We start from the raw sequence: 576,716 nt of genomic DNA on the forward strand, positions 1-576,716 counted from the left end.
AACATCAGCCGTTACGCAAAATTATATTTGTTTGCTCATGTAGAAAATACAGTAAAATTATTATATGATGATTCTTGGTCTTATGCTCAAAGTTCAAGGGGAAAAAAATCAGACTCATTCCATTACTCATGGAACTGTTATAGTTTCCGGCTGAGCTATCTGGGTTGTGATCATATGGCAGAATTCTCTTTCACGAATGTGCACGCTCGATAGGTAGATGTTACCTCCATGGTTTATACCCCATGGATGCGATGTCTGGCGAGATCTAGATTTGGGAAGACAAATAATAACGCTGACCTGACCAAAACTCATGAAGTGAAAGACGTAATTTTGTTATTGTTTAATGTTTATGTAATATGTAGTTCTTGGAAAATAACGTATGGGAATGTTTTGTATCTACTGCCATAACATACGTACAATCATATGTTAGTGTGATTCAGTGAACCATAATGGAATCCTTCTGCCATAAAGGTACTTTTCACCTTCCGAACTTTTGTAAAATTAAGAAGTTTCAGAACCTGATCACCGGTTCTTTTGAACGGCACCTTTTTCTATTTGAAGATGTTATAGTGTACATCTGATGTTATTGTTATATTGCGAAGAGTAGTTCGTGGTTGATTGAATCTGAACATGATAGGTTAAACGTGAAAAACCGCGATGTCTGTAACCCATAATTTTCTAACATTAATAAAGTGACTAATAACAGAAATTTGTGTATTTCGATTGCTGTTAGATTTTTTTATGTGCACGAATTTCAGTATCAGCTGACAGCATTTGCCACCAGACGAGTAAAGAAGTAATTTCATAAGTACTTTTTCATAATGTTTTTCGAATATGTCGTTAACCGATTGTAAACGTGAATCAATGGATTTCTAGCCACCTTTCAAAAAATTTTGTGATGCTCACATTCCATCAATATTTATGTGAAGTATGTGAGAATTCCAGCAGGCAGACTCTTTTGCTAAAGTTTACAGATGGATAAAACCAATAAATTATCATTTCATTCTTAAGTGTCAGGTAGCTTAATCTTTAAAATCAGAATGACATTGTATTACGCATTTAAGTGATGAAGTTGACTATTTTTTTGCAATAATATCCATCAGTTTGTTGTGATCTGGAGTCTGAAGTAGATCTGCATTTTAGGCTATTGTGTGCTAGCTTCCTCACAACTACTTGAGTATTGGAACTTGATTATTGTAGTCAAGCCTTGGTGTACCTCAACACTTTTGTGTTCTTCTGTAACACCACATTTCATAAGGTACTATTCCCTCTTTGTCTGTACTGTTTGCCATTAATATTCACTGCTGTACAAGGCAACACTCAAGACAATTACCTGCAGCAAAGCCTTCCTAACATATAAATTTAAATTAGATGTTAAAATATCTCTTTTTCATAAAAGCTTTTCATGTTATTGTCAGTCTACATGTTTATATGCTCATAACTTAGACTTTTTCCATCGATTCCCCCTAATAGGAAAACTCGTGTACTACTTTCTGTGTGCCATTTCATACTGAAATTCCATCAGCATAAGCCAATTAAACTTCACTACATACCATCACTAATGTTATACATGTGTCATTCATCATCTCATAATCTACTTTAAAAACGCTATGCATTATGTTCATCAAAGCCATTTACATAGACCTACTTTAATATTTTTATTTATTCTACCTTGTAGGTATATGCATAACAATTATCAAACACGTGACACAATCACAGTGGCAAAAACAGTTTTGCCACCTTCCATTGCTCTTAGACTTTCAAGTCCAATATGTAACAGGGAATATGTAACATCTGCAAGAGAATAAAACTTAATAAAAACCCACTGCTAGACATTAAATTAAATAATAAATACTGTTTAGTCATCTGTAAACAGTATGTAATGACCAAGAGTAGAATGGATGTCAATGTTATTGTGGTTATAGTGGGTGAATAAGTTGTGTTGGATAAATGAAGAAGTGCTCGACTTAATGCATTATATACTTGCTCACCAGTAAAACTTTTTGTGTCTGATCTGCCATACTAACTATGCCAGAAGATAGTTTAGTAAACTTGGAAGAGGAGTTACATAAGAAAAAATGGGCTGTAATATCGATTGATTGATCGATTTCTTTATTAATCCATGGTACAATTTACATTGTGTCGATTTCGTCAGCAAAATCATATACAATACAGTATACCTACAATTTATACTAATAAAATTAATATTTACACACATTTTTAAAGCATCTTACATTAGCTTTATATCCTTATGTAATTTTCTTATAGTACTGTACAATTCTGGATTTCATATTATAATTATTTCCTCATGTATTACAATGCACGCTACTTTAATTACGCTACATGTTTTAATTCAGATAGTCCATTACTGTATAATAACTTTGAATTAATAAAAAAAAAAATAGTTTTGTTTTGAACTGTCCAGTTGTATCAATATCTTTTATATTTTGGGGTAATTTACTATATAATTTAACGGCATTGTACAACAAGCCCTGCTGAGTTTTATTTTTATTTTTCCTCTCTAGATGCAGATTGTATTGGTTTCTATTTTCATAGCTGTGTACTAAAGAATTTTTAACATGGCAGTCAATTTTTACATACATACACAATACTTTGAAAAATGTTTTCACAGGGGACAGTTAGGATTTCCAGCTTTTGGAAATGTTCAAGGCAGTGAGCCCTATTGCCACTCCTAGTTATTATATGAATTGTTCTTGTCTGTAATTTAAAACTATTTGAATATTTTTACCATTGATTCCCCAAAATATTATTCCATAGTTAATAACAGAGTGGATATAAGAAAAATATACAGATCTGACACATGTAGTATCACACACTGCAGTCAGAATTCTAAGAGCATAGCATGCTGTAGCGATTCTGTTAGTAAGTATTTTAATATGTTCTTCCCACTTTACCTGACTGTCAACATGCATACCAAGAAATTTTATGTAGTCTACACATTCTATAGTTTTATTGTTTATCTTAAAGTTGGTATAGTGTGGTTTTTTGCAGACATAGAAGTTAACAGCATTTTTTTTTTATGCCCACTCACGTACACTGTTTAGTGTTGGTTCGGCTTCTTTCAGTGCATCTGGTGATTTGTCACTGATTAGAACATTTGAGTCATCTGCAAGCAATATTGTTTGTCCATGCTTGATGCTCTGTGGGAAGTCATTTGTGTAAATGAGGAATAGTATTGGGCCAAGGACACTACCCTGTGGGACACCTATATTTACATAATTTGGGTCTTAAGTATGCTTTACAATATAGTTTGAGCAACTTGAAATATGTGAGATTTCAGTTATCTGTCTTCTATTTTTTAGATATGATTGGAACCACTTTTTCACAAGTCCATTAATTCCCAGTTCATCTAATTTATTTAACAGAAGTGTGACATTGGAAAACATTTTTCAGTATCGTACATGCGTAAACATTAGGCTTCGCTGAATTTTAAAATTTTCCCGGCGAATTGACTGTTCAAACAAATTTCGGGCTTGCAGCCGGTCGTCGTTCAATACTTCGCACGATATTTCAACTGGGCACCTGCCAGTCATCTTCAGGCGAGCCGTCGCAGACTGGTGATAACGTCCTCCGCTCCGCAATATATAGCGTACTGTAACTATTCTGCGTTACTATTCGTGTTACTATGAAAGGCCGGAATTTACAAGATACCGTGCCAATGTGGTATGGCTTACATAGGTCAAACCACACGCACCGTGAAAGAACGCTGCACTGAACATCAACGTTACACCTGCCTTTTGCAGCCAAGCAAGTCCGCTATTGCTGAACATTGTATTTCTACTGGACATTCAATGGAGTATGAGAAAACAATGATTTTGTCCACAGCAACGTCTTTCTGGGTCTCCATTATTAAAGAATCCGTAGAAATACAACTGGCGGAAAATCTGTTAAACCGTGACAGCAGCTACCAGCTGGACAGTGCATGGAATACCATCATCTCCACGATTTGCTCAAATCGAAGACGACAGAGTGCGTCGACGGCCGTGGCAAACAGCAACGCAGAAGGCGACTGAGTTCCGCTATTCCACCAGCGAGGGCGCTGCTGGCAGGCAGTGTTAGTTCAACTATCAAGTTTTCGACGCATGCGCAGAATAGTTACAGTACGCTATATATTGCGGAGCGGAGGACGTTATCGCCAGTCTGCGACGGCTCACCTGAAGATGACTGGCAGGTGCCCAGTTGAAATATCGTGCGAAGTATTGAACGACGACCGGCTGCAAGCCCGAAATTTGTTTGAACAATTAGGCTTCGCTATTGGTCATTTCTTTACCACAACCTTTATTTGGCTTCACATTATTTTTTTGGCTTCACCAACTCTCAGCAAGATTGTCATCTGTCAATCTAATTTATACCTCAAGCTGTGCTACAGATCAGTCTGTCACCAAACCAAGAATTCCGGGGGGAGAGGGGGCAGCTTCAGTACCACACTTTAACTGTATTTAGGCATACAGGTTATTCTAAATAAGAAAATTAAATATAATCATCATATTCATCATACTTCTCCCATTCTAATTAGGAGGCCAAAATCTCTGTGGATGGTTAAATATGTGTTTGTGTTGTTGTTGTCTTCAGTCCAGAGACTGGTTTGATGCTGCTCTTAATGCTACTCTATCCTTTGCGAGCTTCTTCATCTCCAAGTAACTGCTACAACATACATCCTTCTGAATCTGCTTAGTGTATTCATCTCTTGGTCTCCCTCTACGATTTTTACCCTCCATGCTGCCCTCCAATACTAAATTGGTGATCCCTTGATGCCTCACAACATGCCCTATGAACCAATCCGTTCTTCTAGTCAGTTTGGGCCACAAATTCCACTTATCCCCAATTCTGTTGAGTGCCTCCTCATTAGTTACGTGATCTACCCATCTAATATTCAGCATTCTTCTGTAGCACCACATTTCAAAACCTTCTACTCTCTTGTCTAAACTATTTATTGTCCATTTTTCACTTCCATACATGGCTAAACTCCATATAGATATTTTCAGAAAAGACTTCCCGACACTTAAATCTATACTTGATGTCAACAAATTTCTCTTCTTCAGAAACGCTTTCTTTCCCATTGCCAGTCTACATTTTATATCCTCTCTACTTCGGCCATCATCGCCAATTTTGCTCCCCAAATAACAGAACTCATCTCCTACTTTATGTGTCTCATATTGTAATCTAATTCCCCAGCATCACCTGATTTAACTCGACTGCATTGCATTATCCTCAGTTTGGTTTTGTTGATGTTCATCTTACATCCTCCTTTCAAGACACTGTCCATTCCTTTCAACTGCTCTTCCAGGTACTTTGCTGCCTCTGACAGAATTACAATGTCATCGGCAAACCTCAAAGATTTTATTTCTACTCTGTGGATTTTATATCCTACTCCAATTTTTTTTTCTTTCTTTCTTTTTTTTTTTTTTTTTTTTTTTTCACTGCTTGCTCAGTATACAGATTGAATAACATCGGGGATAGCCTACTACCCTGTCTCTCTCCCTTCCCAACCACTGCGTCCCTTTCATGCCCCTCGATTCTTATAACTGCCATCTGGTTACTGTACAAACTGTAAATAGCCTGTCACTGCCTGTATTTGACCCCTGCCACCTTCAGAATTTGAAATCGAGTATTCCAATCAACATTGTCAGAAGCTTTCTCTAAGTCTACAAATGCTAGAAATGTAAGATTGCCTTTCCTTAATCTATTTTCTAAGATAAGTTGTACGGTCAGTTTTGCTTCACATGTTCCAACATTTCTACAGAATCCAAACTGATCTTCCCCGAGGTCGGCTTCTACCAGTTTTTGCATTTGTCTGTAAAGAATACATATTAGTATTTTGCAGCCATGACTTATGAAACTGATAGTTTGGTAATTTTCACACCTGTCAACACCTGCTTTCTTTGGGATTGGTATTATTATATTCTTCTTGAAGTCTGAGGGTATTTCGCCTATGTCATCCATATTGCTCCTCAGATGATAGAGTTTTGTCAGGGCTGGCTCTCCCAAGGCTGTCAGTAGTTCTAATGGAATGTTGTGTACTCCCGGTGTCTTGTTTCGACTTAGGTCTTTCAGTGCCCTGCCAAATTCTTCACGCAGTATCATATCTCCCATTGCGTTTTCATCTACGTCCTCTTCCATCTCCACAATATTGCCTCAAGTACATCACCCTTATACTGGGCTATTACAAATGATTGAAGAAATTTCATAAATTCACTGTAGCTCCATTCATTGACATATGGTCACGACACACTACAGATACATAGAAAAACTCATAAAGTTTTGTTCGCCTGAAGCTGCACTTCAGGTTTCTGCCGCCAGAGCGCTTGAGAGCGCTTTGAGACAAAGTGGCGACAGGAGCCGAGAAAGCGTATGTCGTGCTTGAAATGCACTCACATCAGTCAGTCATAACAGTGCAATGACACTTCAGGACGAAGTTCAACAAAGATCCACCAACTGCTAACTCCATTCGGCGATGGTATGCACAGTTTAAAGCTTCTGGATGCCTCTGTAAGGGGAAATCAACGGGTCGGCCTGCAGTGAGCGAAGAAATGGTTGAACGCGTGCGGGCAAGTTTCACGCGTAGCCCGCGGAAGTCGACGAATAAGGCAAGCAGGGAGCTAAACGTACCACAGCCGACTGTTTGGAAAATCTTACGGAAAAGGCTAAAGCAGAAGCCTTACCGCTTACAATTGCTACAAGCCCTGACTCCCGATGACAAAGTCAAACGCTTTGAATTTTCGGCGCGGTTGCAACAGCTCATGGAAGAGGATGCTTTCAGTGCGAAACTTGTTTTCAGTGATGAAGCAACATTTTTTCTTAATGGTGAAGTGAACAGACACAATGTGCGAATCTGGGCGGTAGAGAATCCTCACGCATTCGTGCAGCAAATTCGCAATTCACCAAAAGTTAACGTGTTTTGTGCAATCTCACGGTTTAAAGTTTACGGCCCCTTTTTCTTCTGCAAAAAAAAACGTTACAGGACACGTGTATCTGGACATGCTGGAAAATTGGCTCATGCCACAACTGGAGACCGACAGCGCCGACTTCATCTTTCAACAGGATGGTGCTCCACCGCACTTCCATCATGATGTTTGGCATTTCTTAAACAGGAGATTGGAAAACCGATGGATCCGTCGTGGTGGAGATCATGATCAGCAATTCATGTCATGGTCTCCACGCTCTCCCGACTTAACCCCATGTGATTTCTTTCTGTGGGGTTATGTGAAAGATTCAGTGTTTAAACCTCCTCTACCAAGAAACGTGCCAGAACTGCGAGCGCGCATCAACGATGCTTTCAAACTCATTGATGGGGACATGCTGCGCTGTGTGTGGGAGGAACTTGATTATCGGCTTGATGTCTGCCGAATCACTAAAGGGGCACATATCGAACATTTGTGAATGCCTAAAAAAACTTTTTTAGTTTTTGTATGTGTGTGCAAAGCATTGTGAAAATATCTCAAATAATAAAGTTATTGTAGAGCTGTGAAATCGCTTCAATCATTTGTAATAACCCTGTATAGACCCTCAGTATTCTCCTTCCATCTTCCTGCTTTCCCATCTTTGCATAGAACTGGTTTTCCATCTGAGCTCTTGATATTCATGCAAGTGGTTCTCTTCTCCAAAGGTCTCTTTAATTTTCCTGTAGAAATATCTATCGTACCTCTAGTGACATGTGCTTCTAAATTTTTACATTTGTCCTCTAGCCATCCCTGCTTAGCCATGTTACACTTCCTGTCAATCTCACTTTTGAGACGTTTGTATTTCTTTTTGCCTGCTTCATTTGCTGCATTTTTCTATTTTCTCCTTTCATCAATTAAATTCAATATCTCTTCTGTTACCCAAGGATTTCTACTAGCCCTTGTCTTTTTACCTACTTGATCCTCTGCTGCCTTCACTATTTCATCTCTCAACGGTACCCATTCTCTTCTGCCATATTTCTTTCCCTTATTCTTGTTGATCGTTCCATAATGCTCTCTCTGAAATTCACTACAACATCTGGTTCTTTCAGTTTATCCAGGTCCCGTCTCCTTATATTCCCACCTTTTTGCAGTTTCTTCAGTTTTAATGTACAGTTCATAACCAACAGATTGTGTTCAGAGTCCACATCTGCCCCTGGAAATGTCTTACAGTTTAAAACCTGGTTCCTCTGTCTTACCATTACATACTCTATCTGAAACCTTTCAGTATCTCGAGGCTTCTTCCACGTATACAACCTTCTTTTATGGCTCTTGAACCAAGTGTTAGCTATGATTAAGTTATACTCTGTGCAAAATTCTACCAGGTGGGTTTCTCTTTCATTCCTTACCCCCATTCCATATTCACCTACTACTTTTCCTTCTCTTCCTTTTCCTAATATCGAATTCTAGTCCCCCATGACTATTAAATTTTTGTCTCCCTTCACTATCTGAATAATTTCTTTTATCTCATCATACATTTCTTCAATCTCTTCATCATCTGCGGAGCTAGTTGGCATATAAGCTTGTACTGCTGTCGTAGGTGTGGCCTTTGTGTCTATCTTAGCCACAATAATTTCTTCACTATGCTGTTCACAGTAGCTTACCCGCACTCCTATTTTTTATATTCATTATTAAACCTACTCCTACATTACCTCCATTTGATATTCTATTTATAACCCTGTATTCACCTGACCAGAAGTCTTGTTCCTCCTGCCACCAAACTTCAGTAATTCCCACTAAATCTAACTTTAAGATGTTGTTAAACCCCAATATTCTTTCTTTGTGCCATCCTTCAATATATAGACATTATGTAATTGTTTTGAAAGATTCGTCACAGTACATTTACCTGATGTCATGTTGACCAGTGGTTTTTAAGCTGATGTGTAATTTTCATTTGTGTTTCGAAGCTGCAAAGCAGTATCAGTGATGCAGTACAAAACATTGCTGATATGTTTCCAGGCTTACTGTACATCAAGAATATCCCTCACTTAGAACTCGTAAGGTATCGTAGAGTAAATGTCCAGAGGCCTGCAAAGCCACACTATGAGAAAGCAAAGGTTTTAGCAGTGTGTGAACCACGATACCCAAAATTTAATTATGGACTCAGCCCTGAAGTAACTTGCAGAAAACAGACCGAACTGAAATCAAAGAAAATCAAAGAGGTGAGTGAGTATAACGTATTTTAGATCTGTTTATAAATTTCAGAATGAATCTTCCAATATTATACTGACGGACCAGTCATTGATGCCTGAAAAAAATTTATTTGCAATGATGATGATGTAACTACAAATTATACCAAAAATAAATATATACCCATAGCTTATGAGTGTCTATTTCATAATGTATATGCTTTCATTGAACATACATTCGATTTGCTAGATGAAATAAACTTACTGTTCAGGTACTGAATGAATAATAATTACTGTAACCCTACACCCTTCCCTCCCTATCCATTTCCTCAAGTAGAATCCCTTTGGATTTTAATGCTCTATGTTCCTTAGTTATTTTGTGTTATTGTGACAACTGTCTCCATGCTGACCTCCCCCTGTCTTTGAAATACCTTTGTCAGTGAGAGATTTTAGCAGTGCTGTTGAGAGAAGCTGTGAGAAAACTCTTGTGCAAGAATACTAGCTTATTTATTTATGAGCAAACCTTTATTTGTAATTATTGTGAATGGTCCGAGTGTGAGCAAATATTTATAACATATCTTTATGTAAATATTGTTGTAATATATTAGTAGTGTAGTGCGGGAAGTGGTCAAGTTGAGTCAAATCATGTGTATGGAATGTAAGAACGATGTATTTTTGGTGGGGATGGCCTTCAGCCTGTGGAGAAGCAGACAATGGCAGAACACCACTGGAGTCAAGTGGGGAGAGACTCTTTTGGGTGGTGCACCGAAGGAAGCAATTCTAGACACTTTTCTGTTGGTTCTTGAAGAAGGCAGACTGGCCTGCTATATAGTGCATTTTTCGGTTGTCTGGGTGATAGATTGTGGGCAGTGAACAGTTTTGGAAGCATTTTATGTTTGTTCTTCCAGAACAATATAAGAAGGCAGACCTGCCTGAGGTGACGCGAGTTATTGAGTCCTGTAGGTGTTTTCTGGGTGGTGAACGGCTGCTACAATACTCTTTTTAACTTTTTCTGATTGCATTATGCAATTTGGAATAGACACAGTATGAGTTTTTACTTGTTATCTCACATGTGTTTATTTGTAAATCATTCTGTTGAACTGTGAGATGTTTTGAGCTGGCGAATATTTGGTATATTGTGATCACAAAATGGACTTAGTTTTCATGCATCTTGGAAGACTAGCTTGGAGATTCTGTTACCATTCTCGTAACACTCTCAGTGCATCTTTACTGCATTTGATAAGGTTATTTTCTGTCTGTAGTTTAATTGGATATCATAGGACCACTTTCTGTTTATTTGAGATATACTTTCTTGAATAAACATTATTCAGCGTAATTCTCTGTTGCCTTCTTCAGTTACAGAAGTTAGAGTAGTGCCAATTTTATTAAATTATTCATTTATCTTTTATTTAATATGTCTTTATTTCATTCATTCACAATTCCAATCAGTGCATAGACCATTTGACTGCAGAATCACAGCTGCAGGTTATTATTTGCAGCGAGTTAGTTGCTGGGCATGAAAGCAGACGTGTGTGGTTCAACCCCATGATATTATTAAGCTATTCTTTTTAACCAGAAGCATGCATAGCTCAACTACCTAAGATGCAAGCAACATTAAGTAAAATCTGCAATTGGTTTACTTATATAGATTGCTGGTTAGAGCAGCTAATCACCAGAAAACAATCCGGTAACATAGCACTGGCTTGATAGCGATTCGAGTCTCTCCTTCAGAAATATGAACACTTATGTGAAACCAACCCATTCCCTGAAGGAACAATACAAACATGCAAGGACGTATTGCATACTTTATCAGCAACCAGAAGACAGAAATTGAGTGGTACAGAGTCACAATTAGGCATGGAACAAAACAACCGTAAGGCATGAAAGTTGCTGAATAAACTTTACAGTGATCCGCCAAGCATGTTTAATGTAATTCCTGATCGGATTACACATCAACTACTACTGAATGCTAAAACTAAAAGAACTGTGAACGGGAAGCTTCAATGAAATACCAATGAGGAAGACTGCCTTGGTACTCCATTCGCCATGGAAAAACTGGAAGTAACTTCTCAGTGTATGAAGAATAATAAAGCTGTAGGCTTGGATAATCTAAGACTAGAACAAATTAAAATGTTTGAGCCAGTAACAAAGCAATGAATCTGAAACTCAATGAAAACATGCATTTCAGAATTATAGATTCCTAAGATCTGGCGCAAAGCCAAAGGTGTAGTGTTTCTGAAGCCTGGAAAAGAGCCGATGGTGTTCTAAACACTTTCGAGTAGTCTTTCTCCTTTGCCAACTGTATAAAGTCTTGGAAAGGTTGCTCTATAATAAAATCTCATAAAATACAATATTGTATAATGCAATGTTCCTTCAGACGCATAGGCGCGCGGGGTAGCTGAACGGTCTGAGGCGCCTTGCCCGGGTTTGTGTGAACTTCGAGCAGCAGCAGCATTAACACCTTCCCACTACGCGTGAACATCCAACGCTGGAATTCAGGTTGATTTACTCCAGTTTGGCTAGAATATGAAAGGCAGTGATGGATTTTTAATTTACACTTAAGTGACTCATTAGCATTAAATTAGATGAAATGCCGCAATCCAGTCAGAGCAACGGTGTCGATCTACAAACTCTTATTAATCAACTGCAAGAAGAGATTCAGCAGTTAAAAGCAGAAAAAAGCGAGCGTAACATTCCAAAAGACTTGTCAAATGAAAGTTCACACAGTACCAGTGTTTAGCGGGAAACCCGAAGATGATGTGAAAGTGTTTTTTCGTAAACTTGAAGGTGCCGCCCTATTAGGATCACGGACAGATTCTGATAAGCTAGTGGTTGCCAAATTAAGAATTCAGGGAGCAGCACAAGATTTCATAGTGCGGAGCCTACTTGCGTGGAAACAGAAGATTACAATGAGTTTAGAATGGTTGTTGTTCAGAGATTTAAACGTAAAAACGCAATCAGATTTTACAGAGAGCAGCCTTACAGTTTTCAAATGCAATGAGACGAATCTATCAAGCAGTTTGCCGACAGAATTCAAAACATCAATGCTCAAACATACTAGTTAGTAGAAGATGAAAATGAAAATCGCATTCAGTTGTTCGAAGCCAACCAGAGAGCCTTGGGTTGTATGGAGAGGAAGTAAGCAAAGCTGTTAGATTGGCATGATGTAAAACTTTTCAGGAAGCAGTAGAATCAGCCATTGGTTTCATTGAAGCACTAAAACGACCGAATGAGATGCAGAAACAAGAATGCAGAGTTTTCAACGCAACAGTACAATGCTACAGATGCAATAAGCTGGGTCACACGTGCAAGGATTGTAAAGAGAATCAAATCCGCTATAATTGCGGGATACAGGGTCATGTTTCGAGAGATTGTTGCAACAAGAAGAAAGGTAATGCAGACAACAAACAATCTGCCAGATCTTTAAATGAGTATGGTGACATACGGGCCACCACTCCATCCACCCCCCTGGTAGAGACAGTGATTCATGTTAGTTCTAGCAAAAATCAGACTGAAAATGACTTCTTGATAGGTGCTTTATATTGTGGGAGAAACATCAAACTACTTATTGACACAGGAGCACAGACCTCATTAATGTGGTGTTGAATAGATAAAAGGAATAAATTGAAACCACCGCTATTAAAAGTGCGAGGGTTAAATGGAGGAGTATGACGTAACTATGGAGAAGTTGACTTAGAATTAATTCTTGGCCAAGGCCAAGATGAAGGTGAAAATAAAGATAAATACACAGCAAGGGTGCAAGTAGTTTCAAATAACGAAACGCGTTACGATGGTGTACTTGGATTTGATTTCTCGTCCGCTAACGAGGTAAGGATATTTGTTGCAGAAAGAAAGATCAGATGAGGTTGTAGCAACTACAACCTAGGAAATCATTCTTCAGATTGTACTCAAAGGAACAGCAATACTGATGTCGCGGGAATGGACCGCCCCAACAATGCATCAGTTCAAACTGTCCAAGTCAATGTTCAGGTTGATCAGCCACAGCAAATTCCCAAGAGAGCAGGAAAGACAATCTACGTTGAAGTTAAGTCAACCCGATGCAAGGAAGGAACTTTGTTATTAATTGAACGATCTGAGGAAAGTGAGTTACTGGATACAATGCATTGTTATGTTGCTAGAAGTGTAGGTGTTGCTACAATGGTGAGACAGAATTTTGCAAAAGTCCCGGTTACAGTAACGAATATGAGCAATGAGGACGTTGTTTTGCCACGAGGAATGAAAGTTGATGAAGTGTCGAGCATAAGTAAAAGTGATGTAATACAGATTCCAGATGAGGTAACAAATGCTGCAGTTATAAACACAGATTTTTGTAACAGTACTGCAAAATTGCAACAAGGAGACGAAGTTAATAATGAACTGAAGCGCAAGATTTGGAAGAAGATAGAACATTTGACAGCAGATGAACAGAAGATTTTAGTGCCTGTTTTGTTGGAGTGTGCAGATTTATTCTGAGAACGTGAAAATTCACCTGTCAGTCATTTAGATCGTCATCGTATTCATACAGGGAATGCAGCCCCAATCACACAGAAACCTTACCGAATGCCATTCAGTCAAAGAGAGTTGGTAGAAGACATGGTTAAAAAAAAATTAGAAGCGGGAATTATAAAACCAAGAGATCCTTCAGACCCTCCGTGGTGTTCGCCTGTTGTAATTGTAAAGAAGAAATCAATTTCTGGAGAACCACAGTTCCGTTTTTGCGTTGATTACTGATCTTTGAATGCTGTGACCATACCCGACATTTACCCATTACCAAATTTATTGGAAACCTTGGATTACTTGGGCAGATGTCGAATTTTTTCAGTATGTGATTTAACAAGTGGTTATCACCAGTTACGGTAACTGTGCATCTAGATGATCAAGCAAAAACTTCATTTGTAACTGCAACAGGAGTATACAAGTATCTTCATATGCCATTTGGACTTTGTAATGCTCCATCTACATTTCAGCGCCTGATGGATTCAGTTTTGCGAGGGCGCACCCTAACACAAACATGAAGCAGCATACTGAGAGACTACTAGCTGTTTTTGAATATGTAAGAAGTGAAAACCTGTCTTTGTCAATAGATAAATGTCATTTTGCACAAAGTAAAGTTAACTATCTTGGTAATGTTATAACCAGTGAAGGTGTTTGACCTGATCCAAAATTAATTGAATATGTAACGAATTTTCCTGAACCACTGAATTTGAAAGAACTACAATCATTGTTGGGATTGTCAAATTTCTACAGACTATTTATAGTTTGTTATGCGAATATAACCAGTCCAATGACACAGCTACTATTTAATTGGTCAACAGAATGCAAAAGGCAATGGAAGAACTTAAAACTGCTCTAACCACAGCCCCAGTGTTATCCTATCCGGATTTCAGTAAACCTTTTATTCTTCCATCCAGATGCATCCAGTTTTGCCATAGGTGCAATCTTGTCTCAAGAAGTTGATGGTCATGAACATCCAATCTCATTTGCTTCCAGACAATTAAACAAAGCAGAATGTAATTATACTACTACTGAGAAAGAGCTTTGTGCTTTGGTTTTTGGTGTAACGCGTAACAGATTTTTCTTAACAGGAAGAGAATTTACAGTTATTACAGATCATGCAACACTTAAATGGTTATTGAGCTTAAAGGATCCAAGTTCCAGGTTAACAAGATGGGCATTAAGACTGAGTGAATACCAATTTGAGGTTATTCACCAACCTGATAAACAACGTGAACGCTGATGCAATGAGTCGAAAAGTCAATGTTTGTGTTACAATAAGTCGAGAAGAAGAGTTAAAGGCAGCTCAAGAAGAAGATCCACAATGCAAATTATGAAAAAATGATCAATGTTTTGTGGAAATAGATGGATTATTGTACAAAATCACTAGTAAAGGAAACCGCCTAGTTATTCCAGAAAGCACAAAAGAGCAAATCATGAGAGAACAACTCGATTCTTTATTATCAGGACATTGCGGTAAAAAAGCATCAAACTTTAAAATAACTCAAATGTTTTGGTGGCTGAGCCGCAAAGCTGACGTTTTCGAGTTTGTTTCACATGTGATTCCTGTAACAGATGGAATAACGTAGGAATAAGTAGAGCACCATTGCAAGAACTGCCAGAGACAAGTGAACCATTTGACAGAGTAGAACTAGATGTTGTAGGACCGTTGCATAAGACTAAAGATGGAAACAAATACATATTGACAATGTTTGATCATTTCTCTAGATACCTTCTCATGATGCCAATACTTGACCAGAGTCCTGAGACTATAGCTCAAGTTTTTATAAAAGAATGAATTCTTAAGTTTGGATCACCATTAAGTATAATTAGTGATCAAGGAACAAATTTTATGAGTGAATTACTTAAACAGACTTGTAAGCTCATGCAAATAACTCAGTTAAGGAATACACCAGCACACCTTGAAGGAAATGGAAGAGTCGAGCGAGTCCACAGAAAAATTATTAAAATGGTTAGCCATTATGTGGATGGCAAACACAACAATTGGTAGGTCTGTTTACCCTACTTGGTAAGTTGTTACAATGTCAAAATGCACAGCTCAACTGGCCTAAGTCCATATGAGGTCGTCTACAGAAGAAGAATGCATTCACCCTTGGACTTTGCACGATCGACTGTCGGAATCAGCAATGAACACATAAGGGATCTAGCACACAAACTAAAGGAAGCATGGAGAGGAGTGAAACAACGAAATCATCAATCCTTTCTTCAGCAAGCAAGACACCATGACCACCAAGCAGCGGTGCCACAGTATCGAGTTGGATGTCTTGTGTATCTGAGCAATGTGGTGTTAAAGAAGAATCAAGTCAAAAAGTTTAAGAAGTTTTGGAAACGACCATATCCAATCTTGGAGGTGGTGTCGCCAGTCACTCTTAAGCTCCAACAGCCCTTTCATTCGATTGTCGTTCATGTCAATCACGTAAAGCCATTTCTGGGTAGATTTCCTGTAGCATCGCAAGACAAGCAGGACTGACCGAGAGGCAGACGTGCTGTTTTCAAACCCAGGAAGCGAGAATTGCGAGGTCTCAGTCCAGACTTCGAGGCCGAGGCATTGCTACGTTCCAAGCGGTCCTGTTCCAGGCACCCCTACAATCTGCGTAAATGTGTGTAGTGTGTGAGAGTGCAATGCGTGTGTTTATTTCAGCCATGTGCTTATGTGAATGCATTGTGAAAATTTAGTATTGAAGCTGTTATACGAGTGCACAAGTGAAACCGAACCTTTTATTCCACAGGTTACCACAAGCAACTCATTTATTTTATGTTCATTGTTAACTGTAGTATTTAGAACTGATTAACTATGTTAATTATTAATCTAATGTTTGCTATGATAGCATAGTCTAGCAATTCTGTAGTAATAGTACCACAGAGTACAGGTGTTTCGTTTGAACCACAATCAGACATGGTAGTTTCAACAAGTAATGCAAAACTTGTACTCAAGTACAATCTGAGTTCTTTAAAGAAGCAGATTGACCTAATTCGTTCTGTTAAGGATAATGACACAATTTTGGAAATAGGTACATCGTGGTATAACAACTGGATCACAGCCAAAATGCAGGTAGAGTCTACATTTGCTAATTATGAACAAGAGATTTACAGTTTTTTAATGCTTTTGCCACACAAATCTTTAATTAGGCATAAACATGCCTGATTTGATTTTGGAGGGAGTATCCTTCGTACTGTATTTGGTACTTTAACTAGTCGAGATCTACTGGAAGTTAAAGGCAAAATATTAGCTCTTGAACAACAGTCCAGTACAAATTCAACTGACCTCTCTAGTGAAATTATCGTATTAAAGAATATGCAAAGAACCATTACTAACCATACTGTTTTCATTGAACAGATTGTTAAGCAGTTTATCTCACATTTCCATGTAATTCGCAATGAAACGAATGCAAGTATCCAAGACTATTCCAAGGATTAAATGCTGTGAGTGCACACTTAGATTTAAACACTCTTTTGTTAAGGATTACTGATAGTTTATCAAATGCTAGAATTGATGCCCTTAACTTAAGAACAGCCATAGAAAGTAGTTCAAATGATTGTTTGAGCAGTGTACTACTACATCCAGAACAACGTTTATAGATCCTACTGGCAATTGGATGAAAGCTGGATGCAACATATACTATGATTTACCCTGTTAACTCTTACAATTTATATGCTTACTACAAGTTAACCACCACCCACTCGTTAATGATTCAAGATCAATTAACTATTATTATTTCTATATCATTGCTAGATCAAAGCATAATTTTGAAATGTATAAGATTTATACTTACCCTGTGAAATGGAGACAGGCAGGTATTTATGTAAAGTACGTACTAAATGATTATCTACTGATCAGCAAGGATCGGAGGTATTTTGTGTCCCAAAATAAAAATGATTTGAATATGTGCAAACGTAGTAATAAGTTAATTTGCCCTGAATCATCAGTATTCTTAGATAGTAGAGTGTACAGCTGAGAGAAAGAATTGTTTATGAATCATCCCCCAAGAGATGAGTGCCCTAGAATTTTAATGCATCTTTATCATCCATTTCTTAAACGATGTTCTGAAGGTGTAATTTTCTCATTTAACTACACCCTTGATGTCACATTTACATGTAAAAATTATGATACACCTGAGCTACCCTTTACACTCAAATTGAATAATAGTGGTTTAATCTTAAATGCCACACATTTTGATTTATCACTTGAACTATTTGATATGCCTAGTGTATTGCCAACTACATTTCATGCAACTGGACATTTGCCATTAACGAGAATGTTATCTGTTTATTACAATGATTCATACATATTAGCATATGGAAAGCATTCCTTATCAAGTTTTTCTGAAGACAATGATTTAATTAAGGATATCCATGAAAATATAATTTCTTCCAATAATGAGTTAAACTTCATTGAAGCAGCGAATAGAATTAAGTCCTTTAATTCATCCAGTAATGTTAATGCATATTTGATTGTCAGTATTGTGTTTTCATTGCTTTTATTAATTTGTCTTTTGTCAACAGCATTTGTCATGTATGAAACCGCCATCCAGAAGGCTCGCTTCTCTGTACCGAACATTACTGTGTCTGCAAATGAAATACGTGTTGCAATGACTTCTGATGCCACAAATGGCGAAATAGATTCATAACACCCAGGAGGTTGTTTTGAGCCACCTATGCTTGCTCTTTTTCTCTGGGGAGAGTGATGTAAGGGTCTACGGGTTTGCACGTTACGTAACACGTGCTAGCCAGCTGACCTATCTTGGAATGCAGGCAATTTGCTTGGTCAGTAGATGTGCGTCCGGCCGTAGTGTGCCACAGGGGAGTAAGCGACTGGCCGCTGTCCACAGCGCACCATATAACTAGTGCAGCCTCGGGCACGAATATGTATCTTTTCTTAGCTCACCATGGAGCCTTTTGATACAACTGTAATTAGCCGGTGTTAGGATGTCAGACACAGTGATGATGGGTGCATGTAGTGTGCGTGTTTTATAATCAGTCTTTTGTTAATAAACTATTTAAACTTACATCTCAGTGTTCGCATATTCCTGTACCTCAAGGACCCATTGCTTACAAATCCTGACAAATATTTCACGTAATTATCATCCAGGGGTAACAACACAAACAACCTCCTTATAGTAAGTTAGTTTAAGTTAGATTAAGTAGTGTGTAGGTCTAGGGACAGATGACCTCTGCAGTTTGGCCCCATTGGAACTTACCACTACCACCACTACATATGCATGCCCGAAAAACAAGCACTGCGTCAACTACAGCTATTATGAAATGTATTTGCAGTTGCTAATATGGACAATCATCATCTGTATAATGGAATGACGACAATGAAATTTGTGCCAGGCCAGGACTCGAACCCGGATTCCCCACTTATTACACTTGGCAAGCAACTTTTGATTAAAATGTCTCTTCTGAATGGGAATATACATAATGGATGTACAAGTGCAGGTTGTAGAAACGTGGTTGATATATGAAAGTTTGGGTCTGGCTGTGAGACGTGCTTGAATAGCCCAATGGTAAGGTGACTGCTCATGGTAGTGGGAAATCCAGGTTTGAGACCTGATCAGGCACAAATTTTCATTTTTGTTGTTTCATTATACAACTGATGGTTGTCCACTTTGACAATTGTGAGTATGTTTGATGTATCTCACAAAATATTGATAAAACCTCATAAATAGTCAATCAGGTTTCTGCCCAGGAAAGTCATGCTGTGGTAGAAACCTTAATCTGACACAGTACATAGAAGATGGACATGAAAGAACACAGGCTACAGGAGTGGCTTTCATAGACCTGTCAGCAGTGTATGACAACATCAACCACAAGAAATTGATAAAAAGGTATATTCAGTCACCGAAAACTACAGTTTATCCAATGTTTGCTGCAAAACAGGGGGTTTTATTGTCACTCTGCAGAATACAAAGAACTGATGGAGGACCATGAAGAGTGGTGTCCCTCAGGATAGAGTAATGGAACCCCTGCTGAACAGCATATACACAAATGACCAACCAATCAACTCTGGAGCAAGAACATTTATTTACGCAGATGAAACAGCAACAGCAGCTCAAGGCAAACCCTTTGGGGAAGAGAAGATGAAGCTGATAGTAGCCCTTGAAGGCAGGTCTGTGCCTCTCATCTGAGAAAGCAGAAAGCAAGGAGGAAATTAAATATTAGCTGAGGAGGGTAGCAACTATGCCATTATGATGCTGGAAAATACCTGGGAGTAAAGTTGGATTTTAGTCTCAAATTCCAAAATCACTGCCAAGAAACATAGCTAAAATTATCTGCCCAGAACATCATCATCCATCATAAACTTACTGGCCCCACCTGGGGCCCACAGCCAAACATGCTCTGTATATCTTCCTTGGCACAATGCTTGTCTGAAGCAGAATTCATAGGACCAGTTTGGCAAAATTCCACACATGCCAAACAGGTGGATATAGCGTTGAATGAGACTGACCACTTACAACCAACTCCTGTCACCAAAATTTATCAAATTAAGAGTATAGCACCACCTGACACCCGCAGAAGAACAGTCGTGGAAGTGGAGAAAAAGAATCAGGAAGTCAATACCAAACAGCCCCTGTTTGGATATGAACCCCAAAAACCTAGGTTTAGGATAAGGAAGAGCTTCATACACCAAATATTAGCAATTCCATCGCCATCTGGAACTCGCCACGCAGAGCTGTGGCGAAATTCATTAACCGAAAGGACATCAAAGAGGAACTTGCTGCAGGCTTTCATCTGCCATATGTGACATGGAAGTTACTCAACCGATTGAGGACAGGTGAACCTTAGGAAGTGGGACTTCTTGACTGGACATGACTCACATGAGTATGGTGACCTGCTGAACCCACAACATCATCTAGTTTGCAGAAACCTGTCCAATCCTCGCACCACGGAAGATCTATATGCAGCAAGTTATAAGGTCATTGAGAAGTGGAATTCTGGAGCTTACCATCCACATAACAGAAGTGAGCAGTGTCTGGCAGAATTTTGTTATTATTTTCATTATTTTGTATTATCTAAGTCCTGGACATGCAAAATAAATAAATATAGATAATCTGTTATTGAACTCGGAAATATACAAATAAGACATTGTTTACAAATATTTACTGTTGACCATTCACAAGGCCTTTTTAAATACATAGTAACTAAAATTTGAGAGCAGCTGTTATTTGTTTTTCTCAAGGAATGTATTTTTCATACAGTGTTGTTAGCACTATCTTTTATTTCTCTTTGAGCTGAAAGCATGCTGTTGGTTTTGTATTATGCACAAATTACTACATAGTAAATACAGGAAACACAAATAGGAAAACGATGGCTGTCAATTGGTTCCTGCAGCCTGCAGATCTTTATGGTACGTGCACCTCCTCCATTGGTGACAGTAGTCTTTCAGGTTAATTTCTCAGGAGATAATCTGATCATATGATTTCGAAATGAAAAGAAATGTTACAATATGAATTATAGGAAAGGAAAGAATAAGTATAGATAGGTCAAGGTAGATAAATAAAAAACGGACAATATACTATTAGCCAAGCTGGGTAGGTTTGTGAATTACCTACAAAATAGGCAATTCAGTGAGCTTGTGGCACTCGAGAAAGATCTGCAATTGGCTGGTGATTATCTCCTACTGCTCAACTCACCGAAGCATCAATCACAAAGTTATTTTCATTGCATTGCAATATCTCATGAGCAGTTGAATTAGACCTTAGACATATGTAGTAGCATGTAGCACTTCCTTTTATGCTACAAGTGTAGGTGAAGCATTGTGGTATACAATACATCAGGTGATGGGGTGCTATTCTCATCCATGAGTATTTATCTGCCATGCTGCACAGTGGCCGAGATACTCAACAGGGTTTATGTAAGCTGACCTCATGCAAGTGGAGTGTTCCTCTTACCATTCGGCATCAGCTTAGTAGCAGTGGTGTGGTATCTTGGTCTACTGAAGGTAAATTCGCCTGCGAGTGCTGCAGTGGGACAAGCAAATGCACATAATCGAACAGTAGATTCCAATATTTTTCACTCGAAGAGTGAAAGATGTGTCAAGAGCCCCATTTCATTCTGGGAAAACATTCCATAGAAGCAAGTACCTTCACTAACTGCCTGAAGAACGGCATGTTATCATTCAGGACGCATTGCTTCATGTAGTTTTCAACTTCCTCGTATCCTGCCCTTAGCACGCACCAATATGTACCATGACTCAACAGTCCAGGTAACAGTTTTCTTGTTTTAAACAACCATTGGTAGCATTTCTGCACTATTGGTAATCTGTACTCTGTGACATGTGGTGAGGTGAGGTTCATATCTGTGGCAGCGGCTTTTGTAATCCTTACCAAGGAATTGGTTCTGGATATGCGTAATGGCTGTAGTTGTTAAACACTGATTTGGCAAGTGATTTGTTTCTCTGTTGTCCATGCTACAATCCATGATGGTTGAAGGCAGTATCTCTCTCTCTCTCTCTCTCTCTCTCTCTCTCTCTCTCTCTCTCTTTTTCTCTCTCTCTCCTGACACATTGTTGTCCACAGCCTTTGACTGGTGACATCTGTTTTTAAGTTGAGGTACAAAGGTGCTCATAAAACTCTAGTTACATTTGCATGATAAATGTTCTGCTTCATGGAGATATTTACTGTTACAATTCTGAGAGCACACATTTCATCAAGAGCTGAGCAACATACAAGTTCCCCTTACATGTATCTCAGTTAATGACAATTTTTGTATCTGACAGTGATTCTGATTCCCCGGCTAGCCTGGACACAGATGTGTCAGAGGTGCAAAGGCTGCAAGAGGTGGCTGTGGGCCACCATTATAAGGCAGCTATCACTGAGATATGCGCATCACGTGGCATAACCCGGTGGCAACTGTTTGCAGCTGAGCCTGTGACCCAGGCTTGCAGCACACCTAACTCCTTGCAGTATTTTCTAGCTGTTTGTATTGTGCCCCTGCATAGCCAAGATTACTTAGTTTGTTTCTTATCTTGAGTGGATACTGATTTGGAACTCTTGTATTGCTACACTGACTTTGCTATGTCCCAAACTTGTTAGTGCTTCGTTCACTTTATGAACTTAGTCTGTTGGAAACTCATAGAAACGTGTGCTTGTTTCCCTGTGTTTCAGTGTACCCACCGGAGCAAATGACAGTAAACGGTTTCCATCCGTGCCACACAGAATAGAAAAACGATCATGAGAGAAATCAAAGAAATTAGAACTCATCTGGAGGTGTACTGACAGATGCTTGTACCTCCAATAATTTGTGAATGGAATAGGAAAAGGAAAAATGATATTATTATCCACAGTACTCTCAGCTTCACACACCATAAAGGGGATTTTGGAGTAGAGATGTAGATGTAAACCAAGAATTGTGCAGATGGAGAACCCAGTGCCTGCACCACATTGAAGGTGTAATGTCCTACATGTTGATTACCCTCTCTCTGGCTTGATCAAATGTGTCGGTATGATTTGAGCTGCCTGTCTTTTGTTAGATTGTTATGGCTTGGACCAGTTCAAGCTCTGACATCTCAGCCACATGTTAAGCCAAGCTGTTCAGTTTTATGTTGTGACAGAGTGACACAGCAACACAATTGCTCATTAGTCTGTAATTTTTATATGCTTGGCATTACATTTCCATGAAAATCCTGTAAGCTGTCAGACTCAAGTTACTTGTTTACTATGAGGAATATTCAAAAGAAAAGGTATGAAACAACACTGTGGGTATAATTGCAGTCTTTACTCAGATGTAATCACCAGGGGTCTGACAACAACTATCCCACTGTTTCATAAACTGAAGGATTCCCGATTCCAAGTATTTCTGTAGCTGCGACAGGAGCAAGTTCTGTACTGAGTCATTCAGTTCATCGTCCGAGTTGAAGCGCTTTCCTTTGAAATGTTTTTTTAGCTGACCAAATGCATGGAAGTCTCAGGGTGACATGTTCAGTCTGTAAGGCATATGCTCAAGCTGTACTCACTTGAACTTGGCCATTATACTTTGTGTGGCCTTAGAAAAATGTGGGCATGCATTCTTGTGGAGCAGAATCACGCCTTCCATGAGCAACCCAGCCCATTTGCTCTTGATAGACTTGTGTAGATTACGGATTGTCTCACAGTATACGTCACTGTTAATGGTTTTCCATGCTCGAGGAGTTCAATGAGAAGAGTCCACACAGAATATTGTGGCCAGTAGATATACAGACACGGGGCATGTATGGGGAAAGCAGTAGTGTTGGGGGCTGTGGGCAGGTGATGTAGGGGAAATGCCGAGTGCTGAACGAGAAATGCCATTCTAAACTCAAACCTACACCCAGATTTTTTGTACATATTAAGCAGGACCCCTCCAAGCCCACACTTGCATGCATGGAGACCATTCAAAAAGATCTGTCACATCTGAGTTTCTTAATATCTAAAAAAAAATTCTGCCAAAAATGCAGTGATTTATTTTTGTCTGGCTTGTTAACCATTTGTAACTTCCAGAGATGTGTCAAGAGTGGCGAATTTGGAGTAAAACTTGCACATTTCTCGTGTTGCCATGTTAAAATTTGCTTCTTTTGCCAAAACACAGTGGAACGTGCACAGTCTCATCTCACAAACATGTTGTGCAGATGCAATTGCAAAAGAATTCCGAAACAGTGGTTTATTAAGTGAGGAACTGAGGAAAGGTAAGATCAGTATCTTGTACAGAAGTGCGTTCTTGTTACAAAATAAACGTATATGTCTTTACTTAAATTGTTCCAAAACCAATAGTATTTCTCGTTTCACCAACTATCGTTGGCCCTTAAAAATTACATTGTTTCATGGAAAAAGTCTGTAGATACTGGAATAAAATGGTTGATAATGACATTTTGCATAATAACTGTAGCATAATACTCTTCTATTTGTGTGCTATCACTTGCCAAAATCTCATTTCAATATCTGGAACCGTTTATCGAATATGAGGAATGTTGTGGATATTTTACTCTGACTTTATCGCTAGCACGGCACGATTGTAAATGAGTGAGCTAAATTTCATATGCAGCAACATATGTAATATCGACCAGAAGCAAAAATCATAGTGTCCCCTATTTTTCATTACAATTTTTTTTTTTTAATTTCATGCAGTCTCTTACTTCACACAATACTATGACCATTAATGAAATGATGGGCACATCATAATGAACCTGTCATATAAAGCTACAAGTAAATTGAAAATGATTTTTTTTTCTTTTTAGTAAGTAGTTTCTGTAAAATTGTTTGAGAAAGACTGCAGGGTGCGCCTTGTTTCTGTCATTGCTGACCCACCGAAAGGTGGCAGATGGTGTTGGCCTCCCCTTCCTAAAAAATAAATGAACTCACCCAGTGCTTTGGACGAAAATTGGTCACTGCACATCGGCCACCATACCTTGCACGGACTCTATCAGACCTCGTACATTGAAAAAGATGGTATCACCTTGTCTGCTGAGGGTACAGCTTTGAATTTTTTTAGGGAGGAGGTGATGACGCATGCTTCCATTACCTAGATGTCTCAGTTCTTTATCCCAAAGTGGCATATTCCAATTTCAGTCAGTTTGGTTGTTTGATGTTTCATACCTTTTCATTTGAATACTCGTTATATATCTGTCAAGGGAGCTTTTATGAGCTTTAATTTCTGTACTGTCTTTTTTTTTCATTTTCTGTGACTGTATAGCAACAGCATTGCAGTTGCTGCATGATTTTTAACAACTGTTAGAACTTGTTTTCAAATCTTTTGTTATAATTTAATGGCAATGTGGTTCAAGTTGTTCATTACAGTGTTTAAAAACCCCTGTAAATATGTGGATGAATTTGGTGTTATGGTTTTTCTTGATTTTTCAAAAATCCCATTAACTTTCCTTTAATTTGAGTGTGCCTATCTCTGTTGCATTTAGATTTTATGAGCACGAAATAGTGGAGTCTGCAACTAAATACTGTAATTTTCTGTACGACTCTTCAAATTATGTTTGGATAATGTAGCGAAATTATGAATGTTGCATTCACATTTTATGCGCATGAATTTTTTTAGCTCCTTAAATTTCACTGGGCTTTACACTTACTATTGTCTTGTGCCTGCAGTGATGTGTTATACCATTAGATTATATACAGGAATGACACAACCATTTCTATCTGTTGTTGATAACTACCGAATATCATTAATGTGAATGTCTTTCAGTGTTTTCTTGTGCCATGGCATATGACATCATGCTGCAGCTGTGTAGGATGTTTAGTTTTTGTTTCTATCCTTGCAGAATAATGTTACTCTTTAGATTTGAGGCTTTGTCTAGAAGAAGTGAAATTAGGAAAAGTGTACCACGCTACTGATAGGTGACTGAAATAAATTTAAAGTCTCTAAGGAATTGTGCCCTGTTAGTTCAGTAGCTAATATTTAAAGCTATTCTTTTTGCTATTTTATATAACAACATTTGCCACTTTTGGCAGTAAGTGTGTGCTCTTTCACTTCAGGAAGGATCTACATGAATAATTTTCTGTTTCACTACATAGCATTCCATAATACATGCTGCTGTTCAGTTGAAGGATTGTTAAGTCTGTGTCAGTTTATTCTTGACTTATTTTTCTGTATTCAGTTAATAAGCCATTATATGTGTATCTCTTTGCATTATTCCAACTCAGAGTAGAACTTTATCAATTGTTGGAAGCCCTGCTTATGCAGTGATAACTACTCACTTTCATTTGTGTATATACTTTGTTGAAACTGTATTTTCCTATTCCACAGTATTTATATTGCATCATTGTTAAGTATATTATGCTGCAGTACACTCACAAATGTTACACAAATTACTTACTTTTTTGTCTTGTTAATTTCTTGCCCTTAAAAGTATTTTTTTAATTACAATAAAATCTCAGTAATTTGATCCCTGGCAATCTGAGCATCCGTTTAATCTGAGGTAGATGATAGATCAATACTGTGTTAAAAAAGAAGAAGAAGAAGAAGAAGAAAAATCAAAAGAATATCACGAATAAAACTGATAATAAGCAGGGAGTGGGTGTGCTTCGTGGCCGAGATGAGCATGCATACATTGTTTACGATCGTGTCTGCTTTAGCCACTATTATTGTTTTAACCTGTTGCCAGTCAGCCAGTGTCTGCTGATGCTCAGTACAGTGTGTATTATTATCAGGTCATGTTACATATTTATTATTGTTCTTGCCATTTTTCACCAATATCGCTGCAGGCTCAATAAAATAAAAGAGAAAATTTGTTTTGTTGGAGATGACAGTTTTATCATTGAAAAGTTTCAACAGTGGGTTGACTTTAAAAAAGATGGTGGCATATTGGGTGCATGTGAAGTAACAGTAGGTGACTGGAGACGAAATGGAGCCAAACTAGACCAGTGGAATTCTACCAAAGTATCTTGTTCTTCTACTTAAAAAAAGTGTCAAAATTTGCTGAACATAAAACTATGAAATCATGAAATTATGAAAAAGCTAGTGAAGTCCTTAATTTGTGGTTTACTCAACAGTGAGCTAAATGAAGTCCAATAAGTGGCCTGATGATTCAGGAAAAGTAAAAGGTCTCTGAATTTGTGACGATTTGTGTCATTCAGTTTTTCCCAAATTCCTTGAATTAAAGAGGATTTACAATACTTCATTGAGAAAAATGGTGCAGACTTAGCGAGATTCCACTCACATTCAGAAAGAGTGGAATGCAAATACCAGTCCAGCCATTCTGATTTCGGTTCAATGCACTCACCTTGACTTTTTTGAGGTGCATTACTGCTTATTCTCTGTTTGTAATGACCTTGTTGCTAGTGGAATATTAAACACTCATTCTCCTTCCTTAATATTTGAACTTCTGAAGGTTCAAGAGCTGCACTTCTCTAGAGGTTAGGTAACTAAGACAAACCATCCAAAATGTGTCCAGAATGAGTAAGTAGACTAAAGTACAATTTTTTCCAAGCTTTAGCAAACAATGTGGCAAACTTTGATACACCCGAGTAATTTTTAGCTGCCTATTTATGATTCAGACTTATTTTTAATGTTCCTGTGTCACTGGAAAAAGCCTTCAATGAGGATTTTAAAGACACAATGTGCAGAAATTAGTAATTGTTCATAAGTGTTTATTATTACATGTGTCAAAAAACTTAGCGCAAGTAGTGATACATTGTGCAAAATTATTCTGGACAGACAACGCTGCGTATTGAATTTCGTCTGGTCTTAACACAGCACAGGCCTGTGTTATATGGCATTAAATGTCTTTGGGAGTTGGTAGTGTTCATTTGTAGACCTCTTATTTTAATTTTCCCCACAGACAAAAAAAAAGTACAGGGTTGCTACATCAGGTGAGTGTGCAGGACACTGATTTTTTTTTAAGCAATCGATCCGATGATCCCCAAAGGTTCCATTAAAAAGGTCTGTAGTTACCTGGGACACCTGTCATGTTGATCCCACATGGTTTGCCTTATATCAAGTTGGTTGTCTTTCAATAACTATGGCAGCATATGTGTCAGAAACTGTAGGTACTTGTGATTGTTTAGAATCCCGTCAATAAAACAGGGACTAATGATGTGATTCTTCAGAAGGCCACACCACATGTTTATGGACTAAGGTCATTGTTTATCAGCCGATATGTATTTGTAACTGACCAGTGGGAAAGCTATACTGTGCTTCTGTTAAAAGATATTCCTCAGACAAGTGGTACAGTATCATATTCTAAGCTACTTTCTCCTCAAAAATTTGGGACCAAGGAAGGAGGGAGAGGGGTCTATAATTAGAGGTTATTATTCCCAATTTCATAAATAGGTGTTTCCACTGTATTCTTGAATAATTCATGAAATACACCTTCACTTATTGCAAAAGTATGTCAAGGGGAAGTGCCTCTAAGTCAGCACAAGAGTTTAGTATTTTGGTGGAAATACCATGAAATACCATAATAACTGGCAGAGTTACTGCGTTTTAGTGATCAGATGATTTTTATGGGCTCTTTAGCACATGATTTGGCAAAACTTTTGTCTGGTGCTGGAGAAAGCAATACCTGTCTATTTAGTTTAACGGATCCACTTTCAATGGTTCATGTTTTGCCCTTATCATCATTTCCACCACCTACAGTTTGCAGCCCCTGACTGGGTCTGTTTGTGTAACAAATCTCTCCATCTTTTGCTGTCCTCCCACCATGTTTTTCTCTTCACTGTGTCCCGGTCTCCTCCTCTCTTTGGCACACATTCCTTCATTCCAATGCTCTCTCTTCTCCTTGGTCTGCTTCTTGGTCTCTTGTCTCCTGTTGTCATTTCATAGGCTGGCCTCTCGCTGTCTCATCTATTTCCCTATCCATTCTGGTAAGTTCTAGTGTATTTCTTTGAAATTTCATATCACAGGCCTGTATCGTGTCCACCTGCCTTTTCGTCAGTGCAGGAGTACTGTAGCATAATATCCTCGGTACAACATTTGCTTACTTTTTGACAGTATATCCTTGTTTCAGACCAGGCTTCTTAACACTCTGCAGCAAACAATGAGCTCACCTTCCACCTTTCATTTATTTCCTTATCATTCCTCCTCCTGTCTTCTATTATGCTCCCCAGGTACTTGAAACTTCACACTTTCATTGGTACTTGTCATCTAATTCTTATTTTTGTTCCACTCTCCTTTTGTTCCTAATTGTCACCATCTCTTCACACTTCTTTGCATTAAATTTTGATCCATACTATGACACCACTTTCTCCCATATATTTAATCTTTCTTGTACCTCTCTTTCTCCACACCATTAAATTATCTACAAACAGTAACACTTCAATATTTTCATCTCCTGTTTGCGCTGTCGTTCCTATCATTATCTCATCTGTAAAGCCATTAAAATTAGAGGAGATAATGCACTGCCTTACTTCAGTCCATTATTTTTGTTCAAACCAATCTATCTTCTTTCCTCGTACATTTCCTTTATCCTTTTCATATTAAGCTCTCAAATTCCACTTTTGTGAAGAGTTTCCAAGATCTTGCTCCTTTTCACACTTTTGTATCTACATCTGCATCCATACTCCACAAGCCACCTGACGGTATGTGGCGGAGGGTACCTTGAGTACCTCTATCGGTTCTCCCTTCTATTCCAGTCTCGTATTGTTCGTGGAAAGAAAGATTGTCGGTATGCCTCTGCGTGGGCTCTAATCTCTCTGATAAAGGGTCTTTCTTTCTATGTATTTGCAGCACATTACACTTGTCTACATTGAGATTCAATTGCCATTCTCTGCACCATGCGTTAATTCGTTGCAGATCCTCCTGCATTTCAGTACAATTTTCCATTGTTACAACCTCTCGATATACTACAGCATCGTTCGTAAAGAGCCTCAGTGAACTTCCGATGTTATCCACAAGGTCATTTATATATATTGTGAATAGCAACGGTTTTACGACACTCCCCTGCGGCACACCTGAAATCACTGTTACTTCGGAAGACTTCTCTCCATTGAGAATGACATGCTGCGCTCTTTTATCTAGGAACTCTTCAATCCAATCTCACAATTGGTCTGATAGTCCATATGCTGTTAATTTGTTCATAAAACGACTGTGGGGAACTGTATCAAATGCCTTACGGACCTGGGAACCCGTGTCTATGGCCCTCTGAGTCTCATGGACGAATAGCGGGAGCTGGGTTTCACACGATTGTCTCTTTCGAAACCCATGCTGATTTGTACAGAGTAGATTTCTAGTCTCCAGAAAAGTCATTATACTCGAACATAATACGTGTTCCAAAATTCTACAACTGATCAACGTTAGAGATATAAATCTATAGTTCTGCACATCTGTTCGTCGTTTCTTCTTGAAAATGTGGATGAGCTGTGCCCTTTTCCAATCTTTTGGAACGCTATGCTCTTCTAGAGACCTACAGTACACGCGTACTCTTTGTAAAATTGAACTGGTATCCCATCAGGTCCAGTGGCCTTTCCTCTTTTGAGCTATTTTAATTGTTTTTCTATCCCTCTGTCATCTATTTCGATATATACCATTTTGTCATCTGTGCGACAGTCTTCCTCTATGAAACAGCTTTGGAAAAAGACATTTAGTATTTCGGCCTTTAGTCTGTCATCCTCTGTTTCAGTACCATTTTGATCACAGTGTGTCTGGACATTTTGTTTTGATCCACCTACTGCTTTGACATAAGACCAAAATTTCTTAGGATTTTCTGCCAAGTCAGTACATATAACTTTACTTCTCAGTGTTTAAGAACACCATTACTAAATCATTACCATATTCATACTGACACTCTTGGAGATGCCTTACATTTCAAATTAGATCCTCTATAGACTTTCCTGATTTAAACCCATATTGTTCCTCCCTGTCCGACTACCTTGTGTATGCTCTTTTCCAGAATCTTCTCAAATACCTCAGCAGTATGGCAAACCAAAGTTACTCCGTTAGAATTTTGACACAGTGCCCTGCAACCCTTCTTAAAAATTAGCACTAGGATTCCCTTTTTCCACTCAGCAGGTGTCCTCTTCCATACTGTTCTCATGACCCGATAGAGCCACTGCTTTCCAACAATGCCAGCTTCTTTCACTAGCGCCATACTTACTTCATCCAGCCCAGGTGATTTACCTCTTTTTATAGTCTTTATCACCTCTTCCACTTTAGTAGGCAGTTATTTGAATTTAATATCTCCTATCTCACAGCTACAGTTACTAGGGAGTTGAATTTCATTTGCCTTACTGAGTTTATTTGTTTTATACCACTGTGGTCTCTCATGGCTAAGGCTATACCCTATCCCTGGTCTTGTGGGAACTTGTAGTACTAGCTATGGAATTATTGGTGGGAACTCAAATAGTAATGAAAAAACAGCAGACACTCAAAGCTACATATTTCAGATGTACAATAAATTATTCTTTTGTTTCAGGAAAACCCATATGAGCTGATAATTGCAAAAGAATGCTTGCATTGGTTTAACCAGTCAAAAATGGTTGCATTTTTTCATGCCAACCCAATAAAAGGTGAAGACCAGTTCAAAGTAAGTAATTGCCTCTTCGTGTAGCTAAAATTTTCTGCACAACATAACTGGAAAGATTTGGAATAAGGAAATGACTAGCATCACTATTGCTGCCATGGCCTTTAGTTTGAAGACAGGTTTGTTACAGCTCACCATGCTACTCTATCCTGTGCAAGTCTGTTCATTACTGGATAACTACTGTAACCTATGTCCTTTTGAATTTGCTTAACTAATTAGTTACTGAGTGCAAGAGCAGAAATGTTACTTCACATTTTCTGAGTCGGCTGGTACTATTTTGCATACAGTCTTAAAGAGGAACCTTAAATGAAGCTCTGATTCTCCATTTTCTCTGATAAAAGGCCATTTAGGACTGCTCTGTTACTCAAACATTTTCAAAATCTTTCTCAACCTAAAAAACCTTTTCTTTTGGATGTAATAAACATAGAAATATCTGACACCTAATTATGCTTGTAAAGGTTTTCATGTTCAGTTTACTCATGAATGATAAAAATTTCACCCACCTTTATGTTTGTATTGAGACACATTCTTGTTGTCTGTAACTATAAGTTTGTAGGTAGAAGTGGTATTCCTTCAGTGCCAACCTAAAATAATCATCTTGTAGGCAGAGCATTCAGTCCATGTGGCTGAAATGTATGGCATGGTATGGCATACAAATATTTTTTCCTAGATGTGATAAGACTCTTTTTGTTTTGTATTGTAGCTGTTAGTTTTAGATTGAAATTCAGTTCATTGTAAAGCCCTAAATGACCTCTGCCACTTTCTGGTATAGAATTTAATTTTCATTTGATTCACTAAAGAATTTTTTTTCTCAGGCAAGAGTTATGTTCCATAAACACAACATGGCCATAAAGCAGTATGGGCCAAATATAATCAAGTATGCTTTGGAAAATACAAAATATAGTGCAGTGTTGCCCCTATTTCAGTCAAGAACAGCAGTAGTATTCAGTCCAGAACTGCAACTGGCACAGCTTTTGAAAATTTCAAAGCGTATTCCTCAGCTGATCCTTATGAGTAAGTATTACATCTTTGAGACTTATAACCCTCAAAATCATTTCCAAGAACTGTGGTCCTTTGTATGAAGCTGAATATGAAAATATTACATAAACAAACCCCATTTTGGTAATATGAAACAAGTATGCATATATAATATAAATCTTATACTCAGGTTCCACATAGCCAAGTAGGTATCTTAATTAGTGTACCATTCTTTATAACTTTTTAGAATATTATTGGCATTAAATGGAAAAACTGTGAAACTTTAGAAAATAAGAAATAAAGAATGGCATAAAGTGTGTAAAATGAGTGCAAGTCCATTATGAGCTCCACAATTTTTGAAAATCCACTGAAGCTCTTCCCACTGGAATTCTTGCTCCTACCAAAAGAAAAACACAAATGTGGAAGGGTACAAACATGAAGTATTAATTTTTTTATTTGCTAACTCTTTTTACATGACATTGATATAGCTGTTAAAGAAACAAAAATTATCAATAGCTTAACTACATTCTCAAGAATCCATCAAAGTATCTGAGTGTTCAGCACAAATGCTTTTTGTAATAACCAATAGAGAGGATGATTCAAAATCATCTTAGGTCCTGTAGGCTCCTCACAATTAGCTTTGTGATAACGCCAGTGTGTGATATTAGTATTGAGATGATGTATGCAGACTTTAGTATCCATATGGCTTTCGCATGATGTGCCAGATTTGGCCATCTTTTTGTTGCAGGCAGCTTGCAAATTGTGGGTGTGGGCACAGCAGAGTCAGTTATAAAGGTGTTGTTAGTATTTTAGTGTCCAACTTATTAATTTTGGCACAGGCACAACCAATCTAATGCATAACTGTGCTTGAGGAATGACCATTTTTGTAACTTCGTATATTTTTTTCCTGAGACGATTGGAGTGTATGTTGTTAATCCACATCTATTTCTACATCCAAGCTCCATTCTGCTCGCATATGGAGCGAGGGAAAAAACTATGGTTACATGCTTCCACATGAGCCCTAACTTATCTTGCCTCCGAGGTCCTTATGTGTCAGTGGCCGTAGTATTGTTCTGCAGTTTGTCACAAATACTGCTTCTTTAAAGTTTCTTCATGAAAAGAATGTTTTCTTTCCTATAGGGATTCCCATTTGAGTTCATAGAGCAGCTATGTAGTATGGTTAATTGAACCTACTGGAAAATACAGCAACATGCTTCTGAATTGCTTCAATTTCTTCCTTAATCTGACCTGGTGAAGATCCCAAACACTCAAGCAGTACTCAATATCAAATATGAATAAATAAAATAATTTACCATAAAATGGAAGACAGCTGTGAAGCCACAAGTAAACACAATTCAGTTGTTAGTGATCTTTGTCAGATATGAGTAGAGATGTGGCAACTAGTAAGATAACCATGCACCAAGTACTCTATAAACAGGAAAGGTGAATTGTCACAGTTAGAATTGGAGAAAGTTTGATCATTCTTCCTATGCAGTAGCCAACGGCACTTAAATTATGAATTAAAGACAGCTGTGGTGTATGTAAAAGATCACTCCTGACATCACAGCAAATGGAATACTTCAACGAGTTACGTGTCTTGGGTGTCTTTGTAAGTTTTGAACTGTATGTGTGACAGTCAAAACCAAGATGGGCAAGATTTACAGTATCAGCATATACAATTAATGGCCAGATTGTGGATGTATGGGACATTCTATATCAGTGGGCATTTCATGATCATTATGTCAGGGGTGCACAGTGAGTACAAAAAATTTAGGGATATTGCCACATACAGAGTTGAATATTGTGGGAGATAATGTGTTGATAATAGGGATTGTCCTTGACTAGTGCTGACTGTAAAGTGGATAAACACAGGCTACAGTGCAGCTATTAACTAACCATTTCAATGCTTTGTAACAATTAGTGTACAACCATACCATCTGGAATCGTTGAACAACCAGTGTACAGCTATACCCCGAACCACTGCCTTGCAGTGGGGCACAGAATCTAGCATTGGTAGAACAACAATGCAAATGGACGGTGTAAACATGAAAGGGCTAATGGCTCACTGAAGTTGTTGGTACGAGTCAATTACAGGTACAAGCATGTTGCACAATACACCTTGCTTCCCAATAGGGCATCATTAAGGCAGGTGGTGGAAAGGTTCGTGGGAAGGGGATGATCACTTGTGATGAAATGGTCATCTGATATGTCTGTTCTGGGAAACAAAACACTAGTCCTCAGAATGAATTTTCACTATGCAGTGAAGTATGCACTGATTTGAAACTTCCTGGCAGATACAAGTCCCCATCTGCCCATGAAGTTTCAGTACAGGAACCTGTTGTCCAGTCATCTGCATCAGTTTGTTTGGTTGTAAGATTCTGCAGGGAACTCATACCTTCAGCAAGGCAATGCATCTACTTATCACATCCAAACTGACTCAGGAGAGGTTTGATGATACTCATTCAACATTGGCGTGTCTCTCCAGCCCAGCAGGTCATCTGACCTCTCTCATTTTCAGCATAACAGGGCACCATCCACAGTGATGTGAGCACTTCTGACCCAACTCTGACCATCCTCAATCCAAAAGGGTCCTCAATCGAAAAGTAGTAAAAATGTGTGGTACCACATTTAAAAATACACGGACTCACATAAAAAATGTTTCAAGAATTTTTTTTATTAATTGCAGCTGGAGAATTAAATGAGACAGTAGTAAAAATGTGTGGTACCACATTTAAAAATACACGGAGACTCACATAAAAAATGTTTCAAGAATTTTTTTTTTAAGTAATTGCAGCTCCAGATTCAAAAAATTAACTTTGACACTTCATTAACAATAGGAATTGCATGTGTGATGTACATCTGCATCAGTACTCTGCAAACCACTATGAAGAGCATGGCAGATGGAACTTCCAGTGTACCAGTTATTAGGTCTTCTTCCTGTGCATTCACTTATGGAGCATGGGAAGAGTGACTATTTAAATACCTCTGTGCATTCCCAGGTTTATCATTTAAAGCTAGCTCATGAAATGCTGTAAGTAGGTTTTCTTGGGCTAGCTTTTGTCCGTATACAAATGTTTGCCATTTCAGTTGCTTCAGCCGCTCTGGGACACTTTCCCATGGTTCAGACAAACCTGCAACCGTCTGTGCTGCCCTTCTCTGTTTACATTTAATGTCCCCTGTTAGTTCTATTTGGTTCAGTTCCCACACACTTGGTCAATATTCTAGGATGAGTCGCACAAGTGATATGTAAGCAGTCTTCTGTGTAGAGTGATTATATTTGCATAGTATCCTACGCATGAACCAATGAATAAGAAACAGAATCACATCAAAGGAGATGATTCATACGACGATGTATAACAAATGACATCACATCATTGTTACTGGTCTTACTTGTATATGCCTTGTGTCTGACACAATTGCGTTCATACTTGCTGTTCACATATTAATGATTAGTAGTTGGAAGCTATCAGGGCACTGTCTTTCTACTGTTGGACACGAAGACAAAATGGCATTTATCAAGCGATGGCTTATTTGTGACAATGCAGCAATGCTCTTTTTTTCCAATTTATTAAATGCTTATTCATCTCTGCTCCTTCAGTTATTTTACTGGGGAACATGGGTCATGGATTTTAAAGTCTCTGCCTTCTGTTTGTTCCACAATCTGTTCTGGTGGTCATCTAGTACCATTTGACATTGTTCAGAAATGATATTGATTGTTAGTTGGATTTTGAAACCAGCAGTCATTTCAGTAGTAGCTTTGGATCAATAGAATGTAGAAAACATCCTCCTCATATTATTACTGCATTAGACAAATGATTTTTATCAGGAAACTAACATGAATTACCAGATGACAAATCAGTCGTAGCTGCTGCCCATGCTAAGACAAATTGTGTATCTTACACAGTACAGCCAGAGTGCAGAGTGGTTTTCCAGAAGTTAATCACAGTCACAGAGTTGTAAATTCCTTACCAGTATTGTTGGCATACACACTGTTCACTGCCAGTAAACTCTGCTGTAGAATTTTGAGGATAAGTTACACAAATGGCTGTGTATTGTCAGTCCACTGGAAAAAACAATTTCACTGTTTCATAATGGGAACAAATATTCTTGATTAGCTCTGAGACTGCAAAGGATGAACTTCACACTAAATGATGTGGTGCACTGGTCAGTTTTTGAGCAGAGCTTCTGACAGTCTTCAATTATGTAATAGTAATTCTGCTGCAGGTTGAGAGACTACAATAGCATACAGTTGCTTTTCTAACGGTGCAGTGGTAATGATATATTACTTTCAATAGAATCATTACCACTAGGAAATATATATGATTTTCTCATTTGATCTAAGGAAATCATGAGTTTTAAGTGGTGATGGACCCATTATTCACATGAAAATAGGTGAGACTTTACTCGAGTTAGTGAGAATTTGTTTTTGTGAAGTGTGTTGTAGATAAGATATAGGCTGTGTCAGGTTTTACACATTTCATTGCCTTATATGTGTTAAATTAATGAGTATAGATGTCTTGGAAGAAGTGACAGACAGAAAGGTAACATAGACAGTTATAAATTATGTGAAACATTACCCACTTTGCTTAATCTTGTTTTGGCTTTAAAGCCTGTTTATTTACATTAATTATATGATTATTTTACAGCTTGCATTGCCGAAGATCGCCTTCTGAGTAGAAATGAAATTGTTATGTACAGTAATTTGCCAGATTTGACAACGGCTCAAGCTGGCCTTGTTGCGACACTAAATTCTGCTGTAAGCCAAGTCTTGAGTAACATCACACACCACCAAAGAACACTCGTCAGCCACTTGCAGAAACATGCAGAACTGCTCCAGAAACCAGAGGAAACCTGAGAAAGTGATGTAGATTATTTGGACTGAAACTGCAGCTCATTCATTAAGCTGGCCTTTGTATGGCTGATCCATGTCAGTGAAGTATTGTTGAGTTGTGAAAGAAGAGAAATTTTGTTAAACACAGTTGTAAGATGTAGTGTATATATGATCTATCAAAACAATGACACTGTGTATTACACCTTTAAACTCTGTTGTGTAACTGTGTTATTTTCTGTTTTAATAGTTTGCTACAGCAAATTTCTTTTGGTGCAGCATCAGTTTTAATCTGTCAGGAAGTTTCATATCAGTGCACAGAGTGCTGCAGAGTGAAAATTTTATTCTGGAAAGATCTTAAAAGCTTGGAAAATAATCTCCTAGACTATTTTTTTATTTCTTTTGAAAGGTTGACTTCATTACTCTCTTAAAATCACATTAAACAGGTAGTCCATATATTATAAGTTGATGTTGCAAAATGTACACTATGATTAGACTGCAAGGCCAATCGGATGTACATTTTCATATCTATGCATTTAAATTTTGTAGCCAACCTTTGTCATTCCTAGTAGTCATCAAAATACACATTACCTGTTTTCAAAGTAGTACAGAGGCAGACACTAGTTCACGAAATACATTATTTTATTGGTACCAAACCAGATTGACAACTCATTTCATCTGCTTAATATTTTCATTATCATTTAGTCATCTGAATCAGATGTCAGTCTGGTTGGAGTCAAAAGAGCACACACAAGTAGGACTATCAGTTCCACTCCATGATGCATCTTCTTGTCACAGAGCCAGCAACCAGCAGTATGCTTGAAATAGCTATGTAACTTCCTATACACCATTACAAGTTGAGCCTGAAAAGGTTCGAAAACCGGTTCGTGGAATGAATAACTATTTCAAAAAAGTGACTTATTGCAATTTTATGTATTTACATAAAACTAGCAATCTACAGGTTGGAGCATTGAATGTTAAATCCCGTAACTCCTTCGCCAGGTTAGAGAATTTTAAAAAAATGGAAAAATTGATAGGTTGAAGCTAACTTGTTGACTTCTGTGTGGCCACCATTGGCTGTTACAAAAATAAGTATTGTGTAAGCGACGGGTTCAATTAGTTAATGCTAAATCTAACAAGTCCAAATATAAAAGTATAAAATGTTTATAGCCATGTATAGCAGCCATACATACGAATAAAATATTCGCATGTAAATCATCGTCAAGTTAAACAGGTGATTACATGGTACGTGCTGGTAACACTCAGGTTGCGTCTGGTATTTATACAAGAAACTAATGCCACCAGAGGCACTTTAGCTAGAGCGCATACTAAACCAGTGTCGCCAATGTGATGATTAAATTGTGGTTTGCACAGCCTTTAGTTAATTTTTTTTTAATTGCTTACCATGACAAAACGAGCATCTGACAATAAAACGTATACTGATGTTAGATTAGATTCATACTTAAAATACCATAAAAAGTACAAATACTAATATAATAAAGCCACTAGCATGACTAGGTAAACAATACAACTTATATAAAAGCTAGTATAAAAAGCGTAACAACAAAATAAAATATCTAAAAAATCTTCCAGCCTGACAGATCAGTTATCATAAACTTAATTGTAGTACAGTAGTTGATATTATATACAGTGTGTGGTCTCAGTGGCGACATGTTGTGATATCCTTGTTTTCCTGTGGTGAAGCTTACGGAAGAAGGCCCAGTCTCCTCGTCGGCAGCGGCCAGCGCACGCCAATCCACTGGGGTGCTCTATGCTACTCAAACTAGTAGGTCTCTGAATGTATCAAAATTTAGATTGAACTCATTCTGTTCATTCAGCAGTAATTCCGGTTGTTGTTTCCTGTGCACATAAATCTCCATTTCAAGTAAGTCCAGTAACTGTCCCTTTGGTGCTGTATGCAACACTTTAATATTATTGTCTATGCTTCGTACTGAATGTCTTTCTCTGTCTAAATGTGTACCAAAAGCGCTCTTGTTCTTATTACATGTATGTTCTCTAAAACGAGTGTGGAAATTCCTTCTTGTGCGATCAATATAAAAACTGATACAATCTTGGCAGCTGATCTTATAAACACCAGACCCCATATATTTATCGCCGTCATTGTCAACTTTATGCCATAGCTTATAACCAATTGTACCTTTCACTTGAAACCCAATTTTTATTTTTGTTTTTCTGAAGGTCAGCACAATTCTGTCAGAAAACGCACCATTGTATGTCATAGCAACAAACTTCTTGCTCTCTGGTTCTATTGACCGCTTCCTGTCACATATTTTTGATTTTAGTTTGTAATAAAGTTTTATTACATCACACTCTTTATATCCATTTGTCTTAACTACTTGTCTAATCACGCTTAATTCTTCCACCTCGTCATTAGGAGTAAGTGGCAGCTTTAGCATCCTTTTGATCATAGCCCTGAAGTATGCTCATTTATGCTTCCTGGGGTGACAGGATTTCGCATTTATAATAGTGTCAGTGATTGTTGCCTTTCTAAATATGCTAATCTTATGTCTTCCATCTCTTTTAGTTAACCAAAGATCCAAAAAACGTATACTTCCTTATTCAAATTCCATTGTGTATTTAATTTTTTCATGCATCCCACCTATTCTTTCCACTAGCTCGCGTATATCACTTTCGTCACCTTTGTACAGTAGTACGACATCGTCTACATATCGTCTGTAATAGACAATTTTTTCGCAGATGTCAGGATTTATTTCAAAAACTTATTTTCTAGCTCATTTACAAATATCTCAGATAAAGACCAGACACACTGTTGCCCATTGTGAGTCCGTTCTTCTGATAAAATATCTTGTTGTTAAATTTAAAATTATTTAGTGACAACACAAGTTCTAAAACTTCCAAAAGTTCTACTATTTCTCCTTGACTAATCTTCTTATATGCTAGCAAGTTCTTCCTTATAAATTCCAATGTATCATTTATTGGGATGTTGGTATATAAGTTAACAGTGTCAAAAGAAGCCCATGTAGCTCCAGCTGGAATTGGTACATCATTAATCTCATTCGCAAATTCATAACTATTCCTGACATTAAATGATTTTCTGTAAGTATATGCTACTGGTAGTTTCTTGTTGCACTCCCGGTTCAATTTGTAATTAGGACATATATTATTAACAATCAGCTGAATCAGTTCCCCTTTCTTGTATACTTTAATTTGTGAACGAAGCACAGGAATGGACAGATTCATCACTTTTAATCTGCGTTTCTCTTTTGCATCTGGGAACATAAATATACTTTTCTCAATTTCTTTCCTTATATCTGACTGAAATTTGTTCACAGGATTTCTCTTGACCTCAACTATGTTACTATCTGCAAGAAACTTCTTGGTTTTATGAATGTAATTGCAATCATAAATGTGTTGTTAAATATATTGAGAAATAGTGAAGTGTTGTGACAGGAAGAACACGACTTCTGGCAGGTGACTATAGTATTAATAACACAAAATCAGGCAGGGGTAATGATGGAGTATGCCTAATGATGTACAAGAAAATATGAACGTCAGTAAGCTAGTGAACACATTATTGTAGCAAAGCCATTTAAATAAACCCAACACCCCAAAGAAGTAAAAGTTTATATGCCCACTACCTCCACTGACGATGAAGAAATAGAATAATTTCTTTTATCTTGTCACACCCTTTTTTTTCACATACTTTACGAGACAGAAATTTATTTGTGGCAGAAGAGTATGAAAAGAACGAGAAAGAAAAATGTTAGGTGAATATGGACTGGGGGAAATGAATAAAAGGAAGGCAGCATGCCAAAATTTCCCACAGAGCATAATTTAATTGTGTATAATACATGGCTTATGAGAAAGATGGTTGTATTCATGGGAGAGACTTGCAGACACCAGAAGGTTTCAGATAGATGATGTAACGGTAATACAGAGATTTGCAAACCAAGTTTTAAACTGCAAAACATTTCCAGCTGCAGGTATGGGTTCTGACCGTAATGTATTGGTTGTGAACTGAAGAAATTGTAGGAAGTTAGGAAATTAAGAAGCTGAGACCTGCATAAATTGAAAGAACCATAGGTTGTTGAGACTTTTGAAGGGAGTATTAAGCAACAATTGACAAATGTGGAAAAGGGATATAATAGAAGATGAGTGGATAGCTTTGAGATTGAAATAGTGAAGGAATTAGGGAATTAAATAGCCAAAAGAATTGATAAAAGGACAAAGATACAAAAACGGAGCCAGAAAAGAAGAATATAGACCTTTAAAAATGAGACTGATAAAAGTGCAAATATGCAAAGCAGGAATAGCTACAGGAGAAATGCCAGGGAATAGAATCATGCATGAGTATGGGAGACATCAATGTTGCATATAGAGAAATTAAATAGTGCTTTGGATAAGAAAGGTAGCAGTATGAACATTAGCTCTGATTGCAAACTAGAATGACACAATGAAGAGAAAGCTGAAAGTTGGTCGGAATTGAGATCCTTGAGAGAGCCATCTACAATAACAATTATTCTTCTAGGCATGTGAGATCTATCAGGCAGACAGAATAACCCCAAACTTCAAGAAGAATACAGTAATTCTTTTTCCAATGAAGGTAGATACTGATAGGTGAAAATATTACTGAAACATCAGCCTAATGACTCACAGTTGCAAGCTACTGACAAATAACTGGAAAAATTAATAAAAAAAACTTCAGGGAAGACCACTTTGCTTTCTGGATATACATGGTAATACGCACATTTCAACTAAACTTTTTATTATTTACACTCGAACACACTCTTTAAAATTCTGAAGGTAACAGGAATAAAATACATGCAGAGAAAGGTTACATACAACTTGTACAGAAACTAGACTGTAATTTTAAGAGTCAAAGGGAAACAGTAGTTATTCAATCTTTATACTGAGAGAACGAAAAAAGGAAAAATTTGGGAAGGGAACTGAAAATCAGGGAGAAGATATAACACTTTTGAGGTTTGTCAGTAACATTGCAATTGTGTGAAAGACAGCAAAGGACTTCAAAGAACAGTTGATTGGAATGTATGGTGTCCTGCAAAAAGTTATAAGGTGAACAGCAACAAGATTTGAAACAGAGGATGACATGCGTAAAGCTGAAATACTAAACACCTTTTTCCAAAGCTGTTTCACAGAGGAAGACCGCACTGCAGTTCCTTCTCTAAATCTTCGCGTGAACGAAAAAATGGCTGACATCGAAATAAGTGTCCAAGGAATAGAAAAGCAACTGAAATCACTCAACAGAGGAAAGTCCACTGGACCTGACGGGATACCAATTCGATTCTACACAGACTACGCAAAAGAACTTGCTCCCTTCTAACAGCCGTGTACCGAAAGTCTCTAGAGGAACGGAAGGTTCCAAATGATTGGAAAAGAGTACAGGTAGTTCCAGCTTTCAAGAAAGGTTGTCGAGCAGATGCGCAAAACTGTAGGCCTATATCTCTGACATCGATCTGTTGTAGAATTTTAGAACATGTTTTTTGCTTGTGTATCATGTCATTTCTGGAAACCCAGAATCTACTCTGTAGGAATCAACATGGATTCCGGAAACAGCAATCGTGTGAGACCCAACTCACTTTATTTGTTCATGAGACCCTGAAAATATTAGATACAGGTTCCTAGGTAGATGCCATTTTCCTTGACTTCCGGAACGCGTTTGACCGAGCGAGGTGGCGCAGTGGTAAGACACTGGACTCGCATTCGGAAGGACGACGGTTCAATCCCGCGTCCGGCCATCCTGATTTAGGTTTTCCGTGATTTCCCTAAATCACTCCAGGCAAATGCCGGGATGGTTCCTATGAAAGGGCACGGCCGACTTCCTTCCCCATACTTCCCTAATCCGATGAGACCGATGACCACGCTGTCTGGTCTCCTTCCCCAAACCAACAACAACGGAATGTGTTTGATACAGTTCCGCACTGTCGCCTGATAGTCAAAGTGAGAGCCTACGGAATACCAGACCAGCCGTGTGGCTGGATTGAAGAGTTTTTAGCAAACAGAACACAGCATGTTGTTCTCAATGGAGAGACGTCTACAGACGTTAGAGTAACCTCTGGCGTGCCACAGGGGAGTGTCATGGGACCATTGCTTTTCACAGTATATATAAATAACCTAGTAGATGGTGTCGGAAGTTCCATGCAGCTTTTCACGGATGATGCTGTAGTATACAGAGAAGTTGCAGCATTAGAAAATTGCAGCGAAATGCAGGAAGATCTGCAGCGGATAGGCACTTGGTGCAGGGAGTGGCAACTGACCCTTAACATAGACAAATGTAATGTATTGCAAATACATAGAAAGAAGGATCCTTTATTGTATGATTATATGATAGCGGAACAAACACTGGTAACAGTTACTTCTGTAAAATATCTGGGAGTATGCGTACGGAACGATTTGAAGTGGAATGATAATATAAAATTAATTGTTGGTAAGGCGGGTGCCAGGTTGAGATTCATTGGGAGAGTCCTTAGAAAATGTAGTCCATCAACAAAGGAGGTGGCTTACAAAACACTCATTCGACCTATACTTGAGTATTGCTCATCAGTGTGGGATCCATACCAGGTCGGGTTGGCAGAGGAGATAGAGAAGATCCAAAGAAGAGCGGCGCGTTTTGTCACAGGGTTATTTGGTAAGCGTGATAGTGTTACGGAGATGTTTAGCAAACTCAAGTGGCATACTCTGCAAGAGAGGTGCTCTGCATCGCGGTGTAGCTTGCTGTCCAGGTTTCGAGAGGGTGCGTTTCTGGATGAGGTATCGAATATATTGCTTCCCCCTACTTATACCTCCCGAGAAGATCACGAATGTAAAATTAGAGAGATTCGAGCATGCCCAGAAGCTTTCTGGCAGTTGTTCTTCCCATGAACCGTACGCGACTGGAACAGGGAAGGGAGGTAATGACAGTGGCACGTAAAGTGCCCTCCGCCACACACCATTGGGTGGCTTGCGGAGTATAAATGTAGATGTAGAGTAATGGAATGCAAGCAAATCATGTGATGCTAAGGCCATCAAATTACAGAATAAGAGACTGAAAGTAGACTACTTTTGCTATTTGGGCAGAAAAATAAATGATGGTTGCAGAAGTAGGTATGGTGTAAAATGCATAGTGGTAATAGGGAGATAGACATGTCTTGAAAACAGAAATCTGTTACCATCAATTACAAATGTAAATGTTAGAAAGTCTTTTCTGTAGAAGATATCTGTCTTGACTGTGTCAATCACGTCACAGTTCAAAATCTGGGAGGTGGGGGGAGGGGGTCAGAAGCTTCTGGAATGCTGGTACTACAGGAGAATCTGAAGATTACATGGGTAAAATAAGAAATTAATGAAGTAATATCTGCTCAAATTGGGGAGAAAGTAAATTTATGGCATAATCAAAAGAAGTGACTGTTCGATAGAACACTTCAGTGGGGCATCACGGACGTACAAGTAAGTAGTAAAGGGAAACATGAGAGGGAAAGGGAGAGGGTTTGACTAAAGTTACAACAATCTAGGAAAAGACAGATTGCTACTTACTGTTAAGAAGACACAGCCAGTTGCAGACAGGCACAATTAAGACACACCTATATACAGGGTGTTTGGGGAGGAAAGATCAATATTTTAAACAGTGATAGTATAAGTAATTCTGAACAAAAAATGTTATATGAACATAGGTCCGCAAATGCTTCGTTAAGGAGGTATGGGTATTGAAAGGAGCTTTAACTCTGCAAAACTGATGTGCACAAAATGAATGTATATGCAATACAACTGGACCATAACATGATTTTCTTGCAAACAATGCATGGATGCATGCCTTTACGCTATGCAACCTACGACGTATTATGGTCATGTGACATACATAGTATAATCACCTGTTGTTTGTGCAGTTGTGCCGTGTAAGCTGCATTGTGTAGTGTACTGGCAACGGATCGGTCAGCTGTGTAGTGTATGGTGTTAACTGTGTTTGTACAAGCCCTGCTAACAATGCCACACATCTACAGTAATGAGGAATACACAGATACGGTGTATGTTTAAGGCTTCTGCGAAGATAGCGCTACCACTGCAAGAGAAGAATACCATAGGCACTTTCCAACTCGACAATTACCTGATCGCATGGTGTTTACCAAAGTGTTTATCACTTTGCGTGCAACAGGCTCTCTCTCTTCCAAGTAGACATTTATTGACCGAGCGTGCATGTCGACAAACTTTGCATGAACAGGAAGCAATTATCACAAGTGTTGAGCGAAGTGCCAGTACAATCATACGGAGAATGTCCCTGCATATGGATGTCCTACAAACACGTGTATGGGAAACATTATATGCGGAAAACCGATATCCATTTCACATACGTCGTGTCCAAAATCTCCACGTTGGTGACAATGCCCAATAACTTTATTTCTGTCACTGGGTAATTGAGAATAGTCATTTGCTTCCATACATACTATTCACTGACGATGTCGTTTTCACGACATGGAATAAACAACACACCCAATAAACATCAATGGTCACAGGGAAATACACAAGCTTCAATATATAGCAATTTCCAAGTTCGTTTTGCCATAAATGTTTGGTGCGGCATGATCGGTAACCTTTTCATAGGTCCATTTATTATCAATTTTAAGGGGGAGAGGTACCTGCATTTTTTTGGAAAATTCATTTCTGGAACTGTTGGAAGACGTTCCTTTAGCCAAGCGAACTAAAATGTACCTTCAACATGATGGTGCCACTCCACATGTACCTTACGTGTCAGGGACCATCTCAACCGCACCTACCCTAATCGCTGGATTGGCCATTGCGGTGCTATTAACCGGCATCCTAGATCACCTGACCTTACACCTTTAGATTTCTGCTTATGAGGTTGGATGAAATCAGAGGTGCACAAAGTGAATGTAAATACCTGAGATGAACTGCTTTGTCGCATCATGGATGCTGTTGAATTGATTAAGAACCAACAACAGGCAATTGACCAATTTCATTATAATTTCAAACAACACATCATCTTATCGTTAGAGCGCAAAAGTGCATTGACGTTCATAGTGGGATGTTTGAAACTGCTCTGTAAACTATACAACAAGTGTTGGCTGTAGCCTTCATCAGTAAAAAAAACACACACACACACACAAACACAATTGACCACCAACTGCAGCATCTTGAGCCGGAATGCCTTCCTAGCTGGAGTTTCCATCGTTGTTAAGACTAGAGTAAGTAGGTCAAGTGGATGTAGGTTGTGGTCATTACATATTTTATATCAGTCAACATATTTTGTGTAATGCTTGGTTTAATTTTGTTTTCAATGAAATGGCATGCTATTCAGTAGTGCACTTCTAACATGTTTTGAAAGGTACTTTAAGAAAAGGGTTCATACCGGGGTTGGAAAAAAATATGGAAACACTGAGAAATTCATGCCTGTACATAAATGCAGATGCTAGCCAAGCCTGCAGGTTGCTTTTTTGTATGAGAGTGTGCTAAAAAGTAATCTCTCAGATTTTTTTGTGAAAATGCTTTAAAGTTTTTTGAAGAAAAGTAATTTTATCAACATTCAACATCTTTTTCTTGATGTCTTCAGATTTGCAGCCGCTAGATGACCCCAAATTGTAGCACGTGTGGCAGAGTGTAACATAACATGTCAGTGCTTGAGAAACAGTGTGCTGTAAACAAGTTTTGAATCTCCAAGAGATCTCACACAAGGAACAACCTCACATTCAACTTGACAATGCCAGACCACACACGAGCACTGCGACATCTGCAACAACCCGATACCTTGCGTTCACACTCATTGATCATCCTCCATACCTGATTTGCACATGTTTCAAAAATTAAAGAGCAGCTTTAAAGCAATTCACTTTGATGGTGATGAAGTGGAGATCTGGTTGTGGCTTCGTCAACACAGAGAAACACTACAGTGACAGCATCAACAAACTGGTCTCTCATTGGGAGAAATGTGTTCACTGGAAGGGTAATTATGTTGAGGAATAAATATGTAGACATGAAAAATAAAGATTTAGAATGTTACTAACACTTTAATGAGCTCTTAAGAGTTTTCATATAAAAAATTTTGAGATAACTTTTCAGCATGCCCTCATATTTTTCTATGAATGGCACCTGTGCAATATACTCAGCATGTGGCAAGTGTCAGTCGTGATCAGAACAGTGGTCTCGGTAGTTGTGGATGTGTTGTCAGGACTAAGTGAATTCAAACAAGGGAAAACTGTTGTTCATATGGTGAGTGCTTCCATAAGCAAAGTAGCCATAGTGTTTCACATTTAAAGATCTGCCATACCAAAGTTTTATACTGCATACAAGGTAAACTGAAAAGTATCATCTAAGTCACAATAGACAAAAGTTTGTGTTGAGTGATCAGGACAGTCAGTTATTGACAGGATTTTAATGATAAGACGGCAGCTTCAAAAGTCACCGCGGAACAGAATCTCGCAGTTGTAAACCCTGTCGCACCAAAACAACACGAAGGGAGCTCTTTAAGCTAGAAATTGCAGGGTAGCTGGTATTCCAAACCCACACATCAGTGATGCATATGCCCATAACAGGAAAATGTGGTGCCAAAGCCCTAAAAGCCTGATCTGCAGAGCGGTGGAAGAAAGTCATTTGGTCAGGTGGTTCTCGTTTCATACAGTTTCAACTTTTAGCCGAGTTTACATTCCAAGACAAACTGGCAGGGTTTGGTTATTTGGTCAGCTGTATCATGGTATTCCATTGGCCCCATGGTTTCTCTGAAATGTCGCATTACTGCCAAGGATTATATGACCATTTTGGATGATCATGTCCATCCCATGGTACAATGTTTGTTCCCCAGTGGTGATGCTGTGTTCCGAGATGAGAGGGCCCCTGTTCACACAGCTTGTCATCCAGGACTGGCTCTGTGAGCATAAGGATGAACCGTTGCATATTCCCTGGCCATAAGACTCACCAGATCTCAGTATTATTGAGCCTCTGTGGTCTATGTAATCACTATCCACCATCATTACCTAACATGCCACTAATTTGCAGACAGAATAGTATAAAATTCGCATGAAAAACATACAGTACAAGAATGTATTAATTCTGAGATGACTGGGATCTGTTTTAAATGCTAAAAGTTTTTGTGCATCATATTAGGTGTGGTAAAATGTGTTGTTTTTGGGGTGTCCATATTTTTGTCCGCTCCTGTATATAAACTATGCAGATACAGTGGAAGAAGTATTTAGTGGATGTAAGAAGGGAGTTGAAGCAGCAGGTAACTGTCCTGGAAGATTATGAGTGGATGGAAGGATTGCAGATTGTGAGTGAAAGAAGATTGGAAATGGATGAAACAAAGTTTGCGGTATAGTTTTGGCTGGCTAAGGTCTTTCCAGTGGGAGGTGTACAAATATTTGTGCACGATTTGCTCTGGAAGATAGCTTGCATTAAATTGTTACAGAGTAGTAAGGGGGCAGATATGACAGTATGGTAAGTTCTTCGCTTGGATGACGTGGTTATGTACGAACAAGGTGGTGAGGGTTAGGTAGTAGAAGGAATTGGGAATTGTGGTCTTTTTGAAAGAATGCTTGGCAACACGAGATAATTTTTATGGTAAGGCTATTGGAAGGGAATCCAAGGGCCACACAAGATTTGAAGAAAAAAAAAATAGTTTTTCTGAACAAACTGAAGTGGTAGGATGGCATGGTCAGAGACAAATTCATTGGAGAAAAAACAATAACTGAAATCTGTTACTTGAACAATAACAGTCCCCTTAAAAATGAGAGATCAGTTCAAGAAGATGCTAAATTTGAAGTCACTGTATTTTAACAATATAATGTACAGGATAGTTGCTTCTCACCATAGATTGGAGATGCGGAGTTGCAAAAAGGCACAGCAAAAAGACCAGCATGGTCTACACACACACACACACACACACACACACACACACACACACACGACCAAAGTCTCTGGCAGCCAGAGCCAGACTGTGAGCAGTAGCACATTATGCAAGAGGCAATGTTAGGGGTAAGGAGGGGCTGGGGTGGGGAGGAGGATGGATAGCAGGGTAGGTAGGGGTGGAGCATGATAAAAGTGCAGCTGGGAGCCTGCAGGGACAGGGGGGGGGGGGGGAGAGAGAGTAGGGCAGCTAGGAGGTTAAGACAGCAGGGATAGCGGAAAAGGAGAGAATTAAAAAGGCATGATGCACTGGAGGAATGAGGGCTGTGTAGTGCTGGAATGGGAACAGGGAAGGGGCTAGCTGGACAAGAGCAATGACTATTGAAGGTTGAGGCCAGGAGGGTTACAGGAATGTAGGATATATGCAGGGAGTTCCCACCTGTACAATTCAGAGAAAGCTGTTGATTGTGGGAAGGATCCAAATGGCATAGGCTGTGAAGTAGCCATTGAAATAAAGGACACTGGGCAGCATGCTCAGCAACATGAGCTCCAGTTGTTTCTTGGCCACAGTTTGTCAGTGGCCATTCATACGGACAGGCACTTGTTGGTTGTCTTGCCCACGTAGAATGCAGCACAGTGGTGGTTGCAGCTTTGCTTGTAGATCACATGACTGGTTTCACAGGTAGCCCTGCTTTGATGGGATAGGTAATGTTTGTGGCAGGACTGGAGTAGGCGGTGGTGGGAGGATGTATGGGACAGGTCTTGTATCTAGTTCTGTTACAGGGACATGAGCCATGTGGCAAGGTATTGGGAGCAGGGGTTGTCTAGGGATGGACGAGGATACTGAGTAAGTGCAATAGGCATGGAATACCATTGTGGGAAGGATAGTGGGTAGGACATTCATTTCAGGACACGCCGAGAGGTAGTCAGAACCCAGACAGATAATGTAATTCAGTTACTCCAGTAGTCGGTTGGTTGGTTTGTGGGATTCAAGGGGCCAGACTGCTACGGTCATCGGTCCCTTTTTCCAAGTACTAAAAACACCCACAGAGAATAAAAACGATTAACAGTCGTGAGTGGTACTGAGTCATGAGGGAAATGCTCCTCTGTGGCTGCAATGGTGAGGCTTTGAGAGGTGTTGGGTGACTGGAAATACAAGGCAAGATTGGAAAGGTAATTACAATCTGTAAAGGCTTCAGTGAGACCTTTGGTATATTTCGAGGGGGACTGCTCGTCACTACAGATTCCAATGGCCATAGGTGGCTAGGGCTGTATGGAAGGGTCTTCTTGGTATGAATGGATGGCAGCTTTCAAAGTGGAGGTATTGCTGGTGATTGGGAAGTTTGATATAAACAGAGAGAATGATGTAGCCATCTTTGTGGTGGAAGTCACTTTCAAGGAAAGTGGCTTGATGGGTTGAGGAGGACCAGGTGAAGCAAATGGGGGAGGTTGTGGTGAGGTTCTGAAGGAATTTGGGTAGGGTGTCCTCACCCTAGATCCAGATCACAAAGATGTCGTCAGTGAATCTGAACCAGATGGGGTTTGGGATTCTTGGCGTTTAAGAATTCCTCTAGATGACCTATGAATAGGTTGGCATTGGATAGTGTCCTTGGCTGTATCCCGGATTTGTTTGTAGGTGATGCCGTCAAAGGAGAATAATTGTGGGTGAAAGTCATGGCAACTAGGAAGGAGGTGATTGGTTTAGAGTTTGTCAGGTGTTGGGAAAGGTAGCGTTCAATAGCGGTAAGGCCATGGGCATTAAGGACATTAGTAAAGGTCAAAATAGTGACAAGCAGGACACTGTGTCATATAGGAAAAGGAACTGTAGAGTGTCACTAGAGAAAACAGTCGGTATCTTTTATATATAGAAGAGGGGTTGTGGGTAATAGGCTCAAGATGTTCATCTACTAGATTCACTGTATTTTGAAGATGCACAATTGGTTACTTTTGTAATTGATCATAACAAAATGCATGATCAACAGAATGTGTTTTATAATTGTCAAATGTACAAATCTTAAGTTAAAGGTACCAATGTGATATTGACTGTGTCCGGACAATGCATGTTCTTTGTTGTTCACGAAAGTGTGCTTTGTTATGTGTCCCATAAAACATTAGTACTTAACTTTGAGTAGTAAGTAAGTAAGTAAAGTATTGCTTGCGTCAGTTGGCAATGCCGAATCAAAATACCAACAACTATTGTTACAGAAATATGTTTCATTTTTAAATGGTTTAATTTTAAACAATGAAAACTCCTGGTTGGAATATCAACAATGTTAGGAAAAGGCTAGATTGCTACTCATCACAAAGTTGACACATTGAGTTGCCGATAAGCACAACTAACAGACTGTTACACATTTAGCTTTCAACCAAAGCCTTCTTCAAAAAAGAACACACATTCACACAAGCAACCACACCTCAGGCACATGACCGCCGTCTGGCAGCTTGGCCCGGAATGCAACTGTCACGTTGAATGAAAGCAATCTGGAGAGGGGCAGGGAAGTAGATTTTTTTTTTTTGGGGGGGGGGGGGGGGGGGCAGTCTGGCAGGGCATCCAAGGACTGGAGCCATGACAAGATTGCCGGGTGCAGTGTTGGGAGGCTGTGTGTGTGTGTGTGTGTCAATCATCACAATTTGCATGCACATTTAAGTGTGTGTAAAAAAAAATAATTTAAGAAAATGTGGTCTCATGGGCTGTGAAAATTTCTAAAACTAATTGCTTTCAAATTAATGTTATTTGAAACTAGTTACAGCCATTTTAAGGAAGGACAAAATTACTTCCTGGATGCATCACTTAGTTAAAAAAAAATTGATGTGCTTCACTGCCTAGCACTAGCCACTTTAGCACCTCGCTTATCAGTTTCTAGGTTTTCGTGTGGCCTCATTGTAGACCCAACTAATGCACAAAATTCCATTATGTCACCACCAATCAAAGCTAACAATGCAGTGTTTAGTGACCAACAACACTGACCAGTGAGCTGGTCAATAAAATGTTTGTTGTTTGAACTACCTTCTTATTCTAGGCAAGAAATTAAGGAGTGTGTATTCACTTTTATCACCTCATAACTGACAATGATATTCAAATACCTTTTCTTAATCCAGTTAACAATTTGGTTTACCTACCTTTCTTCTTTTCACTCTGTCCCAAGTACATTTAAGATCGGTGTTTTAATTAAATAAACTTATTTTGCTGCTATATATAAATTACTTACCTGCTCCAAAGATTGGTAAAATGCCAATTCCAGAACAAAGCACAATAGGGCAAATGCAGAAAAAAATGTCAATTTAAATAAATGTGTGTGAAGGGTTGTAATTGGGTTGCATTACAGTTCGAAATCATTTTCAACTGGAATGTGTACATTTTTATTAAATTTACACCTAATACAAGGTTGGTAATTGGTAAATAATCTTAATAAAAGTCAACACCAGCACATATATTTAACCAGCAGTTAATATTTCTAACCAAGAGCTGGCTTACCAATAAAGAATATATATATTTATTTATTTAGAAATGATACGGAAACTGCATAAATCCTTTAACTATGACAACACTGCTTTAAAATAAAAGCTCTTCAATTTAACTCTTGTAAAAATATTTCCTTAATAATAGATTTGTTTTACACTATGTTTAGGAAAATAAGAGGTATGTCTCTACACAAGATCAGGAAGAAACAATACTTTAGATACAAACATCTGCCAGTAAAAAATTTTATAACTGTTTATTCATGTTCCAAAAAATATCAGAAATGATAGTCAGAAAAAGGTTTTTATTTCTGTTTGGACAGTATTTGCAAGGCACACATAATTATTCTAGTCTAGACTTGGAGAAATAACTGCCACCTGTTACTTTTAAGTATTATTTGTGCCTAAAACACGTAGAAGCCATAATAAGTTTAAGAGAGTAATTCTCAGAAAACTGCAACTGAAAATGAGTTTACTCGCTCTCTTCTGCATTTTTAACTGTTTTGATAAGCAGCTAGAAGGGAGTACGATTTCGGTGATGTTCCAAGGATCAAATGCACTACAAAAAAATTGAAGTGTGGACGTTACATCTCGCATATTATTATAGCTTCTTTCTGTTTTGCAATAGAAGTAAATCAGTACACACAGACACACTTAAAAGAAACTGATGGAAGCTTTTCCTCTCCAGTCCAATAATATACAGACGTGGAGTTCCACATAATGAAAAATTCTAGACTAGTTTGGGTTTATAAAAAAATAGCAAATTTCTACAGAAATATACTAATCAAAGGGATAAACTGCCCTTTAATAAGTTCAAGAACTCGAATTTCAGATTATTCTTTGGAAGAAATTTCTTAATGATAAAATAAAGTTTAAGGAGAATCAGTGATACTCCATTACAACAGTGATTATGTCAGCACTGTGCACATAGACAGGATAGTTCAACCAAGCTATGTGTAGACTTATTATCACCACATGTTGCAACACCATCTTGAGACACACACAAACATGTTAGATATTTAGAACCATTTGGCAATAAACTTTGATAATTTCATAAGACAGCTATGAAATGCCGATACAAACGCAAAGCTGATGTGATGAGAGAGAAAAATCAGCTGCAGTCTAAAATAAAAGCCATTTTTCTCCTTCAAACCATAAATTCAGTCCTTGTCCAACTTAAAACATTAAAAAAGCTATTCACATACATAATATAGCCAATGGACAAACCTCAGAGCGAACAGCCAGAGAAGTGAAACTGAAGTTTAATCATTCAGGTAATGGCAGTGAGAATGTACTCCAAATGGGCAAAAATTACTGACTGAATCTTCATCACATCCTGTCTGAAATATGTTATGTATGTTTTTATCTTAAATATTCCACTATGTATGTAAGTCAAAGTCACTCTTATTATTTTATTGAAATATATTTGTTTTCTTAATTGCAAACATTTACCACTGCAGAATAATTGGCACAGTTACTAAAGTGTATCAGTAGCTTCTTACAATGAAAAGGAAGTTATTTCCTTTATCCAAAACACACACAATACAAATTCCATTACATGGAGTACACTCTTGAGTTTTGTTTGAAATAAAAGTGCAACTATCATAGTTATCTTATTTAATGATAATACTTTTGGTTGTGCAATAGTTTTTGCCGAACATTTACTCGTGGTCACACTATATTAAGACTGAAAATACAATTTCTCAAAAATATACATTTGTTGGAAAACTGAGCTGCAAAAACACTAAAAAAAAAAAAAAAATTATATATAAAGTTCCACGACATTAAAGGTCACAAAATATCGCAGTGCAGGAAGTGTACTAGATGTAATAAATTAAAACTGATTTGTACACTGTTGTATTCCCCCTCTTGATGCTCATAAGTTTGTGTGCTGCTCTCAGTATTGGTGTACATAAAATTTACAAAAGATGAAACTGATTATTAAGGCAATATGTATAATAAACTGAACAAATACAGACAGTATCCCTTCCATCTCCCTGGTAGAGCATAAAATAAATATCTGCTATCACAACAACAAAGTAGCACAACTCTTTTTGCGCCACAGACACGAACACTACAGTTCCCCTGACACACACACACACACACACACACACACACACACACACTATTTTTGTAGTAGCAGTTTACCCCCCTCCAAGTTTCGATGTAACAAACATGAACACAGACTCTCTTTACCCCCTCATGTATCTGCATTTAACAGTTTTTTTTTTCTTTTTTTATTTCAATAAATTATTACAAAATAGGAACACGGCGGCACACGCAAAATATACAGGAACAGTACACAAGAGCCAGTTACTGCCGAATAATACTAATGTTCCTAGAATCCTTGTCGCTCATGTTTATATATTTCCCTTTGCGTTTTCAGTCTTTCACTTAAAAAGTCACTCTCTCACATATAAAATGTTTTTAAAGTATTCCAGCCGTTGAGTTGAAATAAATATTTCACCAAATTTACACTGTTCCCTGAATTGTGCATGATGAAACAATGCAAGCACACTGGTATACAAAACAGTTTTGTAGTAATCACTAACTGTTCCTGTTGGGATGCTTGCCATGGCACCATCTCGGCCAAGGCAGGGGCCACTCATATTGCCGCGGAACTGGTCCTCCGACATTCTTTTCGAAATACCGGAACACTGGGAACCACCACAACCTTGCAAGGAAATTGTTTGGTCCATTTTGCTGAAACATTACATATATTGTATGTACTTTTACAGTATGTATTAAACACATACAATAATTATTTACAAGGAATGAAAAGATAACCCCCTCACTCAATAAACATGCATAAAGAGCTCTGCAAATTGCACAAGCTCTGCCCTACAGGGAGTGATTATCTTATTTCATTGTTGACACAAAAAATAACTACAATATGCAGTTGAGTGAAAACTAACAGAACATTTGTGCATCATCTAGTGTGGTTAATTTCATTATTTGCTCCCTATCACAGTAAGTCAAGAAAAGTTTTTAAATCAAAATGTAACACAGCTTGATACTTATTTTAGGCATCAATCACTCTAGCTTTAGATTACACTCACCTTCAAATTAGCATTGTTTGCCAAAGTGTGATACATCCAGAACAAAGTTGTAGTAACATAGTACGCTATAATAACGTCAACAGCATAATGCCCATGAGCAACAAGCACCATAATAACCCCAACGACAGAAACAATCCACGAAATCCAATGAACGGGGAAGCAGCGCTTTGGTGAATCTGAAAAATGACAACTTCATATAGTACACGAATTTTCCTTACTGAGCAACATAGTAATGAAGATCTATGTGCCACTATCTGTGTTATTTTAATCATCATATATTACACTGAAAGTCTGCAGGTGCAGGAAAATTGGTTGAAAATTACTGGATCAGACAAGTTTCCTGTGCAAAGTACAGCACATTTCCACAAGTTTATTCCCAGTTCTGGATTCTATAGCTCTCACATCAACATTTTTTGCAGAAAAGATGCTGATTAAGGTGTAAGAAGATTCCACTGCACAGTAAACTGGAAATAAACTTCTGAGACAAGCCTTTTCACATTTAGCTATAATCAACATAAGAAAGTTTTTACTTACATTCTGCAATAATGAGGTAACTCATGGTAAGAATGACAGTGTGCCCACTGTAAATGTAGTCACCACAATAGGTGTGCTTTCCATTAATGGAAAGCCCAAAACCAGATATCAACTGCCACACCCTCTGAGCCACTATGTACCCATTTGTAGCATTGGCTTTAGGTGAACAGTAATATGTTGTGCTGGCTACAGGAAGGACTGTCACAAACATCGTGATGGAACGCAGCAGGTACAACAAGGAAAGGATCATGAAGACACGCCGCATCACGATATACCTATAACGAACAACAGAACAACAAAGACCTCACCATTAGCTGCATTATCACATATTCATACAATATTTACTATGTTGTACATTGAGAAAAAGCCAGCAGAGTAACATGCTCTTACAAACACATTTGCTCTTCATTCATTAACTTTCACAAGAAACCTAAATAATTATTCCAAACTTTTCCGTGATTATTTTATTTTATCTCATATTTATATACATTGATTCCCAGGAATTTTCTAGGCACAAACTAGTTAAAATTACATTTTGGCAGCATCTCTCTCATCTTTGAAGTCTGAGGTGACAAAGTGCAGGTAACTTACATGAGCAAAGAATACCCGCAAGATGGCAGTGTAAGTGGTTGGCGTGTGGGAAGCTTAGTCATTATATCCTTGGTGTAGCCATGAAGCTCCGTCATGAAAGTTTTACATTGATCAGCGAGAACAATATTGCTATCTCTGCATAGGTATGTGTTATAATGCATTTTTGTTACTTATTATAGATCATATGATATGGGTTGCAGATATCTGAATCGTATAAGTATTGATTTTCGTAATAATCTCTTGTGTTCTCATATGAGGACTTTCCATTAGTGGCTTCAGTTCATACAGAATTTTGATTTTCTTCCCCTTTATACTTTTATAATACTGTATTTTATCATATGTAGTACTGTGTCTAGTAGTGATTTCTGATATACACTAAATGCAGTTAGTGGTTTTCGCCAAACCTCAGACAATTAATTTCAAATACGCACACATAACGAATAATATATTTGTAAAGAAAGATGATGAGACTTACCAAACAAAAGCGCTGGCAGGTCGATAGACACACAAACAAACACAAACATACACACAAAATTGTAGCTTTCGCAACCAACGGTTGCCTCGTCAGGAAAGAGGGAAGGAGAAGGAAAGACAAAAGGATATGGGTTTTAAGGGAGAGGGAAAGGAGTCATTACAATCCCGGGAGCGGAAAGACTTACCTTAGGGGGAAAAAAGGACAGGTATACACTTGCACACACACACATATCCATCCACACATACACAGACACAAGCAGACATTTGTAAAGGCAAAGAGTTTGGGCGGAGATGTCAGTCGGGACGGAAGTACAGAGGCAAAGATGATGTTGAAAGACAGGTGAGGTATGAGCGGCGGCAGATTGAAATTAGAAATTAGCGGAGATTGAGGCCTGGCGGATAGCGAGAAGAGAGGATATGCTGAAGGGCAAGTTCCCATCTCCAGAGTTCTGACAGGTTGGTGTTAGTGGGAAGTATCCAGATAACCCGGACGGTGTAACACTGTGCCAAGATGTGCTGGTCGTGCACCAAGGCATGTTTAGCCACAGGGTGATCCTCATTACCAACAAACACTGTCTGCCTGTGTCCATTCATGCGAATGGACAGTTTGTTGCTGGTCATTCCCACATAGAACGCTTCACAGTGTAGGCAGGTCAGTTGGTAAATCACGTGGGTGCTTTCACACGTGGCTCTGCCTTTGATCGTGTACACCATCCGGGTTACAGGACTGGAATAGGTGGTGGTGGGAGGGTGCATGGGACAGGTTTTACACCGGGGGCGGTTACAGGGGTAGGAGCCAGAGGGTAGGGAAGGTGGTTTGGGGATTTCATAGGGATGAACTAAGAGGTTACGAAGGTTAGGTGGACGGCGGAAAGTCACTCTTGGTGGAGTGGGGAGGATTTCATGAAGGATGGATCTCATTTCAGGGCAGGATTTGAGGAAGTCGTATCCCTGCTGGAGAGCCACATTCAGAATCTGATCCAGTCCCGGAAAGTATCCTGTCACAAGTGGGGCACTTTTGGGGTTCTTCTGTGGAAGGTTCCGGGTTTGAGGAGATGAGGAAGTGGCTCTGGTTATTTGCTTCTGTACCAGGTCGGGAGGGTAGTTACGGGATGCAAAAGCTGTTTTCAGGTTGTTGGTGTAATGGTTCAAGGATTCCGGACTGGAGCAGATTCGTTTGCCACGAAGACCTAGGCTGTAGGGAAGGGACCGTTTGATGTGGAATGGGTGGCAGCTGTCATAGTGGAGGTACTGTTGCTTGTTGGTGGGTTTGATGTGGACGGACGTGTGAAGCTGGCCATTGGACAGGTGGAGGTCAACGTCAAGGAAAGTGGCATGGGATTTAGAGTAGGACCAGGTGAATCTGATGGAACCAAAGGAGTTGAGGTTGGAGAGGAAATTCTCGAGTTCTTCTTCACTGTGAGTCCAGATCATGAAAATGTCATCAATAAATCTGTACCAAACTTTGGGTTGGCAGGCCTGGGTAACCAAGAAGGCTTCCTCTAAGCGACCCATGAATAGGTTGGCGTACGAGGGGGCCATCCTGGCACCCATGGCTGTTCCCTTTAATTGTTGGTATGTCTGGTATTCAAAAGTGAAGAAGTTGTGGGTCAGGATGAAGCTGGCTAAGGTAATGAGGAAAGAGGTTTTAGGTAGGGCGGCAGGTGATCAGCGTGAAAGGAAGTGCTCCATCGCAGCGAGGCCCTGGACATGCGGAATATTTGTGTATAAGGAAGTGGCATCAATGGTTACAAGGATGGTTTCCGGGGGTAACAGACTGGGTAGGGATTCCAGGCGTTCGAGAAAGTGGTTGGTGTCTTTGATGAAGGATGGGAGACTGCATGTAATGGGTTGAAGGTGTTGATCTACGTAGGCAGAGATGCGTTCTGTGGGGGCTTGGTAACCAGCTACAATGGGGCGGCCGGGATGATTGGGTTTGTGAATTTTAGGAAGAAGGTAGAAGGTAGGGGTGCGGGGTATCGGTGGGGTCAGGAGGTTGATGGAGTCAGGTGAAAGGTTTTGTAGGGGGCCTAAGGTTCTGAGGATTCCAACCTGTCAGAACTCCGGAGATGGGAACTTGCCCTTCAGCATATCCTCTCTTCTTGCTATCCGCCAGGCCTCAATCTCCGCTAATTTCTAATTTCAATCTGCCGCCACTCATACCTCACCTGTCTTTCAACGTCATCTTTGCCTCTGTACTTCCGTCCCGACTGACATCTCCGCCCAAACTCCGGAGATGGGAACTTGCTCTTCAATATATCCTCTCTTCCCGTTATCCACCAGGCCTCAATCTCCGCTAATTTCAAGTTGCCGCCACTCATACCTCACCTGTCATTCAACAACATCTTTGACTCTGCACTTCTGCCTCGACTGACATCTCTGCCCAAACTCTTTGTCTTTAAATATGTCTGCTTGTGTCTGTATATGTGTGGATGGATATGTGTGTGTGTGCGAGTGTATACCCGTCCTTTTTTCCCCCTAAGGTAAGTCTTTCCGCTCCCGGGACTGGAATGACTCCTTACCCTCTCCCTTAAAACCCACATCCTTTCGTCTTTCCCTCTCCTTCCCTCTTTCCTGATGAGGCAACAGTTTGTTGCGAAAGCTTGAATTTTGTGTGTATGTTTGTGTTCGTTTGTGTGTCTGTCGACCTGCCAGCACTTTCATTTGGTAAGTCACATCATCTTTGTTTTTAAGTATATTTTTCCTTCGTGGAATGTTTCCTTCTATTATAACCATTTCCTTATACTTATGTAGACTGTTAATGACAAACAGCAGATTTGAAACCCTAGGTTGAAAGCTTCTCTCTAGACAATCTGCTTTTATTCCTTCCCAGAATACTGTATGCCCACTTAACGTGTTATAGGAATTTAATTCACCAAGTCAAATGGAACAGCAAACAATACTGTTAATTTGATGTTGGTGATAGAATTGTGTGTGTGTTTAAAATATGTTGGGAAGTTCAAAAACTATGCAAGGCTTGTTTACCCATTCCAGCCAACGAGATTTCTTTATCTACAAGGGATAATAATAGTTACCACCTCAGAAAAAAGGTCTCAATATTTTTTTTTCCTTTTTTTTGTTGGCAGGTACATGTCTATAGTACTGGTATACAATGAAATCTCCACACAAAAGAATACACTGCCAGAGCAGACTGAAGAAATTTAAAACAAGAAATTTTTTCCACTTTCTCCCATCCCCAACACCCATGTGTTAAAAGTTTCCCAGTTTAGGGATCAAAACAATCCTGAGCTAATCACCCCCAAAACACATGCATGGAAAGGAGACAATGGTGGTTGAAGGGGAAGACAGCAGACTGTAAGTGAAAAGAACGGAACAATGGCAATGGAAGAAAGAAAAGAATGAGACAAAGACAACGGCAGTGGGGCAGAGAGTGTTTAAGCAGCACTGGTAAGGAAGAATGAGAGAAAAGGATGAAGACAGTGACAGTAGGGAAGACACTGACCAGGAAAGACAGATAGGAGGCAGTGCACTTGGCAGAAAAAGGAGACAGTGGGGGAGGGACATAGAGACAGTGGGAGTGAGAAGGAGATGCCGAGTATGGAGGTTTCACTACGAGATACTGGTGAAGGATTATTGGGTAAAGGATATAGAATGTTCCATGTTAAAAGAGTATGACTATGTTTACTACGAGATACTGGTGAAGGATTATTGGGTAAAGGATATAGAATGTTCCATGTTAAAAGAGTATGACTATGTTTTGTATGACAAAATAGTTGGTGAGGAAAGCAGAATGAGGCAGCTGATTCCCCACTTTTCTATCAGAGTCTTTCCCACTTACCAGTCAATCTTTTAAAGAGGAGCATATTTGCCTTTTTTGTGCTCTGACAGGGGCATTTTTCAGCTGGTTAATTACATGACAATTTTTCAAGCAGATCATTAAAACTTTATGACTTCCCCTCACATGATTTCCCCAAATCATTCTGGTGAACAGGCAGTAATTGCCAGTTGTGGTAGCGCAAACCATTCTGCACAGAGGACGACACACGTACTTCGCAGCATAGACTGTGTGCGCTCTCTGTCCTGAGCTGCACTCTCCAGCCATTGCCCAACCTGCTAACTGTCAATGCTGTGGTTAGCTCCACATTGGGCCACTGTTCCTGCTTCTGACTCTGCATAGATTAATTTCAATGCTCAGAAAACTACTGCTGTCAATTTTTGATGTTATAATTGGGTGTACACTTTATGTCAGCCAACACGAACACTACAGCTAAGTACTTTCACTGTACCTAAACTGATATGAAAATCAACATTAAATTTTCTATAAGCATGCTACACACAGACTCAGCAGAATTGCGCTACTGGCTGGGCCATCACATGGTACACTGCTCTTTGTCATTGTTCATCAACTCATCACCCAACTTCTTATGAGCGCACTGCCCTTGTTAACTGAAATTAATTAAACATTTTATTATTTTGCACATTGCTATTTACATTCTTCCATCTGATTTCCTTCCATAAAGGAAATTTTATGTTATAACATGTTTTCGGACATTACATCACTCTCACAGGTGTTGAACTAAAGAAAAAATTAAATAAATAAATGTCAGTTGCAGTTACTTGTATTTTGTGTGATACATGAAATTCAGTGTCAATTAGGGTCCAGGCTTAAAACCTGACAACTTAAAATTGTAGAGTCAAGTCAGAAGAAAATGATATTAACTCTTTTAAAAGTAACTTTCAACATCAAAAATCTTTTTTGAAATTTCTGCAGAATATATTGGCAACTGAATGCAATATATTATCAGCGCACTCAAATTACCACATCTAAGCTTCATGTCATGGAGTAGGCTTACACAGCCTCTTCCGTCTTCACTGAAGCCATCTGTTTCTTGATTGTCATACATCTCCCTTTCATATTGGTTTATAATTCACCATAACATTAATCAGTCATTCTTTGTTAATGTCAACACCCGTCAGAATACACGTACCCTTCACATTGTAAAATGAATTCAGTTTGAGTCCCAGGTTGTATTATTGTCATTTTCAGTTAACTATTGTGCAACAGAAACAGTCACTATAACATGATCACTTTCTAAACATATTTTGTTTCATCGGGAGGGTGTCAGCCATCCTTTTCATTCTACTGTTAATAATTCTTGCATAGAGTTTATAAGAAACGTTTTGAATGCTTATTCCTCTATAGTTCTGACAGACACAGGTTCCTCCTCTTCTGTAGAATAGTATCACCTCCGCTGTCGTCGACGAGTCAGGTACCATATCTAATCTTCCAGCATTCATTTATGAGGCATAAGCCTCAGCTGTAATAATCCTCAATATTTAAAGAATTCTACATTGATTCCATCAGGCCCTTAGCTTTCCTGTTTTTCATGTTCCAGGTCGTCCTGTATCTCATATAGCGTAATGCTGTCTCCCTGATACACAAATGCCCTTCATCTTCTGAAATAATTATTTCTTCTGTTAGTCGTATTCAGTTCACAGTTCTTGGCAGTGCTTTATTAAGTTCTCTTTGTCTGTGATATTTATTCCTGCAGCAACTCCTCTTTGCTTGTAAACCATTCTGTAACCTCTTGACTTCCATTCACATCATTTCTATAACTGAAAACAAATCTGTCCAACAATAAGTCTTCTTTCTTCCTTCCCTCTACAGCTTCCATTGCTGCTCTGTCAAAACATGACTTGAAATTTTCCCATTTTATGTTTGTCCATTCCTCTGGATGATTTCATTCTGTAGATATTGTGTATGTATTCATTGGTATAGAGGACCAATGTCTTCTCGTGAAAGATATACTTTAAATACTACTTCTTTGGTGTTGTGTAATATATTTGTTTTACCGTCTAGCCAACAGGTTTTCTATTTACTATTAAATAATCAACAAGAGACTGGTGGCCTCTTGCACTCCATGTATATTTACAAATTTCCCCCCCCAAAGAATATGATTATAATTTTCATACTATTAAATGTTGCAAAATCCTAATTCTTGGCTAGTATTTTATTGTCTGTGTGCTCTCCATATGTTCCTACAACTTCGGGTATTGGTATGTTCCCAACACATGCATTCAGAGCTCCATTTATTAACAAGTAGTCATATTTATTTTTGTCTACCGTTTCAAATCTTCATAAAGAAACTCAGTTTCTTCCTTTTCCCCTTCTTCAGGAGCATATACAACTCTCATTGTCAAGCATTATCTGTTTTCTTTCATACTGTAAGTATTCTTTCAGTCACATAATTATAACTCCAAATTTTATTTTTCATTTATTGCTAATAAATTTAGTGACTCTAGATCAGGCATTCCCAAACTCTCTCTCTGGTGGAACACTTTGAGAATGCTGGTAAATTAATGGTAAATCTTGTTTATGTTGACAGTTAAAAATTTTTTTTAAAAAATTCAGAAAAAAAATTGTTTTGTTCCACGATTACATCGATTTTAAATCATAGCTAATAACATGAAAATCATAATAAAGTTTTAAAAACAAATTAGTATCGTCAAAATGCCGAAACAGAAATGCCACGTTATTAATAGTTTTTCGCAGAACACTCATTTGGTTCCCATGGCACACAGTTTGGGAAACCCTGCTCTAGATCACAGATCATGCTCTCGTTGTTTGATTTACACTGCTGCAGATTTTACAATCATTTGATCATTTTACACAATTTATTTTTCTTTTTGTTTCGATTACGACAGCTATATCTACATTTTCTTGTTTGTAATTCTCTGTTCACTCTGTCCTAATTCCTTTATATTCCATGGTGCTAATACCACAATTTCTGAAATTTCAAATCTCTTCCGTCTTTGACATGCCTGGATTGTGTACTCTTGAGATACCTTGAGATACAAACAGTTTCTTTCTGCAAAAATATTGAGTTGATTTTTTTTTCCTCTACAAAAGGTTACACACATCTTCATAAGAAATTACTGTGGTAGGCTACACCTCTAGGCCACCTGACCTGCTTGGTTTCCTGTAAGTTTTACGTTACATTAAAAGCACATATCACTTCATCTTATTACAGATATACCTTCAAAACAAGTGCTACAGTTTCAGTGGCAAGAAAAACAGATGTACTTCTTCTATCAAGGAATGTTTTATTTCCAAAAACTGGACCAGCACATGGCACTACACAATGTGCCCCCATAGTGTACAACACCACCAACTTACTTTCCACTGTTATAAATACTATTTCGTTTTATACACAAAGTATCAGTTAACAACAAATGATGTAACTAAGACTGGGAACACAATGCTGCCTCTTCAAAATGGTAGTACAAAACCAATGTGACATGAGCTGTATAACTATTTACTGACTAGTGAAACTGGAACAAATGGAGGGCTTACATGAACACAAATTTAAAAATATATTTGAATCTTTGTTTTCAAATTACTTTAAAATTCTTTCAACAGGATGAAAACAGGTGAAAGGAAACATCATCATCATCATCATCATCATCATCATCATCATCATTATTATTATTTAAGGAAAAGGTATAGGAAACAAATTTAAGTAATAATTTGCTAAATGTCCTCATTCAGTTACAGATTACACATACAGAGTAATAAGTGGAGTTAAAATCCAAAAGACTGAACAGGAAAGAAGTTAGTTAAACAAGGGGCTTCACTCAAAGAGAATGAATAGGATAGAAGCTTTCTTGTTACTGTTTGTGTGATGACAATGTATATCTTGACATTGTTCAAAGTCAACCATTTAAATTCACATTACATAAAATTGTGCAACATACTACTGCTGCCTTTAACTTACTGAAAAGCAATTTTCTAATATATTTGAAAAGTAACTTTATCAAATACCTGTGTTTGTGGAAGATAAGAACTATGAAAGCAGTGTTTGTAGAGATCATAATAAGGATTTCGGACACATCTAAGGCCCAATCTGCAGCCTTGACGTTATCCAGGAATATATCTGGTAGTGGTCCATATTTATCTCTATCAGGTACACGTTCATGCACCAATGCCAGAGTTGCAGTGGTGATTATGAAATTCACCACTAACATTAGAAATGCTGAAACAAACCCAGTCATTAAGTACAATTCAACAATGGAAAATCCCAGATGGGATGTAACATTATTACGAAAAGGATAGTTGTTACTCACCACACAGTGGAGATGCTGAGTCGCAGATAGGCATAACAAAAACTGTCAGAAAATGAACTTTCCGCCTCAACAGCGAGAGACTGCTAGTGTGTGTGTGTGTGTGTGTGTGTGTGTGTGTGTGTGTGAGCGAGCAAGTGCATTTTCTACCTTCAACGAAGGCCTTGCTGGCCAAAAGCTCAAATTCTGACAGTCTTTTTGTTGTGCCTATCTGCGACTCAGATCTCCGATATATAGTGAGTAGCAACTACCCTTTCCATAGTATTGTAACAGTCATCAACAAGTATTTTGGTATCTTACTTAGTTCAGTTTTCTCTATAAATAAGGTATTAAAAATTTGTTGAAATGTATGTATTGTCCAGTTAGTCATAGAAAAGTTATTTTAATAATATTTAAAAGAAAGGTACTGCTACAATGTGCTTGTCAACATCATTACTACTTATCTCGATGGAAGGGGGTATGCTATCACTTCCACTACACTCTACTTAACAAACAGACTCTTATACACCAAATTACAATTACTTCAACTTATAGTCTATGAAGTTCCTTCTACAAGACACACAACATATTCTGCACAGATTTGTAAAATATCTATTTGTGGTGTGCCTCAGTCAAACACAAGGGCACATTATCAGCTATTTTCCTCATACCAAGTGGCAACACTTGGATATATTCTGGGAGGGTGTTGTTTCTGCTTCCTCCTCATCCTGAGAAATGTGTATTCTGGAAACTAGTGCTACCAGTTTTTGACATAATATACTTTAATTATCTTTGAAATAATTATATGAGATGAGAACATAATCAACACGAAAGAGTTTATATTGTACTTAATTCAGTTATAATTGTTATTGGAAAAATATCCTGTAAATGTTACAATTTACTTGTATCATGGACATGTAACAGGTATTCAACTGTAATTATGTACAAATTTTAGTGTAGTTATAAGTAATGACTTGCCCTATATCTAATGTACAATGCTTTATTGTACTGTACACCTGAGATTTACTGAAATGAACAAAATACAACACAAAATAAATGTCAAATGCACTTTGCGCAAGATAATGCACCTTCTTTCTACAATAAATTACTTGTATCCACATGAAAATTCTTCTTTGCATCTAAGATATCCAGATAACATAAAATAATTTTCAGCATACTCCAACAGCATGGTTTATACAATCCTAAGTATGAAAATGGAAACACACTGGCACAAATGATTGGCTTCACAAGCTTTAAGGGGAAATTCTGAGAATTTTACCCCAAAAAAAGATTATTATGGTAGTGAAGAGTTATTTTGCAGACTTTAGTAAAGTGAAACTTCAGTTAGCTTTCTGATGAGAAATCATGAAATAAAATCCTACTACTCTGGTACTTCTAAGCTTCATAAAGCAGCAAGCCTGAAACCCTTTACTTCAGAATCACTACACGCTCTCCTACTATCTGACAATGACCTGTCTGTGCAACAAACACCAATGAGCATCACTCATTCATTCCCACTCCTCATTCTTTCCAAATCACCTAGATACCATCAACTTAAAATGAAATTGCTACTGGGGGCAACTCAGAGCAAGACATTAACGCACTAAAAATACAATTGAAGAGGTTGGCAGCAGAAAGTGGTTAAATCATAAGTGCCAAGTTGTCAATAGGCACATACAAAAGCAAGAAAACTTACTAGCTTTTGGAGTTATACTACTGCTTTTTGGTGAGTGGTCTCCTTTAATTCTAAAGTATTCACCTTAGTAAGGATTTGGTTATTGGGTAATATGTAATGTTTTTATATGTACCACAAGCTGGTAACAGGTAATTTCACACGTACTGCTCCAACATAAATTGTTTTGATTTACTGTATTTATGTTCTATATTTCCTATGTATTGGAAGGTTTACTTACACTTATGATAGTTGATAATCAAATCAATGAAGATAGTCCATTCTGTAGGCTGATGTTCAACTGTAAATTTTATCTTCTTGTGAATTTTGTTCAAATTTTCTCAGTCCCACACACGTGTGCCATTAAATGGTATTACCAACATGTACATATCTTCCATATGATGTTGTCTGTGTAATTAAAATTATAATGTAACAATACGTAACACCTTTCAACAACTTACTAGATGTCAAAGAACCTGATGAAGAAACCTGTCATCTCCCCATCCTCGGAACAGGTGGGCTTCTCTCATCCAGGAGTCTCAATGATTTGCCTTTTCTTTTTGATCTTTTCCCCAACCTACCCCTCTTTCCTCCATGAGCAAGGAGCTAAAACTTCCTAAAGATGCACGGGAATGTGAAATTCCGAAGTAACCTAACTTGCATGAATGGGGAAAAACATGTTTTTACTGATGAATGCTATTTATGCTTTCTCTACAAAAATCACAAACTGTGCTGGGAAGATGTGCTCCCCTTGGCATTCACATTCTAGTAACCTGTAATGGAAACTCCATGCTTGGTACAGCATGTTATACAGAATGGCAGGCATGTCTCTGGGAATGGCAGTGATTTCGTCCACAATCTTCTGTTTCAGTTCATGGATAGTTGCAAGATGTGTGATGTACATATTGCTTTTAGTATTTCCCCACACGAAGAAATCACACGCTCTAAGATAAGCCTTCCAAACAATTTGTTAACAGTTTTCACTGATTGTTGAGCAGTATTCGACATGGCTCCATCCTGCTAAATTGGCAGTTTTGACGTTAAGAACATAGATTTTCATATTACTCACTCACCAAGTGCAAACTTAGGCCTACAGAAAAAATGAACATTCAAGTTATTCTCAAGAAAAGTGTACAAAAGTGACCATCAAATGCATCTCCACCTCAACATTCATTCCTCACTGGTTAGGCTTTATAGTACGTCATTCGTGGCACTCCCTCTTACTACTGTACAGGTATACACGTGCGCGCCCGCGCGCACACGTGTGTGTGTGTGGGCTCGCGCGCGCGCGCTAGTGTATACCTGTCCTTTTTTCCCTCTAAGGTAAGTCTTTCCAGACCCGGGATTGGAATGGCTCCTTACCCTCTCCCTTAAAACCAACATCCTTTCGTCTTTCCCTCTCCTTCCCTCTTTCCTGCTGAAGCAACCTTAGGTTGCGAAAGCTTGAAATTTGTGTGTGTGTGTGTGTGTGTGTGTGTGTGTGTGTGTGTGTGTTTTATTGTGTCTATCTACCAGCGCTTTCTCATTGGGTAAGTCACAGCATCTTTGTTATTTATTTTTTTAGTACTCTAAAGTGACTAGTTCCATTATCAATCAAATGCACCAACTATTTTAACCCCAGTCACAGCTTCAACTTTCATAGTGGATAACATAAAAGAAAAGTCTTGTATCAATAGACTTTCACACCACTGCAGAGAGATGTTAGTAACCCAATTCAACAGCAGTGGTTGTGTCAGACATAAATTATTGCCATCATAGACAGCTCAGGTGTACAAAGTTTCTTGTTTATGTCATTACAATGACCAAAAGCATAATGTTTGAGATATTAAAACAGCAAACATTATAATAGACAAAACTAAGATGCTGTTCTACTAACACACACAGTCACTTCTTTTCTGTATACTAGCAGTACAGTACGTATTATAAAATTTAGTATATGAATAGAAGGGCTTTATAAACATACCAACAAATGTTTTCCATTTCTCCTTTGGGAACCTAGGTTCTTCACGGAGAGGTGGTGGTACGTCGATCTTAACGATGCCATTTGAAAGGCTACCATTTCTGTGAATGGACAGACCCTCAGTCTTATCTTCCACATCGTAGTATTCACTGGATGGTGAATGGAGTACACTGCCTTTCCCACTCCCAGACCACGAATCATTTTTTGCTGATGGTGGGAGTAGGGGCTGTAACAAAAAATAAAATTGAGCATGTTATCGAGAAAATGTACAAGAAATTAAAGATGTTCTAACATTCGTTAACTACATATTTTGTCCACTGTGGGTATACAGCGTAATATTTTATAGATTTCAATCTCGGTAAAAAATGGTATTGGGTCATTCCACCTCGAGTGATCATGGGCCTCCCATTTTCCTGACATTTGCTGTAGACGGAAACCTATCCTAGAAATGAACCTGTACAAATTTTTAAATCATAAACTTAAATATATGAGAAGCAGTGACCCATTTGGATAGCTTTCCAACAAATGTGCCTGAAAACGAACAGAATTCAATGAAGTAAACTCTTTTATTACAAGACAAAAGCAAGTAGGAAATTCTTACTGTCGGGTCTTGGGTAACTTTTGGCTGTGAATCAGAAAAATATGGTGTGATAGAATGTGAACCATGCATTAAAGTGATTCAAAAAACCTGCAGAGAAAAGTACACAGTTTTCTTGTACCCTCTTTGGGATCAGATATCTCAGGAAGAAAAAATGCAAAGGAACAACAACTTGGCACATTTGTTGACAGTGCCTGTGACACGACTTTATTAGCGTATTTTCCTGTATAGCCAATTATTTTGACTTATACTTGATCACAAACATGGTGTCAAATTCAAAATTACAATAAATGAGCCAAGTTCTGATGTAAATATTGCTCTAAGGACATTTAAGAAATTCTCCTTTCTGGCTCCACTTAAAGGAGCACAATTTTCTGCAGTAGAAACATCCTGTTTGATCTTACAGTCACATCAGCAAAGGGACCAATTATGAGGTTGAACTTCAACACAAGTACGTGCAATATGTTACAATCACAACACGGTATAGGTTGTTGAACTTATTGCTTCAAGACAAGCAAGAATGACAACTTATAGATTTATGCTTCTGTTCTAACTAGTTATGAAAGCCACGAAAATTCCATGACTCAACCAGTTCAAAACCATTAGTTGCCTCGGTTTCTGCATGTGTCCTGACTTGCAAGGTGGGTATGATGTTATAAAACATTGCTTATTCTGTTACATATAGATGGTTGTGTTTGCTGGTTCTTCATCGAGGTTCCAAAGCCTCGACTGGATTTCTTGCCTTAGTTTCCAACTCGCGTTTTTTGGTTTCTACATCGAAGTTCCAAAGACTCAATTGGGTTTCTTGGCATGGTTCCGAAGCCAATATGTGGATCTCTTCTTGTTGGTTCCCAAGCTGGGCTATTTAAAATTACTGCTTCATGTAGTTACATTTTCCTTAAATACTGTTCAATATTGCTTCTGGAAAATTCTGCTGACATTCTGTTCTAGTTGCTGAAGGTGCTAAAAAACTCATGCCGATATGCTGTTGAGGAATCTAACATTTATCTTCTCTTTCACGCTAACAGAATGGGCAAGCTGGACCACAAGGGTGTCAAATTTGATGAGGGCATTGTGTTCTTCAGTATCAACTTCAAACGTTACCAATCCACCAGCAAGTGTCATAGATGCAGGTGATGTATTGGCCATGAATAAGGCTTAAAACTGACATGAATGCCACAGTGGTGGCAACTGACTGATATACTGAGGCCACAAAAGAAGTTGCATTACTTGAAATGCAGCTAACTTGGATGTAGTCATTTGCAAATCGTTCTTCTTGTAGCTTTTTTCATTTCCTACTTCTTGGCTTTAAACAAAGATGAACTTCATTCCTTGTACCCACTGGTCACAAAATTTGAATAAATCTTTTGGGGTTAAAATTTGATTGCCTGTAGTTTGTTGTAGGATTGCTCCTGCTGCTAAGTATTTAGCCATTCCAACAATTCCATAGCACAGAAATTTACGATAGCTTGTGCCAAACAAATTTCATTCAGCAGTTATACCAAAGTCCTCTTCATCGTAGCACAGGTTGATATTTTTTTTTAAATTCTTGTATTGAGCAGTGGAACCACCACTGAAATAGTGAATGCGTATTACTACTTCCATCATACAGTTGATCTGTTTGGCCAGAAATGTATGGATGACAATAGTGTCATGTTTGAGACAATCGCTGATAATGCTTAAGTTAATAAATTGTACTACTTCAGCTTTACAGTCTACAACAGACAACACAATGGTGCTTCACTGTTGTCCCAGTGATATCCTTGAACAGTATCCTGGATAATGAAAGAATAATTCTCTGCAAAATTTATTAGAATAACTAGTTCATCAGACCTCAAATTTTCTTTGTTTTTATTCAAGCCTGCTGTTTCATGCTGAACCACATCATACATGAATTTCGCAATATCAGATTAAACTACTTTCCAGTGGCTTCATAAAGGGCTATTTTTAGATGAAAATTATATAGATCTTCATAGTCAATTGAAAGTGAGCATCAATTTGCCAATCACCCCTGTTGCTTGAACTGGCACTGTGCATTAAGCAAGCTGTACCAGCTTCCAATGGTAGAATATTGCGCACAATTCTCTTACTTTTCATCCCTTTGCTTAATTGATCTAAGATAAAACAAGATGTTTCTAGGGGAGCAAAGTGTGCTCTTTCCAATGGTGCTGGAAAGAACTACTTCTGAACTGACCCTTTTGCAATATTTTCACCTGAACTTGGCTCACTTGCTGCAGTTTTATATTTGGCATCATGTTTCTGATTGAGTCTGATTCACAATAAGTGGTTAGGTAGGGTCCTGCCCAAAGTACTGTTAATATAAGTGCCAAGTTGTAGTTCTTATGCATTTTTCTTTCGAAGATATTTGACTCCAAAGAAGGCCAAAAACTTTGAATGTTTTTCTCTGCAGGTTTTTTGGGGTACTTTCATGGTTTATAGTGTTTTACGCATTGCCACACTATATTTTTCTAATTCGGGGCAAAAGTTACACAGGATCTGAAAACATGAGGTGCCTAGTTGCTGTATCCTTGTATTAAGAAAGATTCCAAAACTTAGGTTTGTTCGCTTTCACTGCACCCGTCTCAAAGAGCTTCTAAATACAGAGCCACAGTTTCCACCCTGTAAGGTATTATGAGTTTTTGCACAAGTTCTCTTCTATGTTATCGTCTAAATGTCAGCACATAATCATTGAGTGTATCACACAGAATACTTCATGAATAAACCGAAGTTTGTTGTGCCACCCATCTGCTTGGAGATGTGACCTTATCCTATTGGGAGAGGGTGAGCTGGAGCAGCCGATGGCACTCTCTAGTGAGGATACTTATGTTACTAAATTGTTTGTGATTTATTGGGCTCTGTGAATGCTGTTTGTGAGAACAATATTTGATGAGTTTGTGGCAATTCGTTAGAAAGTTATTTTGATGTTGGCAGTTACAGGCAGTTTTAGGGTTTGGAATTATTATTGTGATGTTACTGGGACCATAAATGTGGCAATATCAACAGTACAACACATTCTACCTGAACAGGTTCCTGCTGGAAGTCTACGCTGGCCATTCGAGAGATTGTGTTAACTACTTTTTTTGCATCGATAGATTAATGGATTTGTGTCAGCTTTTTTTTATTTTATTTTATTTTTTTTTTTTTACTGTAGTATGCATGGTATGTGTGTTGTTATGCGCACAATTGTGTTTCCTGTATAACAAAATTGGAGTTAAGTATTTGTTGTATGAAGTTCTAGGTTGTGTTGCTAGTGGTTAGTAATCATGTTGGACTGTGATTGGTAGGTACCGTGGTGTTTGTTTTACCTACAGTGATGATGCTAGAGTTGTCAGTAACCATGTTGGTCTCCAATTGGTAGGTACAATGGAGTTTATTTTACCCACAATGGTGGGGTTAGGTTCTCGGTATTAGCTACATGAGGTGAGTTTTGGTCTTGTGGTACCCTGGACTTCATTTTAGCTATATAGGTCAAGTGAAATTTCCTGCTTTGGAGCTATGTGTGGCTTTGTAGCCTCATGGACTTTCTTTGAGCTACGTAAGTCGAGGAAAATTTCTGAAAATTTCTTTTCTTCAGTTTTTGTTGACTTCTAAGAATACTGTTGGCTTGATTGTTGTGTTAATATTTGTTTTGGCATGTCTTCATTATTAGGAGTGTCCTGTATTTAGTTTGTCCCCACCCAAAACCCCCAATTCCCAAAGTTTTTGCATTAGTTTCATTGTAATTCTTAAATTAAAAATTCCCTGTATTATTTTTGTCTGTCTGCGTGTGTAAAGGTTGGTTGGTTGGTTTGGGGAAGGAGACCAGACAGCGAGGTCATCGGTCTCATCGGATGAGGGAAGGACGGGGAAGGAAGTCGGCCGTGCCCTTTTGAAAGGAACCATCCCGGCATTTGCCTGGAGTGATTTAGGGAAATCACGGAAAACCTAAATCAGGATGGCCGAACGCGGGATTGAACCGTCGTCCTCCTGAATGCGAGTCCAGTGTCTAACCACTGTGCCACCTCGCTCGGTGCGTGTGTAAAGATTGACATCATGGCCACCATACTGTATACTACTGAAACAGGGGTGTCCATCATCCTGACACTGTCACTGGGTCAAAGCTGACAGGTTGTACAAAAACCTTCATTTCTGGCCCCTTCATTATCTTTCAAACACTTATTGTGTAAATAAGTCACAAAATCACTTATTTAAATTCTCCTGGTCTCCAAAATCATCTGTGCACCACCCAGCAATATGCCAAGTGCTTCCATTAAATATGCTTCTGAGTGGCCTTGTCATTTGTAAACCCCTGAGAGTGGCATTTGAAGTTGATTGGACACACATTAACAGCACTCCACATAGCTTGGTCAGTATAAGACCTTACAAAATAATATTATCACCTTAATAGGAATCCATACAGTTTCAATCAGATCAGAGCGAAAAACAGTCTGAATAAGATGTATGGTGAAAGTAATCCCTCTGGCCACCAGAAAAAATCCTGGGTGGAATAGTGAATAAATACATGAAAGGTGTACCAGTAACGAAATTTCAGTCCTGTTCATACAACTGTCTACTTCTCAAAATGGCTCTATACATGATGAACTCCCTTCACTACTCTAAGATTTTACTTTGTTTATGCACATAAAAATTCCTGCAGATTATCTATTTAAACTGGCTTTGGGCATGCCCACTCCTGACCTCACTCTATACATCCATTTCATCCAGTTTTTGTTGGAGCTAGGCAATGTTTCTTAACTGTCACCTGCCCTGGGATCTTGGTGACCTTTCCCTTTCACAAATCTCTCAACAATTTCTGGAGATGCATTTAGTTTCTGCAGTGTTCATACGAAGCTTTCTCAATACTTCAGTGCAACTGGAATAGTGCATGATTTTAGCCTATCACCACAGTGCATCCTCAACAAGCAAGTTCAAGAATAACATCTCACTACTTCCGAGATAAAGAGTAATCAGGAAGTGCAGTTTCGCTTCTTTTGTCGTAATTCGGCCAGATTTTGTCCCCAATCAGGAACCCCTGGTTTGAAACAACACTTAATGAAAGTAATCCACGCCAGCGTCGACAGGACTGTTGTCCAAAGTAGCCAGTTCGAACTTCGACGGTGATAAATTTCTACGGCCAGTATTTGGCGAGCTAAGGTTACAATAGTGCTGGCCTTAAGCTTCCGTAGTGAACCACGGAGTGATGACATTATGCCACCTTCTGCCTACGGATACATTATGCTCAGCGTCCCCATAAGTGCAATTTAAAGATGCAGGCTCGGTTTAAACCTCTCCCCTCCTCTTAACAAAATACATAAGAATTACAAAACAAAAACAATTTGCAATTACCTGTCGCTGATAAAGATCAGACTGTGTCATATCAGGAGCTAGGCGGGAACTCTCACTCTCGCTGTGAAGGACTGTAGTATCATCATTCACTTGATGAGAAGAACTTTCTACGTCTATAGCGTGATGTGGGCTTCCTTGAACACCAGGACTATGGAAACTGCCATAATCGTTGTGGCTGTTCTTAGGGTCCAAAACCATCCTGTAATATAAAGAATACGGAATATTACACTCTCAAAAGCCGTTATTGCAGGTGCTGAAAATAAAAAAATTAACTATAAATAGAAACTGCACATGGCTGAAGACAGATTGGTTCATTGAAATTAAAGTCTAAAAAATTCATCTGCTTAAAGAAAAATTGCCTATTTACCGATATAGGCCTACCTCTTCACATACCGCTGTCACTGAAAACAGTTTCGACCACTCATATGAATAACCCTATGACAATTGCGCATTTGTCTTATTACCACACATACATGCATCCAGTGTGGAAGACTCTTTGTGCAGTCAAACCAGTAGGTCAACAAACTGCCTGATAATGTTATGACTACGTTCTAATACAAGAGTTTATACCCAAAACATAGAAAACAAAACATGCTTGCAGAAGAATATGCTTTGGTCAATCAATCAAAATTAATTTTTCCGCGTTAGTAATTCCAGAGTATAACTAGTAACCGACTACTGCCCTCACTCGCACATCTACTGTGACCTGAGGCGCTGCGTATTCCTAGAGCTACAATGGTGAATTGCTGCCGTCTGTTCCGAATAACAATGATGGCGTTTTGATAGATGATATCCAAATAGCGGTTGTATCTGCTGCTTCCGAACTCCAACAAGATTCGGAAAGAGGAAATCAATTTCCACAATCAACCGGCAGAAATAACCAGCATATGATAGGCACCATTACAAAAATCTTAAAGCGAAATGGAATTGAAATTTTAAATTCCGTTAGTGGTCGTTTATTCTGCACTGTAAAATAAGCTAATATTGCCCCGAGAGTTTTAGAAATGTAACGACAATAAACCAGTTGACAACAAATTTATCACTTACATAGGACATTGTCAAAAAGCATACATCTAATCCAAAAATCTTAGCTTTCTAAGCTACGGTGCTACATGCAGACGGCCAACCCCTTCAGCTGTTTAAGTTTGTTGCACCTTTTGAGCCAACTAAGATGTGGAATTAGTCTGTTCTTCTCCAACCTTTTAACAACCTCAATGGTAGTCAACTGAAAACAGGAATCCATATTTTATATATATGTACCATTCTGATAGCGAATCACTTTCCACAAAATTGTTTGATTTCCTTTTTCTTGTCATTTTATTTCAACTTCAAATTACGCCATTTTATTAATTTCTATTTACTTTCTGGATGTTCACGTCACTTAATATACACAACTATTCGTGCTTTTCGTAAATATTTGTGTCTCAAACTATGCGCTTTTCTTGATCTTCCGTTGTCAATTTTCTCTCTCCCCAACCCCCTTTTCCGTGTTTACCAACATTGCTGCACTCATGCACTAAAGAAAAAAAAACGTTTGATCATCAGGATATTACGTCAGGAACAACTTGCTCCGCAAATGCTACTATCAACGATTCCATTTTCTTTCTTCGCGACTTAACTGAATAAGTAATTGAGATGGTATAGATCGTTCACATTTGTCACCTCTTAACTTTGAAATATCAATAACCCTGAACAAGTGATGAGAAACGTCAACGTATGTTTATTAGCTTGACAGAGTGTTTACTGCAGTCTCTGTTATGCTTTCCGGGGGTTGTGATTTCATTAAAAAACAAAAAAAGTACACTATATGGTTGGAATTATAAGAAACACCCCCCCCACACACACACACACACAAACACACACACACACGTCCAACGCGAATCCCTGTAAGTGCATAATCCCGCCAAGAACGCTTCCTCCGATTACGCCTTGCAAATTCATACAACATTCTTCTGCAAAATGTATAACGGTCATTTTACACTACAGAAAGTTTACGATGAAGAAAAACCTGTACCTAACTAGAAAGTGTTACTATCACAGGTGAAGGGGGGAAAATAAATTCCATTTGAAGGATGCAATGCATGGTACTTCAAAAATAGATCAGGTGCGTTGAACTGTCATATGTATCGCTGCACATAACAACGTACACGGATGTACCGTTTGACAAGCTTTAGCGGTCTCGACATTACGAGCATCCACTGCAAGAGTATGGGCTTACCTGGCCACTGCTTCCACAGGAACATCACAGATTCCACGTACGTTACAGTCTTCTTGCACACATAAACACTGCGTTAGAGGATGTTCTATGGAGACACGACACTCCATGAAAAATACACGCACTCACACATTCCGATCACTGTAGTAACACACTTGAAAATGGCTTCCTACCCTTCGCAACGGCCCGAAGCAGACTGTTTGTTGTAGTCCTCACCGCGTTCCTTATCCCCACCAAGACTAGCCGTGGAGGGGACGGTGGCCTTGGAGGTGGTAAAACTACGTGACGTCACGAAACGGGTCGCCGTTCCGAGTGCTCGCGTACCTCAGTAATTGGCCGGACTGCGGCAAACAATGAAGCCATAGCGAGCTTTGCAAATATAAACTAAGAAGATATCAGAATCTGGGACAAGTGATGGCGCCGAAAACCAGATGACACTCTTACTGCCGCCAAGGCTTAAAATCAACACGAACTCAACTCTACGGCACACTGAACATTAAGAATGAAATTTTCGCAGGGGTTAAGCCACTCAAGCGTTATTGATTTTACTCCTGGGTGAAAACTCTCAAACTATCATAGCCACTGGACCTGTTAAAAGCTATTGCTTATCATCAACACAATCCTTTTTAAACATATACGAAAGAGTTTACTTTAGACTTGGGCTTGCAGAACATTTTTATCTTAAGATACAACTCCAGATTGCTGCTAACAGCCAGCCCGAGTGGCCGAACAGTTCTAGGCGCTTCAGTCTGGAACAGCGCGACCGCAACGGTCGCAGGTTCGAATCGTGCCTCGGGCAGGGATGTGTGTGATGTCCTTAGGTTAGTTAGGTTTAAGTTGTTCCTAGGGGACTGATGACCTCAGAAGTTAAGTCCCATAGTGCTCAGAGCCATTTGATTTTTTGTTGCTAACACTTTACTTTCTGCTTATGTCTAGATCAGGACAGCAAGTGACGCGAAAGATATAGAATACACATTGTGGCAGAGACCAGCTTCGCAAAACCTAAATGCCTTGCTAAATAAGTATTCCGTCGCTTTGTGATACGTCACTGTCATGTACGTGGGCAAAAAGAAAGGTTGCGTTTTGCAATACACGAATTTATATTTTTATTGTTTACGTTACAGTTTTACGGTTTATCGACCTATTGTGAGTAATTATACAAAAAACTGTATCTACATCATTTCCTGCAAACTTCTGTGTGAAGTGCCTGGCAGAGGGTACGTCCCACTGTACCAGTTATTATGGCTTTCTGCCGTTCCATTCGCATATGTAGCGCGCTTCTGAGTAGATTTTCACAGGATAGTTTACACATGTCTTCAAGCGTCTTTTCTCTCAGTATGTTAGAGTCGCTCTGACATGGGTCGAACATACCTGTGACCATTCATGCTACCCTTCCTCTGTGTATGTTCAATATCCTGTGATAGTCTTATTTGATACGCCGGCCGGAGTGGCCGAACGGTTCTAGGCGCTACAGTCTGGAACCGCGCGACCGCTACGGTCGCAGGTTCGAATCCTGCCTCGGGCATGGATGTGTGTGATGTCGTTAGGTTAGTTAGGTTTAAGTAGTTCTAAGTTCTAGGGGACTGATGACCTCAGCAGTTAAGTCCCATAGTGCTCAGAGCCATTTTTAGTCTTATTTGGTACGGGTTCCACACACAAACCGAAGTCTGCTATCTGCTTTACCCACTACAGAGCCTATAACATCGTTCCACTTCATGTCCCTGCTAAGTATTACACACAAGTACTTGTACGAGTTTACAGAGTCCACGTGTGACTCACTAATATTATATTCGAAGGATATCAAGATTTTTTTGTTTTGCGAAGAGCACAATTTTACATTTTTGAACTTTTAAAGCAGGCTGCCAATCATTGCACCACTTCCAAATCTTGTCAAGGCCTCACAATATTAGTACATCTTCGTACAGACTATACTTCGTTGGCAAAAAGTCTGAGGTTACTTTTAATACTGTCCGTAAAATCATTAATGTAGAACATGAACAACAAGGGATTCAACACACGTTCCTGGGGTACACCCGAAGTTACTTCTACTTGTCGATGACTGTCCATCCAAAAGATAACATGTTGCGTCCCTGCTGCCAAAGATATTCTGAATCCAATCACATATTTGTCTGATACCCAATACGTCTGTACTTTTGATAATTAGCGTTGGTATGGTACTGAGTAAAACGCTTTCCGAAAAATTGAGAATTACTGCCCCTACCAGACTGCCTTGATCCATGATTTTCAGGATGTCATGTGAGAAAAATGCAAGTTGGGTCTTACAAGATATACGTTTTCGAAATCAATGCTGGTTGACACGTAGAAGGTTATCCTGTTCGAGATACCTCCTTAAGTTTGAGTTTAGAATATGTTCTAAGATTTTCAACAAATGGATGTCAATCTTCAAATATTGGACGGTACTTCCGTTGATCACTTCTACTACCCTTCTCGTTGACAGGTGTTAGGTTAGGCTACCTGTGCTTTTTTTCCCGCTCCTGGGTACAGTTTTTTGTTCGAGGGATCTACAATGGATTATAGTTCACAGAGGGGCTAACTCAGCCGCGAATTGGGTTAAAATCCCGCGAGCTGGAGAGACATGGCAGTATCGCTCACGCCACGCCCACGGGAACGGTGAGAAAGCATGCGCGCCCGGGGGCGTCGTCTTGTGGCCCACTTGCCCCCTATTAAAGACCGCCTCGCAAAGAATGTGTCGCCGCCAGTTCCAGCAGAGAAATAGCCAAAAGACCACGCAGCCGCCCTCATTCGCCTCTTATGCTCTACAATAGCGCAGCGTAGCCACGCTTTCGAAATAGTTCGAGAACGAAAGGCATGTCTTGGGAAAGCAAACGTAAAAAGATAGTAATCTTTGGTTACACGATTACAACAGGAAAGATATGCCAGTCACGTTGTATAAATATCCTTAAGTTCCCGTGCCTCGGTTTTTTTCCCCCCCAACAGGCTCACTTAAAAATGGCTACAAGAACACAGGACAGAAAATATGAATATTTCGTTACGTTGCATCTTCGATTACTGCGAGAAAAACAAGATCGTCTGTCCATCTCTATAAATATGTCGCCCAAAATAATCACTGTGACGACTGTGGAAAAGCAAATCTTTATCCATGTATTCTATTGATCAAAAAAATTATTTCTTCAGCCTTCTCGACCGTATTCAGATGTAATTCCCTCAAGTGTGATACATTATTCTTTACAAAAAAATTTGCTTGTCAGGAACGTCCATCTCAGTTCTAATCCTAGGATGCCCATGCTTGTATAGAGGCCTACAAATTCACGGATACTCTCAAAATACAGGCTGTTTCAAAAAGGACTTCACAACTTTGAAAATTCACATAAATTAACTCATGGTACCTACAGAGGTGATTATAGTGTCAATTTGTAGGAAAATACATCAAGTTTTGCCTTGCGTAGTTCGCTAGTGCCGAATCGCACCGTTAGAGGCGCTATAACCCATTCATCATAAGAATAAAACAGATGTAAACAAACGCAAACCCGACGATTGGTCAGAAGCCGTAGCAAACGTACACTGGTCTATGTGATTGCCGTAAGCTTATTGACAACAGTGCATCCTAATTTAAGTTATACAATATAGCACTGAAGATGGTCACTCAGTGACAGAAAATCGATTTTGCGATAGTAAAAAATATACGACCAATGCTGTCTCTTTTTTCAAGTATACCTGTTATCTGGTCGTAGTGCACAGGACAACATGGAGTCGCCAATCAGTTCACTGGTGTAGTTACGCTCTTGGAAGTAGGTCCTACTTATGTATGAGATATCTTATTACTAAGTAACGTTAAATGAAACTTTGAGATATTCAAATGTATTAACAGCCAACAACGTGTTTCTTAATCACGCTTTAGCTACGTAGTTTTCATTACAAAAATCTTGTACAGTCACAGCCTCTACAGCGTTGTGCTCTGATGGTCGCGCTGTTAATGGGCAGTATAAAAATGGCCGAGGCTGCTGTGTGTTCCGTAGTGAAACACGGTTAAAAAGTGCCGAGAAATAGGCTGTTCTTAATGTTTTTCATAAATTTACGGAGATAATCGGTTTTGAAGATTACCAGCGTTGTATATAATGCAGCTGATATGCAAACACGTATAGAGCGTGTAGCACAGTCGGTGGCGTAATTGAATGTAAACCAAATAGTATTATTCGTGCGTTGGTTCCAATTTCCCCAGTATCATTTTTTTTTTTTTGTCTTTCAGTTTGAAATACCTACATCTCGTAACTGTAAAACTCGTCATCATCTTTTTATGAATAATGCATGTCTTTCTGTTTCTAATTACATATTGGACGCGAAATTCCTGCCGCCATTTCAGATACAAATTCTTAATTATCGGTGTTTTATGAAATGGTGGGATACAGAACGGCTCATCTTAAAAGAAGAAGAGAAAATGGTGCGCCCGGTTGGCTTCGTGGATTCTGTTGTTGATAGGTTCGTTATCAACGTAGGAGGTGACACTTCCAGAATTGAAATGTATTTCTCGGATTCGGATATGGAATGAGCTAAGAGATTAACAGACGAGTGACAGTAATTAATACCTTCAGTGGCTTCAATATTTAACTATATGGTGAATTCCTTCAACGCTCTCTCACGTTACACACATCTTTATGCAGAAAAATTACCCTTTGGTTAAGTCAGGAATTTTCATCATTCTTGTTCTTAATTTGCATTATTACGTTAGCTAAAAACGATAACGTGTTGCGGTGTTTTCGTCTAGCCATCTAAGGAGCGTATTGTGGGAGATTTGCAGTGTATTATTTCATTCTGCTTAAAAATTAAATGACATTCGAAACTGTATTGCTCCTCTGCCCATCCCTTTTTACGTGTGAACTGCAGCAGCTAGCCGCGTCACTGCTGTACCGGCTGAAAGGCCAGTGCTGTCCAAGTTAAATGCGCCGGTAAAGGCGTTGTCCGCAAAGTCGATATGCTCAAACGCCCAGCACAAAACGTACCCTTGTTATCGTACTGGAGAGTCAGCTTGGCTGCAGTCCCACGTGAAACGGAAATCCAGTGAGGTTCCAACAAACGCGGAAGTATACATAGCCAATGTTTGCATCAGGTTTATTCTTATGATGAACGGATTATAGTGGCAGTAGCGTTTAACATGGTTGCCTTCACTGGACCCGAGCGTGCTAGCTGTTTGTTTTGGTTTGAAGAATCGAAGTCAGTGACAACAGTTCAGCGTAATTTCCATACATTGCAACATGTTTGTGATAGCCTTAATCTGAACTTTTCTTGCGCCTTGAGCAAGAACAGAGTGTACGGCCCCTTATTTGCGTGAGAGCACCATCAGTGGATATGTTACAACAATTTTTGATACCACAGATCGACGAGGATGACCAAGAACGAAGTGTTTACTTCACGCAAGATGGCGCACCACCCCACTACATGGCTGACGTCCGTGATTTTCTCAGTGACCGCTTTCCAGGTCAATGGATTGTCCGTGATGCGCCAATTGCATGGTCCCCACGATCGGCAGACCTGACACCACTCGATTTTTTTTTTTATGGGGATTCATCAAGGATATCGTGTTCGTACCTCCTGGGCCGGCTTCTCTGCTTAGAGCAAGAATCTAGCCGTCACTGAGCAAGTTACACCTGCAATGCTACAGCGAGTTTGGGAAGAAATTGACTTCCGATATGATGTGTGCAGGATAACCAACGTAAGCCACATACAACATCTTTATTTTAACGTAAAAAAATAACACTAAATCCAGCTCTCTATCTTATTTCAATAAATTTATGTATTTATGTGAATTTTTCAAGTTGTAAAGTCCTTTTTGAAGCACCCTCTATTTCCAGTAGCTACTATAGCACTAAACTGATAGCTCCAACACTGATCTAAAATACAGCAAACTAAAATTATTGACATTTTTTTTATTTTTATTTACTACAGTTGCACATATTGGTCCATCCTAATCACCTAAGAAGAAGAAGAAGAAGAAGAAGGAAGATTAGGCTTTAACGCCCCGCCGGCGTCAAAAGCCGTTAGAAATGGCGCGCGCTCGGATTAAGGAAGAATTGCGAATTGTCTAGTAGAGTGCAAACTTACACTTTCACCAGGAATTTCACCTGGGCGGTTTATTTGAGTTTTTCCGTTCTGGAGACACAGACCAGTGTTTACATCTATAGTGTACGGTGAACAGTAACAATGTCTTATGCAATATTAGCAATGTATTCTTCCTGTTCTTGTTCTTAAGTGTCCTGTATATTCTGCTACATATATATATTGAAATTTACGTATTTTTTGTGTTGTCGTTTTGGTAACAGCTTATATTTAGGCGTCTTCTGGTGCCTAAATCAATTAAGTCAAAATTTTGTTGTTAAAAACAAGAATAAAATTAATTTGCAAATGAAGAGCTATAGTTATTCTTCTCAACAAGATAAAACAGCTTTGTTCAAAATGCATGGACGACTTTAAATATTACTATTATCGTCTTTTGTTCTCATGCGCTAGGTACAACTGATGCAGCTTCCTTTGACAGTCCTTTCCGTTGTCATTACGACTAATTTTACGATCAGTAAGTAGCAGACTGGTGATATAACTGCCGAGATTTAATGTAACGCCTTGTCTCACCCCAGAAATCCTTTCGTCAATAAAGCTGGAGAGTGGCTAAGCCTTGATTAAATGGTTCAAAAGGCTCTGAGCACTGTGGGACTTAACATCTGAGGTCATCCGTCCACTAGAACTTAGAACTACTTAAACCTAACTAACCTAAGGACATCACACACATCCATGCCCGAGGCAGGATTCGAACCTGCGACCGTAGCGGTCGCGCGGTTCCAGATTGAAGCGCCTAGAACCGCTCGGCCACTACGGCGCAAGCCTTGATTAGTTTTCAGTGCCTGCATTTAGTGTGTATTTTAATGTTAATATACTTATGATGATTTGTGACAGGGCCTACCATGTACTTTGGAAAAACACTTATTAAATAAAGTAGGAGGCTTTCCAAAGAATTTGATAGGTTTGTCAGAAGTCTTTAATTGTTGCGATGTTAAAATACATACTATTTGTTTTTCACCATGTAAAGTTTAGCAGGTGATGTCCGCATTTCTTCCTTCACTATGGAAGCTGTATCATTCCAATAATTAAGTGAAGCTGTCGTTGGTTTGAACGTAGCAGTGTTTTACTCAGCACGGTCCTTTTGGAAGTAGTATCCCTTGCCACAGACTTCCTAGCCAGTAACATGGCATTTCTCACGTAATAAAGTCACTGCTTAGGGCGACAGAGTGAAAGAAGCGACGAATAAAAGAAAAATCCAGAGAACTGTAACCCAGACTGACACCTATCCATTGAGCGTCATCAAAACACGCACAATTCAGGTGCAGGCAACTAACAATTCAGGTGCAGGCAACTAAAGTCCACCGCTGTACGGAGAAACGCCGCAACCTTGCAAAACTCATGACCCGCAATGTCTGGTGATTCAAGACGTTCAACATGCGGACAGCAAACTGTTCCGAGAAAGCCAGCGCAGCTGGTTCCGTCACAAGCTGACGTCACTCTTGCCAGCGAGTGACGTATCGGGCATGGTCAGCTGCCCATGCACGCGGCGCGTATTTTCGCCTGTTACCTCACGCTCCGCCTACTGACTGGGAAGCGTCCTCGAAATCACACACTGGGCTACTTGATAAACTTTCTAATTGACTGGTCACCGGAAAGAGCTATTATCGTGCTGACAATATAGCTATATACTGCTGTCGTGTTTCGCGCCAGGAAGTGAATAGTGCTGAAAACAGACGTGATTTTGGGCCAAAAACATTAGTGTCAAATGTAGGAATACTTGAAAATTGTGCGAGCAGACGGCTTTTCTGAATGTACACGGAAATCAAGACAGAAAATGCCATCACTGATGACATGTTTAAATCAATAAACTGAAACGCGTATGGTAATAAAAATCCAGTTTTTTTAAGTAATTGCACAAACAGATTTTAGATCCTCCAATATTCAGCATACTATCTTTATCAGTAAAATCTGGTAGGAATTTTACTTTAAACGTTGTTAATAAACTATACTAGTTCCGCATTGATGTTACTGCAGTACATTCCTATTTACCGTATTACGACACACGGTTCCTCACAGCCTCACTTGAATCGATCAGGGCTGAGTGAGCATAACATCTACTGTCAGCATACGCGTGATTTTGACGCCGACTTACGAGCTCAAACGGCCACTCCTGACAAGCGCGTCTCGGTATCAGATTCATACCCGGGACGCTGAACAAATCACTTGCCACGAGTAGTTGACTGGTGCATTAAAGGCGTTCGTGTAAATGGAGTTTATTACGAAAAATTAAATACTGCCTATAACCCCTTAATGGCGAGCGTCGCGAAACTGTACAATAACAAAGGGTTACTAATAAACGAAGATCTGCTGCTTTCAGCGCCAGTGATAGTAGGTATAGATTCCACACGAATGTACCAACGCCTCTGACATGCTGTCACGTGCGGCCTGTTTCGGCTAGTTCTAGAGCGACTTGCTATTCCCACCTTTATTCACGGTGCACGTCATTGTTTGGAGAATTACAGCTAGGTAAAGAGTTCAGTTCCAAAAATTATTTGTTTTTTCTACACTGAAACGCCAAATAAACTGGTATACATCTACATGGATACTCTGCAAATCATATTTAAGTGCCTGGCAGAGGGTTCATCGAACCACCTTCACAATTCTCTATTATTCCACCTCTTATAGCGCGCGGAAAGAACGAGCTCTGATTTCCCTTATTTTATCGTGGTAATCGTTTCTCCCTATGTAGGTCGGTGTTAACAAAATATTTTCGCATTCGGAGGAGAAAGTTGGTGATAGGAATTTCGTGAGAAGATTCCGTCGCAACGAAAAACGCCTTTCTTTTAATGACGTCCAGCCCAAATCCTGTATCATTTCAGTGATACTCTCTCCCATATTTCGCGATAATACAAAACGTGCTGCCCTTCTTTGAACTTTTTCGATGTACTCCGTCTGTCATATCTGGTAAGGATCCCACACCGCGCAGCAGTATTCTGAAAAAGGACGGACAAGCGTAGTGTAGGCAGTATCCTTAGCAGATCTGTTACATGCTCTAAACGCAGTCTTTGGTTACCCTTCCCCACAACATTTTATGTGTGTTCCTTCCAATTTAAGTTGTTCGTAATTGTAATTCCTAGGTATTTAGTTGAATTTACAGCCTTTAGATTTAACTGATTTATCGTGTAATCGAAGGTTAACGGATTCCTTTTAGCACTCACGTGGATGACTTCACACTTTGCGTTATTTAGGGTCAACTGACAACTATCACACCATTCAGATATCTTTTCTAAATCGTTTTGCAGTTTGTTTTGATCTTGTGATGTCTTTATAAGTCGATAAACGACAGCGTCATCTGCAAACAACCTAAAACGGCTGCTCATATTGTCTCCCAAATCGTTTATATACACTCCTGGAAATTGAAATAAGAACACCGTGAATTCATTGTCCCAGGAAGGGGAAACTTTATTGACACATTCCTGGGGTCAGATACATCACATGATCACACTGACAGAACCACAGGCACATAGACACAGGCAACAGAGCATGCACAATGTCGGTACTAGTACAGTGTATATCCACCTTTCGCAGCAATGCAGGCTGCTATTCTCCCATGGAGACGATCGTAGAGATGCTGGATGTAGTCCTGTGGAACGGCTTGCCATGCCATTTCCACCTGGCGCCTCAGTTGGACCAGCGTTCGTGCTGGACGTGCAGACCGCGTGAGACGACGCTTCATCCAGTCCCAAACATGCTCAATGGGGGACAGATCCGGAGATCTTGCTTGCCAGGGTAGTTGACTTACACCTTCTAGAGCACGTTGGGTGGCACGGGATACATGCGGACGTGCATTGTCCTGTTGGAACAGCAAGTTCCCTTGCCGGTCTAGGAATGGTAGAACGATGGGTTCGATGACGGTTTGGATGTACCGTGCACTATTCAGTGTCCCCTCGACGATCACCAGTGGTGTACGGCCAGTGTAGGAGATCGCTTCCCACACCATGATGCCGGGTGTTGGCCCTGTGTGCCTCGGTCGTATGCAGTCCTGATTGTGGCGCTCACCTGCACGGCGCCAAACACGCATACGACCATCATTGGCACCAAGGCAGAAGCGACTCTCATCGCTGAAGACGACACGTCTCCATTCGTCCCTCCATTCACGCCTGTCGCGACACCACTGGAGGCGGGCTGCACGAAGTTGGGGCGTGAGCGGAAGACGGCCTAACGGTGTGCGGGACCGTAGCCCAGCTTCATGGAGACGGTTGCGAATGGTCCTCGCCGATACCCCAGGAGCAACAGTGTCCCTAATTTGCTGGGAAGTGGCGGTGCGGTCCCCTACGGCACTGCGTAGGATCCTACGGTCTTGGCGTGCATCCGTGCGTCGCTGCGGTCCGGTCCCAGGTCGACGGGCACGTGCACCTTCCGCCGACCACTGGCGACAACATCGATGTACTGTGGAGACCTCACGCCCCACGTGTTGAGCAATTCGGCGGTACGTCCACCCGGCCTCCCGCATGCCCACTATACGCCCTCGCTCAAAGTCCGTCAACTGCACATACGGTTCACGTCCACGCTGTCGCGGCATGCTACCAGTGTTAAAGACTGCGATGGAGCTCCGTATGCCACGGCAAACTGGCTGACACTGACGGCGGCGGTGCACAAATGCTGCGCAGCTAGCGCCATTCGACGGCCAACACCGCGGTTCCTGGTGTGTCCGCTGTGCAGTGCGTGTGATCATTGCTTGTACAGCCCTCTCGCAGTGTCCGGAGCAAGTATGGTGGGTCTGACACACCGGTGTCAATGTGTTCTTTTTTCCATTTCCAGGAGTGTAGATACGGAACAGCAAAGGGCCTATAACACTACCTTGGAGAACGCCAGGAATCACTTCTGTTTTACTCGATGACTTTCCGTCAATCAATACGAACTGTGACCTCTATGACAGGAATTCACAAATCCACTCACATAACTGACACGATATTCCATAAGCACGCAATTTCACTATAAGCCGCTTGTGTGGTACAATGTAAAAAGCCTTCTGGAAATCCAGAAATAAGGAATCGATCTGAAATCCCTTGCATCCCTTGCATTCAACACTTCATGCAAATAAAGAGCTAGTTGTGTTTCACAAGAACGATGTTTTCTAAACCCAGGATGACTGTGTGTCAATAGACCGTTTTGTTCGAGATAATTCATAACGTTCGAACACAATATATGTTCCAGTATAGACATGCGTATTGAAATACGGAGATATGTAAACAGGCAGAATATGGCGCTGCGGTCGGCTACACCTATGTAAAACGAAAGTGTCTGGCGCAGTTGTCAGATCGGTTACTGCTGCTACAACGGTAGGCCATAGAGATTTAAGTCAGTCTGAACATTGTGTTATAGTCGGCGCACGGGCGATGGGACACAACATCTCCGAGGTAGCGATGAAGGGACGATTTTCCCGTACGACCATTTCACGAGTGTACTGTGAATGTCAGGAATCCGGTAAAACATCAAATCTCCGACATTGCTGCGGCCGGAAAAAGATCCCGCAAGAACGGGACCAACGACAACTGAAGAGAATCGTTCAACGTGTCAGAAGTGCAATCCTTCCGCAAACTGCTGCAGATTTCAATGTTGGGCCATCAACAAGTGTCAGCGTGCGAACCATTCGACGAAACATCATCGATATGGGCTTTCGGAGCCGAAGGCCCACTCGTGTACCCTTGATGACTCCACGACACAAAGCTTTCCGCCTCGCCTAGAGCCCGTCAACACCGACATTGGACTGTTGACGAGTGGAAACATGTTGCCTGGTCGGATGAGTCTCGTATCAAATTGTATCGAGCGGATGGACGTGTACGGGTATGGAGACAACCTCATGAATCTTTGGACCCTGTATGTCAGAAGGAGACTGTTCAAGCTGATGGAGGCTCTGTAATGGTTTGGGGCGTGTGTAGCTGGAGTGACAAGGGGCCCCTGATACGTCTAGATACGACTCTCACGGTTGACACGTACATACCTGCATCCATTCATGTCTATTGTGCATTCCGACGGACTTGGTCAATCCGTGATATCCCACACGTCCAATATTGCTACAGAGTGGCTCCAGGAACACTTCCGCTGGCCACCAAATTCCCCAGAACATTACTGAGCATATCTGGGATGCCTTGCAATGTGCTGTTCAGAAGAGATCTCCACCCTCTTGTACTCCTTCAGACATTAGCCGAGTCCATGCCACGTCGTGTTACGACACTTCTGCGTGCTCGCAGGAACTCTACACTATATTAGGCACGTGTACCAGTTTCTTTGGCTCTTCAGGTATGACATATGTGACGTGACGCAAAACTCATTTTAATGCAATAATCTAATTGCAAGGCCGGCCGAAGTGGCCGTGCGGTTAAAGGCGCTGCAGTCTGGAACCGCGAGACCGCTACGGTCGCAGGTTCGAATCCTGCATCGGGCATGGATGTACTTAGGTTAGTTAGGTTTAACTAGTTCTAAGTTCTAGGGGACTAATGACCTCAGAAGTTGAGTCCCATAGTGCTCAGAACCATTTGAACCATTTTTTTTCTAATTGCAAGTACAAGTGAATTCGGAAATTCTGTTTGTGTAAAACACGCATCATTAAGTGTTTGTGTACCTTTGTGGGCGCATGCAAGAGGTGAAATCAAGTGTGTCCGTTGATTTGTGACCACTTGCATTCATTATTTACGTGCTGCATATACAGCAGATGCTTCGAGTTATAACATTCGACTTAAACAGTGTTTTGATTGACTACATTTCACTTTTATTGTGATCTGGAAATTCTAATGTACTTATAATATTATGAAACTTTTATTTTGTTACTGACAGATCGCCGAGGTTTTATGCCTCACGAAATGCAAATGGATATTTCTAAGCTCGTGCACCACCTGCGGAAAGGGACTGCGACAGTTCCAGAATTCCCCGTAGTAAACAAAAGGATCTACTACTATTCAGATCTGAAATAGTAGAGGCACTCTGCAAGTAGGGGAAATACATCATAAAAGATGAGAGTTAAGGGCTGCACAGAGGCAGCAGTATTAGTAAAGAAGTATCAGGACCAAACAAAATCGGTCGCGACTCTACCTGAAGTGATGCAGTAGTACATGGGGCCCAGATTACAGGCACAAACATAGGTGTAAGATAGCAAATTGTAGAGGACGTGCAGTATTCATGTGTCGTCATCTGTGTCCAAACAGAAAAATAAATAATTTCGGAGAATTTCGCAAATAAAGCTATTTTGTATCATATATAATTATTTAAAACGCATTACATCATGTATTTTTCATTTTTAACCATAAATACCATCAATGTGTCGTCAAAATGTTAAATGAAAGTCTTTCACTAAATAAAGTGTTGTAAGTGAAAAATTTCTCAAATGTGTTGTCGCAAACATGCGATATACCCAATTAATCTTGACAGGTATAACGTAGCTTAGCTTTGACCTTGTGTACTTTGTAACAATTTATTAAAGGTTACGAAATTTGATTTTTACTTTCAAGTTGAAATTTATTCACATATTAGGGGGCTAAGGAGATATGATTGGTATGGCAAGTCGTCTTACAAGGAAAGTTTTGGACAACGTGTTGATATCTTTCTTGAGTCTATTTTAAATGACATCAATTCGAGCCCCCACTAATAACATACCAAATACACAAATCCCTGTTTGATGGCGAGCGCTGCAAGTCCACGGTCTAATATGTTGATTGCTATTCTTATTCGAGTGGATAGTGACATATCCGTGGCGTCGGACAACCCCTACGCCAGAATTACGACGTGTCTTACTCGTCAAATTACGATTCATGTTAATTTAACTTACGCCGATAGCTAATTATACAGATAATTCAGTGTATTCAAATGATATTGTCAGTCCATGACAAACTGCATGTTCTGTTGGCATGCAAATAGTGTTTATAACGCACTGATGGAGCTTGAGAGCGTGCGGAAAGGGGTAGAAAATATATAAAATAAAAATTACTGGAAAAATGATAAAACAAAAATCAAAGAAAATGATATCGCGATGGACGAGTACATCAAACGGTTCTGTTTGATCAGAGGATTACAAAACTGAAGTCAGATTTTGTCTAGGCAAAGTACACGAAAACTACTGATGAATCTTCACAAACATTTTAATTATTAGTAATTAAAACATGGCCTCTAAAGTAATCTATGGCAATCGAGATATTCTGACATCATTATTCGACTAAAGACCATCAACTGTTTCAAGAGGTCTGTCTAAATAAATATCAGGGCGAGCAGTGTTCTCATCTCATAATCAGCTCTGCTGGATTAGCTGATGGAAACCATCACCCACAAAACCTATTATGTCACAGCAGCGAATAACAGATGGTTCTGACTTCCAACACTTTAGTAGTGCTGAGAAAACTTCTAAAACAGAAACGAAATATGGAAACTTACATCACAAGAAGAAAGCTGCTGAACTAAATAGAAGTAAAAATATCTATACGGACAGGGTCTGTTTTGCTACATCAGAACGTACTTTTTATTACGTAGGGCGTAGGCTGTAACGAACAAAGCAATGTCCATCTAAAGGAATCGATATGCAACAGATAGTTCGCAATCGATATCGGATTTGTGGCCGGCCGGAGTGACCGTGCGGTTCTAGGCGCTACAGTCTGGAACCGCGAGACCGCTACGGTCGCAGGTTGGAATCCTGCCTCGGGCATGGATGTGTGTGATGTCCTTAGGTTAGTTAGGTTTAAGTAGTTCTAAGTTCTAGGGGACTGATGACCTCAGAAGTAGAGTCCCATAGTGCTCAGAGCCATTTGAACCATTTTTTTTCGGATTTATGAAAAGAGCGGCGAGTACAATAAGATTACGTCGCAGAGTCATTTCAGGAAGCTTCTGCTGTTATCCTGAAAAGCTTCAGAACTCGGGCACCTGATGGTAGCTGTAACAGTACTGACAAGGGAACCTCCCCATCGCACCCCCCTCAGATTTAGTTATAAGTTGGGACAGTGGATAGGCCTTGAAAAACTGAACACAGATCAATGGAGAAAACAGGAAGAAGTTGTGTGGAACTATGAAAAAATAAGCAAACTATACAAACTGAGTAGTCCATGCGCAGGATAGGGAACATCACGGATATTGTGAGCTGAGGAGCGCCGTGGTCCCGTGGTTAGCGTGAGCACCTCCGGAACGAGAGGTCCTTGGTTCAAGTCTACCCTCGAGTTAAAAGTTTAATTTTTTGTTTTCAGACAGTTATCAAGGCACCCACACATAATCAACTTCGCTCTCCAATATTCCAGGACATGTTCAGATTTGCTTGGACATATGCAGGATTTGACGGTCTACACACGGAAAAATTTGAAAACGTTAAAAACATATGTTTCGACGTAGCACAGGGAAAACTGTGGACTGTGAAACTGTTGCATTCATTTGTTGCAGTTTATGTGACAAACTCTTATGTTTTCGTCACTTTTTTGCGAGTGATTATCACATCCACAAGAAAATCTAAATCGGGCAAGGTAGAAGAATCTTTTTACCCATTCGCCAAGTGTACAAGTTAGGTGGGTCGACAACATATTCCTGTCATGTGAAGCACATGCCGTCACCAGTGTCGTATAGAATATATCAGACGTGTTTTCCTGGATCAAATGTTTTCGGTTCCCATTGGAGAGGCACGTCCTTTCGTCTACTAATCGCACGGTTTTGCGGTGCGGTCGCAAAACACAGACACTAAACTTATTACAGTGAACAGAGACGTCAATGAACGAACGGACAGACCATAACTTTGCGAAAATAAAGAAATTAAAATTTTCACTCGAGAGATGACTTGAACCAAGGACCTCTCGATCCGCAGCTGCTCACGCTAACCACGGGACCACAGCGCTCGTGAGCACATATTACCCTTGATGTTGCCTGTCTTGCTCATGGACTACTCAGTTTGTATATTTTGCTTATTTTTTTCATAGTTCCACATAACTTCTTCCTGTTTTCTCGATTGATCTGTGTTCAGTTTTTCAAGGCCTATCCACTGTGCAGACTTATAACTAAATCTGAGGGGGGTGCGATGGGGAGGTTCCCTTGTGAGTAGAAGCGTGGAAGTGGCCGTTGGCCTGTATTCCTCACAGGTAAAGGGCAAGCTGCGGCCGGCGAGTTTACAACGGCTGCCCTGGAAACGTGGCAACCCCGCGTTTCCTGTCCGCCCTGCTAGGAGCACCTTGGCGCCCCTTCCTGTGGTGTGACCACCCACGTCGGTACACCACTTCCTGATCGCCGCGAAAGACGGACAGACGTCCCCAGCAACGCGCCTTGTGAGAAACCAAAAACTTGACGCCCGCCGACGGCACGCGGCTCTGTCCATGCCTGGCCCTCGTTCACTCCAAGTACTACGCAAAAATTCTGCATACGTTGCTTCGCTCAACACATTACAGATAACTGCTTAGCGCCGTCAAAAGAAAACGTCCGCCTTACAAAAAGTCGGAATACGATATCAGCATAAAGCAACTGGCAACATTGGTAGACTTTACTGCTACCGTAAACTTCGAGCAAACCTTTCTATTTAACGCCACTTCCGCAAATTGCGTATCTTTGTATGTTCAATATTCTGTGTTAGTCTTATTTGGTACGCCGGCCGGAGTGGCCGAGCGGTTCTAGGCGCTACAGTCTGGAACCGCGCGACCGCTACGGTCGCAGGTTCGAATCCTGCCTCGGGCATGGATGTGTGTGATGTCGTTAGGTTAGTTAGGTTTAAGTAGTTCTAAGTTCTAGGGGACTGATGACCTCAGATGTTAAGTCCCATAGTGCTCAGAGCCATTTGAACCATTTGTGTCGTTCCTTCTCTTTGTGAAGTATTAGCTTTTCCGTGAAAAACGTGGAGGAGACATATATGCACTTTACATTTGGTGCAAACTATTTTCGTAGTGGACTTGATGCACACTTTACATCGACCTTTCTTCTTCACCATAGCTGCAAAGTGTTCAAAACCATCAAAATGCACATCCCCTATTGGAGCAGCACAAACAGTCCTTTTTTGCTGAATTGTTTTTCAGGATTTGGTCTTCCTCTCTTTCTTTCGGAAGCTGATTTCACCACAAGAGGTAGACCTGTAACAATACTAGCTAAAAACTGCAAGAGTGACATCTTTGTTAATTTTCCCACGTTGGACCTAACGACGTCGGCAAACCACTTCCGTGATCTGGAGTGATATGGTAGAGTTCTGTCAACATGTCTGCAAGACCCACAGCTCCCATATGTTTGTTGTACCTTTCCACAATATAAGGTTTTAGTACATCAATGAATTCCTTTTCAGATGCTGCCCTGGGATCAACACGTGCATCTGCTGACACGAAATTCATACATTTCCTGTCAAACCAGTGTCCCAAAGCTACATAATTTGTTGTCTCCACTCACGAGTCCAGTTTGCTCGAGCTCCACTTCATCCTTCAAAGGACATTTTACTTTCCTGTCTGTCCTGATTGTGCCATAGAATTCAGTGCCCAATTCTTCTACGGCAATTGCTAATGGTATGGATGAAAACCAACTGTCTGCGAGCACTTTGAAATGCTCTTTCTCTGTCAGTGTTTCCGTCAATGCCAAAACAACATCCCCAGACAAACCTAACCCTCTATGGCTGCAGGTGTTTTTGCCAACATAAATTTCAATATCGTATATCATACCTGAAGCACCAGCCCTCGTAAGAGATTTGTAACCGCATTTGTGAAGCTTATTACTTACATATTCTTTCAAACAGCTTCTACCCGTGAATGGCATTATCTATTTATGAACAACTTAGTACTGTCCTAACTGTCCGAAATGATGACAGGAATGCAGACAAAAGCAGACGGATCTTGAGGAATTTGTCTGTATTACTATTAGTTTCAGGAAATTCTTAATTACGTACCACATTAAAATTTTGCAGTGGCTGGAAGAACCGATTTCTCCTCATGACATCAGCAATTGGTGGATATCTATACTCATTTGGCCAGTATAAATGAACAGAAGGCATTTTCATTATTATCATGTGTAGTAAAATATCAACGAAGTGTTCCGATTCATTTTTGCTTATGTGCACAGAAATTGAATCTTTCTGTATAGGATAGATGTTGGAATGTTCGGCAGTGAGTTCAAATCCATCATCATTCAGAAACACTTCACAATACTCCAAAGGTGGTGTGGAAGTGACCCTTTCCATTCTGTTTCTTGGACCACATCAGTTTTTCTAAAATTATAGTCAGCAAATTTACATTTACGTTTCTCTTGCCGTTGTTCATGTATACACGGTTTCCCCGCATTTGTATAATGGTTGCTTACATCTAATTCTGGCTGAGAGTATATATCTTTATCACTTCTGAATAAATCATCCAGAATTTTAAAGATATCGACGTCTATATTATGTAATTACATTTATACCTACGTACGCAGCGCAGCGACTTTATTTTGACTTGTAAATAATAGATATCAGCTGTCAGTCGTCCTTTGGAATTTTTATTGGCAGATCTAGATTTCAGCTGGAAACTAGCCATTCTCAATGCTAAGAATACAACAGGTACATAGTTAGATGATGTCATAAAAAGTTGCAATTAATGGCTTAACTCATATGGTTTATATACTACATACCGCTATCATTTTTGGTCAATGCATGTAATGGCTGTAGGTCGTGCTTTGTCCACAATTCATTGAACACTAATGTTTGCGGAAGGCGGGCTGCGTGGAGAACACATCGGTTGGTTACATGGCGTCATCTATGTGAACTACCTATAAACCTCAATGGAAGTAAACCACTTCAAATTTAATTACATAAAATGGAACATAAGTAAAATTCTTACATTGTCGTCCGACTTATTTCATATTTGTCGTCAAGTAATAACATTTCCGTGTTCACTCCTTGTGAGTCCGTTATGTCCAGGCATACACGTAGTTTCTCACTGTAATACTTCTTGTGTTAAACCTATAACATAAAATTATATCTCTTTATTACTAGATTATGACTGGGTTTCAATTTTTTTAATTCGGTCACCAAGTATATGAATACTGAAAACTGAATTGTTGTTACCCGTTGCAGCCATTAGATTGGCAAACTGCACCAGAGACCGTGGTTCTGATTAAGCCGCGTAGTAACAAAGATGTCTGTTACGTTAAGTCTAAAATTGGTATGTTCACTTCTACATGACCGGCCTTCATTACTTTCGAACCAGTACCGGTGAAAAATTAGCAGTTTTATTCTTTTCATTTTTAGTGTCTAAGATTGCGGCGCTGCGTCTATAGTTACATCAGATACTGAAATATTCAGTCTCTCGGCGTTGTGCGTGCAGACGTTTTCACGTCAGAAGTATGTTGCATCTTTATTATCATCCCTCTGAAAATATGAAAAAAATGTTAACAATTGCCGGTCGGAGTGGCCGATGCAAATGCCAACAGCTGTAGTGACCGTGATTGTAGGCTATTACATCTGTGAGAGCCGGCCGGAGTGGCCGTGCGGTTCTAGGCGCTACAGTCTGGAGCCGAGCGACCGCTACGGTCGCAGGTTCGAATCCTGCCTCGGGCATGGATGTGTGTGATGTCCTTAGGTTAGTTAGGTTTAATTAGTTCTAAGTTCTAGGCGACTGATGACCTCAGAAGTTAAGTCGCATAGTGCTCAGAGCCATTTGAACCTCTTTTTTTTTTTGTTAACAGTTATAACTCTGGATTACTAATGATGTTACCTTAGTTGCATCTGACATTTGTGTCGAATCCGACTATTTCATAAGTATCAGACGTTACGCATGGAACTTGTTGCTGCGAAGCAAATGCAGCCGAATAGGGACGGGTACGAATCTGTACCAGAAGCAGAGGAGCCAGATGTTACCCAGTTTGCGACGAATTCAGGTGTCAACTCGAGACTGAGGGAGGACCGTGCTGGGTCTCTTTACGTAACGGCCAAGGCCGGCCCTGCCGAAGTGGAGGTCGGACGCTCTCTTGCCCAGCTGAGCTGTCAGCCTCCAGTCGTGAAATCGATAGCAACAGCCGACGCGCTCCGCTCAGTGAGTCAGAGGCACTGGCCCGCAGCCAGACCTGTCTCAGGTACAGACGGATACACGCGCGTGTTGTGCCTTGACCGGGATCGCCGCGTATAGTCGCATTCCTTTATGCGGGAGGCTATTAACAGTCCGCAGCACACGCACACAAGCCTGCGCCACTGTTTACTCCCGCGGCCGCAATATGGCGCAACAGGCGCTGCAACTGCGCCTCTAAGCCACTAATGACGGCAGCTTTCACTGGCACATTAAGGCCGGTATTACACTATCAAATTTCTTTGTTAAAGATTTGATCAAAGATGTGATCAAATATCCCGTCAAATATATTTGACAAAGATCTTTGATGTAGTGCTAGAAGGGGCATTACACTGTCATCAAATTTTTCGTCAAAGTTCAAGATGGCTGACAACAACAACTTGTCATTAACCGCAGCAGTTGCACGTACCACAATTGCATTGTGTGCACATGCGGGAGAGAAGTGGGGGAAAAAAAGGAACCATACATACGAGGTTGATAGTCTTAAATTCCTGGGATTACAACTTAATAATAAATTCAGTTGTGAGAAGCACACCACAGAACTGCGGAAACGCCTTAACAAATCTGCATTTGCAATTCGAGTGTTAGCAGACATAGATGACATAAAAATGAAAAAGCTTGCATACTTTGCCTACTTTCATTCCATAATATCATATGGTATAATATTTTGGGGTAAATCTTCAAGTCAAACATAAGTTTTCAGAGCCCAATAGCGTGTAATACGTATTATTTGTGGAGTAAATTCACGGACGTCCCGCAGAAACCTCTTCAAAGAACTGGGTATACTAACTACTGCCTCTCAGTATATTGACTCCTTAATTAAATTTGTCCTAAATAATATATCTCTTTTTCCAACAAACAACTCAGTTCATACATACAATTCCAGGAACAAAAATGATCTGCACAACGACTTAAAAGCACTTACTTTAGTTCAAAAAAGGGGTCCACTACTCAGGAACACTCATCTTCAATAATTTGCCAGCAAACATAAAAAAATTTAGTTACAAATAAAGATCAGTTTAAAAGGAGCCTGAAAGACTTACTAGTGGCCAACTCCTTCTACTCCATTGACGAAATTTTTAATAGAAACAAATGGTGTATTGTATATATTCGTACTATTAGTATTGTTACTAATGTTCCACATCCACGAGGATCTCCTCAGCACGGATCTATGGAACGAAAAACTAATCTAATCTGAGTGAAGCCGTGGGTTTTACGACGACATGATAAAAGCATTCAACAAAACTTGTTACGTGAGCTTATAGTGGAAGACGTCAAGTCGTGCATCAATTACTTAAGAATGAATGAGCATACATTTCTGTGTGTGCTCAGTGAAGTGTTTCCTCATATCACAAAGCACAATGTTCACTTAAGAACTGCTACATCTGCAGATGACAGGCTCACTGTAACACTCCGATTCCTTGCTACAGGAGGGGGTTATGTTAGGTTAGGTTAGGTCAGGTCAGGTCAGGTCAGGTCAGGTCAGGTCTCCAATCTTCTTAATCTATTTTTGTATTCAGGGTGCCTCACGTTGTAAAGCGCCGCATCAGCTTCATACATCTCTATTAACTTTGTAGTTGTCGGCACACACCAATTATATTTACCGGCAATGTTTATAAAAAACACTACAGACGACAGAACGCTACAGCGATGCTAGCGCTCCATGTGGTAACATGTCACATTGCAGTGAACAGAAGACAAGCGACATCTTTGATCAAATCTACAGCGAGGCCCTAGATTTGATCAAATATTGGACGACATTTGACAAAGTTCCCTTTTACACCATCAAATATCTTTGACAAAGATTTTTGGCAAAGAAATTTGATAGTGTAATATCGGCCTAAGCAATGTGGGAGGACGGTTCCGTGCAACCGACTGTTAACCCTTACCTTCCTAGGTCTCTTCTTTGTCACACTCACTCCCAAGAGAGGTCTGACAGACCGCTAAATTTATGGAATAAATGTGCCGAGTAGCGGCAAAGGGCAAACTTATATGCATGCGACATGAGTAAGAGATAATATGTCAGATAATTTTTATTTCTAAAACAAGACACAAACAACTTTCAATCATTATTCTTCCGTCTGTTAAGAGTTTTAAGAAGAACGTCTTAGTGTAATCTACCAGACGCTACATAGTTATTTACTTGGTAAAATAAATCATCAAAAGTATTGGTGTTTTATTTGAAATGACAGCACACCGAACCTAATTGCTTAGCTATTGAGCAGTTTCATTGATACAGTTTTTTGTGTGAAAGGTTACATTAATACCACACAAAAAAAAATCCAAATAAATTTTGAAGTTTATTTTTACGAAAAACAAGCATTTAAACAGAAAACTGCACAAAATGAACATAATATTACAAGATATAAATGCTATGAAAACACGAATATCCCGCACTCTAAATTATATTGTTCTATACTTATATTGTTTATTATACACCTGGCAATAAAAAATAGAAAACCTCCTATAAAATACTCAAAAAATGAAAATTACGCTACTAGTTTTCAGGTTTTTAATTCCATTTTCAGAGGTTTTCTTTGCACTAGCTGGAAATTTTTGTAGGGAAATCAAGTTAGACTGGCTTCTTGCAACAATGGCAAATACATGGCGTCTTTCTTTTCTATTTTGGGTCACACATAGACCATATTTTGCGTTTTTACGATCTTCCTACAACGCCTTCTACTCTTAGTTCTGCTACACCCAAAACACGGTGAATGGTTGCACGAAGTTCACAGGGAATGTGAGAGTTGTTAACTCGTTTTTTTATCTGTGGTGTCGCCAATGTGTTTGCAAGCTTCTTCAAAAAGTTAAAGCGGCTCACCTGAGTGACGTCTTTGTAGGAATTGTCAAGGACAAACGCATTCACCCCACGTATGTCCAACACGCAGAAAACATAATGCCATTGGTCATCGTTGGAAGATGCTTGGACGACCAGAGGTATTTATTTTAGCTAAATATATTTGTAGCAGAACGTTAGATAAACATTCAGTCTCTACATTTCTATCTTCAACACTCTGATCACCTGTTTCTTTCAAGAGCTTCACAGGTGGCAAAACAAATTCGTCTTCACTTTCGCACTCTTCTGAATTACGTTCACTTTCAGTTTCGTTGTCACCAGCTAATCCAACATCATTTCCTAAACGGTTCTCAAACCATTTTAAAATAGTATCCTCAAAGTCGGCAGACAAAGACCTGGCTATTGAATCCGTTCCAGGTGCGGGCTCTGAGACCGCTAGCACGAAAAGGGCAGTAATAGAATAGGTCCACGTCACATTCAAGTGGCTACTGACAAAGGAAATTCAGTAGCTTCGGGAAAGAACAATCTCCTACCCCACCCTTACGCATTAGCAACGGGATTAACAATAAACGCTAACGGACTAAGAGACCGCACGTGGGTCGTGAAGAGTTAACGCTGGAAATGTTTTAAAGTAGGTGGACAGTGTCACTCTAATACGACTTCTGTCCATCCCCCCCCCCCCCCCAAAATAAATAACAATCTACATAAATGTCAATAGCCAATTCTACTGACCTCCAGAATGCACAATGCAGCCTTTCGTCAGCTGGTTCGAATCTCAGAATTTGGTCGCGAAGGGCAGCAGATACGATGGTACACATATAGTTGCAACAGTTCGAGTTAGATAGGATGGCGATCGAGTTTAGGGCTCGTTCTGAGCACCTGTTGTTGTTGTTGTTGTTGTTGTTGTTGTTGTGGTCTTCAGTCCAGAGAATGGTTAGATGCAGCTCTCCATTCTACTCTATCATCCCCAAGTCTCATCATCTCCGAATGACTACTGCAGCCTACATCCTTCTGAATCTGCTTAGTGAATTCATCTCTTGGTCTTCCTCTACTATTTTTACCCTCCACTCTTCTCTCCAATACTAAATTGGTGATCCCTTGATGCCTCAGAACATGTTCTACCAACCGATCCCTTCTTCTAGTCAAACTGTGCCACAAATTCCTCTTCTCTGCAATTCTTTTCAGTACCCCCTCATTGGTTATGTGATCTACCCATCTAATCTTCTGCAATCTTCTGTAGCACCTTATTTCGAAAGCTTCTTTTCTCTCTTGTCTAAACTATCTATCGTCCATGTTTCACTTCATACATGGCTACACTCCATACAAATACTTCCAGAAACGACTTCCCGACACTTGAAATATACTCAATGTTAACAAATTTCTCTTCTTCAGAAACGCATTCCTTGCCATCGCCAATCGACATTTTATATCCTCTCTACTTCGACCATCATCGGTTTTTTGCTCCCCAAATAGCAAAGCTCATCTACTACTTTACTGTCTCATTTCCTAATCTAATTCCCTCAGCATCACCTGATTTAATTCGACTACATTGCAATATCCTCGTTTTGCTTTTGTTGGTGTTCATCTTATTTCCTCTTTCCAAGGCAGCCTCCATTCCGTTCAGCTGCTGTTCCAGGTCCTTTACTGTCTCTGACAGAATTACAATGTCATCGGCAAACCTAAAAGTTTTAATTTCTTCTCCATGGATTTTAATTCTCACTCCGAATTTTTATTTTGTTTCCTTTGCTGCTTGCTCAATATACAGATTGAATAACATCGGGGATAGGCTACAACCCTGTCTCACCCCCTTCTCAACCACTGCTTCCCTTTCATGCCCCTCGACTTTTATAACTGCCATCTGGTTACTGTACAAATTGTAAACAGGCTTTCGCTCCCTATATTTTATCCCTGCCACCTTCCGAATTTGAAAGAGAGTATTCCAGTCAACACTGTCGAAAGCTGTCTCTAAGTATAGAAATGCTAGAAACGTAGGTTTGACTTTCCTTAACATATCTTCTAAGGTAAGTCGTAGGATCAGTATTGCCTCACGTGTTCCAACATTTCTTCTGAATCCCATCTGATCTTCCCCGAGTTCGGCTTCTACCAGTTTTTCCATTCGTCTGCAGAGAATTCGGCGCACCTACGTCAAGCATTCTGCGAGAGATAGCGAGCGTTCAGTACTGTTCTGGGCGCTCTGCAGCGAATGTCGTGGCAAGTGCGAGCAATAAACGTGATCGTAGCGAGTTATTTAGAAAATTTTTATTTAATTTGTTGTGGGGTTATCACTAATGGCAGTGGTACGCGCCTTATTCTACATAAGCAAGCGAGGGACGTAATCTGCACGGGATACGCTTTCTTAACTCTTAACGTCCCAAGTGCGGCCTCACAGGCTGCCGGCGTTTATTGTTACTCTGTTGGTAACGCATTGTGGTGGGAAAGATTACAGCCTTGTCTAGTTGCTCTTTCCCGAAACTGCCGGACTATCATTTTATACTGTTTAAAAACGGCTTGGGACAAATTACCAGAGATGATGTATTGCACTGATTTAACAGCAAAGATGAATGTCGGCAAACAAAGAAATGCAGGACAGAGAAAGCAGATGGCAGACACATATCACGTACATCCATATTTCGAACATAGTGTTAAGTATATCACTTCTTGGAGCCCTCGTATCCTGAAATACAAATTTTACAAGTGTTGCTTTTTTCGCCTTCCCTACTACTACAAATAGCAAAAAATGGTTCAAATGGCTCTAAGCACTATGGGACTTAACATCTGAGGTCATCAGTCCCCTAGACTTAGAACTACGTAAACCTAACTAACCTAAGGACATCACACACACCCATGCCCGAGGTAGGATTCGAACCTGCGACCGTGGCAGGAACGTGGTTCCGGACTGAAGGGCCTAGAACCTACATAGGTCAACTGAAGAATAGGATACGAGGGCTCAAAGAAGCTATATACGTAATACTACGTTCGAAATATGGATGTGCGTGATATACCTCTGCAATCGTCTTTGCTGTTAAATCTGTGGAATATATAATTTCTGCTAATTTCTGACGTCATTGGTCAAAGCCGACGGGTTGTATCCCATTCTTCAGTAATCCAGAAAAGTACTAGCCAGCCACGATATTACTGTACTTTACGTCCGTGGTCATTATCGGAAACGCGCGGCGACGTTACACTAAAAGAAAACCATACCCATTTTTTCGACGGTCGTACATACTGCGGCAGTCCGAGGAATTTTTCTAGTCGTTAGAACAGCAGAGCACCGTTTATTTCAAGGTTGTCGGGTGTTAAGCTTGTAATGCCGACGGAAGCATATATTTGCCTTAGTATTTTTCTTGTTCATGGCGACGGCAATTTATTAGTGCAGATATTTTACTATCGACACCCATAACTTCCTTATCAACATCTATCGGTAAGTCCAATTTTTAATTTTCCCAATTTCGTCCAGTACCAAGGCAGCTTTAAGCCTTTCTAATTCAATTTTATTACAATGTAGGCCAATTTGAAGATGCACTTCGATACATCTGAATAAATCGGCAGTTATTAATTTATTTGCTTTCACTCTTAAATCGGATAGCAATGCGTCCGAGTCTACTGTTTGTCTCATCCCTGCAGAGCGCCACTGCAAACCGTTGGACAAAGAACAGCTACTCTGTCACTACAGCGTCGGCTCGCGTTGTGACGTCATCCAGCGTTGTGACGTCATCCAGCGTTGTGCCCGCTCTCCGCCAAGCACTGTGCTCAGGCCGTAGCCTAAACAGTATTCCCACGCGCGTTACCTCCATTGCTTGTTGAGTAATTACTTTCGTAATTATGAATCCATGTCTCACTATCATGTTTCAAAACTGGTACAAGACACGAACTACAAACTTCTCACACAGGTCGAAAATCGACCAGAAAGAGTGCACGACCACACCTAAACTGACAGTTCTCGATACCCAGGCGGCCTGAGTGAAAAGATCTTGCTCCAGGTAGTGGGAGAGATAAATAATGATCGGGATCGCATGTTATCATTCTACCCCGTATCAGACCGTGGGAAGGCGGCATGGATTACGATCCTACTTGCAGGCGACCACTATTTGAATGAATGTTGTGGGAAGGTGTTAGAAAACCAAACACAAATAAAATACTTGGAAATTAGCACAAATAGGTACATTCTGAAATCAGCACAGAAAACGTACTCTTAACAGACGGTAGCCTCCACTGATATATAGTGTTGTGTACATAGTTCCGCGTAGTCAGCGCGTACACAACTTTCCCACTAGAGCGCGCCCCGCTAAGCACAACAGCGCAGGCGCAGCGCTCGTCCGTCTCCGCACTACGAGATGGCGCTGTCTTAGAGACGGACCAAATTCTGCTTCCGCCGATCCGCGTATTAATATGCAACGCAGCCAATGAGATTGCTGCTAACGTAGAACCTTTTCTCCTCGCGGATCACACTCGCGCAGTGATACCTGAACGCGAGAGGTATTATAACGAGTGTACAGACCTCCGATTAGTCAGTCTGCATTGATCTACACCAGTCTGTACCAGTCTATAGTTAAGTTTCAGTCTGCGCCTAATAAGATTACCATATTCCTGTACATAGCCATGAATAGAAATGTATAGACACTTTGTCAAGTATCAGAGATATGTGAGAATAAGATTAACGTACCAAGACCAAAGGAACTTCAGATTGTCAATCGTAAACAGCATCCAGAATCAAGTTACGTAATATCTAAGTTTTTTATTATTTTAATAAATGTGTGTGAAAATTAATCAAGTTCTGTTTAAAGTTGGTCACCGTCAATCTGCTACTCTAAGAGTGCAAGTGGCATTTCTATCGTCTGACCTAACGGCAGAAGATAAACACGCCACGATAAGACCACAAGACATATTGCTGACACTCGCCTACTTCGTTAGAGCGACAAGTCAAATAATCTGATGGTGTGTGTACCGAAGGTCTTACAGTACGCACACCACATATAGACACATTCACAGAATGACAACAGAGATAGCATTCGCCCTATTGCTACATAAGTTGAACACAGAACACTTCGGAGTGAGAATCCTGAACCATTTGAAGTAGGTTTCGGCAACAGAAGCGGGAGGGGAGCGGTGGCAGACTTTAAGTGAACCGCATGGCTGCCGCTGCTGCTTTCCCGTAGTATCGCGAATAGAGATGGGCAAACTGAAACACTTAACTGTTTCGAAACAAATGAAACAGTACAATGTAATGTTTCGATACGCTGTTTCGAAACAGTGAAACAGTTTGTGTTTTGTAATCTAATAAACCTACACATTTTATCATCTTGAATGTCTACTGTATAAGTATGTCCATATAAACACAAATGAGGTGCGAGAGCGCAAATCATTTCGCAGAAAGTATGAAACTATCACTTGGGCGTCTTGGCAGTTTCGTATTTCCTGCAGCAAATGCGCTGCTTTCGTGTTGTGTGACTTACATACTTTTCAATTGGCTGAGGACAGCCATAGCTGAAGACAGAAGAACCACCACGAACGGAACTGGAGGTAGGAGCAAACTGCAGAAACAACGGATATGCTACTGGGATTCCCACATTCCGTTAGTATGGGTAATATACAAATCCTGCTAATTCCCATGCACACAAAGGGAATCATTGTGGATAATAGGCACAGTGAAGCTTCATTCTATTGCTTGTCAAAAATATTTCGCCACTCTTGAAAGTGTTTCATTAAGTGTTACGTTGTGTTTCAGTATTTGTGCCGAGCCCGAATCTCGTACGACACAGAGCGGAATGAAACATAACTGTTTGGATACAATTAGTCCGTTCCAAGCGCAGGTGGACTGAAACAGCCTTATTTTGAAACAACGATACAGTTTCTGTGTCTGGATCGAGATCGAATCTGGTGCGGTTATCCGAGACAGGGGCGGAATGATACACCCCTGTTTCGAAACTGAACCACAGCCGTTCCGAAACACTGAAACAGTTCCACGTATCGATACACTGTATCGAAACATAGAAACAGTGGCCAAGTCTAATCGCGAAATACTCGCGGTCGTCCGAAACAGCGATCGGATAAGAGCATCATTATTAGACTGTGCTCGAAATAACGAACAGTTAAGCGTTACCGCCGCATGGCAGAGCAGCGTACGCCCGCGGACAATAGGCGGTCGCGGGCGAAATGGCAGCTAGAGGGCCTTCCATGCAGACGTTTCAGGATCGGCCTGGGCGGCGATGCTCAGAGGTTTTGTCAGCTGGCCGGCACCTGGCACTAGTGTGTCTGCAGCTGAGAAAAGTAGTTCCGGTGCCAACTTGCTGGGTGGTCAAGCGGCTAGCTGTCGCCTGCTCGGCCATATTCCAGGCAGCTTCAATTTTGCCCCCTGAAGCTTCCTAACCTGAGCAGCCACGACCGTTGGGATGCGGGATGTTCTTTGTTTGTGTACGTCTCAAAACGAAAAGGCTGCTCCCTTTAAACTTGAATGTTTCTAAGAGCCACCACCATTTTGAACAATTCATTAATTCCTCTCGAAATGACGGCAGCCGATATCTGTTTACGTAGGGAATTATTATTTCAAAATCATTTAGATGCTTTAATTCGCGGTTTGGTCTTTAGATACTTCAAAATAAAATTGATATGCCAATTATAGATAGAGCAGCGGTTTGTTCCTCGTCAAAAGATCCCGAATCTGTCACCTGATCTGATATTCATTAATTATTTATCGACTCGTCTTTTGTTTCTAGCCTTTGCTCGGCCGCTCACGCGCTAGTCATTGGATGTGCCGTTCTTGGTAGGGTTCGTAACACGATGCGTTACAAGAACAACGCTAATTTTCACTTTTTTTCTGTCCATCCAGTCTTTGTCTTTAGCTACCGTTAATATAGAAACTCATCCAATGGTTCTACAGCGTCATTAATGATTTGCACTATTTTCTGCACATGTTGTTCGCAAATGATTTTATTCGTATCGAGGTCGTGCGGTAGCGTTCTCGCTTCCCGCGCCCGGGTTCGATTCCCGGCGGGGTCAGGGATTTTCTCTGCCTCGTGATGACTGGGTGTTGTGTGATGTCCTTAGGTTAGTTAGGTTTAAGTAGTTCTAAGTTCTAGGGGACTGATGACCATAGATGTTAAGTCCCATAGTGCTCAGAGCCATTTGAATTTTATTCGTATCGAAACTGATTTTCAGACTTACTGACTTACTTGGTCTATTCAGTTCTTTCAGTCATTGCTGAAGTTTTATCTTCACTAGAAGCACACATTGCAATGCCACCTGATAGTTCTGATGCGTTCCAAGTACTTGCAACATGCTACCAGTAACAGATTAAAAGAAAACCTCTCCAACTGGACTTACGAAGGGCCACTGAGAAGCGAAATGACTACAAATGAATGTGAATTCTATCTTGGTTTTGAAAGACAGCACTATAATTGGAAAACAAGGAGGAGCAGAAATGTGTAGTCGCGTATCAGCGTTCTAAGCTCTCGAATTCGTTCAAAAACGGACTCTTGTAGGCGCACACGGGTCCGTGAAGTCCTCGCACACGCTGAAATTCCCAGGCAGACTGCAGACGAAGCTCATACACTATGAACGAACAGCGAAACGAGTAGCAAGTTGCGTTACCTGTACGATTCCGCCCGCTCGGACTCTGCCGCCGGAATACCGTCACGCTAGCGAAGTAGTGGCGGCACGCAGAAGCGCTACGACTGGCGAAGGGCCCTTCCGGACCACACACTGCCCGGTCGCCGCTCGCCTGCCCGGAAATTCCCGACGGCAGCGGTCCAGCGCTCCCGCGAAATGCGAGCGCGTCCCGCCGGCGGGAAAGTCTGTTTAAAAATAGCGAACGCTCAGCTGGCGGTGACAGCAGAGACCGTTACAGACGCGGGAGGTCTTACTGCCAGCAGGACTCTCGATATCTGTGGACTCCGGCGGCGACCGACATCGGCAGAGCTTTTCAAATCAGTACGCACGATGTGCGCGGTCACAATGTTGCCTATCTCGTCGCACAAACGTACAGATTTCGGAAGACAATCAGTGAAATTCAAATCCTTTTGTCTTCTTCGCTCATAAAGGCCGACGCGGGACTGTGAGAAACAGAGAAGTTTAGTCAAAGAAGGAGTTTCTGGCATTCCGAGGACCAAAAATATCATAATCGGACTATAGTTCGGAATCTATGGACTGAAGTTGCAGGTTTATTAAAAAGATCTTTATCGGAAATTCTAGGTGTAAATTATAACCTCAAATAATTTTTTTTTTTAAGTGCACAACTTCACATAATTTCAGCACAACAGGATGCTTGTAATTTTGCTGTTCAAAGTCGCGCGGGATTAGCCGAGCTGTTTAACGCGCTGCAGTCATAGACTGAGAGGCTGGTCCCGGCGGAGGTTCGAGTCCTCCCTCGGGCATGGGTGTGTGTGTTTGCCCTTAGGATAATTTAGGTAAAGTAGTGTGTAAGCTTAGGGACTGATGACCTTAGCAGTAAAGTCCCATAAGATTTCACACACATGTGATTTTTTTGCTGTTCAAAGTCGCCACGAATCATCTCGAGTATGTAAAACCGAAGACCCATACGTGGAACACGATCAGATAACGAAATCTAATTTCGAGTACTTATTGAGGTGTGATTCGAGATCTATTAAAAATTCCGATGTTCACTTTAAAGATGCAGTTCTGTCTCGCGTAAAACTGGAAGTGACACTTCGATATTTGACATCTGGCGATTACATTTCTCCACTGTTTAGAACTGTACCACTTTCTGCAAACTACAACTTCAAAGTTTTGGTGTGTGATGTTGGACGCTATTTACAACGCCCCAAAGATTAATATTTTCACTCTTGCACCCAATATACCACGAAATATTAAATTTACTCCGCATCTAATTTTGAGGCTATGGTTGGTGTAAGTGCACTAAAGCACACTGTAATATAGTTCACTTCCTTTAGTAAAAGCTGCATTCACTATAAAATAATACTGCTACGACGAACTTTGTTACTTCCTTTCTCAAATCCACTGCACAGGTGTTTTAAAGAGCATTGAAGTTTCTAGTATTACAATGCGATTGTCTGAATACACTGCAAGTATTGCCTTAATTTTCACCATTTTTAGAATAAAGTAAAACCACAAATCGACCGTTCATTAATTACATAATAATCATTATGTGGTCGAAGCTGTTTTCTTGACCGGTTTGTTTCCTAATACGTAATACGGAAATGATGTTTTGCCTTGAGCAAACATAATTTTTCTTGTTTCACTACTCATATATGTTTCGGAGAAGTTTATTAATGTAAATACTATAATCTCAAAAAGTGATGTCATAATGCATAAATTCTTTGCATTGTTCGACAGATAATAAAACCCATTGAAGATGGAGGAACTTCTGCGAAACATGTACGTGTAACAAAACAACAAAAACAGAGTTTGCTCAAGGCAGAATAACATTTCCTTATCATATAATTAAATCATATTTCGCTTCCTTAGACATAAATTTTATCCTCGCATTATATAAGGAAAGCATCATATACTTTCACCACGTAAATTAACCATTAGTACTCCTAACCTCGCAGTGGTTAGACACTGGACTCGCATTCGGAAGGACGACGGTTCAATCCCGCGTCCGGCCATCCTGATTTAGGTTTTCCGTGATTTCCCTAAATCACTCCAGGCAAATGCCGGGATGGTTCCTCTGAAAGGGCACGGCAGACTTCCTTCCCAATCCTTCCCTAATCCGATGAGACCGATGACCACGATGTCTGGTCTCCTTCCCCAAACCAACCAACCAACCAACTCCTAACCTCATTGGCAAAATCTTTACATACCGAAGTCGCACTTCCTACCACTGTAGGGTAACAAACCATGCTCGGAACAACGTGTTTCTAAGATATCCTTAACGCGGTGTATCACTGAAGCTTCTTTTTTTTTACATATTTTCGTAATATACACGTACAAATATGTTAGCATGTCAGCTTCAGAAGTGGCGGCCCCTTCTGACCCTAATCGGTGGTGGAAGAAGGAAAGTGGAATCACAAAACTTTTTTAACTTTTGTGGCATTGCGTTTTACCCTTTATCTCATATATTCGTAACACTTGTGTGGAACTTGCCATGTTATTTCTGGGACGGATATATCTCATTTACATGCATTCGGCGTCTTTTTAATGGCAAACGCAGAGGCGTCGTGGTATCCATCAAAACCTCGGAGGTTAAAATTTAACCTACTTCATACATAGAATAGATTCTGACCTAACCCAACCCAATTCCCTTAATGCTGCTAAAAACTGACGAAGGAGATGGGACACACCAGGACCGAGCTGTTGGCCGATGTTAATCGGGCGACCTCTGGCGACCGTTGCCGGTGCCACTGTGATCTCCTGTCTCAGACGTGTAAGGACGTTGTCAGAAAAGGTCGTTGGTGAATAGCCGACTCTGCAAGAAATATCCGCAAGTTCTTGTACAGGTGACGCAACTCGCGTCGTCTGCGTCCATGATTTTGTTGTTCATGCATAGTGTCCGAGCTTCGCCTGCAGTCTGCCTGTGGATTTCGACGTGCTCGAGGATTTCACGGACTCTCGCATGTCTGTGAGACTTCTCTTCCCTTTTTCCATCACAAATATTATACTTCTTAGTGACCATATGCATTTTTTTGACATGAGATGAGTAACTTGAATCCACAAACCGAACTATATTGAAATTCGAGAGGTTGGAAAAAAAATCAAACAACCACTTGCAAATAAAGGTTTATTGGAACCCTCGAAATAGATTTCGACACTTTTAAAGCAGTCTTCTTCAGAATGTTTAATTGACCTTGTTGAATCACATGCTGATTAAGTACAATGAATGAAGCCAAACGGCTCTTGTCATATGAGGCATCCATCTGAAGAACACAAATAATCACAAGCCATGACTTGCAAGGGAACCTACCCATCGCAACCCCCTCAGATTTAGTTATAATCTGTCACAGTGGATAGGCCTTGAAAAACTGAACACAGATCAATCGAGAAAACAGGAAGAAGTTGTGTGGAACTATGAAAAAATAAGCAAAATATACAAACTGAGTAGTTCATGGGCAACATAGGCAACATCAGGGAGAATATGAGCGCAGGAGCGTCGTGGTTCCGTGGTTAGCGTGAGGAGCTGCGGACCGAGAGGACCTTGGTTCAAGTCCTCCCTCGAGCGAAAAGTTTACTTACTTTATTTTTGCAAAGTTGTGATCTGTCCGTTCGTTCATTGACGTCTCTGTTCACTGTAATAAGTTTAGTGTCTGTGGTTTGCGACCGCACCGCAAAACCGTGCGATTAGTAGACGAAAGGACGTGCCTCTCCAATGGGAATCGAAAACATTTGATCCAGGAAAACACGTCTGATATATTCTATACGATGAAAACATAAGTGTGTGTCATATAAACTGCAACAAATGAATGCAACAGTTTCACAGTCGCACAGCTTTCTCTGTGCTCTGTCAAAACATATGTTTTTAACGTTTTCAAATTTTTCCGTGTGCAGACCGTCAAATCCTGCATATGTCCAATCAAATCTTAATATGTCCTGGAATTTTGGAGAGCGAAGTTGATTATGTGTGAGTGCCTGAACTCTGATAATAGTCTAAAAATAAAAATTTAAACTTTGCACTCGAGGAAAGAATTGAACCAAGGACCTCTCGTTACGCAGCTCCTCACGCTAACCACTGGACCACGGCGCACCTGTGCTAATAACATCATCCTTGATGTAGCCTATGTTGCCCATGGACTACTCAGTTTGTATATTTAGCTTATTTTTTTCATAGTTCCACACAACTTCTTCCTGTTTTCTCGATTGATCTGTATTCAGTTTTTCAAGGTCTATCCACTGTGCCAACTTATTACTAAATCTGAGGGAGGTGCTATGGGGAGGTTCCCTTGTTAGAATTGCAGCACTGTAGTATCACAGGTGTGCAGGTCAAATGCCAAGCGTAGTGGATGGGCATTGTAGCAATCAAATTTATTCGGTTTCCACTACTCTGCATTTAGAGCGTCGCGTACTTAACAATACTTCTACTGCAGCGGCTGACTGCTCAGAAATTGAGCATCAGGTTCTCTTGATATAGGTCTGCGTCATGCTGACGCAATAACGGTGCGCGGCTGGTGTTTGCAGTGTAACGGTGGAAGCAGAGAGAAAGCGCCTTATGAGACACATTACGAACCCACGGAGGGTTGCGTGGAACGCAAGTGGTATTCAGTGATGAATAAGCAAGACAGGAATATGAAGAGAGACGAACAGAAAGGGTGGAAGACAGTTTTAAGACCAATACAAGACCAGTCAACACGGAGCTCCGTTTTATATGAAAAGCAATGCCGAATTTTGTGACAGTAAAACCACTGGCTTGTGGGCGTAAGAAAGCGAGTACCTAATTCGAATCGTAAGGAAATCTGTAACTTTAAATCAATTGTGTATGACCACCACACCTGATTTCTCACTCTCTGTCATTATAACTACCACTTCTGTTTCTTCACTACTATTCATTATAAAGTGAAAAGCAAAGCGTACTGTATCTACCAAATATGTGTGTGTGTTTTTTTTCTTTCCATTGACGTTTAGCTTATAATCCTATGTTCGATCTTCAAGATCTCTACAGAAGAAATACGTCACCTGCAGCGGAATATTCACATATTACGACCAGGATGCCGAACGTTTAGTAGCTTGCAAGCTATTATACGTCTCTCTCTTGGAGAAAGTATCTTGCAGTTGACATTCTTCTGTATCCTGGGGAACAACAAGCCGACCTTTTTCTTTACGTCGCTCATGACGCATTCACAAACGTGAGCAGTATACGGTATGGACCTTGCAGTGAACGATCTCTTTCACAGCGGTATCTCAGAAGACGCGAAAAAAAAAAAAAAAAAAAAAAAAAAAACCGAAGGCAGCCACTTTTTTTATCTTTAAGTGAGCATACGTGGTCGTTGAACTCATTTCCGCACACACCACCAGATGGTACATAAACAAATCGACCACTCATAACTTAAATATGAAGCTCTCCGCAGCCATAAACCAGTTAAAGACAGAGGTTGGACAGAAATATCGAAACATTTGCAGAAATGCATGCTTGAACATTAATGCAGACGCTAGTCAAGCCTGCGCTGTTGTATTTGACCACGAACGTCAACGGTGTTGTTGTTGTCGGGTCTTCAATCCAGAGACTGGTTTGATACAGCTCTCCGTGCTCCTCTATCCTGTGCAAGCTTCTTCAGCTCCGATTAACTACTGCAACCTACATCCTTCTGAATCTGTTTAGTGAAATCATCTCTTCGTCTCCCACTACGATTTTTACCCTCCACGCTTCCCTCCAATACTAAATTGGTAACCCCTTGAAGCCTAAAAACGTGTCCTACCAATCGACCCTTCTTTTAGTCAAGTTGTACCACAAATTCCTCTTCTCCCCAGTTCTATTCAGTACCTCCTCATTAGTTATGTGATCTACCCATCTAATCCTCAACATTCTTCTGTACCACAACATTTCGAAAGCTTCTATTCTCTTCTTCTTCAAACTATTTATCGTCCATGTTCCACTGCATACATGCCTACACTCCATACAAATACTTTCAGAAACGACTTCCTGACACTTAAATCTGTACTCGATGTTGACAAATTTCTCTTCTTCAGAAACGCTTTCCTTTCCATAGCCGGTCTAAATTTATATCCTCTCTGCTTCGACCATCATCAGTTTTTTTTTCCTCCCTAAATAGCAAAACTCATCTCCTACTTTAAGTGTCTCATTTCCTAATATGATTCCCTCAGCATCACCTGATTTAATTCGACTAAATTCCATTATCCTCGTTTTGCTTTGGTTGATATTCATTTTATATCATCCTTTCAAGACACTGTCCATTCCTTTCAACTGCTGTTCCAGGTCCTTTGCTGTCTCTGACAGAATTACAATGTCATCGGCAAACTTCTAGGTTTTTATTTCTTCTCCATGGATTTTAATTCCTACTTCAAATTTTTCTTTTGTTTCCTTTACTGCTTGCTCAATATACAGATTGAATAACATCGGGAATAGGCTGCAACCCTGTCTCACTCCCTTTTCAATCACTTCTTCCCTTTCGTGCCCCTCGACTGTTATAACTGCCATCTGGTTTCTGTACAAACTGTAAATAGCCTTTCGCTCCCTATATTTTACACCTGCCAACTTCAGAATTTTAAAGAGAATGTTCCAGTCAACAATGTCAAAAGGTTTCTCTAAATCTACAAATGCTAGAAACATAGGTTTGCTTTTCCTTAATCTTTCTTCTAAGATAAGTCGTGGGGTCAGTATTGCCTCACGTGTTCCAACAGTCCTACGGAACCCAAACTGATCCTCCCCGAGGCCGGCGCATACCAGTTTTTCCATTCGTCGGTAAAGAATTCGTGTTACTATTTTGCAACTATGACTTATTAAACTGAAAAAAAAATGGTTCAAATGGCTCTGAGCACTATGGGACTTAACTTCCGAGGTCATCAGTACCCTAGAACTTAGAACTACTTAAACCTAACTAACCTAAGGACATCACACACATCCATGCCCGAGGCAGGATTCGAACCTGCGACCGTAGCGGTCACGCGGTTCCAGATTGAAGCGCCTAGAACCGCACGGCCACACTGGCCGGTTATTAAACTGACAGTTCGGTGATTTTCACAATTGTCAACACCTGCGTCCTTTGCGACTGGGGCAACGGTGTAATATTCTCAAATACGCTGCAGGTGTCAGTCGTGGTCAGAACACTGTTCTGTGTAGTTGCGAGTGCGTCATGTCGGGGCTAAGTGAATTCCAACGTTGGCAAATTGTTGGTGCTCGCTTCCATAATCAAGGTACCCTAAGTGTTTGGTGCTTGAAGAAGCACCGTATCGGCGATTTATACCGCATACAGCGAAAATGGAAAAACAATCATCCGCTAAGTCATAACGCGTGTTAAGTGGTCGTGACAGACCGTCGCACAAGAGGGCACTGACGAAAAATAAAGACGACGACAGCTGCAAAAGTCGCTGCAGAATTGAATGTCGCGCTTGCGAACCCTGTAAGCGCCAAAACCACACAAAGCAGGGAATTGGTGGACGAGCTGAAATTCCAAAGCGACACATCAGTGATGCAAATCCCTGTAACAGGAAAACGTGGTGCCACAGCCATAAAACCTGGACTATGGAGCGATGGAAGAAAGTCATGTGGTCTGAGTCTTGTTTCACATTTTTTCCATTTTCTGGGCGAGTTTACGTCTGTCGCACGCTGTCCCAAGCCTACGATGCTGACTGCTTGCTGCCAAGAGTGCAACATGGCGGGGTTCCGTGGCGATTTGGACAGCCAAATCTCGGTATTCGATGGGTTCCACGGTTACCATGCAAGGTCGCATTATAGCTAAGGCTTGTATGACCATTTTGGCCATTCAGGCTCATCTCATACTATAAAAATTGTTCCCCAACGGTGACGCTGTGCTGTGTTCTAAGATGACAAGGCCCCTATCCACGCACCTCGTATCGTCCTTGTCTGTTTTGTGAGCACGACGATGAACTCTCTCGTCTCCCCTAGATCTCGGTATTACTGAGGCTTTGATGGTTACTTTGGAAAAAAAGGATGCGTGATCGCTATCTATCTCCATCATCGTTACCTGAACCTGCGACTACTTCGCAGGAAGAGTGGTACAAGATTCCATCGGAAACCACACAGCACCTGTATTTATCCATTCCGAGACGACTGTAAGGTATTCTGAATGCCAACTGTTTTCCTACAAAGTATTAGGCAGGGTAATGTGTAGTGTTTTTGATGTTTCCATATTTCTGTCCACCGCTGGCTGTCGTACTCGCTGCCGAGTTGACAATCTATGAGAGGATGAATCTGATTAAAACATTTTGGTGGCAATGTTCCTCAGAGGGTGCACTCCGTTCTCGCCTTTTCTATCACTTACGGCAGGTCTGTTCAGCTACAGCTTGTTTAATATAGCACTTCAGCCTGCATGATGCACTAAGTGGTGGTGGTGGTGGTTAGTGTTTAACGTCCCGTCGACAACGAGGTCATTAGAGACGGAGCGCAAGCTCGGGTTAGGGAAGGATTGGGAAGGAAATCGGCCGTGCCCTTTCAAAGGAACCATCCCGGCATTTGCCTGAAGCGATTTAGGGAAATCACGGAAAACCTAAATCAGGATGGCTGGAGACGGGATTGAACCGTCGTCCTCCCGAATGCGAGTCCAGTGTGCTAACCACTGCGGATGCACTAAGTCTAGCCTACTCACCAGAAGGATCAGCGATCTGACATCCGAGCAGCTCTTTGCGCTTAAGCGTATGAACAACCCATAAATCAAGCGGTTTCGTCGTTGAATTAAAAAAGAAACGGCGTGGAAGGGCAGTGTGAGCTTAGTTCTTGCATTTTCTCGAATAGTACCAAGCTGCCGCCCCCCCCCCCCCCTCGGGATTAATGACTCCATTAGACGATATTAACAGGTTTGTGTTTAATCCAGTATTTTGGCGCAAGGTCTGCCTATGAGGACAGCATTTTTCCTTTATGGTCATTACATTTGCTTTGTTTTCTATCTTATCGTTTTACCTTACTTGTTCATTTTATTTTATTATCTCTTTCGAAGGTTAGCTATTTGTCATTCTTAGTATTTCAGTCAAACATTACCTTCCGTTTTGTATTCGTCTCTTGGTACTGCATCCATATCTAAATAGATTTTACAGGGGTTTTCTTGCGTCTGGAGCACTCAGAGCTATGTCATTTGCAAACTTAAGCATCCGTGTTCTTCTTGCACTTACCTTGGCAGACTGGTTACCAGTTTGATGACATTCTTTAGTTAACGCTAATCTCTGAAAAATTTGTTATCTCAAGTGTATTAAACCACAATATTATATTACATTAACACTAAAGAAATTGGAAATGAAGGGAGGGGAAAACTTGTGAAAATAATACAGTGTCCAATTATATTAACGCGACCACCTGCCAAAGGCCGGAATAACCACCTTCTGCAGCGCGGACCGTTGCGAGACATGCAGGAAGACAGTCAGTGAGGTTCTGGAAGGAATCGATGGGATGTGGAGCCTTGCCGACTCAAGTGCCGTGGACAGCTGCGCTTGGTTTTTCGGGTGAGGGAGGATCCATGGCGCGATCAACCCGATCGACGTGGTCCCACAGATTGTCGATTGAGGCTAAAACTGGAGGGTTTGGCTCCATGGGTGTACGATAAATTCATGCTGGTGCTCTTCCAACGAGGCGTGTACAATGCGGACTGTGTGACACATTGCATTGTCCAGCTGGCATACGTCACCGTGCCGAGGAAAAACAAACTGCACGCAGGGGTGGACATGGTTCTCAAGGATAGTTTCGTGCTTGGGATGATGCACTGTACCTTCCAGAAAGACGATATGACCCAGGGAATACCAAGAAAACATTAACCAGTTCATAATGCTTCCTCCTGCGGCCTGGACCCTTCTAAAGATTGTCGCAGGCTGTATGCTTTCGCCATTTCATGGCGCACACGTCAACGCCCGTATGTCCGATAGAGCATAAACACGTGACCCAACTGAAAAGCCCCCGTGTCGCCACTCAATGGCCGATCGGTTGCGGCATTGGCGTGCACATTCCAGCCTTCGTCGTCGATGAACAGCAGTCAACACGGGTGCATGAAACAAGCGCCTGTTGCGGAGGCCCACACGCGGCAACGTTCACTGGACGGTCGTTGATAAGACACTGTTGGTAGCCCCTTGGTTCATCTGCGTGGTTAGTTGCTCAACAGCTGCTCGTCTGTTCGCCCGTGCACATCTCCGCAGCGTCGTTCACCCCTGTCATCTATGGCCCATGGGGTCATAGAGATAGTGGTTTCAACCTTGATAAACTATGGAATCCGGCACTTGGTGTAATAAACTCAAAAACACGTCGTCAGAGTGCAGCTCACAATGAGATATCGACCTGCCAACACAGACCGACTGCGGAGTCATAGATGTATTGTATTTGTATTGTATTGTATGTCAACCGGGGACCTAGAAACGACGGAGAGGCTCCGTCCCCGCCGCAGCCGCAGTGGTCCACAGCCCCAGGACGACTACCGCAGTCCACTTCACCCCTCCGCCGCCCCACACCGAACCCAAGGTTATTGTGCGGTTCGGCCTCCGGTGGACCCCCCAGGGAACGTCTCACACCAGACGAGTGTAACCCCTATGTTTGCGTGGTAGAGTAGTGGTGGTGTACGCGTACGTGGAGAACTTGTTTGCGCAGCGATCGCCGACATAGTGTAGCTGAGGCGGAAAAAGGGGAACCAGCCCGCGTTCGCCGAGGCAGATGGAAAACCGCCTAAAAACCATCCACAGGCTGGCCGGTTCACCGGACCTCGACACAAATCCGCTGGGCGGATTCGTGCCGGGGACCGGGCGCTCCTTCCCGCCCGGAGTCATAGATGTAACTCGCGCATTGTGCACGTCTCTGCCGCCGACCAACGTCTCTGGCGCATTTGCATCTGTGGCCGCCAATTGCGCGGTACACGAGTATAAACTATAAAGGGACGAGGCGAGCACTGGAGCGTCAGTCTTGCGGCTCACACTGAAGATGGGTGCACGTTATACAGCCGAACCACTAGAAGAAGAAGAAGAAGAAGAAGAAGAATTCTTGCGGCTGCACCCGAAACTTAATGGAACAGTTTACAAACTTAGCCCCTGGCCAGAAAACGAATGATCGTGACCTTTTGGACGCCAGATAAATCGCCCCCCCCCCCCCCAAAAAAAATTCCCAACACGCTTTACATACTCTCCGCTGCTAGTGCTGCCACCTGCTGTTTGTGAGTGGTTATTGCAAGTCGGCGTCGAACACAGGCAGTGGTCGGATTACTGTGACTGGACCGTGTATGTCCTGTTCCCAACAGATTATTATTTGATTATACCGTACGCTCTAAAAAAATGGAGCTATGTTTCTTTCAAAGTGTTTATAGAAACATAAGGGAACTTGGTCTTGATATAAGAGTCGAGTTAGAACGTTTTGTTGTGTGATGAAAGTGAAACACGTTTCATAATATTTCTGAGAAATTAGATACCCGCCAGCATGGCGTGAAGGTTAGTTAAAAGGGAATATATAATTCCATGTCGATAAATAAAAGAAATAATTACTGGGACATTCTCAGCAAACCTCAACCTGAGTTATGCTCGCGTTTCCAATAGATCTTTGTAACGAACTGGTCTTTAGTTTCCTTCCCTTGCAATAAAATATTCATCATCCTTTGATTTATCATTCCTAAGGCGTGGCATGTCGAACTGCGAGTGGCAACAGTTCTAATCAGGGGCAACTGGACTCTTCCAGATTGCGTAATGTTTCGTGCAACGCGTTTTTGTCGATCCATTTTTACGACCTCCTACGCCAATACGTAGAAGCCACATCAGAATTTGCGCCTAATGATTGACGACAGCCTTTCTGGAGCTGATTGTTACATCTAAGGAACCAAGCTCAGGTAGGTACCCGCCGCATTAAGGCTTTCACAGTTCGCGGAAGGGCTAAACAGGAAATACAATTTCATTGTCTGGTCACCACTGCCTCCACAGATGGAGGTGGCGAGAATGGATCTGATCTCCAAGCACAACGGCCGTCGTCCGTCCCTCAGAACACCTCAGAATACTGTATACCCAGAAGCAGTGGCCGTGCGGGAGCTCTCCAGGGCAAGTTGTTTACAACATCTGACGTTACGTGTGCTGCAAGCTTTCACTCCCCCAACAATAAGAGGGGCAACAACAGTCACCTTATAAACAAAACGCAGAAGGTGACTTAGTCAGCGAGGTATGAAATAGTTCAAATGGCTCTGAGCACTATGGGACTTAACATCGGAGGTCATCAGTCCCCTAGAACTTAGAACTACTTAAGTGGTTATAATGCTAAAGTTTGTGAGGTCTTGACATTGGCTGAGAAACTGTTAAAACTGAGCCTCTTCATTTATGTTGTGCATCAAACATGTTTTTAAATTGTTAATTACTTTTATGCAGTGGACAATACCGAACACTATATAGTTAAAGTACGCAACATTACAGTCTTACGATTTATATTGTTGACGTGTGTGGGGAAGGCAAGTTAAGGAATAGGAAATTCTATTGCGTTTCCATTTTGTGTGACCGCTGGAGATTACATAAGTCAGACTCCAACTTTGTCGAACATGTGCTGAAGGAATAACACAGATACTAAGTCCACACAGAAGTGCGACATACAGCCAACAAAGGAAGAGAACTACGCTTGTTAGAAGCACTTGAGGTAAACAAATATTTAGCCCCAAACCCCCAGCTGGTTCTAAATGATCAATTACAGCTGAGCACATCGCCACTTTTAAGCTTTACTTGATGCAGTCAACAAACCACTTCCCACAAACCGCCACACTGACACATACTGCTACACAAAAGTAAAACACAATAGAATTTCCTATTCCTAAATTGCCTCTCCCACAAACTTCAATAACATAAATTGCAATACTGTAAGACTGTGTACTTTAAAAATGTACTTTGTTTAATATTGCCCGCTGCATAAAAGTAATTTACAATCTAAAACATGTTCGTTGCACAACAGAGATGAAGAGCGCTCAGTTTAACAGTTTCTCAGACAATGCCAAGACCTCACAATTTAAACTGTAATATGATGTAGTTTAATTATTTATTGTGCTTAATGCTGACTACTGAGTAAAGTGTAATTTCAACGTTAAGAAACACGTTTGATGCACAACACTATGCAAGTGCCTTCTATCTTTGCTTATAACTTTTGGTCCCTTCCAGACGCTAGTCAGTTGTTTCCTGAAGTTGGCCCAATAAGCCGAAAACAACACTCAGCAGAACAAAAACAGTGTACTTGTTACTCAATCTTAAATGACATACATTACTTACAGAGTATATTTCCAAAATTAGAAGTTGGTGCGTTCTACAGTTTAAGGTGGAAGCCGTTGACCGGTGGACCCTCACATCGTTGAGAGTCGAAGGGTCCTTTACAGGCAAACTGAAAAATGCTATTTTGTCGAAAACTGACATTCTGAACCCGTGGCTATGTACGAAATACAGGTTGACTCTTACGTACAAGATAACAGCACCCGGCCACTTTTTACAATGCTATTATTTATTTAAATAGCGCCGTTACCGGTTTCGAACCGACAGGTTCATATTCAGGCGGCTAGTTCACGTTAAGATACATTCCACATTAGCATCACAAGAAGGAAATTTCATCAGTTGGGAAAAGAAATAGCGAAAGCTAATGTAATATGTATCTTAACGCGAAGTAGCCGTTTGATGATGCACCTGTCGGTTCGAAACCGGTAACGGCGCTATTTCAATAAATAAATGTAAAAATTGAAACATTCCGTTTCCCGACAGGGATTCGATGCCGCGACCTTCTGATTTTTCCAGGTGCGCGCTTTACTAATAGAGCACTAAGGCCGAAGATAATGTAAGAATGAAGAGGTTCTCGGCAGAAGCGACAAGGAGAGGGACGTGTGGAAGTCATTGCGAGGGTCATTCTAAAAGAAATGCACACTATTTTTTTTAAATCCATCTCTTATGTTACATGTTTGGAAGTTTTACAGTGTGTAGATACATCCTTTAGGAAAAATATTTTCATTTCTCCACATAATTTCCATCCCTCTCAACTGCCTTACGCCATCTTGGAACCAGCGCCTGTATACCCGCACGGTAAAATTCTGGACTAACCTGTTGGAGCCACTGTTTGGCAGCGTGCACAAGGGAGTCATCATCTTCAAACCTTGTTCCACGAAGAGAGTCTTTCAATTTCCCAACGAGATGATAGTCAGATGGAGCCAGGTCAGGACTGTAAGGCGGGTGTTTCAGTGCTGTCCATCCGAGTTCCATGATCGCTTTCATGGTTTTTTGACTGACATGTGGCCGTGCACTGTCGTTCAACAGCAAAACATCCTGCTTTTGCCGATGTGGTCGAACACGACTCAATCGAGCTTCAAGTTTCTTCAGTGTTGACATACATGCATCAGAATTTATGGTGGTTCCTCTTGGCATGATGTCCACAAGGAGTCCTTCGAAATCGAAAAACACCGTAGCCATAACTTTTCCACCAGAAGGTGTAGTTTTGAATTTTTTTTTTTTCTTGGGTGAATTTGCATCATGCCACTGCATTGATTGCCTCTTCGTCTCTGGTGAAAAATGATGGAGCCATGCTTCATCACCTGTCACAATTTTTCCAAGAAATTGATCTCCACCATTCTCGTGCTGTTCCAAAAGTTCGCTATATACTGTTTTTCTTGTTTCTTTGTGAGCCACTGTCAACATCCTAGGAACCCACCTGGCACAAACCTTTTTTAACGCAAACACTTTCAGTATTCTGCAAACACTTCCTTCCCTTATCCCAACGTAGCGTGACAATTCGTTCACTGTGACGCGTCTGTCAGCAGTCACCAATTCGTCAACTCCCTGCACATTGTCTGGAGTGTGTGCAGTACGAGGCCTGCCGCTGCGAGGACAATCCTCAATATTGCCGTGCCCGCTTTCATCGCGTAACCTGCTTGCCCACCGACTAACTGCACTGCGACCGACAGCAGCATCTCCATACACCTTTTTCAACCTCTTGTGGATGTTTCCCACTGTCTCGTTTTCACAGCACAGGAATTCTATGACAGCACGTTGCTTCTGACGAACGTCAAGTGTAGCAGCCATCTTGAAGACATGCTGTGACGGCGCCACTCACGGGAACAGTTTGAACTAAGTTCGAAAACAAGCGGGAAGGATATATCTTCACACTGTGAAACTTTGACACATGCAGAATGAAAACTGTATTTTTACAAAAAATTACTTTTGGAGTGACCCTCGTAGAAGGAGGGAGAGGACGGTAGGACGCGTGTTAAGGAGTAGCATGTTTTTAATTTAAGGGAGATGTAGAGGATAAAAACGGCAGGGGAAGATAGAGATTAAAATGTAACCAACAAACAATAGTGGATGTTGGTTGCAAATGCTACTAAGATGAGAAGGTAGGCACAGGAGTGGAATTCATGGCGGGCCGCGTAGAACTTCTCATAAGTCTGTGAAGACATGAAAAGGATGAAGTTGCCTCAGCTGTTTGGCGCGTGTCGTGCATCAAAATCTGTGCGTCCAATGCTCCCGATATACCCGACATGTGCACCGGAGGCCACTGCAGTCGCAATTCAGTCGCGTAACAAGTCCCGTGTGACGGTTTCTGAGCACTCGTGTACCACGCTGCCACGCTGGGAACTGGACCCACGCGCCACGGTAGCTTTCTCGTTCCGTGTGGAGAGACAGCTTTATGTTCCGCTGTGGGCTCCTCCAGCTCGGGAGAGGAACCGCCTACATCGATCACGGGTCAAGAGCGGTGGGCCGAGGAGATGTGCTCAGTACATCGACCGCCGCGGCCGTGCCCAGCTTACGTAACCGCCCAACACCGGCGCCTGAATTATTCACCACAGGCCACTTGAGCCCTCCAGCGACGCCTTCATCTCTCGTGACCCCGGAAGCCCCGTCACTACGGCCCCACGTAAACACCGAACAGCCGCCACCCGCCGAGAGGCCGGCAGTCCGTCACTGCATGCCAGCAATCAGCCGTGACCGGGCACACTGTTTGCTCGGTTTTGCCGATACCCTACTCCAAGTTAACTGTCCCGGCTTATCATCCTATTTGGCCCATATCTTTCACTCTGTGAAAACGTACAGGGTGTTTCAAAAATGACCGGCATATTTGAAACGGTAATAAAAACTAAACGAGCAGCGATAGAAATACACCGTTTGTTGCAATATGCTTGGGACAACAGTACATTTTCAGGCGGACAAACTTTCGAAATTACAGTAGTTACAATTGTCAACAACAGATGGCGCTGCGGTCTGGGAAACTCTATAGTACGATATTTTCCACATATCCACCATGCGTAGCAACAATATGGCGTAGTCTCTGAATGAAATTACCCGAAACCTTTGACAACGTGTCTGGCGGAATGGCTTCACATGCAGATGAGATGTACTGCTTCAGCTGTTCAATTGTTTCTGGATTCTGGCGGTACACCTGGTCTTTCAAGTGTCCCCACAGAAAGAAGTCACAGGGGTTCATGTCTGGCGAATAGGGAGGCCAATCCACGCCGCCTCCTGTATGTTTCGGATAGCCCAAAGCAATCACACGATCATCGAAATATTCATTCAGGAAATTAAAGACGTCGGCCGTGCGATGTGGCCGGGCACCATCTTGCATAAACCACGAGGTGTTCGCAGTGTCGTCTGAGGCAGTTTGTACCGCCACAAATTCACGAAGAATGTCCAGATAGCGTGATGCAGTAATCGTTTCGGATCTGAAAAATGGGCCAATGATTCCTTTGGAAGAAATGGCGGCCCAGACCAGTACTTTTTGAGGATGCAGGGACGATGGGACTGCAACATGGGGCTTTTCGGTTCCCCATATGCGCCAGTTCAGTTTATTGACGAAGCCGTCCAGGTAAAAATAAGCTTCGTCAGTAAACCAAATGCTGCCCACATGCATATCGCCGTCATCAATCCTGTGCATTATATCGTTAGCGAATGTCTCTCGTGCAGCAATGGTAGCGGCGCTGAGGGGTTGCCGCGTTTGAATTTTGTATGGATAGAGGTGTAAACTCTGGCGCATGAGACGATACGTGGACGTTGGCGTCATTTGGACCGCAGCTGCAACACGGCGAACGGAGACCCGAGGCCGCTGTTGGATCACCTGCTGCACTAGCTGCGCGTTGCCCTCTGTGGTTGCCGTACGCGGTCGCCCTAACTTTCCAGCACGTTCATTCGTCACGTTCCCAGTCCGTTGAAATTTTTCAAACAGATCCTTTATTGTATCGCTTTTCGGTCCTTTGGTTACATTAAACCTCCGTTGAAAACTTCGTCTTGTTGCAACAACACTGTGTTCTAGGCGGTGGAATTCCAACACCAGAAAAATCCTCTGTTCTAAGGAATAAACCATGTTGTCCACAGCACACTTGCACGTTGTGAACAGCACATGCTTACAGCAGAAAGACGACGTACAGAATGGCGCACCCACAGACTGCGTTGTCTTCTATATCTTTCACATCACTTGCAGCGCCACTGTTGTTGAAAATTGTAACTACTGTAATTTCGAAAGTTTGTCCGCCTGAAAATGTACTGTTGTCCCAAGCATATTGCAACAAACGGTGTATCTCTATCGCTGCTCGTTTAGTTTTGATTGCCGTTTCAAATATACCGGTCATTTTTGAAACACCCTGTATATCTGACATATCACACTCCTGCTAGAAGAAAATAATCACAACTTCGAAGTACACCAACTACCGGCATAAAAAACGGCGAATTTAGACTAAATTCCGAAAACCTGAGGTGGTATCGAAATGTCAAATACATCTACTAGATCTTAAAATTCTGTACGTGGTTGGAGGAGCAACCGTAGAATGAAATCTTTTTAAAGATCTCTACTAGGTTTTTAACGATCAGTCGACGACGAGATCATTAGAGATTAGAGACACAGCACACTCTCGAATTGGGGAACATACGAGCACTATTCGGAAAGTAAGGTCCGATCGGACGCGAAATGGAAATCACTGTGAAAATCAAAAATGTTTTATTTGCGACAGTTAGCTACAGCCTCCGTCTACTTCTCTACATACTCGACGCTACTACTTACACATTTGTCATAGTGTTGTACTAACTTTCCAATACCCTCGACATAGAAGGCGCCAACCTGTGCTTTTCGCCAATTCTCTAGAGTGGTCTGCAGCTCGTTGTCTGTGCCAAAATGCTGTCTTCATAGCCAATGGTTCATGCGAGCAGAGGTGAAATGCGGAAAGAGTCAGTTCTACATCTACATCTACATTTATACTCCGCAAGCCACCCAATGGGGTCTGGCGGAGGGCACTTTACGTCCAACTGTCATTACCTCCCATTCCTGTTCCAGTCGCGTATGGTTCGCGGGAAGAACGACTGCCGGAAAGCCTCCGTGCGCGCTCGAATCTCTCTAATTTTACATTCGTGATCTCCTCGGGAGGTACAAGTAGGGGGAAGCAATATATTCGATACCTCATCCAGAAACGCACCCTCTCGAAACCTGGCGAGCAAGCTACACCGCGATGCAGAGCGCCTCTCTTGCAGTCTGCCACTTGAGTTTGCTAAACATCTCCGTAACGCTATCACGGTTACCAAATATCCCTGTGACGAAACGCGCCCCTCTTCTTCGGATCTTCTCTATATCCTCCGTCAACCCGACCTGGTACGGATCTCACACTGATGAGCAATACTCAATTATAGGTCGAACGAGTGTTTTGTAAGCCACCTCCTTTGTTGATGGACTACATTTTCTAAGGACTCTCCCAATGAATCTCAACCTGGCACCCGCCTTACCAACAATTAATTTTATATTATCATTCCTCTTCAAATCGGTCCGCACGCATACTCCCAGATATTTTACAGAAGTAACTGCTACCGGTGTTTTTTCCGCTATCATATAATCATACAATAAAGGATCCTTCTTTCTATGTAATCGCAATACATTACATTTGTCTATGTTAAGGGTCATTTGCCACTCCCTGTAGCAAGTGCCTATCCGCTGCAGATCTTCCTGCATTCCGCTGCAATTTTTTAATGCTGCAACTTCTCTGTATACTACAACATCATCCGCGAAAAGCCGCATGAAACTTCCGACACTATCTACTAGGTCATCTTTATACATTGTGAAAAGCAATGGTCCCATAACACTTCCCTGTGGCACGCCAGAGGTTACTTTAACGTAACTCCTGAATCCTGCACATACAGGGTGGGCGACAAATCTCTGTACCCCCTAGTGTCAAATGTTAACTGCTTTGATTAGTTTTAGCACAAGTAAATTCTGACGTATTAAGTAGCCAATATATCGGTATGTTGCCCATCATGCTGGAAGCACATTTCCATACGCCTCGATGTACATCTTGACATATTTTTGAGTACGTCCTCCGTTATAGTGCGATATGCATCCTCAACAGCACTGCGCAGTTCTTAGTCCGTAGCATGCACAAGCGCCTTTATGACTTCCCATAATGAGATGCCACTTTTGGTGACGTCAGGACTTCCCGATGGCCATCTCGCGGGAACTGGCGTTCCTGATGAACCACGCTCCGCCTTTCTACAACAATATGCGTTCCGTAAGGTCCATTTCCTCGATCCGTGGTATTAACTACATCTACATACATACTCCGCAATCCACCATACGGTGCGTGGCGGAGGGTACCTCGTACCACAACTAGCATCTTCTCTCCCTGATCCAAACAGAACGAGGGAAAAATGACTGCCTATATATGCCTCTGTACGAGCCATAATCTCTCTTATCTTATCTTTGTGGTCTTTCCGCGAAATATAAGTTGGCGGCAGTAAAATTGTACTGCAGTCAGCCTCAAATGCTGGTTCTCTAAATTTCCTCAGTAGCGATTCACGAAAAGAACGCCTCCTTTCCTCTAGAGACTCCCACCCGAGTTCCTGAAGCATTTCCGTAACACTCGCGTGATGATCAGACCTACCAGTAACAAATCTAGCAGCCCGCCTCTGAATTGCTTCTATGTCCTCCCTCAATCATACCTGATAGGGATCCCAAACGCTCGAGCAGTTTGTAAAATATGTTTTTAACATATGTAAATGACTTGTGCCATTCACAGTTCCTTTAAAAAAGTACGGCCCAAACAGATGTTTCGATTTAATCGCTGCCCATATCACTAAGTGAGGCAGATTCCTTTCGAACTCGTCTGTGTAACCATGATTCTCTTTGGCCCAGACGATGATTTTTCTAGCACGTGAGCTGCGATAAATGGTACATTCATCTGAAAACATAATCTTGACACGATTCACTACATTTGGATATTGAGTTAACAAAACACGGCATGCTAAAACGCGCTCATTCCGTTCTGTATCCGTTAACTCATTTACGAACGTGGGTCGAAAAGGTCTGACCTTAAGGTCGTTTTCCACTTGATCTCGCACTGTTGTCCTCGGTATACCGAGTTCAGAAGCACGTTTAAGTGTCGACTTCACAGGAGATTGTTCAGTCGAAGCAGATACTCCGGCACGAATTTCTTCCCGTGTCTTCTTCCTTCGACTTCGCATGCTGTCTTTAATACTGCCAAAAGCAAAAGCACGTCTTTCCCGGTCCAGAAGTGTTGCTTTTCGAGGAGGACACTTATTAGATCTTTCCTGGAATGCTTCCATAAACTGTCTCATTGTCTGCCCTGTGTGTTGTCGTTCGTGCACCCACACACTTGTCACTAACCGTTCCTCAAGTGTGTAACATGACTAGTGACATCTGCCACGGCTACAAACCAAAACTCATGAATTACAACAACTACCAGCATGCATGATAACATCTGGTACTAAACGTAGGTTACGGGGGTACGAGGACCTCTCGCCTACCTAGCACAAGGGACTCAAGATGATCGTCACACACGTTCCTTTAAGTATACACATGTACAAACGACAGAGAATTATACACGACTACGCTAGTAATACAGTCATATTCTTTTAACATCTGTAGACAGCCAAACTGCCTAGTGGAGCCACCTTCAAATCCGGTAATACCTACAGGTGATACCAAAGAATATCCTAAGCAAGGCCATTCCACGTCGAAGCAGAGTTACGTCGCTATCTACAGGTATAACACAGCCACAGTCTTCTCTCTAAACCGCTACGAAATGCATGTTACGTGGTGTTTGTACCAATTATGTGGACTTCTTCCCATTCTATTGAAACACAAAGGGTGGGAAGAATTTTGTTTAAACGCCTCCGTGCGCGCTAGAGTTAGTATCATCTCCGCGATACCTACGGAAGCGTAATGTAGGGCTTTGCAGTATTAGTCCAGACTTATCACTTTGGTTCGCGAAACTTTCTATATAGACTTTCTGTTTACACCTGTGTTCACGCATCTGCCAAATCTTTCATTTCAGCATCCCCATAATGCTCTCCCATTACTCAAACATACCTGTGACCATTTGTGGTGCCGTTCTGTGCAAACAGTCAAAAGTCTCTGTTATTCCTATTTGGAACGGGTCCCACACGCTTGAGCAATACTCTAGGATGGGTTGCATGGGTGTTTTGTGAACAGTCTCCTTTGTAGACGTCCTGCATTTCGCTAGTATTCTACCAAAGAAATGAAATCTGTCAACGGCTTTACCTACGACTGAGCCTGTATGATCGTTCCACTTCAGACCCCTACAAACTGTTACACCCAGGTATTTGTATGAGTTGGCCGATTACAGTTGTGACTCACTGATATTATAATCACATGATACTACGATATTTTCTCTTTGTGAAGTGTACACGTCTTTTTACATTTCTGAACATTTAAGTTAAATTGTGAATGTTTGCGTTACTTTCAAATCTTACGAAGATTCAACTGATTATTTGTGCAGCACTTGAAAGTAGATAACTGCATCATCTGCAAAAATCTGAAGTTAGTATTGGTGCATAAGATAGTAGAGTTTTTATTTTGAATATTGGTATTCCGGTTGCTATGGGTTTATTTATCGATCGTTATTTTTTATTTGTAGTTCACTGTTGCTATTTGGGTTTACATATTGTCATTTTGTCATTTGAAGATACAGAGAGGAGCTGTGGACGCTAGAAAATGGAGTGCCAAGTGGAGACATCGTAACATTTCCGAGATACTCTTCCGTTTGAGTTCAGTAGAAAGGTGACAGCCAGAAACATTCGAGCCGTGTATGGGGATAATGCCACTAGGCAGAGCACGGCAAGAAAATGGTTTTTTGTTTTAAGGAGGTTCGTTTTAACATTAGTGACTCTCCACGTTCAGGAAGGCCTTCGCGGTTTGGTGAAGTTCGTTTGAACGTATCAATACACAATGATCCACGTCGGTGTACTCGAGAAGTGGCAAATGCAATGAACTGTGATTTTCCACCATCGTGTGACATTTGCATGGAGCGGGGAAAGGATCAAGAATCGGGTGCATGGATATCGCATGCTGTACGCCAAAATCACAAAAATCAGCGACTGGCCATATGTGCGTCTCTACTTCCTCGTCATCAATTGGTTCGTGAACAACACCGACCATTCCTATCCTGTATCGTTACTGGGGCCGAAAAGTTGTGTCTTTATTGTAACGTAAGGAAAAGAAAGAAAGAAATGGCAACTAGCCGTACAAAGACCTGCGCTTACTCACAAAAGATAATGTTATACATCTGGTGGAACAGTGACGCTGTAGTGTGCCACGAATTGCCTCCCCGAGGCCTAATCATCACTGACATCTATTGCCAACAACTGAGACGCAATCCAAGAACGACGACCTGGAAGACTGCGAGAAGTGATGCTACTCCACGATAACGCCTACCCGCATTCTGCTAGGCTAACGAAAAACACTATACATGATTTGGGTTGGGAAGTCATTCCGCACACACCTTATTCACCCGAGAGTTTCACCTTTTTTTTCTCTCTATCAAAAAACCTTCAAGAAACTTCCTTTCCGTGTAAAAACGAGCCGGCGAAAGTGGCTCGACGAGTTCTTCGCCTCAAAACTACATGATTTATGTAAAAGTTACCCCAGCGTTGGCAGACTGTTATAGGTAGTGAAGGAGAATATATTATTGACGGCTGAATTCTCTGTTGCGTGTATCTGTTGTGTTTATTAAACTTATGGAAAGACGCTACGAACTCATGCACCAGCCCACTATTACTATTGACTCGCAGGTGATTAATACACAGCATGAACAGCAATGGTCAAAACACACTTCTCTGGGGCACTCCTGAAGGTACTTTACATCTGTCGATCACTGACCGTCCTAGGTAACACTACCTACCACGAAATATCCGGTCTAGTCACAAATTTCGCTTGGTATCATGCGTATTTCAATTACAAGCGTCGACGTGATGCTGAGTCAAATGCTATCCAAAAATACAGGATTTTTCAAAACCGACTTTATAACTTTAAAAATTCATATCAATTTATTGAAAGAAGATGTAGAGCTGCGTTTAGTTTTATTTTATAGGGAAACACATCAAGTCTTTTTACCTTAGACTAAAGATGTTATATGTGGCTTTCGTTGGTTATCTTGCACACATCCCATCGGAAGTCAATTTCTTCCCAAACTCGCTGTAGCATGGCATGTGTAACTTGCTCAGTGGCGGCGTAAATTCTTACTCTAACTTCAGGTAGAGATGCCGACACAGGAGGTACAAACACGATATCCTTGATGAACTCCCATTAAAAAAAAATCGAATGCTGTCAGGTCTGTAAAACTTGGGGACCTTGCAATTGGCGCATCACGGCTAATCCATTGACCTGGAAAGGGGTCACTTAGAAAATCCTGGACGTCAGCAAGGTAGTGGGGTGGTGCACCATCTTGCATAAAGTAAACATTTCGTTCTTGGTCATCCTCATCGATCGGTGATATCAAAAATTGTTGTAACATATCCATGTACACTATCCCGTTGATTGTTCTCTCACGGAAAAAAAGGGGCCGTACACTTTGTTCTCGCTCAATGCAAGAAAAACTTTCAGTTTAGGGCTATCACGAACATGTTGCAACGTTTGATGTGTCTTTTCGCCGCCCCAAATCCTACTATTGTCTGTGTTCACCTTGCCACTTAAGTGAAAAGTCGACAAGTCAAAAAAGATGATTTTGTCCCAGAAATGTTCATCCTCATGTGATCGATTTAACATAACCGCACAGAAGTTCCTGCAAGCAGTTTTATCAGTATCTTTATTGCTTGTACGATCGTCAATCCGTATGGTTCCAGATGCAAATAGTTTCTCAACACACGCCGGACAGTTGTATGTGGGATTTGCAGTTAACGAGATGCACGCCGGGTCGATTTCATTGGGTTGTTGACAAAAGGTTGTCTCACTCCTTCAACGACGTCGTCAGATGTGCTTGGACGATCTGATGATATCCCATGTCCTACCGAGCACCCAGTTTCTACAAAACATTTATGACACTCATAAACTGTAGGTCTACTAGGAGGATCTTTAGCATACTTGGTACGGAAATTACGCATCGTCGTTCAAAAGAATCGTAAGAACGATTGCGTGTTTCCGAGTCGTGATGATTCCAAGTTCCAACGATTCGTCGATTCTTAGTACGCTATGCTTCCATTTTGCTAATTCTGTTAGTTCCACGAGTGTTGCCACTAAATGGCTGTCGCACTAGACCATTATTACAGAGCCTATATAGAGAGAATATAGGCTCTCTAACCAATACCTTTGTTGGCGGATCAACGTGTAATACAGTCTTTAAACAAAAGGTTTTAATTAATAATTTCAAGTTCGAGTTTTCGAATGCTATCGTGTTCAGATTCATATTAAATTTTAGTGAAGTAATGTCGCTGTATACGATTGAATCCTACTGTTTAGAAGTATGTCGTCTTCTCACGTAAATAGTAGTGACAGCGGCAAGTTCTCAGACAAATTAAAAGCAAAATACCTATGCTTTGTATTTAGAAGAAATGAAAGTTAAGCTAAATTTGCTGTGTGGGAGGGCTGTAAGCTGCGTTATGAATTACAAGGATGATGTTGACTTGGAAAGACATCTTAGCACAGAAAAACATAGGATGATATCAGCCAAACCACGTCTGCCTCACTGCTAGATTTTGTTACTATAAAACAGGCGTCTGTAGTTAGATACGTTCAAGCCACACAACCGAACTGGCATACCACGTAATTTTGCACCACCTTTCGCATAAATCGGCTCGTCTTTCCTGGCATACTGAAATAAAACAATAGATGCAATCAAATCAAACGTGGCCTTTCATCAATTAAGGCATTAAACGTATAAATCGAGAATCACACTTGTAACGTCATATGCATGTTTACTCATAAATAAACTATTTCTGACATATCTTATCATGACACAGTTCGATTCTAACCCCATTAACAATTTCAGACATGTCCTGCCATCTGTGAGTACGATATAGAACTTTTTGCATTCCGTAAGAATCATGCCACCGCAGACTAGAATGAATCGTGAAAGAATCGTAGGAATCGAATCGGGAAAAAGAATCGTGTTGTCCAAGTTACCCAACTCTAATAGCAAGCTCGGGTCCAATGAAGGTAGCCATCTTTAACGTAACTGCCGCCGGCCGCGGTGGTCTAGTGGTTCTAGGCGCGCAGTCCGGAACCGCGGGACTGCTACGGTCGCAGGTTCGAATCCTGCCTCGGGCATGGATGTGTGTGATGTCCTTAGGTTAGTTAGGTTTAAGCAGTTCTAAGTTCTAGGGGACTGATGACCACGGAAGTTAAGTCCCATACTGCTCAGAGCCATTTGAACCATTCGTAACTGCCGCTAGCGTTCTTTACGGTGCGATTCGGCACTAGCGAACTACGCGATACAGAACTTGATGATTTGCCTACAAATTGACACAACGATCACCTCTGTAGGTACTATGAATAAATTTATACGAATTTGCAAAGTTGTAAAGTCCTTTTTGAAACGCTCTTTATTGCATCCACCTGACTACCTTAATCCACCGCTTTCACGATATCATATGAGAAATGCGTGACTTGAGTTTAACACGATCGATATTTCCGGCTTCATTGCTGGTTGACATGGGGGAGGTCATTCCATTCGAGATAACTTCAAAATGGTTCAAATGGCTCTGAGCACAATGGGACTTAACATCTGAGGTCATGAGTCCCCTAGAACTTAGAACTAATTAAACGTAACTAACCTAAAGACATCACACAACCATGCCCGAGGCAGGATTCGAACCTGCGACCGTAGCGGTCGCGCGGCTCCAGACTGAAGCGCCTAGAAACGCTGGGTCACATCGGCCGGCTTCGAGATAGCTCATTACGTTTGAGTTCAGAATAGATTTTAGAACAAATTGATATCGAGGATATTGGACGGGCCGGCCAGAGTGGCCGAGCGGTTCCTGGCGCTACAGTCCGGAACCGCGCGACTGCTACGGTCGCAGGTTCGAATCCTGCATGGATGTGTGTGATGTCCTTAGCTTAGTTAGGTTTAAGTAGTTCTAAGTTCTAGGGGACTGATGACCTCAGAAGTTAAGTCCCATAGTGCTCAGAGCCATTTGAACCATATTGGACGGCGGTTCTGTGATCCGCATCTGCTGCCCTTTTTGCCAACGGATGCGACCTGAGCCTTCTTCCAGTCGAATGGCACGGTCGCCACAGCAAAATAAGGGGAAGTTGGGTAAAAGCGGCGGCCGTGTGACGAAGCTGCTCAGGTGTTGAGGCGGCGCTTACGTAACGAGGTCACACGGCGCGCACAAATCCACGGTAAGCTGCTGTTTCCTTGCATAAGCGGGCGTGCCGTGAAATGCGCCGGTCGTGGCGTGGCCGCCGCGGCCGCGGAACCTTCTGGAAGGAAACCGCCTGAGCAACCGGTTTCTTCCGAGATCCCAGGCAACGCGCCTCGCCACCGCGCTGGGTGCGCCGGGAAAACAAAGGAATCACTACCCACCGCCAAGTACTGTGCTTTGTTCATCATAAGAATCAGCCAGATGTAAACAAACTCAAACACGATTATTGGTCAGCAGCCGTAGCACACGGATCCAGGTGTTGTTGCGCTCTAGGAAGTAGGTCCTCTTTAGGTATTAGATAACATGTTACTAAGTTACGGTCAATGAAACTTTAAGATATTCTAATGCACTGACAGTCATCAACGTTTTCTTAATCATACTTTAGCTACATAGTTTTTATTTGAAAATTCGTGTCCAGTCGCAGTCTCTGTGGTGTTGTGCTCCGATTGTCGATCTGTTTTCTACTCCGCAATGAAACACGCACGTGCAACACCGTTAAAAAGTGTCGAGAAACAGATTGTTCTCGAAGCTTTTCACAAGTTTATAGCAAAAAGCATCGGCTTTGAAATTTTCGGAGGATTATATTTAATAAATTTAAGGCTTTTTCGTAAACGGGATGTATGGCTGGATCGGTACAGATGTGGAATCGAAAGCTGGAATAGTCTATAGAAGGCTGGTTCAAATTTCGCTTTGGTCTTTCTTTTTCGTTCATTTAGGAATATCAGTACCTTTGATATTCATCAAATATATGCTACTTAACACTAATCAAGATTTCTTATGAAAAATTCACTTATTCTTGTTTCTAATTACACTACTGGCCATTAAAATTGCTACACCAAGAAGAAATGCAGATGATAAAACGGGAATTCATTGGACAAATATATTATAGTAGACCTGACATGTGATTACATTTTCATGCAATTTGGGTGTATAGATACTGAGAAATCAGTACCCAGAACAACCACGTCTGGCCGTAATAACGGCCTTGATACGCCTGGGCATTGAGTCAAACAAAGCTTGGATGGCGTGTACAGGTACAGCTGCCCATGCAGCTTCAACACGATACCACAGTTCATCAAGAGAAGTGACTGGCGTATTGTGACGAGCCAGTTGCTCGGTCACCATTGACCAGACGTTTTCAGTTGGTGAGAGATCTGGAGAATATGCTGGACAGGGCAGCAGTCGAACATTTTCTGCATCCAGAAAGGCCCGTACAGGACCTGCAACATGCGGTCATACATTATCCTGAAGAAATGTAGGGTTTCGCAGGGATCGAATGAAGGGTAGAGCCACGGGTCGTAACACATCTGAAATGTAACGTCCACTGTTCAAAGTGCCGTCAATGCGAACAAGAGGTGACCGAGACGTGTAACTAATGGCACCCCATACCATCACGCCAGGTGATACGCCAGTATGGCGATGGCGAATACACGCTTCCAATTTGCGTTCATCGCGATGTCGCCAAACACGGAAGCGACCATCAAGATGCTGTAAACAGAACCTGGTTTCATCCGAAAAAATGACGTTTTGCCATTCGTGCACCCAGGTTCGTCGTTGAGTACACCATCGCAGGCGTTCATGTCTGTGATGCAGCGTCAAGGGTAACCGCAGCCGTGGTATCCGAGCTGATAGTCCATGCTGCTGCAAACGTCGTCGAACTGTTCGTGCAGATGGTTGTTGTCTTGCAAACGTCCCCGTCTGTTGACTCAGGGATCGAGACGTGGCTGCACGATCCGTTACAGCCATGCGGATAAGACGCCTGTCATCTCGACTGCAAGTGATACGAGGCCGTCGGGATCCAGCACGGCGTTCCGTATTACTCTCCTGAACACACCGATTCCATCTTCTGCTAACAGTCATTGGGTGTCGACCAAAGGGAGCAGCAATGTCGCGATACGATAAACCGCAATCGCTATAGGCTACAATCCGACCTTTATCAAAGTCGGAAACGTGATGGTACGCATTTCTCCTCCTTACACGAAGCATCACAACAACATTTCACCAGGCAACGCCGGTCAACTGCTGTTTGTGTATGAGAAATTGGTTGGAAACTTTCCTCATGTCAGCACGTTGTAGGTCTCGAAACCGGCGCCAAACTTGTGTGAATGCTCTGAAAAGCTAATCAATTGCATATCACAGTATCTTCTTCCTGTCGGTTAAATTTCGCGTCTGTAGCACGTCATCTTCGTGGTGTAGCAATTTTAGTGGCCAGTAGTGTGCATAATGTACGCAGAATTCCGGTTTTGTTTGCAAATATATATTGAATGATATGAATAATTATTTTATTCATTTGTTTTATTTATTTTACTCTTTCTCCTCACTTAATAATTTTTAATGTTTTTCTGCAAATATTCGTTGTTGGTCCTGACGTGCTCACAGCGTGTTCTTAAAAACGGACCTATCTTCACTCATTTACATGAGAACAGAGTCCGTTGCCAATGTGTAAGAGTCACTGCATAGTTAATTGTGACGTACAAAACATCTTTCCACGGTTACGCATCATCGTGTTAAAGATAGGCCAACGACACATGCTTCGCCGATTTTTGTCGTTCATCATACTCGACCTTTCTCTCCTCCGACTTTTCTTGTACTTCAAACAATAATAATACGATATCTGCTCAAAAAATTCTGGGACTTTGTCCACAAATTTTTTGTACGCTTACCTTTTACTTATTGACCATGGCCTCCTTCGAAATACTCTCCTCCACAATTGATATACCGTGGTCCCAACGCCGTTTCCAGGAAGCACTCTTTGTACGCCTCTTGCAGGACCGCGGGAAGAGCCGTCTGCCAATTTTCTTTTATCTCGTCTATCCTCGTTTTTAACTTTGGGAGTAAAAAAAGTTCGCAAAGGTCACGTCTGGATAGTACGGAGGATGAAGCTGCACAGTGATTTCGTTTCTTGTGCAATAGCCTCGCACCAACGCCGATGAATGTGCGGGTGCGTTATCGTGTTGCAAGAGCCATGAATAGTCCGCCACACTTCAGGCTGTTTCCTTCTCACATTTTCTCGCAGTTTGCATCACTTCCCGATAGTACGATCGACTAACAATTTGTCGCCGGCCCGGGTGTCCGAACGGTTCTAGGCGCTACAGTCTGGAACCGCGCGACCGCTACTGTCGCAGGTTCGAATCCTGCCTCGGGCATGGATGTGTGTGATGTCCTTAGGTTAGTTAGGTTTAAGTAGTTCCTAAGTTCTAGGGGACTAATGACCTCAGAAGTTAAGTCGCACAGTGCTCAGAGCCATTTGAACAATTTGTCCCTGTGCATGAAGTCACGGTGAACTACTTCTTCAAAGTCAAAGAAAACCATCAGCATGGCTTTGAGATTTGTCCTGCCCTGACGAGCTACTTTTGGTCTTGGAGAATCTTACCCGATCCACTGTGAACATTGAACCTTGGTCTCAACATCATAACCCTTGGTCTCAACATCATAACCGTAGACCAAAGTCTCAACACTAGTTTGATTCTCTTAAGGAAAATCTTGTTGTCATTTGCCCGATCAAAAAGCTCTTCACAGACTGCGAGCAGGTCTTCCTTGCCTTGACTCATAAGCCGTGGGACGAACTTGGCGGCAACGCGGTGCATTCCAAACCGCTGTGTCAGGATTTCATGACGTGATCCGAAGAAATGTTACATTCTTCTGCAATGTCTCGCTCACTCAGTCTTGACTGTCACGCACAATTTCGTTTACGTTCCTAACATGATTATCGTAGGTATGCATCGAATGGCGTCCTTTACAAGGATCATCTGTAACTTCCCGTCCGGTCATTTTTAAGCCGTGTGAACCATTCATAACTCCGAGGAAGGCTTAAGCGCTCATCACCGTTGCTTCCTGCATCATTTCATGCCTCTGTACAACTTTTCTTGAGTTTCACGCGAAATTTAATGCAGAAGCGTTGCTCCTCTAACTCTGCCCTCTCGAAATTGGTGAGCTGTGCGGCACAACGTTTCACTCAATACAGCACTGGACAAAAACTAACACACACACAACAATGAAACACACAGGCGCGCTCAGGAATGCCAACCACATTTCGCTCCAACACACCATTGCCGCGTAACTGCGAGTGTTACGGAATTTTTCGAACAGACCTCTTAGCTTACTAAACGGAAAGAGCGAGTATACACTCCTGGAAATGGAAAAAAGAAGACATTGACACCGGTGTGTCAGACCCACCATACTTGCTCCGGACACTGCGAGAGGGCTGTACAAGCAATGATCACACGCACGGCACAGCGGACACACCAGGAACCGCGGTGTTGGCCGTCGAATGGCGCTAGCTGCGCAGCATTTGTGCACCGCCGCCGTCAGTGTCAGCCAGTTTGCCGTGGCATACGGAGCTCCATCGCAGTCTTTAACACTGGTAGCATGCCGCGACAGCGTGGACGTGAACCGTATGTGCAGTTGACGGACTTTGAGCGAGGGCGTATAGTGGGCATGCGGGAGGCCGGGTGGACGTACCGCCGAATTGCTCAACACGTGGGGCGTGAGGTCTCCACAGTACATCGATGTTGTCGCCAGTGGTCGGCGGAAGGTGCACGTGCCCGTCGACCTGGGACCGGACCGCAGCGACGCACGGATGCACGCCAAGACCGTAGGATCCTACGCAGTGCCGTAGGGGACCGCACCGCCACTTCCCAGCAAATTAGGGACACTGTTGCTCCTGGGGTATCGGCGAGGACCATTCGCAACCGTCTCCATGAAGCTGGGCTACGGTCCCGCACACCGTTAGGCCGTCTTCCGCTCACGCCCCAACATCGTGCAGCCCGCCTCCAGTGGTGTCGCGACAGGCGTGAATGGAGGGACGAATGGAGACGTGTCGTCTTCAGCGATGAGAGTCGCTTCTGCCTTGGTGCCAATGATGGTCGTATGCGTGTTTGGCGCCGTGCAGGTGAGCGCCACAATCAGGACTGCATACGACCGAGGCACACAGGGCCAACACCCGGCATCATGGCGTGGGGAGCGATCTCCTACACTGGCCGTACACCACTGGTGATCGTCGAGGGGACACTGAATAGTGCACGGTACATCCAAACCGTCATCGAACCCATCGTTCTACCATTCCTAGACCGGCAAGGGAACTTGCTGTTCCAACAGGACAATGCACGTCCGCATGTATCCCGTGCCACCCAACGTGCTCTAGAAGGTGTAAGTCAACTACCCTGGCCAGCAAGATCTCCGGATCTGTCCCCCATTGAGCATGTTTGGGACTGGATGAAGCGTCGTCTCACGCGGTCTGCACGTCCAGCACGAACGCTGGTCCAACTGAGGCGCCAGGTGGAAATGGCATGGCAAGCCGTTCCACAGGACTACATCCAGCATCTCTACGATCGTCTCCATGGGAGAATAGCAGCCTGCATTGCTGCGAAAGGTGGATATACACTGTACTAGTGCCGACATTGTGCATGCTCTGTTGCCTGTGTCTATGTGCCTGTGGTTCTGTCAGTGTGATCATGTGATGTATCTGACCCCAGGAATGTGTCAATAAAGTTTCCCCTTCCTGGGACAATGAATTCACGGTGTTCTTATTTCAATTTCCAGGAGTGTATTAAGGATATACGCCTGCTAGAGTAATTAAGTTCAGTCGCAAAAAACTTTATTAAATATCGCAATGAGCTATAGTGTAAAACCGCTGACCGTTCGACTCTTTTTTTTTTTTTTTTTAAAGTGTCTGCTGTGTGGTTGCCAAAATTTCGCGAGGAAAGGTTACTGCTGGATAATCCCTCGCGCTGCGGACGACGCCAACGATCCGTGAAGTTGCCCGGTGCACGTTCTGCCAGTTAGTTAGCTGAGAACGGTTCGTGGGCGGCCACTTTCTTTAGCGCGCCGAAATCTCTGCATAGCGCTCCGCACTACTTTCACACCAGTGGTGCTCCCTCTCCAGAGCATTGGGCGAACTACGATGAGCTACGCGGCGCGGAGGCTGCAAGCGCTGGCCTATCTGCAGGGGTGCGCTTCGAAGCTCCGCCCGGCAGTCCGGGTTTAGCTCTCGTGTAGTTTTCCAAATTGCAGCGAATAAGCTAGGTGGAACTCCTCACCAACCTGGGACGGCCTTTATGTTCTATTTCCATTTGTCTATTCATATACACAAACTCCTTCGGATGTGGAGTTTGTCGCCACCTGGTAAGTCATTCAGAATCAACCATTTTGGGTGCAGGGCGTCAATATCAACGGTAAATCGCAGTATTCTCTCCAATTAAAGAGTGTTTCTAGAAAGTTATCACTATACCAAAACCCATATTTGTACAAGTGTTTTTATTTCTGTTTTAGAAACTTATTGTCAAGGACAAATATGTATCACTTATTACACCAAAGTGTGAATCAACAGTTTTTGATGATGTTGCTGAGCAACAGTCATACAATAATTTTTAAATGAACACCCCACCATTTGACGGTATTGTAGTGTATTTAATTATGACCCAGGTTTCGACCTTTTATGTACGCCATTTTCAAGTGACTGAGTTTATGTCATTAACATACATTACAGCACATCAAGCTCAAAATTGGCTATAAATGAAGAAAAATACTGCCTTTTTCCTTAATTTATGGCCAATTCTGAGCTTAATGCCTGCAATATATGTTAATGAAATACACTCAATCACTTGAAAATGGCGTAAAAGTCCGAAACCTGGACCCTAATTAAATAAACAATACAGTCAACCGGCGGTATGTTCATTTAAGAAAAAAGAGTGAATTGAAGTTTTGGACAGCCTGTTTGTAGGAGTACGGACATTATTTTCCTAATTTATACAAACTTTCGTTGTCCAAGTTCTGACCACTGTTACTTGTTATACCTTTTACCATAGAAAAATAGTATATTATCTGTACATTTTTGGACGCCCTGTATGTTCCGAATATTACGTGTTTAACTAAAACGGGGCTGAGCACTTTTAAACTGATGTCGCATGGGAAACACGATCACTTAAAATAAATACATATTAGAAGATTTAGAGCATATAGCAATTTTTACCTTTGGTTATGCTCCCTGTAGCCGAAAATAACTTGGCGCTCTTCGGGTTAACGTATCAAAACAATGATTCACGTACTCGAACATCTTTAACAGTTTTCATTCTTAAAACTTGGCAAAACGTCATAGCTTTAACTTCCTTATTAAATAAGGTAATAGTGACACTAATAGTGGAAGGTAATAGTGACACGGACTAATAAAGTCCATATGTTATTCATATTTCATTGTAACGTTTTGTTCTCTATGGCGGAACTAGTTTTATTCGTAATAAGTTTTGAGTAATGTAAGAGATTTCTGTTTCTCTCGACCGAGCGGGTACGCAGTGCTTTCCAGAAATTGCTACAGGGTTTCACGCTGTTTCAAACTAGACATTGTCGAGCGCCTCTACAATGCTGAGACACGGGTTGCCATTTCAGGCACACTTTGCAAACACTCCTGGCAAAGTGAAAATTGCTTCGGAGGCTGCCACTACCTGGTCTTCATCAGTCTCGGCGAATGTTTCACAGACAACAGACTTCAGGTGAACCCAGAAGAAAAAAAATCAATGGGCGTCAAGTCGGTGGAACGTGTGGGCCATGCCACCGGCCCAAGTTGTCACCAAAGGTTTCGTCCAAATGCATTCGCACTACACGTGCGATGTGCGCAGGTGCACCATGGTACCACATTCGCTGTCGCGCACATTGAATGGGACATGTTCCAGCCACCCTGGCAGAGTTTCTCGTAAGAAGAGTAATTATCTGTTTGCCTTCAGTTACTGAGGGAAACATGTGTGGACCGACCGGATTATCGTCTACCAAGCCGGCCCAAATATTGACAGCGAAGTGATCTTGGTGCAGATTTTCCCGTGCCCACACGTCTTGATTTTGGCTGTTGAACATACCTTCACGTGTAAAGGATACCTCATCCGTAAAAAGTACACGTTTCGGAAAGTCCGCTTGAATGGCACACCTCTGCAAAAACCACGGGCATAATTCAGTTCGTCTGGGTTAAGAGCATGAACCACCTGAAGGCGGTAGGGGTGCAAATAATCTTGATGCCACACACGCCACATTGTGGCATGGTTTATACCAATTTCCCAAACAACACGCCGCAAGCTTGTTGAGGGTGTGTTTTCCAGCAGTCCTAATGCCTCCCCTTCGAGCATTGTGCGCTGACGACGGCGTCCATCAGATGTTCACACTTGTAACACAAAATGAACACCGAGTTTCGAAGTAGTCCTTAAATGTACACTCTTTGACATAAAACTTGACCGGCGGCCAGCCGCTTCAGAGGCTAAGTCCGCGCCGATCGCGACATGGGACAAAGAAACTGGCCAACTCGCTAATTCTCTAAGTCCGGTTATCTGCACAATCTGGCAACACTGTAGACTGCGGCACTTCCTGGAGGAAAACTTGTCCCAAGATAGAGAAACTCTAGGCTGATTACGCCTGTGGTCTAGCGGTAGCGTGCGTTGTTTCTGTTCATAATGTCAGTGGATCGAGAGCAGCTGGCATAAAATATTTTTATAGCCTCTTCTGTCTGAATGCTGAAGACGTGAATGTAATGGTAGCGCAGATTCAATCTATTTCGCTTTGTGACACACCGATATCAAAATTTTATCTAGTAACGATTTTGCGGCAGATTTCCTGCAGACTGTCCTCCTCTGGACGCCGTATGCGGCAAAGCTCCGGGATCCATTTGCTGGCTACTGGCAGCGGCCGTGGCGACAGCAGCGGCGCTGCACTCCCCCGTTCTTTATCGAAAGCGCCTGCTACCGCTCATCGCTTTTGATGATTTGAAACGCTTTATTATTAAATGTTGCTCCACAGAAAATTTCTACAATTTCCATTCACGCTCAAAAGCAACGGAGACAGACGCCCTGATTAGTAGGCGGGTAATCGGCAAGAGCTGAGTATGGCCCGAAATTAATTTTATAGACTGGGACGAAATTAAACCACCTCACTACATTCGATGAATTTATAAATGCTTCATACCTCGTTTCTTCTCCTTTCAAACTTAATTATTTGTGCAACTTTTGGTCAATGATTGGATGTTTTCGTCAAGCCAGAGTGAGCGTCTGTGGTGTAAAATGTATTACAGTTCTTGTTTCATTCCTTATGGTAAGTCTATGCGATAAACTGTGTGAATACCTTGCAATGCATGCTCTGTAGCAGTGCAGGCACACTGCACATTTGGAGTTCCATGTATGGGTTCATGAAGTATTTATTGTTGATCGGAAGTGATAGTTAAGGTCATCAGATTTAATCCAGATAAATTTGTCGTTTTGAAGGTTTCAGAGAACGGAAAGGAATTGCTAACGCCGGTGTTAGAAAACGTCTACAGTTAAACGCTATTGCAAAAATTTAGAAGATGTGAACTATATTAATGAACATGTGCACTTCATAAACAACCTTCTGACATGTTAGACCTATATGACGAACAAAGCTCAAATTTATATCGTTGACAGTCGGTTTGAGTCTTTTCAGGACCTATTTTACAGTGAAGCACCTTGGAATTTGCAAAGCAGAAATCCATGATATTAACTTAATTTACTAAGTCGAAATCGGACGAAGATTGATGTTTAAAGGCATTCTTCAGATTTCGCATAAGAAATGTTTACTAGCAGTTTGCAACTCCATTAATTAAAATGGAAAATAAAATGTTTTAGTCAGCGGCTTCTACCGTGATTCGAACTTATAGTACAAGCACTGCAACGCACAAGGGAACCTCTGAGCTAACGACACACTGGCGGCCAGAGGCGGACTATAGTCACTGCGATGTTGCCTGAGCCTCAAAACGCAACCTTAAACACAGAAACAGAGAAGGTGGAGATTACTGTTTTAACGTCCCGTCGACAACGATGTCATTAGAGACGGATCACAAGCTCGGATTAGGGAAGGATGGGGAAGGAAATCGGCCGTGCCCTTCCTAAGGAACCATCCCGGCATTTGCCTGAAGCGATTTAGGGAAATCATTGAAAACCTATATCAGGATGGCCGGGCGCGGGATTGCACCATCGTCCTCCCGAATGCACACACAAACAGGTGTTACTTATGTGAAGAACGCCGTTCTTGGAGTCCAGAAATTAAATATACTTTCTAATTGTGTCATCTTGCAGCGGATTATATCGTACGAGCCTTCGATGTGGAAAACGAATGTTAAGTGAATTTAGCGAGGTAACGCCGACCTACACCCGGAAGTAAATGCACTATCAGAGTGTTGACAAATACTTGCTACGACGCTGCCATTTCTCGGCTCTCTGACGAGGCAGCTCTTCAGCGAAATGCTTGCCGTGATTCTCCGATACGGTTCTTCAGAGTGGAGACGCGCGCGCACGTTTGGTTTTTATGCGGCGTTCTCCCCTGGTGGTTTCTGACGTCGCCTTGTGGGCTATGTATACATATGAGACATTCAATTATCATTAATCCAGAATGATACAAGTTTCAGCTTCCGGCGTGGAAGAAGGCTGTTGACGCCGACATTATATCATTTCAACGTAGGGAAAGCAAAACGGATCATTCAATGTTTCTCATTCAACATAAAGCATGTGAGATAAATTTCCGTAACGTTCATAATCATCTAAAAATACAAACGAAGTAAAAATACACCGGAATCTTATTCGAATTGAATATAATGTAAGATACCAAACGCTTTGCACCTCGATGTCGAATTTGTCCACTTGCAATCGTTTGCAGCATGCACATAGATTGTCATGATTACCACGAGAATGAAGAAATATGTTGGTAAGGATGGAAGCAAGAAGAGACGCAGTCAACAAATATTCTATTCCTCATGGCATTCATTTCATTTGACACGTAAGAAGAGGTAAAGCGGGAATTTACTTTCGTTAACACGAAAGATATGCCGCACATATTGATAACGAGGAAGTCTGCGTCTTCATACGTTTCCTCCTTGAAATCTGTATGCTCTATTATATACTAAGTAGCCCGATCATTGTTTCAGTAATGTTACCCTCTTGTTTGACCCCGTAACGATGAACAGATTCCAAATGCATGTCTCTGCGTGAAAGTAGCTGTTCGAACCCTTCCTGGGTTGTTTTTTGTGTTTTATTGCTTGGAATTCCTGAAGCAGACCACTGTGCCTTCCCCCCTCGTGGGTTAGGTCTCAAAACTAAACCGCTTTGTGTCCAATGGCATAATTTATTCATACAGCATCAGCATAAGACTCTTGCGAGTGAGAGAATGACAATAACAATCGTAACAAGAACAAGCAAATAATGAATGATGTTTATTCCAACGCAGAAAGAGAATTGCTTGAAATATAAAAATCTATATCTATATCCATATCTATTGATCTTTGAGTTGGCACAATGAAAATATATTCTTAGCATTTAGTTACTGAATTTAGTTCTGGATGTTTGCAGAGAAAAGGAAAAGTCGGTACTTCTCGCTAGTGTAATATAATGTGAACCAGCAACTACCCTTTCCTTAGAACACGACTCAAGCAGGTCCTCAAGTAGGCACTGCTGCACTCTGTTCCCTGACATTGCTCTGATGACGGTTAATGCAGATAGTTCCGATTATGAAATACAAACCGTATTGCAGGTTAGTTCCTAGGATAGTAACATTAAATTTGCGTTGTAGACGGCACATGAACGTGACGACTATCCATATTACTCATCAATATAAAAAGACAGTATTTTGGGAATTTAGCAGGATTACTCAAAATGAATTCTGAAATTGGGTGACTGACCGCACAGGTGCTAAACGTCGTCAAGAGTATACGATGTCCTAATCGCATTAGGAATATGAAGATCGTCTTCGACAGCTCGCAACTTTCACATAGCTAACCCCACCCTACTCCAGACAGCTCTCGGTGGAGTTGCACTACGTTGCCGATGTTATGGAAGGCCTTCAAACCGACAACAGACCACATATTGAAAAATACAAGCGAATTCTCTTGCAGCGTAAGCTTATTGTAACTAATCTAAAAATTATTGGAGAGGAACATTGTCCTATTCAAAAAAGTAAAATGTTACACACTGTTGACGTCAAACGGACATTATCTATGTCCTGTCTTGTGTCCTACTCATCTATAATATCAAGTGTACTATGAAAATGATTATATATAATGGATTATAAGGTAATGCATTGATACCAGATGGTGGGGGCCGGTCGATGTGGCCGTGCGGTTCTAGGCGCTTCAGTCTGGAACCACGTGACCGCTACGGTCGCAGGTTCGAATCCTGCCTCGGGCATGGATGTGTGTGATGTCCTTAGGTTAGTTAGGTTTAAGTAGTTCTAAGTTCTAGGGGACTGATGACCTTAGAAGTTAAGTCCCATGGTGCTCAGAGCCATTTGATCTATTTAGCACAAAATGACATTAAAAATTTAAGTTATTCACGAGCAGCTAGTTGAGAATATGTATGAACATTAAATGACACGACGAACCGTCATGTTCTGCATATGGATTCAAACCCAGCTCATGCAGACTAAGCAAAGATTTCGTGACTGACGGAAACTAACAGTCATTCCTGATTAGGCATACAGAGAGTGATATACCTCGATTTTAGACAGTATCAGTTAGCAAATATCAACTTTAAATTGCATAACGCAAACATTTTTAACAGACGCGAATTCCTACCCAGCATCTATTGTCCCTGTTAACGAACTACGAGAGATGTTAAATATTGCTTCTTCACAAGTAACTTACTTGAAATGCCGTGAGGTAAAGCTGTGTGTTGGACACGGATTCGAACCCGGAACCTAATCGGATTGCTATCGAAGCACAGTCAAATGTGACATATCGGAATTTCGCGGCAGTAACTAGATGTTATAACTGAAATGACGAGACGAAAAATTAATTTTTTCCTTCCCAGGACTCCAACCCGGCACCTATCGCTGTTATATTCTAGAGAAAACTAACGTTAAATATGGGTTTGTTGCACCAGCAGTGACATGTGAGCATGTTTGAACTGAAATAATATGACGAAGAGTTCAGCGCTCACTGGGAATAGAGCCCCACACATATCGTTGTTGACTACACACAAAGAGACGTCAGCTACCGAATTTTTCTCCACCAGCTGCTCAGAATAGCATCTTGAACTTACAGTCATCTCGCAAATAGTTCTGTGTCTCACTGGGAGTTAAAAACGTCAGATATCGTTAGTGTGACAGCGAATGAAAATACATTAAAAATCAAAATTATTATCCACCAGCAGACAGGTGTTCTCATGCTAGAGCTTGATAATACATAATTAAATCTTTAGTGCCGGGCCAGGATTCGATCCCATTCACGCATAATATGTGAAGGTGTTGAGGAATCTGCAGTTTTGAACAAACAACAAATTGTAGCCGAGCTGTATTGCCACGAAGGGATCAAATTCCGCGTTAAGGGCGGTCTGAGTTGCATTCCCAGTTCAGAACCAATTTTATCGACATACAGAAGCTCAAATAAAAGATGGAATAAGTGTCCTGTGACCATACATAGCGTTTGTGTCGTCACTTGAAATAAATAACTAGTATAAGAAAGGTTACTGGTGGTAGAGTTTCTACATGTCGCCACTCCAGACTTTATTGTGGTTCAACCTACCGTCTACTTGGTAAAGAAGGAATATCATCTTTAATGTGAATTTTCTGACCACGCAGCCATTATATCTCCTTCACTTGGTGTAGCCAGGAGAGAATGGAATCTGTCTCTCCCTATCTAAAATCATTGACAGAAGTGGGAATCGAACCCAGACCATAGGTATAACAACCTACCATCCGTCCAACAGACCACGAAATCCTCTTCTCTGCGAGTCATTTTTCTATCGTAACGCAGTTGCGCCACACTGGATGAGAATTCTGACACACAGGCTCCCTGTAGTAATTTGCAGCATGTTCAGTAAATTCATTTACTTGGTTGACCGAATCACCATGAACTAGCTGCCTCGGCTACCCAGTGCATACATTCGACTATTTTGTAATCACAGAAATAAAATCACGTTACTGCCACCTACACACAACTGCCAACATTGTAGGAAGCAGAAGTTTAAATAAGAAGTGTTCCTTTTCACTTGAGCTATCTATTGCGCTATCTGTTACTAGAAAACGTCGTTCAGTCCAAAAGAAAAGCTGTAACTGTTTGTCTCTCAGAAATCAAGGCATGGCCATATGCATAATCTCACAGTGCTGTGGAATCCAAAAGTTCTGGAGGAATAGTTGCCGAGCTCTGGAGCTGTTGTAGTTCCGTGTCAGCTTGTAGCATAGATAAGATGTCGCGAGTTCGAATACATTCAGTGCTACATTTTTTAAAACGCAATTCTGCTCTCTGCTGAAGTTATCAATCTAATGGAACTTTGAACAAATTCCCTTCACTTCTCAACCCAAAGTAGTCGCATGTGGAAAAAGGACTAACTACTGTGACTTTTGTCCTATTCAGGTTTAATAGACAGCAGGCAGCAGATGCATCTCGAAGATGTGCAGGGAGAGCGCATCGTGCCATAATATGTCAGAAAAGTATTTTCTACATTAGCCGTCGTGTGGTAGTGATATTTTATTCTTCTTCAAACTTTGATTGACAGCTTTAACTCAGAACAAATTTTCTACATGCATGTAATCAATAAACTGCATGTGCATTGTCAGACTGTCATAGGTAACATCAGAGAATTAGTCCGCCGCTCGTGGTCTCGCGGTAGCGTTCTCGCTTCCCGAGCACGAGGTCCCGGGTTCGATTCCCGGCGGGGTCAGGGATTTTCACCTGCCTCGAGATGACTGGGTGTTTGTGTTGTCCTCATCATTTCATCATCATCCAGGAAAGTGGCGAAATTGGACTGAGCAACGATTGGGTAATTGTACGGGCGCTGATAACCACGCAGTTGAGCGCCCCACAAACCAAACATCATCATCATCATCATCAGAGAATTCGCATATATCGTTGATGATTAATTTCTCTCTCATGTTTACTATTGTTTTAACAACACTAAAGGAAACCTTACGAAAATTGTGCACTGTATTATAAGAAATGAAATAAAACTAACGATGATAACCTTACGACGAAAGTATCTGTACACAAGCATGCCTCTATCGACACGAATTAGTAAAATACTACTCACTTAGATTTAGATAGGGTCTGTGTTTAATTGGTATGCTGTGTCATACTCAAGAGGTATGCAAATGTGGCATTTCATAAATATAGTTACGTATTCCTAGAAACCCAAAATTCGCTTGTCAGCAGCGGAAAGAGGCGTTACCTGTTGTGCAGCATTGTAAGTTTTTCAACATTGCACTATGAGCTGAAAGCATTTTCTTGCGATTTCCGTATTGATGTTTGATCTGACTGCTTGTAGCTCTTTCACAGAAGGGATAAAAACGTTTCAGTCAGTGAGACTGGAACTGCGAACCGTAACAGACGCTGTTTCACAGGTCAGCACGTTACCACAGAGCTGGCGAGGGGGTATGGGTCTCAGCTTCCTATTACGACGGCAATAGTAACTAGAACTCGTAAACCGCTATTTAAAGGTCGAGATTAGTTGCGATTTCCACCTGCAACGACTTTCTTGGGCTGAAAACCGTAAATTTTCAATCTTTTGTTACCCTTCAAGCTATAATAACTCAGATTATTCAATGGAAATGACAGGTAAAATCAAGTGAACTTTGAGGCTTAATTCCGTGCACACCAGGAAGTAACTCGTCGATCACAGAGTTGCCAAACATACGTTGCCTTGTTGCCAAATCTCAGTTACAGTACCAGCAGGAAGAAGACGAACCGATGTGATCCTACAGCGGTCTGGGAAGTGACCATAGCTGGTGTCTCCAAGTCGCGGCTGCTACGGCCTGGAATACGTAATGCGTCTGATTCGCTTTCTGTAACTAGGTTTAGGGACTGGAGCGTAGTTACTAATAATACTCAGAACTGACTGCAAACTGAGCATCATAAATCAGTAACTCTCATTGTTGTTTTTATATTTCTTTCGTAAGTGCACTCAAAACTAAGAAAGTCATTCACAGGCGTTTTCCTGCCTCGCCGATAGTCGAGCAGAACATACAAATAAAAATAAAAAAGAATGTGTGTGTGTTGTGTGTGTGTGTGTGTGTGTGTGTGTGTGTGAGAGAGAGAGAGAGAGAGAGAGAGAGAGAGAGAGAGAAATAAAAAGCAATGAGAGAGTGTGTAAAAAATTGTTGTAAAGAAATTGAATCATGGTATTTAAAGAAATCTTTCATTAAAATGACACGTTCCACATCATTACGAAATGTCGTATTCATGATCTATGGAACAAGAGTTAATCTAATGTAATGTAATCTAATCTAATCACATCATATTGATTATTAGCCATGAAGAGTCATGAACTACCGAAAGTTTTGCCAATACCAGTAACCAAATCTAAACTTGAAAATAAAAGACGACAATTTTTGTAATAAACCGTGACTCCTATCAAGACCCTTTCATCCCTATTATCTAACCACGAAAGATGTCTGATATACCTCCATTCTGAAGTAACAAAGTGTGCATGCATTTAAAGATGAAGTGCATGATGTGAAGTTCTGTGACGGAGATACGAACCCAACACGTAATCCGATTGTTAACTAAGAAAAATCAAATGTTACGTATCGGTTTTTCTTACGAGCCGCTAGGTGTCTGAATCTAAAATAAGGATACAAACTTTTGTGCCTAAGCGACAATCGAACTGCACACCTACCGCGCATCCACGAATATAGCTTAAGTATCAGTTGCTTACTCATGAACAGTAAGATGTGTGCGTGTTTGACCAGAAATAACGACACCTGTTGCGATTGTTGGCAACACATGAACAGACATTGAAATTGCGCGTTAATTTTCACTAGCAGGTGGGTGTGCACTTGATAAAGCTAGAAATGAAATTATGAATATTTTTGTACTGGATCAGGTTTCAGACCCACATACTTACCTTTGGAAGAGAGCTAGAGAAGATTGCAGTCTTGGGAACAGGAACGAAATGACTGAACTATACTGTTCCGAGAGATTCAGATCCTCGAAAGAGGAGATACGAATTCGAATCACAGTCCAGCACCAAATTTTTAAACGTCTCTAGTTCAATCAAGTACAAGTAAAATAAGAGCCCTGTCCCTTTAAATGGCTATCGGTTCATCAAATAAAATAAAATTTTCTAATGTAAGTAAGTTTACTGGCGACTGTATTTCTGTTTACCATGACTTCCGCTTTGTCATTTCCCAACGAAAACTGGCTCTGCTCAGTTGGTTATGAAGGAACGTGATGTTTAATGCGGATTCTGGATTATAACGTCTTTCTCTTGAGGTTACCAGAGGTAAAATAAATCTGTTTGTGCCTCTTAAAAGTAAATGTCTGAACCCACGCATTGCACCTGTGATAGCTCGTTCCACCAGACCATTGTGGCCACATTACCCAGCCCCAGGAGTGTGCTGTAACGGATGATGTGCTTAGCTTACAAAATTAGTCACGGTGGAAAAAATGCGAGTCTATTAAATGGTCAAGTAGAAGCAAGCTTCTGACGCAGAGATTATGCTATTCTCATGTCAGCAGGATGTAAAGACTCTTCTAGGCATCATAGGCTGGATGTGAAGCCATTTTGATTTTTCACAAATCCAGAAAATTTCTTAGTTCGAGAAAATCCACTGTGAAGTGTGAAGTTGCCGGATAATTCGATTATTACTGTTATTATTAATATCATTTTATTCGTACCGCTGATGGAACACGACCGTAGTCTTGAGGTAAAACGCGAGACCAGCTAACATGACGTCTGGCGACCGAAAGCACATATCGACAGAATTTTTATCGCCCCTTTCCTCTCGGTGCTGAAGCTATGAGTGTAATTCAAGCGAATCTACAATATCATATTAGCTGGTCTCGCGTTTAACCTCAAGACTACGGTCGTAGTCTAGAGTAATGTACTAAGACTGGTGTCAAGACTTTCTCTGGGAAGTGCCGCAGTCTACATGTTGCTAGATCGAGCATATTGCCAGACATAGAATTCTGAGAGGAGCATGACTGTATTGTCCACCTTACGTGAACGACTCGGCGGTCAATTTTTTGGTCTGAGACTGTATCTACAACACATATTGCTCGCTTAAGACCCAGAAGAATTTAAAAAAAAAAGTAGTTTATGAGAGCAACGTTAACCATAGCGTTCGAAGTATTCATAGTATTGTATACGTGTGTGTAAACGCCTTCCAGTGACCACTCAAGAAAGACAAGGATACACAGTCTAGCTTCAATATTATAAATACGCCTCAGTTTGTGGATGAACTCAGACTTAAGTTGATAATAATTTTGAAAATATAGCAGCACTGTACCCATTGGTGTTAAACTCGTTTTCAACCAATGATTCCCACAGCTACAGGGATACTACTTGTGATACCTCTTAGACAAAATACTTAAGCAGTGTTATCAGACGAAAAGATCAACCTGACACAAACTGTGGGAAGTTTGTTTTACAACCTTCGTACCTGGATATTCAGCTTTTTCCTATTTGAGATATCTGTGAACGTTGCTGCTTAAGACGATTTAAGCAGAAAATAAATTCCCTCAGCTTCGACAATGTTTAAAGAAATCGTCTTATCGGCAGTAAATCGTGATTTGTGATTTGTTTACCGGCTGTACTCTTCCGTATTTTGCCGGTTGGAAGGCGAAAGCTTATTGACAAATTTCACACAGAAATTACTGTTACAGTGTACTTATGGAGCCAAATGAGTCAATTGCGTATTTTCCGGTGAGAAAGAGCACTGGCAAACAGTCTTCGCTACATTAGGTTATTTAAACTGGTGTCACTCTGAGCTAGAATTTATGGTCAGCGACTAAGTGTAAGGTCAACGTTTCGGATGCGAGTTTTGCGACTGTGAAATACTTTTATACATTATAGAAGCGAATATTAAATGTGCACTAATATTGCGAAAATTTTGTACTTGGACAGCTTAGAATGAAAATACTTCTGTTTATTGCAAAGGGAAACAATAGATTTTCTAAAACACTGTCTGTCATACACTACTTGAAACAGGTCATGTCGACCAAATCATGTGGAAGAACTAACAGCAACGTATATCGGAAGGCAGTAAGATCTCTTGCCTTTTGGTTTGTCAGTACTCGATAGCCACTTCTAGGCGAAAGTAAATGAAGAAAGGCAGTGCGTTTTTGTTACCAAGTAACGTCTTCGTCAATTACTTTAGTTTTAATGTAATCTACGAGTAATTGCTGGTGTTTGATATTAACATGAAAAGGATTCCGTAGACAGGGAAAGAACCTGTTCTTGGGAAACTACTTCTATAGTGACCAAAAGATACTAAATGATGTTCAAGCACTTGTGTTACAGCAGCAGTATGAATAAAATGATATTAATAATAACAGTAATAATCGAATTATCCGGCAACTTCACACTTCACAGTGGATTTTCTCGAACTAAGAAATTTGCTGAATTTGTGAAAAATCAAAATGGCTTCACATCCAGCCTATGATGCCTAGAAGAGTCTTTACATCCTGCTGACATGAGAATAGCATAATCTCTGCGTCAGAAGCTTGCTTCTACTTGACCATTTAATAGACTCGCATTTTTTCCACCGTGACTAATTTTGTAAGCTAAGCACATCATCCGTTACAGCACACTCCTGGGGCTGGGTAATGTGGCCACAATGGTCTGGTGGAACGAGCTATCACAGATGCAATGCGTGGGTTCAGGCATTTACTTTTAAGAGGCACAAACAGATTTATTTTACCTCTGGTAACCTCAAGAGAAAGACGTTATAATCCAGAATCCGCATTAAACATCACGTTCCTTCATAACCAACTGAGCAGAGCCAGTTTTCGTTGGGAAATGACAAAGCGGAAGTCATGGTAAACAGAAATAAAGTCGCCAGTAAACTTACTTACATTAGAAAATTTTATTTTATTTGATGAACCGATAGCCATTTAAAGGGACAGGGCTCTTATTTTACTTGTACTTGATTGAACTAGAGACGTTTAAAAATTTGGTGCTGGACTGTGATTCGAATTCGTATCTCCTCTTTCGAGGATCTGAATCTCTCGGAACAGTATAGTTCAGTCATTTCGTTCCTGTTCCCAAGACTGCAATCTTCTCTAGCTCTCTTCCAAAGGTAAGTATGTGGGTCTGAAACCTGATCCAGTACAAAAATATTCATAATTTCATTTCTAGCTTTATCAAGTGCACACCCACCTGCTAGTGAAAATTAACGCGCAATTTCAATGTCTGTTCATGTGTTGCCAACAATCGCAACAGGTGTCGTTATTTCTGGTCAAACACGCACACATCTTACTGTTCATGAGTAAGCAACTGATACTTAAGCTATATTCGTGGATGCGCGGTAGGTGTGCAGTTCGATTGTCGCTTAGGCACAAAAGTTTGTATCCTTATTTTAGATTCAGACACCTAGCGGCTCGTAAGAAAAACCGATACTTAACATTTGATTTTTCTTAGTTAACAATCGGATTACGTGTTGGGTTCGTATCTCCGTCACAGAACTTCACATCATGCACTTCATCTTTAAATGCATGCACACTTTGTTACTTCAGAATGGAGGTATATCAGACATCTTTCGTGGTTAGATAATAGGGATGAAAGGGTCTTGATAGGAGTCACGGTTTATTACAAAAATTGTCGTCTTTTATTTTCAAGTTTAGATTTGGTTACTGGTATTGGCAAAACTTTCGGTAGTTCATGACTCTTCATGGCTAATAATCAATATGATGTGATTAGATTAGATTACATTACATTAGATTAACTCTTGTTCCATAGATCATGAATACGACATTTCGTAATGATGTGGAACGTGTCATTTTAATGAAAGATTTCTTTAAATACCATGATTCAATTTCTTTACAACAATTTTTTACACACTCTCTCATTGCTTTTTATTTCTCTCTCTCTCTCTCTCTCTCTCTCTCTCTCTCTCTCTCTCACACACACACACACACACACACAACACACACACATTCTTTTTTATTTTTATTTGTATGTTCTGCTCGACTATCGGCGAGGCAGGAAAACGCCTGTGAATGACTTTCTTAGTTTTGAGTGCACTTACGAAAGAAATATAAAAACAACAATGAGAGTTACTGATTTATGATGCTCAGTTTGCAGTCAGTTCTGAGTATTATTAGTAACTACGCTCCAGTCCCTAAACCTAGTTACAGAAAGCGAATCAGACGCATTACGTATTCCAGGCCGTAGCAGCCGCGACTTGGAGACACCAGCTATGGTCACTTCCCAGACCGCTGTAGGATCACATCGGTTCGTCTTCTTCCTGCTGGTACTGTAACTGAGATTTGGCAACAAGGCAACGTATGTTTGGCAACTCTGTGATCGACGAGTTACTTCCTGGTGTGCACGGAATTAAGCCTCAAAGTTCACTTGATTTTACCTGTCATTTCCATTGAATAATCTGAGTTATTATAGCTTGAAGGGTAACAAAAGATTGAAAATTTACGGTTTTCAGCCCAAGAAAGTCGTTGCAGGTGGAAATCGCAACTAATCTCGACCTTTAAATAGCGGTTTACGAGTTCTAGTTACTATTGCCGTCGTAATAGGAAGCTGAGACCCATACCCCCTCGCCAGCTCTGTGGTAACGTGCTGACCTGTGAAACAGCGTCTGTTACGGTTCGCAGTTCCAGTCTCACTGACTGAAACGTTTTTATCCCTTCTGTGAAAGAGCTACAAGCAGTCAGATCAAACATCAATACGGAAATCGCAAGAAAATGCTTTCAGCTCATAGTGCAATGTTGAAAAACTTACAATGCTGCACAACAGGTAACGCCTCTTTCCGCTGCTGACAAGCGAATTTTGGGTTTCTAGGAATACGTAACTATATTTATGAAATGCCACATTTGCATACCTCTTGAGTATGACACAGCATACCAATTAAACACAGACCCTATCTAAATCTAAGTGAGTAGTATTTTACTAATTCGTGTCGATAGAGGCATGCTTGTGTACAGATACTTTCGTCGTAAGGTTATCATCGTTAGTTTTATTTCATTTCTTATAATACAGTGCACAATTTTCGTAAGGTTTCCTTTAGTGTTGTTAAAACAATAGTAAACATGAGAGAGAAATTAATCATCAACGATATATGCGAATTCTCTGATGTTACCTATGACAGTCTGACAATGCACATGCAGTTTATTGATTACATGCATGTAGAAAATTTGTTCTGAGTTAAAGCTGTCAATCAAAGTTTGAAGAAGAATAAAATATCACTACCACACGACGGCTAATGTAGAAAATACTTTTCTGACATATTATGGCACGATGCGCTCTCCCTGCACATCTTCGAGATGCATCTGCTGCCTGCTGTCTATTAAACCTGAATAGGACAAAATGTCACAGTAGTTAGTCCTTTTTCCACATGCGACTACTTTGGGTTGAGAAGTGAAGGGAATTTGTTCAAAGTTCCATTAGATTGATAACTTCAGCAGAGAGCAGAATTGCGTTTTAAAAAATGTAGCACTGAATGTATTCGAACTCGCGACATCTTATCTATGCTACAAGCTGACACGGAACTACAACAGCTCCAGAGCTCGGCAACTATTCCTTCAGAACTTTTGGATTCCACAGCACTGTGAGATTATGCATATGGCCATGTCTTGACTTCTGAGAGTTAAACAGTTACAGCTTTTCTTTTGGACTGAACGACGTTTTCTAGTAACAGATAGCGCAATAGAATAGCTCAAGTGAAAAGGAACACTTCTTATTTAAACTTCTGCATCCTACAATGTTGGCAGTTGTGTGTAGGTGGCAGTAACGTGATTTTATTTCTGTGATTACAAAATAGTCGAATGTATGCACTGGGTAGCCGAGGCAGCTAGTTCATGGTGATTCGGTCAACCAAGTAAATGAATTTACTGAACATGCTGCAAATTACTACAGGGAGCCTGTGTGTCAGAATTCTCATCCAGTGTGGCGCAACTGCGTTACGATAGAAAAATGACTCGCAGAGAAGAGGATTTCGTGGTCTGTTGGACGGATGGTAGGTTGTTATACCTATGGTCTGGGTTCGATTCCCACTTCTGTCAATGATTTTAGATAGGGAGAGACAGATTCCATTCTCTCCTGGCTACACCAAGTGAAGGAGATATAATGGCTGCGTGGTCAGAAAATTCACATTAAAGATGATATTCCTTCTTTACCAAGTAGACGGTAGGTTGAACCACAATAAAGTCTGGAGTGGCGACATGTAGAAACTCTACCACCAGTAACCTTTCTTATACTAGTTATTTATTTCAAGTGACGACACAAACGCTATGTATGGTCACAGGACACTTATTCCATCTTTTATTTGAGCTTCTGTATGTCGATAAAATTGGTTCTGAACTGGGAATGCAACTCAGACCGCCCTTAACGCGGAATTTGATCCCTTCGTGGCAATACAGCTCGGCTACAATTTGTTGTTTGTTCAAAACTGCAGATTCCTCAACACCTTCACATATTATGCGTGAATGGGATCGAATCCTGGCCCGGCACTAAAGATTTAATTATGTATTATCAAGCTCTAGCATGAGAACACCTGTCTGCTGGTGGATAATAATTTTGATTTTTAATGTATTTTCATTCGCTGTCACACTAACGATATCTGACGTTTTTAACTTCCAGTGAGACACAGAACTATTTGCGAGATGACTGTAAGTTCAAGATGCTATTCTGAGCAGCTGATGGAGAAAAATTCGGTAGCTGACGTCTCTTTGTGTGTAGTCAACAACGATATGTGTGGGGCTCTATTCCCAGTGAGCGCTGAACTCTTCGTCATATTATTTCAGTTCAAACATGCTCACATGTCACTGCTGGTGCAACAAACCCATATTTAACGTTAGTTTTCTCTAGAATATAACAGCGATAGGTGCCGGGTTGGAGTCCTGGGAAGGAAAAAATTAATTTTTCGTCTCGTCATTTCAGTTATAACATCTAGTTACTGCCGCGAAATTCCGATATGTCACATTTGACTGTGCTTCGATAGCAATCCGATTAGGTTCCGGGTTCGAATCCGTGTCCAACACACAGCTTTACCTCACGGCATTTCAAGTAAGTTACTTGTGAAGAAGCAATATTTAACATCTCTCGTAGTTCGTTAACAGGGACAATAGATGCTGGGTAGGAATTCGCGTCTGTTAAAAATGTTTGCGTTATGCAATTTAAAGTTGATATTTGCTAACTGATACTGTCTAAAATCGAGGTATATCACTCTCTGTATGCCTAATCAGGAATGACTGTTAGTTTCCGTCAGTCACGAAATCTTTGCTTAGTCTGCATGAGCTGGGTTTGAATCCATATGCAGAACATGACGGTTCGTCGTGTCATTTAATGTTCATACATATTCTCAACTAGCTGCTCGTGAATAACTTAAATTTTTAATGTCATTTTGTGTTAAATAGTTCAAATGGCTCTGAGCACCATGGGACTTAACTTCTAAGGTCATCAGTCCCCTAGAACTTAGAACTACTTAAACCTAACTAACCTAAGGACATCACACACATCCATGCCCGAGACAGGATTCGAACCTGCGACCGTAGCGGTCACGCGGTTCCAGACTGAAGCGCCTAGAACCGCACGGCCACATCGGCCGGCCCCCACCATCTGGTATCAATGCATTACCTTATAATCCATTATATATAATCATTTTCATAGTACACTTGATATTATAGATGAGTAGGACACAAGACAGGACATAGATAATGTCCGTTTGACGTCAACAGTGTGTAACATTTTACTTTTTTGAATAGGACAATGTTCCTCTCCAATAATTTTTAGATTAGTTACAATGAGCTTACGCTGCAAGAGAATTCGCTTGTATTTTTCAATATGTGGTCTGTTGTCGGTTTGAAGGCCTTCCATAACATCGGCAACGTAGTGCAACTCCACCGAGAGCTGTCTGGAGTAGGGTGGGGATAGCAATGTGAAAGTTGCGAGCTGTCGAAGACGATCTTCATATTCCTAATGCGACTAGGACATCGTATACTCTTGACGACGTTTAGCACCTGTGCGGTCAGTCACCCAATTTCAGAATTCATTTTGAGTAATCCTGTTAAATTCCCAAAATATTGTCTTTTTATATTGATGAGTAATATGGATAGTCGTCACGTTCATGTGCCGTCTACAACGCAAATTTAATGTTACTATCCTAGGAACTAACCTGCAATACGTTTTGTATTTCATAATCGGAACTATCTGCATTAACCGTCATCAGAGCAATGTCAGGGAACAGAGTGCAGCAGTGCCTACTTGAGGACCTGCTTGAGTCGTGTTCTAAGGAAAGGGTAGTTGCTGGTTCACATTATATTACACTAGCGAGAAGTACCGACTTTTCCTTTTCTCTGCAAACATCCAGAACTAAATTCAGTAACTAAATGCTAAGAATATATTTTCATTGTGCCAACTCAAAGATCAATAGATATGGATATAGATATAGATTTTTATATTTAAAGCCATTCTCGTTCTGCGTTGGAATAAACATCATTCATTATTTGCTTGTTCTTGTTACGATTGTTATTGTCATTCTCTCACTCGCAAGAGTCTTATGCTGATGCTGTATGAATAAATTATGCCATTGGACACAAAGCGGTTTAGTTTTGAGACCTAACCCACGAGGGGGGAAGGCACAGTGGTCTGCTTCAGGAATTCCAAGCAATAAAACACAAAAAACAACCCAGGAAGGGTTCGAACAGCTACTTTCACGCAGAGACATGCATTTGGAATCTGTTCATCGTTACGGGGTCAAACAAGAGGGTAACATTACTGAAACAATGATCGGGCTACTTAGTATATAATAGAGCATACAGATTTCAAGGAGGAAACGTATGAAGACGCAGACTTCCTCGTTATCAATATGTGCGGCATATCTTTCGTGTTAACGAAAGTAAATTCCCGCTTTACCTCTTCTTACGTGTCAAATGAAATGAATGCCATGAGGAATAGAATATTTGTTGACTGCGTCTCTTCTTGCTTCCATCCTTACCAACATATTTCTTCATTCTCGTGGTAATCATGACAATCTATGTGCATGCTGCAAACGATTGCAAGTGGACAAATTCGACATCGAGGTGCAAAGCGTTTGGTATCTTACATTATATTCAATTCGAATAAGATTCCGGTGTATTTTTACTTCGTTTGTATTTTTAGATGATTATGAACGTTACGGAAATTTATCTCACATGCTTTATGTTGAATGAGAAACATTGAATGATCCGTTTTGCTTTCCCTACGTTGAAATGATATAATGTCGGCGTCAACAGCCTTCTTCCACGCCGGAAGCTGAAACTTGTATCATTCTGGATTAATGATAATTGAATGTCTCATATGTATACATAGCCCACAAGGCGACGTCAGAAACCACCAGGGGAGAACGCCGCATAAAAACCAAACGTGCGCGCGCGTCTCCACTCTGAAGAACCGTATCGGAGAATCACGGCAAGCATTTCGCTGAAGAGCTGCCTCGTCAGAGAGCCGAGATATGGCAGCGTCGTAGCAAGTATTTGTCAACACTCTGATAGTGCATTTACTTCCGGGTGTAGGTCGGCGTTACCTCGCTAAATTCACTTAACATTCGTTTTCCACATCGAAGGCTCGTACGATATAATCCGCTGCAAGATGACACAATTAGAAAGTATATTTAATTTCTGGACTCCAAGAACGGCGTTCTTCACATAAGTAACACCTGTTTGTGTGTGCATTCGGGAGGACGATGGTGCAATCCCGCGCCCGGCCATCCTGATTTAGGTTTTCAATGATTTCCCTAAATCGCTTCAGGCAAATGCCGGGATGGTTCCTTAGGAAGGGCACGGCCGATTTCCTTCCCCATCCTTCCCTAATCCGAGCTTGTGATCCGTCTCTAATGACATCGTTGTCGACGGGACGTTAAAACAGTAATCTCCACCTCCTCTGTTTCTGTGTTTAAGGTTGCGTTTTGAGGCTCAGGCAACATCGCAGTGACTATAGTCCGCCTCTGGCCGCCAGTGTGTCGTTAGCTCAGAGGTTCCCTTGTGCGTTGCAGTGCTTGTACTATAAGTTCGAATCACGGTAGAAGCCGCTGACTAAAACATTTTATTTTCCATTTTAATTAATGGAGTTGCAAACTGCTAGTAAACATTTCTTATGCGAAATCTGAAGAATGCCTTTAAACATCAATCTTCGTCCGATTTCGACTTAGTAAATTAAGTTAATATCATGGATTTCTGCTTTGCAAATTCCAAGGTGCTTCACTGTAAAATTGGTCCTGAAAAGATTCAAACCGACTGTCAACCATATAAATTTGAGCTTTGTTCGTCATATAGGTCTAACATGTCAGAAGGTTGTTTATGAAGTGCACATGTTCATTAATATAGTTCACATCTTCTAAATTTTTGCAATAGCATTTAACTGTAGACGTTTTCTAACACCGGCGTTAGCAATTCCTTTCCGTTCTCTGAAACCTTCAAAACGACAAATTTATCTGGATTAAATCTGATGACCTTAACTATCACTTCCGATCAACAATAAATACTTCATGAACCCATACATGGAACTCCAAATGTGCAGTGTGCCTGCACTGCTACAGAGCATGCATTGCAAGGTATTCACACAGTTTATCGCATAGACTTACCATAAGGAATGAAACAAGAACTGTAATACATTTTACACCACAGACGCTCACTCTGGCTTGACGAAAACATCCAATCATTGACCAAAAGTTGCACAAATAATTAAGTTTGAAAGGAGAAGAAACGAGGTATGAAGCATTTATAAATTCATCGAATGTAGTGAGGTGGTTTAATTTCGTCCCAGTCTATAAAATTAATTTCGGGCCATACTCAGCTCTTGCCGATTACCCGCCTACTAATCAGGGCGTCTGTCTCCGTTGCTTTTGAGCGTGAATGGAAATTGTAGAAATTTTCTGTGGAGCAACATTTAATAATAAAGCGTTTCAAATCATCAAAAGCGATGAGCGGTAGCAGGCGCTTTCGATAAAGAACGGGGGAGTGCAGCGCCGCTGCTGTCGCCACGGCCGCTGCCAGTAGCCAGCAAATGGATCCCGGAGCTTTGCCGCATACGGCGTCCAGAGGAGGACAGTCTGCAGGAAATCTGCCGCAAAATCGTTACTAGATAAAATTTTGATATCGGTGTGTCACAAAGCGAAATAGATTGAATCTGCGCTACCATTACATTCACGTCTTCAGCATTCAGACAGAAGAGGCTATAAAAATATTTTATGCCAGCTGCTCTCGATCCACTGACATTATGAACAGAAACAACGCACGCTACCGCTAGACCACAGGCGTAATCAGCCTAGAGTCTCTCTATCTTGGGACAAGTTTTCCTCCAGGAAGTGCCGCAGTCTACAGTGTTGCCAGATTGTGCAGATAACCGGACTTAGAGAATTAGCGAGTTGGCCAGTTTCTTTGTCCCATGTCGCGATCGGCGCGGACTTAGCCTCTGAAGCGGCCGGCCGCCGGTCAAGTTTTATGTCAAAGAGTGTACGTGTGCCATTACGAGAACGTGCCAAAGAAAAACGTACCTCAAGTGAAACTCTCCCTCGTAGGGAGCTGTGGTTGACAGTAAATCACTACGTTTACGGGCGACACAACCTCCGAAAGGCAAAAACCAAATTTCGAAAATAATGTTTCGCTTTCGTGTTTACATGTTAAGGTCTGCAGCGGTTTTGCTAGCGGTTTTGCTCTTTGTGAGCAGAAGAAGGAACTGTCGCATCCCCCCTGGCTATCACAGTCAGCAGATATCAATACCACTGTGTCTTCGCGGTCTACTTTGGAGAAAAGGGTTCGTGGTGACTGTCCACCTCCACCATCGTTACTTAAACTTGCGCTTATTTTGCAGGAACTATGGTATAAGATTCCCTTGAAAACCATACAAGACCGGTATTTTTCCATTCCGAAACCATTGGAAGATGTTAATTATGCCGGCGGTTTTCTAACGCCGGATCAGGCGTGATAACGTGTTGTGTTTTGGATATATCTACACTCTTGTCCAACCCCTGTACGTAAATAAGTCACAAAATTCGGGTCAAAGAAACTCGTAATGAAAAGAATTATAAACGTCATGCAATTTTCCATTGTGACGAAATATCATTTGTTAAAGCATACACCCTGAGATTCACGACACGCATTCGATAAATTCACATTGCATACAATAATTTCCTCCAGCGTGAAGTAAGTCACCCATACCTCAAACTTTTTTTTTTCTTTACGGGCAACTTTTTGTTTTACTTTCTTTCCTCGTTTTTATTAAAACATGAGTTAGCCTTTCTTAGACACCCTGTATTTTTGATTTTGACGAATCCTATAAAATGTGAAAATATGGGACACAATCTCTTTTCTATTAATTCCCTGTGTGTGTGTGTGTGTGTGTGTGTGTGTGTGTGTGTCTGTTTGTGTGTGTCCTGCAAAATTTTTCTCGCCGACTATTTTAATGTTGAAGCAGGCTTTCACGAAGAAATATGTGTGTCTGTGATCCACCAGCGCATGTATAATTTTTAAATGCACACACGGTACCCAGAAACAGTCTGAAAAGCTTGTATGGGTGTTATAAGGTAGACTGTTCTGAGAAATAAAATCCGATACGTTGGGCTGTTTCCGAATTAGCACGGAAGTCAGCCAAACAGGCCGTTGCATGCACAAATCCAAGAGACCCGCCAGAGACGGTGCCGCCAGACGTAGTCTTCGTTTGGATTCCTAAAATCGCACAAGAGAGCGGCACAAAAACTGGACACAGAACAGTGGTAAGGAACGAACCAGAGCCAAAGGCTGACAAGTCTCGTGCGTGATCATCTACGCAATGAGAACAAGTGACACTAATTGTATCTGGCGGGCCGCTTGAATTTGCGCGTGCCGCGACCTGATTTGATAACTTCAATGATAATTAATTCGGAAACTGCGCAACGTATCGAATTTTTTTCTTGACAGTTATTTCTCAGCAACACCTGCCCTGCAACACCCTTACAAACTTTTCAGACTGTTTCAGACCATACTGCATATTTCAAAAAAACATTTTCTGTCTCTTTCCATATGGTTTATATTTTTTACTTTTATAAATCTGCATATTTACCGGTTCGCAACTACGACTGAGGTAATTAAGATGTCTCACCCCCTAGCATTTTTGAGAATCATTTGGGATTTCTACCATTCTTGCAATAGCGTCGTACTTTTCCAAGTCCAACAGAAAGGCGGAAGCATTTTTCTCACGTGTGGTCAGTCAGAGAATGCGATCAGAATTGCTCAGTTTAATCCAGATATTTCAAAACCTGTAACCAATGAACTTGAATTTTCTTCTGGTTTGCTTTTTCGTAACAGATTTAGACCCAAAGTGGGTTTTGTTCAGAGAGGATTTCTCCCTCAACACAAAACATGGTATCCTTTACACATATCTTCCTCTTCTCGACTCTGAGTTTCACAGCACGAAAATCCGAAAAAAAGGTGCATGCATACTCACTACCGCGCATCTTCCATAGCAGGTTATCATCTACTGTTTGCAGATTGCGGTCTTCGACCTCGTAGCGTAATTACACAGCGCTAGGTGCCACGTCAGCCCTGTCAACTTACCTGAAACAACAGAAAAGAAGACATGATAAGAGGATTGTCACTTGCGGTACAGTTGAGCTATTAAACATAACGAAAAGGGAATCTGTTGGCGAGCCACGTTTTTTTTTCTTTTCGTTTACTATTCCTTTTACACTACTACCCATTAAAATTGCTACACCACGAAGATGACGTGCTACAGACGCGAAATTTAACCGACAGGAAGAAGATGCTGTGATATGCAAATGATTAGCTTTTCAAAGCATTCAACGCGGTTGGCGCCGGTGGCGACACCTACAACGTGCTGACATGAGGAAAGTTTCCAACCGATTTCTCATACACAAACAGCAGCTGACAGGCGTTGCCTGCTGAAACGTTGTTGTGATGCCTCGTGTAAGGAGGAGAAATGCGTACCATCACGTTTCCGACTTTGATAAAGGTCGGATTGTAGCCTGTCGCGATTGCGGTTTATCGTATCGCGACATTGCTGCTCGCGTTGGTCGAGATCCAGTGACTGTTAGCAGAATATGGTATCGGTGGGTTCAGAAGAGTAATACAGAACGCGGTGCTGGATCCCAACGGCCTCGTATCACTAGCAGTCGAGATGACAGGCATCTTATCCGCATGGCTGTAACGGATTGTGCAGCCATGTCTCGATCCCTGAGCCAATAGATGGGGACGTTTGCAAGACAACAACCATCTGCACGAACAGTTCGACGACGTTTGCTGCAGCATGGACTATCAGCTCGGAGACCATGGCTACGGTTACCCTTGACGTTGCATCACAAACAGGAGCGCCTGCGATGGTGTACTCAACGACGAACCTCGGTGCACGTATGGCAAAACGTCATTTTTTCGGATGAATCCAGGTTCTGTTTAAAGCATCATGATGGTCATATCCGTGTTTGGCGACATCGCGGTGAACGCACATTGGAAGCGTGTAATCGCCATCGCCATACTGGCGTATCACCCGGCGTGATGGTATGGGGTGCCATCGGTTACACGTCTCGGTCACCTCTTTTTTGCATTGACGGCACTTTGAACAGTGGACGTTACATTTCAGATGTGTTACGACTTGTGGCTCTACCCTTCATTCGATGCCTGCGAAAGCCTACATTTCAGCACGATAATGCACGACCGCATGTTGCAGGTCCTGTACGGGCCTTTCTGGATACAGAAAATGTTCGACTGCTGCCCTGGCCAGCACATTCTCCAGATCTCTCACCAACTGAAAACGTCTGGTCAATGGTGGCCGAGCAACTGGCTCGTGACAATACGCCAGTCACTACTCTTGATGAACTGTGGTATCGTGTTGAAGCTGCATGGGCAGCTGTACCTGTACACGCCATCCGAGCTCTGTTTGATTCAATGCCCAGGCGTATCAAGGCCGTTATTACGGCCAGAGGTGGTTGTTCTGGGTACTGATTTCTCAGGATCTATGCGCCCAAATTGCGTGAAAATGTAATCACATGTCAGTTCTAGTATAATCTATTTGTCCAATGAATTCCCGTTATATCATCAGCATTTCTTCTTGGTGTAGCAATTTTAATGGCCAGTAGTGTAGATTACATCTATTGTTCAGGTAATTACAAGAAGTCATATCCACAGATTCTTGCAACGTTATTTATGTTTAACACATGTTTACATAATTATAACAGAGTTTCATTGTGAATAAGCAACACGAGGGAGAATAATATAACATTACCTACATGTAGGAACAAACAAAAGGACGAAATCATTGCGACTAAAGCGCCCACACGAACCCACTGAGGCAGGGCATAGAGTTACGTCACACATACAGCGAACTAACTGGAAGCTCTGCCGGTCACCTGACGCGTACCCTGGTTACGCAAGGTCGCGGCGCATGAAAGGAATTAAAATACCGCCACAGACGTCATCGCCAGATGCCTCTGTGCGGTCACTCGCAAAACATCCGCGCATCGCCGCTCAGTAGGCAAAACAAGGTTTGTAGGCGCAGTCGCTCTTGACTTTGAAGGCTTCTTTCTATTAGACGTGACGAGCAGCTGAAAGAGCATTCGGCCTCACGAAGTGTACAACCATCGGAAAGGGGCACTTTTCAGGGGCTTTCCTATACTGTCCAACAATAGTTGGCGTATCTGCACAGACGCGATCAGGTTGCCGTTCTAGGTTCCATCACAGGAGAAAAATAGGCGGCACAAATGAAAAACTGAGTAGCAGAGGACGCAATTCAGACTAATGGACAGTTCCTTGCATTGCGCTACAGTTCTCATGAATGCAACGCTTCCTTAATCGGTAGCGATCACAGAGTCGATAACTTCTCTCGGTTTTGTAACCTGACTTTACACACAGAAAATGTCAGTTGTAATGTAGCGTAAGCCGGCCGAAGTAGCCGCGCGGTTCTAGGCGCTACAGTTTGGAACCGAGCGACCGCTACGGCCGCAGGTTCGAATCCTGCATCGGGCATGGATGTGTGTGATGTCCTTAGGTTAGTTAGGTTTAATTAGTTCTAAGTTCTAGGCGACTGATGACGTCAGAAGTTAAGTCGCATAGTGCTCAGAGCCATTTGAACCATAATGTAGCGTAACGTACACTTCCGTTTGCTTGTACAAGGTTTGAACAAACGAAACGAAGAGAACAGTTATATCGAAATTCTAATGACCGAGCGAGGTGGCGCAGTGGTTAGCACACTGGTCTCCCATTCGCGAGGGCGACGGGTCAAATCCTCGTCCGGCCATTCCTCATTTAGGTTCAAAAATGGCTCTGAGCACTATGGGACCTAACTTCTGAGGTCATCAGACTCCTAGAACTTACAACTACTTAAACCTAACTAACCTGACATCACACACATCGATTGCCGAGGCAGGATTCGAACCTGCGACCGTAGCGGCGGCGCGGTTCCAGACTGTAGCGCCTAGAACCGCTCGGTCACTCCAGCCGGCCCTCATTTAGGTTTTCCTTGATTTCCCTAAACCACTTCAGGCAAATGCTGGGATGGTTCCTTTGAAAGGGCACGACCAGTTCCTTTCCAAACTTTCCCTAATCTGAGCTTGTGCTCCGACTCTAATGGCATCGTTGTCTACGGACGTGAAACACTAATCTCCTCCTCTTCCGAAATTTTAATAAAAATATTATAATTACAGTTCATGTGGAACAGTGCAACTATACATAACTGCCATTGACGTTGATACACCGTCGCAGCGCGTAAGAAGGGAGTGGATGACGTCAGTGCAAAAACTTCGGGGTTGCTGACGGATCCTGTTTTCCACGGTGTCTTGAACTCCATTGTCACTCGTGAACCTCAGACCTTTCTGACCTGGAGAAGCTCTAGCCCATTCGATAGCTTCCGCCAGGACTTGCTGTTGATGGCCCGTTTGAGCCTCAGCAACGCGTTGCAATACTGGTCAACGTTAACTGTTGCACCCCGTGGTAGCCAGTCGATTAGTACAGGTTCTTCTTCTGCGAAAAAGAAACCGAGCATTACTTTTCTGGCCTTCGGGGCACAGTGGGCTTTTTTGGACTAGGGGAGCCAAGACGCCGCCACTCCATGTTAATTCGTTTGGAGGCAGCGTCGATGCCGTGACGCCGCGTTTTATCACGTCCCACAATCTGAGCAATGAAAGCCGTCGCTTGCTCCGCGTATATCAAGGGATGGGCCAGGCAAACGCCCGTTCACGCCGGCTTCTGATTTTCTGAAAGATGCTTGCGCAGCCACTGTGCACAAACTTTGTCATAACGATGCTTCTAGTGGATTATGTGATACACAGTTCCTCAGCTGATGGACAGTTCGACAGCGATGTCATGTGTTGCGGTCCGACGATTCGTTCGTATGAGCTCCTGCACAGCCCAAATCGTGGCAATGGCGGCAACAGCGTTTGCCTGCCCAGGGCGTGGCACGTCGACGTTTACAGGTCCCGCCTCGTAGCGCTGACACCACCAGAGTGTTGTGCATCGTGCGACACTTTGCTCTCCGTGCACCTCTTTCATCCTGTGATAAATCTGTGAAGCGAAGAAATTGGATAACTGCTCTTTATGCTGATTGGGAGGAATCCAGCATGCAACGAACCGCGGAAACAACTCTCCACAAATGGGGAAACTGCTGCGAAGCCGTTAACTCCGCTTGTGCAACTGGGAATACCACTCTCGGCAGACACATTCTCCCACTGTGGTTACATATAACAACGCTAAGTCAAAGGTCTCCTTTTCAACTGGTCTTACCTTATAACTTACGTTTTTTTTTTTAGCTCCACACAATTAGCACACATTTTACGACACGTCCAAAGAATCAGCACTGTTTTAGAAAGCATCACTCGGGTGAAACTCAGCTTAGCTATTTCTCACATTGGAAACCGCGAACCATGCATGAACGGCAACAGGCAGATTCCATATTTCTAGATTTCCGAAAAGCACTTAACACGGCGCCCCACTGCAGACTGTTGACGAAGGTACGAGTATATGGAGTAGGTTCACAGATGTACGAGTGGCTCGACGACTTCTTACGTAATGTATCCCAGCCAGTTGTCCTCGACAGCGACTGTTGATTCGAGACAAGCGTACCGTCAGGAGTGCCCCAGGGAAGTGTGATAGGACCGCTGTTGTTTTGTATATATATAAACAATCTGGCGGAGAGGCTGGGCAGCAATCTCCGATTGTCTGCTGATGACGCTGTGGCGTACGAGAAGTTGTGTGACAGCAGGAGGATGCAAGATGACTTAGACAAAATTTCTAGTTGGTGTGATGAATGGCATCTTGCTCTAAATGCAGAAAAATATAAGTTGATGCAGATGAGTAGGAAAAACAAACTCGTAATGTTCTGATATAGCATTCATTAGTGGTGTTCTGCTTGACACAGTCATGACGTTTGAAAATCTGGGAATAACGCTGCAAAGCGATATGAAATGGGACGAGCATGTGAGGACTGTGGTACGAAAGGCAAATGGTCGACTTCGGCTTACCGGGAGAATTTCATGTAAGTGTGGTTCATCTGTAAAGGAGACCACCTGTAGGACGCTGGTGCGACCTATTTTTTTGAGTGCTGCTCAACTCTCTTCTTGTCCAAACTAGTTATCGTCCATGTTTCACTTCCATACAAGGCTACACTCCATACAAATACTTTCAGAAACGACTTCCTGACACTTAAATCTATACTCGATGTTAACAAATTCCTCTTCTTGAGAAACGCTTTCCTTGCCATTGCCAGTCTACATTTTATATCCTCTCTACTTCGACCATCATCGGTTATTGTACTCCTTAAATAGCAAAACTCCTTTACTACTTTAAGTGTCTCATTTCCTAATCTAATTCCCTCAGCATCAGTAGGAACACTACTCAGATAATTTAGAGCGCCAGAACGTGAAGCTGACTGCAGAACCGGTCTACTGCCGCCAACATACATTTAGCGTTAGGAAAATGGCTCTGAGCACTATGGGACTTAACTGCTGTGGTCATCAGTCCCCTAGAACTTAGAACTACTTAAACCTAACTAACCTAAGGACATCACACACATCCATGCCCGAGGCAGGATTCGAACCAGCGACCGTAGCGGTCGCGCAGTTCCAGACTGACGCGCCTAGAACCGCTCGGCCACTCCGGCCGGCTTTAGCGTTAGGACTACGAAGATACAAGAAATTAGGGCATGTAGATAGTCGCTTTTCCCTAGCTTTATTTGCGAATGGAGCAGGAAAGTATATGATTGGTAATGGTACAAGGTACCCTCCGCCACGCACCGTACAGTGGTTTGCGGAGTACGTATGTAGATGTACATGTAGTCAAAAATGTTCAGCACGCAAATCCAGGTTTCTTTTTTTCCTTTTTTGAGATCATTCGAAGAGTTGCTATCATTTATCGACAACCAGAACCACCTTCCACCAGCAGTGAGGTAACAGGTTTCTTGGAAGAAGAACGCCCTCAGTTAACTGTATCATACCCGTAACTGGAATGCAATTAACTGGTCAAACTACCTCAGATGCCTAGTTTATCTCAAAACCCGATAGATGAATTAAATGATTCAACTAAACATTAACGTGAAAACAACTAATACTCTTCGTACACGTGTAAGTAACCTGTTTATGTTTTCCCTATGTAAGTAGGCTGTTTATGTTTTCTTATTGGCAACGTTACGTAGCCCTCTGTGTGAAAATCACTGGCAGTGCTGTGTGCAGTCTGTGGCTAGTTTACATTGTTGTCTGCCATTGTAGTGTTGGGCAGCGGCAGCTGGATGTGAACAGCGCGTAGCGTTGCGCAGTTGGAGGTGAGCCGCCAGCAGTGGTGGATGTGGGGAGAGAAATGGCGGAGTTTTGATATTTGTAAGAATGGATGTTATGAACTGATATATATATATATTATGACTATTAAAGTAAATACAATGTTTGTTCTCTATTAAAATCTTTCATTTGCTAACTATGCCTACCAGTAGTTAGTGCCTTCAGTAGTTTAAATCTTTTATTTAGCTGGCAGTAGTGGCGCTCGCTGTATTGCAGTAGTTCGAGTAACGGAGACTTTTGGTGAGGTAACTGATTTGTAAAAGGTGCAGGTTAATGTTAGTCAGGGCCTTTCTTTTGTAGGTATTTTTGAAAGTCAGATTGCGTTGCGCTAAAAATATTGTGTCAGTTTAAGCACAGTCTCGTATACAACTCTTCTAAGGGGACGTTACACACGCTGTTCAGACGACTCAGATTCATATTCCTCATATCAAATGCTGTCACTTCATTTCATGACGAAGACGCCACGTTTAAGTTTTATTTTGCTAATATCCTCGTATTTTTACTAATGTTAGTAGTGGTACCACCATCCTCTCAACATGGTTCTGTCCACACGAAGTCTGATTTGAACGCTGTAGTGATTGGTAAGATACACATGGTGTGCTGTGGAACAATCGCTGTGGTTGATGATGAACACACTTCGTACGCCGCGATCGCACTTTTATTGTTCCAAGATGACAGGTTTCCTGCCCACATATGATGTTATGGAACTTGCTATAAAATTGCCATGTCACACTACATAAAGTCAAAGGATAAAAGGCACATCCCACGTATACATATCTTGATAAAAATCCAGTTGATAAAATTCAGACAGTTGGCAAAATGCACACAAATGATAAAATGCACAGTTAGAATCCTCGTATTTCATCAACAGGGTTTTTATCAAAAAATGTATAAGTGGGGAGTGCCTTTAACATGAGAATTTCATACCAACTACCGCAAGATCAGGCGATGGCAGCGTAAGACTGCTGAAATCGTGGTGTAAGAACTGCAGTGATTAACTAGCATGGTTCTATTATAGGAGCTGTGCCCTTGCCTTCGACTTCTGAGCTGACGTACCCAGCCAGGGGCATCCGCGGTTTCACGTCGACTGCGGACCACCAAGCAACTTGGTATTTTTCGCATTAATAAATGTTTCCCAGAGGTGACAGAAAAAATCCTGTTATGAACAGGATTTGTATGGTTAAGGAAACACTCTGTTGACAGTCGGTTCTTTTTCTTTCGCTGCTCGAGCTTGTGCCTAGTTTCTAATGACCTCGGCGTCGACAAGACGTTAACCCTAATCCTCCTCCGCTTTTTCCTATTACATAGTAAATTATACAGAAAATTAGACTTCGCCCTAAACAATTAATTAGTACTATCTGATCAAGGAAGCATGTCGACATTACGTCTACAGCGTGCAGATCCTCCCATACACGTATTAACAAGCCGAACTTGAAAGAGATCTGATAAGGACCTGTCTTATACAGAATTCATTACAATTAACAAGAAAAAGCTTCGGTAGACCGATAAGGGGGGGGGGGGGGTGTCCTCATATGAGAACAGTGAAAACGTAAATGACTACATCTTACGTAGAACCTTTATTAACAACATCAAAGATTACATCAAATAGGTGTACACACTGTCTTTAATTTTATTTTGTGAAATGAAATTGTTTCGTTCACTCGCGGCACACACAAACATCACACTTCTCACAGATGTTCAAATGGTTCAAATGGCTCTGAGCACTATGCGACTTAACTTCCGAGGTCATCAGTCGCCTAGAACTTAGAACTACTTAAACCTAACTAACGTAAGGACATCACACACATCCATGCCCGAGGCAGGATTTGAACCTGAGACCGTAGCGGTCGCTCGGCTCCAGACTGTAGCGCCTAGAACCGCACGGCCACTCCGACCGGCTCTCACAGATGTAATAGCCTACAATCACGATCACTACAGCTGATGGCATTTGCATCGCTTGACTTGGCGGGCCATTGCGATCCACCATCCAATCGTAATTCATTGAATATGGAACAAGAACCCCTCTTTTTTTATGTTTGTACGATAATTTGTTTCAACTGAAGATCGACTTCTATGCTTTTCTGTATTAGCCTAGTGGCCGCTCTAGTTTTGAATGATAATAAATTCACATATTCTTGTCCATTCACCTTCGAGAGTATCCAGACATTCACTACAGTTACATTTAGCACGTGATAGAAAGTAACCATGTACCACTTAAGATTTCCAGTGTCTTTTTCGTAGAAGACAACTAGGGAATGCATTAGGTCAAGTCATTCCAAATACTTATAAATTCATGTTTAGCAGGGATCTTCTGACCTCTTCAAACTCCTTTTCCTTTCGACTGAACTGGTTAGCAATAGCTTCCGGTTATAGTCCAGCAAATGATGATACAATAGTTACAAGTGAATCATCACTCCATCTTCTGACAGTAATGTCTTGCGTTAGGGTTTTACTGTAGAACTGGTGTTTCCCTACTTCTGTAACATACCGTATGTTTAGCTTTTCAGTTTTCATCTACATCTACACGATTACTCAGCAATTCACAATTAAGTGCCGGGCAGAGGGTTCACTGAACGTTTTAGTACCAAGAGGACGCTACTGAAGAGATTATCAACGTAAAGTTTGTGGTTCTTCCCATGAATGTCCGCAAATAAAATTGATTTTGCTACACCCCAGAAACGCAATAAAATACCATATTATAAAAGCATAGAGAGAGAAAAAAAACCCGAATGAACTGAAGACAGTAACGCAAAGTTATCTTGACGGATAATGCCTTCATATGAAAACAGGAGTGATTATTACGAGAATCAATATTCACACGATTCAGACATCCGCAAGCGCCATTAAATAACCCGTAATAACTATCAACGAACGAATTACAACACATACGTATGCGAAGACTGCAGCACCTTTTCCACAAATCTGTGTAAAGCTTTCTCAACAAAGCTACAGCGACAAAACGAAGCTTCCCACGCGCTAACATCTGACACTGCCGTATTGCAGACTAGAGTGCTGCAACGCTCCATGTTTGACGGGTCACGGCTCGCCTGTTGACGGGGGGACCGAGCCGCTCGTGTCCGGCCCCACACGACTCGGCTCGGTCACGTACTCGCGCCATGTCTGTTGTCCGGATTCCGGACACCCGGATAACCGAGCATGACCGGTCACCGCTGACGTCTCACCTCACCTCACCTCGCCCCGGCTCGCTGCGCTGTACTTTACTGTACAAATACAACGCCTCTCTCTCTCTCTCTCTCTCTCTCTCACACACACACACACACACACACACACACACAATGTATTTGTCTCTCTCTCTCTTTTAATACAAAAGTAACGTTTCCAAGACCGCGTACCTGACACAGCTAAATTCATAAAGCACTTGGAAAGTAAAATGATATTTCAATACAACTGCGGATACAAGACGAGTCTCATTTCCAAACAGAAGATATATTTTTCCTTTCATTAATGGAAACATTAAATAAGTGCTGTTCCCGTAATCTAGAAGACAACCATCATCATAAAGAAAGCATACAAAGAACATTAAACATTTACAGACGTAACTTGTCATACTTTTCATTTGTTTGTAACAGAAACAAAATTATAGTTATTGTTGATCACCAGTAAATCACTAACACGTTCCGGATTTAATTGGCGTGGCCATATTTTAGTAACATGCAGGCTTTACTAAAGCACCTTTCACTAGGTGCGCTTGTTGCTAGGATACATAAAATACGTCTTGCAACTGCAGTCAGGCCTGGCAGATCTGTTTCATGTCTGCTCCACCACTTTAAGATGTAATCATCATCATCATCTCCGGGGTGCATTAAAACGCAGAGATCTACTTCATCTGCTGCGGATGATCTGTTGTTCCTCCATTCCTTGAAACGATATCTCTTTCTGGCTCGTGATGACAAAGTACTTGAAGGATCTATGATAATAAACAAAAGAAACAAGTAATACAAAACTGATGTGGAAATCATCGAAACGTTCCCGTAAAAACGAGGTGTTTTACGTACATTGGCACCCTGGTCGGAGACAAAAACAAAACTGTGCGACATGTAAGGCGAAATGTCCCAATCAGCCATCCTATCTTCAATTTCTTTCATAATATTTACTCCCGTCCTCTTAACGTCCGGGAATTTTGTTGTAAATGAAACATTGTTCACAAGACACCAGTCGGTGTTAACGTAATCTGTTGTAAGCGTCAAATAGTGCACCTGATTACGCGAATCAGTCTACATATGAAGTGTCGCAGCACATGTTTTATTAATAACTTCCGCAATAACAGAAGGGATTATGCTGTTTCTTATTGCATCAGCTTGTTCTTTGACATGTCTGCTTATAGTAGAGGGATGTGGCATGACATCTGCCACGTTAACTTTTCCATAATGCGCACCTAGATGTATTAATTCTTGGCCTAGTTCTCTGAAACCTTCACCGGAAACAGCATTAAAAGGACTGATATCTTCAGCACATATTGCGAGACACTTTGCTGTAGTACTATTTTTTATTATTGCCGGTATCCCTCAAGGAGCTGTATCTTTGTGAGGTTTCTTGCAACTATGTTTCTTTAGATGAGGGGTTCCCGACTCGAAACACAATAATGTTGAGCAGTTTATGCTTGATACGTACCCAGTAGATGCACTATTTTCGTCTACAACCAACAGAAATGTACTCCATACTTGACTTTTTAGACCTTCCCGTTTCTTCAATGTGTAAGCATTGGTTTCAATCTTACGTCTTAAGTGCACTGGCTTCCTCGCGCAGCATGATTACAGAGAGAGACACACCACAAATGAGAAGCTTGTACTGGCTGCAGTCTCACACGGATAATGACACTATAATGTGTTCGCAGTTGCGTGCTACGTATCCGGTCACGGCTTCTATGCTCGGTCACTAGAACTAGTGCGGGCAGCCTATCCAGTTAGGGTGTTCTCGCCCCATCTCTTATTTTGTGCTCGCCTACTCGGTCATGCAGGACTCTATTGCAGACTTCATTGAAACTTTTATTTGACCTCATTTACGGAATATGCGCTTTTACGGTCACGTCAGGTTTAAAGGATCAGAGAAACGAGCCAAAAATTACACGTCCTCGTTTGAGGACACGATATACTAGAGGGCTAGATGCACGAACACTGATGCCACACGCCACGGCTGAAAAGAATGCGTGCCGACTATGAAACTCGTGTAGCTGTCCGACCGACACAATCATCATCTCACGTGGCACTTTCGTACCGTACGCCGCACAGGGATGTCGGATGATCGGTCATTCAATTCATGTATGTATTGCAACTGATTCATGAACGTTTTGTTCGAAACCGATAATGGCAATTAGCAAGAAAATGATTTCAGGACTCAACTACTTTAGTGGTACGGGGAGCTGTTACATAGCTTATCTTGCTACAAATTGTTGGTACACTCTATGTGCCACTTACTGGCAAAACAAGGTTTCTTTTACTTTCTTCTGGTAGGACACGCTTCTGTACGTCTCTCTGGCCATTTGTACGTGCTTACTGTCTTTCTTTTTTCTGTCTACGTATTTGTATCTGAACGTAACGATTGCAAGAAGTAGTATGTCGAGAACAACTACAGGAACTCGGTGTAAGAAAAAGAGAGCCAGAGGAGGTAGGGGGGGGGGGGGAGGGGTGCGCACTGGAGACAGAGTTTTGAGCCCGTGCCAGGAAGTGAGTCAGCTTCATTGTCAGCAGTAGAGGTGGACAGTCACACAGTCGCAGAGGAATTCCCAGGAGCTTGCTAATACAGTCGTCCGGTCGACATTGCTACAGTTTCCTTAGCGCGGGAACAGCAGATAGAATGGAAGTTATTCTTTAGTTGTATTACAGTTTTAGTATTGATAACCCCGACACGCAGCGTTATGTTTAAATGCCACATGCATCTTTATGAAACTGTGTTTTCCACCAGCACAAAGAGGCTCAGAAAGAGGACACGTCAACGTCTATACGTACAGTGTGTGTGTATACTTTGCAGACCACCTTACGGTGTGTGCGGAGCGTACTTACGGTACCAGTATCATTTTTATCCTTCCCCGTCGAATGAGCGAATACTGCGTGGGGGGAACGACTGCTAGGCATCTCCGTACGATCTCCCAATTCCCAGATATTGTCGCTGTCGTCATTTCGGGAGATGTAAAGGGGGTGGGAAAAAAATGGAAACACCGCGAGAAATACACGAAGGCGGTAGCCAAGCCTACAGGTTGCACTGTTGGATTTGACCACGAACCACATCTGTGCAATGTGCTCCGCGTTATATCGGAGTTAGGTGAATTCTAGCGTGGGCGAACTGTTGGTTCTCGTATGCTGAGTGCTTCCGTAACCAAGAAAGTCCAGTTTTGTATTTCCAGAGTCACCGTATCTAAGATTTATACCGCACATAGGGAAAGCGGAAAAACATCCGCGGTGTCACAACGCGCACGAAAGTGTGTTGAGCGATCGAGACAGACGCTCATCGAAGAGGAATGAGATGAAAAATAAGAGGACGACAGATACAAAAGTCATTGCAGGTCTGAATGACGCACACGCGAACCCTGTCAGCACCAAATAAATAGGAAGGGAGCTCCACAATCTGGGAACTGCAGGGCTAGCTGGTATTCCAAAACCACTCATCTGTGGTGCAAATGTCCGTAACAGGACAACGTGGTGCCGTAGCCATAAAACCTGGGCTATGGAGCAATAGAGGAATGTCATTAGGTCGGATGAGTCTTCTTTTATATTGTTTTCATCTTCTGGCCGAGTTCACGTCCCAAGAGTAAAAAACCCGCGATAATTTGGGCAGCCATATCGTGGTATTCCATGGACGGCACGGTTTGTGACCATTTTGGGTAAACACGTCCATCCCCTGGTACAGTGCTCGTTCCCCGATGGTGATGCGGAGTTGCAAAACGACAGAACCGCTGTTCACACAGCTCGCATCGTCCAGCTGTGGTTTTTTTTGTGGTAAGCTTTGAGTATAATAAAATGTGTTGTAGCGATGGGCTTTTGATGAAATGCAATTTGAAAGAAATGTGTCACACCCACCTCGACCAAGCCCTTCCACTCATTTAACCCGTGTCAGTTTCTTTCGTCTATTCCAGGGGCGTTGTTTTGGCTTAAGCCGTCGGCACACGGACCGTGCATCCGAACGTTGAGCGTGCCGAGTTTCTGACGTCATAGCGTGGAATAGCACGTTCGGGAGTCTTTCCGAACGTGTAGAGCAATATCTGGCATGTCAGATATTCTGAGCGTGCGTCTGAGCGTTGACCAATGAGATGGCACAACGCCACCTACGTCACACGCACGCCGTCTCCCTTCAGTACAGAGTTGTGAGGCGCCATATTGGCATTCATTTCAAGCCTATATGTATATATGCCGTTTCTGAGCAACAGCAAATTGAGAATCACTAAAAAAAACCGTTGTTAACTGTGTGATTCGTTCCAATAAAATAATGAGAAACATCATATTCGTGGCAAAAGAATGATTGTAACTTGCGTATAATGAGAGTAGGCTATTTGAAGCAAGCGACACACTGAAGATCTACCCAAAAGGCATTGGTCTTGGTACAATTTGTTATAATTAAACTTCAATTACTAACATATCTACGATTGAGGTTTCCTGCAACGAACTAAGATACTATGATCAGACACGTACAGTTAGATGTTGCTGTAGCGTAGTGTCTAGCGTCGTTGCCACAGAGATCATTTTGATGGGGCGGTGGTTCGTGCCTTGGCACTTCCAAATTTTTTTCCTATCATTCGCGTTTTTATTGTGTTCTGATACTTTATTATTAGTTTAATATAAGTATATATTATAATATTTGATGTTATGTAAATATAAGTTCACCTTTTTTTGAGGGCTGACTTTGTTCGATTGGTTTAATCTACAGGACAGCTTGCGCTACTTGTATAAAGATATTTTGCTCCTTTTTCATTTTCGCTTCGTAATTCACGTGTTGCAAAGATTCTGCTACTGGTTAGGAACACAGATCAAGTAAGACTGCCCTTGGGGTTTTACTAAAACGTGGGAATGATGAAATAATGTTTATGTTATACGCAGAAGTATTCCAAATTTGTACCGCACTGTTTGTAATGGAAATTTTATAAACCTGTGTCCTTATTGATTGGACTTAGTACTTTCCTTTTCGTGGACGATGGAGGAAATATGCGTTTTAACAGCGCTAATGTGGGAATTTTACGCGCGCCCGTTGAGTAAACAGTGTGATTTACGAACTAGAAACATCCCTCATCTGCCGCTGGAGTGCGTTGCGATCGCGTATACCACGTTGGGGCCCACGTACCGTATGCACGAGTCGCATCGTTTCTGAGCGTTCTGCAGCACGTTGAACTTGGCACGCTCAACGTTAACGTTCGACGGCACGGTCCGTGTGCCGACGGCTTTAGGTCTTTCAACGCTCTCTCAAATTGTTATCGCAGTAGTGGTCTATCATATCTCCCATCTTATTCATTTACTTTCTCTTCCCTGACAACAGGCGACTGTAGTATTCACAGAACGAGGTCTCGCCCGCGCGGGAAACGTGAGCCGCCGCCGCCCCCCTCCGCGCCAGCAGGCAGACTTAACGTCTGCCGGCTTTGTGGGACAGCGGAGCACACAGCGGCCATCACGCTCCACCTGGCCGTCGCCGTGTGACATTCCCGCGGAAAGGCCGCCCCACTTGCACTCGGGTCGCGCTGTCCCGTGACGTCACATGCCTCTGACAGCGGGCGGGCGCGCGGTCGATACCCCGCGACGTCACACGCCGGTGACGTCATTACCTACTGACACTTGGCGCCTGGGCTGGGCGCATGTGGTATGGAGCGGGGAGGGGGGGGGGGGACGGCGGGCATCACGCCACCTGAGAGGGCGGGTAAAAAAAAAAAAAAGAAAAAAGGAACTGCGCAAGCGCCAGCCGGGCCCGGGGAAGTGGGGTAACTCAGTGCTCATGTTGCTGGCGCTGTCTTGCTGCAAATGGGAGTGTCACTTGGGCAACCGCTCATTAGCTTTTTCCTCCTGGTTCACAATCCTAAAGGTGGCGTGTTCATACGACAGATTAGAAAAGCTCCCCTGCAGTAACAGTCTCCTAAAGTGCATGTCATTTATGACGGCGGCCGAGTTTAGGTTCGTTCTGCGCATCTGACGTCACAAATCACAGTCAGCCAATGAACAGAGAACGACGTTGCCAGAGCTAGATTGCAGTGCAGAGCACGGACGAGTGTCTTCAGTTTTAGAAACGTTCAGTCATAAATAAAGTAACTGAACGAAAACAATGTCTTGACAGCAGAATTTCTTTTATAGAAAGTTTGGAAAATGCATTCTTTACACCAATTGCTTCATATTCTATTAATTAATTAAACCAAACAAGCAATAATTCTCCTAATTCATGCGATAGCAAGGAAAGGTGTTTGTATCATTCTCATTAACCGGTTTTTCGCAATGAAGAACAACGGTAATTGTTAATTTCCTATTGTACTTCGACGAAACGTGAGTAATTCATAATCATACCAACAGTGTTTGGCGGTATTTCGCGTCCTCGTTTTAAGTCCTCCAGGATATATATTTAATGGCCTGCTGCGTTAGCGTAATGGTTAAAATGTTTGGCAACTAATCGAAAAGTTCTAGCCTTGTTCAGTGCTTAAAATTTTCTTTATTTAAAAATAATATCGAAGTGTCTTACTTCATGAATTTTATTCGTTTGAATATAATTTTTTGAAATTTCTAGTGGCAACTGAAATCAACCATACGGAAAGTATACGCAATGGACTTTTACCTCTGCAAACTCTTCAAAATTTCGTGCAGTGGTTTACCACATTTAATGCTGCACAATAAATGCGTTGAACATCGAAACAAAATTAAGTCATTTATGGGAGGGGGGGAGGTATCAGTCAAGAAGATGTGTAAAAATCAAATTTTTGGCCCAAATAGTTTTTGTAAAATCGAATGATAAGTGTGTCAAAGCAGTCGGAACACCATGTGTCTGCACAGGCGAACAGTGCAGTGATAAAATCGCGCACAGCGCGGAATGCGGGGAGCACGTCTCTGTAGCAGCGAAAAGGTAAATGGCTTTATGGTTCAGTCAAATGGTGGTGGCTTTACTTAATTAACTGCGCCGGCGCGTGCAACTGGCAACGCAGTAACCTCCCGCGTTTGGGCAGGCATTCGCGAACCGCCAAGATAAAAGAATTGAACTAATAACCTTTCGGTTCCATAAATTCATGTCCTCTCTCCGATGTCCTAAACAGTCAATTGTTTCGCAACAATGTGCTCCTTGGGAGGACTGCGAGTTGTTAATAACGGCCAAATAACAACGAAGTTCCGCGCCAATCATGTACGCTGAAGCGACAAAGGTCATGGGATACCTCCTAATATCATGTCACCTCGTTTTGCCCGGCGTAGTAAGACATGGCCTGGACTCAGTAAGTCGTTGGAAGTCCCCTGCAGAAATATTGACCCCAGAAATACAGCCGTCCATAATCGCGAAAGTGTTGCCGGTGTAGAATTTTGTGCACTAACTGACCTTTCGATTATGTCCCATACATGTTCGATATATGTAGGGTCAAACCATTCGCTCGAATTGTCCAGAATGTTCTTCAAACCAATAGCGAACAGCTGTGGCCCAGTGACAAGGCAATTTGCTGTCCATAAAAATTCTATTGTCGTCTGGGAACATTTAGTCCATGAGTGGCTGCAAATGGTCACCAAGTAGCGAAACGTAACCATTTCCAGTCAATGATCCGTTCAGTTGGAAAATGGTTCAAATGGCTTTAAGCACAATGGGACGTAACATCTTAGGTCATCAGTCCCCTGGACTTAGAACTACTTAAACCTAACTAACCTAAGGACATCACACAGGCCAGCCGGAGTGGCCGTGCGATTCTGGGCGCTACAGTCTGGAACCGCGAGACCGCTACGGTCGCAGGTTCAAATCCTGCCTCGGGCATGGATGTGTGTGATGTCCTTAGGTTAGTTAGGTTTAAGTAGTTCTAAGTTCTAGGGGACTTATGACCACAGCAGTTGAGTCCCATAGTGCTCAGAGCCATTTGAACCATTTTTTTGCGCACTGTTCATATTCTACCCTCTACGCTCACAGCGATTTACAAGTTCCAATTCAATTTGCAACATCTAATCATAAACAATGCTGTATTTCGAATCATACTGTAGAACTGGCAAACTGATATTTACATAACAACTGAAGGCTTTTTATCCTTAAACGTTGTTGGTTCCTATTGTCCTGTCCGCAGCTCGTGGTCGTGCGGTAGCGTTCTCGCTTCCCACGCCCGGGTTCCCGGGTTCGATTCCCGGCGGGGTCAGGGATTTTCTCTGCCTCGTGATGACTGGGTGTTGTGTGCTGTCCTTAGGTTAGTTAGGTTTAAGTAGTTCTAAGTTCTAGGGGACTGATGACCATAGATGTAGTGCTCAGAGCCATTTGAACCTGTTGTCCTCACAATCTTTTTTAATTGACATTAGTATGTCGACATAAATTACCGACGTCGCTTCTTCCTCGAACCGGTTTCTCATTTGAATTCACCCCATTCCAAACAACCGTTTCACGTAATAAATAAATAGGCTAAAATGTTCCGTATCAGATATTGCTCATAGCTTGTATTTTCTTGCGTTTTTTCATAACACGCGACACGAAATATGTTCTCTTTTCTTTCAGTGCATACACTGGCAGATACATTTATTTTTTTTAAGTTCCCATGGTACAAAGATAATAATTACAAATTCGCTGGGAAATGTAATACTGCGATGAAGTTTCTAGTGAAAAGAAAGTGGTACAGCGAATTGAGGAGAAGCAGTTACCGTTTTCCGGGCAGTATGTACTGCTGATCATACCGAAAACGCGTTAACTACAAGACACTGTCAAAACCTGAGCTGCAAAGTATTTCTTATGCAACTATACATGATATATTAAAAATGTTGGTGAACTTTAAACTCAACTGTAGATTTGTATATAAACATCTTTTTAGCACTGAGAAGGGGCCGTTCTGGCTTGCAAAATCGGCATAAACGTTAAGCTACAAAATAAACAGTAACAAAAATATTGGTGTGTATTAAGTTTGTCAAAATAGAAACAGAAGGTTTATTAACATTGATTTTTTTCAACCACAGAGAACAATTTCTGTAGTTTTATCAGTGGATGGAATAATAGTGTTACAAACCTATTTGCCTGTCGTTTCTGCTAAGTAAGAAATAAACATTTGTAATTTTTCAGGTATTTTTTTAACGAGAGGAAATAGTTCTGACATTTCGAATTTATCAAACAATTTCGTAAAAATATTGGAAAAGAGCGTCGCCATAGGTCCACTGTGAAAGACGCACATCGAAGTACCAAAGATAGATTACATCGCATCATCGGACTGCAGTTTAGGTACTGTTAAAATCTTTGCTGCAGTACACTATTAATGACTGTAAGATTCGTAGGTATGAACTGTAAGACGAAGATTACCGCGATCGCTTAGGAAAGCATAACGACATTGTACCTACCGTACTGAAATATTCAATTGCGAATTCAACAGTAGTTAATAACATTTATGTACAAGCACACTCAGCTATTTGACTTTATACAGAAGAAAATGGATATCAGAGAGAGCGCTATCTCGCTGCTGTTTCGTGTCATATTTTAGTTTGCGATGCTCTCACAGTACACGTGTCGCTTAAGGCCAGACTGCATGAATTAAAGTATTCAACAATATGTGCTTATGTGCTGAACCATATTACTGTAGGCGAACGTGACACGTGGAACTCCAACATAGAACCGTTTCGTTCTTTTATCACATTTAATAACCGTTAGAGCAAGCTGAACAAGCAAGAGTGCTAAGCGTTAAGGAGCCTCAGCTGCTATTTGTAATAACGGGATCAAATGAGGGCTGAATTTAGTACCGTGATGATACAGACGTCGCTGGACAGTTGTCCGACAATGCGAGGTGAAGGTTATTATTTGTCGCGGGTTAATTGCTACACTCATTCCAGCATTCGCTTTAAATAAGACCACAGACGGGAATTTGAACAATGATCGCCTCGAATATGAATACGCTGCTAAGACTCAAGGACGCGGGAGGAACTCACCGTGTTGTAAACATGATAACGCTTGTTGCATTGCACGAATCGTTAAGAATTTTTGGACTTTTACAATCTTGGTGCAGCTGACGAGCAGCATTGAGGTAACGCTCACACCATTTGCTGCTAGTTGCTGACGTCGGAACCACGTGATCGGAACTTAACAATGAGCTTTGTGATTGGCTATTGGGGCTAGGTAGCTTCTAGCCCATAAAATGAGTACGACAGAATACCAAAGTGTGCGGACAAGAACTTCTTACGAACTCATCAGTTATCTCGCCTCTTAAATCCAGTAATTCTACACACCGTGTGAGAAAATGAAAACGAATGTCGCGTATCCAAGATGTTTCACGGAAGATGCAGATTATGTTTGCAGGATTACTAACAATTAAAACCTTTGAAATGTTTTAAAAGAACATGGAAATCATTTGTCACTTTTAACTTACACATATTACCGAAAAATGAAATACCGACATCTGTAGGTACAGAATTCCAGTTCTCACAGATCAGCTTCCGTTACTCAACCATCATCATACTAACATGATATCCACGGTCAGACTTAACCGTGCTTCTGAAGATGGTTGTATAACCGAAACCGGTTACCGAATAAAATAAATCCCGATTTACACCGTTTTGAGATCAGTAGCTATGTACCTTGGACACTATCTCCATATTTCTCATCGATAAAGATGAATCGGGTAAGAGGACAACATTACGTTGCTACCACGCACTAAACTTGGCTTACAAAGAAATTTTAACGGATTTAATATTGGCTCAATTGGTGGGTATTTCCTTGAAATTTTTCGGAGACATCTCTCATTAATTCTTGGAAGAGTTCCCGCATTAAGCTTATTTATGGAACCACACGTTGTGTCACTGTTAGATTACAGTTGCTGTATCTAACTGGGATCCCGTCGAAGCACTCTAGAGACGGGGGTGCTGAAATGAAGTAAAAAATTTATTTAATATAATTACTTTTTATTTAGAACACAATTACAAGGAACTTGTTGCAGCAAGAGTCTGTGGTACACCATATTTTTTGGAAGATTTCATCTTTTCCAGCACGTCTTTTTTCCCTTTTACGTATTTACAAAACTGATGCCTCACATCTCCCTTACCTCCGTAGAGTTACTGAGGTGAAACAGCTACGAATTTCACGGAACGCTTCATGATCCGTGCGTCCTTTCTTGACAAAAGACCACGCTTTTGTGTAATCATGCGAAAGTGAGATACTTTCTTTCCACCCTTTGGCATTTTCGTAAGCTATGATACGATAAGTTTATTAGATGGTGAACAGTCGACAATAATACCTTTCTAATCGAAGCACACGGAACCATACACTTCATGCCCTATATATCCGCAATAAACACTCCATACATTACTAAATTGCACTCGTTGTTCATATTACGTTTAGAAAGAATCATCTTATCAGACCTTTATTCAAATGGGAACTGCACGATTCTTCCGCGTGGCGCTAGTTCCAGCCTCGTACTACTGGAGAAGTCTAGCATTTTCTCAAATGATGGCGCTAGATATATAGAATTTGCTTGCGCCATCGATACAGGATACGCAACAAGCAACGCGACCTTGTCAACGTGAACTTGTTGACATAAATAAAACTGAGACCGAATTTACATTTTGCAGTAACAGATGGCGTTCCTGCGGTACTTGAGCCAAGCTCGTAACAGTATTTTGCAAAAATCTGGACAAAATTGTGTCTTGTCGCGATGTCGAAACAAGAAGGCCCATAACGGTGACGGTCCCCATACATCGGGACGCACCGCAACCCTATGTTATTCCGCACAGCTGACATGTTCTCAAGAAATACTGAGCGCACCAAGCAAGAACAGATTTTGTCTCTAGTCGCAAGATTAGAGGAAACATTTATTTACAAAGCAATGCGCTGTTCAATCGAACCTGAGCTCACCCTGTAGCAGCGCCGAAACGGGGGACTGCATCCACCACAATTACTTACGGACTGCGCGTCGGTTCGCTCGCTCGGCCTCATTCCCACATACTAATGCAGACTCGTGATCGCGGCATTGTGTGCGAAGTAGCGGGCAGATAACGCGAGACAGAGAGGATGGAATGTTTGTCATGTGACACGAAGTGGTTTTGTTTTTCCTCGGCTGCCACAAAGCCATCTGCAACACCTTACTCATGCTGCCTTAGCATCCACACAATATCGTTAGCAGCCGCATTAACCTGGCGTCGTCACAGTACACAAAAAGAGCTTCAGGTACAGCTTCAGCGATTTATTTTAACCACCACTACCGACGTACATAGGCTAAGATACTCAATTTCTAATTGCATGTCAGGCAAGTTACTAAAGTTTTACAAACGGCAATTCTGAATGTATCAGAATGTACATATTTAAAACTTATCTTAAAATAACCCAATTCGCGATTAATTTTATTTGGAAACCAGTTTCGATTAAATAACCATTTTCAAACCAGTTTAATATTAACAGTAAGACTGTAGTGTCGCACATATGTCGTCTATGTAGCGGGGATGGGGCAAGAATGTTGATTATCATGCACGTCTGTTACAAACCCCTCCTATGCAACTACGGCGCGGAGGAGGACGCTAACCACATCTACAGCTGTCCCCTACGATTACAAGAAACATCGTCTACTGCAGCGTCTAATGAAGTGTGGCGAGACTTCCTTATTAACTAGAGTTGTAAAACTAGCGTAGGCTACGGTAGTTGTAGTTTTCCTAGTAGCGTTGGTCAGGCAAGGTCGTAACCGCATTACCTATACGCTGGGCGTGTTGCATACCTATCTGCGTTACTTCATAACAATTGCTTTTTTTTACGTATGCGACCAGTGCCTTAATAGACCCGGAAGTGGTGAACCATCTACAAACCGAGGGAGGATATGTAAGGGGACAGGTAACCCATGGAACATTTTTGTTCTAGATAGTTAACTTCCTGTCTGTAATTTAAGAAATAATAGTATTTATAGCAAAACTTAAATTATAGCTGTTTAGTTCAGGTTTCATTCGAAAATTGTTGATTCGTAATGTGAAACAGATGAATGTAGTACTAAAAAATAAAGAAAACGATACAAATTGCTTGGTTGTATAAAAGCGCAGAAGTTATGCAGTCAACTAGTTTTCATTACTTATAAAATGAAAATTACATTCTGTAAGGATACGAGAGACACAACGGACTAAGAGTGAATGGTGTGCTGTTCTAATTATGAACAAATAAGAGTAGTCATCAGCTCCCACTTTCCTTCTTCCACATTCATTTATGTTCTTTTCCCTACCGGTTCTACCAATGCTACCGCAATCCTACCACTTACTACGTCATTTGTATAGTGTACCAAAACTACCGAACCGTAGTTTTGCTAGAGCGCACCTTTACTAGTGACTGACGTGGCAATATACGATCACTTTTTAGCCATTCGTCAAATAATGATACAATTTCTGTTTTTTTTTTCCTCTGGGTTTTAAAAATTCTAATTACTCATCTTCAAGCAGAAGTGTAGACTCTAATCTCCCTCACTGTCAGAATAGCATTGACCGCCTGATGCTGCTCGCTGTCTGACGCCAAATCAGACTGGATCAGTCGTTGAAATATTTTATAGAAACCTCAAACACACTATCAATCTGGACCGGGCGTCCAGATGCCACAAACATTAAACTACAGCGTTTTCGAGGAATAGAATAGTTGAATTATGTGGTGTCACCTTAAGAATGTCTCGTCACTGCAGAGGTAAATTCGAAACTACACTGAAGAGCCAAAGAAATTGGTACACCTGCCTAATATCGAGAAGGGCCTCCGTGAATCCGTGTAAGTGCCACGACACGACGTGGCATGGACTCGACTAATGTCTGAAGTAGTGCTGGACTGGCACCATGAATCCTGCATGGCTGTCCATAAGAGTACGAGGGGGTGGAGATCTCTTCTGAACAGCACGTTGCAAGGCACCGCAGGTATGCTCAATAATGTTCATGTCAGGGGAGTTTGGTGGCCAGTGGAAGTGTTTAAGCTCAGAAGAGTGTTCTTGGAGCCACTCCGTAGCAATTCTGAGCGTGTGGGGTGCCGCATTGTCCTGCTGGAATTGTCAAAGTCCGTCGGAAAGCACAATGGACATGAATGGATGCAGGTGACCAGACAGGATGCTTACGTACCTATCATCTGTCAGAGTTGTAACTAGACGTATGAGAGGTTCCATATCACTCCGACTGCACACGCCCCACACCGCTACAGAGCCTCCACCAGCTTGAACAGTTCCCAGCTGACTTGCAGGGTCCATGGTTTCGTGAGGCTGTCTCCATACCCGTGCACGTCCATCCGTTCGATACAATTTGAAACGAGAGTCGTCCGACCAGGCAACATGTTCCCTGTCATCAACAGTCCAATGTCGGTGTTGACAATCCCAGGCGGGGCGTAAAGCTTTGCGTCGTGGAGTGATCAAGGGTACACGAGTGGGCCTTCGGCTCCGAAAGCCCATATCGATGATGTTTCGTTGAATGGGTCGCACGCTGACACTTGTTGATGACCCAGCATTGAAATCTGCACCAATTTGCGGAAGGGTTGCATTTCCGTCACGTTGAACGATTCTCTTCATTCGTCGTGATCCCGTTCTTGCATGGTCTTTTTCCAGCCGCATCGATGTCGGAGATTTGATGTTTTACCGGATTCCTGATATTCATAGTATACCCGTGAAAAGGTCGTAAGGGAAAATCCTCACTTCATCCTACCTCGGAGATGCTGTGTCCGAACGCTCGTGCAACGACTGTAACGCGACGTTCAAACTCACTTAAATCTCGATAACATGCCATTGTAGCAGCAGTAACCGACGTAACAACTGCGCCAGACTTGTCTTATATAGGCTGTGCCGGCAGCAGCGCCGTATTCTGCCTGTTTACATATCTCTGCATTTGAATACGCATGCCTATACCTGTTTCTTTGGCGCTTCAGTGCATTTAGCTACCGTTGTGTTCAGTACGGATGACACAGAGCTAACATAAGTATTGCGTTAAAAAACCATAGTATTTTCTGAATAGGGAAACACTATTGCCATGTGTGGAACATATATCGGCGTTGCCAGTTACCGTGGGAATGAATACCTGGTGCGTGTGACCTGAGGCAGACAGCTATTACACTGGAGACACCGCAAACACAAACTCTCTCTCTCTCTCTCTCTCCCCCTCCCGCGCACAACATATAACTCACCCATCTTCTCATTGGTACAGCACCCTACGTCCCTGTACAGTCTAATTAAAATTACTTGTTAGCTGACGTCTCTCAAGTGGTACTGCACCACTGCCCCAACAATGTCAGCGTTCCTTAGGTGCTACCAGCCCGGAAAAGATGAACTCACTTTTGGCCGCTGGATCACGCGACAGTTACAACGGACCGAGGGCTGGATCCTGCGGTCTAGTTAAGTGCGCTTTATCCGTGTACGTCAGCCACCGCGAAGTACTCTATAGTTATGACTCCGCAAGTGAACTGAAGTGAAGCTTTGTCGTGGCACAATGGCAACGGTGTACAGTTTGCCTTGGTATTGGGCTTTGACTGGAAGAAAAAGTATCAAGGCTTATGTTTCAGCTAAAAACAATTTTTTGTTCTAACATTAATTTACGTGAAAGTCGTAAAGATTCTCCATCTCTCCCTCAAAAACACGTCGCACAACACCAGGGCAGTACACGCGAGACATATTACTTGTTGTTGTTGTTGTGGTTTTAAGTCCGAGAACTGGTTTGATGCAGCTACTCTCTCCTGTGCAAACCTCTTCATCTCCGAATAACTACTGCAACCTACATCCTTCGGAACTGCTTATTGTATTCATCTCTTGATCTTCCTCTACGATTCCCCCCCCCCACCCCCCCCACCCCCCCTGTTTCCCACCAATACTAAATGGGTGACCTCTTAATGTCTCAGACTGTGTGCTACCAACCAATCCCTTTTTCTAGTCAGGTTGTGTCACAAATTTGCTTTCTCCCCAATTCTATACCGTATCTCCTCATTAGATAAGTGGTCTACCCGTCTATTCTTCAGCATTCTCTTCTTGTCTAAACTATTTATCGTCCATGTTTCACTTGCATACATGGCTACACTCCATACAACAATTTTCAGAAAAGACTTCCTGGCACTTAAATCTAAAGTCGATGTTAACAAATTTCTCTTCTTCAGAAACGCTTTCCTTGCCATAGCCGGTCTACAGTTTATACCCTCTCTACTACGGCCGTCATCAGCTATTTTGCTCCCCAAATAGCAAAACTCATCTACTACTTCCAGAATCTCATTTCCTAATCTAATTCCCTCAGCATCACCTCATTTAATCCGTGTACAATCCATTATATTTGTTTTGCTTTTGTTGATGTTCATCTTATATCCTCCTTTCAAGGCACTGTCCGTGCCGTTCAACTGCTCTTCCAAGTTCTCTCCACGATACACACGCATCGCGGACCTTCACCGGGAATACCGACTTGAGACTCTCACGGAGGTAATCCACAAACTCACCACAAGACTATACAGAAACTCCAGACATTCGCAGAACCCGTTTATTCTGAATCTGGGGAACTACGACCACAACCATAGATGGAAACATAAAAGACCAAAAGACATACTTGCAAGGACATAACATCTATGGCCAAGCATACGCAAACATAACGGCACAGGCGAGCCCCTGTTAATCAGACGCATTTACTGGATATCCAGCTGAAATACACTGCCGAATAACTGGCACCATACAGGGAAGTCGTACCGTACACTGCATGCAAACAAGCTCCACACATCCCCCACACAGTGAGATGATCTATGGCCGATCTCCCACTACTGTATAACGATATTGATTGTTCCAGGAAAGTAGCAGCCGCAGCAACTGGGACACATCGCCATCGCCTGTCACGGTAATGATGCATGATACCTATACTAACAAATCCAACCTTGCATGAACTATCGCAGCTAGTAAGCCACTACTGCTCTTACTACCCATCCCACTGTCGCAGAGGTTTTTTTCCCACGGCACGAGCCATGGCACTTTTTTCCCTCTGCTCTTCAAATCGCTACCCTCACTCGCGTTTCGCCCACTATCTATCACCTGATGGACCGTGTTAATGCGTAGCCTTACCCAGACGCACGGACAACATCACAGTCCAGCATCCTGTGATCCACCCACTAGATAACTAACATGTTTACGGAGGTGACAGTAGAACTTTTGGTTTGGTCACCACGTTGGTGCGGGCGTGGAGGGGCCCCATCTCTCGTCCAAGTTCTCTACTGTCTCTGACTGAATTACTGTGTCATCGGCAGACCTCAAAGTTTTTATTTCTTCTTCCTGGACCTCAATTCCTACCCCAAATTTTTCTTTTGTTTCCTTTACTGCTTGCTGAATGGAAAGATTGAATTACATCGTGGATAGGCTGCAACCCTGTCTCACTCCCTTCTCAACCACTGCTTCCCTTTCATGCCCCTAGACTGTGTAACTGCCATCTGGTTCCTGTACATTTTGTAAATAGCCTTTCGCTCCCTGTATTTTACCCCTGCCCCCCTCAGATTTTCAAAGAGATTATTCCAGACATATTACTATCATCAAATTAAAATGACGTTGTATGGAGAAATCAGTCCACCCGACGAAACAAGTTTGAGAAGTTCGATGAAATCACTGGCAGTGAACAACACCCCACTGACCACTGAAATCCTTATCAGAAACCACGCAGACGTTCGACCAACATGTAACGCAGGTTCCTATTACTGTGGTCAGTAGTTGAAAGAAAGCATGGGCTCCATCCGCTCACAAGAGAAGTAAAGGACGAGATCTACAAACTATCGTCCAACATCTTTGGCATCTATCTGTTGCAGAATCTTGCAACATATTTTGAGCACAAACGTAATGAGGTGTCTCGGATTGAACTACCTGTTCCACGCCATCCAGGATGCATCCGCTACACATGGGTCATGCATTATCAAAAAAATGGTTCAAATGGCTCTGAGCACTATGGGACTTAACTTCTGAGGTCATCAGTCCCCTAGAACTTAGAATTACTTAAACCTAACTCACCTAAGGACTTCACACACACCCATGCCCGAGGCAGGATTCGAACCTGCGACCGTAGCGGTAGCGCGTTTCCAGACTGTAGTGCCTAGAACCGCTAAGGCCACACCGGCCGGCCATGCATTATCAATTTAAGTGTTTCTTACATGACATTACGAAAGCCATAGACAGTAGCAATAACAGCAGCAGCAGCAGCAGCAGCAGCAGCAGTAGTAGTAATAGTAGTAGTAGTAGTAGAAGAAGAAGAAGAAGAAGAAGAGCAGTAATTGTTGATGCTGCTGCTGTTGTTATATTCAGCCAGAGATGACGTTGATGAGGATGCCGAACAATATAAACTTAAGAAATAGTCTGTGCAGACATCTCAGATTGTTTGCAAATGTAATGTAATTTACCGTCTACCAAAGTCATCAGAAGATCAAAAACAACTGCAACAGGATTTAGACAAAATATTTGCATGATGCGAAAAGTGGCAACTGTTCATAAATAATGCAAAGTGTAAGATCTACATGAGTACTAAAAAGAATCCGTTGAATTTCGGTTAAACGATATATAGTACGAATCTTAAGGCTGTCAATTCAACTAAATACCTGGGGATAACAATTGCGAATAACTTTAATTGGAACGATCACATAGATAATGTTGTGGGGGGGAAAGCAAACCAAAGACCGTATTTTATGCAACAAATCTATTAAGGAGACTGCCTGCATTACACTTGTCCGTCCTCTGCTAGAGCACTACTGTGCTATAGAGGACCCTTACCAGACTGGATTGACAGACGAGATAGAAAAAGTTCAAAGAAGTGCAGATCGCTTTATATCATCGCTACGTAGACGAGAGAGTGTCACAAGTATGATATGTGGATTGGGGTGGTTATCATTAAAACAAAGGCGTTCTTAGTTGTGGCGAGATGTTTTGATGAAATTCTCTCTAACCTTCTCCCCCGCATTTTGTTGACGTCCACATATATAGAGAGGTATGACCATCGCAATACAAGAAGAGAAATCAGAGCTTTCACGGAAAGTTTTAGGGGTTCTTTTCTCCCTCGCACTGTTCCATGGTGAAACGGTTGACAAATAAGAGTGAAAGTAGTTGAATGAACCCTCTGGCGGGCGCTTAAGTGTGAATCGCAGGATAGTCATGTAAATGTAGATGCCTTGGTAATACAATTTAAGAAAAACAAAAACAACGAAACTCATTTATACAGGTCTAGTCTGACAAGAATGGGACGGCTAGTTGCCCGTGGCCTTATAGTAGGAACCATTTATCTTAATCAGATCAAGGCAATCACGTAGCTGCAATAATTCTTCAATGCCAGAAATTATTTGACGTAGTAGCACACCAGTACTTCATTGCTAGGACATTGAGAAAACGCGAACAATCTATAAAGGAGACTGTCTACAGAACACTCGTGTGACCGATCCTAGAATATTTCTGAAGTTTAAGAGACCCATGTCAAATACGACTGACGCGAGATTTATACGAAGAAGGACATCACGAATTGTTATAGGTTTGGTTGATTCACAGGAGGACGTTACACAGATGCTGGAAAAACCAGAGCTGGCAGATCCTTTACGGTAGACGCTAAGTATAGGAAGCCTGCTTAGAAAGTTTCAAAGAACCAATTGTACGAGGTGCATTCAAGTTCTAAGGCCTCCGATTTTTTTGAAAGAGATAGAAACATGCGCATTGTTTTAAAATGAGACCACGTTCATTGTCAATACGTCCCAGAGATGGCAGCACCGTACGGCAGATGGAATTTTACCGCCAGCGGCGAGAATGAGAACTGTTTTAAATATGGCGACGTTTTCCTTACTTGAACAGCGTGCAATCATTCGTTTTCTGATTTGCGTGGTGTGAAACCAATTGAAATTCATCGACAGTTGAAGGAGACATGTGGTGATGGAGTTATGGATGTGTCGAAAGTGCGTTCGTGGGTGCGACAGTTTAATGAAGGTAGAACATCGTGTGAACAAACCGAAACAACCTCGGGCTCGCACAAGCCGGTCTGACGACATGATCGAGAAAGTGGAGAGAATTGTTTTGGGGGATCGCCGAATGACTGTTGAACAGATCGCCTCCAGAGTTGGCATTTCTGTGGGTTCTGTGCACACAATCCTGCATGACGATCTGAAAATGCGAAAAGTGTCATCGAGGTGGGTGCCACGAATGCTGACGGACGACCACACGGCTGTCCATGTGGCATGTTGCCGAGCAATGTTGACGCGCAACGACAGCATGAATGGGACTTTCTTTTCGTCGGTTGTGACAATGGATGAGACGTGGATGCCATTTTTCAATCCAGAAACAAAGCGCCAGTCAGCTCAATGGAAGCACACAGATTCATCGCCACCAAAAAAATTTCGGGTAACCGGCAGTGCTGAGAAAATGATGGTGTCCATGTTCTGGGACAGCGAGGGCGTAATTCTTACCCATTGCGTTCCAAAGGGCACTACGGTAACAGGTGCATCCTACGAAAATGTTTTGAAGAACAAATTCCTTCCTGCACTGCAACAAAAACGTCCGGGAAGGGCTGCGCGTGTGCTGTTTCACCAAGACAACGCACCCGCACATCGAGCTAACGTTACGCAACAGGTTCTTCGTGATAACAACTTTGAAGTGATTCCTCATGCTCCCTACTCACCTGAACTGACTCCTAGTGACTTTTGGCTTTTTCCAACAATGAAAGACACTCTCCGTGGCCGCACATTCACCAGCCGTGCTGCTATTGCCTCAGCGATTTTCCAGTGGTCAAATCAGACTCCTAAAGAAGCCTTCGCCGCTGCCATGGAATCATGGCGTCAGCGTTGTGAAAAATGTGTACGTCTGCAGGGCGATTACGTCGCGAAGTAACGCCAGTTTCATCGATTTCGGGTGAGTAGTTAATTAGAAAAAAAATCGGAGGCCTTAGAACTTGAATGCACCTCGTACATGAGGAATACAAGAGCTTTTTACGTATCGCTCTCGCTGGAACCCCCAGAACACGATTAAATTAATCGCTTTTTAAGTAGTCGTTCTTTCCGCACTCCTCACGCCAGTCGGTAGGAATCTCTACTATGTCATTCAACGGGAACCACCGATTGTAATAGTGCGTAGCTGCACATCAAAGGCTCTTGAGGCGTGCCCCTGCAATAGTTGATTAACGCCGAGATGAGAAAAATATTACTCGCCGAGTATAATTTGCCCCTTGACCTTGGAACCGACGCCATGGCGTCGAATGCGAACCTGTTGCTACTAGACGCTGTTTGTCGAACGTCGCGCTTTCCACACCTGGAATAGCCTACCGTCGCTGGATGGGACGGCTAATTAACTGTGCGCCGAGTTTTCGCCGCAGAAATTCTGCAGTGTCTGCGGTGAAAGCGAGTTTCTCCAGAGATTTGTCTCTGGCATTGCAGGTGCAGCTGAGAACCGTAACGGCTCGGTAGGCGGATGAGTTGAATGCCAGTCCAATAACGAAGGCCTTCCAAGTCACCATAGCTATCAGTAGACTTTTTGCTGGCTACTGATATCACTTCGACTAGTGGCAGCATTGGAAAGTGCGCAGTCGCACCACGGCTGTGGTTTTAGTTTGAATAGTAGACGTTGGCAGAACAGTCAGAACCTGCTGTGGACGGCAGGGCGCAGCGAGGTGATTCGGGAGCACTGACGTATGACGTCATCGTCGCGCGACTGTTCCGCGCTTGGTTGTTTCGGGCAAATTAGCTTTTATCACTCAACTGAGCTCACTGCGAACTAGGAACTTCACAAGTTTTAGAGCATTTTCAGTTTATTCAAAGGTTTTTCCGCTTAACAGCGCTCCGCCTTTCCCATTTTATGAAGAATAAATACAAGTGCTATGGCATCAGTTACATCTAGTAATTCTAATCGCATTAGCTATGCATTTACTACAATCTCGTGAAGTTGGTTATATTGCATGCAGGATAGAGATGTTGGTTGTTGCATTATTTCCAGTTTAAAAATCAGTACTTGCAAATTCGCAGTAGTCATCATCTGTCATTCAAGGTTGCATACTGTGTTCAGACAATTCGACAATCACAACACCTACATCTACATGTCTACTCTGCAATTTACAATGAAGTGCCTGGCAGAGGGTCCATCGAACCATCTTCATACTGTTCCTCTAAATTCACGTATCATAAACGTGGGACTCTCTGCTATTTTGCGATATCACGAAAGGAGCTCCCCTTCATTGAACTTTTTCGATGTCCTCCGTCAATCCTATCTCATGCGGATCCCAAACCGCATAGCAATACTCCAGAAGAGGACTGACAAGCGTAGTGTAGGCAATCTCTTTAGTAGATCGGTTGCATTTTCGAATAGTTGAAAATGGTTCAAATGGCTCTGAGCACTATGGGAGTTAACATCTTAGGTCATCAGTCCCCTAGAACTTAGAACTACTTAAACCTAACTAACCTAAGGACATCACACACATCCATGCCCGAGGCAGGATTCGAACCTGCGACCGTAGCACTCCCGCGGTTCCGGACTGCAGCGCCTAGAACCGCACGGCCACCACGGCCGGCTTTTCGAATAGTTCTGCCAATAAAATCGTAGTGTTTGGTTTGCTTTCCCCACACCATTATCTGTGTGATCGTTGGATTTTAAGTTATTTGTAATTCTAATCGTTAAGTATTTAGTTGAACTGACAGCCGTCAGAATAATGCGACTTATAGTGCAAGCTACATTTAGCTGATTCCTTTCAGTACACATGTGGATAACTTCACACTTGTCATTATTTAGAGTCAATTGCCACTTTTCGCACCGCACAGATATCTTGTCTAAATCATTTTACAATTGGTTTTGATCATCCAATGGCTTCACTAGACTGCAAATGGCAGCATCATCTGCAAACAATCTAAGAGACCTGTTCAGATACTCCCTAAATCGTTTATGTGGATTACGAAGAGCAAAGAGTCTATAAAACTTGGTTGGGGACGCTAAACATCACTTCTGTTTTACTCGATGGTTTTCCATCGATTACGTACCTGACAGGAAATCACGAACCCAGTCGCAAAGCTGAGACAGTACTTCGTAGGCACACAATTTGATTAGAGAAGGAACAACTGAGAAGTCATCTTGAGATGCAACTCTGGCAAACTACCATGGTAAATATTTTTAGGAGAAGGCGTATTGTTCGAGGCAAATTTTGATGTAAATTTTATGTCTCCTTTCACAGAAGGCAGCAACTCGTAGCACGAAGTGGAAGCACAGCTGTCGCACTCAACAGTGGACTCGCATAAATACAGGTCCTTCTAAAATTCACACGCTGCACTTGCATATAAATAGTACAAGTGTAAGCACTATAAAGTCGACTTGAACTGTTTATTGAGTTACGCAGATGCTTTTCAGAAGCCACAGATAGATTCTGCATTTAAAGCAAACCTTCTAAAAAAACAGCATTTCGCCTCACTGTGGTATTCCTGATGGTACGGTCATATGAATTTACAGGCGTCTTATCGAGAAATTTTGAGTAAGAACAAATTGCATAACTAGTTAAGGACGGAAGCAAGGACTAGGGTAAGCTCTTTTTATGGAAATAAGCGACTTTTTGTAGTATATCATAAATTGAAACAGCTTCCACCTTCATTCTCAGACGAATGCAGTGGTTAACATGTGCAATTTCGTTTCTGTTAGCTAGTCGTCTGCTTTGCATTTAATTCTGAATTTGTTGTAGTGAGACCCACAGTGCACGGTGCTATCATATAAACACGTTATGTCACTGAGGAAAGATATACGGAAAAGGGTAGAGAAAGAGAAATCTTCGCTGTTTTTATAAATTTAGAAAAGGCTTTTGACAGAGTTCAGTGGAACAAGCTGATGGATAATTTGAAGAGGAAAGGAGTAGATTGGAAAGAGAAACGACTTATATACAATCTATATTTACACCAGAAAGTAAGGATTAGGATTGGAAATGAAATGTCAGAAGGAAGCAGCATTGCACGAGGTGTTAGACGAGGTTGTTGCCTTTCCCCACTGTTGATTGACGTATATATTGAAGAGATTATTGCGAAAAGTTTAGATGGGAAAAGTGGAATATGTATTGGTGGAAAGAGAATAGAATGTATAAGATTTGCTGATGACATGGTATTAGTAGCAGAAAGTGAGCAGACAGTGAATAACATGCTCAAAGATCTGAATGAAGCTTGTGTGGAATATGGGATGCAAATAAACACAGCAAAAACAAAGAGTATGGTCGTCAGTACAAGACGCAGACTGTCCAATATTAAAATAGGCCAATCTACCATTAGCCAAGTAAGTGAATTTAAATATCTCGGAAGCACAATAACTGAAGACTTGAGATGTCACCGGGAGGTGAAAACTCGAATTGCCATAGCAAAGGAGGCATTCAACAGAAAGAGGTGACTCTTATCTGGCAAATTTGATAAAGGACTAAGGAAAAGGCTTGGCACATGTTTTGTCTGGAGTGTGGCACTATATGGGCCACAAACATGGACGCTGGGATGAGCCAGAAACATGGACGCTGAGACGAGAGGATGAAAAAACGTTAGAAGCATTTCAGATGTGGATGTGGAGGAGAATGGAGAGAATAAGCTGGATGGAAAGAGTGAGTAATGAAAGAGTATTGGAAAGGGTTGGTGAGAGAAGATGTCTGCTGAAGGTTGTAACAGAAAGGAAAAAGAACTGGTTGGGACATTCATTGAGAAGGGAGTGCTTGCTAGTAGATTCTTTGGAAGGATTGGTTTGTGGGAGAAAACTGAGAGGAAGAAGGAGATACAGGGTGACAGACGACATAAAGGGAAGAGGAAATTATGTGGTCCTGAAGAGGATGGCAGAAGACCGGACAGCCTAGAGAAATACCATGTGAAAACCTGCCTTTTGGCAGAACACTGATGATGATGATGATGATGATGATGTCACTGGCTGCATTACAAAGAATAGAGTTATGAAGGGTGTTCGGAAATTCCCGTTACAAACTTTTAGGACTTGTAGAGGAGAGCGAGTAAAAAATATTTTGAATAGGAATCCATGTCCGGAAAGGTAGCGTTTCCGTGCTACAGCCGTTTGGAAACGTTTTTCTAGGCGGGTTTGCAACAGGGTAGTCATGGTGGGGAAGGGGAGGGGGGGTGGTTACGTCGGATCGCCTGACATCTTTGGCCTGGTTCGAGCCTCGTTCACTTGTCTGTGAGTGTTACAGGAATACGTTTTGAGTGCACGTCTACAGAATACACCGAGACGATCCTTCTGAACGGCGAACCTCACGGTAACGGAAGAGCTGCTCGAAGCCTTTATCAATATCGTTCTCCACAAAGGCCGACATTACCATGAGAGGGAATCTCCAAAATTTAATATGTTTTGTGCAGTTTCACGGGTAAAGGGATATTGTCCATTTTTTTTTTTTTTTTGCCGAGAACACTGTTGCAGGAAGTACGTACCTCGATATGCTTGAGACCGACTCCATTTACCAACAGAATGGGGCACCGCCAAACTGGCATCTCGAAGTGCGGGAATTTTTAAATCAAACGATTACTGAGCGATGGATCGGTCGCACTGGACCAAATGATTCAGCCTTACCTTACTGGCCTCCAACGTCAGCCGACGTGACTCTATGTGAGTATTTCTTGTGGGGGGTTAATAAGACTCTGTTTACGAGCACCGTAACCCACAACAACGAATGGACTGAGACATCGCACAGCAGTAGCTGTGGACGCTGTAACTCAAAACACGCTCTGTGCATTGTGGGAAAAATTTGAATACCGCAGCCGGCCGGTGTGGCCGTGCGGCTCTAGGCGCTTCAGTCTGGAACCGCGTGACCGCTACGGTCGCAGGTTCGAATCCTGCCTGGGGCATGGATGTGTGTGATGTTCTTAGGTTAGTTAGGTTTAAGTAGTTCTAAGTTCTAGGGGTCTGATGACCTCGGATGTTAAGTCCCATTGTGCTCAGAGCCATTTGAACCCTTTTTTTTTTTTTAATACCGCATCGACATATGCCGTGCATCTCAAGGGTGGCATACTGTACACCTATGAAAAGGTATGGAAAAAAACTTTTTCAGTTTCCCGTTCATCGAAAAACAAAACTTATTAATTCCAGAAATACAGACGTGCGAAATCGGATGATTGTTTTTTATACACCCTGTGTTATCTACTCCACAAGTGCAAGAAATTTGTAACGAGAACTTACGAATCCCCTGTAAACACACATGGTATATCGCAAACGAGTAAAGAACCCGTCCAGATTGAGTACATATACGGCGTTTGGTCGGTTTCTTCAGTCGTTTGACGAACTAACATGCAGAGGTTAGTGGATTAACATTTTCCTTCCTTCTGCGTTAATATTAGAACGTTGTACTTTAAACTCTTCAACTGTTCTAGGCACAACACAGAGACTAAGATGTATCAGAATCACTGGAATCGTGTCACAGCTGTTCCAACTACTGTATTTAATCGCGCGGAGCAGCATATTTGTCACCACGAAGCTGAGTGGATCCCTTTCCAGACATCGCTCACAACAGATCCAGGAATTCCGCATTAATAATCAGCAACGCTAACGACTATATCACGCAAGCGGCCAGGAGAAAGCGGTACAGCAGCGCTAATGCGACGATAACGGCAATGAGGCGCGCAACGGTGTTACAGCGGTCTGCGTTCGCACTTCCATAGCGACGTAGCTTAGCCGGGTGTGCTCACTAAGCGACTAGCGGCCGTCACGAAAGTGGCGAAACAGGTTTCCCGGAGACGGAGATTTCTCCCCATTCTGATCTGGAGTCCCCTTCCGAGCTCCGTCCGTTGAACAGCTAGAGAGAGAATTTCGAACAGCCAGCTTACGTTGTACCATATACAGAGCGAGGAATGTCTCCAACTTGAGATAATTTTCCAAGCATTAACGATATTAATATTTAGACTCGACAAAAAGTCACAATCGGTCCTTGTAACAATAAACAGCGTGTTTCTGTAAACTTGTTAACCAACTTGATGGCGGTATTGAATTCTTTTTTTTTTTTCCAAACGAATATACGCTAGGTTTTGATTCGAGGACAGTAGTTCCCAATGAGTTCTGTTCCTTTTCTTTTGCTAAATTGAGTCAGAGTGTAGCGAAATTTATTACTTCTGACAAACTTTCAGTTTTCACACTACACGTGTCAACCTTCAGTTGCCACGCTTCTAGTGCTAATTATGTGTGTAATAACCTTTCTTTTTCAGTTACTATAGTAATTGTCCTTAGGACTGGCGACCGTAATTTCCCCCAAATCTCAAATTACCGCTACTTAATTGTTAACATAACGGCCGCACATTTACTTTCTTTATTAACTTTACCCCTTTTCAAAATTAATTTCCACCAGTTTCATTAGCATTTTTCGTTTCATTTAAATCTAACCCTTTCCTCCCTCTTTACCGACAAATTAACTTCGGTGACGATTGCTTTTCCCAAATTTCCATTAGGTACACGCGGTTTAATTTTTCACTGTCATTAAGGTCGATAAGTGAGGGGGAGGTTACACGTGGCTTCAGATATTCTTTATAAGTTAGTATCTTGGCAGTAATTCTTCATTAGAGTGACGTATCGATTCCGGCACCAGCGGCCGCCACTTTGAATTCCCGCCGAGTGGCGTCACCGGCGGCGGCAATGACTGAGGGCGCTCCGGGATCGGCCGCGCCGGTGCTGCGGGCACAATCCTCCAGAGGGAGACGACGGAAACCTCTCGCTGCGACAATGGCGGCTGATGAAGAGTGGCTGCAGTCTTCGCCTCGGTGATACGTTGGACAGGTCGGGGCACGTGGTCGGTCATCCGGTGGTTCCGAGCCGCTTTTATGGATCGAGGGGGCGTGAAGAGTTTTAAGCCGTCGGCACACGGACCGTGCTGTCGAACGTTAACGTTGAGCGTGCCAAGTTCAATGTGCTGCTGAACGCTCAGGAACGATGCGACTTGCGCATACGGTACGTGGGACCCAACGTGGTATACGCGATCGCAACGCACTCCTGCCGCAGTTGAGGGATGTTTCTAGTTCGCAAATCACACTGTTTACTCAACGGGCGCGCGTAAAATTCCCACGTTGCCTCTATTAAAACACACATTTCCTCCATCGTCCACGAAAAGGAAACTACCACGTCCCATCAATAAGGACACAGACTCATAAAAGTTCTATTACAAATAGTGCGGTACAAATTTGGAATACTTCTCCACATAAGATAAACATTATTTCATCATTCCCACATTTTTGTAGAACCCCAACATCAGTCTTACTTTTTCACTGTTCCTACCCAGTAGCAGAATCTTTGCAACGTGTGAATTACCAAGCGTACAAGAAAAAGGATCAAAATATCTTTATACAAGTAGCGCAAGCTGTACTGTAGACTAAGCCAATCGAACAGCGTTACCCCTCAAAAAATGGTGAACTTATATTTACATAACATCAACTATTGTAGTATATACAGGGCTATTACAAATGATTGAAGTGATTTCATAAATTCACTGTAGCTCCATTCATTGACATATGGTCACGACACACTACAGATACGTAGAAAAACTCAAAGTTTTGTTCGGCTGAAGCCGCACTTCAGGTTTCTGCCGTCAGAGCGCTCGAGAGCGCAGTGAGACAAAATGGCGACAGGAGTCAAGAAAGCGTATGTCGTGCTTGAAATGCACTCACATCAGTCAGTCATAACAGTGCAACGACACTTCAGGGCGAAGTTCAACAAACATCCACCAACTGCTAACTCCATTCGGCGATGGTATGCGCAGTTTGAAGCTTCTGGATGCCTCTGTAAGGGGAAATCAACGGGTCGGCCTGCAGTGAGCGAAGAAACGGTTGAACGCATGCGGGCAAGATTCACGCGTAACCCGCGGAAAATTGGCTCATGCCACAACTGGAGACCGACAGTGCCGACTTCATCTTTCAACAGGATGGTGCTCCACCGCACTTCCATCATGATGTTCGGCATTTCTTAAACAGGAGATTGGAAAACCGATGGATCGGTCGCGGTGGAGATCACGATCAGCAATTCATGTCATGGCCTCCACGCTCTCCCGACTTAACGCCATGCGATTTCTTTCTGTGGGGTTATGTGAAAGATTCAGTGTTTAAACCTCCTCTACCAAGAAGCGTGCCAGAACTGCGAGCTCACATCAACGATGCTTTCGAACTCATTGATTGGGACATGCTGCGCCGAGTGTGGGGGAACTTGATTATCGGCTTCATGTCTGCCGAATCACTAAAGGGGCACATATCGAACATTTGTGAATGCCTAAAAAAAATCTTTTTGAGTTTTTGTATGTGTGTGCAAAGCATTTTGAAAATATCTCAAATAATAAAGTTATTGTAGAGCTGTGAAATCGCTTCAATCATTTGTAATAACCTGTACTTATATTAAACTAATAATAAAGTATCAGAACCTAATAAAAACTCCAATGTTAGGAAAAGAAAATTGGAAAATGTCAAGACGCGAACCACCGCCCCATCAAACAACTCATTCCAGGACAGTGACGCCACTCATGACGCTGTACGAACACCACACCCTTTCTATCTTATCATAGTATCTTACGCCTTGCTGAAAACCTTAATCGTAGATATGTTACTAATTGAAATTTAATTATAACAAATTGTACTAAGAACAATGCGTTTTGGATGGATCTTCAGTGTGTCGCTGCCTTCAAACAGCCTACTCTCATAAAACGTAAGTTACAATAATTCTTGTGTCACGAATATGATGTTTCTCATTATTTCATTGGAACGCATCACACAATCAACAACGGGTTTTCCAGTGCTTCTCAATTTGCTGTTGCTCAGAAACGGCATCTATACATATAGGCTTGGAATGAATGCCAATATGGCGCCTCACAACTCTGTACTGAAGGGAGACGGCGTGCGTGTGACGTAGGTGGCGTTGTGCCACCTCATTGGTCAACGCTCAGACGCACGCTCAGAATATCTGACATGCCAGATACTGCTCTGCACGTTCGGAAAGACTCCCGAACGTGCTGTTCCACGCTATGACGTCAGAAACTCGGCACGCTCAACGTTCGGATGCACGGTGCGTGTGCCGACTTTACGAAGGGGCGCGCTGGAACTGCTGCATACGGCCATTCGCCGAATTGTGGATTCTGAGCGAGATTGTGGATTCTGGACGAGATGGCCGTTTGCAACTGTTTAGCCTGTGTGGATTCGAGTGGCCGTGACAACATGTAAAGGCGTATTCACTGGAGAGGCGCTTGAATAACTAGGTTGTAGTGAGGTACGTTAATGGTGCGCATCGTGGTTATTGTACTGAGTCCACGTGGTGTTGGATGGGCGTGCATACCTTGACAAGAATCGTATTTGCTACATTATGTGTTATACATCTGTGCTCTGTGTATCTGTTATTCATTTGATTATTGTTGAAAAAGGTATCGTTCAGATTTTGGGAGGAGCGCTATATATGGGTATACTGTGTGAGCTATCAGTTCAGTGTAGTAACGGACTTGCCTATTGTATAACGATTACCTGTGGTCACTTTAATATTATTTATTCTGAAATACAGGTCGGCGAACTTGGTGCGTAAATTTAAATCTTTTCTTGTTAATTGCCAGTGAGACCTGTCCAATTTCTGCCTGCCATGTTAACTGATGGGATTTGTCTTTTTTATGTGAAGATCATCTGTGGGCGATTTCAAATTGTTTGAAAAGAACGTGAACCCAGTACATAATTTGAAAGTTGTTTTGGTTGATTCCCAAGTACGCGTACGTCATGCTGGTTCATTAGCTGCTGTCTTAATATTAGTTTCTTAAAGATAAACGGGGGAATGGAAGTTTAAAGCGAAATTTTTCCTGCTCATTGATCTCAAAAGTTTTATAAAAAAAAGGGTTATTTGTTCAGCGTTCAGAACATTGTGTTATAGAAATTAGTTTCATCGATTCTCTTGTAAGGCGAACTGCGGGTTCGCCACTTGCAGGACATTTGTGTGTAAATATTTGCGTGTAATAAAAGGATGGAAATTTGTTCATTGGAATGTTATTACATACGCCTGTGAACCCCAGCCCCACCACTACATTGCTACGTTACATTTAGTACAAATGATTAAAGACTTGCTGTTTGGAGACCAGTTTTACAGTAGTCCCCGTGCAACTGACTGGTCGGTCAGTGCAACACGTCAACACTCGAAACTTCATTTACTCACGCCAGTTAACCGCATCTATTGACCTGCAATGTTCTCCGATGACGTGACTCCGGTTAGACTGTCTCCTACGGCAGTGCCGTAGATACCAGATAGATAGCGCACTAGTCGAAAACTGCGACGGCTTTTAAGTCGACTCACACCGGACGTCACGAAAAAACATTTGACAAGGTATTTTAAATGGCGCTATTCATATAGGTCGTTAACGGATCAGGACCGAAAGGCAGGACAGCAAAGGACAGGATAGGAAAGGACAGGACAGGATAGGACAGGAAATGAAAGCCAGTGGCAAGAGCTCTCGGGAAGAAAGTTGACACTGGCGGCGGGAAGTAGGCATCGCCTGAAAACATCTGACGCTGTAACCTGCTGAGGCCGTCACTCACTCAAGCTGCAGCAGTGGATCTGGTGTCGTATTTATCTACATCGTTCGCTTTATTTTCGTGAGGACCTGGACATTTTTCCTACGGGAGGTTTTACAAAAAAGAGGCTATGTATACTGACTAGCCTAAAGCCGACGGCACACGGACCGTGCATCCGAACGTTGAGCGTGCTGAGTTTCTGACGTCATAGCGTGGAATAGCACGTTCGGGAGTCTTTCCGAACGTGCAGAGCAATATCTGGCTTGTCAGATATTCTGAGCGTGCGTCTGAGCGTTGACCAATGAGATGGCACATCGCCACCTACGTCACACGCACGCCGTCTCCCTTCAGTACAGAGTTGTGAGGAGCCATATTGGCATTCATTCCAAGCCTACATGTATATATGCCGTTTCTGAGCACCAGCAAATTGAGAATCACTGGAAAACCGTTGTTAACTGTGCGATCCGTTCCAATAAAATAATGATAAACATCATATTTGTGGCCAAAGAATTATTGTAACTTCCGTATTATGAGAGTAGGCTACTTGAGGGCAGCGACACGCTGAAAATCCACCCAAAACGCATTGTTCTTGGTACAATTTGTTAAAATTAAATTTCTATTACTAATTACCTACGATTAAGGTTTCAGCATGCAATAAGATACTACCAGTAGAACAAGAGATATGTCGTTCGTTTAGCGTAATGAGTAGAATCACCGACTAATAGTGAGTTAACAGTCGGGGCGTTAGTTCGCGTCTAGACACTTCCAGATTTTTTTTCCCAACATTGGCGTTTTTATTAGGTTCTGATACTTTATTATTAGCTTAATATAAGTATAGACTATAATATTTGATGTTATGTAAATATAAGTTCACCTTTTTTTTTTTAGGGGTGACTGTTCGATTGACTTAATCTACTAGACAGCTTGCGCTACTTGTATAAAGATATTTTGCTCCTTTTTCTTTTACTCTTCGTAATTCACATGTTGCAAAGATTCTGCAAGTGAGTAGGAACAGTGATCAAGTAAGACTGACCTTGGGGTTATACTAAAATGTGAGTATGATGAAATAATAAACATTATTTATTATTCTGATGCGGAGAAGTATTCCAAATTTGTACCGCACTGTTTGTAATGGAAGTTTTATAAGCCTGTGTCCTTACTGATTGGACATAGTACCTTCCTTTTCGTGGACGATGGAGGAAATGTGCGTTTTAATAGAGCTAACGCGGGAATTGAGTAAACAGTGTGATTTACGAGCTAGAAACATCCCTCAACTGCCGCTGGAGTGCGTTGCGATCGCGTATACCACGTTGGGGCCCACGTACCGTATGCGCAAGTCGCATCGTTCCTGAGCGTTCAGCAGCACGTTGAACTTGGCACGCTCAACGTTAACGTTCAACAGCACGGTCCGTGTGCCGACGGCTTAAGGATGGTGACCGCTACGTCACCGCGACACTGAATGCCGTCTACTGACGCTCCGGACACGTGACTCGGCGAGGGAAGTATACAAGCATAGCAGAGACGAATACGGAATCATTGTAGCGACGATACGGGCTGCAAGTGGGAAAATCCACAGGCGTAAGCCACTTTGACAAAGGGCACATTGTTGCGGCTCGACGCCTGGGAAAGTGTCGGGAACGACGAAACTGGTCGGCTGTTGCGTGCTCCTGTTGTGACCGTCTGTGGAAAGTGTTTGAAGGACGGCGAAAACACGACTAGGCGATAAGGTGTGGACGTTCACGCCTCATCAGAGAACGTGGAGGTCGAACGCTTGTCCGCTCTTTTAAACGGGTTAGCCGGCGATCCGTGACAGATCTGAAGACAGTGCCGACACCAGTGTTTCAGACACACCGGTCAGCGCACATCGTTGAACATGAAGCGAGCTACACATTAAACGCCGGCCGGGGTGGCCGAGCGGTTCTAGGCGCTACAGTCTGGAACCGCGCGACCGCTACGGTCGCAGTTCCGAATCCTGCCTCGGGCATGGGTGTGTGTGATGTCCTTAGGCCATCGGCACACGGACCGTGCATCCGAACGTTGAGCGTGCCGTGTTTCTGACTTCATAGCGTGGAATAGCACGTTCGGGAGTTTTAATACTTCCAACTTTTTTTTCCTAAAATTCGCGTTTTTATTAGGTCCTGATACTTTATTATTAGTTTAATATAAGTATACGCTATAATATTGGATGTTATGTAAATTTAAGTTCACCTTTTTTTGAGGGGTGACTATGTTGGATTGGCTTAATCTACAGGACAGCTTGCGCTACTTGTATAAAGATATTTCGCTCCTTTTTCTTTTACGCTTCGTAATTCACATGTTGCAAAGATTCTGCTACTGGGTAGGAACAGTGATCAAGTAAGACTGACCTTGGGGTTTTACTACAATGTGGGAATGATGAAACAATATTTATCTTATGCGGAGAAGTATTCCAAATTTGTACCGCGCTGTTTGTAATGTAACTTTTATAAGCCTGTGTCCTTATTGACCAGACATGGTACTTTCCTTTACGTGGACGATGGAGGAAATGTGCGTTTCAATAGAGCTAACGTGGGAATTTTACGCGCGCCCGTTGAGTAAACAGTGTGATTTACGAACTAGAAACATCCCTCAAATGCCGCTGGAGTGCGTTGCGATCGCGTATACCACGCTGGGGCCCACGTACCGTATGCACAAGTCGCATCGTTCCTGAGCGTTGAGCAGCACGTTGAACTTGGCACGCTCAACGTTAACGTCCGAGAGCACGGTCCGTGTGCCGACGGCTTTAGGTTAGTTAGGTTTAAGTAGTTCTAAGTTCTAGGGGACTGGTGACCTCAGAAGTTAAGTCCCATAGTGCTCAAAGCCATTTGAACACATTAAACGACCCTTAGGTGTTCCCATGTTGACCCAGTGATTGAAGTGGGCACAGGTTCACCGAGATCGGGCCGTGGAACAATGGAAACATGCCGCCTGTATCACAGTTCTCGTTGCACCAGGTCGAGCGCCGTATCCGCATACGCTGCCATCTAGGCGAACGCTGGAAGCAAGCACCGCGCCATGGACGCAGGCCCATGGGAGCAGTATTACGCTATGCAGTACGTTCGCCTGGGCTTCCGTAGGACCTGTGACAGTAATCGAGGGCAACATGACAGTTGTAAACTAAGCGAACATTATTGCGGACCACCTGCATTCCTTCTGGTTTGACGACTTCCCAGACGCAGATGGCATCTTCCAGATGAGTAACTGTTCTTGTCACAAGGCTAGAGTCGTGGTACAGTGGTTTGAGGAGCTTGATGATGAACTCACGCTGATGTCTTGGTCACGAAATACACCAGACCTGACGCCGACAAAACACATCTGGGAGTAGTCGGGGCCGGTCGTGGTGGCCAAGCGGTTAAAGGCGCTACAGTCTGGAACCGCGCGGCCGCTACGGTCGTAGGTTCGAATCCTGCCTCGGGCATGGATGTGTGTGATGTCCTTAGGTTAGTTAGGTTTAAGTAGTTCTAAGTTCTAGGGCACTGATGACCTTAGAAGTTAAGTCCCATAGTGCTCAGAGCCATTTTTTTTTTTTTTTGAAGTAGTCGGGTTGACAGCTCTGAGCCCAGAAACCACCGTCCCGTATGTTGTAATTGCGTGACCTGTGAGGCAGACCACAGCACGTACCTCCAGAAACCTACCAAGAAGTTGTCGAATCGATGCTGCGTTGCGAAGGTGGACCGACTTGCCATTAAACAGGTCGTGGCAGTGTTTCGGCACATCACTGCAAACGTAAGCGTACAGCGTGCTTAAGTAAGCACATTAACAGATTAAAAAATTTTCATTAGAAATCTGCTTTTTTTAGTAGCGTACAAGTCAGCTGTGTTGAAGGAAGGAATACTACTTTTTTACGCCATTAGGCTGAAAGAAAATGAGACACAGAATATAAAGTAACAATGCGCGAAATATCGGCTTTTGTTTTAGCCGTTAATAAAGTTTATGTCGTTGTTAGTTGCTTAATGCAGATAACATAATGCGACTACTTTGCAACGCGGATGGTACGTCATAAACTCACTTTTATCGTCCAGTAGCTATATTGCGGTAAGCGACGTGACGGAAGGGTGCCCGACACGATAGTTTGTAGAGGGTGGTGGAGGGGTGGGGGGGGGGGGGGTTGGCAGGTGTCGGCAGCAAGACCTGGGGGTATGGAGTATTTTAAATATTTTGGAAGACAAATGGGACTTTTATGTAGCCATAAAAAAGTTCCAGTTCCGACCGTGTTAAAAACCTGCGTAATACGGATGAAATCATTTACTTGAAAGAAAGCACCGGACTGTACTACATTTTTCCATTCCCTCAGAGCTAGGGCAGGGGCACCCGCCTCCCTTCCCCCTCCCCCGCGGCCCCAGGTATGGGCACTCTTGGCGTGACGTGTTGACATGCAACGTAGTATGAACACGTCTGCACTTCAGATCCGTTGATGTCCAGTATGTGCAGAACTTTGATCGCCAGTTTATCGTATCTGTTGGAAGGATCCCAGAAACCTAGACTCGCCATAGGCTAAAACACCCAACGTTCTGAACGGACAGAAATCTTTAGATGTGGAAGTAACTTCAGGCGTGCTCCAGGGCAGTGCTCCAGGACCATTATTTTTCATAGTATACAACGGACAGTAAAATGAAGCGAGACAGATGGAAAAAAACTAAGTAAACTATTATTTCAAAAGCAATCGCCGAGACTGTTAACACTTATACCCTACTGTGAGACAAGACGGTCAATGCCTTCGTGGGAAAAATGTCTACGACTGCCTACGGGACCAAGACTGTACCCAGGGGCGCACATCTTCGGTCCGAAGCAAAGCGACGGTCACGAATGTTCTTATTCACGGTTCCAAAAATTTGGAAATGGCATGCGAGACATAGGGACCTTATGAAGGATGTGTAAGGACTTCCCAGCGAAACGTCTTAGCGTAGTCGAAACAATCCTGGCAACAATGTGGACGGGCCTCAGCCTTCAACAGCATGATACCGTCCATCAACATTCCTGGGCTTGCGCATTTCATGGCATGATTCAATTTTTGCAACGTGTACACGTACTTCTGTGCCTTAACTGTAACTTCAGTCGCTCTGACACGATAGCGTCAGCGGTACCGTGACTGGTGTCCAACATGTGGCAAATGCCTTCCATCGATCGCCGTTGGTCATTTCCGACGGCAGTATTCGCTGCAGGAACGACAAGAGGGATAACGACGTGATGAGCCTGTCCTTGCCGACTGCTGTCTTTCAATGACACCCGCCCTTCTCGAAATCGTTTATTCCACACAAACACTGGGGCATGTGACATACTATGTTCGTTGTACACAGCAGATACTCGGGCACGAACAGCTTTACCTGACACTCCTTCTGTAGTCAAAAAGCGCACTACACCTCGCTGTTCCTCTTTCCCAGCCCTCATAGTGGGGGTCAGACGGACACAGGACTCGCCGACCTCACGTTAAGCACGTCTAATAGACAAATGGCACAGCGGTGAATGTTCGCGCTATCCCTTCCAGAATCCCAATAGCGGGCACTTCTACACAAACACCTACCCGCGTTACTACGTCCGCGTCATTCTCGTTATGTAATCATTCTCATTTTCATGTGACATAGAGGGTGATTCAGTTGCCCCTACAGATAGGTTTTATGCAACCCGCAATGCCTCAAAAACCACGCGCAATATTTTGATATTCTCTCGCTCAGTATGCGCAAACTATTATTCTTAAAGAAATTTAATGTACTTAAATTTTGTACTATGGTACGTTTTTTCTAGGGGCCATAGTTTTCGAATTATTCAAGAAAAACCCGTTTCTCAGTAACCTTTGTGAAATTTCTTTTGTATAATTCGAAAACTATGACCTCTAGCAAACACGTATCTCTGTACAGAATTGATCTACGTTAAGTTCCCTACAAAAAGGTCCTGTTTATTGTTCACGCATAGCGACCTAGAGTATATGAAAATCTTGTGTGTGGTATTCGAAGGTGTTGCAGGTTGCATAAAACCGATGGGTAGGGGCAGCTGATTGACCCTGTACGTAACTGACCTAGCGGACAACGTCGAAAGGACTATCAGGGTTTTCGCGAATGATGCTGTTGTATGCAGAGAAGTGGCAATACTGCAAAACTGTGGCGAAATGCAGGAAAACCTACAGAAGACCGACGTGTGGTGCAGGAATTGGCAAATGACCTTAATATAAGCAAATGGAAACATATCCATTAAGTATCTAGGAGCAGGCATATATACGGATTTAAGTGAACCGACAACATGAAACTAAGTACGGCAGATGCCAGACTGACATTAATTGGAAGAAACGAGGAACGGTAGGCTACCAGCAATGGAGGCTGCTTACAAAATCCTCGTGCGACCAATACTTGAACACTGCTCGTCAGTGTCGGACCCGTGCCAGATAGGACTGTTAGAGGAAAAAAAGAAGATCCAAAGACGAGCAGCACATTTCGTTGCAGGTTCGCTTAGTAAATGGCTAAGCGTCACGGAGGTTCTTGGCCAACAGACGGTGCAAGAGAGACGTTCTGGACCACGGTGTAGTTTACTGTAACATTCCAAGAGCGTACGTTCCTAGGAGGGTTAACCGATATATTGATTCCTCCTACATACACTCCTGGAAATTGAAATTCATTGTCCCAGGAAGGGGAAACTTTATTGACACATTCCTGGGGTCAGATACATCACATGATCACACTGACAGAACCACAGGCACATAGACACAGGCAACAGAGCATGCACAATGTCGGCACTAGTACAGTGTATATCCACCTTTCGCAGCAATGCAGGCTGCTATTCTCCCATGGAGACGATCGTAGAGATGCTGGATGTAGTCCTGTGGAACGGCTTGCCATGCCATTTCCACCTGGCGCCTCAGTTGGACCAGCGTTCGTGCTGGACGTGCAGACCGCGTGAGACGACGCTTCATCCAGTCCCAAACATGCTCAATGGGGGACAGATCCGGAGATCTTGCTGGCCAGGGTAGCTGACTTACACCTTCTAGAGCACGTTGGGTGGCACGGGATACATGCGGACGTGCATTGCCCTGTTGGAACAGCAAGTTCCCTTGCCGGTCTAGGAATGGTAGAACGATGGGTTCGATGACGGTTTGGATGTACCGTGCACTATTCAGTGTCCCCTCGACGATCACCAGTGGTGTACGGCCAGTGTAGGAGATCGCTCCTCACACCATGATGCCGGTTGTTGGCCCTGTGTGCCTCGGTCGTATGCAGTCCTGATTGTGGCGCTCACCTGCACGGCGCCAAACACGCATACGACCATCATTGGCACCAAGGCAGAAGCGACTCTCATCGCTGAAGACGACACGTCTCCATTCGTCCCTCCATTCACGCCTGTCGCGACACCACTGGAGGCGGGCTGCACGATGTTGGGGCGTGAGCGGAAGACGGCCTAACGGTGTGCGGGACCGTAGCCCAGCTTCATGGAGACGGTTGCGAATGGTCCTCGCCGATACCCCAGGAGCAACAGTGTCCCTAATTTGCTGGGAAGTGGCGGTGCGGTCCCCTACGGCACTGCGTAGGATCCTACGGTCTTGTCGTGCATCCGTGCGTCGCTGCGGTCCGGTCCCAGGTCGACGGGCACGTGCACCTTCCGCCGACCACTGGCGACAACAGCGATGTACTGTGGAGACCTCACGCCCCACGTGTTGAGCAATTCGGCGGTACGTCCACCCGGCCTCCCGCATGCCCACTATACGCCCTCGCTCAAAGTCCGTCAACTGCACATACGGTTCACGTCCACGCTGTCGCGGCATGCTACCAGTGTTAAATACTGCGATGGAGCTACGTATGCCACGGCAAACTGGCTGACACTGACGGCAGCGGTGCACAAATGCTGCGCAGCTAGCGCCATTCGACGGCCAACACCGCGGTTCCTGGTGTGTCCGCTGTGCCGTGCGTGTGATCATTGCTTGTACAGCCCTCTCGCAGTGTCCGGAGCAAGTATGGTGGGTCTGACACACCGGTGTCAATGTGTTCTTTTTTCCATTTCCAGGAGTGTATATGCCTCGAAGAGACCACGGAGGTGGAATTAGACTTTCGAGCCCACGCTGAAGCTTACGAGCAAACATTCTTCCCGCGCACTATTGACGATAGAATCACGGAAAGAGGGGGAAGTGATTTGTGGCATGTAAACCACCCTCCGTCAGTCACCATAAGGTGGGTTGTGGAGTGTCGGTGTAGCACACTATCGAGACCTCGAATGAGGTCCAGACAGCTGCTGGCCCCGTGAACAGCTGCTGGCGAAACTTGGGGAGCTGCGGCGCAATGACCCCGTGCGCTGTGAGCTGTGAGCCAGTACTGTACTGTAGGACGGGGGGCGGCCGTCTGGCGGTATCGATCTCGCGGGCGGCAGGCGCGACCATTACTCGGGCAGACAGACAGTGGGGGCGGACAGCAACAGGACCGACACGCCACGGCCAGAGCCACTGGAGGCGTGACGGCTGCGGCGTCGACACTTGGCAGCTGGAGCGTGTCCACCGAGTGTGGCTGCCGGTACTTTAAGCGCCTGCTTAAAACCGATACCTACGTTTCACTTCTGAATAACCGATACTTGAGATCAGTGGTAACAGCTTTTTTCACTTTAAACTAATAACCGGGTAAAAAACCGACATATAAATCTGCCGTAGCAGCAGTGCTAAAATTTTGGTTTATTTAATAAAACTTTTTAAAAAACGAATAATGTTTATTCGTAAAATACCCATTACTGTGAACTATTGAATTATTATATGAATTGCGAAAAGCGATCAGTACTAATTCAATAACGACGCCGACAGTTAGAAACTAGCTTGCATTTATCGCGAACCTTTTGCCCAACGTAAAGGCCCGAGCGACTGGAAAAAAGCGCAGGTGACGCCTGTATATAAGAAGGGTAGAAGGACGGATCATCAAAATTACAGACCAATATCCTTAACATCGGTTTGTTGCAGGATTCTCGAACATGTTCTTAGTTCGAATATAACGAATTACCCTGAGACAGAGAAGTTGCTGTCCATGCATCAGCACGGCTTTAGAAATCATCGTTCCTGCGAAACGCAAGTCGCCCTTTTTTCACATGATATCTTGCGAACCATGGATGAAGGGTATCAGACGGAAAGCGTTTGACTCGGTGCCCCACTGCAGACTCCTAACTAAGGTACGAGCATATGGGATTGGTTCCCAAGTATGTGAGTGGCTCGAAGACTTCTTAAGTAATAGAACCCAGTACGTTGTCCTCGATGGTGAGTGTTCACCGGAGGTGAGGGTATCATCTGGACTGCCCCAAGGAAGTGTGGTAGGTCCGCTGTTGTTTTCTATCTACATAAATGATCTTTTGGATAGGGTGGATAGCAATGTGCGGCTGTTTGCTGATGATGCTATGGTGTACGGGAGGGTGTCGTCGTTGAGGGACTGTAGGAGGATACAAGATGACTTGGACAGGATTTGTGATTGGTGTAAAGAATGGCAGCTAACTCTAAATATAGATAAATGTAAATTAATGCAGATGAATAGGAAAAAGAATCCCGTAATGTTTGAATACTCCATTAGTAGTGTAGCGCTTGACATAGTCACGTCGATTAAATATTTGGGCGTAACATTGCAGAGCGATATGAAGTGGGACAAGCATGTAATGGCAGTTGTGGGGAAGGCGGATGGTTGTCTTCGGTTCATTGGTAGAATTTTGGGAAGATGCGGTTCATCGGTAAAGGAGACCGCTAATAGAACGATGGTGCGACCTATTCTTGAGTACTGCTCGAGGGTTTGGGATCCCTGTCAGGTCGGATTGAGGGAGGACATAGAAGCAATTCAGAGGCGGGCTGCTACATTTGTTACTGGTAGGTTTGATCATCACGTGAGTGTTACGGAAATGCTTCAGGAACTCGGGTGGGAGTCTCTAGAGGAAAGGAGGCGTTCTTTTCGTGAATCGCTACTGAGGAAATTTAGGGAACCAGCATTTGAGGCTGGCTGCAGTACAATTTTACTGCCACCAACTTACATTTCGCGGAAAGACCACAAAGATAACATAAGAGAGATTACGGCTCGTACAGAGGCATATAGGCAGTCATTTTTCCCTCGTTCTGTTTGGAACAGGGAGAGAAGTTGCTAGTTGTGGTACGAGGTACCCTCCGCCACGCACCGTATGGTGGACTGCGGAGTATGTATGTAGATGTAGATGAAGTAACAGATGATTTAAGCGTCGGTACAGTATTGCAGAGACATTTATTTACTTGTTGCCGTGTGGCATGGCCTCTTGGATGTTACCCGTGCACAAGCGGCGTGTACGACTGGTCTACACGGTGGTTTCTCGTTCTTGTCCTCGGACATAAGTTGTCTTGCAGAACTGCTACCATCGCTAGTCTAGGAGTATTTTACAAAGTTCGGTAGCAATTGGGGGGGGGGGGCTGTTCAATTCCCAGTCAATGCGAATTTTTAAACACAGGGAAATGTTGTACGAGCATTTCCGTGAAGCGTAAAATTCATAACGAAGAAAAAAATCGATAGCGCTGGAGACTGGTAATTGCTGGATAGCTGGTTCGAGTCTCGTTTCCGTCATTATTTTCAGCCGGCCGCGGTGGTCTAGCGGTTCTGGCGCTGCAGTCCGGAACCGCGGGACTGCTACGGTCGCAGGTTCGAATCCTGCCTCGGGCATGGGTGTGTGTGATGTCCTTAGGTTAGTTAGGTTTAAGCAGTTCTAACTTCTAGGGGCTTATGACCTAAGATGTTGAGTCCCATAGTTCTCAGAGCCATTTGAACCGTCATTATTTTCTTCCTTTTTTCCGTTCAGTTCGCATATCTTCGTCATTTAATATATAAATTTCATTAAATATATGCTACTTAATAATATACAATTGTCATTTTTTATGAAAAATGCAAGTATTGTTATTTGTAAATACACATTGCACACAAACATTCAGTTTTCATTGCAAATATAAAGTCTTAATTACCAGTCTTTTACAAAATCTTAGCAAAGATTTTACAGATTAAAAAAGCATTACAGTTCAAACTTTTTTCAGGTTTATGTACTTTAGGCATCATGATAATGCTAATAGAACATACACCTTTGTTAAAAATTCGCTACTGCTAGGAATCGAACGCAGGCCACCGATAAACTCGGAAGGTATGGCGACAAACTAGGTACAAATACAATGTCTGACGATATTAATTGTATTTTGTGCATAAGTAACGTAGAAACACCAGACAAGAAATCTGTCACCCTGGAGACATCACGGTAACACATCGATGAAGGTCTTAATTCGGATGCGAGATAAAGCCACAAGACGATGTCTGTTGATACGGAACAGTTAGTGGCTACAGAAACTGAGTGGTATACTCGTATTTTGCTCAGAGTGGTTATGTATTCTCTGTACATGGTGTTTGCAAGCGTTTCCATAGACTCGTGCTCTTCGCACGGCTGATATATTGCGCAAGAAGCCGTGCGAAAGCCGGCTGAAATATTCCACGAGGCTTGTGTGGTTTCTCTACCTGTTGCTTTGACACATTGCCAGTCAGATAAAGGCAGAAGGAACAAACCCAGAACTGATCCTCATTCGCAATTTATAGGTCAAGTGATTCAGGCAAATATCTCTGCTTACGTTTAAGATCACGACAGTTTTTCTCTTCAAGCCTTTCTGCCATTCTCCAGCGAAATTTATCTTCTTCTACCACCCCACCCTTCCCATCGTAAACTGAAATATTACCCTGTCACAGATGCTTTATCAATACTTTTTATTTGGGCTGTTTTGATGTGTTTTATCCTCACGGTTCTAAACGACTAATTTTTTTTTTTTTTTTTGCACCACCTGGATACTTGCCAAAGCGGTTGTCTTAGATTCGTAGTGGGCAGGGAATGAAAGTATAAGCCTTCTGAATCTAAAATACTGGCTGTAAGATATTTCTACTGGTGACTGAGGACAGTGTACTGAACGACACTGCGCCGGTTTATACACTCCTGGAAATTGAAATAAGAACACCGTGAATTCATTGTCCCAGGAAAGGGAAATTTTATTGACACATTCCTGGGGTCAGATACATCACATGATCACACTGACAGAACCACAGGCACATAGACACAGGCAACAGAGCATGCACAATGTCGGCACTAGTACAGTGTATATCCACCTTTCGCAGCAATGCAGGCTGCTATTCTCCCATGGAGACGATCGTAGAGATGCTGGATGTAGTCCTGTGGAACGGCTTGCCATGCCATTTCCACCTGGCACCTCAGTTGGACCAGCGTTCGTGCTGGACGTGGAGACCGCGTGAGACGACGCTTCATCCAGTCCCAAACATGCTCAATGGGGGACAGATCCGGAGATCTTGCTGGCCAGGGTAGTTGACTTACACCTTCTAGAGCACGTTGGGTGGCACGGGATACATGCGGACGTGCATTGTCCTGTTGGAACAGCAAGTTCCCTTGCCGGTCTAGGAATGGTAGAACGATGGGTTCGATGACGGTTTGGATGTACCGTGCACTATTCAGTGCTCCCCACACCATGATGCCGGGTGTTGGCCCTGTGTGCCTCGGTCGTATGCAGTCCTGATTGTGGCGCTCACCAAACACGCATACGACCATCATTGGCACCAAGGGAGAAGCGACTCTCCATTCCTCCCTCCATTCACGCCTGTCGCGACGCCACTGGAGGCGGGCTGCACGATGTTGGGGCGTGAGCGGAAGACGGCCTAACGGTGTGCGGGACCGTAGCCCAGCTTCATGGAGACGGTTGCGAATGGTCCTCGCCGATACCCCAGGAGCAACAGTGTCCCTAATTTGCTGGGAAGTGGCGGTGCGGTCCCCTACGGCACTGCGTAGGATCCTACGGTCTTGTCGTGCATCCGTGCGTCGCTGCGGTCCGGTCCCAGGTCGACGGGCACGTGCACCTTCCGCCGACCACTGGCGACAACATCGATGTACTGTGGAGACCTCACGGCCCACGTGTTGAGCAATTCGGCGGTACGTCCACCCGGCCTCCCGCATGCCCACTATACGCCTTCGCTCAAAGTCGGTCAACTGCACATACGGTTCACGTCCACGCTGTCGCGGCATGCTACCAGTGTTAAAGACTGCGATGGAGCTCCGAATGCCACGGCAAACTGGCTGACACTGACGGCGGCGGTGCACAAATGCTGCGCAGCTAGCGCCATTCGAGGCCAACAGCGCGGTTCCTGGTGTGTCCGCTGTGCCGTGCGTGTGATCATTGCTTGTACAGCCCTCTCGCAGTGTCCGGAGCAAGTATGGTGGGTCTGACACACCGGTGTCAATGTGTTCTTTTTTCCATTTCCAGGAGTGTAATTATAGCTATTAGGAGTAGTATGTTTTTAGGTTGTTTTGTACCTCCAACTGCAAGTGGCAAGGGCAAGCGAAAAATGCTTATCTTCCCCTGGGCTGCACATCAGGTGCTGAAATGTGATTCAAGACGATTAGTCTATACTGACAGGCGTAGCTCGCTTAGTGGCACAATTATGGGCATGCAGAAAGCACCAGACAGTAAAGTTCGTGACGTGTTTGTTGGAAGACTGTTCCACATGTACATATTATAGAACCAAAATTATTATCTGCACTTACACCCATTAGACTCTGTATAATAACTACACTGTGGAAAATATCACCAAAATTAAGCCTGTTGGAAAGTGGACATCTGTGAATTCAAAATCTGCTGCTAGGTAACATTCATTGTAGTGTTCCTCCACCTAGTCTTATATCCTTCTGGGCACACTGTCCATCAGAAGGTGGTGGAGAAGTCGCTGCTCAAGCCTGCCCCGTGACAGTTGCCCTCCTGAAGTCATCCAGTTTATGAGGAGGCTCCTTGCAACGATGGCCTGAGGCTTCAACTGGTTCAAACCGTGCTCAGTCGATTTAATGCCAGTAGATACCGCAGGCCATTCCGTTCGGTTGATTCCCATCTTATGGAGGAAGGTGTTCATGAGTTGGCCCCTTATGCTCGTCTTAAAAGACGAACTCATCGCCGAAACGTTGTCTGTATGGCTGCAAAATGGTTCAAATGGCTCTGAGCATTATGGGACTCAACTTCTGAGGTCATTAGTCCCCTAGAACTTAGAACTAGTTAAACCTAACTAACCTAAGGACATCACACACATCCATGCCCGAGCCAGGATTCGAACCTGCGACCGTAGCGGTCTCGCGGTTCCAGACTGCAGCGCCTAGAACCGCACGGCCACTTCGGCCGGATGTATGGCTGCACAATAGGTCTGAGAATCCTGCCTGAACAGGAAAAAGCCCTCAGATTATCCTCGACAACAATGAGAGGCAACCTGCATTCGGACAGGGTACCGCCCTGAAACATGGCTGACGCAGGTTCCTGCTGGACCAAGGAGATTGCATGGCCTGATATGTGCATTCGTCCCTCACCGCCTCCGCACACTATTTCGGCGATCATCAGGTGTCCAACTAATCTTGTGGTTATTAGTGAAGACTAGACGCCACTGATCAAAATCTGCCCACATCCTATGAGCAGCACGGTGACGGAGGGTTTACGCTGTTGTTCGTAATGGACTACTTCTGGGCTGACACAGCCCTCCCAGACAGTGGTCATCGGCCAATTCTGATGACTGTAGACGCACATTACTAGCCAAATTCCAATATTTCTCGCTTCACGATCGCAGGATGAATGTTAGAATAATGTCGATGTGATGCAGGGCAATACCAGCCACACACTGTTCACTTATGATTTCAGGAGCCTGTTACCATAGTGTAAGACACACTTATTACCCCTGTAATTCGAGGTGGAAAGTGGTAAAATATAAGCATAACTCAGCTAAACTGGGTCTATATTTCACTTAGTATCTAGAGAAATATATATTAGGGTAAGTTCCCCCTAGCACCCTTGGTGGTAGACCGGGGTGCGTAACTGTAATCGAAAAGTAACTACGACGGCTGTTTAATAAAGAACGATCATAACTTTTTTTGACCACATACCTCTACTCATCCTCATAATTTTGATGGTATTTCTCAAAGTAGTCTCCCATGAAAGAGATGTACTTGTCCCAGCGTTTCTGCCAGTCTTCAAATACATGCTGGAAATCATTTTTTGAGAGGTCCTTCAAAATCGCCTCCGCAGCCTTCACCACTGCTTCTGATGATTGATAGTGCCTCACGTGAAGGTGTTTCTGCATGTTAGGGAATAGAAAAGAGTCATTTGGGGCTAAATCCGGACTATAAAGGGAGGGGGTGGGGTGAGGGATGCACTTCACGTTCATTTTTGCAACATATTCAGCAACAACACTGCCAATATGCGGCCGCGCATTATCGTGGAGAAGAATCCAGACTGCTCCACGGAAATGTGGTCTTTTGCGCTTGATATGGACTTGAATGTTTTCAGAACATCCCTGTAGTATTGTCCAGTTACTGACGCGTGTGCAGGTACAATATTTGGTTTTGCTTTTTTGGGGGTTGGTGAAGTTTTGCTGTTTGTTCTCAGGATCAAAATGATGTAGCCAAGTTTCATCAGCAGTGATTACACTGGAAAGAAACTCCGGATCTTCCTCTAACATCAACTTTAACTGCATGCAGACCTGCACAGTCTTGGAACCCATTGCGCACAAACACGTGTCATGTGTGAAAGCAGACTTTCAAAGCCGCATATTGTTCCTGGTGTGTTACCTCCACTGCAGCGTTAGGCGATGCTAACGAGTCCGACCTTGCCTGCGTCTCACAGGCAGGAACCAGGAGTCCCAGCAATGAAACTACTACGGCGTGTTTCTTGCACATTAAGGCTAGGCGCGCACAGGCGACTTTTCAGTCGGCGCGACTTAACAATCGCTGTCGCGGAAGTACATTGTGGTGCGTACACAGCGGCAGGAAAATCGCAACTACTCTCAGTACCAGCATGGATTTCATCGAAACAGCTTGTTTGGTGGCGCTTTTACTGTGAAGAAGAGCGAGAAAACAGCGCAAATGTCGTTAATGGGTGCATCCGATTGTTAGTCAAACACTAGTGAGCCTGTAGGAATAAGAGCTGATGCGTGTGGTATGCAGATAATGGATTATTTTGCAAACTACTTTGTGACTCCACAAGGATCAGTATCTTGGAAATATGAAAAAATGTAAATTGTTGTAACTGTGATATCTACATGAATGAATAAAATAAGTGAACCATGAAATACCTCTGTTAGTATTTTCTGGTCCAGGCAGTTCTGTCCAGTTCCGAATTAGGCTGCAGCATACTTCTCCCCACAGTTTCTCTTTCGAAGTGCGATCACTGTATTCTTTTAATTTCCTGTTGTAGAGAGCTGGTCGCTTTTCTACTTCTGCAATTAGTCTTTCTGAATCGACATCACAACTTACAATGTCATCCGTAGTGCAAATCCCGTTATCAGACATGCTGCTGGCGCACTGAACTTGAGTGTATGCAACACAGAGCGACAGCGACTGGCACAAATCGCGTCGCTAGTGCGCGCAGGCCCATGCCAGTGCCTGAGAATCATTCCACACCTGCGACAATCGCGTCGCGTATGAAATAGGGCCGGTTGCGTCTTTTAAATCGCCGCTACTTTTTTGTCGCATGTGCGCGCGCTCCTATTCAAGCCACTGTGTTTCATTCTTGCGACAAATAAATCGCGCGACGGAAAATCACCAGTGCGCGCCTAGCCTAAGCAAACAGAATATCATAACATTAAATTTTAGCGCGAGAAATTATGAGCATAAAAGAATTATGATCACTCATTATTGAACAGCCCTCGTGCATTATAATAGAACCAACAATTTATTGGGTCACTGGTTCAAATGGCTCAAATGGCTCTGAGCACTATGGGACTTAACTGCTGAGGTCATTAGTCCCCGAGAACTTAGAACTACTTAAAGCTAAATAACCTAAGGACAACACACACATCCACGCCCGAGGCAGGATTCGAACCTGCGACCGTAGAGGTCGCGCGGCTCCAGACTGTAGCGCCTAGAACCGCTCGGCCACTCTGGCCGGCTGGGGTCACTGGGCTGTGATTGATGACAGTCCCGAAGGCGTTTCACGTCTAGAGGTGGAGATGGTACAGGGGGGAGGCGGGGGGAGGGGGAGGACTTAAAACGCATACCTGAGGAATGCTTGTTGCAATTTCGGGCGATACTGGTAGACAGCCTTCCGGACGGGACTTGTGTTCGATCCCCGAACTATTGCCACTTGCAGACTGAATGTCCTGGTTCATCACAATGTGTCATGGTCAGCAAGTTTTACAACAGCGTACACCCAACCACAGACTGTTAGAATTATTCACAACGTGGAAGACTTCGGTAAGAAGTACAGATTAGGAACGCACTATTCAGAAAGATCCTACATGCACTTGATGGAGGGGTTACATATTCCTCGACGATATCGTCAAAAGGTGCAATTTATGGAACTAAACCGGTCAGATAATGCCTCTGTGGATACCTAGGTTTCACCAGGGTTTTGCGTTGTCTTATCTAGCCTTTGTAAGTAACGTCCTTCGCAGCCGACGTTAAACTGCCGGTTTCCCTGTAACTGGGTCAGTTAGTTCAAGCGTCGCAGGAAAGCAGCGGCATAGCACGTCCGACGGGACCAAAGCACTGCGGTGTTCAAATCATCCTTCGCGTTCACGACAGCTTTACCTTTTCTTCTGTAACACTCTTTTTTAGTCCTAGTTGTCTAAAGTCAACCACTGATACAGCAGAATACTGTTAATCAGCCCAATGCTTGTTTTGCTGCACATTTTGTTGACCACCCACATTTTCAGAACATTATTGAATGCGGAGTGAGTGTTTAAATACATACTAGAAGCACACCGCCACACGAAACCTCCGTATGAACGTGTAAATGAAGTCTGGTTGGTTGTCTGACGATGAGGCGATTCTTGAAATGGTCAGCGAGGTATTAGTATAATAATAACAGAGATTCAGTTGCTTAAAGTTGTGCATGGTTCATGACTGGTACAAACTTAACAGACCAATTGCACTTGGTATTTAAGTATTAGCAGAATTAGCATGGTAGCCGATGGACTCCAAGTTGAAAGAATACCTTGCCTGACAGAGGCTCTTTCGAGGAACAGAATCATTCTCCAAATTTGTCGTTGGGGAAAGACGAAACGGCTCGAGTCGGGACATGCTAATGTAGGGGCGCCATTGTTAAGTGCGGAATGTTCTTGTAAAGGAAGCGGGGGGAAATAAACCATGAACAACGCGCTCTGAACTCAGAGAACAACCTACACAGTAGCACGTGAAGTAGCCAGTAGTGAAAATTACATATTTTCTGTAAAATTCTGTTAGCAACCGGAGCAAGATGTTTATTACTCAACGTTAACACCCAAATTACAGCTAAGAACATATGAACATACGGTGTAATTCTTACAAAAAGGTAAAAAACTCCAACCAGCCTCGCTCAATAACGCCATGTATTAAGAACGTATAGCGCCAGAGGCTCCGGGAGTTATGTTGACATGTCACCGTTTTCTGTCGCTACTCTCACCCCCTTGAACGTTAAATGTCATCGGAGTGTCATACTTAAGAAATAGCGTTATTAATAGTGGCTGGTTCCTGCTTTGACTTTTTTGTAAGAATTACTCTGTATTGTTACACAGCCATATCAGTTTTCGACAAAATACCGTGAATACACATATCTCTACAGCCATACCGTGACAATCGCTCTGAAGTCTGGGGCGGAGGGTACTTATCCCTACACCACGTATTATTGGCTATCATCGCGTTGTGCTTGCGTATGGAGGGTGGTAAATTTGAATGCTTGAACACCTGGTGGTTACCATAAAACTGAGGTGCTGCAGTGCGGGCTGTATACATCGCAGGACGCTGAAAAATCGTAGGTGCGGTCATCAACCGATGCGCTCGCGAAGTATGCTGAAAAAATAATAGTTCCACACTCTGCCATCAGGTGAAAAATGTGCTGTAAGCAGTCAGATTGTGGTGTGAGTGCAGGAAAAGGGGAGGAACGATCAAACACATGATAACAGCGGTTCTGGCATGTTTATTAGGATATGGTCACAAGTTACAACGTGTGTTCAATATGGTCGCCCGACTCAGCAATATACTGCATCCGTGACACGGCATGATCGACAGTTGCTTGCAGCATATCCGGTGTAATAAGGGTGATATGTTGCCCTGTGCTATCCTTCAGATCAGGAAGAGTTTGGATACATCCCTGATGGACACGATCTTCCAGATATCCCTACAACGAGGAGTCATATGGATTTTGGTCGGGTTTGTGGAAGGCCACACATCTTGTAATTGCCTAGAGATGATGCCGGTTCTCGAGTTAAATCTTCCACGTGTTAAGCAACACGCGTTGTTCCATGTTGCATGAATCACGTGTTGCACAAAGAGTTCCTTATAACGGCAATCGTGATTCTGGTTCATGCTGCATGCACCGCCACATTCTTGTGTAGAACGCACGTGGATTATTCTAAGAAGAGTCATTTTGAGAATTCTGGGGCAATGGAAACAGATAAAGAAAGAGTCGCCTGAAGCAAATCAACTGGAAGTCAGTACCGAAAAGAAATATTGTCTGGTCCCTTCTGCACCTCATGGATCACTTTTACTGTCACCTATAATTCACAGATGCGTCACAGCTTGCACAAACTGGCACAGTGACTGAAAGCGCATGGCAGTTTTAGGTATAGCGTGCTTCAGTCAGGGAATAGGCCACAGTTTGCAGCACAGACACGAGTAATTACAATTTTTCACACTGCACTTGTTTGTTGGGTGTATTAACAATAACGTAAATAATAGGAGGGCTCATCGTTCTTGAAATGAAGAGTTCAAATGGCTCTGAGCACTATGGGACTTAACATCTGATGTCTTCAGTCCCCTAGAACTTAGAACTACTAAAACCTAACTAACCTAAGGACATCACACACATCCATGCCCGAGGCAGGATTCGAACCTGCGACCATAACGGTCGCGCGGTTCCGGACTGAAGCGCCTAGAACCGCTCGGCCACACCGGTCGACATGAAGAGCTCACTTGTTGGTACAACAATGAAGCTACATATCTCTAGTGTCTATGCATATCCTGGTACCGCAATATTGTTAACAATGGAAACGATTTGTTACAGATGTCGCGTTTGTGTGAAGCATACAAGTATATCTGTGGCGTGCAAATGAGGACAGGACCACTTTTAAAAGTTAGTAAAAATGCTAATACAATTTTCATAAAGCATCCTAAACCATATACGCAGAAAATGTAAATGCCCATTTCTCAATGAGCATTAGCTTGACACCATCTGTGTAGTCTGGCTAATCAGTGATGGCTGTGTTAATTATTTCAACAAATCATACAAACAAGATTGCCTGTTAGTACAGCGAAAAGGCAGCAGTCGGAACTGATTTAAAAAAAAAAAAAAAAAGTGATAGCTGTTTCGTTTAGATAGCAAAGCCAACAGTTTGTAGTAATCATCTGTTCTCTTGACACTAGGTCTCGCAATGCTATTACGAGGACACCAATAATTAAGAGATGAAATATTTTCACATGTGTCCACGAGCTTGGGGGGCGAATACCAGGGCAGTCTATCGAATGCTGCCATCCCACTCGTTCTGTTCTCGGTCCTCCCTCACGTGCTCTCGGGGAGAGAGAGAGAGAGAGAGAGAGAGAGAGAGAGAGAGAGAGACGAGAATAGTAGAGAGGGGAGGATCGAGGGTGAAATGGAAAAAGAGGAGCGGCGATGGAGGGCGGCCGACCTTATCGATCACGGTGGGTGGGAGTGAACTCTGACGTAGCCGTGACGTCACCGCCATCTCGGCCAGCCTCGGCGGTCCACGGCGGTTCGCCGACGGGCCGCGCCCCTTGTCCCTCCCTGCCACCTCCCGCCTCCCCCTCTTCTCCATCCCCCCTTCCTTCCTCGTCTCTGCCTTTGAATCCGCCGCCGACGCCCACGTCAGCAGGCGGCCTATTAACAGGGGCACTGGACCAACTGGTTATGCGCGGAATTCACCGGTAAATGCTGGAAGTATTTAGAGTTTGCAGATATACCCCACTCTAAGATAAAAACAAAACATGTTTTTATCAGTGCAGGAACCATGAAGAATAACTGCCACCGGCTTTCGCTGTTAAGCATCTCTGACCTCTTCACTACTGCTCCATATGTGTAGTCCTAGTTTCCCGGCCACGTTCGTAGTCGCAATTAAAATAACATACTAAGCGGGTGGATATATACGTTCGAGATATGCGAAGCACGCATACTGCCTTCCAAGTAAACATAGTTAAAATTCTGAAACAGGTACGTGCTTTGCATTCTGTTGAACATTTCCGGTAGAGGCTATTATGATCAAAGAAAGTACAGCTTGAACAATGACGAATCAACATTGAACATTTATTTTCTATGCAAGCATGTGATGCAAAAGTGTGGCGTACAGCAATATTCAAAATTGCGAAATGAAACAACTGTCGTATTCACTTTCAAAAATCACGACAGCAAAGACGTGTCTCAATAATACTGAAAGTATCAATAACATTGATATTAACAATGTCAATATACTCATAATATCAGCCATGTAATGATCTATAAGGGGGAGAGGGAGAGAAGAAAAAAAGAAGACATTTCAGAATTATTGAGACGAGAAGAGAAGCCTATTTCACACTTACGGAAACAAGTGAGTTAGTTACCTTAAAAAGCATAGCGACGCGCAGGATGTTGACTCGTAAACTGATCTAAGAAACAAGATATTTAACCCTTAAATAACGAGTAAAATCGTGGCACCACTGGCGCTGACGGAAGACACGGTGGGGTTGTTAATAAGCAAACTTTTACAAATAATACCTGAAAGGGCACTGAAAAATAACATTCAAGCATCCGCCAGTTTAAAGTAAAATGTACGAAAACCGAACTTGTGCACAACATTTTAAGACAAAGTTCGTATAATGATGTACAACGTTTTTACGAGATTTTTTTGCCATCTTATTCTGCAAAAAACCCCAAAATATTTCAAAAACTCCAAGAGAAACGTTAGCTCCTAAGTGACTCCACAGATCTTTTATTTCCACACGAAGTATTCTTCTGTTCTCGACAACGGGCCTCTTTTTCCGCTGTTTTTTGGCCCCTGGCGTCAGACGCGACCCAGAGCAAGGACAACCGAGAAAGTATACGGACAGCAGAGAAACCTCCCCTTTGTCGGGTCTGGGAGTGAAAGCTGCGAGGACAATGAACCGACCGCGCTGGGCTACTGCTCGTCAGGAGACCTGCGTTGCCCAACGTGAACCCCTGAGCCACTAGAATCTGCCGCGGAAACATTCCGGATAGATCAGAGTGGTCGTGAAGAACTGATACTTTTTAAGAAAACACTAAACCTGCTGCTAGAACGTTAACGGCCGATCGAAAGAGCTGAAAAAAGCATTTTTGCTAGCAGATTGCAGTCTGGGAAGAACCACGCGAGAAGCAAGATTGAAGCGTTTACTATTCCTAGCATTGCGTTTGCACGTCCGCCCCAGTAGCTGAGTGGTCAGCGTGACGGATTGCCGTCCTCCGGGCCCGGGTTCGATTCCCGACTGGGTCGGAGATTTTCTCCGCTCAGGGACTGGGTGTTGTGTTGTGTTCATCATCATTTCATCCCCATCCGGCGTGCAGGTCGCCCAATGTGGCGCCGAATGTAATAAGACCTGCGCCAAGGCGGCCGGACCTGCCCCGCGAGGGGCCTCCCGGCCAATGACGCCAAACGCTCATTTCCATTTCCATTGCGTTTGCACGCACAGTGCGACATTTTGCTGTCCAAGAACTTTGGCTTCGCAGGAGGCGCGAGTATTTCCTAAGCAACCCTACCACAGTGAAAGTAGAAGCCACTACAGTATGTGCCGGACTTTGTATGGGGGGGAGGGGGGGGGGGGCGTGTACCATATGCTGTATTCAATACTCGCACCAATAATGGAAGCCGTACTTCCATATAGCTTAAGCATGCAGTTACAAACCTCCGGATTCTTTGCCATATGTCAGCATATAATCTACGCTAAAGGTAAGCTGCGCATGATGCAGTTGCGCTATACAAATAACACAACGATCCGAATGCTTGAATGGTACCGAGAGCTGTTCCGATTCATCCACAGAATGAAGACCACCATATTGGGCACAACAAAATTCACGCGTTAAAATTCTGTTTTGTCACTATCTTCGCACTCGTATTTCGATCCGTGATCCCCTGAATATTGTTGCGCTTTTTAGTTTTAGTGCCCTTTGGAGAAGAGAGAGTATAGAAATTCAGCGTTATGATTCACCTATTTATTTACTTGCCTTAGCCACACACAATTTGCATTATCTCCAGTAGATGACTATTAGCTTATATACAACGTTGAAAACCGCAACGAGCCCTAAAATTACGGCCGAAAGTGAAAAAAAAAAATTAAGTTAATATACCTTCCTGGGATACGTCGTAACGCGACAATGATACATAGGGCCACCCCGAAGATGCATTTACAGTGCGAAAGTACACAGTGTACGAACACTTTATTATTACGTGTCATCTGATGATAGAAGTAATTCCTGTTTTCAGATAATAAGTGCAATACACGAAAATGAAATTTCTGTCACTCACACTTGAAATCAAGTCACATACTGACACGGGAGAGGGATGGAAATGATAAATTACCTACGAAATATTCCAAAAGCACTGTTTTTCCTGTGTTTCACCAGTTAGTTCCGTATCTTTACTCTGCTAATTAATATAACTCGCGTAAACAATGTGGGTAGCGTTCTATAACACAAGGCTAATTGTGTTCCATTTCCGGATTGAGTGAAGGTAGTAATAACGACGAGGTAACAGTTACTGCGAAGTGCTATTAAATTTATTTTGTCTCCACACTTTCTACAGGAGTGACATAACACAGGGGTTAATTCGCATATTTGGACGGGAAACCTATTCTCGGAAATAACTACGATGGTTTCCGAAAGATCTAAGGGACATTTCTGTCAACTGAGGATTTTCGTCATTCCTTTCGCGCACCGTATCCGAATGACGCCATTCGGCAGAGGATGACACAGCGATCAGACAGAATCGCGTGGTCCTCTCGCCGTGGTAGCGCTGTCATACTCCTTCATTTTAACCTGTTACACACTTCCGTATTATTAAGTTGAGATGCTTTTTTTCTTTTGCTTTCGCCGAGTGCCCGCTGCTAGTTTAAACTTGGGTGATATCGCAGTCTGTGTTGTACGGACAGAAATACGCTGAGACACTGGCTGTGGCACCGTCCCGGCGCCGGCGCCGCGACCCCGGGGCGTGTTCGGCGCGGTCGATAAGCGCGTGCCGGTCGGCCCGCACGCCACGCCACTGCCGGCCGAGGCGGTCACGCACTCGCCCTCGCCCAGCCCGGACGACCCTGCTGAGCGGCGACAATCAGTAGTTACCTGAGGAGCGCGCGCCGCCACCGCTCGCCCGTCTCGACGACGATCAGCTGCAGTTTCATGGCGCCCGCGCCGCCCGGCGGCTGCTGTGCCGCCGCCAGCTCTGACGCTGCCTGCTGCTACGCCTCGGCCACCGCGTCTCCGGCACTAGCCGTCCGCGACCCGCACCGCATCACAGCGCCCACACCACTGGCTGGGCAGGCCGCGGACGCGACCGCGCCTGCTCGCGGCCTGGGGGGCAGGGGGTGGGGGTGCCCCCACCACCGACTCCGCTGCCGTGCCTGCGCATGCGCGGGGCGCGGACGTACCTGTTGCTCGTGCACCTGCCGCGCTTCCCCCAGGCGCGTTACCTCAATGAAAGCTCTCGGGCTCCCTTTTTAGAAACCGCCAGGCGGCCAGCCCTTACCCCTTTGTCATCCTCCCTCGCTCACTCTGTCATCGAGGACGCAATTAGGAACTGCGCTCACAGTCTGTCCACGCAAAGGGCAACTTCAGCCCCTACGCAGGCTACTCGTCGAAAACACACCGTTTACATTAAATGGACCGGAGGTAAACAGCGTCCGTTAGATAACGAGTATGAGGTTTGTAAATGAGCAAACTAAAATGGGATTGGCTTCCGTTTATTTTGTAAACTCTAAAATCTTCTTATGTTACATTTTCGGCGAAGAAACCTTCACATGTCTTCTTTTTTTGGAGGGGGGGGGGCAAGAAAAGTGACATGAAAAGATTTCCGCAGTCCACACGTAATTCTTTACAAAAGATCGGAAAAACTGGTAGAAGCCGACTTCGGTGAAGATCAGTTTGGATTCTGGAGTGATGTAGGAAGATGTGAGGCAACAATGACTCTACGACTTCTCATAGAAAACAGGTTAAGGAAAGGCATATCTACGTTTACAGCATTTGTAGATCTAGGAGAAAGATTTTGACAATGTTCACTCGAATACTCTCTCTGAAATGGTAAGGGCATAGGGATAAAATATAGGGAGCGACAAGCTATTTACAACTTGTACAGAAACCAGATGGCAGTTACAAGAATCTAGGGGTATGAAAGGGAAGCAGAGGTTGAGAAGGGAGTGAGACAGGGTTGCAGCCTATCCCCGATGTTATTCAATCTGTATATTGAGCAAGCAGTGAAGGAAACAAAAGAAAAATTCGGAGTAGGAATTAAAATCCATGGAGAAGAAATAAAAACTTTGAGGTTCGCCGATGACGTTATATTCTATCAGAGACAGCAAAGGATTTGGAAGAGCAATTGAACGGAATGGACAGTGCTTTGAAAGGAGCGTATAAGATGAACGTCAACAAAAGCAAAACGAACATAATGGAATGTAGTCGAATTAAGTCAGGTTATGCTGAGGGAATTAGATTGGGAAATGAGGCATTTAAAGTAGTAGATGAGATTTGCTACTTGCGCAGAAAAATAACTAATGATGGTAGAAGTAGAGCGGATATAAAATTTAGATTGGCAATGACAAGAAAAGCGTTTCTGGAGAAGAGAAAATTTGTTAACATCAAGTATAGATTTAAGTGTCTGGAAGTCTATTTTGAAGTATTTGTATGGAGTGTAGCCATGTATGGAAGTGAAACACTGACGATAAACAGTATAGGCAAAAAGGGAACAGAAGCTTTTGAAATGTGGTGCTACAGAAGAATGCTGAAGATCAGATGGGTCGATCACGCAAGTATTTGGGAAGTTCTGAATAGAACTGGAGATAAAATAAATTTGTGGTACAACATGGCCAGAAGAAGGGATCGGTTGGTAGGGCACATTCTGAGGCATCAAGGGATTACCAATTTAGCCGCGCGGGATTAGCCGAGCGGTCTGATGGCGCTGCAGTCATGGACTGTGCGGCTGGTCCATGCGGAGGTTCGAGTCCTCCTTCGGGCATGGGTGTGTGTGTGTTTGTCCTTAGGATAATTTACGTTAAGTAGTGTGTAAGCTTAGGGACTGATGGCGTTAGCAGTTAAGTCCCATAAGATTTCACACCCATTTGAACATTTTTTCACCAATTTAGTACTGGAGGGAAGCATGGGGGTAAAACCGTAGAGGGAGACCAAGAGATGAATACACGAAGCAGATTCAGGAGGATGTAGGTTGCAGTAGGTACTCGGAGGCTCGCACAGGATACAGCAGCATGGAGAGATGCATTAAAACCAGTTTTCGGACTGAAGGCCACAACAGCAACAACACATATTGGCGCAACCCAAGTGCACAATTTCTTTTAGAAACACGTCTGCTGTTAGCACATCGCAAAAGCAAACATTGATAAAGACCCACTTAAGAGCGCGTTTATTTAAAAATAACTATATTTTCTTGAAGCTGATACCGAACCGTCACAGTTGCCGTAACAGATTTCTCTGTTTACGCGGTTTCATTAATACTACGTTATCACTAGACACGACTGGTTTTCAACATCTCAACGTCTGTCTATCGTATAACCTTCACGCCAAAATATACCTTATGTAATGAATGAGGTATTTCCCTACATCAAGCCGGTCGAAGTGGCCGTGCGGTTCTAGGCGCTGCAGTCTGGAACCGCGAGACCACTACGGTCGCAGGTTCGAATCTTGCCTCGGGCATGGATGTGTGTGATGTCCTTAGGTTAGTTAGGTTTAACTAGTTCTAAGTTCTAGGGGACTAATGACCTCAGAAGTTGAGTCCCATAGTGCTGAGAGCCATTTGAACCATTTTGAACCCTACATCAAGGCAGTAACCTCAACAAATACTGAGATGATGTACTACTACTTACAACACCGCAAGGGTTATTCATATGTAAATAATTTTCACTCATTGATTCCTAGAACAGAACTGGAAGAAAAGTCTCATTCTTATAAACTAACTCGTTAGATTTCGAATTCTAAGTAGATGAATCGTTCGATACCACTTTACGTCGAATTCTCGCCATCTTCAATTTTTGCTGACATTCATTTTTCCATTACTTTTGTCCTGCTTTGCTATTTCAGTGCACTTTTTTATAAATCATGATAATATTTGAGTACGACTGATTTCAGAAATGTAATCACCCTTTGAGATTAAATAAAAATAAACAATAGTGCATAAACTAAAAATATGTTTTAATGTAATATACTATTACATGAAATCAGTTTTTCATCCATGATATAAAAAAAAAAAAAACATTTTACTGAAAATACTTCGATATATGAGGACTTGCTGAAAAGTAATACCTCCGAATTTTTTGTTTGAAAACCCGTGAACGTTTATAAATAAAGCATTCGCTATTCAAGTGAAGTCCTCGAGGTTTTGAAAACAGATGAAAATCAGATGGGGCCAAGTCTGAACTGTGTGGAGGACGATCGGTGACAGTGAATCCAAGGCGTCGGTTCGTTGCACATGTCAGGGCGCGGGTGTGCGGTCGGGCATTCCCATGCTGAAGGTGTGGTGTCACCGCCAGACACCACACTTGCTAGGTGGTAGCTTCAAATCGGCCGCGGTCCATTAGTACATGTCGTACCCGCGTGTCGCCACTGTCAGTAATTGTAGACCGAGCGCCACCACACGGCAGGTCTAGAGAGACTTACTAGCACTCGCCCCAGTTGTACGACGACTTTGCTAGCGACTACACTGACGAAGCCTTTCTCTTATTTGCCGAGAGATAGTTAGAATAGCCTTCAGCTAAGTCCATGGCTACGACCTAGCAAGGCGCCATTAACCATTTCTATAGAGAGTCTCACTTGTATCATCAAGAATGCTGTATACAAATGATGGATTAAAGTTAAGTATTCCAGCATCTACTTACTTTTCTTTATAGCATTCATTACGTATCCTGTTTCAGACTTAAGCAAGCCTGTGTGAATTAAACGCGTGTCTTTCGGTTACCCGTCACTGTGGACTGGCTGTCTTGTCAGTCCACTACAGAAGGAGAGGGTGCCCCATCTGTGGACGAACTCCTCGAATTCGTGCTTTCATTTTTCTAAGGGAGTACAGCATGCTGTTTCTGAGGCACCGACACAGTTACGTTACACACTGCCAGATTACACGCTACAATTCGGAGCCCTCTAGCGGCAGAGGGCTGCACCTTCCGTCAGCGAAGCGGAAAGGTCAATTGACTAACATGGCGTGACATTTAATGCCTCAACGATATATAAAACAGAATAAAAAAAATCGGAGGCATTATTTTTCAGCACGACTTCGTATATATCTGACTTTTAGACTGTTTGGAGTTGTTATTCGCGCAATCACTGTAATAAATTAGAAGTGCCGGCCGTTGTGACCGAGCGGTTCTAGGCGCTACAGTCTGGAACCGCTCGACCGCTACGGTCGCAGGTTCGACTCCTGCCTCGGGCATGGATGTGTGTGATGTCCTTAGGTTAGTTCGATTTAAGTAGTTTTAAGTTCTAGGGTTCAAAATGGCTCTGAGCACTATGGGACTTAACATCGGAGGTCATCAGTCCCCTTGAACTTAGAACTACTTAAACCTAACTAACCTAAGGACATCACACACATCCATGCCCGAGGCAGGATTCGAACCTGCGACTGTAGCAGTCGCGCGGTTCCGGACTGAAGCGCCTAGAACCGCTCGGCCACCGCGGCCGGCTAAGTTCTAGGGGACTGATGACCTCAGATAGTAAGTCCCATAGTCCTCAGAGCCATTTGAACCATAAATTAGAAGTTGGTTCTGAAAGCAAAAGGAAACTGCTAATTAATTATTCTAATAAGGCACTGAAATTAAGAGCCAGTTCATGTAGAATTATGTTTGAACTTGACGTCAAATGTTACTGGTGTTCAAACAAGGAGTTAGTAATAAATAGACGATGTCAAAATGGCATTAGTGTTTTCAAACATTTCGAGAGGAAGACCCGGATGAGCTAATTTCAGATCCTGAAGAAATTGAGCCTACCCCTGGATGATTGCAGCCGTTCCAAAGGACAAGTGTTGACAAATATACAACCACACAACTTATTAACATTCACGTTGCAAAACAACCGTGATTATGTACACTTATTGGTTGGACATCAATTGTGTGTGGATTTTATACACAAACTGGTTCAATTGCCTCGTGACTGCAGCTGTACATGGTCCAGTACCATAAACTGTTACAATTCTGCATATCGCCTCTTGTGAAGACTGCTCAGTTTGTCCACAGCGCAAAGATTGGAAAATATATGTTCGCCCAGCTCTGTTGTAGTAATCAATGAGCGAAAATTACATAGACAGGAAAGATTTATATCCACATCAATTCTCCACAAGACGCCCTACATCGTGTCGGCACCAGTACAGTATCCAATGTCTTCTGGAAGTCAAGGAGTCCGGCATCAACCTGTGCGCGTCATCTACTGCCTTTTGGATCTCCAGTTCTCCACACATTTACACTCGCAAGCCACCTTACGGTGCATAACGGAGGGTACTTCGTGTATCTCTCTCACCAGCGCCCCCTCTCCTACCTCGTTCCAGTCGCGAATGTTGCGCACTTAGAGCTCGAATCTCTGCCTGGCGTTTTCGCGAGAGATGTGAATGAGAAAGCAGTATATTGGTTGACTACTCTAGGATCGTACGCTCTCAAGCTTGCTAAACGAACAAGTGACGAATCGCACTTGCTTCCTTTGGATGTCTTCTATTTGCTGTACAGTGCTATCTGGTAAGGGTCTCAGACTAAGGAGCAATACTGAAAAATGACAGATTTCTAAGTTATTTCTTTCGTCGGTAGGTTACACCTCTTAACGACACTTCCAGTGAATCAGTCTGCAGTCTGCTTTTCCTATGTGTTGTCCACAACAGCATTCTCGGATGCTCAAAATGTTTTCACGAATACTGTAGTTTTGCGCCCTTGTATTGCGCTGTATCATCTTCTCTGCTCTCATACATGCTGTTACCAGTCGGAGGATAGTAGGTCCCTATCCAAGGCTGACACTAAAAATTCGTCCAAATTCAACCATGGCAGCTTCCAGAAGCCAAACCGCCTGCGCCAATGACCAGTAGACTGCCTGCTAGGAGGAAATTCTGAGCGAGTTGCGGCAAACACGGAAACTGTCGCAGCGCAGAAGAGCGATCGAGAGCCCAAGTCTGCAAGCGAAGCATAATAACATGAAAGCCGTGAGATACAATCGTACTCTGGTGACAAACCAGTCGTAAGGAGGCCTAGGTGCAACGCGACATTAAGTATTCATGTGCCGAACCAGCAGAAAAGATCCCGTGGAAGGTGAAGTCGCGATAGTCTAAAGCCAGTAGGAAAACTGACAGCGAGGAAAAACCAGGACACATGATGTCATAGCCATCCCCACCACAGAGCGTATGATAAGTGCCAACGTAAATACCCCACCATTCTTAACAAATACACTCCTGGAAATGGAAAAAAGAACACATTGACACCGGTGTGTCAGACCCACCATACTTGCTCCGGACACTGCGAGAGGGCTGTACAAGCAATGATCACACGCACGGCACAGCGGACACACCAGGAACCGCGGTGTTGGCCGTCCAATGGCGCTAGCTGCGCAGCATTTGTGCACCGCCGCCGTCAGTGTCAGCCAGTTTGCCGTGGCATACGTAGCTCCATCGCAGTCTTTAACACTGGTAGCATGCCGCGACAGCGTGGACGTGAACCGTATGTGCAGTTGACGGACTTTGAGCGAGGGCGTATAGTGGGCATGCGGGAGGCCGGGTGGATGTACCGCCGAATTGCTCAACACGTGGGGCGTGAGGTCTCCACAGTACATCGATGTTGTCGCCAGTGGTCGGCGGAAGGTGCACGTGCCCGTCGACCTGGGACCGGACCGCAGCGACGCACGGATGCACGCCAAGACCGTAGGATCCTACGCAGTGCCGTAGGGGACCGCACCGCCACTTCCCAGCAAATTAGGGACACTGTTGCTCCTGGGGTATCGGCGAGGACCATTCGCAACCGTCTCCATGAAGCTGGGCTACGGTCCCGCACACCGTTAGGCCGTCTTCCGCTCACGCCCCAACATCGTGCAGCCCGCCTCCAGTGGTGTCGCGACAGGCGTGAATGGAGGGACGAATGGAGACGTGTCGTCTTCAGCGATGAGAGTCGCTTCTGCCTTGGTGCCAATGATGGTCGTATGCGTGTTTGGCGCCGTGCAGGTGAGCGCCACAATCAGGACTGCATACGACCGAGGCACACAGGGCCAACACCCGGCATCATGGTGTAGGGAGCGATCTCCTACACTGGCCGTACACCACTGGTGATCGTCGAGGGGACACTGAATAGTGCACGGTACATCCAAACCGTCATCGAACCCATCGTTCTACCATTCCTAGACCCGCAAGGGAACATGCTGTTCCAACAGGACAATGTACGTCCGCATGTATCCCGTGCCACCCAACGTGCTCTAGAAGGTGTAAGTCAACTACCCTGGCCAGCAAGATCTCCGGATCTGTCCCCCATTGAGCATGTTTGGGACTGGATGAAGCGTCGTCTCACGCGGTCTGCACGTCCAGCACGAACGCTGGTCCAACTGAGGCGCCAGGTGGAAATGGCATGGCAAGCCGTTCCACAGGACTACATCCAGCATCTCTACGATCGTCTCCATGGGAGAATAGCAGCCTGCATTGCTGCGAAAGGTGGATATACACTGTACTAGTGCCGACATTGTGCATGCTCTGTTGCCTTTGTCTATGTGCCTGTGGTTCTGTCAGTGTGATCATGTGATGTATCTGACCCCAGGAATGTGTCAATAAAGTTTCCCCTTCCTGGGACAATGAATTCACGGTGTTCTTATTTCAATTTCCAGGAGTGTATGAGCCGTGCTGCGGCTCGCGTTGGTGCTGTTAGTAGGTTTCCGCCCTCTTTTGCAGGCGAGAGGGTATCGTTTACTTGGCATGGTTGAGGTTCTTTGTCTTCTTGTCGTGTTGACTGGCGCCACTCTGTTTCGCAAGCGTTGCCTGTCCGCTAGTGGCAGCAGCGGCAGTTATCGATATGTGGTAACTGTTGCCCATCTTTGGGGCGACGTCGTTGTTTTTCTGGGTCGTGTGATTGGGCCAGTTCGATTTGGGACTCAGCAGGAGCCAGGTTCGAGCAGAGCCAGAACACGTCGGGACCGCTGGCGGCGCGCATGGACTGCCGGATGGAAGGGCTGTGGTCACGAGAGTGCACGATGTCGTCGTAAAACGGATCCAGCAAGTTTTAAGATGAGTGCTTTTCAGTTCAAGTAGAGAAACCTCCGCCACTGTGATATCTCGCGATTCTACACTGCTTGGGTTCGAGTTGCTGCTCGTAGTGTCGTTGAGGTGAAGAGTAGCGGGTGGAGTGCTTGGGGAAGGCGGCTCTGATTAGCTTTCCTCGACTTCTAATTACTATTTCCTACGTTCAACTTGTAACAATTTGTTAAGTTCAGCCAGCGGTAATTTTTCTTGGCTGGTGGCCGCTAACGCCCCGTTACCTGCCCTGGGGGTTAGTGTGTGTAACGGCAGTGTACGTTTCCTCGCCTTACCGCTGCTGCCCGGTAAGGCGTGTAGTTTTGACAGCTTTCTTGATTTTAGGCCGGTTGGTGATGATGATGATGTTTGGTTTGTGGGGCACTCAACTGCGTGGTTATCAGCGCCCGTACAATTTCCCAACCTTTGCTCAGTCCAATTTCGCCACTTTCCTGGATGATGATGAAATGATGAGGACAACACAAACACCCAGTCACCTCGAGGCAGGTGAAAATCCCTGACCCCGCCGGGAATCGAACCCGGGACCCCGTGCTCGGGAAGCGAGAACGCTACCGCGAGACCACGAGCGGCGGACATGGCCGGTTGGTGATTCTTCTGCTCTGGTGGTAGTGATTCCTTTCTCGTGCTGGGCCCTCTAAACACAGTATTCTGGGGAGGTAGTGCAGACCGCCGATTCCGGCTTTGGCCTATTGTTCCATCGTTGCATTTGGTTTATCAGACGTCATGTAGCTTGAGCAAGATTATCATTAGTCGTTCGTTAGACCACCACTAGGCTGAGTTACCATCTTGTGAAGAGAATGCAACTCTTGGCTGCTCGCGAAAGTTTTGGTTCCCGGACGTTCTCAGAGGTCGATTCCTTGAGCACCGTCTGGATCAGTTGCTTGTTTTTCTAATTAACTTTTGCTTTTGTATTTGCTGTTTCGCAGCAGGTTTCAAATTTTTTTTATATTATTGCCGTTCCTGGCGTGTAAGGCCTTGAGTCGTGATTGTGGTTATTTGCCTTAAAATTCTAATTTGGTTCAAATGGCTCTGAGCACTATGGGACTTAACTTCTGAGGTCATCAGTCCCCTAAAACTTGGAACTACTTAAACCTAACTAACCTAAGGACATCACACACATCCATGCCCGAGGCAGGATTTGAACCTGCGACCGTAGCGGTCGCGCGGTTCCAAACTGTAGCGCCTAGAACCGCTCGGCCACTCCGGCCGGCTCTAATTTGCTATTTGTATTTTAGCAGTAAACCTTCAAACCTTATTTACTGGCATTCCTGGCATCTGCTACCTTGTGCTATGTTTGTGGCGACTTACCTTAGTATTTCAATACCTGTAACTTGTAAATTGCAGCGAGTTTCAAACAATTCTTAATTTATTGCCATTCCTGGCGTGTAAGGCCTTCTGCCCAGCTCACATTGGCTTGCTTTTAAAACATTATCTGTTGTATTTATTGGCGACTCCATGCGTGTTGTGTGCACCACGACCAAAAAGTGGATAGAATTTGAAGGAAATCAGCATTGGCCGTATTTTGCTGTTTTATTGTCAGCGAAATCGATTTTCGGTCACTTAGTGACCATCCTCAGTACTGTAATATACAATTAAAATTGGTAGGCACTTGTATCAAGCTATAACCACAAGCTTAGAGCGATCACTCAGTTTATGTGCTGAGTTTCCTTCCAGTTATCTGTTGTATTTGTATTTAATGGTGATTTGCTAAATTGTAACTCACTGAAAACACTATTATTTACACAGTTTTTTATTCCTTCATTAATAACGTGTGGTATTTTTTTATTTATTGCTGAGTCTGGAATCACTGGTTTAAAATAAATTGTGTGTAACTGTAAAAGGCAACCAATAGTAACTGATTTCGGCCCCGTCCACAATCTTAAACGAATCCTGTCTTCCCTTGACTACCAGGTCACAATCGGATTTCTGAACGCTGATTACCGACAGAGCGGAGTCTCAGCCCTTGTGTCAGCTGCAGGTGCCCAGTGAGAGGGGAGGTTATGGAGGTCGACCCTGTGTAAGCCTAGCTGTCTTAAATCGTCTGTGGTGCCACGAGTCTGACTGGAAGGACGATGCTGTCAACTTTCGAAGCAACGTTGATTGGGTGTGGAGGCGACCGTCACCCTGCTTGAGGCTCGACCCGCATGACAAGGACACCGCCCACCATCCACCTTCGAGAGGGACGGCTCCTGCTGCTGCTCATCGCATTCCTGAGGCTGACGCCAATGCTGCCAGCTCCTATCTCCTACACGGGGCTGAGAGGTGGCTCTTGTGAGTCAAAGAGTACTTCAGGTGGACCTAGGAATGTGGCTCGTGAGTACAAATCTTCGACGTCAGCGAGAGCACCTTTGGACATCGATACGTAGAGCTGGATGCGGTAGGCCGTAGGCGTCCACGGGTCGACGGCCGCCCCATGACATTGTATTGTATGTTAACTGGGGGCATAGAAACGACGGAGAGACTCCGTCTCTGCCGCAGCCGCAGTGGTCCACAACCCTACGACAACTACCGCAGTCCACTTCACCCCTCAGCCGCCCCACACCGACCCACTCTTTCAGGGTTATTGTGCGGTTAGACCCCCGATGGACCCCCCCCCCCCCCCCCCCCCCCGCCCACCAAGGAACGTCTCACACCAGACGAGTGCAACCCCTCTGTTTGCGTGGTAGAGTAATGGTGGTGTACGCGTACGTGGAGAACTTGTTTGCGCAGCAATCGCCGACAATCGTGTAGCTGAGGCGGAATAAGAGGAACCAGCCTGCATTCGCCGAGGCAGATGGAAAACCGCCTAAAAACCATCCACAGACTGGCCGGCTCACCGGACTTCGACACAAGTCCGCCGGGCGGATTCGTGCCACGGACCAGGCGCTCCTCCGCGCTCGGAAAGCTGTGCGTTAGACCGAACGGCTAACTGGGCGGGTTCAAAATGGTTCAAATGGCTCTGAGCACTATGGGACTTAACATCTATGGTCATCAGTCCCCTAGAACTCAGAACTACTTAAACCTAACTAACCTAAGGACATCACACAACACCCAGTCATCACGAGGCAGAGAAACTCCCTGACCCCGCCGGTAATCGACCCCGGGAACCCGGGCGCGGGAATAACCGGGCGGGCCCCCATGACATAACCTCCACCACGCGACGCTTCACTGTGTCGGTGGAGCTGCCAAGTCGAGCGCATAGCGGCCCCTCTTATGGCTATGAGCGGTGCTTTGGAAGACAATCCTGTATGACTGCTTAATAAATGTATTATTGTGAATGGTGTTTTCTTGGCATTCTCTATGCTTATCTCTGCATCCCGCTCTCTGCTGATGAGTGTAGGAGTCTGGGACTGGTCGCCTATAATACATATGAACCCAGGTTTTTCAGCCCATTGTAGAGCATCGAGCGAAAGTGGTCCCAGACGGTGAAAATTTGCCGCAGAATTGTCACCTACCGAAAGTCTCTTCCTGGAATTTCCACAGTCACCGTCATATTTTGTAAGGCATTTCAGATGTACACAAGCAGGATACCGTGGAGGAACTGAACCAGGTGATGTGCAGGATGGGGATTCAAAACTTCTGGGTTTCGTGATTTAGGTTTTCCATGATTTCCATAAATCGCTTAAGAAGCGTGTTGAGAGTTTTGTTTTGTTATGGTTTTAGGGCGCAAAACTGCTACGGCCATTAGCGACCGTTCTGTGGCTTAGGGAAGGAAAAAAAAATTGGAAATCAGCAGCAATGGGAGCGAACCTCAAAAAGTGGGGAAACTAAAACACAGAAGGAAGTCATTTGCTAAAAGGGAAGATAGATAAGGTGACAGCTGTAAACGGGCGCGTAGCGGATTAAAATAGGGGCACAGAAGTGAAAGGTGTCTCACCGTCCGTGGTTGAGAGCAGTGGGCACAAAGCGGGGGAAGATCGCCACTTAAAAGATGTCTATGGCTAAAATGACTGCCCTATCCGGAGTCTAGTTAAAATTACCTCCTCCCGACGACGAGTTCGGGAGGAAGAGGTCCAAGCACGGGGAAGAGCTTTCACGTCCCGCAATTTGTTATTGGGAAGTGTAGACCAATGTGCGAGTAATACACATGTTGGGGATGCTTCTTCATAAACGATGCGGTCTACTTCCTTCCCCTGTGCTAACCTTTACACTGTGTCTAAGAATTTGTCGTATACTGGACTTAAACCCTAATCTTCCTTTCATTACAGAATAGAGGATGAAGTTGTGTTGTTAGCCACTTTTTGGCTTAGTCACGTGGAAAGATTAGGCCACTCATGATGAAACTCAACACCAAATTACTCTTCACGACGCCGGAAAAACTACAATCGACGAGTTCAGTAAAAAATTGAGAAGGGTCAGAGTGTATATGATAGTCTCTTAGTGTGTTTACTTTTATTTTGGGCGGATAGTATGCACGACACAGCATTGATTGAAAGAGCAATGAGAGGAGTGTTACCACTTCACTAATTACGAGCTGACTACAGTCTATACGACCATTGGTTTTGTCTCTCATATTGTGACTGTAAATCACAGCGAAACAAACTAATTTTTAGTGTCAGCAACTAAACCCACTAAAGAGTAAATATTCTGGGAAAGTGAGTGTAAGATCTCCAATATCCAGCAAGGGACCTCTCAAAGACGTGCAGTTATGTACCTTACATAACATTCTTACGGGGTAACTTCTGAAAGAATACTTTATTGTACATGTTTTGTTCCAGAAAATAAACTCGTAAGACAACAGAGACTGAAAATATGGCGGATACACATAATGGGAGTGACTTCTAAGAGCAAAACATGCTGGACTGACGTTCCTGATTAATTTAGCTATGAGCTGACTCCATTTTACGTAACTCGTTATCCAGTGGGGCACAAGGAATTTTAGACGCATTATTTCATTCAGTGTCTGACCATTAATGTCTACTCCAGGTGCTAGCAGGTCATTATCGCTCGACTGAAATCGCGTAATATCAGTATTTGTGAGAGTAAGACTTAAAATGATAGGTGCGAACAAGCTGCATGCCTGTTCATCTATCATCTGGGCTGTGTATGGAAAGGTTGAGTTTGAATCATTATGTTGTCGACAGTTTTCAGAAAAAAATGTTCAGATGTATGTGAAATCTTTTGGGACTTAACTGCTAAGGTCATCAGTCCGTAAGCTTACACACTACTTAACCTAAATTATCCTAAGGACAAACACACACACCCATGCCCGAGGGAGGACTCGAACCTCCGCCGGGACCAGCCGACAGTTTTCAGACTGTCCTTTAAAGTAATTGGGAGATCAATTATGCATGTTAAACACATCAGCGGGGCGAACTCGGGTGATTGCAGTATTTTCTCCCATTACAGGTTTAGTTTAACGTATGTCTTATATAACTGTAAGCAGCCGACACGGGTACAGCTACTACTGTACAGCCGCGCTGTCCACGTCAGAGGCGCGTGGGGTACGGTGGGGTCACCCCACCCAGCGAGGGACAAAATGGAGAAAACAGACACTGCTGGACGCTGCACTGCGGTCTCTGGGGGTAGCGGGACCTGGCGATTGGGGCGGCTTGCCTTAGTGGCCCCTGACGGGCGAGCCGCTGGCACGCTCCTCAACGCTCCAGGAAGAGACGCCTCCATTCCCGTCTGCCAGAGGCGCCACTTGTGGTTACGACAAAAACCTCCAGAGTTGCTGCACTTCTGCGTGCCTGCCAAGGTACCATCTCGTCACGACGATTACCCAACGCAGCGCGGAAGACTCGTTTAACGGTATTAGGTTCGTTGGTTTGGGGGAGGAGACCAGACAGCGAGGTCATCGGTCTCATCGGATTAGGAAAGGACGGGGAAGGAAGTCGGCCGTGCCCTTTGAAAGGAACCATCCCGACATTTGCCTGGAGCGATTTAGGGAAATCACGGAAAACCTAAATCAGGATGGCCGGACGCGGGATTGAACCGTCGTCCTCCAGAATGCGAGTCCAGTGTCTAACCACTGCGCCACCTCGCTCGGTCCAACGGTATTGGTTACAACTGATGTTCCATAGGGTTTGATATCAGGTCTACTTCTGTTCCACTCCTATGTAAATCACCTTTCATCTGCATAATGCAGAGATTGCTCTCTCTTTCTGATGATGCAAGCGTCACAATCTTTTCCAGTAGAGATTGTGAGGTAACGGGCGAGTTGTGGCGCCCTGGAAATATTATATGTTCGGAATTGGGGCGGCCACACAGGACGCCCGTCAAAGCCGCGACCCGGCAGCAACCACGTGGTGTCGGACGCTGGCCGAAGCAAGAGGGGTCCAGCCCGACCGCGTGGCTGGGAATTCCATGGTGACGCTGTGTCTATGAAGGAGACACGCCGGGAGTGCCAAAGAGGGCGGACTTTGTGAAACCTTAATGGCAGACATTTCACAGTTCGTATAGAAATTAATAGTAGCCAGTTCAATGAACTGTGGATGAAGCCCAACCAACATGCATTACATCCATTGAGCGAAAATAATAGTGCATTGAGAATGACTAGCTTCTACCCGAAATCTAGATCTGCACAATAAAATTTAAAAAGGACGACTGATTGCTGCAATCTATAATTTACAAGTTCATTTTTTGTTTTCGCTGCTAATAGACAATTGACAATATAAGTATTTGGGCAATGCCAAGTTTGTCAGCTAGTTAATACACAAATTAAACGACGGTTACCTATTTTTTATCACTCACTAGATCCAACTGGAATGTCTCGAATTTCTTATATCATTGTCGGTTTTCCTCAGGACTCTGCCCTATCACCTCCATCATTCGTCCTCTACATGAAGACAGCAACAGTTGACTTACAGGCACCACACCCCTGGACACTTGATTACGGAGATGATGTGACAACGCCTCGAACTCCGGCATCGGGTACAAAATTGAGGAGACAGAGTGGCCGAATATTTGCTGCGTATCAGTACCAACAAATGTGGAATTTGGCTCACGAAGCAACGGCAGAATCAGAACTGATGACCTGCTGAAGATCTGGGACACATGGTTACCTCAAACAATGACGTCACTTCTGTACACGGACGAAGATAGACGATAAGAAGGTGCCCAGACATGGAAAGGCAAAATTATTTGCAAGACACATACTGATATGCCTAACAACCATTTAAGCTGCTGAATGCCGTCCAGTGACGGAAGAGCACGAACAGATCTTCATACAACGGAGATGATGTTTGATGGACCCTCGGATTGACTCGATAAGATCACGCAATAATTGAGGATGGCCAACAAAGATTTGGCGTCGCTCCAGTTGTGGATGAAATGGGAAAAATTCGTCTCCGCTGGTACGGTCACGCTGAAACGATCCTTTCGCCCGTGTCTCGGACCTTCGTGGTCGCAGCCAGAATCCAAAGACACATCCCTGGTGCAGTGAGACACGCTAGACAAATTAAGCGACGTACTGCTTCGCGGATTTGCAGCCCCACATCAAAAATGCCCTGCTGCACCTTTAAACCACTCTAAAGAAGGATTGCCATCTTCGCTTTGATCCATTAGACGATGCTAAACTTGTCACTTCTCCAGTGTCAATAATCAAACCCATGAAGCAACCCAACCACTTCCAGAAAGATCCGAGTGCTGGACTGGAGCATGTGCACCGCCTCCAACTCGCTTCTAACAACAAAACAAGAACACAGAGGCGTAACTAGAGAGCGGGCTAGCGAAGAGGGTTGACGATAACATCCAGATAGGCAGGCGGTTGTTGAATCCTATCGTGGCCGGCCGAAGTGGCCGAGCGGTTCTAGGCGCTACAGCCTGGAACTGCGCGACTGCTACGGTCGCAGGTTCGAATCCTGCCTCGGGCATGGATGTGTGTGATGTCCTTAGGTTAGTTAGGTTTAAGTAGTTCTAAGTTCTAGGGGACTGATTACCTCAGAAGTTAAGTCCCATAGTGCTCAGAGCCATTTGAACCATTTTGAATCCTATCGTGTGCTTGAAACCAACTTACGCTCATTGGGATCTGTATTTAACGATACTCTTGAAAAGATAAAATTTCATCTATGGAAACACGGTGTATTGATGCTTGAGACAAGTAAACGGTCCCTAATACGTCTCGTATGCAGATTGGCTTCACTCACCCCGTCTAGCCGAAATGTAAAATTTAACTTTAAAATCACGTTCTGAAGTTTTGAACTGACTCGCTAGCACACAATACAACTTTTTCCAATAACAGATAATATCAACGGTCAGCTTATTAATGATAAAACACCCAGGTAGCATTAATGGTGGCAACACATGTACACTACTGGCCATTAAAATTGCTACACAAACAAGAAATGCAGATGATAAACGGGTATTAATTGGACAAATATATTATACTAGAACTGACATGTGATTACATTTTCACGCAATTTGGGTGCATAGATCCTGAGAAATCAGTACCCAGAACACCCAACTCTGGCCGTAATAACGGCCTTGATACGCCTGGGCATTGAGTCAAACAGAGCTTGCATGGCGTGTACAGGTACAGCTGCCCACGCAGCTTCAAGACGATACCACAGTTCATCAAGAGTAGAGACTGGCGCATTGTGACGAGCCGGTTGCTCGGCCACCATTGACCAGACGTTTTCAGTTGGTGAGAGATCTGGAGAATATGCTGGCTAGGGCAGCAGTCGACCATTTTCTGTATCCAGAAAGGCCCATACAGGACCTGCAACATGCGGTCGTGCACTATCCTGCTGAAATGTAGGGTTTCGAAGGGATCGAATGAAGGGTAGAGCCACGGGTCGTAACACATCTGAAATGTAACGTCCACTGTTCAAAGTGCCGTCAATGCGAACAAGAGGTGATGGAGACGTGTAATCAATGGCACCCCATACCGTCACGCCGGGTGATACGCCAGTATGGCGATGACGAATACACGCTTCCAATGTGCGTTCACCGCGATGTCGCCAAACACGGATGCGCCATCATGATGCTGTAAACAGAACCTGGATTCATCCGAAAACATGACGTTTTGCCATTCGTGCACCCAGGTTCGTCCTTGAGTACACCATCGCAGGCGCTCCTGTCTGTGATGCAGTGTCAAGGGTAACCGCAGCCATGGTCTCCGAGCTGATAGTCCATGCTGCTGGTAACGTCGTCGAACTGTTCGTGCAGATGGTTGTTGTCTTGCAAACGTACCCATCTGTTGACTCAGGGATCGAGACGTGTCTGCGCGTGGTAGCCGAGCGGGTAAAGGCGCTTCAGTCCGGAACCGCGCGGCTGCTACGGCCGCAGGTTCGAATCCTGTCTCGGGCATGGATGTGTGTGATGTCCTTAGGTTAGCTAGGTTTAAGTAGTTTCTAAGTCTAGGGGATTGATGACCTTAGATGTTAAGTCCCATAGTGCTTAGAGCCATTTGAACCATCTGAACGTGGCTGCGCGACCCGTTACAGCCATGTGGATAAGATGCCTGTCATCTCGACTGCTAGTGATACGAGGCCGTTGGGATCCAGCACGGCGTTCTGTATTACCCTCCTGAACCCACCGATGCCATGTTCTGCTAACAATCATATTATCTCGACCAACGCGAGCAGCATTGTCGCGATACGATAAATCGCAATCGCGATAGGCTACAATCCGACCTTTATCAAAGTCGGAAACGTGATGGTACGCATTTCTCCTCCTTACACGAGGCATCACAACAACGTTTCACCAGGCAACGCCGGTCAACTGCTGTTTGTGTATGAGAAATCAGTTGGAAACTTCCCTCATGTCAGCACGTTGTAGGTGTCGCCTCCGGCGCCATCCTTGTGTGAATGCTCTGAAAAGCTAATCATTTGCATATCACAGCATCTCCTTCCTGTCGGTTAAATTTCCCGTCTGTAGCACGTCATCTTCGTGGTGTAGCAATTTTAATGGCCAGTAGTGTAATATTCGGCGATCTCACTTACACATGTAACTTTCGATTCTTTGCGAATATATTACCAAAACTTCTTCCACGACTATAGATTTACTTCCTCCATTCACTGGATCTCCTCAAAATGTTAACCATGAGAATATTTCTTCAGTTGGCGTAAACCGTTCCGAAACTGGGGCCACAATCCGACCGTCACCCCAGGGCGCCTGCCCGAGTGTGCGCCATCTAAAGGGGGGGATTCTCCGTCTGTGGGCGCCAGCTGCTCCTTCCTGGCACCTCCCTGAAGTCCAGCGGCATGGTATCGATAACGGTACGTTACAACCGGATACAATTTCGGTGGGGATGACAAAAGTAACTACGTTCGGTGGCAGGAGCTGCAATAAATAAATATATAAATAAATAAATTAAAAAATGGTTTTTCGTCGTTTAATTCCTGGCACTTATAAAAGCGGGCTAACAGGTATAGAGCTTATGGACTGGACCAAATCCTTTTGAATGCATGCGCACATTTTACGTCTGAAATAGCGTGTAAACAAAAATTATTCTCAAACACTGGTTGGGACAGTGATTTCAATGATGTTAGGGACGTTGACAATGCACCAGGAACCCGACAAGATCAATGTTAAGAAGACATCGACAGGTTTCTACAAGAAATCCGTACATGTTGCAAAACCACGGAACATTATCAGGTCGTTCTGCTATTTTAGCGCCCAGCGATTTGTTGAAAATTTTAGAAACGGAACTTACCACGATTCTAACAAGTTTAGATGACAACTGTGATGACATTTCTGAAGATGATTTCCTTGTAGAAATTCCACGGCTAAGAAGATTGTGCAAGATGCCAAATTTTTAAAAGAAGAGTGTTTTGGCTGGACATGCTTAAGATTTTTACAGTTTTTGGTTGAATATGAAGTTTCTGAATCTGTTCGCAACCTCCTTTTGGCGTCAAGTTTTTTCTTAACTGTGTGTTTCGGTCGCGTCTCATGAGATGAACTGCTCAAAATTAAAACCAACTGAGAATTATGTCCACATTGAGTCAAGCACCACTCTCTAGTTTAGCAGTTTTGTTAATCGAAAATAGTGTAGCTGAAGTTATCAATTTTGATCACGCAATTTCCAAGTTTGCAGCACAGAAAGAAGGAAGAGATTCGAAGCTACCATTTTACAGTCACCTACCACTACAATATCTTCAGTTATTCATACTGATTCATTAATATTTAATTAATGCATGTTATTTATAAAAATTCGTTTTACTCATTTGTTTCCAATCATACAAAAACTGTGTATAAACTAGTTAACATTATAATTTGCTTACGTAAATACTTGTGTCAAAACATTGTTTCCCCCTCAAAAATTTATTTTTGTTGGGTTTGTAGGAGTGCGGTTGGAGAATCGGCCAGACAAAACTCAGCTCCGGGTACCGCACTGTCTACCTACAGAGTGGCAGGAATACACTTCCCAGTCAATATGGAAACAGTCACACAAAAACTTCACTCCCAAATTTTCACGCAAAAAGATCAATTTATTGGCTTCTATTGAACCTCGCCAATTCCGCTATTTTACCAAAACCAATTTTGAGGTCTGTGCCTATTGAGTGTGCGCACACGCGCTAAAGCTAACACTCGACTAGAATGGCGGAATGATTTGAGCCGAAATTCACGCACACCTACGGTAATGCATTTTCGGATTCTCACAAATTTCCGTACAGCAAGAAATGACTCAGTTGACCACGAAGGATCACCTTCTCCCGACTTCTGAAATTTACAACTATAAAGACCGTGTCCTACGTAAGAGCCGAAGCGACCAACAGCGCGCTACAGTTTCAGACGACAAAACACAACCGCAGGGATACTTACGGAAGTGTCCTAGGCCAGCGGCGTCCGTGGCGCTGCCTGTCCTCTGCTATTAGCATGGCGACGTTTGAATCCAAACGTGTTTGAATGTGGTCGCTGCAGCCATGGCTGCGACTCTGTGAATCTTCTCAGCAAAGCACTCGGCTGGTACAAAATACTTATAATCTGGTTTAACAAAAACTATTCAGTGAAAAAATTTGATTCTTCCCAACCTTAAAGCTTGATATGTTCGCTCAATGAAGGACAGGATTTATTTTCGTTATTCGTCATAGTTGCTGTGGTGCACGAAACTAAGTAAATAGCTGCACGAAATTTTTAATAATTTGCTGAACTAAAACTGCATTTCGCAAACTTTGCATATGAAATATAGCCAACATATGTAAATTATATTTAAAATTGAGAGCGGGTTGAGATCTCTCTTCGTTCTCGAGATATTGGTTGTTATATCTCCGGACGGATGGCGGCGCACCCCAATAGTTTCGCACGCATCGGGAATCAAGTGATCGTAAAAATCGTGTATTTCGTAGACGGTTCTAGACATCGAAATGAGATTTCTTGGAAATGACAGCACGCAAAAAGGACGTATTATGTTGTATGATTAACACTCGAAACGTTTCGGTTAAACGTTTCAGCAGAGCGAAAACAAGGCTCCCTATAAATTACATAATGAGTTTTGTCCGAATTTTCATAGGCAAAGAAAGAGCGAGAAATGGGCAAATCGGGTATCAATACGATCACAGCGTGCTGGTCTCGTATTGCAAGAAAATATTTAATTGCTTGAAAGTAGTCAGGGTAATTAATGAACTATTTCGTCTGTTGAATAGAACCTTGCCGCAAATCTAGAGAAATATAAGCTAGTGCACATGAGAACGAAAAACAGTCTTGACTCGTTCTGTTTCGAAAAAACAATCGTTCAAATGATCTTTGGGTCCGCCGCTCGTTGTCTCGCGGTAGCGTTCTCGCTTCCCGAGCACGGGGTCCCGGGTTCAATTCCCGGCGGGGTCAGGGATTTTCACCTGCCTCGAGATGACTGGGTGTTTGTGTTGTCCTCATCATTTCATCATCATCCAGGAACGTGGCGAAACTGGACTGAGCAACGGTTGGGAAATTGTACGGGCGCTGATAACCACGCAGTTGAGCGCCCCACAAACCAAACATCATCGTCATCAAATGATCTTTGGAACATGTTAACTAATTAACTAACTGTGATGTTGGAATACAGTTTTAGTGGTCTGCTGCTTGAGACAGTCGCGTCCATTAAATATCTAGGCGTAATGTCGCAAAGCGATATGACACGGAACAAGCGCATAAGGTCGGTTGTAGGGAAGACGAATGGGCGACTTCGGTTATTGGGAGGAGTCTAAAAAAGCATAATTCACCAGTAAAGGTGACGGTGTATAGATCACGGGTAAGACCCGTTCTCGAGGTTTTGGATCCCCAACAGGTCGGATTGAAGAGAGAGATCAAAGCAATTCAGTGGCGGGCTGCTAGATTTCTTACCGATAGGGGATCAGCACGTGAGTATTACGAAGGTGCTTCGTGAACTCAAATGGTAATCCCTGGAGGGAAGAAGACGTTCTTTTCGCAAAACACTACTGACAAAATTTAGAGAAGTGGCATTTGCAACTGACTGCAGAACGATTCTCCTGTGACTGACGTACATTTCGCGTAAGGACCATGAAGACAAGAGACACCGGGGCTCGTACGCAGGCATATAGACAGTCGTTTTTCTCTCGCTGCACTGGGCAACAGAGAACCAGATCACCAGCAGTGGTACAAAGCACCCTCCGTCATCCACCGTACGGTGACTTGCGGAGTGTACATACACTGAGGTGGTAGGTTGCAGTAGTTATTCGGAGATGAAGAGGCATGCACAGGATAGAGTAGCATAGAAAGCTCTATCAAACCGGTCTTCGAACTGAAGACCACAACAACAACACCGAGGTGACAAGTTAGGGGACAGCAATATGCACATACACAAATGACGGAACTATCGCGTACACAATAGAGATGGGCAAAACTGTTCTTTTCAGAGATCGGATCAGAACTGTTCACTCCCTGAAATGAATTAGCTCTTTTTCATGACTCACCACTCATTTACAATAGAAAATAAATGGAAGGCACATTGCCCTTTAAACTTGGTTTATTCCAGAACTATACCTGTATTTTGATCTTATTTGATCCTATTTTGAAGTAACACAGATAATGAGTAAGAATTTTGTATTGTTTATTGAAATTTCCACGATATGACAAAGTTTTTGATTATTGATTTATTTTGCACTATCGTGGTTTTTTGGGTGATCGGAAAATGTTGTAACTTGAGATTTACATTAACAATATATTTGGCTATAATGTATTAAAATTTCATTAACCTCATACAAATACATCGCAAGCCATATATTTTTAAAGTGAATGTTTCCTTCCGAAGACGCCTAAAATCGCAAAATCCGTACCACAATAAGAAAAAAAAATATAAATTTGACTGTAAAACGAAAGTGCTGCATATAGCCTTACGCAGAATAAAACAAGGAAAATATTGGTGTATCACATTTTGCGATACGTTTATCAGTTCGCTCGTAATTAGAGCGTAAATTCGAGTGTCCATAATAAAAATCCTATAGTAAGAGGAGTCATCAGGAACCTAATCTAATCAGTTTAAAGAAATAAAAATAAAATAAAAACAATTGATGTATACATAATATAATAATGTAATATACATAGCGGTATTACTACGAAGAACAATATCCAGTAGGGACGAACTCCGATGCAGAGGCGCTGAGTCGAGCAGGTCGAGCCGCGAGCTGTATTACTGCGTGAGCTGAGACCGCAGAGACCAGAGTGACACCTGAGTTGCTTTGCTCATCACTCTGGCTAGAGTCGAGACGGTGGGATGAGCGTTGAGCGGGCGAGTTCCAAGGGTGGGGGGAGCGGTGAACTCACCCGCTCCGAGACAAATCGTCCGTTCCCTTGCGAGCAGGTTGTTGCAAGTAGTTCCTATGTTATCCGCTAGGTGGCTCTCTGTCCTGTTGCTCGCATCAACTGCCCAGAGGGCAGGACGTGTGACTGAAACGATCGCCGACAGAGTGCAATGCGAAGTTAAGCTGCGCCAGACACTGCGCGCCGCAGACGACGCACAGAGACGGCACGGCATATGTGAAACACAAAATCCAATGGGGCACTGCAGAATGCAGGCAGCCAAGGTAGAAGCAGGGCAGAGGCCGGCGCTGGCTGTGTTGTGTGGCGTGCACTGTGCTGTGACCAGCAGAGGCGCTGCTGATATGCTCCGTCTCTCTCTCTCTCTCTCTCTCTCTCTCTCTCTCTGCCGTGGGAAACGTTTGGAGCTACCGTTCTTTTTTTCTGAATCACTGATTGTTCACTCCTTTGAAAGATTCAACTCTATGAATCAGTTCAAGAGCGGATCCCCCATCTCTAGTACACAACGTATAAAAGTGGAGTGCGTTGACAGAGCTCTCATTTGAACTCGGGTGAATCATGTGAAAAAGTTTCCGACGTGATTGTGGTCGCACGACGGGATTAATACACTTTGGTGGCGGAATGATAGTTGGAGCTAGATGCATGGAACACTGCATTTCGGAAATCGTTAGGGAATTCTATATTCCGTTATTCATAGTGTCACGAGTGTGCCGAAAACACCAGACTTCAGGCATTACCTCTCACCACCTACAACGCAGTGGCTGACGGTCTTCACTTAACGACCGAGAGCAGTGGCGTTGTCAGTCCTCAAGGGAAGCAGCACTACGTGAAATAACTGCAGAAATCAATGTGGAACGTGCGACGAACGAGTGTGGAACGTACGACCAACGTATCCGTTTGGACAGTGCGGAGAAATTTTGCGTTAGCGGGCTATGGCAGCAGACGACCGACGCGAGTGCCTTTGCTAACGGCACGACATTCGCTTCAGCGTCTCACCTGGGCTCATGACGATGTCGGTTTGCCCCCAGACGACAGAAAAACCGTGGCATGATCAGATGGGTCCAGATTTCAGTTGGTAAGAGCTGATGGTAGGGTTCGAAGGTAGCGCAGACTCTACGAAGCTATGGATCCAAGCTGTCAACGAGGCTCTGCGCAAGCTGGTGGTAGTTCCATAATGGGGTGGGCTGTGTTTGCATGGAAAGGAGTGGCTCCTCTGGTCAAACTGAACCTATTTGCAGACCATTTGCAGCCATTCAACGGTACAATACGACAATGATCCATGTCATAATTTATAGTTTGCGATTGTTTTGAAGAACATTCTGGAGAATTCGAGCCAATGATAATGACCACGTAGGTAGTCCGGAATGAATGCCGTGAAACATTTATGGGACATAATCGAGAGGTCAGTTTCTGCGCAAAATCATACACTGGCAACACTTTCGCAATTATGGATGGCTGTAGGGGCAGCGTGGCTCAGTATTTTTGCAGGGGGACTTCCAGCGACCTATCAGGGGACTTCCAACGACCTGTTGAGTCCATGCCAAATCGAGTTGCTGAAGTACGAGGTCTGTTCAAAAGATTGCATGGGGGCTTAATTAAAAAAAATATGAATGCAATGCAAATACTTTTTAATTTTCTGTCGCTCTATGTCTGATTACGCAAGTCTCGTAAACGGCTGGCCCTGACTAGTATTTGTTACGCTATCTGACTGCATGGAATAACAACAAGGAACGAAAGACAACTTCCGTTAACACAATTAATTAATTAAGTCCCCAGCAACTATAAAACCAACGCCACAACAAGCACAAGAGTAACTGTTCTGTGTGTGGAAGTGTGACTCAACGTACACATCTGGCACGGTTCTTCTCCAATAAGACAAGAAATTTCAAGTACCATTTATTGAAGTAATTAAAAAAATTAGAAATGCTATAATTGCGCAAGAAAATCATAATTACACTCTAATACAAGAACACAAGCCAGATGCTTTGTTGACTGAACCTGTAATGATGCATTATTTGAGAAACACAAATAATAAAAAGAAAAAAAACAGGGAATTTGTTACCTTCATATATATTGACGAAAAGCACTCTGATCATTACAATCTCTCCATTAGAACAAAATTTGCTCTCTCTCCCATCAAACAGCTGCATGAAACATGGAACAAACACGCACTACTACCACATCTCAACAACTCTCCACTACACGACAAGCAGTCTCCACTACATCTGAACATGAACCGCCTACCATCGCTTCTCGACAAGAACTGCCTGCTGCTACTTCTCAATAATCACTGCTAGTGGAGGCAGCGGAACAAAACTCTCTGGCGCGATCTCTGGCGCTGTGGCTCAGTGTAGCCACCTTTCAAGATTCTGGAACCTTGTCCACAAATTTTTTCTACGCTTACCTTTTTCTTATTGTGCGTGGTCTCCTTCGAAATTTCTCCTCCGCAACTGATACACCGCTCCAAACGCCGTTTCCTACGGAAGATGAGGGAGCACAGTGATTTTTTTTTTTTTTTTTTTGTGCAATAGTCACGCACCAACAGGAATGAATGTGCGAGTGCGTTACCGGGGTGCAAGAGGCGTGAATTGTCTCGCCACATTTTAGGCCGTTTCATTATGGAGCCACTACCAGCTTGCGCAGAGCTTCGTTGACAACTTGGGTCCATGGCTTCGTAGAGTCTGCGCTACTTTCGAACCCTACCATCAGCTCTTACCAACTTTCCTTCTCACGTTTTCCCGCAGGCTTTGCAACAAGTAGCGATAGTACGATTGATTAACAGATTGTCCCTGTTGCACGAATTCGTGACGAACTAATTCTTCGAAGTCAGAGAAAACTATCAGCATGGCTTTGACATTTGGCCTGACCTGACGAGCTTTTTTTTTTTTTTGTCTTGGAGAACTTTTCCCGACGCACTGTGAAGATTGACGCTTGGTCTCAACATCACAAACGTAGACCCACGTCTCATCACCAGTTATGACTCTCTTCCGGAACATCACGCGAATTCTCACTTGCGCGATCGAAAAGCTCTTCACAGAATGCGAGGCGAAGGTCTTTCTGGTCTTGACGCGTCAGCCGTGGGACGAAGCTGACGGCAACACGTTGCATTCCAAGATGCTGTGTCAGGATTTGGTGACACGATGCAACTGAAATATTACCTCGTTCTGCAATCTGTCGACAGTGAGTCTTCGACTGGCACGCACAGTTTCGTTGACGTTCCTGACATGAGGTTCGTCCGTAGATGTCGAAGTGCGTCCTGAACGACGATCACCTTTAATTTCCGTCCGGCCATTTTTACCCGTTCGCAACACCGAATACTCCTTAAGCACTCATCACCGTAGGGTTCCTGCATCATTTGGTGTGTCTCTGTAAAGGTTTTCTTTACTTTCAGGCAAAATTTAATGCAGACGCGTTGCTCGTCTAACTCTGCACGTCGAAATTCGCCAACTGTCCGACACAACGTTCCACCCAAAAATGTACTGAACAATGACTGACAGACATACAACGATACAACTCCCTGCACTTGCACATCAAACAAAGGAATGTGCACGGATGCCAACCGCATTTCGCTCCAACACACCGTTGGGGTGAAATCACTTATTTTTTGGAATTTATTGAACAGACCTCGGTAGGCCTGAAAAAAGGCGGTCCGACACGATGTTAGGAGGTGTCCCTTGACTTTTGTCGCCTCTGTGTATGTAGACAGCTGGGGATGTCAACAGCAGAGCGAAATATAGCAGCACGGCCCAGCGGACATTGTCCAGAGCGACGCCGCAGCCGCCGCCGCCGCCGCCTCCACCTGGCTCCTGACGTCACACGCGGCCCGGCGCCGACCCGGCGCTGTGACCCCGCGCGTCCCAGTTGCGGCATAATTGAGCATGGGGCGGGGGGGGAGGGGGGGGGGTTGGACGGCGGCCGGAGGGCTCCATTCAGGGCTGGGAGAGGGCGCCAGGGCCGATCAATAAGACGGGCGCCCGCCACGCCACGCACCTGGCCACGCAGCCACTCACGCACTCACGCACAGAGCCGCTCAGCCGCGACAGCGCTTTGCCGGCGCCTCACATGCACGCACGCACGCGCGCTGCCGTTGACCTCATTCACCGCGAGCGCCTACATATTTAAACACTGGAGGCAGAAGCCGCGGTCTAGGGTGAGACTCTAGGCTGGCATCGTTATGCCTAAACTGAACCAGCTCTCAATCTTGCATCGGTCATAAGAATAATTTCACACCACGCCGGGATATAGATTTACGAGCAGTTTAATTAGAGATAGCTTCTACGTTTGACAGTACTCCCGGCACCACGGCTAACGACAGGGACATCATACTTCACGCGGAACAATGGCTCTTCCCGGGCATCATTCGAAGTCCGAAGCACGAAGAACAACGGGGGAGGGGGGAGAGGGGGTGGGGAGGAGGAGGAGGAGGAGGAGGAGGAGACAGGGAAACCGCCGGACACACCGTTAAGGTCGCTTGCGGAGTACAGGTAAATATACGTTCCCTGACAAAGTAGTGACGAACTCGGAAGGAGAGAGGGGAAATAAAATGAAATTTGGCGTCTTGACAGTGTGTGTGATCTTATTTCACTGATTACAGTACTGAGTTAAATTTACGAAGAACTTGGCATTATGGCCGGCCGGGGTGGCCGAGCGGTTCTAGGCGCTACAGTCTGGAACCGGGCGATCACTACGGTCGCAGGTTCGAATCATGCCTCGGGCATGGATGTGTGTGATGTCCTTAGGTTGGTTAGGTTTAAGTAGTTCCAAGTTCTAGGGGACTGATGACCTCAGAAGTTAAGTTCCATAGTGCTCAGAACAATTTGAACCTTTTTTTTTTGCGTTATGATCCAGTAATCAGTATGACGTGGCATCCTCTCTCGCGTGGATACATCCACCGATTCGACTGGGAAGGGCGTCATAAAACCGTTTTATCTCTTCCAGATGCAAGCTGGTCCACAACTGTTGTAACTGGTCCTTGATATCTTGGATACTTGACACTGGAACAGAGTTGACTTCTGACCTGCTCCATATATATTTTATCGGGGACGGAACTGCGTATCTTGATGGGCACGGCTCTACCTCAACATCACGCGGACAGGCAGCTCATATAGACACATGTCATTCGTGGACGGCCACTAAACTGCTGAAAAACAGCAGCACGATACTGACGCACGAGTGGCAACACTTAAGGACGCAGGATGTCTGTGACGTGGCTGTTGTACCGTCGGCGTCATACCAGCCGTGAACTGAAGTCTAATCCAATGACTCCCCATACCGCGACGCCAGAAGTAACACAGCTATGACCCTCCAAAATACTGGAGGAATGGGTCCTTTGGAAGGAGTACAGTGTCCAATAACGATGACCACTGAGTGTAGCGAGCGAGGTGGCGGAGTTCAAATGGTTCAAATGGCTCTGAGCACTATGGGACTTAACATCTGTGGTCATCAGTCCCCTAGAACTTAGAACTACTTAAACCTAACTAACCTAAGGACATCACACACATCCATGCCCGAGGCAGGATTTGAACCTGCGACCGGAGCGGTCTCGCGGTTCCAGACTGAAGCGCCTAGACCGCACGGCCACACCGGCCGGCGAGGTGGCGGAGTGGTTAGTTCACTAGACTCGCATTCGGGAGGACGATCGGGAGGACGACGGTTCAATCCCGCGTCTCGCCATCCTGATTTAGGCTTTCCGTGATTTCCCTAAATCGGTTCAGGCAAATGCCGACTTCCTTCCCCATCCTTCCCTCATCCGATGAGACCGCTGACCTCGCCGTTTGGTCTCTTCCACCAAATCAGCCACGCAACCACCCAACTATTGAGTGTACAGTGTTCTGAGCGTACCGTGTTCAAAGATTTGGAGGTCAGCACGCCCGTGCAACATTATACCCTCCCCCCACATTATAACACATGGAGCACCAAAACGATGGTGTTGGACCTTGCTGCACGTTCCCTCACATGGCGAGTGGTGGAAACAAAAAACGCACGCACGAAATGTTATGATGCGAATGGGCAACTGTTATGTTCGGAGCAGCTAAACGTTATGTCGCCGTCGCTAATAATAAATGGGTGGAAGTTGGTCAAAGGGGTCTGTCGCCATAGCGATCTTAACGGGCAAGCAAAAGATTAATTCACACAAGTGCACTTTTAATAAATATATTTTACTCAACTTGTCGCTGAAGACGCTGTGACCGAGCGGTTCTAGGCGCTTCAGTCCGGAACCACGTGGCTGCTACGATCGCAGGTTCGAATCCTACCTCGGGCATGGATGTGTGTGATGTCCTTAGGTTAGTTAGGTTTAAGTAGTTCTACGTCTAGGGAGCTTTCGAAATGTGGTGCTACAGAAGAATGCTGAAGATTAGATGGGTAGATCACATAACTAATGAGGAAGTATTGAATAGGATGGGGGAGAAGAGAAGTTTGTGGCACAACTTGACAAGAAGAAGGGACCGGTTGCTAGGACATGTTCTGAGGCATCAAGGGATCACAGATTTAGCATTGGAGGGCAGCGTGGAGGGTAAAAATCGTAGAGGGACACCAAGAGATGAATACACTGAGCAGATTCAGAAGGATGTAGGTTGCAGTAGGTACTGGGAGATGAAGAAGTTTGCACAGGATAGAGTAGCATGGACAGCTGTATCATACCAGTCTCAGGACTGAAGACCAAAACAACAACAACGTCCAGGGGACTGATGACTTCACATGTTAAGTATCATAGTGCTCAGAGCCATCTGAACCATTTTTTTGTCGCTGAAGAACTTCTACGCTGTTGACAATTCGTGGCAGCCGTCGCTAGCTATAAACCATACGCCAGACACGGTAGAGCATGTATGTACACCGAACGTTCGCCGGTAGAGCTCGCTATCAACAGCTCGGTGTAACGTTCGGCACCAGCTAGCGACACGGAACTGATCTCGAACAAGCAGACTGCAGCTGCGGCCTGCGCAGACCAACACCGGCAGCCCTCGGCAGCGGCCACGTCTGTTCACGCCCCCCAGCCTAACACCAGTTCCGCTATCAGGAACATTCCACGCCACGCCACGCCACGTTGTCCCACAGAGCCGTGCTGCCAAAATTAACCGCCGCGACACTCACACTCACTAGAGACGCCTCCCTCGCGAGCCGCCGCCAACAAACCGCAGCGGTTGCCAGCAAGCTTCTACACTCTCGCACATAAACCAGCGCGAACCACGGATATCGCCGGGGGTTACGGCTCAGAAACGTCGAAGAAAGACACATTTTATTTTGGAGCAGTGTGACCGTACGGGTTGTATGTGAATGCGCATGTGGTGCGGATGACGAAATGAAATACGATCTCTCTCATCCTCTCGCAGAAAATCAAAGTTCTAAACCGTTCACAAGCTCTGTATCAGCTCGGAGCCCATGCGTACTGCTGCACGAAAAGACTTACCTACGCTTTAAACAGCACAAACACTTCAATGGGCCTCCGTAAATGGGGCGCCAACTCACATCCGTCGCAATGTACCCAATGTTCCACGAAAGTATTTAATATAAATGCAGCCAGGATTTGCTACGCAAAAGTCACGTACGCACTTATGTATATTTTAAAGTTTCAGAAATTCGAGTTTATTTCCAATAAGAATATATAAAAATCGAGACGCACAGTTCACAATAAATTAATTTCAGAGCCTACCGAGTTTCCTAAGATCCTGGAGGCGGTTGAATAAACCACAATAAATTGCGGGAGCTGTCTTTAGAAAACCGTTAAAAGTCCACAGTACATCAAACTATAAATTCGACAATGGCTACACACTGAAACCTTATAAATGCGTCTTCTATCACACGCTGCCGAAACAGTAACAAGTTCATCAGATGCTGAAAAATATCAATGTCCGAAAGTAGGAACTCTGAATAATTCACACAAGCGAACTAGCGGCTATTTCACCGCTCGTCAGATAAAGCTTTCTCCTAACACAGACTAACACAGCCTGATCGCCTCCAATGGCGTCCGAATCGAGACTCCCCTCCGGATTGGCACTGTTCATCCAGCACCACTGAAGTCAGATAAACTACTGAACGCGAAAATTGCTGAAATTCTTAATTTTAACCTTTTACACACATATGCTACATCAAATCACACAAATTTTCCGAGAACTATTGTGCTGTTTCCAGAATGAGATTTTCACTCTGCAGCGGAGTGTGCGCTGATATGAAACTTCCTGGCACATAAAAACTGTGTGCCCGACCGAGACTCGAACTCGGGACCGTGGCCTTTCGCGGGCAAGTGCTGTACCATCTGAGCTACCGAAGCACGACTCACGCCCGGTACTCACAGCTTTACTTCTGCCAGTATCACGTCTCCTACCTTCCAAACTTTACAGAAGCCCTCCTGTGCTGTTATCAGTTTTCTTTTATCTGCCATAATTTATTTATAAGCAATCATTTCTATGGTTTTCATCTGTTTTCGGATATACAAGTGTAAATATTAACAAACAATTTAAATTATATATATATATATATATATATATATATATATCAGGTTTACAGTATTGTCGCTACTTTTAATGTTTCTGTATTTATTTAGTATGAAAAGCTGTTTTTAATAGTGCGAAATCCACTTTTCGGCCTGTTATTTAAACATGTGAACAACTTCAGTAAATGTACTATCACAGTCCGATACAGGTCTAGGAGATGTATCCGTAGACACCTCACTTGTTGCAGTCGCATAATGCTTTGCCGAGATATTCACTTTTACAGTTCAGGTATTATTTATAACATTTAACTTACAATAACTGATAAACTAACGCGGATATCGAAGACGCGACTTCACACTCGTAAGCATCCATCTTTTCCGCTTCAAATGAGCCCACTGTCTCTTCAGTGACACATATGGTTCAATACGTATTAATTTTGGAGTAAGCTTTAATATTACACCGGACACGAAAAGCGGCCATGAGAAACGAGCAGCCGTTGTGCTGTCCAGCGGAAGGGTTTTCCCAGTGATGCGGTCACCTTAGCGGCCGTTGGAAGTCCAGAGACAATTCTGTCTGTGGAGCATAGTGTGGAACTGGCCCTCCACGTGCTCCTGTCACGCTGATTTCAGCTGTCAACACGAGTATCACCCGGTCTTAGCCGCTGCCAGTGCGCCCGCGGTCGTGTGTTTGTGACCGAAAAAAGTCTCTCTTCCCTTTACAATAGGCTGTCGTGTTACTTAACAAATTAAAAACAGCTTCCGCAGAGGAATCCAGAAGCATTCTGCAACCACCTGCATATTGCTGTCGCAGAGATAAATACAGGGCTATTACAAATGATTGAAGTGATTTCATAAATTCACTGTAGCTCCATTCATTGACATATGGTCACGATACACTATAGATACGTAGAAAACTCATAAAGTTTTGTTCGGCTGAAGGCGCACTTCAGGTTTCTGCCGTCAGAGCGCTCGAGAGCGCAGTGAGACAAAATGGCGACAGGAGCCGAGAAAGCGTATGTCGTACTTGAAATGCACTCACATCAGTCAGTCATAACAGTGCAACGACACTTCAGGACGAAGTTCAACAAAGATCCACCAACTGCTAACTCCATTTGGCGATGGTATGCGCAGTTTAAAGCTTCTGGATGCCTCTGTAAGGGGAAATCAACGGGTCGGTCTGCAGTGAGCGAAGAAACGGTTGAACGTGTGCGGGCAAGTTACACGCGTAGCCCGCGGAAAATTGGCTCATGCCAGAACTGGAGACCGACAGCGCCGACTTCATCTTTCAACAGGATGGTGCTCCACCGCACTTCCATCATGATGTTAGCGCATTTCTTAAACAGGAGATTGGAAAACCAATGGATCGGTCGTGGTGGAGATCATAATCAGCAATTCATGTCATGGCCTCCACGCTCTCCCGACTTAACCCCATGCGATTTCTTTCTGTGGGGTTATGTGAAAGATTCAGTGTTTAAACCTCCTCTACCAAGAAACGTGCCAGAACTGCGAGCTCGCATCAACGATGCTTTCGAACTCATTGATGGGGACATGCTGCGCCGAGTGTGGGAGGAACTTGATTATCGGCTTGATGTCTGCCGAATCACTAAAGGGGCACATATCGAACATTTGTGAACGCCTAAAAAAACTTTTTGAGTTTTTGTATGTGTGTGCAAAGCATTGTGAAAACTCTCAAATAATAAAGTTATTGCAGAGCTGTGAAATCGCTTCAATCATTTGTAATAACCCTGTATGTGGTGAATAGCTGATAGCAGAGAGACCGACTTGTCTGTTTTTTATTTTTTTTCTCACGCTTTATTGAAGAATAATTAATATACTTCTGCTGTGTCTTTGATGTCGATCAACGATACAGTCTACACTGTGGTGATAATAGGATGGTCACTTCCCGTTAGTTGGTGCCGCGCGGTCTTGGGCGCCTTGCCACGGTTCGCGCGGTTCCCCCGTCGGAGGTTCGAGCCTTCCGTCGGGCATGGCTGCGTGTGTTGTCCTTAGCGTGAGTGAGTTTAAGTTAGATTAATTAGTGTGTAAGCCTAGGGACCGATGACCTCAGCAGTTTGGTCCCATAGGTTCCTACCACAAATTTTCAATTTTTCCCGTTAGCTGGCCTTGGCACTCGGGCTGGGACACGTCGATATTGTCTTTCACTATTTTGTTTTCCATAGAAGGTAGGGAGATTTCGCCTTATCCTGAGGTGTTCTGTCCTTACCTTGAAGCAGTGGTGTAACTCTGATCCGTGTGCAAAACAAATCACCTGTTGTGAGAGCCACTGTGTTGGTCTAGTGCATACGACTGCACAGATGTGTTTGTCTGGCACATGTGGTGGGCAACGCCACAGACTATATCTGCTGCTGCAGCTGTGCATGTGGAAACAGGTGGTAACTGACTGACGTCTCTGCCACACATTCGCATCAACGAAATTCCTTTACAAACTACAGTACCAAATACGAACTTACGTCAATGTAAAGGAAAGACTTGTACCTAAAGCTATCCAGTGAGGATCGCGTCAAAAAGTTCGTGAAACATAATCTGTGTTTTCCTGCCGTATGAACTATGTAAATATTCTCCATTTTCTAGCCATTTCATGTTTTTAGATGCGTACCATACATCTGTTTATAAATACGCAGGTGGTCATTCAATGAGAAACACTAGGAAGGGTGGCAAATGAAGAAATTTTACAAAGTATGCGTTTATAGTACAGGAGGCAGAACACATATTAAAGTTGTTGGTGATTTGGAAGTACACAAGATGCGAGATTTAGTAGAGACAGCTGACACCTGTGGCAGCAACAGAGGCTGTACTATGATTCGTCATCTAGACGAAAAGAGTTTAGATAGCAGATACGAGAGCATCATTCCATGGTCCGTCACATTTATGCTGCAGTTCACCAATAGGAATAGCTGGTGAGTGGTGGTGTGCTAGTTTCACGGAAACCCGTGACCAGATGAGAGAGGTACCTGCAGAAAATGATGCCCAGCGCAAAGGCCGAACAACCTCTCTGTCGAGGTGGATCTAGACACCGAGGACAACACGCGGTCTTGCGTTATCTTGTTGCAAGGCAACGTCACGGAGAACTTGAAGACAGGACACAGCCACTGGCCACAACACGTCAGAAATGTAACAAAAAAAATGGCTCTGAGCACTATGGGACTTAACAGCTATGGTCATCAGTCCCCTAGAACTTAGAACTACTTAAACCTAACTAACCTAAGGACAGCACACAACACCCAGCCATCACGAGGCAGAGAAAATCCCTAACCCCGCCGGGAATCGAACCCGGGAACCCGGACGTGGGAAGCGAGAACGATACCGCACGACCACGAGATGCGGGCCAGAAATGTAACGCCTGCTGTTCAAATTGCCGGCTACGCGAACAAGACGTGATCGTGTTGTGTACGAACTGGCACCCCATTCTATGCCGCCAAGTGCTGAACCGGTATGGTAATGACGAATGCAATTTTCACACCATTCCTTCTCCTCGCAGCCTTCTCAGAAGAGTACACCATCGCGATGCTGTACGCAGAAGCGGGACTGGGTTGAAAAGAGGGGCAACATGTGCCGCTTCTGTGTCCAAGGCTGTCGCAGCACGCCATTCTTGTGAACACCGTTCACCTCTCGACAACCGTGTATCGGCGCCGTTTACACGGCAGCTCTAAGAGCGTGAAAGGACTACAGGAGAAGCTATGACAGTGGTCACTGTGCTGACAGTCCGTAATGCTACAAACGTGGTCGCCCTGTCTGTGTGGATGGTCTTCTTGCTGCAACCAAATCCGTTACCTGACGTGGGCGCCTTGAAAAGGTCTGTACGAGTCTGAACAGCTGAGCGAAAAATATATCTGTTCTCTCGGGCGCTAGTCGCGCGGGGTCATTGAGATCCTGTATGGCGTTATGGACCTCCTGAACGAATCGATTCCGCATTCGCACGATAGTTGCGGGATCCCGACCAGCAGTATCGCGGAACGGTAACCAGGCGTGTGGATAGGCGAAGACGTTACCACTGTCGAAATCCGACTCTTGCCTGCAGACGTTTCCCCTTCGTACACTAGGCATAAAACTCTCTCTCCTAACAAACAAATAACATTCAAACGCGCTTTCTGAAAGAGAAACCCACTTTGCAATTAGGTCGCCGTCTCTGTCTTGCCTCATCTCTTGTAAGCCAGCAGATAACATCCCTGATCCATGTACTGTTCTCTTTCTAGGATCCACGTCCTGCCCACGAGGATTTCATTTTCATTGCAATCAGGATTATGTCTTCTTCTCCAGTCTGTTTCTTCTCCTAGCTCTACTAGCAATTTCCAACAGACATGTCTCAATTACTTGTATCACACGCCTCAGTTTTGAATGGTTTTCCCAATAAAAGTCCACGTGTCAGCGCCACAAGTAAACTATGGTAATACGCACTGATAATATGCTCCTCAATACAAACTGATAACAAAAACTCGACTTTATATGAATTTCACATTTAAATGTGAATATTTTAGGTTAGGACTGAGTGTGACTCTCGTCAATACATTTGAAACGAGCAACATATGTGATGCCTATCGCCCCCTCCCCTCCATCCCCCCCTCTCTCTCTCGCGCTCTCTGAACACACTCCCCTTCCACCCCTCTCACTTGTGATCAGTCCCCCCCTCTGAGATACGAACCACAGGAAAGGCATCAAGACAGAAAAATAATGTAATCAATAAAAAATTTAAATGATTTTTGAAAAGTTTTGTATGAAATTCGTCAATGATTGCGGAATCATTACATGTAGTTAGCAGTCGTTAGTTCCAGCATCTTTGGTTGTTTCAGTCTATAGAGGGTAACTGTAACGTAAATACGACTCGAAAAGTAGCCTGTTGACATTGAAAGGTATAAATGTTTTTAAAACTGCTAACTTACACAATTAGAGAATGCACGTAACGGTGAGCCACATCCCATATTAGTTCTTTCTCTTTTTCTGGCAGACAATGCTAGAGGTTGCTCAGAAAATCGTACTTTCAAATCGTTTATGCACAGTTAACTTTGAGTATATCCACCTGATGACGGAGATATTTGAAACCGGTAATGGAAACTTCAATAACAATGAGTGGTTATAGTTACTTACGTATTTCAGTTGATAGTCATATTTCATTAATCAATGCCCTGTGCTGGTTTTCGTCATGAAGTGTGATACACTGCTATAGGTTGTGGTTTGAAGAGAGGTGAGGGAGGAGACTGGCATTGCGAAACACATCCCTTGTGCTGAGAACCCAGGCTGCCTAGTGTGGGTAACTGGCTGACTGTGAGACTAGGGCATGTCTGTGTGGTGAAATAGAAAGATACAAAATAGACGTTGGTGATGCCACGGCAGAGGATTACTGCCTGTAAATTTTGCGGCTCGTGTGCGCTATAAACTCAGGAGTTGGTATTCTTCGCCAAGATTGCGCGTTTTCCGTTGCAAGGATGCCTCGTGTTCCTATTTTCATCGGCCCTTCGCGCATGGATAAAACAAGTCTGCCAAAGAAGAGGTACTGATCGTTTAGAGGAAGATAGTTCTAGCCAATCTGACTCGACTTGGTAGCACGTCCAAAATTGTGCAAATGAAAACAATTAGGTGGGCTATAAAACCGAGGTATTAAATAACCTCACAGCAAGAGCTCTGCCTCATTCCGAACTGAATTGTTCTGCACTCTAACAGTTCTTTTGTAGCTAATACCGTCAGTCTAAGCCACATGCTCCTTCCGTTTAGGTCGCAAGTGCAGATAGTTAACTGAGTGCTACAGACACAAGGAGGTTGATGTAATACTATCGGTTAGATTGAATAATCTCACTTTGAGAGTATTGACGGCGCGATCTGTTTTGCTTGCTAAAAAAACATTCAACAGCCTAGATCGCATAAAATATTTCTCTGTTTAAGACAACCGGTTTCTTCAGACTTTGCTGTCATCTTCAGGTCTGTAACATTAAGCATATACATGTGTCTCATAACACGAGTTAAGACGTAATATTTGAGATAATAATTACAGTTTGGTTTTATAAAACCCACAGTTCCATTTCCTGTTTTTATAATGCCAGACTAAAACTATTATCTCAAATACAGGGTGTATCAAAAAGAATCATCCCATTTTAAAAATCATAATATTATGTTAATTGAGGTATGTGCGTGAACAGCATAATGTCGGAAAGAGCGAACTCTCGTTTTACACAGTACCGCCACACTGGCATTTCGAAGTGCGGAAATTTTTAAATCAAAGGACTGCTGAACGATGGATCGGTCGCACTGTACCAAATGATTCTACCTTACATTACTGGCCTCCAAAGTCACCAGACCTTACTGTATGCATGTGATCATTTCTTGCGGGGGTTTATAAAGGACTCTGTTTATGCCCCTCCGTTACCAACAACAATGAATGAACTGAGAAACTCCGTCCACAGGCTCTGGCGGACCCAGTGGGACCGACCGGCCGCCGTGTCGTCCTCAACCACAGGCGTCCCTGGATGCGGATATGGAGGGGAATGTGGTCAGCACACCGCTTTCCCGTCTGTATGTCAGTTTCCGAGACCGGAGCCGCTACTTCTCTATCAAGTAGATCCTCAACTGGCCTCGGCTGAGTGCACCCCTCTTGCCAACAGCGCTCGGCAGACCGGATGGTCACCCATCCAAGTGCTAGCCCAGCCCGACAGCTCTTAACTTCGGTGATTTGAGGGGAACCGCTGTTACCAATGCGGCAAGGCTGTTGGCTAGTTTCAGAAATATAGACGTGCCAAATCGGATGATTCTCTTTGATACACCCCGCATTACGTCTTACATTACATTACGAGACATAGTTCAAGTACTACACACGCAAACAAAGTTGACACTCGGCGCGGTCGCTTATGGGAGTGACCATAAAGGCATTTCCCATTTACAGTCGCCCCATCAGCCACCGCACCGAGTGTCAACTTTGTTTGCGCGAACAATATATCCACTTTGTTACTGACCTGAAGTCTGTCGAAACCGGTTGTTTTAAATAAAGAAATATTTTATGCGATCTAGGCTGTCGAATGATTTTTTTGTACTATAGGTTGGTTGGGAAATCCATAGCCGCTACGGCAGACTACCTCGTTCTACTGACGCGTGACATCATTAGACCGTATCTCCCTCGCTCACCCTCAACTGAGTGTTCCATTTCTCCCTTTTTGTTAAGTGTCCTGTAATAATTTATTCGTACAGTTTTCCTCGGCTGACCGAGCATTGACCTTTTTTTGTTGTACGAACTCCGTTATTGATGTAGTTGCCGTACTTCCTTCTTCATTTTAATTACTTCTTTTTAAAACAGTCTGTAGTTCGACTATTACTTCAGTAGAGTTGTGATCATGCAGACGACGTCGAGTTGCCGCCTGTACTAAAAAAGATTTCGATGCCTTAGGCTGCGGTCACAGTGGCACCGATATAGGTGGATTCCGCCGAAAAACGACATCAGCCGAAAAGGGCCGACGTTCTCAGATCAGTAAGCTACAACGTGCGAGTCACACCGTAGCCGTTCAGACTTCGGACGACAATCGGTGGAATTCAAATCAGTTTGTTTTCTTCGGTGAAACTGACAGACGTTCTCACACGCGGAATATGGACTGTGAGAAGCTGATAAGTTTAATCCAAGAGTGAGTTTGTGGCATATTGAATACGAAAAATATAATCGGGATATTGTCGGGAATCTATGGACTGAAATCGCAGGTTTATGGGAAATTTTAGGCGTAAATTATAACCTAAAATATAATTTATTCAAGTGAGAAGGGTGGCGTACATAGCCTGTAGTGGATCTTTTTTGGGGTGAGGTAGTTGAATATGAGCTAACTACAAATTATTATTAGTGCTTATAGGTATTTCTATGGCAGTAGAGTGGTGGTTCTGCTATATGAAGTGATTTGGAAATGTGGTGTGTATGTTTCCACTTTTGACTCCTTTAGGTGCTCAGAAAATTTTATTCCAAACTTTATGCTTGTCTTTCACACGAATACTAAATGACAGTCGCTGAAGGGTAACTGTGTGTTTGCACAACTTCAAATAAATACAGCAAAACAGAATGTTTGTAAGCTTGCTTTTCAAGATCACTACAAATCGTCTGGAGTATGTGACAGAAAGTTTCTCCTATCATCTGTTATATCCGTAAAACTTGTCTGGTTATTCGTATAACTGAGGACACAGTCTACAGTACCCACCATGTTATTTTCGAAACAGGTACAGATCACTCGCGTGTAGTCGGCGTCTGTTTAACAGCAAAGACCGCACTGCAGCTCTCGTCTCCACGGACAGACACGTCGTGGTAGCCATGCCACCTTCGGTTAGAATAGATGCTTACCGCCAAAAACTGACGAAGGGGATCGGGCGTATTTAGCAAATTTTTGTATGTCTATCCTTCCGACTGAAGGTTTGAGGGACTTCGGCCGTTCACTTACGTAGCAAAATGGAACACCTACAGTCGTCGTTTCGATATTATTTATTATATGGCTACAAGTTTCGGTGCTTCAGTACACCATCTTCACACCTCAACTGACGCTGAGGGGGTTAACTGCAGTCGTATAGACGATTCCTTCAGTGGCCAATATGTATGAACTGGTTTCCGTAGACTGTAACAACGAGTTGGTAGTTGATGGTAAGAGAAACAACATCGTTGTTACAGTCTACGGAAACCACTTCATAAATGTTGGCCACTGAAGGACTCGTCCATACGATTGGAGTTAACCCCCTAAGCGTCAATTAAGATCTGAAGACTGTGTACTAATGCACTGAAACTGGAAGCCATATGATAAACAACATCCAAAGGGCGGCTGTACGTGTTCCATTTTATCACCTACTTAGCAAGCTGTCGGTGGATGTTATCCGACAAGCTCTGGCGGCGTGACGTGGCTATTTTTGTCGGAGCCACTGTGAAGTCAGCCTTAACCCAGGTTACAACAGATAGAAGGGTAGTGGTGTTTTGTTTCTGAGCCATGCAGCTGGAAAAGTGGTTCCACATTTTCACATGACGCAAGTATGCTGACGTACAATGTGGAGGGAAGTGACAGAAGTGATCAGCGAGGCCATCAATGGCCGGTGAGAGTGAGAGCCGATCCCATGAGCCGAAGCCGTGACACGCTTCAGCGAGGACAATACTGCTCTGGGTGTAAACTGTCCAGTCACTGTGCGAAGGACGTCTGGAGACGCGTTCCAACGGGCGGTTTGCAAAGCAAAGGAGCTATCAGTAACCGCAGAACACTTTCTCATTCCTGAAAATGATACTTTCAAATATAACCTTATATTCAGTACTTTTGTTATCGTTTTTGTGCTACTTCAGTTTCTACCTGTAGAGAAACACCGTTTTCTACACATGCCACTTTGAGACCCAAGCGACAAAGTCAGAGGCGCCAGCGTGGAAAGTCTGGATGCGGGGTGGATCGTAATTAGCAGCGAGGACTTGGCACGGGCGGAAACTATACAACAGAAGCAAAAACGGCGCAGTAAACATGGGCCAGCGAACGAGCCGTTTTCGAATAACTGAGAAAGTGTTGGAGGAAAGTTTTGTTTGCTGTACAGCGGTCTGTATTAACCTATCTTTAGGTTCGAATAGATCTGCAAAGCTCTCAAAGGAATTGATGCAAACCTAAAGAATGCTGCAGATCTAGTTGAATAGTTTTTTTTTTGGTAAGAAAATCAGATCATAAAACGGTTTAAACGATGTAATGACGGATACAGAAGTGCTTACTGACAAACTTGGATCTCATTCAGACTTCAAAAATGCGAAAATTCGTTCCAGGGAAGTGAACAAGCAGTTTACCTATGAGTGTAACGATGATTCTATTGATGAAGGTAAACCAGAACGCTCTTTAAGATGATTTTTTCCCACATTATTGTCGGCACACGTCACTGCTCACCAAAAGATAGATCCGAGCTTATAGACAGTAACAGTATGAGCTTCGGGCGTTTCTGATCTGCAGACGTGGGATGATGGAAAACCAAAAGCCGCACGCATAGCTCTTGAGAGTCAATTAACTGGTGATACTGAATGTGACATAAATGGAAAGCCGGAAGTTTTTACCTTCGCGTCCATTTTTCCTGCAGGAATTTCTCGACAAAGCGTATTATCTAGTATTACAAAAAGACATTTAATTGTAAGTGTTGCCACTTCTTTTGTAAGCTTACGAATCATCCTAATTTTAACTATATCTGTAACTAGCGATAAAAGGTGATTTTCAGAACTCAAATTAATCAAGACATATCTTACATCAACACTTCCTCAAGAACGATGTCAGCTTTGGCCATTGAAAGCGATACCTTGAAGTCAATAGATTGAAATACTATTAATAAAGACCATTATGTTTTTATCCAAGAGAAGTACTGTCAGTGCCTATATGGAACAAGTGGAGGAATTATGCAAGACTTTATTAACATAATATTTCTCTTTTGTATCACACAAAATTTGTGCTTTCCTTTTCACATGTATACGCTTAATTTTTGAACTAAGAATCAGTGCCCGAAGGGGCCATGAAGACCCAACGGTACCGGCGGTTCGCCGTGTCATCATTAGCCCACAGGCGTCATTGGATGCGGAAACGGAGGGATACGAGGTCATCACATCGCTCTCCCTGCCGTCGTCACTTTTCGTGACCAGGGCTGCTACTTTTCTATCAAGTAGCTCCTCAGTTTGCCTCACAAGGGCTGAGCGCACCCCGCTGGCCAACAGCGCTCGGCAAACCGGACGGTCACCCACCCAAGTGCTAGCCCAGCCCGACAGCGCTTACCTTCGGTGATCTGACGGGAACCGGTGTCACCACTGCGGCAAGGCCGTTTGCTAACTTTTGACCATTTTTCAATTATGAAACACTTTCGTGACAAATTTTATAAAGTTGCTGTTCCTGTCGAGCGGCGAGCGCCTGCGGCAGCTGACGCAGCCTACTGGCCCGTTGGACAGTATTACTGCAAACCAAGTTTGCTCCGATTGTGTGCAAAGTATTTTAAGTATCACAATAACTATGACCAATATCGAAATGTGGCCTATGCATCAGAAGCTGTCACGTGGGACCATAAGATACGAAATGAAATCAACTTTGTATGTATATAGGTGTGTGTGAATTCCTAAGGGACCAAACTGCTGAGGTCATCGGTCCCTAGACTTTAGAACTTAAACTAACTTATGCTAAGAACAACACACACACCCATGCCCGCGGGAGGAGTCGAACCTCTGGCGGGAGGGGCCGCGCAGTCCATGACACGGCCACTCCGCACGGCGAAATCAACTTTGTGTGTCAATGTGTCTGCCGTGATCGTCGCAGCAGCCAGGCGCGTCGCAGGAATCGGCGGCTGCGCTAACTCCACTGCCTCCTTGTCTGGTATCCACAGCCTCATCCAACTTTGAGCACAGAATCCTCGAAAATGCATGAGAAATGCATCGTACTAGAGAACATCCGTTACTTCTACATCTACATCTACATCCATACTCCGCAAGCCACCTGACGGTGTGTGGCGGAGGGTACCTTGCGTACCTCTATCGGTTCTCCCTTCTATTCCAGTCTCGTATTGTTCGTGGAAAGAAGGATTGTCGGTATGCCTCTGTGTGGGCTCTAATCTCTCTGATTTTATCCTCATGGTCTCTTCGGGAGATATACGTAGGAGGGAGCAATATACTGCTTGACTCTTCGGTGAAGGTATGTTCTCGAAACTTTGACAAAAGCCCGTACTGAGCTACTGAGCGTCTCTCCTGCAGAGTCTTCCACTGGAGTTTATCTATCATCTCCGTAACGCTTTCGCGATTACTAAATGATCCTGTAACGAAGCGCGCTGCTCTCTGTTGGATCTTCTCTATATCTTCTATCAACCCTATCTGGTACGGATCCCACACTGCTGAGCAGTATTCAAGCAGTGGGAGAACAAGCGTACTGTAACCTACTTCCTTTGTTTTCGGATTGCATTTCATTAGGATTCTTCCAATGAATCTCAGTCTGCCATCTGCTTTACCGACGATCAATATTATATGATCATTCCATTTTAAATCACTCCTAATGCGTACTCCCAGATAATTTATGGTATTAACTGCTTCCAGTTGCTGACCTGCTATATTGTAGCTAAATGATAAAGGATCTATCTTTCTGTGTATTCGCAGCACATTACACTTGTCTACATTGAGATTCAATTGCCATTCCCTGCACCATGCGTCAATTCGCTGCAGATCCTCCTGCATTTCAGTACAATTTTCCATTGTTACAACCTCTCGATACACCACAGCATCATCTGCAAAAAGCCTCAGTGAACTTCCGATGTCATCCACCAGGTCATTTATGTATATTGTGAATAGCAACGGTCCTATGACACTCCCCTGAGGCACACCTGAAATCACTCTTACTTCGGAAGACTTCTCTCCCTTGAGAATAACATGCTGCGTCCTGTTATCTAGGAACTCCTCAATCCAATCACACAATTGGTCTGATAGTCCATATGCTCTTACTTTGTTCATTAAACGACTGTGGGGAACTGTATCGAACGCCTTGCGGAAGTCAAGAAACACGGCATCTACCTGTGAACCCGTGTCTATGGCCCTCTGAGTCTCGTGGACGAATAACGCGAGCTGGGTTTCACATGACCGTCTTTTTCGAAACCCATGCTGATTCCTACAGAGTAGATTTCTAGTCTCCAGAAAAGTCATTATACTCGAACACAATACGTGTTCCAAAATTCTACAACTGATCGACGTTAGAGATATAGGTCTATAGTTCTACACATCTGTTCGACGTCCCTTCTTGAAAACGGGGATGACCTGTGCCCTTTTCCAATCCTTTGGAACGCTACGCTCTTCTAGAGACCTACGGTACACCGCTGCAAGAAGCGGGGCAAGTTCCTTCGCGTACTCTGTGTAAAATTGAACTGGTATCAGAACCGTGCGAAAGATGAGCAAAATAATCACTGACCCCTTATGTGTAGGTTTCCCTTGTAAGTCACGTGTACGAACTTTGGTTCAAAATTCAGTATATTTTCCTGACATCGTGCCAGAAGGGTGGGGGAGGGGGCTATTTGCTGTATAATGAACTCAGAAGAAAAACTTGAAAACGCCAGGATAGCTAGTAACGCATTTATTTCGATAACCGGTGCCGGTAACACCACATTACCATCTTCGGATATTACGCTCTACACAATACATAGCACATACGGGGAAGATTACGTGGATTTCCAGAACGTAAGATCCGGAGATGGGAACGTAATCTCACTGAAACCGGTTTTCGAAATAAATGCTTTATTGGCAGCAGTTTCAAAACAGAGATCCATATACCTGGTAGACTCTTATTGACGAATTACTTTTATCGTAAAATTCTTTTCATACCGAAACTTTGAGATACTAATACTCCCATAAATCCACTTCACAAGCAAAAAACAAAAAAAATCTTTTTGACTTCCGCTCTGTCGGTAAGTTCTGCGTTTACAAATTTCTCCTGGAGGAACCGGTATTTTGTGTTCACAAGTTCCCACCTACAGATCTATTTTCTTTCAAGCGTCGAGAGTCATCAGTCTTCTGACTGGTTTGATGCGACGCACCACGAATTCCTCTCCTGTGCCAACATCTTCGTCTCAGAGTAGCACTTGCAACCTACGTCCTCAATTATTTGCTGTATGTATTCCTATCTGTGTCTTCCTCTACAGTTTTTGCCCCCTACAGCTCCCTCTGGTACCATGGAAGTTATACCCTGATGTCTTAACAGATGTCCTACCACCTTGTCCCTTCTTCTTATCAGTGTTTTCCATGTATTCTTTTCCTCGCCGATTCTCCGGAGAACCTCCTCATTCTTCACCTTATGACTCCACCTAAGCATCACATCTCAAATGCTTCGCGCCTCTCCTTTCCCCGTTTAACCATGTCCATGTTTCTTTAACATAGAATGCTGTGCTCCAAACGTACATACTCAGAAATTTCTTCCTCAAATTAAGATTTACGTTTGATACCAGTACATTTCTCATGGTCGGGAATGCCCTTTTTGCCAGTGCTAGTCTGTTTTTTATGTCCTCCTTGTTCAGACCGTGACGGGTTATTTTCCCACCTAGGTAGCAGAACTACACTCCTGGAAACTGAAATAAGAACACCGTGAATTCATTGTCCCAGGGAGGGGCAACTTTATTGACACATTCCTGGGGTCAGATACATCACATGATCACACTGACAGAACCACAGGCACATAGACACAGGCAACAGAGCATGCACAATGTCGGCACTAGTACAGTGTATATCCACCTTTCGCAGCAATGCAGGCTGCTATTCTCCCATGGAGGCGATCGTAGAGATGCTGGATGTAGTCCTGTGGAACGGCTTGCCATGCCATTTCCACCTGGCGCCTCAGTTGGACCAGCGTTCGTGCTGGACGTGCAGACCGCGTGAGACGACGCTTCATCCAGTCCCAAACATGCTCAATGGGGGACAGATCCGGAGATCTTGCTGGCCAGGGTAGTTGACTTACACCTTCTAGAGCACGTTGGGTGGCACGGGATACATGCGGACGTGCATTGTCCTGTTGGAACAGCAAGTTCCCTTGCCGGTCTAGGAATGGTAGAACGATGGGTTCGATGACGGTTTGGATGTACCGTGCACTATTCAGTGTCCCCTCGACGATCACCAGTGGTGTACGGCCAGTGTAGGAGATCGCTCCCCACACCATGATGCCGGGTGTTGGCCCTGTGTGCCTCGGTCGTATGCAGTCCTGATTGTGGCGCTCACCTGCACGGCGCCAAACACGCATACGACCATCATTGGCACCAAGGCAGAAGCGACTCTCATCGCTGAAGACGACACGTCTCCATTCGTCCCTCCATTCACGCCTGTCGCGACACCACTGGAGGCGGGCTGCACGATGTTGGGGCGTGAGCGGAAGACGGCCTAACGGTGAGCGGGACCGTAGCCCAGCTTCATGGAGACGGTTGCGAATGGTCCTCGCCGATACCCCAGGAGCAACAGTGTCCCTAATTTGCTGGGAAGTGGCGGTGCGGTCCCCTACGGCACTGCGTAGGATCCTACGGTCTTGGCGTGCATCCGTGCGTCGCTGCGGTCCGGTCCCAGGTCGACGGGCACGTGCACCTTCCGCCGACCACTGGCGACAACATCGATGTACTGTGGAGACCTCACGCCCCACGTGTTGAGCAATTCGGCGGTACGTCCACCCGGCCTCCCGCATGCCCACTATACGCCCTCGCTCAAAGTCCGTCAACTGCACATACGGTTCACGTCCACGCTGTCGCGGCATGCTACCAGTGTTAAAGACTGCGATGGAGCTCCGTATGCCACGGCAAACTGGCTGACACTGACGGCGGCGGTGCACAAATGCTGCGCAGCTAGCGCCATTCGACGGCCAACACCGCGGTTCCTGGTGTGTCCGCTGTGCCGTGCGTGTGATCATTGCTTGTACAGCCCTCTCGCAGTGTCCGGAGCAAGTATGGTGGGTCTGACACACCGGTGTCAATGTGTTCTTTTTTCCATTTCCAGGAGTGTACTTAATTTCATCTACTTCGTGATCACCAATCTTGACGTTAAGTTTCTCGCTGTTCTCATTACTGGTACCTCTCATTACTTTCGTATTTCTTCGATTTACTCTCAATCCATATCCTGTACTCACTAGACTGTTCATTCAGTTCAGCAGATCCTGTATTTCTCCTTCGCTTTCCGCAGGCTACGCTCCCCTTTTACCTGCTCTGATACGTGGACAAGAACAAGCATGTGGCCGCTGTATTTACGTACTGCAGAAAACCCGCCCGCGACCGGTGCCGCGGCAACGGGCACCCACAGACAAAGAGCAGCGCCTGGCCGCCTCACTTCTTGCGGCTGTAGCGCTCTCCAGGAAGCGTGGCCACAGCGACGGACGGGTCACTGACCTCGTTCCAACGCAGGCCGCTGACCCCGCAGCCGCAGAAGCCGGCTGTTCGTCCCACGTAACGAAGCTCTCCGTTAAGGCCGTCCTCACGTGGGACGCGCAGCGGGACGAGTTCTGTGACGCCACATTCACGAGCATTCGTCAGAGTAGAAGAACACAGCAAGTCCCTCCTGATTTCCTCAACGGAGTACGAAACGTGAACCAGTAGGAACGAGTGTCGCTTTTTACGTCAAATTTGCAAACATCCATCTTTTGAAAGGGTATTGGAACAACAGCTGTGATGTTTATGTGGAATAATGACGCTGCGCGAATTACGTTTATTCAGCATCACTCTCGCAGACACCAATGGTTATAGATTTTGTAAGTAGGCTGTTTATGTTTTCTTATTGGCAACATTACGTAGCGCTCTGTATGAAAATCACTGGCTGTGCTGTGTGCAGTCTGTGGCTAGTTTGCATTGTTGTCTGCCATTGTAGTGTTGGGCAGCGGCAGCTGGATGTGAACAGCGCGTAGCGTTGCGCAGTTGGAGGTGAGCCGCCAGCAGTGGTGGATGTGGGGAGAGAGATGGCGGAGTTTTGATAATTTGTAATACTGGATATTATGAACTACTATATATATTATGACCATTAAGGTAAATACAGTGTTTGTTCTCTATTAAAATCTTTCTTTTGCTAACTATCCCTATCAGTAGTTAGTGACTTCCGTAGTTTGAATCTTTTATTTAGCTGGCAGTAGTGGCGCTCGCTGTATTGCAGTAGTTCGAGTAATGAAGATTTTGGTGAGGTAAGTGATTTGTGAAAGGTACAGGTTAATGTTAGTTAGGGCCATTCCTTTGTAGTGATTTCTGAAAGTCAGATTGCGTTGCGCTAAAAAATATTGTGTGTCAGTTTAAGCACAGTCATGAATAATTGTCGAAAGGGGAAGTTTCAATTTTTACTAGAAAGAAGTATAATGGGAGTACGTTTCTGGATTAACCTTTACCAGATTACATTTTGTTACATAGATGAAATACGATCTCACTGATACAATGTACCACAGTTATAGAAATTACACTGTATACCGTGACGTCCGTTGTGTTGTTGTATTGTAAGGCGCCACGTATACCGTTTGTATATGTATACGTGTATGTCGTCGTTGTCGTCTCTTCTCTCCCTCGTCGATATCGGAGCATGAGAAATGTTTATGTTAGTTCAAATGGCTCAGAGCACTATGGGAAAACTTCTGAGGTCATCAGTCCCCTAGAACCTAGAACTACCTAACTAACCCAAGGACATCACACACATCCATGCCCGAAGCAGGATTCGAACCTGCGACCGTAGCGGTCACGCGGTTCCAGACTGTAGTGCCTATAACAGCTCGGCCACACCGGCCGGCTGTTTATGATAGTGTTTGCCAATTTGTTGTCGACAACACACAACTACACGGCCACGGTATCACCTGATTCCGGAATAGCTAGCTTAATGTGGTATAAAGATAGCGGGTTTCGATGCTGCGTTATTTAAGTGTAATATTATTCTTCACTTAACCTTTGAGACTTTAAGATCCAGCTACTCTTAATCAGGCCGAAAACTCGACTTGTAACGAGAGCACTTGCGATCAGTCTGTCACAATATTAATAATATGTAAGGCTCTACACCGCTATAAGAAAATATCACTGTTTATGAAATAACAAAATATACGAATAAAGTTCTTTATATTTTTCCTTTTTATTTATTCAGATGCTTTCGAATGTTTATTTCACGTCCAAAAATCATCCACACCTCGATGTAGAGTGTAAACGTGTGCATGAAAAATAGTACACTTATTCTGCCGATAACCACGTATGAGCTTTGTGTTGCTAGGCTACTTCGATCAACAGGATTTATATTGGTTTTCAAAATGATCTTTCTATCCTAACTTACATCCTCCGCAATGGCTCATCAAATATTCTACCCTTTCGCGATAATTAAGAATTCGCGTAAATTGTATTTTCGGGAGTTTGAAGCAAACCATCGGCGGCGCGAAAGCAGTCTTCATTGGTTCTGGAATCGTAATCAGTGATCTGACACTGACCGTCCATAAACGCCAATTAACACTCTTTTTATTATTTCTAACAGTAAAGAATAACGTCACGTCATCTAGACAGTTATTAAAATATTATTCCAAATGATCACATACATTTATCGGCATTATATTTTAACGGTAATAAGAAAAAAATATGATTTATTATCGGAAAGTAACACATAACAGATCGCAAATCGCACGTAACTAAATGACAGCATTGCATAGCGTCGGGACTTAATCACGCAAAACTATGTAAAAAAATCCCCCAAATCTCAATTTCTCCATACCAATTGACAGATATTCAAGACCTCATAGATCAATCCCGACCTGTAATGTTATACGGCCCTGTAATGTTATAACTCCCAATTTTTTTTCAAGATCTCTTTTCAACGTTTTTAGCTCCTTTGAATCCACTGACATCGCCACAATATTCTTCGGAATTTTCAGCGCGCTTCTTTACGAAGCGCTGATGTAGTAATCGCAGCTATTGCACGCGGGTCCGTTTCCGGGGTAAAATATATGTCTTTTGGGCTCCAGATGTATGCCTGAGAGGTTTGCGGTCGCAAGTCACGTTGGTAAGCACGTCCCTTATGATGGTTTCTGAGCTGTCACCAAACACTCTGGAAACCGAGTGGTCTTCCACCTCCGCGTCAGCCCCCGCCCCGTATTACGACGGATAAATCCACTGTCGCCAAACCAAATCAAGTACCATTATTCGCACTCTACGCTTTCCTTCGGCCTGGTATCTCACTGACTGGAGTAGAATTGTCTTCAGTGACGAGTCTCGCGTTGAACTGAGTCCCGGTTACCAGCGAAGCCGGCCGCCGTGGCCGAGCGGTTCTAGGCGCTTCAGTCTGGAACCGCGCAGGTTCGAATCCTGCCTCGGGCATGGCTGTGTGCGATATCCTTAGGTTTAAGTAGTTCTAAGTTCTAGGGGACTGATGACCTCAGATGTTAAGTCCCATGGTGCTCAGAGCCATTTCAACCATTTGACCAGCGAAGACATGTCTGGAGACGCCACGGACAGCGGTGGGATACTGTCGCCCGCCATATACGGCCCGACAGCCAGGACTGATGGTCTGGGGTGCCATTTCTTTTCATATCAGGACCCCTTTGGTTGCCATTCGTGGCACCACTACGTCGACATACTACGCCACGTTTTATTGCCATTCGTGGCACAACCCATCCTGGGCTTATATTTCAGCAAGATAATGCCCGCCCGCACACGAATGTGCGCACTATCCTGGCGCACTCAGCAGTGAAAGGGTTACCAACGGTGAGTGGTAGGCTTGGATTTGTTGGAAGGGTTCCGCGAAAATCGAGGACATACAAGACGATGGTGCGATCAGTTCCGGAGTATTTTGCAGCGTTTAGAGTCCTCTTTACGCACGCATGATAATCGACGGAACGAATACAGAGGCGCATTGCTAGGACCCTAACACGTCCGTGCAGCCCATATGAAAGTGCAACAGGAATGCTCTGGGGAGTTAAACGGGATCTTTGGAACAAGTGTGACGTTGTTGTAGCAAAAGCCTGTTGTGTAAATTTAGTGAAATTGTATTCGGCGTTGCAACAACATAAATTGCGTATGACAGAATACGGTAAGAGCGATTTTTCCTCTCTCAGCAGGCGAATGAAGGAGGGCAAAAATTCACGAATACTGGTACTAAATGCTCTCCACCGCGCACTGTATTGTGGCTTACGGAATATATGATGATTTGTTTAGATGTAGATATATGTAGATATAGGTCAAGCACACAAATCTACAGCATCAGTCAATTCTCTTTTTTGTGTACTCAGTTTTCTACTGCTTGGCAGCTCTCGAAGAAGGCAGTCTCCCAACTAAAATTACACCCTCCTCTCGAGGCGATATACAACCCACCCCGTTAAAATGTGTCGTACTGAAATGCGTGCGCCACTGGTTAACTCCTCATTAATAAACTTTGGTATAATTTACGACTGCGGTTGGTACCAATTCGCGGTTCCCGCCAATCTGCTATTGACATTATGTAATGTAAAACGGGACATTTTTAACTTATTTTGGATGTGGCACACCACTGAAGACGTTATAATTGTAATTAACTAGTGCATAAACTATAAATTGTAACTTCCTTTGAATAAAATATCGAATAGTAAATTTTACGATTGGCTATTGTAATATTTTGCCTCCTTTGGTGTTCTAGGGTTTAACAAGTAGATGGGTCCTCTTTCTGGAATGCTTGCCCATGACTGAGGGGACACTGAACTTTAAAGCGGTGGTCGGTGCCAAACTGTACTGTCTCTATCTCTGCGACCGGTAGCGGGGAAGACTCTGAGCCGCATAGTTTTATTTTACACACCGCAGCGTCATTTCCAAGGCACGCGACCTCCTGGCTTCACGGAAAAACAACGTCTCGCAGGGCAAAATCTTCATGTTGTGTTCCCGACAAGCTTGCTTGGCCGCTATGCCTAATTCTCCATTTGTCTGGCAGGCACTTCGGAAGAAATGGGCACGGGAAACGGCTTCAGCAGCCCAGAGTGTGCTCTTACTTCCATGAATCTGTGTGCGCAGTAATAAGTTACTGTCTGAAATACTGTAAAAGGCAAGTGTAACAATGCGCGTTTTTCCTACTGCCTAATCATTCCGTGCAAATGACGTTTTCATGTCTATGGCACACACAAAGTGATTCCGTGATCATGTTACAAACTTTCAGAAATGATGGAGAAGGGTAAATGTAGCAATTTGAGGTGAGGGGCCTGGTCCGGGAACGACCGAGTCGGAAGTTTATAACCCACAGTGGACCTCTTCTACTAAAAGCTCTTTGTTTTCCACAGTTTTGGAGGAGATAGAATGGACAAAAACAAGAAAAAAATTGCCTAGTAAACATGGGCTCTAAAATGCTTAGCTTAAGACGTATGATGATTTGTTCAGCAGAGGAAATGTGTGTCACAGTAGCAAAGATGAACAAGTGCTCATACATTTTAAGGTATGCACTTTAGAGCCCATATTTACCGGATTTTTCCCCCTTGCTGTGGTCCATACTACGTCCTCCCCACAGTAATTGCAGTAGAGGCCCATTGTCAGACGCATTATAACTATTTTCGCCTACAACTTCCGACTAGATCGTTTCCGAGCCAGGATTCCTTACCTTAATTGATACATTTACCCTTCTCCATCACCCCTGAAAGTTTGTAACGTCACCACTGAATGATCTTGTATGTTTGTTTTAATGACTGCATTCCCTGTTGTTTACTTTAGTGGCACGTCCCAATGAAACTTGTCTGTCTTCACCAGCGCAATACATTACTTTCTCTGCATATCGTTTGTACAGGACACCGCCTGACGATCAGTTTCCCGTGGCGTCGAAGCTGGCGACTGAGCAAATAAGCACTGTAAGGAGAAATGTCGTGACAGATAAAACTGTTCGAATTATGTTAATTGGTGTTTCTGATTGCAGAAATTTTTCAGCTTCACAAATTTTTAAAATGTCCCATATTTTCGAACGACTGGACGTTCCGAGTACACGTGTCTACGAGTCCAAACGCAACAACAATGAATTCGCTCTCCCTGAGTCCACGTTGTCGGTCAGACCGCCGACACAGGAAACTGCGAATGTTGTTATGAAGATCAAGGAGCTGTTGTTTAGCTGTGGCTGTGTCTACCAGCAGCATCACCTGTTGTTTACGACGCCGGCCGGCCTCGATGTTGGCAGCGAAAGCTGGCCGAGTTTAGAGTGCGACGGGCCAGCCCACATACACTCCGTTGGTTAGCTAGCAGCACTGCTAGCGCGGTAAAGTATTAAAGTATTCGCTGCGCGCATGGGCAATATCGTTACCGCTGGCGCACTCCACTGTTTATCATAAGAATAAACCTGATGTAAACATTACACCACGTATTCTTCCGCATTTGCTTGAATCTCAGTGGATTTCGTTTCACCTGGAGAGGAAGCCAAGCTGTGTCCAGTACAGTCAAGTACGATCATAAGGATACGTTTTATGCTGTGTTATACGCACATAGACTGAGCGATAATGCGAGACTACAGCTTTATCGGCGCATTTGACTTGAGCAGCACTGGCCAGCCAGCTGGTTCTACGAACCTGGAATGGTTCAAAATGGTTCAAATAGCTCTGAGCACTAACATCTGAGGTCACTAGTCCCCTAGAACGTAGAACCACTTAAACCCAACAAACCTAAGGACATCAAACACATCCATGCCCGAGGCAGGATTCGAACTTGCGACCGTAGCGGTCACGCGGTTCCAGACTGAAGCGCCTACAACAGCTCGGCCACAGCGGCCGGCCGAACCTGGAATGACTCGAGCTGTTACAGTTCAGACGTAGAAAGCGACGAGCAGAGGAACAATATAGCTTCGTACTTCATTTGATTTTTAAAGAGAATGAAATAATATTCGACAAAATTCCAGCACTACCGCACGCTTGTTAGGTGACCAGACGAAAAGCATTTCATCGTATTGTTGAATACCGAAGCCACTGAAGGTATTAATTACAGTCAGTCGTCTGGTAATCACTTAGCTCCTTCCTTATCAGAATTCGAGAAATACGTTTCAGCTCTGGAAGTGTCACCTGCTACGTCGATAGCGAGTCGATCACCAACAGAATCCACGAAGCCATCCAGGTGCCGGATTTTCTCCTCTTCTTTTATGACGTGCCGTTCTCTATCCCGCCAGCCTTTGGCAGTGACACGTGAAGAACTTGCGTGCTTTAGTTTCCAGTACGTTTGCCAGCTTAGTAGTCTCGTTATTTCTCGCGACAAATTCCTTAACTTGGCCCCAGATCAGTTCTGTTGGATTTATATTGTAATGGTACAGCGGCAAACGTAAATATGCAGCAACTGTATGGTGTGCGCGATGCTTTGAAAATGATTGTTTTTCATGTTTCTGTGACACTCATCGCTCTGGTTCGTCGGAGACTACATCTGTGGTATAAAACAAGGGATATAATCCAAACAAAGAGTATTTGTTTTTTCATTTTTGTCCTAAAAAAGTTAAACTTTAATTTAAGCAATCTTTATTAACAATCTTTCATAAAATATCGATAATTAAGAATTTATATTTGAAATGATAACAGGAATTTCGCTTGCTGTATGTAATTAGAAACAAGAAGGTGTACATCATTCATAAAAAATGATGATGAATTTTACTATTACGAGATGTAGGTATTTCAAATTGAAGGAAAGAAATGGATGGCCAAGGCAAGTCTTGGATCAGCGAACCGTGAACTGTACCAGATTGTCATTTTACTACGCTACCGATTCCGCTATACACCCAGCGTATATCCGTCTCTCCACTGTATCAAATATAGTACCTCGGAAAACTTCAAAGCCTATTTTTTCACTACGGAGCAGAAGCAGCCTCCGCAGTTTTCATTCTGCGTATTAACAGCGCGACAATCAGAGCGCAACAGTTCACAGACTGTGAGTTTGCTCGATTTTTTAAATAAAAACTACATAGCTAAAGCGTGATCAAGGAAAAAGGTTGATGGTTGTTAATACATTAGAATAACTTAAAGTTTCATTTAACGTAACTTAGTAATAGCATATCTAATACGTAAGTAGGACCTACTTCCAGGAGTGTACCAACACCAGTGTACGTATGCTACGGCTCCTGGCCAATCGTCGCGTTCGTTTTTTCTGCATCAGGTTCATTCTTATGTAGACACGAGATCTCGCAGTTTATGTGTAGTTCGTGTTGCTGTCATGATAACAGCCGATGAAAGCCGTTAGTTCCGTATCGCCCACTGATAACTGCCGGAAAAGTTCGTTATTTTCAAAAAAAATGGTTCAAATGGCTCTGAGCACTATGGGACTCAACTGCTGAGGTCATTAGTCCCCTAGAACTTAGAACTAGTTAAACCTAACTAACCTAAGGACATCACAAACATCCATGCCCGAGGCAGGATTCGAACCTGCGACCGTAGCGGTCTTGCGGTTCCAGACTGCAGCGCCTATAACCGCACGGCCACTTCGGCCGGCCGTTATTTTCATTGCCCAAGTTTTTTTGCATGTGTACGGTACCAATAAGGCACTGATAAGGTCCAAAATATAGAACGTTCAGGCGATAAAAATAACGATCTAATCGCAAATATTAGTCTCGCTTGGGTGGTCCACTTTTCAAAACTTGAACAGTAGTAGTCCTTGTGGTTTTTGTCGTCTTGATGCAGCTCTCCCAAGCTACTCTGTCCCGTGCAGTTCCCTTCGCCTCGGAATAACTATTGCGACTCACACCCATTTCAACATTCTTACCGCATCCAAGCCTTGATCTCCCTCTATATTTTTTATGCACCGTACTTCCTCCCATTAACAAACTGACAACTGCTTCATGCCTCAGTGCGTGTTCTATCAACCTCAAACTTTTTTTTAATAAGACTGTGCGACAAATTTCTTTATTGTTGGGTTGGATTCAGTACCTCCTTATTACGTATTTCATCTATCCACCTAATCATCGCGATTCTTCTGTAGTACCCCATTTAATAAGCTTCTGTTTTCTTCTTGTCTGAACTGCGTATCGTCCACGTTTCCCTTTCTTACACAAAACTACAATCAGACAAATCCCTGCATGACAGACCTCGTAATACTTAAATTTATACTAGATGTTAACAAATTTCTTCTCTTCAGAAACGCTCCTCTTGTTACTTCCAGTCTGCATTTTACATACTTTTTACTTCAGTCGTTTGCTGCCGAGTGCAACAATACTCGTCCACTGCTTTTAGCGTCTCATTTCCTAATTCCGTCAGCATCGACTGCATTCCGTTACCCTTGTTTTACTTCAGCTTATTCTCATATTATAACCTCTTTTACACACTTCCCACTTCGTTCAACTACTATTCCAAGTCATTTGCTGTCTCTGGCAGAATTACAATGAAAACCTGAAGGTTTTTATTTCTTCTACCTCGACTTTAATTAAGTTTCCAAATTTTTGCTTGGTTTTCTTCACGCTTGCTCAATGTGCAGACTGAATAACATCGGGGACAGGCTACAGCAGCTGTCTTATACCCTTTTCAACTGCTGCTTCCCTATAATACCCTTCGAGTTTTATCAGTCCACTCTGTTTCTGTACAAGTTGTAAACAGCCTTTCGGTGTCTATAATTCGCCCCCGATAACTTTAGAATTCAAGAATGTTGTTCAATTCTTCGGAGACGAAGGAATTATCTGCAGGTATCAAGAATGCATCTTTACGGTAACCGTATTCCTTCTTTAACGGCTAATGTCTAGTATTTCCCATGTTTCTTTGCGTCTCGGAAACAATGCGAGTAGTTTTACATCCCCAGTGATTTCTGTTTTGTGGGCGGTCTGAGGCATGTTTGTTTTAGGCCGGGACCTAGTGCTCACAAAATAAATGATTAGTTAAATAAAAAAGAATTTTTAGCACAATACGTTTTTTAAATTGGACTACGAACGTACGAAACAATTTCTACTCGGCCCGTAAAGATTCCTAACCCCATACAGATAGTCGTGAAAAATGTGTGACTGTTATTTTTTAATAACTATCACAGTACTTTTAAGATTTGAAACGAAAATCTTGGACCACATGCCACAACAGATAATAGTAAGCAAGTAACTACTCACGTATCAATTATGTATTGCAGCGTTCCATATTTTTCGTTTTAAATCTTAAATAATTTTCATAACGATTAAAAATTCACTGCCACAAATTTTCAGGATTATTTGCATAGGTTTATGAATCTACATGGGGCTAGGAAAACTAATTTCATACTTTTTAGTCCGATGTAAAAACTTCGTAAATTACAAATTTAGTTTTATTTGAATAATCATTTTCTGCTTTTTGGTCTTGTGAGTGTGAAATTATTCGATGATGATGGTTGGTTTGCAGTGCTTTCAACTGCGCAGCTATCAGCGCCGGTACAAAGTGCCAATCTTTACACAGTCCAATCTCGCCACTTTCACGAATGATGATGAAATGATGAGGACAACACAAACACCCAGTCTCCGGGCGGAGGAAATCCCCAATCCGGCCGGGAATCGAACCCAGGACTGCGTGATCCACAGGCAGCAACACTAGCCTAGATCACGAGCTGAGGACAATTTTTCGATGGATTTCAAATTTTTTGATGAGTTTACGACAGAGACACATGGTAAATTTCAGGTTTATTTCAGTTTCTCTTCACCTGACTCAGTCAGTATATCTCGTGAAAAGAGCGTGGAGGTAAAAATTAAAGAGATCTGAGCTCACACAGAGGTTTAGCAGCTATCGTTCTTACAGCAAAACAACACGAAAAATGGGAAATGGCAGTGGTGCACAAGGTACCCTCCGCCACACAGCAGACAAGAAAGTGAGTTAATATTGCATCGTCATCCAGTTATGAAGTATGTTTGTAATTTCAAGTCTAGTTTTTTGGAAAGCTAGTTTAAAATCAACTGCAAAAGTTGTATCAGACAGACACACAAAAAAGAGATATCCAACCTCTCTTTCGCCCCTGTCCTGTAATCTCTGCACAGACGTGCCCGTCCACTTGCATACCACCTGGCATGCATTCCAATACTGCCTGCACAACGTGCTGATCCTGCAGGGCAGCAGAGATGTCGGGTGTTACCAACCTTTTTCACACACGCCCCCACTCTTACAGACCAGACTCACAAGAAAGTGAGTTAATATTGGATTAGCATCCAGTTCTGAGCTACGTTTAAAATTTGTGCTGAACAGACAGAGACAAAAACGCGACCTAGTAAAAACGCGGTAAAATCATCAAGGATGGAAATACCATCTGTGAAAGCCACATTTTTTATATATATATATATATACACACACACACACACCAAAAAAGGTTTGCATCGCCCCGGTTCCCAGCACTCCTGAAGACAGAAGTTGACTGTGGATATTGTATCACAGACACGGTCCTTTTGACAGTTCAGAGAAGTCACTAAACCCGCCCGAAGAGCCGGCCGCGGTGGTCTAGCGGTTCTAGGCGCTCAGTCCGGAGCGGCACGACTGCTACGGTCGCAGGTTCGAATCCTGCCTCGGGCATGGATGTGTGTGATGTCCTTAGGTTAGTTAGGTTTAAGTAGTTCTAAGTTCTAGGGGACTGATGACCATAGATGTTAAGTCCCATAGTGCTCAGAGCCATTTGAAGCCCGCCCGAAGATGTAAACAACCATGCATGAGCAGCGCATATTACACGAAGGGGGTCCGACAGCCGATCAGTTCCAGTCATTCCACCAGGAAGGAGGTACACGGCTCGTGTTGTCTGTAGTTCAACCATGCCTAGACGATCAATACCGCGGTTCGATCGCGTCCGCATTGTTACTTTGTGCCAGGAAGGGCCCTCAACAAGGAAAGCGTCCAGGCGTCTCGGAGTGAACCAAAGCGATGTTGTTCGGACATGGAGGAGATGCAGAGGGACATGAACTGTCGATGACATGACTCGCTCAGGTCGCCAAAGAGCTACTACTGCAGTGGATGGCCGCTACCTGCGGATTATGGTTCGGAGGAACCCTGACAGCAACACCACCATGTTGAATAATGCTTTTCGTGCAGCCACAGGACGTCGTGTTACGACTCAAACTGTGCGCAATAGGCTGCATGATGCGCAACTTCACCCCCATGGCGAGGTCCATCTTTGCAACCACGACACCATGCAGTGCGGTACAGATGAGCCCAACAACAAGCGGAATGGACCGCTCAGGACTGGCATCATGTTCTCTTCACCGATGAGTGTCGCATATGCCTTCAAACAAACAATCGTCGAAGACGTGTCTGGAGGCAACCCGGTCAGGATAAACGCCTTAGACACACTGTCCAGCGCGTGCAGCAAGGTGGAAGTTTTCCCTGCTGTTTTGGGGTGGCATCATGTGGGGCCGACGTTCGCCACTGTTGGTCATGGAAGGTGCCGTACGATACGTGAATGTCATCCTCAGACTGATAGTGCAACCATATCGGCAGCATGTGACCGAGGCATTCGCCTTCATGGACGACAATTCGCGCCCCCACCGTGCACATCTTATGAATGACTTCCTTCAGGATAACAACATCAAATCAAATGGCTCTGAGCACTGTGGGACTTAACATCTGAGGTCATCAGTCCACTAGAACTTAGAACTACTTGAACCTAACTAACCTAAGGACATCACAGACATCCATGCCCGAGGCCGGATTCGAACCTGCGACCGTAGCGGGTGCGCAGTTGCAGACTGAAGCGCCTAGAACCGCTCGGTCACACCGGCCGGCGATAACGGCATCGCTCGACTAGAATGGCCAGCGTGTTCTCCAGACATGAAGCCTTTCGAACATGTCGGAGATAGATTGAAAAGGGCTGTTTACGGACGACGTCACCCACCAATCACTCAGAGATCTACGCCGAATCGCCATTGAGGAGTGGGACAATCTGGACCAAAAGTGCCTTGATGAACTTGTGGATGGTATGCCACGACGAATACAGGCATGCATCAATGCAAGAGGACGTGTTACTGGGTATTAGAGGTATCGTTGTGTACAGCAATTTGGACCACCACTTCTGAAGGTCTCGCTGTATGGTGGTACAACATGCAATGTATGGTTTTCATGAGCAATAAAAAGGGCGGCAATGATGTTGATGTTGATCTCTATTCCAGTTTTCTGTACAGGTTCCGGAACTCTCGTAACCGAGGTGATGTAAAACTTTTTTTGCTGTGTGCATTTTCCGAACGATCGATTCCCCCCGGTGTAGTTAGCCGTGCAGTCGCAAAAGTATTCGGCAACGCAGTGTTGTGTTGGCAGTGACCGCGACATGGTACGGCAGACTTTGCGGGCACCGCTCGCGTGTGTTTTGTGGCCGCCCGGAGTCGCTCGCTGACCCAGCACATCAAGCGATGTTTACTCCATCGCCACTTTTGTTTCCGCGCAGGGTGGAGTGGAATGGAGCGTAGCCGCTAGTTGACAACTTAACGGCACAGCCCCGCTTCTTCTTGTTGTTGTTCGTTTTGCTCGCTGGAGCGGCTCCAGGCAGTGACGGGTTGCGAGCGCGCGGCTGCGCGTGGCCGCCGCGGTGTGGTCGTGACGCCATGTGGGCCAAGGCCGCAGACCGGCCGACGCCTGGCGTCGTCACGCCGTGACCTGGGTCGGGCGGCGCCGTTTAATCAGCGTCGCATCCATTCCACTCAGCCCTCCGCCCTCGCACCTGCTACGTGGGCGCTAAGTCTTGCTGAGCTGCCTGGAAGAAACTGATTACATCGCTCAGGGGTCTCCCACACTATTTCTCTCCTACCCAGGAGAGAGGGGCGAAAAGATCGCGTTACAGCATTTTTCGTAAGCAGCTCGCAAGTTTGTGGACACTAATGTACGGTAACTCCAAGGGACTTTAAGAGTGAAACAGACACATAGAGTAACGGCAGGAATGAAGGGTGTTCCGGAAGGAATGGTCAGAGTTCAGGGATATGAGAAGGAGGAGGAGGAGGAGGAGGAAATTAGTGTCTAACATCCTGTCGACAGCCGGCCGGAGTGGCCGTGCGGTTCTAGGCGCTACAGTCTGGAGCCAAGCGACCGCTACGGTCGCAGGTTCGAATCCTGCCTCGGGCATGGATGTGTGTGATGTCCTTAGGTTAGTTAGGTTTGATTAGTTCTAAGTTCTAGGTGACTGATGACCTCAGAAGTTAATTCGCATAGTGCTCAGAGTCCATCCTGTCGACAACGACTTTTATTAGAGACGGAACACAGGCTGAGATTAGGGAAGGATGGTGAAGGAAAAAGCGGCTCTGCCCTTTCGAAAATATCAACCCGGCATTTGCCTTAAGCCACACTACTGCCCATTAAAATTGCTACACCACGAAGATGACGTGCTACAGACGCGAAATTTAACCGACAGGAAGAAGATGCTGTGATATGCAACTGATTAGCTTTTTCAGAGCATTCACACAAGGTTGGCGCCGGTGGCGACACCTACAACGTGCTGACATGAGGAAACTTTCCAACTGATTTCTCGTACACAAACAGCAGTTGCCTGGCGTTGCCTGGTGAAACGTTCTCGTGATGCCTCGTGTAAGGAAAAGAAATGCTTACCATCACGTTTCTGACATTGATAAAGGTCGGATTGTAGCCTATCGCGATTGCGGTTTATCGTATCGCGACATTGCTGCTCACGTTGGTCGAGATCCAATGACTGTTAGCAGAGTATGGAATCGGTGGGCTCAGGAGGGTAATACGGAACGCCGTGCTGGATCCCAACGGCCTCGTATCACTAGCAGTCGAGATGACAGGCGTCTTATCCGCATGGCTGTAACGGATCGTGCAGCCACGTCTCGATCTCTGAGTCAACAGATGGGGACGTTTGCAAGACAACAACCATCTGCACGAACAGTTCGATGACGTTTGCAGCAGCATGGACTATCAGCTCGGAGACCATGGCTAAGGTTACCCTTGACGCTGCATCACAGACAGGAGCGCCTGCGATGGTGTACTCAACGACGAACCTGGGTGCACGAATGGCAAAACGTCATTTTTTCGGATGAAACCAGGTTCTGTTTACAGATTCATGATGGTCGCATCCGTGTTTGGCGACATCGTGGTGAACGCATATTGAAAGCGTGTGTTCGTCATCGTCATACTGGCGTATCACTCGGCGTGATGGTATGGGGTGCCATTAGTTACACGTCTCGGTCACCTCTTGTTCGCATTGACGCAATTGGAACAGTGGACGTTACATTTCAGACGTGTTACGACCCGTGGCTCTACCCTTCATTCGATCCATGCGAAACCCTACATTTCAGCAGGATTATGCACGACTTCATGTTGTAGGTCCTGTACGGGCCTTTCTGGATACAGAAAATGTTCGACTGCTGCCCTGGCCAGAACATTCTCCAGATCTCTCGCCAATTGAAAACGTCTGGTCAATGGTGGCCGAGCAACTGGCTCGTCACAATACGCCAGTGACTACTCTTGATGAACTGTGGTATCGTGTTGAAGCTGCATGGGCAGCTGTACCTGTACACGCCATCCAAGCTCTGTTTGACTCAATGCCCAGGCGTATCAAGGCCGTTATTACGGCCAGACGTGGTTGTTCTGGGTACTGATTTCTCAGGATCGATCCACCTAAACTGCGTGAAAATGTAAGCACATTTTAGTTCTAGTATAATATATTTGTCCAATGAATACCCGTTTATAATCTGCATTTCTTCTTGGTGTAGCAATTTTAATGGCCAGTAGTGTATTAGGCATGCTAAGGTTCGTTTTTTGGTGTTTCCATATTTTCATCCACTCCTGTACGTCCTTGTGTAAGCACCCTCAGACGCATGCTGCCATTATCTAGCAAGTACAAGTTATGACTATTAAGTGGTCTTTGTGGGTAGCAAAGCACAGAAAAATAGCCGTTAATCTGTCCCTGGGAATAGGGACCTGCTGTGATCGCGGCAGACCGCTGAACGTTCCGTTGGCAATCTTCCGGCGCAGTTGCGACGTCTTGCAAAGACTTCAGCAATTCATCGGTGGACAGGAACACGCAACCGCCATACTACACAACCACAGCTTTTCTCTGCGGAACGGTGAACTCGTTTACATCCCCCGCCACGAAATCGTGCCACGGGGCAGCTCGCGAGAAGAAAAGGAGAGGAGAAAAATGTCGCCTGAAGTTATGCTCTGGCGCTCAACCACCACCTTCTTCGTCTTACTGACGATATCCTTGACGTAGCGTGGTCGCCGTCCGTCAGAGTTGCGCGTTCGCTCGAACGCACGTCTTCCCGTATGCGGCGTTCGTTACGTCGCTTTATTACCGGCTTTCTCGTCCTAGCTCCGGACTCTTAAAACGCCTGCGCTTCTGCACGCCTGGACGCTACGGCTGCAGACTTTTATTTTGCCGCCCCAGTTCTTCGGGACGCGGCAAGAAGCGAGAAATAGCACCTGCCGTCTGGACTCCCTCAGCTTTCGCATACAGGTCAGCCGGAGGTGCGGAGCGGCTCTAGGCCACGCCAGAATAGCTCCGTAACATCACACCAGCGTACTAATGTGAGAAGCATCGGATGCAGTTGGACGACACAGGGCGTCAGCATCTAACAAAAGAAAAGTACCGGTCTACTATAAAAGATTAACGCGTTTTCAAAGTTCTATATTTTCGAAAGTATTACGTGTACAAATATGATGGATGCATGAATATAACTGTAAACGCATCAAATTCACATTTTGCACCCTATAAATATTCTATGCGTGCCTTTACGATCAAACGACATTTGTAAAAGCGGCAGTCAAGGTCGTTCCATACCCTATGTAACAATATTACGTAAACACGGTTCTTAGGGCCCGTCCACACGCAACGATCTATCTGCGCAAATGTGTGCGCACATCACACCTGCGCAGACAGATCGTTGCATGTGGACAGAAGATTTGCACCAACCTGAGGTGTGTGCAAACCTGGAAGTTGGAGTTGGAGGCTTGAGCGAAACCTCTCAAATCTGTGGGTTCAAACCACATATGCGGAGACAAGTTGAAGCGTGTGGACAGGAGAACGCCGCAAATCTGGCGCGAAACAGCTGTTTGCTCAGTCTAGTGTTTGTATTTTGCGCACAGGCATTAAAATGGCTGGCACTCGTCAGTGTTCTCGAGAGTTTGTAAGTGAATTCATTGAAATATACAGAAACCAGCCATGTTTGTGGAAGATTAAAAGTAAAGAATATAGTGACCGAGACAAAAAGACAGCAGCATACAATGCTCTAATTGAAAAATTGTGGGCAGTTGACGCCTCGGCAAGCAGAGAAACAGTAATAAAAAAATAAATTCGTTGCGAACTTTGCGGATGGATGTCGAAACTTATAATTATCTCTTAAAGCTTGTAACCCCTCATATTATGAGAAAAAATACTTGTATGAGAAGGACAATTTCTCCTCATGAACGGCTGGCGGTAACATTAAGATTCCTAGCAACACGAAGGAGCTACAAGGATTTGGAATTTTCAACTGCAATATCGAAACAAGTGTTGAGTGAAATAATACCCAACACATGTGAAGCTATTTATGCTGTCCTGAAGGATGAGTTCATGAAGGCAATTCAAGTAAATTAAGTCTGTCAGCGAACTGTTTACCGAAAAGAGTTATCCAAAGTTCAGAAATCTAGAAGATCTGGTGTAGGTGTAGATCAAGTATACCAGCCAACGTTATGGTATTTTGATCTGCTTGGCTTTCTTAGTGATCAAGAAACGCCAAGACCAAGCAGGAGTACAATTGAAGATGAAATTGGAGTGTCAATGTGCGAGGAAATGGAACACGAGGTAATGTAAAACAAAACAGGATCGCCCTGCAACTCTCGCAGTAAATTTACGTGAGAAAACTGCTTTCGCTTTAGCAGCCACTGTCTACACCATTTTGACCACTTTCTCTGTTTCCTGCGCTTGGTCTGAAAGTTTTTTGCAACACAAGTTGCGAACACAGACCACAACAGAACTCCCTCCATTTCTATATTTCAGAATAACTTAATTAAATTTTTGAACTTTATGGGGAGCTTAGTCGCTTACCACTGATATTTCTTTTCTACACCGACAGATGGCGGGCGAGTAGTAGATTGCGGTTTGTGTCGTGTGAACACACCACATTTGCAGCGATCTTTTGCATGTAGACATCTGCGCCGATTTCTGCACAGACAGATCGTTGCGTGTGGACCGGGCTTTAATCTACACCCCCCCCCCCCCCCCTCAATGGAAAAAGCCACAAGGGGCCAGCGAAACAGACACACATCATAACCGCTACAGCCAATCCAGTGATGCGGAATTTCGTCGTTTAGGTAGCGATGAACATCGATGCTCCAATGAGGGGTGCCCCGTATGGTTGGAAGATGAAATTTTCTGGATCAGCCGTTACCTCTGGAAAAAAGCAAGATAACAACGTATCAGGGTAAGAGATACCCGCCGCAGTCTTCTCACAGAAGGCAAGCGACCGATACAGCTTCGTCTGGGATACTGCACAGAAAACATTAACCTTCGGCGAATCTCGCTCGTGCCCACAGTTTCATGAGGATGTTCAATGCCCCACACTGTCAAAAGTGGCGATTAACGTTTCCACATAACTGGAACCTTTCTGTAAGTCCATCTTTATAGAAAATGGTTGCAGGGCCTCGGCTGTTCAGTATAAAATGCCAAATCAAAACACTGTCAGGTGTCTAAATTTCCATTTTTATTCTATCTGTGCAAAGACTTTCAGCGTTACATTACATCGTTTTCAGATCCCATGACGGACGGGAAGGAAGAATCTCACCTCTTATACAGTCGAAATAAGGACCAGCATTCAGTTACTCGTATCCGCAGATTTCCTCTTAACACAGCGATCCCTTCGATCGTATGTTGCCGACGTCATCGGCCCGTACTTCGACTCTGTAGAAGGTGGGATTCTTCCTACAGGTCGATCAGGGGGCCTGAAGATACCGTAATGTTGTAACACTGAAACCGGTTGCTCAAATAAAATAAACCGGATATTTAGACGGCTGAAGGTGTTTTGATTTAACATTTGAATGAAAGGTTGCTTAGTTGCTGAACATCCGCTTCGAGGCAAAATGAGTTCATCCTCAGGTGCTTCCTGCATTGTGACGCAAAACTGGAGGCGCCGGCCGTAAACTTCTGGTTTTAATTGTTGAACTAGCTGCGGACGGCGATTTCAAATGTAGCCGCCGTCTCAAAGTCTTCCACGCAGTTTGCTGCTACATTCCAAGTTCGTGGCTTGCTAGGACTGTTGAATTTTTTTTTGGACTGCGTACGAAATTTTGCCTCGCCCGCTTTACGGTTGTGTCTGGCACACTAGGTTGGTCGAACAGCAGTTTTGTGTTTACAAAGACGAGCCTGTACCTAAACTGTCGATACCAATTTACATGGCAGTCCTTTCCGTGGTACCTCTGAATGAACGCCGCACTGCTGTAACAGATAAACATCTCGCACATTGCAAGACACAAAAGCTCTTTTCTTGTGTTGTTGCCATTTTGTCAAGACACTGCAATCGTACCGCCGACTGGGGGAGAGGGGATAACGCAAAGACTGTGAGCGTTTAGTTCACGGCTTTATTCATGAATCAGTCAAATTTCTACACGTAATACTTGGAAAAAAAACACAGAATTCTGAAAACGAATTAACCACTGAAACTTCCTGGCAGATTAAAACTGTGTGCCGGACCGAGACTCGAACTCAGAACCTTTGCCTTTCGCGGGCAAGTGCTCTGTCATCTGAGCTACCCAAGCACGTCTCAAGCCCCGTCCTCACAACTTTACTTCCGCAAGTACCTCGTCTCCTACTTTCCAAACTTCACAGAAGCTCTCCTGCGAACCTTACAGAACTAGCACTCCTGGAAGAAAGGATATAGCGGAGACATGGCTTAGCCACAGCCTGGAGGATGTTTCCAGAATGTGATTTTCACTCTGCAGCGGAGTGTGCGCTGATGTGAAACTTCCTGGCAGATTAAAACTGTGTGCCGGACCGAGACTCGAACTCGAGACCTTTGCCTTTCGCTGGCGGAAGTAAAGCTGTGAGGACGGGGCGTGAGTCGTGCTTGGGTAGCTCAGATGGTAGAGCACTTGCCCGCAAAAGGCAAAGGTCCTGAGTTCCAGTCTCGGTCCGGCACACAGTTTTTATCTGCCAGGAAGTTTCACATCAGCGCACACTCCGCTGCAGAGTGAAAATCACTTTCTGAATTAACCACTTACAGTTTCCACGCATTAAGAAAAACGAATAACAACTACTAAGAGCACACGAGAGTCCTTTCACACCCAAAAAGCACGAAGGAGGAGGTAGTAGTAGCGCACAGTCCAATGTTACTACAAGTGGAATACTATCACACTAGCTGAGCGCCACTGAATTAAATGCCCATTTGGAACAAGAACAGAAACAGGACGTACAACATACTGTATTTACCTTCCTTAACTGCACCCAATGCTTTGTTGGCAGTATCCTGCATATCTTCCAACTAAGTCCTCCCATTCACGCACCTTTTAAAACTAAATCCTATAAGGAAAACAATTTTTCTCTGGGTGTTCTTGTCGGGTTTGAGGTCCAATGCGACGAAAGCTGTGAAGTTTACGCAAACTTCATATTACAGTCGCTAATAACATATTTATCCACATCATCATTAGAATGCCGACTCTTCCTCTTTGGGGCTGGTTCGAGTACCTGAACTCCACTCCGCTCCGCATATTGTCCATCCTGCCGGAATTTTCAGGCAGTTGATTTACTGAAGTATCTTTCCTGCACGTCCCGCCGCCTTCTCCGTCAGCACGATCACGTTTTTTTTTCCTTCTCATCGTCGTTACTGATAAAACCGAAGCGGCTATCTGTGGTGGGGAAGGGAAGGAGGGTTGGATGGAGCCATTTTTCGCCTTTACTTTCCAAGCAGGTAAACAACACTGGGAAGTGGAGCGTGGCTGGATCTATAGTCGAGAGACCAAGTTGGCTCCTGCTACGACGGAAGTCCACAATTCGCTTTGTTGAATATTAACTTTATAGTGGCGAGAAGGCAATCCAGACGCTTTACTTCAGCCCTCTGCAGGCCGCGCTAGCCGTGCGCCAGTGCCCTTTCACCTTCCCCGTGTGCGGGAACAACGGTTTTCGGTTCGCCTCCTTACAAACACGCATTTGCTTGCCCCTGCCGCCGTGACCACCGCGTGATATTACGGTCGGCTGGCTGGTTCTGAAAACGTACACTCTCTGAATGTTAACTGCTGACCTTTACGCAATGCACGAAGTGTTTGCGTAGCGTCTCCAACTGGAGACTGATTAGTACTTCCCGAACGCCCTCTCTGAGCACACTCGCGAGAGATGAATCGCGCATATCATCTGTGAAACTTCTCCACCTCTCTCTCTCTCTTATGTCAAAGCCGTAGGTGGATCAAAACAAAATGTCCAGACACTCTGTGACCAAAATGGTACTGAAACAGAGGATGACAGACTAAAGCCCGAAATACTAAATGTCTTTTTCCAAAGCTGTTTCACAGAGGAAGACTGCACTGTAGTTCCTTCTCTAGATTGTCGCACAGATGACAAAATGGTAGATATCGAAATAGACGACAGAGGGATAGAGAAACAATTAAAATCGTTCAAAAGAGGAAAGGCCGCTGGACCTGATGGGATACCAGTTCGATTTTACGCAGAGTACGCGAAGGAACTTGCCCCCCTTCTTGCAGCGGTGTACCGTAGGTCTCTAGAAGAGCGTAGCGTTCCAAAGGATTGGAAAAGGGCACAGGTCATCCCCGTTTTCAAGAAGGGACGTCGAACAGATGTGCAGAACTATAGACCTATATCTCTAACGTCGATCAGTTGTAGAATTTTGGAACACGTATTGTGTTCGAGTATAATGACTTTTCTGGAGACTAGAAACCTACTCTGTAGGAATCAGCATGGATTTCAAAAAAGACGACCGTGTGAAACCCAGCTCGTGCTATTCGTCCACGAGACTCAGAGGGCCATAGACACGGGTTCCCAGGTAGATGCCGTGTTTCTTGACTTCCGCAAAGCGTTCGATACAGTTCTCCACAGCCGTTTAATGGACAAAGTAAGAGCATATGGACTATCAGACCAATTGTGTGATTTGATTGAAGAGTTCCTAGATAGCAGAACGCAGCATGTCATTCTCAATGGAGTGAAGTTCGAAATGGTTCAAATGGCTCTCAGCACTATGGGACTTAACAGCTGAGGTCATCAATCCTCTAGAACTTAGAACTACTTAAACCTAACTAACCTAAGGACATCACACACATCCATGCCCGAGGCAGGATTCGAACCTGCGACCGTAGCGGTCGTGCGGTTCCAGACTGTAGCGCCTAGAACTGCTCGCCCACATCGGCCAGCTGGCCAGCTAGAGAGAAGTCTTCCGAAGTAAGAGTGATTTCAAGTGTGCCGCAGGGGAGTGTCGTAGGACCGTTCCTATTCACAATATACATAAATGACCTTGTGGATAACATCGGAAGTTCACTGAGCCTTTTTGCGGATGATGCTGTAGTATATCGAGAGGTTGTAACAATGGAAAATTATACTGAAATGCATGGGGAGCTGCAACAAATTGACGCATGGTGCAGGGAATGGCAATTGAATCTCAATGTAGACAAGTGTAATGTGCTGCGAATACATAGAAAGAGAGATCCTTTATCATTTAGCTACAATATAGCAGGTTAGCAACTGGAAGCAGTTAATTCCATAAATTATCTGGGAGTAGGCATTATGAGTGATTTAAAATGGAATGACCATATAAAATTAATCGTCGGTAAAGCAGATGCCAGACTGAGATTCATTGGAAGAATCCTAAGGAAATGCAGTCCGAAAACAAAGGAAGTAGGTTACAGTACACTTGTTCGCCCACTGCTTGAGTACTGGCTCACCAGTGTGGGCTCCGTACCAGACAGGGTTGATAGAAGATATAGAGAAGATCCAACGGAGAGTAGCGCGCTTCGTTACAGGATCATTTAGTAATCGCGAAAGCGTTACGGAGATGACAGATAAATTCCAGTGGAAGACTCTGCAAGAGAGACGCTCAGTAGCACGGTACGGGCTTTTGTTGAAGTTTCGAGAACATACCTTCACCGAGGAGTCAAGCAGTATATTGCTCCCTCCTATGCATATCTCGCGAAGAGACCATGAGGATAAAATCAGAGAGATTAGAGCCCATACAGAAGCATACCGACAATCCTTCTTTCCACGAACAATACGAGACTGGAATAGAAGGGAGAACCGATAGAGGTACTCAAGGTACCCTCCGCCCCACACCGTCAGGTGGCTTCCGGAGTATGGACGTAGATGTAGACGTAGATATTTACTCAAGTTAATAAGGAGTACTATACGGGCGAAAAATAATCATAAAGTGGCCGGACGACGGTTTAGAAAGCTACGTCTATCGTGGATGACTGACATGTTCTCACCAGGCTTGCAGTAAATCTAATTGTGCCTAGCGCCATTCCGTGGCCAGGTTTATGTCGGTGTTAAATCGTTCCGGACACACACTCTTAGGTAGCTGACGTTCCTAACCGATTCCAGCGACTGGTCTACGTCTACATTTCTACCGCCTGAGCCACCTTACAGCGTATGGCGGAGGATACTTCTGGTACCACAATCTGTTCCATTTGCTAGTGGTGCTAGGGAAGAACAGTCGTTGGCAAAACTTCGCATTAGCTCCGATTTCTCAGATTTCTTGTTGTGGTCATTTCGTGAGAGATGTGGATGGAAGTAATGTGTTTCCCGACTCTTCCCAGATCGTACCCTCTCGCGGAATTTCAGCAGTAAACTTCTCCGAGATGGACAGTGCCTCTCTTGTAACGTCTGCCAATGGAGTTCATTGAGCGTCTGCGTAACGCTCCCGCCGAGTAAACGATTCCATCACGAAACGAGCCGCTCTTCGTTCGATATCGTCCATCTCTTCTATTAACAGAACCTGGTAACGGTCCCAAACTGCAGAGCAGTACTGAAGAATCTTTGAAACAAGTGTTCCATAAGTCACTAGCGATGATGTGGAGCACAAACAGATACAATTCAAAATGACTGCTCAATATGCCTTAGAGAAGTAGGTGCCGATCAAGGGATGCGAAAGACTCATCGTGGCTTAATAGCTGTGTCAGTAATTTGCTACGAAAACAAAGAAAGCTTCGACATATATTCAAGTGAATCAAAGCCTAGCTGAAAAACAAAAGCTGAATGAAGCGATGTAAGGAGAAAAATGAGGGAAGCGTTCAATAACTATGGAAGTATAATTTTCGCAACTGATCTGACGAAAGACGCTAAGAAGTTTTTAATTTTACGTAAAATCAGTAAGCCGTTCAAAATCATGTATTCAGTCGCTCAGTGACCATACCAACACCGAGATGGACGATGAATCGAGAAGGCCGAAATACCGAATTCGGCCTTCCGCAATATTTTCACGGCGGATGCTCCTAATACAGTTCCTCCTTTTATTCACAAAAAAATTAAACACTCATTTTCGACCATCAGCTGCTTATCTCAAACCATTTTGTTCAAGATTCTACATCTACATGGTTACTCTGCGATTCACACTTAAGTGCCTGGCAGAGGGTTCATCGAACCATTTTCATACTGCTTCTCTACCATTCCACTCTCGAATGGCGCGTGGGAAAAAGGAACACCTAAATCTTTCCGTTCGAGCTCTGATTTCTCTTATTTTATTATGATCATTTCTCCCTACGTAGGTGGGTGTCAATAAAATATTTTCGCATTCGGAAGAGAAAGTTGGTGATTCAAATTTCGTAAATAGATGTCGCCGCAAAGAAAACCGCCTTTGTTTTAGTGACTGCCACCCCAACTAGCGTATCATATCAGTGACACTCTCACCCCTATCGCGCGATAATACGAAACGAGCTGCCCTTCTTTGCGCTTTTTCGACGTCCTCCGTCAATCCTACCTGAGAAGGATCCCACACCACGCAGCAATATCCCAGCAGAGGACGGACAAGTGTAATGCAGGCTCTCTCTTTAGTGGGTTTATCGCATCTTCTAAGTGTTCTACCAACAAAAAGCAGTCTTTGTTTCGCCTTCCCCACAATATTATCTACGTGGTCTTTCCAATTTAAGTTGCTCGTAATTTTAATTCCTAGGTATTTAGTCGAATTGACAGCCCTTAGATTTGTGCGATTTATCGTACACCCAAAATTTATCGGATTTCTTTCAGTAGCCATGTGGATGACCTCGCACTTTTCTTTGTTTAGTGCCAATTGCCACTTTTCGCACGGTACAGAAATTCTCACTAGATCATTTTGTAATTGGAGTTGATCGTCCGATGATTTTAGTAGACGGTAAATTACAGCTTCATCTGCAAACAATCTAAGGGGGCTGCGCAGATGATCACCTAGATCATTTATGTAAATCAGGAACAGCAGATGGCCTATGACACTACCTTGCGGAACGCCAGATATCACTTCTGTTCTACTCGATGATATACCGTCTATCACTACGAACTGTGACCTCTCTGAGAGGAAATCACGAATCCAGTCACACAACTGAGACGATACTCCAATGTACGAAATCTACGTAAACCTGACCATAAAGTACAAAACTGCTGAGGCTTTCATGGCCGCTTGATGACGTACTGTCTGTCTGTCTCCCTGAAACTTTGGCCGGCGTTTACGGTTTTTTTTTTTTTTTTTTTTTTTTGTGTGTTGTGTGTGTGTGTGTGTGTGTGTGTGTGTGTGTGTGTGTTGGCACCGTCAAGGCAACGATTCACGGACCCCCCTTTCGCTCCGTTTCGACCGTTGCAGATAACAAGGGGACAACCATAGCGTTAGAACCTAGACTCCAAACTGCGACCAATAATGGAGAGCGAGTCGTTGACAGTACCATCTACTCGCGCTGGCGAGACGTCAGAAAAACCAATAACCAAACGTCCCACCATAAAATAACACAGGCAGTTGACCTTAAAAGTTTGGTACGCCTCATAGAACGTATCAGGTACACAGGTGCATTGGCCTTCCGCCTGTAGAGCGTCTTCGATTGCTTATTGATTCCGCATTCACTTATCTGCGTACTTTTGCAGCACCAAGAGGAACGAAAAGCTGAAGTGTAGTCCACAGTTCGAAAGTCAGAATTTAGTTATTTAGCTCTTACATCCAGAATCTTTCGTTTTAGTTGCAAGCGACACACGATGCAGCCTTTGACACCGACGCGCATCGGGTTCCAACAGAAGAAGCTTTTAAGTGCGGGAGCGCGTGAGCACAGCCAGTAAATCTTAATTAGGAATCCAAGTGCGACGCGTGCGGAAGAATGGTCCAATCAAGCGGCAAAGTAGGTCCTCTGTCCACTCCGTTGTTCTAGCGAGGTGCAGCCCTGAAATTAATTGGAAGGTAGAAAGTAGCCCGAGCTGTCCAAAAATAAACAGCATGTGTTACGTAGGTAGCAGAAGTTTTCTGGGAAACATGACATGGCCTATTTTAGGCAAACATTTAAATAATATTTTATGTAAGTACTACACGTTGCATCCTGTAGGATGACCATATCTAATATAATTTACTAGCGCATTATAATATTAACTTGTTGCAGGTTCTGACGAAGACGTTATTACTAACGTTGAAACCTAGGTAAACGATAAAGTTAACCTGCAACTGTAGGCTGTATATTCTTATATAGAAACACAGTCAGTTCTACGTGTTCCTCAAGGGTGTGTGTTGACACCGTTGCTGTTCATAAGAGATGCAGAATTGTGGTTTTAGAATGTATTGTGTGCTATTACAGGATAAGTGGCGAATTTATGAAGCTCGACATGTCGGTAAACACCTACGGCAGCAGTAGCGAAGCCTATCGGAAGATTAAGTTCTTGTGGAAGGACTTTGTGTACAGTGAATCTGTTAACGGAACTGCATAGAAGACGCTAAATCTACAGTGCTGTTCCAACCTTTGACGGGCAGTAACGAAGGTAGTCACAGACAACCCGTTGTAACGGCCATAACAAATCGGTACAGCCGGTACGAAAGTGTAACAGTGGTATCTTTACAGAGTTTATGACGCACCACCTATCCAAAGATGTGACTTATTAAAATTTAAAACTAGAACATGTTTTAGGAAGACACGATTCTATTACTAGGTTCTGTAAAGAAATAAAACACTAATCTATATTCTGCTTTATTTCAAATACTAATAAACATGTAAAAGATATAGCCCTATGTTGTTCATGTACGATGGGCGTTTAATAAGTAATGCAACACAATTCCTATGAAAGCAGGTTGGTTTTATTCAGGATTGCAATACACCATATTATTCCCCACTCTTTTGGCTACAAACCTCTATTTTTCAACATAATCGCCATTCAATGCGATAGCCTTACACTATCTTACTGGGAGGCCCTGTATCCCCGCATGGCAGGCCTATCACTCTAGTCATCGACGTCAGAGCCAATGTCTTACTGCACTAGTAACACCCCCATCATCCAACTACTGCTTCCCGCGGAGTGCCTCCTTTATTGGGCCAAACAGATGGCCTTCTGTTAGGCGCAGAGGAACCCAGCGAGCAGCCTTCAAAGAAGGGCAGCACTTTTTGTACTATCGCGAAATATGGGAGAGTGTGTCACAGAAATGATACAGGATTTGGGCTGGACATCATTAAAGGAAAGGCGTTTTTCGTTGCGAAGGAATCTTCTCACAAAATTCCAATCACCAACTTTCTCCTCCGAATGCGAAAATATTTTTTTGACGCCGACTTACATGGGGAGAAACGATCACCAAGATAAAATAAGGGAAATCAGAGCTCGTACGGAAAGATATAGTTGTTCGTTCTTTCCGCGCGCTATACGAGATTGGAATAATAGAGAATTGTGAAGATGGTTCGATGAACCCTCTGCCAGGCACTTGAATGTGATTTGCAGAGTATCCATGTAGATGTAGAGTACCCCGACTGGTGGACAAGTGTGTCAAGCACTACCGACAGAGATGTCCAGTCGTGCAGCGAGGTGACTGTGATCCGTCGGTTCATCTAGAATGAGAGTGTCCGCACATTCCAACTCTGCAAGAGTCACAGCTTTGTGCGGTAGGCCGGCACGCGGGAGACTGGACGACAGGGTTGCACGCACTTGTTGCGATGATGACAGACGCCCCGCTCTACGACTCACTGTACTTTTGTTCGCTGCCAGGTCCCCGTATATATCCTGCAAGCGCCTACGAATACCTGCGATCCTCTGGCTTTTCGCCAAAAGAAACTCAATGACAGCTCTCTGCTTGGAACGCACCTCCGTTACAGACGACATTTTGAATGGAGAGAAGTCTTCCGAAGTAATAGTGATTTCAGGTGTGCCGCAGGGGAGTGTCGTAGGACCTTTCCTATTCACAATATACATAAATGACCTTGTGAATGGCATCGGAAGTTCACTGAGGCTTTTTGCGGATGATGCTCTAGTATATCGGGAGGTTGTAACATTGGAAAATTGTACTGAAATGCACGAGGATCTGCAGCGAATTGATGCATGGTGCAGGAAATGGCAAATGAATCTCAATGTAGACAAGTGTAATGTGCTGCGAATACATAGAAATATAGCAGGTCAGCAACTGGAAGCAGTTAATTCTATAAATTATCTGGTAGTAGGCATTAGGAATGATTTAAAATGAAATGACCATATAAAATTAATCGTTGGTAAAGCAGATGCCAGACTGAGATTCGTTGGAAGAATCCTAAGGAAATGCAATCCGAAAACAAAGGAAGTAGGTTACAGTACACTTGTTCGCCCACTGCTGGAATACTGATCACCGGTGTGGGATCCGTACCAGATAGCGTTGATAGAAGATATAGAGAAGATCCAACGGAGAGCAGCGCGCTTTGTTACAGAATCATTTAGTAATCCCGAAAGCGCTACGGAGATGATAGATAAACTCCAGTGGAAGACTTTGCAGGAGAGACGCTCAGTAGCTCGGTACGGGCTTTTGTCAAAGTTTCGAGAACATACCTTCACCGAAGAGTCAAGCAGTATATTGCTCCCTCCTACGTATATCTCGCGAAGAGACCGTGAGGATAAAGTCAGAGAGATTAGAGCCAACATAGAGGCATACCGACAATCTTTCTTTCCACGAACAATACGAGACTGGAATAGAGGGGAGAACCGATAGAAGTACTCAAAGTACCCTCCGCTACACACCGTCAGGTGGCTTGCGGAGTATGAATGTAGATGGAGATGTAGATGTAGCAGGCTACGTATAGAGCCGTCAACTAGCGGAACTTCATGAAACTACAGGGGCTGAAGCCGGAATATTCTACGACGTTCGACAACAAATTCCGCATTTTTTCAACCGAAATTGATTTAGAAAAAAATATGTTGATTTACTTATCGACCGCCTCTCGTAGTATTACGTACCTTAAAAGCATTATGCCATTATGAACAGTAGAAACGTTCAAGCAGCGAAAACGCACTGTCAGACCCATAAGACTCTCCATTCCACATGTCAAGGTACACCGATCGCCACTATTGGTGGACTCTCACAGAACTGTGTCCACTCACTAACAAAAGTCAAGTGCGACTTACCCACCAAAGATCGTAATAACTTGTTCCGTATACATCAGTGCGAACCAGTTGAAAGACCTTTGTGTACCTTAATGTCAATGTCACAGAAATACCTGAGAAGATTGTAACACCTATGTTAGAATGATTGAATTTACCACAATTTGACAGAATATCAAGATACACCCCGGTATACCAAACCACATACGTGAACCTTGGCAACCAATCGAATCCTCATAACTAACGCTTGACCCACGTTTCAAATTGGACTCACTACATACATTATACGAGGGTCATTCAGTAATTAGAGAGACAAATTGTTCTGGGGGAAAAACTGTTAGTAGGGCAAGTTTGGTACTTTATTGATTTTAAGGTGGCATCGCTGGGATGAGCAATGATCAGTTGATATACGAGGGGCGATTGAAAAGTCCGTGCAGAAATAAAAACTACTTACGTGTTTGGGGTAAACCTTTTTTATTTTTCGACATAGTCTCCTTCTAGACTTCTACACTTCGTCCAACGCTGTTCTAAGCTGTTGATCCCTTCCGAATAATAGGAATTGTCCAAGTCTGCAAAATAGCTATTAGTTGCTGCAATCACCTCCTCGTTTGAATAAAATCTTTGTCCTGTCAGCCATTTCTTCAAATTGGGGAACAAATAGTAGTCCGAGGGAGCCAAGTCTGGAGAATAGGGGGGATGTGAAACGAGTTGGAATCTTATTTCCATTAATTTTGCGACCACAACTGCTGAGGTGTGTGCTGGTGAATTGTCGTGATGGAAAGGACCTTTTTGCGGTCCAATCGCCGGCGTTTTTCTTGCAGCTCGGTTTTCAACCGGTCCAATAACGATGAATAATATGCACCTGTAATATTTTTGCCCTTTTCCATATAGTCGATGAGGATTATCCCTTCCCAATCCCAAAAGACAGTCGCCATAATGTTTCCGGCCGAAGGAATGGTCTTTGGCTTTTTTGGTACAGATTCTCCTTGGTAACCCATTGTTCAGATTATTGTTTGGTCTCAGGAGTATAGTAATGAATCCATGTTTCATCCACAGTGACGAAACGACGGTTAAAGTCCCGCGGACTCTTCCTGAACAGCTGCAAACCATCCTTGCAACACTCCACACGATTCCGTTTTTGGTCAAGAGTGAGCAATCGCGGAACCCATCTTGTGGATAGCTTTCTCATGTCCAAATGTTTATGCAAAATATTATGTACCCGTTCATTCGAGATGCCCACAGCACTAGCAATCTCACGCACCTAAACTCTTCTGTCAGCCATCACCGTATCATAGATTTTATCAATTTCTGGAGTCGTAACCTCCACAGGGCGTCCAGAACGGTCAGCATCACTTGTGTCCATATTGCCTCTCTGAAAATTTTGAAACCACTTACAAACTGTTCTAATCGAAGGTGCAGAGTCACCGTAATGTTTATCAAGCTTCTCTTTAGTCAATGATTCAAATGGCTCTGAGCACTATGGGACTCAACTGCTGTGGTCATAAGTCCCCTAGAACTTAGAACTACTTAAACCTAACTAACCTAAGGACATCACACACATCCATGCCCGAGGCAGGATTCGAACCTGCGACCGTAGCGGTCGTGCGGTTCCAGACTGTAGCGCCTGTAACCGCGTGGCCACTCCGGCCGGCCTCTCTTTAGTCTCCTGAGGCGTTTTGCCTTTCATAAAGTAATGTTTAATCAACATACGAAACTCTTTTTCTTCCATTTTCTGACAATCACTCGACTTCCTTGATTCACACGAATGATAAACACAAAGAAATAGACCAATATGGCTGAAACTTGGTGTGCGTTCTTTCCAAAGAAGCTAGTAACTAAACATGACCTCGATAAGCGCCGGTGGTGCCATCTCTCGGACTTTGCACGGACTTTTCAAACACCCCTCGTATCAACATTGTTTTGTTTATAATCTCAAAAACACATTTCAAGATGGCGAGTCCTCCTGAAACGTCCACATTAGTTGAACAACGTTCTGTTATTTTTTTTTTACTTGCTGAAGGCGAGAAGCCAGTGAAGCCAAGAATGCCTAAAGTTTATGGTGAAGGTTGTATGGATTATGCAAATTTTTACAAGTGGGTAGAGCAGTTCAAAACAGTGACTGACGAACACCGTTCTGACCGACCAGTTGCAGTTTCAACTCCCTCACTTGAAAGTCGAATTGATGACGTTATTCGTGCCGACCGTCGTGTGACTGTGGAAATGGTAGTTGATAAGGTTGAAGTTAGTACCGGTACACTTCATAACATTATCTGTAATAACAAGCTGAAGTACCGCAAAACATAACCAAGGTGGCTCTTAAAGGAGTTGGTGCAGCTACACAAGGAAATAAGACTGAGAGTGTGCACTGAGCTAAAGGAACGTTATGAAAGAGAAGGCGAGCACTTCCTCAACAAAATTTTAACTTGCGACGAAACTTGGGTTCACTATTATGAGCCAGAATAAAAAATACAAAGCATGGAGTGTAAGCACACCAATCCATCCGTGAAGAAAAAGTGCAAAATCCAAGCATCAGCAGGAAAAGTCATGTTGACGGTATTTTGGGATGCTGAAGGTCCAGATTCTTGTGATTACCTCGAAGAGCAGCGTACAATGAACAGCCAATACCACTCGGATTTGCTTTTAAACAAGGTGAAGCCAGCCATGAGAGAGAGAAACGTCGTGGATCTCAAAGAAGAGGTGTGATTCTCCAGCAAGATTAGATAAAATTATATTTACTTTCATTCCAATTGATACGTAATGATGTCCTCCAGGATGTAGAACATGTCAGAAAAACAATAATACATGACAAATATTTACAACTAAAACAAATAAGCTAATGTACCTTCCACGCACGTCCTCAAATTGCTCAACTAATCCATGAAACCATTGACAAAATGGGCGGGAAGTACTGCCTCATCCCCCTTACAGTCCTGATTTAGCACCTAGTGATTTCCATCTGTTTGGTGCACTGAAGGGGGCATTACGTGGGAAGAGGTTCCAGGACAATGAGGACGTGAAAAAGTTTGTGGGAAATTGGTTCAAACATCAAGATACAGAGTTCTTTGCAGCCGGAATAAAAAAGCTTGTAGTCCGTTGGAACAAGTGCATTAAGTGGATTACTCGTATGTTGAAAAGCAGAAAAAGTAATGTTTTTTTGAAAATAAACTCTTTTTTCTCCAGACCAACTTGTTTCTCTAATTACTGAATGACCCTCGTAAATTACAAACTAGAAAAAGGACCAAATGATTTCTGTTTCTAGCTTGTATTAGCACAATACCTTTAAGGTAGGTAATACTAAAAGGACAATATCGACCCTTTACATGTAAGTTAGTATGCGAAATCATGATTAGCGGTGTCGTTGTTTGCAGATGTTGATACTGGGATCGCGTCTTTTTCGTTATAATCTCAGTCCTGCTATACAGTTGCTCCACGGCTTTACAACAGAGAAATTTAGCGGGTATAGTTGGTCGGATAATAAATAATTTCGTGTGGCCCAGTGACCTGGTGCAAGTCTTTTAATTGGACACCAGTGATGTGTGTGTTTGACTAACCCACCCTAGTTATCCAACCGGGGAAAGCGGACCTACAGTTTAATGTGGAAACCGAATCTCTTGTAGTTTTTGGCGACAGAAGTGAAGGCTGCGCTAAATCGCTGACTGTAAATTCCAGCCGGCCGGTGTGGCCGTGCGGTTCTAGGCGCTACAGTCTGGAACCGCGTGACCGCTACGGTCGCAGGTTCGAATCCTGCCTCGGGCATGGATGTGTGTGATTTCCTTAGGTTAGTTAGGTTTAAGTAGTTCTAAGTTCTAGGAGACTGATGACCACCCGTAGTGCTCAGAGCCATTTGAACCATATTTTTGTAAATTCCACGGTACAACTGGGATTCGATTCCTCGACGTCTCGATTTCCAGACAAGCGCTTTACCGCTGGTCGTTCGACAACATTTCTGATGAAAGACGGCATCGTCGTCGGGAAACTGTGTTCGAGGGAGACGGTAGGACAATTCTACAGCCTTCATCGCATATCCTGCTAAGAGATGGTGAGAATGAGAAAAGAGAGAACATGACGTGCAGACTGAGGCATTTAGCCTTAAGTGAGTGGAGTAAGGAAAGGAAGCGGTTATTCAGGTCGCTGGGAATCTTTAAGGGCCACCAGTTCTGACAAAATTATCCCAAAGGCAAAGTGTCTGGGCAAAATAATGTTTATTAGGTAATTTCATCGCCGCAAGCATAACCGCTCGCAACGAATTGCCTATAAGTGAAGTAAAAAAAGAAGTGTATTATAAGTACAGCCAGCCCGCATATTCCAACATGCGTGTGGACAACACTTTCGATCTTTTCAAGCCGCTATGTGTCTACTTTTGAGCATGGACAAACATTTTTGAGCGACAGCAACTTTTGACGAAGTAATATCGGAAGCAATTCTGCGAGCACTATGAGAGCGCAAAGAACACACTGTCTCCACTCCTACTGAACGACAGACATAGTTCCTCACCGATCGTCAGCAAAGTAAGGATCTGTATAACTCACACAGTGACACAGGCGTTAAAATTAGATTAATGTAGTTGCAAATTCGTGGGTGCACGGAGAATCATAAACGAATGTAATGGAAGAAGCAAACAGTAAACTTTTCGGGTAGCCACTGCATACTGCAGTACGAAGTGCATTCAAGTTCTAAGGCCTCCGATTTTTTTTCTCCGGACTGGAAAGAGATAGAAACATGTACATTGTTTTAAAATGAGGCCGCGTTCATTGTCAATACGACCCAGAGATGGCAGCACCGTACGGCTTATGGAATTTTACCGCCAGTGACGAGAATGAGAACTGTTTTAAATACTTAAAATGGCGACGTTTTCCTTACTTGAACACCGTGCAATCATTCGTTTTCTGAATTTGCGTGGTGTGAAACCAATTGAAATTCATCGACAGTTGAAGGAGACATGTGGTGATGGAGTTATGGATGTGTCGAAAGTGCGTTCGTGGGTGCGACAGTTTAATGAAGGCAGAACATCGTGTGACAACAAACCGAAACGACCTCGGGCTCGCACAAGCCGGTCTGACGACATGATCGAGAAAGTGGAGAGAATTGTTTTGGGGGATCGCCGAACGACTGTTGAACAGATCGCCTACAGAGTTGGCATTTCTGTGGGTTCTGTGCACACAATCCTGCATGACGACCTGAAAATACGAAAAGTGTCATCCAGGTGGGTGCTACGAATGCTGACGGACGACCACACGGCTGCCCGTGTGGCATGTTGCCAAGCAATGTTGATGCGCAACGACAGCATGAATGGGACTTTCTTTTCATCGGTTGTTACAATGGATGAGGCGTGGATGCCATTTTTCAATCCAAAAACAAAGCGCCAGTCAGCTCAATGGAAGCACACAGATTCACTGCCACCAAAAAATTTCGGGTAACCGCCAGTGCTGAAAAAATGATGGTGTCTATGTTCTGGGACAGCGAGGGCGTAATCGTTACCCATTGCGTTCCCAAGGGCACTACGGTAACAGGTGCATCCTACGAAAATGTTTTGAAGAACAAATTCCTTCCTGCACTGCAACAAAAACGTCCGGGAAGGGCTGCGCGTGTGCTGTTTCACCAAGACAACGCACCCGCACATCGAGCTAACGTTACGCAACAGTTTCTTCGTGGTAACGACTTAGAAGTGATTCCTCATGCTCTCTACTCACCTGACTTGGCTCCTAGTGACTTTTGGCTTTTTCCAACAATGAAAGACACTCTCCGTGGCCGCACATTCACCAGCCGTGCTGCTATTGCCTCAGCGATTTTCCAGTGGTCAAAACAGACTCCTAAAGAAGCCTTCGCCGCTGCCATGGAATCATGGCGTCAGCGTTGTGAAAAATGTGTACGTCTGCAGGGCGATTACGTCGAGAAGTAACGCCAGATTCATCGATTTCGGGTGAGTAGTTAATTAGAAAAAAAATCGGAGGCCTTAGAACTTGAATGCACCTCGTAATGTGTTTCCGTCACACAAATGATGTCGCATAAACCTAGACAGTGGCAGCGCGAATAAAGGATACGGTTTCGAGTTTTGCGACCGTTGTCACGTACAGGGCCGCGTTCCTCGACATTTCCACGAGAACGCCAGAGAGCAGCAAAATATATCTGCGGCGGCTCTCTGCAGTAATGCGCGTACTAAACGTCACAGCACTCCGGCCACCGCGCGGCGCGAGAGAAATGCGTAATTCGTGTTGAGATGCGGCGGTGCTACGAATTCAGTCGCGTCCGCCGTTGCCTATTACACAGCAGAGAGAGACAGAAAGAGAGAAAGAAAAGAGACAGAGAGGAGAGAGAGAGAGAGAGAGAGAGAAAGAGAGAGAGAACGCGCCACGAAAAGCCGTTGCGGATGGGTCAGGGTGTTTCAAAAATAATGTACGTATTTCGAACGCGTGTATTTATTCAACTGTAAGATATGAAACTTGAGACACATACGAGGTGCGGCCAGAAAAAAAACCGGACTGATGCTGGAAAAAACATTTATTTACAATTTCATGTTATCTCCTTCAATGTACTCTCCTCCTCGGTCTCTACACCGCTCCATACGAATTTTCCAGTGTTCATAGCAATGCTGCAGATCATTTTCGGTAAGTCCATACATTACTTCCGTCGCTTTTTCTTTTACTGCTTCAACAGTCTCAAATCTAGTTCCTTTCAAAGCTGACTTGACTTTAGGGAAAAGAAAAAAGTCACAGGGGGCCAAATCAGGTGAGTAGGGTGGATGATCTAAGATGGGAATGTTGTGTTTTGCCAAAAACGTCTTCACTGACAACGCACTGTGAGCTGGGGCACTGTCTTGGTGAAGGATCCATGACTTTTTTCTCCACAAATCGTTCCGTTTCTCTGTTGAACAGATCGCCTACAGAGTTGGCATTTCTGTGGGTTCTGTGCACACAATCCTGCATGACGACCTGAAAATACGAAAAGTGTCATCCAGGTGGGTGCTACGAATGCTGACGGACGACCACACGGCTGCCCGTGTGGCATGTTGCCAAGCAATGTTGATGCGCAACGACAGCATGAATGGGACTTTCTTTTCATCGGTTGTTACAATGGATGAGGCGTGGATGCCATTTTTCAATCCAGAAACAAAGCGCAAACTCGCTCACGTAGGGTAGCCAGGACGCTAATGTAGTAATGCTGATTCACTGTTTGTCCCTCTGGTACCTAATCAATGTGCACAATCCCTTTGATGTCAAAAAAAAAATCATCATTGCCTTGAATTTCGATTTTGACATTCGTGCTTTTTTTTGGCGTGGAGAACCAGGAGTTTTCCAATGCATCGATTGGCGTTTAGTTTCGGGATCGTAAGTAAAAAACCACGATTCATCGCAAGTAATAACATTTTGTAAGAAGGTGGGATCACTTTCAATGTTTTCCAGGATGTCAGAACAAATCATTCTTCGGCGTTCCTTCTGTTCAATTGTGAGACACTTTGGAACCATTTTTGAACACACTTTGTTCATGTTGAAACTTTCATGAAGAATCTGCCTAACACTTTCCTTGTCAACTCCTGTTAACTCAGACACTGCTCTGATTGTTAAACGGCGATCTTGTCGAACAAGTTTACCGATTTTTTCAATGCTTGCATCAGTTTTTGCTGACAGTGGTCTGCCAGTGCGAGTGTCATCACTGGTGTCTTCGCGGCCATCTTTAAATCGTTTAAACCACTCAAACACTTGTGTTCGCGATAAACAATCATCGCCGTACACTTGTTGTAACATTACAAACGTTTCACTTGCAGATTTTCGTAGTTTGAAACAAAATTTGATGTTAACACGCTGTTCTTTCTGTACACTCAACATTTTCCGACGCACAGACAAAACGTCAACTACTTAAAACAGACGCCACGGCAGACTGAGTGCAGGAGGCAGATGAAACTCGAGCAGTAGGCGGAGCGAGAGTAACGTGACAGGCCACGCGACTTTCAGCCTTATTGCATTCTTTTTATTGTTTCACCAGTACTAGTCCGGTTTTTTTCTAGCCACACCTCGTATTGACGAATCTCTCAAGTTCAGATGGGGACCAAAGAGCGAGGTCGTTGGTCCCATCGGGTTAGGGAAGGAAGTCAGCCGTGCCCTTTCAAAGGAACCATCCCGGCATTTGCCTGGGGCGATTTAGGGAAATCATGGAACCTAATCAGGATGACCGGACGCGAGTTTGTACCGTTAGCCTCCGGTATGCGAGTTCAGCGCCACCTCGCTCAACTCTAGGGTCTAGGTTCTGCGGTGGCAATGTTGGTGCATAAACGTTGTCCTCAATGGAACCAAGGAGACAGAAGTCACAGGGCGTCAAATCCGGTGAATGTGGAGGACAACTGAGAAGTGGTAAGCCGCCGGCTGTTTGACGACCAATACGACGGCTTGATAGAGTTTCATTCAGACATTCACGTTTCATAATCAATGGACATCACAACACTCGCCAAATTGTTGTATGCAGTTTCAACCTCCGACTGGACGACGAATTTATTTTGTAGGACTACGTTGGCAAGCGGTTTGAATTCGTACGACATCTTCGTCGGAAACACGAGGGCGCCCACGACTCTTCCCTTTACGTAACACATCCTGTGACTACAAACTATCGATACCATCTGCGAATGTTCCGTCCATTCCAAGGATCAGTTAAGTCTCGTAACCTGAAATGTCTTTGCACTGTAATCAAGGACTCCAATTTCGAAAATCCAAGAACACAACGTGATTTCTGCTGCGGAGTAGCCATTTTGCAACATGTCACGCTAACCAAGCAAACAGAAGACAAGCAACGTGTGTAGCGCAGCGATCGATAGTTTTTGACGCACAATTCTTTGTAATACATAATTTTTTTTTTTTTAGAAATGCCTTTTGTGGTGTCACCGCCAGACACCACACTTGCTAGGTGGTAGCGTTTAAATCGGCCGCGGTCCGTTAGTATACGTCGGACCCGCGTGTCGCCACTGTCAGTGATTGCAGACCGAGCGCCGCCACACGGCAGGTTTAGAGACAGATCCTAGCACTCGCCCCAGTTGTACAGCCGATTTTGCTAGCGAAGCTACACTGACAAATACGCTCTCATTTGCCGAGACAATAATTAGCAGAGCCTTCAGCTACGTCATTTGCTACGACCTAGCAAGGCGCCATTACCAGTGTATATTGAGATTGCACTTATGTATCATCAAGAGCGATGTACACCAATTATGGATTAAAGTTAAGTATTCCAGCAACTACGTTCTTTTCTTACTAGACTCAACTACTTTAACTGTTCCAGGCCTCACGCCAGTCTGCGTGAGCTAAAAGCGTGCATTTCGGCCTCCTCTAGCTATACGGTGTTGGCTCTTCTGCCAACACATCACCTTTTATACACAGTTGTTACTCACAAAAGCTGGCCACACGACAACAAGTTTAATGTTAAAGGATAGATTCTCTAACTAGAAATCGTACTATCAAACTAGGAGCAAACTCCGTTTGCTCACAACAGTAGAAGTCGCTGCATCGACATGGTTGCAAAATCATGCAGAAGCCGATTAGAGTTGGAACTGTGGCTTGTAGATCAGTGTTGTCAGCATGATATGCAGATGTCGGCTTTCGACAGATATTTTAAGTCCTGTTTACTGGGCAGCCCATAAACAACATTGCTAACCGTGAGCCGCGCACGGATTGCCAAGACGATTAAGGTGACGACTCGCGTAAGGCGGGAAGTCGGGGTTCGAGTCCCCGTCCGGCACAAATTTTCACTGTCGTCACTCACTCATACAGCTGATGGTCGTTCGTATTAGCAACTGCGATTACATTTTATGTAACACAGTCATTGACGGTTAACTGACTTATGTCTGTTTTGCTGGAGTTATTTGAAGTTGGACGGTGTGTTTGTAACCTCTCCTTTCAATGACACCATCAGTGTACATCCACATCTACATGGATACTCTGCAAATCACATTTAAGTGCCTGGCAGAGGGTTCATCGAACCACCTTCGCTATTCTCTGTTATTCCCATCTCGTATAGCGCGCGGAAAGAGGGAACACCTATATCTTTCCGTGCGAGCTCCTCTTATTTTATCGTGGTGATCGTTCCTCCCTATGTAAGTCGGTGTCAACAAAATATTTTCACATTCCGAGGAGAAAGTTGGTGACTGGAATTTCGTGAGAAGATTTCATCGCAAGCCTTTCTTTTAATGATGTCCAGCCCAAATCTTGTATCATTTCTGTAACACTCTCTCCCATATTTCACGATAATACAAACCGTGCTGTCCTTCTTTGAACTTTTTCGATGTACTCCGTCAGTCCTATCTGGTAAGGATCCCCACACCGCGCAGCAGTATTCTAAAAGAGGACGGAATGCGTAGTGTAGGCAGTCCCCTTAGTAGATCAGTTACATTTTCTAAGTGTCCTGCCAATAAAACGCACTCTTTGGTTAGCCTTCCCCCACAACATTTTCTGCGTGTTCCTTCCAATTTAAGTTGTTCATAATTGTAATTCCTAGGTATTTAGCTGAATTTACGGGCTTTATATTTGACTGACTGATCGTGTAACCGAAGTTTAACGCGGTCCTTTTAGAACTCATGTGGATGACCTCACACTTTTTGTTATTTAGGGTCAACTGTCAATTTTCGCACCATTCAGGTATCGTTTCTAAATCGTTTTGCAGTTTGTTTTGATCTTCTGATGACTTTATTAATCAATAAACCACAGCGTCATCTGCCAACAACCTAAGACGGCTGCTCAGATTGTCTCCCAAATCGTTTATATGGATAAGGAACAACATAGGCCGGCCTATAACGCTACCTTGGGGAACGCCAGAAATCACTTCTGTTTTACTCGATGACTTTCCGTCAATTACTACGAAGTGTGACCTCTCTGACAGGAAGTCACAAATCCAGTCACATAACTGAGACGATATTGCATAAGCACGCAATTTCGCTATAAGCCGCTTGTGTGGTACAGTGTCAAAACCGTTCTGGAAATCCAGAAATACGGAATCGATCTGAAATCCCTTGTCAATAGAACTCAACACTTCATTCGAATCTCGAGTTATGCAATAGAACGTTTCTCTCTTCATCGCATACATTTATAAAACTTGCCATGTTATTCCAGTAGCTGCAGAAAAAGTGTACAGTACTCGCCACATTCTTTTCGAGACAAGTACAGTTCATTCTCACACATTCGGCATACCTTTAATAGCAAAAACCGCAATGCAGCACTCTTCTCCAAGCACAGGGGCATTGTGGCATCCATCTCGCCCGTGGATATTAACATAGAATCTAACCTCCTGACAGAATACATTCTAACCTAACCTCCTCGATTCCGCCAAAAACAGACGAATGAGATCTGAACGTACTGTGATGAATCTGCCGTCCGATGTTATGGGGCGGCCTCTGGTGACCGCGTCTTCCGGCTGTCGTCGGTGCCGCTCTTAACCCAGCCTAGCTGATCGCCACATTTCGTCGGCCTTTCCACGTACGGTGTGCGAGCAGCACACCAGCGGATAATTTGTACTTACAGTAAGAGGAGGCAGGAGAGCAGATGCGCTTACCTGGAAGAAAAAAGGAAACACCGTTAGACTTCGAAAAGCAAAAAATACAATTTGATTACGGTAGTGGTCGTGCTACCACTGGTGATCATCATCATCATCATCATCATCATCATCATCATCATTTAAGACTGATTATGCCTTTCAGCGTTCAGTCTGGAGCATACCCCCCCTTATACAGTTCCTCCATGATCCCCTATTCAGTGCTAACTTTGGTGCCTCTTCTGATGTTAAACCTATTACTTCAAAATCATTCTTAACCGAATCCAGGTACCTTCTCCTCGGTCTGCCCCGACTCCTCCTACCCTCTACTGCTGAATCCATGAGTCTCTTGGGTAACCTTGCTTCTCCCATGCGTGTAACATGACCCCACCATCTAAGCCTGTTCGCCCTGACTGCTACATCTATAGAGTTCATTCCCAGTTTTTCTTTGATTTCTTCATTGTGGACACCCTCCTGCCATTGTTCCCATCTACTAGTACCTGCAATCATCCTAGCTACTTTCATATCCGTAACCTCAACCTTGTTGATAAGACAGCCTGAATCCACCCAGCTTTCGCTCCCATACAACAAAGTTGGTCGATAGATTGAACGGTGCACAGATAACTTAGTCTTGGTACTGACTTCCTTCTTGCAGAAGAGAGTAGATCGTAGCTGAGCGCTCACTGCATTAGCTTTGCTACACCTCGCTTCCAGTTCTTTCACTATGTTGCCATCCTGTGAGAATATGCATCCTAAGTACTTGAAACCGTCCACCTGTTCTAACTTTGTTCCTCCTATTTGGCACTCAATCCGTTTATATTTCTTTCCCACTGACATTACTTTCGTTTTGGAGATGCTAATCTTCATACCATAGTCCTTACATTACTGATCTAGCTCTGAAATATTACTTTGCAAACTTTCAATCGAATCTGCCATCACAACTAAGTCATCCGCATATGCCAGACTGCTTATTTTGTGTTCACAAATCTTAATCTCACCCAGCCAGTCTATTGTTTTCAACATATGATCCATAAATAATATGAACAACAGTGGAGACAGGTTGCAGCCTTGTCTTACCCCTGAAACTACTCTGAACCATGAACTCAATTTACCGTCAACTCTAACTGCTGCCTGACTACCACTGGTGAACAACACAATAATAGCATCGCTGTAGTTTCTCTCTGTAGCGATAACGCATCTTTCTGGATTTTTTAGAGAACGCTAATCTGCCCGTACAGCTTTGATGCGTAGTCTTGCGAGACAGCGATGTGGAACGAACTATGATCGAATACTCGCGTACTGGGTTACCTAACGGCCCGGTGGGCGGGGGGGGGGGGGGGGGGGGGGGGGGGGTGTCTGGCGCACCAGCCAACTTAATAAGAGCGTTTACATGCGGTTGCTCACGCTCGTTTAAGCTGCTCTAGTTCCACGCCAGTCTCGCGCTTCAAAAAAGACGAAACACGGACGGCTAAGGCCGCACCTCAAGAATTTGGAGTTCGCCTGTTACGGTGCCCATCTCTCCCTCGGCTATCGCACACTGTTCCGCGTTACGAGATTATAATTTCTGACTTGACAGGGTAGTCTGCCAGTGTTCATTCGGTCGAAATATTCTCCCTATTTCCTTCTCTTGTCTTCAGTTTTGTTTCTTACGTTAAATATTTTTAATTCCTTCGTAACGTCGCTTTTGCTTAAAATGGCTACTCTGGTACAGCCTTTCGCAGTTCTAAGAAATTTCATTTTACCTGTCTGCCTCTTACTTTCTTGTCGCTTGTAAATGACCCACAACTGACTTCCGTGGGGCGCAGGGTAATGTGACTACTACCGTTATTTTATAAAAGTTTATTCGTGGTTATTTTCGTTGCCGTCTTTATAAATCACCAGTTTATTGTTCCACAGATGTTTCCAAATTTTGCTCTTTCTTGCTGTGTGTTTCCCATACTCTTGCGTGATATCACACCAGAGATAATTAAAATGTTCCGCCGGCCGGTGTGGCCGAGCGGTTCTAGGCGCCTCAGTCTGGAACCGCGAGACCGCTACGATCGCAAGTTCGAATCCTGCCTCGGGCATGGATGTGTGTGATGTCCTTAGGTTAGTTAGGTTGAAGTAGTTCTAAGTTCTAGGGGAATGATGACCTCAGATGTTAAGTCCCATAGTGCTCAGAACCATTTGAACCATTTTTTCATGTTCCGGGAACTTAATTCTGGTGATAATCAAACATTATTTTCAATTTAGAAGAACGGTTTTTGTCTCTGATATCTGCAATGATATAGGTTCAGCATAATTAAACAACTGCACAATTTTTAAAATATTAAAATGAATTTTTATAAAAATTTAATAAATTTCTTGACCAACACGGACAGGCCTCTGTCTCTTACAGAAAATTTAAGAAATAATAATTTCGTGTTTCAAAAGTAAAGTGACAATCACTCACGTTCGTATACATAGAAAATCTGATACAACGCAAATGTGAACATTATACATCCGATATATTCTCAGCATTGATGCAGCTAAGACGATTTGCTGTAAAGTAGATAGAACGATGTTTTTGAAAATTATAATTGACATCTTCTTGGAGATGTAGTGGGTTTATATAACTAAATAAAACTCTGTTTTGTTGGTGAAAATCCCGCCGGAGGTTCGAGTCCTCCCTCGGGCACGTGTGTGTGTGTGTGTAAACACTGTTTTGTTGGTGAAAATCCCTCTTGAGGTTCGAGTCCTCCCTCGGGCATGTGTGTGTGTGTGTGTGTGTGTGTGTGTGTGTGTGTGTGTGTGTGTGTGTGTAAGTCTAGGGACCGATGACCTCAGCAGTTTGGTCCCTTAGGAATTCACACACATGCGAACATTTGTTGGTGAAAAACGTAACGAGCCACGAATACTTAAAAAAAAAAAGATTTATTTCGTACTTGTGGCTGGTTGCGTTCTTCAACATTAGTCCTTAACGGCCGCGGCTTTCCCGAGACCCAGCATGCCTATGAAAAACGCTAACAGACTCTGTTTTTAAGTCACATGCTTTTCGCTTCTTTTCGTTTTCGAAGTATCCTGAGTGGCATGTAATACATATTTGTTGTATGCTTTTCATAAACGTGTTTCCAGATAATTTACTACATTACAGACTAAGTTTCAGATTTTCTGGAAACACGTTTATTATATGTATATAACAAACACAAATTACATGCTACTGATGATACTTCGCAAATAAAAGGAAGCGTATCGCACATGGCATAAAAACAAACAGACTTTCTCTATGATAATGACAGAAGCTGAAGAAATGAATCAAAATTTGTGCCACAAGCGGGACTTTAACCCGGGTCTCCTGCTTGCTAGGCACATGTACCAGCCTTTACACCACCGTACAGTACAGGTGACACAGGTGCACGGACACTACGTTACCTATACTGCTGTGGCGGTGTAATGGCTGGCACATTTGGCTAATAAGCAGGAGATCCGTGTTCAATTCCCGGCTGTAGCACAAGCTTTAATTCACTTCTTCAGCTTCTGTCATTATCGTAGATAAAGTTGAGACTCATATACCTCAAGGAAAACTAAAGTCCATCAGATCTGTAGATCACCTGCGCCTGACATACACGCAGGATTTCCCCATTACGTACAAAGTAGGGGTGCTACTCCAATACCGGAGAGCCTCGGTAATATTGACGGTTTAAGAAGGCTAAAATAGGTTGAGGGTGTGAACTGAATTTGTGTTATGGAGGCACTAGACTAGGGGAGTCTGTGCAGCTGTGTTAACTGCACTGCTACGGTGGTGTAATGGCTGACACATCTGCCTAGTAAGCAGGAGCGTTGGGTTTAAGTCCTGGCAGTGGCACAAATTTTGATTCGTTTCTTCAGCTTCTATCACTATCGTAGGTAAAGTTGAGATTCATATAGCTCAAGGAAAATTTAACTCCATCAAACAGACTTTTATTTACTTGGATAGATGGACTGCATTTCCAAGACGATATCAACAACGACAACAATCGTGATATTAATAATAAAACAGAAGTAACTAAAGAACAGCAGGAAACATAAAAACGACGTTATTTTTGCCAATCTTGGATGCAGAATATGGAAAAACTGGGTTCGCAACACGTAACCTACACGAAACAATTAAAGATCGGGATGTCAACAAACCTTGTTTATTGATTTGCGAAGAAAACAAAATCCTGGACATATGTGGTCTTTAGAAAAGTTACTGTTAAACTGTAACATCGTCGTTCTCTATCATGCCGACTCGAAACGCGCCAGACGACTTGACACTTTAGGGCATTGAAAAGTGTAATGCCACTTACTCGGACGAGAAATAAAAATCAAAAATTCGCTCCCAATACCCCAAAGATTTCCCCCCAAGTCCCAAATTCCCAGAAAAGTAAATAAGCGGACGAAGTTCCATTTCTCACTATTATTAGGACAATAACAAGTAATTAAATCAGGAATCTAAGACTAGTCAATTCAGCAATCTACGAAAGAAAGATTAAATTTCAGTAAAATTAAAATCAAAATCATAATAAATCGCAAAATTAGCATAAATTAACATTCGCAAAGTAGAACCAACGATCCCAAAGAATACTCCGTGTGAGTACTCTTTTGGAATCGTGAGTAATGACTAAGTATAATTCAATGCATTGTCACTACGTTACGAGAGTTAGCCGAAGCAGGTCATATATTTGAATGCTCGTAGATGTAGGCGCGCTTAGATTGTTTTTGAAATTGAATAATTGCGATCTATTATGACGCAGTAATACGATCTTCTGACTTCAAATATCACAGCATTAGAATTCGAACGGAGAACTATTACCTACTAGAATAAAGTGAACTTTAAACTAGATAATTGAACTAAACATTACTTAGACAGTGATTTAGGCAACGAACACCTATAGACAATTTTCATTCATAACAGCCAGTGGTTTATGGAACTTCAGTGATAGGTCCGAAGCATATAATTTAAATCCCCCCAACACCTGGGAAAGTTTACTTCTCCAGGCTCGGTTAGGAAGTGATTGATATTGTGCAATAAAACACCCTCTCTTGCCAAGTCGTGCATTTGTGATTTAAAATTCTATCAAATTATTGACACGAAACTCACGAGTAATAATTACGCGCAGCGATAATATTTGACTGTAGCGCTCGGCGCTTGTGTAGAATCTTTGACTCAAATAACAAGCCCACTGTTACGATTTCTTAGATACCTGAAATTACAACCAGCTTGTAGGGAATTTGTTGTGGATGTGACTGAATTGGTTTTATCATTAAAATTTCATCATTAATCAGTTAAACATCAATTACGAACGATTAATTACGATTCTTGGTGAAGTAAATATCTCACGCACGTCGACATTTCGGTTTAGCACTGTTATTTTGTGTAACGTCGTCTTCGTAACTTGATAACGATCTCAACACTCTACCGACTGTCGCCGAGTTTTAGCCGAGGCCAAGTACAAATCAAACCAAATCATCAAGAAGAAGAGGCGTTATAAAAGCAAGCTGGCTACTACTGCCTATCTTTCACATTCACTTGGCTACGTTCGGTCGACGACAGCGGAGCCCTTTCTTATATAAATTAACAATGTGCTCACTATTTTAAAAGTAGCAGAACAACTGTCGTTTACACACAGGTTATCCCTCGGACCATCACATCGACAGTTTCTGTTTTGTACATGAACAGCAAACTACAGTGTCATTCGCGCCTAAATTACTGGTCTCCCCCCGCTATCACGTCCTGCTTCATGTATGCTCCTCACGCTAGCCGTATCACCCACCCCGTGTCGTTACGAAACACGCCAGACGTCACACACACGCCACCTGAAAGCCGCCCAGTGTAACAACGCTCGTCAGTGCTTTTCTACAGCGGTCTGACCGTGGCCATCTACAGCGATCAAATATTAGGCTGCAAAATTAATTTGGAAGAAAAGATACTCCGATTTAATAAGAGACACATTGTGGCGAGGATAGATTACGGGCAGAGTAAAAACTCATATTTAGCACGTCCCCTGGGTATTCCTGCGAGGAAAAATCAAGCGGCCCTGAATACTTTTTTTTTTCTTTCGTTCCCTGCTAGTGAGAGCACGGTTGACTGTTGTACGACTTCGTCTTTGTCAGCCAAATGTCCCAACAGACCGGATGGAATCCCAATCGGAACTCTTTGGGAGGCGATTTTTAGTTCCAGCATTAGCCTAGTGACCAAGGGAAATCTCCAAAAAACCTTGGGCGGACTACGAGATTGGAACAATTTTAATTTTTTTCTGGGACAATGTTACCACTGTATTCATTTTGTGCATGAAAGTGTGTAAACAGTTCAAAAATTCAATGCTGAAAATGACAAATATGACGATAGAGATAACAACAAATCTGAAACTTTATGGCAGATAAAAATTATGTGCCGGACCGAGATTCAAAGTCGTGACCTATACCTTTCGCGGGCAAGTGCTCTACTGAGTCAGTTAACCGAGCACGACTCAAGACCCGTACTGGTGGAAGTGAACTCGTGACTATCCTCTCACTTGTGCGACTGGATTCGCGATTTCCTTTCAGAAAGGTCACAGTTCGTAGTAATCAACGGAAAGTCATCGGGTAAAACAGAAGTTATAGTAGTATCTGGCGTTCTCCAAAGAAGCGTTATAGACCCTCTTCTGTTCCTGATCTACATAAACGACTTAGGAGACCATCATAGTGGCACTCTCCGATTGTTTGCTGATGATCGGTCATTTACCGTCTTTTAAAGTAATCAGATGATCAGAACCAACTGCCAACTGATTTACACAAGCTATGTATCTGTATGTTGCGAACAGTGGCAACCGCTCTAAATAATGAAAAGTGTGAAGCCATCACATGAGTACCTAAAGGAATCCATTAAATTTCGGTTACAAGAAAAATCACAGAATTCTAAAGGCTGTATTGTCAACTAAATACATAGGGATTACATTTACGAATAACTTAAACAGGAACGATCACATATATAATGTTGTGAGTAAAGCAAACCAAAGACCACGACTTACTGACAGAAGACTTACAAAATGCAACCGGCCTATTACAGAGACTGCCAATACTACGCTTGTCCGTCCTCTTCTGGAGTACTTCCGTGCAGTGTGGGATTCGCATGCGATAGGATTGACGTAAGGCATCGAAAAAGTTCAAAGAAGAGCAGCTCATTGTGTACAATCCCGAAATAGGTGAGAGATGCTACGGAAATGATACACGAATTGGGGTAGCAATGATTAAAACAAAGGCATTTTTCGTTGCGGCAATATCTTCTCATGAAATTTCAATCACCAATCCTCAGAGTGTGAAAATATTTTATTGGCGCCCACCTACAAAGGGAGGAATGTTCATCGTAATAAAATAAGAGAAATCAGAGCTCGCACGGAAAGATTTAAGTGTTTGTTTTTCTCACGCGCAGTTCGAGAGTGGAACGGTAGAGAACTTGAAAGTGGTTCGATGAACCCTCCACCAGGCTTTTAAGTGTGAATTGCAAAGTAATCATGTAGATGTAGATGGGTTGTGAGTCATGCTTGAGTGGCTTAGATGGCAGACCATATGCCCGCGAAAGGAAAAGTCCGGGTCCGTCGCACGGTTTTAATCTGACAGAATGTTTCATATCAGCACACATTCCGCTTCAGAGTGAAAATCTCATTCTGGAAACAACATATCCGTTTCGCTAAGCAACCAGATGTCGGAAATCCATACTGAATAAGCACGTAGCATCCGGCACGTCATGGTGTGTTACTGGGAATGTAAAAGTGCACAATTTGTTTCACTCCTTTATTGTTCTGAGCAATATGTAGTACAATAAATGTTGTACCTTGGAGCAGTTTTCAGACTTTCGCCTGTAATCGAAGTTAAATTATTTTCATATTCCATTTTTAAATGAGAGCTTTGACTGTCTGTGTACCGCAGTCTCTTCCTGAAATTACAAAGATTACTCAGAAAAATTCAGGTTTTTTTACACATGTCACAAAAATGTTCGAAGTTAGAACAAGGCCATGTACCTAGGAATAATACGCTATTGAAATTTAAAACTGTTGCAGTGTTGTAAATCTTGTCAAATCTTTATTCAGTATTCTATCTGTTACAATATTACTCTGATACCCACCAGTAAAATCACATTATTCAAAACCAGTTACAAGTTAAATGCATTTTGTAATAGCAGTTATTAGAAAGTAACACAAGTTTGTATTTTCAAGAGAGGTGAAATTATTACGACATTAAAGAAACTTAGCTGATTTGCAAATACTCACATGTTACAGACTTACTTCCGCTTCAAGGTACAATGTGGTGCAAAATCAACGGAGTATGGCTTAACTGTTAAAAAGTTATGTATTGTATTGTATGGTAACCGTGGGCCTAGAAACGACGGAGAGACTCCGTCGCCGCCGCAGCCGCAGTGGTCCACAAACCCCACGAGGACTACCGCAGTCCACTTCACCTCTCCGTCGCCCAACACCGAACCCAGGGTTAAAAGTTGTGTAACTAGTCTTAATAATATACAGAATTTTACTCGCGATAAAATTCTGTGTATGAACAATTAACAATATCTTCCAGATAGCTTTCATGCATTATACACCACTTAAATGTGCAGAACTCAGAATATTTACAAACATTGCAAGAAAAAAACCAGCCACACGTCTCACAACAACAAAAATAGTAGGAAAGGCTGGAAACAACTTGTGGCGGTCTAGAGCGTGCATTCTTTCACGTGATTCAAAAATAGGTCACTACAGGATGTTCCGAAACTATTCGCTCAAATTAATACAGGAGATAGACAACATCAAAACAAATATATTTGGTTATGGTACATATAGGCCCCGAGGGAAATTTATGACACTGGGGTCGCTTTACAAGGAAGGTAGTTTAGCATGCTAATTATAGGAGGAACTGCTCGAATGGGTGACCATTTTCCTGTATGTATGCAGTACATCAGACTATTCGTTGTCGTGTCCATGCGAAAATTCCTGGCAGTTATAACGACGAGGTGGTGTTCACTTTCCACGCAGGTTTCATACACCAGCTGCTTCCTATGTCCCAGAGGAGGAAATCCAGACACGTGTGGTAAGGTGAGTTGGGTGGCCAAGCCGCAGTGCCAACTCAACCGATCCGTCGATTCCCGAAGGTGGCTCTGAGATGATTCCCCACAGCAATGCTGAAATGGGCTGGCGCCCCATCGCGCTGGAAGTACACTATGTGATCAAAAGTACCCAGCCAACCCCAAAAACATACGTGTTTCATATTAGGTGCATTGTGCTGCCACTACTGCCAGTTACTCCATATCAGCGACCACAGTAGTCATTAGACATCGTGAGAGAGCAGAATGGGGCGCTCCGCGGATTTCACGGACTTCGAACATGGTCAGGTGATTGGGTGTCACTTGTATCATACGTCTGTACGCGAGATTTCCACACTCCGACACATCCCTAGGTCGACTGTTTCCATTGTGATTGTGAATTTAAAACTTGTAGGGACACGTAAAGCAAAAAAGCGTACAGGCCGACCTCGTGATGATGATGATGATGTTTGGTTTGTGGGGCGCTCAACTGCGTGGTTATCAGCGCCCGTACAATTTCCCAACCTTTGCTCAGTCCAATTTCGCCACTTTCCTGGATGATGATGAAATGATGAGGACAGCACAAACACCCAGTCATCTCGAGGCAGGTGAAAATCCCTGACCCCGCCGGGAATCGAACCCGGGACCCCGTGCTCGGGAAGCGAGAACGCTACCGCGAGACCACGAGCGGCGGACACCCGCCGACCTCGTCTGTTGACTGACAGAGACCGCCGACAGTTGAACAGGGTCGTAATGTATAATAGGCAGACATCTATCCAGACCAACACACAGGAGTTCCAAACTGCATCAGGATCCACTGCAAGTACTATGACAGTTAGGAGGGAGGTGAGAAAACTTGGATTTCAATGTCGAGCGGCTGCTCATAAGCCACAAATCACGCCGGTAAATGCCAAACGATGCCCCGCTTGGTGTAAGGAGCGCAAACATTGGACAACAGAACAGTGGAAAAACGTAGTGCGAAGTGACGAATCACGATACACAATGTGGCGATCCGATGGCAGGGTGTGGGTATGGCGAATGCCCGGTGAACCTCATCTGCCAGCGTGTGTAGTGCCAACAGTGAAATTCGGAGGCGGTGGTGTTCTGGTGTGGTAGTGTTTTCCATGCAAGAGGCTTGCACCCCTTATTGTTTTGCGTTGCACTATCACAGCACAATCCTACATCGATGTTTTAAGCATCTTCTTGCTTCCCACTGTTGAAAAGCAATTCGGGGATGGCGTTGGCGTCTTTCAACACGATCGAGCACCTGTTCATAATGCACGGCCTGTGGCGGAGCGGTTACACGACAGTTCCCCAAGAAACCTTCCAGCACCTGATTGAACGTATGCCAGAGGGAGTGGAAGCTGTCATCAAGGCTAAGGGTGAGCCAACACCATACTGAATTCCAGAATTACCGATGGAGGGCGCCACTAACTTGGAAGTCATTTTCAGCCAGGTTTTCGGATACTTTTGATCCACTGGCTATTCTGGCAATACATGTTCCATGATTATGCAATATCTACTTCGGTTGAGGGGGAGTGGTAGAGTGTACGGTTCAATCAACCTATCACCGAAAATTCCGGCCTACGCATTAAATCCTAATCACTGTTGATGAGCATGAGGTCGACTACCTCCTGGATTCACATGTGCCCAAACATACGAACTATGGATACTGAAGCAGCCTCGTCGGTGTACCGGACCTCGGCAGGAAATAAGGGGCGCAGGGCAGTCCGTTGTAAAAACCACTGTGCCAACTGCAGGCGCTAGTACTGCCACGCGCAACAGATGGAAGGGACGAAGCTGTTGGTCATGTAACACACTCCACACGAGGCTATGTCTGCCATCAAGAATTGTGTACTTGTGTACTCTTAGATGGAGCGTCTTCAACACGTCGCAGAATCTCGTCTTCCAATTCGGCAGTTCACACAGTTCCATTACGATTACGATCTATATCATCCACTTTCCCGGTCAGCAACCCCGTCACAAAAGCTTGCGTCAACACCACTAACAAAATGTTCCCTAACATTACAAGCTGACTTCACAGACTCAATGTTCCTTATCGAAATTTTTGTTTTTGTTTTCTCTACCTCCTGTATTAATTGGAACCAATACTTTCGGAGCACACTGTAGATTGAAACACCGACCGGGAAACATCGTGTCTATCTAGGTATATTACCTTCAAGGTAAAACACACTCCCCTACAGGGCGTCCAGGGCTCGATGGAAAATGTGTGACGTATTGTATACGTGCGTGGCCGCTGCAAGAATTCTTGAAACAAATTTCTCAACTAAGTCAACAGGGGTACAATACACTTCGGCTTTCGCGTAGCCCCACAGAATGGAGTCTGATGTGGTGAGATTCGGGGATTTTGCAGGCCAATGTACAGGTCCTTCCTGGCCGTTCCACCGATTGCCGAAAGTGCAATGCTTCACGCACTGCTTCTGCAAACCGCACCGAGAGTCATCACGCTGGAATAACACTACGCACATCAAATCAATTTTGGCGTAACGAGGATTGAAGAAGATACTTTTTGTTCACCTCTTTCGCCACGGGAGTACTTACGAATGTTTAGTAGTCATTCAATATGCATTTCCGACACCGTGGCTGCTCCACGAAACATATTTGTTGCTGGCAACCTTGCAGTCTTAAACACACACACACACACGTCTGCAGGGCGCAGTATACTACGGGAACACGGCACCGAGCTAATTTTCTGCCTTGTACCTAAGATAAGCGGCATGCTACGTTCTGTGGAGGACGCCGTTGACCTTGCAATCCCTGAGACTGTACAGGGTGTTTCAAGGCCTCACCAGCAAGCTTTAAGCGACTTTAGGCCACGTAAGGACGATAATGTTTCATAGAAAGAAACCATACGCTTTTCGACCCAAACATTTGTGGTAAACATTTATTAACGTTAAAAACACCGTGCTGTAACGTGGTTGGCCTTGTAATTGCGAGGGTAATAAGTCAGCTCAAAGCTTGGACGAAGGCTAGAGATAGAACCGTCCCTAGTACAACTACATCTGCACTCCACAAACTACCTTGCGGTGTGAGGCGGAGGGTTCTTTCGCTATCGCTACCTTTTTTTTCCATGGCTCTTTGTTAAAGAATTCCACGTGGGAAGAATGTCGTCGGTAACAATTCTCCTCCTCCCCCCCCTCCCCCAAACACACACACACACACACACACACACACACACACACAGGCACATAGAGAGAGAGAGAGAGAGAGAGAGAGAGAGAGGAGCTCTATTTTCTCTGATTTTTTTCTTCGTTATCATTTAGCGAGACGAACGTGGGACGAAAAACTCTTCTTGCGAAGTACTCTACCTGAATTTCCACAGTAAACTTCTCCGTGATTCACACCACCTCCCCTATAGCGTGTGCCACTGGAATCTGTTGGGTATCTCCGTAACGCTCTCGCACGAACCAAAGCATCCCGTGACGTAACGTGCCGCTATTGGTTGCATCATCTCACTTGCTTCCATTAATCCAACCCGTTAAGGGTTGCATAGTGATGAGCAGCACTCAAGAATCGGTCGAACACGTCTTTTATGAGCCACTACTTTCGTGGATGACTTATAGTTCATTAAGTTTATTCCACTGAGTCTCAGCCTTTGATCTGCATTTCGTGTAATTAGTTTTCTGCGGTCGCTCAGCTTTACGGGGCTCTCGACGGTTACTCGGGGGTATTTGTTGCCAGTGATGTGTCGCCAGTAGTATAATCGTGCAGCAGAGGATCTCTTCGCCTATTTATGCGTTACATTTGGTTATGTTCTGCGTCAGCTGGCAGTCTCTCCATCACACGTCGATCAATTGCATGTCTTTCTGCATTCCACAGTTTTCTGATGTTGCCGTCTCCTTATAGGCAAAATATTCTTCTGCAAACAGTATCACGAATACACCAAATTATCCACTGAGTCATAAGCGCAAATTATAAATATTAACAGATCTAACGTGTTAATTGACAATGAACCACGTCAGTGTACTCGAGAACTGCAAATGTGATGAACTGTGGTAACTCCATCACGGTGTCGATGTTCAAACCAACCTTCTGCTTGATGGCACATTCATGTGGTAGTTTCTCCATCAAGTTCCGAATAGTGCTGCCATCCAAATGCACGCGTTATTTACTAATGAGCCTAGTTTACCCATGCCTGTTGTTTTATCAGCAGGAACAGTATTAGGCTGTCCGCCCACGGTAGCTGACTAGTCAGCGCGACGAAATGTCATACCTAACGGCCCGGGTTCGATTCCCGGCTGGGTCGGAGATTTCTCCTCTCAGGGACTGGGTGTTGTGTTGTCCTTTCATCCCCATCGACACGCAAGTCGCCGAAGTGGCGTCAAGTCGAAAGCCTTGCAGCCGGCGAACGGTCTACCCGACGGGAGGCCCTAGTCTCACGACATTCATTCACTCAATATTAGGCTGGTGCATAAGTTCGTAGCGTTTTTGTTTTGTATATTACTATTTCAGTCGTTTTAGATTTATCTATCGATTGTCATTTTTATTTTTACTTCAGTGTTGCTGCCGGCCGAAGTGGCCGAGCGGTTAAAGGCGCTACAGTCTGGAACCGCACGACCGCTACGGTCGCAGGTTCGAATCCTGCCTCGGGCATGGATGTGTGTGATGTCCTTAGGTTAGTTAGGTTTAAGTGGTTCTAAGTTCTAGGGGACTTATGACCACAGCAGTTGAGTCCCATAGTGCTCAGAGCCATTTGAACCATTTTTTTTTTCAGTGTTGCTTTGAGTTTAGATATGTCATTTTGTCATTTACAGATATTGAATGGAGCTGTAGATGCTACAAAAATGGGGTGCCTAGTGGAGAAATTGGAACATTTCCGACGTATTCCTCAGTTTGAGTTCAGTAGAGGAGGAGGAGGAGATTTGTGTTTAACGTCCCGTCGACAACGAGGTCATTAGAGACGGAGCGCAAGCTCGGGTGAGGGAAGGATGGGGAAGGAAATCGGCCGTGCCCTTTCAAAGGAACCATCCCGGCATTTGCCTGAAGCGATCTAGGGAAATCACGGAAAACCTAAATCAGGATGGCCGGAGACGGGATTGCACCGTCGTCCTCCCGAATGCGAGTCCAGTGTGCTAACCACTGCGCCACCTCGCTCGGTAGTTCAGTAGAGAGGTGAGAGCAGCCAAAAACATTTGCGCCGTGTACGTGGATAATGACAATGGACAGAGCACGGCAAGAAGGTGGTTATTTGTTTTAAAGAGGATCGTTTTGACATTAGTGACACTCCACATTCAGGAAGACCTTCGGTGTTTGATGAAGATCGTTTAAACGTATAAATTTACAATGATGCACGTCAGTGTACTCGAGAACGGGCAAATGTGGTTAACTGTGATCACCGCACCATCATGAGACATATTTATGCAGTGGGGAACGTTCAAAAAGCGGGCGTATGGGTACCGCGTGCTCTAAGCCAAAGTCACAGAAACCACGCCGAACATTTCTATTCTGTATCGTTACTGGTGACGATAAATGGTGTGTATATTCTAACGTAAGGAAAAGAAAGGAATGCCTGAGTCCAAACAAATCAGCAACTCCCCGTGCAGCATCTGGTGGAACAGCGTATACAAGAGCCGGGTTGGGAAGTCATTTCGTACATACCTTATTCGGCTAATCTTGCGCCCTCAGATTTTCATCTTTTTCGCTCTATCGAATAACCTTCATGGAATATCCTTTCCGGATGAAAATGTGCTCCGAACACGGCTCGACGAGTTCTTTGACTCAAAACCGCGTTATTTCTACACTCGTGGAATCCAAAAGTTATTCTAGCGTTGGCGTACTGTTGTAAACAGTGAAGGAGAATATTTTACTGATGACTAGAGTCTGTTATCTACAGGGTGTTTGAAAAATGACCGGTATATTTGAAACGGCAATAAAAACTAAACGAGCAGCGATAGAAATACACCGTTTGTTGCAATATGCTTGGGACAACAGTACATTTTCAGGCGGACAAACTTTCGAAATTACAGTAGTTACAATTTTCAACAACAGATGGCGCTGCAAGTGATGTGAAAGATATAGAAGACAACGCAGTCTGTGGGTGCGCCATTCTGTACGTCGTCTTTCTGCTGTAAGCGTGTGCTGTTCACAACGTGCAAGTGTGCTGTAGACAACATGGTTTATTCCTTAGAACAGAGGTTTTTTCTGGTGTTGGAATTCCACCGCCTAGAACACAGTGTTGTTGCAACAAGACGAAGTTTTAAACGGAGGTTTAATGTAACCAAAGGACCGAAAAGCAATACAATAAAGGATCTGTTTGAAAAATTTCAACGGACTGGGAACGTGACGGATGAACGTGCTGGAAAGGTAGGGCGACCGCGTACGGCAACCACAGAGGGCAACGCGCAGCTAGTGCAGCAGGTGATCCGACAGCGGCCTCGGGTTTCCGTTCGCCGTGTTGCAGCTGCGGTCCAAATGACGCCAACGTCCACGTATCGTCTCATGCGCCAGAGTTTACACCTCTATCCATACAAAATTCAAACGCGGCAACCCCTCAGCGCCGCTACCATTGCTGCACGAGAGACATTCGCTAACGATATAGTGCACAGGATTGATGACGGCGATATGCATGTGGGCAGCATTTGGTTTACTGACGAAGCTTATTTTTACCTGGACGGCTTCGTCAATAAACAGAACTGGCGCATATGGGGAACCGAAAAGCCCCATGTTGCAGTCCCATCGTCCCTGCATCCTCAAAAAGTACTGGTCTGGGCCGCCATTTCTTCCAAAGGAATCATTGGCCCATTTTTCAGATCCGAAACGATTACTGCATCACGCTATCTGGACATTCTTCGTGAATTTGTGGCGGTACAAACTGCCTTAGACGACACTGCGAACACCTCGTGGTTTATGCAAGATGGTGCCCGGCCACATCACACGACCCACGTCTTTTATTTCCTGAATGAATATTTCGATGATCGTGTGATTGCTTTGGGCTATCCGAAACATACAGGAGGCGGCGTGGATTGGCCTCCCTATTCGCCAGACATGAACCTCTGTGACTTCTTTCTGTGGGGACACTTGAAAGACCAGGTGTACCGCCAGAATCCAGAAACAATTGAACAGCTGAAGCAGTACATCTCATCTGCATGTGAAGCCATTCCGCGAGACACGTTGTCAAAGGTTTCGGGTAATTTCATTCAGAGACTACGCCATATTATTGCTACGCATGGTGGATATGTGGAAAATATCGTACTATGGAGTTTCCCAGACCGCAGCGCCATCTGTTGTTGAAAATTGTAACTACTGTAATTTCGAAAGTTTGTCTGCCTGAAAATGTACTGTTGTCCCAAGCATATTGCAACAAACGGTGTATTTCTATCGCTGCTCGTTTAGTTTTTATTGCCGTTTCAAATATACCGGTCATTTTTGAAACACCCTGTATATCTGTTGTGTACATTAAACTAATGTTTGCTACAAACTTATACACCAACCCGATAATTTCTTGGACTACGAGTGTCCGCATGGGATTGCTGTTCTACCTAACTAAAAAGGTTTCCCGCGAACTGGCTGATGGCAGATTTGAAAGAAGAAAACAAGGTTGGCGTTTAACGTGATCTCAGTGTTCCAGTGAAGTGAGAACGGCATACAATTACTCACCAAACGATGTATAAGGCGTGACGTAAGAGCAGCACTACAAGGCCCGCCAGTTACTCACCGAGATACACAATCGCAGTTGCGCACTGGTGTGGACCAACACGCGGACGATACGAGAAATGAGACATCCACTTGCCGGAGCAGTGTCGGGCGGCTCTTGGTATACACGTCACCGGGTCAGGAGGGCACACACTGGCAGCATTAATCGCTGTCGCGGGCGTTAGCACAGCTGACCAGGGAAGATAGCCGCTACAGATCCGCTCCTTCTGCTGTGCTGACAAGGCTTCTGTGGCCTCAGCGAATGAAAACAGCGGAGAATTACTTCTCTTGATGTGGAAGAGATGGAAGACGTCTATACCCTTGCGGGCAGAGAAACGTATCGTATCATTCGCTTTCTGTCGTCGTCCACACTGTTTCATGAAATAAGACGATGATAAAGATAACAGACACACTTGGCATTATGTTGTTAGCTACTTTACCACTAGGGTGGTCATTAGACGAAAAGTTTCAATGTACGTGGCACAGATTTCATGTCAAGCTCTCAGTTAATCACGAGTCATACAATGAATAGAATACTACCAGACACAATAGTCTATAAGGGTTGTGTCCAAGGTGACCCAGAACTTCTCAAAATGACTGAAGTCGCATGACCTGAGCACCGTCATGCCTGCACAATGTTCGACGTACACGTGCAGTATCGTACTGAAAGCACAGCTCGTGAGCGAGGTACAGCAGGCGAAAGAACGGGTGCACCTAGTCAGGTAGTAACGCTTCTGTATCGTTTACCGGTGAGAGATGAAAATGTGTTGCTTGCCATATTTCATCACAGGTCAAACTCCCACGCACAAAATTACATCCAGCATGGACAAAAGTTGTCCTGAAATTTAGCGCAATGCAACGATAGTCGGACGCTGCTGTCTGGCAGAGGAAACACTGTTTATCTTCTGTAGTTAGTCCGCTTCGATAACACGTATTTAAGAGTGCAGTTAGCGCTTACATATTACTTTAAAGATTTAATATGATACTTGTCATAGAAGTGAAACAGCTTACGAAGAATATATTCGAGACATGCATGCTGTATTTCGGGGGGACAGTGAAGATGTCTTTCCGCAATAACTCACATTTAAATGGCATCCCTTTATTATTTTAAAACAACTGTACTAGAACCCGCTTGTCAACTTATTACATGCTTCTTCTGCAAAGGGCAACGAGAAGAAAGGTAAGTGGCACGTATATTACAGTGTGCATACCAAGTCCAGATCAGGAGTCAGTGGATGTAAGTGCTTTGTCCACACAGCAGATCCATGTACTACGTGTGTATCAGAGTAAACCTATGGTGGCGTCACTGTAGCCCGCACGTGTAGGGGTGCGATTGATGGTGGACCATCGACAGCACCCTGTCTTGAAGGCTTTCGTAATATACTTTACCATGGCGTCTGCGGTTTTATCCCCGGTTGAGGTAGTCACGATACTCCCCTGACATGATAGCACATGACATGACCGCGCGCCCGCGCTTGTGTGTGTGTGTGTGTGTTTGTGTGTGTGTGTGTGTGTGTGTGTGTGTGTGTGTGTGTGTGTGGGCGCCCCCCCCCCCCCCTCTCTCTCTCTCTCTCGCTCTCTCTCTCTCTCTCTCTCTCTCGCTCTCTCTCTCTCTCTCTCTCCACACACACACACACACACACACACACACACACACACACACACACAAAACCGTTATATCTTACGTCTCCTTGAAAATGGCACCGCCGATATCCTTCCTCATCCTCTACAGCTTCCGAGCTTGTGCACCGTCCAAATGACGTCGATGTCGGCGAACGTTAAACCCTAATCTTGCTTCCTTCCTTCCTGCGGATTTCGCTTGTTCATAATCAAACCTTACACAAATACACGACGCAGAAAAAAGTAATAATTTGGAACGATTTCTGTAAAGGATTTCTCCGTTAGGAAACAGAAAAACAGCAACATATTAAATTCTGCAGTCTTCCTTCCCCTCCTGTTAAGTTTTTCCATTAACTGCTGAAGATTATCTGCACTAGGGGTAAACAGTACAGTGCTATCAGCAAACCAAAGCTGACTCGGTCACGTTCTACTGACACGAATTCGTCCTCCTTTCTCCAGTTTCATGATTAGAAGACTTCCTACGCTGCTCTCGATAACAGATCTGCCGATGCGGACTCTTTTCCCCAAACCCCTGTTCATCAAATTCTGAATTTCTCTCTACCCTGATTACGTCTAAAAGAAGCTGTAGCACTGACGTACGTACGTACGTATTCAGCTGAAACTCAGACAAACTTTTTTAGAAGACGTATGAAACTCTGATGAAAAGGTAATTCATACGCAATTCTAATCACGACTTATAAATTAACCATTGTGCTATATCAACTTATAAAAACAGATGCTTTTCTTGATTAAATGCTTTCTCCTAAGCAGTTTCTTACAATTTTAGTCAATATATTTACTTTACAGAGAAGAGGCTGATATACCGGGCGATCAAAAAGTCAGTAAAAATTTGAAAACTTAATAAACCACGGAATAATGAAGATAGAGAGGTAAAAATTGGCACACATGCTTGGAATGACATGGGGTTTTATTAGAACAAAAAAAGCAAAGTTCACGAAATGTCCGACAGATGGCGCTGGACAGCAAAACGTCAGTGACTGCTCATGACAATCGTGTATAAAAGGAGCTGTAACGAAAGAGAGAATCAGATGCGCCAGCAGTCGCAGTGTGTTGACGTTACCTGAAATGGCGCTTTTACTGAAGCTGTATTATCAGAATGGGGAATGTGCTAGTTCAGCGTTACGATCTTATCGCCATAGGAAGGGGATTCGAACTGGTAAAGGTCCGTTGAGAAATGCACCTGTGGCGAGAATGATTTCGAAGTTCGAAGCCACGGGTTGTTTAGACGATAGACCCCGTAGTGGCCGACCGAGCACAAGGCGTAATGCTGCGGAGACAGTTCAGGAAGAAATGGAGACTGTAGCTGGTTCGTCTATGCACGGGGAAGTCAGCGCTCGTGCAGTCGCACCGGCATTCCAAACACTACTGTTTGGTTGGCACTTGGCGTACCCTCCGATGCTATCCGTACAAAATCCATCGGCATCATGAACTGTTACCTGGCGATTTAGTGAAGCGGAGGGCATTTGCGGTGTGGGCGTTTCAAAAGATGGCAGAAGATGACGATTGGTTGAGTAACGTGTTGTGGACCAACGAAGTTCATTTCACGCTCCGAGGGTCTGTCAACGCCCACAACTGCAGAATTTGGGCTACCGAAAATCCTAGAACTGTCGTGGAAACTCAACTGCACGAAGAGAAAGTCACGGTATGGGTTGGATTTACCACATCTACCGTTATCGGGCCTTTTAGGAAATGCGTGATTCTGGTTTTGTAGCTGCTACCGTGACGGGTGAGAGGTACGCCGATATGTTACAGAATCGCATCATCCCCAGCCTAGCTGATAAACACCTGCTGGAACGTGCGATGTTTATGCAGGATGGCGCTCCACCCCATATTGCTAGACGCGTGAAAGATCTCTTGCGCGCGTCGTTTGGTGATGATCGTGTGCCCAGCCGCCACTCTCGTCATGCTTGGTCTCCCAGGTCCCCAGACCTCAGTCCGTGCGATTATTGGCTTTGGGGTTACCTGAAGTCGCAAGTGTATAGTGATCGACCGACATCTCTAGGGATGCTGAAAGACAACATCCGACGCCAATGCCTCACCATAACGCCGGACATGCTTTATAATGCTGTCCACAACATTATTCCTCGACTACAGCTATTGTTGAGGAATGATGGTGGACATATTGAGCATTTCCTGTAAAGAACATCATCTTTCCAGAATGAGATTTTCACTCTGCAGCGGTGTGTGCGCTGATATGAAACTTCCTGGCAGATTAAAATTGCCAGGAAGTTTCAACATCATCTTTGCTTAGTCTTACTTTGTTATTCTAATTATTGCTATTCTGATCAGATGAAACGCCATCTGTCGGACATTTTTGGAACTAATGTATTTTTTTGGCTCTAATAAAACCCCATGTCATTCCAAGCATGTGTGTCAATTTGTACCTCTCTATCTACATTATTCCGTGATTTATTCAGTTTTCAAATTTATACTGACTTTTTGATCACCCGGTATTTATAGTTATTTTTCCTTCGCTGTCTCTCTACTGTTAAGGATAATAGTATTACAATGCTCATCTAGTTCTGTGACGTTCCACAAAATCGTCTTTCTTCGCAGTCGTCACGTTCCTTATGTATAAATTTCCCTACACTTTTAACAATTTGTACTGGTAGATTATCATCTCAAAGCACCTTCACTTTCTTCATAACTTGAATTCTCTACACACCTCACCTGGTACTCAGATCCACTCTAAATTTTTACGAATTGTTACTTGGAACTCTCACCTTCTCTTTAATAGCTGGCTTGCGTAGCATCTTCTGATGTTTACTTAAGTATTTCTGTTACATAATATACCCGTTTCGTCTATGTTGTATGGAATTTTGTTTTTTGTTTGGTGTGTGGTTGTGTGTGTGGTTGTGGGGGGAGGGGTTGGAGAGAGCGAGATATATATATATATATATATTTAGCAGTATTGCATTCAACGGTCTTGACACGAAATGACAGCAGTTTTTATAAGGCCGCAAATATGCCTGTATTATATAAAAGCGTCGTTGCAAGCTGTGGGACCGCCTCACAACCGAGTACCTGTTTTCGGAATCTCTTTTTGGCCATGAGATAAACCTTCCGGTATCTTCTCGTTCCTTCAGCCCTTTTTCAAATGTGGCTTCTGTTATTCTTGAACAAGGTATACCCTATTAGCGGCCCACATTTATTGCAGAGCTTTCCCCCTCTCTCGTTCTATTACCGAGCGTTAGTCTTCCATAACGCCGACTTCCATTCCTTCCCCTAGTACAGCGTTTCATTACCCTGTAATTAATATATATTCACCTACTTTTGCACGTTAGTTCACCAATTTCGTGCCCTCATCCACTCTATCTCTTTTTACGTCTGCGACGTCAGTGTGTAACCCTGGCTACACAGGCCAACGAAAAAATTGTTTTGAAAAACTTTTTTTACTTTGATAGCTGATCTTTTTAGATTGTTGTGAGCTGAATCCAAATTTAGCCTTAGTTTTTCTGTATCAATCATAGTTTTCGAGCAATATGCTTTTTATTGTATAGTATAAAAATCCTATGCTATACGGTAAACGGGGAAATCAATGAAACGCTTTGTTAAAACATAAGCATGATTTGTATTTACAGTAAGCTACTTAAAACAATGATATGAGTTAATAGGGGTTTCACTTGTCAGCTGGAATTGGTTTGTATTTTCTTTCTTATTTCTTCGAAGCTTCTTGTGTAGCTTTTTTTACGACGAGTCGCTTGCTGAACTTCTCAGTGAAGTGACCAACAGTAGTCCCCCACCATGTTGGTGTTCCAGCGGCCTTGGTAGCGTTCTCCCATCACTTTAATGTCCTGGTGAAAACGCTCTCCTTGCTCCTCACTAACATCTCCCATCTCATTCATCAGACTGGGAATGTCTCAGCAGTACACTAAATCACCTTCTTGTTGAAAAACTTGGAAAACTGCTGCTCTCTCTTTCTATACATTTATATCCTGGTTCCAACTGCCAATAAGTTCTTTTCTTATAATCTAGAGCCAAGCAATTCAGCTTTTTCTTTTGCAAGCCCAGATCCCTAACCAAATCGTTAAGCTCGGTCTGAGTAAACAATTTGGGCTCTAGACTTCCTGTATTACAATGGAATTCATCATCATCTGGTTCATCTAAGTCACATTGTACATCAGAAAATACTTCTGTTGGAATAGAATTTAAATCATCTGGTGGTTCAGGAACCGGCAAAACAAAACCATGCCCTACTGGTCGGATAGCGGACGGAAGGTTATGACCAGTAATATCAATACTGCAAAAGTAGCAGTCATCGGAATGATTTCTTGGCTCCCTCCATATCATAGGAACAGCAAATCTAAAGGCTGTTTTCCTCCTTTTTGGACCATTTTCTCAGATCTTCAACACACACGTCACATACCTTATCCGGTGCCCAAGATTTACCTTGATCACCAAGTTTAGATCCAAAGTAGGATAGATAAACCTTTTTCACAAAGTCTCTAATGTTTCTTTGGTGTTTTAATCACAAATTCACCACAAATATAACAAAACTGTCAGCAGAGTTTTTACAACCACGATTAGACACTTTATGGAGCACATGTACAGGAAACGGGAAAATGAGGTTAGGTTGACAGTAAACAAAGCACCATCTGTTAACACAAAAATAGAATCGACCTTTTTCTGCCAGCAATGTTTTTGATCAGTGCTACCAACGTCATCTACATTCATTACACCTCCTTTTTAAATTATATAATTATATATAATTATATAAAAAGCTGTCAAATTCTTTAAAAATCGCTTAATTTAATAAGAAATGGTGGGTGATACAGTGTTTTTAAGTATCATATTTGGATTTGCCACCCTATAAAACATAAGAATAAGATATTTCGAGCAAAAACGTTTTTCCATCATTGGCCTGTGCTATTGTTGGCGTTCGTTTGCTGTCGATTCTGATGAGGATAACCACATCACTGAAATATTCACTCTCCTCCCTCGCTTCTTGTTCTTCCGTTATAACATTTTCACCTGTTGTTGATAGTACGCCATGTTAGTTTGACCAGAGATCTTTATCCTCTTTCCATTTCTCTTCACTGACCCTCACTATATCTAGACTAGCCCTTTGCATTTCCCTAGCTTTCCTACCACGTTCAAATTTCTGACATGCCACGCTCCAATTCGTAGAATGTTAGCCTTTCATTGATTATTCAATCTTTTCCTCGTAGTCATCTCCCGTTGGCATGTTGGTTGGTTGGTTGATTGACTGATTTTTGGGGAGGGGACAGGGAAACAAACAGCGAGATTATCGGTCCCATCGGATTGGGGAAGGATGGGGAAGGACGTTTGCCGTGCTCTTTCGAAGGAACCATCCCTGCATTTGCCTGAAGTGATTTAGGGAAAACACGGAAAACCTAAATCAGGATGGCCGGACGCGGGTTTGAACCGTCGTCCTCCCGAATGCGAGTCCAGTGTGCTAACCACTGCGCCACCTCGGTCGGTCCCCTTGGCAGAGCTTTCCTGGAGATCTGAATGCGCGGCCAATCCGGATTTATTTATTTATTCTTTTTGTGAACGGAGAAGTTATAATGAGATACTCGCAAGGGAAACCAAAGTAACAGCCCGCACTCAACGTTAGCGGAATGTCTTGTCGAGGGAACCACAGAAGTACAATCGACTACAACAAAATTAACAATACAAGAAAAATTTCTGCCCACTGAGGATCACATTGGAAGCGAAAAGAATACCCAAAAACTGAACAGGCTTCTGAAACTTCTCTCTATGCTCAGTCTTAAAATAGCTATAAGTAAACAGTGGTACGTAGCTTGTGATTTAACTTTCTTGGGCTAATGTATGACTCTGTTCGCTAAAAACTTGGCTCGTAGATGTCTCAGTGTCGAGCCGTACGACGTCGTCTTTACGCCCTGATATAGCAGTGACCCGTCAATCCACTGCACTGGTGATCCTGCCGTAAAATGGCAATTGAATCTCAATGTAGACAAGTGTAATGTGCTGCGAATACATAGGAAGAAAGATCCCTTATCATGTAGCTACAATATAGCAGGTCAGCAACTGGAAGCAGTTAATTCCTCAAATTATCTGGGAGTGCGCATTAGGAGTGATTTAAAATGGAATGATCATATAAAGTTGATCGTCGGTAAAGCAGGTGCCAGACTGAGATTCATTGGAAGAATCCTAAGGAAATGCAATACGAAAACAAAGGAAGTAGGTTACAGTACGCTTGTTCGCCCACTGCTCGAATACTGCTCAGCAGTGTGGGATCCGTACCAGATAGGGTTGATAGAAGAGATAGAGAAGATCCAACGGAGAGCAGCGCGCTTCGTTACAGGATCATTTAGTAATCGCGAAGGCGTTACGGAGATGATAGATAAACTCCAGTGGAAGACTTTGCAAGAGAGACGCTCAGTAGCTCGGTACGGGCTTTTGTTGAAGTCTCGAGAACATACGTTCACTGAGGAGTCAAGCAGTATATTGCTCCCTCCTACGTATATCTCGCGAAGAGACCATGAGGATAAAATCGGAGAGATTAGAGCCCACACAGAGGCATACCGACAATCCTTCTTTCCACGAACAATACGAGACTGGAATAGAAGGGAGAACCGATAGAGGTACTCAAGGTACCCTCTGTCACACACCGTCAGGTGGCTTTCGGAGTATGGATGTAGATGTAGATTTAGATGTAGGGCAGAAACGTAATGCGAGTTAAAGATTATTAAACATAAAAGATCAGGAAAATCATACTAATAATGTACGCTACACTCCAGATTTATATTTTACCAAACTGGTTTATTCAACAATATATAGATTTCTACTTAATGAAATGAAATATGAGTTCGTCCAGTAAGAATGTCCCAACTTGATTAGCAGCACACTAGTAGTGGTAGTCTCCACCTGTTATGCTCAAAGTACTGAGTGCGCTTACTCGCCAGTTCTTTTAACCGCACGCTGAGATGCGTAATTGCACAAATATACTACGTAATTACATGAGAAACATGAATGTCACATTTTGTAGCTGAAAATCGGAATAAACATTACGGCAAAAGAAAGTGGTATCGCAAACTTTGGTTAACCCGAGATGTACGTATAAATCTTGGTTTGTTATATACACTACAATAGTTGTTGATGTGATTCGATTTGTTGTATAAAACTGAATAAAGTGTAGTCTCAATTAAGGGTAGCACTGAATAATTGTTTGCAATACATTCTTAACCTCTTCTGTTGGTTTCTCTCACGGAGAATCGGAAATGCAGGAGGCCAGTATCATCGTTACGGTGGTGGCGAGCATTTCTGTGTTCAGACGGGTGAGTGGCTACGAGAAGCCGTCCTGGCAGGGTCGCCATTAACGGCGGAGGCCCAGGCCAGCAGGGGACTGAAGTGAAGTGGGTCAGCGGGCCTCCAGGGGCTAGGCGGGCACTCAGCACGCACGCCTGCCGTGTAGGCTACACGCCCAACACTAACCACACGCAACACCTACTCGCAGCACCAGTATGAAGTTTCTGTGGCTGACATTTTAAGGAATTTCGAGGTTTTGCGCGTCCCCATCGACTACTTTCTAAACGCTTACAATCCGTACAAACTCAGTCGTTCCTCCTCGTCCTGCCAATGAGTTCTCTCTTTTCTTATCGTATTAAACGCGACCTTCAGCAACTCCTCCTCATCATGGCCATATCCAGACTTCCTGGTTCCTTCTCCTCTCGTTTACTACACTTTTTAAATGATGACACTCCATTGTTAGGCACATTTAACTTGAGTAAATGTTTTACTGTTTACAAACAGGTCACGTTTCGCACAGTACCACTTTCAACAGCCATTCTTACAAAAATCATCAATCATTTCACATAACCACGCCTTTCTGAGGAACTAACTTTCTTAGTTGGTACGGACTTTTTTCAAGATTTGTATCAGCGAATGCACGACAATATATCTGAATTACTTACCGTTAGTGTTGAAATGTATTTCGGAACAACTCAAGAAAATGAATGATTATGAATGGCGCATTGTGAGGCAGCTAAAATATCGTTACGTAGAAACACTTCTCTGTTCAGTGACACTACCATTTTCCAAAAATTGTTAGAAATTAAATAGTGAGGACCCTTGTACCTTGCAACACTCTTCAGCTGTTCCCCTCTAGCTAGGCCTGTAATTGAAGTTTAATATATTTTCATATTAATCTATTTATTTATATTGAAATTCAAACTCGTTGCAATCGAGAATAATTTCGTCAATATTGTATTTAATCGTCTTTTTGTTACATTATTAATATACTACACATTAGTAAACAGTAAGCGAAATCAAACAAAGCAGGAGTTTTCTCAAAAACCTGTTACAAGCTAAATGCCAACGGCCTTCCCACAGTGTACGACCGGTTTCCGTCACATCACCGAAGTTAAGCGCTGTCGTACTTGGCTAGTCCTTGGACGGGTAAACGAGCGCTGTTGGCAAGCGAGGTGCATTTAGAACTTGTGAGGCCAATTTGAGATGCCACCTGATTGAACACTAGCGCTCCGGTCACTGAAACCAACTACGGCCGGGAGAGCGGTGTGCTGACCACATGGCACTCCGTATCCGCATCCAGTGCCGCCTATCGGCGGAGGATGACCCGGCGGTCGGTCGATACCGTTGTGCCTTCCGGGGCCTGTTGGGACGGAGTTTAATTTTTACTTGTAAGTCAGTACATTCTGAAACTTAAGCTGTTGGAAATAAACATAAATATCCATTTTCAGTTCAAGAAAGGCCTTTAAGATTAGAGAAACTCATTTCACTTGAGAGTATCACATATTTCATGGTAGAAGACCACCTCCTGTTTCAGCGTACAAGATAGTGCATGACCGACGAAGTACGGCCTAATCGTCCATACATTAAATAACTAGTTTCAAAAATAGAAACTACAGAAGTATTACTTGCAAAAACAATGAGTAACTAAAGAACTTAACAACACATACCAAGTGGCTTTAATATTTTACTCAGCACTTAAATGAGTAGAACTCCATTTACAAATGCTGCACAAAAACAACCCCATGTCTAAAAACAACAAAAAATGAAAAAATGGCGGAAACTGAACATGGCGGTCAATAGTGCGAATTCCTTCCCGTGTTCCTAAAATCAGTCGTCAATATACTGAAACACCGACCACAAACGTCACATGTTCCTAGCTACACTGTCGTCTAGTCACAAGAATCCAAAAAAACAAGCATTTTTGGATTTAGGGCAGCTGAAGATGATTTCTGCATTAAGTGAACACAAAAGTAAAACCGGACTGGGGTGTCTTTCGCTAATTACTTTTTGGGACCAAAGCCTTCATTATGTGCGAAACGGAAGGTATAAAATATTTGTACCAGTTTTGATTTATAGTAGTTACGGTGAAATTACAATACGAGAAAACACTGAAAAACAGACACGACAAGGCCTATCACATGAAAAACAAATTGTACAGACTGTTACACACTCCGGAATTAAATTCTTCCGGAATTTTAAAATAATGGAAGGAACTGACATTAAGACGATTATGTCAATTTAATGTGTAGAACTATGAAACTGGCGACAAACTATCCGAATATCCTCCACACAATTATGACAATTATGGCAGATTTATGCTACAACTATTGTACAGTCAAGACATAAAGGAATTAAAAACATTAGTTGCCAGTGGGCACTGATTTACACCAGTAATTGAAAATTTGTGCCGGACTGGGATTCGAACCCAGGTCTCCTGCTACCTAAAGCAGATGTGCTGACCACTACGCCATCCGGACACATTATAAAGCTTTTCATTGATCATTTCTGGTTTCAAGGATTATATGTTTGGCTGTTAGCAGCTGTTCCTTTTTATAGAAAGTCATTTTGCCTTGTGCAATCCTCGCTATGTCTTTCTTACATTTTCCTTCTGTATCTGTTATACATCGACGACAGAAAAATTAATCAAATTTCTCAAGTGTCTCAACTCTTACCTATCCAAAATATTTTACGCAAATTTTATGCACACGAATAACTTAGTTTTTTTTGCTGATGTGCTAAAACATTTTCCATTTCATTAAGCACCCGACTCAATACCTCTTCAGTATCCGTGACTATCACTGTGTTATAAAAAACTGTATCATGTTGATCTTCAGTCCGTGGCAAACAAGTCGGACATGAGTTGTTTTACGTGCCTCATCTCCATTTCAGTAGACCTACACAAATCAAATATTAGTGATGACAGGAGATAGTTCGCCTGATACCTTTCTTCATTTCTCTCTCTTGTATCATTCCACCTGTGCTGACTAATCCAGTTCCTTCACATAAAGAGAATGGATTTTCCTTCAGCCCCTTTACCACATACCACATTGTCTAGGAATGCAAAACTTTTCAGTCCATTGCACATTATCAAAATCCTTTAAAAATCTATAAATGGAGTGTATGTTTCTTTATACTTCCTAAACGTGGCCTCTACTATTAACTGCAGTGCTAAAATTGCTTTTCTGGTGTCCCCGTTTCTCGTAAAGGAAAATTGTCCTCTCCAGTACCTTCAGTTATTCCTTCCATTATTGGATAAAGTACTATTGTGAATATCTGTGACGCATGTGATACAGCACTGACTCTGTTGTAATATAAGGACTCAAATGGCTCTGAGCACTATGGGACTTAACATCTGAGGTCATCAGTCCCCTAAAGCTTAGAACTACTTAAACCTAACTAATCTAATGACATCACACAGAACCATGTCCGAGGCAGGATTCGAACCTGCGACCGTATCTGTCGCGCGGTTCCAGACTGAAGCGCCTAGAACCGCTCGGCCACACCGGCCGGATGTAATATAAGGAAGTGTAATAATTATATTATCTTTAAAACCTGAAGCAAGATCCTCATTTGCACAAATTGCACTCAAGAGTTCGTACAGTTCCTGCTCCGCCTTTTGGCCTGATAGCCGTAAGAGTTCCGCTGGTGTTTGATTCCAGCACAGTCATTCATTCCTTCAAAGTTGGAGCAAAACTTTTTGTAATTTAGAGAGAAGGACTGAATCTCCGCTATAATCTTCCTTGAATAGTTTCCTCATTTTTAATTGGCTTAATTTCTTCTAGTTACCTATGAAGCTTCTCCAAATATTGTTTGCATGTTTTCTCACTTTTTGCTTTCCATTACCCAGTTGCCTTTTTCCCTCTCTAATCGCTGTACTACTTGTTCCGCATTCCTTAATGTGATTATACCGTGCGTACATTTGTGCGCTACAATAATTAATCCAGATCGTAATTTGGTACAAAAATGCGAGAAAACAGTAACGGATATAATCCGAAAATAAAGTACTTGAACAAAACATGTCGTAGCGAAACTCTCACACCGGCACATCTTGGCTTATTTCAACTGATCAGCTTGAAATTTTAATCAGAGTCGAATTCCCCCTACAACATGTTGACCTGCACACCAGGAAAGAAAGTGTTTATCTACGACTTACGAGAGCTTTTACATAGGACTACGGCCGCCCTCGAAGTGTCAGCAGCCAGTCCTCTTCACACACGAAAGCGGATTTTGACGTCAGAGATAATACGGATAGCAACGTACAGTACTACTGAAGGTCGACACACAGAGAGGGCGATACAGTGGATGTTTACTCTGACACCATCTTGGAGATTTGTGTGCGCTGCCAGTACGGACTTGTTAAACTCTATACATTCTGGCGAGATTACAGACCCTTACGTTGAGTAAACAAGAACGACATGGGCAAATACTTTCACAGTTGAAGAGGACGATATCCGTCCACAGGTTAGCCTCTACCTGAAAGATATAGGAGCTAACGAGATCCGCAGACCGTAATTGCTTCAAGCGAACGTCCGTCAGGAAGATTTCTCTCAGGTATCCTACTACCAAGTACTTTTTTTTCAATTTTTGTTTCAGACCACATCTGTTGTAATCTTTAAGGAAATTGAACAACGTGGTCGTCAGCAAACAACAAATTATGTCTGTATATATTCTCCAAATTGGACTCCTATTTCGTTCCATTTTCTAGAGCAATGTGTCATTGTTGAATAACATTGCTGAAAAGCAGCTGGCTTATCTGAGTCCCTTATGCACTGATGTCTGAGATTAAATGCTGCACGTGCATGTGGTAAGTGCTAAACCTCTCCATTGTCTCCACGTGGGACACGGTTTTCGTCCCCAAGTTTTATGTGACGACCCAGCCCCTTCCATGAGAGTAACGGGCACAGAACGGCAGCAGAGACGTGCAGCAGAACTACTGCACGCGCGCTCTATGAACAGTCTTGACGATTTCAGTGAAGAGAGCTCCTGAATTGACAAAAATCAAATGACATCGACCGGTATTGATTGCTTTCTGATCGCTGCTGCTGTCAACGAGCAGACAGCATTGCGCCTCGTGTAAAAGCTGAAGTTTGGTATTTTATCCATTTTCACCAACTGAAGTTGTATATATATGAGGTTAGGTTGAAACTTCCCCTTTCAACAATTATTCATTACTGTGCTTAAACTGACACACAATATTTTTTTTAGCGCAACGCAATCTGACTTTCAGATATCCCTACAAAGGAATGGCCCTGACTAACATTAACCTGTACCTTTCACAAATCACTTACCTCACAAAAATCTTCGTTACTCAAGCTACTGCAATACAGCGAACGCCACTACTGCCAGCTAAATAAAAGATTCAAACTACTGAAGGCACTAACTACAGATAGGCATAGTTAGCAAATGAAAGATTTTAATAGAGAACAAACAATGTATTTACCTTAATAGTCATCAAAAGTCATAATATATACAGCAGCTCATGACATCCACTTTTACAAATTTCAAAACTCCGCCTTTTCTCTCCCCACATCCACCACTGCTGGCGGCTCACCTGCAACTGCGCAACGCTACGCGCTGTTCACATCCAGCTGCCGCTGCCCAACACTACAATGGCTGACAACAATGCAAACTGGACACAGACTGCACACAGCACAGCCAGTGATTTTCATACAGAGCGCTACGTAACGTTGCCAATAAGAAAACATAAACAGCCTACTTACAAGGTCAATTATTATCCGCAAAGTAGTTATAAAATTTTATTGCAATCAAATAGAAAACTTACAAGAACATCATTTTTCGACATAGTCTCCTTGCGCTTCAACGCACTTGGTCCATCGTTGTACAAGCTTCCTGATGCCCTCATAAAAGAAGGTTCTCGGTTGAGCTGCGATCCAAGAATGCACCGTTTCTTTCGCTGCTTCGGCAGAGGCAAATCGACGGCCCCTTAATGCCTGTTTGAGTGGACCAAACAAGTGATAGTCAGAAGGAGCAAGATCGGGACTATATGGAAGATGATCCAGTACTTAAAATTTGAGTTTCTGGAGCGTTTCAGCAGTGTGGGCAGCAGTATGCAGACGGGCATTGTCGTGTAACAACACACCACCTTAAAGATAGCAACCCTCGGCGTTTGCTTCGAAATGCACGCTTTAGCCTGGCACTAAGCATCTCACTGTAACCTACGCTGTTTATTCGTGTGCTCCTTTCCCAATAGTGTTCCAGTACTGGACCTTATGTGTCCCAAAAAACCTTAAGCATCAGTTTTCCTGCGGACGGCTGGGTCTTGAACTTTTTCTTGCACGGCGAATTTGGATGTTTCCATTCCATACTCTGCCGTTTACTCTACGGCTCGAAATGATGGATCCATGTTTCGTCACCAATAATGATCCCGTCTCCGAAGTTGACCCCATCGTTACCATAGCGAGCCAAATGTTTTTTGCAGATGTCCAAGCGCGTTTGTTTATGCATCTGTGTGAGTTGTTTTGGGACCCATCTTGCACAAACTTTATAAAACCCGAGTCTGTTGTGGATGATTCATTTCACGTGAACGCTCAATGGTTCCTTCATTTGTTGCGGCAAACGGTCGTCCGGCTCCTTCATCGTAAACGGTCGTCCGGTTCCTTCAACGCTTGTGCGACCATTTCGGAATTTTTCAATCCATTCGTAGGCAGTCCGTTGTGGCAAAACACTGTTCCCGTACTGTACCGAAAGTCTTCGGTGAATTTCGACGCGTCATACGCCTTCCGACCACAGAAAACGGATCACTGAATGTTGCTCTTCTTTGGTGCAAATAGACAGCGGAGCAGCCATGATTAACAACACGGCAGCGATATCGAAACTAACGTAGCAGCTTGAAAATTGCAAAGGTGTAACAAAAAATAAACAAAGCATGCGTCATGAATGTAAAACAACAGTACTGCCAAAATAAACATAAATATAACTAAATTGCGGATAATAATTGACTTACCCCCGTATACACAATAAGCAACCAGCTGCATAAAAGAAATTTAATTTCTTAAGCGGGTTCAAGCACTTAGTACGCTTCTGTGGAAACTTGTAACTATCGCATTTTTTGCGTGTGTCGACAATACGATGCATGCAGCACACTTCTGTGGTCATGTGGCTCACGGGGCCTGTACAAAAATGGTATAAAAAAGCCAAACAACAAAATCAGCCCTTGGTTGATGCCAATTTCACCTTTGTAGTAATGCTTACGCGCCGAGTCAGCAAACACGGTGAAACCTGGCCAATGCGAGTGCCGTGGTTTCTGACAGGGAACGTGGGTTTTAAACACGACCCTGGGTCACTGCTGGGCGTGGTTCCCGTGGGCACTACTCGACTTAGCATAATAATGCTAAGTTCAGATGAAGGAAATATGAAGCACGTTTTGGAATCGCGCATTTGGACATCTAATAGTCTACCTACGTCCGAGCACACGAGAGCGCATTAAGGCAGCGTTCACGTAAAATGTCTCCAGGCGCAGACAAACGCGCGATTAGAAAGATGAATGTCGCCCGTGAGCTGTTACGCTGACCGTGCGTTTCCGTCGTGACCAGACGTATTTTCGTTGCGTTTCTGTTATTTTTCTTCGTTGGACATTGTGAGAACTGAGTGAAGCTGAAGGCGAGAATACTGACAAAGAGTCACTAATAGAGGGGATAGAAAAAAAAATAACAGCATTTTGCAATATAGCGTCCGAATTGCATGAAAATCAAAAATTTTGAGACGGCGAGCTTGGGAAGAACTGGTTTTGGTGCTCTGTGAGGGAAATGACTAAGAAAAAAATAAGAAGGGCACTAAGTGCTTGAAACCAATTAAGGAAATAAAATTTCTTTCAGGCAAGTACATTTTCGTCCACATGCATATTACTACAAAAGTACACTCAACATGCCTACGTGCTACAGTCAGACGAAAATTAATTACTTTTTTTCGGCCCGCATCTCGTGGTCGTGCGGTAGCGTTCTCGCTTCCCACGCCCGGGTTCCCGGGTTCGATTCCCGGCGGGGTCAGGGATTTTCTCTGCCTCGTGATGGCTGGGTGTTGTGTGCTGTCCTTAGGTTAGTTAGGTTTAAGTAGTTCTAAGTTCTAGGGGACTGATGACCATAGCTGTTAAGTCCCATAGTGCTCAGAGCCATTTGAACCATTTGAACTTTTTTTCGTAAGTCAGCGGCATTCCATCGTAGTGTCATTAAATTTTTCCATCAGCCCAAATGTTTCATCACCCACCCTTGCGCAAATAAGTGCCATCTTGTGGTTTTCACTTTAAAGTCTCTGTTTCGGTATACCCAAAGATTAACGAGTGAGTCTTCCCTATAGAACGAAATCTCTGAAAACTCCTGAGTGGCTGTCTTTTTCCATAAGTGTGAATATCTACAGAGATAAACCGATAGCCAACAGCACTAGAGGAAAATCTGTTTATAAGTGAGTTACAGGGAACCTGAATGTTCCTGATCTTGTAATCCGACACGTTTAGCACCGAGAACTCCGATGCAATGAGGAAATACTGCGTATTGTTCAAATCCTTCAAATATTTCAATCCATTTTTCTTCATGTGATATTAGCATCACAGTGTCTCTTAACCCTCTATTGCATGACTTTCTTTTACGTAACCAGTATCAGTGAAAAAGTACCTGGGGGTAGGGCCTAGCACGTAAAATATTCTGTGACAGGTTGAACACTGAAATCTTGATTTATTCAGTATGTTAGGTTTGCTGCCATACAGCAACAAAATGAAAATATTCATTAATTATTGATCGTTCAGTTACGGAAACGTGGAAACATAATCTGTGCTATCACTAAGCATCATTTCATATACCATAAAAATCTAACTAGATGTGAGTTACGTGGCAGAAATAATTCGCTCTTTCAAGTGCTTTCGCGTGTGTTTACGCACACTGGTCCTTCGGCAAAGAGTATCGATTTTCACCTGTTTCTGCCAATATAAGGCGAGGCAGCAACAGAAGTGAATCGGACACGCTACAAGTTAGTATGGCAGGAGAGGGCTCAGGGGCATGACGTATGAGGAACAGTAGCACGCCGCGCGGGATTAGCCGAGCGGTCGCCGGGATGGGAGTTCGGCGTGTTCGGTCAGAGAGCTGATTGACCTCTGTAATAAAAAACGGAGTGGAAGGGGCAACAAACGAACTTTAACGGACGTCATGTGACGTCGGCATCGACCAAAAACAACGATCAACAACTAACAAAATGGAAAAAAAGGGCCGTTTAAAGCGCTGCAGTCATGGACCGTGCGGCTGGTCCCGGCGGACGTTCGAGTCCTTCGTCGGGCATGGGTGTGAGTGTTTGTCCCTAGAATAATTTAGGTTAAGTAGTGTGTAAGCTTAGGGACTGATGACCTTAGCAGTTAAGTCCCATAAGATTTCACACACATTTGAACATTTTTGAACAGTTCCACCTTCTAGGAGGAAACCATGCACAGTGCAACTGTGGTTGCATGGCACAGCGCATATTAGACCGCAGTCTGTAACAAAGTATCCAGAATGAGATTTTCACTCTGCAGCGGAGTGTGCGCTGATATGAAACTTCCTGGCAGATTAAAACTGTGTGCCCGACCGAGACTCGAACTCGGGACCTTTGCCTTTTGTAACAAAGTATTATTGTAAATGGCCCCTACCATGGAAACCAGGCTTTTCCGGAGATAAGTTCATTAGACCTTTTTCGTCCCGTATTCTCTCATCGATCAATCGCTAGAGTTTGTACACGGTGGAAAAAAAATCACCCTGCATAAAGCGTGGCGGTGGGACGTGGGAAACATTGCAGTCGTTGTCGTAATGCGAAAAAAAAATTATCTGGCTTCCAAAAGGGAATGAGGATTTCGAGCCAAGGGTGGAAGCATTTACGAAACGACTAAATCTGTAAACTTTCGTTTGTTGCCGTGGTTAAAGTACACCTTGCATAGCCAAATGGCGCTATTCAAAATCGGTGCAATGCAACTGGTTAACCATGGGCCTTAGATGAAAAGCGTGAACGACGGCTGGGGAGATGTGTACGGGCGAATAGTGGTGCAACTGATGAGCAACTGACCGAGGGGCTACCAACAGTACCTCCTCAACGACCGTCCGCTGAACGTTGCTGCATATGGAAGTCCGCAGCAGGCGCTTGGTTCAAGCACCCGTGCTGTTTTCTGTCCATTGGTAACGAAGGCTGGAATTTGCATGAGAATACCGCAACTGGACTCCCATTGAGTGGCAACAGAGCCTTGGAAAGATAGTGGGGAAGGTGGAATGACACACAGCTGGTACCCCTCTTTCCCGAGCGAATATTTTAATCACGAGCATATTCGCCTGATGGGCTCCGATAGTTCCGCTGGTTATTGATTGCATCTTTCGGATGACTCATTCCAACCAACAGTTCGTTGCTCCAGCAGTCTAGGATATACTGCTCCAAGAACAGATTTCTCGTTATACCTAGGTCCTCTGAACAGTATATCTCACGCTGCAGAGTTCACATTTCATGACGGGCTGCGTGTCCATCTTCTGATGGCGGTGCAGCCGTTGCCACCAGCCCTTTGGCGAGTACTCTCGGGCGACGCTGACAGCAGAGCGGCCTGGCCCCGTGTGAGCGCCTCGGCGTCGCTTCATTAAAAGTTGTGCGCGGCGCGAACTCCGGGCTAAGCGCATTAGTGGGCCCGGCAGTAATTACGGGGACGCCCGGAAGGCGGCAGCACTGGCGCGCCGCAGCTGGAAACATCAGGAGCTCCCGCGTCAGCTGCACGTCCTCGCCAGCCAAATTAGTAACTCACTGCGGGCCCCTAATTTTTATTTCAACTTAATTTACAACGCCGAGCTATTTCTTTGTACGGGTAAATTGCTGAACTTTCTTTCTATGGTCGACTGTCAACAACAAAACAAGCCTCAGCGAGAAAACACACTTACTCGTACCTGGCCAAGTTGTCGAGGGCGATTAAAAGAGAAAATAAGCTAAAGAAAAAAAGGAGTACTTCCACTTCTTGGGGAATTATAAACAGCGGAGGTTTGAAACGCTGCTTTTTCCGTACGTCGGAGCTTCGCTTCGCTGGAGTCGCAAGAAATCTCAGGCGCGGCCCCGAAGTCGCACACTCTTGGGGTGCGAAACAAATACGCGACATACTGCTGCTCACGTTTACTCGGAAGATTTTACTGGTGATCCGGATTGATTCCCTGCACTATTAAACATGCTAAAGCAGTTTAAATAGTAGTCGCTAGGCATGCTTTGACTAGCGAGAGAGTGTTAAAATTACTTTCTTCTTTTTCTTCTTCTCCTTTTGTGGCTTCACGGTAGGACCGTCCATATTTTTAAAAATATTGGGAATCCCATATATATCGATGTTTAACGATGTCCCAAGGACGGCTCTCGATATATCAAAAGTATCGATCGTAAATATATCGACGGAAGAAATACAGAGGCAGCTGCCCATAAAGATATCGGCTGCACATTTTAAATATACTGCCAGTTTTTAGAGCTGTATATTTAAGTACTGATTTATTATTAGATATTGTTTACATCAACAAGGTAGCAGCCTTCTTATCCTAACAGAGCAAGAACTGAAAGGAAAACGACGTACGTTCACGCTTGGCGATAACCACTTTGCTAACAGTGGTAACTGTCTGTAAGGGCCCCAACAAAAGGTGTAAGATACGTCCGTGTGTGTGCGTGTGTGTGTGTGTGTGTGTGTGTGTGTGTGTGTGTGTGTGTGTGTGTGAATTCCTAAAGGACCAAACTGCTGAGGTCATCGATCCCTAGACTTACACTCTACTCCATGCTAAGGACCACACACACACCAATGCGCAAGGGAGGACTCGAGCCTCCGGCGGGAGAGGCCGCGCAGTCCGTGACATGGCGCCTCAAACCGCACAGCCACTCCGCGCGGCTGATGGGTCCGTCTTCGGTTTCGTCACGTATCGGATTTGTCCGGAACACGTCATGTCGACTACCCTGTTTTATCGTTTCTGCCTACGCCAGCGAACCAGCAGCTGTGGTGTCAAAATTGCGTGGTGAAGCCAGACGTTGCAGTTTCTGTTGGCAGCGCCGATTGCCGATCACGCCAGCATTTCCCCCTCACTCGTCCCGCTCACCGTAAAGACCAATCTTGTCATTTAGATATTTCTTCGTCATTTTCAACATCTGTTTCTGAAGAATCCCGTTATGAAGATATAGCACACTAGTTGCGTTAAAAATTGTTTCTAACGCAGCTGATGTGCAATTTCTTCACAACGGAAATCTTGTTATTCCATTCTCACCACCCCCTCCCAGTGTAGTCGGACTTAAATTTTTTTGTACCACATATAGTTGCTTCACACATTCAAAGACAAAGATAGGTCGTGAAGAAAGCTCAAAAAGTAGTAGGACTCCTTCACATAGTGAAAGTAATAAAATTATGTTCTATTACAAATTCAAAAGAAGAACTTCAGATATCTGCCGAAAATTGTGAAAAAAGTTATAATATAAAACTAAAATATCAGCACTCTATATTATCATTCTGATAGCGATCTATCGATGTATCAGGAAAAAATATCGCCGACATATAGAGACACCTTTTGGGAAAAATATCGATATATCGATATTTTATCAACAGCCCTACTCCATGGTACGTTGAGGGAGTAGATCTCTTCAACAATTTTCTACAATTTATCTCGATTCGTTGCTACAGCTCTGCAATTTCTACAGCTCAGGGGTGGAGATCCTCAATGATCCTATCCTCCCAACTGATTCTCGGCTCCCTAACCTCCCGGACTTCCTTGTAGTTTTTTTGAGGGGGGCTTCCGGATCACTGATCAGTGCTAGAGCCCACCCCATCACAGTCTGAACTATTTCATTAGACTTCTGATAGACGGGTCTCTATAAATGATCGACAAGTCACGATTATATACTTCTCGACATATATCTCTTTCACAAATTGTGGCGTTAGGGCCCAAATTGTGGAGGAGCACTGGTCGTATTGGGGAGAATTGATCATGTGTTAGAGAGGTCGCACAAAATACCAACCGGTGCTATTTTATCATTTAGTGCTCGTGAAACCTAATGAGTGAACGTTTAAATGGAATTCTAAATAAAGTAACCCTTCTGAAACCCTAACTGTGATTTGTTAAGGATACTATTGATGCTAAGGTGAGATATTACTCCAGAATACATCACCTTCTCCGTAACTTTGGAGACGATGTCAGCAGTGAATGTTATTTGTCTCCAGTTTCATAGGAGCTGTCGTTTGAGTAGGTGACTGTCGAACACAGATACCTGTACTGCTCATCTCTTTCAAAAACGAATCCTTATACATTCACATCGCAAATTAATTTGTACATGCGGCTACATTTTGAACTTTTCTAATTTTTTTACAAAAGAAAAAAATATATATACAGATGTGAGTTAGTAATTCTTAACGACCACGTTTTAGACATTACAGTAATAGAAATTCTTCTACGGAATAGAAGGAGTTGTCACGGAGAAATTTCCTCAGTTTGTTATCATGTATAGTTTGCCACCGTTACTGAGGCCGGTATGTTTTCCTTGCGAGCCTTCCCGGCAACCAAGTATTTTGTTTTCTGCTGACTGATGTTTGATCCCATGTTCCTGCTGGCCTGTTCAGGAGCTGTCGATGTTTCTTCCATTATCTTTCGGGTTCTTGCCACTATGTTTATGTCAACTGGATACCACTCTTAAGCCAATAATTACAGCACCTGAGGCTCCGTAAGCACTCTCGGAAGGATTCTGAGGTACCACCACTGAACTGGAATGCGTACATAGCAGACAGTTCCTACAAGGCCTCCAACTGGCTCCTAACAACGCCCGCCGGTAATCTCTACACAACAAAACAACAACGCAGTGCCCGCATCCCGTGGTCGTGCGGTAGCGTTCTCGCTTCCCACGCCCGGGTTCCCGGGTTCGATTCCCGGCGGGGTCAGGGATTTTCTCTGCCTCGTGATGGCTGGGTGTTGTGTGCTGTCCTTAGGTTAGTTAGGTTTAAGTAGTTCTAAGTTCTAGGGGACTTATGACCACAGCAGTTGAGTCCCATAGTGCTCAGAGCCTTTTGAACCAACAACGCAGTTCAACATTAACAGACCAAAATGGGATTAATACCGTTCAGTTAAATCTCTCGAGGTGAGCTTCGTTCAGTGAACACTACCTGCAGCTATCTTCACACTCCTGCATAAGATGGCTCCTCCTAGGCACTTATGCTCACTAAAAGGTAAAAATCACCTAGGAAACCTATAAAAACTAAATAAAATTCGACACCAATCCTCTTCCGGTTTTTGTAGCCTCTCCGTTTCTGAAAAGTAACTTTGTTGGCCACGAAGAATCACCACTACTGGGGTTACACACTTCCACCCAGCGGACACACAGCGTGGCGCCGCTGCCCCACCAGGGCTGTTGGCCGACTCTCCGACTTTGCCAGCTTCAAACTGATCCACAACACTAACAAACTTTCGGCCCTTTCAGTCAATCAGGATCAGCAGCAGGATGCGGACATTCTCACTGGCCATTCCCTGCTACCGTTAAAACCGCTTTCTTCGAGATCCTGCTTCCTCCCAGCATTCCAGAAGTTTCTTTCCAATGGATGATGGATAACGGGGTTCGAACACATGTACGGAATGACACTCCTACACAGCCTGTGGCTCTTGTTGCGATAGGCGATTTTGGACACACTAAATAGTCTCGCATTGTAATGCAGCGAGATGTTATTTACGAGCAGGCCTCTGTGACCGAGCGGTTTTAGGCGCTTTAGTCCGGAACCACGCTGCTGCTGCGGTCGCAGGTTCGAATCCTGCCTCCGACATGGATGTGTGTAATGTGCTTAGGTTAGTTAGGTTTAAGTAGTTCTAAGCCGAGGGGACTGATGACCTCAGATGTTAAGTCGAGCCATTTTTTGTAATTTACGAGCGGAGAGTGAATGGATGCAGTTGCAAGTAATCTGCCTGCGTTTCCGCTGCAAAGATTTTGTATACTATCTCGACCCATACAGATTTTGACTCTAAGAATCTCTCAAGGAGAACCCCGTAATCATTCCGTAGAAGAGGCATGGCCTTTGAGATAGTCCTGTCGGTCTTCAGTAGCGAATACCTTACAATTTGACACATTCAGACTACTTTGTGTCATTTCCAAGCAAAATCACATTTCGTCCTACATTACACGCTTAGTTACAATATTTACAAGACTGCCAATCAATGTGACTTGCACATACAACTTCCCAATATTTATATGATTTCCAGTAACTATAACTTCTGTGTGTGGGCCACGGAAGTCAGAAATGTTTTGGAACCATTTTAAATGCTTTGCAGAAATCTCGTCAGTCTTAATCGATGACTTCTTTCTTCTTTTCCCAACGAAATTTAAAATTAATCGATCAGACTTGTGACCTCGGCACTCTGCCTCTTCTCAAATATTTTTTCCAAATGGGTAAAGATTTGAATGACTTGATAATAATGTATTTATCCTGCGGTTCCATCCTTCAGAGGCGTTGTTAGTGCGATAGCACCTTCTACTGCAATTCCACATATGCCTTGGCGTATGCTCGCTGTCGAGCCACTAGTCCCGGAATAGTCTTAGAAACCCTGAAGCTTTTGGTTTTCAGGAAGTTGCTAGAGCTGGACACACTCTTCTGCAGCAGTGTGTTTCTTCGTTTTTCTTATAGGCAGGAACAAGGCCGCAACACTAAACGTGTTTCCACAAACATTATCAAAATAATTGAGATGCTTAATCTGTTTCAGGAAACGAACTTCTAGCTGACTGTATGATAGCAACTTCGAAATCATTACGAGAAGAGCAGGATTCCATCCAAACTTAAAAAGAAAGATCATGTTACTCCCTTTTTGTTCTATAGCAAAACTTAGACGGCTGGAAAAGTGTTTGTTTCCTCCCAAGAACTTTCAAGATCGGCGTGCAGTAATAAGTACTGTCCAAACTGTTTATTCGACCTCTTGAGCGTTCCAGCCACAAAGAACGATTTACAGCTCGATAAACATGATATTCCCTTTCCGCTGGCAGACACGAATATTCTCTCATTCGGTCCCGTGTTGTAATCAGCAAATAAAAATTTGCTGCCATTATTCAACAGTAATTTTTTTAAAAGAATATAACACAAGAATCGGTCGGATACTTTGTGGTTCCCACATATTTTCATCTAATGTGATGCTATCTGAAGATAACGATGTTACTAAGCCATAGCCTCGATTGAAGAGCTGTCCTACTTTTTCAACATAATGCAGTATACAGTGATGCTCGTTGTAAATCAATGAAGGCTTCCATTTGATAGTCTCGGTGAACTGTTATCTTCACAACAGAGAACACTGCTTGCCGCTTAGAGATCAGCTGAAGCACAGAAGTCTGGGAGGAAGCCACGCTCCACAGCCGTCTGTCAATGAAATGGCATGCGGACAGGATTGTTAGTGCAGGACGTCCCCCTTTCCCAGTAGTACGTGACATGTAGCGATGCCAGATTAGTGTACGCTACATCTGGAACACATTATTCTGAAGCGCACTACCTACATTCTCCTGGGCTCCGTAGAAATGTCAACAGCCGGCCGCTGTGGCCGAGCGGTTCTAGGCGTTTCAGTCCGGAACCGTGCGGCCGCTACGGTCGCAGGTTCGAATTCCTGCCTCGGCCATGGATGTGTGTGATGTCCTTACGTTAGTTAGGTTTAAGTAGTTTTACGTTTAGGGGACTGATGACCTCAGATGTTAAGTCCCGTAGTGCTTAGAGCCATTTGAACCAAAAATGTCAACACATTCCATTTCGGTACAATTGTCACAAACATGAAAAAACAGCTACCTCGCGGGAAGTCGCACACCATTAAGCCTGGCTAGTTCGTTCCGCCGGCCGCGGTGGCCGTGCGGTTCTGGCGCTGCAGTCCGGAACCGCGGGACTACTACGGTCGCAGGTTCGAATCCTGCCTCGGGCATGGGTGTGTGTGATGTCCTTAGGTTAGTTAGGTTTAAGTAGTTCTAAGTTCTAGGGGACTTATGACTTAAGATGTTGAGTCCCATAGTGCTCAGAGCCATTTGAACCATTTTTTTTTAGTTCGTTCCTGCTGGCCTTAGACAATTTTTCTCATCAGCACAGTTCGGATATAATTTGCATGCATCGCTGAACACGATTCTGGAGATGAAAATAATTTTGTGTGCGGTTGATGCAACCTGTTACAACCGAGCGTATCTTAGAATTACACTGCTGGTTGATAAAGTGTTACGAATAAAAACAACCACCATTCACTAACTGAAAGAAATTAGACCAATTTTACACTTGCAAAATAACGTGGCATTATGCTGACAAGTATTTCAGGCAAGCGGAGGTTAGCCGTGAAATCTTACATTGTTACATGATCGCGATACTGCAGTGGCACAGTGTGGAATCCTTATACAACGTTGCAAGAAATGATATTCAAGCAGTAAATAAAAACAAGTCACGGCCGGATTATTCGTGATACCGAACTTGTCTGTTCTCCAATCATTACTTATCTGAAACTATGCTCCCAACACGAAGACCTTCTAATATTTTGTTAGAGTCTGTGGTATGTAGATGGTTAATTTTAGTGTACAATAGAAAAGTTGATTGCCTGTCCTGCTAATATGCAGATTATGGTTTGAAAGGGGGCAAAAAAATACTTTTACCATTTAGTGGTATCTATAATACAGGCAGATCACAAATTCGACAGGAATGTCTTAAGGTGGCACGTAAGAAACTTGCTGAAACGTTGCCGGAGAACGTCACATTGACTCGGTTGTCAACCCGAGAAGATTTTATCATCGAGATTCGCCGACAAAGCCTGCATTCTCATAAAACGATCTTCGTTTCTTAAGGGAACTACCGAGTGACGTTTTTTACATTATTTAGGATACCACGGACAACAAACTAGTTTTAGAAATACCCCGCACTCCCCTTCCCCCCTTGCCGCACAATAATAGGAATTGGGGATGTTCCCCCACTCCCAGTACCTCGGAGTTGTGTCCGTCTTGGCGGATGACGCAACACGCAGAGGGTGATGATGGCAGCGGCTGGACCGTCTCACCAAGGCCTGCCTCCCTCCTCTCCTCTTTCCGTATCTCACTTGTCCGTTCTGCACTGTCGGGGTTCCGAAGGCGTGACCAGCCTTGGGCGACACACGGCTGCCTCACGCGAGGTCGCCCGGAAAAGGGGCCACAGCAAACAAAGACAGAAAAAAAAAGCGCAAAGAGTTGCTGGCGCGAAACGTATATAATGAGGAAACGCATGGAGCTGTTTCAGCCGACCGGGGTGGCCAAGCGGTTCTAGGCGCTACAGTCTAGAACCGCGCGACCACTACGGTCGGAGGTTCGAATCCTGCCTCGGGCACGGATGTGTTTGATGTCCTTAGGTTAGTTAGGTTTACGTAGTTCTAAGTTCTAGGGGGCTGATGACCTCAGAAGTTAAGTCCCATAGTCCTCAGAGGCATTTGAACCATTTCTGAGCTGTTCTAAAACTTCATATTAGTAAAATTGTGTAACAGGTATAGTACAAGAATAAGCGGAATGCACAAACAGTTTTAGTGAACTGTCGGGCCTGTGAAATAAAAAGGCAGAAACCGCATTTCGTAAAGATACATCCAAGTATCTATCTGTTCCATAACGCGCGATATTGTGAAGACAAAGAATGCTTAAAAGCGGTCCATTTGATATTCCTGTTCACAGTTATGAGTGTTGATTATGTCAAATATTTGGAAGATCGCTAAGGCGCTTCAAGAGCAAATGAAAACGGCTGCCAGCCGAAGTGGACAGTGCAGTAAAGTATCATACTCCGATACTCCCCTGACGAAAATGTACTGATTTCATAAGTACAATGCTCTAGTGGCGTCAATCAAATGGAAAACACAGCAACACTTGGAAAAAATAAATTACAAAGAAACGGAAGATTAAAGCCCATTCTTTTTTTACGTTAAACGTCTTTAATACTCAGAATGAGTGTGCGCTGATATGAAACTTCCTGGCAGATTAAAACTGTGTGCCCGACCGAGACTCGAACTCGGGACCTTTGCCTTTCGCGGGCAAGTGCTCTACCATCCTGGTTCGCAGGAGAGCTTCTGTAAAGTTTGGAAGGTAGGAGACGAGATACTGGCAGAAGTAAAGCTGTGAGTACCGGGCGTGAGTCGTGCTTCGGTGGCTCAGATGGTAGAGCACTTGCCCGCGAAAGGCAAAGGTCCCGAGTTCGAGTCTCGGTCGGGCACACAGTTTTAATCTGCCAGGAAGTTTCGTCTTTAATACTTTTCTGTGGGTTAGGTGATGCCGGACAGCTGGTACGGTATGTTTGGAGTCGCACAGCATGAACAACTACCATTCTAAATCAGTTTATCTTAGCATCTACTTCAAGCGTAACAGATCATTTTCGGGCGCGAAACATTTCTACCACCTCGGCGTGCGAATAAGGTTACAACCATGAGGCTGAAAACATCATACCACACGTCGAATAACTTGTTATAAACATCACAACCCGTTACACGAATGTTGCGTGCCGAAAAACTCGTTATTCAAACATGACTGCCAATAAGTTCAAATGGTTCTGAGCACTATGGGACTTAACATCTGAGGTCGTCAGTCCCCTAGAACTTAGAACTACTTAAACCTAACTAACTTAAGGACATCACACACATCCATGCCCGAGGCAGGATTCGAGCTTGCGACCGTAGTGGTCGCGCGGTTCCAGACTGAAGCGCCTAGAACCGCTCGGCCACACTGGCTGCTAATAAGTAAGAGTGCCCAAGTAAGGCTGATTACGTTTTGTATCAGTTATCTACGAGGTGTCATGTCATTCTCAATGGAGAGAAGTCTTCCGAAGTAAGAGTGATTTCAGGTGTGCCGCAGGGGAGTGTCATAGGACCGTTGCTATTCACGATATACATAAATGACCTTGTGGATGACATCGGAAGTTCACTGAGGCTTTTTGCAGTTGATGCTGTGGTGTATCGAGAGGTTGTAACAATGGAAAATTGTACTGAAATGCAGGACGATCTGCAGCGAATTGACGCATGGTGCAGGGAATGGCAATTGAATCTCAATGTAGACAAGTGTAATGTGCTGCGAATACATAGAAAGAAAGATCCTTTATCATTTAGCTACAAAATAGCAGATCAGCAACGGGAAGCAGTTAATTCCATTAATTATCTGGGAGTACGCATTAGGAGTGATTTAAAATGGAATGATCATATAAAGTTGATCGTCTGTAAAGCAGATGCCAGACTGAGATTCATTGGAAGAATCCTAAGGAAATGCAATCCGAAAACAAAGGAAGTAGGTTATGGGTACGCTTGTTCGCCCACTGCTTGAATACTGCTCACCAGTGTGGGATCCGTACCAGATAGGGTTGATAGAAGAGATAGAGAAGATCCAACGGAGAGCAGCGCGCTTCGTTACAGGATCATTTAGTACTCGCGAAAGCATTACGGAGATGATAGATAAACTCCAGTGTAAGACTCTGCAGGAGAGACGCTCTGTAGCTCGGTGCGGGCTTTTGTTAAAGTTTCGAGAACATACCTTCACCGAAGAGTCAAGCAGTATAATGCTCCCTCCTACGTATATCTCGCGAAGAGACCATGAGGATAAAATCAGAGATATTAGAGCCCACACAGAAGCATACCGACAATCCTTCTTTCCACGAACAATACGAGAGTGGAATAGAAGGGAGAACCGATAGAGGTACTCAAGGTACCCTCCGCCACACACCGTCAGGTGGCTTGCGGAGTATGGATGTAGATGTAGATGTGTGATTGGAAAGTTTTAAGAATGGATCCGCTACTGCTTACTGGTTTGGCGGGCAGGTACATGGAGGGTGGGGAGTGAGTCATTGCCTTGTCCTTGAACGCCCTCTGACAGGAAACTGCGTTTCCTTTATTCAGTTCGTTGTGGCGACTGGTTGAGTGCGGGTCTGTTAGGGCTTGTTGCCGGATTCTGTCTGCGTGAAAACTGACGTAAAAACGGAGCAACGAATTTGCGTAAAATTTTGTTTTAAAGCCTGGAAATCAGCTTCTGAGACTTGCGAACTATTAAAAACAGCTTTTGGAGATAACTGTATGAGCCAGTCAAATGTTTTTCTCTCGGTCCACAGATGACTGCGAATCATTTGAAGATGAACCAGGGTCTGGCCGTCCTTCTACCTCAAAAACTAATGAAAATGTTGTGAAAGTTCGCCACTTAGTGCGCTCTGATCGTAGACTTACAATTAGGGAGATGGCTGGTGAACTTGAGTTAAGTGTCTATGCACTTCAGTCAATTTTAACTGAAGATCTGAACATGCGTCGAGTGTCCGAAAAATTCACTCGAAAATTGTTGTCAAGTGGCCAGAGACAATACCGACTTGAAGTGTGCCAAGAACTGATTAATCGGACTAAAAATGACCCAGATTTGTTAAATAGGGTAATTACGGAAAGACAAACCTACGTTTCTAGCATTTGTAGACTTAGAGAAAGCTTTTGACAATGTTGACTGAAATACTCTCTTTCAAATTCTGAAGGTGGCAGGGGTAAAATACAGGGAGCGAAAGGCTATTTACAATGTGTACGAAAACCAGATGGCAGTTATAAGAGTCGAGGGACATGAAAGGGAAGCAGTGGTTGGGAAGGGAGTGAGACAGGATTGTAGCCTCTCCCCGATGTTATTCAATCTGTATATTGAGCAAGCATTGAATGAAACAAAAGAAAAATTCGGAGTAGGTATTAAAATCCATGGAGAAGAAATAAAACTTTGATTTTCGTCGATGACATTGTAATTCTGTCAGAGACAGCAAAGGACTTGGAAGAGCAGTTGAACGGCATGGATAGTGTCTTGAAAGAAGGATATACGATAAACATCAACAAAAGCAAAGCAGTCGAATTAAGTCGGTTGATGCTGAAGGAATAAGATTAGGAAATGAGACACTTAAAGTAGTAAAGGAGTTTTGCTATTTGGGGAGCAAAATAACTGATGATGGTCGAAGTAGAGAGGATATAAAATGTAAACTGACAATGGCAAGGAAATCGTTTCTGAAGAAGAGAAATTTGTTAACAATGAGTACAGATTTAAGTGTCAGGAAGGCGTTTCTGAAAGTATTTGTATGGAGTGTAGCCATGTATGGAAGTGAAACAAGGACGATAACTAGTTTGGGCAAGAAGAGAATAGAAGTTTTCAAAATGTGGTGCTACAGAAGAATGCTGAATGTCAGGTGGGTAGATCATTTAACTAATGAGGAGGTATTGAATAGGATTGGGGAGAAGAGAAGTTTGTGGCACAACTTGACTAGAAGAAGGGATTGGTTGGTAGGACATGTTCTGAGGCATCAAGGGATCACCAATTTAGTATTGGAGGGCAGCATGGAGGGTAAAAATCGTAGAAGGTGAAGACAATGTTGGTGATTTTTTTCTATTCTACCGGTATTGTGCATCATAAATTAACCCCTGGAGGACAGACAACAAACCGGGAATACTAAAAATATATCCTTGAGTGTTTGCGCGAAAAGGTGCGGAAGAAAAGGCCTGCATTGTAAGACAGGAGTTGGGTGCTGCACCATGAGAATGCTCCAGCTCATCGCGCCTTCTCCATCGTTGAATTTTCGTCCAAATTCAAAATTCCTTTGCTTCCACAACCGCCATATTACCCTGTTTTGGCTCCTGCGGGTTTCTATCTGTTTCCTAAACTGAAATGGAAGTGATTTGACTCGATTGAAGACATCAAGGCAAATACGGAGTGTGCCCTTAACACACTTCAGGAAAAAAATTTCCAGGAATGTTTCCAAAAGCGGAAACATCGTTGAAGCCGGTGTGTTCAGTCGGAAGGGGACTTTTTGAAAGTGGCATGTAAGTACCACCATTGTAAAATTACAAGCCCATTCTTAAAACTTTCCAATCACACCTCGTATGTATGATGGTCTTTACTCTAGCTCACGTTCGCGTGGCTTAAAAAATGACCCTACTAAGAACTGTGTGTGTGTGATGGGGATGCGGATAGGGGGGATTAAGTCTCTAATTACACGTTACTAAGAAATAACGCAACCAACCACGGTAGAGGTCAATGTACAGTCCACACGTTGATGCAGTGAGTCTGCTAGCAACCACCTGACAGATCGCACTGGATGGACTGCAGACGAACCTTTCCACCGGATTCGAAACTGGAAGAGAACTCAGACAAGGAGATTCCATGCAGTCAAAACTACTCTCCGTAGTAGCGAAGGAGCATTTCGAATCTGGGAACTGCAAAACAAATAAGAGTGAATTTCTATCGCCCGCATCTCGTGGTCGTGCGGTAGCGTTCTCGCTTCCCACGCCCGGGTTCCCGGGTTCGATTCCCGGCGGGGTCAGGGATTTTCTCTGCCTCGTGATGGCTGGGTGTTGTGTGCTGTCCTTAGGTTAGTTAGGTTTAAGTAGTTCTAAGTTCTAGGGGACTGATGACAATAGATGTTAAGTCCCATAGTGCTCAGAGCCTTTCTATCTTTGTTGATAGCATTGTTCTGTTCGCCTCTAGCGCAGGTAAACTTCAACAGCTAATGGAATATATTGGCAGAGATTGTTGGTAATAAATCAATTACAATAAGAGTAAAATAATGTATAATCAAAGTATCGGAAGAAAGTAATACAAATCAATAATAATGAATGACTGTGCTGATAAACCTCTTACATTATCTGCTTTTCAATCAGCTGAGCAGAACTGAACGTACTCAGACATTTCTCTCTTTACTTATTCTGATCAACACTAAACTGACACAATATTTTTAGCGCAACGCAATCTGACTTTCAATAATCCCTACAAAAGAATGGCCCTGACTAACAATAACCTATACCTTTCATGAATCACTTACCTCACAAAAATCTTCGTTACTCAAACTACTGCACTACAACTAGCGCCACTACTGCCAGCTAAATAAAAGATTCTAACTACTGAAGGGACTAACTACTGATAGACATAGCAAATGAAAGATTTTGATAGAGAACAAACAATGTATTTACCTTAAAAGTGTTCAAAAGTCATAATATATATATCAGTCCATGATATCCAATATTACAAATTTACTCTTTCTGATGGACACACGTCCAGATCGTCCGCTCTCAAAATTCCGCCATTTCCCTCCCCACATCCGCCACCGCTGGCGGCTCACCTCCAACTGCGCAACGCTACGCGCTGTTAACAGCCAACTGCCCAACACTACAATGGCGAATATTACTCCAACAATGCAAACCAACCACAGCCTACACACAGCACAGTCAGTGATTTTCATATAGGGCTACGTGGCGTTACAAACATAAAAACCTAAACTGCCTACTTACAACTAGTGAAGCAGACAGAACCGTGAAGGTGGTCTGGGATGCTTTTCTTGAGCTGAGTAAGGTGTTCGAAATTAAGCTTCAGATTTGTCTAAGAAGCAGAGTTCCCAACCAGTGTATATTGTCATTTTTTATGTAAGGCAGAGAGGCGTAGGCTTATTAACGCGGAAACTGTGAGTTGGATAGATGCATGATGGGAGTTACTGGGAGAGGCAGGGAAACAAGCAAACGGACGAGGAAACAGACCGTCGTAGGATACGTATTTATGACTTTGACGAAATCTTCTCAGGTTATCAGCCGGGTCGAGGCGTCGTGTTGTTGCAACGTTTCGACGAGTTTCCTACTCGTCTTCAGGTGGAACGTTGCGAGAGCACGACACCGGTATCTGGCTGATAACCCGAGACGATTTCATCAATGAAATTCGCCGCAAAGCCTACAATAGTTTACTATCTAACTATAAGAAGAATGAATCGGAGGTGAGTGGCGCATGTAGATGTAGCCAGGTGACTGGATTGGATGCTGTGGATCAAGGACGATAGTTGCCGGATTCCAAGGCACAAGAAAAAGATCGAGATGACGCACTAGTTTAAGGTGAGCAGACGACGTTAAAAACGTGCAGAAGCGACTGGGATTAGAGGTTAAATAAACCAATAAATAAAGGTAAAAATACAGGTAAAACAGTAATGTATGGAGAAGTCTAGGTTCAAATGGCTCTGAGCACTATGGGACTCAACTGCTGTGGTCATAAGTCCCCTAGAACTTAGAACTACTTAAACCTAACTAACCTAAGGACATCACACACACCCATGCCCGAGGCAGGATTCGAACCTGCGACCGTAGCGGTCGCGCGGTTCCAGACTGTAACGCTCGGCCACTCTGGCCGGCTGGAGAAGTCTAGCCTGAAGCATATGTAAAATGGCTGATGATCCATTTCTGTGTAACTGTTGTGATGTTTTAACACGTTATTCGACGGCGCATAGTGTATTTATGGTCGTCATGGCTGTAGCCATAAATAAACGCGGAAATGATAATGTTTAGTGCCTGTCGATTATCTGTTTACGATGGCTACTGGCTGCAAAAATAAAAAGATTCGTTACAGCAACTGTCCGTGCTTCATTATCACGCCTGTAAGCTAAATGAAAGCATCATTTTTCCATTTGGGGTGTATTTATTTAGACAACCACTTCTTACACAAGTTTGGGCATTTTAGCCGTTATCGAGCCTCTAGCTGCTCACGCGACAATGGCTTAAAAAGTCCAAATTTGTTGTGGACAGAAGATCTCTAAGCAAATACAATGTAATTGGAAAAAATGCCACCTTCATCTGATAAATTCATGGCAACAGTAGCCACTATGAAGAACATGTACCTTAAAAAGTCTTTAAATTTGTTGGCAGCATAGGGTATGACCACGTCAGATGAATAAAGAAGTTAAGTCGTTTTTATTTCGTTATAACATACCCGTACGTATCGCAAGCTATATAGCCGCGTGTTCTTCAGATTCTAGCAATCGACCCTACACTGTTCTCTCGTTTGCTTGCTTAGTGTATGGAATATGATGAGCTGCGTTCAGTGGCCTGAGCAAGAATTGTAGTTCGAAAGCTATACTCAACAACTGTCAAACACTGTTAAAAAATCACAATTCTACTCTTACATATGTACTTCGCAAGCCACTGTACGATGCATGGCGGAGGGTACTTCTAGCAATGTTCGTCACTTTCTGTCCTACTCTATTCGCGTATGGGGAGGGCGGAAAATAACACTGTGTACATACCTCTGTGCGTGCCTTTATCTGTTGTCTGCAAGCCTGTGTACGCGTCTTAATCTCTCTCATCTTGTTCTCTCGACCCCTGCGCGAGGTATACGGTATGGGAAGTAGAATTACAGTAACGTCTCCCGTGATTACCCATTCTTTAAATGTAGCTGTCAGGGTATCGCGAGAATCTCTGTCGCCTTGGCGCGAGCATAGGCCTCAGCGGCAGTTGTCGCCTTCAGCGAAGAGTTGCCTGATACATAAGCGCATAGTCACTTTGTTACACAAGCCACTGTGCCTGTTGTACATTTATACATAAACTGATTTTACGTTGAAAAGCACATTGCATCTTGATAGTGAAACCTCATGACGTCACGTAATTATACACAATATATGGGTAACAATAAATTATAATCTTTTCCCTGCACTATCGACCACATATGCATTTGACACGCACATTGAATATACGTCGTCCTCCCCTTCTGTGTGTCTGACTCCCCTCCCACTGTCTGTCCACATCCTCCCTCCTCTATCTGTCTGTCTCCTTCTCCCCACTGTCTGTCTCTTCACCACCTCTTCCCTCCCCCCCCCCCTCTGAACATATCGTCCTCCCCTTTCTCTTTCCACCTCTGCCTCGCCCTCTCCTTTTCTCACCTGCCCATCACCCTCTACACATTCCACCTGCCTCATACATCTCCCTCGCCTCCCCTGTCTGTCACTTTCCCCCTCCCACTCACTCTGCCCACCCTCTCCTCTATCATCTTCTCATCTCCTCTCTCTGACTATTTTCTCCCCCCCCCCCCCCCCCTCACTCTACCCATCACCTCATCTATCCATCTCAACTTGTCCCCAATCATGTTCATCAGCATAAGTAACCCTGCAATACAATTCAATAAAGCAGGCCAATACTACTTCCACAACATGCCTGTCATTCACAGCAGGCTACACAGCAGGCAGCTTGAATCATTTATTTGCCCTTGATGTACATACCACCATGCAAAGCCGGTTAACAAAGCAGGCCAATGCTACTACCACACAACACACATGTCATGGAGGGCAGTCCAAATTAGTCTCCCACAAAACAGTTTCTTCTCTATGAAGTGTAGGCTGTCCTGAAAAGCAGGTTAATTTGGCCGACACTGTTTCCACACGAAGTGCCTGTTGTGCAGGGCAGCCTATATGTCAGGGACTACGAAAAAAACATTTTTGCCTGTATCTCCACTCCTATTGGTGCTTTGAGGTTATAAACCTCACAGTGCTGGTACTATGAGGACTACTGTTTGCGTGTCACATTCATCTTGGGATTTGGGAATATATATATATATATATATATATATATATATATATATATATATATATATATATATATATATATATACACACCCAGAAATGTTTTACACAAGAAAATCGCCTTTCTTAGAAAGATTGCCGTAAGCACTTCCTACCCATGTCTGTTACACCTTCATATGCTCTATACAGTACTGGCAAACAACTACATCTCACTATCACGAGATGCATGGAACTTTACCAGTTTTAGAGCATTTCTTGGTGAATACCTGTAATTGATTCTGAATGTGTCCTTTTCCAGGCAAGGGTGAATTCTTCTTTGACAACAGGACAAAAGCAACAGACACAGCATTATATTCATTTGTGCAGCATAATGACCATTGATGTGAGGAAACTAGATAGCCGCCACGAGACTATAAATTTCACACTAATCCAAGTAACTAGCCGACAATCGTGAATGAGAATACATGAAATGAGAGCTAAAATGTTTGATGGTGTGCCTGTTCATTAGTTAGAATGTGAAGCCCGTCGTCCATGATCACATATGTTTCTGGGATATTCTCATATAATCAGGAACTGTCCTAGATATTCATTTTCTACTCAGCAACCCAGTTTATGGAGGGTGGAGATGAGTCTGGCCAACTTCCCATTTGACACCTCAGATGTTTCGATTATTTTCTTTTCCGACTTTCCGATATTCCACGATTCATTCCATACACTCCCAAAATTTCTTTCCCAAATTATGGCCTATGTCTGATACGAGAAAACATATACTTTCGCTTTTCTGTTTCTTACGGTCTCTTTGTTTCATCCCTCATGCTTCACTTTGCTTCCTGTGCACCAGAATTCCTTCATTTCGTCTATCACTTGGTCTGAATCTCTGCATTTTACTTTGCCGGTAATGTAATTTTTGCTACTCCTCATTACATTGCCTTTCTGCGGTTTACTCTCAGTCTGCAATCTGTGTTCAGGGTTTATTCCATTCAGTAGGACCTGTAATTCTTCCCCATATTATGAAGGATAGTGTGATACCGTTGCCTGTCGGTACCACACAGGGGGCATTCGTTGCAGGTACAGGTGTGAGGTGCCGCTGTTGTCTGACAGCGAGCCGTGCCGTTCTACCGCCCCCGCCCCCCCCCCCCCCCCCCCGCCAAGACTGCCACGCCGCCTGAGTAGAGGCACCACCGGCGCCATGGATCACGTGTTTAACAGGCCGCCTGCCCACAGCTCTGCCGATTTTAGCTCCACAGTCTACCAGCAGCCAAGCGTCGGCATAGCAGTAGTCGCAACTCTCCCTACGTGTGTAGCACAACAGAACTGGTCTCAACATTTGACTAATGTTTCATCCTGTGGATTGCAAGCTGGACGTGAATTGCGAACTGTTATGTAATTTAGCTTATCCCAGCATTGCCCAAGGACTTGTATAAAGATTTAGACGAGAACTTATTGCACTAAGTTGAGTGTATTACAATGTTTCTCGCAGTGATTGTGTTCTCTCATGCTTTTGATTCCTGCCTCAGAAACGCACGCACCGTTCCGACGGGACACGATTATTATTTTGCCAACGAGACTTTACTTTGTCAGTTCAGACGGTATTATCATCGACAAATTTTGTCACTGATGTACGTCCACTGTGAACTTTGACCCCACCTGTGAACCTTTGTTCTATTCCCATTATTCCTTCTTCGGCGTACAGGTTGAACATTACGAGGACCAGAATGCACGTCTGCTTATACTTTTCTGAATCTCGACACTTCTTTCTTATTGCTTCCTCTTGGATTTGTACATATTGTATACTACCCATCTTTCCCTACACTGCACAGATGTTTTCCTGAGTACTTCAAAAACTTGCACCATTTTACATTGTCGAATATTTTCTGATCACTTCCTTCCGTTATGAAACGTAAACCGCCTCTCTGGTACCTTTACCTTTCCTGAAGCCACGCTTATCGTCATCTAACAGCCCAATAACTTTCTTTTCCTTTCTTCTCCATACAGCACCGATCAAAAACTTGGATGGTTACTTGGCTGTACTATAGTTATCGCATTTATTTGCTTCTGTTATCTTCGGAATTATATAGATGATATTCCCTCGCGTCATAGATTATATATTAACGTGTGTCATCCTTTGCTTGCTATTTCCTCCAATAATTTTACAAATTGCAAAGGAAAGTTACCTACGGTTTTTATTGTGGGTCCTCAACCACTAAAATCTTCTTGAGAGATTTTTCTGCTACAGGCTGTCTTTCTCTTTAATTTGAAAAAAAAAAAGAAACACTTTATGTCATTACATTTGGCGATTAGCAAATTTCACTCAATCAGGCATTACTAAGTAATATCACAAAAATAGTGTTACGTGCTTACTACAGTTCACGTTCCGTGCAGCAGGGAGGAAGAAAAACAAACATTCATTGTCATCGCTAGTGAGTTTTTAGCACAGCAACAGCAGGTACGGCAACATCCATCGTAAATATGAAATGCTATACTCGTATGTACAATAAAAAACGTGCAAATCAAATTTCTCATAAAATGTTTATTTCAACTGAAGAGCAACCTAGAGGAGGTAAATGGTCACTTTCAAGGATTGTTGTCAATACTTCTACCTCCTTTGACATCTTACAAAGCTCTATAAAACTATGATTCTAATGTTAGATCTCTTATCTCGCAGAGGTCCTACAAGTATTCTCCATTTATTTGGTTTCCCCACTGCGTTCAAGAGTGAGATTGTTTTTATAATCTTAAAGCTGAAGCCTTTGCTTTTAATTTCTCCAAAAATAATTTTGACTTTTCTATATGCTGAATCTATCACGACTTACAGTTCCATTCATTATCGCAGTAATGTACTATTACACACAATTCACAGCAAAATTCCAATAATAAGACAGCTAAAAATGAAGAGAAAACTGTTGGATATGGGAATAAATTCCGTAGGAGCCAATATATGGCGACATTATGGCGTGCTGGACGCTTCTGCACCATACGCGTTATAATGACTGAGCACAATAGAAGACGAAGGGGCTGTGTGGAAGCTTCGTTGTGACACTAGGGCCACAAAGCTTCATTGTTGTTCTCCCTTTTTCGCTGGACACTTGGTTGGCAGTGGAACCTCTCCGCAATGGCTGGCATCTGCTTTCGCTAGCTATTCTGTTTGTGCAGCAGCGGCGGCAGCTGTTTGTAAACAAGTGCCAGACGAGCCAACCCTTATCCAGAAATAGCGGCGCCCAGGAGAAAGCGACGCCGCGCTATGACGTCTGTACCTGCTGTCTGCTACAGTGAGTCACGCGGCGGTGGCGCCGCCAGCGGAAACCTGCCGAGTTACGGCCACCGCACGTGTCGACCACCGGCCGACCTCCGGAGAGGAGTGGCTCCGCCAGAAACCGGAAAAACAGATGATTGCATCACTCGCCACGCAGCCAATGAAGAGCAGGCTAGCAGCTGGTACTGCTGGCTGAGTTAAAGCCTTGATCCTAGAATGCAAAGGTGAACCACGTCTCTGGGATCGGATTTGCTGGAGGGATTAAGGACTTAACATCTGGCATGTCAGCCACCAGGAGAAGCGTTGTGGTTGCCGGTGACACATTCTATCACAGACGGCAAAGGATCTGAAAATCAGTTGGACGTAATGGATAGTCTCTTGGAAAGAGGTTAAAAGAAGTATATTTCTACTTCTACATGGATACTCTGCAAATCACATGTAAGTGCCTGGCAGAGGGTTCATCGAACCACCTTCACAATTCTCTATTATTGTAATCTCGTATAGCGCGCGGAAACAATGAACACCTATGTCTTTCCGTACGAGCTCTGATTTCCCTTATTTTATCGTGGTGATCGTTTCGCCCAATGTAGGTCGGTGTCAACAAAATATTTTCGCATTCGGAGCAGAAAGTTGGTGATTGGAATTTCGTGAGAAGATTCCGTCGCAACGAGAAACGCCTTTCTTTTAATGATTTCCAGCCCAAATCCCGTATCATTTCTGTGACACTCTCTCCCATATTTCGCGATAATACAAAACGTGCTGCCTTTCTTTGAACTTTTTCGATGTACTCCGTCAGTCCTACCTGGTAAGGATACCACACCGCGCAGCAGTATTCTAGAAGTACACAAGTAAAGGAAGAGTAATGGAATGTAGTCGAATTAAATCAGGCGATGCTGAGAGAATTATTGAACTGTCAGGGAAAGGAAAAAATATAGTGTACTCAAGTGTTTTCCTTTCAAGAAAATGATTTAAAAGTCGTTATAGCGCAGGTTTTTAACAGAGTCGGAAACGGAACTTTTTTGCGGCTACTTAGAAGTCACCATTCGTCTTCCACAATACTAAATGTAAATGTCGTGTGACTAGGGCCTCCCGTCGGTTAGACCGTTCGCCAGGTGCAAGACTCGATTTGACGCCACTTCGGCGACTTGCGCGTCGATGGGGATGAAATGAAGTTGATTAGGACAACACAACACCTAGTGCCTGAGTGGAGAACGACCCAGCCAGGAATCGAACCCGGGCCCTTAGGATTGACATTCTCTCGCGCTGACCACTCAGCTACCGGGGGCGGACTTCCACAATACTAAAAATACTCCATACCCCAGGTCTAACGACACCCCGCCTCATGTCTAGCCGCCGTTCCCTCCTCCCAAACTATCTTAAGGGCACCCTTGATAAGAGCAGTGTATGTGTTTTTCTATTTTGGGCAGTTAAAGCAACTAGTGATGGCCTAAGTAGAGACGAAATAAAATTCAAACTGACTTTGCAAGAAAAGGGTTTTTGAAAAAGTGAATTTCTTCTGTGCTGGATGCACGAGCATTGCCTGAACTCTTACGGGACTCGGTAAGATTGTCTGTAGTGTGTGTGTGGACATTAAGTTGGGAATGTCGGTCTCATGGGGAGCGTGCAAGGGATAAATCCCTGCAGTCGCACTATCCTCTGTGCCCTCGGTGGCTCAGATGGATAGAGCGTCTGCCACGTAAGTAGGAGATCCCGGGCTCGTGTCCCGGTCGGGGCACACATTTTCAACTGTTCCCGTTGATGTATATCAACGCCTGTCGACAGCTTAGGGTGTTGATTTAATTATCATTTCATAGCTAATTGTTGTTGATATTCGCAACTACGGACACATTTCATGAAATCATCGACGTCTCGTTACTGGGCAGAACCACATCTGAGTTTAGATTTATAGCGGGCTTGTAGTACAGGGTGTTCACGGCAACAGCGGAGTAATTGTGTGTGTGTGTGTGTGTGTGTGTGTGTGTGTGTGTGTGTGTGCGTGGACCAATGAGGGAAGCGATAACATTGTTCAAACGTTACATCAGCCACTTCCTGTTCGGAGTGCTCGGTGGTATTTCTGTAACAACTTACACGGCAAGTCTTTCTGCTCCGTATGAACCGAAAGAACAGACTGTCCACTGCACGGAGCGCCGCGACATATCTACGGAAGACTGAAAATCGTGTATTTTGTAAATTAGCGCGAAACACAGCATAGCATCGTGGTGCTTCTGTCGTAAAATGATTATGGCAGAAGATATATCTCTACGTATGCAGCCAAGTTGAGAGTTCAGTTCTCCTATTTTATTTTTCCACGACTGACTTAGTCTTCTTCTCGTTTAATAGACTTTATTGCCTCATCATCTGCGAAAACCTTTGAATTTGTCGTATGAAAATGGATCTTATCTACTGTATCTCTAGGAAACATAGTAATACATGAACCTGAATCAAATCACATTCATAATTTATTCAATTCAGATACGTTTTTCAACCAGTAATATTAATTTTCAGTATTTAAGTAATCTGTGTATAAATCATGTTGTATATGGGACCAATTTTTCACTTCTAACAATTACAATTCTCATTCCATTAGTGACGTTCTTTGTCCCGTTAGAGACTAGTCGTTTCTTTCGGTAAGACGACGAAACGTTGCCGGCCGCGGTGGCCGTGCGGTTCTGGCGCTGCAGTCCGGAACCGCGGGACTGCTACGGTCGCAGGTTCGAATCCTGCCTCGGGCATGGGTGTGTGTGAAGTCCTTAGGTTAGTTAGGTTTAAGTAGTTCTAAGTTCTAGGGGACTTATGACCTAAGATGTTGAGTCCCATAGTGCTCAGAGCCATTTGAACCATTTTGAACGAAACGTTCGTCATTTGGCCTCAAGGATGTGAAAAAGTTGAGTTCTTACAACATGTGAACTGGACTGACAATGACTTCAAGTCCGCTGTCGAAGTAGAAAAGATGACGCCTTGCCCTTGCTCTACGTCCTCGTCCGCCGCTAGAGCGAAGGGTGCCTCTGCCACAGCGTCTACAGGAAACCAACCCACACCCACCTGTACTTCCACCCCATCAGCCACCTTCACCCTGCACAGACGCGTACTGTGTTACAAACATTGGTGCATCGTGCAAGAACGATATCACACGCCGATAACCATGAGCTGCGTCACCTCAGGAACAACAGCGACAACTATCACGAAATAAATTAAGTGATCTCATGTAAGAATCGCTATACGATAGGAGCAAGAAAAGAAACTCGCTTTTTGCCGTTCTGTGGATCCGCATCGTCCAACATAAGCGACGTGCTGAAAAGACGCAAAATTACATTGATCCCCAGGCCTCCGACAAATATCCGGCAGAGATGCAGCAGTTCTCAGAAGACCTGGGATTAGCAAAATGCCTTGCGGGTGCGGTGAATCTTTAGTCGGACATACAGTGAGCAATGTAGAACAACGCAGGAAGGAGCACGAAACGTTTTATCGCCTCCGCTATCATTAGAAATCCGCTTTAGTTTAGGGTGCTTCAGAGAACGGTTTCTGGACCAAATTGAACAAAACCTCTATCCTGGTCCACATAAATTTCTTCTGGAACTGTGTACTTAAGGTGGCCATCGACATAAAAATTATTGGCAACACACTTAATAGAGACGGATGCCGGCAGCTCGACACGGCGTGGGATGTCGCGGACGGGAAGTCGAAGCGGGCGAATAGCGATAGCCGAGACAACGTACACCATATGAGGCGATGCCTGAAGGCAGCTAGAGTACGCATTATTTATTTACTTATTTATTGTTTATTTAGCCTGAGCAGATTAGGGCCTTAAGGCTCTCTTACAGCTCACCAGTAACAATATATCCAATAGATATTACAAAACTTCTCAGTAACGGCGGGGTCAGGGATTTTCTCTGCCTCGTGATGGCTGGGTGTTGTGTGCTGTCCTTAGGTTAGTTAGGTTTAAGTAGTTCTAAGTTCCAGGGGACTTATGACCACAGCAGTTGAGTCCCATAGTGCTCAGAGCCATTTGAACCATTTTTGAACTTCTCAGTAATAACAACAGTAATAAATGAATAAAGCTAAAGAAATATGAAATGGGACGACCATGTGAGGATTGTGGTAGCGAAGGCGAATGGTCAACTAAGGTTTATTGGGAGAATTTTGGGAATGATTGGTTCGCCTGTAAAGGAGACCGCGTATAAGGCGCTAGTGCGATCTATTCTTTAGTGCTGCTCTAGTGTCGCGACTCCACACCAGCTCGAATCAAAGGAAGGCATCGAATCAGTTCAGAGGCGGCTGCTAGATTTGTTACCGGTAGGTTCGAACAACACGGACCTGCTTCGGGAACTCAAAAGGGAATTCCTGGAGCGAAGTTGAAGTTATTTCCTAGGAACACTACTAGGGAACCGCTATTTGAGGATGACTGCAGAACGGTTCTGCTGCCGCCAGCATACGAGGGTTGGAACTTAAATAGCGGCAACACTGCTGTGGAGACACAATGCAGTGGAATCTACTATTGTCGCTGATAGCACACGTTGTTGACATACCTACCTTACCTCCTAGCAAATGGACTCGCCCGTCCCACGTACCGGCGTGCGCACATTCGAGGGAAAAACAGTCATTTGAGAGCGAGCGGACTAACGTAACGGTGTCACTATGTTTTCGAAACAGGAACAACGGAGTTGGATCAAGACTGAATGTGCCAGAGGTCGTACAGCACAACAGTGTCATCAAGGTCTTCAAGAGGCGTGCGGGGAATCGGCATTGCCGTACAGAACAGTGGCACGTTGCGTAAAAGCTTTCAACGAAGGTCGCCAAACTGTGGCAGACATGCATCGGGCAGGTCGTCCTCGCGTTTCTGACAAGGGAACCTCCCCATCGCACCCCTTCAGATTTAGTTATAAGTTGGCACAGTGGATAGGCCTTGAAAAACTGAACACAGATCAATCGAGAAAACAGGAAGAAGTTGTGTAGAACTATGAAAAAAATAAGCAAAATATACAAACTGAGTAGTCCATGTGCAAAGATAGGCAACATCAAGGACAGTGGGAGCTCAGGGGCGCCTTGGTCCAGTGGTTAGCGTGCGCAGCTGCGGAAAGAGAGGTCCTTGGTTCAAGTCTTCCCTCGAGTGAAAAATTTACTTTCTTTATTTTTCGCAAAGTTATGATCTGTCCGTTCGTTCATTGACGCCTCTATTCACTGTAATAAGTTTAGTGTCTGTGTTTTGCGACCTCACCGCAAAACCGTGCGATTAGTAGACGAAAGGACGTGCCTCTCCAATGGGAACAGAAAACTTTTGATCGCAAGGTCATAGGTCAACCGATTCCCCCACAGGAAAACACGTCTGATATATTCTATACGACACTGATGACGGCATGGGCGCCACATGACAGGAATATGTTGTCGACCCACCAAACTTGTACACTTGGCGAATGGGTAAAAAGATTCTTCTACCTTGCCCGATTTAGGTTTTCTTATGGATGTTACGATGTTTCTTTAGGTGTAGCGTCCCCATACTACGGCGCAGTTACCTCGCATCGGGCGGACGGACAGATAAAAATTGTCTAAAAATAGAAAAATTAAACTTTTCACTCGAGGGAAGATTTGAACCAAAGGCCTCTCGTTCCGCAGCTGCTCACGCTAACCACAGGACCACGCCACTCCTTAGCTCTGGTTCTCCTTGATGTTGCATATCTTGCGCATGGACTACTCAGTTTGTATATTTTGCTTATTTTTTTCATAGTTCCACACATCTTATTCCTGTTTTCTCGATTGATGTGTGTTCAGTTTTTCAAGGCCTATCCAATGTGCCACCTTATAACTAAATCTGAGGGGGGGGTGCGATGGGGAGGTTCCCTTGTGAGGAAGAAGTGCATGCTGTTGCCGTGTTAGTGGACAGCGATCGACGCCATACTTTCTGCACAACCTACCCATCACTTTGCACGGCAAGCTGTGGCTGCTCTGTTCGGTCGATGGGACTGGAAAGTACTGTACCATCCACCATACTTCCCGGACTTAAGTCCTTGTGACTTTGATTTGATTCCGAAGATGAAGGAACCACTTCTTGCCATTCTCTTCAGTACTGGTCCAGAGATTCGACAGGCAGTAGACCGCTCCATTCGCACCATCAACAAAAATGGTTCAAATGGCTCTGAGCACTATGGGACTCAACATCTTAGGTCATAAGTCCCCTAGAACTTAGAACTACTTAAACCTAACTAACCTAAGGACATCACACACACCCGTGCCCGAGGCAGGATTCGAACCTGCGACCGTAGCAGTCCCGCGGTTCCGGACTGCAGCACCAGAACCGCACGGCCACTGCGGCCGGCGCACCATCAACAGCAACAGCAACAGCCTCTGCTAACGGTATACTACGACTTCCACATCGCTGGCAACTGGTTCTACACAACGCTGGCGACTACTTTGAAGGACAGTAACAGGTGCAAACATGTAACTCTTTTGTACCGGTAGTGAATAAATAGTTGCCACTATTTAAGTTCCAACCCTCGTATAATACGCGAACCCTCGTATAATAGGCGTAAAAACCACGAAAAGGTACGAGAAACTAGGACTCATATGGAGGACTGCTGACAGTCGTTTTCTTCTCGCTCTATTTGCGAGTGGAACAGGAAAGAAAACAACACTAGTAGTGGTACAGCGTACCCTCCGCCACGCACTTTACCGTGGCTTGCGTAGTATGTACGTAGGTGTAGAGAATAATAATAGCAACAATGACAAAAATAGTAATAACTCACTTGAATAAAAATAATACACTCCTGGAAATGGAAAAAAGAACACATTGACACCGGTGTGTCAGACCCACCATACTTGCTCCGGACACTGCGAGAGGGCTGTACAAGCAATGATCACACGCACGGCACAGCGGACACACCAGGAACCGCGGTGTTGGCCGTCGAATGGCGCTAGCTGCGCAGCATTTGTGCACCGCCGCCGTCAGTGTCAGCCAGTTTGCCGTGGCATACGGAGCTCCATCGCAGTCTTTAACACTGGTAGCATGCCGCGACAGCGTGGACGTGAACCGTATGTGCAGTTGACGGACTTTGAGCGAGGGCGTATAGTGGGCATGCGGGAGGCCGGGTGGACGTACCGCCGAATTGCTCAACACGTGGGGCGTGAGGTCTCCACAGTACATCGATGTTGTCGCCAGTGGTCGGCGGAAGGTGCACGTGCCCGTCGACCTGGGACCGGACCGCAGCGACGCACGGATGCACGCCAAGACCGTAGGATCCTACGCAGTGCCGTAGGGGACCGCACCGCCACTTCCCAGCAAATTAGGGACACTGTTGCTCCTGGGGTATCGGCGAGGACCATTCGCAACCGTCTCCATGAAGCTGGGCTACGGTCACGCACACCGTTAGGCCGTCTTCCGCTCACGCCCCAACATCGTGCAGCCCGCCTCCAGTGGTGTCGCGACAGGCGTGAATGGAGGGACGAATGGAGACGTGTCGTCTTCAGCGATGAGAGTCGCTTCTGCCTTGGTGCCAATGATGGTCGTATGCGTGTTTGGCGCCGTGCAGGTGAGCGCCACAATCAGGACTGCATACGACAGAGGCACACAGGGCCAACACCCGGCATCATGGTGTGGGGAGCGATCTCCTACACTGGCCGTACACCACTGGTGATCGTCGAGGGGACACTGAATAGTGCACGGTACATCCAAACCGTCATCGAACCCATCGTTCTACCATTCCTAGACCGGCAAGGGAACTTGCTGTTCCAACAGGACAATGCACGTCCGCATGTATCCCGTGCCACCCAACGTGCTCTAGAAGGTGTAAGTCAACTACCCTGGCCAGCAAGATCTCCGGATCTGTCCCCCATTGAGCATGTTTGGGACTGGATGAAGCGTCGTCTCACGCGGTCTGCACGTCCAGCACGAACGCTGGTCCAACTGAGGCGCCAGGTGGAAATGGCATGGCAAGCCGTTGCACAGGACTACACCCAGCATCTCTACGATCGTCTCCATGGGAGAATAGCAGCCTGCATTGCTGCGAAAGGTGGATATACACTGTACTAGTGCCGACATTGTGCATGCTCTGTTGCCTGTGTCTATGTGCCTGTGGTTCTGTCAGTGTGATCATGTGATGTATCTGACCCCAGGAATGTGTCAATAAAGTTTCCCCTTCCTGGGACAATGAATTCACGGTGTCCTTATTTCAATTTCCAGGAGTGTAATTATAATAGTAAAGGGCATTTAATATGGTATAGATTAGCGTAGCACTTTTGAAGCCATGTTTAGTGTTATTAGAAGGAAAAGGAGGAGATTGGAATGACAGCGACAGTGCTGTTAGCAAGGCCGTGCTAAGCAGCCCTCTGACAGTCACACCGCTTGACAATCGACAAACAGTCCTTGATCGAAAGCTCTTGGCATCTTAACCACTTGACGCGGCTGCAAGCCCGGGAACGTTTTATTCTATGCTTATGTGGAAAAGTTTTCTCGCTTTCGCGTCTCTGCTATAGGTTACCTTTCTCCACCGCGCCCAAGCCCTAAAATAACTTTGAAATTTCAACTAGAAACGGACTACAGTGTCACCCACAGATAGGTGTTTTTGTAGCGTTACTATCACAACGTGCTTCGAAATTTACATGTGCGATTACTAAACGCTAGTGAAAAGACAGTTGACGGACTTCAATATAAAATTTTCCGTTCATTTCGTTGTTCTGTTTTTGCCAAGAACAGCCACTATGGCAATGAATTTTGAAACATCTGAATTTTTCAGAATTACTGAGTCGGAAACGGGTGTTGTATATGGACCGTGACTATCAACGTAGTGCACAGGAACACTTGTTCTGTGATTATCTCAACACGGGAGGACAGTAAACGGCCGCGCAGAAGCTGCAGATGTTCGATCCACTTGGAAGCCTGCTGGACGAAGTGGAACACACGCCATTACGTAACGAACAGTCAGTCTGTGTGCCTAGCAGCAGGGCGTCCATCAGGGAGCTGCAATAGGACTGGCTGACCGCTGCAACACGTCGCTAAATGACTGTGCCACGGCACGACGTGTGGACGGCGCAGTGCTCTTTGCTAAACCAGACAGAAAACGGCAACGTTGGCCACGATCAAAAAACGTGGCAGACGTATAACGCACAGCAGCAGCAGCAGCAAAAAGTGCACGAACGGGACGATTTATTCCATCCTATTATCTGTAATTTGAACGTAGGCTATATTGATTCTTACACAAATTATGCATTAATAGTAGATTTATCCCACACAATACTACCTTCCATCCCCATATTATTTCCACTATCGATAATATACAGGGTGATTTTTCCTACAGTGTACAAACTCAGGAATTAGCTGGCTCTGAGCACTATGGGACCCAACATCGGAAGTCATCAGTCCCCTAGAACTTAGAACTAATCAAACCTAACCAACCTAAGGACATCACACACATCCATGCCCGAGGCAGGATTCGAACCTGCGACCTTAGCAGTCGCGCAGTTCCAGACTGAAGCGCCTAGAACCGCTCGGCCACCGGGGCCGGCAAACTCAGGAATAGATCGATGAGAGCTCAATGAACTTATGTCCGGAAACGCATGGTTTTCATCCTAGAGACCATTTATTCGACCATACTTTGTTTCGGAGAGCCGGCCGGAGTGGCCGAGCGGTTCTAGGCGCTTCAGCCTGGAACCTCGCTACCGCTACGGTGGCAGGTTCGAATCCTGCCTCGGGAATGGATGTGTATGATGTCCTTAGGTTAGTTAGGTTTAAGTAGTTCTAAGTTCTAGAGGACTGACGACCTCAGATGTTAAGTCCCATAGTGCTCAGAGCCATTTGAACCATTTTTGGTTACGGAGACTGCGGTCTAATACAGGGCTTCACAACATACGTGCTCGCGGAGCAAGCTGTGAGCAGCAAGGCGCGAGCACGGAGCAGCGCGCAGCGCGAGCACGCTACCCCCACTACCGGACCAGAACGGAGAGTGGGGAAAGTCACGTGGGGCACACAACAGCTGCCGCCAGTCAATGTAAATCCGCGGCTACCTGCAGGGATATCACTCACGAATTATTACTGCGACAAATGAAACAAATAAAGGAGAATGTACACGTGCCATATAATTTTATTAGCTTAGTGTATGCATCTACATTCGCATTAATTTGTGAACTGTTACACAGTAAAAGGTGTCACTGAAGTGTGGGATTCTCGGTTATCTTGTACTTTTTGCCCTTTACAACTGCGTCTAGTTCGGAGTAATTGTTCTTGTGCATTTTAGGCGCAGCGTGCAGTTTAAATTTCGATCAGACAATGCGTTTCTCAGGCGCGTCTAGTTACATTTCATTGCAGAGAACAGTTGTTCACAAACATACGTGGAACCGAACATTGATATTATTGTAGCCGCCAGTTTGTGCAAACGAGGAAATCTATCCCGAAGGAAGTGTCTGTAGAATTCCAAAATGTTTTTCTTGTTCTGAAATTTGTCTCTGTATTCTCTGTCACACTGCAGGTCAATAATTTCTTGCTGCAGCTCAGGACGAATCTCTTAAATATTCGCTGAATATGAAGAGAACAGATCAAAATCACTGTCTAGTGCTGTCAGATCTTGAAAGCGCTGATCAACTAAACTATGTGAATAACGTTCACAGTCTTTGTGAACATCTTGCATGGATGATAATTTAGGAAAATGAGCTAGGTTTCCTGTTTCCAGCTGACTCACCCAAAGTGTCAATTTCATTTTAAAAGTTCGTATTCGATCTATGAAATGAGTAATTAGCAGATCTTTACCTTGTAGTAAAATGTTCAAAGCATTCAAATGGCTAGTTAAATCTGCTAAGAACGCGAGATCACATTCAAACGTGCGCGCGCATTTCCGCTCCCTCCCTACTCAGCGACCTTCCACCTGCTCGCGAGCACGTGCCTGAGCAGACGCGAGTACTCGCGCTCAAAACCGGCCAGTTGTTAAGCCCTGGTCTAATACACGCTGTACCATGCAGCCACAGTCAGAGTATTTGTTGAAAATGATTTCCCTATGCCTCAACGCGTACACGTACGCGCCGTAGCATGGTCTGTCTCTCGCGCTCACATCGGCCAGGCTGCATCCGAACAGTGTCAGAGGCAACATGAATACGCTGCTCCAGTGTCTCCATATCTGGAACGTGCTCTGCATACACGATACTTTTCAGATGGCCCCATAACCAAAAATCGCACGGGTTGAGATCCGGTGAACGAGCAGGCCATACAACTGGAGCTCCTCGTCCGACCCATCGATCAGGGAATACACGACGACTGAGATGCGACCGGACGTTAACGGCGAAGTGGGCTGGAGCACCATAATGAACCAGCCACATAATCCTTCAAATCATCAACGGCATTTCTTCCAGCAGGGGAGGCAGAGTCACCTGCAAGAAACAACTATAGTCCCGGTCTGTTAGGCGACGTGGATGGAAGACCGGTCCAAAATTACGGTCGCCAATCATCCCGACGTACACAGTCCGGCCGCACCGATACTGATGATTCGTTGTCAACATACCGTGGGGGTTCTGCATACTATCCCACAGATGACTGTTACGGAATTGAAGATATCACACCGCGTAAAGGTGGCCTCAGCTGCGAATAGGATGGACGACACAAATCCCGGAATCGTGGTTCCCTGGTCGAGAAACCAGTCACAAAATTCCTCCCGAAGTGGAAAGTCTGTCGCTAGTAAGCCCTGCACACGCTTCAAGTAATAAGTGTAGTAACAATTCTCGTGGAGAATGTTCCACCTGGTCGTCCGGCTTACCCTGTACTGCCGGGCCAACTGACTGATGCTGATACGGCGGTCGCCTTCCACAGTGTTAATCACAATTTCCTCCAAGTCCGGTGGCCGAACATTTCGCGTAAGTCGTTCATGATTTCCTTCTTCCTGAAACGACCCTGTCTCAGACAAACGGCGAAATACTGTTGCAAACATTGAATGCTGTGGCCGTTGTCGGTGGGGATAGGTCTCCTGATACAACCTTGCTGCCCGCAGCCCGTTGCCATTTGTCTTTCCGTGAGTAAACACCATGTCGGCAAGCTCTCGATTCGAATACGGAACCATTGTGTAAAAAGCTGAATCACATCCACTACAAGATAAGTCAGCAAGAGAAGTGAAATGGACACAACATTACCAATTACTGTGGCAGGAGAGGGCGTTAGAGCATGACATATGAGGAACAGTACCACTCTCTAGGAGGAAACCATGTATACGGTAACTGTGGCTGCATGGTACAGCGCGTACTAGACCGCTGTCTCTGTAACAAAGTATGAAAACCATGCATTTCCGGACATAAGCTCATTACACCTTTTCTGTTCCGTGTTCTCTCATCGATAAATCCCTAGAGTTTGTACATCATCATCATCATCATCATCATCGTTTAAGACTGATTATGCCTTTCAGCGTTCAGTCTGGAGCATAGCCCCCCTTACACAGTTCCTCCATGATCCCCCTTTCAGTGCTAACATTGATGCCTCTTCTGATGTTAAACCTATTACTTCAAAATCATTCTTACCCGAATCCAGGTACCTTCTCCTCGGTCTGCCCCGACTTCTCCTACCCTCTACTGCTGAATCCATGAGTCTCTTGGGTAACCTTGCTTCTCCCATGCGTGTAACATGACCCCACCATCTAAGCCTGTTCGCCCTGACTGCTACATCTATAGAGTGCATTCCCAGTTTTTCTTTGATTTCCTCATTGTGGACACGCTCCTGCCATTGTTCCCATCTACTAGTACCTGCAATCATCCTAGCTACTTTCATATCCGTAACCTCAACCTTGCTGATAAGGTAACCTGAATCCACCCAGCTTTCGCTCCCATACAACAAAGTTGGTCGAAAAATTGAACGGTGCACAGATAACTTAGTCTTGGTACTGACTTCCTTCTTGCAGACGAGAGTAGATCGTAGCTGAGCGCTCACTACATTAGCTTTGCTACACCTCGTTTCCAGTTCTTTCACTATGTTGCCATCCTGTGAGAATATGCACCCTAAGTACTTGAAACCGTCCACCTGTTCTAACTTTGTTACTCCTATTTCGCACTCAATCCGTTTATATTTCTTTCCCACTGACATTACTTTCGTTTTGGAGATGCTAATCTTCATACCATAGTCCTTACATTTCTGATCTAGCTCTGAAATATTACTTTGCAAACTTTCAATCGAATCTGCCATCACAACTAAGTCATCCGCATATGCAAGACTGCTTATTTTGTGTTCACATATCTTAATCTCACCCAGCCAGTCTATTGTTTTCAACATATGATCCATGAATAATATGAACAACAGTGGAGACAGGTTGCAGCCTTGTCTTACCCCTGAAACTACTCTGAACCATGAACTCAATTTACCGTCAACTCTAACTGCTGCCTGACTATCCATGTAAAGACATTTAATTGCTTGCAAAAGTTTGCCTCCTATTCCATAATCTTGTAGAACAGACAATAACTTCCTCCTAGGAACCCGGTCATATGCCTTTTCTAGATCTATAAAGCATAGATACAATTCCCTGTTCCACTCATAACACTTCTCCATTATTTGCCGTAAGCTAAAGATCTGGTCCTGACAACCTCTAAGAGGCCTAAACCCACACTGATTTTCATCCAATTGGTCCTCAACTAATACTCGCACTTTCCTTTCAACAATACCTGAGAAGATTTTACCCACAACGCTGATTAAAGAGATACCTCTGTAGTTGTTACAATCTTTTCTGTTTCCATGTGATTACTGCTTTTGTCCAGTCTGATGGAACCTGTCCCGACTCCCAGGCCATTTCAATTATTTAAGACCTGACATCCCACTGTATTTGATGAGTTCCGACTTAATTTCATCCACCCCAGCCGCTTTATTGCACTGCAATCTATTGACCATTTTTTCCACTTCCTCAAATGTGATCCTATTTCCATCATCATTCCTATCCCATTCTACCCCGAAATCTGAAACATTACTGATCGCATTTTCACCTACATTGAGCAACTCTTCAAAATATTCCCTCCATCTTCCCAAGGCATCCACAGGATTCACCAGCAGTTTTCCTGACCTGTCCAAAATACTTCTCATTTCCTTCTTACCTCCCTTTCGAAGACTGCTAATTACACTCCAGAATGGTTTTCCAGCAGCTTGACCCATAGTCTCCAACCTGTTTCCAAAGTCTTCCCACGATTTCTTCTTGGATGCTGCAATTATCTGTTTGGCTTTGTTTCTTTCTTCAACATAACTTTCTCTGTCTACCTGGGTTCTGGTATGTAGCCATTTTTGATACGCCTTCTTTTTCCTTTTACAGGCTGCCTTGACTGTATCATTCCACCAAGCTGTTTGCTTCTTCCTACTTTTACACACTACTGTTCCAAGACATTCTTTAGCCACTTCTAGTACTGTGTCCCTGTACCTTGTCCATTCCTTTTCCAATGACTGTAATGGGCTACATTCAACTAACTGGTACCTTTCTGAGATCGCTGTTATGTACTTGTGCCTGATTTCCTTATCCTGAAGTTTCTCCACTCTTATCCTCCTACATATGGACCTGACCTCCTGCACTTTCGGCCTCTCAATCCCAATTTCACTGCAGATTAAATAATGATCAGTGTCATCAAAGAATCCCCTGAATACACGTGTGTCCCTCACAGCCTTCCTGAATTCCTGATCTGTTATTATATAGTCAATGACAGATCTGGTTCCCCTGCCTTCCCAAGTATACCGGTGAATGTTCTTATGTTTAAAAAAGGGGTTTGTGATTACTAAGCCCATACTGGCACAGAAATCCAAGAGTTGTTTCCCGTTCCTGTTGGCCTCCATATCCTCTCCAAATTTACCCATAACCTTTTCATACCCTTCTGTTCGATTTCCAATCCTGGCGTTAAAATCACCCATGAGCAGAACACTGTCCTTGTCCTTTACTCTAACAACTAAATCACTGAGTGTCTCATAAAAACTATCCATCTTATCTTGATCTGTCCCTTCACAATGCGAATATACTGACACAATCCTAATTTTCTTGCTAGACACTGTCAAATCTATCCACATCAGTCGTTCGTTTACATACTTTATTGCAACTACGCTGGGTTCCATTTCTTTCCTGATGTAAAGCCCTACACCCCATTGTGCTATTCCTGCTTTGACTCCTGACAGGTAGACCTTGTATTCTCCCACTTCCTCTTCTTTCTCACCCCTTACCCGAATGTCACTAACAGCTAAAACGTCCAGCCCCATCTTACTTGCAGCCTCTGCCAGCTCTACCTTCTTCCCAGAGTAGCCCCCATTGATATTAATAGCTCCCCATCTCATTACCATTTGTTTGCCAAGTCGTATCTTAGGAGTCCCTGGTTTGTCAGTTAGAGGTGGGACTCCGTCACCTCCAAAGGTCCGAGGCATTTTGCTCTGATTGTTGCCAGCATCATATTTAAAGTACCAGGGAAGCAGGTTGCTAGCCTTACTTGCCCCGAGTCCCATTGGGTTTTACCCCTAACGGCTGAGGGACTAACCGGTGGATTTGGTAGTCTTTGCCGTATGAGCACAAAGGTGACCACGACTCAGAATATGTCCGAGATGCCCAGCCTTATTCCAAAGTAACTGGTATCCCGACTGTCGGGACCACTTACTTGGCGAGAGTTTGTACACGGTGGAAAAAATTACCAGGTATGTATACGTATATATAAAAATACTATTTCTAGTGTGAATAAAAAAACTACATCTACTAGCTACTAAATTTATGTCTACTACTGATATAATAACTTCATTTTCTGTCTGTAACATTCCACAATGGACTCCATGGCTCCCCGGTCCACAGGCAAGCCCTGTCGGTTCCTTGGGCGCTGTTGTAGCATCTGCTACTTCCATTGCTTGTTGGCTCCCTGCTTGCAGGGAAGCACTCCCCTGTTCCAAGGGAGCATCGTTGTTGTTGGTGGCGAGCGCAGCCACACACCAACGGCCGACTCATGTCACCCGTTTCCTGGTTCCTTGGGTGGCGACACACGACCCACGACTGCGTTTCTCTGTGGTGTTCTTACGATGGCTGCGCTTTCGGTGTCGGCTGTTCTTCTGCCGCAGCTGTTGACCTTAAGCCGGCCGGGAAGGCCGAGCGGTTCTAGGCGCTACAGTCTGGAACCGCGCGACCGCTACGGTCGCAGGTTAGAATCCTGCCTCGGTCATCGATGTGTGTGACGTCGTTAGATTAGTTAGGTTTAAGTAGTTCTAAATTCTAGGGGACTGATGACCTCAGAAGTTAAGTCCCATAGTGCTCAGAGCCATTTGAACCATTTTGTTGACCTCAGCTGCCTTCGCTGCATTGCTTCTCGATCTTCTGTCGCAACCTCTTGTGGTGCAGGAGATGGGGGTTGTTTGATAAAATAACGCGCTAGCCAGGCCTTTCTTGAAATAGCGTTAGCAATGTTGTCCAAGATCTACCATTCTGTTTCGCAATGCCGTCTGCCATTCTGTTTCGCAACGCCGTGTCTCCGTTCCGATTCTGTTGCTGCCGATCAGTATCAGCAGACGTCCGCAGATGGTCTGTTCTGGCGTACTTTCTTCACCTCACACATACTTCTACCAATTCGATGCCAGCAGGTGGCGTAGAGCCCATGGTCAGTCAAGAAGGGTGTGGGGCCCCTTGAGGGGTTCAAGCGCTTCATTCTCTGTTTTATATTTGGCAGAATATCGTAGGTGCGCCTCGCTGTCTGGGCATCATTCCATCGTTCCTCCCACAGATGGAGGGTCTGATTTTGAAGACGCTGCTTGGTTGTGGCCCGTATTCCTATTAAATACAGCACTTCATGATACTGTTCCTTCTTCAGTGAACATATCGCCGCTTTTTCCCACATCTGGAGACCGAGTGGACACATGCCAAATGTTACTTGCTACGCAACAACTGACACAGTGCCACAAGGTCCCTTCAACTGAAGAACAAGTCCACATATCCGTGCTAGTGTTAAGAGGAAAAGTCTGTGGGCCCAAGCACTCTTACTGTATTCTATGAGCCGGCCGCGGTGGCCGTGCGGTTCTGGCGCTGCAGTCCGGAACCGCGGGACTGCTACGGTCGCAGGTTCGAATCCTGCCTCGGGCATGGGTGTGTGTGATGTCCTTAGGTTAGTTAGGTTTAAGTAGCTCTAAGTTCTAGGGGACTTATGACCTAAGATGTTGAGTCCCATAGTGCTCAGAGCCATTTGAACCATTTTGTATCCTATGATGGCAGTTAACTTAACGTTATAATACTTTCTTGTTGTTTACACTGGCAGCTTATAATCGTAATTGGCGAGAGTAATGATTTTGTTCATAATGTTCCTGGGTCTTTTGCTCAATTCTTGAATATACGCACCATAATTCTGTCGTTCGTCCAAGAAGACCCTACGTATCTCGTGAAGGACTCTCTCTTTATCGGCCTGTAGCTCAATTTCATGATATTGTCTCTTATAAAGATTCCCTTTTAAAAGCATGTAAGTTGTCTTTTCAGGCGCAACAGACAAACTGACTCCTATCCACCATCGACATAATTGTTGAAGGACCATCTTCCGGCTTGCTTCTGGAGCTACTATTCACGAGTGTTATCGTCGGCATATGCCACTACTCCTACGGTCTCTTCGCTATGCTGTAGCTTCCCTAATACCAAACGAGACAAATGAAACAAATACTTTCGTGAAACTTCCTGGAAGCTTAAAACTGTGTGCGGGCTGGGACTCTAACCCGCGACCTTCGGCACTCGCGGACACGTGCTACAGCGACTGAGCTGTCTAAGCACGACTCACCACCCGTCCTCACAGCTTTACGTATTTCCGCCAGGAACTCGTCGCCTATCTCCCAGAACGCACAGAAGCTCTCCTGCGAAACTTGCAGGACCACCACGCCCGGAAAAAAGGCTATTGCGGAGCCTTGCTCACGAAACGCAAAGGACCGATCTTCGAGACCCAGTCTGGCACACTTCTAATCTTCTAGAAAGTTTCAAATGAGTGAACAGTCTGCTGCATAGTGAAAATTCATTTTGGAAAAATACTTCCATGTCCATACATATTAATATCAAACGCCTTGAAAAATATGAAGTCAGACTCAATAACGACCTGAAGAATCTATATATTACATCCTTTTAAAAAAAGTTAAACCTGTCATCATGCTGAAAGCTGGTCTGAATACCACAGTGTTTTGCTACGCTTGGTGCTGTTAGAGGTGGAACGCCACTCACTGCATCCGACCGTTGACCCGATTTACCGAGCCAGTTTAAAGCAGGCTCCGAACCACTGGGAAAAAAGTGACAGATAAAAATCCTACGACTGCTGCGGATCGAATCCGAGACCGCTAGATCCACAGCCTGTCACCTAACCACTTTTTTCCCCCTCTGTCTGTTTCTTTGTCGTCGCTACTCCTCTGCCAGATCGCTTCTGCGCGGACGTCGAATGGCGTCTCTTAAAGTCTACGTATCAAAACTTTACTCTTTTATTTTATTACAGAGGGCGCCAGTCTGCTGACCGGACGCGCTGAGCTACCGCGCCGGTTCCCAATACCCTCTATAAATAGTAAATATATAGGATATCTGGCATTCGAATTATGTTAATTTTAATGTGACGAAATAATGGTGCAGACAAAAGTTGTTTGGTTGCAGAAGTCCTAACTGTTTCTGCAATGGAAAATGAGAGACCTATTCTAAGGAAGAATACAATGGCCATCAGCATTGGTCAAAAATGGGACTATGGTATTTTTGGGCCCTGAATAGCAGATATGAATGAGACAAAGTGAGCGCTGTCCCAATAACTCTTCTGCAAAGTGAACGGGCGCGGTGCCCTCGTGTTTACCCCATTTATTCCACTTCCCGCCGAGAGCGGAGTAAACATCGAGTACCGCTTGCCTCAGCGACGCTTCTACCCCCGGAGAATGGCGGAAATTTCCAATCGGCATTCCATTCAAACGGCCGCAACAACAGCGCAAAAATGTCCGTATATTCAATGCATTTCTTGGCTCAAATGGCTCTGAGCACTATGGGACTTAACATCTATGGTCATCAGTCCCCTAGAACTTAGAACTACTTAAACCTAACTAACCTAAGGACAGCACACAACACCCAGTCATCACGAGGCAGAGAAAATCCCTGACCCCGCCGGGAATCGAACCCGGGAACCCGGGCGTGGGAAGCGAGAACGCTACCGCACGACCACGAGCTGCGGACCAACGCATTTCTACTCCGAAATTTCGTGTGAATCCTACAAAAGACTTATATTACAGAATTTTGCTCATGCAGATCAGCTACGAGGGCAGTTCAATAAGTAATGCAACACATTTTTTTTCTCGGCCAATTTTGGTTGAAAAAACCGGAAATTTCTTCTGGAATATTTTGAAACATTCCCGCTTCGTCTCGTATAGTTTCATTGACTTCCGACAAGTGGCAGCGCTGTACGGAGCTGTTAAAATGGCGTCTGTAATGGATGTGCGTTGCAAACGACGGGCAGTGATCGATTTTCTTTTGGCGGAAAACCAGGGCATCTCAGATATTCAAAGGCGCTTGCAGAATGTCTACGGTGATCTGGCAGTGGACAAAAGCACGGTGAGTCGTTGGGCAAAGCGTGTGTCATCATCGCCGCAAGGTCAAGCAAGACTGTCTGATCTCCCGCGTGCGGGCCGGCCGTGCACAGCTGTGACTCCTGCAATGGCGGAGCGTGCGAACACACTCGTTCGAGATGATCGACGGATCACCATCAAACAACTCAGTGCTCAACCTGACATCTCTGTTGGTAGTGCTGTCACAATTGTTCATCAGTTGGGATATTCAAAGGTTTGTTCCCGCTGGGTCCCTCGTTGTCTAACCGAACACCATAAAGAGCAAAGGAGAACCATCTGTGCGGAATTGCTTGCTCGTCATGTGGCTGAGGGTGACAATTTCTTGTCAAAGATTGTTACAGGCAATGAAACATGGGTTCATCACTTCGAACCTGAAACAAAACGGCAATCAATGGAGTGGCGCTACACCCACTCCCCTACCAAGAAAAAGTTTAAAGCCATACCCTCAGCCGGTAAAGTCATGGTTACAGTCTTCTGGGACGCTGAAGGGGTTATTCTGTTCGATGTCCTTCCCCATGGTCAAACGATCAACTCTGAAGTATATTGTGCTACTCTTCATAAATTGAAGAAACGACTTCAGCGTGTTCGTAGGCACAAAAATCTGAACGAACTTCTCCTTCTTCATGACAACGCAAGACCTCACACAAGTCTTCGCACCCGAGAGGAGCTCACAAAACTTCAGTGGACTGTTCTTCCTCATGCACCCTACAGCCCCGATCTCGCACCGTCGGATTTCCATATGTTTGGCCCAATGAAGGACGCAATCGGTGGAAGGCACTACGCGGATGATGAAGAAGTTATTGATGCAGTACGACGTTGGCTCCGACATCGACCAGTGGAATGGTACCGTGCAGGCATACAGGCCCTCATTTCAAGGTGGCGTAAGGCCGTAGCATTGAATGGAGATTACGTTGAAAAATAGTGTTGTGTAGCTAAAAGATTGGGGAATAACCTGGTGTATTTCAATGCTGAATAAAACAATCCCTGTTTCAGAAAAAAAATGTGTTGCATTACTTATTGTACTGCCCTCGTATTCTGGCGCAAAAATGCCACAGTCATTTTTTTTTTTAAAAATACCTTTGACCTTTTTTTATTTATTATATGTATAACGGCATTTTAGTGGTTTTCAGTAGAGTAAGCACATGGGACTTTCTCAGATACGGCCTTTGCAAAAAATGAAATGATCGTGTGGCACCGAAGGCCAGGAGGCTCCAGCCTGGGAAGTTCGGCCGCCGGGTTTGCAAGTCTTATTTCCGGTGACGCCACACTGGGCGACTTGCGCGTCGGTGATGATGAGGACAACACAACACCCAGTCCACGGACGGAAAAAATCTCCAACCCGGGTTCGATGCATGGTAGGAAAATACGTTAACACTTTTATTTTTTTTCGGTACTGTTCGTTGCGTTTTGTCGGGGCGGATGTCACATGTCATCCGTTCAATTTGATCGTTGATTCCTTTACTAAGTTTTTTTATCACAGAGGTAAGCTTGCCCTCTGACCGAACACGCTGAGCTACTGTGCCGGCACTCTGAGCTAAGCAAGCGGACTATGGCTTTTCTAATCAAACAACTTTCATCATAACGATATTCCTGTCAGATCAAAATCAACAAAGTTCTTGCAGATGCCTGGGCTAGGTGGGAGAACCTAAGTAATTTCATTTGATTAAATCACCTTTGCTCAGCTTTCAGGTAGGATTCCCCGTTTCATACAGTTGGAGAGTCTCTGTAATGCTATCTAAATCTAGGGGCAGTACCAAGTGGGCTGAGGTGTGAATGCGAATTTGGACTGAGGAGGGAGGCGTGCTAGGGTCGTCTGTGCAGTTGTGCAAAGTCACTGCGCCAGGGTGGCGTAGTGGTTAGTTCGTCTAGTGAGCAAGAGATCTGGGTTCGAATCCCGATCTTGGTACAAATTTTCATCGGCGCTTCAGTCTGCAATTGTACATCACAGATCATTAAGACTTAAGGGGCTCCGGAAAGGCTCAAAATCATGAAAAGTTCAATTTTTACTTTTTTGCGTTTTCTGAATCTGCAGACTATTACCTTTTAATAGATATATAATTTATTCAATTCCGAAGACTACAGCTATTTTTAAATTTTTTTTGAAATGTGTTCTACATGGCCGTGACCCACTGTGGCGCTGTTAAACTGCTGTCAAATGGTGTTATTATTAACGTCCGTGTTCATCAGGTACATTTTAGTGATGTGAGATAAAGTATGTGTTGTGGCTAACCTGTGATGGTTCAATATATATCGCTGGTGTGATTGTCGATTGTTTCATGTTTATTTACTCAGTCGTTATCTCGAAAATATTCCTAATTAATTCTGTTTCTTGAGTCTCTGTTTTGTTGAAGTATAATAATGAGTAAAAGTAAAGTTATTAGAAATCCTCTGAATGATGGCAACATTATAAGGTGCAAGGTATTTAGAAATATGGGAATGAAGATAGGTTCTAACATGGTACGAGCGATGCTTGCTTTAGACAAGGAACGCCTTCGGGCTGCAGACAGGGCTGTAAAGAGTCTAGAAATACAAACAAGAGCAAACAGGAGGAGGAACAAGAGGAAGCTGGAGGAGGAGTTTGCAGAGGATGAAGATAATCGATCCTATGGACCTGGAATGCACTAAAAAGTTAATCCAATCTTTGTCGCTCGATTCCCAAAACTTTTATTTTCTCATACTAATTACATGTTTTCTAAGGATCTTCCAAACATATTTGTTTCAAACTTTCAGTAAATGTTACACAGTATCTTCTGCATAATTTAACACAGCCTCTTTCGAAAAAACTGTATATTTTTGAATATATAAATAAAAAATTGCAAAAAAATGTTGTGAATTTTCATTACAATTGAAAAAAAATCATCTTTAATAACTGAACTAAAATTTTGTAAAATCCCTGTGTTAAGTTGTAGCCCATATTCCAATAAATAATCTGTAAAAAGTTCAACTTCCTACCTCAAATACTTTGTGAGGAAAGATGTAATTTATAAGCGTTATTTTAACATTGCAAGTATAGGGCGTTCCGGAGCCCCTTAAAAAGATCTCTGGAACCATATAGTTTCATTTTATCTACGTAAATATTAAACGAAGTATCATCCTTATCCCAAAGCAAATAAGACAGTACGACCAATAAAACGGAAACAGAAAATTACGTCTATGAAGGAGTAACGCTGAACCGACCGCTGTCACGCAGATCTTAGTTAGAGGGGCTCGAAGAGGGAACTGGAGAACCGTAATTCTGTTCTGCGACTACATGACGGGGCTGTTAGGCAGACGCCTTAAGGATCGCTGGGCGGATATTGTGGTAGAATACTGTGCGCCTGTCCGGTATAACTGCGCCCGTGCAGCTATACTAGAAGAGGGGCAACAGAGAATAATCGTAGGAGTAGCCTACTCAGGCCTACACAGTGCGCCTGCTTTCCGATCTTGGCGCTCATCCGACTTCCTGAAGCTGAAACGATCTCACCGGCAATTAAAAGTATCCAAAAATATCAAGAACAACTTCCATTACACGATATGCATTGATCTCATAAGTACTAACCGCCTCAAATCCAGGTCTCCGCTATGACGGAAGCAAAGCGCCAGGGAACGTCGAAGTGAGAGAAGAATGGAAGAAATTGTGCGATACTTTCAGATTTAGGGAGGTGACTGACGTAAATGTAAGAAGAGAGGCTAGGACCTTACTAAAAAAAACTATGGGTGGTGCATCCTCTTGGTCTACCAGATCCGTCTTTGCCGCAAAATGCGAGATAGACAGGCAGAAATTAACCAGTTCGTTGGGTTATATAAGCGCGGCAAGCGAAAGCTAGCCGCTAAGAAGGTGCTGCCTGTCCCATCTAGAGCGCGATGAGAGAACGCTGCTGATTTCACTCTGGTACACGGCCGCACACCACTATACACCGCTACGGTATTAAAGATCACACTTTAAGGCAGCTAAGAGAAAATCTATTTCGACCACGGAAAGATGAAAACCGGGTACTGATTCCTATCGTTCGATTCTAAGGGAATTGCGTCATAATTAATGCTTCATTTCCCCTCGAGTTTGAGGCCATTTTTCTTCCTCCTTAATTCGAGGTTCGTGTCAGAAGGAATCTATTCTACGCTTTCAAGAAAGTCACTCAACGTTGTAGTATTTGCGAAATGAAACCTATCCCATACAAGCCGGCCGGGGAGGCTGAGCGGTTCTAGGCGCTTCAGTCTGGAACCGCGCGACCGCTACGGTCGCAGGTTCGAATCCTGCCTCGGGCATGGATGTGTGTGATGTCCTTAGGTTAGTTAGGTTTAAGTAGTTCTAAGTTCTAGGGGACTGATGACCTCAGAAGTTAAGTCGCATAGAGCTGAGAGCCTTTTGAACCTGTCCCATACAATGTCTCAGTAACCACACTACCACCGAAGCACACAACGACACAAACAAACTAGAAATTAGGAATTAAATATACCAAAATTGGTTCACTGCGGAAGACCGTACTATGGCCCCTTCTTTCAGTCATAACACGAGACTTTTTTCTTTCCAAGGTCCGATCGGTCGTGAAATTAAAAGCACAGTGAAAATGTAACGAAGCTTTGCGCAGATGTGTTGCGCAATGTGTCTAGCATTGCTTAGCATTCCGACCACTTAGCTGAGTGGTAACGTGTTTGTCTACCCTGCAGCAAGTCCGGGTTCGATTCCCGGAATTTTCTCCGCTCGTCGACTGGGTGTTAATCCTCAGCATCATCTCAACATCACCGACACGCACGTCGCCCAATGTGGCGTCACCTGAAATAAGACTTGCAACTCGGCGGCCGAACATCCCCGGATGGAGCCTCCTGCCTATAAATGCCGCACGATCATTTCTTTTTTCTTTTTTTCTTTTCTTTTCTTCCTAGTATACCTGTCGATAGAGCGTCACGTCGCGCTTTTCAGTTCTGAGCGCACAGTGAGCACGTCAGATGCCTAGAACAATAGTCTCCCGCCAAGCGTGAAGTGCTTGCAGTCATTCGATGTCTTCACACTAACAAGGAAACCTCCCCATCGCACCCCCTTCAGATTTAGTTATAAGTTGGCACACTGCATAGGCCTTGAAAAACTGAACACATATCAATCGAGAAAACAGGAAGAAGTTGTATGGAACTATGAAAAAAATTAATAAAATATACAAACTGAGTAGTCCATGCGCAACATAGGCAACATTCAGGAGAATCTGAGCTCAGCAGCGTCGTGGTCCCGTGGTTAGCGTGAGTAGCTGCGGAGCGAAAGGTCCTTGGTTCAGTCTTCCACCGACTGAACGTTTTACTTTCTTTATTTTCGCAAAGTTATGATCTGTCCGTTCGTTCATTGACGTCTCTGTTCACTGTAATAAGTTTAGTGTCTGTGTTTTCCGACCGCACCGCAAAACCGTGCGATTAGTAGACGAAACGACGTGCCTCTCCAATGGGAACCGAAAACATTTCATCGCAAGGTCATAGGTCAACCGATTTCTCCACAGGAAAACACGTCTGATATATTCTATACGACACTGGTGACGGCATGTGCGTCACATGACAGGAATATGTTGTCGGCCCACCTACTTGTACACTTAGCGAATGGGTAAAAAGATTCTTCTACCTTGCCCGATTTAGGTTTTCTTGTGGATGTGATAATCACTCCCAAAAAAGTGATGAAAACATAAGAGTTTGTCACATAAACTGAAAATAAAAAATTAAACTTTTCACTCGAGGGAAGACTTGAACCTAGGACCTCTCGTTCCGTAGCTGCTCTCGCTAACCACGGGACCACGGCGCTCCTTGACTCCCAGTCTCCTTGATGTTGCCTATCTTGAAATGGACTACTTAGTTTGTATATTTTACTAATTTTTTCATAGTTCCACACAACTTCTTCCTGTTTTCTCGATTGGTCTGTGTTCAGTTTTTCAAGGCCTATCCACTGTGCCAACTTATAACTAAATCTGAGGGGGGTGTGATGGGGAGGTTCCCTTGTAAGGTATTCCGCCTGATTCCATGCAGCCCACATAACGTAACTGTTCTGCATGACAGCAAACTGCGGCAGTGGTGGTGGAACTTCGAACCAGGACGTACAGACGTTCTTGGTGCTGGCGGTCAGGGAAGGAAGCGTGTGTCAACCGATGACATAATTCAGCGAGTGGATCACAACACAGATGCTGCTGCAGAGTTTTCGATGGGAAGTTTTTGATCACACATCACACAGGCCGGAGTTGGATTCCTCTCATTTTGATCTCTTCGCTCACATGAACCGCTGGCTGTGAGGACAGCATTTTGGCACAGACAACGAGCTGCAGACCAGCGTAGGGAATTGGTGGAAACCAAATGCGGCTACCTTCTTCGACGAGGGTCTTAGAAAGTTGGTACCACGCAACGACAATGGTCTACAAGTCGGAGTGGCGACTCTGTAGGGAAGTAGCTGGAAAGTGTAGCTAAATGTAGCAGACAACACATTTTTGATTTTCACTGCCGTTTCCATTTTGCGACCGATCGGACCTTGCGGTGGAGGGGGGGGGAGGGGAAGGGAGTGTAAAAATATTTTAAAAAAGCTGAAATGACAGGTATTGAGGTAAGTGATCAACTAAAATCGCGCAGCAAGCGCCAGGGAACTGGATGTATGTGATTCTGTACAGATTATGCGAAAGAACATGCTCCCCTTCTAGCAGCAGGTTATTGTAGGTCGCTGGAGGAATGAGGGACTACAAACGATTGGGAAAGAGTTCAGATTATTCCCGTTTTCAAGAAGGGCCGTCGGTCAGATGCGCATAACTGTGGGCCACTGTCTCTGACGTCAGTCTATTGCAAAATTGTAGAGAATTATTTATCGGCGCGTGTTATGTATGAGCTTTTAGAGTAACGAAAAGGTTCTTTGTGCGAATCAACAACGCTCCTGGTAACACAGATGTAGTAAAAACAGCTCGCTTTGTTTATCCGAGAACTCGACAAAGCATTAAGTGCACAGTTAGATGCTGTGTTCCTTCACTTCCTGAAGGAAGCATGGAGTGTCGCTTAGTGAAAAAAAAGACGACATTACAGAATATCAGACCAGCTTTGTGAAGAGGTTCAGAACCTTCCAATAGGTAGTACACAATATTTCGTTCTTAATGGAGCGAAATTTTTGTGTGTATATGTATTAAAAACATATTTTGGGCGTACTGCAATGGGTTGTTACAGGTTTCTTACTGTTCAAGATAATATGCAAATGATCTGATGGATAATGCCGGAAGCTTCGTGGCGTTAATTGTGTACACGAAAATTTTTGTGTCAAATTCTCCACTTGTTTCTCTGATGACAGCCAGAGCTATTTAATAACACTCAATGTAAGAAAAAATATGTACTTGACAGTAAGAACCGTTTAGTGGGCACCGTTTAGACTGGTTCAAATGGCTCTGAGCACTATGGGACTCAACTGCTGTGGTCATAAGTCCCCTAGAACTTAGAACTACTTAAACCTAACTAACCTAAGGACATCACACACAGCCATGCCCGAGGCAGGATTCGAACCTGCGACCGTTGGCGTCTTGCGGTTCCAGACTGTAGCGCTTTTAACCGCTCGGCCACTCCGGCCGGCCCCGTTTAGACTTTTTGTGAAAAACACGATCCATGATTTTGGTTAGGAAAAGCAAGAATTTCTGCTAGTTTGCTTGTGACGGTCGCATCAATGAATACTGTTGCTGCTGTTCCAGACGCAAACCAAAATATGTGAAAAGAGGAAATGTTACATTTCCTAGATAAGTACCACAGACTCACGCGATTTGTGAGACCATGTACGTAATCGCGTTCTCCGCCTCTGAATAGATTACCCAGTCCATAGATATTGTTACTTATGGTTCCGTCCGAGAGCGCGGTAATAGTCGCCAACATTTTCTTTTATTTTATATCTTAAGATTACGTCCGGTTGTCTGCTACACGAACGACATGTACCTGTGCCACTTTGCTGATGGAATGACCTGAAAATAGCGCACAAACCGCAAGCAACGAGAGAATAATGTACGAGTTCCGTCACGAGCGTGTGTTTCATATTTCCGTGTAATAACTTACGACTTACAAAACAAACCGCAAGCAACGAGAGAATAATGTACGAGTTCCGTCACTAGCATGTGTTTCATATTTCCGTGTAATAACTTACGACTTGAACTATCTGCTGACTGCTCTTATTAGACTGATTCCACCACAGCTGCATATTGGTGTCGAGAAAACACGAAGAATAGGTATATCCTGACGGAAGCTCCATTATCACGACGGAGGAGGTGGGGCGACGTCAGAGTGTTTACGTTCTGGCACGCAAGTTATCACTGACCGCTGCTCCTGGTCCGTATTGCGTAATCCCGAGCCGGGGAGCAGCGCACAGAGCGTTGCGCGGCCGACAGACGTCCACAGCCAGTGTTTTGGTTGCCCTGTACCGTACCAATCACCACGGCAGAACGACCCTCCCTGCAAACGCCGTCGCTGTTCTTGGCTGTGAGCACACATTGTGAACACGCATTGTACCTGGATCTGAACTGACAGTGGTGCTGAGTTGCTGAGGGAATTTACTACGCTGTCGGTTCGGTGTTATCCAGACGCGTTGTATGGCTGTACCAGAGAAAGTAAATAGCACGCTCCATAGTGTTGTCTAGTACGTACTATTGGTGGTGTTTAGCAACGCAGTGCTTCACTTTCCACGCAGGTGAGCAATAACTACGTTGATCAGCGTTCAGCGCTACAAGCGTACTACGCCATTAACCAGTCCCACGACTCGTGTTTCTTACGACAGAAGGTGTCTTCGACGTTCCCACTGCGGACTTTGCGACCCGAAACATCAACGTGCAGTTTCCGCCCACAGATAGCTCAGTCGTGGCTTTCCCGACCGTCAAAGAAAGCCGCAAGCCGTAGGGGAGGCTCTGGTCGTATGTACGACTGTGCAAAACTGTTTGGTCGGAAGTGACACGGTATGTGGAGCACCTACAAAAAGATCGGAAACGCCACAGTCGGAAAGTCCACGCAACCAGAGGAGAGGCCTCAGCCGCGAAGAATAAGAATGATTCACAGTGTTCAGCAACGCGCGCGTCTCGTACTGAACAACAATATAGACCACTAGCGGTCTTCAGTAAAATGTGTTCTGCAGTGCTGCAACGTCAATGTTTAGCAACAGTAGATATCAACTTTGGTGTTCATCACGATAAGGTGGCCAGCAGTACAGGATCTTCTTAGCAACACATACGCCTCCGAAAATTCAGAAGTACAAGTATGTCGGGATCTTCAGTATAGAAGATTAGAGCTTCGTCTTCCATCGACGGCGAGGTTACCACGGACAGTACACAAACCTTGACTGGAAAGGAAACAGGCCGTGTCCTTTCAAAGGAACGTCCCGACATTCGCCTTAATTGACTTAGGGAAATGAAGAAAACCCTAAAATTGGATGGCTGATAGGGGATCTAAACCACCATCCTCCGAAATACTAGTCCAGTGTGCGTCTTTACCACTGCACCTCCTTACTCGGCTACGTTCAGGCAAATTGAAATTCTTCGAACGCACGGAAGCGGCACTGGTCCGTAATAAAGGTAATTCAAAATGTTCAGCGCAATATATAGCTATAATTTTCAGCAATGAACATGACTTGTCGGTCTTCATCAAGGCATTTTACGCTGTGTCTGTCTTCGATTAACGACGCGGAATACTCGGCATTTTGCACGTTTTGAAGTGACCTTCAGTAAAAATTATTGGGACTTCTTAGAAATGCGGTGCTTCAGCTTTTCAATGATGAGTGATATAAACGCTTCATCCTGTTCACATCATTCAGAAGCACCGAAATGTATTGAGCAATTCACAGAGTTCAGAAATAACCACGGCTTGTAATGTTCAGCAGTTGGCACAAATAGAGTATTGTTCAGCAAGATATATTGTCCTGTGCTTTATCTCCCCATTACGAAGCAGAGTGTTCGGAAAATCGGATGCCATGCCGTGCTGTTATGCAATGTACTTTTCGCGGTGTTCTTTGTAACTGACACCCTGTAGTTTTCAGCAATACAGTGTGCCCTGGGATTCCTTTCAGATTACTGAACACAGTCTAGGCAAATCACACGCTCAATAGTGCTCTTCAGTAGATACTATTGGGGGTGTTCAGCAATACAGTGTTGGAGTATTCACTACGATAGCAATAACCGTTTACGGTGTTCGGTTCAAATGGCTCTGAGCACTATGGGACTTAACTTCTTAGGTCATCAGTCCCCTAGAACTTAGAACTACTTAAACCTAACTAACCTAAGGACATCACACACATCCATGCCCGAGGCAGGATTCGAACCTGCGACCGTAGCGGTCGCGCGGTTCCAGACTGAAGCGCCTACAGTGTTCGGCACCACAAGTGTTTAGCAGTTCCCTCGTGGCGTTCAGTAACACAGAAAAGATGATAGCCTTCAAAAATAAAATCGATTCACAGCGTCCTGTAATACTTTCACCCCGTAATATTTGTTGTGTCTAGACAAGACAGTCTAGACACAGGGTGAGGTTACCGAAGGGCACGCGTACACACACGCCGGCTGGCGTGAAGTCTGGAACAGGATACTTTAGAAGGCACTAAAGAAAAGTACGTATCGTATGTTTACTTAACTTTACTTCATCCTTGTGGTACATCGCTATTGACGATACAAGTGAGACTCTCTCCAGATATGGTTAATGGCGCCTTGCTAGGTCGTAGCCATGGACTTAGCTGAAGGCTATTCTAACTGTCTCTCGGCAAATGAGAGAAAGGCTTCGTCAGTGTAGTCGCTAGCAAAGTCGTCGTACAACTGGGGCGAGTGCTAGTCCGTCTTTCTAGACCTGCCATGTGGTGGAGCTAGGTCTGCAAGTACTGACAGTGGCGACACGCGGGTCCGACATGTACTAATGGACCGCGGCCGATTTAAAGCTACCACCTAGCAAGTGTGGTGTCTGGCGATGACACCACAATATTCAATAAAGCACGCGAGTAACGATGTTCGGCAAAAGACGGTGTAACGAGTTCGTCTCGTAATTACGGTGCACAGTGTTTAGCCAGTCGCGCGCGCCTCGCCGTGATGTTGATACACAATACTCGCGGTGTTCAGCGGCGTACCTGGGCTTCATGGTGGCTGCTGTCCCTGGACGCCGCCGCTGTCCCACGCGTGCGGCCGCAGTCGCGCCTGGTCGTTCAGTCGCTGGCTGGCCGGCTACTGTGCGTGGCAGTGAGCGTGGCCCGCCAGGCAGCAACGGCCGGCCGGTCCTCCTGTCCCGCCCCGCTGGCAGCGCGCCAGTGGCCAATCGGAGGCCACGCCACACTCAGGCACAGCAGTGGCCTGAGAGGCGCGCGACTAATTACTGCTGTCGCCCTGCTCTCTCGAAGCTTCCGGCCGTGCCCGGCAGGTGCATCAAATATGCAGGCCCGGCCGGAGGACACTGGGTCGAGCACCGCCCCTTTGCATGATGCCGCCTGCTGGTCAATAAGGCCGCCTGCCCTCCTCTGTCGCGGAAACTTCTCGAGGGCGACAGCTGTCCTCCGAGCCCACTGCCTATCTCTGTTCTGACGTCGCACGCAGAATCTTTAGTCTAGAGGCGAAGTAGTCGCCCGTCTACTTAGACCAGGGGCGGGCAAACGTTGCACGCGGCTCGTGAGCACACAGCGCTGCACGTGTGCTGCTCGCGTGCAATCGTCGAACGGGACAGTGCCGACAGCCTGCAGGTTGCGGCAGTGTAGTACCAGGCTAAGCTGCGGACGTTGAAGCGAAGCGACCACTACGTAGTGAACGTTGTATTTCAATAACCGGAAAATGCAGAGTGAATCAAGGAAATGGAGAATTGGAGATTTGCTATCTTTTAAAAAGGAATGGGAGAATCATTTGTTCTCTGTGGAAAAACGTGAAAATTGGAAATGTATAATATGTGACAGTATTCTCGCTGGTGAGCGGAAGTTTAATATTGAACGCCATTATAATAAATTTCAGTATTTTGCCGTTCTTGGTGCAATAAAAGAGGAATTTCTCAAGCGATTTGGGGATATATCTTACTTATCCCAAGGTTTTGAATAGTTCTAGAGAGCATCTGGTTTCTGTAGATGATATTCATCTCAGTTTGCAAATGGAATTAATAGATCTACAGTGTAATTCTCGTCTGAGAGACAAGTTCCTTTTGGCAAGACGTCTAATAGATTTTTATCACGACTTTCCACAGCAAGAGTTTCCTCGTCTCCATCGTGAAGCCATGAAGATAGTCAATGTTGGGCTTGACATACTTTTGTGAGAGATTTTTTTCTGTTATGAAAATTAATAAGTCTCGGTTAAGAGCAAACATCAGTAATGAAAATTTACGTAACTGTTTGCGTTTGTCTGTGTGTAGAAATTTTGTTCCAGACATTAAACGTATTGTAAACTCCACCTGTGATAATTAAATAAACGTACCGTAGGTAATAGGTACTCTTTCAAACCATGATTTCTGTCAAGCACTCCTACTAACCTTATTCCTTCATTTAATAAAGCAGGCCAGGAAACAAAACGCATTACAGAGGAAGAAGCGGAGAGACGGTATGTTGGGGAGGGGTGAGAAGCGGGTGGCCAGCTTGCCCCTGTGTGCACGCAGAACACCTGTTAACTGCACACGTGCATGTGCACCGCACACGTGAAGAATTCCTGCCCGCCCCTGACTTAGGCGGACCTTCATTGACGGAAACTGAAAACGCTTAATGGCCGTGTTTGGCAGAGCCCAAAAGGTAAGCTTCGACGGAAATCATTCTTAGCCGAGCGGTCTTAGGCGCTGCAGTCGTGGACTGTGCGGCTGGTCCCGGCGGAGGTTCGAGTCCTCCCTCGGGCACGGGTGTGTGTGTTTGTCCTTAGGATAATTTAGGTTAAGTAGTGTGTAAGCTTAGGGACTGATGACCTTAGCAGTTAAGTCCCATAAGATTTCACACACAAATCATTCTTGAAATTTCGGAACGAGGACTCGGAAGCATAATCTCTACCTTACGAGGGCAATGCTGCAACTCTATGGATCTGATTCAGGATTTAAAAACATACACTCACTAACGCCAATATTCTTGTATCTTCACTGTCAGGCATCGGCCTTCTCACCGTATCAAGGTGACTTGATGTTTGACGATAAGCAATTTTCGGGACTGCTACGGTCGCAGGTTCGAATCCTGCCTCGGGCATGGGTGTGTGTGATGTCCTTAGGTTAGTTAGGTTTAAGTAGTTCTAAGTTCTAGGGGACTTATGACCTAAGATGTTGAGTCCCATAGTGCTCAGAGCCATTTGAACCATTTGATAAGCAATTTCGTGCGAAGTCAATGGTTTTTCAGTAATATAGAAGCTGGCACTGGCGTAAAAGGAAATCTAATACACCGGGAAACTGTATGGTTCCAGAGACCTTTCCAAGTCTCAGACGCCTACGATTTATATGTACAGACTGAAGCGACAAATGAAAATTTGTACCAAGCCAGTATTCGAACCCAGGTCACCGGCTCACCACCACGCCACACTGGCACAGTGAATTTGCACAACGGCATGGACTTCATCTAGCACGTCTCCCTCCTCAGTTCAAATTCCCATTGGCGCTTCAGCACACTTGGTATTTCCCCTAAACTCTAACAGCATTGCATGTGCTCTTCCAATACAGTTGGAGAGTCTCTGCAACCTTGTCTCACTCCCTCCCAACCACTGCTTCCCTTTCATGCCCCTCGACTCCTATAACTGCCATCTGGTTTCTGTACAAACTATAAACAGCCTTTCGCTCCCTGTATTTGACGCCTGCCACCTTCAGAATTTGAAACAGAGTATTCCATTCAACATTGTCAAAAGCTTTCTCTAACTCTACAGATGCCTTTCCTTAATCTGTGTTCTAAAATAAGTCGTCTTGTCTTACGAAATATTTGTAGTTACAAGGTCGAAGATATCTCCATAGCACGTGGGCTGCCGATGTACCTGTTCAAGACAGTTTTTCAGAAATCGTGTTCAAAAGTACTTCGCACGACTCTCTCTAAACCCTGCGATGAGCACACATACATCTCAGTCTTCTTTCATCCTTTATACATTTTGGATTGTTGTATCGGGTGGTCGTAATTTAAGTGCAGCTACTCATCGAGGTCCAGTGCACGCTATGATTATGATATTACAGCGAAACTTGGTAGGTATGGTACATATGCTAATGCGTTAACGTGGGTCCGATTATGTTGGAAATTTTTTCTTTTCCAATTTTGGCAACCAGGTGCAACCAGGTGCAATGGCGCTGTACATTGTTTGTATGACATCCACGCTGTCGTTTAACAAGGCATAACGTGACTGAACGGTATGGTTATGAAGAGAAATCATACGCTGTTGATGATACTGTTTTATGTGAACGGCAGCAGTTACGGTGCTGCAGTGAGAGAATATCCCCGACTGAAATATTCTAAGACAAGGGTGAGCTTGGTGCGGTATCTGGAAGAGGAAGGCGTCCTACTTAGGTGGAAATGAGCCTCCAGCTCTCGGCTGACACACATCTACAGAATGACAATTAAGTGTATATCTTTTCCTGTGTTTTCCTCATAGTATATTTCTTAAGTGTTTTTCAGTTTAAGAGGTATAAGCTCGCATTTTGTTAAGTGTAAATTTAGGCAGACTGTAGCATAGTTTTCATTTCTTCTGAATAGCCAGCTAAATAGCTCATTGAGGCATCAGTGTCCATTGGTGACACATCAGCAAGGTAGCAAGTTGCATAGCTAGAATTCTGTCTGTTTTCATATTTCACTTCCAATGTTAGTCTTGCTAGGATGATTAGCATGTGTGCTTGCTGTGTGCGGCGCAGGAGCAGCTGGCCGCAGTTCGCGAACCGCTGAATGCGCTTTTGGCTACGATTAATGACATATATGCAACATCAAGGACAAAAAGAGCCGAGGAGCGCCGTGGTGCCGTGGTTAGCGTGAGCAGCTGCGGAATGAGAGGTTCTTGGTTCGAGTTTTCCCTCGAGTGAAAATTTTACTTTCTTTATTTTCACAAAGTTACGATCTGTCCGTTCATTCATTGACGTCTCTGTTCACTGTAATAAGTTTAGTGTCTGTGTTTTGTGACCGCACCGCAAAACCGTGCGATTAGTAGACGAAAGTACGTGCGTCTCCAGTAGGAACCGAAAATAATTAATCGCAAGGTCATAGGTCAACACAGGAAAACACGTCTGATATATTCTATACGACACTGGTGACAGCATGTGCGACACATGACAGGAATATGTTGTCGACCCACCTAACTTGCACACCTGGCGAATGGGTAAAAACATTCTTCTACCTTGCCCAATTTAGGTTTTCTTGTGGATGTGATAATCACTCCCAAAAAAGTGATGAAAACATAAGAGTTTGTCACATAAACTGCAACAAATGAATGCAAGAGTTTCACAGTCGCACAGTTTTCCCTGTGCTCTGTCAAAACATATGTTTTTTACGTTTTCAAATGTTTCCATGTGTAGACCGTCAAATCCTGCATATGTCCAAGCAAATCTGAACATGTCCTGGAATTTTGGAGAGCGAAGTTGATTATGTGTGAGTGCCTGAACTTTGATAATTGTCTGAAAATAAAAAAAATTAAAATTTTTACTCGAGGGAAGACTTGAACCAAGGACCTCTCGTTCCGCAGCTGCTCGCGCTAACCACGGGACCACGGCGCTCATAAGCCCACCTTCTCCTTGATATTGCCTACATTGCACATGGACTACTCAGTTTGTATATTTTGCTTATTTTTTTCATAGTTCCACACAACCTCTTCCCGTTTTCTCGATTGATCTGTGTTCAGTTTTTCAAGGCCTATCCCTGTGCCAACTAAATCTGAGGGGGGTGCGATGGGGAGGTTCCCTTGTTAGTGTACCCGACGCGGTGGATCTGCTCTCACAGCAGAGTGAGTGGCGGGTGGTAACGCGTTCTCGTCGCTCAAGGCGGACGGCCAATGTGGAGACTGGCCACCCATTCACCCCGTGAGTTGGCAGGTGGCCGCTCCTTTAGCACGGTCCTAGCAGCCACACGGGGGGAGTGATTTGCTAATTATCCGGCGCTCCAACGTTAGACGCGCTATGCAGCCTTTTAATCAGGTAGCGTTCAGGGATGGAAAGAAAGCCAACGTGCGCTCGGTATGTAGGTGCCGGTGGGCTCAACCGAGATGTGGAGGCGGCCCCGCCTGCGGCTATCGAGCGTGCAAGATGAACTCGCCTGGAAGTTGTGGCTCACCTCGGCACCAACTACGCCTGTCGCATGGGTTTGGAGGCCATCCTCAGTTCATACAGGCGGCTAGCGGAAATGGTGAAGGCTGCTGGCCGCGCGCGCGGGGTGCAAGCAGAGCTCGCAATTTGCAGCGCTGTTCCCAGAATTGATCGGGGTCCTTCAGTTTGGAGCCGAGTGGACAGCCTCAACTAAACTACACTCCTGGAAATGGAAAAAAGAACACATTGACACCGGTGTGTCAGACCCACCATACTTGCTCCGGACACTGCGAGAGGGCTGTTCAAGCAATGATCACACGCACGGCACAGCGGACACACCAGGAACCGCGGTGTTGGCCGTCGAATGGCGCTAGCTGCGCAGCATTTGTGCACCGCCGCCGTCAGTGTCAGCCAGTTTGCCGTGGCATACGGAGCTCCATCGCAGTCTTTAACACTGGTAGCATGCCGCGACAGCGTGGACGTGAACCGTATGTGCAGTTGACGGACTTTGAGCGAGGGCGTATAGTGGGCATGCGGGAGGCCGGGTGGACGTACCGCCGAATTGCTCAACACGTGGGGCGTGAGGTCTCCACAGTACATCGATGTTGTCGCCAGTGGTCGGCGGAAGGTGCACGTGCCCGTCGACCTGGGACCGGACCGCAGCGACGCACGGATGCACGCCAAGACCGTAGGATCCTACGCAGTGCCGTAGGGGACCGCACCGCCACTTCCCAGCAAATTAGGGACACTGTTGCTCCTGGGGTATCGGCGAGGACCATTCGCAAGCGTCTCCACGAAGCTGGGCTACGGTCCCGCACACCGTTAGGCCGTCTTCCGCTCACGCCCCAACATCGTGCAGCCCGCCTCCAGTGGTGTCGCGACAGGCGTGAATGGAGGGACGAATGGAGACGTGTCGTCTTCAGCGATGAGAGTCGCTTCTGCCTTGGTGCCAATGATGGTCGTATGCGTGTTTGGCGCCGTGCAGGTGAGCGCCACAATCAGGACTGCATACGACCGAGGCACACAGGGCCAACACCCGGCATCATTGTGTGTGGAGCGATCTCCTACACTGGCCGTACACCACTGGTGATCGTCGAGGGGACACTGAATAGTGCACGGTACATCCAAACCGTCATCGAACCCATCGTTCTACCATTCCTAGACCGGCAAGGGAACTTGCTGTTCCAACAGGACAATGCACGTCCGCATGTATCCCGTGCCACCCAACGTGCTCTAGAAGGTGTAAGTCAACTATCCTGGCCAGCAAGATCTCCGGATCTGTCCCCCATTGAGCATGTTTGGGACTGGATGAAGCGTCGTCTCACGCGGTCTGCACGTCCAGCACGAACGCTGGTCCAACTGAGGCGCCAGGTGGAAATGGCATGGCAAGCCGTTCCACAGGACTACATCCAGCATCTCTACGATCGTCTCCATGGGAGAATAGCAGCCTGCATTGCTGCGAAAGGTGGATATACACTGTACTAGTGCCGACATTGTGCATGCTCTGTTGCCTGTGTCTATGTGCCTGTGGTTCTGTCAGTGTGATCATGTGATGTATCTGACCCCAGGAATGTGTCAATAAAGTTTCCCCTTCCTGGGACAATGAATTCACGGTGTTCTTATTTCAATTTCCAGGAGTGTATTTGGAAATTTGTGGTAAGGTTCTATGGGACCAAACTGCTGAGGTCATCGGTCCCTAGGTTTACACACTAATTAAACTAACTTCCGCTAAGGACAACACGCGCACCTATGCCCGACGGAGGACTCGAACCTCCGACGGAGGGAGCCGCGCGAATCGTGACAAGGCGCCCCAGACCCCACGGCTACCCCGCGCGGCACCAAAGTATTCATCGATTCTGTGACGGCCTCGGCTGCACGTTACTAGACCTGCGCTATCGGTTGGGGATTTTTAGGGCCCCAGAAAGGAAGCAGCTACTCGTGTAGCAGAGTACTTGTGGAGTGCACCTGAGGGTTTTATAGGCTAGGCCTTGGTCTGACGAATACTCGCCAGTCGATACGCAGCAAGGGAAGTCAGACGGGGTCCAGAGAAAAGACACTTCCACTGTCAAAATTTTATCAGTAAATTGTCGAAGTATTCGTAACAAAGTTACCGAATTTACTGCCCTCCAGCAAAGTTCTCGCGCTCAAATTATTTTCGGGATCGGCAGCTGGTTGAACTCGACGCAGAAAGCTCTGAGATATTTAGCGAGTCATAGAACGTACATCGGAAAGGCAGATTAGTTGCTACATAATGGGGACTGTTCTTTGCAATTGACAAAAATATTGTCTCCACTGAGGTCGAAGTTGAGTGTGACAGTAACGTTATTTGGTCGCGTATTACTGGTTTAGGTGAAACACAGTTGAATGTTTTTTACCAGCCACCTAATTCTGCCGTGACAGTTCTACAGTATTCAAAGGAAGTCTGCCGTCAGCAGCGTTCAAATACTCAGGTCATGCAATACTAATTGGAGTCGGCTTTAAGGAGAGTTAGGACGGAAATTTTTTTCACATTTTCGGATTTTTACCTCATTATAAACTTTGCATTTTTCCGAATAAAATGATATGTATATATCCCTTATAAACGCACATGGAAAGTATTTTTTTAATGTAATGTACACCTGTTGAAAATGTTAAAATTTTTACGGGCATTACTTCAAGATCTAAGAAAATCGGTAATTTTTGATGTAGAAGGCTGTGAATTGCTGTGTTATAAAGGTTAAATTACGTGTTTGTCTTGGTACCATTGTCAAAAACAGTATCGTATCGTTTCGTAGTATAAACACGTGTTGTAAGTCGAAATACTAACGTTTTTCCGAGGAAAAGTGACGAATAGATTGGTAAATCTCTCAAGAAGTGAAGTATGACGCCAAAACGAAGTGTTTTTAAGAAATGTCGGTTTCATGGTAATAGATTTTCTAATAAAGGGAACCACTGTGTTCAACATGTGACGTATGAAGTTATAGACAATGAAATACAGGCAAACTCGTCAGTATTTAGAGGAACACTCATTAGTGCTTCGAAGATTAAAATAAAACGTTGTGATACGCAGTTTTCTCAAAACGAAAATGATGTAAATGGTAGGTTAGGTTATATCCTGATAGATTTACACATCCTAACAAGGGTGTTAGGTGAATGTGTGTGTTGTAAAATACGTGGAGGGCCAGTTAGTCTTCATGAAGACAGTGAGGTATCAGACGAACTAGCCAGGAAACTTATCATTAATTGTGCCTCTTGTAAATATACTCACTCATTTTGGAATTCTGGTAAGTGTAAAGATAATTATTTTGAAGTAAATGTTAGGTGGTTTTATGGATTGAGAGCTATTGGCAAAGGACACACTGCAGCAGAAACAACGTGTGTCGTGATGAATATGCCACGTCCACCTTGTAAAATCGACAAGTATGCAGGATTTATTGGAGCTGCTGTGGAGTCTGTTGCATGTGGGTCAGTGAAGTGTGCTGCAAACGAAACTGTTGAAATAAATGATGGTATAACTGACATACCAGTAGCTTTTGATGGCACGTGGCAGAAGCGCGGCTACAGTTCTAAGAATTCTGTTGCTACGGTGATGAGTGTGGATACTGGAAAGGTAATAGATTTCCAGATTTTAACCAAACATTGTTATAAGTGTAAATCAGGGAATGCAGAAGGGCATATCTGCGACAGAAATTATGGAGGAACAAGTGGTGGTACGGAGGCCTCTGCAGCTATAGAAATTTTTAGTCGATCTGTGAACGAAATGGGAGTGTGTTACACTAAGTTCGTAGATGATGGAGACTCAAAAGAAGATAACTGTGAGGTAGCTGCTCGACCTTATGGTGAGAAGATTATCATAAAACTGGAATGTTTTGGTCATGTCCAGAAGAGAATGGGCACCAGGTTGAGGAAGTTGAAACGAAGTTTGAGAGACAAGAAACTTTCTGATGGTAAAACCATAAGAGGCAGGCTGAGAGACAAAATGATTGATGAACTACAGCAGTATTACTGGATGGCCATTAGAAATAATACTGAGGATTTGTTGAAAATGAAACAGGCAGTATGGCTAACTTCTTCCACAGGCTATCAACTGATAAAAAACCAGTACACCACGTTTGCCCTCCTGGACTTGATTCATGGTGCAATTACCGCAATGCCCAGTACTCAAACGGTTCATACAGCCATAAACATTCCATCCCAGCAGTAGTCATGGATATCATACTACGTATTTACAGAGACCTGGAAAATCCTGAATTACTGAAGAAGTACTTGCATGGTTAGACTCAAAATCCCAATGAGTCGTTCAGTAATCTTATATGGACTCGTTTACCAGAAAATGTTTTTGTTGGAATGGTGATACTAAATCGGGGCGGGGGGGGGGGGGGAGGCAGTGACGCTGTTATTGCTTTCAATAATGGCAACATTGGTAGGGTGAAAGTGCTACAGCAAATGAGAACTAATCCTGGAGCAAACCACATCACAGAACTTGATCGGATGGACAGCGTTCGGATTGATAAAGCAGAGCATGCAGCACACTTGGCCACTAAGGAGTCCAGAAAGAAGAAAAGAAGAGAAAACTTGGAAAAAGATGAAGAGGATGATATACTCTAAGGTGCAGGATGCTTCCGAGTGACTAAAAATAAGAAGTTAAGCATATATTAAGTGAGTTACAGTCTTTTGGAACTTTAGAAGCCGTTCCCGAAAATTTACATTTTCTGTTGCATTTTCCCCTAAATCTCAGAAACCACTTAAAGTAGAGTATTCAGATTTTCAGGGAGTAATAACATACATATCCTGAGTCTACTGAACTAAAAGAAGAACATAAGAAGTGATCGCCTTGCCTCGCTATAAAATTGCAAACCGTTTATACATTTTACAAAAGGTTGTTGCTGACATCTACGATAAAATTTATGAAAAAAAAATCAAAAGAAACATTTCAGGAGCTCTCAAGGTTCCTGTAACTTGTCAATTATGGGCCTGTTTGCATAACAACGCCAGCTGAATTCCAGCTGGAACATGGATTTTTTGCCTTGGCTACGTTCTCACACTGGAGAAATTCTAGCAAGGGAGCTTAATTTTATCACAGATCGCTAGGATATTGACCAAACCAAAACATATTTACTCATTCATGGCCTTGGCGCTAACACGGTGGAAGGTGTTCGAGGGGCTGAGGTTGATTCTGCTAGAGGTTTCATCCATTCGCTTCAGAAGGCTACAACTGAGTCACTGAAGGTCTACCCGGAAGTAGCTGGTATGACTGCTGCTGGTAGACATCTGATAACGCACTTCAGTCATTCAGGCTTAGCTTAAGAGAAACTGCTGACGATTTGCAAGGTGCTAAATTTAGCGCAGCGTCGATTGGTGTAAGATATCAGCATGGGGTGCAATTCGACCTTTTGTATGGTAGAGTGCCTGTTAGAACAAAAAGGAGCTATGTCGCCGTATGTGGCTGACCACGATATCTTTGTTAATTTGACGTGTCATCAGGGGTGTTTTTGATCGAACACTGCGTTAAGCTTTTGAAACACACTGAATAAATAAAAAAAGTTAGTTCTGGCTCCTGCTGCATCTCTGAAGTAATATTACATGTCGTGTCATTGAATAAATATTTTGATGAGGATGAGGACTGCACAAAGAACCTCTGGCTTACCACACGCCTCATTGAAAGCTGAATTACAAAAGCGTGCTGAAAAATAATACTACCGATTTTTTTTTTGTTCTGTTCTCAATATCAGTTGAGGTATTACATGTCACGCATATTACTCGGTCGACTTTTCCGCTCAAGTTGCAACCTTCTGCCGCTAGAGGGTATCACGGCATAAGTGTATATTTTTATTTTTATAATTATATATTTTATGATTTTGTTTGGGGTGGCTTTAAATATTGTGGGCTAGTATGAGACTTTTAATTATCTCATACCGCCATAACACTTGTACGGACATCGGCTGCTCCGAAGTACGTACGATATAATATTTTTTAAACACAGCGCGCGACTCACCGCCTTCTAATAAATAGTTTGCGTGAGCGCTGCTATTTGGAAAAGAAAATATGCGTATTCTTACGCAAACTGTAATTATTAATATGGGTTTCACGCTCTACTGGTTATTTATGTACCAAGTTACATAAAGATTAACTGAGATATTGCGGAATGTAATGATTTTCAATATTTCTTGTTCATTATTTTCAAGGCAAAACTGGAGGGAATCTCGTCTGCCGTTAGAAGGACAAAATGAAACATACTTAACTCATTCAGTGCTGTGAATTTTGGTAACTGAAATTAATTTTAACTTCGAAATTAATGAAAGATCAAAACTGAGAAGTCTCTCGCATTTACATTTAATAACATGAATCGTCAGCGTAATGGCTGACTAAATCCTGCTAGGGGAGATGAGCTCCCTGCACTGCGAAGTCCTGTAAAAACTTTGTTAATTATAATTTATGGTTGCGATCATGAGAGGTGACAACTAAGTCAATCATACACACTTTCTAATAACAATTTATTATAGGTTTCAAAAATACAGATAAAACTTACGTTAATTATCAGACAGCACTACAACGGCGGCCTACCGCTAGACAAAACAAAACAGGAGAGATAGTTCAAGCAAAGCATTGTCTCTGATCTTCATGTCCTATGTTACACAGAGATTATACCAAAAAAACTGTGTGTTGTTAATTACATCGATAGTTGTGTTTTGATAATAATAACTTACGTTCTTTGCTATTTGTTATACATCGCGCACACGTACACAGTCTTGAAATAATTTATAATTCACACGTCTCATAACAAAAACTTCCTTTCTCTTTCTCCAAATGTCCATTTATGTGACGTACCGTCACAAGAGCTCTGAACTGTAGCATGTAACATGGCGCAGTGTGGGTGCGTGAGAAACAACGAGTTGTAATTGAGCTTCTAAAAGCACGAATTCGAAAAGTTTATCCACACGTGGAGCGACAATGCGAGATCATACACGAGCTCTGTCAAATGTCAATAACGTTTGTTTTATTTAAAAAGCTTTAAGAGTTGTTGTTGTTGTGGTCTTCAGTCCTGAGACTGGTTTGATGCAGCTCTCCATGCTACTCTATCCTGTGCAAGCTTCTTCATCTCCCAGTACCTACTGCAACCTACATCCTTCTGAATCTGCTTAGTGTATTCATCTCTTGGTCTCCCCCTCCGATTTTTACCCTCCACGCTGCCCTCCAATACTAAATTGGTGATCCCTTGATGCCTCAGAACATGTCCTACCAACCGATCCCTTCTTCTGGTCAAGTTGTGCCACAAACTTCTCTTCTCCCCAATCCTATTCAATACTTCCTCATTAGTTATGTGGTCCACCCATCTTATCTTCAGCATTCTTCTGTAGCACCACATTTCGAAAGCTTCTATTCTCTTCTTGTCCAAACTATTTACCGTCCATGTTTCACTTCCATACATGGCTACACTCCATACAAATACTTTCAGAAATGACTTCCTGACACTTAAATCTATACTCGATGTTAACAAATTTCTCTTCTTCAGAAACGCTTTCCTTGCCATTGCCAGTCTACATTTTATATCCTCTCTACTTCGACCATCATCAGTTATTTTGCTCCCCAAATAGCAAAACTCCTTTACTACTTTAAGTGTCTCATTTCCTAATCTAATACCCTCAACAGCACCCGACTTAATTCGACTACATTCCATTATCCTCGTTTTGCTTTTGTTGATGTTCATCTTATATCCTCCCTTCAAGACACCATCCATTCCGTTCAACTGCTCTTCCAAGTCCTTTGCTGTCTCTGACAGAATTATAATGTCATCGGCGAACCTCAAAGTTTTTATTTCTTCTCCATGGATTTTAATACCTACTCCGAATTTTTCTTTTGTTTCCTTTACTGCTTGCTCAATATACAGATTGAATAACATCGGGGAGAGGCTACAACCCTGTCTTACTCCTTTCCCAACCACTGCTTCCCTTTCATGTCCCTCGACTCTTATAACTGCCATCTGGTTTCTGTACAAATTGTAAATAGCCTTTCGCTCCCTGTATTTTACCCCTGCCACCTTTAGAATTTGAAAGAGAGTATTCCAATCAACATTGTCAAAAGCTTTCTCTAAGTCTACAAATGCTAGAAACGTAGGTTTGCCTTTCCTTAATCTTTCTTCTAAAATAAGTCGTAAGGTCAGTATTGCCTCACGTGTTCCAGTATTTCTACGGAATCCAAACTGATCTTCCCCGAAGTCGGCTTCTATCAGTTTTTCCATTCGTCTGTAAAGAATTCGTGTTAGTATTTTGCAGCTGTGGCTTATTAAACTGATTGTTCGGTAATTTTCACATCTGTCAACACCTGCTTTCTTTGGGATTGGAATGATTATATTCTTCTTGAAGTCTGAGGGTATTTCGCCTGTTTCATACATCTTGCTCACCAGATGGTAGAGTTTTGTCAGGACTGGCTCTCCCAAGGCCGTCAGTAGTTCCAATGGAATGTTGTCTACTCCGGGGGCCTTGTTTCGACTCAGGTCTTTCAGTGCTCTGTCAAACTCTTCACGCAGTATCGTATCTCCCATTTCATCTTCATCTACATCCTCTTCCATTTCCATAATATTGTCCTCAAGTCCATCGCCCTTGTATAGACCCTCTATATACTCCTTCCACCTTTCTGCTTTCCCTTCTTTGCTTAGAACTGAACTCTTGATGTTCGTACAAGTGGTTCTCTTATCTCCAAAGGTCTCTTTAATTTTCCTGTAGGCAGTATCTATCTTACCCCTAGTGAGATAAGCCTCTACATCCTTACATTTGTCCTCTAGCCATCCCTGCTTAGCCATTTTGCACTTCCTGTCGATCTCATTTTTGAGACGTTTGTATTCCTTTTTGCCTGCTTCATTTACTGCATTTTTATATTTTCTTCTTTCATCAGTTAAAATCAATATTTCTTCTGTTACCCAAGGATTTCTACTAGCCCTCGTCTTTTTACCTACTTGTTCCTCTGCTGCCTTCACTACTTCATCCCTCAAAGCTACCCATTCTTCTTCTACTGTATTTCTTTCCCCCGTTCCCGTCAATTGTTCCCTTATGCTCTCCCTGAAACTCTGTACAACCTCCGGTTCTTTCAGTTTATCCAGGTCCCATCTCCTTGAATTGCCACCTTTTTGCAGTTTCTTCAGTTTTAATCTACAGTCCATAACCAACAGATTGTGGTCAGAGTCCACATCTGCCCCTGGAAATGTCTTACAATTTAAAACCTGGTTCCTAAATCTCTGTCTTACCATTATATAATCTATCTGATACCTTTTAGTATCTCCAGGGTTCTTCCATGTATACAACCTTCTATCATGATTCTTAAACCAAGTGCTAGCTATGATTAAGTTGTGCTCTGTGCAAAATTCTACCAGTCGGCTCCCTCTTTCATTTCTTAGCCCCAATCCATATTCACCTACTATGTTTCCTTCTCTCCCTTTTCCTACACTCGAATTCCAGTCACCCACGACTATTAAATTTTCGTCTCCCTTCACTACCTGAATAATTTCTTTTATTTCGTCATACATTTCTTCAATTTCTTCGTCACCTGCAGAGCTAGTTGGCATATAAACTTGTACTACTGTAGTAGGTGTGGGCTTCGTATCTATCTTGGCCACAATAATGCGTTCACTATGCTGTTTGTAGTAGCTTACCCGCATTCCTATTTTCCTATTCATTATTAAACCTACTCCTGCATTACCCCTATTTGACTTTGTGTTTATAACCCTGTAGTCACCTGACCAGAAGTCTTGTTCCTCCTGCCACCGAACTTCACTAATTCCCACTATATCTAACTTTAACCTATCCATTTCCCTTTTTAAATTTTCTAACCTACCTGCCCGATTAAGGGATCTGACATTCCACGCTCCGATCCGTAGGACGCCAGTTTTCTTTCTTCTGATAACGACATCCTCTTGAGTAGTCCCCGCCCGGAGATCCGAATGGGGGACTATTTTACCTCCGGAATATTTTACCCAAGAGGACGCCATTAAGAGTATTACAAAAAAATTCGGAGGCATTACTTTACCGCACGCCCTAATAGAGAGGCGTTTCGCCTCCTCAAATGAAGATTCAAATTACTCGGTTGCAATATTTCTAGACATTATATTCAAGAAAAAACTGTTTGGCGATCGTTGAAACTGAAAGAGACAGAGAGAAGATCTCATCGGAACTTTGCGAAGAATCTTCCAGCAGCAATAGCAACTGTTCATCTCCAATGCGCACGAAAAAAAGTAGAAGACACGATACAATCAACTGCGGATTCGCGCAGCTCACGATACTTTTTATGAATGTTTTAGCGAGTTGGTAAATGGAAATAATAATAGCGTGACGGTCAAGAAACAAACGCGATCGAAAGCGAGAGCGATTTTTATTTGAAGACAGTTCGAATAAACGGCAATCGCGGCCCTTATAGCTGGCAGCCAACTAATGCGACACAGCGTCCGAATTAGACGGAGTTTGCCAGAATTTGTCTTCCATGCAGCAGTGCAGTTAGGGGAAAGCTTTTCTCTGAAACTGGTCTTGGTTACAAAGACAAGTGAAATCGCTCATTACCTCTTATTGCACCGAAACTGGTGCTCACTCACCATGATTTGCCTGTAGTTCAGTGCGTAAACTCATGTTTTTTCTTATGTTAAATTTAATAATGAACAGTATTTTGAAGTATTGTGGTTTTATTCAGGTTTCGAGTAACTTACAACTGAATTAAATAGAGCCGCTTTTTTTAAATTTTCATAATTTATCGAAAAACTGGTATTGGCCGGATAGTAAAAAACTGGCACGATGAGCGGCAGCTAGCTGTAAATCTAGAAAAAAGTAAGTTAATGCAAATGAGTAGGAAAAGCTTAATCCATAACGTTCGCATGCACTATTAGTAGTGTGCAGGTTGATACAGTCACGTAATTTAAATTTCTAAGCATAACGTTGCAATGAAATAGAATGAGTACATAGAGGTGTGTAGTAGGGAAGGGGGGAACATTCTGTAGTGTGGCCATGTATGGATGTGAAACATGGACGATAAACAGTTTAGACAACACGAAAGTAGAAGCTTTTGAAATGTGGTGCTACAGAAAATTCTGAAGATTAGATGGGCAGATCGCGTAATTAATGAGGAGGTACTGACTAGCATTGAGGAAAGAGAAATTCGCAGCACAACTTGACTAGAAGAAGTGATCGGTTGACAGGACACATTCTAAGGATCAAGGGATCACCACTGTAGTACTGGAGAGAAACGTGGGGGGTAAAAATCGTAGAGGGAGAGCAAGAGATGCATACACTAAGCAGATTCAGAAGGATGTAGGTTGCAGTAGTTATTTGGAGATGAACAGGTTTGCACAGGATAGAGTAGCATGGAGAGCTGCATCAAAGCAGTCTTCGAATCGAAGATCACAACATCAACAAGCATGTGTAAAGAACGTGTTTGTCACATACCGATTGAAAATTTGGGGATGAGAAAGCTGACCGCACGCTGTGTTTCATGCCTGTTCAACTCTGTGCTGTCTCACACCTCAGCGATTCTCATGCCGAAAATCCACGAACTGATCACGCTCCTCACTCACCAGATCCATCCCCAAGCGACTTTTTTTTCTTTCGGCTAAAAGTTGAGCTCGGAGGACAGAAATTTTCGTCGAATGAAGAGGCCACCCCCTTCGTAAACAGCTATTTTGCACAGAAATATACTAGTATTATTTGGACAGGTTAAAGAGATGGAACGTCGCTGGGAGAAGTGTGTAAACTTACAACGAGATTATCTTAAAAAATAAAAATAAATTTGAATAAAACAAGTGTTATTTCTTAGGTAGGGCGGAAACTTTTCAGACTATCCTCGTATAGCTTGCTTTATGATATCGACGTTAAAATTATAGAAATTCGAGAATATACTGAGGTAGCGACAATCTTTCTTGTTGGAAAGGAAGGAAGAAGTCGGGTTTAGCGTTCCGTCGATATCGGAGTTATGAGAGACGGACCATGCTTGTCGGGAATGTTATCTTCCGCCAAGCTTCAGGCGTTGGCTGTCGAGTTACAGAATACTTACACGAGAACGTACTGTTTACTGTACAGGTAGCAACTGTCAGCCGTCTTCGCTGGCGGCGGACTTACAAGGGCGATGGTAGCGCACCTGGCGGCTCGCCTTGGCACATCGCCAAAGGTTCCGCGTCGTAAACAAAACACTACACCTGCATCCCTAACTCTTCCTCCCCCCCCCTCCTCCTCACACCCCTTCCCCACCCCGCCCATCCAACAGGCGGCTGCGTGCATGTTCGCCAGACGATCCGCTTTCGTGGCTGCCGGCAATATTTACAGGAGGCACCGTAAACAAAATCGACGTTTATACCTCTCCGCTTCACGTCCGCAAATAGCATTAGCCGCTGCGAGAAACCTGTGACGGAGTTTGCCGGCATCTGACGGAATATATAGCCGTCAGAAACTCCTGGTGGAACTCCGTCTCGAGCGACAGTTTTGAGGCGACTCCCAACCCTATGACATCGAAATTTGTCCGAGTTGACTACTCTGGCATCGAGAAATGCATATTTAACATCGGCTACGAAATAAGCGTTCCTTTTTTTTATCAGCCAGTATCTTCCTTCTTCTTCTTCTTCTTCTTCTCCTCCACCTCCACCTCAAGCCTTAGGTCTGCTACACCTTCACAGTGTTGCCCTCCACCTCCTTGTTGATATTCCCTAGCTGCGTCTTCCTCTCTGCAGGTGGCACAGCACTGCTTACGGGTGCCTGGTAAACACTGCTACCCGCCATCTCCTCACCTTAAAATCTCGCAATCTGGTGTTGACTGCTACCGCTTTGGTTTCCACTTCGGTGGCAGCTTATCACTACTGCTGTTCAATTTGTACATGGAAGAAGCAATACAGTAAGCGGGAGAAATTTTCGCGATGGGAACAGAAGTTCACAGGGAACAGAAATCAACCAGAAATCTCCCAACCCCAATTATTTAAAGAATGTACCTCCCATTCATGAAACGTTATAGACTGTCCCGTCACACTTATGTGAGCACCGTCTATGTTCGATGTCAACACCTGCCGGCCGGAGTGGCCGCGCGGTTAAAGGCGCTACAGTCTGGAGCCGCATGACAGCTACGGTCGCAGGTTCGAATCCTGCCTCGGGCATGGATGTGTGTGATGTCCTTAGGTTAGTTAGGTTTAAGTAGTTCTAAGTTCTAGGGGACTTATGACCACAGCAGTTGAGTCCCATAGTGCTCAGAGCCATTTACACCATTTTTTTTTTTTTTTTGTCAACGTCTAACAACCACTCGCAGACGGCAGGTGGCAACACTGGCACTGGAGGGTACATAAGAAGTGTCGAGGAATCGTGGAAAACAGTCTAGTCGTTCTCTTAATGAGGAAACGGAGCGATTTATCTGAAGATCAAAACGGCATGGTCATTGTCTTTCGGGCCAAGGGCCAAGGCATTTCAGAAACGGCTGTTTGTAAACTGTTCGTGTTCCACCTTGGTTAAAGTATACCGTGCATGGCAAAAATGACGCTATCCAAAACCGACACCGAGGCACCATGGGCCATAGATGATAGGGGTGAACGACGGAGATATTTACGGGCGAACAGACGTGCAGCTGCTGAGCAACTGACTGACCAGATGAACCAAGTGGCTACCTCTCGTCAACGATCTTTCAGCGAACGTTACTATGGGCCTCTGTGGCAGGCGCCTGGTTCGTGCACACATGTTTTGCTTCATGTGCGACGTAGGCTGGATTTGTGCGGCAAGCCGCAGCTGTAGGTCCAGTGAGTGGAGACAGGTGGCCTTCCTGTACTAATCACGTTTTATGTATGCTCCATGGCACAGATGGCCTTTGCCGTGTGCGGCCCTGCAACAATCGCTGGAATGGTCGAGACTTGAGGAGGGAACGTTATGGTCTGGGGAACGTTTCCGTGACATTACCTGAGTGATATCGTCATTCTGGAAGGCACATTGGATCAACACAAATATGCATTTATCCTTGGAGACCCTGACCACCACTACAAGCAATTTGCTTTTCCTCGGCACGATGGTATCTCTGTCACACAGCTGACAATGTGCATAGTTCAAAGAGCACCAGAACGAGTTTGCCATATTCCCCTGGTCAACAAACTGTCGAGTTTGAGGGGCTCCGGAAGGCCCTATACTTGCAATGTTAAAATAACGCTTATAAAGTACATCTTTCCTCACAAAGTAGAGGTAGGAAGTTGAACTTTTTACAGATTATTTGTTGGAATATGGGCTACAACTTAACACAGGGATTTTACAAAATTTTAGTTCAGTTATTAAAGATGATTTTTTTTCAATTGTAATGAAAATTCACAACATTTTTTTGCAATTTTTTATTTATATATTCAAAAATATACAGTTTTTTGGATAAAGGCTGTGTTAAATTATGCAGAAGGTACTGTGTAACATTTACTGAAAGTTTGAAACAAATATGTTTGGAAGATCCTTAGAAAACATGTAATTAGTATGAGAAAATAAAAGTTTTGGGAATCGAGCGACAAAGATTGGATTAACTTTTTAGTGCATTTCAGGTCCATAGGACGGATTATCTTCATCCTCTGCAAACTCCTCCTCCAGCTTCCTCTTGTTCCTCCTCCTGTTTACTCCTGCTTGTATTTCTAGACTCTTTACAGCCCTGTCTGCAGCCCGAAGGCGTTCCTTGTCTAAAGCAAGCATCGCTCGTACCATGTTAGAACCTATCTTCATTGGCATATTTCTAAATACCTTGCACCTTACAATGTTGCCATCATTGAAAGTCGCAACAGCATCATACACACCAAAGTGAAGTGTTTCTGTTCCAACAAATACAGTCTTGGGGATTCTCGACCATATAACACTATTTACACTTTCATTGGGGTTTTGAGTTTTTCCGTGAATACACTTTTTCAACAGTTCAGGTGCTGCGAAGTCTCTGAAAATAGGTTTAGCCACAACACATACTTTATCTCACATCACTAAAATGTACCTGATGAACACGGACGTTAATAATAACACCATTTGACAGCAGTTTAACAGCGCCACAGTGGGTCACGACCATGTAGAACACATTTCAAAAAAATTTAAAAATAGTTGTAGGCTTCGGAATTGAATAAATTTATATCTATTAAAAGGTAATAGTCTGCAGATTCAGAAAACGCAAAAAAGTAAAAATTGAACTTTTCATGATTTTGAGCCTTTCCGGAGCCCCTTACACCCCACTGAGAATCTCCAGGACTGTGTCGATCGGGCTATTCGTGCCATGGGTCCTCAACTGCGAAATATATAGAACAGCTTGCCACGGCACTGGACACAGAATGGCTGCAAATCCCTGCCAGTACCTCCCAGAACCTCAACGACTCTTCTTGCTAGTCCCCAGCAGTCTGTGCCGCAAAAGGTGGTTATCCAGGCTTTTGACACGTGGTCACTGTGCCGGCACAAGCTGTCGCCAGCACACCGGTCGGCAACAATGAAGCGCCACGATCGATTTGTAGCCGCCGAGTCAAGTGAGCCCATCACGAGAGAGGCCAGGGGCACACCGACAAGCAACAGACCGCCAACGCCCTCTCTACAGCACGTACAGGGTTATTACAAATGATTGAAGCGATTTCACAGCTCTACAATACCTTTATTATTTGAGATATTTTCACAATGCTTTGCACACACATACAAAAACTCAAAAAGTTTTTTTAGGCATTCACAAATGTTCGATATGTGCTCCTTTAGTGATTCGGCAGACATCAAGCCGATAATCAAGTTCCTCCCACACTCGGCGCAGCATGTCCCCATCAATGAGTTCGAAAGCATCGTTGATGCGAGCTCGCAGTTCTGGCACGTTTCTTGGTAGAGGAGGTTTAAACACTGAATCTTTCACATAACCCCACAGAAAGAAATTGCATGGGGTTAAGTCGGGAGAGTGTGGAGGCCATGACATGAATTGCTGATCGTGATCTCCACCACGACCGATCCATCGGTTTTCCAATCTCCTGTTCAAGAAATGCCGAACATCATGATGGAAGTGCGGTGGAGCACCATCCTGTTGAAAGATGAAGTCGGCGCTGTCGGTCTCCAGTTGTGGCATGAGCCAATTTTCCGCGGGCTACGCGTGAAACTTGCCCGCACGCGTTCAACCGTTTCTTCGCTCACTGCAGGCCGACCCGTTGATTTCCCCTTACAGAGGCGTCCAGAAGCTTTAAACTGCGCATACCATCGCTGAATGGAGTCAGCAGTTGGTGGATCTTTGTTGAACTTCGTCCTGAAGTGTCGTTGCACTGTTATGACTGACTGATGTGAGTGCATTTCAAGCACGACATACGCTTTCTCGGCTCCTGTCGCCATTTTGTCTCACTGCGCTCTGGAGCGCTCTGGCGGCAGAAACCTGAAGTGCGGTTTCAGCCGAACAAAACTTTATGAGTTTTTCTACGTATCTGTAGTGTGTCGTGACCATATGTCAATGAACGGAGCTACAGTGAATTTATGAAATCGCTTCAATCATTTGTAATAGCCCTGTACCTAGGCCGCCGCCGCTGGTCGAAGGACCTCACTCAGTCATCCAGACGCCAGTCTGTCGAGTTACTCACACAGCGAGTTAAGTTCGTCACAGGCTACAACAGTACACAGCGACCAGATTAGTGGCTGTAGCGGGGCTAGTTTATGTCAACTAGAATTGTACTTTACTAGCAGTGAGAAACTCAAGTTTGCGCTGGCAAGATTACCGGTATTGACATTACATCAGTCTGCAAGAGTGATGAGCTTGTATCACAACACAGGGACTCTATTCAAGTTAAGTAAATGTTTCCAGTTCATGTAAATAAAGAACTCTATTAATCCACGTGTGCATTTGTGTTGTAAGAAGACGATACCGGCCACCCGTAACAACATCCTCTCCCTTGCTTCCTTGCGGTACAATGCTCTACAGTCAGAAAAGCTGACTGGATCGTGTATCTCCTGACCCACGTGTCGTACGAGGGACGTTCGATGGGTTACGCAACACTTTTTTTCTGAAAACAGATTTGTTTTGCTCATATTCCAATATACAATATTATTTCCCACGTTTTTGGTTACAAAATCCCATTTTTCAAAATAATCTGCCTGACGCCACGTTGCTAGGAGAGTCTGTGTGCCCGCATAATATCACTCTACTGGCTGACGTCGGAGCCAACGTAGTGATGCCTCAACAGCAGAGGTTGAAAATACCGCTTCAGTTGTAAATTACTTTATTTTCACACGACCGGTTTCGGCGGGCTGTTATAAGCCTATCCTCAGGTGTCGTACTGGAAACAGCAAAAGACGGAAGATAATTTTTGTGGCGTCACCGCCAGACACCACACTTGCTAGGTGGCAGCTTTTAAATCGGCCGCGGTCCGCTAGTATACGACGGACCCGCGTGTCGCCACTGTCAGTAATTGCAGACCGAGCGCTACCACACGGCAGGTCTAGAGAGACGTACTAGCACTCGCCCCAGCTGTACAGCCGACGTTGCTAGCCATGGTTCACTGAGAATTACGCTCTCATTTGCCGAGACGATAGTTAGCACAGCCTTCAGCTATATTTGCTACGACCTAGCAAGGCGCCATTACCAGTATAGATATTGAGATTCTATTAATGTATCATCAAGAGCGATGTTCTACAAATGTGGATTAAAGTTAAGTATTCCAGAAGCTACGTACGTTTCTTTATAGCATTCATTACGTATCCTGTTTCAGACCTCACGCCAGCCTGCGTGAGTTTAAGCGCGTGCCTTTCGGCTTCCTCTCATTGTGTCTAGGCTGTCTTGTCTAGACACAACAATTTTCACACGCCGCAACACGCATAAAAAACAAAAAACAATTTTTTTTTCTAAAAAGTTTTAAAAACTTTTAAAAAACATTTCAAAACCACCGGTCGGGCTAGGTGCTATGAAACCTATGTCAATGCGCAAGTGGCACCAGACAGTCCTACGGGCGACTGCCTGGGGAGGCAATATATACAAATGATATCACGACACTTACGCTGTGCTGTGGTCCCCGAGAGACGCGTGTACCAGGCGCGGTGTGCTGCCTATCGGCGCAGAACAGGGCGTAGCGGATGCGAACGAGGAGGCAAACTGGTAAACCAGAGTGGCGAAAGTGCTGCCATCTACTGACGGAGAGAAGAAGGAGGGGCCAATAGCCGGGCCGTTCACAATTTGAATTTAGTGGTTGACATTTGAAATGAAGAAACAACAAAGAAATTACACAAAAATACACGATATAAGTTAAAAGTGCATTATGCGTAGTAAAGGAGCGTATTGAACAGGTCGGTCTAGAACTGTGGTAAAACTGAGTGGAAGGTGCGATATAAAATTATTATATAAACCGTAAAGCGCAATGAAACTTTCCTTTTACACGAGTGGCAAACAAGTTTTAAATTTAGTGGTGATATATAAGTGGCAACGTGGAACAACGCGCCAAAGTCATCAGATAAAAGAACATGCACATGTGTCACTCCTATTTACAAGCTCTCGTTACTGATCAACAAGGAAAGTAGCGAAACCTTACAGCCCAAACTGTCAGCAAGTAATATGCCAAGTAATAGCTAGCAGCAATAGCATGAAAAGAACACATTAAAAGTGGGGTCAATTTAAAACTGCTAACCAACCGTCGACAACTAATCGAGGCTTACATTAGATAAGACCTGAGACGCACTTACATCATGAAATACATCTCCCGTCTTTTGCTATTTACAGTATGACACCTGAGGATGGGCTTACAACAGTCCGAAACCGGTCGTGTGAAAATAAAGTACACTACTGGCCATTAAAATTGCTACACCAAGAAGAAATGCAGATGATAAACGGGTATTCATTGGACAAATACACTCCTGGAAATTGAAATAAGAACACCGTGAATTCATTGTCCCAGGAAGGGGAAACTTTATTAACACATTCCTGGGGTCAGATACATCACATGATCACACTGACAGAACCACAGGCACATAGACACAGGCAACAGAGCATGCACAATGTCGGCACTAGTACAGTGTATATCCACCTTTCGCAGCAATGCAGGCTGCTATTCTCCCATGGAGACGATCGTAGAGATGCTGGATGTAGTCCTGTGGAACGGCTTGCCATGCCATTTCCACCTGGCGCCTCAGTTGGACCAGCGTTCGTGCTGGACGTGCAGACCGCGTGAGACGACGCTTCATCCAGTCCCAAACATGCTCAATGGGGGACAGATCCGGAGATCTTGCTGGCCAGGGTAGTTGACTTACACCTTCTAGAGCACGTTGGGTGGCACGGGATACATGCGGACGTGCATTGTCCTGTTGGAACAGCAAGTTCCCTTGCCGGTCTAGGAATGGTAGAACGATGGGTTCGATGACGGTTTGGATGAACCGTGCACTATTCAGTGTCCCCTCGACGATCACCAGTGGTGTACGGCCAGTGTAGGAGATCGCTCCCCATACCATGATGCCGGGTGTTGGCCCTGTGTCCCTCGGTCGTATGCAGTCCTGATTGTGGCGCTCACCTGCACGGCGCCAAACACGCATACGACCATCATTGGCACCAAGGCAGAAGCGACTCTCATCGCTGAAGACGACACGTCTCCATTCGTCCCTCCATTCACGCCTGTCGCGACACCACTGGAGGCGGGCTGCACGATGTTGGGGCGTGAGCGGAAGACGGCCTAACGGTGTGCGGGACCGTAGCCCAGCTTCATGGAGACGGTTGCGAATGGTCCTCGCCGATACCCCAGGAGCAACAGTGTCCCTAATTTGCTGGGAAGTGGCGGTGCGGTCCCCTACGGCACTGCGTAGGATCCTACGGTCTTGGCGTGCATCCGTGCGTCGCTGCGGTCCGGTCCCAGGTCGACGGGCACGTGCACCTTCCGCCGACCACTGGCGACAGCCGGCCGGTGTGGCCAAGCGGTTAAAAGCGCTACAGCCTGGAACCGCGTGACCGCTACGGTCGCAGGTTCGAATCCTGCCTCGGGCATGGATGTGTGTGATGTCCTTAGGTTAGTTAGGTTTAAGTAGTTCTAAGTTCTAAGGGACTGATGACCTTAGAAGTTAAGTCCCATAGTGCTCAGAGCCATTTGAACCATTTGAACTGGCGACAACATCGATGTACTGTGGAGACCTCACGCCCCACGTGTTGAGCAATTCGGCGGTACGTCCACCCGGCCTCCCGCATGCCCACTATACGCCCTCGCTCAAAGTCCGTCAACTGCACATACGGTTCACGTCCACGCTGTCGCGGCATGCTACCAGTGTTAAAGACTGCGATGGAGCTCCGTATGCCACGGCAAACTGGCTGACACTGACGGCGGCGGTGCACAAATGCTGCGCAGCTAGTGCCATTCGACGGCCAACACCGCGGTTCCTGGTGTGTCCGCTGTGCCGTGCGTGTGATCGTAGCTTGTACAGCCCTCTCGCAGTGTCCGGAGCAAGTATGGTGGGTCTGACACACCGGTGTCAATGTGTTCTTTTTTCCATTTCCAGGAGTGTATATTATACTAGAACTGATAGGTGATTACATTTTCACGCAATTTGGGTGCATAGATCATGAGAATTCAGTGCCCAGAACAACCACCTCTGGTCGTAATAAAGGCCTTGATACGCCTGGGCATTGAGTCCAACAGAACTTGGATGTCATGTACAGGTACAGCTGCCCATGCATCTTCAACACGATACCACAGTTCATCAAGAGCAGTGACTGGAGTATTGTGACGAGCCAGTTGCTCGGCCACCACTGAGCAGACGTTTTCAATTGCTGAGAGATCCGGAGAATGTGCTGGCCAGGACAGCAGTCGAACATTTTCTGTACCCATAAAGACCCGTACAGGACCTGCAACATGCGGTCGTGCATTATCCTGCTGAAATGTAGGGTTTCGCAGGGATCGAATGAAGGGTAAAGCCACGGGTCGTAACACATCTGAAATGTAACGACCACTGCTCAAAGTGCCGTACGTGCGAACAAGAGGTGACCGAGACGTGTAACCAATGGCACCCCATACCATCACCCCGGGTGATGCACGAGTATGGCGTTGACGAATACACGCTTCCATTGTGCGTTCACCGCGATGTCGCCAAACAAGGATGCGATCATCATGATGCTGTAAACAGAACCTGGATTCATCCGAAAAAATGACGTTTTGCCATTCGTGCACTCAGGTTCGTCGTTGAGTACACCATCGCAGGCGCTTCTGTCTGTGATGCAGCGTCAAGGACAACCGCAGCCATGGTCACCGAGCTGATAGTCCATGCTGCTGCATACGTCGTCGAACTGTTCGTGCAGATGGTTGTTGTCTTGCAAACGACCACATCTGTTGACTCAGGGATCGAGACGTGGCTGCACGATCCGTTACAGCCATGCGGATAAGATGCCTGTCATCTCGACTGCTAGTGATACGAGGCCGCTGGGATCCAGAACGGAGTTCCGTATTACCCTCCTGAACCCACCGATTCCATATTCTGCTACCAGTCCTTGGATCTCGACCAACGCGAGCAGCAATGTCGCGATACGATAAACTGCAATCGCGATAGGGTACAATCCGACCTTTATCAAAGTCGGAAACGTGATGGTACGCATTTCTCCTCCTTACACGAGGCATCACAACAACGTTTCAGCAGGCAACGCCGGTCAACTGCTGTTTGAGTATGTGAAATCGGTTGGACACTTTCCTCATGTCAGCACGTTGTAGGTGTCGCCACCGGCGCCAACCTTGTGCGAATGCTCTGAAAAGCTAATCATTTGCATATCACAGCATCTTCTTCCTGTCGGTTAAATTTCGCGTCTGTAGCAAGTCATCTTCGTAGTGTAGCAATTTTAATGGCCAGTAGTGTATTTGCTGGAGAGCGCTATTGGCGGCTGCAGGAAGTGGTCAACGGAAACGCCGTAATTCTTTTCTGAGCCTAACTGGCTGAAAGATCTATGTGATAAAAATAATTTCGTGGAGTGGTTTGGAGCTCACGTAAAGGAAGAGTCAGCTGGTTGCGAGGTTAAGAGACATGGGCAGACGTGATGATTGAAGTGTTGCGTACATCAAGCCGGGTTCGAGTAGTCCTTCGTAATCTATAAAACTGCTTCGACGACTACAGGTATCTTTATACAGTTCGCGAGTACGTTTCCCATACGTGAGCACCGAACTCTGCATTATCTACCGCCCCTGTGAGTTAGCGTGGCGTTCTGGTGCGTTTCTTTTTTTTTACGCAGAGGAACAAAAACAAGTCGTTAGGCGATAAATCAAGCGAATACCAGCCACGAGACATTAATTTCATGTTTTTCTCTGTCAAATAACCGGTTACTTGATTAGCTGTGTGAAATCTGCAACTGTCACGATCAATAACGATGCGGCGTTTTCAGTTGTTTTTCCCGACTTCATCGACGAGTTTTCGAAAAAAAAAGAAATAGTACACTAGCCACCAGCAACTGTTCTTCGATTCTGCAATGCAAATGTAGCCAGTAAAACAAGCGATCATTTTCTTGGAAGTGATTCGTTAACGAACGACTATTGCTAGTTTCGATTCAACTTGCAACACTCAAAACAGCTGATTACTATTTAGTTTCCAGGTCGTTCCTTACCACAATAGACATGAGCTTGTTTTTCAGCTTGATTCAAATCGTGTGGCTTCCATCGGCAACAGATCTCTAACACGACTAAATCGAATGTACTGCAGAGTTCAGTACGTCTAAGGATGTGTCTGTCTGGCGATAAATCATGTGTCTGTGTTCGTCAATCACGCTGCGAACAACGACCGAATTTTGCTCGATCGTCACGAAATTAGTCGCTGACAGAAGCACGACAACGACATGTTCTGCAGACGGGTTATGGACGATCATTCCCGATGGTGTTTTACTAAGAAAAAAAATGGTTCAAATGGCTCTGACCACTATGGGACTTAACATCTGAGGTCATCAGTCCCCTAGAACTTAGAACTACTTAAACCTAATTAACCTAAGGACATTATACACATCCATGCCCGAGGCAGGATTCGAACCTGCGACCGTAGCGGTCGCGCGGTTCCAGAATGTAGTGCCTAGAACCGCTCGGCCACCCCGGCTGGCTATTAAGAAAAGTTGAGCGAAGTTATTCTAGGCGTTGATGTTGACTAGGCCTTTATGAAAATCGTAAAAAAAATATTCAACGAAAACGTTAAAGTATAGTTTCCTTCATTTCTCACGAAACTGTTTCTTTAAACACTCACTGTACACAAATTATTGGACCAATTTTTGTACTGCCATTGTTTTGACAATAACAAATGACGTCTAAAAAGTGGTCGCTTATAGAAAGTTAACAGAAGACTCCTGTATTTTGCTATGCAAATTGAAGAACTTTCTGTACAACAACGGGTGTACTAATTACTGCTTATAATTATTAAGGGTGCGCATAAAATATGCTGTAAGCATTGTAGGATACTGGTTCAAGGTTACAATTAAAGAGTAATTCAAACAGATTTGGATAACCACATGTTTGAGTATTGATTTCTTGTTTTCCCGCTTTAAGGTCCACATAAGCAAAATGGCGAATCCTGAAGGTAAAGCGTTTTGTGTTCAGCAGTTTGCTAAGTACGAATCTCTCATTTCAGTTAATGTGCGATTCGTTTAAAGTTTCATTGTAATCCCCCAGTGGCAAAAACATCCGCCGATGGTACATTCAGTTCGAAATGATCGTGTGTGTGTGTGTGTGTGTGTGTAAAGAGAAAAACATGGGACTACGGAATTGTGTTTGAATAGGATGCGTCAGAGCATGATATTTACCTTCATAGTTCCAATAAGTCTGATCGGCAAGCCAGTCTTGAACTTCAATTGCGAAAGACAACAGCGTGGAAGGTTTTAAGAAAACGCTTACACATGCGTCCATACCGGTTACAGTTGGTACATGCTTCAGAACCAGATGTCTATGGTGTATGATATAGCTTTCGAAGTGAAGTGTTACATCGGGATGAGGATTTTCTTTTATCGTGTGGCGTTCAGTGACGAGGCAACTTTTCATAAAAATGGGAAGGTAAATTCCCACAATGTTCGTATCGAGGGTCAGAACATCCTCACATGAATCCGTGCAATATGAAAGAGATACCCTATAATTTAAACTTTCCTGTGCTCTGACCCGACGTAAAGCGTACGGGTCTCTTTTTTTTCATTCAACCTTTTGTAACAGGGGTGTCTTACTTGGATATGTTACAACAATGATTCTCTCCCCAATTAGAAGGTGAACCTGAAAACTTTATTTGGTAACAAGATGGAGCCGCTCCCCATAGGCATTCTCTTTGTACGAGAGTGGTTGGAAGTCGAAATCCCTGACCATTGGACAGGTCATAACGATCAATACGACAGAGAGCTTTTCCGCTGGCCTCCAAACAGTTGCGTAGCGAACATAACTGGTGCCCGGAACACGACATTTTATTGCTACCCCCGCCCCTCTTCTCGGCGCCCGGGGTACGACACAACACTTCATTAGAATTATATATTAATACCTTCAGCTGCTGACAGGCGTTGATATATATCAACGGGGACAGGTGAAAATGTGTACCCCGACCGTGACTCGAACCCGCGATCTCCTGCTTACATGACGGACGCTCTATCCATCTGAGCCACCGAGGGCACAGAGGATAGTGCGACTGCAGGGACCACTCGCGCACGCCTCCCGCGAGACCCACATTCTCACCTTGTATGTCCACACACTACATTCGTAGTGTCCCTACCCAACACACTCATTACTCGTGGAAGACATTCTTACCAAGTCCCGTAAGAGTTCGGGTAATATGCATGCATCCGCACAGAAGAAGAAGGTCATGGCCGATAGTGCCAGAACTATATATATATAAGTATACAACACTTCATTGGCGCTCCCTCCCCCCCTCGAGAAGCACATATAGTAATACAGGGTGAGTCACCTAACGTTACCGCTGGATATATTTCGTATACCACATCAACTACTGACGAATCGATTCCACAGACCGAAGGTGAGGAGAGGGGCTGGTGTAATTGGTTAATACAAACCATAAAAAAATGCACGGAAGTATGTTTTTAACACAAACCTACGTTTTTTTTAAATGGAACCCTGTTAGTTTTGTTAGCACATCTGAACATATAAACAAATACGTGATCAGTGCCGTTTGTTGCATTGTAAAATGTTAATTACATCCGGTGATATTGTAACCTAAAGTTGACGCTTGAGTACCACGCCCCCGCTGTTCGATCGTGTGTATCGGAGAGCACCGAATTACGAACGGGTCCAAAGGGAACGGTGATGGACCTTAGGTACAGAAGAGACTGGAACAGCACATTACGTCTACATGCTAACACCTTTTTATTGGTCTTTTTCACTGACGCACATGTACATTACCATGAGGGGTGAGGTAAACGTACACACGTGGTTTCCGTTTTCAATTACGAAGTGGAATAGAGTGTGTCCCGACATGTCAGGCCTATAGATGTTCAATGAGGTGGCCATCATTTGCTGCACACAATTGCAATCTCTGGCGTAATGAATGTCGTACGGTTTTGCGGTGCGGTCGCAAAACACAGACACTAAACCACATTATCCTTGTTGTTGTATATCTTACGCATGGACTACTCAGTTTGTATATTTTGCTTATTATTTCATAGTTCCACACAACTTCTTCCTGTTTTCTCGATCGATCTGTGTTCAGTTTTTGCGAACTTATAACTAAATCTGAGGGGGTTGCGATGGGGAGGTTCCCTTGTAAGCACGGATGTCAGCGCGAGGCCCTCTTGCGGTCTGGAGACAAAAAGCAAACACGACGCGTGCAGATAGCAATTTCGCTGTTTGCGTCTACTCGACGGAACAGCCAATTTAATCCGCTAAAACTGATGTCACCGCTTCAACAATACGGCGGTTAGCAAACTCACCTTTGTTTTCGAGTCCTGTCCTCAAACATGCAAACACTCCTTCGAAATTACTCTTGAGTGTTAAGCATAGCCATTACGTCACAAGGTCAAACCGGCGCTTGAAAACGCGTCCTTTCGCAGCAGACTACGTGTTTGCTCGCGGAGAGGTACACGGGATTTGTAAACAAAGATGTGCTGTGAAAGCTACAGGTGCGAACAGTCATCAGTATAATTGAGAGAGAGAGAGACTAGCGTTTATTCTCCAGTGTACGTAGGAAACAAAAGTGTACATGCGTCTTCTTGGGTCTGTTCACGTCCGTAATGTACGGGAAATAATTATTTATTATCTACGGCTTTCATCTGCAATTACGTAAAAACAGGTAATTTCTCCTTATGGACGAGGGAAAAGGGCAATGCTTGTTTCTGCGACTGTCACGCAACATTGTTACTTTTAGTTAGCATGTGTACCGTGATGTCCATGATGTATGTACAGGAGGCAGAGGATAACGCTGTACCTAGACGACGCGACTGCATGCAGACCTTTCTAAGATACGCACAGGGACGATGAGCACCTACTTCAAAGATTAGCAGCTCACTCTTAACACGTCACGTATATGGAAGAAAACATCAATCACTGGAATCAGTTGGTGACAAAACACTTGTGCGACCCATCCTAGAATACTGCTCAAGTGCATGGGATTTATCTATACTAGCAATAAAAACGTAAAACAGTCGTGTATGTTTGTCTTTGAACACGTTAATCTCCAAACTATTTCTAGACGGTTTGCTACAGGTTGTCACTGGTAATTTCAGCGTAGCTTGCAGCAACGTACAGGCTTTATTTCATCAGTCTGTGTGTGTGTGTGTGTGTGTGTCTGTGTGTGTGTGTGTGTGTGTGTGTGTGTGTGTGTGTGGACACGCTAATCTCCGAAACTACCAGAATTTTCATGAGGTTTCGGCAGATAGCTTGGGTATGGTTTTGGGCATCGTACAGGCTTTAATTCATCAAAATCGGGGCACAGAAAAAAGGCATCCACAGTTATCATAAAATAGTATGTACGTATGTTCCGCACCTCCGAAACCACTGAACCGATTTCAAGCAAACCTGGTGCAAATATCACTTACCGTCTGGAAAAAATCGCTGTGGGAGTAAGAAAAAAAATGGTTCAAATGGCTCCGAGTACTATGGGACTTAACATATGTGGTCATCAGTCCCCTAGAACTTAGAACTAGTTAAACCTAACTAACCTAAGGACATCACACACATCCATGCCCGAGGCAGGATTCGAACCTGCGACCGTAGCGGTCACGCGGTTCCAAACTGAAGCGCTTAGAACCGCACGGCCACAACGGCCGGCTGTGGGTGTGGGAGTAAGACCCACTTACCTATCAAAGCTGGGGGTGAAAAACAAGTGTAGACCATGACGCGCGCATACCCAGGTTTTATTCATCCCATATTTCAGGACGAGAGCACTTAGTGACTTGTAACAAACTTTACATATAATTTAAAACCTTTACGAAACGCCAGGCGGGGTGGCCGAGCGGTTCTAGGCTCTACAGTCTGGATCCGCGCGACCGCTGCGGTTGCAGGTTCGAATCCTGCCTCGGGCATGGATGTGTGTGATGTCCTTAGGCTAGTTAGGTTTAAGTAGTTCTAAGTTCTAGGGAACTGATGACCTCAGAAGTTAAGTCCCATAGTGCTCAGAGTCATTCGAGCCTTTACGAAACTTTTTATCGCTGATACCCCCACAAAATGACGACAGGAAAAAACGTTTATGGCTTACTACATTTTCTCTGTTCTTTTTCATGTCAGACATGACGTCTTAATTCATTACTTCTTTACTACTAACATTCGCGACACATTGTGCAGACAGTGTTCACGTACACCATTGAATGAAGGTGCAAAGTTATGTCATTGTACGAGACATAGTTCAGGATATATGACGTTATAAATACTGAGAAATGCGAAAAGTGCCGCATTATGCATGACGTATGAATTTGTTAACCCTGAGGAAGAAATAGGCGACTTTAGGAAGTCTGTAGTAGAAGATACTTACTGAGTTGAAGTTCATTAAGCGAATTAGGGAAAAATTTTTACTCTTTTGAAATTGATCATATTTGTGAAAACTGGTTGATATGTGCTACGTGATACAAGTAACGAATACGATGCTTATACAATCTTCAAAGTGTGTAATCCATCTTTTTCATACTACACGTTGCATAACGCATAGCTACTTACTAAGTTTACGACTTTTGTGAAGTGCACGATTTAACATTTCTCAACATTTAAAGCGAGTTGCCAATCTTCCCAGTGCTTTGAATGTTTGTGTAGCTTTTTTCAGAAAGTACTTCATCACAGAAAACTGCACTATCTTCAAGAAAGACGTTACTATTAATATTTTGTCTCAGGTCACTAATATGCAACATGAACAGCGAAACACCCTGCATACTTCCCTGGGACACATCTGAAGTTGCTTTTAACTACAGCTGCCGGTGACTCTCCATCCAGTGCGAAATTAGCTTGATCTACATACGATTGCACTTTTGATAATAGCGAAATTGTGGCACTGCGTCAAATGCTTCTCGAAAGACTGGAAATAACAGATCTACCGGAGTGCCTTGATTCATGGCTTTTACGATGTCGTATAAGAAAAGTGAGAGTTGGGTTTCGCATGATCCATGTTTTTGGAACCCACGCCGATTGGCTTACAGAAGATCAATCTATTCGAAATACCTCATTACGTTTGAGCCTTGAATATGCTCCAAGATTCTACAGCAAATGGAAGTCAATGATATCGGACGGTACAGTATATTATGGCTAAGAGACGGGCTAACTCAGTCGCAAATTCTGACAAATATTCTATCGAGTCTTGGACGTTTGTTCAGTTTTATTTGGCGATTTCAGTTGTTTCTCATCGCCACTATTATCAATAATCTTACAGTTAGCATTAGTGCAAGAATTAAACTGCGGCAGTTCTCCTGGATCCTTCTTGGCAAAATTTGAATACGGACTACAGCATTCCCACTTTTTTTGTCATTGTATAGTGTCAAATGATAATTCATCATTTTCAGAAATGATGTGACGACGTATTCATTCAGCTATGAAACTCACTCAATACGATGTATACCTATGCCTACAGTAACACAAGTGAAGTACGAAGACAGAATAAAAATACCAGATGACTTTAAAAAGAAATAAATTATATATATTGTCATTAATAATAGCTAAGACACAGTGACGCTAAAAACTTACACCTAATGCCACCTACCGAGAACATACAGATTCGCGGAAGACCTCTGGCGACGGCAGAGCCTGCGCGGTTGTGAAATTCGCTACCAGAGGACAGCACCGACCGTATGCTTACTGGCCCTCGCTAGATGGCGAGCACATCGTGAAGCAGCGTCGCCGCGGCCATCAATGAAAAACGAGTGCGTTATTCTTTTATTGTCCTAATCCAGCAGAAAGAATAGGAGCTTTTTTTTTTTTAAGCTATTCAAATGTTGGACAATGATCCTATTCAAGACAAAGACAGAAGCGTAGAGTTATTACTGGACTGGCAGAATTCGCGATTCAGTGCAGTTAAGGTGTTGGAAGTGGGACAATATTTGACAGCGTGACGATAACGTGACACACTCTATAGTTAGCTATCGATTTGCCACGTTGGAATTACCACACGCTCATTTAGAGAACGTGTAGCAGAATGAAATGTCACGGCTAGGCACGGAACTACACGACAGCTCAGTAACAGTCGACGAACAGTGTTGAAAATCTGTTTCCTATAGAATTTGGCGAGTAAACAAATCACAAATGCAACGGAAATGAGGTTGGTATAGTTTCAGAAAATTATTGCTCATAGTACGAAAGCGAGTGTACTTTATTATTGATCATTGTCGAAAATGAATGTCAGTCGTTGCTATTCCTTCTGTGATTTTAACTTAGCTTATATTTTGTCGCATTTGCATCATGTATAAATGTAATTTACTTACGTCTCAATATATCAAGCTACGCAGTTCACAGCTGTTCCGTCCATCGGTAATGAGTACTTTAGAATCTTTCACACGAAAATGACAGACAAGCGGTGGAAGCATGAGAACATGTGTTGTAACAAAATAAATTACAAACAAGCAGCTCCTAGTTGTATGACAGAAACAGTGATCGAGGCCCACATTATTAAGAAAAACTCAAGGGCGGAAGTTAGGAATCTAACGTTATTGAACATCACAACGTACCACAAGACGCAAGTAGACAAAATTCCGTACTCGCCTTGTGAATTTTCTCTCCAATCTCACAACCATTCCTTGGCATAAGAACAAGTAACTGAAAACTGGAGCTCTCGGAAGAGAACATTCGCATTAACTTCAGAACTGAATCACTCCCTGTTTCCATTTTGAAACGATGACCGCTTCAGGTCAGTTCAAAACTATGATACACGTAAACACGCTTCTTTCTAGTAGGCTACATTAATACACTAACAAACATGAACGTGAGATAGAAAAAGATAACTTTTCGTCCATGGGCTTCAAAGACTTTTGTTAAATTTAAAACAATGTAATGGTCACCTTTAATTGTAAAAACTTGTGGTTTTTGTGTAATCCACACTTGCAATTTTGACCATGTGGCCATTATGAAGAGAAGTACTGAAGCAGAGGTTTCCCAGTACTTTACTTGATAATGGTCACACGACCAAAATTGCGGTAGTGGCTTTTATGGACAAACAGTGTTTGCAACCAAAGGCGACATGATGTCTTTTAAAGAAAAGGTAAATGTAATGCGTATTTTCGAGTTGTCAACCTTTCGAATGATTCGATGCGGTACTGCACAGTCTTCTCTCCTGTACCAATATCTTCAATTCACAGTAACATCTGCATGCGACATCCGCATTTACTTGTGAAACATATTTTAATCTCTGTCCGCCGCTATATTTTTTGCTTGATTTTGTATGCAAGGTGGCAGTATTCGTTCAGTCCTATACACGTGACCCCGATTTTGATGATAAGGTTTTCCCGAATTCATTTTTCCGCTTATGTCTACCATTTATTTGCCCTCAATTTGGGGGGGGGGGGGGGTGTTGGGGCTTATGGGCGCTCAACATCGAGGTCATCAGCTGCCCTCAATTCATTTCTGTGACATTCCGTTCAACATGTCTTTTACTTCTTCCTCACTTTCATAGAGAATAACAATGTCATCAGTGAGTGTTATCACTGTTTACATATTTCCACCCTCTGCCGCTAGAGGGCTCCGAGTTGTAGCGAGCAACATGCAACTAAGTCTGCGTGAGAAACAGCGTGGAGTAACTGAATTTCGAATTACAAGGAGCACCCTCCTCTTGAGCGTAACAGTTCCAGAACATACACGAGCGCTGAGACATCTACGAAAACCGACGCCTTGGGTTCACTGTCATCCGTCATCCTCCAACAATTCCGACTTAGCCCCAGCCGGTTTTCACCTGTTCTCAAAACTTAAAGAACGCCTTTGAAGACTTCACTTCGATATTGAGGAAGCGGTGCAAGCAGAGGTGAGGTTGTGGCTCCATCAGTAAACATTCTACAGTGACGGTATCAACAAACTGGTCTCTCGATAGGAGAAATACATATGTTCATCGCCAAGATGGCTATGCTGAAAAATAAATATGTAGATATGGAGAATAAAGATGGAGAATGTTAATAAACTTTGTTTAGACTTTCCACATAATAAATTCGGAGGAATTATTTTTCAGCACCCCCCCCCCCCCCGGAATTTCCCTCTTTGTTTCCTCGATGTACAGAGACGGCAGTAGGGGAGATGGTTCAAATGGCTCTGAGCACTATGGGACTCAACTGCTGTGGTCATAAGTCCCCTAGAACTTAGAACTACTTAAACCTAACTAACCTAAGGACATCACACACATCCAGGCCCGAGGCAGGATTCGAACCTGCGACCGTTGCGGTCGTGCGGTTCCAGACTGTAGCGCCTTTAACCGCTCGGCCACTCCGGCCGGCCAGTAGGGGAGAAAAACTACATGATCACCTTACACCGTTTTTAGTCCATGCACTTCTCTCATGGTCTAAAATTGTTCCCTATTCGTTCTTGTAAACACCGCATATTACCAGTCTTTGTCTATAGCTTATACTTCTATTGCTGAGCCTTTCAAAACTCTTGCATCACTTTACATGACCGAACGGTTTAGGTAAGTCAATAAATTCTAGGCAAGTATCTAGGTCTTTTTGAAGTCCTGAATCAAGTGTCACGCCTACCGTCTGAACTACCTCTCTAGTGACTTTACGTTTTCTAAAGCCACACTTATCACCTGACAAGAGTAGACACAGCCTAAATTTCGTTTTTCTTTCTACTGTATATGAGTCTGGTCTGCAACTTGTATGTATGATGTGTCAAGGTGATTTCGCGATAATGCTCAAATTTGTCCGCCATTCCTATCCTCGGGACTGTGTGAAACATATTCCTCTTTCACCTACTGAACACAAATAACATTCCGAAATATAGCTTAATCAGGAATTCATCTCTCAATAGAGATAACGCCACTCCACTGTCATATCGGTGAAAATAAGTGTCTACAACTAAGTCTTAAGTAGCTGGACTTCTCCGTTTCAAAGTTAACTCCAAAGTTCCACAAATGCACATAGCCATCTCTGCGAAGTTTTCTTGGTAGGAAGCTGAAGTGCTGATGGTATGGTTCACAGAAGAGCTGCTTGATTTGTTGCTGGGTTATTCGATCGATACCAGAGTCTTGTACAAATGAACAGATCGAGAAAGGAGTTATACAGAACATTAGGGCTATTTTTAAAATCCCGCAAGCAAGACTCAGCAGTGGATTCAGAGTGTATGTTATTCTCCTCTAAGAACATACTATCCGGAACGCAGTGGGTAAATAAGAGAAATAAGAACTACAGCAGGGGCGCCAAGACAATCGTTCTTGCACCATTGGGTTCGTAACAAAAAAAACGGGGGTCCTGCCCTTCAAGGCTCCCCCACCATCAATCATGCAGTGTATGAACGTAATATAAATGAATAAATTGAAATCGAAAACTGTTGGAAACCCATTCGACTTAAAAGACCTGAAAGTTACATCCAGATTTCTTGCCTAGCTTCTGCAACTGACCTGGCAATACTAGCAGAGGACGAGACGACAGCAATTAAGGAGACAAAAACTGTTCAAGGAAGATTTGTCCTACGGATATCCTTCCAAAAAAACGAAATACATCTGTTTCAAACGTCCTACTCGAAAACTGATCACTAAACAAGAACAAATTGATCTACTTGTGTACGTCATGTATATAGACGAAATCCTTCAACCTACAGAGGGAGAGAAAATGGCACAGAAAATTCGGATGCAAAAACGTAGGAGAGCTTGCGGTAAAATCTACATAAAAAGATGTATGTCAGTACACACGAAAATCCGGAACTATACCACAGTTATCAAGCTACGCTAGCTAAACGCTTACACTCCACAGAAAAGGTGATCTAGGAGACATCCTAAAAGAGCAACGTAAAAAAAATTCTCGGACCCAAAAGAACAGAAGATGGATGCAAACTACTATTCCCAATAACTAACGAAGCTCCCGGCAGGCATCAGAAAAAAAAAAAACTAAAATTCTGACATTTTATGGGCACATCCAAAGATTCCTAGCACGACGTACAGAGAAAAACTTAAAACCTTATCCTATATCCAGCATGTTAAGAAGGATTTAGAAAAGGCTCATATAAGTCAATCAGACATTTTCAGTAGAAACGCATACAGACAAAAAGTTAGCAGATGGGAAATGCTGCCAGAGAATGAATTCACCACCAGGCCAGGGACAAAGTGGATTGAAGGAAGAAAAATCATCCACAGAAAACAATGAGACTTGCTTGAAAACTCCGAAGATAGAAAGGTAGGGTCCAATATCTCACAACAATAATAATAATAAATAAATAAAGAAGCTGAGCTTAGATATGAGCAGCTAACAAAAAACGAAATTTTAAAGATAGCAGACAGATATGATTCTCTCACAAAAGCGGCGTAGTATTATGATATGTTCAGGCATACATAGGGGCATAGATCGAAATTTATATTCCTCGACGTCCTATGAAGTGCCGGAGTGTAATTTTTCACTGTACCATTTATAAAGTTTCTTCCCATTCCATTCAAAGCATTGTGCAAGCTATTACACGCCTGATTTTATATGCGTGGCGTCTATGAGATTCATACATACGGCGCTTTAGAATATTCGTTGAATTCGCTCTGAAAGACGAAGAATTTTGGTTTAGAGAGGAGTAAGCTTCAAATTAGGTACTTCACGTCACGTGAAAGAGTTTTTTACTAAAACGAGTGGGTTCAACAACTTCTTGCGAAAAATGTCATATTTTGGTATAGGCACACCAGAGGTAATCATAATTACTTTCAGGGCTGACGTAAGTTTAGTTTTTATCGACAAAGAGTTATGTACACTAGTTCCCTCGTTTTAAAATTATATCGTTTTAAATAGATTATCGACAATTCCTTTTAATACGAGACTAACACAAACATTAATAACCCAGCGAAAAAAAGCTCCTGTCAGAGCACAAAAAGGCTAACACGTTCCTCTTTAAAACACGTTGATAGAAAAGTGAGGAGCCAGCTGTCTCAATCCTCATCCTCCCTTTCTCACAAAAAATTTTGGCGTTCCAACATATTCGTACTCTTTTTACTATAGAACATTCTAACTCCTTTTATCACCTCCCTCCCTCCCTCCCTCTCTCTCTCTCTCTCTCTCTCTCTCTCTGTAGTTACGCCTTAATAGTCAGCATTTTCCCCCACATTGCCACTAGTTTATACAGGGTGATTCATGAAGATATGCAAATATTTTAATATGTTATTCTACAAGTAAAACTAAAGAAAAAGTTCATATAAACATAGGTCCGCAAATGTTTAGTTACGGAGTTACGGCTAATAAAAGATTTCGCCTGAAATTTAGCAGCTTCGCTAACATGAAGCCATTGCAAAACTGTACGAGGTTAAAGTAAAGCACGATTTTCGTTTATTTTGTTGTTATTGGCGCGTGTGCGTGTGTGTGTGTGTTTTTTCAAACAATTACGAGTATTAGCTGTAAGAATTATTTGATACGTTACGGTAGCGCGGTGTTGTGGAGTCGCGACCAGGGTGGCTGTGCAAAGAAGTCCTGGTCTTGACACTTCTCCGCTACGAGTTCTCGGGGACCACCGTACAGTTCGGGAGTGCCAAAGAGAAACTTACCTGGAAAAAAAGTACAAAACAAAACATTAACTTCATATACTCTGGAAAATAGCAAATTAAATAAAAATATCTCCAAGTACATGCCACATATAGGTTATGCCTAAAATGTACACAGTGTCTGCAGTCCACACAGCAAGTACTTTTTCCAGTAGTCGCAGTGAAACCAGAGCGAAATAATAATCGTCTGTTTTCTTCACGCCGTGACTACAGCCATCGGTTGGAAGAAATTGATCAGGCTCTTCTGCTATAAAAGTGTCAGTACTATTACTCAATTTCAACACCATGCAAATGAGCATGTACGAGGGTCATTCAATAATTAAAGAGACAAATTGCTATGGGGAAAAAACTGTTAGCAGGGCAAGTTTGGTACTTTTATGACTTGAAGTTGGCGTCACTGGGATGAGCTCTGATCAGCTGATGTATCAACATTGTTTTGTTTATACAGGGTTATTACAAATGATTGAAGCGATTTCACAGCTCTACAATAACTTTATTATTTGAGATATTTTCACAATGCTTTGCACACACATACAAAAACTCAAAAAGTTTTTTTAGGCATTCACAAATGTTCGATATGTACCCCTTTAGTGATTCGGCAGACTTCAAGCCGATAATCAAGTTCCTCCCACACTCGGCGCAGCATGTCCTCATCAATGAGTTCGAAAGCATCGTTGATGCGAGCTCGCAGTTCTGGCACGTTTCTTGGTTGAGAAGGTTTAAACACTGAATCTTTCACATAACCCCACAGAAAGAAATCGCATGGGGTTAAATCGGGAGAGCGTGGAGGCCATGACACGAATTGCTGATCATGATCTCCACCACGACCGATCCATCGGTTTTCCAATCTCCTGTTTAAGAAATGCCGAACATCATGATGGAAGTGCGGTGGAGCACCATCCTGTTGAAAGATGAAGTCGGCGCTGTCGGTCTCCAGTTGTGGCATGAGCCAATTTTCCAGCATGTCCAGATACACGTGTCCTGTAACGTTTTTTTCGCAGAAGAAAAAGGGGCCGTAAACTGTAAACTGTGAGATTGCACAAAACACGTTAACTTTTGGTGAATTGCGAATTTGCTGCACGAATGCGTGAGGATTCTCTACCGCCCAGATTCGCACATTGTGTTTGTTCACTTCACAATTAAGAAAAAATGTTGCTTCATCACTGGAAACAAGTTTCGCACTGAACGCATCCTCTTCCACGAGCTGTTGCAACCGCGCCGAAAATTCAAAGCGTTTGACTTTGTCATCGGGTGTAAGGGCTTGTAGTAATTGTTAACGGTAAGGCTTCTGCTATAGCCTTTTCCGTAAGATTTTCCAAACCGTCGGCTGTGGTACGTTTAGCTCCCTGCTTGCTTTATTCGTCGATTTCCGCGGGCTACGCGTGAAACTTGCCCGCACGCGTTCAACCGTTTCTTCGCTCACTGCAGGCCGACCCGTTGATTTCCCCTTACAGAGGCATCCAGAAGCTTTAAACTGCGCATACCATCGCCGAATGGAGTTAGCAGTTGGTGGATCTTTGTTGAACTTCGTCCTGAAGTGTCGTTGCACTGTTATGACTGACTGATGTGAATGCATTTCAAGCACGACATACGCTTTCTCGGCTCCTGTCGCAATTTTGTCTCACTGCGCTCTCGAGCGCTTTGGTGGCAGAAACCTGAAGTGCGGCTTCAGCCGAACAAAAGTTTATGAATTTTTCTACGTATCTATAGTGTGTCGTGACCATATGTCAATGAACAGAGCTACAGTGAATTTATGAAATCGCTTCAATCATTTGTAATAGCCCTGTAAGATCAAAAATACATTTCAAGATGGTGAGTCCGCTTGAAACGTCCACGTTATTTGAACAACGTTCTGTTATTCGTTTTTTACTTGCTGAAGGCGAGAAACCAGTGAATATATACTGTAGAGTGACTAAAGTTTATGGTGAAGGTTGTATGAATCGTGCAAATTTTTACAAGAGGGTAAAGCAGTTCAAAAGTGGTCGCGACTCAGTGACTGACGAACACCGTTCTGGCCGACCAATTGCAGTTTGAACTCCCTCACTTGAAAGTCGAATTGATGCCATTATTCGTGCCGACTGCCGTGTGACTGTGGAAATGGTAGTTGATACGGTTGATGTTAGAACCGGTACAGTTCATAACTATCTGTAACAAGCTGAAGTACCGCAAAACGTGTGCAAGATGGGTCCCAAAGGAGTTGACGCAGGTACACAAGGAAACAAGGCTGAGAGTAAAGGAACGTTATGAAAGAGAAGGCGGGCACTTCCTCAACAAAATTTTAACTTGCGACGAAACTTGGGTTCACTATTACGAGCCAGAATCAAATTTTCAATTGTGTTTGAGTTCTTAAGCGACCAAGCTGCAGAGGTCATCGCTCCTTAGACTTACACACTACTTAAACTAACCTATGCTAAGAACAACACACACACACCCATGCCCGAGGGAGGACTCGAACCTCCGGCGAGCCAGAATCAAAAAGACAAAACATGGAGTGGAAGCACACCTTCTCACCTGTGAAGAAAAAATTCAAAACTCCAGCATCAGCAGGAAAAGTCATGTTGACGGTGTTTTGGAATGCTGAAGGTCCAGTTTTTTGTGATTATCTCGAAGAGCAGCGTAAAATCAACAGCCAATACTACTCGGGATTTGCTTTTAAACAAGGTGAAGCCAGCCTTGAGAGAGAGACGTCGTGGATCTCAGAGGAGAGGTGTGATTCTGCAGCAAGACAACGTACGTCCTCATATTGCTCAACTAAGCCCTGGAACCATCGAAAAAATTGGCTGGGAACTACTGCCTCATCCCCCTTACAGTACTGATTTAGCACCCAGTGATTTCCATTTGTTTGGCGCACTGAAGGAGGCATTACGTCGGAAGAGGTTCCAGGACAACGAGGACGTGAAAAAGTTTGTGGGAAATTTGTTCAAACATAAAGATTTTTCGGGGTAGCGTAGGTGATAAAACCTCTCATGTTTCTTCCAGCGTTGTTCTACAGTGCGCATTGTTAGTCCGACGTAAGACTGGCCACTATTGCATTGGTATCTTGTAGAGCCCCGGGTGTTCTTAGACCTGTCGCTGCTTTAACTGGTCTCAGTAATAGCTAGATTTTTTACGAAGACTCGAAGATCGTTACTGATTCCGAAATTCCTTCACCAATGAACACAAAGTTAATATTCCAGGGTTCTAATCAAGAACAGCTGCCAACACGAGTAACTTAGGAGCAGATATCCTCGAGATAGTGCAACAACTAAAAATTCTTTAATAAACGCAAGTCTTCCGGTCCAGATTGTCTACCAGTTAGGTTCCTTTCAGGGTCTGCTAATGCAATAGCTCCATACTTAACGATCATATACAACCGCTCGACGAAAGGTGCGTACCCAAAGACTGGAAAGTTGCAAAGGTCACACCAACATTCAAGAAAGGAAGTAGGAGCAATCCACTAAATTACAGAATCATATCATTAACGTCAATATGCAGCAGGATTTTGGAACATACATTGTGTTCGAACATTATGAGTTACCTCAAAGAGAACGATCTATTGACATACAGCCAACACGAATTTACAAAACATCGTAGTTGTGAAACAACCAGTTCTTTACTCAAACGAAGTGTTGAGTGCTATCGACAAGGGATTTCAAATTGGTCCCGTATTTCTAGACTTCCAGAAGGCTTTTAGCAAGATATTTCACAAGAGGCTTGTAATCAAATTGCGGCCCTCTCCGGTCCTTGTTTATATAAAGTGTTTAGGAGACGATCTGAGCAACCGTCTTAGGTTGTCTGCAGATGATGCTGTTGTTTACTGTCTACTAAAGTCATCATAAGATGAAAAGAAATTGCAAGACGATTTAGACAAGATATCTGTACGGTGTGAAATGTGGCAATTGGCCCTAAATAACGAAAGGTGTGAGGTCATTCACATGAGTTCTAAAAGGAATCCGTTAAACTTCTGTTACACGATAAAGCAATTAAATCTAAAGGCTATAAATTCAACTACATACCTGGGAATTACATTTACGAACAACTTGCATTGGAAAGAACACACTGAAAACCAAAGACTGCGTTTTATTGACAGAACACTTCGAAGATGCAACTGATCTGCTAAAGAGACTGCCTAAGCTACGCTGTCCGATGTGGGATCCTTACCAGACAGGGATAACGGAGTACATCGAGAAAGTTTACGTTTTATATTATGGAGAAATAGGGGAGAGAGTGTCACTGACATGATACAGAGTTCGGAGTGGACATCATTAAAACCAAGGCGTTTCTCGTTACGACGGGAACTTATCACGAAATTTCAATCACCAACTTTCTCCTCCGACTGCGAAAATATTTTGTTGACGCCGATCTACACAGGAACAAACGATCGTCATAATAAAGTTAAGGAAATCGGAGCTCTCACGGAAAGATATAGATGTTCCTTTCTTTTGCGCGCGCGCAATTCGAGAGTGGAATAATAGGGAATTGTTGTGAAGGTAATTCGATGAACCCTCTGCCAGGCACTTAAGTGTGATTTGAGGAGTAGCCAAGTAGATGTAGACTTTCTTCGGCAGGCTGCTTATGTTATCTGAAACAGAACCACAAACCTCTTTCTCTGCTCCTGATCGGTGGTCTTATTGCGATTCTTACTTGAAATCATTTATTTGGTAACTTACATAATGTAACCTTTGTCGTTGAAGATCTTGCGTATGTGCCTCAGCTTATCGGTGGAGTGTTTATGGTCTCGTGGTTTCTTCAGAAATCCAACCAAACTTAGCAGTCCGCTGTAGCGTACCTTGACTTACTTGGCCAATAATTCGCACGGTTGGCCATACGTTCAGGACCAAGATACATCCGTCTTCAACGAGAAAGTCTGTTCGGTTTGAACACTGCATGTGGTATGCCCCTCCCTTCCTCCAACCTTCGACTCAGTTTTAAGGGGACCTGTATTCTAAATGCAGTCGGAACTAAGGAGTAGTATGGCCTTCTGACACATAAAAATCGTCGCCAGAGGTGACAGAAGCGGCAAGATGAAGAAAAAAAGTCCTTGACCTGACTGGGTGTTAAACTCCCGACTCAACCACCGAGTCACACCGCATAAAGCCATTTAATGTGACGTCATTAAACTGTCACGGATAATTGAATACTAAAAACTCGTTGGTACATTTGTGAATTTACAGAAAATATTTGACTCTGTTGACGCAAACTTACTATTAAATCTATAGTGTCAAACTAATATGTGAAAGGCTGTCAGGCACAAGGAGAGTTCTTGAGTCAAATGTCTAAGCCCTTCATAAATCCGCTTAAGGCAAGTTAATGGCTTATCTCGAATCCTCTTCAACTGCCAGTGAGAAAAAGATAGTAATAATTTGGAACGAAACTTTGAAAGGATACCACGTAATATACAGATAAAGCTCAGAAGATGGAAACAGTGTTTTAATAAACTGCCAGGCGTTTTCGGATGATATTACTGAGGAGCATGTTTCAACAAGTGTTAATCAGGCCTGTCAGTCCCGGGATGTACGTACATTTGTGTGAAGTACAAGGTCTCGTGACAGGGAATATCAAGAGAGACGGCTAATTTTTCTGATTATCGATACACCGGATTTTCAATAAATCGACAGAATGATTTTGATGTTGTGATAATTTTCAAAAACTTGTTTTGTTTGAAACTAGAACATATTATTAAAGCTGTTATACGGGTGGTCTTCCGCTGTTGATTTACACATACGTTTTGAAAGAAATATGTTAAATTTTATAGTAAAAACTATGATTTTCATTGTTTTTGAAGTAGAGGAACTTTGTAGAGCTGGTAAATTGAACTAAACCTATATTAATACCTATATCAAAGACAAAACAGTTCTTCTAAACTACAAATCGTATTAGGAAATCGGCAACATTATAAACATTTTCTTAGTTTCACTTAATATCTTCCTTCACTGTTGTCTCAAAAAAAACGATATTGAACAAAAATGCGTCAAGTGAATATTAAATATTAACAAAAAATAAATATCAACTGAAGACTAGGTTCACTCTTTAAAAATGTGCAGATGTGTTAGAAATAGCGTAGCACTCACTTTTGAAAGACCACAAGAACAGAAAAAACTGCAGAAGACCAGTTTTTTCTTTGTTGCAGAAGTGAAATATACACTATTTTTGTGCATATATCGTGATGCACATTGACAAGTGAAATATGCATATTTCTGATATTTTTCATAAAAAGGAACTTTCGGAAGAGATTGGCACACAGACTATTCTTTTTTCAATGACGATGTTGCCAGAAATCATAACTCTAAAGTACTGTCCTTTTAATGGGTTCCGTACCTTTTGAAATCTTGAAAATTTCAATGATCGTTCTCATTGATCTTAGTCTACGGAATCTCCCCTTTCCTGTGATTTACAATACGTATATATTATTCCTTATTTCTAGTTTATTCATTCACTTAAGCAAAACACTGAGTGAGCGTGACCCTTTTCCAAGCATCTGAACTGTTGAAGTAGACAAGATTCGACAGTTGGGGGTTGTTTTGGGGAAGGAGACCAGACAGCGAGGTCATCGGTCTCATCGGATTAGGGAAGGACGGAGAAAGAAGTCATCCGTGCCCTTTGAAGGGAACCATCCCGGCATTTGCCTGGAGCGATTTAGGGAAATCACGGAAAACCTAAACCAGGATGGCCGGATGCGGGATTGAATCGTCGTCCTCCCGAATGCGAGTCCAGTGTTTAACCACTGCGCCATCTCGCTCGGTAGGCAAGATTCGACAGTTATTTAGGAGACGGGGACTCAAACGCTTTCAAAGCGGGTGAGGAAGAGAGGCCATATGGAGAAAATTGTAACCATCACTAAACTGGACTGCGTAGGTCATGTACAAAATCGAACAGGTACAAGACTGCGCGACGAATAAAAACTGCAGAAACTGGAAGATGGGAGAGCAGTAGATTCTAAGAACAGACTCACAGAATCAAACATAGATAAAATCCAAAATTATTATGGCATGGCCATCCGGTAAAATGTTAGTAGTGTAGAGGATGCTGTATGAGAAAATCTGCATTGGCAGTTTTGTTTTACGTCCCTTCAACAGTAGATAAACCCATTCCTGGTCTATGCCCTCCAGAAAGTCATTCATGGTGCAATTACAACAGACCACAGCAAAACACTGAAAAATTTACTCGCAAATCAGCTATACTTCTTGCCATGGTAGAGGTCTTGAAAGAAACTTTAAGAGTTTTGTCAGATATAAGACTACTGAAGAAATGTCTTCATGGTCGCACCCAGAATCCTAACGACTCCACCAAAAGCATGATCTGGAACCTCCTGGCTGATTAAAACTGTGTGCGGACCGAGACTCGAACTTGGGACCTTTGTCTTTCGCGAGGCACTGGCGGAAGTAAAGCTGTGAGGACGGGTCGTGAGTCGTGCTCAGGTAGCTCAGATGGTAGAGCACTTGCCCCCCGAAAGGTAAATTTCCCGAGTTGAAGTCTCGGTCCGGCACACAGTTTTAATCTGCCAGGAAGTCTCATATCAGCGCACACTCCGCTGCAGAGTGAAAACTTCATTCTGGAAACATAATCTGGGCCAGAATTCCCAAGACAGTGTTTGTGTCAATTAGTACACTGCATTTTGGTGTCTTTGACGCAGTGGCAACGCTCAATGAAGGATATGTTGCAATGTGCGAAGTCCCAGAAGAATTGCTACAAACTGTTGATCATTTATAACGAAAAAATGTTAAACGTAGATAAAAAAGATTTAGGGCATCAGAGATTGCTATTAGAGACCTTGAGACAAGCACAAGACAACGCAGACGTGCAAGAAAAAGGACAATGCAAGATGAGATGAAAGAAAATGCAGACAATTCATCTTCTGGAGCTGGAATGCGTTTTAATAGCTGTTCCCCACAAGTTGTACTTTTTAAGAATAAAGAGTACTTTTACTCGGTTGCTACTCGCCAGAATTTGTTCGAGATTACAGATACAATAATCTGAGTATCGCGCGTGTTTTAATACGGGGTTTCCATATTTTGTATACCTCAAAGAAGTTAGAGCCTTACGTACACAGAAAAATGTAAACTGTTTCATATTTTGATGTCCAATTTTTACACAAATAGTTATTATCTTAAAACTAATCAATATTTTTGGAGATCCTTCTGTTAAACTGGTAAGAAACATGTAACCTATAAGCCATATTTTTTACAAATTTTTATTCCCAGTAAATTCTGATAAAAGGTGCCTTTCATATCAATACATTTTACATTATTTTAGACAGGGATTACAAACCTTCCCTGACAACCTTACAACATGGTTGTCTCTGAATGATTCGCTGTGTGGCGGACAGTTGCAGGTGTTCACAACTAGTGGCATATTTCTACGGGGAGGAGATTATCAATCCGCGCTAGAGGTGCTGTCGTGTTCTTCACGTTCTTGTTTGTATTCAGGGCCAGTACTTTTGGGGCGACGATTTATCTGAAGCATTTCTTCGCAGTGTGTCAGTTCCGTCGCGTTTTGTTAATTGTCTCCACACATCGCTTTTATGATTTATGACTCATCGCACTACATTAGTAATTTACACCACCTCAGTAAAGAATCAAAGAAAGATGCAATACGCCACTTCACGAACTGCAAGCCAACAGTTCACACAGATGACGGCAGAGGGATTTGATTGAACAGCAGAAATGAACAAGTGGAAACACAAGCCTGGTTTCAGAAAAGTAACGGGAATCATCTACTCGATCAGTTCAGATAGAACGGCGATTCACAGACTGGGCACTTTCAGATACATCGGGAACTAAGCAAGTCGTTCATCTTATATGTAGCTGAATATGCCTGATACAGGGTGGCAATAACTGAAGTATATTAAGAAAAACGTAAATTAGTTACAGACTCCGGCGCGAACACACTTTATTGAACATGTAAACGTCACTACATATATTCGTATTTAGATTATGACATGTTCAATATGCGTGCCATCATTGGCGGAACATCGATGCTGTCGATGACCCCCTGAACGGCTGTTTTCAGCTCAGCAGTGGTTTTGTGGTTATTGCTGTACGGCTTCTCTTTAATACAGCGCCACAAAAAGGAGTCGCGTGTGTTCAGATCCAAGGAATACGGCGGCCAATCGAGGTCCATGCCAGTGGCCACTGGGTACCCCAGAGCCAGAATGTGGTCCCAAGAATGTTGCTCCACGACATCAAATATACTCCTGCTTCGATAGCGTCGAGCTCCGTTTTGCATGAACTCCATCTTGTCGGAATCAGGGTGACTTTGGATAAGGATGAAATCGTCTTCCAAAACCTTCACGTACCTTGCCATCAAGGAATATCGCAGTGATTATTCCGTGACTGGACATTGCAGTTACCCGTCGAGGGTGAAGAGACTTCTCGATCGTGAAAAGCGGATTCTCAGTCCCTCAAATGCGCCAATTTTGCTGACTGATGAACTCATACAAATGAAAATGGGCTTCGTCGCTCCACCAAACCTTACTAATTCCCATCACGCACCGCGGCCTACGGTGCAGTTTCAACGTCCTAACGCAAACCGTTCAAAAGTTATGAAGATTTTATTTATATCATGTAGTTCAATAATCGTCACCCTGTATTTATGAAACATATGGACAGCTAGAAAGACAAGTGCTTTCTTTTACAAATAAGTCAAGTAGACCTACTTACCATATACACTCCTGGAAATGGAAAAAAGAACACATTGACACCGGTGTGTCAGACCCACCATACGTGCTCCGGACACTGCGAGAGGGCTGTACAAGCATTGATCACACGCACGGCACACCGGACACACCAGGAACCGCGGTGTTGGCCGTCGAATGGCGCTAGCTGCGCAGCATTTGTGCACCGCCGCCGTCAGTGTCAGCCAGTTTGCCGTGGCATACGGAGCTCCATCGCAGTCTTTAACACTGGTAGCATGCCGCGACAGCGTGGACGTGAACCGTATGTACAGTTGACGGACTTTGAGCGAGGGCGTATAGTGGGCATGCGGGAGGCCGGGTGGACGTACCGCCGAATTGCTCAACACGTGGGGCGTGAGGTCTCCACAGTACATCGATGTTGTCGCCAGTGGTCGGCGGAAGGTGCACGTGCCCGTCGACCTGGGACCAGACCGCAGCGACGCACGGATGCACGCCAAGACCGTAGGATCCTACGCAGTGCCGTAGGGGACCGCACCGCCACTTCCCAGCAAATTAGGGACACTGTTGCTCTTGGGGTATCGGCGAGGACCATTCGCAACCGTCTCCATGAAGCTGGGCTACGGTCCCGCACACCGTTAGGCCGTCTTCCGCTCACGCCCCAACATCGTGCAGCCCGCCTCCAGTGGTGTCGCGACAGGCGTGAATGGAGGGACGAATGGAGACGTGTCGTCTTCAGCGATGAGAGTCGCTTCTGCCTCGGTGCCAATGATGGTCGTATGCGTGTTTGGCGCCGTGCAGGTGAGCGCCACAATCAGAACTGCATACGACCGAGGCACACAGGGCCAACACCAGGCATCATGGTGTGGGGAGCGATCTCCTACACTGGCCGTACACCACTGGTGATCGTCGAGGGGACACTGAATAGTGCACGGTACATCCAAACCGTCATCGAATCCATCGTTCTACCATTCCTAGACCGGCAAGGGAACTTGCTGTTCCAACAGGACAATGCACGTCCGCATGTATCCCGTGCCACCCAACGTGCTCTAGAAGGTGTAAGTCAACTACCCTGGCCAGCAAGATCTCCGGATCTGTCCCCCATTGAGCATGTTTGGGACTGGATGAAGCGTCGTCTCACGCGGTCTGCACGTCCAGCACGAACGCTGGTCCAACTGAGGCGCCAGGTGGAAATGGCATGGCAAGCCGTTCCACAGGACTACATCCAGCATCTCTACGATCGTCTCCATGGGAGAATAGCAGCCTGCATTGCTGCGAAAGGTGGATATACACTGTACTAGTGCCGACATTGTGCATGCTCTGTTGCCTGTGTCTATGTGCCTGTGGTTCTGTCAGTGTGATCATGTGATGTATCTGACCCCAGGAATGTGTCAATAAAGTTTCCCCTTCCTGGGACAATGAATTCACGGTGTTCTTATTTCAATTTCCAGGAGTGTAGTTTAGCTGAGGTGTCATGTATTATAATGTTATCTTGAAATACATAATGAATCTTCCTTTGATTTAATTTATTTAACAAGATGTATGGAAAAGTGTTTAATTTCATTCAAGACGCAGTGAAAGTATGTAGATAATTCAAGAGCCCGATATGGGAGGAATGCATCGATATTGCTGATGTATCGACGTGTGAATATATCTGAATGTATGTGCTTGTCAAACGCCGTTCGCATTGTTCAGTTGGTCCTGCTTTGCATTCCGCTTGTCTGGCAAATTCCGCGCGACCCGCAGCTGACGCTACGGTATGACGCCTGCGGCTCTTGTCAGCACACGACGCAAGTTTGGCGTTCGCTGCTGCGCGTCCTCCGCTGAACGGGAACTTCGGCACACTCCCAAATTAGACGGCAAACTCTAATGCACTGTGCGAGAGGCACTTGGCGACGCAACGCGGGAGTTAGGTAGCAAGAAACGTACGGCCAACTGTGAAGCGCAGTCGCAATTAGCCGCTACCATTTCTTTTTACGTCCGTCACATCGAGATTCTGAGACATTACCGCACATCCGGAAAGCACCGCAGGCCACGTGCTAAACGAGTTTATTCCGTGGAAATGTTGAAGGACGGGGAGGGTCCACCATGGCTCAATAACAAAATTAGGAAGCTTCTGCGAAAGCACAGAGTTTACTTGGAGGTTCAAATGACGCTGAATACTTGCAGTCAAACATCGGTTGAACAACGTCAAAACAAGCGCGCAGGAAGTTAAGCCAAAAGCGTTCAATGATTTCGAAGCAGATATCTACCAACGTAAGTATCTGTAAAGTCAATGGATCGAAATCGGTTGTCGTTATGTTTGCGTACCATAATAGATCAAAATGGAAAATGAACGCTCAAATAATAAATTTTTGTCTTCTGAAACTGATTCACTCGAATAAAATCACAATTCATTTCCTACTAACATTTTTAGTTAGACTTTACCGTGGCTGTTATTAATATCCAAAGAAAAAACAAGTTTATTGTTATCAGTTACTGCTTATTTACTTCCATAACGCGTTTGGAAGGTTTAAACCTCTATGTGGATTTGTGTGTTGTGTTACGGCTTTGAGTAGCCTGGGGTTTTGTCTCCACTGAGGGAGCAAAAATGGCGTCTAAAAACGAATTTGCATTTATTAGTTTGTAAACCCCATCTTTGTTCCCTCAGTGTTTATGTGACGTAAAATGACAATGAAAGTAGCCTGTGGCCACTGAAAACAGTGGCACAGGTTAGCCGAAAGTCGTAAACCAAATTATACATGCCATGTTAAATACACAAATGCACCTTATGATGGAGGTTTATACCTTCGAAACGCGTTGTAGAAATATACAGTATCTGGTAACAGTCCACTTGTTTTCCCATTCGACATCAGTTGCTGCTTGAAATATATTCGGTCCCCACAATAATATTACTGCGGCAGTTATTTAATGAAGGCATTTTAGAGCAGCATCCATGTTGTATTTCGAAATAATTTGGAGAGGAGTACAACAATTAATGAGTGCAGATGCTTAAATTCGGCATTATCGTCTCGAGAACGATTTCTGCTGTTGACTTGGATTTTTATCAGCTGCTTGAATAAAACGCAAGCTTCCTTTTCGGCTGTTTATTCAATCCGAGAAAAATCTCTTCGTTTACTTTTGACATAGACGATACATTCCATTTTTATCATAATAACTCTGAAATCAAACTTTCTTGTGCGTAATCCAGACAACCAATAACTGTCCATAGACGATTTACAAGCACGGTTAAACAGTTTCTTCCACACAAACCGTTATATGCATGCCGATCCGACCATGCGTTTGAAGAGCAAAGATACACATGTCCCTATGATAGGCTTCCAAGAAGATACTGGCAGGGAAATATGAACTATGACTAAATTCTTGTGCATCAGATGGTGAAACTTTATGCGTTATTTCGAAGTATGATTGTATTAATACACTCCTGGAAATTGAAATAAGAACACTGTGAATTCATTGTCCCAGGAAGGGGAAACTTTATTGACACATTCCTGGGGTCAGATACATCACATGATCACACTGACAGAACCACAGGCACATAGACACAGGCAACAGAGCATGCACAATGTCGGCACTAGTACAGTGTATATCCACCTTTCGCAGCAATGCAGGCTGCTATTCTCCCATGGAGACGATCGTAGAGATGCTGGATGTAGTCCTGTGGAACGGCTTGCCATGCCATTTCCGCCTGGCGCCTCAGTTGGACCAGCGTTCGTGCTGGACGTGCAGACCGCGTGAGACGACGCTTCATCCAGTCCCAAACATGCTCAATGGGGGACAGATCCGGAGATCTTGCTGGCCAGGGTAGTTGACTTACACCTTCTAGAGCACGTTGGGTGGCACGGGATACATGCGGACGTGCATTGTCCTGTTGGAACAGCAAGTTCCCTTGCCGGTCTAGGAATGGTAGAACGATGGGTTCGATGACGGTTTGGATGTACCGTGCACTATTCAGTGTCCCCTCGACGATCACCAGTGGTGTACGGCCAGTGTAGGAGATCGCTCCCCACATCATGATGCCGGGTGTTGGCCCTGTGTGCCTCGGTCGTATGCAGTCCTGATTGTGGCGCTCACCTGCACGGCGCCAAACACGCATACGACCATCATTGGCACCAAGGCAGAAGCGACTCTCATCGCTGAAGACGACACGTCTCCATTCGTCCCTCCATTCACGCCTGGCGCGACACCACTGGAGGCGGGCTGCACGATGTTGGGGCGTGAGCGGAAGACGGCCTAACGGTGTGCGGGACCGTAGCCCAGCTTCATGGAGACGGTTGCGAATGGTCCTCGCCGATACCCCAGGAGCAACAGTGTCCCTAATTTGCTGGGAAGTGGCGGTGCGGTCCCCTACGGCACTGCGCAGGATCCTACGGTCTTGGCGTGCATCCGTGCGTCGCTGCGGTCCGGTCCCAGGTCGACGGGCACGTGCACCTTCCGCCGACCACTGGCGATAACATCGATGTACTGTGGAGACCTCACGCCCCACGTGTTGAGCAATTCGGCGGTACGTCCACCCGGCCTCCCGCATGCCCACTATACGCCCTCGCTCAAAGTCCGTCAACTGCACATACGGTTCACGTCCACGCTGTCGCGGCATGCTACCAGTGTTAAAGACTGCGATGGAGCTCCGTATGCCACGGCAAACTGGCTGACACTGACGGCGGCGGTGCACAAATGCTGCGCAGCTAGCGCCATTCGACGGCCACCACCGCGGTTCCTGGTGTGTCCGCTGTGCCGTGCGTGTGATCATTGCTTGTACAGCCCTCTCGCAGTGTCCGGAGCAAGTATGGTGGGTCTGACACACCGGTGTCAATGTGTTCTTTTTTCCATTTCCAGAAGTGTATATACAACTACTGTTTTTATTCAGACCCGTTTCAAATCAAATATAAAGTTTCTGGGTGACTATTCTTCTCACATTTATGCCTTCTGAAAACATAAAAAATACTCACATGAATAAATTTCAATTAAAAAGGCTCTCTTGCCGAAGCCGAAAGACGCGTAAGTTCACAAAAAAACCGAAAGGTGAAAGTAAAAACCGATTGAAGGCGAGGATAGGGCGCCGTGTCTGTTATACACTGCCGAAAAAAGAAAGCAGTACAGCTTTTTAGAGTTTTCCAATTCACTGGAGATTTATTGTTGCAACAGTGCATATCGAGTACATGAAGTGATTACATTTACAGATCAATAGCAAAAGAGGTTCTGAGGTACCAGTTTTCAATGGCTGTGAGCACTATTCGACTTAGCTTCTGAGGTCATCAGTCGCCTAGAACTTAGAACTAATTATACCTAACTAACCTAAGGACATCACACACATCCATGCCCGAGGCAGGATTCGAACCTGCGACCGTAGAGGTCGCTCGGTTCCAGACTGCAGCGCCTAGAACCGCACGGCCACTCCGGCCGGCACCAGTTTTCGAACCACACTGAAACACTGGTGTAGCCGCCGTGGGCAGCAATGCAGGCGCTGACTCCGGCATCCAGGCAGTCGTACGGATGGCGAATACTGTTCTGCGATACGTTAGGCCACGCCCGATTGACCTGTTCACGTAGTGCTGTATGAGTTGTTGGTTGACGAGTCGATGAGTCACTTCTCATCTCATCACATCCCACACGTGCTTCATTGGAGACAAGTGTGGACATCGTGCTGGCCAGGGAAGTTGCTGCACGCCTTGCAGTGCACGTTGAGTTTCACTGGCAGTGTGGGCGAGCATTATCCTTTTGGAAGAACACATTTTCTTGCTGTTGCAAGAACGGCAAAAGAATGGATCTGATAATACGAGGGCCGTTCAGAAAGTAACCTCCGGTTGATTTAAAAAAATACACGAAGTTAAATAAAAATATTTTAATATATACATCTTACAACTACATCTTTGCACTATTTTTCTACATAGTCTCCATAGCGATTGAGGCACTTATCGTATCTCTTCACAAGCTTTGAAATTCCTTCTGCATAAAAATCACCCGCTTGTGCCTGCAGCCAGCCTGTGACCGCATCTTTGAGCTCTTCGTCGTCATCAAACCGCTGTGACCCGAGCCATTTCTTCAAATGCATGAAGAGGTGATAATCACTTGGCGCCAGGTCTGGGCTGTAAGGTGGATGGTTGATAACGTCCCACTTGAAGGACTCAAGAAGGGCCGTTGTTCTGCGAGCAGAGTGAGGACGGGCGTTATCGTGCAAAAAAACGATACCGGAAGTCAGCATACCACGGCGTTTGTTCTGTATAGCCCGTCGTAACTTTTTTATTGTTTCACAGTACACGTCTTGATTAATGGTCGTACCACATTCCATGAATTCAACCAACAACACCCCTTTGGCATCCCAAAACACCGTTGCCATCAGTTTTCTGGCAGAAAAATCTTGCGAGGCTTTTCTTGGTTTGGTAGGCGAATTTGAATGTGCCCACATCTTTGATTGTTCTTTTGTCTAAGGGTTCACGTACTTAATCCAGGTTTCGTCACCGGTCACGATTCTGTTTAACAATGGTTCTCCTTCGTCCTCATAACGTGACAGAAAGTCTAATGCAGAGGCCATTCTTTGAGTTTTGTGGTGGTCGGTAAGAATTTTGGGCACCCATCGTGCACAGAACTTACGGTAACCCAATCTTGCTGTCACTATCTCGTACAAGAGTCTTAGAAATCTGTGGAAAACCAGTAGACAACTCCGACATTGAGAAACGTCGATTTTCACGAACTTTTGCATCAACTGTCTGAACGAGTTCGTCAGTCACCAATGATGGTCTACCACTCCTCTCTTCATCATGAACGTTTTCTCGTCCACTTTTAAATAAACGTACCCATTCACGGACAACTCCTTCACTCATAACTCTTGGTCCGTACACGGCACAAAGCTCACGATGAATAGCTGCTGCAGAATATCCTTTGGCTGTAAAAAACCTTATGACAGCACGCACTTCACATTTGGCGGGGTTTTCTATTGCAGCACTGCCACAAAAACTAAACTAGCGCAGGTACGACGTTCACTCGACCACGGCTTGATGCCGACTGACCTGTTGAGTGCGTGAACGCACAGATGGCGTCGCTACTCCCCCCACAACCCGCACTGTGACCGATCGGAGGTTACTTTCTGAACCGCCCTCGTATTTTGCAGATACCTCCAGGAACACCAAAGGTGAACGAGGGTTGTAGTTTATCGTGTCCAGACCATAAGGTCTGGGATGTGGCCAGTGTGTCTTGGACGAATGCATTCTATGATACAGCGCTACGCAGGTCTACATCGTATGTGCGAACGACCATCACTTGCGTGCAGGCAGAATCTCCTTTCTTTGCTGAAGACCAAGGCGCGCAATTCCATCTTCCAAGTGATCCTCTGACGGCGCCAGTCGAACCGTTTACGTCGATGCTGTGGCGTGAGTGGAAGGCGGGCTAGAGGTGTGCGTGCCCGTAGTCCCACAGCTAATGACCGGTTCGCGCCAGTTTGTGTTGACATCTGGGCTCACGAGCCCTCTTGTCTGCGCTGTGGTAGCTGTACGATCGGCCACTGCTGCCCTTACAGTACGACGACCATGGCGGGGTCTGTTCTGCAAGCACATCCAGGACCTCGTCTACGGGTCCGAGAATGTTCACGTGACCACTGATACCGGTATCGTTGCACAACTAATGCAGCACGCCCAACTTGTGTGGCAATTCTGCGAAAGGACCATCGTGCCACTCGGAAAACCACAATTCCACCCCTTTCAAACTCTCTCGGTTGGCTGTAGGTTCAAAAATGGTTCAAATGGCTCTGAGCACTATGGGACTCAACTGCTGTGGTCATTAGTCCCCTAGAACTTAGAACTACTTACACCTAACTAACCTAAGGACATCACACACACCCATGCCCGAGGCAGGATTCGAACCTGCGACCGTAGCAGCAGCGCGGCTCCGGACTGGAGCGCCTAGAACCGCACGGCCACCGCGGCCGGCGGTTGGCTGTAGGAACCACGAGTACATCTCAGTGAAACCATTACGGTACATCACAGGTGGCATATGCTGTCATCGGATCAAAATCGACAAAATCTTTCTAGGTGTATTAATTTTTTCCGGCAGTTTGTTTAATATGAATACGGTTTCCGCAGGCAGCTGTGAAAAGCAGCTCGCTCTGTTGTTTGATAAAATCCAGATAGCAGTAGACAGTAGAGGTTAGGCTGACGCAGTCTCTCTTGACTCCCAGAAAGGCTTCGATACAGTTCCTTTCAATCGCCTAGTAACAACGGACGTGCGAACGGAATACCCGAAGAGGTGTAAAATTGGACGGAAGACCACCTTGCGAGTACATTCCATTATGTCGTTCTTAATGGGCAGGTATCCTCAGAAGTGAAAGTAACGTACGATGTGCCTCAACGTAGAGTCATAGGGTGTTCACGAAAGCATCTGGCTGGTAACACAGGTCTGGTTAATCCGAATATTCTGTGTCCTTTAATCTCCAATGCATCGCATTCAAATGGTTTAAATGGCTCTGAGCACTATGGGGCTTAACATCTGAGGTCATCAGTCCCCTAGAACTTAGAACTACTTAAACCTAACTAACCTAAGGACATCACACACATCCATGCCCGAGGCAGGATTCGAACCTGCGACCGTAGCGGTCGCGCGGTTCCAGTCTGCAGCGCCTAGAACCGCTCGGCCACACCGCCCGGCGCATCGCATTCGAAGATCAAATGTGATGCGGTTTCCTCGCCCACACCACACATCCTACATTTGATTTGGGGTCTGCTTCTATTATCCCTATTGTATGTAGGTGTTTTTGAAATTTCCATGGCCTTTCAATAGTCCAACCAAGAGTTTCATTTCTCTTCTGTTCAAGCCCAGAATTGAGAGACTACTCTTAGAACATGGCTTCGGCATCAATATATATTAAAAGTAACATATATCAATACTCACTCTGTTAATTTTCATGCGACTCGCTGCTGTCAGAAACTACTTGATGTGGGAGTTGCACAACTACATCTTCAGTTGCACTGCTTGAACTTTCGGGTAGTTCCCCATTAAATTCATTGAGTTCTAAAGCATATTTCTTCTTTCGTCATCTGTCGGTTGCATCTTTGTACGCATTCTGTCAATCTGCCATGGGAAAATTAAGCTTCCAATCACCACACTGTTTACTAGTTGACTAAAGGAGACTGTTGCGCTGCTACACATTCAGTCATAACAACCGCTGTAACTCAGCAATGGATCTAAACCAAAATCTCTTCTTATTATCAACAACCCCGAAAACGACCTCCGGCATGATCTACATCCTCCACAGACTGCCGGTTACAGGCCACCTTCCATCGTAGAAAAGAGGCAAAACTGCGACTCTTCGGACAGAACTACGCGCCTCCAATCAGCTAACGTCCAGTTTGTGTACTCTCTGGTCCACTGAAGACGTGCACTTTTACGTCCCGCTATAAGCGATGGTGTTATGCGAGGTACCTGAATTTAAATGTTTATTGCAAGAGGTTGCTCTCTCAAGGTTCGCTCGGAAAGTGGTGGATATGGATCTGGATTCACTGACACCGTAAATTCCTGTCGGCTTCGAAACCGACTGCCATTGGCAAGGCGTGTCACTCATTTTCGGTCTCTGTCATTCAAGATATTTTTACGAGCACTATTGTTCCGCCTTCCTATATGACTGCGAGTGGTATACCTTTCCTTGTAGACGCGATGGAAAAAGTCTGCGTACATACGTCAACAAATCGGGCAACTTGATTCACGGTGGTGTTCTGGGCGCGTCCAAATACGACACCTCCTTTCTGCGAAAGGGTATTTTACCGTTTTCTGTAAATCGCCTTAAATGTTTAATTATGCCATTCAATGCTCTTCACAAGCTTTTTCTTTCTTGGATTTCAGTACTTTTACAAAAACGGAAATAAAATTAAAATTATTTGAAAGCCGGGTAAAACGCTCCATGCGAGTCATGTGATGCCTGTGACGTCACTGTCTAGCTCGCTGCTCCTCCTGTCATAGAGGTTATTCACAGTGATGTCTTGTTTTGGAATTTATGATTCGGAAAATGGATTAGAAATGGTATGTAGTACCCCACTGTAGAAATACATACATAAAACTCTTGAAAAACCGAGCGAGGTGGCGCAGTGGTTAGCACACTGGACTCGCATTCGGGAGGACGACGGTTCAATCCCGTCTCCAGCCATCCTGATTTAGGTTTTCCGTGATTTCCCTAAATCGTTTCAGGCAAATGCCGGGATGGTTCCTTTGAAAGGGCACGGCCGATTTCCTTCCCAATCCTTCCCTAACCCGAGCTTGAGCTCCGTCTCTAATGACCTCGTTGTCGACGGGACGTTAAACACTAACCACCACCACCACTCTTGAAAAATTGCTTCTAAGTGTTTCAGATAATGAGAAGGTGCGTAAAAATTGGTTTCATTGTACCGGCAAAATGCCACCACGTCGATCCCCAAGTTCCCTTACTTAATTAAAAGTGTCTTGCACTCTGAAGTCAACATTAATTTACCTGCGAGATACGCTTTCCCACAGTTACAAAGAAGTATAGCGTCAGTCAATGAAATTAAACTCTTCCTAACAATTATAATTATGGCTGTTTCTTTACATATCATTGGTAGCTCGGTTCGTAGCGCGGCGAAATGTCGAATATTTAAGGATGACAATATTTTAACTTATTTAAAAAACAAATCGACAGTACTTTCATACGAAAACCAAATCACAGTGACAAAACTTCACCGCACCGGTCATAAACAGAATATTACTATGCTTTCCTTGGCGTTTACATGCGTAATAGCTGTTTCACACACGTCATGTTCAAAAAGATATTTTCTAGTATTTAATGTGACCACACACTTTCTATTTTATTGGAAACAACTTTTTTTTTTTTAAATCTTCGTGCTGTCCAGCTAGAGTCCTTATTGCATAAGATGAAGTTAAGTTTGCTTCAGACACTGACGCTAATTTACACTCACAAACAGCGTAGCCCATACGTTGGTGTTACCTACACGTTGCACATACTTTATATCTCTCCCTCCGCACACAAAACCTCATCATCCTACACCTCGTTGTACTGCGGGAGTCTGGTCATAATCTTCAACACTAGCAATGCTTTCCAAAAAAAGATAATTGTTTGTAAGTAAACTAGAAGCATTTACCCTCAGTTGTCCATTTCTCAGACTGAGATTAATGTGAATCTGTATACAATACGTCCCATCATCGAAACAACTGCTACAATGAGTTCTCGCTAACGCCCTATTCATATTACGTGTAAAGCTTTCCAAAATTCGTTACATTTGCACGACTGGACCCTAAATTCTTCTTCTTCGTAGTTACATACGCTATCCCTTCCGCCACAGCACTCACACTTCTGGCCGAATCTCTGCTGAGTATCTTCTTTAGCGGAAATCAACACTACGATTTGCCAAGAATAATTTTATTGTGCTTTGGGTCCTATTTCACGAGTGGTAGTCGACACTGAGGATGTACGATACGGACTTATTTGCAAATATTCCTTTGTTTTGGCAGGTTTAATGATGTTGCAGGGATCAGGGAAAGAATGTCCGTCCTTGCGCATATCGCCGCTCTAGATGAGTGTAGCATAAACGCATCGATTTTCGTAAGGTTCCCATTACCAGCGTTCACAAAATTCCTTTCTATTCTTACTTACATATTTTAGACGTGTTTTCCATCACTAAATAGCTATATAATTTGCAGAAAAAATACGTAAAAGCCTAGTAACTACGGCTAACACTCATGTAACAAACGTGTAGCTGGGTCTTACTCCTAGTCTGTGACGTCACCAGAGCGGCAGTCAATAACAGATCGTTTTCGATCACATGACCAAATCTTGATGTTTAATGATTTTTAAACATTAATTGCATAAAAATAAGATATTTGTGAGAATATCGACCGTAAATGTAAACTTGAATCTTATAATCACTCCGAATAACAACAATCGCCCCCCCCCCCCCCCTCCGGGAAGGTCTCACACCAGACGAGTGTAACCGTGGTAGAGTAATTATGCTGTACGCGTACGTGGGGATAGTGTTTGCGCGTCCGCAGCTCGTGGTCGTGCGGTAGCGTTCTCGCTTCCCACGCCCGGGTTCCTGGGCTCGATTCCTGGCGGGGTCAGTGATTTTCTCTGCCTCGTGATGGCTGGGTGTTGTGTGCTGTCCTTAGGTTTACTCGAATCTAAGCCGCACTTTTTCCCGGTTTTTGTAATCCAAAAAACCGCCTGCGGCTTAGAATCGAGTGCAAAGCAAGCGGAAGTTCTTAAAAATGTCGGTGGGTGCCGCCACAACTTAGTTCTGCCGCCGAATATGTGTAGCGCTACAGAGGCATCCTTTGTAGGCACAAAGATAAATACTGGCACCAAAACCTCTGCGTCAGTAAATAATTTTTTTTAAAAAAAGGTGGAAGACAAGCTTTTTTTCTCCGCGCCGAGTTTCGACCACTGCATTTTCATACGTTATCCAACGAAGTAAATACAAATTCCGTATTGTTCATCTTCGAATGTAGTAGCATTTCAATGTACTACGAAAACCCGAGTGGCAAGAATGTTTAGAATGTTTGTCAATATGGCCAACTCTACGTTCTGAATTTTTTCCTATCTGTGAGAAGAGATGGTTGTTAATAGGAACTTTTATAAATTGTGAATCACATGCAGTATTCTCGTCACCATAAGAATAATACGAACATAAACATTTTGCCTTGTTCTGTTTCGTGTTTGCTGCTATCTCATTTAAATCCTGTCTGCGTAATAAACCACAAAACTAGAGTGAGACAACAGCAAACGCGGATGAATATACATATCATGTCTTGTTTATATTCGTATTATTCTTATGCTAAACAGTGATACAGTCAGAAATGAAGCGAGCAATTGACTAGATTTTTAAATCTAAGATGACTCTAATTTCTGTGCAGAATGTAATGTACTAAAGAGGCGCCTGCAAAGATTTTCAAACGGAGAAAATTTTTCGCTAAACTCTCGTTCAGAACATCTTCTATCATACGCAGTCTATTATTTGGTTCTTGTTGATCATTATCAAAGAAAGCAGCAGTGTAAGTAACAACAAGTAGCAGTCTCTTGCCATTGTTTCGCTAATGAGACGATTCCTCTCTCTCTCTTTTTTTTTTTATTTGTAAGCGGCGGTAGCGCGCACAAAAGCAAGCCATGCCGCGATCGTCGACAGGCCGTAAACACGCAGTATCGGAGTACGACAAACAAAGCATGACACAGTACAGTAATGCATATTCAGCGTAGAGTGACGTAAACACCTATAACAAAGAAAACTGCGCTTATCAGATCAAAGAAAAATAAGCAATCAATTCAAAACAGACGAAGCACGTGAAAAAGGAAGGGTACCCGTATAAATACGGACGGAGCGCCTGACGCGTAGCAATGGCTACCTGGTAAAGCTTAACTGCTAAGCTTACGACTCGAACCAAACTACTGTAGCTGTATCGTCATTCATTCGACCTAAATTGTCTCATATTACAGTAGACCATCTTTGTTTCGATTTGGAGATGCGGCCTAAAACTTTTCTCTCCCCTTGAATTTCGAGTCTCAAATTTCAGGTGCGGCTTAGATTCGGGAAATTTTTTTTCCCTTGATTTCGAGTCTCATTTTTCAGGTGCGGCTTAGATTCGAGTGCGGCTTAGACTCGAGTAAATACGGGTAGTTAGGTTTCAGTAGTTCTAAGTTCTAGGGGACTGATGACCATAGATGTTAAGTCCCATAGTGCTCAGAGCCATTTGAACCATTTTTGATAGTGTTTGCGCAGCAATCGCCGACATAGTGTAACTGAGGCAGAATAAGGGGAACGAGACCGCATTCGCCGAGCAGATGGAAGATGGAAAACCGCCGTAAAAACCAACCACAGACCGGCCGGCACCCCGAACGTCGACACTAATCGGACGGGCGGATTCGTTCTGGGGACCGGCTCGCCTTCCCGCTCGGAAAGCAGTGCGTTAGACCGCACGGCTAACCGGGCGGGCAGTCCGGTGAGCTTACTCTCTGCCCGCATTGTGACGTATGGTGTGGAGTGTAGGGATAGAGAAGACCTGTCGAAAGGAGGAACGTGTGCCGACTCCCCCTGCAACAGGTTGCCGCGTCTGTCCGGCTCTGCCGAAAGCCAAAAAACGTGACGCTGTCGCTCCGTCTCGCAGCTGTTCGCCCGGGCTGTCCAATCAGTTACCTCATGGAGGTCCAGTAAATCTTCTAGCACCAGATGGATTTCGCAAATGCCATAAGGAGAACGAAACATAACTACACTGCTGGCCATTAAAATTGCTACACCACGAAGACGACGTGCTACAGACGCGAAATTTAGCCGACAGGAAGGAGATGCTGTGATATGCAAATGATTAGCTTTTCAGAGCATTCACACAAGGTTGGCACCGGTGGCGACACCTACAACGTGCTGACATGAGGAAAGTTTCCAACCGATTTCTCATACACAAACAGCAGTTGACCGGCGTTGCCTGGTGAAACGTTGTTGTGATGCCTCGTGTAAGGAGGAGAAATGCGTACCACCACGTTTCCGACTTTGATAAAGGTCGGATTATAGCCTATCGCGATTGAGGTTTTATCGTATCGCGACATTGCTGCTCGCGTTGGTCGAGATCCAATGACTGTTAGCAGAATATGGAATCGGTGGGTTCAGGAGGATAATACGGAACGCCGAGCTCGATCCCAACAGCTTCGTATAACTAGCAGTCGAGATGACAGCCATCTTATCCGCATGGCTGTAACGGATCGTGCAGCCACGTCTGGATCCATGAGTTAACAGGTAGGGGCGTTTGCAAGACAACAACCATCTGCACGAACAGTTGGACGACTCTTGCAGCAGCACGGACTATCAGCTCGGAGACCATGGCTGCGGTTACCCTCCACGTTGCATCACAGACAGGAGCGCCAGCGATGGTGTACTCAACGACGAACCTGAGTGCACGAATGGCAAAAGATAATTTTTTCGGATGAATCCATGTTCTGCTTACAGCATCATGATGGTCGCATCCGTGTTTGGCGACATCGCGGTGAACGCACATTCGAAGCGTGTGTTCGTCATCGCCATACTGGCGTATCACCCGGCGTGATGGTATGGGGTACCATTGGTTACACGTCTCGGTCACCTCTTGTTCTCATTGACGGCACTTTGAACAGTGGACGTTACATTTCAGATGTGTTACGACCCGTGGGTCTACCCTCCATTCGATCCCTGCGGAACCCTACATTTCTGCAGGATAATGCACGACCGCATGTTGCAGGTCCTGTACGGGCCTTTCTGGATACAGAAAATGTTCGACTGCTGTCCTGGCCAGCACATTCTCCAGATCTCTCACCAATTGAAAACGTCTGGTCAATGGTGGCCGAGCAACTGGCTCGTCACAATACGCCAGTCACTACTCTTGATGAACTCTGGTATCGTGTTGAAGATGCATGGACAGCTGTACCTGTACACGCCATCCAAGCTCTGATTGACTCAATGCCCAGGCGTATCAAGGCTGTTATTACGGCCGGAGGTGGTTGTTCTGGGTACTGATTTTTCAAGATCTATGCACCCAAATTGCGTGAAAATGTAATCACATGTCAGCTCTAGTATAATATATTTGTCCAATGAATACCCGTCTATTATCTGCATTTCTTTTTGGTGTAGCAATTTTAATGGCCAGTAGTGTATTAAAAGTTATGGCCGATGTCACAGCAACTAACCTCAGGGGAAAAAAAATGTGCTATAATTCCATGATTTCTTTAAACGCTTTCACAGTCAGAGAGAGAGTCCGCAGCTCGTGGTCTAGAGGCTAGCGTTGCTGCCTCTGGATAATGGGGTCCCGGGTTCGACTGCAGGCTGGGTTGGGGATTTTTCTCAGACTGGGTACAGGGTGTTTGTGTCATCATCATCATCATCATCATCATCATCATCATTCGTGACATTGGCTAGAGTGGAGTCTGTAAAAATTAAACTGTGTAAAAATTGGGACTTCGTACGGGCGCCCCACAAACCAAACATCATCATCATCAACACTTAATGGTTTCATAAACACACAATGTTTACATTGAAATTAATGACGTTCTGACAGTAATGCCAGATATATAGAAAACCATTCGAGTTGCGGATAAATGAAAGGCGTAAGGAATTGATGAAGTGTCATTAAAGATCATTAACGCTTGAGGGAAAGTAAAATTAAAGAATTTGCAAAACTATTTATAAAATGTCAACGAATAAAAAAAAAAAGAACTTTAATCAAGCATAGGAAGAATCTTATTGTAGAATTGGGAATAGTGAAACAGACCATTTGCAAGCCATGAACTAAGTTATACAAGCCGCACAAACGTGGCGGCGCAGTGGTTAGCATTTCCCTAAATCGCTTGAGGCAAATGCTGGGATGATCCTTTGGAAGGGCACGGCCGACTTCCTTCCCCATCCTTCCCTAGTCCGATGGGATTGATGACCTACCTGTTTGGTCGCCGCCCCCAAATCAACCAACGAAGCTACCAATAATTCTCATGCAACAATATGAATTATCGCTTTGTCTGGCATTCATAAACTGATTTCGAGAATACTTTTTAAACAGTTTTAACAAAATATGTACTAAAAGTCATGCGAATCTGGGCATACGCCCAGTATATGTTAGCACGAGGGTAAGTGAATAATGATCTGCATTTTCGTTCTAATCGGTTGGCAGTACGGAAGTGCTCGCTAGCTACTACATGGCACCATTTTCTTCCCCTGAAGCAGGTTTCAGTTTTGTCACATCAGTTCGCTTTGCGCTCTGGCGAGCTAAACACGACCGTTCGCACCAACGAACAGCAGCGTTCTGTAATATGTTTTTCTGGGTGGTAACGTGCTCGCCTCCCATGCAAGTGGGCCCGGGTTCGATTCCCGGCCGGGTTGGAGATTTTTTTCCACTCATGGACTGGGTGTTGTTTCGTCCTCATCATTATCTCATCCTCATCACAGGCACGCAAGTCTCCCAATTCGGCGTCGACTGAAATAAGACTTGCACTTGCCGGCCGAACTTCCCCGAATAGGGGCTTCTCGTCCAACGATGCCATCCACTCATTTTATTTCCATTTGGTCTGAAGGTGTACCGAGAGCTGAAATCCACAGACGACTTTAGCACAATACGGGGGCAATCTTTTGCCACGACGAAGCTTCACCGGAGGACTGACTGAACACTGTAAAAACGCCCGAACAAGCTGTATTGCCCCATCCGGTGCTTGGCCAACACTGAGCAAATCCGTGAGCTGATTCTGAACAAGCGGCGAGTGACGAAGTGGAAAACCAAATGCACGTTATTCATGCTTCTGCATCCATAACAGGATCAACATTCGTAAAGTTGTCACAACTGAACGAAGAGCACATGTGAAATCGTCAGAAATTCTGTCAGCAGCTATAGAACCGTCACGCTAACGAAGATGAAAGGTTTTGGAGAGGAATGATCATGGCAGATGAAGCACGGGTTCATCACTTGGAACCAGAGAGCAACGACAGGGCACGGAATGGCTACAGCCCGGATCGCCCAACCAAACAGAGAACAGAGATGCAAGAGTCAACCCTCTGCAGTGGAAACTACAGCTCCCTGTTTTTTTTCTTTTTTTGTGGGGGGGGGGGGGGCGGTCGAAGAAGGGCCCATTCTGGAACATTACTAACAAAAACAGGTCAACACTAAATAGGCAACATTACCATGATACGTTTTGCAATGAGTTTGTAACGCCAGAAATGCATATCCTCCTATTTCCATCTATTGTACTATAATTTTTTTCCTTGTTTTGTTACTTCAAGATATGACATTTCTGTCTCTTTATATATTGTAATTGTTTTACTGTTTGTATATATATATATATGTATATATATATATATATATATATATATATATATATATATATATATATATATATATATATATATATATTTATGCATTTATGTCGATGTATAATTGGTTGTTTTGTAAATATTATTTGTATTTTTACGCTGGGTCTTGCCTAGGGAAAACTGCTATCGAACGAACGATTACATCGATAGATCGTGTGGAGAACCTAAGTGTTTAAGATCTTTGGTAGTGTTAACTCTGCCGCGTGGAGCGCGGGCAGAGGGAGTCTGGCTGGAGTAGCGAGTGGAGCAGGTGTGTTGTGTGAAGCTCCCGCGAGTTACCGCGCTTTCGGGGTTTGGCAGCATGTAATTGCGCTCGACTTGCGATGATGGTTTCTGACATGGTGTCGCGGACGGGAAGCATTATCTGGCGCACATCAAGAGCCCGTTTCGTCTGGTGACCGTGTCGAGAAAAAGGCGCGCCAACATCCAGCTTCTGCAACAGCGACGGCCGACAATGAGTGACTGTCGCCACCTCCTCGATCGACGGCTTCAAACCTTCAATCAACCAACAAGGAAGACTGGAAGCACGTAAAGTTTTAGAGCTGTATGGCAGACCTCAGCTTTTCAAACTTTTAAAATTGTTGCATCACAAAATTACAGCTACTTAGCATGAACCTTTGTTGCTCATTGTCCCAATTGCATTACCAAGCAGGGTCCCTTCCTTTTCCGGAATGAACCCGAGTGTCGTTCAAATTCAGACGCCAGCATTAAAATACAATCATTCCATTTCACTACTTTAATTTCAAAGTTCAGTTAAAGTATTCATAGCTGGCTACAATACTTAGATTACACAAGCACAAATTAAGAGTGCGAGTTTTGTTACCATATTTTAGCTTACCTGTGACTGCAGCTCAGCTTGGTACGTACTGAATTTTACTATTGTTAATCGTTCAGAATCATTTAATTCAAGTTCAAAGTTAAATCTCATATTTCTAAATTGCGTAGATTCAAGTAGCTTTTGAAATGATTGTTGAGGTAGTCCAAGACTAACCGTATTTTACTGAATTTCGATGTGCTTCAGAAAGGAAGCTCACTATTAACTTCAGTCACTAAATTAACTTTCGATTTTCCGGTTTTATTAATTCTTTTGCTAAATTAAGTCAGAGTGTAGCGAAATTTATTACTTCTGACAAACTTTCAGTTTTCACACTACACTTGTCAACCTTCAGTTGCCACGCTTCTAGTGCTAATTATATGTGTAATAACCTTTCTTTTTCAGTTACTATAGTAATTGTCCTTAGCACTGGCGACCGTAACTTCCCCCAAATCTCAAATATCTAATTACCACTACTTGATTGTTAACGTAATGGCCGCACATTTACTTTCTTTATTAACTTTACCCCAATTTCAAAATTAATTTCCACCAGTTTCATTTGCATTTTTCCTTTCATTTAGATGTAACCCTTTCCTCCCTCTTTACCGACAAATTAACCTCGGTGACGATTGCTTTTCCCAAATTTCCATTAGGTACACGCGGTTTAATTTTTCACTGTCATTAACGCCGGTAAGTGAGGGGGAGGTTACAAGTTGAAATCTGCAATTTTAAACGAACACCGAGGTCACGGCATTCTTTATTGCACGACAACGTGCGTCAAATATCGCCGCTCACACTGTTCAAACTCTTCAGAATAATTACAGATTTCGAGGTGTTGTATCATCATCTACATAGTCCTCATCTGATAGGATTTACATTTGTTTGGTCCACTTAAATTTGGTTTAAAAGACCGTCGATTCGCACCCGACGAAGAGGTGTTGTATTAGAAAGCTTGTACGACCAAACGCATATAAAACCAGGATTGAAAAATGATCCATTGTAAATATTATACTACTGTTGCAATAAACTAAAAAATAATGTACAGATACTTTTTGACGTATCCTCGTATATGAAAGAATACAGATCAGTGTTGCAACTTATATTTTCATCAGGGTAATGGAAAATTCAGAAGTGAAAGAGGAGCCAAGCAAGGATATTCCATAATTATCACCAAAATTACTTTCAGCAGCTCTAAAAGAAGGTTTGAGACATCTAAACCGGAAAAGAGAAGAAGGAAAATGTGCTAATGGAATACTTCCAAATCACATTCGTTTTGATGATGGCATTCTAGTCTTTGCTTCCTGAGCAGATCAACGACTAATGGAAGAACTTAGCAGAACGTCTCTTAAAACAGACCTCGGAATTACAGTAGGAGCAAAATAATGGATAAACAGCAAACTAAAAAGAAAACAGTATAAATTAACAATGACGCCCCATAACAGTTTGGCGAGTTTATATATTTAGGACGATTGAAGACAACGACTAGATGGATAGCAAATACAGGAGAGTACAAATTACGCACATTGATTTTCGTAAACGGAACAGGGTTTTCAAAATCTAGTTTCTGGTGTGTCTAAAAACGAAAGTTTACTGCTTGTACGTATTTTCAATGCTGACTTATGACAGCGGGACATGGACATCTTAATGCGAAAATCATTCAAAAAATGAGGGTACTCAGTGAGCAATGACACAGGTAGGATGAGACTTACTATGACACACAATAGAATGAACAAATGGACCACGGAACAGAATGGAGCGCAAACTTCGATTCAGTCGCAACGCAGGTTACATATTCCAGAAAAAAGTATGTATTATTTTTAGGGGGTGTCGTGTGATACTGTATGAAAACCTTGTGGGACACACTAGACACAACGCATCAACTTCATTTCCTCTGTCCGCAGCGCTAAGATATCACGATTGATGACTGCGAAAAGACTATCGCATGGTCTATATTTCTCAACTTAGAACGTTCAAAATTCCGATGAACAAAGAGGGTAGGATATCGGGTCTGAATATTAGTAGAGAGTTAACCGAAGCAATCTGGTACCAAGAAAATATCGTGAGTATATTAATATGAAAGAAAAAGAGCTCGTAATCACATATTTTGGCAATTTATTATCCGAAGCAGCTAACATTTTTAAACCGTTTAAGGATGAAACTGCATTTAAAAACTAGCAGTACGTTGCGGTTTAAATTAATGCACAACTTTAAACAGGAGACGAATAAATATGACAGAGCAGCAGTCCACAATACTCAGTGTTAACTATATTGGTCAAACAAAAAAGTCATTCAGAATGAGACACGAACACAGAGATGCATTGTATAAAATATTCTCGGTATTCTTGCCGCGTCAGTTCTAGATAAAATCTCGAGCTTTCGACGATTACCTCCATCGTCATCGTCAGGAGCTGACTGTCTCCACTGCTGCTATGGTAGCCTCTACATAGCCCGAAGACGGCTTCTGATTGGTCGGCTTCTGATTGGTCAGCGATTACGTGCTGCTGTCTCAGACGCTGTCACTGTGTGCGCCGGTGGCGCCACCGCTTCCGTTTAAACGTAAACCTTGGAAGGAACGTCTCTGCTGCTTCTCTGCATCAAGCGCTCGTTTCCACGCACAGCTAAGATGGTATCCGCTATCGCGGTTAAAGTTCTTTTGGCTCATTCTGATTTCAACAGCCTCCTTAATAACAGAATCCCAGTACGTGGAGGCATGGGACAGAATTTTAGTTTCATCGAACAATATTTTGTGTTTGTTCGTGAGGCTGTGCTCCGCAATTGCCGATTTCTCAAGCTCTCTATTTTTAATATGGCGTTGGTGTTCTGCACAGCGGTCGGAAACGGTACGAATAGTCTGCTATATGTAATGTAATAAATATATATATAATAAACGCCATATTAAAAATAGAGAGCTTGAGAAATCGGCAATTGCGGAGCACAGCCTCACGAACAAACACAAAATATTGTTCGATGAAACTAAAATTCTGTCCCATGCCTCCACGTACTGGGATTCTGTTATTAAGGAGGCTGTTGAAATCAGAATGAGCCAAAAGAACTTTAACCGCGATAGCGGATACCATCTGAGCTGTGCGTGGAAACGAGCGCTTGATGCAGAGAAGCAGCAGAGACGTTCCTTCCAAGGTTTACGTTTAAACGGAAGCGGTGGCGCCACCGGCGCACACAGTGACAGCGTCTGAACAGCAGCACGTAATCGCCGACCAATCAGAAGCCGACCAATCAGAAGCCGTCTTCGGGCTATATAGAGGCTACCATAGCAGCAGTGAAGACAGTCAGCTCCTGACGATGACGATGGAGGTAATCGTCGAAAGCTCGAGATTTTATCTAGAACTGACGCGGCAAGAATACCGAGAATATTTTATACATAAGTGCCGCCGCGAAAAACTTCGTTCTCACAGAGATGCATTCTGGCTTAATAACTGCGGAACGTCAGCTGTAGCTATGCACATATATGAAATTGACCCCCTTTTGTTCGAACCTGGGATCTTACAATCGTGCAGATGCAAAATGCAGGCGGGGAACTGGATCTGCTGGAAGAATAAAAGATTACGTTGCAAAGCGCTATCAACGCTAATATGTTAAATGAAAAGATGAGAGGCAACGCGAATAACTTGTTATAATGTTCCGACATCAGTTTGAGCTACCTTAAAGGCACCTGATATTACCGATATGAGTACCTATAGGGCCATTTGTGTGTGACAACTAACTCCTTGTCATTACTACAGAAAATGATGTAAATATTTGAAGCCTGCAACATGGTGGGAAAGTCTGTTACCTCGGTAAAGTGCGAGAGGTGCTCGCTTATGCTGCATTATGTGCTAACGTCCGATGAGCTTTACTGGTGGGGCAGCGGATGCGCACAGGAATTTAAAACACTGGGTTGCTATCAACGTTCACGCTCCGCATACACTGATTTATTTTTGCTGATATAAAGACGCTGATAGGCTACATCTTGTGAAGACACTGTTACAAGGGACGTGACCACAAAATTTTGATGTTGGGGACTTTGCGTGGATCAATACTTTTAAGTGTATTCCATGCATGAAGACTCTTGTGTGTAGACATGTCTGATTATGAAGGCATACACTTTCGAAATGCGTTAAATTAATGCTTTTGCATTATACGTTGCTGAGTCTAAATTATAGACGGGTACACTTTCCAGGCTTTGGCCCCAAGCAAGACCTGTTTAATATATTACCACAACCATTTTCAAGTGTTAGCATTCACTTTCTCTGTGCTGCAGTTTTTTTCCTGAAATTACAAAAATTACTCCGGAAAAGTATGGTTTTTCCAAAAGTGAAATGATGTTTCAAGGTACAATATGGTAATGTACCTAGGAACAAATACTGTACTGAAGTTTAAAAGTGTTACAATCGAGGAAAATCTTGTCAGTATTGTATTTAATAGTCATCTGTAACATTATTACTCCACAACACGCCAGTAACCAGTAATTGAAATAAAATTAGACGTACGTTATAGCAATAACCAATACTAAATTAAATACTTTTTTTAACAGATGCTATTGGTCATCTTCGAAATATCTTTAATATATTACGCAACACTAACACTTACATAATTCAAAATATTTGCAAGTGCTGCATGAAACACACCCGTATAATAATTTATTACACCACGATCGCTTAGATATGTAAGAAAACATCCGCATTATCGGTTTCGACAAGTATCTGCTATCTTCAGATGAGCTTAAACCACTAAAACGCTTCGTACATATATGTAAACAAATATAGTTAGGCACTTGGAACATCAAGAAGTCATCTAACATTTCAATGATTGTACATCATATCGTCACATTCAATGAAGTGTTAAATGACTTCATGATGTTCAATGTGCGATAACTATATTTGTTTATAGATATGTACGAGGTTTTTGCCGAAACCGATAATATGAATTTTTTTATATATCTGAGCGATGGTGACGTAATAAATTGTTGTAGAAAGTCGCGACCTTCCAATTGGCAATACGTCAATTACAAAAAAACAAACACATACAATCTCAAATCTCACGACAAAAACCGTATAAAATGCTGGAATCTGGTTATGGTGGTTTCTGATGAGTATTCCTTATGCTATTCTAAAATCAGTAACAAGACTGAAACACCATCCGGGAAACATCATGCGTTCCTAGGTAGACTACCCTCCAGGTACTCTCCCCTACTGATTTGGAAATTTGTGGTAAGTAGAGGTGTACAAATTCCAGTTGCAGCCTGCTTGCCCCTAGCTCCTCTGCAACCATTCATGCAGGTCAGCCTGCCGCGACGTAAACACAAGAGTACGCGTGTACTGAGGCCATAGTAGGTAATGCGCTCCCGCGAGCCCGGGCCACCTGGGTTCCCGCAGGCCTGCCACGCTTCACGGGACCCGCTCAGCTTGCTGCGCCTGACAACAGGTTGCGCTGCGGACTCTCATGACGCAAACGTAGACGCCGCGAAAAATGGCTCAGAGTCGCCATTGTATTCCCAGCACTATAGTTTTTAGACGAACAGGATACGAAACAAGTGCTTCGATTTTGTTAAAATGCATTTTGGCAATTTAGAATGATTTTGCCATCTTCGAATGAATTCACAGAACCAGTAAAATACATCCTGGAAAAGTAGTTAAATATTTGTATAACTGGTGTCATATTTGGCTGAAACATACTAAAATTAAAGAATCTAGACTTCCAAAATCTTAATTTGGTTGTCATTGCAGTATCGTGGTTATCAGGGGCGTATATAATTTATTCTTTTGGGTAGAGGACCAATCTCCTTTTTGGAGGGTGGAGGTTCGCTTCTTTAGTACAAATATCCATCCGTTTCAGTGTTGAAAACTGCAACACAGACTGCATTGCGTTCCACTAAAACAAAAAACACTATCAAGTGTGCCAAATTTCATCAAGGTTGGAATAAAAATCTACAATTTGTCGAATTCCGTTTGGTGAAGTAACCTCTGCCATGCACCCTACGAAATTTTATGGTTTCAAGGTATAGTGTGCAAAATTTCATCAAGATTGTATGCAATACAAACACACGGGCACAATGAAAACGCATTTTCAGTTTTTCCCAAATTTTCCAATTTTTCGGTCGATTTTCCAAAAATTTCATAAAAACCTTGTCCTGAGAATTACGAACACAGCAAAAAAATTAGCCGAATTGGTCCAGCCGTTCTCGAGTTTTACGATTATCGACACATTTGACAATTCATTTTTATTTATATGGATAATAAGCCCGAAATATATGCGTAAAGGAAGAATGTACAAATAAAGCCCAATATTTTTTGACCTGAAATTAATACATATATTGGGGTTTGTCTTTTGGTGCTCAGGTAAAATAAAAACTTTTAACTAACGTTCGTAATACGACAATGACGCGCGCAGTCTAAACGGCTGCGTAGCGCAGCTCATCAGTAGTATGGACAGGCAGGCAAGTTTCCCGCAGCCTTCCCGGGTTGGGTTCTGCTTGGCTTGGCTGGGAGTGAAGCAGCCTGCCCGTTCTGTTGACAACGCGCGGCGGCCTGCCCGCCTGGCCACCGGGCAAGCATGGGCGGGTTAAAAGCGGAACATGTGCACCACTGGTGGTAAGGTCTTATGGGACCAAACTGCTGAGGTCATCGGTCCCTAAGCTTACACACTACTTGATCTAACTTAAACTAACTTACGCTAAGGACGAGAGACACACCCATGCCCGAGGGAGGATTCGAACCTCCGACGTGCGGAGCCGCACGGACCGTGACAAGAGGCCTTAAGACCGCGCGGTTACCCAACGCGGCCCCTACTGAATTCTGTGCCATCCTAGCAGCAGTGCGGCTATTGATCATTGTAACACTCATCGCGTGTGCTTCATGGTAATCCAACAAGGAAAAGAGGACTGGTTTTGCGGTTGTAGTTAGATTTTGCTAGTTTCGGAAGAGATTACAGCAAAGGAAGCTAGTGGTTTGCAGACACCTCCCTAACGATGTTCTAATTTCTAATTACGCTCCGTCATAATTTTAACCCTTTCGGGGGCCATGGGGGATATACTTCCCACTAAATGTATTCCTTTACAGGGTTTGGGGAATAAGCACCAGCTGTAGTTTCTGTTTGTTGTGAAATATAGCCTTCAGAGCTGTGAGAAGTACACTACTGGCCATTAAAATTGCTACACCAAGAAGAAATGCAGGTGATAAAACGGGTATTCATTGGACAAATATATTTTACTAGAACAGACATGTGATTACATTTCCACGCAATTTGGGTCCATAGATCCTGAGAAATCAGTATCCAGAACAACCACCTCTGGCCTTGATACGCCTGGGCATTGAGTCAAACAGAGTTTGGATGCAGAGCCCATGCAGCTTCAACACAATACCACAGTTCATCAAGAGTAGTGACTGGCGTATTGTGACGAGCCAGTTGCTCGGCCACCATTTACCAGACGTTTTAAATTGGGGAGAGATCTGGAGAATGTGCTGGCCAGGGCAGCAGTCGAACATTTTCTGTACCCATAAAGGCCCGTACAGGACCTGCAACATGCGGTCGTGCATTGTCCTGCTGAAATGTAAGGTTTCGCAGGGATCGAATGAAGGGTAGAGCCACGGGTCGTAACACATCTGAAATGTAACGTCCACTGTTCAAAGTGCCGTCAATGCGAACAAGAGGTGACCGACACGTATAACCACTGGCACCCCATACCGTCACGCCGGGAGATACGCCTGTATGACGATGACGAATACACGCTTCCAATGTGCGTTCACCGCGATGTCGCCAAACACGGATGCGACCATCATCATGCTGTAAACAGAACCTGGATTCATCCGAAAAGATGACGTTTTGCATTCGTGCACCCAGGTTCGTCGTTGAGTACACCATCACAGGCGCTCCTGTCTGTGAAGCAGCGTCAAGGATAACCGCAGCCATGGTCTCCGAGCTGATAGTCCATGCTGTTGCAAACGTCATCGAACTGTTCGTGCAGATGGTTGTTGTCTTGCAAACGTCCGCACCTGTTGACTCAGGGATCGAGACGTGGCTGCACGATCCGTTACAGCCATGCGGATAAGATGCCTGTCATCTCGACTGCTAGTGATACGAGGCCGTTGGGATCCAGCACGGTGTTCCGTATTACCCTCCTGAACCCACCGATTCCATATTCTGCTAACAGTCATTGGATCTCGACCAACGCGAGCAGCGATGTCGCGATACGATAAACCACAATCGCGATAGGCTACAATCCGACGTTTATCAAAGTCGGAAACGTGATGGTACGCATTTCTCCTCCTTACACGAGGCATCACAACAACGTTTCACCAGGCAACGCCGGTCAACCGCTGTTTGTGTATGAGAAATCGGTTGGAAACTCCTCATGTCAGCACGTTGTAGGTGTCGCCACCGGCGCCAACCTTGTGTGAATGCTCTGAAAAGCTAATCATTTGCATTCCTGTCGGTTAAATTTCGCGTCTGTAGCACGTCGTCTTCGTGGTGTAGCAATTTTAATGGTCAGTAGTTATACATCCCACCAGACAATGGTGTTTTATTGCTTCTTGGCAAGTGTGGGTAGCAGGAAACTAGTTTCTGGAAGGGGCTTGGGAAGTATGACTACCACAAAATTAATCTGTCATTTATGGTCCTTGGGAAGCGTACTTTCCACCACCTTACGGGTATCCAAACGCTTTTGGGAATCCGTGTTACCACAGCTTTCTATGCCTAACATCTTGTGGTAGTACGTTGCACCAGGTGTATGAAAACTGCTACAACAATCAGTTTCTGTTTGTCGTGGTATCACTACAGTTGTCGGAACACGTTGCTTCGCTTCTGCAATATACATTGTTGTGACCTGTATCAGCTCATTCTTTTATTGCGTGATCAAGTTTCTAGGCATGTTTCCACATTATGGAAAGTAAACTTGAATATCGATATTTTAAATAAAGTAAAACAAAACATAAAATAAAAATAGAAAACACTGTTCATTATTTTTTGTGTGTAATGGCAACAGCTAAAAAAAGGGAAGAGGGAGATCGATTTACTACCATGGTTTTAATACCTCACAGAGGTGTTGTGGTGGTACATGTACCACCATAGTAATTGGTCCTAGGTCACAAAAATAAAGTTATCAAAAAATATAGTAAGTTGATGACATTTGTAATAGAACAGCAAAAAAACTATCTTCGTGTAGTTGTTACAGAAAATGCGCCCGCGAAAGGGTTAAGGATTCGTTCTGGGCATGTCTCTGGTACTTGATATGCGCAGCGCTGGTGTGTCCAAGTTTTGCCCCGCAGCTGTTACGCGACCCGGCGCCGGGGGCGAGGAAATAATTCTGCACGGGGTACGTGCGACGCATTCCCCACGGGACGGCCCTTCCGTGCCCGATACGGAAATCACATCACGTCTTGGGGCCACTGCGGAAACGTAAATGCGTTTCTCCGTTCAGATATCGGACCGGCCAGTAGCGTCCTCCAAGTCCGCCGTACAGTACGAAACAGATATGGCGGTGTCCTCAATATAAGTCGAGGTACGTTTCAAAATTACCAACCGATCGTGCAATAAACCGGGACTAGCAACACTGATTGGTTAGCCGATGTGTAGTAGCGCTACCTGGTCTGTTTGGAACGCAACTTCCAACTCACTGTTACACTGTGTTTAAATTAAACTGGCATCGCCTGTGGTCGAAATTCGTCAGTGAAATAGATCCGTGTTAGCAAATATGTATATTAAAGTGTCTGAAATTTTAGCCGCAGAACTGATCCGCGGCAAATACTGCATTGCAGCTACGTATATTCTTGAAATAATTCTTCGATTTCTCTTTAACTGTTCGATTATTTGAAGGGAGTCTTTGATAGACTGCGATGAAAAATAAATTTAGTGTTAATGGCGGCAAATTAACTTTTCCCTTATGACAACACAGTGTGAATCCTATTGTTTCGCGTGAAGTCATCTCAGACAAAATCTGCAAATTCATATGTCCGCAATTACAGTTCTCAAAAGTATTTGGAATTATGTTCAAAGCACATTTAAATCTTACCTTTCAGAACGACATTAGAATTATCGTTATCAACATCTGCATTATTCTTATAACTTTCCCTACGCAAAAATTGTCTCGATCTGGCTCTTCGTCTTCGTCTTTCGGTCCAATCCGTTAATGTTGTTCTTCGAGGCATAGCATGAAACAAACAGTTTCCTTATAAAATATGGCTCAAATCGCTCTGGGCACTATGCGACTTAACTTCTGAGGTCATCAGTCGCCTAGAACTTAGAACTAATTAAACCTAACTAACCTAAGGACATCACACACATCCATGCCCGAGGCAGGATTAGAACCTGCGACCGTAGCGGTCGCTCGGTTCCAGACTACAGCGCCTAGAACCGCATGGCCACTCCGGCCGGCAGTTTCCTTATAATAAGGATTGTTGTAGCTACTCAAAATGAAGATACTGAACAATTAGGAACGCACTAAATTTTGTGGTGACAGCGGCAGACGAACACAGAGTTAGTTCCTTTTACTCTTAGACCAAATTAAGTGAAAAAAGGACGCTAATAAACAACTTCTCCTGCCCCCGCTGGCTTCATTACTACGTTTCGTTTTCCACGGTTGACATATTCAACGACGTAGCAGTTGCAGCACTCTAGCTGTCCTGTACACGTGTGTTACTTCAAATGAACTACCTGCACCATTTAGACATGAACGTCCTTAGAATGCAACTTAACGACACGTTGTCACTTTCGTGTGCCGTTTCTACCAGAGCACCGATCGTACACGTGGTGGAAGATGAAAGCAATGTAAGACAGAGGAATTTTTCTCGCGTGTGTGTGTGTGTGTGTGTGTGTGTGTGTGTGTGTGTATGTGCGTGCGTGTGTGTTTAAGTGCGTGTGTGTATCTATTTCCATTTACCCCTCCTAATGGCCATGTATACAAACGATTTTTTTCTTTTTTGCACACTTACGGCAAAGTTCGTTTCAATTTGTAGAAGTTTCATTGGCCTCCTTGCAAAATTAATTTTAAAAATCGGTACGTCAGTTTACGATGGTCAGGTATTAATATTACGATCGTTACATAAAATAAATGCATTATCATTATGAATGTCCACATTGCTATTACTTTCTCTACGCAAAAAATTGTGTCTGTCTGGCTCAGCCTCTTTCACTGTGACCAATTTGCGTTCTCCTTCTAGACATACCCGAAAGCAGATACATTTTCCGCATAACAGGGAAAGTCGGAAGTCGTAGTTATTCAAAATGAAGAATTAAAAAATTTGAAACTTACTTTAAATTCTACGGTAATTATAGCAAATTACTACAGAGCAACTCTTAGAGAAAAGTAAGTGAAATAATGACGCCAACGTGCAACTTTACTCACAGACTTCGTTATACGATAAGTTGATTTTCACTGATGACAACGTCATCGACCTAGCAGTTGTAACATTGTAGCTGCACGGTATGCATGTTTAACCGCAAATGAACCACGAAAACATAACCCCTAGAATGCGCCGGCCGATGTGGCCGTGCGTTTCTAGGCGCTTTAGTCTGAAACCGCGTGACCGCTACGGTCGCAGGTTCGAATCCTGCATCGGGCATGGATGTGTGTGATGTCCTTAGGTTAGTTAGGTTTAAGTAATTCTAAGTTCTAGGGGACTGATGACCACAGATGTTAAGTCCCATAGTGCTCAGAGCCATTTGAACCATTTTGAACCTAGAATGCGTTTTCACGAACTGTTATTATTTTCGTGCGTCATTTCTAGCATCGTACCTGATCGGTGCGCAGGGCAGAGGTTGGTAGCTCTTCAATTTTCGCTATTCAGGTACTGGAGATTTTAATGCGTGATAGAGAATGTAACATCAGTGTTGTGATTGTGAAAGCTTCTACTTCCTTTTACCACCCTTAACGGCTACATACATACATTTTTCTTTATGCACCTCTATGGCAAAGTACATTTCGTATTATGTAAGGACCATTGGAATCCTCGTAGAATTAATATTAAAACGAGGTACTCCAATTTTCATGTCGAGGTATTAATATTATGAAGGGATGATAAAAAATTTCGCCAGTTCAGCCATTCAGCGAATGATTATTTTTCTGTCTCGCAAAATGACGTACTGCTGCTGAAATCCACCGTGAACTGAGCGAGATATACGGACCGATCGCGATGAGAAGGTCCCTCGAATGTGGAGGATGATAAGAAAGGGCGAAGGCGCAGAGTCTGGGCTGACAAACTCGACGAGTGTGGGAATCAAACAGCCAGAGAAAATGAGCATCCATACTCGCCGGATCTAGCCCACTTTGGCTTTCTCCTGTTGTCGGAGCAGAAAAGTAGCAACAAAGGACTTCGTCTGAACAACGCTGAATAACTTAACATGGAATCACTGAAGGAGAAATACGATCCACGAAAGCGTCAGTACTTCGAGTAAAGGAAAAAGTTCTGGCACAAATCTGTTATACAGTATATGTATTATATTTGGCCGGCTGGTGTGGGTTCTAGGCGCTTCGTCTGGAACCGCGCGACCGCTACGGTCGCAGGTTTGAATCCTGCCTCGGGCATGGATGTGTGTGATGACCTTAGGTTAGTTAGGTTTCAGTAGTTCTAAGTTCTAGGGGACTGATGACCTCAGATGTTAAGTCCCATAGTGGTCAGAGCCATCTGAACCATTTTTGTACTATATTTATTATGTATAAATGTGTATATATGTATATATTATGTGTATTGTTACATTTATTTATCTTCGCTAATGTGAAACACATCTCTTCTACTGAACAACTGCTCACCGCTCTTGGTCGTCGTCGTCGTCGTCGTTGTTGTTGTTGTTGTTGTGGTCTTCAGTCCTGAGACTGTTTTGATGCAGCTCTCCATGCTACTCTATCCTGTGGAAGCTTCTTCATCTCCCAGTACCTACTGCAACCTACATCCTTCTGAATCTGTTTAGTGTATTCATCTCTTGGTCTCCCTCTACGATTTTTACCCTCCACGCTTCCCTCCAATACTAAATCGGTGATTCCTTGATGCCTCAGAACATGTCCTACCAACCGATCCCTTCTTCTAGTCAAGTTGTGCCACAAACTTCTCTTCTCCCCAATCCTATTCAATACCTCCTCATTAGTTATGTGATCTACCCATCTAATCTTCAGCATTCTTCTGTAGCACCACATTTCGAAAGCTTCTATTCTCTTCTTGTCCAAACTAGTTATCGTCCATGTTTCACTTCCGTACATGGCTACAGTGCGTAAAATGATTTCTGCTGGATTTCGTCCGCCTGCGCAGACGAATATCAGATTACGTCAAGCGTACAAACAAAAGACTTTTAGAAGTATAAAATTCCTGTCTTGCCTGCCGTGGGGTACTTAAACTTTGTTTACGGGTATTTCGGCACTGCATTAAACGGCCTAAGAGCGTATTTCCAACAGCGTGGCTATGAAAACGCCACAGTTATGACAGCAGTAAAAGGCCGAAGCAGTGGTCTACTTCTTTTCGCATTGCATCTTAATGTACAGGTACCCATAAACAGGAAGGAGAGCTGAATTTCGATTAAAACTAGTTTCTGCCGACTGTTAATGAGAGGAATTTTAGTGTTGTATTTCCAGGTTGCCCCATGTTGAAAGAAGGGAAGCGCAATGTCATTCATTAAGGAATTCACCTGACATCACAGCTTTCTCCATAATTTACTGTGTCGTGTCGACTTATTGCTACACTCTTAATACAGACAACATCCTTAATTATAGCTGCTCTATATTCCAACCCAGCAGCGTTCTCAGTAATACCTGTCCTCTGTCCCAGTCCTTGTTGTCACCACCAACGTTTCACCCTTACTACGCCTGTACCCGCCTCTGCACTATTCCAAAGGCATCTGACTCAAATCCCGGTTGTGGAAGCAACTCAGTGTTACCAGTATTGAGTCGACTTGTTTAAGAGTCCCTGATTTCGAACCAGTGTCCAAACTTCAGTCTCTCTACCCTCCCCATTGTGACTCATAGGTTGCTAGACTATACGGCACTTCAGATTCTACGTGGTAGTCAAACTATCAATATACGGTACTCATACATGTCGCTATGTAGATCGTGGTAGAATACTTAGTTTTTACTCTTCACCATCGTTACCTCGTCTGGTGGAGCGTTTTGTATACACCTGCTGGGAAACTTTTCGCTGTTGTTGTTGTTGTTGTTGTGGTCTTCAGTCCTGAGACTGGTTTGATGCAGCTCTCCATGCTACTCTATCCTGTGCAAGCGTCTTCATCTCCCAGTACCTACTGCAACCTACATCCTTCTGAATCTGCTTAGTGTATTCATCTCTTGGTCTCCCTCTACGATTTTTACCCTCCACGCTGCCCTCCAATACTAAATTGGTGATCCCTTGATGCCTCAGAGTATGCCCTACCAACCGATCCCTTCTTCTAGTCAAGTTGTGCCATAAAGTTCTCTTTTCTTCAATTCTATTCAATACCTCCTCATTAGTTACGTGATCTACGCATCTAATCTTCAGCATTCTTCTGTATCACCACATTTCTAATCTCGTCTTGTCGAAACTGTTTATCGTCCATGTTTCACTTCCATACAAGGCTAAGCTCCATACAAATACTTTCAGAAACGACTTCCTGACACTTAAATCTATACTCGATGTTAACAAATTTTTCTTCTTCAGAAACGCTTTCCTTGCCATTGCCAGTTTACATTTTATATTCTCTCTACTTCGACCATCGTCAGTTATTTTGCTCCCCAAATAGCAAAACTCCTTTACTACTTTAAGTGTCTCATTTCCTAATCTAATTCCCTCAGCATCACTCGACTTAATTCGACTACATTCCATTATCCTCGTTTTGCTTTTGTTGATGTTCATCTTATACCCTCCTTTCAAGACGCTATCCATTCCGTTCAACTGCTCTTTCATGTCCTTTGCTGTCTCTGACAGAATTACAATGTCATCGGCAAACCTCAAGGTTTTTATTTCTTCTCCATGGATTTTAATACCTACTCCGAACTTTTCTTTTGTTTTCTTCACTGCTTGCTTAATATACAGATTGAATAACATCGGGGAGAGGCTACAATCCTGTCTCACTCCCTTCCCAACCACTGCTTCCCTTTCATGTCCCTCGACTCTGGTTTCTGTACAAATTGTACCACTCTTTAAGATATCCATTTTAGAGTCCTTATTTACAAGTATTTTTTTCTTGTTTTGAGGTAAGGTTCAAAAATGGCTCTGAGCACTATGGGACTTAACATGTGAGGTCATCAGTCCCCTAGAACTTAGAACTACTTAAACCTAACTAACCTAAGGACATCACACACATCCATGCCCGAGGGAGGATTCGAACCTGCGCCTGTAGCGGTCGCGCGGTTGCAGACTGTAGCGCCTAGAACCGCTCGGTCACCCCGAGCGGCTTGATGTAAGGAACCTGTACCTAAGGTTGCGTGTTAATGACACAACGAGAAGCCGAGCTCTAAATTTTGTTGTTGGTTCAGGGATGCTTTCAGAGTATTTTGGTACTAGGAACTCCTGGTCTCCAGTGAATCGCTCCAAACTAACAAACTGATGTAAAACAAGTCACGGGATACCACCTAATATCGTGTCGGACCTTCTTTTGCTCGGCCTAGTGCAGCACCTCGACCTCTCATGGACTCACCAAGTCGGAAGTTCCCTGCAGAAATATTGAGCCATGCTGCCTCTACACCCGTCCACAATTGCGAATGTGTCGCCGGTGCAGGATTTTATGCAGGAACTGACCTCTCGATTGTGTCCCATAAATATTCGATGCGACTCAGTGTGAGTGGTGTCCGCCCCCCGTAGCTGAGTGGTCAAGGCAACAGAATGTCAATCCTAAGGGCCCGGGACTGGGTGTTGTGTTGTCCTAACCATCATCATCATTTCATCCACATCCACGCGCAAGTCGCCGAAGTCGCCACGCGCAAGTCTACCCGACGGGAGGCCCTAGTCACACACTGGTCAGTTCATTCGCTCGAATAGTTCAGAATGTGCTTTCAACCAGTCGCGAACAATTGTGGACCGGTGACATGCTATCGTTATTTGCTAACATCAAGTCCATGAATGGCTGCAGATGGTCTCCAGTGGCCGAACATAATTACACTCCTGGAAATTGAAATAAGAACACCGTGAATTCATTGTCCCAGGAAGGTGAAACTTTATTGACACATTCCTGGGGTCAGATACATCACATGATCACACTGACAGAACCACAGGCACATAGACACAGGCAACAGAGCATGCACAATGTCGGCACTAGTACAGTGTATATCCACCTTTCGCAGCAATGCAGGCTGCTATTCTCCCATGGAGACGATCGTAGAGATGCTGGATGTAGTCCTGTGGAACGGCTTGCCATGCCATTTCCACCTGGCGCCTCAGTTGGACCAGCGTTCGTGCTGGACGTGCAGACCGCGTGAGACGACGCTTCATCCAGTCCCAAACATGCTCAATGGGGGACAGATCCGGAGACCTTGCTGGCCAGGGTAGTTGACTTACACCTTCTAGAGCACGTTGGGTGGCACGGGATACATGCGGAAGTGCATTGTCCTGTTGGAACAGCAAGTTCCCTTGCCGGTCTAGGAATGGTAGAACGATGGGTTCGATGACGGTTTGGATGTACCGTGCACTATTCAGTGTCCCCTCGACGATCACCAGTGGTGTACGGCCAGTGTAGGAGATCGCTCCCCACACCATGATGCCGGGTGTTGGCCCTGTGTGCCTCGGTCGTATGCAGTCCTGATTGTGGCGCTCACCTGCACGGCGCCAAACACGCATACGACCATCATTGGCACCAAGGCAGAAGCGACTCTCATCGCTGAAGACGACACGTCTCCATTCGTCCCTCCATTCACGCCTGTCGCGACACCACTGGAGGCGGGCTGCACGATGTTGGGGCGTGAGCGGAAGACGGCGTAACGGTGTGCGGGACCGTAGCCCAGCTTCATGGAGACGGTTGCGAATGGTCCTCGCCGATACCCCAGGAGCAACAGTGTCCCTAATTTGCTGGGAAGTGGCGGTGCGGTCCCCTACGGCACTGCGTAGGATCCTACGGTCTTGGCGTGCATCCGTGCGTCGCTGCGGTCCGGTCCCAGGTCGACGGGCACGTGCACCTTCCGCCGACCACTGGCGACAACATCGATGTACTGTGGAGACCTCACGCCCCACGTGTTGAGCAATTTGGCGGTACGTCCACCCGGCCTCCCGCATGCCCACTATACGCCCTCGCTCAAAGTCCGTCAACTGCACATACGGTTCACGTCCACGCTGTCGCGGCATGCTACCAGTGTTAAAGACTGCGATGGAGCTCCGTATGCCACGGCAAACTGGCTGACACTGACGGCGGCGGTGCACAAATGCTGCGCAGCTAGCGCCATTCGACGGCCAACACCGCGGTTCCTGGTGTGTCCGCTGTGCCGTGCGTGTGATCATTGCTTGTACAGCCCTCTCGCAGTGTCCGGAGCAAGTATGGTGGGTCTGATACACCGGTGTCAATGTGTTCTTTTTTCCATTTCCAGGAGTGTAATTCCAGTCAATGACAGGTTCATTTGGATCAGAGGACTCAGTCTATTACACGTAAACACAGCCCACACTAATATGAAGCCACCAACAGCTTCCACAGTGCTTGCTGTCGACTTGGTTCCGTGGGGTTCGCGCCACACTCGAACCCTACCATCTGGTCGTATCGACTGGAATCGAGACTCGTGACTCATCTGACCAGGCCATGGTCTTCCAGTCGCCTAGGGTCCCAGTGATACGGTCACGAGCCCAGGAGAGGCGCTGCAGGCGATGTCGTGCTCTCAGCAAAGGCACTCACGTCGGTCGTCTGCTGTCTCAGACCATAAACTAAAAATTTTTCCGCACTGTCCAGACGGACACGTTCTTCGTACATGCCACGCCCATTTATGCGGTTATTTCACGCACTGTTTCTTGTCTGTTAGCACTGACAACTCTACGCAAATGTCGCTGCTCTCGATCGTTAAGTGAAGGCCGTAGCCCACAGCGTTGTCCACGGTGAGAGGTAACGCCTGAGATTTGGTACTCTCGGCACACTCTTGACGCTGTTCATCTCGGAATATCGAATTCCTTAACGACTTCCGAAATGGAATGTCCCATGCGTCTCGTTCCAACTACCATTCCGCGCTCAACGTCCGTTAATTTCCGTACTGCTGGCTTAATCACGTCGAAAACTTTTCGCACGAATCACCTGAGTACAAATGACAGATCTGCCAATGCACTGCCCTTTATTCCTTGTGTACGCTATACTGCAGCCATCTGCATACGTGCATATCGGTATCCTCTTACTTTCGTCACTTCAGTGTAGTGTAATTACAATTTATTCGCATGTTGCCCCAATCATTTTTCTTTCTGTGAAAATACTTTCACAACAGTGAGAGAGCCTGTGTTATGCAAACACCTGAAGCAGACAACACGAAGAAAGGCAGTTACCACCCGCCGAAACACATACACTTTTATCACAATGCCGTCGATATACAGGGGGTGGGCAAAAATACGGAAACACCACAAACACGTTGTAGGAAAATCGTTGGCATTCAAAATAGTTTCCTGTAGTCTCTGAATGGGTAAATACAGGTTCTGGATGGTTTTAAAGGGAATCTTTTATCATTCTTCCTGCAGAATAGTGGGAAGTTCAGGTGGCGATGATAGAGATCAAGCACCCTTCTCTCCAAATCAAAGTGCAAAGGCTCAATAATATTGATACTACGTGACTATGGTGGCCAGGGGAGATATGACATAGACCTGATGAGCCAAAACTGTCACATAATCATTGGTAGTATTGTGACGTGGTAGAGTAACGATGGGGGCCGATGGAATAGCACGAAATATCTACCCCAAATGATCAGCGAACCCTGCCATTTTTCCCTCTTAGGATGTAAACAAATGGTTCAAATGGCTCTGAGCACTATGGGACTTAACATGTGAGGTCATCAGTCCCTTAGAACTTAGAACTACTTAAACCTAACTAACCTAAGGAAATCACACACACCCATGCCCGAGACAGGATTCGAACCTGCGACCGTAGCGGTCGCGAGGTTCCAGACTGAAGCGCCTAGAACCGCTCGGCCACAACGGCCGGCTTTAGGATGTAAAGCCGGTTAGAAGTTCGAGACAGAGTAAACAAGAGATCCGACGAAACGACTTTCTTTCACGACTCCATAGTCTAGGTTTTACGGCTTCAGTACCACGTTTTCCAGATAGGGGCATCTGGATCACTGACGAGTGTTTTCGAACTGCAGGAACTGACTAATTCCAACTAATTTACTGGCCAAGAATTATAAAAAACCAGCTTCGTTAGTACGGGAACGCAGGATTTCGTAGTATGCTATGCGAGCTAACATTCCAAAGATGTTCGGGCTCACATGCAGTTCCCCTTCATCGAAATGTCTTGGCTCAAACTCGTCTAGGCGTAGAACAGCACTTGTTGCATTACGCGCCCTAAATTAGACACTTGTGACCCTTTGGTTAAATTGTCTGGCTGATGGCAAGTTTGCGAAATATAAAGTTAATATAACATATAATAACAGTAATAATAATATCGGGAGCTAAATTAATGACCCATAAATGATGTAGGCTACACAGTTGCGATTTGGTTCGAATAATTTTTATTCAGAAAGAAAACTAATAGCGAAAGTGGTCGTATTTAGCACTACTATTACACTCGATCGCATATCAATTTGACACAGTTCGATCATTCACAATCTCATCGCGGCTGCTCACCGCTCAGACGCTAACTCCGGCGATACCACACAACGCGAAATTTTCTAAGTCGTTTCACTTCCTAGCTGCCTGAAGACCGACTGTCCGCTTTCGCGTCTCAATCCTAACTACAGGTGTCTCCAGCCGAACTGTCCGCTTTCGCGTCTGCACCAGCACTGCCGCTCTGCCCGTCCCCGGCAGCGCTTCCCGCGCGCCGAATATCCTCGCTCAGCTGACTAGGACAGTTCCCTTTCCTGAAACAGTCCATCTGATTGGCTACAGCTTATTCTACATTATTTTATATTTTAACATATTTAAATAACCAAAGCTTGACCATTTTCACGGTCTAAATAAAGTAACAATAGTATCCATTGTTAGATTCTTTTACATAAAACCAATACAATTTCCTTCTTAATTTAGTAGCCTTGCACCAATGTGCTTTCTGATAAATAAATAAAGAACAAAAGTAACTATTATGCACCAGACTTTACAACAAATATTCTATTACCTAATGATTCAATAAGGTGTCATGCTGTCATCGTTCAATGTGTTTTCTGTGGAGGAAGTGATGATCTGATACTATATCTCTTAAACAAATAAATTTACAGAGTTGATATTTACAACATGTGTCATTTTAATGATGCGCTTCTATATGAAATGTCGATCGTTAAGATCGAACAAAGCGTTCAGATTTTAGCATTCAGGTTAAAAAACTTGTTAATTTCACTTTAACAGTAAATCCTAAACTATTTAATACTAAAGTTTTATTGGGATCACCAGGAAAATTTATGGAGGATGGTAGATTAAAATTACTGTGGCTTCATTCCCTGCATTGCTACAGAATTAAATAGTTTTTATAAATGTTTCCCTTTGTGGGCGATCTTAGGTCCGCCATATTTAACACTACTACTTCTCCTCGGCCACAAACGGCTTCTACTGGGTTTCCCTATGACATAGGTTCTCGCCTGTCTCACTCACACACTACAGCTCTTAGGCCTCAATAGACAATAGACGCCTGTGAGTTTTCCCATCTCGTGGTGAATCTGCGCCCTTTGTGGCACGCGGTCCTGGACAACAGGGTTCGTTTCACAATTCCTTTAGGCTGACACTTTCGGCCATATATTTAAATGAGAGCGCAATGCTCGCTAACTCACAGCTAGCAAAATAAAGAGGAAATAATTAAAACAGTATCATTATTTAACATAAAATAGAAGTAACAAGAACGATACATATTACCGACGCTCGAAGAGGAAGAGGAGAAAGAAACACCAGTTCTGTTAGAGTAAAAAGAAAGGATCGAAAATTTCTTTCACAAGTAATTGACAAGGGGAGGCCACTACGTTCTGATCGCGAATTCACTTCAAAACTTTGTACCCCTTTAGTAGGCCATTAAAACAACATAATGTGCAAACAGGAAGGTGCACTACTCAGGCAACTTGGAGATAATCGCAAGGGAAGTTTTACGCGTCTGTTATGTAACTGATGTATCTATGTGAAAGGACTAGTTGTAAGTAGCCATAGTGGTCATGCGGTTACATCTACATCTACATCTACATCCATACTCCGCAAGCCACCTGACGGTGTGTGGCGGAGGGTACCTTGAGTACCTCTATCGGTTCTCCCTTCTATTCCAGTCTCGTATTGTTCGTGGGAAGAAGGATTGTCGGTATGCTTCTGTGTGGGCTCTAATCTCTCTGATTTTATCCTCATGGGCTCTTCGCGAGATATACGTAGGAGGGACCAATATACTGCTTGACTCTTCGGTGAAGGTATGTTCTCGAAACTTCAACAAAAGCCCGTGCCGAGCTACTGAGCGTCTCTCTTGCAGAGACTTCCACTGGAGTTTATCTACCATCTCCGTAATGCTTTCGCGATTACTAAATGCTCCTGTAACGAAGCGCGCTGCTCTCCGTTGGATCTTCTCTATCTCTTCTGTCAACCCTATCCGGTACGGATCCCACACTGGTGAGCAGTATTCAAGCAGTGGGCGAACAAGTGTACCCATAACCTACTTCCTTTGTTTTTGGATTGCATTTCCTTAGGATTCTTCCAATGAATCTCAGTCTGGCATCTGCTTTACAGACGATAAACTTTATATGATCATTCCATTTTAAATCACTCCTAATGCGTACTCCCAGATAATTAATGGAATTAACTGCTTCCAGTTGCTGATCTGCTATTTTGTAGCTAAATGATAAGGGATCTATCTTTCTATGTATTCGCAGCACATTACACTTGTCTACATTGAGATTCAATTGCCATTCCCTGCACCATGCGTCAATTCGCTGCAGATCGTGCTGCATTTCAGTACAATTTTCCATTGCTACAACCTCTCGATACACCACAGCATCATCTGCAAAAAGCCTCAGTGAACTTCCGATGTCATCCACCAGGTCATTTATGTATATTGTGAATAGCAACGGTCCTATGACACTCCCCTGCGGCACACCTGAAATCACTCTTACTTCGGAAGACTTCTCTCCATTGAGAATGACATGCTGCGTCCTGTTATCTAGGAACTCCTCAATCCAATCACACAATTGGTCTGATAGTCCATATGCTCTTACTTTGTTCATTAGTGATTGCGCTATGCGCTCTGCAAGAGGCTCGTGGAAAAGGCGACGGTTCGAATCCCGCCAACATATATTTGTTAATCTACTTTTTTTTAAATCACTGATCACATTATTTCATTTATATGACATTTGAGAGGTAATATAATGAAAACAACACTCGCATTTTCATAAAGTTATAGTAAATTTCATATGTTATTTGACTATTTACTTCAAATGGTTCAAATGGCTCTGAGCACTATGGGACTTAACATCTGTGGTCATCAGTCCCCTATAACTTAGAACTACTTAAACCTAACTAACCTAAGGACATCACACACATCCATGCCCGAGGCAGGATGCGAACCTGCGACCGGAGCGTTCACGCGGTTCCAGACTGCAGCGCCTAGAACCGCACGGCTACACCGGCCGGCCGACTATTTACTGTTTGTATTAAATTTTCAAGGATGGGGGACAGGCTTGGAAAGCCCGAGTCAAACCTCGATAAATAATGATGTGAATGACGTTATTGGCTCAAATGGCTCTGAGCACTATGGGACTCAACTGCTGTGGTCATAAGTCCCCTAGAACTTAGAACTACTTAAACCTAACTAACCTAAGGACAGCACACAACACCCAGCCATCACGAGGCAGAGAAAATCCCGGACCCCGCCGGGAATCGAACCCGGGAACCCGGGCGTGGGAAGCGAGAACGCTACCGCACGACCACGAGATGCGGGCTACGTTATTCAGTAATACAGCAAATCATAATGTGCCAGACCACAAGAATAACGTACTGTCGGATGTGCTCTCGTAATCACACGTTGTCATACAGACATGGAAAACATAAATTGATACGGCATGTACTACATCGGATGAATGCAGTTTTCCCGCGTTTATAGGGAATGTTCAGAGTTCCTGAGGGAAAACACACTTTGCTGACATTTTGAAAAATTTCTCGTTCTTTCAATAGCACGGATTAAAAATTAAGTCTGAGCGAGAGTCGAACCGTCGCCTCATACAAACTCGTCTCACGCAGCTCGAACGCTAAGCACTTTTTTAATCTTATTTTGTTCGTTATGGCTCGTTGCATTTTTTCAGAGCGGACATCTCGTGGCATCCATTCAAGTTCATCTTTGATCCGTTCATTCACTTTCTATTTTTTTAAATTTTATTTTTATTTTTTTACTACAGAGGGCAGCTAACCCTCTGACCAAATACGCTGAGATACCGTACCGGCATCCACTTGACCATCACGAACTCTTATAAATATGATCAAATATAGGGCCTCGCTGTGGATTTGATCAAAAAAGTCGCTTGTTTTCTGTTCACAGCAATGTGAAATTTTACCACTAGGAGCGCTTGCATCGCTGCTGCGTTCGTCACCGGTAGTGATTTTGTAAACATGGCTGCGAAGTTTAATTCGTATGTGCTGTCAACTACAAAATTAATAGAAATGTATGAAACCTTTGCAGTGTGAGGCACCCTGATTACAAAAATAGATCAAGAAGACTGGAGAGCTACAAAAAATAAAATCGAGGAGGTCATTAGCCGTGAGATTCGGTCGGGGTGCGCGGCTAACGACGTAAGGAAGAAAATTAATGGCCTCAAGCTAGAGAAAGCGAAAGTATGTATCGACATATATATAATTCTGAGCTCTCCAGTCATCTTAATCTATTTTTTTACTCAGGATGCCTCAGATTGCAAAGCGCCTCATCAGCTACATACATTTCTATTAATTTTGTAGTTGTGGGACACAAAATGTAATTATTACTTTGATCTACAATAAAAATAGTTCGTAATGCATTTATTTACTTTCACGTATTGGTCCTTTAGTGCTTTATAAATTGCTTCACGTTTCTGTTATTATTTTAGTTAATGTGCGCATTGGTATTCGAGTGCTGTACTATAAGCTAGAGTAATTTTCTCTTATAGCAAGAACTCGGAACGTTACTGTGAGCTGTCATCTGCAGATATAGCAGTTCTTAAGTGAGTATTGTGCTTTGTGATATGATAAGACATTTTACAGAGCATACCTGTATACTCAAATGCATGCTCATCCATTCTTAAGTAATTTGTGTACGACTTGACGTCCTCCATTAGAAGCTCACGTAACAAATTTTGTTGAATGCTTTTATCGCCCCCTCGTAAAACCCACGGCTTCACCCAGGTACGTTTCTCCCAAATTCGAGTGCAGTGCAATTGTGTTACTTGCAACTGCTGCGCACAATGCGCATAATAACAAGTTGTTGATGTCAGCCGTCTTGAACTTTTACGAAAAATATGATGACGGTGTAACACCCCTTTTCAGCGCCACGTCAAATATCTTTGTCAAACAAATTTGACGAGTATTTGATCATATATTTGATCAAATCTTTGTCAAAGAAATGTGATAGTGTAATACCGGCATAAGCCACATAACAGACGCGTGAAACTTCGAGGAACTGCTAGAGTAGTGCATCTTACTATTTGCACATCATGTTGTTTTGACAGCCTACTAAAGATTTAGAAAGTTTGGAGTAAATCTGTGATCCCAACGTCGTGGCCTTCCCTTGTGAGATACAAAGATGAAGTTGATTTTCTGAGACGTAATCATATTTCTAATATCAAAATATCAAGTTCAGACAGGCAGACTGCTTGAAATAGAATGTTTAGCAACAGTCTCCATGAATGGTGGGGACGATGTGTTCACTTACAAGGTACTCTTCAAAACGTCGGACACAGATAATAGCGGAATACCACAGATTGTCTTCCACGTCAACGGTCTTAGGAGTTAGGTGTACTGCTTCTGCGGCTGCAAAAATTCGGCAACTACGTTCACGTGAGTAAGACTCTCGTAAACTAGGCCCATCACACGGCCCGAGAAGAAGCAGTCCATTGATCTCATGTCTGGTGATGGAGCTAGCCGCAGAACAGGACAACGACGACAGGGAATTCTTTCTTTCCCAAACTGAACACCTATGTGGTTCCTAACGCTGACTGCAAAGTGTGGCTGCGCCCCATCTCGTTGATGCCACAAAAGCTAACGAAAGAAAGAAAACCTTTCGAATGAAGTAGTTCAACCCGCCCTCGGGGCCTCTCAAGTCAAGGGGGCCATACGGCTATAGTTGGCTTTACAGGAAGATCTTTCCTTGACAGTGAAAGACTGGTCGTAGTAATTTCATTCAGCAACAGTTTTCGAACTGGTCAGGCGTGAGCTAAAGAACCCCTGGCGGGAGGTGACTGAAAGAAAAGTCGCGCGCTAATGACGAGGTGGAGACGGTAATGGACTGTGTTCCCGCCTCCATTAGCTGAGCGCTGATAACGGGCCATGGAGCACTCTGACGCGATGACGATTCTCTGATAGCGGGAGGCACATCTAAAAAGGAATCTGTGGAAGCTGCCGGCCAGCGAGGTGAAAGCGCCGCCACTCCCATCAGGTGGGGTCGCTGATAGCGGTAGATAAGATAGCCGGCCACTGCCGGTATATTTCCAGTCTCTCTCTCTCTCTCTCTCTCTCTCTCTCTCTCTCTCTATCTCACCCATATTCCAGTCCCATAAATCACTTTCACTGACCTTCGGAAAACGAGACATATTCAGCCGTTAATATTAACTGCGGTGCCAAAAGTCATGGCCTAGCGATATAAACAAGCACAGATGGCGGAACTACCCCTTACACAAACGAAAGGACAGTGCACGACGGGGATTAACAGACTTCCAGCGCAGAATGGTAGTTGAGGCTAGACGCATGGGACACAGTGTCTGTGCGAACATCGAACTTTGAACCCTCCTATATCCAGCGACATCGCAATGTGCTTCTATCTTTCGTAGTTTGTCTGTAATAAACAACTGAAATCTGTTCTTTCTTTTTGAAGAATCACCTTGTAGTTCTTTACGTGGAGGGCGGAGCATCTTATTATCGAAACGGATCTCCTGGATGCGCGCGGAAAAAAAAGTCCGAAGAAAGTCAGAAGAAGCTCCGGTAGGTAAGTAGGTAGTAGAGGAGAGGGAGAGGGATAAGTAGGTAGAGGAGAGGGAGAGGGAGGGGAGGGAGGGAGAGAGAGAGAGGCAGCCGGTCGCGGTCGTTTTTTTTTTTTTTTTTTTTTTTTTAAGGCTACTTAAGAGCCGTGAACAAAGGGCGATTACCGGGCACCGGGTGTTGGGTGCCAGTAACACCGCCGGTTTAAATAAACTATGTGGTGAAGAAAATGACCGTTTTACGTGCATCAAAATATGAGAAATATAAGGAACTTGGATTCTCATGTATTCATCGTGGACACTGTATTAAATATTAATGCGAACAATGCAGCCCGATAGAGGTATACAACAATCGTATTACTTAATTCAACAAACACTATTGTGACTCTGTATCTGTTTTCTGTTATGGGTCAGTCCAAAACGTTCAGAATTGATTTTATTCCCGCGTGTAAGCGACGTCTCTGCAGTAACTAGTACGGCGGCTTGAAGTACCTACTGTACAAATGGTTCAAATGGCTCTGAGCACTATGGGACTTAACATGTGAGGTCATCAGTCCCTTAGAACTTAGAACTACTTAAACCTAACTAACCTAACGACATCACAAACATCCATGCCCGAGGCAGGATTCGAACCTGCGACCGTTGCGGTCGCGCGATTCCAGACTGTAGCACCTAGAACCACTCGGCCACTCCGGCCGGCCCAACTGTACGTAACAGATGTGTATTCCACGAGTCAGTTGTGAGCAGGAAGTGTTAAAACAGTTGACGTGCGCTCATAGTATTGTGTCACCGTTGTTATGTCACAAACCGCAGTGGAGCAACATGTCTGAACCCAGTACCCAAAAATTTTCCAGAACATTTTCAACAAGAGAAAAAGTGTGTGAAAGTTTGTCCTGCACACCTTGACCCCGACTAAAAGAGCGATGCGTCAACACCTGCCGCAAATCGATTCTAACGCAAAACGCGAACAATTCTTTCCCGGAAAAAAATATTCACGGGTGACGAGACTTGGTGTTGCTAGTACGAACTTATCATAAAACGACAAAGTGAAATTCGCGCTTTGACGACATAGCCGACTTTCAAACCAACCTGACGCGCTCGTTCGACAACAAAGAAGGAATTTTTCTGACGATTTCACCTCACTGTGTAAACGTAAAGCTTGAACAACGACCTGTTGCAGAGCGGACTGCTGAGACATGTGCAGAAAGAGATTCAGTGAGGTTCTCGAACGTACCGACAAGGCTGTGGAGCCATGCCGATTCCAATGCCGTGGCCAGCTGCTCTGCAGTATTTTTCTCGACTGAGGATCCGTGGCCCCAACAGCGCGATCGAGGTGGCCCCATAGATTCTCGATTGGGTTTAAATCTGGAGCGTGTGGCGACGAGCACTGCGGCAAACTCATCGTGGATGCTCTTCGAACCACGCACGTCCACTGTGAGCTGTGTGACACGTTGCATTGTCCTGCTGGTAGATGCCATCGCGGCGGGTAGAAACACTGCTGTAGGTAGTGGTGGGCATGGTCGCCAAAAATAGATGTGTACTTGCGTTGATCCACTGTGCGTAGCAGAATGATGAGACCATCCACGAAGTGCCACGAAAACATTCCCCAGACCGTAACGCTCCCTTCTTCGGCCTGGTCCCTTCCGGCGTTTGTTGCATGGTACACGACTGGCCATTAAAATTGCCACACCACGTAGATGACATGCTACAGACAGGAAGAAGATGCTGTGATATGCAAATGATTAGCTTTTCAGAGCATTCACACAAGGTTGGCGCCGGAGGCGATACCTACAACGTGCTGACATGAGGAAAGTTTCCAACCGATTTCTCATACACAAACAGCAGTTGACCGGCGTTGCCTGGTGAAACGTTGTTGTAATGCCTCGTGTAAGGAGGAGAAATACATACCATCACGTTTCCGACTTTGATAAAGGTCGGATTGTAGTATCGCGATTGCGGTTTATCATATCGCGACATTGCTGCTCGCGTTGGTCGAGATCCAATGACTGTTAGCAGAATATGGAATCGGTGGGTTTAGGAGGGTAATATGAAACGCCGTGTTGAATCCCAACGGCCTCGTATCACTAGCAGTCGAGATGACAGGCATCTTATCCGCATGGCTGTAACGGATCGTGCAGCCACGTCTCGATCCCTGAGTCAACAGATGGGGACGTTTACAAGACAACAATCATCTTCACGAACAGTGCGACGACATTTGTAGCTGTATGGACTATCAGCTCGGAGACCATGGCTGGGGTTACCCTTGACGCTGCATCATAGACAGGATCGCCTGTGATGGTGTACTCAACGACGAATCTGGGTGCACGAATGGCAAAAGTGATTTTTTCGGATGAATCCAGGTACTGTTTACAGCATCATGACGGTCGCATCCGTGTTTGGCGACATCGAGGTGAACGCACATAGGAAGCGTGTATTCGTCATCGCCATACTGGCGTATCACCCGGCGTGATGGCATAGGATGTCATTGGTTACACGTCTCGGTCACCTCTTGTTCGCATTGACGGCACTTTGAACAGCGGACGTTACATTTCAGATGTGTTACGATCCGTGGCTCTACCCTTCATTCGATCCCGACGAAACCCTACATTTCAGCAGGATAATGCACGACCGCATGTTGCAGGTCCTGTACGGGCCTTTCTGGATACGGAAAATGTTCGACTGCTGCCCTGGCCAGCACATTCTCCAGATCTCTCGCCAATTGGAAACGTCTGGTCAATGGTGGCCGAGCAACTGGCTCGTCACAATACGCCAGTCACTACTCTTGTTGAACTGTGGTATGGTGTTGAAGCTGCATGGGCAGCTGTACGCGCCATCCAAGCTCTGTTTGACTCAATGCCCAGGCGTATCAAAGCCGTTATTACGGCCATAGGCGGTTGTTCTGGGTACTGATTTCTCAGGATCGATGCACCCAAATTGCGTGAAAATGTAATCGCATGCCAGTTCTAGTATAATATTTTTGTCCAATGAATACCCGTTTATAATCTGCATTTCTTCTTGGTGTAGCAGTTTTAATGGCCAGTAGTGTATTTCCTTTTAGACATTTCACGCCGTACACGGCAACCGCCATCTGTCCGATGGGGCATAAAACGTGGTTCTTCGGGAAACGTCACCTGTCGCCACTCAGTGGACGTCCAGTTACGGAAATGCCGCCGATGAACCGCAGTCAGCATGGGTGGGTGGACCAGGCGCCTGCTGCTAAGGCCCATACGCATCAACGCTTTTTATGATCGGTCGTTCCGGCGACAGTGTTGGTAGCACCTTCGTTCACATGGGCAGTCAGTTGTTCAACAGCTGCACGTTTATACGCCTGCACACACGTCTAAAGCTATCGTTCATCCCTTTTACCAATAACCCATTGAGGCGTAGCGCCTTCGCATCGCTCCTGTCACTTGTTATGACGATATCGTTATAGGCATGAGTCATCGACAGATGTCACCGGCTGACATGGACCTGAGTTACAGAGCTGCACGTAGTTGCACTAGTAGGCGGCAGAGGTCAGCAGTTGACGGACAGTGCTAGCAGTCGTAGTCAAAACAATGTTGTAAAGTTATGTTTGATTAATATTTAATGTATTTGCATAATTATAATTGTTTTATATGTGTAGTAATTAGCAGTGTGAGTGTTGTATGAGTGAAGAAGAACAGAAGTAAATGAAAATTGTTTTGGGTTAGATGGAGCAGCAATCGGTCGTAGAATTAAGTTGCTTTAATATGACATTTATAGTCACAACACAGATCAGATTCCGACCTGTGTCAGTTCATTATCAATGCAGTGCGGAATTGTAGCAGTTGTTCGTGCTCAAGTGAATGAGGGAAAATTGTTTTGTTTATTCACGAAGTACCAGTTAAACTATACAGCGGATTTACTATAATTAAATGTGTAGTCAGTTTATGGTACTAATAAATCGTGAGTAGAACACAAATTAATCAGTAATTTCAGAGCCGGCCGGAGTGGCCTAGCGGTTCTAGGCGCTTCAGTCTGGAACCGTGCGACCGCTACGGTCGCAGGTTCGAATCCTGCCTCGGGCATGGATGTGTGTGATGTCCTTAGGTTAGTTAGGTTTAAGTAGTTCTAAGTTCTAGGGGACTGATGACCTCAGCAGTTACGTCCCATAGTGCTCAGAGCCATTTTGAGTAATTTCAGAAGGAGTAATTTTATATTTGATACTTTTCTAAATTTATTTATTTAGCAATTGCCATAGAAAGAAATGTTTTACTATGATTGGTCATTGAAGTAATGCGCGGGTTAGCGCGGGCTAATACTGCAACCTGATTTGCTGTTTGTGATATCAGCCAATCAGAAAAATGCAGGCTCGCGGCAATCTGTGCTGGGAACAAAGCCTTTGGTGTGATGTAGGGGGGTCGGGGCTGAGGGTTCGAACTAGTAACATCTCACTGAAAGCAGCTCCGACGAAAGTACTATAAAATCGCGGAAAAATGCTAATTACGAGTTCGCGAAGTAGTACAAAGTGTATTTAAGTGAACGGTATAGTGGAAGTCGTGTGGAATTTCGAACGGAATATCAAAATTATTGCTTTTGACTGTTAGTTAAAACCGCGTGGCGTGTTGTGCGATCTAAGACTGGAACAGGTATTATGTGTAGAGCAGAGTGCACAACATTTGAGCGAGCATTTTCATAACTAAACGATCCGGTGAACTAAACATGGTTCAAATGGCTCTGAGCACTATGGGACTTAACATCTGTGGTCATCAGTCCCCTAGAACTTAGAACTACTTAAACCTAACTAACCTAAGGACATCACACACACCCATGCCCGAGGCAGGATTCGAACCTGCGACCGTAGCAGTCGCGCGGTTCCGGACTCAGCGCCTTAACCACGAGACCACCGCGGCCGGCAATCCGGTGAACTCTATTAACTTCGGTAACGGGTGTAAATACCATAAACTGGCTACGTGTGTGATTGTGGTCTGCGTGTGAACTTTACATAGTGTTGCCACTTAGTACGGACATGGCAGTATTAACTGTGATCTTTATCGTAAAAATACACCTGAAAATTTATATTGCCAAGTTAAAAAACTTTTATTTCAGTAGCTAGCCACATCCCGTTTACCGGACAATTCTATGTATGTTGCGGCCTGTAATAAACAGTAGTGGTCTAGTATTTTCTACTACAGCTTTTAGCTAGACAAATGAACATTGCTGGACATAGGGCAGGGCGGTAAAAAGTAACGTGCCGCGCCGCACCATGGTGCACGACGTCTGTTTTGGATAGCGCCATTTTGCCATGCACGGTATATTTTAATCAAAGCGGTACGCGAACGACTTACAAACTTAGCTGTTTCGGAAATGCTTCCATCCTTGCCCCGAAAGCCAATAATCATGCTTTTTTGAACGTCAGATAAATCGCTCCTTTCCCGCACTACAATAACGAGTGCATTAAAGTTAAAATCTTCTGGGTTGCTAGGCCGCGTCATATTTCCTTCTAAAATAATCGACGTTTCGACCCCTCTGCTGGGATCTTCTTCAGGACGTTTCGGTGTCCATTACTGATATTGTTCTAGCGCTAATGGACACCGAAACATCCTGAAGAAGTTCCCAGCAGAGGGTTCGAAATTTCGATTACGTTAGAAGGAAATATGACGCGGCCTAACAACCCAGAAGATTTTAACTTAAGTGACAACGACTACGCAAAAAATGGCTCTGAGCACTATGGGACTTAACTTCTGAGGTCAGCAGTCCCCTAGAACTTAGAACTACTTAAACCTAACTAACCTAAGGACATCACACACATCCATGCCCGAGGCAGGATTCGAACCTTCGACCGTAGCGGTCGCGCGGTTCCAGACTGTAGCGCCTAGAACTGCTCGGCCACTCCGGCCGGCACGACTACGAAAGCTTGCAGACTTACATAAGACAAGTGCACTGTTTTCCGTCCCCCACCGCCGATTACTAGTGCTGCCACGTGCCGTATTTGAGTGGTTATTGCACGCTGACGTCGAACATAGGCGGTGGCCACACTAATATGATTGGACTATGCAGAACACCGGAAGCATTAAAACCATGATCTGATCTTTTCTCTATTTTTTTGTTAATCCAGTGTTGAAACATTTTCGACTGACGGGGTATTATGAAACGAAAGACTTTGGAGACAAGTTGTAATGACACATTCCGACGCAGAGACATACAATACCTTAAAAGCTGCGCCAAAGATTAAATTGAAAGGCATGTAGATTATAATCTTTGTAATGTTCACATTGGATTCTCTTTTGTTTCATACTCCAAGGAGCTAAGGGACAATTTCGATTGTTGCCTTGTGGAGGATGGACATGATTTTTGGAGTGTGCGGAAAGGCAGCCATATAGTTAGTAATTATGGTTTGTGCGACGAGCAGAGCAAGTCTTATTGTCTTGTGAATAAAAAATAGTTAGAAGTATTGAAGTGTAACGAAAATTATTTAAAGCAACGTAGCATTGTATTCCTTGGTTTCCACCGTCTTCGTGAAGTGAACCGATGCCGACTTAGGAAGATACACACGGTCAACAAAGAGAAGAACTTCGATGGCGACTGATGAATTAATAACAATGACGTAGAATTCAAAACGTAATTAATCGGAATGGTAAATTATATTACAGGCATATTTCACGCAGCACTGTATTTGTCCGCATTCAAGCCGGTCAATACAATCCGTAAAAAAGCCTTTCAAAAATTCTAAAGTTAAAAAACACAATAAAATCAAAATGTTTTTTATTTATTTCGCCACAAAGTACAAGCAACTGTCGGTATCTACATACAGGTGTTTTCATAAGCCACCGGTCAACATAACACGAGCACAGTGAACATTATAATGTTTACAATTTCAACGACAGACAACAAAAGTTGTTGCAGAGAAACTTCCCGCCTTCGAACCCTGATGGGCTCCTTGTAACACCATCACGTGTTAGTCAAGATCGAAATTTTGAAAAATGGTTGCGGAATTACTTTAGTCTGCAAGGCTACTGTTGTTATTCTAGAAGGCGCACTTCATACGAGGATTGCAGCAGGTACGTACACCACGGTGGAACGATGTTTATAGCGACAGCGTACTGATGCAATAGCTGAGGGAATAAACGAAGCGAAGCTGCGACCGCAGGTATGCTTAAGACTGTGGCAGCCGGTTCAAAGACAGGGAGCGAGTGGGGGCGGCTGTGTAGGTGCGAAGGAAATGCCTGGCGAGGGCGGGAACGGAGCAGGCGAGGTCGGGAAGGTGATGTGACGTGCTGTGCTGTGCTGCTATTCATAAAGATGAGGCCGTCCACTTAGCGCGTCCTTCCCCTTCACTTCTCAGGGCGAGGTCTCGGCTGTAAACAGGTGCAGTTTGCCACTAAGCGCCACCCATCCTACTACGTACTCATATGGTGTGCTAACAGTACCACGCCTCAGTATTTCATTGCGTCCGAGTATCACACACGAAAATGTGTCGTAGCGTTCCTTTTCGAACTCCTACCAGATACTGGACGAATTCATGCTACACGAATATGGGATATACACTGGAGCCATTGAAGCCCCAAAGAAACTGGTATAGGCGATTTACGTGTGTTTCAGTGCGGAATGAGGAAATGGAAGGTAAGCACCGCCGGTTTGGTCTCAGATCGGCCAATGTGGACCGACCGACAGCCGTAACACTGGCGCCATCTGGAGTGGTCTGGGGGTGAGGTGAGCACACCGCTCTCCCGGCCGTTGTAGGCCTCGTAGGACGTTGGAGGCGCTACCACTCTCTCACGTAGATCCTCAGCAGGCATCACGAGCCTGAGACGACTCCGGTCCAGCTCTCCCAGTGTGGCGAAACACGCGCTGCACCGTTCTGAGAAATACAGAGGCGCGTGAATGTGCCGGGACTTACCCCAGTTCACAGCCACTAGCGCCACGTCATCATAACGCGCTTGTGCGCAGCATACGAAGTATTGCCCCATAGTCTAAGAGTGAAATTAAAAATTGAAATAACTTTTCGAAGTTTTGTCATTATATGCTTCAGTACATCAATGTCAAAAATTGTTAAATCTCAGAATGATAAGATGAAAAACACATCGTTTTAATAAAAAAAATAAGTGGGGCTAAATAACGAAGCTAGAAAGCCAAAAATTGTTCAAGATGTGCAAATATACGCCACAATCAAAAGTTACGAGTCTCTACTTGACCGCAGCAATATTTTTCTCAAAATCTTCGTTTTTACGAAAAATTGAAGGCGTTAAATATTGGACTCAGAAAGATGAAAATTCGTATGAAGCTTCGTTTGATATAAAAATATTAACTATATGACTCTATTAAGCTACATCTAATAGTTTTCAAGTAATTTACTAAAACTAAATTTGGAATAAAAACGTCCTTATTCATAATAGACTAAGTTATTTTAATGATAGAAAGTTCTCATTACAGCAGTTGATTACATCCATTAAATAATACAACTGTACTAAGTTTAAAGTGCCAGGAAGTCGTTTCTGAAAGTATTTGTATGGAGTGTAGCCATGTATGGAAGTGAAACATGGACGATAAATAGTTTGGACAAGAAGAGAATAGAAGCTTTCGAAATGTGGTGCTACAGAAGAATGCTGAAGATTAGATGGGTAGATCATGTAACTGATGAGGAGGTATTGAATAGAATTGGGGAGAAGAGGAGCTTGTGGCACACTTTGACAAGAAGAAGGGACCGGTTGGTAGGACATGTTCTGAGGCATCAGGGGATCACAAATTTAGCACTGGAGGGCAGCGTGGAGGATAAAAATCGTAGAGGGAGACCAAGAGATGAATACACTAAGCAGATTCAGAAGGATTTAGGTTGCAGTAAGTACTGGGAGATGAAGAAGCTTGCACAGGAGAGAGTAGCGTGGAGAGCTGCATCAAACCAGTCTCAGGACTGAAGACCACAACAACAACAAGTTTAAAGACTTCGATGTGAATAACAATCAATACAAGGACTCTTAAAGAAGTAGTTCAGAGGTCTTTTTCTATTGTCGGTTCTGTTCTAAAAATTCTAGCCGGCGGACTTTAAATGCAGTCGAGCTGAAACTTTTTTAGTAATTAAAACCCAATTAATTTCATTCATACAAAAATTATGAATATTGTAAAGTCATACCCAACCGAGTTATTAAATAATACGTGGCCGAGAGAGCGGCCATTTAGATGCTGCCGTTCTTGGTGGCCGAGCGGTTCTAGGCGCTACAGTCTGGAACCGCGCGACCGCTACGGTAGCAGGTTCGAATCCTGCCTCGGGCATGGATGTGTGTGATGTCCTTAGGTTAGTTAGGTTTAAGTAGTTCTATGTTCTAGGGGACCGATGACCACAGCAGTTAAGTCCCATAGTGCTCAGAGCCATTTGAACCATTTAGATGCTGCTACTGGTGTCAGGAACTGTTGACAGCAAATTTCCGTTTGGCTGTCCGCTGCGGCCATATATAAATACGGCCAGAGAGGATGTAGGGGAGACACTTCGCACCCAGCTATCAATGTGAACGCGTCACTCAAACACCGGCTTATGCGCTACCTCCGATGACGTCAGAGCTACGCACATATCAAATGTGTTCGGTAAAAATAGGAAGTGAACTCGCGAGGGCTATACACTCTCCTGGATCGCTTAGATTTCACGGAAGTAATTGCTTGTATGCCGCCCGTTAATGTTGACAAAACCGCGCGGCAAGTGGTGAAATTATTTTCCACTTTTGAGGCGAGCAGTAAACTTTTATGATTAGGAGTCAGGACGATAGACCATTTTACTTGAAGCTTACCGTATAAGTCGCCCATGAACTGCTAATAGTGCTGTTTATGATAGGTATGTTATTATTATTATCATCACGAATACAATTATGTTTGTGCGTGTGAACTTGTACTGAATGTATTAATTAGTTAGAACTCAAAACTTTTATTTATAGTAATAATTCATGATCCCGCTGAATAAATGGAGACTAGAAACATTTTCTTTCAGTGAGCACAAGAAGAATGTGGACTTGCAGACTGGAAATTATGGTCAGTATGTTCTCCATCACTTTCTGGCAAACCGCAAAAATAGTTTTAAGGCTCTTCTAAAGACGGCGAAGATAGCTATTATTGTTTAACCCACCGCCACATACCAGTAAGGAAAATTCCCTGCTAGCAGCGGGAATTGAACCAGGGTCCTCCGCGTGGCAGTCAGCCTCGTTGACCACTGACCTACAGAGGCGCCACAAAATTTTTTGGTACCGCCTATCTCGAAGGGACTTAGTGAAACAGTGTGAATGACATGCGAGTTGGGAGCAAGGCTACCCACAAATCCTGTAAAACAAGTCAGTAGTCCGATGTCGTAAATATTACAGCAACTAAGGGAGTCGAATATCCAGAACCAACAATGGATCCAAAATAAGACGTTAGGGAGCCTTACACACAGCAAACCGCTGTCAAGTATATGCCAGAAGGGACTGTGACGGAATTTTCCTGACGTGTTCATCTATACACCTTCTCTTTGATTTTCATTAATTAATATTATCTATATGACATGAAATATGTAAATTTGTGTGTACGAAAGTGTTGTACATGAATATTTTCTGCTTTACGGGTGCAACGCTCATACAGAAGAATTATGGGCAGTTGAATGAAGATGGAAGGAAAGTCACGGAAAAAAGAGGAGGAGGAGGAAGAGGAGGAGGAGGAGGAGGAGAAGAAGAAGAAGAGGGTTGTACATTCGATTTTCTGGACATCGAATGTACGAGGATGAGGATCTGAATGAATCAAGAACTAATAATGGAGATACGGTACAAAGACGGAGCAACGGTTGTGTAAATCCCGAGTGATTGATATTGTCGAGATTCAGGATGTGATTTATGAACTTAGAGGAGCGGATGTGAGAGCTATAAATAACGGAACAACGTGGCCCTTCACTGCATTACGGTGAGGGATGATTGATTACTTCATAACACATTTTTTGAAGGCGTATAACATGCAATTGCTTTACGTGTCTTTTCTGTTTAAGAAAGGAACGCGCCCCTACAGTATATCGGGCGTTGCGGTCAAATACTGAAAATTGACGATTGTGAATAAATTCAAGATACTTTCCCTACCCGGATATTCCTTCACATACTGCTCTAAATTTATTTGTTCTTCTAAGAAAAGCTGTTTGATTTAAACCACTTTGTCGTCTACGAGCGACAATAATCATTTTAGTGCGTATTCGCACAAAATCAAGAAAGATGCAGCGCCATCTTAGTGAAGTCGACGAAGACAGTAACTGTTGTTGTTTATTGGTCCGTTAACTCTGACTTCAGAGCATTTCTGCTCAAGCTAGAGATGGTTCTTGATACACTTTGTAGGAAGTGCCAGAAATTAGTTATCTGTGGTGACTTCAATATGAATTCTGTATATGATGCTGCACGATAAAGAATGTTGGTAGATCTCCTAAATTCATATGATATGATGCAGACTGTGTTTTTTTCCAACAAGGGTGCAGGGAAACAGTATCACAGCCATAAACAATATTTTTATTCATTCTTGATTACTAGAGTGGGCATTCTGTTAGTAAAAGCGTGAATGGCCTTTCAGAGCAAATTTTAACACTAAAAGGCTTCTGTACTCAAACAAATGTCGAATGTAATTACAAACTGTGTAGGAAAGTTAATCCAACAGCAATAGAGAGTTTTTTAAACCTTGTCAAGGAACAAGAGTGGCAGGATGTGTGTAGTGCCGATAACATAGACGATAAATATAATTTTTTCCTTAACACATTTCTCGTACTCTTTGAGAGTTACTTTCCATTAGAACACTCTATACGGGGTACTAGCAATAGTAGGCAGCCCGGGTGGCTGACTAGTGGGATAAGGATATCTTGTACAACAAAGCGCGAATTATATCAAAATGTTAGAAGTAGTCACAATCAAGATACAGTAGCCCATTACAAACAGTACTGTAAGGTGCTTAAAAATGTTATTAGTAAAGCAAAGAGTATGTGGTATGCAAATAGAATAGCTAATTCACATGACAAAATTAAAACCGCATGATCAGTTGTGAAGGAAGTGTCTGGTCAGCAGCAAAACGTCGACGATATAAAGTCAGTTTGTAGTAAAAATATTTCTGTTACTGATAAATCAGTTATATGTACAGTATTTAATTATCATTTTCTGAGCATTCCTGGTGAATTAAATCAGTCAAATCAGCCTGCCACCACATGTGATACAATTATTGGCGCCTCAGGCTCGTGAGAGTGTATGCAGTTCGTAACCACAATGAATGTGGCCTTGCAGTGGGCGATATGAGAAACTGTGTTTGAGTTCTCCCACGGCTACGAGGAAATTCTTAAGAAATATGCGTTTATTTGGTCTTTTGTTAACGCCATATTAGTCACGCTTTTTGCTGGACTATGCCACGGAAGCGGGTAGCCTCAGTGGACAGTAATGCTTCCTGTTACGTAACGTGTACAGTCAGGCCGCGATACGTCATCCTTCAGCGGATTACCCGCTCGGCATGTGCACAATTTGATGACGACGACGACGAAAGGTAATCACGTGTTCTGCCCACGAAACAGGTGCACCACTTCAACATTTTCTAGTCCTCTCCATTTTCCGCCTTTCTGTGCGTATATGGGGGAGAGTAAGCAGTAAAGAAAACAAAAGAAAAATTCGGAGTGGGAATTAAAATCCATGGAGAAGAAATAAAAACTTTGAGGTTCGCCGATGACATTGTAATTCTGTCAGAGACAGCAAAGGACCCGGAAGAGCAGTTGAACGGAATGGACAGTGTCTTGAAAGGACGATACAAGATGGACATCAACAAAAGCAAAACGAGGATAATAGAATGTAGTCGAATTAAATCGGGTGATGCTGAGGGAATTAGATTAGGAAATGAGACACTTAAAGTAGTAGGTGAGTTTTGCTATTTGGGGAGCAAAATAACTGATGATGGTCGAAGCAGAGAGGATGTAAAATGCAGACTGGCAATGACAAGGAAAGTGTTTCTGAAGAAGAGAAATTTGTTGACATCGAGTAGAGATTTAAGTGCCAGGAAGTCGTTTCTGAAAATATTTGTATGGAGTGTAGCCAGGTATGGGAGTGGAACACAGACGATAAGTAGTGTGGACAAGAAGAGAATAGAAGCTTTCGAAATGTGGTGCTACAGAAGAATGCTGAAGATTAGATGGGTAGATCACATAACTAATGAGGAGGTATTGAATAGAATTGGAGAGAAGAGAAATTTGTGGCACAACTTGACTAGAAGAAGGGATTGGTTGGTAGGATGTGTTCTGAGGCATCAAGGTGTCATCAATTTAGTTTTGGAGGGCAGCATGGAGGGTAAAAATCGTAGAGGGAGACCAAGAGGTGAATACACTGAGCAGATTCAGAAGGATGTGGGTAGCAGTAGGTACTGGGAGATGAAGAAGCTTGCACAGGATAGAGTAGCATGGAGAGCTGCATCAAACCAGTCTCTGGACTGAAGATAACAACAACAACAACAACATGGGGAGACAACATACGACGATAGTCACGCAGCAGCTTATAGTTTATCATATTGGTACTTACAGTAACAGCAGATTGTGTAGTGGATGCACTTACCTGGAAAAGAAAAACAAAACATTAGTCGATGAAACACCCTTTACAATAGTTTCTGAAATACTGGGTAGGTGTGTTTTCACAAACGCGCATGCCGATGATATCGAACCGTAATAATACATTGCAATCAAATAAACAGATAAAAGGATATTCAGCTGCACCTGACGAAGGAGATGCATATACCAGTAGAAAGCTCGAGTTTTTACTCTAATCTGACGCGGCAAGAGGAAACAGAAACTTTTACATAGGGACATTGTCGCGAGAAAGTTTGTTCCCAGTTATAACTTGTGTTATCTGTTTCACACAACATACATTTCACTAGTACTTTCATGTTAAGAGTGTATTTACATACAGTCTACGAGCTTGCATAAGAGGTCTTATAAGATGGCAAAATACACCACTGCGTCTGTTGAAAGTTTTTTTTTATTGAAATGACGACCATTTCTACGCCAATTTAGGCGCATTATCAGGTGATATAAATTGTGTCTACAACATTATTTTACGCTATCCTGAAACCTATCTCCGCCCTTCACGTCACTGAAGCGTTTGTGAAATTGATAAAAAGGAGGGGTCCCATATTATCAGCAGGAGGCGATGCGGGCACGGCCGTAAGAAACACTGAACTTAAAGGGGTCCGGCACACACAAAAATTTGAAATACAAGTTGTCTTTGTTTTAGTAATGTGATGCAGACCCGCTCCCAATAACAGTAAAGGGTGTAGACGAAACTGTTTGGTATGTGCTGCTTATTCCGTTGAATTTTTCAGTAGGCAGCTGATACCAATGAAGTAACCGTTTCTCGTCCAAACCTCGCGTTGCCTTGCGACAAACTCTCAGTGGAGTTCGGTCAAATGCTTGGCACTTCAGTTGGCAAAAATGCTACGACTATTAGCCGGGAGGAGTGGCCGAGCGGTTCTAGGCGCTACAGTCTGTACTCACGCGACCGCTACGGTCGCAGGTTCGAATCCTGCTTCTGGCAAGGATGTGTGTGATGTCCTTAGGTTAGTTAGGTTTAAGTAGTTCTAAGTTGTAGGGGACTGATAACCTCAGAAGTTAAGTCCCATAGTGCTTGGTGCCATTTGAACCGTTTCGAACTTCTGTAGGCTATATTTTTGAAACTAGTTATTTAATGTATGGGCGATTAGGCCGTACTTCGTAGGTCATGTACGATCTTGTATTCTGAAACAGGAGGAGATTTTTTACCATGAAATATGTGATACTCCCAAATGAAATTATTAAAAAAATGGTTCATGGAATTTTGATAGTTCAAAATGAGTTTGATTCCATAGATTGCCTACTTCTTTTAGCACCAATGAAACTTAAAATCTTGTTTCACCAATATCGATGTCGCTCCTAGAACGTACATACCTGCCACTTAATCATCACAAACCAGCAGAGAGAAGCGTTATTTTCATTTTTGTGGGTTTATTTGGCATAAAGATTCCCCTGGCAGGGCCCGCAACACCTGTTTAGCCTAGGGGTTTGTAGATCGTAAATACGGAGCTGAGACTGACCATGTAATGTCTCCTCGGTGATTTTTGTTTTTGGGGGTTAGCCTGTGGTCGAAGCCATATTTCTCTGCCTGACGTTTCGTCTTCCAATGTTGGAGACATCATTGGAGGGTGTAGACAGTCAGGAAGGAGCACATGGGGAAGGTATTCAGTGTCACAATAACACTGGCCGATGAGTGTAACAAACTTTGGAGATCAGTACGCCCTTGCGACAGTATGCTTCCACACACCGTAAGACCTGAACTACCAAAACGACCATGTTCGATAACGCTGGACGTATTCTCATATGGCGAGAGGTGGGAACACGTAACAGACCCACGAACATTATCGAACAGTGTCGTTTTGGTGGTGTGGAGAGGCATAGTTTTCCATGGGGCAACTGGCCTCTGAATTTTTGAACGCGCTACGACGGTGACCAGTCAACGTTATGGGGTACAATCATTCGGCTCTGCTCTCATTTCTGTGGATGACATTCCGAGACTGTTACCTGAAATGCTCCTCCATGATACTGACAAGAGGGAGATTGAGTTAATAATTAAATCACTAAAGACCAAGAACTCTCATGGATATGACGGGGTATCTAGCAGAATACTGAAGTATTGTTCCATGTATGTTAGCCCAGTACTTAGCCATATCTGTAACTTTTCCTTTAGGAGTGGTCTGTTTCCTGACCGATTAAAGTACTCGGCAGTGAAGACACTTTATAAAAAGGGAGACAGTTGATAATTATAGACCTATTTCTATGCCATCGGTGTTTGCTACACTTATCGAGAGGGTTGTATATACAAGGTTACTGCAGCATTTAAATTCACATAATTTGCTGTCAAATGTACAGTTTGGTTTTAGAAATGGCTCAACAACTGAAAATGCTATATTCTCTTTTCTCTGTGAGGTTTTGGACGGATTAAATAAAAGGTTGCGAACGTTAGGTGTTTTCTTTGATTTAACGAAGGCTTTTGACCACAAAATATTACTGTAGAAGTTGGAACATTATGGAGTAAGGGGAGTAGCTTACAATTGGTTCGCTTCTTACTTTAAGAACAGAAAGCAGAAGGTAATTATCCGCAATATTGAAAGTGGTAATGATGTTCAGTCCCAATGGGGCACTGTTAAATGGGGCGTTCCCCAAGGATCGGTGCTGGGGCCACTGCTGTTTCTTATTTATATAAATGATATGCCTTCTAGTATTACAGGTGATTCAAAAATATTTCTGTTTGCTGATGACACCAGCTTGGTAGTGAAGGACCTTGTGTGTAATATTGAAACATTATCAAATAATGTAGTTCGTGAAATAAGTTCGTGGCTTGTGGAAAATAATTTGATGCTAAATCACAGTAAGACTCACTTTTTACAGTTCCTAACTCACAATTCAACGAGAACTGATATTTTAATCAGACAGAATGGGCGTATTATAAGCGAGACGGAACAGTTCAAGTTCCTAGGCGTACGGATAGATAGTAAGCTGTTGTGGAAAGCCCATGTTCAGGATCTTGTTCAGAAACTAAATGCCGCTTTATTTACCATTAGAACAGTATCTGAAATAAGTGACATTTCAACACGAAAAGTAGTCTACTTCGCATATTTTCATACGCTTATGTCATACGGTATTATTTTTTGGGATAATTCTTCTGATTCAAAAAGGGTATTTTTGGCTCAAAAACGGGTTGTTCGAGCTATGTGTGGTATAATTTCTAGAACCTCTTGTCGACCCCTATTCAATAGTCTGGGAATTCTGACATTGCCCTCACAGTATATATTTTCTTTAATGTCGTTTGCTGTTAGCAATATTAGCTTATTCCCAAGAGTTAGCAGCTTTCACTCAGTTAATACTAGGCAGAAATCAAATCTGCATGTGGAATGCACTTCCTTGACTCTTGTGCAGAAAGGAGTGCAGTATTCTGCTGCATCCATTTTCAATAATCTACCACAAGAACTCAAAAATCTTAGCAGTAGCGCAAAGTCTTTTAAGTCTAAACTGAAGAGTTTCCTCATGGCTCACTCCTTCTATTCTGTCGAGAAGCTCCTGGAAGAGCTAAAAAATTAAGCAAATTCCAGTGTTACATTCTTGATTTTCTTTATTTAAACTAATGACGTGTCGCCTGAATATGTTTCTTATATTTCATTTTATCTGTTTCTACAATCGTGTTATAATTTCATGTATTGACTCGTTCCATGACCATGGAGACTTCTCCTTAATGTGGTCCCACGGAACAATAAATAAATAAATAAATAAATAAATAACCACATCAAACAGTGTAGGCGGAGCAGCTCTTGGAACGAGGGGATATTCCGCCAATAGACTAGCTGTTTCCCCTACTTACCCATCGAACACATATGGGATGCTTTGGCGAGACGTAAGCACGTCCACATGCACCAAAGATCATCCAGCAGGTGTCAACCGCGCTGGTGAAGGAATGCAACACCCTACCACAAGAAGTCCTTACTAACCTTGTGTCCAGCACGGGAGCACATTGCAGAGCATGCATCCCTATTAAAAACCATGCCCCGCCTTTGGTGATGTCCAGGGTACCATCATGAATCACCGTGTCTTCAATGTCATTACTGTCTTTGAATAAAAGTGTCATTTCTGTTCGTCTCATAAATCACTTCTTTCACTTAACTCCTGCACTGTACTGTAGCAGTTCTTTCTCTTATCTCCCAGTGTCATCGAAACTGTTACTTTCGTCTTTTAAGTTTTGCACACCGGTGTAGTTTCCATCACGTATGGCGGATATTTTAGTTCAGAATTTTGCAATTACTTACAGTATTGCAATAAGCCCACAGTATCAATGGACGGAGCACTTGGCGGTAACTCGCCAACAGCGAAGTAAACACTTGCTATCAAAGTTGTGCACTACACACACACACACACACACACACACACACACACACACACACACACACACACCTCCCCGTTTATATCGCGACTAATTTATGAAGTTAGAGCGCTGATATAATGGTCCATAAAAATGTCAGAGTTAAATATTCTTTCCGTTTCCTCTCGCTGCGATATGCGCCAGTTGGGAAACTCGGTTATCGCGCTCTCTGACAAGAAACTGTTTTGGCCATATGTCACTGAGTTTACGGGCCCGGGTCTGGAACAAGCCTTAACTACTGCAACCTTGTCTCACCGTTCAGGCATCCTGGTAACTTGGGGAAAGATTGGCGTGCTGTCCCGCTGGTAGCTGGACCTACAGAACAATAGAGATGGGGACGAACGCGGATGCTCACCGACTATGTTTTGTTGTTATGACACTATTGGACGGTATGCTCATATTCAGCGTGTTCCGAGGAGCAAACACGCGCAAATTTGTGGGCTAAAAACCAGGAGAGCGACTCTTTTGTGAGCTGAAACTGATCTTTGAAAAACAAACTAAATGTCTGACGGTGCTCGCATCTGACGAGCGAAACTCGTAAAAATTGAGGAAAATTGCGTGCGATTTGTGGCTGCAGTCGTTGTTCTCCCTGGATACGATTCTTGTGCTCGCTACAAACAAATGGAATGATCTGACAAGTGTCCCTCACTATCGCCAGTCAATTATTTGCTAGGAAATTTGATAGGCACGCAATTATAATTAAAAAGTGGAAGAAAAGCACTCGGATCTAGAAACTACTTCTAATATTCGTTTTGATGGATTAATTACGGAAATAAAAAGAAAAAATAAGGCACGAACACACAACTATTTTTACGGCTATTCCCCTAAATGTAATGTAACTCAGTATTATTGGATGGCGTTATCTCAAGGGTAATTGACCTTACTCCGATTTCTAAGCTCCTTATTCAATTACTGCTTGTGAAATAAATATGCTTTTTACAACTCCACCGTCTACAAAGCACCAAATGTGTTTTCTTTCCTATTTCTTAACCATGCATCTCCTGGTACCCACGATTCATCTTCAGAGGGTATCGCACTATTTCTGAAAAAGTCAGGAGAGATTTGATTGGTTTTGTTATGTTATAATTTCAGTTCTAAAACTATGATATAGATGGACCTGAGAAAGAATTACGAACCTGTTGAATGAACTGAAGGCTACTGAGCGCAGAATGTGGACTGAGAGTAAAATGTAGGATTGGATTGGATTGTTTGAAGGGAAGAGACCAAACAGCGAGGTCATTGGTCTCATCAGATTAAGGAAGGACGGGGAAGGAAGTCGGCCGTGCCCTTTCAAAGGAACCATCCCGGCATTTGCCTGGAGTGATTTAGGGAAATCACGGAAAACCTAAATCAGGATGGCCGAACGCGGGATTGACCCGTCGTCCTCCCGAATGCGAGTCCAGTGTGCTAACCACTGCGCCATCTCGCTCGGTAAAATGTAGGAAGAATTTATGAGCAGCAGGAATCAGCGACAAACTTGATATCAAAACTGAGGATCACATAAGGACATAACTGAAGAAATTCTGCTACCTTGGATACAGATAATGCATGACGGACGAATGGAGATAGGAAAGTAGCCCGGGCAAAGAGAGTATTCTACATCGAAAGAAGTTTACTACAGTATCAAACATTCAACGTCATTGGAGAATAAAGTTTCAGCCGATGTATGTCTGAAGCAGCGTGTTTAATGGATGTGAATCATGGACTGAGTAAAAAGCAAAACCAGGATCGAAGACTTTCACACATGTATTGGAGAAGGAAGATAAAATTGCATGGATTGATAAGAAATGAGCTACGAGAAGGGATCTGATGACAGATGCGTGTTGAAGACGGCAGGAAATACACTCCTGGAAATGGAAAAAAGAACACATTGACACCGGTGTGTCAGACCCACCATACTTTCTCCGGACACTGCGAGAGGGCTGTACAAGCAATGATCACACGCACGGCACAGCGGACACACCAGGAACCGCGGTGTTGGCCGTCGAATGGCGCTAGCTGCGCAGCATTTGTGCACCGCCGCCGTCAGTGTCAGCCAGTTTGCCGTGGCATACGGAGCTCCATCGCAGTCTTTAACACTGGTAGCATGCCGCGACAGCGTGGACGTGAACCGTATGTGCAGTTGACGGACTTTGAGCGAGGGCGTATAGTGGGCATGCGGGAGGCCGGGTGGACGTACCGCCGAATTGCTCAACACGTGGGGCGTGAGGTCTCCACAGTATATCGATGTTGTCGCCAGTGGTCGGCGGAAGGTGCACGTGCCCGTCGACCTGGGACCGGACCGCAGCGACGCACGGATGCACGCCTAGACCGTAGGATCCTACGCAGTGCCGTAGGGGACCGCACCGCCACTTCCCAGCAAATTAGGGACACTGTTGCTCCTGGGGTATCGGCGAGGACCATTCGCAACCGTCTCCATGAAGCTGGGCTACGGTCCCGCACACCGTTAGGCCGTCTTCCGCTCACGCCCCAACATCGTGCAGCCCGCCTCCAGTGGTGTCGCGACAGGCGTGAATGGAGGGACGAATGGAGACGTGTCGTCTTCAGCGATGAGAGTCGCTTCTGCCTTGGTGCCAATGATGGTCGTATGCGTGTTTGGCGCCGTGCAGGTGAGCGCCACAATCAGGACTGCATACGACCGAGGCACACAGGGCCAACACCCGGCATCATGGTGTGGGGAGCGATCTCCTACACTGGCCGTACACCACTGGTGATCGTCGAGGGGACACTGAATAGTGCACGGTACATCCAAACCGTCATCGAACCCATCGTTCTACCATTCCTAGACCGGCAAGGGAACTTGCTGTTCCAACAGGACAATGCACGTCCGCATGTATCCCGTGCCACCCAACGTGCTCTAGAAGGTGTAAGTCAACTACCCTGGCCAGCAAGATCTCCGGATCTGTCCCCCATTGAGCATGTTTGGGACTGGATGAAGCGTCGTCTCACGCGGTCTGCACGTCCAGCACGAACGCTGGTCCAACTGAGGCGCCAGGTGGAAATGGCATGGCAAGCCGTTCCACAGGACTACATCCAGCATCTCTACGATCGTCTCCATGGGAGAATAGCAGCCTGCATTGCTGCGAAAGGTGGATATACACTGTACTAGTGCCGACATTGTGCATGCTCTGTTGCCTGTGTCTATGTGCCTGTGGTTCTGTCAGTGTGATCATGTGATGTATCTGACCCCAGGAATGTGTCAATAAAGTTTCCCCTTCCTGGGACAATGAATTCACGGTGTTCTTATTTCAATTTCCAGGAGTGTAACTTCCACGGCATTATAGTGCACTCTAAAGGACAAAAACTGCATGGGAAAACGCGGATTCTAACACAGACAGCACATAATAGATGACGTAGAGCGAAGGTGGTGCTCTGAGATGAAGACATTGGCACAGAACGGGAAGTCATGACGGAGCGCGTGCCATTAGTCAGAGAGCTCAGAACGACTAAAGCAAACAAAAATGTTTCAAATGGCTCTAAGCACTATGGGACGTAACATCTGAGGTCATTAGTCCCCTAGACTTAGAACTACTTAAACCTAACTAACCTAAGGACATCACATACATCCATGCCCAAGGCAGGATTCGAACCTGCGACCGTAGCAGCAGCGCGGTTCCGGACTGAAGCGCCTAGAACCGCTCGGCCACAGCGGCCTGCCCTTAATTTTTCAAGTAACTCCTCGACAGAATAGAAGGAGTGACCCATGAGGAAACTCTTCAGTTTCGAATTGAAAGCGCGTGGATTATTGCTAAAATTTTTGAATTCGAGTGGTAGCTTATTGATAATAGATGCAGCAGTACACTGTACACCTTTCTGCACAAGAGTTAAAGGAAATCCGATCCAAATGCACTTTTGATTTCTGCCAAGTATTAACTGAGTGAAAGCTGTTTATTCTTGGGAATAAGCTAATATTGTTAACAAGAAATGACAAACAAAAAAGAGGGGTTACATTTGCTTTGATAGCTCGTCCTGCCAATCTTCTAAATAGCGAGAAATAGTTGGTTTTCCAGCCTGAAACGCCAATAGAACACAATACCAAAAAACCTAAATGCAGCACATCCATTTCTGCAAAATAATGATTTCGCACATAAACAAACCGATTTACTTTTTCCCGCATGAGAATGTTCACCTTACAAAGATCTACATTGTTTTATGCTGGAAGTTCCAATCTCTGATAAAAAGCTATGCTCGTTTAATTGTACCAGCAATTGCTAGATACAGGGGCAGTATTTAAAATCGTAATTAGTGGTCTCATGTGGCTGTGACCACAAAACGAGGCGTCAGTCTTGCTTTTGCCCCTTGTCAGTCACCAATGGAAAACAGCACCGACTGGGAAAAATGCTACACACACACACATTTGAACGACAACTGGTTGGGGAGAAGGCAAGGCTGTGATTTCAAGTTGGCATTCTGGAGTTGGCTTGTCCAGTCTCTCCTGGCCTCCACAGCATACTAAACCATCAAGAGATCATACCAACTCACAGCGCTGCAGTTATAAAATCTCTGCTTGGGGATGTTACCCTATAGCTCTGACTCGCTCCGTGCGGTTTCTTCCTGTTTCCGAAAGCAAAAGAAACCGTTCGTTGTCGTTGATCCGAGATTCCAAAAGCAACCATCTTAGCGTATAATGCGCATCTAAATGACCTCTTAAAAAAAACCGAACGTGAAGCCTTCCATAGCTGTTTCAAACGTTCAAGCAGTGCCCAGAACAGGATGGAAAGCATTTCGAAATTATATAAGCTTGTCATCATCATGACAATTACGAGCAGTACCACCCCGACATCATGATGATGATTTGCTCTTTGGAGGCGCCATTGACCTTCATATCCAAATAAACTGTAGGCTTCACAGTCTTGGTCGCGATGATGGTTATAAGGCCACAACCCGTTATCATTTCACATAAAATTTAACAAAGATTATGAAGCGTACAGATCATCGTCACAACCAGTATCATCATTATAAGCCACCCAACTACCATTTCGTAGTTGTCTCAATATTTTTGTACCTCTTGGGATCAAACAAAGAACTATCTGTATCAGGTGTGGCGAAGATTTCGGATCGCGGGCTATAGCTCTGCGTTTGACTGGCGCATTTCCGCCACCACCATACTATGCTATTTGAGTGCATGGAGGGGGAGGGGGGAGGGGGGGGGGAGAACGGCGAACGCGCGGCATTTAAATGGCAGTCAAGTCGCACTGCAAGAGACTTGGTTTTATATTTAACATTTCTCAATAAAACCGATCACAAACAAAATAATTTATTATTATTAATTAATTATTTTTGGTGCGCTGAAGACATAATCTTTATCTGGTACAAACTGTCGGCATACAGACAGACGTAGACAATTTCACAGAGTTTTGCACTCAAGTTTCCACTTAATCGTGACTGATATAGTTTCATAATCGAAAAAAGGTCTTGCACACAAATATGTCGATCGAAATATTGTAGTAATTTCGCAACCTCGTTATGGAGACCTGGAAAATCTACCCGAGGAAAGAAATGTAGACTCCTGAAGAGTTTTAACACAAAAAGATTTGCCGCCGAAACTGCAGTTATCGTGGAGGTCAATCAATTACGTGTGCGCATGTACAGGAGCGCTTTCAACTGAAACGGCAGTCAGTCTCGAAAACAGCTCGAAAAGAAAAATCAGACTGGCAATGTCTTCAAAACCTTTAAAAAACTATCTTTTTAATTATTTCAAGGCCACAATGAGTTCTTCAAACCTCGCTCTTTCTTTCTTTAACGCTAGTGAGCTTTGGGAACTGGACTGCCTTTGTCAGAATGTGTCCCTTCTACAGTGCAGTTTTCTTTTCACGTCCATCCACATCAAATCAGAAAAAAGTTGCTTTGCAATGTCTTACCGTGAACACTGTTGCAGTCAGGTCCACTTAAAATTCGAAGTCTGCAATCCATTCCGGAATTTCTAATTTTCGTCCCTGCACTCCTTTTTTCCCCTCATAAATTCAACAAATCGTTCGAGGCGTGCCCAATGACTCAACCTACGTACTTTGCAATAACTTATAAAGTCTCCATACCCTTCCTTCAGTTCCACTGAAAACTGTTGAACTAACAACAGAATAATGGATGCGACTGCAGACATTTTAGTATTCGTACCACCAATTTCTTCAAGTGCTCCTTGCTTGCAAATTTAGTACAAAGTGCTTCTTGATGTACTGAACAATGAATCCCGTCTGTCGATCGTTGTAATTTTTTTGCTCTTTCAGTGTCAAATGAATGTTTAAATTCTCTCAGCATGGTACTGTAATGTTGTTTCACAGCAAATAAGCAGTACCCGTACATTATACGAATTGGGAATTCTCATCCCTCTTTCTTGCGCAAACAGCCACTGGAGCTGCGAACGTCCTACGTACCACTACCAAAAGCAAAGGGTAAACAGCGCCGACACCATGGTTCTGCCGAAATCACGAGATGAGCCGACCGAAAAATGCCGCAACGCAACGCTAAATCAAATGTCGCTCTGTTCCGAACATATCCGCCCGCCGCCCGCACACGCTGCACGCGTGAAATTTGGCACACCGTGGTCCTGATATAGGTCCATCTACTATCCATGGCCTTAGACAAGACGTAACTGTACAGGTACATTAATGATTAACGTATGGCCTGCGGCTTAACACTTCTGTCTTATTTACGTGGATTACATCTGCTACTCCCATCCTTTAATGAAGTAATAAAGATCCTGTTTCTTATTCGTGAACCTGTGGCGATTAGTAAAGCTCATACGCCACATTTCCTATTACCAATTGAAGATCTAACCGTCAAAGTTGTCATTATAGAATTAACTTTCGTTCTTTGGGGCCCGCAGTTACTCTTAGAATACATACCCCAGAAAAACGATTACGGCCCCAAAATTGCAACGCGATTATACCACAGTAAAAAACAACCTGAAAGATACATATACATAAAGAAGTATCACTAAACTTAAACATAACGAAAAAGAAGAAAACAAAATACGTAACCACAACTTATCTAGGAAACATCTCGAACAAAATCAAGAAATCATTCAACAAAACAGACATTGCATTTGCATTTCAAAACACACACGGCCTCACACACAATGTCCATAAACGCGGCTCGAAAATTGCCATACACAACAACCCCTGGTTTACAAAATTTCGTGTAAAGCATTCCATAAATTCTACATAGAACAAAATGGTAGAAACTTCAGAATTAGATATAAAGATCACACCAGAGAAAGTCAAAACAATCCATCCACATTTTTTCAACATTTACAAAAAAAAAAAAAAAAAAAAAAAAAAAAAAAAAAAAAAAAAAAAAGCACGACGTAAAACCTTTAAACAAAGCGCTAGAAATCCTCCATATTACACAGAAGGGGACATTCATGAACTTCCTCGAGGAAATAGAGATATATTCACGCGCATACAGCAACCAGACAAATTAACTGAACGAACAAACCGACCAAAAGCACAAAAAGTACATAGAAAACCTTATTCGCTTTATAAATCGAGAAAACGGGTAAAGTAATTAATCAGAGAAGCTAAATAACATATATTCATAGTAATAGCGATAGTAACATGAAGAGTATAAAACAGAGACATAACAGCAACATAAATCAATAACAAAATTATCAAGAAAAAATTAAAAATGTAAAACAAAAATCTCAAATAAAACTAATACTCTAGGCAAAAACATAATTAGAACCAAACCTATAAAAATAATTAAAAAAAACTGAATTTCACTCATCACTTTGTAAGAAGTCCATGATTAAGGAATTTGTTGCTAGCGCACTCGAGCAGATGTAATTTCGATCGATTGCTCACACGCTGCCTGCGATATGTAAGCTATAAGAGAATCTCAGACCAGAGAGCAGTGTTGTATGCAGTAAGAGCAGTGTCTGTAGCAGTAGGAGTAAGTAGCTTTAAAAAGAAATCTCTTAATAATAATCTTTCTTGTAAAAATTAAGTTTTGACAATCATTGAACTCAATTTAAGGATTTTACTAATTTCTCCAATCCATGGTCATCCTGATTATTGTAAAGACAAATCAGTTGTTTCTTTTTATACATGACAAATCTATTGGCCAGCATTGCACTGAGCTGTGCCAGAAAAATTTCTTATAGGAGCAGACATATACGCGTTATCCGGCGACCTTATTGAGGTAAGAATTTTCATTTTTATTCAGAATGATCTTTCAGGGCCATGACGCAGCGCTCCTGACGTCCAAAATTTACCAGTTTAAATTCACAGTTAGTTAATTAATTAATGAAAGGTTATGTAAGTGAGCTACAATTTCATTGAGAAATTAGTCACGCATTTTTATTATTGGGTGGTTACGGAATTTATCTGTTGGCAGGCTATGCTAAATGTGAATGCTATATAATTATTTTTTTATTGGGAAGTTACGCTAAATGTCAATGCTATACATAATTATATTTTATTGTAGGGAGGTTACAACTTATTTATTATGGTAACTGCGGAAACACGTAATATCGCTGATCCACCGTCAGCCAAGCTTTCAGAAAAATAGCATACATGGAAACCAAACAAAATTCGATATACGTCTCCACTGTACACCCAGGAGAAAGTAATAATTCTAAAAAAGACAGGACAGCAACTATGTTACATATAAGGTAAAAGCACCTAATGATGTATTATAGCTTTTGAGATCATGGTTACAAGACCATTATTTTCAGAGCATCACTTACTTATGTATTTGCAGCTTACCTATGTATTTACAGAGCACCTGACGATGGCAATACGCCGAAATGGCCTCGTCGTGAATGACGTAAAATATAAACAATTTCCATAGCAGTGTAGCTGGCTACTATTCATAATAATTATAGAATTAGCTTTGATTCTTGTGTGAAAATGTTGATAGCCTGTATGACACCTTCACTTAGTATTCTAAAATGCAACAGAACAGTCTCTAACACTACAATCTCTGTCCGGTCAGATAATGAACGTGATGTTCTTGACATGTAACACGTGTACATTGTATTGTAATGTATTAATACTGAAATATGTATCTTAATTGCAGAATCACTTCACAAAGCAGCAAAAGTAACAATCAAATAGCGAGAGCATTAACATTCAGCCATCTACTGTCCAACTGCATGGATACGTGTGGAACCTTCTTTCATTTCATTTTTATTACATTTGTAATCACATCTTGCTCTCCAGTTTGTTGCCTGATTCATTTTGTTTGTTTCCATAGCGCTCTTAGTAACTCTAATCAAGCGTCTCTCACGACATAATCACAATTTTACCGAGCGGGGTGGCCCAGTGGTTGGCACTCTGGACTCGCATTCGGGAGGCCAACGGTTAAAACACGCGACCGGCCACCCTGATTTAGGTTTTCCGTAATTTCCCAAAGTCGGTCAAGACAAATGCCGGGATGGCCGATTTCCTTCACCATCTTATCGTAATCCGAGTTGTACTGTTTCTCTAATGACCGCGTCGTCGGGTGGACGTTGAATTCTGATCTTCTTTGCTTCACGGAGCTCCTAATATCTGTTTATTGCAGATGACTGTGATGACTGCGCTTGGAGATGTGTTATCGCTGCTGATGACTGTGTACTACCTTCATTAGACACAGACAACAGTTTCGGGGTACTATCTGGTGTTCTCTATTGGAAAATGAAAATAAATAAATAAGTAAATAGAACAAGCCAGTGTTCGTTCCTCCTGTAGCCAAACTTCGTGTCACCGCACTTGTGTTATATTCTCGGCCACAAAGGCGAGCACCCTCTTGATCTAGTTATCGGCATATCCATTAAAAAGAGCGGATGCGCACCGGATGCGCACCACAAAGAGAATTCAAGACAACAGGTCGTTATGGGCATTTGTTTTTCTACAGGAACAGCCTCGACGTTAATTTTTGAACATAATTACTCTTATACAGCCAAATAACAAAGTTCGTCAATATCCTTCTTGGAGAGTCGATGGAACTTCGCATGAAATGTTTGCCGATCTGGACACATTTATGCGCGTCGTTATAAGCAAACACTGTCGCTGACTTACTCGTACTGATTCAACCGTCATGAACATAAATATTAGGATTAGTCATGCTAACACTGCTCCGTCTTGAAGAATCTCAGCATTCGTCTTTTCACCTTTTCTATGGTTTTACTCTACTGCTTTCCCATATCACTTCATAATTGTTCGATATTTTTCGATACCTGTTATCGGCTATTCTTCCAACATAACTTAACGGTTTCCACCTGATGTGCTTCAATATCTGTCTCATTCTTCACAAGTAACCTGAATTTTGTGTCTTCATTTCGAAAGCGATCAACAGTTCTGTGAACTAAAGTCGGTATGCAGTATATCATGATAGCCTCTTGACGCAGATGTGTCTCCCACCTAATTATGGCATCTGTAAGAACTGTGTTAATTATGATGAGACAAAATAATTCATACATATGTTCATTGCTTCCAGGACTTCTGCCTTCTTACGCTACTGCAGATCTACTCAATGACACATTCCTAAAAAAGGAAAACACAGGTCACTAGTAATTTTTGAAAATGGAAATATGGTACAGTCTTGCGCCAGAATAGCAAATCAGTATGAGGCAAACTTTGTAAAATAGATCTTTTGTACGTCTACCAGGAAATTAGGGAGTAAAAATACGTTAAATGTCGGGATTAGAGTGTTGTTGAAGCCGTTTCAACGGCTAGTCGCCCGGAAGTTTAGACCAGTTTCCGTACAAATTATCGCCACCGGTACAAGCGACAGGCCTACGTGATGTTTACACGACCATCGGAGAAGAGTGGGGTAAGCTTCCTGGCGGCAAGCCATTCTTAGCACCTATTGATCTATTACAAGAAAGAGAACGAAAAATTTTAGACTGTCATTGTTCTAAAACCAAATGTAACTTGTTTGTATTAGACAGCTACTTTGTAATGTTTAGCGAGTTGAGTGCGAGTTTAACAGGCTCTAATAGGTTGTTAATTATCATGATGTAAATATTTTGTTTGCACTGAAAAATGAATTCGAGCAAAACATTTCCGAGCTATGGCCCTTGAAAACTATCATTACCCCCTTAACAATGAGAAGATCGGCTTAGAAAGGCTTAGAGCGAAGAAGCCCCACCTAAAGCAACAATTTATAGTTATTACAGTGAATTCACGAGAGATCGGTTTTATATTAGTGATGAATTTTCTGTAGGACGCCCAAGAGCTGCTATTGCTGATGAAAATATTGGCGCTGTTTGGGCAATGCTTGAAAAAGATCGACGGGAATCTTACGAATTTATTAGGGCGACATTGTATATTGGTATGAGTTCAATGTAAAAGAAAATTGAGGATTTGTTAGACAACTATCAGTTTGGCTTAAGGAAAGGTAAAGTCACCAGAGAGACAGTTCTGACGTTGCGGTTCATATTGGTAGCCAGATTGAAGAAAAATCAAGACACGTTTATAGGATTTGTCGACCTGGGAAAAGGGATCGACAATGCCGAACAGTGCAACATGTTCGAAATTCTGAGAAAAATAGTGGTAAGATATAGGGAAAGATGGGTAATATATAACATGTACAAGAATAAAGAGGAAACAATAAGACTGGAAGATAAAGGGCGAAGTGCTCGAACTAAAAAGGGTGTAAGACAGGGATGCGGTCTTTCGCTCCTGCTGTTCAATCTATACTTGAAGAAGCAAAGATGGATACAAAAAAAAAGGTTCGAGAGTGGGATTAAAATTCAAGGTAAACGATATCAATGAAAAGATTCGCCGATGACTTTGCTGTCTTCAGTGAGAGTAAAGAAGAATTACAGGAGCTGTTGAATGGAACGAACCGTCTGATGGATGCAGAATATGCATTGAGAGTAAATCGATGAAAGACGAAAGTAATTGGAAGTACGACTCGGGGGCATATATTCATGTTTTATATACCAAAGTAAACCTGTTTTTATTAAATATGACGTGCTCCCACTATTATTTACTATTCCTTGTACATGATGATGATTTTACATCTGGCATTTTGTGGGGAGCGAATGTTTTTCTTAATTTATAGCCATTTTTGAGCTTGATGTAACGCAATACGTGCTTGAAAACGGCATAAAAGCCCGAAATAAATAAAAATTCAGTCAAATGGCGGTGTGTTCGTTTAAAAATTATGTTATGATTGTTACTCAGCAACAACAAAAGCTGCTCACTGAAATACAAGTGTTTCGAAGTCTTTTCTGAAAGTGTCTTTGTGGTATGTTGACCTGCCCGAAAGTGGAACATGGACGTTAGACAGCGCAGACTGTAATGCTGAAGATATACTGACAGGATCGGATAAGTAATGAGCAAGTACTGAACCGAATCGCAAAGGAAAGAAATTCGCGGTAAAACATGAGTAAAACAAGGGGTTGGTTGAGCGTACACATGTTGAGACATCAAGGAGTTGTCAATTTGACGATGGACGGAAGTGAAAGAGGTGAAAATCATAGAAGGAGACTTCAGTAAGCAGGTTCACAGAGGTTGGAATAGTTTTGCAGATGTGAAGAGACGTGCAGAGGGTCAAACCAGTTTCACGGTTGAAGACGACGACGACGACAACAACAGCAACAACGACAACAACAAACACTACTATTACTACTGTTACTACTATCAAGGTTCTAATGTCCCGAGTGGACTATAATAAGACGCTTTTCGATCTTTTGAATGACGTTGCACACAGGCAAGTAGTTGACGTTGCTACGAATAAACACGAGAGGACGATGATGACTTTTCTCAATGAGTCACGCTTCCACGTAACATTGTCAAGGGTTTTAAACACGAGCAGCAGAGCCACATCGACTATACGACATTCCTACGATATACACGGAAAGAATTCCTCTAAGACTCAGAATAATATTGGTGCATCTACACACCAGCTTGCAAAATACTTAAAACACATTCTCGGTGAATTGGTGGGGAAGTGTGCACACCACATCTGCAACGCTGCTGACTTTGTACGCCGCATCAGTCAGCTGCATCTCCAGGATGCCGATGTTATAGTCAGTTTCGATGTAGCCTCACTCTCTATTAGAGTTCCACTGTTTGATTCCCTGTAACTAATCGCGAAAAAGTTCGATGATTGTTTCACAGAACATTTTAGGATATTTCTGACATCTATTTACTACTTATTCGACGGAAAATATTACAAAAAATACGATGGCATTGGTATGGTTAATTCATTATCACCTGTTGTGCGAACCCATACATGGAACACATTCCAGCAAAGGCCTTAGATGGCTTAGAATCTGCCAATTGAAACCGAAGTGTTTCTATTGTTACGCGGGCGACAAATTTATAATGTGGCCACATGGAGCGCAAAAGCTTCAACGCAACGTGGAATATTTAAATTATATCCATCGTATTACAAATTCACGATGGAACTTGAAAAAGTGGGCCAGCTACCTTTGCTCGACATGTTAAGAGAAGAACGGACGGATCCTTCGGCTGCTACGTATATTGAAAAACTGTGCACACTGACCTCTACCGCCACGTCTCGAACCATCGCTGTCCATCAAAAGGAAATTCGGTGCTAAGGACTCCGGTCGATAAAGCTCCAAGACTTTCAGACAAAGAAAGCCTGACCGAAGAACACGACCTGCGAATAGTTTGCACTTTAGTCTTCTTGTGAAAAAGAATTTATTTGCCACTAGCGTTGTGCTAAGACAGTTAGCTTCAACAATATTTATTGCCATCCTCTGTTCCATAAAACGGGGCAGTGGTAGTTACGTTATACAATGCTTATACCACTCTGTCACATTAGCAACATAGTTCTGCTGCGACAGAGTGGTTTAAGCACTGTGTGATGTAACCACCACCGCTCCGTTTTATGGAACAGAGGATGGTAATGCATATTGCCGAAAGTAGTAATCCAGTAATTGTGTTAACAGAGTGATCGTGGCACATAAATTGTTTTTGACACGAAGACTACAGTACAAATTTATAGATCGCCTCCAGCACTGATTGCTCATCTCGGGTAACCATAACCTACGAATAGTGTTCCAAAGGAATAAGTACCGAGATTCAGCGGGCGATGGAGTCAAAATCAAAAACGCCTGCGAAACAGGTTGAGACTGAAACCGTGGAAGAGCTGCCAAAAATTGTCTTCCACCGTACGTTGGCGCAATATCCGAAAGATCGATAGAGTGCTACGGAAACATGGCGTCCGGTGTATTTCGCTCCCTTTATCCGAGATAAAAAGTCTTCCACGTAATGTTAAAGACGATGTAGGTCTCCGAAAGCCATATGTGTATCGCACTTCAAGCGAATGTGCTGTGTCTTACGTGGGCCAGACAATCAGAACAATCGAGGAGAGAGGCAAGGAACACCAGCTACACACCCGACTAAAACAATCAAGCAAATCAAGTGAGCCAAGCATTGTCTCGAATACAGTCATGAAATGAGACCAGTGCATCTTTCTGTAAACGCTAAGTTTCTAACACACCTTGGTTAAGGTGTGTATCGAAATGAAGATGTCAAAGAACCTAATAAACTGGGGTGGATGTTTCTATTTAAGTAACATCTAAAACTCTGAAGGAAATTGCGTTTCACGGAGCATCAGAGCCTGCTCTGTAAAACGGAAGACTATCGAAGGACGTAGTGGCATCGGGAATCGAACTATGCTACATACGACGGGGGTACCCAAAAGAAAAACCGGAATAACATTGCCCTGCGCGGAGCTTGGGTAGTACGGATTTCTGCCTCTAAGTTTTTATAGCACCAGCTCATTGCCAGTTCGGTGCCGCCTTTGTTGTCGACCTGGCTTGTTCTGTTCATCTGCAGTGATTGTTTTTTTTTTCCTAGCGCTGTTCTGTACTTGTTTTGTTTTTTGTGATGGAAAGTGTAAGTGAACAACCTGCAGCTGCGAAATTTTGTTTTCTACTCGGTAAAAATGCTGCTGAAACTGTTTTAATGATGAAAACAGGTTACCAAGATGAGGGTATGGGAAAAGTCAAGTGTACGAGTGGTTCGCTAGATTTAAAAATGGTGACATTGGATTGATGACGAACCTCGTTCTGGACGTCCATCAACTGCCCGAATCGACGAAAATATTGAAAAAATTCGAGAACTTGTGCTCACAGACCGTCGACAGACAGTTGATGAACTGCCAGAGATTAGTGGGTTATCTTGGAGTTCGGTTCAGCGGTTTTTAACGGAAGATTTGGGAATGAAAATGGTTGCTGCCGAATTTGTTCCTCGAGTTCTGACTGACAATCGAACGGAACGTCGAGATGAAACATCTCGCGCTTTCATACAACAGCTTGAAACTGATACAGACTTTCTGTCGAAGGTCATTACTGGCGATGAGTCATGCTGCTACAGTTACGACCCAGAAACGAAGGAACAGTCGAGCCGATGCAAGACGTCATTGTCACCCCGTCCACAAAAATTCGTCGAGTCAAATCAAACATGAAAACAATGCTGATTTGCTTTTTTGATACCAAGGGCGCAGTTCATTCAGAGTTTGTTCCCCCCTGTCAGACTGTCAATCAAACCTTTTATGTGGAAGTTCGAAGAAGATCGCACAACAATGTTCGTCACGAAAGACCCGATTTCTGGCAGGCAAGAGACTGGTTCTTCCACCACGTAAATGCACCTGCGCATACAGCCTTCTCTGTTAGATCTATTTAGCTAAAATCACATGGTTCCGCTGCCAACGCACCGTACTCGCCTTACCTGGCTCCGTGCGACTTTTTCTTATTTTCACGCATGAAAAGGGGCATGAAAGGACAATGATTTGACAACATTGAAGAAGTCAAGCAAAAAGAGGGAGGAGCTGTCAGCCATTTCTAAAGAGATTACAAAAAATGTTTCGAATAGTGGAAGCACCAATGGGACGAATGTATTGTTGGAGAGGATTTTGAAGGGACTGAGGTTGTTTCGTAAACAATTTGAAAATATATAGCTTTTTAAAATAATTCCGTTTCTTTTTTGTGTACCCCCTTGTAGAGCGGAGTGAAACCAACAACATTTCACAGTCTGGATGTCAAATTAAACACCTACAGCCGTCAACTTTCCAAACTTATTTTATTTGGATACCAGTTTCAGCGTTTTACTACGCCATCTTCAGGCACCTGACAGAGTTTCTGATCAAAACAGGGGCCAGCAACACTGGTATTCGTAGATTTCTGCTTGCTGTAGCAATCACTTCAATCATGACCTTCCGACTGTTAATGACGCGAGATGATAGTTGAAGAGATTGCTACAGCAAGCAGAAATCTACGAAAACCAATATTGCTGGCTTCCGTTTTGATCAGAAGCGAGTTAGAATCTTCCCACACGTCGGTCAGGGGCCTGAAGATGACGTAGTAAAACGCTGAAACTGGTAGCCAAATAAAATAAGTTTGGAAACTTGACGGCTGAAAGGTGTTTAATTTGACATCCTGTATCGAACAGCCGAGTCCTGCAACCATCTCTGAAACGATGGACTTACAGATATTTGACAGTTTAGTTGGAGTCTGGAGAGCGCGTACACGCAACAGCAGAACTCGGCAGCACCTGAAGAAGACGGCTGTGTGTGTCGTCGAAATTACACTACTGGCCACTACACCACGAAGATAACGTGCTATAGACGCGAAATTTAACCGACAGGAAGAAGATGCTGTGATATGCAAATGATTAGCTTTTCAGAGCATTCACACAAGGTTGGCGCCGCTGGCAGCACCTACAACGTGCTGACAAGAGGAAAGTTTCCAACCGATTTCTCATACACAAATAGCAGTTGACCGATGTTGCCTGGTGAAACGTTGTTGTGATGCCTCGTGTAAAAGGGGAGAAATGCGTACCATCACGTTTCCGACTTTGATAAAGGTCGGATTGCAGCCTATCGCGATTGCAGTTTATCGTATCGCAACATTGCTGCTCGCGTTGGTCGAGATCTAATGACTGTTAGGAGAATATGGAATCGGTGGGTTCAGGAGGGCAATACGGAACGCCGTGCTGGATCCCAACGGCCTCGTATCACTAGCATTCGAGATGACAGGCATCTTATGCGTGCAGTCACCTCTCGATCCCTGAATCAACAGATGGGACGTTTGCAAGACAACAACCATCTGCACGAACAGTTTGACGACATTTGCAGCAGCATGGACTATTAGCTCGGAGACCATGGCTGCGGTTACCCTTGACGCTGCATCACAGACAAGAGCGCCTGCGATGGTGTACTCAACGACGAACCTGGGTGCACGAATGGCAAAACGTCATTTTTTCGGATGAATCCAGGTTCTGTTTACAGCATCATGATGGTCGTATCCGTGTTCGGTGACATCGCGGTGAACGCACAATGGAAGCGTGTATTCGTCATCGCCATAGTGGCGTATCACCCGGCGTGATGGTATGGGGTGCCATTGGTGACACGTCTCGGTCACCTCGTGTTCGCATTGACGCACTTTGAACAGTGGACGTTACATTTCAGATGTATTACGACCCGTGGCTCTACCCTTCATTCGATCCCTCCGAAACCCTACATTTCAGCAGGATAATGCACGACCGCATGTTGCAGGTCCTGTACGGGCCTTTCTGGATACAGAAAATATGTTCGACTGCTGCCCTGGCCAGCACTTTCTCCAGATCTCTCACCAATTGAAAACGTCTGGTCAATGATGGCCGAGCAACTGGCTCGTCACAATACGCCAGTCACTACTCTTGATGAACTGTGGTATCGTGTTGAAGCTGCATGGGCAGCTGTACCTGTACACGCCATCCAAGCTCTGCTTGACTCAACGCCCAGGCGTATCAAGGCCATTTTTACGGCCAGAGGTGGTTGTTCTGGGTACTGATTTCTCAGGATCTATGCATCTAAATTGCGTGAAAATGTATTGACATGTCAGTTCTAGTATAATGTATTTGTCCAATGAATGAATACCCGTTTATCATCTGCATTTCTTCTTGGTGTAGGACTTTTAATGGCCGGTAATGTATTTTACATAAGACGGTAAAAGCAGTTCGGCAGAACTACCCTTTATTGATGAATAGCGGATAATTCCAATCTGACGGTCTGCGCAGTCACAAGCTGCCGGCTACTCCTCTTGAGAGAGACACACAGTGTCCGCCTCCTGCTCTCTACCTAGCGTCAGTGGATGGTGTGAGGGCTCTGCGATGAGACGTGTGATGCTTCGACCGCCGCCGGCCCAGCTGCGCTGTGAGACCGACAGGGGACTCATCGCCACCCGCCGTTTGGTTTCGCAACGCCGAGGCCGCACCGCCCCCACCCAAGCTCCGCCAATCAGCGGAGAGCAGAGAACGGAGCGCGTGCGCCGACACCACAGCCAAGGGCAAGGGCAAGGTCAGCCTCCGCTCTTCCGTCCAGCCGACGGAACGAGACGACTGGGGCGCGTTCCAGCCGGTAAACAGTAGCACGAGAGCGCCCGCGAAACTGACCGAGTGCAAATGTACACAACAATTTATGAGGCTTTCCTGCGCCCAAAGCTGATACCACCTAAAAGAGTCGCAATTTGGGTTAGTCATTCATCTTAGTGTGACACGAACAGACAGGTATTTCAGCTTCAAAAATATTTGACCCCTATCCAATGATGCAATAATCTGCCGCACTTGCTGCCGTCAATTTGTGTTAGAATTTCCTCCTATGTCGTCTTTTTCGCCGTTGGACAGCTTGTTCGGCTGTGTAGCGACTTTCAGCTGTATGGTACAACGCGTCGAACGCACGTATTTGCGGAACAGTCATTGTGACATTGCATGACACACAAAAGTTTTCACTGTAACCCAAATACATTATCTGATCAAAGCCATCTACACATGGATATTAATATGGGATGTGTCCACTGTTCGTCACTGCCACTGTTTGAGGCCTGCTGGGGACCGTTCAATGAGGTGACTGAATATTTGTGGAGGAGTGGCAGCCCGTTGTTACTCGAGAGCTGAAAGCAGAGAAGTTAGTGAGTTTGGACGCTGGGATCTGGAGCGAAGTCTTCGTTCCAACTGTTCCAAAAGGTGTTCCATTGGGTTCAGGTCGGGACACTGGGCACCCCAGTCCATTTCAAGGAAGTTATTCTCCACAAACCATTGCCTCACAGATGCTGCTGCATGACAGGGTGCATTATCATGTCAATCTGCCTCCTTAAATTCATTTTATTTTCATTTTTACCTAATTACCATTAACATGCATGAGTATAATTGGCATTTCCTTAAAAGAGAAAGGTTGGCCCTCAGTCTTAAGGAATATAGCACCAGATCTCATTTTGTGCTTAGTTTTGTGTGTGTAATTACTTCCCTAATTTATTTTGACCATTCCTAGTTAATACTTTTGTTATAGGGTGAAATCAGTAATTGTTTCGTGACTTAGATTCTATTGTTGACTTATAAACAAATATAAATTATGTACTAATTATAAACATTTGGAAGAAGAACTACTAGGATTCTTGAAGTATTTATTTGCTCCATTTGAAAACATGTTAGCAAAGTCCGCCCTTAATTAATTCCAAAATAATTACCAGGCTTGTCAAAAGTATTGTTTGTATAACTATGTCTGTTAATTTCATTATTTAAACAAATAATTCGGCCTAACCTTTGTGGTAGAAGGAACTGTTAAAAAGGAGAAATTTTTCGATCTATTCAGTTAATTGAATGAGTTATGTTTTAAGTGTAATATCTGTAAATTAAACATCGAACAGTGTATAGTTTCAGCGCCCATTATTGTGAGGATACAAATAAAGCAGGCGAACGTCACATGTTCCACTACTGTACGCAATACACAACGCTGTAATATATGTTTTCTTAAAGGAAGTGTACCTCAACCCCGGAAAACAACCCCATGTCGTAACACCACCCCCTCGATACTTCAATGTTGGCACTTGACATAATGATAGGTAACGTTCTCCACACATTCGCCAAATGCAAACCCTCCCATCGGGGATAGACACGGGACATAGCGTGATTCATCACTCCAATTCGTTCACTTCCAGTCATCCTCTGTCCACAGGGGTCGGTTTTTACTTCTTCTCAAGTATCGCTTAGCACTGACTACGGGAATGTGTGGCTTATGAGTAGCTGCTCGGCCAATGTACCGAATTGTCTTTTACTCGCTACGCACAGTCATTGTGCTACCTGATCTGCTGGCACCGCTTTGGAACTCATCAATGATTCCTTCCGCTGATTTCACGCGATTTTTTTTACCCCTACATGCTCGACGGTTCCTGTCCGTCAGTACACGAGGTCGGCGTGGTCTTGGTTTAGATGTGACTGGTCCTTCGTCTTTCAACTTCACCATCACATCTCCAGGAATCGCTTCGTCTTTCAGCTTCACCATCACATCTCTAGGAATCGATATGGGCAGCTTTACAAGGTTTGAAATGTCCCTGATGACTGTCACTCAGGTGACATCCAATGACTACGTTCGAAGTGACTGAACTCTGCTGCCCGACCCATCCTGCTGTTTGCTGCTTCTCTACTGACAACACAACACTCCCACCCCCCTTCATTGTACCGGCAGGTCCGCCACTTCCGACATCTGGTGGTCGTTTCCAATTACACAGAGATGTCTGGATAGTTTCGATCAGATAGTATTTGTTCGCATTGCTTCGATGATGATATTTGGTTTGTGGGGCGCTCAACTGCGTGGTTACCAGCGCCGTACAAATTCCCAATCTTTACACGGTCCAGTCTCGCCACTTTTCTCGAATGATGGAGAAATGATGAGGACAGCACAAACACCAAGTTCACAGGCAGAGAAAATGCCCGACTGGCTGGGAATCAAAGCCGGAACCACATGATCTAGATGTTTGGTTGGTTGATTTGAGAGAGGGGACCAATCAGCGAAGTAATTAGTCCCATCGGATTAGGGAAGGAAGTCGGCTGTGTCCTTTCAAAGGAACCATCCTGGCAGCTGCCAGAAGCGATTTAGGGAAATCACGGAAAACATAAATCAGGCTTGCCGGACGCGGGTTTGAACCGTTGTCGCCGGCCGGTGTGGCCGAGCGGTTCTAGGCGCTTTAGTCTGGAACCGCGCGACCGCTACGGTCGCAGGTTCGAATCCTGCGTCGGGCATGGATGTGTGTGATGTCCTTAGGTTAGTCACGTTTAAGTAGTTCTAAGTCTAGGGGACTGCTGACCTCAGATGTTAAGTCCCATAGTGCTCAGAGCCATTTGAACCATTTGAACCGTCGCCCTGGCGAATGCTAATCTAGTGTGCTAACCACTGCACCACCTCGCTCGGTTCGTGATCTAGAGGCAGCAACGCTAGCCACTAGACCACGGCCTGTGGACGCGCATTGCTTCGGATGCCATGTGTTGGTTTGCATTCGGACTGTCAGAATTCCCTCCCTTCGTCTACCACATTTCAATTAGTAATCCAGTGGCTGTTTCGAAATCGAGAGGATTTGTGAGGGAATTTGTAAACAACAAAACTACTAAGAATCACATAACTGAAAAACTTAAATCCACTCAAGTGTAGTTTGTCGCTCGATGTGCATCAAATCAATTAAACGCAATCACATCGTATTATATTAGCGCAAATTGCAGATGCTACTGGTCGCGATGATAAAGGAAATAGGGATTCCAGTCTTGTTCGGCACAATTTTTCAACTATCACGATTCGCTTATTTAATTACCTAATCTGTTGTTGAAATTATGTCTGCTGTGGTCCCGGCGAAGGTTCGAGTCCTCCTTCGGGCATGGGTGTGTGTGTTTGTTCTTAGGATAATTTAGGTTAGGTAGTGTGTAAGCTTAGGGACTGCTGACCTTAGCAGTTAAGTCCCATAAGATTTCACACACACATTTGAACATGCCTGCTGTGCGCCGGCATACAGCTGCACGCATGAAATAGATACAAAACCAGACAAAAATAGTCTCGTCAGCAAGGAATTTACAAATGTGGGGTATGATGATTTACTTAAGAATAGCGACGTATACCGGATTAAATGAAGCAACGGGGTCGGGGACTTAGAAAAAAAGAGAGTGTATAAAGACGAAACCGGCAGTTGTTTAATAACGGTACTCATGCCAGCAGAAAAAGAAGTTACTGGTACGAAGAATGCACAAAGACAAGAAATTCTCAAATTGAACTAGACAGCTATCAAAGAGAAGGCGAGAGTTTCAGGAACACGATAGAATGCGCCGAATTAAATGCTTTCAAGAGAATGTGGCAACAGAAGCAACTGGAAACGACAAGAGTAACAGCATTGAAAACACCAGCACTGGGCAAACACCACATATCTTCAGTTAAGATAATAACGAACAACAGGGAACGCATTCTGCAAACATACCAAGATGTCTTTGAATATTTTTATTAAAAAGATCAATAACAAAACCTAGTATTGGAAATAACGACAATCCTGAGGTATGGGTCAGTTCTGATAAACAGTACGAGGTATCAAGGAAGGGAAGTCACACGCAGATGAAGGTGTTTCAGCAGAAATTTTTAAAGCTGGAGGGACAATAAAAACAGAAGACATGTCGAATAATAGGGTCTTCTGCCGGCTGTCCGCGTCAATGCGAACAGCCGATAGAAGACCCGCTTATTCAACACGTGAACATAACGCCGGGAGAGCCTGAAGAATGAACAAAAGAATTTACAGAATGACTACAAAGGAGAACAGTTTCGCAGATATGGCTCAACGCTGTACGCGTTCTATTACGTGAGAAATAAAGGCTATATAGTTATCAGCATTTTATCCATAATTTACAACGTATTAACTAAAAATGCGCTTCAGAAGTGAATATAACGCAACAGACCATTTTCAGCTCGTGATCCAGAGAACGGGGCAATGAGTGAATTAACGTTTTAGGCTGCAATAGCAGTTTTCGCGAAAGCTTAGAAATTTAAAAAAAGAAAAAGAAAAAAATACTTTGTCTTAGGAAGGCATCGAGTCAATCTAAATTAATCGCACTGAAGTATATGCACGTCAATGCTACAGTTGCCATTAAACTTTGCTCTGCTCATGACAAAGTCAAGATAAGAATCCGCAATCGTATAGTAGTTTATTTATAATGTTGGGTATAGATCGCAATAACACTTTACAGATAAGTACTTTCAGCCTTTGTCACCATCAATGTAATCTCTCGCTTAAATCTTGTGGTACGAAGTATCACATGGAACCTTTGTAAAACAAGATTACATCGAGATCAACTTCACGATGGTCAAGGCCAAACTAGATATCACAGAAGCATATTCAATGCAGTCGCCGTTAAGAAAGTGTTATTTCAGTCAGATCCCATGCCCTACTTATCAATTACAGGCGAGAAACTTTCTCCTGAAGTCTTCACCACACGGAACGTGAAACCTAACGTGAATATCGAACAGGAAGAGTTTTGTGACGTCATTACGTGGAATTTTTCATCGCTAAGTATCCTCGCGCGTGCAATATGCATTGAGTCGTGTCGGATTTCGATAACGTGAACCAGTACGATACAAGGTTGTTCCTGTGACACAGGCCGATCCGAGCAGATGCCATATGGGACTGCAGCTTCCTAAAGCTAAGACTAAGTGCGCATTTTGCAGCCGGCCAGTCACCGTGTTTTATTTTTAGAGTAGGTGCTTCATACACGAGACGATTTTTAAACCGATGTGGTTAGTGAGGGAACTCTACCGGAGATTTTTGGCGATGGTTACGATAAATCCGACAGTTTCCAAATTTGGAAAACCAGACACAAAAGCTGGCGTGAGATATTATTTATCTGCCGATTCTGATCGCTAAACGACTCCTCCGTTCGTAATTGGTCAACATCACAAGACATAGTACCGTCCAAAGGTATGTCACTCGTCGTTGCTGTTCAGTTGATTTTATTAACCAACGTGGTGGATCTGAATGAAACTGTTCCGAGCTAAGCACGCTATGGAGAGTGACAATTATTGTTGCTTTACTGGGGAATATGCTCCAGAACAGAAGAGAGCGAACAAAAAAAGTCGTACTTTCATACTTGGTCGCGAAAATTCATCGTATTTGGTAAACAGTGGATATACACAGACGTGGTTTGTAAATGTCACCAGCACTATTTTTAATTCATTTCGACTCTTCTTGTTTCTTCATTTCTTTACGAAACGTGTTCCTAAGATTTTGAATGTTTTATCTGTTAATACTAACTTCACTATCTACCGACCGGTAATACAGGAATACGGGCGTGGCCGAACGAAAAATCTGCCTCTACTGAAATACGAAGCGACGTGCAAAATTATGGGCTGATTGTCACTGACAGGCCGCGTATGTGTCTGTTTTAGTCGCCCGACTAAATTACATTCTGTAGAAATAACGAAACACAACAATGATGGACTGACTTGTCGGCTTATTTCTCAAATTCCAAAGAAGTAAAATCTAACATTCTAAAAGGGAGAATATGCTTCATTTTCATATATATATAGATACGTTAAGGCAAGTAACAGTACTACCACGAACCATGTTCTGATACGGAATATGAGGTTAAATAATAACAAGTAACGTGTCACACATGTTGACCGAATTTATCGTGTATTTCCAAAAAGTTCTTAAAATATTCAAAGCTTTGTTTGCTTGTTTATATATTTTGTCTATGATTTTTTTGTCAAAGAGGAAATGGAAAATTTGAAAAGCTATCTTTTCAACGCGTAATGTGCCTTCGAATCCACTGACCCCTCCCTGATGTCGTTCTGGATTGTTATCGCGCGTCTTGTGCAATCGCTTGCGAATTTAATGCAGCTGTTTCACGCGTGTCAGTTTCCGTTAGCAAAATACTCACAACGTAGCCGCAGAACACATATTTTTAGGCGAGCGCACAGCGTCGCGTGTGGTGGTCGGTATCCACGCAGCAGCAGAGAATCTGAAAATGGATTGTGCAGTAAGCTTACTCAATTGTGTAAATGCGTTTCGATTTTGACGAGGGTTGGAAAACTTTTTTTATATAATTTTATGTTTACTGACTCCTCAGTAAGAATGATGTTGTATAGGATGCTGAGCAAAATTGTGAGGGATATGAAAGACAGTCGTGTTAGAAAGCTAATATGAAAACAAAGAGACCTTCACTGCTAATTTAAACGTAGCCAAAGCCTCACAGACAAACAAAAACTGACGGAAGCCAAAATTATCATGAGGAGAGCCATGCATGAGGCGTTCAACGATGTCGAACGTAAGTTGTATTTGCCGACCTGACAGAAAATCCCATGACCAAAGGTCTTCATGTTAAATCTAGGCCACCCGTCCAGACACTGCTTGGCCATAACGGCTTCGAAACTGGGGATGACACACAGGCCGAAATACTACTTTTTCCAAAACTGTTTCACTGACGATGGTTCCACCGCAGTTCCTCCTTTAAATCGTCGCAGGAACGTCAGAATGACAGATAGCGAAATAAGTGGCCATGGTATAGAAAGGCAACTGAAATCGCTCAACAAGAGAGAAGCTAAGTCGCTGAAGAAGCGAAGCGCTCCTGACTATTGGGACACAGCTGAGGTCGTTCCCGTTTTCGAGTTAGGTCGTCGAATGGACGCACTGAACTATGCGTCTGCTATATATTTCTGCCGTCGGTTTGTTGTGGAATTTTGTAACAGGTTATTGCTCGAGTATTACATTTATGAATACCGAGAATTTCCTTTGTAGGAATCAACATAAGTTCCGAATAAAATGATCATGTAAAACCCAGTTCGGTCTGTTCGTCCACGAGATCCAGAAAGCAATAGTACAGACGCTCAGGTGGATGCCGTGTGCCTTGCCTTTCGGAAGGCGCTCGATACAGTTCAGCACTGCCGCCTAATGAAAACAAACGCGAGCGTGCCGAGTATCAGGCCGGCTTGTAACTGGATCGAAGAATTTCTAGCAAATGGAACACAGCACGTCACAGTCAATGGAGAGAAATCTTCAGAGTCTCATTGGCCCATTACTTTTCATTATATATACATAGAAACGAGGAGTAGATAACGTCGGAAACAGATTTGCTGCGAAATAAATGTAGGAAGAACTGCAAAGGATCGACGCTTGGTGCAGGGGAGCGGCAACTGATTATTGGTATATACAAATGTATCGGATTGCGCACACACAGGTAGAAAAACGTATTACTGTACGATTGCAGGGTTGCAGATCAATCACAGGATGTAGTTACTTCCATAAAATATGTAGGACTGTGCGTAAGGAGCGATTCAGAGTGGACCGACCACATCTACATCTACATCTACATATTACTCTGCAATTCACATTTAAGTGCTTGGCAGAGGGTTCATCGAACCACAATCATACTGTCTCTCTACCATTCCACTCCCGAACAGCGCGCGGGAAAAACGAACACCTAAACCTTTCTGTTCGAGCCCTGATTTCTCTTATTTTATTTCGATGATCATTCCTACCTATGTAGGTTGGGCTCAACAAAATATTTTCGCATTCGGAAGAGAAAGTTGGTCACTGAAATTTCGTAAATAGATCTCGCCGCGACGAAAAACGTCTTTGCATTAATGACTTCCATCCCAACTCGCGTATCATATCTGCCACACTCTCTCCCCTATTACGTGATAATACAAAACGAGCTGCCCTTTTTTGCACCCTTTCGATGTCCTCCGTCAATCCCACCTGGTCAGGATCCCACACCGCGCAGCAATATTCTAACAGAGGACGAACGAGTGTAGTGTAAGCTGTCTCTTTAATGGACTTGTTGCATCTTCTAAGTGTCCTGCCAATGAAACGCAACCTTTGGCTCGCCTTCCCCACAATATTATCTATGTGGTCTTTCCAACTGAAATTGATCGTAATTTTAACACCCAGGTACTTAGTTGAATTGACAACCTTGAGAATTGTACTATTTATCGAGTAATCGAATTCCAACGGATTTATTTTGAAACTCATGTGGATCAGCTCACACTTTTCGATATTTAGCGTCAACTGCCACCTGCCACACCATACAGCAATCTTTCCTAAATAAATCGCTTTGCAACTGATACTGGTCTTCGGATGACCTTACTAGACGGTAAATTACAGCATCATCTGCGAACAACCTAAGAGAACTGCTGCGATTGTCACCCAGGTCATTTATATAGATCAGGAACAGCAGAGGTCCCAGGACGCTTCCCTGGGGAACACCTGATATCACTTCAGCTTTACTCGATGATTTGCCGTCTATTACTACGAACTGCAACCTTCCTGACAGGAAATCACGAATCCCGTCGCACAACTGAGACGATACCCCATAGGTCCGCAGCTTGATTAGAAGTCGCTTGTGAGGAACGGTGTCAAAAGCTTTCCGAAAATCTAGAAATACGGAATCAACTTGAGATCCCCTGTCGATAGCGGCCATTACTTCGTGCGAATAAAGAGCTAGCTGCGTTGCACAAGAACGATGTTTTCTGAAACCATGCTGATTACGTATCAATAGATCGTTCCCTTCGAGGTGATTCAAAATGTTTGAATACAGTATATGCTCCAAAACCCTACTGCAAACCGACGTCAATGATATAGGTCCGTAGTTCGATGGATTACTCCTACTACCCTTCTTAAACACTGGTGCGACCTGCGCAATTTTCCAATCTGTAGGTACAGATCCATCGGTGAGCGAGCGGTTGTATATGACTGCTAAGTAGGGAGCTCTTGTATCAGCGTAATCTGAAAGGAACCTAATCGGTATACAATCTGGACCTGAAGACTTGCCCGTATCAAGCGATTTGAGTTGCTTCGCAACCCATAAGGTATCTACTTCTAAGAAACTCATGCTAGCAGCTGTTCGTGTTTGAAATTCTGTAATATTCCATTCGTCTTCCCTGGTGAAGGAATTTCGGAAAACTGCCTTCAATAACTCCGCTTTAACGGCACAGTCGTCGGTAACAGTACCATCGGCACTGCGCAGCGAAGGTATTGACTGCGTCTTGCCGCTTGTGTACTTTACATACGACCAGAATTTCTTCGGATTTTCTACCAAATTTCGAGACAATGTTTCGTTGTGGAACCTATTAAAGGCCTCTCGCATTGAAGTCCGTGCCAAATTTCGCGCGTCTGTAAATTTTAACCACGTAAGACAAATCGTAGGAAAGGCAGATGCCAGACAGATTCATTGGAAGAATCCTGAGAACTGTAGTCCACGCACAAAGGAGGTTACATAAAAAACACTCTTGCGAACAATACTTGAATATTGTTCGTAATTTTTTTAGGTGCGTCATGAAGCCGCATACGAGGATTGCGAACGTTGCGTAACAAAATGTTTTAAAATTTTTAACACTGCTGATTAGATAGCTAGAATTTTTTTTCACTGTGTGTTAATTAATCCACGTTTACCGAAGCGTTTCCAGCTTAACTCGTCATCAGAACACGTTCGAGGAAAGGTGGAATCAGGGATTACACTCTGGAGCAGTTAGCTGACACATGATACTCTACTGTGTATGAACATTTCGGTCTTTCTTCTTATATGAGTTGGTCTCGAAAAGTGTCAATAAATGTGAATTACTGAACACCAAGGGGAAAATATCTTTCTAGAGACCTAATCTGCAGTGTTATAAGTTTTAACAAATTTTATTGATCGTCAGTCTGCGACCTGTACCAGGTACGACTGATGGAGCAAATAGAAAAAGATCCCGAGTAGAGGAGCGCGTTTCGTTACATGTTCACTTAGCAAGCACGAATGCATTACGGAGACGAATAGCTCCACTGACAGACACTGCAAGAGAGGCGTCCTGCATCACGGTGTGGTTTCCTCTAAGTTCTGAGGGCGTACGTTCTTAGAAGAGTCAACAAATACTGTGGTACACTGCTGCCTCCTACGTCTACCTCGCGAAAAGATGGTGTAGGTAAATGTAGACAGATTCGAGACGGCACAGAGGTCTACTACACTACTGGCCATTAAAATTGCTACACCACGAAGATGACGTGCTACAGACGCGAAATTTAACCGACAGGACGAAGATGCTGTGATATGAAAATGATTAGCTTTTCAGAGCATTCACACAAGGTTGGCGTCTGTGGCGACACCTACAACGTGCTGACATGAGGAAAGTTTCAAACCGATTTCTCATACACAAACAGCAGTTGACCGGCGTTGCCTGGTGAAGCATTGTTGTGATGCCTCGTGTAAGGAGGAGAAGTGCGTACCATCACGTTTCAGACTTTGATAAATCGGGTGGTAGCCTATCGCGATTGCGGTTTATCGTATCGCGACATTGCTGCTCGCGTTGGTCGAGATCCAATGACTGTTAGCAGAATATGGAATCGGAGGGTTCAGGAGGGTAATACGGAACGCCGTGCTGGATCTCAATGGCCTCGTATCACTAGCGGTCGAGATGACAGGCATCTTATCCGCATGGCTGTAACGGATCGTGCAGCCACGTCTCGATCCCTGAGTCAACAGATGGTGACGTTTGCAAGACAACAACCATTTGCACGAACAATTCGACGACGTTTGCAGCAGCATTGACTATCAGCTCGGAGACCATGGCTGCGGTCACCCTTGACGCTGCATCACAGACAGCAGCGCCTGCGATGGTGTACTCAACGACGAACCTGGGTGCACGAATGGCTAAAGGTCATTTTGTCGGATGAATCCAGGTTCTGTTTACAGCATCAAGATGGTAGCATCCATGGTTGGCGGCAATGCGGTGAACGCACATTGGAAACGTGTATTCGTCATCGCCATACTGGCGTATCACAAGGCGTCATGGTATGGGGTGCCATTGGTTAGATGTCGCGGTCACCTCTTGTTCGCTTTGACGGCACTTTGAACAGTGGACGTTACATTTCAGATGTGTTACGACCCGTGACTGTACCCTTCATTCGAACCCTGCGAAACCCTACATTTCAGTAGGATAATGCATGACCGCATGTTGCAGGTCCTGTACGGGCCTTTCTGGCTACAGAAAATGTTCGACTGCTGCCCTGGCCAGCACATTCTCCAGATCTCTCCCCAATTTAAAACGTCTGGTCAATGGTGGCCGAGCAACTGGCTCGTCACAATACCCCAGTCACTACTCTTGATGAACTGTGGTATGGTGTTGTAGCTGCATGGGCAGCTGTACCTGTACATGCCATCCAAGCTCTGTTTGACTCATTGCCCAGGCGTATCAAGGCCGTTATTACGGCCAGAGGCGGTTGTTCTGGGTACTGTTTTCTCAGGACCTATGCACCCAAATTGGGTGAAAATGTAATCACATGTCAGTTCTAGTATAATATATTTGTCCAATGAATACCCGTTTATCATCTGCATTTCTTCTTGGTATAGCAATTTTAATGTCCAATAGTGTAATAATCGGTCTTCGCGTGAACCACTGTCGAGTGGAGCTGGTAAAGGGCAAGTGATAGTGGTACATAAAGCAGCCATCGCCAACACACCGTAAGTTGGCTTGGAAAGTAAAGATGCAGATGTAGATAAGCTGCTGTAGTAATTTTATGGTGATCTTTTCGACAAACTGGTAGCAAATAACGGTTTAATTTCATCCGCTGCTTCCGCTGGTACATAAAAAAGGTTTTATTTAGAGTAACAAGACTGTTGTAAATATGTGGTGCTAAAAGTCTCATATTCGCGTTATTTCTTAGCTTAACAAAATATTATTTACAGTCTGTCATTTTATAGTGTTATTCGAAAAGATAAACGTAAGTCGTTCAGTGTAAAGTTTAGCAAGTTGGTGAAACTTGTTGGAGGTTTGGCTGACATGAGATCAATTCTCAGGGAGTCATGGGCTCATGTGATGAGGAGTTGGGAGGCACAGCTCTTGGGGCTCAACCGGCAGTTAAGCGCTACTCCTCTATTCCAACACGGCGGACACTGCAGGTAACGGTCGCCCGCGGCTGCCAGCACAGTCGCCTTCGTGTGACGGACATTTCTGCACGCAGCATTAAGTCACAGGCGAGCCACACGCAAACGTAAACAAACACGAAGCGAGCGCCGCGGCCGGGTGTCCTTGGGGTTCCCCGGCTGCACTTGCTGCCCGCTGCTGCTGCAGTGTCCGTTTCCTGGACCAACTCGCGCGCTACGTAAAATCTTAGGCGTGACCACTCGCTGTTACCCCCAGGGGGCCCACAGTCCTTTTGTGGGTACGTGTGTGGCGCGCATGGGGCCCCGTGCTATTGCAGTCTCCTTTCCTTTCCAGGCTGCATTACCATCCCCGTCCCTCTCCCTCCCTATCCTTACTCCTTTGTCCCTGCTCCCTCTTTCCCCTCTTAGTGGACTTTTTTACGTCGACCTGGCTATCCTCCTTGCTTTGTTTTGGTCTGTGCTATTGTTTAGTTTGCTGTTTCCATCTCCTTTTCGGAGTTTTTGGTCCCCTTGGAGTTTGACCTCCATTTCCAAAATTTTCCGTTCAGTGTGAGCCATTTGGGGATGAACTCCCTACCTACCTTGTTTCCATGTTGCAGGTTCCTCTCCCCTTCCCCTCCCTTTTGCCGTTGCACCCTGCTAGGTCACCAGCATGGTAGCCAGTCCGTGTGGTGGGGCTGTACTACTGCAGTATTCAATGAACTGTGGATGAAGCCCGACCAACAGGCATTGCATGCACTGATCAAAAAATGATAGTGCATTGAGAATGGCTAGTTTCTAGCTGAAATCTAGATCTGCCAATAAAATTTAAAAACGGCGACTGATAGCTGAAATCTATTATTTACAAAACTTAATTATTTGTTCTATATAGTACAATATCTGCATTCCCGTATAGATTTTGACCTCAGCGACTCACTCTAGCACCGTGGAAGTTATTCAAAAAAAAAAAAATGGCTCTGAGCACTATGGGACTCAACATCTTAGGTCATAAGTCCCCTAGAACTTAGAACTACTTAAACCTAACTAACCTAAGGACATCACACACACCCATGCCCGAGGCAGGATTCGAACCTGCGACCGTAGCAGTCTCGCGGTTCCGGACTGCAGCGCCAGAACCGCTAGACCACCGCGGCCGGCAATGGAAGTTATTCCGACGTCTTGACTCACGTCCTATCATCCTGTCCCTTCTTCCCTGGCCGATGATACAGCGGACTTCTTCATTTCTTACAGTATCAGTTCATCTAAATTGTAGCATCCTTCTCCTAAACCCCCATCGCACCCCCCTCATTTATTCTTTGTTTTTATCTGATTAGTGACATTTCACTCTATTTTAGCGTCAAATGGATGAGGTCGCATATACATCAGACATGTAAGCGGCTACTGAATTGCATCAAGTGCCTATACCGACCAATGCATTGCTTCCGCGCATATAGGGACCTATTTTTTTGCAACAGTACCTGTAGATTAAAACTGAAGAAACTGCAAAAAGGTGGGAATTTAAGGAGATGGGACCTGGATAAACTGAAAGAACCAGAGGTTGTAGAGAGTTTCAGGGAGAGCATAAGGGAATCAATTGACAGGAATAGGGGAAAGAAATACAGTAGAAGAAGAATGGGTAGCTTTGAGGGATGAAGTAGTGAAGGCAGCAGAGGATCAAGTAGGTAAAAAGAAGAGGGCTAGTAGAAATCCTTGGGTAACAGAAGAAATATTGAATTTAATTGATGAAAGGAGAAAATATAAAAATGCAGTAAGTGAAGCAGGCAAAAAGGAATACAAACGTCTCAAAAATGAGATCGACAGGAAGTGCAAAATGGCTAAGCAGGCATGGCTAGAGGACAAATGTAAGGATGTGGAGGCTTATCTCACTAGGGGTAAGATAGATACTGCCTACAAGAAAATTAAAGAGACCTTTGGAGATAAGAGAACCACTTGTATGAACATCAAGAGCTCAGATGGAAACCCAGTTCTAAGCAAAGAAGGGAAAGCAGAAAGGTGGAAGGAGTATATAGAGGGTCTATACAAGGGCGATGCACTTGAGGATAATATTATGGAAATGGAAGAGGATGTAGATGAAGATGAAATGGGAGATACGATATTGCGTGAAGAGTTTGACAGAGCACTGAAAGACCTGAGTCGAAACAAGGCCCCCGGAGTAGACAACATTCCATTGGAACTATTGACGGCCTTGGGAGAGCCAGTCCTGACAAAACTCTACCATCTGATGAGCAAGATGTATGAAACAGGCGAAATACCCTCAGACTTCAAGAAGAATATAATAATTCCAATCCCAAAGAAAGCAGGTGTGGACAGATGTGAAAATTACCGAACAATCAGTTTAATAAGCCACAGCTGCAAAATACTAACACGAATTCTTTACAGACGAATGGAAAAACTAGTAGAAGCCGACCTCGGGGAAGATCAGTTTGGATTCCGTAGAAATACTGGAACACGTGAGGCAATACTGACCTTACGACTTATCTTAGAAGAAAGATTAAGGAAAGGCAAACCTACGTTCCTAGCATTTGTAGACTTGGAGAAAGCTTTTGACAATGTTGACTGGAATACTCTCTTTCAAATTCTAAATGCGGCAGGGGTAAAATACAGGGAGCGAAAGGCTATTTACAATTTGTACAGAAACCAGATGGCAGTTATAAGAGTCGAGGGGCATGAAAGAGAAGCAGTGGTTGGGAAGGGAGTAAGACAGGGTTGTAGCCTCTCCCCGATGCTATTCAATCTGTATATTGAGCAAGCAGTAAAGGAAACAAAAGAAAAATTCGGAGTAGGTATTAAAATCCATGGAGAAGAAATAAAAACGTTGAGGTTCGCCGATGACATTGTAATTCTGTCAGAGACAGCAAAGGACTTGGAAGAGCAGTTGAACGGAATGGATAGTGTGTTGAAGGGAGGATATAAGATGAACATCAACAGAAGCAAAACGAGGATAATGGATTGTAGTCGAATTAAGTCGGGTGATGTTGAGGGTATTGTATTAGGAAATGAGGCACTTAAAGTAGTAGATGAGTTTTGCTATTTGGGGAGCAAAATAACTGATGATGGTCGAAGTAGAGAGGATATAAAATGTAGACTGGCAATGGCAAGGAAAGCGTTTCTGAAGAAGAGAAATTTGTTAACATCGAGTATAGATTTAAGTGTCAGGAAGTCATTTCTGAAAGTATTTGTATGGAGTGTAGCCATGTATGGAAGCGAAACATGGACGGTAAATAGTTTGGACAAGAAGAGAATAGAAGCTTTCGAAATGTGGTGCTACAGAAGAATGCTGAAGATTAGATGGGTAGATCACATAACTAATGAGGAAGTATTGAATAGGATTGGGGAGAAGAGAAGTTTGTGGCACAACTTGACCAGAAGAAGGGATCGGTTGGTAGGACATGTTCTGAGGCATCAAGGGATCACCAATTTAGTATTGGAGGGCAGCGTGGAGGGTAAAAATCGTAGGGGGAGACCAAGAGATGAATACACTAAGCAGATTCAGAAGGATGTAGGTTGCAGTAGGTACTGGGAGATGAAGAAGCTTGCACAGGATAGAGTAGTGTGGAGAGCTGCATCAAACCAGTCTCAGGACTGAAGACCACAACAACAACAACAACAACCAGAATTATAAACTCCGGTCAATTTTAAGACATTTTATTTATCCTGCAAGAAGTTTATGGTCCCTAGTCAGTCTCTCACGGTCTCACATTTCTCTCTCTGTCTAACCAAATCGAAAAATTCACTACATAATTTACGTTACGATTAAGAAAGTTTGTTTGCGTGGCAATCATCCGTAGCAAAAACGGAAATATTAGTTTTGTAAATGTTCCGGCGTAACGACAAGCGACGGCACGAAGATGAAGAACGCAAGAGGAGAGAAGGCTCTGAGACGACGTCAGCCAGCCGGCCGGTGTGGCCGAGCGGTTCCAGGCGCTTCAGTCCGGAACCGCGCGCGACTGCTACGGTCGCAGGTTCGAATCCTACCCCGGGCATGGATGTGTGTGATGTCCTTAGGTTAGTTAGGTATAAGTAGTTCTAAGTCTAGGGGACTGATGGCATCAGATGTTAAGTCCCATAGTGCTCAGAGCCATTTTTATGAACGATGTCAGCCGGTAGTTCGCTGACAAGTGTAAGTAGGCTGTTTATATTTTCTTATTGGCAATGTTACGTAGCGCTCTCTGTATGAAAATCACTGGCTGTGCTGTGTGCAGTCTGTGGCTAGTTTGCATTGTTGTCTGCCATTGTAGTGTTGGGCAGCGGCAGCTGGATGTGAACAGCGCGTAGCGTTGCGCAGTTGGAGGTGAGCCCCCAGCAGTGGTGGATGTGGGGAGAGAGATGGCGGAGTTTTGAAATTTGTCATGAACTGCTCTATATATTATGACTATTAAGGTAAATACATTGTTTGTTCTCTATTAATATCTTTCATTTGCTAACTATCCCTATCAGTAGTTAGTGCCTTCCGTAGTTTGAATCTTTTATTTAGCTGGCAGTAGTGGCGCTCGCTGTATTGCAGTAGTTCGAGTAATGAAGATTTTTGTGAGGTAAGTGATTTGTGAAAGGTATAGTGTAATGTTACTCAGGGCCATTCTTTTGCAGGGATCTTTGATAGTCAGATTGCGTTGCGCTAAAAATATTGTCTGTCAGTTTAAGCACAGTCATGTATAAATTGTTCTAAGGGGACGTTTCACTAGGACCGCACCACGACAGGAGCGGCCTCTAGCCGAGACAACATGAGCGCCGCTCCTGCCTGCCTCGACCGAATAGTAGAAGACGGACTAGTACACCCGGCACTAGAAGAGAGCATGTGAAAGCACAGTCATGTATAAATTGTTCTAAGGGGACGTTTCACTAGGACCGCACCACGACAGGAGCGGCCTCTAGCCGAGACAACATGAGCGCCGCTCCTGCCTGCCTCGACCGAATAGTAGAAGACGGACTAGTACACCCGGCACTAGAAGAGAGCATGTGAAGAGCTGTTACTTCCGATCCATACCCATTACTTGCATGGACATTCTATATGGCGAAAGACACTGATTGTTTGCATGTCGTCAATCGCTTGCGACACGACACTGTAAACCAAACTCACGTATTGTCAATCTACTTTATTGTAATAAAAACCATTACTGTGATTTGCTTGAATTGTTGTATAGCTGTCCGAGAAAGCAGCATCGTTTTGGCACCCCATAAGAGACGAGTGTGGAGGTCACCAAAGTAAATAAAAATCGTCTTTTCTTGCTACAATGTATTTAATTTTTCCAGACACTTTTCGCCTCTTACTTTAAGGCATCTTCAGTGGAATCTAGAATGATACAGTTTTGTTTCCGTATACGATATTTTTAGATTATAGAAGAGTTGACATCTTGTTTTTTACGTAAATGACTGCGTATCGTTTTAAGCGCTTTTAGTTGCCATCTGCTTTTCCTCTCATCTGGTCATATGCTGGAGGCCACACTATAACTCCACTTACGAACTATAAGCGTGTGACCGGATGAGAGGAAACGCAGATGCCAATAGAAAACGCAAATAACTGTAAATAATCACTTATTTAGGTAAAACAAAACAAGACATGAACTGTTTTATAATTAAAAATATCGAATATCAAAACTTTATAGGTTCCATTAAAGATGGCCCGCATCTCGTGGTCGTGCGGTAGCGTTCTCGCTTCCCACGCCCGGGTTCCCGGCTTCGATTCCCGGCGGGGTCAGGGATTTTCTCTGCCTCGTGATGGCTGGGTGTTGTGTGCTGTCCTTAGGTTAGTTAGGTTTAAGTAGTTCTAAGTTCTAGGGGACTTATGACCACAGCAGTTGAGTCCCATAGTGCTCAGAGCCATTTGAACCATTAAAGATGCCTTAAACTGAAAGGGAAAACGCGTCTGGGAGAAGGAAAATACACTGCAGGAAGAAAAGGCGGTTTTTATTTACATAATGAATACGTTCAGAATGATTTAACTATCTAGCTTCGTCGATAAGTCACATGGCTTCTTCAACGATCCTCTTTTACCACTTATATCTTTCGATACTTCATTTACAAATCAACAAAACGTCATCCACCTGTTACATAAGTAGATTCAATCTATTCACGATGCTTGTCATAATTCCAGTCTCAACAATATTAGCTCCGGACTGCATCCCGACTGTCACCTTCGACCACTCATAACCCACTGAAGTACTTCTCCAGCCGCGCGGGAATAGCCGAGCGGTCTCAGGCGCTGCAGTCATGGGCTGTGCGGTTGGTCCCGGCGGAGGTTCGAGTCCTCCTTCGGGCATGGGTGTGTGTGTGTTTGTCCTTAGGATAATTTAGGTTAAGTAGTGTGTAAGCTTAGGCACTGATGACCTTAGCAGTTAAGTCCCATAAGAATTCACACACAGTATTTCTCCAGCGCCTCTCAAGCACGCGCAGTGTAAACGGCTTCCCACACGACCGGAGGATTGCTACGATCCATCGGATGTGATATCGCTGCAGTCGGTCGGTCGCCTCGACACCGCCATACACCAGCGATTTGCCAAGCAGTTTTAACCAGTACTACGAACCAGTCATCGTGTCAAAAAATTTTGCTGTAGAAACTGAGCTGCTACGTTTAGTAGCAGTCGCAGCTGATCTATACACTCACCGACACCTACAAAAAATAAACAAAAAAGAAAACAAACAGGAATTGTAATTTATTACACTTGCTTTGAAACACGCTCCTTGGCAACTGCAACGTTACTTTACGGAATGTATTACACTTCTCATTGATGCCAAGTGTGCTAATAGAATGCGGTTTCCGCTTATTAGTCTTTAATTGCTTTTTCATGTTCTTCTAGCTCAACTTAGGCCTAAAATATATACGCAGTTTGCTTTGCAATTCCAATTTGTCTATAGAAATCCTGTCTGTTGCAGCGCTCTCCCAGGCAAGGGAGAGTTAGGCTATATGAAATGAGAGAGGGCCTTGAGTACAGTCCTGAACATTTAAATTAAAATCTCCACTTAATAATAAGGTACGTCATTCTGTTTAAGAGTTGAAAACTTTTAAAATGCATGAAAGTGTTTCATAAATAAATAAAAATCATCAAATGGAGCCCAGTGTATCATGACTATTACTATTAACTTTCCTCTGATTCTACTTCTGCAGCATAAGCTTCGAAACACATTGTAAATCACGCATTGGACAAGTATGTGCCGAAAAAGTGGGTTACGGACAAGAAAGACCCACCGTGGTTTAACAGCGCAATTCGTAGAATGCTCAGGAAGCAAAGACAGTTGCACTCGCGGTACAAGAAAGATCGGGAGAATGAGGACAGGCAAAAGTTAGAAGAGATTCGTCTTGCTATAAAAAGAGCGATGCACGAAGCATTCAAGCATTACCACCGTCATACCTTAGCAAAAGATCTTGCTGAAAACCCAAGGAAATTCTGGTCTTACGTAAAATCGGTATGCGGGTCGAAGGCTTCCATCCAGTCACTCACTGATCAGTCTGACCTGGCAACGGAGGACAGCAAAGCGAAGGCTGAAATTTTAAATTTAGCATTTGAGAAATCTTTCACGCAGGAGGATCGTACAAACATACCGCCGTTTGAGTCTCGTACAGATTCCCGTATGGAGGACATAGTGATAGACATCCCTGGGGTTGTGAAGCAGCTGAATGGGTTGAAAATAAATAAATCGCCAGGTCCTGATGGGATTCCAATTCGGTTTTACAGAGAGTATTCTACTGCATTGGCTCCTTACTTAACTTGCATTTATCGCGAATCTCTTGCCCAACGTAAAAGTCCCGAGTGACTGGATAAAAGCGCAGGTGACGCCTGTATATAAGAAGGGTAGAAGGACGAATCCTCAAAATTACAGACCAATATCCTTAACATAGTTTTGTTGCAGGATTCTCGAGCATATTCTCAGTTCGAATATAATGAATTTCCTTGAGACAGAGAAGTTGCTGCCCATGCATCAGTACGGCTTTAGAAAGCATCGCTTCTGCGAAACGCAACTCGCCCTTTTTTCACATGATATCTTGAGAACCATGGATGAAGGGTATCAGACGGATGCCATATTTCTTGACTTTCGGAAAGCGTTTGACTCGGTGCCCCACTGCAGACTCCTAACTAAGGTACGAGCATATGGGATTGGTTCCCAAGTATGTGACTGGCTCGAAGACTTCTTAAGTAATAGAACCCAGTACGTTGTCCTCGATGGTGAGTGTTCATCGGAGGTGAGGGTATCATCTGGAGTGCCCCAGGGAAGTGTGGTAGGTCCGCTGTTGTTTTCTATCTACATAAATGATTTTTTGGATAGGTTGGATAGCAATTTGCGGCTGTTTGCTGATGATGCTGTGGTGTACGGGAAGGTGTCGTCGTTGAGTGACTGTAGGAGGATACAAGATGACTTGGACAGGATTTGTGATTGGTGTAAAGAATGGCAGCTAACTCTAAATATAGATAAATGTAAATTAATGCAGATGAATAGGAAAAAGAATCGTGTAATGTTTGAATACTCCATTAGTAGTGTAGCGCTTGACACAGTCACGTCGATTAAATATTTGGGAGTAATATTGCAGAGCGATATGAAGTGGGACAAGCATGTAATGACAGTTGTGGGGAAGGCGGATAGTCGTCTTCGGTTCATTGGTAGAATTTTGGGAAGATGTGGTTCATCTGTAAAGGAGACCGCTTATAAAACACTAATACGAGCTATTCTTGAGTACTGCTCGAGCGTTTTGGATCCCTATCAGGTCGGATTGAGGGAGGACATAGAAGCAATTCAGAGGTGGGCTGCTAGATTTGTTACTGGTAGGTTTGATCATCACGCGAGTGTTACGGAAATGCTTCAGGAACTCGGGTGGGAGTCTCTAGAGGAAAGGAGGCGTTCTTTTCGTGAATCGCTACTGAGGAAATTTAGAGAACCAGCATTTGAGGCTGACTGCAGTACAATTTTACTGCCGGCAACTTACATTTCACGGAAAGACCACAAAGATAAGATAAGAGAGATTAGGGCTCGTACAGAGGCATATAGGCAGTCATTTTTCCCTCGTTCTGTTTGGGAGTGGAACAGGGAGAGAAGATGCTAGTTGTGGTACGAGGTACCCTCCGCCATGCACCGTATGGTGGATTGCGGAGTATGTATGTAGATGTAGTAGATTTAGAGTGGGTGGGATGGGAGGAAGGGGATGTATTTTGTACAACTTCTTAATGTAAAATAATGGCAACGCCGGCCTCAACTTCTCGGACTGGTTCATGGTCTTGAAATACTTATAAATCCTAACGTAATGTTCTTATTCAACGAAGGCGAAGCGAAACGAAACTGAACTGCACAACTTGCGAAACGAGTCGCCCCATATTGCCACACAGCGCTTCTCATCAGCCAGGTAGCCATATTGCAAGCACGAATCGCATGCGATCCGATCCATCAGCCTGCCTGCGATTTGCATGCATCAGCAGCCGTTCGCTGCGATTTGCCCACATACTTGCGATCGACGAAGCGATCCATTGCCCACGCGATCCGTCGCTCGTGTGTGGGTCTCTATTAGGGGAACTCCCCGACCATTGGCGCGAAATTGCCCGTCTGGAACTTTCCAGTCAACGGAAGTACGTGGTTGTTGTCAGTTACTAGTAAGGGCATCGCATTCTGTAGCACCTTATGTCCAATATCTTAATTCTCTTCTTTCCTAGGTCGACAAATCCTATGTAAAGTCTTAGTTCCATTACCAAGCGTCTAGTGAGGAATGCCTCTTGGTTGCCTAACCTTTCCGAAAGGCCAAACTGATCATCATCTAACAGATCCTCAATTTTCTCTTCCAGGATCTTGGGCACTATTTTGGTCAGCAACTTGGATGTATGAGCCCTCACGCTATCTAAAGACAACAATGATACAATGAATACCCCGTATAAATATCTCACTTTCGCAACCAGTTTAATTACTAGTTTGCAAAGTATCGGAGTCATTTTTCGAACATTACAACAATTCTGAAACTTTTCCTCCCTGGCAGTATGCCTTGTAACGCCGTAAAAGATCGATATTTTTTTCCACTATTCTGTCACTTGTTGTTTGTAAGGTACAAGAATGTAGAGATTGCTCCGTAAATAGTGGACTGCGTGAAAAACTTTTCAATTTTTTTGAGAATTATCTGCACGTTGTTTCATTTTCCGTACATAGCGAAAAGGAAATGCAAAATGGCTAAGCAGGGATGGCTAGAGGACAAATGTAAGGATGTAGAGGCTTATCTCACTAGGGGTAAGATAGATACTGCCTACAGGAAAATTAAAGAGACCTTTGGAGATAAGAGATCCAGTTGTATGAACATCAAGAGCTCAGATGGAAACCCAGTTCTAAGCAAAGAAGGGAAAGCAGAAAGGTGGAAGGAGTATATAGAGGGTCTATACAAGGGCGATGTACTTGAGGACAATATTATGGAAATGGAAGAGGCTGTAGATAAAGATGAAATGGGAGATATGATACTGCGTGAAGAGTTTGACAGAGCACTGAAAGACCTGAGTCGGAACAAGGCTCCCGGAGTAGACAACATTCCATTGGAACTACTGACGGCCTTGGGAGAGCCAGTCCGGTCAAACCTCTACCATCTGGTGAGCAAGACGTATGAAACAGGCGAAATACCCTCAGACTTCAAGAAGAATATAATAATTCCAATCCCAAAGAAAGCAGGTGTTGACAGATGTGAAAATTACCGAACAATCAGTTTAATAAGCCACAGCTGCAAAATACTAACACGAATTCTTTACAGACGAATGAAAAAACTAGTAGAAGCCGACCTCAGGGAAGATCAGTTTGAATTCCGTAGAAACACTGGAACACGTGAGGCAATACTGACCTTACGACTTATCTTAGAAGAAAGATTAAGGAAAGGCAAACCTACGTTTCTAGCATTTGTAGACTTAGAGAAAGCTTTTGACAATGTTGACTGGAATACTCTCTTTCAAATTCTAAAGGTGGCAGGGGTAAAATACAGGGAGCGAAAAGCTATTTACAATTTGTACAGAAACCAGATGGCAGTTATAAGAGTCGAGGGATATGAAACGGAAGCAGTGGTTGGGAAGGGAGTAAGACAGGGTTGTAGCCTCTCCCCGATGTTATTCAATCTGTATATTGAGCAAGCAGTAAAGGAAACAAAAGAAAAATTCGGAGTAGGTATTAAAATCCATGGAGAAGAAATAAAAACTTTGAGGTTCGCCGATGACATTGTAATTCTGTCAGAGACAGCAAAGGACTTGGAACAGCAGTTGAATGGAATGGACAGTGTCTTAAAAGGAGGATATAAGATGAACATCAACAAAAGCAAAACGAGGATAATGGAATGTGGTCGAGTTAAGTCGGGTGATGCTGAGGAAATTAGATTAGGAGATGAGACATTTGGAGTGGTAAAGGAGTTTTGCTATTTGGGGAGCAAAATAACTGATGATGGTCGAAGTAGAGAGGATATAAAATGTAGACTGGCAATGGCAAGGAAAGCGTTTCTGAAGAAGAGAAATTTGTTAACATCGAGTATAGATTTAAGTGTCAGGAAGTCGTTTCTGAAAGTTTCTGAAAGTGAAACATAGACGATAAATAGTTTGGACAAGAAGAGAATAGAAGCTTTCGAAATGTGGTGCTACAGAAGAATGCTGAAGATTAGATGGGTAGACCACATAACAAATGAGGAAGTATTGAATAGGATTGGGGAGAAGAGAAGTTTGTGGCACAACTTGACCAGAAGAAGGAATCGGTTGGTAGGACATGTTCTGAGGCATCAAGGGATCACCAATTTAGTATTGGAGGGCAGCGTGGAGGGTAAAAATCGTAGAGGGATACCAAGAGATGAATACACTACGCAGATTCAGAAGGATGTAGGTTGCAGTAGGTACTGGGAGATGAAGAAGCTTGCACAGGATAGAGTAGCATGGAGAGCTGCATCAAACCAGTCTCAGGACTGAAGACCACAACAACAACAACAGCGAAAAGTTTCCCAGCAGGTGTATACAAAACGCTCCACCAGACGAGGTAACGATGGTGAAGAGTAAAAACTAAATATTCTACCACGATCTACATAGCGACATGTATGAGTACCGTATATTGATAGTTTGACTACCACGTAGAATCTGAAGTGCCGTATAGTCTAGCAACTTATGAGTCACAATGGGGAGGGTAGAGAGACTGAAGTTTGGACACTGGTTCGGTATCAGGGACTCTTAAACAAGTCGACTCAATACTGGTAACACTGAGTTGCTTCCACAACCGGGATTTGAGTCAGATGCCTTTGGAATAGTGCAGAGGCGGGTACAGGCGTAGTAAGGGTGAAACGTTGGTGGTGACAACAAGGACTGGGACAGAGGACAGGCATTATTGAGAACGCTGCTGGGTTGGAATATAGAGCAGCTATAATTAAGGATGTTGTCTGTATTAAGAGTGTAGAAATAAGTCGACACGACACAGTAAATTATGGAGAAAGCTGTGATGTCAGGTGAATTCCTTAATGAATGACATTGCGCTTCCCTTCTTTCAACATGGGGCAACCTGGAAATACAACACTAGAATTCCTCTCATTAACAGTCGGCAGAAACTAGTTTTCCCAAAACATGCGAGACTTTTAATCGAAATTCAGCTCTCCTTCCTGTTTATGGGTACCTGTACATTAAGATGCAATGCGAAAAGAAGTAGACCACTGCTTCGGCCTTTTACTGCTGTTGTAACTGTGGTGTTCTCATAGCCACGCTGTTGGAAATACGCTCTTAGGCCGTTTAATGCAGTGCCGAAATACCCGTAAATAAAGTTTAAGTACCCCACGGCAGGCAAGACAGGAATTTTATACTTCCAAAGGTCTTTTGTTTGTACGCTTGACGTAATCTGATCTTCGTCTGCGCAGGCGGACGAAATCCAGCAGAAATCATTTTACGCACTGTACTTGCTGGGATAAGAATGCAGAAGTGGATTGAAATAGCGCCGCACTCTGCCGTCTCGTGAGGCAGACTGCTGTTGTGTTAAGTGAAGACAAAAAAAAAAAAAAAAAAAAAAAAAAAAAAAAAAAAAAAAAAAAAAAAAAAACTAGGAGAAAATATATGGGATTTATGTGACTTCCCTTGATTCATTTATCGTTTATTTTGTATTCAGAGCAGATTTTAAGAATATAACTACTTGTATCTGTATACAGCGCAAGCCGCTGTGTAGTACATGGGAGGAAGATACTTGGTATCTCTGTTACTCATTTTCTAATCCACTGTATTCGCCTACTGGGCGACAAGGTAATCGCCACTAAGCTTGTTACCAGATTCTATCGCGTTCTTTCTCTTTATTAAAAATAACAGGCAGTCTTTCATTTTACACTGTACTTCAAGCGCAAGCAATACAGAACTAAAACGACATAAATAAAGTTCGTTTGAAGAGCATCGCTGCCTAGCTAGACGTCACCGTTCTGGAAGGAACCAGGGAAGATCACATTTCACCGACCGTCGATATGAGTCCCTAGCGCCGGAGCACCTGTACACATTAGTTCACACTATGAATATATTCAAGGAGCCACCCCAGCGCTCACTTGACTTCGTTTTTGGATCATGCGCGTAAACTAGTACAGTATAGTGGGATGATTGTTTGAAACCCGGTCGTGATTGAACCTGTCGCGTTTCAGAGAGACACTCCACATTCTTACAAGTTTTTGAGACGCTGCACTCCAGGGTTATTACACAGGTTTTGCAGAACACTGTTCCCGGTTCGGAGTTTCGTGGTGGTGTTCGTCACATGCCTGCTGATGAAAATTCTGTCAGTGTCAGACGAGTACATTAACAGTTTAATTGTAGGGGAGAGCGGTGTTCTCATAATGCACGGCAAGTTTGTGGTTGGTCAGTCCGTCGTGTAATTGATCTATATTTTGGATGGACTTAGTTGAAGCCTTCATTCTTACTGCACTGGGGTCGCAGTATCCACAAAGTTATGATGGACAATTATTGCGCACCTGTTGGCGTACCCTAATTTTATAGTGCCCCATTCTTTAAAATTTGCGGTGGTGGCCGGCCGCGGTGACCGAGCGGTTCTAGAGGCTTCACGCCGGTACCGCGCGACTGCTACGGTCGCAGGTTCGAATCCTGCCTCGGGTATGGATGTGTGTGATGTCTTTAGGTTAGTTAGGTTTATGTAGTTCTAAGATCTAGGGGACTGATGACCTCCGATGTTAAGTCCCATAGTGCTTAGAGCCATTTGAACCATCTTTTTTTACGGTGGTGGTTGTCGTAGTAAGTTCCTATGGGACCAAACTGGTCAGGTCATCAGTCCCCAGGTTTACACACTACTTAATCTAACCTAACTTACGCTAAGGACAACACACACACACACACCCATGCCCCAGGGAGCACTCGAACCTCCGACGGGGGGAGCCGCGCGAACCGTGGCAAGACGCCCTAGACCGCGCGACTTAAAATTTGCGAGCATCTGTGAGACAGCAGGACAGCTCAATTCTGGAAAAGGCAAAAGCGGCCCGTACGAACGACAAAGACGGACTCACAAGTACACAGAACACGGTTCTCACCACGACTGCCAATCGCAACACGTGGGCTTGGCAACCAACTTCATTTATGTTCAAGCATGCATGCGGTATTTACGTAAATTTCGTCGAAGGCCATATAAATGACCAAGGCTTTTCGCGGATGATGCTGTGGTATACAGACAACTCGTAACGCCTGAAAATTGTAGTGGAATGCAGAAAGACCTGCAAGGGTTGGTGCAGGGGTTGGCAATTGACTCTAGCATAAATTGGCAGAAATACCCATTATCTTTTGATTACAGAATTGCAGAGCAGCCACTGGAGGCAGTCACATGCGTAACATATCAAGGAGTATGTGTAGGGAGCGGTTTAAAGTGTGACGACCTCATGAAACTAACTGCATGTAAGATAGATGTCAGGGATTCAGTGTAGTATTATTCACCCACTCAGGAAGACAGCTTACAAAACTCTCGTTCGGCCGATAATTGTGTACTGATTCTCAGTCTGGGTCTCTTACCAGGTAGGACTAACAGAAGAAAGAATGATGATTTAAAGAAGAGCAGCGAATTTACACTACTGGCCATTAAAATTGCTACACCACGAAGATGACGTGCTACAGACGCGAAATTTAGCCGACAGGAAGAAGATGCTGTGATATGCAAATGATCAGATTTTCAGGGCATTCACACAAGGTTGGCGCCGGTGGCGACACCTACAACGTGCTGACATGAGGAAAGTTTCCAACCGATTTCTCATACACAAACAGCAGTTGACCGGCGTTGCCTGGTGAAACGTTGTTGTAAGGAGGAGAAATGCGTACCATCACGTTTCCGACTTTGATGTCACTAGCAGTCGAGATGACAGGCATCTTATCCGCATGGCTGTAACGGATCCTACAGCCACGTCTCGATCCCTGAGTCAACAGATGGGGACGTTTACAAGACAACAACCATCTGCACGAACAGTTCGACGATGTTAGCAGCTGCATGGACTATCAGCTCGGAGACCACGGCTCCGGCTACCCTTGACGCTGCATCACAGACAGGAGTGCCTGCGATGGTGTACTCAACGACGAACCTGTGTGCACGAATATCAAAACGTAATTTTTTCGGATGAATCCAGGTTCTGTTTACAGCATCATGATGGTCGCATCGGACATCGCGGTGTACGCACATTGGAAGCGTGTATTCGTCATCGCCACACTGTCGTATCACCCGGCGTGATGGTATGGGTTACACGTTGGTTACACGTCGCGGTCACCTCTTGTTCGCATTGACGGCACTTTCAACAGTGGACGTTACATTTCAGATGTGTTACGACCCGTGGCTCTACCCTTCATTCGAAGCCTGCGAAACCCTACATTTCAGCAGGATAATGGACGACCGCATGTTGCAGTCCTGTACGGGCCTTTCTGGATACAGAAAATGTTCGACTGCTGCCCTGGCCAGCATATTCTCCAGATCTCTCACCAATTGAAAAAGTCTGGTCAATGGTGGCCCAGCAACTGGCTCGTCACAATACGCCAGTGACTACTCTTGATGAACTGTGTTCTCGTGTTGAAGCTGCATGGGCAGCTGTACCTGTACATGCCATCCAAGCTCTGTTTGACTCATTGCCCAGGCGTATCAAGGCCGTTATTACGGCCAGAGGTGGTTGTTCTGGGTACTGATTTCTCCGAATCTATGCACCCAAATTGCGTGAAAATGTAATCACATGTCAGTTCTAGTATAATATATTTGTCCAATTTATCATTTGTATTTCTTCTTGGTGTAGCAATTTTAATGGCCAGTAGTGTAGTATCCGCGAAAGCTCCATGGGGAAGTCGGTGCAACTCCAGTGGCAGATGCTGCAAGAGAGGCGTTCTGCATTATGGAGTTGCTTACAGTTAATATTCCAGGAGCGTACGTTCGTAGAAGAGTCAATCAATCTACTGCTTCCTCTATTCGTGGGGAGACCATCGACATTCGAGCTCGCTCGGAGGCTTACCATCAATCGTTCTTCCTGCACAACATTCACGAGTGTGACAGAAGAGGGGAGGGGGTGGGGTGACAGCGGCACACAAAGAACCCTCCGTCGCACGCCGTATTGAGGCTCGCAGAGTATAGATGCGGACGAAGGCACAGTGGTTCTCGCTACAGGGAACGGCAGTGTTGTGCAAAGGTGTTGTGCGGGCAGCCGATGGGTGTGGCCGCAGGCGCAGGCAGCTTGTCGCATGGCCAAGGCCGCGGGCGCGCAGAGGAAGAATGACGGAAGAGAGGGAAGGAGTGGAAGGGCAGGGAGCGCCATCCGGCCCTCGTCTGGGGGGTCTTCCTGGGCGCGGCTGCGGCTGCCGCCACTCAGGCAGAGTGCGTCCGCAGCGTGGCGCCGGCGGCACGGCCGTGGCTGCCTGCATACACGGTCGTAGTCAAGGTGCACTCTGCGGGGCGTGGAAGACTGCTGTTCAGCTCCAACATGAATGCATTTCCCAAGTACTCCCTTTCTTAGTTTGTTTTCTATACTGCCGCGCGGTTAGAGGCGCCATATCACTGACTGCGCGGCTCCTCGCGACGGTGGTTCGAGTCCTCTCTCGGGCATGGGTGTGTGTTGTTCTCAGTTTAAGTTAGTTTAAGTAGTGTGTAAGTCTAGGGACCGATGACCTCAGCAGTTTGGTGGCTTAGAAATTCACACACATTTTTCTAAACTCTCTGTCTTGTGAAAAACACAACGCCTTCTCCTTTCCGTATTATTTATGTCTACATGTTTCGACACATATGTCTGACCTTCAGTAGATCCACGAGGACAGACTAACAAATAATTACCAGAATGAAATTTTCATTCTGCAGCGGAGTGTTCTGAAACTTACTGGCACATTAAAACATTGTGCCGGACCGACACTCGAACTCGAGACCTTAGCCTTTCGCGACCAAGTGCTCTACCGGCTGAGCTACCCAGGCACGACTCACGCCGCATCCTCTGTCAGCAAATTTCATATCCGCGAAAATTTCGTCCTGGAGTCATACCCCACACTGTGGCTAAGCCGTGTCTCTGCAATATCCATTCTTCCAGAAGTGCAAGGTTCGCAGCGAAGTTTCTGTGAAGTTTGCATGGTAGGAGACGGGTCGTAAATCATAGTTGGGTAGCTCAGTTGGTGGAGTATTTGTCCGCGAAAGGCAAAGGTCCCGAGTCTCTGTGTGACACACAGTTTCAATCTGCCAGAAAGTTTCATAATAAATAATTACATACAACGAAAACATGACTGACGTTATATATATTTCGATTTCGATGGATGAACATTTCAGTGAGAGCTTTCTGACAATGCGCCGCTTTTGTTTTGATCTCCTTACGTCATAAGAATCCCACAATGACAAGCTACGCTAAGGAATCGATCTAAATAAAGTTCTGTAAGCCGTTTATTTCGCAAAATTAATAAAATTTTCTTGCGGGGTGTATGGAAGGAACCTCTACGAACGATTGTTGTAGAGGGAACACACTGGCTTGAACCCTGTAAACACTGGACTACTTTCAACAGCTAATCCTTCCACCACCGGGAAACGTCTGAGAAACGCAGGAGAAAAATGACAAAACAAAAAATTAGCCCTTTTCACGACCAAAAATTGTGACGACTTCATTACGTATTGCAGGACTGTTACGAGAGCAAGAATTTTTACTATCATACAAGTACAAATAAGATTCAGGGAACATTCCGAAAAGACACAGAGAGATAAACGACCGAAGACTGAAACAATGAAGATAATGATATGGCTAGTGTGAATGCGGAGAAACACAGATCACTAGACATTTCCTCATGTGCCCACGAATAGCGTTAGTTTCACAGCGGAACATTTGTTTTTAAGCAATGACAAGGCCATTAAAGCTTTAGAGTTTAGCAAGGAAAGAGTTTAGATGTCCCCTGCCGGACACGGAAAGGTATGTATTTTCTTGCGATTTTCCGATGAATCTCAACCTGGCGACTGCTTTCCCTAAAGCTTGCTTTTATCAGGTCGTTGTACTTCAGGTTGCTCTGTTCGGATAGTCCTCGGCACTTTACAGTAGTAACTGCTGCCAGAGACTTATCGCCAATCTGTAACCTAACAGCAGCGTCTCTCTGTCATTACGTATGCGCTTAACATTACATTTACTTACGATCAGTATCAACTTCCCATCGCCGCATTAATCGTCAACGCTTCCTGAATTTCGCTGCAGTCCTGTGGCGTTGTGACTTTCCCACATCATCTGCAAACAGCCTCATGGTCCTCCCGATGTTACTTACTAGATTATTTATATATGTTATAAACAATAATGAACCCTAACTTAGATTTAATTAATTTAATGATGATGTGATTAATTTATAATTACTGAGAACCACCCAGCTGCCAGTAACACACGATACAGCATTTATCCGACAGACGTCCTGATAGGACATTCTCACAGCGAACACGTGACATTAGTCATGCATTTGTCAATGTTCTGTGCAGGTGCCGGCCGAAGTGGCCGGGCGGTTCTGGCGCTGCAGTCTGGAACCGCGAGACCGCTACGGTCGCAGGTTCGAATCCTGCCTCGGGCATGGAAGTGTGTGATGTCCTGAGGTTAGTTAGGTTTAACTAGTTCTAAGTTCTAGGGGACTAATGACCTCAGTAGTTGAGTCCCATAGTGCTCAGAGCCATTTGAACCATTTTTTCTGTGCAGGTGAAAAACTAAGATGCTTCGTGGTTCGTACATCACATAAAACTGTTGATCCCCCAGTCATTAGCTGGGTCTACTGCTTTTGAGCGTCCGAGTGGTCAGCACAGATGCCCGCCATTTGGAGGACCTGGGTCAGATGCCCGGTACTGCCGAAGACTTTCCCTTGCTGGGAGGACTGCTCCGGGGCGCACTCAGCCTCGTGATGCTGTTCCGGAGTAACGACAAGCACCGCCGGCCCCTGTGGCCGAGTGGTTGTAGACGCTTCAGTCTGGAGCCGCGCTGCTGCTACGTTCGCACGTTCGGATCCTGCCTCGGGCATGGATGTGTGTAATGTCCTTAGGTTAGTTAGGTTTCAGTAGTTCTAAGTTCAAGGGGACTGATGACAGCTGTTAAAGTCCCATAGTGCTCAGAGCCATTTGAACCATTTTTTGACAACGGCACGACGATCGAGAACTGAAGAGCAGAGAAGGTTGTGAGACGACGTCAGCCAATAGTACGCTAACGGACCTCTCTCTAGGACGACACCAAGACAAGGAGCTGCCTCTAGACGAAGAGAATATAAGCGCCGCGCCGAGCCGCGCCGCGCCGCCTAGCCGCTGCCGGAGTTGAAGATGAGCCGTCATACAGATGCTACAGCAGTGACATATCAACTGTATTGTTTTGCTTGCAGTGAAACTATATATACTAAAGGACACTGATAATTTGAATGTCTCCATTTGCTTGCGACACACTTTTGTGAATACATAAAGTTAAGTAATGTCAATTTAACTTACTTAATAAAGTCCAGCAGGGATGGCTAGAGAACAAATGTAAGGATGTAGAGGCTTGTCTCACTAGGGGTAAGATAGATACTGCCTACAGGAAAATTAAAGAGACCTTTGGAGAGAAGAGAACCACTTGTATGAATATCAAGAGCTCAGATGGCAACCCAGTTCTAAGCAAAGAAGGGAAGGCAGAAAGGTGGAAGGAGTATATAGAGGGTCTACACAAGGGCGATGTACTTGAGGACAATATTATGGAAATGGAAGAGGATGTAGATGAAGATGAAATGGGAGATAAGATACTGCGTGAAGAGTTTGACAGAGCACTGAAAGACCTGAGTCGAAACAAGGCCCCGGGAGTAGACAACATTCCATTTGAACTACTGATGGCCTCGGGAGAGTCAGTCATGACAAAACTCTACCATCTGGTGAGCACGATGTATGAGACAGGCGAAATACCCGCAGACTTCAAGAAGAATATAATAATTGCAATCCCAAAGAAAGCAGGTGTTGACAGATGTGAAAATTACCGAACTATCAGTTTAATAAGTCACAGCTGCAAAATACTAACGCGAATTCTTTACAGACGAATGGAAAAACTAGTAGAAGCTGACCTCGGGGAAGATCAGTTTGGATTCCGTAGAAATATTGGAACACGTGAGGCAATACTGACCTTACGACTTATCTTAGAAGAAAGATTAAGAAAAGGCAAACCTACGATTCTAGCATTTGTAGACTTAGAGAAAGCTTTTGACAATGTTGACTGGAATACTCTCTTTCAAATTCTGAAGGTGGCAGGGGTAAAATACAGGGACCGAAAGGCTATTTACAGTTTGTACAGAAACCAGATGGCAGTTATAAGAGTCGAGGGGTATGAAACGGAAGCAGTGGTTGGGAAAGGAGTAAGACAGGGTTGTAGCCTCTCCCCGATGTTATTCAATCTGTATATTGAGCAAGCAATAAAGGAAACAAAAGAAAAATTCGCGATGACATTGTAATTCTGTCAGAGACAGCAAAGGACTTGGAAGAGCAGTTGAACGGAATGGACAGTGTCTTGAAAGGAGGATATAAGATGAACATCAATAAAAACAAAACGAGGATAACGGAATGTAGTCAAATTAAGTCGGGTGATGCTGAGGGAATTAGATTAGGAAATGAGACACTTAAAGTAGTAAAGGAGTTTTGCTATTTAGGGAGTAAAATAACCGATGATGCTCGAAGTAGAGAGGATATAAAATGTAGACTGGCAATGGCAAGGAAAGCGTTTCTGAAGAAGAGAAATTTGTTAACATCGAGTATAGATTTAAGTGCCAGGAAGTCATTTCTGAAAGTATTTGTATGGAGTGTAGCCATGTATGGAAGTGAAACATGGACGATAACTAGTTTGGACAAGAAGAGAATAGAAGCTTTCGAAATGTGGTGCTACAGAAGAATGCTGAAGATAAGGTGGGTAGATCACGTAACTAATGAGGAGGTATTGAATAGGATTGGGGAGAAGAGAAGTTTGTGGCACAACTTGACCAGAAGAAGGGATCGGTTGGTAGGACATGTTCTGAGGCATCAAGGGATCACAAATTTAGCATTGGAGGGCAGTGTGGAGGGTAAAAATCGTAGAGGGAGATCAAGAGATGAATACACTAAGCAGATTCAGAAGGATGTAGGTTGCAGTAGATACTGGGATATGAAGAAGCTTGCACAGGATAGAGTAGCATGGAGAGCTGCATCAAACCAGTCTCAGGACTGAAGACCACAACAACAATAAAGTCCATTGATACTATTTCCTTGAATTGTTGTCTAGCGATCCGGGAAAACAGCTTTCTAGGTACCCTAAATTAGACGAGTGAGCAGACGCAATAAACGACAACTGAGGAGTCACTTGATGACCAGTAGCGCCTCCACGTCTGGGAAGTCTGCAAAACGACCGGGAGAGCGCTGTGCTGTTCGCATCTCCCTCCACACAGTATCTGCATCACGCCGCAAGGCTCAGGATGACACGGCGGTCGGTAGACCTTCGTAGCCTGGCAGGGATCTAGTACTGGTCTTAACGTACCAGCGAAGGAGAGGTACGCCATCTCCAGGAGGTCCTTATTTTGCACAAAGAAAATTACACCTCATCATTTTCTGGCATGAACGTCTGCTCAGGAGCACCCTCTCAGTTACTCCTGCGAGCGAGATTATTTTTAAATTCACAGCTAGCGGAAAGTCTCCGCGTTGGCAAGTTTCACACTGACTCGCCATGGTATTCCGAGAGATTCTTTTTTATAGCTCTGCTGGTTTTGACTCGTTACGCTCGAAAAAGCAAACCAATTTGAACTTCACTAGTGCGATACTGTGAGCTATCTACACAGCAACGAATTTAGAACAGCGCCAAAGTAAACTAATATTGACTGCTGTCTCTGCTCTAATATAAGCTCTGTAATTGCTGAATGCTAATGCGCGTACGTAGGTGACACCCACTGAGATGAGAACGAGACTGTGGGGGTGTCCTCCGGTCTATCCAACGAACAGAGGTTGACGCACTGGGTTCGTTCACGGAAAGAGCAGAGTTCGAACCTCCCCTCTCGTACCTTGGCAGTGGCTCCAGTACGTCAGCTTAGGCGACCCAGCCGGCCAGAGTGGCCGAGCGGTTCTAGGCGCTGCACTCTGGGAACCGCGCGACCACTACGGTCGTAGGTTGGAATCCTGCCTCGGGCATGGATGTGTGTGATGTCCTTATGTTAGTTAGGTTTAAGTAGTTCTAAGTCTAGGGGACTAATGATCTCAGATATTAAGTCCCATAGTGCTCAGAGCCATTTGAACCATTTAGGCGACCCAGATGAGTCGTTCAGAATTACCATGCCTGGTCTGAACTACTGACCGGTGTTCAGTGCCTGCGTATCGACAGGGCGGCAACCTGCTCTTCTGTCCGCCGCTCGTGGTCTCGCGGTAGCGTTCTCGCTTCCCGAGCCCGGGGTCCCGGGTTCGATTCCCGGCGGGGTCAGGGATTTTCACCTGCCTCGAGATGACTGGGTGTTTGTGTTGTCCTCATCATTTCATCATCATCCAGGAAAGTGGCGAAATTGGACTGAGCAGAGGTTGGGAAATTGTATGGGCGCTGATAACCACGCAGTCGAGCGCCCCACAAACCAAAAATCATCATCATCCAACCTGCTCTTCTTTTGTTCAATGCCGCGACCGTCAGTATCATGTTTCACAGGATTGTGTATGTTCCTGAAGTTTGGAGACAGGAAGAGCACGTATACACATTCACATCAAGTACACAGTTGTACTGATCCAATCTCCTCTAGTTGTAAGTCGACTAACAGATTAGTTCTAAAGCAATATCTCGTCTTTCCTACACGCACACTGCGGTTAAAGAAGAAAGGTAACAAAGTTGTGGAAAAGACAATTCAGCTCGAGAAGATTCATTGACTGAAATTTTTGGTGAAGGCTTCTATTCTTATTTTTCCTCTTGGCCTCTGGGAATCAGCCATTCAGCAGCCCCTAAATCCATGTAAAGTACTTATACACTCCTGGAAATTGAAATAAGAACACCGTGAATTCATTGTCCCAGGAAGGGGAAACTTTACTGACACATTCCTGGGGTCAGATACATCACATGATCACACTGACAGAACCACAGGCACATAGACACAGGCAACAGAGCATGCACAATGTCGGCACTAGTACAGTGTATATCCACCTTTCGCAGCAATGCAGGCTGCTATTCTCCCATGGAGACGATCGTAGAGATGCTGGATGTAGTCCTGTGGAACGGCTTGCCATGCCATTTCCACCTGGCGCCTCAGTTGGACCAGCGTTCGTGCTGGACGTGCAGACCGCGTGAGACGACGCTTCATCCAGTCCCAAACATGCTCAATGGGGGACAGATCCGGAGATCTTGCTGGCCAGGGTAGTTGACTTACACCTTCTAGAGCACGTTGGGTGGCACGGGATACATGCGGACGTGCATTGTCCTGTTGGAACAGCAAGTTCCCTTGCCGGTCTAGGAATGGTAGAACGATGGGTTCGATGACGGTTTGGATGTACCGTGCACTATTCAGTGTCCCCTCGACGATCACCAGTGGTGTACGGCCAGTGTAGGAGATCGCTCCCCACACCATGATGCCGGGTGTTGGCCCTGTGTGCCTCGGTCGTATGCAGTCCTGATTGTGGCGCTCACCTGCACGGCGCCAAACACGCATACGACCATCGCTGGCACCAAGGCAGAAGCGACTCTCATCGCTGAAGACGACACGTCTCCATTCGTCCCTCCATTCACGCCTGTCGCGACACCACTGGAGGCGGGCTGCACGATGTTGGGGCGTGAGCGGAAGACGGCCTAACGGTGTGCGGGACCGTAGCCCAGCTTCATGGAGTCGGTTGCGAATGGTCCTCGCCGATACCCCAGGAGCAACAGTGTCCCTAATTTGCTGGGAAGTGGCGGTGCGGTCCCCTACGGCACTGCGTAGGATCCTACGGTCTTGGCGTGCATCCGTGCGTCGCTGCGGTCCGGTCCCAGGTCGACGGGCACGTGCACCTTCCGCCGACCACTGGCGACAACATCGATGTACTGTGGAGACCTCACGCCCCACGTGTTGAGCAATTCGGCGGTACGTCCACCCGGCCTCCCGCATGCCCACTATACGCCCTCGCTCAAAGTCCGTCAACTGCACATACGGTTCACGTCCACGCTGTCGCGGCATGCTACCAGTGTTAAAGACTGCGATGGAGCTCCGTATGCCACGGCAAACTGGCTGACACTGACGGCGGCGGTGCACAAATGCTGCGCAGCTAGCGCCATTCGACGGCCAACACCGCGGTTCCTGGTGTGTCCGCTGTGTCGTGCGTGTGATCATTGCTTGTACAGCCCTCTCGCAGTGTCTGGAGCAAGTATGGTGTGTCTGACACACCGGTGTCAATGTGTTCTTTTTTCCATTTCCAGGAGTGTATTACACAAATTAAATTGTGAAGTTGGACATCTCTCTCTCTCTCTCTCTCTCTCTCTCTCTCTCTCTCTCACACACACACACACACACACAGTTGGCAAGGTCTGTCAATTGTATAACTGAGGAAGCAGGTCCTGATGGTTTCTTCAGCTGATATCGCATTCTTCCGTAACTGGAACGTGACGGAATGCATTATCATCGTTTCCTACAACGATAACTCTATAGATAAGACCGGAAGGTGACACGCAGTATCGCTATGTTGAACCACATCCGCTTTTACGATGTTGTGCTGCAAGCACAGCTGCATGGTGTTGTTCATATCGAGTCCGTATTGTAACCAGAATTGGGCAAACACGCTTCAACTATATTCAAGGTACTATTATCAAAATGTGTTAACTAATAAAACGCGTTACCGCTTGCGAATATATGTAACGCCCTGGAGGAAACATGTCATTAATAAGAAACTTACAGAACATGAAAGAGAACTACACGTAACTGAATATAATACTATTAAGCTCAGCAATGACGTTTGAAGAACTTTACACGTTTATACACTAGTTTCCATAAATCAAGGACTACAACAAGTGATACATTTTATTTGCTTATTTTTACATTTAGTTGCCAATAACGACACCGAGCAAACTTTACACTAAATTAATTTACACGAATCACATACAATACTATGGGTCCCATGGAGAGGGTTCTCAGTCATGTGGATGAAGTCAAGGATTTATTCTTTATATCTGAACGCAAGACAAATGAATTAACCTTATGAAAGGAACTGTATTTCTTTGATAATATTAATTTTATTATAACGCATCACATTAATTCAGAAACTTCTGTGAAGAGATTCGTCATGAGACCACAAGCCTTCGCCGAGCAGAAATGCCTTTAACTGAGTATTGAACTCTAAATTATCCATTAACACTGAATTGTTCGGCCGAGTTTCTGTCCTTCATGTATCTGATTTCTTTCTGTAATCTTTGATGAGGTTGTTTGTGGTACTTGTCCGACATTCAAGTTTTGCATTATTTTCGAGGAAACAGAAATACTGCAACGGCAAAGGACATTAACGAATGTACATAATGTAAAATAGCCGTGAAAGCAATATTTTCTGAAGACGTCTCTGCTTGTCACGAAATTCTGAATTCTGGAAATTACTATACTAATATGAAGAGTATCCACAACAAATATAGCTGTAGCTCATTTGTGAATGAAAGTACGCAGATTACAATAATTTCGCAATTTTTAAATTCACCTACAGCATAACTGGGGTAGGAAGGGACACGCAAGTCACCGAAGTGGCGTCCCATTGGAAGCCGTGCACCAGGCCACTTAACAAAGCGAAATTATTATTATTATTATCATTATTATTATTGTATTTTTATATCTACCCTTGTATGATTGTTTCATTTACACTTCAACAAGTATTTTCCAACAGCACTTATTTTGGGTGTAGCCTTATGTGGAAGCGAAACGTGTACGGTAAACGGTTCAGACAAGAAGAGAAAAGAACATTTTGAAATTTGGTACTGAAGAAGAATGGTGAAGATTAGATGGGTAGATGAGATAACGTATGAGGAGACAGTGAATGGAATTGGGGAAAAATCAACTTTATGCTATATCATCACTACAAAAACGAATGAATAAATTTAAACCATTTGAATCTCTTAATGACAGAAGTAGAATATCGTTTATGCATTTCAGAAGGGGCAGAGGACCCAAAAAAAGGACCAAGTCGCACTCACTATTTGACTGCTATAAATTCCGACTGCCTTTTTTCTTTTTTTATGTGATGGAACAAAAAATCAAGACTTTTCGTAGGATTTGTCGATCTAGAAATGTAAATTGGCGCACGATGTTCGAAATTCTCAGGAAAATAGCAATAAGCTAGAAGGAAAGACGGATACTATACAATATATTCAAGAACCAAGAGGGATCAACAAGAATGAAAGACTAAAAAAGAAGTGCTGGCATTAAAGGATTAAAAACGTTGTAACACAGGGATGTAGTCTTTCTCCACGAGGGCTCAATTTGTACATCGAACGATCAATGACGCTAATAAAAGTTAGTTTCAGGAATGGGACTAAGATTCAGGGTACAAAGATTTATGACATTCCTATCTTCAGCGAAAGTCATAAAGTGTTACAAGACTTGTTAAATGGAATGGTATAATGAGTGCGGACTAACAGTTACGAGTGAACCAAAGGAGGACGTACTAATGAGGAGTAGCAGAAATTAGATTAGCGATAAACTTAACATGAAAATGGGTGAGCACGAAACAGACGAACTTACGGAATTCTGCTGGTTCAAAATGACTCTGAGCACTATGGGACTTAACTTCTGAGGTCATCAGTACCCTAGAACTTAGACCTACTTGAACCTAACTAACCTAAGGACATCACACACACCCATGCCCGAGGCAGGATTCGAACCTGCGACCGTAGCGGTCGTGCGGTTCCAGACTGTAGCGCCTAGAACCGCTCGGCCACCCCGGCCGGCGAATTCCGCTGTCTTGGAAGAAAAGTAACACATGAGGTATGAGGCAAGACATTAAAAAGCAGATTAGCACTGGCGAAAACAGCATTCCTGGCCAAGGTAAGTCTACCAATATGAAACATAGGCTTTAATAGGAGGAAGAAATTTCGGAATGAACGTTTGGAGCACAGCAATGCATGGTTGTGAAACACGGACTCTGGGAAAACCGGAACAGAACAGAATCGAAACGTTCGAAATGTGATGCGATAGAAGAATGTTGAAAATTTAGTGGACTGGTAAGGAATGAGGTGGTTCCCCGCAAAATCGAGGAAGAGAGGAACATATGGAAAACACTGACAAAAAGAACAGACAGGATGACAGGACACGTGTCAAGACATCAAAAAACACCGTTGATGATAACTGAGGGAGCTGTAGAGTGTAAAAACTGTAGCAACAGAGAGAGAGAGAGAGAGAGAGAGAGAGAGAGAGAGAGATTAGTATACGTATATTCAACAAATAACAGAACGTAGGTTGAGATGAAGAGGTTGGCACAAGATAAGATTTGCTGGCGTGCCGCATCAAACCAGTCAAAATAAGTCATCAGTCATTCACAAACACACACACACACACACACAAATGGCTCTGAGCACTATGGGACTTAACTTCTGAGGTCATCAGTTCCCTAGAACTTAGAACTACTTAAACCTAACTAACCTAAGGACATCACACACATCCATGCCCGAGGCAGGATTCGAACCTGCGACCGTAGCGGTCGCGCGGTTCCAGACTGTAGCGCATAGAACCGCTCGGCCATCCTGGCCGGCGCGCGCGCGCGCTCACACACACACTCACACTCACACTCACACACACACACACACACACACACAGACAGACAGTTTCTAACTGTAATACTTGCCTTACTCTGTTAAACGTTTAACATAAGATAATAAATCTTAATGAGTAGATCATGACAGCAGTTTAATTTTTTAAATTCGTCGGTATACAAAATACTGAAAATCAAATTTATTTAATGAAAAGACCGCACCAGTTGCTCTGTAGAACTTTATTGAGTCTAAAACTGGTTTCGCCTTTATCTTGTTGAGCCATTCTCAAGTGGTTCTCAAACTGCGATACATATGATAAATGTATACAAGCATAAGATTGAAGATGAAAAAGAATACGCTTGCTTACGTTTATGTACAGACAGACTATAAAACTTACAGTAGCAAAGTAATATCCAAACGACGGTAAATACAAGTCTGGTAGATTTGAAATCTTGCTTGCCTAATGATGTCATGACAATATTGTCGTCTCAGGACTGTATAATTCATTGCATTATAATTATTATTTGGATTTACAGAGATTTATGTTTTAACATATTCGAATTCGCGTGTTGTAATAAGTAAGAGGCTAAAAAGTAGCATTTTAATAAAGGTGCAACATGGTTGTAGCGGACGGATGTGCTAAAGCTGAATTACAGGAAATTACAGAGGTTGTTGGTACAGCTTGGATTTTAGCGCAGAGTGCATGTTAGCTTAACTTGGACGCGTTGTGGAATGCTTACGGCGTATATTTATAAATATGTAGATATCATCCAGAAACGGTTACAAATTTGCGGAGTAAGTTTAAAGAAGTTATCAATAACGGGGGCGGCATATATCCAAGTAACTGGTGTTTTTAAGTGCACATTGCTCATTGAACGTGTTTTAGATTTTTTAGGTGGGCGTAAATTACTGTTTCTTCAAAAATGTCCACGAAGTATCCTTTATTCATTGTATGAAGTACACTTAGGTGTAATAGTTGGGATATTAACGCAACTAATCGGATGCAGATGGCGTACTGTGGACTGACAGGAGCGTGCTGGTGTACAGTGTCTGTACTGTAGCACACGGCGGTCTGTGTTCACAGGTTCAAATACTAACGCCGATCAGTTCTAAACAAATGGAGTTGTATTCGGTGTCGGATCTTGCAGACAAGATTTTCGTATTAGATTAGATTAGATTAGATTTACTTTCATTCCAATTGATCCGTAGTGAGGAGGTCCTCCAGGATGTGGAACATGTCAGAAAAACAACAATACATGACAGATATTTACAACTAAAACAAATAAGCTAATGTACCATTCCACAGGTCCCAAGTGAAATGATCGTCATTTTTTAATGAACACTAAGAGTCATTTTACAAATACTAATGCACTGGATTTAAAATAAAGTTTTTTATTTATTTATAAGGTAATAAACATGTAATACAACTACTGTAATACTTATTTACAATGAACACATTATTGCACTGAAATGGTGCAGAAGTTAGATTATACTTACACAAAAACACACACACACACACACACACACACACAAACACACACACACACACACACACACAAACACAAACACACACACACACACACACACACAAACACACACACACACACACACACAACACACACACAACACACACACACAAATTTTCAATGAACACATTACTGCACTGAAATTGTGCAGAAGTTATGTTGTACTTATATACAAATCAGTTGGTTTTACTAAGAAATTCATCAATGGAGTAGAAGGCCACCAATAAATCCTTTAGGCTTCTCTTAAACTGAATTTCATTGGTTGTTAAGCTTTTTATGTGGGCAAACAAATGGAAGCAACAGAGCAGTGGAAAGGTTGTACAAGACCAGACATCCGCCTGCAGGACATCCGGCTTACATCATGTTTCCGAGACTGTTCCAACAATTACGTGAACCAGGGCAGTTGGTACGACAGCACAACGGTCGATGGGGACGACGATCCACGTGGACTCCCTACGTAGAAAACGCAGTGCGTGCTGGAGTGGATGACGCGCCTGCAATCAGCAGTCGATCAGTTGCACGTGAAATGAATGGTTCGCAGAGTATTGTGTGACGAGTTTTAGGGGAAATGCAGCTAC

General features: G+C 43.7%; 2 protein-coding genes, 1 non-coding gene and 1 pseudogene across 6 annotated transcripts; 1 reads left to right on the forward strand and 3 right to left on the reverse strand.

The window, feature by feature from the left end:
- Positions 1-224: 224 nt before the first annotated feature.
- LOC126163061 (39S ribosomal protein L10, mitochondrial) lies at positions 225-37,542 on the forward strand. The gene is made up of 5 exons (XM_049919961.1): positions 225-471; positions 8,919-9,121; positions 31,416-31,526; positions 32,339-32,537; positions 37,148-37,542. Exons 1-5 carry the CDS (start codon positions 450-452, stop codon positions 37,354-37,356), a joined length of 744 nt encoding a protein of 247 aa, XP_049775918.1. The 5' UTR covers positions 225-449; the 3' UTR covers positions 37,357-37,542.
- A 15,313-nt stretch (positions 37,543-52,855) lies between these two features.
- LOC126163062 (phosphatidylcholine:ceramide cholinephosphotransferase 2-like) lies at positions 52,856-403,693 on the reverse strand. Of its 4 annotated transcripts, none has more exons than XM_049919964.1 (7): positions 403,584-403,693; positions 74,889-75,087; positions 68,969-69,191; positions 65,056-65,266; positions 56,208-56,482; positions 55,674-55,849; positions 52,856-55,317 (listed from the first exon to the last, which is right to left on the reverse strand). In XM_049919964.1, exons 1-7 carry the CDS (start codon positions 403,592-403,594, stop codon positions 55,162-55,164), a joined length of 1,251 nt encoding a protein of 416 aa, XP_049775921.1. In that variant the 5' UTR covers positions 403,595-403,693; the 3' UTR covers positions 52,856-55,161. The 4 variants fall into 4 exon arrangements, with proteins under 4 accessions (XP_049775921.1, XP_049775920.1, XP_049775922.1 ...); XM_049919963.1 differs by lacking the exon at positions 403,584-403,693 and adding an exon at positions 229,553-229,702; XM_049919965.1 differs by lacking the exon at positions 403,584-403,693 and adding an exon at positions 107,539-107,626.
- Positions 271,400-271,517, reverse strand: LOC126163403 (5S ribosomal RNA; annotated as a pseudogene).
- Positions 344,927-345,000, reverse strand: Trnal-uag (transfer RNA leucine (anticodon UAG)). The gene has a single exon. It is a non-coding gene; the product is annotated as a tRNA-Leu (tRNA).
- Positions 403,694-576,716: the final 173,023 nt, after the last annotated feature.

Source organism: Schistocerca cancellata, chromosome 2, assembly GCF_023864275.1.
Source record: "Schistocerca cancellata isolate TAMUIC-IGC-003103 chromosome 2, iqSchCanc2.1, whole genome shotgun sequence".
Lineage (NCBI taxonomy): Eukaryota > Metazoa > Arthropoda > Insecta > Orthoptera > Acrididae > Schistocerca > Schistocerca cancellata.

Coding starts and splice junctions, on each gene's coding strand:
- LOC126163061 (XM_049919961.1), top strand. CDS start 450: ATGGAATCCTTCTGCCATAAAG. Junction 472..8,918: donor GGAATCCTTCTGCCATAAAG/GTACTTTTCACC, acceptor ATATGTTTCCAG/GCTTACTGTACATCAAGAAT. Junction 32,538..37,147: donor TCCTCAGCTGATCCTTATGA/GTAAGTATTACA, acceptor ATTATTTTACAG/CTTGCATTGCCGAAGATCGC.
- LOC126163062 (XM_049919962.1), bottom strand. CDS start 77,213: ATGGAGTGTCGTGTCTCCATAGAACATCCTCTAACGCAGTGTTTATGT. Junction 56,483..65,055: donor CTTATCTTCCACAAACACAG/GTATTTGATAAA, acceptor TGTTCGTTATAG/GTATATCGTGATGCGGCGTG. Junction 55,318..55,673: donor CAAACAATGCTAATTTGAAG/GTGAGTGTAATC, acceptor GTAATGTTTCAG/CAAAATGGACCAAACAATTT.